This window comes from Grampus griseus (genome assembly GCF_964374135.1).
Source record: "Grampus griseus genome assembly, chromosome: 14".
Taxonomy (NCBI): Eukaryota; Metazoa; Chordata; class Mammalia; order Artiodactyla; family Delphinidae; genus Grampus; species Grampus griseus.
In genome coordinates, this window is record NC_139008.1 from 27,285,023 (window position 1) to 27,861,738 (window position 576,716).

The 576,716-nt window shown below is 41.2% G+C and overlaps 3 protein-coding genes across 7 annotated transcripts; 1 reads left to right on the forward strand and 2 right to left on the reverse strand.

Annotated features, from left to right (window-relative positions):
- Positions 1-15,746: 15,746 nt before the first annotated feature.
- On the reverse strand, positions 15,747-279,617 carry MRTFB (myocardin related transcription factor B). Of its 5 annotated transcripts, none has more exons than XM_082671121.1 (18): positions 279,551-279,617; positions 279,122-279,165; positions 209,919-209,983; positions 147,541-147,757; positions 69,845-69,910; positions 67,717-67,772; positions 66,506-66,581; positions 62,759-62,920; positions 61,239-61,417; positions 44,417-44,551; positions 41,020-41,270; positions 36,264-36,396; positions 34,505-35,491; positions 32,942-33,079; positions 30,277-30,435; positions 29,886-30,023; positions 23,555-23,615; positions 15,747-21,433 (listed from the first exon to the last, which is right to left on the reverse strand). In XM_082671121.1, exons 4-18 carry the CDS (start codon positions 147,692-147,694, stop codon positions 20,898-20,900), a joined length of 3,231 nt encoding a protein of 1,076 aa, XP_082527247.1. In that variant the 5' UTR covers positions 147,695-147,757; positions 209,919-209,983; positions 279,122-279,165; positions 279,551-279,617; the 3' UTR covers positions 15,747-20,897. The 5 variants fall into 5 exon arrangements, with proteins under 5 accessions (XP_082527247.1, XP_082527245.1, XP_082527248.1 ...); XM_082671119.1 differs by lacking the exon at positions 279,122-279,165 and adding an exon at positions 279,219-279,340 and having other exon boundaries at positions 279,551-279,615; XM_082671122.1 differs by lacking the exons at positions 147,541-147,757; positions 279,122-279,165 and adding exons at positions 195,439-195,473; positions 279,219-279,340 and having other exon boundaries at positions 279,551-279,615.
- On the forward strand, positions 145,541-147,078 carry LOC309832909 (vesicle-associated membrane protein-associated protein A). Its single transcript, XM_082670956.1, has one exon. It carries the CDS (start codon positions 145,728-145,730, stop codon positions 146,475-146,477), a length of 750 nt encoding a protein of 249 aa, XP_082527082.1. The 5' UTR covers positions 145,541-145,727; the 3' UTR covers positions 146,478-147,078.
- Positions 279,618-304,940: 25,323 nt separating the features above from the next.
- Positions 304,941-339,649, reverse strand: ERCC4 (ERCC excision repair 4, endonuclease catalytic subunit; the record flags this gene model as incomplete). The annotated part of the gene is made up of 11 exons (XM_082671186.1): positions 304,941-309,063; positions 311,365-311,477; positions 318,311-318,403; positions 320,178-320,787; positions 323,364-323,474; positions 324,761-324,889; positions 325,887-326,067; positions 328,054-328,261; positions 329,144-329,339; positions 337,955-338,135; positions 339,443-339,649. The coding sequence occupies 11 exons, from the start codon at positions 339,647-339,649 to the stop codon at positions 308,330-308,332; spliced, it is 2,763 nt and encodes a 920-aa protein (XP_082527312.1). The 3' UTR covers positions 304,941-308,329.
- Positions 339,650-576,716: the final 237,067 nt, after the last annotated feature.

A 576,716-nucleotide genomic window follows, 5' to 3' on the forward strand; every position in this document is an offset into this window, starting at 1 on the left:
TTCAGAAGCTTTTTCTGCATCTATTGAGATGATCATATGATTTTTATTCTTCAATTTGTTATTGCAGTGTATCATATTGATTTTGTGGATATTGAAAAATCCTTGCATCCCAGGGGTAAATCCCACTTGATCGTAGTATTTGATCCTTTTAACGTATTGCTGGATTTGGTTTGCTAACATTTTGTTGAGGATTTTGCATGTATGTTCATCAGTGATATTGGCCTCTAATTTTCTTTCTTTCTTTTTTTTATATCTTTGTCTGGTTTGGGTGTCAGGTTGATGCTGGCCTCATAGAATGAGTTTGGAAGTGTTCCTTCCTCTGCAGTATTTGGAGTAGTTTGAGAAGGATAGGTGTTAACTCTTCTTTAAATGTTTGGTAACATTCACCTGTGAAGCCATCTGGTCCTGGAGTTTTATTTGTTGGGAGTTTTAAAATTACTGATTCAATTTCATTACTGGTAATTGGTTTGTTCATATTTTCTATTTCTTCCTCGTTCGGTGTTGAGAGATTGTACATTTCCAGGTATTTGTCCATTTCTTCTAGGCTGTCCATTTTATTGGCATATAGTTGTTCATAGTAGTCTCTTATAATCTTTTGTATTTCTGTGATGTTGGTTGTAACTTCTCGTTTTTCATTTCTGATTTTATTGATTTGGGCCCTCTCTTTTTCTTGATGAGTCTGGCTAAAGGTTTATCAATTTTGTTTATCTTTTCAAAGAATCAATTCTTAGTTTCATTGATCTTTTCTATTGTTTCTTTAGTCTCTATGTATTTCTGCTCTGATCTTTATGATTTCTTTCCTTCTACTAACTTTGGGTTTTGTTCTTCTTTTTCTAGTTCCTTTAGGTGTAAGGTTAGGATGTGTATTTGATATTTTTCTTGTTTCCTGAGGTAAGCTTGTATCCCTTTGAACTTCCCTCTTAGAACTGCTTTTGCTGCATACCATAGATTTCGGATTGTTATGTTTTCATTTTCATTTGTCTCCAGGTATTTTTTAATTTCCTCTTTGATTTCTTCAGTGATCCATTGGTTGTTTAGTAGCGTATTGTTTAGCCTCCACGTGTTAGGATTCTTTGCAGTTTTTTCTCGTAGTTGATTTCTAGTCTCATAGCGTTGTGGTCGGAAAAGATGCTTAATATGATTTAAATTTTCTTAAATTTACCAAGGCTTGTTTTGTGTCCTAGCATGTGATCTATCCTGGAGAATGTTTCAAGTGCACTTGAAAAGAATGTGTTGGAATTATACAGTATGTACATTTTTGTGACTGACTAATTTCACTTAGCATAAGGTCCTCAATGTCCATCCATGTACAATGTGCTGGAATTTCCTTTTTAGTAGGGGCGAATAATATTCCATTGTATGTATATACCACATTTTGTTCATTCATCAGTGGACACTTGGGTTGCTGCCACCTTTTGGCTATTGTGAATAATTTTGCTATGCACAGGAGTATATAAATATCTCTTCAAGACACTGCTTTCAATCCTTTTGGGTCTATACCTAGAGTGGAATTGATGGATCACATGGTAATTCTATGTTTAATTTTTTTGAGGAACTGCCATATTGTTTTCCATAGCAGCTGCACCATTTTATACTCCCACCAATGATTGCACAAGGATCCCAGTTTCTCCAAATCTTCACCAATACCTGTTATTTTGTTTTTTTTGAAAGAGTATCCATCCTAATGGGTGTAAGATGATATCACATTTGATTTTGATTTGCATTTCCCTAATGATTAATGATGTTGAGCATCTTTTCATGTGCTTATTGACCATTAGTATACCTTCTTTGGAGAAATGTCTGTTTAAGTTGTTTGTCCGTCTTTAAATTGGGTTGTTTTTGTCTTTTGTTGTTGTTGAGTTGCAGGAATTCTTGACATATTCTGTCAATGTTTGCTTTATATATTTAGGGTCTGATGTTTGCATATGTTTGTAATTATATTCTTGGTGAATTGACCCTTTCATCATTATATAATGCCCTTCTTTATCTCTTGTAATAGTTTTTTAAATTTAAAGTCTATTTTGTCTGATATTAGCATAACTATTCCTGTTCTCCTGTGGTTACTATTTGCACAGAATAACTTTCTCCATCCTTTTGCTTTAAATCTATGCAGGTTCTTAGCTCTAAAGTAAGTCTCTCATAGACAGCATCTAGTTGGATTCTCTTTTTTAATTTGTTCTGCCAATCTGTGTCTTTTAATTGGGGGAATTTAATCCTTTTACATTTAGTTACTGATAGGGAATTGCCATTTTATTTGCTTTCTGTATGTCTTATACCTTTTTTGTCCCTTCCTTCCATACTGCCTTCCTTTGTGTTTAGATGATTTTTTTTAGTAGTGACATGTTTTGATTCCCTTCTCATTTCCTTTTTCTTTTTTTTAAATAAATAAATTTATATAAAAAAAAAGAAATTTGGGACAAGAAGGAAAGTAGATTACCAACTTAATCTAATCTTTCAGATTGCTTCTATTTTTCTTTTTTTTGAATTTATTTTTTTATACAGCAGGTTATTAGTTATTTATTTTATACATATTAGTGTATATATGTCAACCCCAATCTCCCAATTCATCACACCACCACCACCACCCATGCCACTTCCCCCCTTGGTGTCCATACGTTTGTTCTCTGCATCTGTGTCTCAATTTCTGCCCTGCAAACAGGTTCATCTGTACCATTTTTCTAGGTTCCACATATATGCGTTAATATATGATATTTGTTTTTCTCTTTCTGACTTACTTCACTCTGTATGACAGCCTCTAGATCCATCCACGTCTCTACAAATGACACAATTTCATTCCTTTTTATGGCTGAGTAATACTCCTTTGTATATATGTACTACATCTTCTTCATCCATTTATCTGTTGATGGGCATTTAGGTTGCTTCCATGTCCTGGCTATTGTAAATAGTGCTGCATGAACATTGGGGTGCATGTGTCTTTTTGAATTATGGTTTTCTCAGGGTATATGCCCAGTAGTGGGATTGCTGGGTCATATGGTAATTCTATTTTTAGTTTTTTAAGGAACCTCCATACTGTTCTCCATAGTGGCTCTATCAATTTACATTCCCATCAACAGTGCAAGAGGGTTCCCTTTTCTCCACACCCTCTCCAGCATTTGTTGCTTGTAGATTTTCTGATGATGCCCCTTCTAACTGGGGCACTATTATTCAACTATGTTGAATAGTAGTGTTGAGAGTGGACATCCTTGTCTTGTTCCTGATCTTAGAGGAAATGCTTTTAATTTTTCACCATTGAGAATGACATTTGCTGTGGGTTTGTCATATATGCTCTCTATTATGTTGAGGTAGTTTCCCTCTATGCCCACTTTCTGGAGAGTTCTTTATCATAAATGGGTGTTGAACTTTGTCAAAAGCTTTTTCTGCCTCTATTGAGATAATCATATGGTTTTTATTTTTCAATTTGTTAATATGGTGAGGTGATACCTCATTGTAGTTTTGATTTGCATTCTCTAATAATTAGTGATGTTGAGCAGCTTTTCATATGCTTCTTGGCCATCTATATGTCTTCTTTGGAGAAACGTCTATTTATGTCTTCTGCCCATTTTTGGATTGCGTTGTTTGTTTTTTAATATTGAGCTGCATGAGCTGTTTATATATTTTGGACAATAATCCTTTGTTGATTCGTTTGCAAATATTTTCTCCCATTCTGAAGGCTGTCTTTTCGTTTTGTTTGTAGTTTCCTTTTCTATACAAAAACTTTTAAGTTTCATTAGGTCCCATTTGTTTAATTTTGTTTTTATTTCCATTACTCTAGGAGGTGGATTAAAAAAGGTCTTGCTGTGATTTATGTCAAAGAATGTTCTCCCTGTGTTTTCCTCTAAGAGATTTATAGTGTCAGGTCTTACATTTAGGTTTCTAATCCATTTTGAGTTTATTTTTGTATATGGTGTCAGGGAGTGTTCTAATTTCATTCTTTTACATGTAGCTGTCCAGTTTTCCCAGCACCACTTATGGAAGAGATGTATTTTCTCCATTGTATATCCTTGCCTCCTTTGTCATAGATTAGTTGACCATAGTTGTGTGGCTTAATCTCTGGGCTTTCTATCCTGTTCCATTGATCTATATTTCTGTTTTTGTGCCAGTACCATATTGTCTTGATTACTGTAGCTTTGTAGGATAGTCTGAAGTGCAGGAGCCTGATTCCTTGAGCTCCGTTTTTTTCCCTTAAGATTGCTTTGGCTATTCGTGGTCTTTTGTGTCCATACAAATTTTAATATTTTTTGGTTCTAGTTCTGTATTGCACTGAATCTGTAGATTGCTTTGGGCAGTATATTTATTTTCACAGTATTGATTCTTCCAATTCAAGAACATGGTATATCTCTCCATCTGTTTGTATCATTTTTTAAAAAAATTTATTTATTTATTTTTGGCTGCATTGGGTCTTTGTTGCTGTGCGCAGGCTTTCTCTAGATGTGGTGAGTGGGGGCTACTCTTCGTTGCGGTGTACGGGCTTCTCATTGCGGTGGCTTCTCATTGCAGAGCATGGGCTCTAGGCATGCGGGCTTCAGTAGTTGTGGCACACGGGCTCAGTAGTTGTGGCTCGCAGGCTTTAGAGCGCAGGCTCAGTAGTTGTGGCACACGGGCTTAGTTGCTCCATGGCATGTGGGATCTTCCTGGACCAGGGCTTGAACCCATGTCCCCTGCACTGCCAGGCGGATTCTTAACCACTGTGCTATCAGGGAAGCCCCTTGTATCATCTTTAATTTCCTTCATCAGTGTCTTATAGTTTTCTGCATACAGTTCTTTTTTCTCTCCAGATAGGTTTATTCCTAGGTATTTTATTCTTTTTGTTGCAATGGTAAATGGGAGTGTTTCCTTAATTTCTCTTTCAGATTTTTCATCATTAGTGTATAGGAATGCAAGAGATTTCTGTGCATTAATTTTGTATCCTGCAGCTTTACCAAATTCATTGATTAGTTCTAGTAGTTTTCTGGTGGCATCTTTAGGATTCTCTACGTATAGTATCATGTCATCTGCAAACAGTGTCAGCTTTACTTCTTCTTTTCCGATTTGTATTCCTTTTATTTCTTTTTCTTCTCTGGTTGCTGTGGCTCGGACTTCCAAAACTATGTTGAATAATAGTGTTGAGACTGGACATCCTTGTCTTGTTCCTGATCTTAGAGGAAATGCTTTTAATTTTTCACCATTGAGAATGTTGTTTGCTGTGGGTTTGTCGTATATGGTCTCTATTATGTTGAGGTAGGTTCCCTCTATGCCCACTTTCCGGAGAGTTTTTTTTTTTTTTTTAATCATAAATGGGTGTTGAATTTTGTCAGAAGCTTTTTCTGCCTCTATTGAGATAATCATATGGTTTTTATTCTTCGGTTTGTTAATATGGTGTATCACATTGATTGATTTGCGTATATTGAAGAATTCTTGCATCCCTGGGATAAAACCCACTTGATCATGGTGTATGATCCTTTTAATGTGCTGTTGGATTCTGTTTGCTAGTATTATTATTATTTTTTTTTCGGTACGTGGGCCTCTCACTGTTGTGGCCTCTCCTGTTGTGGAGCACAGGCTCTGGACGTGCAGACTCAGCGGCCATGGCTCGCGGGCCCAGCCGTTCCGCGGCATGTGGGATCTTCCCGTACCAGGGCATGAACCCGTGTCTCTTGCATCGGCAGGCGGACTTTCAACCACTGCGCCACCAGGGAAGCCCCGCTAGTATTTTGTTGAGGGTTTTGCGTCTATATTCATCAGTGATATTGGTCTGCAATTTTCTTTATTTGTAGTATCTTTGTCTGGTTTTGGTATCAGGGTGATGGTGGCCTCATAGAATGAGTTTGGGAGTGTTCTTCCTCTGAAATTTTTTGGAAGAGTTTGAGAAAGATGGGTGTTAGCTCTCCTCTAAATGTTTGATAGAATTCACCTGTGGAGCCATCTCGTCCTGGACTTTTGTTTGTTGGAATATTTAAAATCACAGTTTCAATTTCATTACTTGTGATTGGTCTGTTCATATTTTCTATTTCTTCCTGATTCAGTCTTGGAAGGTTACACCTTTCTAAGATTTTGTCCATTTCTTCCAGGTTGTCCATTTTATTGCCATAGAGTTACTTCTAGTAGTCTCTTAGGATGCTTTGTATTTCTGTGGTGTCTGTTTTAACTTCTCCTTTTTCATTTCTAATTTTAATGATTTGAATCCTCTCCCTCTTTTTCTTGATGAGTCTGGCTAATGGTTTATCAATTTTGTTTATCTTCTTAAAGAATCAGCTTTTAGTTTTATTGATCTTTGCTATTGTTTTCTTTGTTTCTATTTCATTTATTTCTGCTCTGATCTTTATGATTTCTTTCCTTCTACTAACTTTGGGTTTTGTCTGTTCTTCTTTCTCTAGCTCTTTTGGGTGTAAGGTTAGATTGTTTATTTGAGATGTTTGTTGTTTCTTGAGGTAGGATTGTATTGCTGTAAGTTTCCCTCTTAGAACTGCTTTTGCTGTATCCCATAGGTTTTGGATCATCATGTTTTCATTGTCATTTGTTTCTAGGTATTCTTTGATTTCCTCTTTGATTTCTTCAGTGATCTCTTGGTTATTTAGTAACGTATTGTTTAGCCTCCATGTGTTTGTGTTTTTTACATTTTTTTCCATGTAACTTATTTCTACTCTCATAGTGTTGTGGTCAGAAAAGATGCTTGATATGATTTCAGTTTTCTTAAATTTACTGAGGCTTGATTTGTGACCCAAGCCGTGATCTCTCCTGGAGAATGTTCTGTGCACACTTGAGAAGAAAGTGTAATCTGCTGTTTTTGGATGGAATGTCCTATAAATATCAATTAAATCTATCTGGTCTATTGTGTCATTTAAAGCTTGTGTGTTTCCTTATTAACTTTCTGTTTGGATGATCTGTCCATTGGTGTAAGTGAGGTGTTAAAGTCCCCCACTATTATTGTGTTACTGTCAATTTCCTCTTTTATAGCTGTTAGCAGTTGCCTTATGTATTGAGGTGCTCCTATGTTGGGTGCATATATATTTATAATTGTTATATCTTCTTCTTGGATTGATCGCTTGATCATTATGTAGTGTCCTTGTCTCTTGTAACATTCTTTTTTTAAAAGTCTATTTTATCTGATAAGAGTATTGCTACTCCAGCTTTCTTTTGATTTCCATTTGCATGGAATTCTTTTTCCATCCCCTCACTTTCAGTCTGTATGTGTCCCTAGGTCTGAAGTGAGTCTCTTGTAGGCAGCATATATATGGATTTTGTTTTTGTATCCATTCAGCGAGCCTGTGTCTTTTGGCTGGAGCATTTAATCCATTCACGTTTAAGGTAATTATCGATATGTATGTTCCTATTTCCAGTTTGTTAAGTGTTTTGGGTTTGTTTTTGTAGGTCCTTTTCTTGCCTTGTGTTTCTTACTTAGAGAAGTTCCTTTAGCATTTATTGTAGAGCTGGTTTGGTGGTGCTGAATTCTCTTAGCTTTTGCTTGTCTGTAAAGCTTTTGATTTCTCCATCGAATCTGAATGAGATCCTTGCCAGGTAAAGTAATCTTGGTTGTAGGTTGTTCCCTTTCATCACTTTAAAATGTCATGCCACTCCCTTCTGGCTTGTAGAGTTTCTGCTGAGAAATCAGCTGTTAACCTTATGGGAGTTCCCTTGTATGTTATTTGTCGTTTTTCCCTTGCTGCTTTCAATAATTTTTCTGTCTTTATTTTTTGCCAGTTTGATTGCTATGTGTCTTGGTGTGTTTCTCCTTGGGTTTATCCTGTATGGGACTTGCTGTGCTTCCTGGAGTTGGGTGGCTATTTTCTTTCCCATGTTAGGGAAGTTTTTGAGTCTAATCTCTTCATATATTTTCTCAGGTCCTTTCTCTCTCTCTTCTCCTTCTGGGACCCCTATAATGCGAATGTTATTGTGTTTAATGTTGTCCCACAGGTCTCTTACGCTGTCTTCATTTCTTTTCATTCTTTTTTCTTTATTCTGTTCCATGGCAGTAAATTCTACCATTCTGTCTTCCAGGTCACTTATCTGTTCTTCTGCCTCAGTTATTCTGCTATTGATTCCTTCTAGTGTATTTTTCATTTCACTTATTGTATTGTTCATCTCTGTTTGTTTGTTTTTTAATTCTTCTAGATCTTTGTTAAACATTTCTTGCATCTTCTCAATCTTTGTCTCCAATCTTTTTCCGAGGTCCTGGATCATCTTCACTATCATTATTCTGAATTCTTTTTCTGGAAGGTTGCCTATCTCCACTTCATTTAGTTGTTTTTCTGGGGTTTTATCTTGTTCCTTCATCTGGTACATAGCACTCTGCCTTTTCATCTTGTCTATCTTCCTGTGAACGTGGTTTTTGTCCCACAGGCTGCAGGATTGTAGTTCTTGCTTCTGCTGTCTGCCCTCTGGTGGATGAGGCTATCTAAGAGGTTTTTACAAGTTTCCTGATGGGAGGGGCTGGTGGTGGGTAGAGCTGGGTGTTGCTCTGGTGGGCAGAGCTCAGTAAAACTTTAATCCGCTTGTCTGCTGATGGGTGGGGCTGGGCTCCCTCCCCTGTTGGTTGTTTGACCTGAGGCGACCCAACACTGGAGCCTACCCGGGCTCTTTGGTGGGACTAATGGCGGACTCTGGGAGGGCTGATGCCAAGGAGTACTTCCCAGAACTTCTGCTGCCAGTGTCCTTGTCCTCACAGGGAGACACAGCCACCCCCCGCCTCTTTAGGAGACCCTCCAACACTAGCAGGTAGGTCTGATTCAGTCTCCTGTGGGGTCACTGCTCCTTCCCCTGGGTCCCAATGCACACACTACTTTGTGTGTGCCCTCCAAGAGTGGAGTCTCTGGTTCCCCCAGTCTTGTCCAAGTCCTGCAATCAAATCCCGCTAGGCTTCAAAGTCTGATTCTCTTGGAATTCCTCCTCTTATTGCCGGACCCCCAGGTTGGGAAGCGCAGAACCTTCACTCCAGTGGGTGGACTTCCGAGGTATAAGTGTTCTCCAGTTTGTGAGTCACCCACTCAGCAGTTATGGGATTTGATTTTATTGTGATTGCGTCCCTCCTACCATCTCATTGTGGCTTCTCCTTTGTCTTTGGATGTGGGGTATCTTTTTTGGTGAGTTCCAGTGTCTTCCTGTCGATGATTGTTCAGCAGTTAGTTGTGATTCTGGTGCTCTCGCAAGAGGGAGTGAGAGCATGTCCCTCTTTTCCTCCATCTTGAACCTATCTCCTCCCTTCTCATTTTCTTTTGTGTATATTCTCCATGTATTTTGTTTGTAGTGGTTACATTTAACATCCTAAACTTATAACAATCTATTTAAACTGATAACCATTTAACTTTGCTCACATACAAAAATTCTACTTCTTTACAGCTCCTCTACACCCACCTTTGTTACTGATGTCACAAATTACATCATTACATGTTATGTAATGATCCTTTGTAGATTTAGAACTATTTTTATGCTTTTCTCTTTTAAATCCTATGAAAGAATAAAAAGTGGAGTTAAGATCCAAAGTGACAATAATAGAGGTTTTTACTTGTCCATATATTTATCTTTACCAGAGAACCTTATTTTTCATAGGACTTTGAGTTACTGTCTAGCATTCTTTCATTTCAACTTGAAGGAGTCCCTTTAGCATTTCTTGCAGGGCAGGTCTAGTGGTGATAACTCCTTTAGCTTTTATCTGGGAACGTATTAATTTCTTCCTCACTTTTGAAGGACACTTTGTTGTATATAGAATTTTTGGTTGACAGTTTTCTTCGTTCAGCACTTTTTCATTTTTCCCCCCCAGTTTTACTGAGGTATAATCAACTGTATATATGTAAGGTATATTTTGATATACCTACACACTGTGAAAGGATAACCATAGACAAGCTAATTATCACATCTATTACCCACATAGTTACCAATTTTTTTTTTGGTGTGTGATGAAAATACTTAAGATCTACTCTCTTAGCAAATTTCAGTACAATACAATACAGTATTGTTAGCTGTTTTCACCATACTGTATGTTAGGTCCCCGGAGGTTATTCATGTTATAAGTGGAAGTTTGTTCCCTTTGACCAATAGCACGCCATTCCTTCCCCTGCCCCTGATAGTCACCACTCTACTCTGTTTCTGCGAGTTTGGCCTTTTTAGAGTCCACATATAAGTGAGATCATGTACAGTATATGTGTTTTTCTGTTTGACTTATTTCACTTAGTATAATGCTCTTGGGTTTTATCCATGTTGTCACAGATGGCAGGATTTCCTTCTTTTATAAGAGTGAATAATATTCTTGCATGTGTGTGTATCACATTTTCTTTATCCATTCATCTGTTGATGGACACTTAGGTTGTTTCTGTATCTTGGCTATTGCAAATAATGCTGCAATGAACATGGAAGTGAAGATATATCTTTGAGATACTGATTTCATTTCCTCTGGATATATACCCAGAAGTGGGATGGCCAGACCATATGGTAGCCCTATTTTTAATTTTTTGAGGAACCTCCATACTATTTTCCATAAAGGCTGTACTAATTTACATTTCCACCAACAGTACACAGTGGTTCCCTTTTCTCCTTATCAGATACATGGTTTGTAAATATTTTCTATTCTGTAGGTTGCCTTTTCATTTTTTTGATTGTTTGCTGTGCAGAAGGTTTTTAGTTTGATGGAGTTCCACTTGTTTATTTTTGCTTTTGTTTCCTGTGCTTTTGGTATATCTAAAAAGTCATTGCCAAGGCCCATGTCAAGGAGCTTTTCCTCTGTTTTCTTCTTGGAGTTTTATGGTTTCAGGACTTACATTTAAGGCTTTAATCCATTTTGAGTTAATTTTGTGTGTGGTGCCAGATGAGGTGAGGGTCCAATTTCATTCTTGTGCATGTGGATATTGAGTTTTTCCAGTAACATTTATTGAAGACACTGTCTTTCCCCCCACTGTATATTCTTGGCTCTTTTGTCATAGATTAGTTGACCATATATGTGTGGGTTTATTTCTGGGCTTTCTATTCTGTTCCATTGATCTGTGTCTGTGTTTTTTTGTTGTTGTTGTTGTTTGGCTATGTTGCACAGCTTGTGGGATCTCAGTTCCCTGACCAGGGATTGAACCATGGCTGTGGCAGTGAAAGCCCATAATTCTAACCACTAGGCCACCAGAAACTCCCCTATTTATCTGTTTCTATGCCAATACCATACTGTTTGGATTACTATAGCTTTGGAGTATAGTTTGAAAACAGGAAATGTGATGTGCTTCCAGATTTGTTGTTCTCTCTCAAAGTTGCTTTGGCTGTTTGGAGATCTTTTGTGGTTCCATACAAATTTGAGGATTGTTTGTCCTATTTCCATGAAAAATGCCATTGGAATTTTGATTGGAATTGTACCTGTAGATTGCTTTGGGTAGTATGGACATCTTAACAATATTAATTCTTCAAGTCCATGAGCATGGAATATCTTTCCATTTATTTGTGTCTTCAGTTTCTTTCATCGGTGTCTTATAGTTTTCAGTATACAGGTTTCTCACCTCCTTGGTTAAATTTGTTTATTTTTAAAATTTTATTTATTTTTGGCTGCGTTGGGTCTGTTGCTGCTCATGGGCTTTCTCTAGTTGTGGCGAGCGGGGGCTACTTTTGTTGCTGTGTGCGGGCTTCTCATTGTGGTGGCTTCTCTTGTTGCGGAGCATGGGCTTTAGGCACACGGGCTTCAGTAGTTGCAGCACGCAGGCTCAGTAGTTGTGGCGCACGGGCTTAGTTAAATTTATTAAATTTATTCTGAAGTATTAGGCTGGCCAAAAAGTTCGTTCGCGTTTTTCCATAACACCTTACAGAACGAACTTTTTGGCCAACCCATTATTTTATTCTTTTTCATGAAATTCTAAAAAGGATTATTTTCTTAATTTTCTTTCTCATAGTTCATTATTGGTGTAGAGAAATGCAACATATTTTTGTATATTAATTTTATATCCTTTACTGAATTTATTAGTTCTAACACTTTTTGGTGGACTCTTTAGGGTATTCTCTATAATGACATGACATGTCATCTGCAAATAGTGACAGTTGTACTTCTTCCTTTCCAATTTAGATGACTTTTTTTTTTTTTTTTTTTTTGCGCAGTATGCAGGCCTCTCACTGTTGTGGCCTCTCCCGTTGCAGAGCATGGGCTCTGGATGCACAGGCTCAGTGGCCATGGCTCATGGGTCCAGCCACTCCGTGGCACGTGGGATCCTCCCGGACAGGGGCATGAACCTGTGTCCCCTGCACCGGCAGGTGGACTCTCAACCACTGTGCCACCAGGGAAGCCCCTAGATGATTTTTATTTCTTTTTCTTGCCTAATTTCTCTGGCTAGGACTTCCAGTGCTATGTTGAATAACTGGTAAGGGTGGGCATCCTTGTCTTGTTCCTCATCTTAAAGGAAAAGCTTTCAGCTTTTCTTTCTTCTTGAGTTAATTTTTGGTAGTTTGTGTCTGTGTAGGAATTTGTGTATTTTATCTAAGTTAACTAATTTGTTGGCATGCAGTTGTTCAATGTATTCCTGTGTAATTCTTTTTCTTTTTAAGGTTTTTTTTTTTTGGCCGCGCCATATGGCATGCAGGATCCTTGTTCCCTGACCAGGGTTTGAACCTGCACCCCTTAGAGTGGAAGTGCAGAGTTTTAACCACTGGACTGCCAGGGAAGTCCTTTTTTTTTTTTTTTTAAATAGGAACTATTTCCAACTCACAGAAAAGAATAGGGAGAGGGCTTCACTGGTGGCACACTGGTTGAGAGTCCGCCTGCCGGTGCAGGGGACACAGGTTCATGCCCCTGTCCGGGAGGATCCCACGTGCCGCGTAGCGGCTGGGCCCGTGAGCCATGGCTGCTGAGCCTGCGCGTCCGGAGCCTGTGCTCCGCAACGGGAGAGGCCACAACAGTGAGAGGCCCGCCTACCGCAAGAATAGGGAGAATAAAGAAATCAACTGCCAGTAAACAAGTGTTAATATTTTGCTAGATGGCTATAGAATTACTAAAGAAATAAATAGAAAAAATAAATAAAACATTCAATATTAATTGAAGCCTACTTTAATTCCTGCAATCTAATTCCTTTTCTTTCCACAAGTATCTTGAATCTTGGTATTGACATGAGTCCTTACCACCCATATTTTTATATTTTATATAAAAACGTGAACAGCATTGTTGATTTAAAATGTTACTTGAATTATGTAGGCTTCATTCTGCACTTTTCTTTCCCTCAGCATTTTATTTTGAGATTGATTTACATTGGCACATTAGATTTAGTTCATTTGTGTAAATTGCTGTGTTTAAATGTTCGCAAAATGAAAGGCATACAGGTCGTTTTCAGTGTTTGCTTTGTAAACTAAGCTTTCGTGTTAATTCTTGCACGTGATTGCCTGTGGGCATGTGTTTCTCGAGGATGAGTATCAAAAAAGTTGAGTTGCAGAGTTTGTATCTTCAACTTTACTAGATATTGTAAAATTGCTCTATGAATGCTGGGTTTTGGGGTGTGCTCAAGTGGCTCCAGGTACCCAGCCCAAGTAGGCAGTTTTGTGAGTCATTGTGTGTGGCCCCACCTGTGGGCTTCACTTAAGATGCCCCAGTCTTGTAACCCAGGTTCTGGTTGGATGCTGTTAACCATCCATGTGAGTAGCTACTTTGTAAAATGTGTGAGATTGAGGAGACTTGAGAGATGCCCAGTTGGGGTGAACCTCATGATTGACATGAACTAAATCTGCTATAATCAATTGGTTTTGTCATGTATCTGAACAAAGACGTTGGAGTGAATGTACCGAGTCTACAGAAATGATCTGGGCTCTGGGATGTCAGAAGCTTGGTCTCAAATCCACACTGCTTTCTTTGTAATTTCGGGCAAGACATTTTCTTTCTCTGTCCTTAGTTGCCACATCTATTAAATGGGGATAGGAAGAGTTCCTTGCTCGTAGACTTATTAAACGAGGGTTTTATACATAAAGTGTTTGGCACAGGGCCTGGCATTTAGCAGCATCTGCTACATTTGCTGCTGTTTCTATTAACCTGTCTCCACTTGAATTCCTGTGCCTTGGCGCTATGTACCAGGGACGTGGGGAGAAGGGTGAGTACGCACTGTGGTTACCGCCCATAGGGCCATGTCAGCAGCTTCCTCCTGGAATGATCTGTCACACGGTCATATCCACCAGGGGCAGTCAGTTGATTAGTGGCCTCGTTTTTTGTCTCAGTATACATTATGGGTTTAGTTTTAATAACTTGTCATAAAAATTAGCAGAAGAGATAGCCAGGATGTCCAAATGGGGTTTCTTTCTGAAAGTTAATATCCATCAGAAAGGGAAGCTAAGCTACTTGTGGAAGGAGGGGCAAAGGAATGGTCGTGAGGTGACTTGGGAAACCTTCAAGAGGATTATGCGGCATATAAAATTGTTGGTGACATGTGGTCTACATCTGTCCTGAAGGGGTCTTTCCTAGGCGGCATTCATTTCCAGCCATCACGAAGTGTGTGGGTGTGTCTGTGTTTACAAGTGCTTTTGTAGTCCTGTTGACTCTAGAGCAAGTGTGCTGCAGAGGATTACAAAGGTGCTAAATGATGACTGTGTCCACTATCTAAAAGGCTTTCGAAGGCCTGTATTACCCAAAGAAAACAGAACTATCTCCAGAAGAGTCTTAAGCCCCTTGAGGTCTGGGATTCTTAAATGCTCTGCTGTCGACCCTTCCAGACTGTTTCCCAGCACTTCTTGGCCAGATTCTGTCCTTCAGCCCAACTCCGGCATCTAGCCCTCAGCCTGGCACAGAGCAGGGCCTCAGCCAAAATCTCTTTCTTTACTCTGACCTCACCCAAGTGGTTTTTCTCTGTTTGGAATGTCCTTTACACGTCCTAACACATCTCTTCCAGCACCTTCCCTAAAGCTCCCAGCTCTGTCCCTTGCTCATTCCTGGGACTGCCTGGGGCACTGTCTTTGCTCCCTCGGACATGATTTTCTCTCCCCGAGGGGAGGATCTTGGCTGGTAACATGTGATGTTACAAATGTCTTAGTCCGTTGGAAGCATCATCTACTTACTGGTCTGTTGAGGCTGCTCCCTTGGTCCCTAAAGGTAGCGGATAATGAACATTTTGTTGTATTTAGGCAGCCAGTGATCTTTCTTTTCTCCCTCTCTGAGGGTGATATGACACCACTTTCATAGTCAGATATTGATATGAAAGTTTGGGCTGTTAGTCAGGTTTACCCATTACTGTTTTATGTCATCAAAACTCTATTTTAACCATGGGCTTCTGGGTTGAAAATCAAATGCCATCTTACTAAAATAAACTGAATTCTAAAGACCATTTCTTTAGGTCTATAAAAGCACCTCATATAAATAGCTGCTTCTGAAATGTGGCTGCACTGAAGGATTACCCGGGTCTTTTGGGAATCTTGTTGGTGGCTCATTTATTACTGTCAAAGCAAGAGCCCGTTTTCCCCAGGCATGTGTGTACACACCGACCCCCGGGGGACCACAGCCTTCGGCACGTCTCTCATTCGGGGTTTCCTTATGATTGTGGGAGAATGCACACGGTTTTGGTGTCAAATCTTGTCATGGTCAAGTTCAGCTAGGTACCTGTTTCTATTTTGTATCCCACGATCCTGGACCTGGGGGAGGGGATGTGTGCCCTGGATGTGTGATTCACAAAACCTGCCTCAGCACGCCCGCTTGTTGTGTCTGGTGACTGACTGCTGTAAGGCTTGCTCTGAAGGCAGTGTCTCCTCCCCACCTGCCCCCCTCAGCTCTCCTGACCCATAGCATGTGGTCTTTCCTCTGCGTAGTAAGAATCATAGTACATCAAAATGTTTTTATTTGAGACACAAAAATGCAAAATTGCTGAGATATCAAACATTTCCCGATCAGCTACAATACGGCCACTATGTACAAAAGATCTGATGATAAATGTGCACACATATAAAAATACCGTATGCATTACCTATGTACAGTACATGTGCAAAATGTATGGCATTCAAACATGACATGGAATTGATTTCAGGGGTGCAAACAGCAAATACAAAGGCATCATGGTTTTTCTTTTAAAAAAACAACATAAAGGCAATAGATGAATGGACCCCCGATTGCCATAGTTTTTTATTAAACTAGTGCTTTGATAAGCAGGGCTCTGCAGATTGGTATCTTTCTCCTTTTTTTCATAAAGTGAGATGCTAAGACATAATGTGACAATGAAAATAAGAAGAGAAACACCTATCACATCGTATTTCTATTGCAAGCAAGAGAAGAAAACTAATTTGTAGGTAGAAAGGAAAAAACTCTGTATTACTGCTAAATACGTATTATTCTTAACCCAACAAAACAAATCTATACTATTTTACATGAAAACAATAGAGAAATATCTACATCTTTGTGAAAATTATAACCTTAAATGGATAATACCTTTTTGGGACTGATTTTTGAGATCTCATTAGTCTCAAATTTTAAATAAAAAGTGCCTCCTTTTGGCAAATACTTGGCAATGCCTTTGGTTCCATTGAAGCGAGTTTGCATTACTATTAGTTATTCGAGGTTAAGTGCTTTTGGTAGCAACTAAACCCTTTCCTAAATGCTTCCTCCTCCTCCTAAATCAGCAAGTTTCCTTACAGCATAATGTGGAGAGGTAATCGTTATGAGTCTCGGTGATTCTATGAACTTGGTTAAAGCTTTGTCTTAGTAGTTGGCACAAAGCTCTGTTGAACACGACAGCTATGTTGAGATCGCCAATGACATGTTTTATTTGATTCCAGACAGCACCTTGCAGATCCGAGATTGCCATCCTCTTGTCACAGAATCGTGACATTTTCCAATGATTCACAGAGCAACGTGTTTGCATGGAGGGGAAGAGCTCTTTTGTAAACATGTGCAGCTTTTTGAATTACAGGCCTCAAATCAGAGATTTCAGGCAGAAACCCTTTGCAATGATGCATTTCCTCAAATACTGCAAGAAAGGGTGAATGGGGACAAACATAGACCTGCTTATTGCCATGCAGTCACTTCACAAGTAAAACCGTAGCTCAGAAACATGGCTGAATGAGCAAGTTATCAAAGGTTTGAACCAGGAAGAAGAATGACTACATATTAATTGTTATTTTCCAGTTTTGACTGAAACCACTTAAAAGATGCGCTGAAATGCAGTTAGGATGCTCTCCAGATACACATTTCTGCACTTGGGAGCTGTGTTCCTTTGATAACCCTGACCTTCCAGTTAGTGTTCTTTGAGAGAGTGGGCTAATTTTGTGGCCTCCAGGCAGGGGACACTTTGCCTGGTGTCCTGCTCTGGTGCCAGTGGTCGGGACTGATGTGGTGGTGACGGATGGCGACACGCAGAGGGCTATTTGCGAACCTGCTGTGGAGCCCCAGGTGGCTCTGCTGGTGGACACTGACAGCTAGTCTCTTGGAAGTTCTTGAAACAGCCCCTGGCTGCCACCCTCCACCTGGCTCATGGCAGGAGCCACCAGATGGGCCCCAGAAACAGCACGAGGGTGTGGCGCAAACCCGGCCAAAGGCTGTTTGTGGACAGTAAAGGGACGGTCCCGGCACTGTTGTGGCTGGTTTCAGCTTGGGAACTGCGAAAGGGCTCTGGAGAAAGCTGTGTGGCCTGGAATGATCTGGGGTTGATCTGGGGTAGAGGAAGCCTGAGTCAGCTTTGGTGACAAAATGGGTAACACTCCTGATCCATCATCACTCGGGGTCCACCGGCTGCACAGCTTGTGGCGGTGCCCTCTACAGGTGGCAGCTTGGGGGGCGACACCACACAGCCTTTGCCACGATTCTGAAACGGCACTTCCGTGGCTCACACAACCGTGCAGTTTGTAAAAAGGAAGTTTTAAGTAAGCTCTTTTTGTGCCATAAAGATATTCATATAAAACAACCAAATAGCATCTGAGCAAGAAGTTCCATGAATTCAGACTGCGTCTATGCACAGATGTGTGGCAGATACTATACAGCAGATTGCACATTTCAGGAAAAACACTAGAACGTGAACCACTCACACTGTCCTAAGAGCTTTCCTAGTACATGCTTTGCTGAAACGTACAAGATGACCACATATGCCTGAAGCTTCGGCGTAACTTTCTATTCCTCGCGTCCTTCATGACAAGACCTGATACCTATATACACTAGCAGGGTAAGCTTGATACTACTGTGTTTCAGGAATATTTAGGAAATAAGACTGGATAGGAGATCGTGTTTCTAGGAGTTGGTTTTCTGCTCGGCAGTATGCTATTCTGCAGAATGGTACACGACAGCACCCCTTCTAAACCACACACATGAACACCTGAAAATCCAACCAGCGCTTCTGCCCTCTGTTTAAAGGGCTGTGAAGCTCACCTCAAACCCAAGACCGTCCTCTTTGGTAAACACACGCCTTTCCCATTGCGCTTACCGTCACGTTCACTGAGTTAGGGCAGAGGGGCTGTGATCACAGAATGTCACCTTTGGTCACGTCACATGCTGCGCACGGTCTGTGTCCTTGCTCTAACCTGGAACATTAGCTGAGACCCTGGTGAGCAGCACTGGTGTCACAGAGGCCCAGCTGGCTGCTCAAGCCAGGACGGAGGGCCGGGTGGAATGCCACGAGTAGGTGGCCGGTAGAGTCGGTACTAGAGGCCCCTTGCCTGCCTTTAAAGGAAATGCTGGTACGTGAAGGTCTGAACACACATGTGAAGTGGGCACTTCAGCAAGTTGTAGTCAAGAGACCAGGCTCATGAGATGGCATTCTTTGTAATGCAGTGTGTATTTTTGGAGAGCAACCTTCCTGTGGCATGTTTCAAATCTATTTTAAAAAAGCAATAAGGGGAGCTGAGGGCTAGAGAACAATCTATGTACACAACTCGGGATGATGGAAACAGAAAGTTACTCAACAAGAGCCAGCACCACTAGCTGTTCAGCTGCCTCCTGCTGACTCACTGATATTTGGTGCTAATTTAATAAGCCATTTAAATCTGAATGAAGATGATGCTTAGAGTCTAAGTGTGGACCACATAAGCCCCAGACAAAAACCCAGGGCCCAGACTTCCCCTAAGAAAAGTACCTTTCCGGGTCAGTAGCCCTGCCCCTGGCCACAGGGCCTCCGAAAGGAACTGACTCGAGATGCACGTCATGCCCAGGACGTTAACTGTCCCATTGGGCTTGGTCAGATGGCGGCGCTGTGGTTAACGGTTACTGGCTCCCACATGTTGGATTACCAATTGCTAAACACTCGAAGTACCTACTGCAGACCACACTGTGCATGACTGCCTCTGCTTGAATCATCCAGAAGCACTTTCCAGTTGGGAGGGCTTTCAACTGAGGGCTCGAGGGCTGTGGGCAACTGAATACTGGGAAAATGGACTTTTCTTACATGTAGTAAAATTTACAAACTGAAATAAAAATATACAGTAAGATCAGTTCTTAGGCAAAACACAAACCCAGAAATGATTCACAGACTGTTTCCAAGTAGTGGGTCAGGTTCCCACAGTGACTTGCAAGAGGCAACTTTCACCATTTAACAACCCAGAGAAAAAACCTGACCATACGTAGGGTTTATACAAGGTGAGGTGGAGAGCACAATGATGTTATGTAATAAAAACCTCCACACTTTGGGGTAGATTTCAGGTGGGTTTTTTTTCAGTTATTTATATTTTATCATATACTTACTTAAATGACTAGCTTGATTGAAATAATCTTGGAAATCCTGTGATAGTTGGCATTTTAGAAAATTATGAAACTACTCAACAAATCTTTTTTCTATATAAAAAACTACTAATAAAACCTCCAGTTTTTCAATCTTCAGCTTGATGATATAGTGAGAGCTCAGGTATGACATCCAGTTACAAGCCTGTAAAACAGTAACCAGGGATAAGCGACAGAGAAGAGGACGGCCAGGGCTGGGTCCACTGGCCAACCTGGCGACACTGTCTCACCTGTAACCGTTGTAGGAATGTCCTAGGTTGATGACAGACTTCTCCCTTGCCTTCTTTGCAACTCACCAGCTCAGAAATATGTTTTATGCTAAAGCCTTTTCTTGGTTCTTTGAGATGGGTCTGGTTACCTGAAAGTTAGTCAGCAATTCTTTAAATACAGAAATACATGTGGCTCAAGTACTCCAGAAATATTTGAGTTATTACAAGAAGTAGGACCACTGGGTACCTAATGCCTTACTCCAGTGTAGGCTGTACACATCACAATGTCAGAGCACACGTACAGATGTCTAAGATACACATTAAAATCAACCTAATCAACCCAGAGGGCTGCAAATAGAATTTTCAGTGTTATCAGTACACCTGACTTCTTACAGTGGCTTGTTTATGACAGTCTTTTGTAGACACTGTCTGGTTATGGTGGAAGATCTTCCATTTCAATTTAAATTTGGAGATCTAAAGTAAGATTCCCAAAAATCACAAAATAAACTATAACACACACACAAATTACATTGGTTTCTGAATGGAACCAAAAAGTCTTCAGTGGGAAGCTGTCACTGAACTGGCTGGTGCTGACCACTGCCCTTGACCCCTGCTGCATCTGGGGCTGGGCTCAGGCCATTTCTAGGAAATACCCTGTGCAGTGGTCTCTCACCTCCCTTCTTTTTGAGTGGAGCCGTTTGCCTTTTATTTAGGGTCTCAAAGTGACCACAGAGGTTTAAATGTAGCTGATGACCAGAGGCCCTGGTGTCACCGCCCTGCACACATTACTCTGCTTCATGTTTTTATCTAAAGGTACCTTTTATTCTTTACTGAAGTCTGGAGAAACAGATAAGTCTTCTTGGAGTAGTGTTTTTTCAGAAGGCTCTGTGCTATATTAAATCGTAGACATTCACTGCTGGATGCAATGAAATGTTTTCAAACTTGGTTTCCAGCCTCTGACCATCCCTCCGTTCTTTCTGTGACAACATATTATAATTGCAATGATGCAACTATGGATCTGTCTCTAAAAACTGACCTTCTCCAATCATCTTCATCTTCTTGACTCTCATGGAATCTGGGATGAGAAATCTGTGCTGTTAGTCCCATGGCAGTGGTAGGTCCTGTGGGTCTAGGAAGTCGGCAGAGAACATGCTCGGAGCGGTGGCGCTGAGAGGAGTGAGTCCCGATGACGTGCCGGGCATGGTAATGTCTAACCACTCCATGTTGTCCAGGTTCGAGTCAGAAAGGTCAAGGGACAGGCAGGGAGTACTCGCAGCAAACTGGGCCTCGGAAGTTTCCATGGGTGAGTGTGAGTGGTCCAGCACGCCTGTGTGACTCAGCAGGTCGTTCTGGAGATCCTCTATCAGGGAGAAGGGTTCCCTGTCCTCGCTGCTGCTTTGCAGTGGAGCAATTTCACTGGCTGAGGGCAAAGTGCCATCCAAGAAAGCTTCTAGTTGGTTCTCTAAGCTGGCAGATAAACTGCTCATAGGTTCTAAGGATATGGGCGGTGCCATCTGGACTTGGGGTGGTGGCCGGGACACCACTGTGCTGACTGGCATTGTGGTGATGCTGGCTGTCACTGGTCTCATTTTGGAAATAGGAGAAGGTTCTTCTTTTATAGGAAGGGAAATCTCTGCAAAATAATTGAAATAATTAATAATGATTTAGTACCATTTAAACGTTTTTTATTAATTACCAGGGCAATTATTTTGTATTTTTGCGATGACTTATACACAGTCCATCTCAGAGTTAGGAAGAGGATGCTGTTGGTCAGGTACAGTCCTAGATAATAACCTTTAGGATGATGGATATTTTAGTTAAATAGATAAAACATTTAAGCTGATAACATTCTGATATGCTTTCCATTCTTTTTAGTAAGAGTAAGCGTTAAAAGCAGTCTCTACCACCAGGTGGGAACCAATGGTTTTAGATTATTTGATCCTTTTCTTATTCTCAGTCATTCCAGGCTGAAGACAGGCTCCTGTCTTACCCTCTACCTTGAATCTGCTATTACAGCGACACACCACCCTTACAGTGAATGTCAAAGTGGATACCCTGAGTTTGTACAGGCATGAAGTACACCCTTAATATTATGAAAGCTCTAATTATATTCTTTTTTTATCATTATAGTTGAACTGTGTGCTGAATTTAGCCATTTACATTCTATATAAAGTCCTTAAAAGATACAATGTTCTCATGTCATTTCTGAGTTAAAGCTAACACATCTTTTCCAAGATGAGGTGGATTACCTTATTTTTCTTTTGTCTCATTTTCTGAGTTCATATAAAATCTTGAGGATTTGGTAAATGTCTTAATAAGCATTAATTACGTGTTATTCCTTGCCAGATCAAGTAGCAAATTAACGGACCATCTGCTATAGATACCAGTGTTCACTTAGCTACATATATTTGAATAAAATATCCTTTCCACTTTCTTGTGAGTATTTGGTTTCATTTATATGCAGATACACTAGGAAACGTATTTAATAATCGCTCTTACAATTCAGTGATTGGGATGCATAAATAAGTGAGAGAAAGAACTTACAACCTGATTGCTATATGTGAACTGTACACTGTGGGCACTGCCTGTGTTTTAGGACAGTTATGCTGCTCTTCATTACCTGTTGTCACCTCTAGAATTGTTCTGAAAGCTGAAAGTGCAATCTAAATAATTAGTTTTACAATCAACTATTTAAATTTCTGTTCTCATTATTACTGGTATTAGTTAGTATACAGTAAGATAAAATAATATACTCATTGGATACTTTGCCATAAAAAATCATCCCTTTTAGAAAATAACTCAATTGTTATTTTGTTACTGTGACTTTGTCATATTTTAATTTCCAAGTTTAGGCTGTAAACATTATTCTTTTTAATCATTTCCAAAAGTATTTTCGCCAGATTTGGCAAAAAGCATTTTATTATTGTTTTTAACCTTAAATTCAGGCCATGGTATATCTATTTCTTTAATTTCCATAGTTTAGATATACATCATGAGTTTAAAAAGAAAATGCTATTTGCACATGTACATCTATAGTCAAATATGAAGAATTTTCTGTGTTTGTCAAACATTACGACAAAATCATTAACCTCAAAATCAAATAGAACCTGCTATGAATGGAGAAATTTTGATCACTTTAAAAACCTGAATAAAACTCTTTCACCAAGGTAATTTGAGAATACTTTAAAAATATTCCAAAATAGCATCTGAAGCTTTGAAATACTGATTTTATACTTATTTTTAAAGATAATAAGCTGAGGCAGAGAGATCCTTGATTTTTTTTTTGTGGTTAATGTCCCTTATCCCTTTTTAAGATGACAAATTGTAAAAATCTAAGATTTTCAATCATATGTAGAAAGTGCTTGCCTTTGAATTTTAAGAAAGTTACTAGAGCCCAAGCTAGGTAACTAGGTTTTATGAAACTAATGCACAATGAATTTTTATCCCATCACAACAACATTTACGTGGAGTGATTCTGAAGTTTTTCAATGTGGTCTGGTTCTCCTGAGCTATTTTGAGGTAGTCTATCAACAGGCATACATCTATTGCTAAGTCTATTAAATTACTGTGTTATAGTGAAACAATGGCTTTTCCTTCATTTTAATCACCTAAATTTAACAGATTTAAAAGAGTAAACTGAGGTAGAATTAGAAGAATATGTTTCTCACTACTCAGATACGCTGTGAGCTCTAGAGGAAAACTTTCATAAACCTGTGATAAGACCCCTATGGGGTCTGATGTGACTTTGACCCACCTCCGCTTTTAATGAGAATGTCAAAGAGGTCGTCCATCTGCTGACTGTGTGCATTGGAAATCTACAACAAAGGAGAATATACGTTAGCTTTCTTTCGTACAAACCTGGAAGCATTAGACAACTGGGAGCACTTACGGACCTTACAGAACATCTAGCCTAATCTATCATTTGATAATTTTGAAAACGCTGAGGTCACCTGAGACATTACACCATTTTCCCAATGTGTCGCAGCTGGTAAGTTGACAGAGTGAGAATGGGGTGAAAAAATTGTAAAAAATCTAAGATTTTTTTTTACCCAGCTCAGCCGACTTATACACTTATTTTCTGTCACTGGCTGCATTTTGAGAGGCCTCTGACACTTTCTTTTAAAAATGTCTTATTCATTTGCATTTATGTAAAAATATAAGGTATGTATAAAGGTGCTCATACTATATTTTTTCAGCTTTATTGAGTTACCTGACCTACAAAAAACTACAAAAGTATACAATTTGATAAGTTTTGACACATGTATACATCGACAAAACTATCAACACAATCAAGATAATGAACACATCCGTTTCCCCAAAAGTTTCCTCATGCTCTTTTGCAATGCTCCTTTCATCCCCAGGCAACCCAGTGATCTGCTTTCCTTGATTACAGATGAATTTACGTCTTCTAGAGTTTTATATAAATGGAGTCATACAGTATGTACTTTCTTTAGCAGGGGGAGGGTAGAGGAGGCTTCTTGCATTCAACATAATAAATTTGAGATTTAACCATGCTGTAGAGTACAGCTGAGGAACAGTTCACTCCTTTTTCTTGCTGAGAAGTATTCCATTGTATGGAAATACCACAGTTTGTTTGGATTGTTGGTATTTTTTGGCTATTACAAATAAAGTTGCTGTGAACATTTGTGTACAAGTCTTTGTATAGACACAACGCTTTCTCTTCTCTTGGGTAAATATTCAGGAATGGGATGCCAGAATCAGAGGGCAGGTGTATGTTCAACTTTCTTAAGAGATGGCTGTTTTCCAAAGTGATCATATTGTTTTATATTTCCACAGCAATGGATATTTCCAGTTGTTCTCCATTCTCGTCAACACTTGGTATGGTCAGTCATTTTAATTTTAGACATCTAACAGGTGAGTAGTGGTATTGCATTGTGGTTTTAATATGCATTTCCCTAATGAGTAATGATGTTGAGCATCTTTTCATGTGCTTACTTGTCATCTGTGTATCTTCTTTGATGAAATGTCTGTTCCAATCTTCTGCTTACTCCAGAAATTCTCATGCATACTGTTTGCATGGTATATCTTTTTCCAATCACTTACTTTCAACCTGTGTCTTTGTATTTAAAGTATGCCTCTTGCAGATGCATATATTAGTTATCTATTGCTGTACTACAAATTAGTCCAAAAAAACTTAGTGGCTTAAAACACTAAACAGTGATTTTCTCTCACAGTTTCTGAGGGTCAGGAATTTAGGAATGGTTTAGATGGACACTTCTGGCGTGGGGTCTTACAGGATGTGGTAGTCAAGATGCTGGCTGGGCTACAGCCATCTCAAGCCTGGAGAATGTCCTTGTAAAGGTGACTCACTTCATGACTGACAAGGTGGTGGTGGTTGATGGGAGGCCTCAGTTCCTCTTCACATGGGCCTCTGCAGAGCGCTGCTGGACGGTCCACACGGCATGCTCCCCACAGCCAGCAGTCCAAGAGAGCACAAGCGGGGATGTCAAAGAATTTGCAGATGTATCTTTTTTTTTTTTTTTTTGCGGTACGCGGGCCTCTCACTGTTGTGGCCTCTCCCGTTGCGGAGCACAGGCTCCGGACGCGCAGGCCCAGTGGCCATGGCTTACGGGCCCAGCTGCTCCACGGCTTGTGGGATCCTCCCGGACTGGGGCACGAACCTGTGTCCCCTGCATCGGCAGGCGGACTCTCAACCACTGCGCCACCAGGGAAGCCCCTTTATTAGTTACTTTAAGTATTATAGCTATATATTTTATAAGCCCCTCAAGACAGTGTCATTTCTTATAATGCAGGTTTTCTAGTAATGAATTCTTAATTTCTCCTTACCTGAAATTCTCTCTAGTTCACTTTCATTCTTAAAGGATATTTTTACTTGATATAGAATTGTGGGTTGACAGTGGCCCCACCCCCAGCCCCCCACAAGAACTTTAAAGATGTTGTTCCATTCTTTTCATGCTTCCATAGTTTCTGATGGAAAGTCAGCCATAAATCAAATACAGTTGACCCTTGAACAACATGAGGGTTAGGGGCACTGCCCACCACCCTCAAGCAGTTGAAAATCTATGTATAACTTAATTTTTAAAAATTTATTTCTTTTATTGTTTAAAATTTATTTTTGGCTGTGTTGGGTCTTCGTTGCTGCACGTGGGCTTTCTCTAGTCGTGGCGAGTGGGGGCTACTCTTCATTGTGGTGCGCGGGCTTCTCACTGCGGTGGCTTCTCTTGTTGCAGAGCATGGGTTCTAGGTGCGTGGGCTTCAGGAGTTGTGGTACGCAGGCTTCAGTAGTTGCAGTGCGTGGGCCCTAGAGCGCAGGCTCAGTAGTTGTGGCGCACAGGCTTAGTTGCTCCGTGGCATATGGGATCTTCCTGGACCAGGGCTCGAACCTGTGTCCCCTGCATTGGCAGGAGGATTCTTAACCACTGTGCCACCAGGGAAGAGCCATGTGTAACTTTATAGTTGGCCCTCCATATCCATGGTTCCAGCCAACCACAGATTGTATAGTACTGTACTATGTATTTATTGAAACAAATCTGTGTATAATGGACCTGTGCAGTTTAAACCGTGTTGTTCAAGGGTCAAAGGTGGTTGTTAAAGGGTCAACGGTAGTTGTTACCCTGTGTGTATTGTACTGCTTTGCTCTTGATGCTTTCAAGATTTGGTCTTTAAATTTGGCTTCCAGCAATTTGACTGGGATATGATGAGGCCTTCTGTTTATCCCATTTGGTGTTCATTGAGCATCTCAAAGCTGTAAACTTGTCTTTCATCATGTTTGTAAAAAATTTGACCAGTATTTCTTAAAATATTTTACCTGCCTCATTCCTTTCTCTTGTCTCCTGGGACTCCTATCATTACCCATGTTAGACTGTTTGATGTTAAATAACAGGTCTCTGAGGCTCTGTTCACCTTTTTTAACACATTATTGACCGGAGATGTATTAATACGTCTTTTGTTACCCGAACATTATTGACTGGAGACGTATTAATACATTTTTAGAGAGTGATACAATTAATATCACTGTGCGAAGTTGTTAGAGCTTAAAATTGATCAAGGGTTCATTATACAACTTACGATTGTCCTTATCATTCACATTTCTTCCTCTGTTAGGTTTTGTTCCAACCTTGTGTCTATTATAAACGTAAAATTTTCAAAAGTGACGCATCGCGAAATTTTGAGTGAAGAGTTTTTCAGTGAATTTTATGCATATACTCTCTGATTGTCTGAGCGACATATATACTAGTGTCTCAGAAGTTCTGATAGTACTTCAGAATATAGTTCTGATTCAGATGATGTGACTGTTAGACCAACAAAAAGACAAAAACCCTTAGTGATGGATACTGATATGGAAAGTGAAAATGAAACTCATGGTGCTGGAGAATGCTCCTTTGCTTCTACAGAAGAGTGGATTGAAGACAACATTTCATGAAAATTAGAAGCCTTTACAGTGTGTCAGGTGTAAATACTGAATGTAATACCCCACGAAGTGGTAGTGAAATAACAGAATTAATTTTTGGCCGGCCAAAATAAAAACTGCCAGCCACAGGCATTAATTTCTGCAAAAATCCCACGGTCAGTAATGAGTTAAAATCTTTTTTTTTTTCCTCTGTTATTCAGATTGGATAAATTCTATTGATCTTTCTTCAAGTTCACTTTTTTACCTCTGCCATCTCCATTCTGCTAAGATCTATAATTTTTTTCATTTCAGACACTGTAATTTTCAGTTTTAGAATTTCCATTCATTAAAAAAAAGCATTTCTATATCTGCTTACGTTCTTTATCTTTTCCTTCATTACAGGTATATTTTCTTTTACATTATTGATAGTTATAATAGTTGTTTTAAAATTTTGTGTGCAAATTCTAACATTCAAATCAGCTGGGGGTTGGTCTTAGCTGATTGCCTTTTTCCCTTGAGAAAGGGTCCCATTTTCCTGATTCTTTGTACATTGCTGACTTATGAACGGCTGTCGTGGATATCAAATCGTGGAGACTGTATTCTGTCATTTTTCTCAGATGAATGGTTTCTTTTGTTTTAGTAGGCAGTTAACTTGGGTTGGACTTGAACCTCAAAATGTTTCTTGGGCAGAAGTTCCAATCTCAGGTCAGATCTTTTGTCTTTAGCTGATCTGCTACGACTCTACTCCCTACCTATGTGGCTTAGGGGTCAGCCAGAGATGTGGGCAGACAGAATCTGGGCATCTCCTCTCTCAGTTGAGAGCAACCCAGAAGGCAAGGAACCGGTCCTCTGGTTTCCCAAGGCATAAAGGCTGTGGTTTTTCTACCAGTAACCTCACCACTTAGCTTGACCCCAGAGTAAAAGCAGCAGGAAGAGGGAACTCATGCCCTCTAACTAACTCCCTCCCCTCAGTGCAGACTCCTCATCAGAATATGACTCTTTCTAGTCACTCTTCAATGACTTCACAGGACTGCTTTTTGTGTTATAACCAGACTTTAGAGCTGTTATCTGTGGGAAGACTGAACTGGTAGCCAGTTCTTATCTTACTTACTTACTTAATTAGCCAGTAGTGGAATTGGAAGTCCGAGTAAATGTATTTTAAAAACCTCAGAATCCCTGGACTTTGATGCTTAGTGGTATATAAAGAGGAACCACAGCTAGCTCCCCATCCGAACAGAACTTGACTCCCTCAGTCTAGATGCATGGACCAGAGACAAAGGGCAGGGATTCCAATCAGCTCTCTCAGGTTAAGGTGAGAGGATGATTCTCTGTTGTCGTCACACTGGTGAAGGAAATGGTACAGAGTAACCTATACGTCAGAGTCAGATTTGGAAGGATTTTCTTGAAGATATGTTCCTTCTGGATGGACCAAGGGGAGCACAGCCTAGGCCAGCACCATTTGTTTCACTTCTTTTTGCAAATATCTAAACCTAGTTTCTGAAATGTGGCTTTTCCTCACATATAGGGGCCCTGGCTGAGTCTGGAACTAAAGGAACGTTTTACAGTTAGTCACCTTCCTTCGGCGCTAAGTGGATGCGAAGAAGCACATGGAAACTGTCTGCTTCCTCGAGGAGGCAGTCTGCCCGGGCACCCTGCATGCCCTGTGTGAGTGTGCCACACCAGGCACTCTGGCCGCCATGGAGCAGTGTCTGCAGCTGCTCGCTGGCGCGACCACATAGGTCAAGGTGGCCACGGCTGCCGCTTGCGCAGGAAGTGCTGAGTCCTTGGCCCTGCACACCCTCCCTGCACGAGGAGGCCCCAGGGAGTTGCATGGAGACTGTGGGAGCGAGGGAAGCAGCACAACTCTACCGGTGCATCTGCTGCGGCTGTGAGAGCAGAAGGTCTACCTCTGATCAGCACACCTCTCCCTCCACTGTCAGCACCCGTGCAGTGGCATCAGGTTCACTCCCTGCATCCTCAGGTTCTTTCTTGAAAGTGAGGTGAGTTTTAAGCTTTAAGTAGGCAGCGAGCCCAGGAGGCGCGTTCAGGGTAAGGTCTGATGAGACTGTCCTTCTTGGCGCCCGCCGGAGGCCAGGTGCTTTTACAAGCAGGAGCTCTAGCTATCTTTTTCCATCTCTGGAATAGGTGCAGCTCCTCCTATTTTATCAAAGCAACAAGGCAGGCTCAGAGGAGAGGGACGCACGGTTACGAGGCGGGATCAGTACGTGGCGGGGCCGGGAGGGCCTCAGTCTGTCCCTTCCGAAGTGCATCTGCTCAAGATATGAGCAGAGTTGCTTGCGTGAGCCTGCCTGCTGGAGCAGAGGGTGATGGGCAGTCTGGAAGGCCATCTGGGCAGGAGAGGGTCAGTTTGATGCTGGCCTGACAAATGGTGGCTTTAGAAAAGGGTCCTGTATGAAATACGTGCCCTGGTCACACATACACACATCTATCCCTAACACAACCCGCCTCTGGCCCCCAGGAGAAGTTAGCTAAAGACAAACACGGAAATTCTGAGTAAACAGGAACTGCAGGTTATGTGGCTGCTGAAAACCGCTGGGAGTCTCCGAAGTGAATGATGTTTTGATTTTAAATAGCATTTAAAAGGCAAGCAAGGCTACGAGTCATGAAACTTGTCTCTCTTGAGGCAAGTCCATCTTAGACCGGGGCTTCAAGCTGAAGAGGACCCACCCCATCAGAGCTGCGGCCTCCTTACCTCTGGAAGGGAAGACTGGGCACTGCGCGTCTGCTTGATGGCTTCCTCGTAGCGGGGAGGGTCTTTCGTCTTGGGGACCGGGCTCCCAAACAGAGAGTGCTGGACCGCAAACTGCTGGGGCGGAGGGGGCGAGCCGGGCTGCGGCAGACAAAGGAGGAGAGTCAGCCCGACGGCAGGCTGGCCCCCCGGGGATCCTGGGGGAGTGAGGCTGAGGCGCTGGCGGGCCGGGCCACCCCCACTGTGCTGACGGCTAAGCTGCCCCGGAACAAGTCCTATCCCGGGACTTTCGGCTGTTTCCCCCTGTTAATGCCGTCCAGGCCTGAAGCCTGGGACTCTGGGCTGAACCTGCGCCCTGTCTGTGCCAGCACCGCTGCCCCGTGGGCTGGGTTACCTTGTTGGGAGGGTTGGGGCCGTTCTGCAGGGAGGGAAGTGGCGTGCTTCTGGGTTGAAGGATGCTACTGTTTGTCTTGTTGATAAAGGGCTGCTGCACCGCTGGAGCGGGTGGTCTCTGATACGGAAGCACTGTATTGGATGCTGAGTTTGTGAAAACCTGTAATGAATAAATATTTGCCCATCAATTTGTTCTTCTGCTCTTCCTAATAAAGAAAACCACATTTTAGAACAGGGGTTCGGGACTTCCCTGGTGGTGCAGTGGTTAAGAATCTGCCTGCCAATACAGGGGACATGGGTTCAAGCCCTGGTCTGGGAAGATCCCACATGCCGCGGAGCCACTAAGCCCGTGCGCCACAACTACTGAAGCCTGCGCTCTAGAGCCCAAGTGCAGCCAAAAAAAAAAAAAAAAAAAATAGAACAGGGGTTGGCAAATGTTTTCTGTGAAAGCCACGGAGCATATAGTTTAGGGCCGGGCGCTGTGCAGCAGCTGCTGTAACTGCTTGCCCTGCCCTGCGGCCCCGACGCAGCCCGGATGAGAGTGAGCGTGGGTGGCTCAGGACAGCTCCACCTACAGACACGGGCGGGGCTGCGTGTGGCCCACAGGCCGCGATTCCCTAGCGTCAGTGGTCTCTGTCGTGGACAGCAGCGGGGACAGTGCGCTGTGGGCAAGCTCAGTATGATTCTCCTCATTTGCTCTCAGGGCTCTTTAGCTTATAGCTGCCAAGCCCCCCTCTCTCTTCCAGCCTTGCTCCCAGGCGCCAAAGCCACACTTGTAACATTTACAAACACACATTTGGGACGTCTCAAAGTTAATATGTTCCAAATTAAACTTTCCCCTTTCTTCCCACTGCCCCCAGCCTCTGCGCAAAAATAATTCTTGGTTTTGCCTTTATTTATTTTTGAAACTTAGGTAAAGGGAGCCCTCAGCGCTCACACGTCTCAGACACACCTCCTGGGTCGGGACCTGTGGTCTGCCGTCCTGATCCGGGTCCTCACTAGCCATCACTGGAAAAGTGCCACTGCTGTCTACCTGCGCCCACCTGCCTGTCAGCCCTCTGCCGTGACGACAGTCTCCACACACACACAGCGGCAATCGAGTCCCTCTCTTCTTTTTTGGGGTAAAATCCTCATCTTTGGCTGGCATGTCAACCTTCTCACTACCTGGCCCCTTTTCCATTCCTAACTGAAAGGCCACACGTGCTGCGGCCACACTCAATTTTCCACTTTTCTGAAAATTTCTCCAAATCCTTGCAAGGCCTCATTTAAAATCTGCCCCCTTCTGAGAAGCTGTTTTCTGCTTTGTCAGGCAGAGGTGAGAACTTCTTCCTGTGGAATTACAAAGTGTGTTATTTAGCTCCTATCAAGAGCCAAGGGTTTTAGGGCCTGTTGCAAATGTATGGCCATAACGTTGATTTTGTAACTGTATTTCACAGAACTGGTTTGCTCATAAAAATTTTAATATACTTTATACTACTAGTATTCTGAAAGAGAAAAACTTAACCTATATATTTTTACTGTAAATGTGTGTAAGTATTCCTTAAGCATGAAAGTGTGTGTGTGTGTGTGTATCCCTCCAAACAATACAACTTCTCTGGGTGATAAGTTCTATAACTATCTTCTTCTTATTTATCCATCTATATGTTGTTTTTCTCTCTCCTCCCTCAAAGAAAACTGTCTTACCATTTGAATATTCACTAAGTTTCTTACTAAACTGTTATTTTTGGGCCCACCTCTAACTCCTTGCTCACTGCACTCCTCAGAGGAGATTCCAAGAGAGCATGTGTGTTAACATGACTGTCGCTGTCCCAAGAGGTCATTTCTGTCTGTTCCTCAAGTTGTTTTTGCCTTAGCCCAGAGCGTTCACGCCAGCCTGGGGCATAGCTACAGGTGTACCTCATTATCGGGGTTCTTTTACACTGAAGATTAAAACTCTGTGATTAATCATTCTCAAGGATTAAAACAGTAAGATCTACTTTTGAGGCCTTAAGATTTTTCTGGCGAGGAGATGGGCACATAGCTCCACCTACTGGATAAGAGGGAGTCTGGGTGACTTTTGGGGCTCTTCAGCAGAACTCTTAGTGGAAGTCCTGTAGAGGACACTGAGCCCTAGATCAGCACCATCATTTTAAAGATGGGGACAATGACACTCAGACGGTACATGAATCCTGCATAAGGCACAACACAGAGGAAGTGGCGAGCCAGAATGCCAGCCAGACCTAGGCCGCCTGGCTCTTAATCCCTGCGAGGGCAAACTCTTAAAAATATGTAAAGATCTCACTCAAGATAAACATTTCAACAAGTGTCTTTTTCACCTTCAAATACCTTTTCCCAGGGCACTTTTCTTCCCCCCCACAAAATGATTCCTTTGAAAAGAAAATTTAAAACCTAGAAAATTCTATATATGAGGATTGAAAAAATAGTTTGGAAACTTTTCTTGGAAAAGGGGCTTAACTGTTAAGATGAGCTATCTTTTAGTAATAAAGAACTCTTTTCTGCAGCCAAATGGCATCTGACCCAAAGCTAACCCGGTGGGAGACGGATCACAGAAAAGAACAAACAGGAGCTTCCCACGGAGGAGGCTCCGATAAAGATGCTTGTTGAACGTTCGGCGGATGATAGTACAAAAATCAGCAACAGTCTGTCACTTATTAGCATTCACCAACCTTTCTGACTTGCTGAGGTTGACTGAGCACATGTGGCGTGAAAGTGTCTTGTTTCTGAGGTGCAGCCTGGGCCAGGCCTGAGGACAAGGTGGCAGTTGCTATCTGAGTCTGAGCCTGGATGCCTGTTTGTGGTGGAGTCTAGGAGGGAAAAAAAAAAAAATCAAATGAATTGTCAAAATCAAGGTTAGAATGAAGAGTTTAGATGTGGAGTAACTGGTCACTTGGGGATCACATCTAAAAAAAAAATAAGATAAAATGTTTATAGATACACACTCCAATTCATTGGCACATAAATTTGAACCTTCGTTTGAAACCAGAGAGTTAAACACCAGACCAGTTATTTCCATGCTCTTACTGTTTTCCTAAGTGGCTAAGATTTTCATTTGAAAATTTGGGGAAAATAGATGACTGAAGTCAAAAGGACCTGTAGCAGCTCTACACATAATAAATAGGTCAGGTGTTATAATAATAATTTTAATAGCAGCAAGGAAATTTGTGAGGCCTGACTGTGCAAATTCCTGCTTTTAAGCTGCAATATGTGCTCCCTATGGGAGAGCCAGCCACGGGCTGGGCGCTCACAGGCCCAGAATAAAACGTAATTCCTGGTCCTCGAACATCAACTCATGGAAGAGCTGGACAGGAAAACAAATGTTTAGGAAAGCTGTATCACAGAGCAGACTTTCAGTTTCAGACACTCTAAAGATGAAACAGGGGAGTTAGGACTTCAGAACATGCCGAGGGCCCTTGGGTCAGGCCTCCTAACCCCGGGGGTACAAGACTGCTCCTCTCTGGGTGGTCAGGGTAGAGAAGCAGGACTCCAAATGGTTTCTGTGTACCGTGGCCCACATTTTGTTTAAAAAAACCTTCCATAATCGAGTTGCACAGAAACGGCTGCAGGCAATGCTGGCATAAAAGCCAACTGCATGCTCACCAGTGCTTCATCGTTTCTCAACACCAGCCTCACTCCTGAATCTGTGGTCGCCTTCTCCTTAGTTTAGGCATCTTCACCTCAGCGGTGGCTTTTAAGAACTCCATTTAGGAGGCAGAGCACGGGAGTGGGCGTGAGAGCGAGAGCTCTGCAGTCCGAGGCCTCGGCTGGAGTGCCAGCTCTGACCTTGGACAACTTATTAAACCTCTGAAGCCCTCGGTTTCCTTTCTAGAAGGGGGCTTTCTCACTTGGGTCTTCTGGGAGAAGGGAGGATTAAAGGAAGCATGCCATCTAAAGTATCTGGTGCTGTGCCTAGAACACAGAAAGCACTCAGGACAGTAGCGGTCGTCGTTATGAGAATGCCACTGGTATTTTAAAACGTCTACACACAATAATAGTGTGCTAGGGGTGAAAGGCAGCAGAAAGGGAAAAGCACCCCTTGTGTGTTTTTACTATATAAAAACAGTGCCAGCTGTTTGCGTTTGTGAATAACCCCCAACACGTGCACACGTTTCCTGCAACCGTGAAGCCTGACTTGGCTGCACTTAGGAAGCAGCTCAGCTCTGGAATCTCCATAAGCAATTCCTGGTCCATGCAAACTGTAAGGCAAAGGAGTTAGAAGACACACTTCACACCTGGAGTTTGAGGCTGCCTACTGGGAGCTGCACTGAGGTGACACCGGAGCCCTGGATGGACACGGGGAGCAGCAGCTGCGTGGTGTGCGTGGTCAGTAAAGCCTGTGGCTGAGCCACCCCGGCGGGCGGCTGGCCCTGGGAACTCACGTAAAACTGCGGGACGAGGCTTGGTGGCTCGGCCGGGGCCACGGGGACCTCTTGCTTGATCACTATGGCCTTTTTGGCAACGAGGGTCTGGCCGGCCACTAGGCTGGGGCCGTCGGGGACCAGGGCCTCGTCCTTGGCGGCGGGAGCGGTGCCGCCCCGAGCCTGGTCTGACTTGGGGACTGGAGGGGCCGGGGTGCTGGGCGGGGGCTCCAGTGGCCGCTGCTGCTGCCCTCGTTTCTCCACCTCCAGCTGCATCTTCAGAACTTCCACGAGCTTCTGCTCTTGTTCCAGTTTCCGCTTCAGCTCTTCGATCTGCTTCTCCTTCTCCTGGAGCTTGCGGTCCTTCTCGGCCGCGTCGAGCTCCAGGGTGGACAGCGTGCTGCTGGTGGGGCTGAGGCTGTCCTCTGTACTCGTGGCTCGCAGAGGCGACGAGCACAGGAACTGCGACGGGGACATCATGGTCATGATCTCGGTGAACGTGTCCGCCACGCTCGCGTCCTCGGCGCTGAGACTGGACTGTTCAGAGGGTGCGGGTGAGATGGGCAGCGGGGAGCTAACACTGTCCACATGGGCTGTGCTGCTGGATCCAGCGGATGGCAGCTCTCCCTTGAAAGTGGAGCCTGAGCTGGTCACCGAGTTCTGCAGTGTTGTCACTGGCAGGGCCATGGTAACTTCTGGGTTACTGGGGACGATGGCAGATGTTGACAGGGCCACGATGCCACCGGTAGCAGCACCACCGCTGTTCATTTCCTGGTAGGGTTTCAGGCGTTCAATGAGGTCCAGTTTGGTGCCTGACACCGGAAGACCCCTTAACTTCAGTTCTGTCTTCAGCTCCGACACCTGAAGTACAAACAAATAAGATCTCTTTTTTCGTATTATGACCTCACAAACCTTCAGTGCACTTTTGAGATGGAAAAGGTGCCTACATCTGTCAGACATCTCCGTATTACTACATATATGAAAGTGGGACAGTTCCTTTTACTTTTTTTTTTTAACACACAAAAACACACAGAGCTGTAGACCTAAAGGACTCGAAAGGCCAGTGATAAAGCAAGGGTTATTAGAGGGTAATTCCTTTACTATATCAAAAGATTACCAGAAATGATGATGCTAACAGTTACATTTATTGAGTAATTACACTGCCAGAAGTGCTTTACTCTTTCAGTTAATCTTCACATGAGGTCCAGGTATTATGATTCCCATTTTACAGATGGGGAGAGGGTGCATCGCTAGTGCAAGCTACCGCAGGTAACAGAAGGCTGAGCGCGGGTAGAGCCCAGGAAGGATGGCCCTGGAGATCATGTTCTTAACTGTTACATTTTCCTGCTTCTCCCAAACTTGGCAATGAACAGGGAAGAAAAAAATCTGCTTCTGGAGTTAGGAGTGGTGTGGTGCTTGCACATGGCATTTGCTCAATAAGTGGAGATTTATTCCTGGTCATTTTAAAGGAAACTTAATGGACGTAGAAAGAAAGTACCTCTATAAAGTTTATCCTATTGGTGGTAAAGGTGAATATCTATTAGGAACTACCTACACCTGCTAGGCAAATCTGGCAAATCATTTACATTTCTGTGGTACTTATGGGTGAAGAAACCCCACTTGCAATGATCACCTTTAAGTCATCCAAGCTAGAAGGCAGAGGCCCTGGCTTTCTCATAGGAGCAGATGTATTCTGTCTTGGTGTGTTAGATGTGGTGTTGTTCAAAGCTGGATTCCCACTGTTGTTATTCTTGTCATTGAGTGGCCTTCAAAAGAAAAAGAAAGTTAGAGTTTCTAATAACATAATTTCTGGGATTGACATTGCTCCTGCTAACAATCTGTTAACTTACGAAGAGAAAAATACCTGGTCATGGATTGGCAGACTCAATATGGTAGAGACGTCAGTCAAATTAGACCCCAGTCAAAATCCCTGCAGGTTTTGTGTGTTGTTTGCTTGCTTGGTAGAAATTTAGAAGGTGATTCAAAGCTTTATATGGAAATGCAAAGGACCAAGAACGGCCATGACAGCTTTGAAGTAAAAAAGCAAAGCTGGAAGCATCATACCACCAGATATCAAAATTTATGGTGATGCTGATGCAAGGACAGAACAATAGACAAATGGGAGAGATTAGAGAATCCAGAAACAGACCCCCAAGTACAAGGACCCTCAAGTCATCACAAAGGCGACACTGCAGTGTGGTGGTTCTTCTCATAAATGCTAATTAGGCTAAATTGGATATTCACACAGAGCAGAACAGGGCTTCTGATCAACCCCTACCCTCACACCATCCCAAAACCTAAATGTGATTGGAAAACAAACCTTGAGAAGAAAACTTAGGATAATATCTTCGTAGCCTTTGATAAGCAAAGATTTCTTAGGACACAAAAAGTACTCACTAAAAAGGATATCTTTCAGAGGGTGAAAAGTCAAGCCCCGGGAGAAGATCTTGTAATACGTATTTCTGACAAAAGCCTCATCTAGAATACACACAGAAGTCTTGCAAATTAGTAAGAAAAAGAAAAGCCCAATGGGAAATTGGGAAAATCGTGAACAAGCATATCACAAGAAAGTATATCCAAATGGTCGATAAATATGTGAACAAGTGCTTAACCTCATTACGTATGAATTACAGAATAGACAACAATAAAAATTAACTGCTGCTGTCTGCATCAGGAAAGATGCATCTCACAAACATAATGTTGAGTGGAACTGACCTATGGGATAGGAGTCAGGACAGTCGCTGCTGGGGGATGCGAGGTAGTGGTCATGGAACGGACAGGGCTCCGTTTCTTGATTTAGGTGGTTACAGGAGTGTGCTTGCTCTGGCATCCATTTTCACTTATGATTTATGGACTTCTCTACCATACACTACATTTTTAAAAGCTTATTTAAAAAATACTGGTGAATCTGTTGCACTCATTTCCCGAAACTCCTTTCCATGTCAAAGCGAGGTCCTCCCGACCCCTTCCGACTGTAATACTCCTGGCAACAATGGCATTTCCTTTTCTGGCTGGTTGATATTCATTAAAGAAAGGTGCATGTGGTGGTTGATACTGTACAGCCAATTCCAGTGCTGCCTCGGGCTTTACTGTCAGTGTGAGCTTTGGTACTGCAGCCAAAGAGACCCTGAATTCCGTGTTTTGAAATAGGGATCCAGGTCATGGTGCCTATGGGGCGAGTCCCACGGCTGGGTGAGCTTTCTCAGATGGGTTTTAGGAAGCCTGTGTTTGAAGCCAGTTCTGGCCTCGTCAACAGCTAATTCTTGACATACATTTGAGTCTTTTTAAACCTGACTGCATTTTGCTGAAATTAAATACTTGAAGTATTCGAAATGAAGTTTCTTGAAGTTTGGAGGAAATGACAAATATCTGAAAATGTATCATTATTCTTTCTAAAAATTCAACGTTTAAATCTTATTTTAGAATTACAAAAACATTTTATTTTAATCATTGTTTCTCAGCCTTATATTCATTACTGTCCCCCCGAGAAGCCTTTTTAGACGTTTTTTCCCTAATCGCTCTCCCTATGAAATTTTAATACCGTAGATGTCCTGCGCTTTTGTCCACATCCTATGTACGTAGGTCTATTCTTTATTAAATAAAAAGTGTAAAATTCCCTCCAAGGAACTTTTGCTCCTTTGCGAATGATAGGCTCTCCTTGAGAATGCGTGATTTAAATCAATTATTCTATTCATGCTGTCTTTTCGGTTGAGATTCTATAATACTCTACTTGTTACTATGGTTAACAGTACAGTGTTGAATTCAACTTTTAAAATAACTGAAATAAGTTGGTCTATTTTTTTTCCCAAATCAACCAGAGGGAAGAAAGGGGGATGGATGCCTGATGAATGTGATCACTGTGCAGCTGAGGATCCCGAGGTCCAGAGACCCTCCAGGACCCTTCCTTTCCGTCAGCGTGTGGCCACGCTGGGACTAAGGCCCCATGTCTTCAGGCTCTTGCTTCTTCCAAGATACCAAAGGGCTGTGTTATCAGTAAAATTCCACCGCTGCGGGCACTAGAGAACTGCCACATTCAGTTTCTTGTATGGCATTTCGGTAAAAAGAAACAATGTGTTAGAAAATAACATCTCCATTTTTAGGGCCTGGAAATTAAACAAAACTGGCATTCCCTCTTTGGCTGGTGCAATAAGACACAAAGATGAGGCCTCCTTCTTCCTCCTAGTTCTTGGATCTTTTTGGATGATGCCTTCCTGGGGCAGGAGGCTTGGTTACTTCAGTGGCAGGAATGTCTGAGGAGGAGAGGGGGACTGAAGCCTTCACGGAAACACAAAGAACTTCAGAGTTCAGGTACCTCACACCTCAGATGTTTTCTTCCCATCTACAAAGTTGGCCCCATACAGACAATTTCTTGCATTACAGAAAAGACTATTTCATGGACAGACACCACCTTTTATGGGATTTGCAGTTAATTTTCCTCATCTGGGAACGGGGTCAGGAATAACATCAACTCCTCTGAGGGTCACTGTGAGGAGGATGCTGAGCACACGCTCAGGCACCCAGAGTGGCACCTACACGGGAGCCACCGTTGCCGTTATCCTCACTGGTGCCCAGTGGTGGTGACGGTGGGGGCCGCCTCCCCGGGTCCTGGATGAAGCTGAGAGCAGCGGTGGTTTGTCTCTGATACTCGTCCAGTTCTCTGGCCTTCCCTGGGTCCCTTCCAATGTCAACAGCTCTCTCAGGCCTGCTTGCTCTTAAAATAATAACATCCTACAAAAATTCTTTCTTCCTTCATCTCTGTGCCCTGGTGTTTTCGATTTAAGTACTTCACAGGAAGGCCTGAATGACTAATAGGTCTAATCTTCCTCAAGATATTTGTATCTTACAAGGAAAAAGTGAATTGATAATTATTAGCGTATGAGGAGATATTTCTTAAAGAGAAGCTTTTTAGTAAGTCTTAATCCTTTTCTGCTCCTAGAAAATAGGGGCTCTCCATGGAGGAGTGCTCAGCCTCCGTGTGGAAAACAGAAGTAAAGCTTCTATAGATCATGTAATCATAAACTGAGTGCACGGATCACAGAGTATCATTTTTCCCTGTCATGAGATTTTGGATCTTTTTCTAAAGTTCCTTTTCTCGAGTTGACTGTAAATATTCCTTTTTCCTGAAAAGTGAATGAAATGAAGGACAGAGTCCTTGCATTTTTATCTGTTTCCCAGAAAAGTGTACTGAGGATTTGTTATCTAGCCTCTAGTGCATAATTAAAATTAGCTGTGCATGTCCTGCTATGAATTCAGTCTCAGAAATCGTCAGAACTTACTCCCTTCTGTCCCTCCTGATTGGGCTCAAACTTTGGAAACATGTTCCTTCTTCACAGTTATCGCTCACCAAGACCTTTTACTGTCTTTTGAAACATCTGTCACCTGTTCCTGCCTTCCCATTATCAGTGCCCTTTCAACTCCTTGCATCTACTTTATCGCAGAGTTTCTAACTGGTTTTCCTATGTCCAGACTCCCCTCCAGTACTGGTGTCAAACTGTTCTTTCATGCATTTTGATTTTACCATGCCACTGTGGCCCTCTGAAACATCCACTGTATCAAGATTAAAGTCGTCCCAACTTCATGTTCCTCTAGACATTGGCTCTACTCAAATCTGTCTTCCACTTTTCTTAAAAACTAACCACATTCTTTCTTCAGGCCTTTTTTCCTCACCATGTAATAAACAGGCATTGTTTGCTCTATACTTGCACTCAGATCATTCCTCTTTGCTTGGAAGGCTCCTTCCCAAGGTTCAGGCCCTTTCCCATGTAAATATCCCGCCTTTTTCATAAAGCTTTCCCTGACCACTGCAGCCTCCAGCTTTTATGCTCCTCCGTCCTTTTTTTTTTTTTTAAACTGTTTATACCAGGTTTACACTTTTTTTTTTTTTTTGCGGTACGCGGGCCTCTCACCGTTGTGGCCTCTCCCGTTGCGGAGCACAGGCTCCAGACGCGCAGGCTCAGCAGCCATGGCTCACGGGCCCGGCCACTCCGCGGCATGTGGGATCCTCCTGGACTGGGACACGAACCCGTGTCCACTGCATCGGCAGGCGGACTCTCAACCACTGTGCCACCAGGGAAGCCCACCAGGTTTACACTTTTTATGCTTTTCTCATAGCATCTAATACTATTCAGGTAAAGAACAGGCAGATCTTTCCTGGATGAATAATTGTGAAAAGTCATTTCTAACTTGAAAGGTTCAGAACCTGTTCTGGAGGACAAAAAATGGACTGGAAGGGAGGCTACTGACACTGTGTGAGCTTTGATGGTAATAAAATGAAAAGAATCACTGAGCACAAGTAAATCACAACATCCAACCTTTAGCAACTAATGGTCCCTCATCAACACCCACAGTCCACCCCGCTTTAAGGAGCCGGCCTCGACCCCAGCCCGTACTTGAGTGGCGCAGGCAGGATGGTCTGGTAGTTGTAGTGCTGCTGCTGCTGCTGGCTGAGGATCTGCAGCTGCAGGAAGAGCTGCTGCTGCTGGAGCAGCCGGGCGTAGTTGGAGTCCATGGGCGGCTCGCTCTTCTCCCCCTTCTGATCGGGCGGGATGTACTGGTGGTACTTCAGCTTCTTCACCCGGGGCTTCGGGTCCTTGCACTTTTTGCTACGGTGCTTGTCATTTGGATTCTTGGGATGGCTTTGCTATTTTCGAGAAAAAGACAGTAAGAAAATTCTAAGAGAATGCAATCCATTGTACTGTGTGCCTAACTGATTTGAAAGGAAAACGCAACGCACCTTGGAAATCGGTGTCGCTGCTCTGGAGAGCAATATACTAAATACATTTTAAGAGCTGTGAGAACATCCGAGTACTCCCTGTGACCAAAAATCTTGCTCCTAAGGACTTACTTCTCCTGATGCACTGGTCCCTTAGACTAAGGGCAAGATGCTCAGCTCAGCATTATCTATTCAAGTTCAACAAACATTTACTTTGGGTCTCTTGTGTAGATATTGCCGAGTACTTACATATACTATCTCCTAGTGAAAAACAGGTCTCACACTAAATATACAATAGGGAAAAGATTAAGTATACTTCACCATAACTATGTCATATTTTATGGTCATTAAAAAAAATCTATGGTGACATGTAAAAGCAGAAAAATGCTTCTAATGGGAATAAAGCAGAATATAAAGCCATGAATTTCTAAGGCAAATATGCGGAAAAAAGAATACTGAGTAATGTGAATTTTTTAAAAATTTTCAAAAATATTACATTTTTATTTTGAAAATGGGGTGTGAGACCCTGTCTTATGATTAAGAATCAGATGACTTTTCTGAGTTCTTTTCACCTCCTCCATTTATAAGTTATCAGATCACTTTCTACTTTTTAGTATTCAAATTGTAAGATAACTTCATCTGAAAAAAAAGTCCACCAACAAAACAAAACAGCACAAAACCACAAGGTATAGAAAATTATTTCTAAGATGCTTTAGGTAAAATACCCAACTTAGTAAGAAAACTTTGAGAAGTACTAAATTAAATATAGCTATCACTGTGATCATGTTATATAAGTTCACATTCAAAGAATTAGGACATTGCAAAAAAACCCAGAAAATAGAAATAAAGAAGAAAAGAAAAATCACCATATTCTGTATATCAGAAATCATCACTATTAATATTTACTTTTTACTGCTTGGCCATCTCTCTTCAGCTGAACTGGCTTCCTTGTTCAGTGACGTTCAATTTTCTGCCCACAGATGTCCTCACAGCTACTCCCTCACCCCCTTTAGATCTCTGCCCAAATGTCATCTGCTTATTTGACCAGAGCACTCTACTTAAAACAGAAACGTCTCCCCTTGCCTCCATCCCCGATCTTCACCACCCGGCACACTCTGTGTTTTATGTCTGTTCACCTCCAGCTCCTGTCCAAGGCGGAGGTACTGTGATGTTTTCTTCACTGCTTTATCTACTCCTCGTACCCAGAACAGCACCTGGCTGGCACCTTCTGGTGCACACAGAAGGTGCTCTATAAATATCTGCTGAATTAATGAGTGATAAATGTGTATGCTAATTAGAAATCACTTGAATTATCAGGCACTTAAAATACATCACAATGTTAGACAATATTCTTGTCGCTAAAACAGCCTCCTCCTGCAATCGCACAATATTAATCAATTCACTGTCATCTGCTTATTTTATCAATAATAAATTTTATTTCTAATCTTTTCAGACTGATCATAAAATGAATGGGGTCTGGGTTAAGAAGGGTTGACTATAATTGTTATGTAATAAAACAAGACCCAGACACAGTCAAGAAGGGGACAGAAATATAATAACCAGCATTCCTCAGACTAAACTGGCTGTTAGCTGTTAGCCTGCACATGTCTATTCTCTTAGGACTGAGGATGGGAAATAGCTTTCCTCATAGAAAGACCCCAAAGAATTGTGGTCTGTTTCCTAATGTGTACCTATGCTTTCCTCTACTGGCAGAGTTCCCAGGATAGTCTTCTCGACCCCTCGGTCTCACATTCTTAAACAATGCCTTTTGCTCTAGAACTAAAGCCCTCCTTAAAGACAGACACTAGTGAGGAGCAGAAATTCAGAGAGCAGGAGAGGCAGCGAACAAATTCTCAGTATCTGCAGGGAAAGACGGGTTGGCATTCGAACCCCCTTTGTGCTATTGGTGGGACATGCTGGGGGTTGTGGGAAGAGGAGGTAAGAGCTGATTTTACTGGCATGGTTACACTTGCCACCCTTTGGGATTTCTGGTGAAGACGGTGAAATACACTGGTACGTGCCCTGAAGGCATGGACACCTGGGCACACGGATGAACAAAAGCGCCTTCTCTCCAGGGAGGTCAGGACAAGCACAGGTCCTGGGGACGAGGGGAGTGAGGAACACGCCCCAGGCTAGCTGCCTTCCAGGAGTGCTGCAACGGCTAACTGGGAAGGAAGGATGAAGGCCAGACTGGGATTCGGAGATGGGGTCCTTCTGGCCTTGTCACTTCCTCACTTCTCTGGGCCTCAGTCTCCTCATCTGAAAGGTGCTGAGAGGCTTAGCTAGCTCTCTGAGGTCCTTTTTCAGTTCTAAAAGTTTGAGATCTGTGTTCTGCTAGTTTTGGCAAAAGTCACATCTGAAATGATTAAACTATTCCTCAGTTTGTAACCCCCCCCTTTATTTACCAGTTCTAAATACACGTTAAAAAACTTAAAAAATGTATTATATATTGAAAATTTGAATCTTCCTCGGAACTTCTAACTGAATTATTTTGACCAAGTGAAATGCATGGAACAGTGCCACGAATCTGCAGCTTATCTGAAGAACAAATCAAGCTGTATCAGGCCAAACCTGCTAAATCAAAAAAATGTGTTTGCTTCTCAAAAACCTTTAACCTGTCACATATCTGCAGCACCACTGAGTCGGACCTTGTGTATAAAGCCCCAAATCACGTTACCATTACAGGCATCTGCTTGTGAGATTCATGAATCCCAAGTACTACAGACTGTCTCTCCCTTGTTTGTTTTATCTTAGTGGCCTGGGTGGAAGCAGAATTGGGAACTGCTGATAAAGTGATTCCTAAAGTCTTTCTGCACTGCTGCAGTCATTTTATACAGACTGAATTTTGTGCTGTTCTTCTGTGACCATCGAATGAGAGGTCATTTGTTGAAGGTGGTGGTGGTTTCAGTTATGAAGGCCTCGGTGAGCAAGTCCTTCTGTGGTTTTGTTTTCAAGGCTTCAGACTAAAAGGCAGGCCGGGCAACGTGGACACAGCCTTTGTCCTCTGTGCTCAGGGCTACACACCACAGTTGAAGGTAAAGACGCTCAAAGCAGCGTGCATGCAGGGTACCCACCTTCACCAGTGCTGGCCCAGGCTTTGCTGAGGACACGGTGTTGGTGGGGAGGACAGGCGCTGTGGACCGTGTGGGGGGCTGGTCTGCAGTAGGCGTTTTCAAGAATTCAGGAACTGCTGGGGACACTGAAGTAAACTGGTGGAAAAGGCAGAAAGGGGACAAGTCTGTGAAATCAATGACAGTGAAAAGAGAAAAACCAAAATTATAAGGGGATGACCTCATTTTTTAAAAAGTCCACTAGAAAAGAAACAAAAGAAAAATATAGTGTCATGTCTGAGACCCAGATGGTGGAATAACATGCTTTATGTCCGTCGAGCCAATGATTTAGTCTTTGCCCCGATAGCAATGAAAAGCTAAAGCTAAATAAGGCTAGATTGACAAAACTCTAGTGTTTTCTCAGAAATATGGCCAGAACTGTCCTTTTTTGGCAGAAAAAAAGTCCAAGACTCCTGTAAAAATGATCAAAACAGTACATGGTACTTGAAAGGTTTTCTTGCCCTATAGGTCACACTAATCCGGGCTAATTCAGATATGATATTTAGTCTATGAATCCCTTCGACCACACCCCAGATCCACTGTCAGGAAGCCTCTGGTAAGAAAGCTTCCACTTCCTGGAGGCCCACTCCACGCATGTGTCCTTCAATGTGCTTTACAGCTTCTGCTCCCATCTCCAAACCTGACCAGCACTCTTGTCAACCATCCCATCGCCCTCCGCCCCTCCCATTTCTTGCAGCAGGAGAAAACCTGAAGAATATATTGATAGGATTGACCTATGCATTGACAGTCCCCTCACACTTAAAGCAAGAAGTGAATTCGTTGCCTAGGCCAAAATAAGCAGTTACTGAATCTCAACGTGGGGTCATATATTAGTAAAGGAAGCAGCAACAACCCAACGGACTATTCCCACTAGCAATCTTCTTTAAGTAGATTTTAAGAATTCACTCACTGGAAAGAGATAGTACTATTGTAATAAATCAGTTAAACGTTGCACTGATTGCTACTTGGACCCAACAGCCTTATCTTAAAGGAAAATGGCTTTATCATTTCCACTTCCCCGAACAACTGTCCAATTCATTATAATAATCAAAATCGCTTCTCTTGTTGAAGCATTTGGGTTTAAAAAATAGCAAACTGTATTTTCCCTCCTTAAAATAAATGACCTGAAAACTCAGAGGGCTATTAGCAGCAAGAAATATGATGCTTGGCACGTACTAGTTACTTAATAAATATTTGTTTAATGGGTGAATGGAAATTCCTGGTGGCGTTACTCACGCTGGGTCACGCCCTCCGGCCCCGCTGAGCCTGGGAGATGTGTGTGGGTGCAGTTGACTGTCCATGCCCATGTCGCCTCTCTCCCTGAGCTTTGTTTTCATTTTGCCACTGATTTCAATTTTAAGTAACTGTTAGTAAGTGCTGATGGTACAAAAGACTTGACTTTTTAGAGATGGCAATTTCATTTTCAAACAGAAATGAAGGAACTCCTCCACGAGTCTTGACACCTATGTTCCAAGGTGACTTCTGTCCCCAAACAGCCCCGAGACAGCCAGCTCCTCAGTGAACCTCCGAGATGTGCAGTGAACGATGACGGCCAGCTGATCCCTGCTTTAAGGGATATGGTTTTATGTTATTTGTTTTCCTTTCACTTTGTACTTTTTTTGGAAACGAGGATACTTATCTCTGGGTCAGTTTTCACGCAGGGGAAGAACATTCTTTGGCTATTAAATAGTTGGCATGTGAAGTAGAACCAGATATTTGAATTCTGAAATATAGATATGTATATATTTCCTTGCAAATAAATTCTACTAACCTGGCAAGCTATTTTTACCAGCCCAGCCCCTGCTGACTGATAATGATAGTAATGATTTATTGGAGAGCAGTCTTAATAATCTGAAAAATAACCCAGGTACGTGAATGTGGTATCAGTTGTAATATCTATGAAAGCGTTTGGCCTGTATTTCTAGACTTTGCCTAACTGACTTCAACCTTGATTACTAATACTCCCATCTTATTAGCTTCTTTGGTATTTTAGTGTGACTCTGCTACCCAGAAAACCACAGACTTCAGCATAATACAAGAATAGCTCAACTGAGATACACTGATTGTTAACTTTACCTAATCTGAAGATAAATTCTGGTTAAAAAGGGAGAAATATCTAAACGCTTCTTTACATTTTGCTGGTCTTTTTTATGTGCCTTAGAAAGGACCGCCCCCTGCCCCCGCCCCAATCTCAGATCATATCTAAATGTTAGAATTCTAGTGGCTAGAATTACCCCCAAAGTCTAAATAGTAATGTTGTTGAAATGATAGTATTCCAAAAAGGACCACAAGAATATCCAAGGCATAGAGGGTACTACACTTATTTTGTTCCACAGTAAGTTGAGCAATATGTTAAAATCTTAAAAGAGTCCTTTAAATATGTTTAAATTGACACCAAGATCTAAATTCACCTTATGGACTATCAAAATTTAATCTCAAAATGATCTTTTCTCCAAAGAAACAAAAAAGCTTAAAACTGTGCTTTGTTTTACTGGCTCTGATACACTGTTCTCATCATAACTTCGTCTCATGACGACGGTTCTTTGTCATCATAACACCATGAAAGGAAATGTCAGAAAAACTTTGTTGTTTACCAGTGGATATTTATGCTTTAAATAAAACTCAAAAGAAAGCACTTCAAATTTTAAAGACTGATCTTTCTCTTATTAGAAATTACTATGGAAAAGTTCTGCTACAAAAGAAAAAAGAGCAAATGTTTAAGCTGATTAGAGTTTTATAATATTTCAGGTATCTGCACTGGCTCCTTCTGAAAAGATGATACATTTGCCAAAGACCAATCATTCTTCTCTGGTAAGTTCCTTTTTTATTAGAATTCCCTTATGCAGTCTAGAGGGATAGAAACTAGCTATTTAAAAACAAAGCTTTTTTGTACTATAGATTTCAGATCTACAATAAATGTGTTTTTAATTTAGGATGTAGCAGAGATCTTAATTAAGATGGCAGAATGCAAATTAGAAATTCAAGATGCAGTTATTCTTTAAATATTTCCATATTCCAAACCTCAAATAAAATGAATGAGTTGAATACAAATCAGAAACATATGCTTTGTATATTTAGTGGATGGATATTTTACGTAAAATTCTAGCTTTGTTAAAACATATCACCTAGCATTACCCCTTGTTTCTGTAATATATAGTTATAAGTTTAAGTGTTTCATTTATAGAACAAGTAGCTGAACATTAAAATCTACTGGCACGGACTTCCCTGTGGTTCAGTGGTTAAGACTCTGCACTTCCCATCAACAGAGGAATGGATAAAAAAGATGTAGTATACATATACAATGCAATATTACTCAGTCATAAAAAAGGAATGAAATAATGCCATTTGCAGCAACATGGATGGACCTAGAGATTGTCATACTGGGTGAAGTAAGACAGAGAAAGACAAATACCATATGATATCACTTAAATGGGGAATCTAAAAAGAAATGATACAAATGAACGTATTTACAAAAGAGAAATGGACTCACAAACTTAGAGAATGAACTTAAGGTTACTGGGGGGGAAGGGTGAAGGGAAGGGATAGTTAGGGAGTTTGGGATTGACATGTACACACTGCTATATTTAAAAAGGATAACCAACAAGGACCTACTGTATAGCACAGGGAACTCTGCTCAATGTTACGTGGCAGCCTGGATAGGAGGGGAGTCTGGGGGAGAATGTATACATGTATACATATGGCTGAGTCGCTTTGCTATGCACCTGAAACTATCACAACATTGTTTATCGGCTATACTCCAATATAAATTTAAAAGTTAAAAAAAAAAAAAAAAGACTGTGCTTCCAACGCAGGGGGTACAGGTTTGATCCCTGGTCAGGGAAGTTCCACATGCCGTGCAGCACCACTGGCACAATAGCTAGTGGACTTTTAGTTGGTACTTGAATACCTGATTAGTACTGAGCCTTCATGTATCCCTCATTTTAAAAAATCGATTATTTTTAAAAATTGTGGTAAAATGTACATAACATAAAATTTACCAAACCATTTTAAAGTGTATAACTGTATGTCATTATGTACATCCACGTTGTTCTGCAACCATTACCACTATCCATTTCCAGAACTTCTTCATCACCCCAAACTGAAACTCTGTGCTCACTAAACAACAATATTCCATTCTCCCCTCCCCGCAGCCCCTGACAACCACCATCTACTCCCTGTATCTATTAATTTAACTACTCTCGGTATCTAATATAAGTGGAATCATACATTTTTCTTTCTGTGCTGGCTTATTTCACTTAGCATAATGTCCTCAAGGTTCATCCATGTTGTAGCTTGTGTCAGAGCTCCCTTCTTTTTAAGGCTGAATAATACTCTGCTGCATGTGAACCACATTTTGTTTATCCATTCATTTGTCAATGGACACAAGGGTTACTTCTACCTTTTAGCTACTAAATAATAGCCAAATAGTAAATAATGCTGCTATGAGCATGGGTGTACAAATTGCTGTTCAAGTCCCTGCTTTCAGTTCTTTTGGCCATAAACCCAGAAGTGGAATTGTTGGATCTTATGGTAATTCTATTTTTAACTTTTTGAGGAACTGCCATACCATTTTCCATAGCTGTTTGCACCATTTATTTCACAATTCCACCAACAGTGCACAGGGTTTCCAATTTTTCCAGATCCTGCTGAGAACTTAATTTCTATTCTTTTTGATATTCTAACGGTATGAGGTGATATCTCATTGTGGTTTTGATTTGCATTTCTCTAGTGATTAGTGATGTTGAGCATCATTTCATATGCTTGTTGGTCTTTATATATCGTCTTTGAAAAAATGTCTGTTAAAGTCCTTAGCCCATTTTAAAATCAGGTTATTTATAGTTTTTGTTGTTGATTTGTGGGAGTTCTTTATATATTCTGGATATTAGCCCCTTATCAGATACATGATTTGCCAATATTTTCTCCCATTCTGTGGGTTGCTTTTCACTCAGTTGATAGTGTGCTTTGATGCAGTTTTTAATTAATTAATTATTTTTGGCTGCATTGGGTCTTCGTTGCTGGGCGCAGGCTTCCTCTAGCTGCGACAAGTGGGGGCTGCTCTTTGTTGTGGTGCACAGGCTTCTTATTGCAGTGGCTTCTCTTGTTGCGGAGCACGGGCTCTAGGCACGCGGGCTTCAGTAGCTGCAGCACACGGGCTCAGTTGTTGTGGCTCATGGGCTCTAGAGCACAGGCTCAATAGTTGTGGCACATGGGTTTAGATGCTCCGCAGCATGTGGGATCTTCCCGGACCAGGGCTCGAACCCGTGTCCCCTGCGTTGGCAGATGGATTCTTAACCACTGTGCCACCAGGGAAGTCCTGCACAGTTTTTGATTTTGATGAAGCCTAATTATCTATTTTTCTTTTGTTTCCTGGTGTCATATCTAAGAGAGCATTGCCAAATCCAATGTCATGAGGATTTCCCCTATGTTTTTTCCCTAAGAGTTTTATAATTCTAACTCTTATGTTTAGGTCTTTGTCCATTTTGAGTTAATCTTCATATATGGTGTTAGGTAAGGATTCAACTTCATTCTTTTGCCTGTGGATATCCAATTTTCTTAACCCCATTTGTTGAAAAGACTGTCCTGTTTCTATTGAGTAACCTTGACACTGTGTCTAAAATCATTTGACCATATATGTGAAGATTTATTTCTGGGTTCTTTATTCTATTCCATTGGTCTATACGTCTGTCTTCATGCCAGAACCACACTGTTTTGATTGCTGTAGCTTTGTAGTAAGTTTGAAATCAGGAAGTATGAGACCTCCAACTTTATTCTTTTTCAAGACTGTTTTGACTTATTTGGGGTCTCTTGAGATTCCATATGAATTTTAGAATAAATTTTTCCACTTCTGCAAAAAATTGTCCTTGGGATTTTGATAGGAATTTGTACCAAATCTGTATATTGCTTTTGGGTAGTACTGACATCACCACAATATTAAGTCTTCTAATCCGTGAGTGTGAGATGTCTTTCCATTTATGTGTTTGGTTGATTTTTTGTAGTGATTCCTTTCTCATTTCCTTTGTGTACATTCTATAGATATTTTCTTTGTTGTTACCATGGGGATTACACATAACATCCTAAAGCTATGACAACTTATATTGACACCAGCTTCAGTTATTTACAAGAACTACTTTACAGTTATGTCTCCCCACTTTATATTATGTCACTAATTACATCATTATATATCATGTAGCCATTAACATAGATTTATAATTTTTGTGCATTTGTTACTTAAATCCTGTAGAAAATAAAAAGTGGAGTTATACACCAAAATTACAATAATACCATTCCTTATATTTGTCGATGTATTTACCTTTACCAGAGGACTTTATATTTCTGAATGGCTTTGAGTTATTGTCTAGCATCCTTTCATTTCAACTTAAGGGCTCTCTAGCATTTCTTACAGGGCAGGTCTAATGATAATGAACTCCTACGATTTTTGTCTGGCTTTGTTGTTTTAATTTCTCCCTCATTTTTGAAGGACAGTTCTGCTGGATATAGAATTCTTGGTTGACAGTTTTTTCTTTCAGCACTTAGATATATCATCACAATATGTCTTCTGGCCTGCAGTGTTTCTGCTGAGAAATCCACTGATATTCTTACTGGGAGATTTCCTCTTATATGCGATAAGTGACTTTCCTTGCTGCTTTCAAGATTCTCTCTGTCTTTGACTTTTGACAATTTGATTTTTATGTGTCTCAGTGTGGATCTCTTTGAGTTTATTCTCTTTAGCATTCATTGAGCTTCTTGGATTTGTATATCCATGTCTTGCCCCAAATTTGCAAAACTTTGGGTCATTATTTCTTCAATTCATTTCTCTGCCCCTTTCTCTCTCTTCTCCTCTCGGACTCCCATAACGCCCATACTGATCTGCTTGATGGCATCCCATAAGTCTCTTAGGCTCTGTTCACTTTTCTTCATTCTTTTTTGTCCTCAGACTCAGTAATTTCAAATGACCTGTCTTCAAGTTTGCTGATATTTTTTGCTGTCTGAGTCTGCTGTTGAAACCCTCTAATGGATTTTTCAATTCAGTTAGTGTATTTTTCAGCTCCATAATAAAAAAAAAACAATAATTTCTGTTGATATTCTCGTTTTGTTCATATATTGTTTCCCTGATTTCCTTTAGTTCATTGCTTGTGTTTTCCTTTAGCTTTTTGAGCATATTTAAGACAGTTAAAGTCTTTGTTTAGGAAGTCTGATGTGTGTGTTTCTTCAGGGATAGTTTCTGGAGATTATTTTGTTGCTTCGAATGGGCCGTATTTTCCTGTTTTTTGTATGCCTTTTTGTTTTTTGGTGGTGGTGGGGTGTTGTATCTTTGGTTTAAAATTGGGCATGTGAAGAAACATCCGCCTCACACGATCTTTGCAGACTGTTGTTGAAGACCTTCACTAATTTTATGGGCCTCTGGGCCTTGGGATTAACTCCAGGTGGAGGCTTAAGGTTTTGTCAAGTCTTTTCTGAGCATGTGTCCTGTCTGGGCCTAAGTGCATGGTTTTTTTGCTTGGTTCTGTTTATTAAATTTAAAAATTTCCCCTCATGCATGCCTGCTTTTAAATGTCTTAATTTCCCAGAGTCTCACCCTAGCTTCTTCTCAGGGCCTTAAAGAGTTCTGCTGCATTCTTTGGCCTGCAATCTACTGCCCTCAGGTGTCTGGGTCTGCAGTTCCTCTACAATTTTCACATGATGTGGCTCCTGCCACTACCTTCTACAGCTTCTGCTAGCCTGAGATCCAAACTATGCAATTTCCCCCATCTGAGTTCTGAGTCAAACAAGTCAGACACTAGTCCCTTGGCCAGCCCACAACAGGCCAGAATATTGCAAACAAATTCTGCTCTACTCCTTCCATCCTGAGGGAGGGAACTGGGTATTGGGCCACTTCCTCTGACTATGCCATGCTGGGAAGGGTGTGGGCAAGGGTGAGTGAAAACACCATGACATTTTCTACATTTTTGAATGTGGCTTTTTCTTGATTGGGTGTTTGGTTGGTGTAGATATCTGACTGGTTTTCAGAGCTCTTATAAAGTTATTTTAGTCAGTCTGTAGTTTATTTAATGCTTCTGTGAGAGAATGAGGGCCTGGACCTTCCTATTCTGCTGTATTGTTGATGTGCAGTATCTTATATAGTGAGACACTGTTAAATACGCAAATACACGCACAGAAATCTCAATGTGAGCCTATTTATTTAGTACTTCTAATTTTTAATAGTTCAATTATAATCAATACTACAACTATTAAAATAATTCCACATGGCAGAAGGGCGATTAGTCAGAGTATCACCAACTACTCTAATCATTAATGAATTTGTTACTTTTGGTGGTAACTTCATAACATAAAAATTTCATTAATACTTTAGGATCAACTTTGGAAAACCTAGAGCCAAAGTCCACCTTATTTAATTAAATACAGTCCTCTTTATAAAGTTGTCACATATTATTTATTACCTTCTCCAGAATCATGTAGAATGTCTATTACAACCTTTGTGTGACCACGCTGGTGATTCACAGTTAGTTAAAGTGACCATTAGGGGCCAGAATGTGGAAGCATAATAAATATTAAAATTACTGTTATTCATTTTTGGTAAGTGAATGATGTTACTTGAGTAGACTATATAGTAGAGAAAAAAATGTTATGTATGTTATTTCTTGGGTAATACAAATACCAGTTGTCACTATGAGTCATAACAGGATGAAACAGGATGATGTTCTGGAAAATAGTCTTAAGAAGAATCTCACACTGTTGGCCTAATAAGAACAAAGTCATTAGTTCAAATCCCCTCCAGGCCAGACAGATGCTTTTTCATGATATCTGCCCCCAGATAATATATATAAAGTAAGTCGTTCAGTGCCTGAACAACACTGAAGTAAGTGTAATGGCCAGCAGATGTTGGCCATTATTTATCATCATCTCAGTTATATTCAATAAAGATTTATTTATTAATAAATAAATAGGAAAGGGCTATTCTGCATAATGCACCATTTTAGGCACTTTTCTGTTGGTCACAGGAGAACTGAGTTAAGAATTGAGATGGAACACAGTTTCACAGTTAATGTTGAAAACCAGCTCAAAAATCTATTAATAGTGGCAGACTCCTCTTGATATATAAGTTATAAAAAGCATAACTGAAGGGGTAATCATAGGAATTACAGTCAATATCTTTGATATCCTATTCAGGCCTTTACTGATAAGTGTTTGTAATAAAAGTCTAATTTTGATTATTTAGTATATATGTACACGGCTTACATATTAGACCTTGCTTATTCTCTTTGTTAGCTTAAACCTAAAATTTCTCTATTATTTGGCAAAAGGTCATCTACCTGAAAGTTATTTGAAACAATGGTAAAAAATAGTTTGCCAAATTCTCCTAAGCTTGTCTTCCTGAAAATACACAGAGTAAGTGTCCAAGAAGTTGCTTTCAGTACTACTTTGAATTTGAACACAGATTCTGTCAGATCATACTTACAGTTAAACATTTGGGTGTGTATAATAAATTATTAATTAAATGACTTAAGAAATCATTGAGAGAAAAAAAGTCCTCAGATTAAAAGGACCAGTGTCACAGCTTGTGGTACCCATGTGTGGCTTGCTGGTTTTAATTTTCTACAGCTTTCCATTGTTCAAGAGTTGCTTCAGCATAAAAATAAATTGAGCTCCAATATGTGATGTGTGTTTCATTAATATTTTGGCAAATTCCTTTCCAGCTGTACTTTGATCAGAATTAAAAAGACGAGAGGAAAGTCCAAGGAAAAGCAGTTTTAGTCTCTTACAGCCCACAAAGAAATAATAGATATTTCAAAGAATTTACATTTTGAAGGAAGGTCGTGGTTGTGTATTACACTGTTCACATTGTGAGGTCATTAGCTTTTTAGCACTGGGATTGTAAAACAAGTGCCTGAAAAATCTGTTTCTTGCCTAGATATTATGTGCTAAAATTTTTTTTTTGGTAGGGAATGTTTCTTTTATTTGAACACTTTCCTGTAGGACTTAAACTTCTGGTATCTATCCGTGTGTTCTGAAAAAGAATTAAGGAGACTATATGTCATAAGACATTTTGGGATACAGCAAGGCATATGGAAATCTTGAGCCTAATTTTCTCCCAATTAATTATCTTTAAGTATAACTTTTAAAGAACCTAGAAGAAATTCCCTGAATTGGTCTTGAACATTACAGTAAGCCAAGTAGGAAAATAATTGAACAGGAAAATTAGAAAAATGTGTTTAAGCCATAGGATTAAATGCACAGCATAAAATGATGATGAATAACCATATGAAAAAACTTGGTTCAGGTGAACAAGAAGCAAAGTGAAATTTATGTCAGAGCCACTCAAAAGTGTGGTCTGTGGACCTCTGTTACCTGCCAGTGACAAGGACAGAAAGTCTTAAGGAAATCTGATGTCATCCCACTACTTTTATTTTATTTTAAAGAGGATTAGTCCACAATGCATTGGAAATTAAACTATATAAAAAAACAAACATATTGGGACTTCCCTGGTAGCACAGTGGTTATGAATCTGCCTGCCAGTGCAGGGGACATGAGTTCGATCCCTGGTCCGGGAATATCCCACAGGCTGCAGAGCAACTCAGCCCGTGCGCCACAACTACTGAGCCTGTGCTCTACAGCCCGCGAGCCACCAACTACTGAGCCTGTGCCCCACAACTACTGAAGCCCTTGTGCCTAGAGCCCATGCTCCACAACAAGAGAAGCCACCGCAATGAGAAGCCCGTGCACCGCAATGAAGAGTAAGTAGACCCTGCTCAACGCAACTAGAGAAAGCCTGCATGCAGCCACAAAGACCCAACGCAGCCAAATATAAATAAAATAAATTAAAAAAAAAGAAAATGATTTAAGAATATGATTAACATACAGCCAAGTTCACGATATGTTGAGAATACAGTTTAGTAGTGTTTACAGCAGAATTTCAAATTGTAAAAATAAAAAATAAAAGGAATATACGTATACTTAGGAAAGTTTGTAAGAGGAGTTACGGGTGATTTAAACAAAACAAAACAAAACAAACATATTATTCCTTCACTACAGGCAGTTTGAGGAACACTGGTCTACAGTAACTAAATTCACCATCAAACTCGTATACTGAGTTTCCATTTTAAAGATTAAAAACTAAGAATATCAAAGAACACCCAAAACACAAGATGTTTATGTTGCTCTTTTAAAATGAGGGGTTGTCCCTTCCCTCTGTAAACTTGATGTCCAATGAGAAGGAATCTTTTCAGGTACTTTCCCTTAAACTAGAAAATGTGAAAGTAATTATATTTAGGGAGATAAATATATTTTACATATATATCAAAGGAGGTGCCTGGACAAACACTAGATAACAGTGAATATAATTAAAGTATAAAATTTGCCAAAACAGGGCTTCCCTGGTGGCGCAGTGGTTGAGAGTCCGCCTGCCGATGCAGGGGACATGGGTTTGTGCCCCTGTCCAGGAAGATCCCACATGCCGCAGAGCGGCTGGGCCCATGAGCCGTGGCCGCTGAGCCTGCGCGTCCGGAGCCTGTGCTCCACAACGGGAGACCACAACAGTGAGAGGCCTGCGTACCACACACACACACACACACACACACACACACACACACACACACAATTTGCCAAAACAAAACCTAATTATCACTTCTAGACACAAAAATCCCAAAGACTTTATAGGCATCATAAAGTTGGCCTCTGCAGTTGATTAAGAAAACAGAAACAGGGCTTCCCTGGTGGCGCAGTGGTTGAGAGTCCGCCTGCCGATGCAGGGGACACAGGTTCGTGCCCTGGTCCGGGAGGATCCCACATGCCGCGGAGCGGCTAGTCCCGTGACCCATGACCACTGAGCCTGCTCATCCGGAGCCTGTGCTCCGCAAAGGGAGAGGCCACAGCAGTGAGAGGCCCGCATACCGCAAAAAAAAAAAAAAGAAGAAAACAGAAACAAAACAAATAACATACTTGCGATCTGACATCAATATAGCACAGTTAACATGGAGATGCTTTTTTAATTGCACAAATATAAGTATAATATTAAGAATCTTTGTCAGAGTCCTTACTTATAAATACTAAAACACAATCAAAAGGAATTTTATAAAGGACACAATTTAAGAAGGTTTCAAGATATACGGTGCAGGAAATGTGTAATGGGTAAAGGTGCAGTAAGCCAGCCCTGATTCTAGGTTCTTTTACTTGAACGTGTAAGGAGGGAGTGCACCATTCTCTAAAGTGGGTCTTTCCCCAGAGGCACTATTGACAGATAAAAAGCAGACTATTAATGGTCTGTGTGTAACAGGCAGAACTGGCATTGCAGCAACACTAAAGAGTGTTATAAAAACTAACGTTTAAGTTCATGAATGACCTGAGGCTTAGTGTGTGCTGCACTGGCAATAAATAGGCTGTATTTATTCTTCAAGAAACACTGCTATTGCTTTTTTCCTTCAAGGAATTCTGGAATGTCACCCACTGGGTGGGACAGCCTCCGGTTAAAGTTTCTCACTTATAAACTTAGCTGGAGACCAAGTTTCAAGACCAAAGCTAAGAACATAATAGTGCAAGCAATGCAGGGAAAAGGAGAATGATAGTCTCTTACACAGGTGGAACTGTCATGAAGCCATTACCAGGTAGATGGCTGAGGTGACAAAAATTCTCTATTACTAAAAAGCTAAGGCCATGCTAAGATGTCCTGACCTACTCAGACAGAAACAGAACAAACAACCCAAATGGATAAGTAGAACTGTTTTCTAATGGTATGTACTTACATATTTGACATTCTTTTTAGCCCCCCCCCCTTTTTTTTTTTGCGGTATGCGGGCCTCTCACTGCTGTGGCCTCTCCCGTTGCGGACGCGCAGGCTCAGCGGCCATGGCTCACGGGCCCAGCCGCTCCGCGGCATGTGGGATCTCCCCAGACCAGGGCACGAACCTGTGTCCCCTGCATCGGCAGGCGGACTCTCAACCACTGCGCCACCAGGGAAGCCCTAGCCCTATTTTTAAAGCTCAAAACCAGGGTGCAGCAAATATGGTGAGAACAGTAGGGGCTGGTCTCCCTTCTCTCTGTTCCTGCCTGCTTAGACCTCAGACCATGGGCTGGTCGCTGACCCTCATCCTTCCTCCAGGCCAGGTTCCAGCGAAGCTGAGGGGCCAGTCACACTTGCCCTGTAAACTCTGACAGCAGAATATGAAGTGTAGCTACCCACACTACCTCTTGTGACTCCAAGAGGGAGAGGCTCTACTCGCAAATGAGAGAACAAAAACACTGCTTCTACAAGCTGGCGTCAGCACTCATGGTGCTGAATGCAATTCAACATTTATTGAGCACTCTTTCTGAACCAGGCCCTGTGCTAGGTTAAAGATAACTCCCCCTCCCCCGCCCCCCTATTTCAGATCATGGTGATAAGTGCAATGAAGAAGATAATGCTGAAAGACACAGTCCCCAACAAATAGATATTCATGAATGAGAAGAAATGCCATAAGAAAATGTGCAAACATTTTTAATCCCCAAACTTCCATATTTCTCTGAACCCAGGCCTCCCCCCGTGAAAGGGTTAATAAGGCAGATAATTGCTAAATTCCTTTCCAATTCAAAAATTCTATGATGCTGGGCTTTAACAAGAACATTTTCTACTGAACTTGACCAATCCCGTTAAGTAGTTCAATAGTTTTGGCTTTAATATAACTAAATACTATTAAAATTTCAGTAAGGTAGAAACACCATAAAGAGAGAGAAAAAACAACAGATTATGTGCAGCACAGAGTTCTTATAAAACCAAAAGAAACACTAACACTCACTGAAAAATAAGAAATGTAAATTTCCAATGCAATTATCAAAAAATATTAGATCTTTTGCATGCACTAGATTCTAAGTTTCTGACACATAATAGGTGCTTGATAAATATTTGTTGAACAAATGAATTCAATCTAACCAAAATCAAGGGGCCAATTAAAACATTCAAATCTCCAGTGTGCAAGGTTTAAAGTAATGATATTACCTACTTGTGATAAAGACATAGTGATAGTGGAATAAAGACTGTATTACTTTCCTGGAAGGCAGTTGAGTGCCTACCTTTTGCTTAACAAAAGATTGAAATCCATTTCATTATCTAGTAATTATTCAAAGAAATATTAGACAAATGCCCAACAATATATGTATTAAAAAACCAGGATGTAGCAAGAATGTGAGAATACAACAGGGGCACTTGTGTGTTTAAGAATGAAGAACAGGAAACAACTCTAGGTAACCAATAACAGGTAACTCGTTAAAAGAGATACAGTGTATCGGTTCAATTAAATACTGAGGTATAAAAGCAAGGAACACATACAGTTACCATATGACACAGCAATTCCACTCCAAGATATATACCCAAGAGAAGTGAAAACATATGTCCACATAAAAACATGTACACAAGTGTTCATAGCACCATTATTCATAATAGCAAATGTTCATTAGCTGATGAATAAACAAAATGTGGTATATCAACACAATGGAATATTACTCAGCCATAACAAGGGATGAGGTACTGACACATGCTACAACATGGATGAACCTTAAAAGCATTACACTAAGTGAAAGAAGCCAGTCACAAAAGGCCAGATATTGTATGATTCCATTTATATAAAATATCCAGAATAGGTAAATCCAGAGACAGAAAGTGGACTCCTGGTTGCTTAGGGCTGAGTGGAGGAGCTAACAGGGAGTGACTGCTGAGGGGTATGGGCTTCTTTTGGGGAAGATGAAAGTGTTCTGGAATCAGATAATGGTGAGAGTTGCACAAGTCTGTGAATATACTAGTAAGCAATGAATTATACACTTTAAAAGGGTGAATTTTCCCAGTGCCATTTTTTTTTTTTTACAGAAATAGAAAAATCCATCTTAACATTAACACGGAATCTCAAGGGACCCCAAGTAGCCAAAACAGTCTTGAAAAAGAAGAACAAAAGTTGGAGATCTCACACTTCCTGATTTCAAAATTTACTGTGAAGCTACAGTAATCAAAACAGTGTGGTACTGACATAAAGACAGAGATATAGGCCAATGCAATAGAATAGAAAGCCCATAAATAAATTCCTTTGTACATGATCAGATGATCTTTGACAAGAGTGCCAAGATCATTCAGTGGGAGAAAGGACAGTCTTTTCAACAAATGGTGTTGGGAAAACTGGATATACACATGCAAAAGAATGAAGTTGGATCTTAACTTATACCGTATTACAAAAATTAAAACCAATTAAAGACCTAAATATAAAACCCCAATCCATGAAAATCCTAGAAGAAAACAGGATCCAATCAATCCAAAACAATCCAATTCATGACATCAGATTTGGCAATGATTTCTTAGTGTCACACCAAAAGCACAGGCAACAAAACCAAAAGTACACAAGTGGGAGTAGATCAAACTTAAAAACTTCTGTTCATTAAAGGTTACTATCAACAGAGTGAAAAGGTGACACATGGAATGGGAGAAAGTATTTGAAAATTATGTATCTGATAAGGGGTTAGTTAATATCTAGAACATATAAAGAACTCCTACAACTCAACAGAAAAACAAATGACCTGATTTTAAAGAGGGCAAAAGATCTGAATAGACATTTCTCCAAAGATGATATACAAATGGCCAACAAGCACATGAAAAGATGCTCAACATCACTAATGATTACAGAAATGCAAATCAAAACCACAGGTGAACATACTCAATGTCTTGTAATACTACAATGGAAAAGAATCTGAAAAAAAATATTTAAGTATATATACACACATATATATTTATATGTATAACTGAATCATTTTGCTGTGCACTTGAAACTAACATAACATTGTAAATTAACTATACTTCAATTAAAAAAAAACATAGTGAGATCACTTTGCACCACTAGAATAGCTACTATCAAAAGAATAGAAATTAACAAGTTTTGGTGAAGATGTGGAGAAATAGGAACACGTGTGCGCTGTTGGTGGGAATGTGAAATGTTGCAGTCAGTATGGAGGTTCCTTAAAAATTAAAAATAGAACTACCATATGATCCAACAATCCTATTTCTGGATATATGCCCCAAAGCACTAAAAGCAAGGTCTTGAAGAGATATTTCCACATTCACGTACTCATCATTATTCACAATAGCCAAGAGATGGAAGCAACCCAATGTCCACTGATGAATGGATAAATAAAGTGTGGAATATCCATAAAATGGAATATTATTCAGTCTTAAAACTGAAAGAAACCCTGTCACATGCTACAACATGAATGAACCTTGAGGACATTGTTAAATGATATAAGCCAGTCACAAAGACAAGTACTGTATGATTCCATTTATATGAGATATTCAAAGTAGTCAAATTCATTGAGACAGAAATAGAATGGTGGTTAGCAGGCCTGGGGGAATGGGGAGTTGTTGTTCAATGGGTTTAAGTTTCAGTTTTGTAAGACAAAAAAGTTCTGGAGATCTGTTGCACAACAATGTGAATATGTGTACCACTACAGAACTGTACACTTAAAGTAGTTAAGATGGTTAGAAAAAGGATGGATTTTATGATATGTGAGTTACATCTCAAAAAAAAGTTATATGAAAAAATTTTAAAGTGAGTTATAAATATGAAAAAATTTTAAAGTGAGTTATAAAACTGTAAAATAAAAATATGTATATAGAACAGAAATAATGTAAGAATCTACTGAAAATGTTAGTGGTTGGATTACACATGACAAACCTATATTCTTCTTCACTTTCAGACTTCTCCTCTGGTGAAAACATATTACGTTGATATGTAAAAATCAAGGCACTTTCTCTGTTGAGGGGTAAAAACAAGAAAGGTGGTACCTGGGCTGGAGTGTTTGTAGTCACAGGAGATGGCGATTCACTAACTTTTGGCTCACTTGGGGACGCGGCTGACCCCTGCGACTCCTGGCTGGCTGGCTGGTCTGGAGACAAAGCATCACTGCTGTCTTCGTCAAATGAGAAATCGCCCTGAGTTTGGGGATAGTCCTCCTTCCCAACACCTAAAGAAAGAAATGATTTTTAATTTATCTTGGCCTTGGAATACCAAGGTTAAAATGAAAAAGGAGAAATATTATTCATTATAAGGACTTAAGAAGCTGGTTAAAAACAAAATTGAACATAATGTACTTCCCCATGGAAGAACACACCACTATCTAAGATGAATACTTGGGGAAAAATACCCAACCTGAATCAGATCAAGTCTTTGGATCCAAATACTAGTTATAGGAAGTACAGGAGACAAGAAAGTTTTTAATGACACCTAGGGATGCAAGTGCATTCAGAAAAATCTAGTAATGTGGAAATGCTAGAGGATAAAAGCCTGTTCATCAACAAATAAAAAGTAAGGAAAGAAAGGAGGAGGAAGACCCACCCAGGAGATTGACTTAAGAGATACATCAGCTAAAGGCAATGTGTGGACCTTGTTTGGATCCAACATTTGGAATCCAACTGTTAAAAAACAGTATAAGGCAAAATGGGGCTCTGACTGGGTATCTGTTGATAAGTCCCACTTCACAGAGCAGCCCTGCTGTACTGACATCTTACCTTTTGGGGCCCATTTCTTCGGAATTGAATGGAATCATAGTGAATTGTACTACTTAGAATTACTGACTACAGACTACCTAAGATTTAAATTCATACTAATGCAAAATATGAAGTCCCCATGATTAATGGAAACTATAATAGTTTTTTAAGTAGGATATTAACTTCAAAATTGCTTGCTGAAAAAGTGGCATTATTCTGGAAAACAATTTTTTTCTGCTGAAGTTTATGCCAGAAAAAAATGGTAAACATTAGTAACTAAGTATGGTAAGACTGGGATAAAATGGGCAGATTCTACCATTCTTAATGAATACATCTATACGCATCTGCTATTCACCTTGCTGAACTAAGACTGAACAAACTATTTTTACCTTTCCTAGAAGTAAACTGAACTAAAATAATGAAAAATCTGTAAAAATCTTAAAACAACAGAAACTAAACATAATACAATAAGTTTAACTTAGAAAACATGGTAACAAAATCAGAACTTAAAGACTTAAACATTGTAAAGCAACTATACCCTAATTTAAAAAAAAAAAGACAGACTTAAACCTCAGATGTAACAAGAGGAATCTCTGTGGTAAGAGATGCCTGTCTTGTAATACATAATATAATAACACTAACAGTAATAATGGGAATCAGTGCAAATGTTAATCAATTTCTAATTTACCCAGAAAACAATAGTCATGATTAGTGCTGGCTTTTTAAATTAAATTTTTCTTATTTAAAACTGATTTTTCTTATTTACAACTTCCAAGTTTCTTTTTCTCCCAGAAAACAGTAAAATTTTAGAGTCTTGCCTATAATTGCTTCCTTAACACTGGAGTCTACAGGAAGGATGTTTTTCTCTACCAGCTCCATAGGACCAGGTCTTTGAGCAATCTTTTCATTCAGATCATCAGCTAGTCGAGCTCTTTTCAACTTCATCTGAGTAGCCTGCAGGGATGGCTCTGCAAATGTTTCTAAAACAGGAAACACAGTTTTAACCATTACTTGAATTACTATTTCTATTCCATAATGTTATTTCAGGCCAACTAATTTAAACTGGTATAAACAGACTTACGTATTCCTAACATATTTATGGAGAGACAATGACTGTTTAAGAATGCTCCTGTATACAATTTACATTTTTAGTCCTAGATAGCTTTATACCATCTATACAGTATGGATGTCCTCAGACTCAAATTAATATGAACTCAAGCCAAAAATGGGGTCCTGCTATTGCTCATTTATGGTAGGAGAGTCAAATTCATATTTATTAGGCATTGGGGATACAGAGGATGAACAAGAGAGATGTGGTTCATGGCTCAAGAAGTTCGCAGTTTTAGATTTGGCTTCATTGGAAAGTCAATTCATAGAAGGGGAGAAACTGTTATCTCAGGATATAAGCTTCTCTGCAGGAGTCAGTGGGAAGAGCTACAAATCACATCCTTCGATCAATCCATGTGCATCTCAGAGTCCTTCATCATAATTAAGAATTTGGGTTTATTCTGAATACATAACCTTGGGACATTCAATTACATAGTAATTAATAGTCATATAGAAGCATCAACTCATCTACCCACATATGCATAAAGTTGTATAACAGGTGTGACACTATATCATAACTCATTCATTTGCATAATTCTGTCAATTACTTGTGTTTCTGGTAACTCTCATTATTTTATTACATTGTTCTAAATAATGTTTATGATTGATTAAAGATAATGATGAGGGGTTAACCCAATACTGAGTTGAAAGTCGCTTGCCCCTTAAATTATTCAGTATAAGGTCTTTTAATGAAATTCCCTGTAAGTAACGTCAGGATTATCTGATGTTCTTCATTCTGTAGGTTAGATGGCCTGGCTGAGGCCCAAAGAGCACTGAGACCCCAAGGGCCAATAAACTACCCTCCAGCACAGCTGATCACTTGTCTTTCTACTGGTTAAGTTATGTGCTTACCAAGTATCACTCTTGATTGTCTACAAAATAGCTCATCACTATTGTGACTGCTATTGTCAATACATAATTTAACCAGATGTTATGGGGAAATCATAAACTTCAAAAATAAAATGATTATTTCTTGGAAACCTGAGTTAAATGCTTTGGAATGACTTGATAAAGGTAAGCCATTGAAAAAAAAATCACTGTCGCATTACTTAGGGCAACTAACAACGGTAAAAGATTTGGGGAAAAATGATAAAATCTAGGATTTTTAAACTCAGATTGCTTTTCAAGTGTCTTTGAGTTTTGTTCCACCATGAATGGAAATTGTAGATGATGTACAATGGCTATGCTTTATACAAGAAAGATGTGAGCTCCATTCGTTAAAGCCTTCCCTGCACGTGAAGGTCCTACCCCTAAGTTGGAATACTGGCAAATAAATTCATGTTTCTATAAGTTAAAATAACACGTATGCCCATCTCATTTTTATAATTTTCCTGTATAAACAACTCTGGCCCCAATCTTATTAGACAGAACCCTTCTAGCCACACAGGAAGATGATAGGTGGGGGGAAGTAGATCGTGCAAACCACTTTTAGGTTGATGTTTAAAAGCCTTTGTTAAGATCTAGGCAGGAGAGTCTTCTGCCTTTTCCTCTCTTCCACTGACATTATCCAAGTGATATCAGGAATGTTTGGGAAGAAAATATCCCAAAAGTAAATAATTAGAGGCTGGCATTTTGGTATGCTTCTGTTCCTGGTCTGATTGCTTCATCATCTCCATGAGGCCGAGGCTGGCTTTCGGCTGCTGAACTTCAGGAAATAATTTAGACTTTTGCCTGCCAAACATCCAATTCGATCAAAATTGGGATAATGCTATAATAAGTCGGGGGTGGTTTTAAGGTATTTTTGAAATTACAGATGTGACGTTCTTTCTTACTTCAAAAGTCTCTACTTTAGAAGAGATGGCCTAAAAACATCACTTATGGTTCATTCATATACATAGTTAGGTTTTTAAATGCTGAGTAGTCTCTTTTTGGAAAAAGCAGATATGATTCCTTTTGATAGTTAAATGTATTTGCCTTAGTTTTCATTATATTAATAAAGCCTGTTACAGTTAGAAGGCAAGTTGAAACAGACAGCATCATTCCTACAAAAATGTTCCTTATAGGTCAAGATATTTTGAGGCACAGAAGGAGCCATTTACCAAGTTACTTACCAGCAAATTTGCTTCTCTGAAGATTCACTTATCCCTGACAGCTGGTACCTGCTCCTACCCTACCACTGGAGTTCTGGAAAAGCTTTTTTAGTCCAGCAGACTTCTGAGACGTTCACAACCCAAAGTAGAGACAGGAACAGACCTCTCACCTCCCATCCCAGACATGAAGATGGTTACATAATCATAGATTATTTGGATTAGAAGAGACACTACTTGGGGTTATAGAGGCCAACTTGATAGCTGGAACTGCTTTACAACATCCTTAATGTGGTTTCAGCCTGTGTTTATTCCCTATCACAGCAGCCTGTTTATTCCCTATAGAGCACTTTTCACAATCTGTAATTTATTTGTTTTGCCTATGTATTATCTGTCTGTGCCACTAGAATGTAAGCTCCATGAAGGTGGGCATCCATCTGGCTCACTTGGGTCTCTGGTGTCTAGCTTGCAGGCCAGTGTACTAACAGCTCTAATAATGGCAACCGTATCACTTCTTGAAGATTTTATCTTGGACATATCTGACTGACCTTTATGCTGAGCTATAATCTAATACTCTGTCATATCAACCTAATTCTAATACTAACTCTATCATTAGGCCAGAGAACACAAATCTAATCTTCCTCCTACCTAATAACGGTCTCTAAATGTTTGAGAAGTTTCTGTTTCTGCTCAGGGTTTAACACTCTCAAGACTATCACAGGGTCAAAGCTCCTTAGTCCACAAATTAGTCAGTAAAGCAAAACAATGAAAGAAAATGTAACTCAGGAATTTAATGGTGGAGATACCAGATTTCGAGAATGTTCTGTTTTTAGAGAGAAAAACATCACGGCCTGAGCCACATGTCTCACCAAAGATGGAGTGGAACTGTCCTTACTAGCTTCCTAAGAGATGACACTCAGTCATCGAGAAAATCTGGTGGGTCAGGTGGAGCTAGTTTGTGATAATGGTCAGATCGAGCTGGACTGTTGTAGGTTAAGTAGCAACGAAGAGAAAATGTCAGGTATGGGCCTTGACCCAGGTAGACCTAACAGGGTCCAAGTCGTTGAAAATCGAGCGTTAGACTTGTGGCTGTCATACCCTTTATGACTTAATGAGCAGGCGCACATCCCTCACTGATGAAGAAATCCTCTGGACCGAAAATGTTTTTCCAGAACAGTATGGTAGAGATACCTATAGCACCCCCAGCTGGCGGGCAAGAGTCAGTCCATCAATTGGCTATTTGGAGAATCAAACCTTCCCCATGTATCTAACATAACATTTTTAGCTTTGGGTCTTCATGTTGCTATCCAGTTTGGAGGATGTCAGCCTGTGGGGTAAAAAGTTATTAAAATGGGAATAAACAGAAATGGTGGAATTCTCACTTCTTTTCTTGAGAAAATGTAGCAAAAGCAGCAGAAATAGAATTTTTACCTTCTAAAATGTGCATCCTGACAAGTTCAGAACGATCTGGTCGGCTCCGAATCTTGTGCTTCAAAAAGTTTTCGGTCTTTGAAAAAGAGAGAGAGAGAAAAATTCTTATCATAAATTGTTTATGATTTATTGTAGTTTTACATTTTTTTCTCAAGGTACTCTATTTAAATAAATTGTATACTCTTTTGATCATGATTTTGAGAGGAAGAGTAGAAATTAGTACTTTGAAAAACTATTATCCAATACATGATTTAAATTGCAGCCTTCAAAGTTGTACAGGGATTTGAAGTGTATGCTGGTATAAAGTAAGTACTTTATAAACTTTTATTTTAAAACTTGGAAAAGGCAAAGGCTCATAATTTTGAAGATGACTTTTGAACAGAGGATTTGAACATTTAAATATCTAAAATCAATAAAATCTACACTTCAGGTCAAGTAAAAATCCATCTAAGAGAACACATTTCCTAAAAATCCTAATGTATTTTCTGTGATGAATTCCTATCTTTAATCATGCTTTCTTATTCAGAACTGTACTCAATTCTAAACAATAAGGCTTTAAAATGGGTTTTGTATTTTCTAAGACTCTAAGAGATCATTATTGCATCCTGGGAAAATTCTTAAGGAATTTTTGGAACATGCTTATTTTCATATTGCATGATAGAAGTTTCCTCTAAAACAAAAAGAATAATGGCACTTTTAAAGAAAAATAATAAACACCAATTTAGTGTGCAACTATGATGGAGTCATTTCAAAGAATAAAACAGAGCTGAATATGGCAATATTCCTCATTCAGCCAAATTCTCCCACCCTTGGTCAAATGTACTGCTAACATAGACCCAGGAGGGAAACGAAGGAAGGATCCGGTGTCAGTACATCACTTGGGCTATCTGTCTGCAGAGGTAACAAATGGCAGAATTACTCCATCATTATTCTAAAAACTGTTGTTATGCTCCAAAAGTAAGAAAAAGTGTGATTTGTCCTATGTACAACACTAGTTTACTAGTTTTAAAAGAACAAAATTTGAATGTCCTGTATTTTCTATAAACCTCCAAGATAAAACTACCCCAGGATATATTACTCTATATGCCATGTTATCCTGAAAATACACTATATTTTCTCCATTGATATACGTAGGAGTAAGACTGTTACTTGTCCACAGGTACTTTAATACAAAAGAGAGAAGCAGAATATTTTAAACTGAAATTCCTTACTCTGGCTCGTTCCAAGCTTTTTATCTGCTCGTGGAATGCCGCTGGGCTCTTCAGGGCTGTGAGAAAAAGAAATCATTTCCATGGTATAAATAGAGGAGTTAATACTTCAGTCAAATGTTACAGCGTATCATGGTGATGTTTTCTCTTAATCTGATTAGTGTGCCTCTACAGTTCCATTTATTTCCTAGCTCCTTTAGGAGATCTGCAAAATTGAAACCTTAAATGTTTCAGAATTAAAATTATGTGTTTTACAAATAAAACAAGTTAACATTCACAACAGAGTTGTATACATAATGGCAATGCATATATCAGGTCAGACTAGTTCCAGCCCATAGTTGGGGCAAATTACCATTACCAAGGGAACTGTTTGATGGTTCCTTAACAGGTCTTTGCTCTTATGGCCCTACAAGTTACTGGGAAAAGCCCACAAGTCCTTAGGGCATTTAACGTTGGAGTGATCTAGCCTTGAACTTGAGGACACTCTGCAGTTCATGTCTAAGAGAGCAGAGTTACCACCTACTGAGAACCCACAACACACTTAGCGCCTTGCTCTGTGGCCCATCACAATTATATTGCTGCTCATCATCACAACAGCCTTGTGACATAGGTATTAGCCCCAGCACAGATGAAAGGCTCAAAGAGGTTAAATGAATTCTTGAAGTTATACAGCTAGATGGTGGTCAAAGCGGGATTTACATCTAGAATTCTGAATTTGGCAGGTTCATTCTCTTTCTACCATACCACAATGCAACTCACTCTAAAGACACAGTGATTCCTTAATATGTTAACTTCTAGTACATTATTCCAAAGTCCCAGAGAGAGAGAGAGGCAGTGTTTATTAAAACATCACATACTACAGAATTTCTATCAATTATCTTTGCAAAATCTTCTGTGTGTATGTCCACTGCTGTCTGATTACTCCCTGCACTTATCACTATGGGCAGTCAGAGAATGTGGATGGAATGCAGGACTAGGCTTAACCTGGGCTATCACCTCCCAGTATTGGCCCATCAGCTCTTGGTAACATTTTTTTCAATTCTGGTACTTAAAGCATTGCAAAGACTCACAGAAGCCCAGCCAAACAGGTTTGGCCAGGGACCAGCTCCTAAAAGCAGACTACAGCTGGCTTCACAGTGGTATTTAAAGCACTGCACTTTGATCCTGTTTGATTGACTCATATCAGGAATGCAGTGGTGGAGAAATCTGGCAGATTATCAAACCAGCTTCTGATAACTGGTTTTATCACAATGCTAGATTTAAAATATGTAGATACTCAATTAATAGTAGTTCAGAAAAAAAAGTGTTCACAGGGAAAAACATCTCCTTATCACAAACCAAAAAAAGGCAATAGCAGTGACTGTGAAGACTGGGAAGCATAAGTACATTTTGTAATTTCTTTCTAGTTTTTTAAGCCAAATAAGTTACTTCTTAGAGAAATCAATTTTTAGACAAAAATCCCAAAATAATGCTAACAGCCTATACAAAACCACCACTCTTCTCCTCAAAAATATAAAATCACCTCCAAATTTGGTGATTAAAGGTAAAGAAGACAACTTGGACAAATATTCTAAAATTAATAGACTCTCAAAAATGAAGGAATGAAGCCTAGAGCTACTTGGGAAAATATCTGTACTTGGGCAAGAAAGATTTTATTAATTATAAATAGAATGCTTATTAGTCCTGTAATTGAGATACATAATTATATAGACTATATTATAGCATCAAAGAGAATTAATTTGAATTAAAGTAGAACCAGGTTTTGAATTAACTTATCATGTTACTTTTGCAAGTATCATTGGATTCATTATCTAGAGTGATTATTTCAGTTATTTTAAAGCTAAAAGTAATGCTGAAGTTTGAAGTAAGAACTGATGTTAGCCTAATTACAGAGCTTTAAAGGTATTCTTTGATAATATAAAATTTGTGTCTATCTTTTAAGTTGCATCTGGTTTCCAAAATGTATTTTAAATGATTCTGTTAGGTTAGCAATGCTGATGCCTGGTTTTTCCTTATAAATTGTATGTGGATTAAATGGATACCACTGAAAGTAGAGTGTGGAACAGCTTCTTCTTAGACATGCCCATTTTGTTACATCACATTAGAAATGACAGTGACACTTCAATCTTACGTGGCATGATGCCCTGGTCCACTAGTTGTTCTCTCGTCCTCCTTTGTTGCAGCCTCAGCTGGAGCACTGTGAAAAGGAAATAATCACCATTGGAGTTAACAGGCAAACTGTCGGGTCCAACTTACAAAGTTCCAGAAGAGATACAATTAGCTTACTTAAAAAGCTTATATTTCATAATTGAATAAGGATACTACCTGGTACCATTCAACCTGTCCAAAAAAAAAAAAAAATCAGTTTGTGATTTCTGCCTTTTGGGTGAACTCTGAAGTTCTCTCAGCTTATCTTTTGTTTAGTCAGTTAATAATCTTAAGTTGATGATTAAAGCTATGTCTTTGTTGTTTAAATACAATCACATCGTACTCAGCAAATAAACAAAAATAGTCAGCTTATATATTCTTATTAATAAAAAATAGAAATGTGAGATACCTTGACATTCCTTAGTTTTTTTAAAAAAACAAGTTAATAGCAAAAATGTATTTTAAGGAAGATTAATGTATTTGGAGGAACTCACTCCATCTGGAAAATTTTTTTTTGTTTGGTTTTTGCGGCACGCGGGCCTCCCACTGCTGTGGCCTCTCGCGTTGCGGAGCACAGGCTCCGGACACGCAGGCTCAGCGGCCATGGCTCACGGGCCCAGCCGCTCCGCGGCATGTGGGATCTTCCCGGACCGGGGCACGAACCCGCGTCCCCTGCATCGGCAGGCGGACTCTCAACCACTGCGCCACCAGGGAAGCCCCTGGAACAAATTTTAAATAGCTTTAATGAAGGCCAACTTCATAATAAAAATCAGACCTATGAGATATTACTAATTACGCAAAGGAAAATTTCTGAATTAAGACTTTGAAGTTTAATAATCTTTGCAAAACATAACACTGCATCTCACTCCAGAAGTTCTAAGAAAGCCACAAATCAATTGGTACCTAATTATTTTAATTAAAAGAGTAAATAAATCATTAAACTTGTAGAAAACAAGGTATACATCACAAAATGTGGAAATCCCGCTTGCCAAATTTAATAAAATATATTTTTTCCCCTAGATTTCTCAAGCAGATTCCTTTCATAGCATCTCTATGTTTTTGTCTGGAAAGTGAGCTGATTTCAAAAAAGAGTAATATATGAAGTAACTTTGAAAAATATTTTCCTTGGTTTGCCTTACGTTCAATTTTAAGTTTCCATTTTTAATTTTTCTTTCAAACCATGGATGAAAACCAAGGTTAGGATTATTAAGGGTCCGCCTAAGGGTTGTCAATATGAAAAAAAAAAATTAGCTATGTGTATTTCTTAAATGGTAGGGAAGGAAGACAATTTTTTAGCAAGGGCGTGATGAGGCTGGCTTGGACCAGGCTCAGATGCAAGGCACATGACGGCTCCTACTTGCAATTAACCCCAAGATCTGAAGATGCAGGGCCTGTGGCCCTCATATCCTTTGCTTTTTGCTTGCCCTTGTGCTGACTGCAGAGCAGACCCCAATCTTAGATATATTTTAAATATATTTTCATATTCATTGCTAGATATGAATGTTATCCTTTACTTAATACTGAAAAAAAATTTTATATGCTTCTTTTGGGGGCCACAAAGCTTCATTGACATCCCATTTAGAACTGAAGCAATTGACATAAGATTCTATTACACACACAGCAAAAGAAAAACTTAGAGTCAAAAAAATATATGCACGTTTCTCACATTAAAATGTTTTGTGGTTCTCTGAATCAATTATGCTCTAACACAAAGATCTTTTCCCTGATAACTTATAGTTTATTGAGAATAGTATGTTCCCACTGTACTTTACTAGGAACAAAAATAACCAAGGAGATGACCTGTGGATCTGATAGCACCCAAATGCCTGCATACTCCGACATTCTTCTATGAATGCCAAAGTTAATTCTTGTCTGAAATCAAGGTGGTCATATTCGAGAGGCAGAATACCAAGAAAAGGAATACTGAGAGGAGAAAAGGGTCAGAACAATCTCTAGTTCAAAGGCTGACACTTCTGGAACACGGTGGTCCACGTCTGTTGCAGAATCTCTAGCAGTAGTATTTTTCCTTTCTCCCACAGGAGTCTTCAAAGAAAGGAGTAAAATAGAAAGGGTAATGAAAATATCATCAGCCTCTTCTTTGGTTTAAGACAAACAAAGCACCATACTAGTGAGACAAATGTGTCAAACACAATACATATTTCTAGGCGAATGGCATCTTGGAATGAGAGATACATTCGCAACAACATGGTGACAACAGCTTGTTAGTCTTGAAGCATCTCCCGACTGTACGCTGGTCAGCTGCCCTCATGCGCCTTCACAGCAGTCCTGTCAGCTGTATTATCTTTCACCAGAAATTGTATTTTCATGCTGTTGTGCGAAGGTATCTGTTGCCATGAGGGTAATACGCCAAATGAATGCATGTCACCAACCACCAGTTGTTAAAATAAAACAAAACCATTGTGTTTTCCATCCATTTTTCTTCACGACAAAACAATCAATCCTATTTATTTCATACTGCTCGAAGGTAGGAGAATAATCTTCCCGATCAATGCTCTCATTACCTATTAATTTTCCCAAGTAGCAATACCCTCACACTACAAATATTACTCAAAGCAGGTGTGGCAGGCAGCCTTCCCCAGGCATGTTCATTCATTAAGAGCCTATTCATTAGGCGTCTGTTAGTGACTGCAGGGTGCATGCATGGGAAAGAACAGCAGCAGCTGTGAATAGAAGGTCTGTTTTTAGGCAAAGACATTAGGAAGAACATGAATGGAAGAGGAGGCAAATAACCAGCCATGTTGTTAAGACTGCAGATTACCCAGCTTGATTTAGTTTTCATCTATACCAAAAGGTGGGACACATTATGTTGAATATAAGGCACTATGCCCTATCGAGAGACTTGGGTACGTTGCCACTTTTGGTCACTGTTAAAACACAATTACAGTATTCGTTCATATCAAATACAACCAATCACTCGCAACCTGATGGAGGCTCTTCTGAGTACTAATGATTATAAGAAGTACCTATCAGATAGGTACAGGCCCATAATTTTGGACAATAGCAAACTTCCTTTTACTCTTTTCCACTCATCAAATGAGTGGAAAAAAAGAAAGTTAACACAATAAATGACAAGCAATACCTGTCCCTTAAAGGCAGACCACCCAGGCCAGGAAGAACAAGGCTTGAATGATGTAGACAGCTGAACTGTCCTGCAACACTAGAAAGCTAGAGCTGCCCAGACGTGGGCAGAGCTTATCCAGACCGTGAAGGGGGAAGAGACCCTGAATAGAGAGGGCCTGACTCTTAACGATCATAGGGGCGTTCACCATTGTGGGCATGTGAGCATCTAAAGATGCTTTATCAAGTTAACCTTGGAGACCATCTTCCTCCCTTTGCAGCCTCCAAACTCACGTCTGTGTGGAGGGCAGGACGGCCCAGATCATTGAATGCTACTGGGCCTGTTGCACAGCTGCAGTTCTTAAGACCAATGGATAACCCGGTAGGCTGGCTGATCCCTGGAAACCTGACATACTCTGCACACGTTCACGAGACTGCACTCCTGTAGCCACAAACAGAAGACCAGACGCTGGTCCAGCACTGCTTTCCTGTGGCAGCAGCGGGGGGTGGTGGTGTATGGCTGCCTAAGAAGCCAACCTCGGGGCAATGGCCTTGTGTCTGAAAACAGACCTGAGAGCATTCGCCCCCGGTGCCTTGCTGAATTGATAAATTGTGCTACTGGGCTGACATCATAGCTTCCAACACATTAGGAAACTGACTAAAATTCAGCAACTCCATGGCCATCTTACAAATAATTACATGCCAGAAAAGAAAACATGTAAATCTACAGAATTCTGGAAGGAAAAAAAAAAGAGTTCAAAACACTCAGTGAGTGAGCCGCTACATCCTTTCAGAAAACAAAGGACACAGTAATAATGGCGCTGAAATAGAATTCATGTTATGACTGCTCATATTTGAACATTTTCAAGGAATATCTTTATCTCTGAAACATGTAGAAATGAAAATAATCTGATACATGGACCTAAGAAGTTCTTACGTTTAAAATGGGTGGGGTTAAACCTGTTTCATTTTCTCAGAAAGGTGTGTGTGTGGCGGGGGGGTGGTGGCACACAGGTGTTAACAGCGTATCTCATTATACAGCTAGCACTGTATTCTCTGTGCAAAAACCGTTACCACAGGCTGAGAAGTCTATAACAGCTCTGTGTTTCCCGATGACAAAATTCACAAGAGGTACACAAAGGACCTCCATTAACAGAAGGAGATGAGGTTACAGAGCCGTTTGCTTACCCTTTGTGTCACATCTTTCTTAACTAGCCTGAGTCCAAGGTTTTTATTTTTTATTAAAAAGAAAATAAATCTCTTTACCTATTAAAAGAGTGATACATGTTCATTACAGAAAATAAGGAAATTTTAAAAAGGAGGAGGAAGAAACCAAAAAAGAAAATCACCAATAATATTATCAACCAGAGAGATATACAACTACTGTTACCATACTGGTGTATTCCTCTGTCTCTTAGCTAAGCATAATTTTTTTTTTTTAAAGAAGATATTGGGGGTAGGAGTTTATTAATTAATTAATTAATTTTTGCTGTGTTGGGTCTTTGTTCATCGCGGTGCGCGGGCCTCTCACTATCGCGGTCTCTCTTGTTGCAGAGCACAGGCTCCAGACGCGCAGGCTCAGTAGTTGTGGCTCACGGGCCTAGTTGCTCTGTGGCATGTGGGATCCTCCCAGACCAGGGCTCGAACCCGTGTCCCCTGCATTAGCAGGCAGATTCTCAACAACTGCACCACCAGGGAAGCCCAGCTAAGCATAATTTTTGATTCTCTGCTTCTACATACTATGATCACACTGTACAATGATAAATGTTCTTGTTATTTCAATGGCTACATAAAATACTCTGTTGGGTGGACATGCATAGTTTACTAAATATACCCCTATTATTTATCACTTAGGTTGTTTCCAATTTTTACAACTACTATAACTAATGCTACGGTGGGTTTTTTTGTGTATAAAGTTTATTCCTTATTTTTAGTTATGTCCTTAATTCCTAAAAGGAGGATTCCCTATGTGGTCCATATAAGGCATGGCCATAAAGTAAAGAGACAAATTTGTATGCAAACCATCATCTTTGAAATTATAGTAGACGTGTGAAAACATGGATACAGACTACTTTACATCTGTTGCATTTAGAGAAAAAATTTTAATTAATTTTTGAATTTTTCCAAGATGATGTATGTTATTATTTCTTAGGGCTAACATTCATGGTTTCTGATTACATTTCGACAAAAAGAAAAATGCATATAATTTGGAAAATTCTACTTAAGTGTTATGTCTTGTTATAAAAGACAAAAACAATATTCTGTCAACATAAATGTTTTCAACTTGCTCTTTTTTTAATACAAGAAAAGTAAAAACGTAATTTTAACCACCATTCTGAAAAATGAAAGGTAGCTCATCTAATGGCAAAGAGGAAATGTCATTCTTATTCATCATCAGAAATAGTTTAGAATTAAAAAGTATCATCTCTGGGCTTCCCTGGTGGTGCAGTGGTTGAGAGTCTGCCTGCCGATGCAGGGGACACGGATTCGTGCCCCAGTCCGGGAAGATCCCGCATGCTGTGGAGTGGCTGGGCCCGTGAGCCATGGCCGCTGGGCCTGCGTGTCTGGAGCCTGTGCTCCACAATGGGAGAGGCCACAACAGTGAGAGGCCCGCGTACCACACACACACGCACACATGCAAAAAGTGTCATCTCTTAGTTCCTTTCCCCTGATTCTTAAGTGGATTAAAGTGCTTTTAGAGCAAAATTTTAGGATTAGTTTCCAATATTTAAAAAAAAACCTCAAAATAGAATAATGTCTTTCACATAATATTTACACCCCTTCAAAATTTTTAGCTGCTTTTTGAACCAAGATATGTCTTTTCTCTTTTGTTTCTATAAGTGGAATGTTTGAAATGTTTCCATAATATGACATAAAGTGCCTTTTTACTCTAAAGGAAAAAACCCACATTATGCAGCATTTTAATAACATATAGCAATTTGGCATGAGTTGAACAAGCCAAAACAAAGCACAGTTTTGGGCCAGGGGATTTGCAAGGGGACATCTGAGGAACGTATATAACAAAAACAAGGCAGAAATGACACTTTCTGGGAAGCAGTATGGCAGGCAGCCATGGTCTTAAGAAATTCTTTATAAATAGCTAGTTTCAGTTATGGGGTATGAAGGAGGGTGGGATGAGTGGGGACGGAGCGTGGAGGTGGGGATTAGCAGCTGCCTGCAAGTCAAAGAGAAGATCCAATGTATATTATTTAATTACAGGACACTGGACAGAATAAACTGTAGAATCATGAAGGGAGGAAAAAACACCCCGAAACCCTGAGCCAGTCAAGTAAAGGCTGGGTAAATCAGTGGCAAAAGCAAAGATGGGAAACTGAAAAATACTCTAGAATTGACTATGTATTGACTCTGAAGATAATATTAGGCAAAAAACAGACCCTGGTTTCAGTTTTTAAAAATTTGTTTAAAGATGTTTGAGTAGTTAAGAGAATGAAGTAGTTGTACTTTGGGGGCCCCATTCAACCCTGATTTCAGTGTTCTATCAAGCAGCTGGTTCAGCAGTAAAGTTTACAACTGCATTTGTTCAATCAGCTAGGGGCAAATGACATCTTGAAAAAATCTGTATCAAAAGAGCAAAAGACTGATGGACTGCTTTTTCTGTTCCTCAGAAGTAAATGTTTAAAAAGCTGGGCTTCCCTGGTGGCGCAGTGGTTGAGAGTCCTCCTGCCGATGCAGGGGACACGGGTTTGTGCCCCGGTCCAGGACGATCCCACATGCCGCGGAGCGGCTGGGCCCGTGAGCCATGGCCGCTGAGCCTGCGAGTCCGAAGCCTGTGCTGCGCAACGGGAGAGGCCACAACAGTGAGAGGCCCGCGTAACGAAAAAAAAAAAAGCTGGTGGTGGTTATTATTATTGTTACTACTACTACTTTAGATAATCGGTGAAGATAACCACTTTTTTTTCCAAACATAATACCATAAGGATTAAAAATAAAACTTTTTTAGAGCAGTTTTAGGTTTACAACCAAATCAAGCGGGAGGTACAGAGATTTCCCATACACCCCCTACCATCAAACATACTGAGCCTCCCCATCATCAACAGGATTAAAAAAATTTAACTCCATAAAGTTTCCCGGGGCTTCCCTGGTGGCGCAGTGGTTGAGAGTCCGCCTGCCGATGCAGGGGACGCGGGTTCGTGCCCCGGTCCGGGAGGATCCCACATGCCGCGGAGCGGCTGGGCCCGTGAGCCATGGCCGCTGAGCCTGCGCGTCCGGAGCCTGTGCTCCGCAACGGGAGAGGCCGCGACAGGGAGAGGCCCGCGTACCGCAAAAAAATAAAAAAATAATAAAACGATTCCCATATTTTTAGTTCTTTGCTGTGAATGGGTATTTTGTAGTCACAGGGTAAGCAGTCACATCCTGAAGGCTTTCCTTCTAAGCCTGGGATTCAGAAATACACAGTGTATGTACCACTAACACCTATATTTAAAAATCCATGTTTTGGGCTTCCTTGGTGGCATAGCAGTTAAGAATCCGCCTGCCAAGGCAGGGGACACGGATTCGAGCCCTGGTGCGGGAAGATCCCACATGCCATGGAGCAACTAAGCCCGTGTACCACAACTACTGAGCCCACGTGCCACAACTACTGAAGCCCGCACGTCTAGAGCCCGTGCTCCGTAACAAGAGAAGCCACCACAGTGAGAAGCCCGCGCATCGCAACGAAGAGTAGTCCCGGCTTGGTGCAACTAAAGAAAGCCTGCTTGCAGCAACAAAGATCCAACACAGACAAAAAAAAACAAAATAGTTTTTTTAAAAAAATCCACATTTTATAAATTTTTTTCTATTTATTTGTTAAAATAAAAGTGACACATGCACATAAAAAAGGACATTAAAAAAAAGGTGAGGGCTTCCCTGGTGGCACAGTGGTTGAGAGTCCGCCTGCCAATGCAGGGGACACGGGTTCGTGCCCCGGTCCGGGAAGATCCCACATGCCGCGGAGCGGCTGGGCCCGTGAGCCATGGTCACTGAGCCTGCGCGTCCGGAGCCTGTGCTCCGCAACGGGAGGGACCACAGCAGTGAGGGGCCCGCGCAACGCCAAAAACAACAACAACAATAACAAAAATGTGAAAGGTATTTTCTTAGATCAGTCTCCCTAGGCAAAAGAAACAAAAGCAAAAATAAACACATGGGACCTAATCAAACTTAAAAGCTTGTGCATAGCAAAGGAACGATCAACACAATGAAAACACAACCTACGGACTGGGAGAAAATATTTGCAAATGATGTGACCAACTATATCCATAATATACAAACAGCTCATAAAACTCAATATCAAAAAAAATCAAACAACCCAATCAGAAAATGGGCAGAAGACCTAAATAGACATTTCTCCAAAGAAGACATACAGATAGACAACAGGCACATGAAAAGATGTTCAACATCGCTAATTATTAGAGAAATGCAAATTAAAACCACAATGACCTCACACTGGTCAGAATGGCTATCATCAAAAAGTCTACAGGGAATTCCCTGGTGGTCCAGTAGTTAGGACTCTGTGCTTTCACTGCCCAGGGTTCAATCTTAGGGAACTAAGATTCCACAAGCTGCACGTCATGGCCAATAACAACAACAACAAGTCTACAAATAATAAATGTTGGAGAGGGTATGGAGAGAAGAGAACCCTTGTACAATGTTGGTAGGAATGTAAATTGGTACAGTTGCTATGGAAAACATTATGGAGGTTCCTTAAAAAAACTAAAAACAGAGTAACCATGTGATTCAGCAATTCCACTCCTGCATATGTATCTGGAAAAAATGAAAACACTATTCCAAAAAGATACACGCATCCCATAGCCAAGATACGGAAACAACCCAAGTGACAATCAAGACGACTGATTTAAGAAGATGTGGTATATACAGGATTAACAGATACAAACTACTATAAAAAATAGATAAGCAACAGGATTTACTGTATAGCACAGGGAACTATATTTAGTAGCTTATAATAACCTATAATGGAAAATAATCTGAAAAAATATATGACTGAATCACTTTGCTATGCATCTGAAACTAACACAACATTGCAAATCAACTATACTTCAATTAAAAAAAAAGTGAAAGTCAGTCCATCCCACCAGAGACCTCCAGTCCTCCTCCATAAAGGTAACCACTATTAAATTTCTATGGCTCTAGAGAATGTTTCATGAATATTCTGGCAATGTTAAGTATAAAATATGCAAAGGAAATACACGCGGAGGCATCATACCAGTCACACAGTTCGATAATCTGCTTAAAAAAAAAAACACCCATGAAATCCAGCTCATTCTTCTTTCTGGTTATCTTAGTGGCTGTATCTAACATATGGATGTGTCAATCATATACATTTAAGTTTCTAGATTTCCTGCTATTATTGTTATTATTAACAATGCTGCAGTGATTATCTTCATTTTGTGTCATCGTGTGTGTGTGTGTGTATGTATAAACACATATATATATATATATACACATATATATATACACACACACACTTAAAATACACACACACACACACACACACACACACTGAAAATTTTGATAGGGACACTTTGCAATCCAAATGGTTGTACCAATCTATATCCCCACTTACAAGGCAAGAGAGAGGACCTTTTTGCTCATCCCTTCCCCATAATATACATCATCATACTTTAAGGTAATTTTAAATTCAGAAACAAAGATCACTTACTCTTACCTAAGGCTATCAGCAATATTATGCCAAAGTAATAGTAAAATTTGAAGTAACTATTAAGCAGTAAGGGACCAATAGATATCAAAAGAATTAGTGAGAGTGATGGGGCTGGGTTTTTGACTGAATGCAGAGATATTTACAGTGGTTGTCATAAGCTCAGTTTAAGCTTTCTCTTGTAAACCACATATTTATTTATAAATTTGGTAGAATTCTTCTCATGTTCCAGGACAGAAACCTAATAAGCTTAAGACTTCTCATTCTTTTTTCTTCAATTCCAACACAGCTGAGAGATGTAATAGACAGATTTGAAAAATACTGAGAACAAAATCAACGCTATGTGCTGAGGGACTGGATGTTGTGTTTGAAGGAAAAAAGATAAAGATGATGCCTGGGCTTCTGGCTTAAGCACGTGGGTGGGCCACTGACTGAATAAAGAATACATCATGGCCATTTAGGGAGTTCAGTCTTGGACGTGTCTGAATTAGAAGCTGAGATGTCAGAGCGACAACTGGCTCTATGGGTCCAGATTTCAGAAGGTAGCTCTTGGCAGGAGGCTAAAATTTGGAAGTTGTCACTTATGTAGTACTTGAAGCTATGGGAGTTTGCCAAGGTAGAGAATATAGAAAGAGGAGGCAACAACAAGAAGCACAGGACCAAGTTCCTAGGAAATCCAACAATTAAAAGCCCATTTTTATAGGTCAGATAGGGGATGAAGGTCCAAAAAAGGAAGTGAGAGGAAGCTGCCTAAGGAGGAGGAGGAGCCTGGAGAGTGTGTATAAAAGTGTTTCTAGAAAGGGGTCACGACCAACTGGGTCCGATGCTGCTGTTGTAATACATGAAGGAGCTGCTTTTCGGAGTGATGGATGGAAACCAGGCTGGAAGAGGTTAGGGAGGGGTAAGAGTAAGAATGATAGTAATGGAAACAATGCTTTCAAGATGTTGCCCAGGGGGCTTCCCTGGTGCCGCAGTGGTTGACAGTCCACCTGCCGATGCAGGGGACACGGGTTCGTGCCCTGGTCCGGGAAGATCCCACATGCTGTGGAGCGGCTGGGCCCCTGAGCCATGGCCGCTGAGCCTGCGCGTCCAGAGCCTGTGCTCCGCAACGGGAGAGGCCACAACAGTGAGAGGCTCGCGTAGCGCAAAAAAAAAAAAAAAAAAAGATGTTGCCCAGGAAGGTAGGAGAGAGGCGAAAGCTTGAGGGGTGTGGAACTTCAGGTTGGAACATACTTGAACAGGTTTACAAGCGATGAAGAGCGAGAGAGAAAAGGGGAGGGGAGAGGAGGGAGAGAATGGGAATGAATGAATATGAATGAGAATAAAGGAGAGAATAAGAGGTAGCAGATCCCTTGAAGGGGAGGGGATTCAGAGCAAACAAGAACAACCTTGTTAAGAGACACTTCCTCTATCATGACAGGAAGGCAATGAGGATTGGATACAGCTGCAGATAGGTTTATAGATGTGGTCTGGAACGTCCAGAGAGTTCCCAGATGATGGCTTTTATTTTCTCAGAGAAGGAGGAAGAAAGGTCATCTGTTCAAAGTGAGATGAATGAAGGAAACGTCAGTTTTGAGGCTAGTGAAGGAGATTTGAAATAATCATTGCAGACTGCGAAGAACAAGTTGAAAAGAGAAACATGGTTATTTTGTCTTGACATGCTCCAACTAATAATGGCAACAGCTTGGGGGAGAGAAGTCAGTTAGGAAATGGCGAGTCACTCACTGGCTGTGAACGATATCATTTCATCAGAGAAAAAGACCACAAGATACAAAATTAGAACATTTCGCAGTTCTTTCTCAAGCTCATTATATAAAACTTTAGTTAAGAACAGTTGCAGGCCAGCAATTCCACTTCTAGGTGAACTGAAAAGAAGTTAAAACAGGTACTCAAACACACACATGTACACCCATGTTCACAGCAGCACTATTCACAACAGCCAAAAGGTGGGAACAGTCCAAATGTCATCAAGAGATGAATAAACAAATCCTGGTCCATCCATACAGTGGAATATTATTCAGCCATAAAAAGAAATCAAGTACTACGTAAGCCACAACATGGATGAACTTGAAAAACATTACGCTAAGTAAAAGACGCCAGATGGCAAAACATCATATATATGATTCCATAGATGTGAAATATCCAGAATTGGTAAATACACAGAGACAGAGCTCAGATTGGTGGCTACCTGGAACTGGGGGGAAGTCATTGCTTAATGGCTACAGGGTTTTTTCTTGGGCTGATGAAAATGTCTTGGAACTAGACAGAGGTGTACTTGCACAACACTGTGAATACATTAAATGCCCCTGAATCGTTCACTTAAAATGGTTAATTTTATGTTGTGTGAATTTTACCTCAATAGAAAAAATGGAACAGTTGGCAGAGCAACTGACTTTAAGACACTAATTACTCAAGAATCAAATTTCTTATTTCCCACCCATCGCTAGCTAGCCCCCCTCACCATCATAATTCCGTTAACCACCAACGGTTACTTCATCTTTTAAGGATTTGATAACTACAATAACAGCTATATATCATATTTCCTGTCACACCAAATTCTAGGTTTTGTTGGTTTTTGGGGGGCCTCTAATTCCCCTTCTAAATCTCATCCTTATATTCTAGCACCTTGTACAATGCTCACCATATAGAAGTTTTAATAAACATGTTTTACTTAATTTTGTACGGTACACTTACAAGTATATAACTGAGTTACTATTTTCTAAGGAAAAAGAATTCTAGCCAAGTTTAAGAATAAATCACCAAGAAGATTTTGTATGGGCAAGTGATTATCATGGGACAGAACCAACACTTGTCTTGCTTAGTTGTATGAATTTGAGGCTTCAGATATTTCTGAATTGATGTTGGTGGTAGAACAGAAGACAAAATCTAATTATATTGTTTTGAAGGGTAAAAAGACTGAAAAAGGGAACACTAAGGGCAAAGGAGTAAAGAAGAGCATGAAAAACTGGTAGACAGTAATTTATTTTCATCTCCATTTACAGTTAATGTGAAATTTAGGCTGCATTAGAGAAGCGTACAAACACTTAAGCACTCTCATAGATGATAAAAAGTAGCAACCGAAGATCACAGATTTTTGGTTGTATTTTCAGGGGTCTGATTTGCCAATTATAAAATAAGGTTCTTCTTCAAGTAATTTAAAATAATGAAATGCAAAGAGGCCAAAAATAAAATGGTGGTTTGTCCTATAAGAGCCATGCTATCTGCGCTCATTAAGCAAACTCCCGTCAACACTCCTGTCTGAAGCAAAAGCAGAGTTAACACGGTTTGCACATAAATCTAAACCTCTGATACTACCGAGCGCAAAGGGCACCCTGATCAGGAATTTTTATATTATGATTATTTTCCATTTAGGAAAAGGAGAGACGACATTAAGTTAATTAAAAAAAAACTGTGCAAATCAGTGTTTGGAAGTTAGGTCTTAGACTACCTAGGAAATACTGCCTTTCATCCAATATCAGAAAGTCTACTGCATCCTTTGACGTCCACTGGGGTGAGGGGTGTGGGGGAAGAGGCAGGTGATACAAACTGTGGAATTCTAAACCACTGTCCCTTGCTGGTAGGGAGGTCACAGTCAAGAATGCAGCATTCACCCTCTATTAGGAATTAAAGAGCAAAAATGAAGTAAAAACTAAAAATGCTAGCAGTCCAGGCTAATGCACTGTAGGTTTCCTGCATTAATCTGCACCATGAGGTCAGGAAGACAATGTTTTCAACACTCAGCCCTTGGAAATTTACAGGTACTTTGATAACTCTCTGGTTGGCTGCTGCTTCTGTTTCCATGGAAACAGGCTGCTAAAAATGGGCCATGTTTCTTTAAACTGATCATACCTTCACACAAATTCCCCTCTCCTTTTTGTCAAAAGTTGGAATGAATTAAGTATGCTTCTCATGGTATGACAACGTGATATCAAGCCAGGGGACGTGGTACAGAATGGCAGGGACAACGTTAGCCTGTGGCAGACATACAGAAAGATATTATACATACCTATGTGCATCTAAAAAAATCTCACTTGGTTAAAACACAGTGGAAATAAATTACACAGTGGAATAAATTGAAGTATAACACAAATAATAGGCACTGCAAAAGTAAAATCATCCACTTAATTGCCTGATCACCAGCAATGTAAAGAGGTTTAAAAAAAAACTTGATTTGTTTTTTCAGACAATTAATTTTTAATCTGTAGGACCATGCTGGTTGTATACCTGAATGTCCAGATTTCTTAACCCTCCATGTTTCCAAAAGAAGATAATGTTTATTTTTCTTATTTGGGGGGTAATCAAAAAGTCTATGTTTCACTGCTACATTAGAATTTCAGTGTGCAGCCATAGGCAGAGGTGCTGACACTTTTTTTTTTTTTAATCTTTATTGGAGTATATAACTGCTTTACAGTGTTGTGTTAGTTTCTGCTGTATAACAAAGTGAATCAGCTATATGTATACATATATCCCCATATCTCCTCCCTCTTGTGTCTCCCTCCCACCCTCCCTATCCCATCCCTCTAGGTGGTCACAAAGCACTGAGCTGATCTCCCTGTGCTATGCAGCTGCTTCCCACTAGCTATCAGTTTTACATTTGGTAATGTATATATGTCCATGCCACTCTCTGACTTCATCCCAGCTTCCCCTTCCCCACTGTGTCCTCAAGTCTGTTCTCTACATCTGTGTCTTTATTCCTGCCCTGCCACTAGGTTCATCAGTACCGTTTTTTTTAGATGTTGTGCTGACAGCTTAAAGCTCTTTCCTAATCCCTCTAAATTGGGAAAATGTACGTTGTATAAAAGATTCTGAAATGCCTTAGGGTAAATTCCTAAGGCAGCTTCTCTGAATAAAAAGACAATTAACAATGAAACAGGAAAATAGTGGAATATTATTTACCTCCAGTTTTTCCCAGAATAGTAAGCACATGCTACTCTCTTGAGGTCATTTGATCCTGGCTCAATATCCTGGTTTTTCTTCCCATTTTGTGGATTCAGGAATGGGAGACACACACACACACACACACACACACACACACACACACTTGACTCTTGAACAACATGGCTTTGAACTGCACAGGTCCACTTACACGTGGACTTTTTTTTCAATAAATACAGTACCTGTATTTTCATTTTACACATCTTTAACTAAGTGGGGGAAAAGTTTGTGTTTGATTAGAGATCACGATATGTGGAATCAAAAGAATTAGGGTCTGAGTCCTGATTTTACCCAAACCGTTTTGGTTTCCTGCCCTAGGTTGAGGCATCTGTCAATTCCTTTGTTTCTGAGGCAGAGAGAACAGTACTCAGATTTTTGACTGCGCATGGCAGGGGGGTGGGAGGCTGGCGCCCTTAACTCCCACGTTGTTCAACGTTATATATGTATACCTACACACACATGTGCCAATTTGCCCACAAAAACACAAGGAGAACAGTGAACTTGGGACACAACTTGTGTGCAATCCTAATGTCAGAGCAACTGTGCATGATGATGCAGATCAAAGGATGAGCTGCAGTTGTTCAGGCCAATCGGGTGGGGATGGGGTGGGGATGGGTGGGCAGGAGAGGCGTTCTGGGAGAGAACAGCTGTGGAGAGAGAGAGAAGTAGCACAGAGGCAGGGCCTCACTTGCTGAAGGCGGCCAGAGCGTAGGCAGAGATCAGCTGGGCAGCTCTGTCTCTACTTGGGTAAAGATTCCTGCTGAGATTCTATTTGAGGAAGGGGACCTGGATAAGGGTGGGGCTGTGGTGAAACAGTGCTGTTGAGAAATGAAATATTTTTGAGGTAGAACTGACAGATTCGATAACCAGATTTGGTGACAGGCTATGAGGAGAAGGTCAAGGAAGGTATCAGGGATCACTCCCATTTTGGGTTCCTGCCGTGAGCTAATGGGGGGACGGAGGTGTCACTGACGGAGAGACAGGAAGCCCTGGAGGAATGTGTTTCATGGGAAGAAGTAAGGGGCCTACTGGAGCCGTCAGGGATGTAGATGACCGTGCAGGTCTGAAGCACAAGAGAGACGCCTGGCGCTCAGTCTGTGATCCTCACTCATTTGGACTAAAGCAGATAGAGGTTTCTTCTGCTATGTCTTTTATGTGTGTGTGTATTTTAACTTCTAAATGATCATTCAGTTTCCCACTGCAGGCTGTGAGCTCCCTGAATGCCATTGCTTGTAGAGGTTTACAACCTCTGGAGTGATGCTGTGGAGAAGCACTCAAACTTCTGCCAAATAAAATGATTTCCAATAAAAAGTTAAATTACATAATTTCATCTCAAAGGCAGCATATAGCCATTTTTAAAAGACACTGAATTACATCTGGGAAAAAGAATCTTCTACTTTTTCCTTCATACCTGTATGTTATTTGAATTTATTTTAAGGACCGTATCGTACACTTCAAATTTATTTTTAAAAGACCCATTAATTTAGCAATGCCTCACTTGTACAACACTTTCAGTTATGTAGAACACTGGCAGAAAACAAAGAAAGAAGAAATTCCCAAAGAAATAAAAATAGATGCTGCAAAGTTCACGTGCTTTACTTACAGAAGAAGGCTCGGTAGCACTCTCTGTTTTAACTGCTTATTTGTCCGCTTCTCCCAGGATGACTCAATACATTTTAATTGAATCAACAACACAATCAGGATTCCACTATTACATTTTGTTTATTTGTTGCTTACTTGGAAGATTAGAAGCAGCAGGTCAGAAAAGCGAAAAGCAGCCGAACGTGGAAGATGACAAAAATCAAATAATAAACAATGATTCTAGTAATCCAGTAATGATCTAGGGATCATTCTGTGCATGGGCAAACAGTTTTATACACCTCAACAATGACTTAAGGCACCAATGCATTACATTTTGGGTTAGCCATTAATTTATAATTGAATTTTAAATTATATCTGAAGGTAACAGTTCAAACTATATTGTTTAAGAAGGCAGAGAGGGGTATAATATTCTTCAAAAACTTATTGCATAATAGTAATGTATCTTTGAGATGCAGGGCACTGGGAGTGAGGTATAAAAATCATCCAAACAATGACAGTATCTCCAAGAAATATTATGGTCTAATAGTGAAGATAGTACAGACACATACTACAGTAGCAAAAGGTGACATGCCATAAAAAGATGCAGGGCAAGTTACTGGGAGTATATGATAGAGAAGTAATTATTTTTAGCTGATAGGATCAGGTGACTTTCTTTAGGAAGTGGCACAGGGACTGGGTTTTAAGAGACTCTGGACCTGCAAAGCTGGGGTGAGCAGCTTTCCAAGAGAACGTCCAGCAGTGATGGAAATGGTTTATAATCTGCATGGTTCTATACAGAAGCCACTAACCAGGTGTGGCGTCTGAGTAACTGAAATGTGGAGAATGTGGCTGAGGAGGTAAATTTTAAAAAATTTTACTTCATTTTTAATGATTTTAAATGTAAATCTGAACAGCCATGTGAGGCTAATGGACAGTGCAGGTAGAGTATGTATGAGATAATTTGTCACTTAGAAAAGTTTTGGTGCTTTAATAAAGGTATTTATTTAGTCTATTTTCCCTAGGTTGAACTGCTCAGAATATCTCAGACAAATGTGCATTTTTTCCATACATGGATCGCCTATAGCCATGTCCCAGCGCACCCCATTAACCCACTCCGCTGTCTATGATGCAGTCTGCCACAAACTTTCACATGCTTTATCACAACTGTTACTAGCCAGTCTACGACAGAATTGGGAATGTGGTTACCCAAAGCAGTAGCTCTTCTCCCCACCAGCCACAGCTGAGCCACACAATAAAAGGAGCCCAGATCCCCGAGTCATTTCTTAGAGGACGGCTGACTAGGATAGCTGCCCAACCCACCTGGGACTATGTTTTGAGCAAGAAATGCGCTTTGATTGGTTAAAACACTGAGTTTGGGGGTTGTTTGTTAGAGCAGGTAGTTCAGTCAAAGTAATTAATACACAAGCCAGTTTTCTTTCTTTGGTGTTTCATTTTCACCATTAGAGAGCTCCATATATCGAACATCAATTTTTCCTCTTTAAATTGATTTGCTACCATTTTGTCTTGGATAAATACGGGATATAACTAGCTGGTAGCACTGGCATTATGATTCATTATCTCAGTAACGCTTCATATTAAACCACTTATCTGAATTAAACATCTCAATTTATTTGATTTTTCCCCTCAAGTTTCATGATTATTAATTTGTAAGTTGTCAAGTCAGTGATGTGTAATATCCTTTAGTTGTTAGAACGAGAAATTAAATTTAAATCTCATCTGTGATGAGCCCTATTAAAAAATGTTCTAAACCTTTTGTGGATAAGTCAAAAGGTGAGATTCCCTACTGCTGCTTTGACAAAAGAAACCAGTCTAAGGAAAATGTTCTATTTTGAAGTTGATCAGAATTCATGACATTTGTTGCCATTTCTCACCTGAAGCAGAAAATAATTAAATTCTCCAACTATATATGTGGGTTGGTATTTATCAAAAAGTTTATATAAGCATTAACAAAACTGTGAGGAGATATGCTTTACTATCCAAAGAATTCTCTGGTATGTGGTGACAACTATTCACAGGCGGTTGACACTTGGAACATTTTTCCCTTAAACTTTCAACAGGTATTGCTAAATTTTCTTGCTAAGGTGTCACATAAACTTTGAAACCTATGATTATCTGCTTACAAAATCTGTTTTTCCCCCTAATAATAATTTCAGCTAATTAGCACTGTCAACAATAACAGGAATTCTAAAATGTCCCCAAAGAAGCAAGAACGAGAGCAACTACTTGAGAAGCAGAGGTCGACCTCCCACCCCTCGCAGCAGACACCATCACGAACGCCAGAGACCTGGCTGTGTCGCTACGGTTAGAATGGAATGGACCAAAATCTATTCTTCCCTCATTACCTGAAAACTTTTGATTCAGACACTGCCACAAATGAGTGGAACATCAAATATTATTTATGTGAAAGGTAGTATTTTAAATTAGTATCCCTTAACACGAGGCATAAACCACAGACATGACTAAATAGTCAGAAATTTGTCTTTTGACAAGACAGCATAGGATCTAATTAGACTCTGGGGCATTTTAGTGTTCGAACATTGCTGCCGTATCAATAAGCTTTCACAGATTAATAAAACTGACATATGACCCAGGACCTAGCAGCAGAAGAAGCTCAGCAGTGGCCTGTCCCAAGAGTCTGATAAGGTCACCGCTGGTGCTCATCTGCAGGCAGTGACTGTGACACACTGAATTCCAGGAGTTCAACCCTGCAAAGGAACGTAGTCATTTTCGGAGGACACCAAGGAAAAAAAGTAGCTTTCTGCAAAATTTCTCCTATTTTTTCTGTTCTAATTAAACTCAGGTCTAATCCTCTTTCGGTGTCACTACCTTTGAGGTACAGATCACCTTTGATATCTCTCTCTTTTTCTTTTCCCCCTCAGCCCTATCGCTAGCAAAAAATAAGTAGACATACGGTCTGTTGAGATAGAAAGCGAAGCCTAGCTCAGTGCAACTGTGGTGAGGTAGATGAATTTTATCACCCAGTCATTCCTGTGGAGTGTTAAAAACAGGAAAGTTCTCTCCCTGCACACCTCTTTGTACTGACGAATTTACATGACAGTAAGATATGTAAGTACTTCTCTACTTTGCCAATATACACAAGATTTTAAAAATTAAATGTTAAATAGAAAGGAAAAGTAACAAAGGGTTAAAAAAATTAGAAGACGGGTGGCAAACTGGCATGAAACTGGGTATCTCACAAAGACACTATGAAGTAGGTATTGTTTATCTTCATTGTACAAAGGAGGAAATTAAGGCTCAGAGCAGTGAACTTGTCTAGGGTCACAGAGCTAGAAAATGGGATTTGATCCCAAGTATATCTCACTTCAGAGTCCATGCTCTTGCTTTGTGACATTATACTACAGCACATGTATAAATTCAAAGCATGGTCACAACTGTTAGGGAAAGAATCGATACATTACGTAATCATCTCAAGGCAGTTTTGCTGTTCCTGTTGATAATTCTCCTACCCTGTTTTTATATTTTTAATTCTTGCTCTCTACACTCCTTATCATACTGTTGTTGTAACATCTTTTTATTTCTCCAATTGCATTTTCCTCCACTTTTCCCGGTTTTTCAAGTAGCGTAAAAATTGTTAAAAATTTATGATGTTAATAGGAGCTTAACACTAGAACTTGACTTAAATGATATATAGATAATCCCCTTTTTAAGTTACTGATTTAAAAAAATTAAGTTCTCCTCAGTGAGTCTCTAGAACGTGCCCTAGAAGCTCTACCGGTGTTGATTTTACGAGAGTCTACAAGAAGACCTGCAGCGCACAAGCGGGGGCAACCCCGCTGTCTGGTTCCTGGCAGCAGCTATTGATACTTCATTGTGTGTCCTTTGTTTCCATCTACATGTTTGTTTCAACCAGTACCCAAAAGAAGTTCAACTCCAATAAGAAAACAACTATCGTTCCTTCTTCTTATTGTTTAAATATGCAACGATCCGTCACCACATTCTCCTTTTCTAAATGTATGAAAAAGAAAAGAAGGAATATCATTTTGGAAGAAGCTCAGACTGCTGCTTGGGCAGACAACTATATTTACTGCCTGGGTCTCCAGAAGACGAGGAAGAGCCGGTGGAGAGGTGAGGGGGCAGCTGATGGTTATTGTGGGGAGTTTTCCTCCCAAAGAACACTAGAAAATCAAATTTCAAATTAAACAAGCATCGAGAGGGGTGACTTTCATATCTCAAATTCAGAAAAAACTTATTCTCTGAAGATTCTGAATTTCTTACTCCATGGTCCCTGGTCTCCAGCTGCTGTAGTAAAGCACACTGGGCACTGGTCTTGCCACACTTCAGTGTACCAGGACACAGGACAGCAGTGCCCAGAACTTTGGACATTTTTCTTAAATCAGTCAGGGAGGTACCTGCATGGTGGCCACTAACAATCACTGACAGCATTCTTAAGCTTACTCTTTGCTTTGTTAAAAAACGACAAAACTACGCAATGTGCCTAAAAAACAAAACAAAAGGATGGTGCAATGTGCATTATAACCAATTAAACCAATCATTTAAGGATACAATTAAGAAAGAGCTAGCTACCTTCCTGCTTTTAAACAATAAAAACCATAAACATGTTAATTGGAAAAAGAAATCATTTCCCTGGAACTACGTGTTCCTCAATGTAAAAGAAGCAGGGTTCTGCATAACACTGAAAAGGAAATGGCCTCTCCTAAAGTGAGGTGGGGGGAAGTAAAAAAATTAGAGGACATGAGAAAATCGACAGAACGAACCTGGCAGGATTTCACCGAAATGAGGACTGGCTTCGTAAGTCCCCTTACTCTATCAGTTACTGCCACCTCCCTGGAGTCCTATCAGTGAATGAATCTTCAGAAAGGGCTACCAAGAACAGCATTAAGCTTTCATTTCAAAGAACTTAGAGCGTGTAAGGTACGTGAGTGGAGAGAGAGCAGACACACGGCATGGGAAGCAGACACACACGCTCAGCCTGGTTGATGAGAGTATGAATTTGGCAGTTCTGCCCCTGTCCACAGACAGACTGACCTTCCTTGAGACTTTTCTGGTTGCTCCCTTCAAGGCATTCCTTTTCTTTTAGTGGCTCGAAATCGCCAGCAGCTAAAATCTCCGGGAAGCCCTGTTGCTGCTTCTTGGAGCTATCGATCATGGTGAGAGGCTTCTGGAGACAGGCAGCATCAAGCAAGAGAAAAACTCAGTCTGCCAAACAGCAGAGGCCAGCGCTCGGAATCCTCTGGTCCCGGGGTCTTGGGTGGCTCCTCACAATACCCCGATCACTGGGCAATTATGTCTTCAAGCAGCTGAAGGAGCCGTTACCCTTTAGTTGCCAGCTGGACCTGCGAATCGACTCCTGCTGCTGGAAGCCCGAAACTCTCTCCCACGTTGGGAGGCAGAGGCACGGAAGCACGATGATGCTGAAATCCCACCCCTTTTCCCAGCCAGCCCAGCTTCCCCCGCACTGGGGACTTCAATCTGCAGTTTGATGGTCCGCGTCATCTGACAAACACTGACTCAAGCAGTTAAAAATAAATCCTCTAGTTGTTAAAAGACAAGACTTTGCTGATACCTAAGAAGACAAATTGCTGCCTGTGGTCTCTCTCCGGCTCTCTATAAACACAGCCACAGGCTGTGGAAATACTTTCTATCAGCCAGCCAAGCACATCCATTACTCATTAAGTTCTCCAGCTAAACAAACGGCGGTCTAAAGCACCCGAAGGAAGAGGGTCTTATCTTAGCAGAGGCACCACACTGAATAAACATGTTACTAGCATATCTGGATAAAAACAGAAGCATGTCACCACCACACTGCTTTCGTGGTGTGCTTTTTGCCGTTGCCGGCTCTCCCAGCCACAGCCGGTTCTCTCTGTCACAGGGAATGACCGTAACTGCAGCTCTCTGCCTTCGCCAATGCAGACCCGGGCGGCAGTTTTCCTTTGTGCCACTAGTCGGCCGAGAGAGTTAACATCGCCATGATTGTGCTAAGGAAGAAAATCTCCTCCCCTGTATTAAAGGCAGACACTGAGAGCTTCTAGTTCATAACAGGTTCCACCAGCAAGCAGCCAAGTTTAATTTCACGTGAGCTATCAACGGGCACCGTTTCCCCAGGTCACCTGGCTGCCCACTAGGCACAGGGACGCTGCCTGAAGGAAATGTGCAGGTAAGGCAACTCCAGGCAAAGTGGAAATGCCTGCTTTCCTACACACCAAACATCTATCTGTCTACCGCTGTAGCCAAAAGAATCTGATTTTCATGGTTTGAAGTATGCTCCTTTGCAAAGAGGTCCCATAAAACCCATTAGAGGTTGTAAGCACAGGAGACTGAATCCTCCCTCCATGACAGATCTGCTTTTGCTTTGTTCACTTTTTAAATAATCAACATCTAACAGAGTGCCTGGAATATTAGGGAGTTCTCAACAAATACTTGTTGCATGACTAAGTGAATGAATGAAAGCAGAAGATAATACTCAGAGCTCTTCTTTTGATAATTACTCAGAGTTCTAAAGAAGTCCTAGGTCAGTGACCAAGAGTCACTAATTTTTAGATGAACAGCTATGTGTTCTTTAAAGGAAGCACATTTTCTCTTTAAAAGAAAATACACGCATACACTTTGAATGTGCATGTGACATGATCCTTTTGTGGGATAAAGAAAGGCTTACATTTTTACAGCCAGAAAAACCAATATTCTCTTCAACATATAACAGAGATGGGGACTGGATGAAGATTCTTTCCTTTGTCCCTGCTTCCAAGGCTGGTGTGCACTAAATCTGTGCTGTTCTAGAAAGATAGTTATCTATCCTTCTCCAGCATCTCTCAAGAATGGGATTACACAACACACGACATGCTTCTTGTCAACTGAAATTCCTTCTGAGGCGATTTAAGTCCATCGTTGGTAGTCTAAACCCCTGCAGGAACAAACTGCGACGACCTTAACACACTTCTCAAAAAACGCCCTCAAATGCTCTGCTACTACTTCTGATCCTAAGGCCTCCATTCTTCTAAATTAACTGTTCCTACACCTTTAAAGGAGTAAGAAAAAACCCCATCATTTTCCGTGGACATTCTTTGGGTCGGTGTGCCGAAAGTTTTACCAAGTTTATCTCATTTAACCCCTAATAGCCCTTTGTGATCACTATGATTATTTGTACATTCTAGACATTTTACAGACCAAGACCAAAGTTACAGAGCTTGTAAGCAGCAGATCTGGAATTCAAACAACATCTTAGTTCTCCAAAGCCCACATCTTTTTTCTATGGCATTGCAATGCCTGCTGTCTTCTAAAACATGCTCCATTTCTACGCTTTACTTTGATCTTGGGACAGGTTTAAGAGCAGAGACCATGACTTTCATTGCCTTCACATAATTCTACTCCTGGTGAGGGAAAAGGAAGGCAACATAATCACACTAGAGTGCTTTTATGAAAGCAATTTAACTTTTCCTGAAATAATAAACAATAGCAGCCAACTTTGTTTAGTGCTCTAAACAAAGTTGTAGTGCACAACACCGTCTAAGTGCTCTTCATATATTATCTCATTTATTCTGTTGACAGACCTGTGAGTTCAGTGTTGTTATCCTAATTTACAGATGAGAAAACTGAGGCACAGGAAAATCAAATATTTTGTCAGAGATCACATATCTCGTAAGTGGTGGCCAGGATTCCAACCAGGCAGCTTGGTTCCAGAGCCTACATTTTTAATTGTTTTGCAAAAAGAACAACAAAAACAATAAACCCCAACATTCTCCTTTTCAGGATGTTGTTTATAAAATTGTACCCAATTTTTTGGCCACAAGTTTAGAAACCTAAGTAAATCCAGAGCTACACCATCCATTTAAAAATTCTTTATTGGCCATGTGTATGTGTGTTTAGTATGTTAAAAAGTAATACAATTCTCTTTTAAGGATCCTCTGTAGTCTTATTATTTTTGTTTCTAATAAATATAAAAGATCTCAATAAGGAAACATTTTCTGGCTGTAGATTTGTATGAAAAGTCTTGCCTTTGTAGTTTTGAAAGGGAATAATAATTTCTCTAGTGGTGAATATGCCTAAAAGAACAATTTATTTTGCTATTTTAAAAATTCTGAAATAATTTCAAATTCAAAAAGCCTTTTTCCCCCGAACCATCTGCGAGAAGGCTCTGACACGATACCTCTTTACCCTAAGTGCTCTGGTTTATAATTCCTACAAACAAGGCTATTCTCCCACATAACCGCAATATGACCATCAATACCATGAAATTAACACTGATATATCATTGCCACCTAAACCACAGACTCCATTCAAGTTCTACCAGTTGTCCCGACAACATCCTTTATAGCAGAAGGACCCAAACCAGAATCACATATGGCACTGAGTTTTCAAGTCTCTTTAGTTTTCTTCCATCTTGAACAGTTAGTTCCTCAGTCTTTCTTGATATTTCTTTCCTTGACTTTTGAAGATTACAGACTGGTTACTCGGTAGAATTACTCTCAGTTTGAGTTCGTTTGATGTGTCTTCGTGATTACATACCAGTCGTGGCAGGAATATCTTTGGCAGGAATACCACAGAAGCAATGTAATGTGTTCTTTGCATCCCATCAGGTAGTGCACAAATTCAATTTGTCTCATAGCTGATGATGTTTATTTCAATTTATTAAAATGGTATTGGCCAGGTTTCTTCACTACGAAGTTAATTTTTCTCTTTGTAATTAATTATTTCATGGGGCTGAGCTATTTATTACTAGAATGACTCCAAATGATGATTTTGAAAATTCTATCATTCCTTCTACATTTATTAGTGGCACATCCTACTGTGAGAAAAAATTCTCTTTATTCAGTTTATGTTATCTGTTTATATCAGCATGGACTCACGACTCCTACTTCTTTCAATGGGTTATAACATGTTCCTATCATTATTTATTTTGATGCTCAAAAATAATTCAAATAATTCCAGGTTTGGCCAGTGGGAATCCCTTTGAGCCGGCTTCAGCGTCTTACTGTTCTGAGCACTTTGAGCACTTGCTTACTTTTCGGCATAAGATGTTCCAGGCTCACCTTTTACTTTTCCTGCTCTGTTGAGAAACCAAGCTAGGTGTGCTCAATGCTACTTGGGTGTCACTGTTCCCAGGCCTCTTCTGTAGTCAGAGGTAGGAAATATGTGTGAGTTTATGTCTCTGTGTGTGTAAACACAAACATATTTACGTCTCTATTAACAGATGTAAATACAGACCTGTATTTAAGTATGTACATCTGTATTTATGTATATTGAAAACCATGAGTTCACCCCAATGCCTCCAGTTCCAGTCCAACCCCACAGGGTCATTCTCAGTTTCTTTCTTTTCTATATTTGTAAACTCCTCCTCCTATAGTGAGAATCTTGTCCCATGGTCTCTGCCACCCCACTCATGGATACCCCGTCCACCCCATTACTGTCACTGCTGTGGCCAAACCCAAGGCAGATGTCTGCTCACCCACTGGCTCTGAAGCGTGGCACTGGACTGCTGCCCCCACTCCCACGGGGCAGCTGCCTTGCTCAGCCCCACATGTCTCTTGGATTGAATTAGGGCTGGAGGGAGGAAGGAGACCTGCCTTCTCTCCTGGTAGGAGAAGCCCACAGTTATCATGTGAACTGCTTTCCGGTAGGTCTGCCCTTGTTCCTTATGTGCTACATCATCTTCAGTGGCACTTGGCTCTGTTGTCACGAGTGGCGTTTAACGTCAAACGATAGGTGATTAAATTCACTTCCACAGTGTTTGTGTCTACACTCAAAAGAGCTGTTTTAGTATGAAAGAGAGTACCATAAATCAAGTCAATTTTCCCACTACCCCAAGCATAGATATTTAATAAGCGTGAGAAAAACTGTATGGCTTGGAGACTAGGACAATCCAAGAAAGGCCTCAGGGAATCAGAACAGAAACAAACATGGCTCAAGGGAACTACACAAAAACCTGGCAGAGTCAATAGACGTCTATAAAACTGCTGACAAGAAAGACTATCATTGTGATGGTGCTGTGCTTCAGTAAGGAAAAACCTGAGGATGTTACCAACTGGGCAATGTTCCGCCAACGTAAAAATATTCCAAAATAATGAATAAAATAAAAGTAATAAATAAAATAATTAGTCACAGAATGCAAAGAGACTGCTCAATACTAAGTACTGTCTGTACTTCTCCTGCAGCATTCTGGACCTTGGGATCGAGGAAGATGCCCTTTTCTTTTTGCCTTCCACCTCTGGGTGCTTTGGAACAGGTCCTCAGGTGAACATTCACTGAAGAAGATGCCGGCACTTTGGGGCTTCCTTCACACAGTCTGAGCACAGTATTACAACATTTATGGAGTCATAGTCAGTCAGATTGGACGTATTTAGGGAGAAAAATTTCAGTCCAGGTTACACCTAAATTTTTTTCCTAAGGGTGTCATATTTTCAGTAAAATACATATTTGATCCTTAATTTTCTCCTTTTTAACATTACAAATGCCACTATAAAACATATCTTTAGACAATTACTAAATGGTATGGTAAATTCCAATAATTTCATAATTATTAAGCCCAGTTTGATAATATTGATAATTTAAAATATTTTTTGTAAACAAGGACAAGTACAGAGTGCTATCTGTGAAATCAGACAGCATATCTTAAAAGTCCTTCATTTTTACCACGTTTAAATACATGGATATTGAATAGTACTGCAGATATAAAGAGATTATGGAAACGACTGTTTCATGAGGAGGGATACATTTTTCTAACACTTCTAAGATAAGATTTTGAAAGAATATCAGTGATTTGAGCAACTAAGTATTGTAGCATAACTGAACACTACAACAGGGCCAAACAGCCTGATAGTTGCGTTTGTGATCTGTGCTTATCATAATCTTTCATCCTAGAATGCAGAGGCACTGCCCTCCTGTGTTTGCCTTGTCCTCTCTGAAGATGTGAACGGCAACCCTGGCAAGGTTTTTCAGGACTGAATTTGGACCATTAACACTTGGCTGATTAACCTCTGCTTACACTGAGGGGAGAGAGCTTCCTCTGGGGCGGGGCAAGCAGTGGGTGAGGCGGAGGACATGTTTCCTAGCTCCTCCTCAGGCGGGTCCTCACGTGACAACAGCACCACTCAATCGCAGCATTCTGACGGCATCTCAGTTACTGGTGTCCTTTGTCTTCTCCCCCCAACCCCAGATCTTTAGTACGGATAATCAAGAGACGAGAGGATACACTTTATCAGCTTTGAGAAAGTCATCCAAATCCTTTCTCTACTTCTAAGCCTGAGAGTTACTTATAAATGTATAAACACAGACAACTGGCTGGAAGATTTACAACCAAGAGCCTTCCTTAGATTATATTTCTTCAAAGCAGACTTCCTTGAATTCTGAGTTATGGACTATAAGGGAGAATGAAATGACTACAGCTTTGAGGGTTTAGCATAGATGGGAGGAGTGACACGTTAAGAGGATGGAGTCCTAGCGAAGACTGGAAGGCACATCACCCAGTTACGACCAGCCTGATGCTGAGGTCAGCGCCTGTAACAAGGAGACTGACTACCATAGTGTTTCTCGACCTTTTTCACATCACAGCTCCTGACCCTTTTTAATATAATTTTTTAAATCACTTTCCATGAAATTTTAGCATCACAGATTTACTGTATGTATATATGTACTCTATGTGTATCTGTACATTATACATTAAAAAGATTTCTTTGCCTATACCCCAAGAGCCAATTTTCATTCCTGTTGAGAATGCTTAATTTACAAGAGGGAAAGCCAGTATTTCCTATTTTGTTGAGGAAAAAAATAATAAGATAATAAGAAAGAACTGTATGTAGGAAACCCTCAATGAGAAAATAACAAATGTTCACCGTCTGTGATCATGGTTTTTAGATCACAAGTAAATTTAGCAGGATCTTGAGGATCTTCCTGACCCTCAGCAGCTCTGAGGGAAACACGTATCGATATTTGTTTTGTTAAAAGAGAAAGTGCAGCTCAGCTACGAAATGATGCGTTTTCAAGTCGCTCTGCTGGTGAACTCATATCCTTAATCCTGGTTTTCTCACTCCAACATTCTTTTCACCAAAAGCAAAAGCCTGTGGGTTTTTTTTTTTTCCTGTTTACTAAACTGACATGTGATTTTCAGAGGCATGTATTTAAGAAAAATTGGTAATTTAATTTCAGCGGGATTTAAGATCACAGATGGATTTTATGAAGGTTAGAGCCAGGATGGTTTTGCAGAAGGAATACAACTTCAGGGTTAAACATAATTCGGTTGTGAGAGCTATGAGGTCTTGGAAAAGTGGCAACATCTTTGTGTCATGGCTGCCTCATCTACAGCAGTGCATTAACGATAACAACAGCAGTAGCTGTTTTCTGTGATTACAAAAATCAGGAAAAAATGCATATAAAATTCCTAGGACAGGCAAAACTGGCACTCCCCAGATGGTGGAGTCTGTCGGGGCTCATTTCTGGAATGATCTCCTTTGTCTGTCTCCCCCATGGCTGCTTGTCTGCTAGGCTTGCGGTTTCTCCGGCAAGACATATACACACAGACATAAGTGCAGACCACCACACTAACCACCACGCCACACGCATTCTGCTTTCCAACCCCACCGTCTGAGGCTGCAGCAGGGTGCAGATAAAGTCCATCATTTTCTGGTTTGGCACTTAACACCTTCTGGTGCCTTTCTACTACTTGAGATTTCATGTATTAGATTAAATCTGAAATTTTTATACTTGCAGAGAACCCTGCTGATACTTTTTCACTTAACTGGAATAATGAAATAGAAAAACCGCCCCAGGTGACTAATCACAGCCAAGTAGTCAGCCATAGGCTCTGAGAACTGGGTAGAACAAACCCAAGGACATACTTTCAGGAATCCAAGGATGGCTTCTTGGATGAGTTCTTTGTGGAAAATTTTTAAATTTCGTGTTTTCATTTTGTTAACCTTGAAAGAAGAATCAAGTGTTGCCATATAAGAATGCAAAGTAAAGAGAGCTGGACCTTGTGGTGATGACATATTCAGGCCTAGAGAAGGCAAAGTGATAGCAGCCTGCAGCGGTCTTAACAGAGAAGCGGGTGGGAGAAGCGAGGCACCGTGGGAGAAGCGAGGCACCGTGGCAGGGGGCAGCACAGGCTTGAGCCTAGGTGACAGCAGTGAGCACCACGGTCAGGCATCCAGCAGTCACATTTATGCAGAAATGCAGGTGTCACAGGAAATTAACACCGATTTGAATTTCATTAGCTTTGTAGATTTCTGTAAATAACGTACAAAAGTGTTCTTGTTTTGTAGTTGTGTAAGTGCTACTAAGCACAAGGAGTTTATACTTCTTTTACAGTTGTACCTAATTCCGCAACATTACACTAATAAACATTAAGTCATCTCCTAACTGTTCTTAAAGGGTCAGTACATTTCTTAAGTTTGTGAACCACTGCTTTACCGTATAACTCAAACGGGGAGAGGGGACCCATTTACTCTGCTGCTCACCTTCCACAACATTTTCCTGAGGTGAGAATTAAGCATTTGCCTTCGTTTATCTAATCCGACTGGGGATCCTATTTTGCCATCTTGGGAGTCACGACAAAAGGTGGAGATAACACCAAGCATGGCTTGAGAAATTAAGGAGGCAAGAGGACTATGCAATTTCAATATAAAATCATGTCATGCCCTCACCCCTGCTCCAAAATGTTTCCTTTATCTCTTATTGACTCTACTTTGAATTACCGGAGCCACTGTTCCAAAGCATCTCCATTTTCCTCAAGGCAACGCTACATAACCACCCTTTTACCTTTCTCAGCAAGTAACTTGGGATCCTAAGATTTATGAATATTGAGGTCTTCAGACATAAACTCCACTCCACCTTCCAACTCCCATCCCACCTACTGTCTTTGAGGAAAAAGCAATCTTTCTTCTTGCAGAGGGGAATCCAGACAGGACTGTAGTTCCCTCCCACCTACTTACAAAATTGTGATCAGTGAATGAACCTTCTCCGCGAGGATCCTTTGTGCCCACTGAGATTGCGCTGGCATCAACTGTCAACCCTAAACACCCACCAGTGCACACAGAAACACACGTGCCCTACTTTGCATTCAGGAGCTTCTTGCTTTCTAAACGGCAATTCCTAAATGAGTTTTCCTTCTGCAGTTAAAATACCCTTGATGTTAAGATTATATGCTCTACTCAGGATGAAATCATCTCTAATTTTGTAAGTTAGGCTTTGCTGGAAAAACAAAGATGTTTGTTTGTTTGTTTGTTTTAAAGGGAAGCAATGGGCTTAGCCTAGACCTCAGGTAGGTCCATAAAACCAAAGCTGTCTCACTCGTCCTCACAGTCTCAGTGCCTGGGACACAGCCTGCAGAAGTAATGGTGCCTGGGTAAATAACAGAATGTCACTCAACCGACCCACATTCATCCAGGCCTCTCCCTACCAGTGTAATTCCGCCCACATTTCGTATCTTGGCATTCAAAGCCACGGATGCTTTGTCTCCCACCTTCCTGAGGAGCATTATTAACCCCCGACATGTTGCCTATGCTTCAGCTAAATCAAGCTTCTTTTACCTCCTGATACACTCTGCGTTTTCCTTATCTTTGCTCAAGTTTTTTCTTCTGCCTGAAATTCTCTATTTCTGCCCATGGAAACTGTACCCAAGCAAGAACTAGCTCCAGTATCAATCTCTTTCAGAAGCTTTTCAGGATGTCTCTCAACACCCCCGAAGAGTCAGATCTGAACACTCATGATACCTGTCATGGGAGGACTCAGCCTTCTGTGAATAATAATGAAGATGATGACGACGCTGGTACTAACGTTTATATGTCACTTACTGTGTACTGAAGTGCTTTATTTATACATGATGCTAAGCACTTCACATACACCCACTCAGTTCACTATTCTCAATAACTCTATCTACTACTCTCTCCTTTTTATACTGGGGTACTGAGCGGTTAAGTAACTTTCTAGCTACACAGCTTTTAAGGAGTAGAAGATGGATTTGTAACCTAGGCAGTACGGATGCAGACTACTAGCTTTTCTCAGTGAGTTCTGTGAGAGAATTAGGCCCTAATATCCAAAGGTATCCACTGTATAAAATGAATTAACTTCTCTCCTATGTGTCTAGAATGGTACTAGCTATGTCATCCTCGGGATAATTAAGAAAACAGTCACTCTAATCACATGTATAGGGATTAATTTTCTCACAGAACCCTGGTTGAAAAAGAAGTTGTTTGAGCAATTTTTTTTTCAATTAGAAAAGTAAAAAATATTACATAGGTCTTAATCCTTGACAATCAAGTGTATTTACGAACAGCAAGTATCTTCATGTAAACAGTTCTGGTTGGAAGACCCAGAGGGCACTCCTCTGGGGGCGGGGATGCTTTTCACTGCTTCACTATGCTTTCTTTCAATGTGTCTGGATGCTCTTCATATTCCTGATATCCCTTCCCCATCTTAGTAAACCTTACAGTCTTCAAAAGCTGCAACTGCATCTCATTCATCTTTTTGTCTCCCATGAGAGCCATCTCAGTGTTTAAATCAGGTTCACATGGTCATGTTTTTCTTTAATTAAGTAAATTCTTACATTCAGTAGTCCAGGCTAGTTGATAAGCACCTTCCTTACAGGAAACTAAAAACTAAAGCTACCTGTTATATTTTTTTCGTTGTATCTGACAGGCATTTAAAAATCAAGATTACTGAGGCATAAAGACAATGAGATACACCCATTTAAGGTGTATAATTTGGTGAGTTTTGATGGAGGTACACACCTGTGAAACCATGGTCCCATGTGAGGTACAGAACATTTTCATCATTCCCAAAAGTTTCTTCTTGCCCCTTTGCAGTACATACTTCTGCTACACCCAGCTTCAGGTAATCACTGATCTACTCTCTATCATTATGGAGTAGTTTGCCTTTTCCAGAATTGCAAGTAGATGAAATCATACAGTATGTGGTCTTTTGTGTTTGAGTTCTTTCACTAAGCATAACGATTCTGAGAGTCATCCATGTTGTTGCATACATCAGTAGTTAGTTCCTTTCTATTACTGAGCAATAATTCATTGTATGGAGAGACCATATTTTGATTATCCATTCACCTGTTGATGGACATTTGGGTACTTTTCAGTTCTGAGCTACTGTGAATAATTCTGTCATGAACATTTTCGTATAAATCTTTGTGTATATAATTATACTCCTTTCTTTTGAATAAAGGCTTGGTCATATAGTAGGTATATGCTTAGCTTTTGAAACTATGGTTTCTTCAATAGAACTTTATTGGCAGCTTTATCTGTAATAGCCAGAAACTGCAAATGACCACCCATACATAGGTAAATGAATAAATAAATTTTGGTGTATCCATACAATAGAATACTAATCATCAAAAAAGAATAATAAACAAAGATATGGATAAATCTCAAAATAATTAGGCGGAAGGAATGAAGCCAGACAAGAAAAAGAGCACATGATTCTCTTTATAAAAAATTCTAGAAAATGCGAACTATATAGTGACAGAAAGCAAATCAGTGGTTGCTTGGAGACTGTGGTGGAAAGAAGAACGGTTACAACGGGGCATGAGGAAATTTTTAAGGGTGATGAAAATGTTCTTGATTATGGTGATATCAAAACTCCTCAAGCTGAATACTTTAAATATGTGCAATATATTGTATGTCAATTATACTTCAATAAATTTGTTTTTTTAAAGACAATGGCACTTGTGGAAACAGACAAATTCCTTGATGTGATAGGATAACTTTGAAACAGTCTCTACTGTTTACAAACTTTAATGCAGTAGAAGATTATTTTCCTGGGTGTCTGAACTCTTAAAACAACTGAGCAGCAGAATTGCTCTAAAGAATCTTAAGACAAAAAAACAACAACCTATTAAAGTAAAATAAAATAATTCCCATATATAATAACTGCGTTATTTCTCATGTGCATGCTAGTGGTGTGACCTGGAGCATTGTGACTGACAGGCCTGCATGATTTGGGTGGACTGATGTGTGTTACAGATGAGGATGGTGAAGGGGTAGTGATCCTGAACATAGAAAACATAAAATTCAAGTGACAAACATTTTACATGACAAAGGACATCTTTTAATGCTAAAAGCCGGATTCAACAATGAGGCTATAACAGCTGTGACTATGTAGAAAACAACATAATTACTGTTATAAAACAAAAAAGACAGGAGATGCAATGTGACATAGACAAAAACACACAAATAACAGGAGACTTTAATCTCCCAAGCTCAGTACAAGACAGATGAAGTAGACAAAAAATAAGCAAGGATATACAAGGCCAAAACAGCATAATCAGTAAGGAGATCTTATTGCTATACAGTGAACTTCACACCCTGATGACAGAGAAGACACCTTCTCAAAAAACACGGACTATTCAAAAAATCATGTATTAGGTCACAAAGAAAACTCCAGTGAATTCCATAAAACAAAAAATATTATAAACGACACTCTGATATCAATGTAATAATGCTAAAAATTATTAATAAAATAAAAAACTAAAAAGTTTTGTCTACCTGGAAATTAATAACATCTTCTATTAACTCACAGAAAAGAGGAAAAATACAAACTGAACTGAAAGAATTTTTTTAAAAAAGATAGTTTTGGGGGGTATAATCAGAATCTGTGGCAAATATTTAAAGCAGTGAGCAGAGAAAATTTCAAATCCATAAACCATTATATCAGTACAAATGAAAGAATGAAAATAAACTATGTGCCTCAGAGAAAAAAGATTAAAAAAACAAAGAATAGAGTCCTAGAGACGCTTGGGATATCATAAGGTTATGCGCAGCTGGCGTTCCAGGAGGGCAGAGAGAATGAGGCAGAAAACATAACTGCAAATATAATGGCTGAAAACTCCCCAAATTTGATGAAATACATAAAGTACAGATTCAAGAAACCTGGCAAACTTTCAAGAAAGATAAATTCAAGCACATACAGAAATCAACAGGCTTCAGATACACAAGCAAGCCGTTACAGAGCATAATAGTAGAGAAAACTCCATTAATAACAGCAAAAAGACAAAAACTCAGGAGTAAACTTAACAAGAAATGCACAAAACTCCTGAAAAACACAAAAGTAGGCTTGAACACATAGATAATCCTTGTTCATGAATAGGATAAAATACCACATTATTAAAATGTTGGTTGTCTCTAAGTTAATTTACACATTTAATGCAATTTCAATAAAAATAGCAACAGGTTTTTAATTGAACTAGACAAGGTGATTCTTAAGTTCATATGGAAAAAATAAAAACACCCAAGGCAAACCAGGAAAACACAGGAAAAAAAAAAGTGTCACATAGGGGAGGAAGAAAGAGTCTGATTCGATAAAAATAAACTTGAAGTAGATCAGGGATGAAAATGTTAAAATAAAAAAAAATCAAACCATGTGTACTGTAAGTAAATACTGATGGGATCCTTGGACATAGGGGAAAGTTTTCTATGACCCCGTATCCAAATGCAATAAAAAGAAAAGACTGATAAATTCTGGCCACGTTAAAAACAGAACAAAAACACTGAAGAGGAAGGGCTAATCTCCTTAATACATAAATAACTCTGTAAAAATGAAAGAGTTTAAAAACCCAACAGAGAAATGAACAGATAATTCACACTCTTCTCCAAAAAAAGATTCTGAAATGGCCCTTATGCATATGAAAAGATGTTCGACCTTACTCATAATTAGAGAAGTGCAATTAAAATTATATCTGAACATCAGATGGCAAAAAAGTATGACAACACATTCTGTAGGTGTGGCTGTGGGGGAAATGTTTATTTCTCACACATTGCTGATTGGGGTGCAAACTGGTACAACCCCTCGAAAGAGGAACTTAGCAATATCTAACAAAACTACAAATGCGTTTACCTTTTGACTCAGCAATTCCACATGTAGGAAGTTACCTGAAGGATACACCTCCAACATTATAAAATGGTATATGCCAAAAGTTATTTACTATAGCAATTTGTTTGTTACTGCAAAATACTGGAAACAACTTAAATGCCCACACACAGGAGAATGGTTGAATAAACTATGGTACATCCACGCCACAGAATACTACACAGCTGTAAAAAGGACTAAGGAAGATCTCCATGAACTGATACCAGGAGACCTGCAGAATATGTGAAGTGGAAAAAAAAAAGCAAACTACAAAACAGTATCAATGTTACTTCTTGCATAAGGGAGAAGGGAGAACAATAAAATGTATAGTTATAGCTGCTTCAGGAGGAAAAAAATGAAAGGAAGGGTAAACTAGAAACTAATAAGATTAAGCCCCTTCCTTGGGTGGGGAAACAGGGAGGAAGAATTAGGGGATGGAAATGGGATGGGAGGGAGATGTAGGCAGCAACACTTTTCTGAGAACATCATTTTTGGTACAGTTTTTTTTTTTTTGCAGTACGCGGGCCTCTCTCACTGTTGTGGCCTCTCCCGTTGTGGAGCACAGGCTCTGGACACACAGGCTCAGCGGCCATGGCTCACAGGCCTAGCCGCTCCGCAGCATGTGGGATCTTCCTGGACCGGGGCATGAACCTGTGTCCCCTGCAGCGGCAGGCGGACTCTCAACCACTGCGCCACCAGGGAAGCCCCATTTTTGGTACAGTTTTGACTTTCAGAACCTTGTGAATATATCACACACTCAAAATATAAACTAATGAATCTACAAGGATGAAGGAATATCCAAATTGGGCCAGCACTAGCCCTGGGCCCAGGACTGCCCACAAGCAGATGACATCACCTCCAGGATGCCTAGGCCCTGCAGCCAGCCACCCTGTGACCCAAACCTGCCCACTAGCACCAGAACTCCTCAGGCTGTGCATCCAGCCATGCCAGGACCCAGCCCCACTCATCAGTGCCTGGCAGCCTCCATACAAGGCAGGGCCAAGCAAGCAACTGGGTCAGGGGCCAATCATCCCTACCATCATGCCCATAGTTGTTCGACCCGGCACAACAGAAGGGCCCATGCAGCCCACTTAGAGGGCATCCCTAGAGCATATAGCCACAAAGGACGTCTCTTACATAAGGACACTTTTCCAAGATCAGAAAATGTAACCAATCTACCAAATACATAGTAATAAATACAGAATTAGGCAAAAAGAGGCAACAGAGGAATGTGCTACAAATGAAGGAACAAGACAAAACTCCAGAAGAACTAAGCAAGATGGAGACAAACAACCTATCTGATAAAGAGTTCAGGGTAACGTTCATAAAGATGTTCAAAGAACTCAAGAGAAGAATGGATGAACACAATGAGAAGTTTAACGAAGAGTCAGAAAATATAAAGAACCAAACGGAGCTGAAGAACACAATAACTGAAATAAAAAATACACTAGAAGGAATCAACAGATTAGATGACACAGAGGAACAGATCAACAAGCTAGACGGCAGAGTAGTAGAAATCATGCAAACTGAACAGAGAAGAGGAAAAAAAAATGAAAACAGTTTAAGAGAACTCTGGGACATAGCAAATGTGCTAACGTTCACATTATAGGAGTCCCAGAAAGAAAAAATAGGGAGAAAGGGAAAGAGAATGTACTTGAAGACATAACAGCTGAAAACTTCCCTAACCTGGGAAAAGAAACAAGACATCCAGGTCCAGGAAACACAGACAATCCCAAATAAGATCAACCTAAAGAAGTCAATTCAAAGACACATTGCAATTAAAGTGGCAAAAATTAAATATGAAGAGAGAATATTAAAAGCAGAAAGGGAAAAGCCACTAGTTACATACAAGAGAGCTCCCAGAAGGCTAACAGCTGACTTCTCAGCAGAAACTCTATAGTCAAGGAGGGAGCAGCATGATATATTTAAACTGATGAAAGGGAAAAACCTACAACCAGGAATACTCCACCTGGCATGGCTATCATTCAGATTTGAAGGAGAGATCAAGAGTTTTACAGACAAGCAAAGCAAAGCCATGAAACTGGCTTTGCAGGAAAGGGACTTCTCTAAGCAGAAAAGGCCACAACTAGAAATATGAAAACTACAAAAGGAAAAATCTCATTGGTAAAGACAAATATAAAGGTAGAAGATTAGCCACTTAATAAAGATAGCTGGAAGGTTAAAAGACAAAAGTAGAAAATTACCTATATCCTCAGTAAGTAGTTAAGAGACATACAAAACAAAAAGGTGTAAAATATGAGGTCAAAAACATTAAATGTGGGTGGTGATGGGGGGAATAAAAATGCAGGGTTGTTAAAATGAGTTTGAACTTTAAAGAACAGCAGCTTAAAATAATTGTGTGTGTGTGTGTATATACATACATATAAAACTCACTGGTAACCACAAACAAAAATCTAAAACAGGTACACATACCAAAGAGAAAAGAATCTGAACATAACACTAAATAGTTATCAAATCACAAGGGAAGAGAACAAAATAAGAAAGGAACACAAAAGAACTACAAAAAAGAATACAAACCCCAAACAATTTTAAAAAATGGTGGGCTTCCCTGGTGGCGCAGTGGTTGGGAGTCCACTTGCCAATGCAGGGGACACGGGTTCGTGCCCTGGTCCGGGAAGACCCCACATGCCACGGAGCTGTGAGCCACGGCTGCTGAGCCTGTGTGTCCGGAGCCTGTGTTCCACAACGGGAGAGGCCACAACAGTGAGAGGCCCACGTACCACAAAAAAAAAAAAAAAAAAAGGCAAAAAGTACATACATCAATAATTACTTTAAATGTAAACGGGTTAAATGTTCCCATCAAAAGACACAGAAGGGCTGAATGGATACAAAAACAAGACGCATATATATATATATATATATATATATATATATATATATATATATATATATATGCTGCTTACAAGAGACTTCAGATCTAAAGACACACACAGGTTAATAGTGAGGGGATGGGAAATGGTATTCCATGTAAATGAAAATGAAGAGATAGTTGGGGTAGCCATACTTATATCAGAAAAAACAGACTTTAAAACAAAGACTGTAACAGGAGACAAAAAAGGACATTACATAATGATCAAGGGATCAATCCAAGAAGAATATATAACAATTGTAAAAATATATGCACCCAAAATAGGAGCACCTAAATATGTAAGACAAATATTAACAGACATAAAGGGAGAAAGTGACAGTAACGCAATTAATAGTAGGGGACTTTAACATCCCACTTACATCAATGAACAGATCATAAAGAGAATATCAATAAGGAAACACTAGCCTAAGAAACACATTAGACCAAATACACTTAATAGATATAGATACAGAACATTCCATCCAAAAGTGGCAGAATACACATTCTTTTCATGTGCACATGGAACATTTTCCAGGTTAGCTCATATGTTAAGCCACAAAACAAGCCTTGGTAAATTTAAGAAAACTGAAATCATATTAAGCATCTTTTCCGACCACAAACACATGAGACTAGAAATCAACTACAAGAAAAAACTGCAAAAAACCACTAACATATGCAGACTAAAAAATATGCTACTAAACAATCAATGGATCACTGAAGAAATCAAAGAGGAAATTTTAAAATAGCTGAAGACAAATGAAAATGAAAACATAACAATCCAAAATCTATGGGATGAGCAAAAGCAGTTCTAAGACGGAAGCTTATAGCAATATAAACCTACCTCAGGAAACAAGAAACATCTCAAATACACATCCTAACCTTATACCTAAAGGAACTAGAAAAAGAACAAACAAAACCCAAAGTTAGCAGAAGAAAAGAAATCATAAAGATCAGAGCAGAAATAAATGAAAAAGACAAAAAAAAAAAAAAAAGGGAAAAGATCAATGAAACTAAGAGCTGGTTCTTTGAAAAGATAAACAAAATTGATAAACCTTTATTCAGTCTCATAAAGAAAAAAAGAGAGATGGCCCAAATCAATAAAATCAGAAATGAAAAAGGAAAAATTATAACCAACACCACAGATATACAAAGGATCATAAGAGACTACTGTGAGCAATTACATGCCAATAAAATGTACATCTTAGAAGGAATGTATGTACAAATTCCTAGAAATATACCATCTCCCAAGACTGAAGAAAAAGAAAATATGAATAGGCCGATTACCAGAAATGAAAATAAGTCAGTAATAATAAAAACTCCCAACAAATAAAAGTCCAGGACAGATGGCTTCACAGGTGAATTCCACCGAACATTTAAAGAAGAGTTAACACCTACTGTCCTCAAACTATTCAAAAAAAAATGCAGAGGAAGGATTGCTTCTGAACTCTGTACCAGTTTGTACCAGACTGCTTCTATACCAGGCCAGAATCACCTCAATACCAAAACCAGATGAAGCTAACACACACACACACACACACACACACACACACACACACACACACACACACACAAAATTACAGGCCAATATCACTGATGAACACAAGTGCAAAAATCCTCAACAAAATATAAGCAAACTGAACTTAACAATACATTAAAAGGATCACACAACATGATCAAGTGGGATTTATTCCAGGGATGCAAGGATAGTTCAATGTTCACAAATCAATGTGATACACCACATTAAAAAATTGAAGAATAAAAATCATATGATCATCTCACCAGATGCAGAAAAAGCTTCTGACAAAATTCAACCTCCATTCATGATAAAAGCTCTCAACAAAGTGGGTATAGAGGGAACATACATCAACATCATAAAGGCCATATTTGACAAGCCCACAGCTAATCTCATATTCAAGGGTAAAATGCTGAAAGCATTTCCTCTAAGATCAGGAATCAGACAAGGATGCCCACTCTCACTGCTTTTATGGAACACAGTATTCAAAGTCCTAGCCACAGCAATCAGATAAGAAAAAGAAATAAAAGAAAACCAAATTGGAAAGGAAGAAGTAAAACCATCACTGTTTGCAGATGACATGATACTATATAAAGAAAATCCTAGAAATGCCATCAGAAAACTACTAGGGCTCATCAATGAATTTGATAAAGTTGCAGGATACCAAATTCATACAAGGAAATTGGCCACGTTTCTATATACTAACAACAAGCTATCAGAAAGAGAAATTAAGAAAACCATCCCATTTACAATTGTATCAAAAAGAATAAAACACCTAGGAATAAATCTAACTAAGGAGGTAAAAGATCTGTACTCAGAAAATTATAAAGAAATTGAAATAGAAAGAAATCAAAGATGACACAAATGGATGGAAAGATATACCATGCTCATGAATTAGAAAAAATAATACAGTTAAAATGACCATACTACCCAAGGCAATCTACAGATTCCATGCAATCCCTATCAAAATACCAATGGCATTTTTCACAGAACTAGGACAAATAATTCTAAAATTTGTATGGAAATGCAAAAGACCCTGAATAGCCAAAGCAATCTTAAGAAAGAACAAAACTGGAGGTATCACGCTCCCTATTTCAAACTGCACTACAAAGCTACAGTCACCAAAACATTATGGTACTGGCACAAAAACAAACACACAGATCAACGAAACAGAATGGAGAGCCCAGAAATGAACTCACATTTATATGGTCAATTAAGCTACCACAAAGGAGGCAAGAACATAGAATGGGGAAAAGACAGCCTCTTCAATAAATGATGGGGAAACTGGACAGGTACATGCAAAAGAATCAAACTGGACCACTTTCTTACACCATATACAAAAATTAACTCAAAATGGACAAAAGACTTAAATGTTAAGACCCAAAACCATAAAACTAGAAGAAAACATAGGCAGTCTGCTCTTTGACATGGGTCTTAGCAATATTTTTGGACATGTCTCCTCAGGCAAGGGCAACAAGAGCAAAGTAAACAAGTAGGATTACATCAAACTAAAAAGCTTTTACACAACAAAGGGAACTTTCAACAAAATGAAAAGGCTGCCTATGGAATGGGAGAAGATACTTGCAAATGATATCTCTAATAAGGGGTTAATATCCAAAATATACAAATAATTCATACAATCCAACATCAAAACAAACAACCCAAGTAAAACATGAGCAGAGGATCTGAGTAGACATTTTGCCAAAGAACATATATAGTGGCCAATAGACACATGGAAAGATACTCAACACGACTGATCATGAGGGAAATGCAAATCAAAACCGCAATGATGGGCTTCCCTGGTGGCGCAGTGGTTGAGAGTCCGCCTGCCGATGCAGGGGACACAGGTTTGTGACCCGGTCCAGGAAGATCCCACATGCCGCGGAGCAGCTGGGCCCGTGAGCCATGGCCGCTGAGCCTGCGCGTCCGGAGCCTGTGCTCCACAATGGGAGAGGCCACAGCAGGGAGAGGCCCGCGTACCGCAAAAAAAAAAAAAAAAAAAAAAAAAAAAAACGCAATGAGATATCACCTCTCATCTGTCCAGAATGGCTATTATCAAAAAGACAACAAATAACAAGTGTTGGTTAGGATGTGGAGAAAAGGGAACTCTAGTACTGTACACTGTTGGTGGGGATGTAAACTGGTGCAACCACTGCAGAAAAACAGTATGGCAGTTCCTCAAAAAATTAAAAATAGAACTACCATATGATCCAGCAATCCCACTCCTATGTATTTACCCAAAGAAAATGAAAGCACTAATTCAAAAAGATATATATATCCCTAAGTTCATTACAGCATTATCTACAATAATAAAGATATGGAAGCAACTTAAGTGCCCATCAATAGATGACTGTATAAACAAGATATGGCACACACACACAACACACACACACACACACACGAATATTATTCAGCCGTAAGAAAGTATGAAATATTGCCATTTGTGACAACATTGATAGACCTACAGGATATTATGCTAAGTGAAATAAGTCAGAGAAAGACAAATACTATATGATTTCATTATATGTGGAATCTAAAAATCAAAACAAATGAACAAACCACAACAAAACAGAAACACAGTCACAGATACAGAGAACAAACAGGTGGTTGCCAGAGGCGTAAGTGGGGGATGAGGGAAATAGGTAAGGGAGATTAAGAGGTACAAACTTCCCATTACAAAATAAATGAGTCACGGGTATGAAATGTAGAGTGTAGGGAATGGAATCAATAATTATGTAATATCTTCATAAGGTGACAGATGGTTGTTAGACTTATTGTGGTGATCATGTTGAAATGTATAGAAATACTGAATCACTACATTGTGCACCAGGAACTAACATAGTGTTGTAGGTCAATTGTACTTTGAAAACAAACTCACAGAAAAAGAGATCAGATTTGTGGTTACCAGAGGTGGGAGTGGGGGGATGGGGAATTGGGTGAAAGCCGTGAAAAGGTACAAACTTCGACTTAAAAGATACATAAGTACTAGGGTTGTAATGCACAACATGATACATATAATTAACACTGCTCTATGTTATATAGGACAGTTGTGGACTTCCCTGGTGGCACAGTGGTTAAGAATCCGCCTGCCAATGCAGGGGACACGGCTTCGTGCCCTGGTCCAGGAAGATCCCACATGCCGCAGAGCAACTAAGCCTGTGCACCACACCTACTGAGCCTGCACTCTAGAGCCCTCAAGCCACAACTACTGAGCCCGCACACCACAACTACTGAAGCCCACACGCCTATAGTCCATGCTCTTCAACAAGAGAAGCCACCGCAATGAGTAGCCCATGCACCGCAGCGAAGAGTAGCCCCCGCTTGCCACAACTAGAGAAAGCCCATGCGCAGCAAACGTGCAGCAATGAATACCCAATGCAACCATAAATATACAAATTAATTTTTTTAAAAAAGTTGTTAAGAGAGTAAATCCTTAGAGTTCTCAAGAGGAAATAATTTTTTTTCTATTTCTTTTATTTTGTATCTATATGAGATGACAGATATTCACTAAACTTACTGTGGTCATCATTTCATGATGTATATAAGTCAAATCATTATGCTGAACACCTTAAACTTACACTGTGAATTTATTTTTCACAGTGGTATGGGTTAGTAATTCTGAAACTACTTTATGTGGATTCAAGAATTAAACACATAATATATTGTGGATGGTGGGACGAGGGGTTCTTCACTGTCAGAGAAGAGCATTAAAAACATGGAAAGGGGGAAGGGTAGAATGAACCCTGTGATGCTGGGTTGAAACTGGAGATATCAGTAAGGATGCCTAATTTTTAATATACACAGTGACACAGACAGACAGGAATAGATATAGATGTATGTGTGTAAATGTGAATACACACATGTATTTCCTATTTCTGCCTACTGAGAGGATCTAGAAGCAATGAACAAACAGAACAAACAGTAGCAATGAATACAGTTCGCTCCCAGATCTTGGTTTATAAATACTGCACGAAAATGAACTGAACTTCCCAGGAGAAAGGGCTGATTCCAGGGCTAGGGCAAAGTACAAGCTGAGCCTGGAACATCTTTCTGTGCCAGGAACATCTTTCTGTGCCAGAAAGCAAATAAGTTCTCAAAGAATGAAGGGAACCTGTCAAAAGGTCACAGATACAGCAGAAACTAACACACCACTGTAAAGCAATTATACTCCAATAAAGATGTTAAAAAAAAAAAGGACGTAGAAGCCAGCTTGAAGGAATTCCCACTGGCTAAATCTAAGACAATCTGAGCAATAAAATAAATAGTAGTAAGAGAACTGCTCTTAATACATACTATTATTTACTAATAATTAGAATAAAATAAGATTCCATGATTCCACAATGATATAAATTAACAGTTAAAAGTGGCAAAAAAGAAAGCTTGTCTTTAAAGTAGAACGTTGTCTAATAAAATGTAAGGAATGATGAAATTAGAAAATCACCACTTAGCAATTACCAGCATAATAATTGTTTTAGGCAACAATTACCAATGGATACTAAAACTATTTAGTATAGGTGAGAGTTGGATGAGGTGAGAGTTTACATAATGTAAAAATATTTCCTTATAACATACTTATTAATTACAAAGGGAAAGCTGAGAAGACACAGCATCACTTCTGTGGTCTTCCTGCCAAAGGGGAACGACCTGATCTAATCACAAGAAGCCAAGAGATGAACCCAAATTTAATGTCATTCCACATAATAATTGACCTATACTCTTCAAAAACATTATAAAAGACAAAAAACAAAAAAGTATAAGATTACAGAAAAGATTCTATTTTAAAGGAGACTGAGAGACCAATTAAATGCAACATGTGATCCTGGACTGGATTGTGAAATGGGGAAAACATATTTTATTTCTTTTGCTACAAAGGATACTATTGGCATGATTTGAATAAGGTCTGGGATTGGTTAATAATGCTGTATCAACGTTAATTTCTGATTTAAATAACTGTACTGTGGTTAAATAAGAGACTATCTCTATTTTTAGGAAACACGCACTTAAGTGTTTACAGGTAAAAAAGCAACATGTCTGGGCTTCCCTGGTGGCGCAGTGGTTGAGAGTCCGCCTGCCGACGCAGGGACACGGGTTCGCGCCCCGGTCCGGGAAGATCCCACATGCTGCGGAGCGGCTAGGCCCGTGAGCCATGGCCGCTGAGCCTGCGCGTCCGGAGCCTGTGCTCCGCAGTCGGAGGGGCTACAACAGTGAGAGGCCTGCGTACCGCAAAAAAAAAAAAACAAGCAACATGTCTGCAACTTACTCTTAAATGTTCAGGGAAAAAACATTATGTATAGATATGGAAAGAGCATGATGAAGCAAATTAACATTTGAGGAATCTGGATGGAGGATATACAGGAATTCTTTGTATTAGTTTTTGTAACTTTCCTTAAGTCAGAAGTTACTTCAAAATAAAGTTTTAAAAAACTCATCCCACTGTACATATTAGAGCTGTGCATTTCAGTGTATGCAAAACATAACTTCAACTTTAAAAAATTTTAATGACAAACATTTTTCAAATAGATAAGAATGCTGTGAATACTGTCAAACACTGCCAATAAAAGTATAAATTGGTATCATGTTTCTAGGAAGCTCCAGGAAATATGTTAAAGAACCCAGAAAGAGGTCTAAACTCGTTGACCCTGCAAGTCAATATCTATGACTTTATTATACAAAAATATTCTGGAATATATATAGAAATAAAATGACTTATGTGCAATGCTATTCATCTTAGCATTAACCACAGCAGCAAAGTCCAGGACATGATCTTAAATGTTAAATAAAGGGTGATTAAATTATAGCAAATATATAATGATATATTGTATAGCCACTGAAATAATGGCTTCAAAATAAAAAATAATTATTGGATGTTTACAGTGAGCCGAAGAAGTAAAAAATGATTTCATTTTCAGAGGAATATTTTAACAACATGGAAAAATGTGCACTATGAGGGTGAGGGGAGAACAGGAGGCCATAAAAATGGACGCTCATTATGGTCCCCATTTTGTTATTCTAAAAATTATATGAATGAAAAAAAGATTAGGACAAAATACTCTGAGTGGTAGGACTTACAGTTTACTTACATGCTCTGCTTTTTATCCTTCAAATTTTAAAAATGGTCTAAAATGATTATGCACTATATTTATGATGAAAAAACTAAACCTTAACAAGATATTTCTTATATTAAAATATCTTGAATTGGTACTCCAAACTGTTTCCTCATAGTAACAGCCTGTATGTAATTCACTTCAACAAATCTTAAGGTATTGTAATTCTAGATAAGCAAATATAGACTTCTATAAAAAGAAGGAAGACAACTATTGAGAAAATACTTATTACAATTTTAAAGCATTTCTATAGATTTAAAATTGAAAAGAAATGAGTATTTTATTTCATCAGACCTCTCAGCAAATCATTATATTCTGACTCTTTGCAAAATAGGTATTTCCTTACCTCATATGATTCTGATATTGTTCTAGGAAATGACTCATACATTACACACTATCGTCATTCTCTATGATTTTTGGCAAATAAGTTATGCCTGACATTTCTTATAAAACATTAAGAATGAGGCCACTTGAAAAGAATTAACAAGATTAAATTAAAAAAAAGTTTCTACATTATCGAAGATTGCACCCAGTTTGGGCATCTGAGGAAAAGTCAGATGACACACTACCAACCCCAAAGCCACAATTCAGTAAAGCAGTCTAGTAATGCTCACTACAGAAAAACATTTTAATGAAGAGTCTATAAAAACAACAAGCACTCCAGAATTCTGAGCTACAAAATTAATTTACAACAAGAGGACTTTTACCATCTCACAAATTGAAATTTCGTTTACCATGTAAACATATTTTGATGAACCACTCAAATAGAGTAGATGACATTCTAGGCATAATATAAATGAGACTAAATTTCATTGTAACTCCTTTATTCCTATAAAATAGAAACGATTAAATAATAGTAATTATTAGAGACATTTATTGGGAACTCACTGTATATTAGACACTATGCTAGGGGGCTTCCCTGGTGGTACAGTGGATAAGAATCCACCTGCCAATGAAGGGGACACGGGTTCGAGCCCTGGTCCAGGAAGATCCCACATGCCACGGAGCAACTAAGCCCGTGCGCCACAACTACTGAGCCTGCACTCTAGAGCCCGCGAGCCACAACTACTGAAGCCCACGCGCCTAGAGCCCATGCTCCGTAACAAGAGAAGCCACCGCAATGAGAAACCCGTGCACCGCCAACAAAGAGTAGCCCCCGCTCACCGCAACTAGAGAAAGTCGGGCACGCAGCAACGAAGACCCAATGCAGCCAAAAATAAATAAGTAAATAATAAAAATTTTTTAAAAATTAAAAAAAAAGACTATGCTAAGAACTTTGTTTTATTTCATTTTATTTCCTCAACAACCCTAACAGATAAGGACGTTTATTTTACTTTCATCCCAATTTACAGATGACAAAACCATAACAGTGGTAAGGTAACTGGCTGGGATTCTTAACCTCAGAGCTGTCTGCGCCCAAATTCCCTGGTCTTAGCCAGGATACATCTGAAGACTTTACATGAGCTAATAAGGCATACCTTAACAAACGGAATTAAAATGTATTTTAACAATTTCAGAAGTGGTAGTGTATTATCGTATACAAAGATTTTAACCTATGGCAAAAAAAAAGGAAAAGCAAAAACAATTTAAGTGTCCAAGAGTGAGGATCTGGTTAACTGAACTACTATGTGATGCACTTACTTGAGTGGATATGAAATGACTAAACAAAATATTAAAAATTACCAAGAACAGTATGTGAAATTGAAAACGAACAAACCCGGGAAACAAATTTATATAAATGACATTTTAAAACCAAAATAGCCTACACAGTAAAGATTAAGGAGATACTAAAAAATTTAAGTGTTACCTGAGTAGTGGGAATATGTATTAACTTTTTTGTTTCTCCTCTTCTTTCTCACAAATTTACCATAAGTATATACCACTGCCATTTTGAGAACAAATAATCGAACTATTTTCAAAAGAGCTAAGTAACTCAGCAGCGCACATGCACGCACACACACACACACACACGAACCAAAGAAAATGCAAAACCAAGAATGAGAAGTGCAAACAATGACTGACAATGAAAACACTTAAAAACTGATATCAGCTTTTTAGTTATGTATGACCACAATGGTTTCTTTTCCAGTATTATGTTTGTTGTGGTTTAAATTTTCCCCCTATATACTATTTTTGGAAACATGAATTTTTTTTTTAACCTTAGAGAACACTACTTACATGCTAACCTAAGAAGAGTTAGGAAGTTTCAAAGAGAAGGGTAAGAACTTCTAACAAGGAAAAGATAAACAGGAAAGAAAACAGGAAATAGCAGGGCAAAGCATTGTCAAGGAGAATCATTTTCTTGGTCACAGTGTTAGATACTATTTATACACAGAATACAAATATAACTAAAAAATTTAAGAGAAAAATGAGAAGTGGGATACTAGATGTATTATGAACATTTTATATATACGTATACGTAAATTTATTTAATAAGGAAAGACAAGAAACCTTGGGAAATACCATGACAAAGTACATCTCTACTGTTTTTATTAAAGTACATACAATTTTCAAATGAACCAAGAAAACAAAGAATGGGAAACCAGAATATTCTAGAAATAATCTTAAAATAACAGGGCAAATTCTTGAACATGGAGAGCTGTAAAGCACTAAATTGTGTATAATTAAATACATACAGCTCAGAGTGATATTAATGTTCCCAGCAATCAACAATTCTTTTCAAAATGAGTCTCATTACCACTTCAGAACACTCATAATACCATATAACTTCATGAGCATCACACAACCTGAATATATTCTAGGGCCCAAGCAGGGACTTTTCATTTCCAGAGTGTGGTGCTAGTTCTGTGAGCCAGACGGGGAAAAAAAGCAGATTTCCTAAAGCATGTGCTAGCTCACTGACAGGAATTTTCAGTCACAAATGGCAATATATATACTTAAGCAATGAAACAAACAGTATACTGTTCAGCAATAACACAGAAGCCCTCTTTTTAACAGATAAGGAATATTTTCAAAAATATATGACGAAAATTAAACCAACTTTCTTGGGTTTCTTTGTATCTGGTTGATCTGTTTCCATAGCAAACAAACCCCAATAACACTTACCAACGGCTGTGGAATGAACTAAACTGTTGGACTGTTTCTTGAGAGGAGAGACTGTAGTTTTCCCCCTTTGCAGCCCTGGCATTTAGTACAAAGTCCAACACTTAATAAATATCTGCTATGTCAATAAACGATAATCATAAAACCAGTTAGGTCAAAATGCATCCACTGACAGCTATCTAGTATTGTTTTTTTTTAAATATCCATTATCTATACACACTTAAGTGACCATAACATACAGGCACCAATAAACTCACTCTTTTTAGAGGTTTCTAGCAGTTTCGGCAAAATAAATCCTAATCTGAACTGATGCAGAATGAAATGTCTTTCAAAGGGGTTTTCAACTTATGCTTCACAGAAACGTAAATTAACATGTAACTTCCCACCTCAATAACAATTAGTTAAGGGTTATTAGAAGTCTACAAAATCATCAGCAAAGCAAAACAGAAAGCAGTGTTTAGGTCATAAAGTCAGAGTATCTAAAATGAAATTTGAGAAATCATTTCACTGGCAACATTGTTAAAAATAAATTTATGGATAAGACCTCTACACTAAAAACTAGGAAACTTTGCTGAGAGAAAGGAAGGAAGGCCTATATAAATGGAGAGCTATCATATTGATGGACTGGAATTAACCTCAAATTAATCTATAGGCTCAACACAATCTCAATCATATTCCTGCTAGGTATTTTTTTTCTTTTAAAACAAGCTGATTCTAAAATAGAAATGGAAATGCAAAGGAACTAGAATATCCAGAGCAATACTGTAAAAGAAGAACAAAGCTGGAAGACTTACCCTACCTGATTTCACGACTGACTGTAAAGCTATAGTAATCAGGACAGTGTTTCTGGCATAAGGATTAAGAAACAGATCAATGGCACAGAATGGAGAGCCCACAAACAGATCTACCCTTAAATGATCACTGGATTTTAAACAAAGGTGCCAAAGCATCCCAATGGGAAAAGGGAGACTTCTTAACAAATGTTGTTTAAACAATCAGAAATCCATTGAAAACAGATGAGCCTTGACCCCTACTTCACACCAGACACAAAAGTCAATTTGAAGTGCATCACGGACATAAATGTAAAATCAAAAATGATAAAGCCTTTAAAAGAGCATAAAGGAGAATACTTCCATGGCCTGGGGGTAGGCAAAGGTTTCTCAGGATGCAGAAAGCAATCATCATAAAAAATGGATAAATTAGACTTCTTCAAAAATTAAAACTTTTGCTCATCAAAACACACTTTAAGAAAATGAAAGAGTAAGCCACGGAGTGGGAGAACATATGTGCAAAACACATTATTTGACAAGTATAAAGCATATATGAAGAACTCCAACAACCTCATAATAAAAATACAACCCAGTTTAAAAATGAACAGACGTGCTTCAGGCACTACTATTGTGTTTTAAGTAATATTCAGAATCGGGCCTGAGGTGGACTGATTATCATCCCATAGCACATCTGGGCAGGGAGGGTAGGCAATAGATTGAGGTGAAGGAAAATGGAATGGAGAAATATGGATAATTTGTTCTCAAAATAAGGGCATTTTAAATAAATACTGAGCTCTACACTAATGACATATATGCTGATGTCTTTAGGGAGACAGGTACAGATGCCTGCAATTTATTTTGAAACATGTGAAAAAAAAAAGGTAAGACTGACTGATGGCTGGAGGGAGACACGAGTACACACGAGATAAAACAAGCATGGTGAACTATTAATGGTAGAACCCGGGTGGTGTATACTTGAGTGCTCACTGTACAATTCTTGGAAAAAAGCACAAGAGCTTTGGAAAAAGTCTTTCACACATACAGCCAATAAGCACATTAAAAAGTGCTCAGTATCATTAGATATTATAAAAATGCAAATTAAAACGACGACAAGACACCACTGCATACCCACCAGAATGGTTAAAATAAAAAAGACTAACTTTGCCAAACGTTGGTGAGGATGTGGCCCAGCCAGAACTCTCATACATTTTGGGGGTGCAAAATGTACAGCCCCTTTTGGAAAAGGTCTGCAGCTTTTTAGAAAATGAAACAAACATCCAGCAATTTTCTTCCCACATACAGAGCTACAGAAATAAATATCTGTACAAGAATATTCACAGCAGCTTTATTCATAATAGCCCCAAACTGGAAAACAGCTCAGGTGTCCTTTAAAAGGAAAATGGATAAACAAATTTTGTGGCACACAATGGAATACCACTAAGCAATAAAAAAGAATGAAGTATTGATACATACCATGAACCCCAAGTGCAAGAAACCTTACCCAAAAGAGTATATATTGTATGATTCCATTTATATACAACTCTCCAAAAGACAAACCTCACCTGTGGTGAACAAAACCAGAACAGTGGTTGTCTCCAAGGGGCTGGGGTGAAGACTGACTGGGAAGGGGCATGAAGAAACTTCTTGGAGTGATGGCAGTGTTCTGTGCCCTGACTGACATGGGTTTGGGGTACGTATGCAAAAACTCATGAATGGTGTACTTTAGATTTGTGCATTTCATTACACCTACATGATATGTATTTTGCCTTAGAAAATGTAAATCACTTTTGAACTTTTGATGCTCATTCTGAAGTGTTTAAAGTGTACTAATAACGACCACAACTTTTTTTGAAGTACACGAAAAATTTGATGGATTGGTAAATGAATAGAGGTCGTACAGAAAAAATGTTAATTACAGAATCTAGGTATTTATTAGATCGGGTATTTTGTGTATAATTCTTTCAACTTTTCAGTATGGTTGAATTTTTTCAAAATAAAATGTTGGCCGAAAAATAAATTAAAAACCCAGGATTTTAAAAAAATTTCTGTAATCAGAGAATAATATGTCATCCTATTCTTGTTAATTTTTAGATGATAAGATTGACATGCACACTTGGAAAGAGCCACTCTATTTTGCACAGAAAGCAAATATCACAATTTCTTCCTTCAAAGTTATTAGGCTCTACTTCTTACTTTCAAGGAAGGGGGAAGGAGAAATAGAAACAAAGTTGCAGAAAAACTGTGCCTCCTGTCTTTTAAAGTAAAACACTCAGAGAAGGTTAAACTACAAAATAGTACCTAAAAAACAGGGAACACTAAATATTTTATATAGCAAAGTATACCAGAACTGAGAAGATGCCCAAATTCAGGTTTAACACTCCAGGCAAAGATTGTTGACCGTTTCACTGCACAGAATGACTAACAGCAGTTGACTCTGAATCATCTAGTTGGATGAAAGCCATTCTATGGTGCAGGGCAAGAAGTAGGAGTGTTGGAAGATGGTGCAACACGAATAAGGTGCGGGTGAGAGGGGCAGAACATGTATAAGAGGAAGACAGAACAACCTGTACAAAAATATAGAGTCCCAGGAGTGAATAATGCACGGGAAAGAGCTAGAGGTTCAGCAGGGCTGGAATGCAGCATGCAGAACAGCACAAGAAAAGATCGGATAGCTAGGCAAGGTTTGGGCCATAAAAGGACTTAAAAGTCCATAAGGTGTCTGGACTGTATCCTAAAGGCAATGTGGAGTCACTCCACAGTGGGCAAGGGTGTCACACCTAAAGATATGAAGCATGAAGTGTGGTTGGGAGGAGGAACAGAGCAGCTTATTGCAATTTTCCAAGGCAGCAAAGATGGAGGAGGAGGAACAGAAGTCACTTTCCTACGGTTTCTCAGATAATCCTTCTATTAACCATGGGACCTATCCTCAGCTGGTAGTGCTGACTAGATTTTAGAGCAATATATCAAGCAATTAAATTATCTAAACTTTCAACCTACTAATACTATATACATCCTTATCTTAACGGAAACTCAGTATTAGGACAGAAAGATCAGTAATTATCAAGAAAACTATATTTCAAGTCAAGAGAGCAAGCAACAGTTTGATCTTTTTTAGCTTGGAAAGTAGTGCTAAAATCTCAATCCTGAAATTTGAAAAGAAAGGAAGACACAATTCGAAATATTGTTTTTCTTTGTCTTCAGTTTTTTTCTTTTTCATACAGAGCCAATCCTAAATCTCAATTTAAAAATGATTTGACTCTAAGAACACGAAAGATGCTCATAACTGAGCATCTGCATTGGAGTCATAAAGATCTGGATTCAGGGGCTCCCCTGGTGGTGCAGTGGTTGGGAGTCCGGCTGCTGATGCAGGGGACGTGGGTTCATGCCCCGGTCCAGGAAGATCCCACATGCCGCGGAGCGGCTGGGCCCGTGAGCCATGGCCGCTGAGCCTGCACGTCCGGAGCCTGTGCTCTGCAAGGGGAGAGGCCACAACAGTGAGAGGCCCGCATACCGCAAAAAAAAAAAAAAGATCTGGATTCAGACAAATCCCAACCTGCCATTTCCAGCCATGTAACTTTGGGTACGTTTCCAAATAATAAGGTAATGGTAAGGTAAGTTCCCTATTTGTAAAACAGGAAAGATAACTCTTACCTATCTTGCACAATTGCAGGGAGGATTAAATGAGGTAATGCAAGTAAAAGCACCAGAGCAGTGTCTACACTATAAGAAGCCGTCAACAAACATGGGTGCCCGTTCCATTCTTCTTCATACCTAGAGTTTCCAGTGAAAATAACTAAGAGAAAGAGAATAAAGGTTTGCTTTTTCAAGTACAACATAAATATGTGTGAACTATTTGGAAAATGGTTTTCACATGGGCTTTCTCTCTCAATACCCTCATTAAATTAAAATGTACCTTGGGCTTAGATCTCAAATAAATTGATAGATAATGCTTAAATATTGGGAAATGTATAAACAGAAGTCAAGGCTGTAATGACTACTGATTTCCCTGCAAATTAAAATATTTCTCTTCCTTGGGAAGTTGAACCCCCTCTTTAAAAAGTCTCTTCAAAATGGTCATGCCTGACTTGCTCCCAACTGAGTCCCAAGAAAATCTACCCAAATGATATAAAAATATAAAAAATGGTACACTATGAAATCTATTACCTATTTCAATAACAATAAATAATGTGCAAGGAATAATAATGAAAAAAAAGCAAAAGGATAAATGTGAGTGGGGGAGAAGAACAGAAGAGAACGAGTCTGTTCTGAGTATCCTTTTTACTTAACTCTTTGGATCATGGTAATTTTTTACATATTTTTAAAAATGAAATTAAATCAATAAAGATTGGGAACAAATTAAAAATGAATACAAGCAGAAACAAATGAACCTAATTATATATCAAACTGATAATATCACAAGAGAAAGAAAAGAATCCAAGAAACTTTTAAACACAGTCATGATTGTCCACCCTCCATGGGATACAGTCTAAGGACAAAAATAAACTACAAAGAAATTTTGAATTTCATGGGTTTATTGCCAGTAGTAGTATTGGAGTGTAATCCTGAAATCAGTTTGTATATTGTAGGATTGAGCTAATGAGTAAACAGATTGTTTTGGGAATCAAGGTTTTCATTTTGGAGAAAAGATATACAAATAAGAAATGGAGGAAAGAGAGGAAAAAGCCAATGGTGTTAGACTGAAATTAGGTTTAGGATTTTTATTTTTATTTTTTTAATTTTTTTTTTTTTTTTTTTTACAGTATGCGGGCCTCTCACTGTTGTGGCCTCTCCCGTTGCGGAGCACAGGCTCCGGACGCGCAGGCTCAGCGGCCATGGCTCACGGGCCCAGCCGCTCCGCGGCATGTGGGATCTTCCCGGACCAGGGCACGAACCCGTGTCCCCTGCATCGGCAGGCAGACTCTCAACCACTGCGCCACCAGGGAAGCCCTAGGATTTTTGGTTTTTAACTTTTAATTTTACTGTAATATCCATACAAAAAAGTGCACATTTCGTAAGTGTACAATTTGCTGAGTGTTTACAAATTGAACACACCCATGCAACCAGCATTAGGAAACCAAACATTTCTCGTACCCTAAGAGCTCCTGATTTCTGCTTCCCTTCTATTTTCTTCTCCTGCGATAAGGATAACTACTACTCTGATTTCTAACATCACAGACTACTTTTGCCTGTTTTCGTACTTTATATAATGGAATCATATAGCATGTCCTCTTTTGTGACTAGCTGCCTTTGCTCAATGTTATTTCTGTGAGATCCATGCATGTTCTTACATGTAACTGTAGTCTGCTCATTCTCGTGGCTATGTTCCACTGTGTGACATATCACTATTATAACATTCTACTGTACATGGGTATTTGGGGAGTTTCCAGTCTTTCCCTATAACAAGTAGTGCTGCTATGAGTATTCCAGTAGATTCAACCATGTGAAATTATAGATAGCACCTACAAAAAATGGCATTTCATATAATTCAAATTAATACATCATCTTCTGATGAACATATGTATATATTTCTGTTCAGTAAAACCTAGAAGTGAAATTGCTGATATTTAGAATTACGCAAAACCGTTTTCTAAAATGGTTTTATACCAGTTTACATATCCACCAATTGCTCTAAATCCTTGATGAACTGGTGTTTTCTTTCTTGTTGCAGCCATTCTAGTTGCTATGCATAATACGTCACTGTGGTTTTCATTTGCACGGCTCTGATGACTAATGAATATATATCCATATCCATGCACATCATCTGGATTTCTCTTTGGTGAAGTTTGTGTCAAGGCTTTTGTCCATGTATTTATACTGGTTTGTAGGAGACCTTTATATACTCTGGACAAGAATCTTTTGTTAAACGTATGTATTACGAATTATCTCTTCCCACTTTGTGGGTTGCCTTTTCTCTCTCAGTGATGTCTTTAGGTGCCCAAGAGTAATTCATTTAAATATAGTACAATCAGGACTTCCCTGGTGGCGCAGTGGTTAAGGATCCGCCTGCCAATGCTGGGGACATGGGTCTGATCTGTGGTCCAGGAAGATCCCACATGCTGCAGAGTAACTAAACCTGTGCACCACAACTACTGAGCCCACGCACCGTAACTACTGAAACCTGGGCGCTCTAGGGCCTGTTTGCCGCAACTACTGAGCCCATGTGCCTAGAGCCCATGCTCTGCAATAAGAGAAGCCACTGCAATGAGAAGCCGGCACACCGCCACGAAGAATAGCCCCTGCTCACCACAACTAGAGAGAAAGCCCATGCACAGTAATGAAGACCTAACGCAGCCAACAAATAAATTTTAAAAAAAAAGTTTAAAATAAAGAAATGTAGCACAATCTATCACGCTTTTCTTTTATGAACAGTGCTATTTGTGTTCTATTTAAGAATTTTTTGTTCACCCCAAGGTTATGGAGATGTTTTCCCCCAAAAGCTTTCTTTACCTTTCAGAGTTGAATTTTTTCTGTTTATGGTATAAATTGCAGGTAAATTTCTTTCCACTAGATATTTAACTAACCCAGAACCATTTATTTAAAAAGACCATCTTTTCCTCACTGCCTGCACAGGTCACCTTTGTAATGAATCAGGTGACAGAATGTTGTCTGATTTCTCTATTCTGTTCTATTGGTCAGGCTGTTTATCTGTCTAAACTGTTATACTATAGTGCTATAGTAGGTCTTGATATTTGGTGATATAAATCCTCTGGTTTTTTATCAATTTATTCATTTATTTAATTTTTGGCTGCATTGGGTCTTTCTCTAGTTGCAGTGAGTGGGGGCTACTCTTTGTTGCGGGGTGCAGGCTTCTCATTGTGGTGGCTTCTCTTGTTGCAGAGCACAGGCTCTAGGCACGCGGGCTTCAGTAGTTGTGGCACAGGGGCTTCAGTAGTTGTGGCTCGCGGGCTCTAGAGAGCAGGCTCAGTAGTTGTGGCGCACGGGCTTAGTTGCTCCGCAGCATGTGGGATCTTCCCGGATCAGGGCTCGAACCCGTGGCCCCTGCATTGGCAGGCGGATTCTTAACAACTGTGCCACCAGGGAAGCCCATTCCTCTGGTTTTATTCATCTTTTTCAAGACTATATGGCTATTCCTGGCTGTATTCATAATTTTAAAAAAATTTCCTAGCTCTGTCTATTGAAAAGGGCTAGAAGCAATGACAGCCAAGTTAACAAGAAGTATGCCTAGCTCTCAGATCTTGATTTCCTCACTAAAAGGAACCAGGGATCTTAGAAAAAGGGCTCATTTCAGGCAATGAAAAGTATAAAGAGATCCTGAAATATCCTGTGCCAGAAGGTAGGTAAGTGCTCAAAAATTAAGGGGGATAAGTCAAAGTGATACAAAAGCCACCTTTAACAGACTCTTTTTTAGCCAAATTTGGGCAATTTGTGTATCAAAAATCATGATAGTAGTGGATAGTACCTTTCCAATTTTAAAAAATAAACAATCTATAAGTCCATAGAGATATTTCCCTTAAAAAAGGTTCTTATTTCCAGAAAAATGCCAGCTAATAGAAAGAAGGAATGTTAGAGAGACATCCATTTCAAGTATCTTTATAATAACTTAGGCAAGAATGATCATCAAAACCATGGATGAAAGATGGCTGGGAAAGAGAATAGTCATATAGTCTCAAAATACTATCTCACACATTACTTTATAATTAATTATTAATTACAAAGAGGACAGGGTATATTTACATAGGAGAAATAGGAGTTGAGGGGGAACACTACCTTAACCAAGTGGTCAAACTGAGTATCACAAATAATGGAACAAACTGTCATGTACGTCCTGATGGGATCCACCAAGTACACAATTCCCACCAAAATGTCTAACCTGGACTGAGCACAAGGACCCAAACAGACAAATTTCCAAATTGAGGGTCACTTTGCCAAATAACTGACCTGGACTCCCCAAAAATGTCAAACGAAATATTTGAAGAAAAAAAAAAAAAGAAAGTGGTTGTGAATACAAAATGGTGCAGCCACTTTGGAAGACAGTTTCTTACAAAACTAAACATACTCTTACCATACAATCCAGTGATCACACTCCTTGGTATTTACCCAGAGGAGCTGAAAACTTATGTCTATACAAAAACCTACACACAAATGTTTATAGCAGCTTTCTCCATAACTGCCAAAACTTGGAAGCAACCGAGATGTCCTTCACTAGGTGATTGGATAAAGAAACTGTGGTACATTCAGACAATGGAATATCATTATTCAGTGCTAAAATGAATAATGCATAAATGTCCATTTATATTTTCATGGCCATCAAGCCACGAAAAGACATGGAGAAAACTTAAATGCATATTACCAAGTGAAAGAAGCCAGACTGAAATATTTTATGATTCCAATCACATGGCATTCTGGAAAAGACAAAACTATGGAGACTATGTTCGGGGAGGGGGGACAGAGAAAGAAGAGATGAACAGGCAGAGTACAGAGGATTTTTAGGGCAGTGAAACTATATGATTTTATAATGACGGATACATGTCATCATATATTTGTCTAAACATACAGAATATACAACACCAACAGTGAACCCCAAGGTTAACTATGGACTTCGGGTGACTTTGATGTCAGCATACGTTAAACCTTGGTAAAAATGTACCACTCTGGGTACACTTAGGGGAGGCTATGCATGTGGGGGGGTTATGGGTATATGGGAAATCTCTGCACCTTCCTCTCAATTCTGTTACAAATGTGAAACTGCTTTGAAAAAAATAAAGTCTTTTTTAAAAAAAAGTAGGGGAACTATTTTAGATTAGAGATTAAAGGGAGATGACAACTAAATGCAATAAATGATACTTGATTAGATCCTGTTTTTTTTAAAAAAAAGTGAAGAACATTATTGGGGAAAGTGGGGAAGTATGAACATGGGCTATATAGTAAATATACTTTTGTACCAATGTTACTTTTTGTGAGGGTGATAAATGCATTTTGGCAAAGTGAGAATGTATTTATTCTTAGAAGATGCATGCTGCCATATTTAAATACGCCTACAACTTACTAGTAAATGGTTCTTAAAAAGTTAATAAACTGCTCTAAGTTCAGGAGTTAAAAAGAACACATAAAAAGATTGCTACCCTATTTAGGAAACTAGAAGAGAAAAAATGTCCATTTATATTTTTCCATAGAAAAGATACAAATGATTTATAGCAAGTAGATCTTTCTTTTAGTCTTTTAATGTCAAATACTTTAATATGAAATAAATTGCCATTAACAGGATGATCTATTATTAGGTTCTCAATTTTACTAGCAAATCCGAAAATATATTTAAAAGATAAAAAGGACAAAATGACTATGTGGATATCTTCCACTAGAGGAATTTTTAAATTTTCCTTATTCATTTAGCTGAGTACCTTCAAAGGTACTAGGCTAGAATGTAGAGAGACACAAAACTGACTAGAGTTCTCTGTTCTAAACTATCAAGGTGCGTGTTGCTAAAGTAATTCTTCCTCACGTGGCAATGTCTGAGACAAGTATAAAGTGAAATATGAAGTGAGAGGGAAATACTGAACATGCCTGAGTTTTTCTTTATTTGTATGAACGTCCACGTGAAGAAACTTTCTACAGCACCCATTATACATGCTGGTTGAGTTGAAACGGGAGGTGATCCTGACAGATTCAATGAGGTTGATGGTGACTGCAGAATGTCTTAATCTTCAACAAGTTTTTTAGGTAAAACTATTCTGTTCAAGTAAAATCTTAAACATTTAAAATTTTAGCTTTATAAGTGGTTACATGCATACCTTTTGTTAACTATTTTCTTTATATAAAAGTTAAAAGCAATAGTTTACCTTAAAAATACTTTTAACTGTCTTTCTTCCAAATAAAACTTATCTTTCCTATTGTAATAGTGGTCTTTATAACCCTAGGCCTTACAGCCAACTCCATCTTTACAATTTTACTCCTTTTCAGCTGCTTATCTTTGCATTATTTAATCCCTCTGACCCTCAGTTTACAGGTTCTATAAGATGGGAACAATTAAAACCTACTTCATAAAGTAAAATGTCTTTACCTGTTCAGGGAAGAAAACCTCTCTTCACTGGCAGAATTTAGTACTTTAACTTGGCTATTTACCAATTTGGGTTCCAGGCCCACTGTGTGAGCAAGGGGGAAGAATGAAGAGATGTGCAGAAACACATGGAAGAACACACACAGTGCCCTTGGAGTAGGTGGATTAAAAAACTATGCACTGATTGGTTATATCATAAAAGGGAGTGAGAAAAAAGTGTTTTGTTTTCCTGAGAAGACACAGGGTACTAAAAAGGTCAGATTATAAGTGTTAGGTATTTAATTTACATGATTATATTTCTTAAAAAAGCAAAGGTAGGGAACAGCACTTTATATAAAGTGTACAGCTTAAAAATAAAAATTCTATTGGAAAAAGTTCTATGTTAGTATATTTAAACCACTTGACACATTAATTCAAATAATTATGTTTTCAAACATTTGGGACAAGAAAATGGAGTTGCATATATGAAACATTTGATAAAAAACCAAATATAGTATATTCTAAAGTATACCACATGAGTATATATTGATGATTCTAATTTTCAAAAAATAATGTCTTTTTTTTTTTTCAGTTATTCAGTAGTATCTTATTTATTTGGTTTCTATCTGTTATAATCAACAGGTCACCTGGACCAAATAAGAGTGAGAACCAACCCTGACAGCTCTTTAATGGGGCTGCACACCTGCTCCAGGCCTTGTCCTCTGGGTCTCTGGGGCCAGCTTTGACACGTCAGCCTCATTCACTCCACCCACTACCAGCGACTCCCATCTGTTCTCTGTCTCCTAACCCACTCAGGCTTCCCAGTGACTGAGACAGCCACACAAGGGCACAGACAGGCAGCGAGGGTGGCCCTGTGAACCGAGGTGGGAGCCTTCAGCCACTGAGCCCAAGGGTAAAGTAGGAAGTATGGACTCCGGGAAGCGGGACTACAGAGATTTTCATCAAATTGTGTTTCTATGATTCCCAGATGACCTCAGTGATAGTCTACTTTATTTCTATTACACCATTTACCACCATGATAAAACTCTTTATCAACATAAAGTCTCATTTGAAGCTCTGTTCCTCAACAAAGGATGAGGATCTGTGACGTGTTGGGAAGATTCAACTTGACATTTGCTTGGCTCTAAGTAGAACCCCTCCAATATCTATATAATTGTGAGCCATCAAATCACTATGATATTCCCCATTATATAGCATTTTGCCAAGTTGGATAAAATTCAAATACCGAGGAAAAGAGAGTTTTTCTTAATTTCAATATTATAAAGAGAAAATAATGTGAAGAATGAATTCTGCCAACCAATGAAAACTTCTCTCCTTGAGGCTCCAAAAGTTTTTTTAATAACTTTTTAAAAATTGAGGTATAATTGATTTACAACATTATATTAGTTTTCAGGTGTATAACACAGTGATTCAAAATGTTTATAGATTATACTCCATTTTTAGTTTTCATAAAATATTGGCTATATTCCCTGTACTGTCCAGTACATCCTTGTAGCATATCTGTTTTACACGTAGTAGTCTGTACCTTACTCTCCTACCCCATCTTGCCTCTCCCCACTTCCTTCTGCCTACTGATAACCACTGGTTTGTTCTCTCTATCTGTGAGTCTGTTTCTTTTTGTTATATTCACTAGTTTATCTTTTAGATTCCACATATAAGTGATAACATACAGTCTCTGTCTTTCTCTGTCTGACTTACCTCACTCAGCATAATACCCTCCAGGTCCATCCATGTTTGTACAAATGGCAAAATTTCATTCTTTTTTGTGGCTGAGTAGTATTTCATTGTGTGTGTGTGTGTGTGTGTGTGTGTGTGTGTGTGTGTGTATATCTTCTTTACCCATTCATCTATTGATGGACACTTAGGTTGCTTCCATATCTTTGCTATTGTAAATAATGCTGCTATGAACCCTGGGGTGCATGTAAAAAGATGAGTTCTTGAACGAAATGAATAACTATGTCATTGGCTCCAAGTGATCTAAGGTCTAACATGTTATCTTTTATGACAATCTTGCTGACCATTCTGTGCCAAGAGCAGAAGCTGGAAAGCTACTTGCCACGAGAACTAACCATAACTATCAGCCTTAGTCTTTAACCGAAAATTTGGTTTCATTCATTCACTGATCAAATAGGCAGGAGCACCTTGGGTGCCCAACAAGGTCTGAATATTTAGGTGGATCCCAAAGTTAAAATGACACTGCTGCTGTAGTCTAGTCAGAAAGCTAAGTTATCTGTATACAGAGAGGAAACATGCTTCAGGGGGAAGGCACAGGCCTTGTGTTAAAATCCCAACTCCGACTCCCATTTTCGGCTGTTATGGCATAACAGGACTGCTCTTAACCTGTCACTATAAGAAACTGGAAAAATGGACAAAATACACGAAACAATTGCTTTCCTACATTGGGAAGCAGGTAACACAGGACTGTGACCCTTAAGAGTAGGGAAACAGGGAGGGGGAAGGGTAAGCTGGGACGAAGTCAGAGAGTGGCATGGACATATATACACTACCAAATGTAAAACAGATAGCTAGTGGGAAGCAGCCGCATAGCACAGGGAGATCAGCTCGTGCTTTGTGTGACCACCTAGAGGGGTGGGATAGGGAGGGTGGGAGGGAGACGCAAAAGGGAGGAGATATGGGGATATATGCGTATGTATAGCTGATTCACTTTGTTATAAAGCAGAAACTAACACACCATTGTAAAGCAATTATACTCTAATAAAGATGTTTTTAAAAAAAAAAGAGTAGGGAAACAAATGAGATGAGCCTTACCACCGCCTTTCTGTCTGGAGGCAATTTCTAGACTGTAACTCAAACAGACTCGCTGAATGAAGACAGAGATGAGAGCTTAGGGGGGGCTACGGCAGCTAGAAGTTCCAGTGTAGAAAAGGAGCTCCAGCAGTCTGCATAAGGGTGCCTCTGAGTCTTTGCTGAGTGCTAAGCTATAAGTCTACAAAGTAAAATTTCATAAGGCTGGGCAAGAAACGACCAGGAAACTGTACGGAACAATTCCCAAAGTGCACACAAGGTTTGGGAATGTTTGAGCTCCAATCAGCCATAGTGAAAAGTCCTCCCTGAGCAGCTAGTGGGGCATTCAGTAAGATTCCAAAGGGGTTCAAGCCCTAGTAGTTAAGGTACCATCTGTGCAATGAATGCTACCCTAGATTTTTCCTAACAAAGCTTTAAAAAGGCCTTGTGGGTGATCCAAAAGTCTAGCCCTCTTACCAAACCAAAGCCTAACACTTAGGAAGACAACAAAGACAAAATCCAGCCACTCAGCAATATAACATTCACAATGTTATCTCCAACCAAAAAAATAGGAGACTACTTGCCAGGAGGCAGGAAAATGTCTTTAATAGTAGAAACATTTTGTCAATAAAAACAGACCCAGGAATGACAGAAAAAAAGGAACTATTAACACCTATTATAACTATGTGCAAGTATTTAAAGGAAAACATAAATGTAACGAAAAGAGAAATGGACAATGCAAAAAGAGCTAAAAATATCTAAGATAAACATTTTATTGGATAGCATTAGCAGCATATTACACTTGCATTAGAAAAGATCAGTAAACACCAGAAAAAAAAGAAGCATAGCTAATGAGATGTAAAAACAATAATGAAATACTAAAAAAAAGAAAAACAAAACAGGCAAGAAGAGAGAAATAAAGGAACAGAGGACAAAATGGACAAACATGACATACAACAAAATGACAGATTGAAACTCAATTGTGGTAGGTAGCCTCTAAGACATTCCCCAGTGACCCCAGCCTTCTGACGTTTATGGCCTTGAATAATCCTCTCCCCTTGAGTAATTTGCTTCTAATCAATAGAATAGGACAACGTTAAGGAAATGTTGCAAAAATTTTGTCTTGCTAGCATTCTTCTCTCTTACTGCCTTTGATAAAGTAAGCTGCCATGTTGGAGAGGCCCACGTGGCAAGGAACTGAGGGCAGCCTCCAGCCAGCAGCCAGCAAATAACTGAGGCCCTCAGTTCAACAGCCCTCAAAGTACTGAATCTTGCCAAGAACAATTTAACTAAGGTTAGAAGTGGATCATTCCTCAGTAGAACCTTCAAGTGAAACCTGAGCCTTGCAGGCTTGTGAGACAGAGGTACCAAGTTAAGTTGCTCCTGAATTCCTGATGCACAGAAACTGTCAGATGATAAATGCATCCTGTGTTAAGCTGCTAAGGTATGAAGTAGTTTGTTACACAGCAATAGGTAACTAATATACCAGACATATCAATAATTACCTTAAATATAAATGATCTAAACATCGCAACTGGAAGACAGAGATTGTCAAACTAGAGTAAAACAAGAAAAATCCAGCTCTATGCTGTCCATGAGAAATGTACTTTTAATATAAAGGTACAGATGGGTTAAAGGTAAAAGCTGGGAAAGACTATATCATGCAATGCTAAACATAAGAAACTTAGAGGGGCTATATTAATATCAACAAAGTAGACTTTAGGAGTGGGTCATTACCAAGAATGGAAGGACATTTCATAATGTAAAGGGATCAATTCATCAAGAACACATAAGAGAGCCTCAAAATACATGAAGCAAAAACAATACTGAAAGGAGAAACAAATCCACAACAGGAGATATCTCTCTGAGTAGTTGATAAAACAAGTAAAAAAAAAACCAGTAAGGGTTATACAAGACTTGAACAACCTTATAAACCAACTGGACCTAACTGAATTTACATAACATTCCACTATCAATGGTATAAAATTTCATGGTCATTTAAGAAATGTAATACATTTTTATGAGAGAGTATACTTTAAATAGTTTCAGTGTAACAGGTGATAAAAACAAAAACCAAAGTATTGTCTAAAACCCCTGGACTCTGAAATTCAGAGTTTAGGACTAAGTTCTTGGATTTCTTTAAATTTCAATTTTTTCAATCCTAATTTGATCTGATGGGAGTAAATTTAAATTCCTTTATTTGGAAAATCCTCCAAATTAAAATACTTGGGTGTCCAAATAAAATCTTCAAATTGTTGAAGGTGTTTGTATTTGTTTCTGTTGAGGGTGGAGAAGGCAGTCAAGCAAGCAGCTTCTCCACTTCTATGCAGAAATAAACAAAACAAGCACACAATTACACAACTAGAGATTTCACTACTGTATTAGCAAGTTATTTAACCAAATTCCCTTTCTTTGAAAAAGAGACTATTTTGCAGAAATAGTGAGCGATCGAAAAATCTACGTTTGAAAAATGTATAAGAAAAGTACTACTTTCTCCTAAGAGCATATCTAGTTAAAATATCGTTTTTTAATTCTTGGCTTGAGAAAAATGATAATATAACCATATATATCTTTTTCATTGTATATATTTTATACCTCAATCAAGAGCCACAAAATTCTTTAGTACATTCAATAACTATTCATGATCAATTACTAAGCAACTTTCTATTTCATTTTCATTTCCATTTTACTAAGAAGACCTCTCTTTTTTTTTTTTGGCCACACCATGTGGCTTGTGGGATCTTAGTTCCCCAACCAGGAATCGAACCTGGGTCCCCTGCAGTGGAAGCACAGATTCCTAACCACTGGACCATCAGGGAATTCCCACTAAGGAGACCTCTTAAACATCCTGGGTTTGTGACAGGTTACTAAAATGTGATAAAATAAGTTTTCTTTTTACTAGTAATTTTAAGAGGCTTGGTTGAGATCATATATTAATTTACTTCCTGTGTTTCATTTTAAAATTTGTTCAAAACATATTACAATCCTATGACAGAATCAGATATCAAAATCATAAGAAATTTTTGACTGTGTACAATTCTTTTATTTAATAGTTAAAACTTTGTACATTCATACAAAGGATTAACTCACTGAAGAGAAACATGCACAGAAGGAAAATAACCATACAAAATCCCCCAATAAACCTGATCCTTCAAATGTGGAATGCTGCTCATCCCTGGAATTTCATACATGCCACTCAGGCTTCAGACTGGGATAACCATGAGGCTATACAGCATTTAAGGCCAACTATAAACCAAATAACCCTAATTACCCATTTCCTTAAGTTGTCCAGCCTTCAAATCTCTTGGGTTCTGCCCTTCTCATTTATTTTTAACATTATATTCTTTTTTTAAAGAAATGTATAATAATATACAAAATATTTTGAGAATTCAGATTAATTGAAAATCAATTTATAGATCTGCTCCCCCCACCCCATGACCTTAAAGCATCATATGAACAACTGTCATCACAGCAAGATATCACAGAATATTCTACAACACTAGATCCGTTTCTGTTTTCACACATTCCAAAGGTCACTTTGAAACAAGTCATCATAGGCATGTACATATTTTAATATGTATATTTGTTTTTTAAAAGGTCGTTTCTGATTTTAATGAATTTGTTAAATAATGGGGTTCATAAATGAAAGAATTTTAGTTTAGAGATGTGATTAGGGCATAGATTTCCTGGAATCAAAATGAAAAAGAAAAAAATTTAAAAGACGACTCAGAGCAAGAAGTCTCTTTAAACATAACAAATAACAGTTTTATTACTTCAAAATACCAAAAGTCTTCTGTATAGTACTTATCATATACATCAGATGCCTTAGAAGAGTCTCAGCAACCATATCTACTATCTTAATCTCTTCAGAACAAGTACATAAAGAGAAAAATCTATAAATCAGTCCTTGATGACAGAGGGTTTGTTTAGGGGTTTACCAAATGGAATGACCCTGCTGGAATTCCTTCAAGCGGCCTGTGAAAATGTCAGAACAGAGTCTGTTTTGGAGGTCATAGTCCCTAGAGAGCTCTGAGTTTTGGCCTGTTTGTCTTTTCACATGCTTTAATATTTGAAAATCATTCCTTGTAGACACTGACTGATGCCCAGGGAATGCTAGGATTGTGGGAACTGGCAGTACCAACAAGAGAGACAAACTTCATGGGAAATCGGTGCCTACTACATTTGCCCTCTCAGCTCCCATAGGGTAAGTGCTCTTCAAATGTTATGTAGGTCCATGGCGAGACATTAAAAAACTGCATGTCATTTTGACGTTTTTAAAAAGAAATACTTGTGGAAATGGGGGCAAAAATTACTGGGACTATTGAAAGAAACATTAAGGTATAAAACACCACGATGGAACCCTGAAAAACTATATTCGCTAAGTATTAATTTAAATATTGAATTCTCAAAATATATATAACAAATAATTATAAAGTGCTAATCATATGCCCACATTGTTCTAAATACTTATATGAACTCATTTAATCCTCACAACAACCCCCATGAAGCAGGTACTATATGATCCGCATTTTGCAGAGGAGGAAACTGAGGCGAAGAGAGGACGACTAATTTGTCTAAGTTCACATAACTAGTAATAGTACAGCCAGATGGGACGGCTCCAGAGTTGGTGCCCTTAACCACTGTGCATACTTAACTGCTGCCTATTTCATGGTATTTTACATCAAGCATGCAGTGCTGGGTGCCCATGGCATGTACTGAGGACTTTACGCTGTGTCGTGTACATGTAGTTACCATCAGTGCTTTATTTCACTTAAGCCTCCCAATAACCTAGGAGGTACATCTAGCATGGCCCCTATTTACAGATGACAGACACAGGCTTGTGTGGCCTCACACCACACGTCTAGTGCCACGGAGCAGGTTCTAGGCTTGTCTCTGCACTCACTTTCTTTACAATTAGGTTCTTCTTCCTCCCAGTTATCTGGGAGAACCATCTCTAAATTAATTTTCTTTACTTGAGAGAATTACTTTCAAAGATCTATGCATGCAACAATTTTATGAGAATATCTTACATTTTGAACTGCCAACACTGTATTAGAGGTATAAGGTCTAAGAATTAGTTAGGGTAAGAGACACAATGATCATTCAATAAATGTTTTCTAATAATAAAAAGTAAACCCATTTCCACTCTTGAAATACTGATTTCTTTTAAAACTTTGGGAAAGCTGAGCATTCTGATATGGTAAACTTTTCTTTTATATAGTACATGATGGCTGTCTGATCAAGAACTCTAATCGATACACTTCTTAACTTCTATGTCGGGAACAGCGATTGTCAAAGAGCATCTCCTATTTTGTAGCTATGAATCCAAAATCTGCAGAGAGTGCTGACAAATTCTAACATCTGTCAGTTTTTAAACTTAACCTACAAGAACCAAAGGCAAGTTGTGAATCAGACTTTTTGCTTTTCTTGTTCTATCTTTACTAAACATAGAGGTCACACATCAAAAATTTAAGTTGGTGAAACAGATACCCAACTATTAGCATTTTCTTAATGAAAACAACATAAACAACCAGAAAAGGACATGAATAATTTGGGATTAAAAAAAAAAGTTACAATAGTGTCTTTTAACTGAGTCTGATCCTGTTATAAAAACGTTAACACATACCTGCCAACCCTTGAAAACCAGGAACAGAAGATACTGCGTATTCTAAGTTAGATATGTTTTTTTGAGGATAACACAAATTGAGTCAATTTCTTTTCACTTTTAAATATGGGGGGAAGTCTGACTAATTGAGAGAGCTGGCATGTATGTTTACTAATACATCTGTGAGGAACGTATTAAACAGCGACATTAATTCATATCTATGGAAAATTCCATCCGTTAACTGAGATGGAAGTTATCTTCCATTCTTTCTGTTTCTGCTGCCCAATGAACAGTACAAGGCAAAAGTGATAATGCGCTAGCTATAAGAACACATGATGTAATGAGAAAGGGCAGCCAGAGAAAGACACATGGGCTGAAAGCTACCATACGGATATTACAATGGGCATAACTGTGACACAGAGAGCTCGAGACTTACCCATGCTCACAGACTGAGTCAGCAGAGGAGACTGGAGTCCTGACTCCCAAAAGACTATACTTCCTGTTAATAATAGTGAGGGCAGCAGGTGAGGGTAGCCAGCAGTATGGATTAATTTAAAGGGGTTAGAAAAACACTGGGTATGATATTTGCTAATTAGTTTGGGCGATTATTAACTATAAACCAAAGAGAAAGTTCCAGTTCATTTGTAACTCCAACATATCTGTCCTTCTGCTTTCTGTCACAATAGTACTTTATCACTGATGTCTTAAAATAACAAAGAAAAAATCATGGGTCACTTTTTTTTCAATACACTCTGTGTATTTATCAGGTTTTTTTAGAGTTATGGCAGAGAGCAGGTGTCCCTTATCAACCCTTTCTCTTCCTTTGTAGCTAGAAGAGGTCACTGTGGTTGGGTTAGAGGCAGACATAAGAAGAGCCCTGACTTAATTTTACAAAGTCTCCCGAACCACCACAAGGTCTGATTATAAACTAACTATTCAATTCCAAATAGCCTTGAAGGGCCTAAGTAGCTAAGGGGTTACAGTTGAGTAATATTTACTAACTAAGCATTTATACCACATATGGTATTTTAAAAATTGCTGAGGAACAGGAAAGACTGTTTCTTAATAAATTAGTTTCAGTTTATTCACTGGTCCAGTGCCAAATATACAACACATGGTGGTCTCTAGTTTTATGAAAATCACATCAATCTATACAAAAAAAAAGTATTTCTATGACTCTAGTAACTCTCAAAAAGTCTTGTAAAAATTTTAGGTAAACATTTTTGTAAGTTTAAGATGATGAGGTCTCATGCTGGATTAAACTAATTACTATTATGTTCTAAACCTTACTTTAAGTAAATGTTAATTGCTGACGCTCCACGGGCATTTTTGCAAGAGTACACAATTTAAAGACTGGATGAATAACTCAAAATGAGGCTTCAAGGGTGCTATAACTGGGGCCTATGGCCTTGCTGATGCACTTCGGAAACTGTTATAAGCTTCACACACCCCCTCAGCAAAAGCTAAAGCACTCCTAAGTTAGTGTTCTGACACTGCCGGCTACAAACGCGAGAGGCTGTGAGTTCATGTCCAGCCCCCGCCTTCCCTCTGTCCACATACACACTGCCTGGGTGTGTCCAGCAATGCACTGAGTAAATGAAATTCTCAGTAACAGCAAAACTATCGAAATAAGAAACCGATAGTAGAAAAAAGAAGGTGGACAGGGTTACAGGTGCTTATTTACACTGTGGAACAAAACATGCTATTTAATAGGAGACTTTATAGAGACCACTGTGAAAGAGAGTACCTCACCCTTAAGCTACTTACATGGCTTCCTTTTCATTTTGAAGGGTTCAAGAAGCTGTCACAACAAAAAGTATGAGAGTTGGCACAACTAATCAAGAAATCCATTTGCAGCTGCCAGGAAATTCATAGCTAACTTTAAACTTTTAATTGTGTTTAGTATAAGTCCTAAAGCCTAATTTAAAAAATGTATTAGAAACTAAGGAAAATTAGTCAAGGAGTATATATTTCTCTTCTCAGTCTAAGCACTCCTCAGTAACTCCTGAGAGCAGGAAAAGAAACTGTCTAAATGTATCAGAATGTTTATTAGTATCCTTGAGAATTATTTTAAATATTCAAGAACCTAAATACATTAATAATAAAGCCAATGACAAGGCAATTTTACAGAGAAGTATTCATTTCTACTACGTTCAGTTACAGAAAGGGAAAGCAAGAATCCCACAGTTCCACGTCTTGGCTATTTAGCATCTATTTATTTCCTTCCCATTTATGACACTATGAGAATTTCGTGTCTGGCTGTTTGCTCCAGAGAAAAATAGAACTATCCTCTCTTTCCCTCACCAACCTCTATTAGTCCATATTAGCTCGTGCACACTCTAAGGAACAGGGTTTTACTCAAGACAAATGCTCAACACCTTTGTACCATTCCCAACACCTGGACTGACAGTTAGTCTAACAGGTTAATGAGGAGCGGGTAAATGTTTTCAAAGTAAAACCCCAAAAAAAGACCAGCTGCAAACACATACAATTTATTTTCTATGGTACAAGGCGAGCAGTTTCCTTTGGCTGGGCTCCATGGCTAGGCAAAGTTCGTCTGACCTGTACTGAATCCAATGCAAAGAGCCACCTTGATTCCCTTGTGTGCAACAAACTTTGGAATACATTATTTTCTCTCTAGTAAGTGGTCACCTGGAACAGAACAAGAGAAGTCTAAAACTGTTCAGTGACCCATTCAACAGATGGAAAATCTTTAAAAAAGTTTTCAAGATGGGACTATAAGCTCAAAAACCTAACAAGTGCAGTAACCAATGATATCGAAGTTTAAAATATGAATAACAAGTCTCTCCTCTTTATGGAGGCCTAAAACACACTGACTATTTCACAATACATATAGCTTCAAAAAGCCTGCTAATACAGGAAGAGAAAGGTGGCAGATACTCATTTTCCATCTACATGATACTACTAACAGCTAGCCTGTGGTATGTCCGTGGCCATGTTAACATGACTGAGCCTCATCTTCAGAGATGTGCAAAAAAGTATTAAAATACCGAACTGTTTCATAAAGAGAGAATCTATGTCAACTTATTGGCTTACTCTGTGATAATGCTGGCAATGACCTAAAAGCTTAAGTTCGCCAACCAGCGTACTTAATTATCAGTCTTGCAAATGACCTCATGAATGAAAAGTTTCTTCCTCATGGTCTCATCTAAGTATGGGCAGAAAGAGCTGTAACTCTTTCAGGTATGTTGTTTCCATCTACTTTGCCTTTCCCTGCTTTTATAAAGTTATATTCACCTTATAGCACCTGAGCTTTTCCTTTTTAAACAATAAAAGGACTAACTCTCCCTCTGACGGATTTCCCTTTTATTCCCGGTGTTAATAATGAAAACGTTAACGTTGAAGCATGAAAATGGATCTGTTACGTGCATAAAATGTCAAAACAAAGCTCAATTTTCCTGTGTATGCATTGTTTTAGTAAAGGTACATTATTTAGTAAAAGTACACCCACTTTCCTTTATGAAGGACTATCTTGTTGGGAAGAGTCCATTGCCTAAATGGTTGCCTTACTATTGAGGTGCCACTAACTATAGAAATATTTTGGCCATGTTCAGGGGTAAAAGGAAAGCCCTAGCTTATCTTTACTAAACATCTTTCATACTTACTCCAGTAGTGGGAATATTCTGTCACTCCACTACCACTGCCAATAGAAGTATTAACAAAAAATAAGGGAAGATCCTAGAATTGTTACTGTACTTAAATATCAACTTCATTTTCCTTGTAAAGTTTAATTATAAACTATTTGGTGACATAATCCTTTTATACACCAATCCCAAATTGAAATATCTTCATTTCCTTCCCCAAAGAAAGTAATTCTGATAAGTGAAATTCAAAGGCTTAGCAACAACAATAAAACACAATCACCAAGAAACTATGTTCAATTATTTCATAATATCTAAACAGTACTTTGTGTTAATTTTGAGGCTAAAATCTACTTTTTCTACATGATATGATTTAAACATGGTATTAAGAAGACCTGAAGATGAAGAATAAACATTAAAAAATCACTAAGGTAAGAAAGTTATGGTTCTTCCATCTATAGATGGCTTGATGTGGTTCTTTCTACTCCACTCACATTCCTGTATCAAAAACCTAGATTTCTGAGAGCTGTACAATTCCATTTACTCCTTGGAATGTAAACACAAATTAGGCTAATATATCATAAGCCTGAAATTAAAGTGTAATATGCCTGAATATAAGGTAAGGCTTTTAACTTCCTGAAGTCACTAATTAGAAAAGAGGAGACGGTCTCATATTTGAGTCCTCACACAGTATCTCGTATCATGAGATGCTCTTGCATTTACTTAATATTGAACAAAAAGGTACTTGAGGAAAACGCATTAGCTTAAAAATCAACCTCACTCGAAGCTAGTTTTAGGATGTTTATAGAAACGTCTTAAGAGAAACAAGGGGGGGAAAAAAAAGAAGAAAAGAACCAACACATTAATTATTCCCAGATAGTAACCTTAAAATTTAAAGTGTTGGATATTGTTACAAAGAAGATTTTGAAACACTGCTTTTAAAAAAGTAGTCAAGAGGGCAGATAGCAGAAGCAAGAAGAACTACAATTCTGCAGGCTGTGGAAGGAAAACCACTTCACAGAAAGACAGACAAAATGAAAAGGCAGAGGACTTTGCACCAGATGAAGGAACAAGATAAAACCCCAGAAAAACAACTAAATGAAGTGGAGATAGGCGACCTTCCAGAAAAAGAATTCAGAATAATGATAGTGAAGATGATCCAGGACCTTGGAAATAGAACGGAGGCAAAGATCAAGAAGATGCAAGAAATGTTTAACAAAGACCTAGAAGAATTAAAGAACAAACACCTAGAAGAATTAAAGAACAAACAGAGATGAACAATACAATAAGTGAAATGAAAAATACACTAGAAGGAATCAATAACAGAATAACTGAGGCAGAAGAACGGATAAGTGACCTGGAAGACAGAATGGTGGAATTCACGGCTGCAGAACAGAATAAAGAAAAAAGAATGAAAAGAAATGAAGACAGCCTAAGAGACCTCTGGGACAACATTAAATGCAACAACATTTGCATTATAGGGGTCCCAGAAGGAGAAGAGAGAGAGAAAGGACCCAAGAAAATATTTGAAGAGATCAGAGTCGAAAACTTCCCTAACATGGGAAAGGAAATAGCCACCCAAGTCCAGGAAGCACAGAGAGTCCCAGGCAGGATAAACCCAAGGAGAAACACACTGAGATACATAGTAATCAAACTGACAAAAATTAAAGACAAAGAAAAATTATTGAAAGCAACAAGGGAAAAACGACAAATAACATAAAAGGGAACTCCCATAAGGTTAACAGTATAGGATTTCCTTAAAAAACTAAAAATAGGGCTTCCCTGGTGCCGCAGTGGTTGAGAGTCCACCTGCCGATGCAGGGGACACGGGTTCGTGCCCTGGTCTGGGAAGATCCCACATGCTGTGGAGCGGCTAGGCCCGTGAGCCATGGCCGCTGAGCCTGCGCGTCCAGAGCCTGTGCACTGCAATGGGAGAGGCCACAACAGTGAGAGGCCCACGTACCGCAAAAAACCCAAAAAAACCCAAAAACTAAAAATAGAATTACCATATGACTCAGCAATCCTACTACTGGGCATATACCCAGAAAAAACCATAATTCAAAAAGACACATGCACCCCAATGTTCATTGCAGCACTATTTACAATAACCAGGTCATGGAAGCAACCTAAATGCCCATCGACAGATGAATGAAGATGTGGTACATATATACAATGGAATATTACTCAGCCATAAAAAGGAACGAAATTGGGTCATTTGTAGAGACGTGGAAGGATCTAGAGACCATCATACAGAGTGAAGCAAGTCAGAAAGAGAAAAATAAATATATATTAACGCATATATATGGAACCTAGAAAAATGGTACAGATGAACCAGTTTGCAGGTCAGAAATAGAGACACAGATGTAGAGAACAAACGTATGGACACCAAGGGGGGAAGTGGAGGGGGGATGGTGGTGGTGGGATGAATTGGGAGAGTGGGATTGACATATATACACTAATATGTATAAAATAGATAACTAATAAGAACCTGCTGTATAAAAAAATAAATTAAATTAAATTCAAAAATTCAAAAAAAAAATTAAACTAAAAAAGTAGTCATATACTGTTCTCTCAGAAAGCACACAAGTAAGAGTAGTTAATTCTGGAGAAGTAACTGGGTAGCTGAGGGACAAGACTGGGAGGGTGACCTACTTTTCACTGTGTACCCATTTGTACCCCCTACATTTCAAGCCAGATAAGTGTATTACCTATTCAAAAAACAAAAAAAAGAAGTGATTAAATTCTATAACAGAAATTATAGCCTCATAAAATGTTACGACCAATCACAAATCAAACATGAGTGATGATGACTACCACACTGTAAGACACACAAAAAACCAAAAACAGCCCCACTGTTTTGTGAATGGTACTTGTGGTTTAGACATAAAATCTTCAGTGTCAGATCGTGCATGCATCTAAAAACTGCTGTAACTTAAACAAGAGAGACAGAAATGAAGATACGCCCTGGATTTTAGTGCTAGCTGGATGATGCAGAGGTTTTCTACTGATGATAAAAACACCACACAGATACACAGGCAGAGTTTGGGCAAGATAATTTTATGAAATATGAGTGTGGATAAAGCAATCCTTTTATTTTATTGCACTGCTTCATAATATGTGGTTTTAATTACATACGTGTAACTAAATTAATAAATTCTAACTTTTACCATTCATCTACCTCCCTCTAAAAGTTTATAAGGGGAGGACTACCTCATATTTGGGCTTACCTTATGTTCAGGCATACATATTCAAAAGAACATTCTTGCAAGAGAATGTGGCAAGCTATATCAAGTAAAACTACCACAAAGCGTAAGCTTTCCCCTTACACGTCCCTCCTCTGCTACGTAGGACCATTTTCTTGAGCAACTGTATATTACTGCAATTTTATACCAGTTCAACTCTTATTTTGGTCTTTTTTTTTTTTTGAGGGAAATAATTTGAATATCATACTGGTCCAAGTATACTGTGTAAATCTGATCAATTTAGTCATGTTTCAGTTAATGTGGTTATACCCTCTCAGCCACTGCCTAAGATAAAGCTAGGCTCCTAACTGATGGAAGGTTCTAAAGCCATCACCAGCCAAACACAGCCTCCTGAAGGCTTTGACAGCTCTGAGCAAGATGTTGCTTTATACCAATCGCACTGGACAAGGGCTGTGCCCAACAAGCATCAGACACAAGTATCAGATATCTTGTTGGAAAGGAGAACAAGTACACCCCAAAGACATGCACTGAAGAACTGAGAATAGCAGCGTAAGTCTTCAATCCATTTCCCTGAATAAGATAAGGCCATTATTTGAAAAGGATCAGGAAACACTTAGAACCCAGAAGATAAGTAACAAGATACGTAAGGAAGTGCTCTACAGGGAAAGTTTTATTTCTTCTGGCTTTTAAAACTGAAATTAAAAAAACACATTTGGGATTGTAAGACTCATCAGAACTGTGGAAAGCATGGCAAATCCAGTTGAAATTCTTAATTCTTTCCCTGTAATATGTATGCTTGGTGTGTTTGTAAATTTTAATACTTTGTTAGTTTTTATGTTTTAAGTATTAAAAATAGACGTATATCATCTATCTCTACTCATTTTTGTTAAAAACTGACAGTACTGTTTTCTGGAGACTCTGGGATGCTTCTGATTAATCAGGAGAATTTCCTGAATAGATAACAAATGAACAGAAGATATTCATTCTGTATACAAGTATGAGCCAGCCGAAGACTGAGAATATGGCCACATCCTATACTCATTAATACAAAAAATACTCAGACAAGAAATTCTTGCTTGGTGAGACCCGGAGCTGCGGACGGGCGGGCGGCCCAGCGAGCCGGCGACAGAGCGGCGGGCGTGGGGTTCGGGAGCCGAGCGCTGGCCCCGCGTCAAGTCGGGCCGAGCCGCGCCGCAGCCGCCGCCGCCGCCGCCGCCCCCCGCCCGCAGCCAGCGACCCGCCGCGGGCGCGCCCCCGCTCTGCGCTGTCTCCGATGGCGTCCGCCTCCGGGGCCATGGCGAAGCATGAGCAGATCCTGGTCCTCGACCCGCCCACAGACCTCAAGTTTAAAGGCCCCTTCACAGATGTAGTCACTACAAATCTTAAGTTGCGAAATCCATCGGATAGAAAGGTGTGTTTCAAAGTGAAGACTACAGCACCTCGTCGATACTGTGTGAGGCCCAACAGTGGAATTATTGACCCAGGGTTGACTGTGACTGTTTCAGTAATGCTGCAGCCTTTTGACTATGACCCCAATGAGAAGAGTAAACACAAGTTTATGGTACAGACCATCTTTGCTCCACCAAACATTTCAGATATGGAAGCCGTGTGGAAAGAGGCAAAACCCGATGAATTGATGGATTCTAAATTGAGATGTGTATTTGAAATGCCCAATGAAAATGATAAATTGAACGACATTGAACCCAGCAAAGCCGTTCCCCTGAACGCTGCGAAGCAGGACGGGCCCGTGCCAAAGCCACACAGTGTTTCCCTCAATGATACTGAGACGAGGAAGCTCATGGAAGAGTGCAAGAGGCTCCAGGGAGAGATGATGAAGCTATCGGAAGAAAACCGACACCTGAGAGATGAAGGCTTAAGGCTCAGAAAGGTAGCACATTCGGATAAACCTGGATCCACCTCAGCTGCATCGTTCAGAGATAATGTCACCAGTCCTCTTCCTTCACTTCTTGTTGTAATTGCAGCCATTTTCATTGGATTCTTTCTAGGGAAATTCATCTTGTAGAGTGAAGCATGCAGAGTGCTATTTCTTTTTTTTTCTCTTGACCAGAAAAAGATTTGTTTACCTACCATCTCACTGGTAGTGTGGCCCACAGTGACCATTCTTTGTGTGTACAGCGTCATATAGGCCTCGCCTGTAACAGTCTCACGGTTAGAAACACAGTAAGAGCAGAGTGTTGGGCTCCCGGACAGCGTGAACGTCACCAGACCATCCCTAGCAGGTGTCATTGCACATTCAGTCCTTTATGAAATTCATAAATAAAGAATTGTTCTTTCTTTGTGGTTTTAATAAGAGTTCAAGAATTGTTCAGAGTCTTGTAAATGTTATTTTAATAATCCCTTTAAATTTTATCTGTTGCTGTTACCTCTTGAAATATGATTTATTTAGATTGCTAATCCCACTCATTCAGGAAATGCCAAGAGGTATTCTGTGGGGAAATGGTGCCTCTTACAGTGTAAATTTTCTCCTTTACCTTTGCTAATATCATGGCAGAATTTTTCTTATCCCTTGTGAGGCAGTTGTTGACTGAGTTTTTCATCCTTCCAACCCTGTCCCATGGTATTTAACACAAAAATAATAAAACTGTTAACAGATTCTTGCTCGAAAAAAAAAAAAAAAAAAAAAAAAAAAAAAAAAAAAAAAGAAATTCTTGCTTTCTTAGTGATCATTAAGATAGCTCAAATTTTGCCAATTCTGAAATTAAGGTGCAACACATTGGAGACGGGGAATATGGCAGAAGAATCTAGTCAAATCCACCATCTATTTTCCCTGGAGTCAACATAGGAAGCTGCTTTCCAGTACCATGCTAGCATGAAATCTTCTGCTTGTGCTAAAATGGTTGAACCTAAAGCTTATTTCCAAAGATAACTTTGCTACTCATTGGGGAAATAATGGAAGAACTGGATAGAAAGTGAAACTCTGCCTGTTCCTCAAAACCAGCCAGCACCCCCTGAGGTTCTCTCCTTCGTAACAGGCTGCCCAATGGAACGGACCAAAAAGTTACTACCAAAGAGGGATACGTTTAGCTCACAAAGAGGTAAGCTCCCACCACACACGCTGAACTCACCATTTTTCCTTTCGTTCAGAGGGGGCAGGTGCTGACTGGACTGCAAGGAGAGTTCCTGGAATTCGTGGGCAACGGCTTCACTTTGAGGACTTGGAGCAAGATGGGCTAAAGGTCCCAACTCATCCTCGGTGTCCACTGCCCCTGTGTGATCCATTGTGTCCCAGCCACCGGCAGCAGAGGGTACGAGACGCCTCTTAACTGTGGCCTGTTGAAGAGACTGTCAAAATAAAGAATGTGTAAATAGATGGTACTTTTATTTTTCTCTTATCTGCACGAAAGTATTAAAATGGGAACCCTGGGTTCTAGTTCAGTTGCACTGCTATGTGGCAACTGCCATTCGTTTACCCTCTCTGCATTCAGGTTCCTTGTCTAACACACAGGAATATACCTCCCATCTAAAAAAGTGCTTACTAGATAAATAAAAGTTGAAAGGTATTTTGTATAACTTTTTATACTATGGATCAAAGAAAGTTATAGTTATCGGCGTCATTACTTCAAGATTTTAATGCATCCTAAAATGAGATAAAAGTCAACTAAGGCTGATGAAAATAAAAAAGCAGTCTGGTTTGAAAAATCTATCTCAACTCCTACAAATCAAACAACTTTACACGAAGTCAACATTCCCAGCAACCAGCAATGTTTCAGATAATGAATCCTCTGTCAGCCTCGGTCTCAGAGTGAGAACAGAGAACAAAACTTTCAGCCAACCCACAATGGACATACAGTTCACAACAAAGAGACAAAACTTTATTTTAAGCCACTGAGATTTGGGCTTGTTTACTATCACAGCATAACCTGGCCCATTCTGACTGATACAGAAATTAGTAACAGAAGTACCAAAGACACAATAAAAACCCTAAATATGTGACATTGGCTTATGTGGGGATGAGCAGTGGGCAATAAGAAAACTGTTATGGAAAGCTGAAAGCTAAAAGGATGGTGGTCCATATTATGCAACGGCAAAGCATCTGATAGGCTACCTGCTTAGCAGCATCCCACATCACAGTGTGTTCATCCATTCACCTATTGATGGATATTTGAGTTGTTTTCAGCTTTTGACTATTACATATAAAGATGCTATGAACATTCTTGTATGAGTATTTATATGTATGTATGCTTCCACCTCTCTTGGGTAAATACCTAGGAGGGAAGTGGTTGGATTGTTTGGCAGCTGCATGCATAAATTTTAAAGAAACTAACAAACTATCCTCTAAAATGGCTGTGCCCTTGTGCTTTCCTACCAGCAGTGAATGAGAATTCTACTTGTTCTACATCCTTGCCAACATTTGATTATGGTCAATTTTTAAAATTTTAGTTATTTTAATGGGTGATAATTTTAGTTATTTTAATGGGTGATTTTAGTTATTTTAATGAGTGATATCTCATGGTTTTATGTATGTATGTATGTATGTATGTATTTATTTTGGGCGGCATTGGGTCCTCGTTGCTGCGCACAGGCTTTCTCTAGTTGCGGCGAGCGGGGGCTACTCCTCGTTGCGGTGCGCCGGCCTCTCATCGCAGTGGCTTCTCTTTATTGCAGAGCATGGGGTCTAGGCGCACGGGCTTCAGTAGTTATGGCATGCAGGCTCAGTAGTTGTGGCACACGGGTTTAGCTGGTCTGCAGCATGGGGGATCTTCCTGGACCAGGGCTCGAACCCGTGTCCCCTGCATTGGCAGGCAGATTCCTAACCACTGCGCCACCAGGGAAGTCCCGATATCTCGTGGTTTTAATTTGCATTTCCCTAACGATGTTGAGCATGTTTTAATGTGCTTATTTGCCATTTGTATATGTTCTTCGGTTAATATCTGATCAAATATTTTGTTGATTTTTTTAAATAGGTGGTTTATTTTCTTATTACTGTTTCGAGAGTTCCTTACATATTCTGGACAAAAGCTCTTTGTCAGATGTGTGATTTGTAAGCACAGGCAGACCTTGTTTTATTGTGCTTCACTTTATTGCACTTCGCAGATACTGCATTTTTTAAAAATTGAAGGTTGAGGCAACCCTGCATTGTTCAAGGCTATCAGCACCATTTTTCCAATAGCATATGCTCATTTCTTGGCTCTGCATAATTCTTGAAACATTTCAAACTTTTTCATCATTATTAAATTGGTTATGGTGACCTATGATCAGTGATCTTCGATGTTACTGTTATAACTGTTTGGGGGTGCCATAAACCACGCCCATATGAGATAACCAACTTCATTGATAAATGTTGCGTGTTCTGACTGCTCCACCAACCGGCCATTGCCTGTCTCCTCCTTCTCCTTGGGCCTCCCTATTCCCTAGGACAGAACAATATTGAAATTAGGCGAATTAATAACCCTACGATGGCTCCTAACCCTACAAGTGAAAGGAAGAGTCACACGTCTCTCACTTCAAATCAAAAGCTAGATATGATCAAGCTTAGTGAGGAAGGCCGAAAGCCGAGACAGGCTGAAAGTGAGGCCTCTTAGTCAAAGTTAGTTTAGTTGAGAAAGCAAAGGAAGAGCTCTTGAAGGAAATTAAAAATGCTACTCCAGTGAGCACATGAATGATAAGAAGGCAAAACAGCCTTATTGCTGATATGGAAAAAGTTTTAGTGGTCTGGATAGAAGATCAAACCAGTCACAACATTTCTTTAAGCCAGAGACTAAGCCAGAGCAAGGCCCTAACTCTCTTCAATTCTATGAAGGCTATGAGAGGTAAGGAGGCTGCAGAAGAAAAGTTTGATGCTAGCAGAGGTTGGTTCATGAGATTTACGGAAAGAAGCCATCTCCACAACATAAAAGTGCAAGGTGAAGCAGCAAGTGCTGAGGTAGAAGCTGTAGCAAGTTATCCAGAAGATCTAGCTGAGATAATTAATGAAGGTGGCTACAGTGAATAACAGATTTTCAGTGTAGACAAAACAGCCTTATATTGGGAGGATACTTTCATAGCTAGAGACTTTCATAGCCAGAGAGAGTAAGTCAAACTCCTGGCTTCAAAGCTTCAAAGGACAGGCTGACTCTCTTGTTAGGGACTAACGCAGCTGGTGACTTTAAGTTGAAGCCAGTGCTCATTCACTACTCTGAAAATCCTAGGGCCCTTAAGAATGATGCTAAATCTACTCTGCCTGTGCCCTGTAGATGGAGCAAAACGGCCTAGATGATAGTCATCTGTTTACAACACGGTTTATTGAATATTTTAAGCCCACTGTTGAGACCTACTGCTGAGAAAAAGATTCCTTTCAAAATATTACTGCTCATTGACAGGGGACCTGGGTCACCTCAGAGCTCTCATGGAGATTTACAATAAGATTCATGTTGTTTTTATGCCTGCTAACACAACATCCATTCTGCAGCCCATGGATCAAGAAGTAATTTCAACTTTCAAGTCTTACTATTTAAGAAATAACATGTTGTAAGTCTATAGCTGCCATACATAGTGATTCTTTCAATGGATCTGGACAAAAAGTAAATCGAAAACCTCCTGGAAAGGATTCACCATTATAGATGCCATTAAGAACATTTGCGATTCATGAGAAGAAGTCAAAGTATCAACATTAAGAGGAATGTGGAAGAAGTTGATTCCAACACTCTTAGATGACTTTGAGGGGTTCAAGACTTCAGCAGAAGAAGTAACTGCAGATGTGGTGCAAAGAGCAAGAGAACTAGAATTGGAAGTGGAGCCTGAAGATGTGACTGAATTGCTGCAATCTCATGATAAAGGAGTTGCTTCTTTTGAATGGTTTCTTGAGATGGAATTTAATCCTGGTGACGATGCTGTGAAAATTGTTGAAATGACAACAAAATATTTACTTTATTTACATAAACTTAATTGGTAAACCAGTGGCAGGATTTGAGAGGACTGAATCCAATTTTGAAAGTTTTCCTGAGTAAAATGTTATCAAACAGCAATGTGTGCTACAGAGAAATTGTTCATGAAAGGAAGAGTAATTTGATGCAGCAAACCTCATTGTTGTCTTATTTTAAGAAATTGCCACAGCCACCCCTATCCTGATCAGTCAGCAGCCATGAACACTGAGGCAAGACCCTCCACCAGCAAAAAGATTACAACTCACTGAAGACTCAGATGATGGTTAGCAATTTTTAGCAGTATTTTTAATTAAGATACATAAATTGTTTTTTAGGCATAATGCTATTGCACACGTAATGGACTACAGTATGGTGTACTTTTATTGCCCTGGGAAACCCCAAAATTTGTGTGACTCACTTAATTGTGAAATTTGCTTTACTGCAGTGGTCTGGAACCAAACCTGCAATTATCTTTGAGGTACGCCTGGACTTTCGCCCGGTCTATGGCTTACCTTTTTGTGCTCTTAATAGTGTTTTGTAAAGAGCAGATGTTTTTAATTTGAGGAAGTCCAATTTATCAATTTTTTTCTTTTATGGATCATGCTTTTAGTGTTGTAGCTAAGAAATCTTTGATTAACCCAAGGTTACAGAGATGATCTCCTATGGGTTTTTTTTAGATATTTTATAGTTTAATATTTTACATTTAAGTCTATGATCCACTTTGAGTTAATTTTTGTATCTGCTGCGAGATATGAATCAAAGTTTTCTGTTTTTTGCATTAAAAAACTGATTGTTCCAGCACCATTTGTGGAAAACGTTATCTTTTCTCCACTAATTTGTCTTTGCACCTCTGTTGCAAGCCAGCTGACCATGTATATGTGGATCTATTTATTGACTCTTTATATAGTTCCCAGAAAGAACCACAAAGGAGGAGACTCTAAATTCTGTGTATAAACTCTGCCCAAGTCTCTGGCTGACCCCTAAACTATGCACATGCAGGACAGGTTCCCAACTCCTTTTACTAAAGCAAAAATAACAGAACTGAGATCTCAGCTGCTGCTCACCATTGGAAAGACAGAGTTTGCAAAGGTGAGTTCAGCAAAGTTAACTGCCTGCTAAAATAAAATAATACTCTAAGAGGGAAACTTCCAGAATCTCCACAACTGCCCATCCAGAATTCCATATCCAACAAAAATACCCTTTAATAATGAAGGCAAAATTGTCACCAGCAGACACACACTAGAAGAAATGCTAAAAGAATTTCTTCAGGCTGAAGGAAAGTAATACCACATATTACTTGGGTCTCAGTAATAAAAAGCATCAGAAATGGTAAACATATAGATAAATACCAAAGACTAGTTCTTCCTCTTGATTTCTTTAACATTACCATTCCAAGTAAAAATTATAGCACTGTGTTATGGGGTTTATAATGTATGTAGATGTAATATATATGACAATTATAGCATAAAGGATGGGGGAGGGGTAACCGTATTACTACATTCTTATAAATACTTCTATACATTATAAGGAAGTTGTACCATTTTAACTTGAAGTAGACTGAGAAATTAAGGTTGTACGTTGTAATTCCTAGAACAATCATTTAAAAAAAGACATAGTTTTAGCTAAAAAGCCAATAGGGGTATTAAAAAGGAATTCTAAAAATACTCATTCAACTTAAAAAGAAGGAATAGAGAAACAAAAAAGAGATGGGACAAATAAAAGCAAATAGTAAAATAGTAGACCTAAATCCAACCTTATCAATAATGATATTAAATGTAAATGGACTAAACATTATGATTAAAAGAAAGATTGACAGAATGGATTTTTCAAAGTCTAAAAATGTATGTCTATAAGTGACATGCTTTAAATATGAAGACGTAAAGAGATAGAAAAAGACAGGTCACACAACAAGATGCCCAGCAAGGCTGGAATGACTACATTAACATCAATCAAAGTAGACCTCAAAGGATGTGTTAGGTAGGTGAATTTGCATGTAAAATGACTTATTTTGCTATGAAATATTAAAATATGACTCCTAGATTTTTTCAAAATTATGAATTTTCATTTCAAATTATTTATTCATATAAAATAAAATCTGTTAATAACAAATTAATTCTAAGATACAATACCATAATGCCATTTTAATGGCAAGATGTACAAACTGTGAACATTAGTGCTAATGATTTGGAAGATCCTTTAGGCATACAATTTAAAAATATTTTCATGCACTATTATCTGCACTTCATATCGAAGAATTTTTTTCAACCTATTATTCCTTGACATTATGCTCACCTCAAACTCCCACACATCCCTCCAAATTAAGAACATTATAAGCTAAGAAAATCTTTACAAAATGTAGCAAAAGAAAAAGTGTTCAAAATTTTTAACTTAATATTCATGAACATTTTTTTTTTTTTTTTTTTTTGCGGTATGCAGGCTTCTCACTGTTGTGGCCTCTCCCGTTGCGGAGCACAGGCTCCGGACGCGCAGGCTCAGCGGCCATGGCTCACGGGCCTACCCGCTCCGCGGCATGTGGGATCTTCCCGGACCGGGGCACGAACCCGTGTCCCCTGCATCGGCAGGCGGACTCTCAACCACTGCGCCACCAGGGAAGCCCTCATGAACATTTTTAACGGAGTACATACACTCTTTCTATTCTGAAATTCTACTACCAAATTTGCAAGCTGTCATCTAATATCTACTTAAATGCTTGATAATTTTGTTTTGAAATTGAAATTCAACATCAAACATAAAGAAACACTTTCTGTCCAACAGTCTCTAATTGAGATGTTAAAGAAATGGCATTAGAATGAATTCTTTCATTGGGTCATAATCTAGTTATGAAAGTAAAGCAGTCATTCAGCTTTAATAATACAAACTGTGATAAAATATTAATTTGTCTAGAACTGACAGAATGAATGACTATGGAGTTAATATGTGACACGTCCCAATAATATAACTTCATTCCAAAATGAAACTAATCCAACATTTATCCAATGCTAGGTCAAGGCACAGTACAACACTAGTATAAGATCAACCTGGGATATGGCTTCTGCTCTCAAAAAACAAATCACTTCATTGTCAGATACTACACCAGACAGAGAAAATAACACAGGAAAAAACAAGAGGCATCACACTTTCATTTGTCCATCTATTGATTCACTCGTATCTTTTTTTCTCAGTGGAGTCAAAATAACTGACTTATATGTAACTGACTTATATATATATAATGATCTTATATATTATTTTTTTTTGCGGTACGCGGGCCTCTCACTGCTGTGGGCTCTCCCGTTGCGGAGCACAGTCTCCGGACGCGCAGGCTCAGTGGCCATGGCTCACGTGCCCAGCCGCTCCGCAGCATATGGGATCTTCCCGGACTGGGGCACGAACCCGTGTCCCCTGCATCGGCAGGCGGACTCTCAACCACTGCATCACCAGGGAAGCCCCTGATCTTATGTTTAAAAAGATGCTGGGCTAAGGTAGTTCCCAAATCAGTGCTAACGTTTGTTTTGAACCAAGTGAAGTCCAAAGCCAAATCTCTTTCCACTGTACCTTACGGCTCGTAATGACTAATTCGTGTGAAACATTAATAAGTAAAGTAGTATATAATCATTGCTATATAAAAGAAATGCTAAAAAATAAAGGAGTTCAAAGAATATCAATATCAAACTTAAGAAGTTTAATATATAATCAGTCAAATGCAGACAGGCAGAATATCCAAATACACTCAACAAAAAATGTTTTAGCAACAGCAAAACTGTTGTCCCTGCCCTTAAAGCGCCCCTGAATTACAAATATTAGGGAAACACCTGGCTAACAGCCCGCAAAAATTTATTTGCATTCAAACAAGATAAAACTTGGATCAAGAAGTTCAAAGACAAAGCTGACCACACACAAAAAGTAATTTCTGCATTAGAAGAGTATTTACTATTAAGTCCCATGATTAAACAAACTGAAAATTTTATATCAAACGCACTTTTGAGAAACAGAATTTTTTGTCATTGGGTTGGGTAAATTAGTGATATCAACCTTAATTGATTATTTTATGCTATCAATTCTCCCTTCAAAGCTCCTGGTGGCAATTTGTTAAACATATAATGTTAGAGCTCAAAATTTATTTATGAATATAAGAACAAAACTCCTGTCAACTGTATATGCAAAGATATTTTCTAAATATTATACAGCTGTTTCTGTACTGTGTTCTAAATAAAATTTCTTAATGGTATCAAGAATTCAGGATCAAGTCTGTTTACATTTTTGTATAAGTAACATTCTCCTCCCAGTTTTATAACTGGGGGAAAAAAACAATCACAAAAAGGAACACTTCATCCAATTTGTCCATATTCACTCGTAACAATTAGGATGGAACCAGAAAATCAGAGTTCTAAAAGCACATGTTTATACACAAATATTATTTTACTACATACTGTTTTCATTAACTATTATTATTATGAAAAGTATTTTTGTTCCCCTATTTTTTCTAATTTAATTCCTGTTTTGATTACTTGAATGCACTTATATGTTCAAAGACTATGGAAGTTCATAGAATAACAGAACATTTTAGCTGAAAGGTATCTTAGAATCTATGCCTAGTAGGTGCTTCTCAACCCTCCTCACAATATGATAATCGTTTGAAGAACTTAAAAAAAAAATTCCTAATGGGTAGGGGTAAAGGAGAGTCTCTCCATAGATTTTGATACAGTTACTTGAAAAGAATGATTCTAATGTGTAGCCAGTGCTGAGAATCACTGACCTAGTGGAACCCCCTTATTTTATAGAGAGGACAAATCATTTGCCCAATGAGTGAGAAGAGAGGTCAGAACCAAATTATTATAGCAAGTGTGAAAACAACACAATATAAGTAGGTACAAAGTGCTGTGGAAACCAAAAGAATTAAATGTCTAATTGTATTTGGGTAAGTTAGGAAAGTCTCCCAGGATGAAAAGGACTTTGCAGACACAGAAGTTTTTCTTATTAGTAAAAGTACAGTGGCATGAACAGCTATCATCCAATAGCAAAACGTCTGATGGGGCCAGTGTAGAAAGAGCATAACATGGAGAAGCAGAAGACAAGGCTGGTGCAGTGAGTTAAAGCACAGTTGTGAAGAAGTGTTAAGAAACAGTGATATGATCAGATTTGTATTTTAGAAAGATCATTCTGGCAGAGGTATGTTACCGATAAAAATCTCATGTTGAATAACCAATGTTGGCAAGGATGTGGAGAAAAGGGAACCCTCCTACACTGTTGGTGGGAGTGTAAATTGGTGCAGCCACTATGGAAAACAGTATGGAGGTTCCTCAAAAAACTAAAAACAGAGCTACCATATGATCCAGCAATCCCACTCCTGGGTATATATCTGAAGAAAACAAAAACACTTATTTGAAAAGATACATGCACCCCAATGTTCATAGCGGCACTATTTACAATAGCCACGGTACGGAAGCAACCTAAGGGTCCATCAACAGACAAATGGATAAAGATGCGGTATATATACACAATGGAATACTACTCAGCCACAAAAAAGAATGAAATAATGCCATTTCCAATAACATGGATGGACCTGGAGGGTATTATGTTTAGTGAAATAAGTCAGACAGAGAAAGACAAATGCTGTATGTTATCACTTATATGTGGAATCTAAAAAATAAAACAAGTGAATACAACAAAACTGAAATAGACTCACAGATACAGGTTACAAGCGGGGAGAAGGAAGAGGGGGAGGGACAAGATAGGGGTAGGGGATTAAAAGGTACAAACTACTCTGTATAAAATAAATTAGAAGGATATATTGTACAGCATAGGGAATATAGCCAATATTTTATAATAACTATAAATGGAGTACAATCTATAAATATTTTGAATCACTATGTTGTACACCTGAAACTAATATTGTAAACCAACTATACCTCAATAAAAAAGTTAATAAATAAAATATGGTTACTGATTAGTCCAAGCTGTTATTGGGTTGGCTAAAAAGTTCCTTTGGTTTTTAAGTAAAAATAAAAGACACATTTTTCACTTTCACCAAGAACTTTATTGAACAACGTATTCACTGTTCTGTTCCACTACCTTCGGCCATTTTTCAGGCAACTTCGTAAATCCATCTTCCCAAAACTTTTTATCTTTTTGAGCAAAGAACTGTTCCAGGTGCCTTTTACAGTCTTCCAGGGAATTGCAATTTTTTCCATTAAGAGAATTTTGTAAAGACCGAAATAAATGGAAGTCCGAAGGTACAGTGTCTGGTGAATATGGCGGATGAATCAGAACTTCCCAGCCAAGCTGTAACAGTTTTTGCCTGGTCATCAAAGAAACATGCGGTCTCACATTATCCTGATGGAAGATTATGCGTTTTCTGTTGACTAATTCCAGGCGCTTTTTGTCGAGTGCTGCTTTCAGTTGGTCTAAGTGGGAGCAGTACTTGTTGGAATTAATCGTTTGGTTTTCCGGAAGGAGCTCATAATAGAGGGCTCCCTTCCAACCCCACTGTACATACACAACATCACCTTCTTTGGACGAAGACCAGCCTTTGGTGTGGTTGGTGGTGGTTCATTTCGCTTGCCCCACGATCTCTTCCGTTCCAAATTGTTGTACAGTATCCACTTTTCATCACCCGTCACAATTTGTTTTAAAAATGGAACGTTTTCGTTACGTTTCAGCAGAGAATTGCATGCCGAAATACAGTAAAGGTTTTTTTTGCTTAACTTATGTAGAACCCAAACATCAAAGCGATTCACGTAACCAAGCTGGTGCAAATGATTTTCAACGCTTGAGTTGGGTATTTTGAGTATGTCGGCTATCTCCCACGTGGTATAACATTGATCGTTCTCAATGACTCAATTTGATCGCTATCAACTTCGACCGTGGAGCATTGTCCAGCAAGAAATCTCCAGTACAAAACTTCACAAACCACTTTTGACACGTTCAATCAGTCACAGTACCTTCTCCATACACTGCACAAATCTTTTTTTTTGCGTTTCAGCTACGTTTTTACCCTTCCTGAAATAATAAAGCATAACATGCCGAAACCGTTGTTTTTCTTCCATCTTCAATATTAAAATGGCTACACAAAAACCAATTTTGATAAGTTTTTTTTTTTTTTTTTTTTTTGCGTTATGCGGGCCTCTCACTGTTGTGGCCCCTCCCGTTGGGGAGCACAGGCTCCGGACGCGCAGGCTCAGCGGCCATGGCTCACGGGCCCAGCCGCTCCGCGGCATGTGGGATCTTCCCGGACCGGGGCACGAACCCGTGTCCCCTGCATCGGCAGGCGGACTCTCAACCACTGCGCCACCAGGGAAGCCCGATAAGTTTTTTTTAAATGCACGCTGATATGACAGCCGTCACATACAATCTAACAAAATTGTTTCAAATGAAGTTAAAGACAACTAAGCGCTACTAGAGCCAGCTCAACAGAAAAAGAAACCGAACGAACTTTTTGGCCAACATTTTTAAGAATCTCACTCATGCTGAAAAGCTGACCGACTAAGTTAAGATAGTGGAAATGCAGAAAGGGGAATAAATTCAAAAAATAATTCAGAGACAACATTTCAAGGCTTAATGACTGGCTCAGTTGAAAGGTAAAGGAGAATAAAGAATTGAAGGTGGCTGACCTGGGCAGCTGGAAAAGCTGGCAGGCAGGGATGAGTAGTGGGGAAGATGAGTGTTCACTGTGAGAGACTACAGGCCCTTCAGAGGGAGCTCTGAGAAAGGTTGTGACTGACGCGACAGCTATTTGGTTTGAAGCAAATCACTTAACCTCTCAGGAATCTGGTTTCCTAATTCAAAAAAATGGAAATGACAAATGAAAAGAAGAAAAGGGAAGAACATTTCTATGTACTCAGTTTGGCACTAAGTTTTTTACTCTATGCTTTCCTTACCTTTGCCCTAATGACCTCCCTGTGGGCAGGTATTACTCTCATTCTACAGGTGAGAAAACCAAGGCTTGGAAAGATTAAACAAAAGTGAGAGATTAGCGCAAAAGCCAGGATTCCAACTTCAGAGCCCGTAGTCCTTCTAAAATAATACATTTATGTGCCAAAGCTCAAATGAGTTGGAGCAAATGACTGGGAGGGACAGATGTTACTGGGGTAGGAGGAAGTGGTGCAGAGGGGAGAGGCAGCTGTGGAAGGCTCCGTGGGCGCGACTCTTCACACACGCACTGGGGGCCCACGGCCAGCTCAGTCACACCTCCGTGTAAAGACCCTGTCCATCAGGCAGTTACGACAGTAAGATGAAGAAAACACTCTCCTCGAGCAAACACTCAAGGTGCAGCTGGAATTAAACTCCAGATTGGAAGAAGATGAAATCTAAAATTGTAGATGTACTGCACATAAACAGGACACGTTTTTGACATCAGGTTATCAAATCAGGTTTCAAATAAACAACTTAGAAGCAGGGTTTTTATTTGTAGCGGTTGGATTTTTACGTGTAGCCATTAAATACATAGCCGAAATGTACTATAAATATACAGAACACGGACAATACACTACATAGAAGAAGTTATATAACTGCTCTTCTGTGCTTGAAGTGGCTGTTATAGCTCTAAACATGCCAATGTGATGGTTTATTTTTTTTTAACTTGCTTGCTGCAGACATGTTTCAAACGAACGTAACATGGAGCAAAATGCATACCTAACACTCTCCACAGTGAGACATTCTGAAGTATTGTAACTAACATTTACGTAAAGAATGTTTCTGAAATATTCATTGTAATCCATCTATAAATAAAAATTTGAATTAGCAAAAGTTTAAAACACATGTGGCTTTTAAATTACTATCTAAAAAGACACAAAGAACTAGAAAATTTTATTTGTTCCCCAAGTAAAACACCCAAAACCCAAGTCTTTTTAGCTTGAACAACTGCATTTTTCCAAGTTTATTCAAAATGAGTGATTCTCAGAGAATAAGCACTGATTGGAGGATTAATTTTAAGCTGAGATGATTTCCATATTTATCAAATACTGGGTTAAAAAACTAGTTTTGTTGAACCATAAATTAGCCTTTGATCTAAATGCTAAGAAGTAAATATTTATAAACAGATTAAACAAATGTTTACTTAACAGATAAAAACTATACTGTACTCCTATTTCTAAGTTCTCTAAGGCAGGGAGAGGAGGTAGAAGGGAAGAGGAGGAAGGGAAGAAGGAAAGAGAAAAACAGAGAAAGAAAGGGGAAGAGAAAGGGCCATTAAAAGAAGGGCAGTCTCTTCTTGCTGTTTTCTAGCTCTCTACACTTCTTGGTATTAGAAATCAGTAAATTTGAATTTAAATTTAAACAAAGTATTGTAAAATACATGAAGAAAGATGAAGTTTAATTTACTTGTCCAAGCTATCTTGACTAGTTAAGTAGCAGAGCTGGGACTATGAGTCCTCCTCTGTACGAGTCCCCCTAACTTATAATCTAGTTCTTTGGTTCCTAATTAATCCCAAGAGAAACCCTCTTGTCTGAGGCAACCATGCCAGATAGTTAAGTTGGTAAACTGAAAAACTCAGTTAATAGAGGAGTCATTACAACTGATACACATAAATCTTAAGACATTTTCTTTTAAGTTAGAATGCAGAAATGTCCATGTGTTTGCCAGTATTCCAACACAGGGTCAAGGCCATCTCTTTGCAGATGTGTCAGCTCTCTGGCACAAATCACCACTATCTATGACTCCTAGTTTCCATTCCTTTAAAGTAGAACAAAAATTTAAAGGATTTTGAGCACAGCATGTGTCTATATTTTTACAATTCTGAACCCAATTTATTTAGTTTCTCGCCCACACCCAATTCAATAGTATTAAGTAACATGGCTTTGTGGTCCCAGACACTTAACATTTTTGCATTCATAGTTCATCAGTTTACATAATATTTAAACTGCATAATTATGATTACTACCATTACTGGCATAAACATATTTAGGAATAAACACAGCTGACTTTTGGTTAGTTAGTGAGAGCAGAAATGCATCACCACACTTCAGTGTCACCTCCTCATCACGCCCATTCAGTGTGTCCTGGGACAAAGGGGTTGGAGAAGGCTGGTCATCCCTCAAGCCAACCAAGTTTAGGATGGATAAGACAGGTTCCACCCCGAAACATTTTAAAATTGATGTTGATGCCAAGGGCACTTCAAATTGGAAACCTGATCTTTTTAAGTTTTCTGGAGTCTGTTAATACAAATTACTTCATAGATATTATTTCATTACTGTCTTAACTTCATGCAAAATGCGTTAATATTGTACTCTGAGACAACAGTTCAGAGTACATACCAAATAAATGTTAATATTCAGAGTTTTATAACAGTACTCTAGCAGATAGTACAATTATACTTAAGTTTCTAATGCCGTTAGTTAAATACGAAATAATCTATTCTCAGTGTATCACAGTCCTTTCAAAATACTTGTGAATTCTTCTCTCCATTAAACGCACTTTGGCATACATGACAAAACAGCAATTTCAATCAGCTGTGAAACAACAGTTGTGGATAAGTGTTTTGTTGTTGTTGTTAATTGAGATATAATTCACATAACATAAAATTCACCATTTTAATGTGTAGAATTCAGTGATTTTTAGTACAGTCACAAGGTATGCAACCATCACTATCTAATTCCAGAACATTTCATCATATCTAAAAGAAATCCCACCCCCATTAGTAGTCACTTGCCAGCCAGGAAGTGACTACCCACCCCCAGCCCTTGCTACCACTCACCTACTTTATTGTCTCTATGTATTTGCCTATTCTAGACATTTCATTCAAATAGTTTTACTTCCTTTCTAATCTGGATGACTTTTATTTCTTTTCTTGCATTATTTCCCTGGCTAGACACTCTGTACAATGTTGAATAGAAGTGGCAAGAGTGGATATCCTTTCTTGTTTCTAATCCAAGTGGGAAAGCTTTCAGTCTTTCACCATTAGTACGATGCTAGCTGTAGGTGTTTCACAGATGCCCTTTATCAGGCTGGGAAAGTTCTCTTTTATTCCTAATATTTTGGGTGTTTTTATCACAAAAGGGTGTTGGATTTTGTCAAATGCTTTTTCTGTATTCATTGAGATAATTGTGGGTTTCCCGCCTCTTTATTCTGCTATATAGTGTATTACATTAATTGATTTTTAGGTGTTAAATCAATTTTGCATTCTTGTGATAAATCCCACTTGGCCATGGTATATAATCCTTTTTATAAGCTGCTGGATTTGGGTTGTTAGTGTTTTGTTGAAGATTTTTACATTATATTTAGAAGGCATATAGTCTAATTTTCTTTTCATGTGCTGTCTTTAACTGGTTTTGGTATCAATATAATACTGGTCTCAAAGAATGAGTTGAATGTTTTCTTGTCTTCTATTTTTTGGAGGAGTTTACAAAGAATTGGAGTTAATTCTTCTTTAAATTGGTGGAGCCATCTGGTTCTGGGCTTTTCTTTTTGGGAAGTTGTATGATTACTCATTCAATTTCTTTGCTATAGGTCTATTTCAGATTTTCTGATTCTTCTTGAGTCAGTTTTGGTAGTTTGCATCTTTCTAGAAATTGGTCCATTTCATCTGGGTTGTCTAATTTGTTGACATGCAACTGTTCATAGTATCCCCTTATAATTCTTTTTATTTCTATAACATTAGTAGTAATGTCCCCACTTTCATTCCTGATTTTGGTAATTTGAATCTTTTCTCTTTTTTTCTTAGTCTAACTAAAGCTTTGTCCCCTTTTTTTAATCTATTCAAAAAACCTACTTTTGGGGCTTCCCTGATGGCGCAGTGGTTGGGGGTCCGCCTGCCGATGCAGGGGACACGGGTTTGTGCCCCAGTCCAGGAGAATCCCACATGCTGTGGAGCAGCTGGGCCCGTGGGCCATGGCCGCTGGGCCTGTGCGTCCGGAGCCTGTGCTCCGCAACGGGAGAGGCCACAGCAGTGAGAGGCCCGCGTACCGCAAAAAAACAAAAACAAAAACCTACTTTTGGCTTCACTGATTTTCTCTGTTTTTTTTAATTATTTAGTTCTGCTCTAATCTTTATTATTTCCTTCCTTCTGCTTGCCTTGGGTCTAGTTTGTTCTTCTCTTCTAGTTTTGTTAAGGTGGCAAGTTAGGTTATTGATTTCAGTTTTTTGGAAAAGATATTCTTAAATTTCCAAACTTTTCACAAAGTGATACAATACACATCTTAATGCACAGTATCCACATTATCCTTACAATGTGTGGTATTCATAAATTTCAAAAAGCACTTATTATGTTCAAACTAGTTAAGCTTAAACGTTCCCAGAAGCATTTCTACAACACCAGAGTATAAGAGGACGAAAATCGCTTCAGATATCAGAACCACCATACCCTGTGCACACGTCGCCGCCTTCTGAACATACCCAATGATGAAAATGTCTCATTCCTCCACAGGCAGTCCTTTTCATCTCAGAGAACTCTACCACAATGCCCTTCCTCACACTGAAAGGAAACCATCAACTGCAGTAGGTTGTAGTTTCAAAAAGAAGACATGACACTATCTTCAACCCTACATATTCTTCTTACAAGGTGACTTCGGCATTCTTCTCATCAAAAGGTGGGGACTAAGCTGCCTCTGCTTGAATTTGTGCTAGTCTGTGCTACAGGGTAAGGGATGTTACATGACTTACAAGATTAGGTCATAATAGGTCTGCCTAGGTCTCTTGGAATATTCATCTTTGGAGCTGCTGAGATGCCACATAAGCCATCTGACTGCCCTGAGGCTGCTATACAGTGAGAAAACCAAAACTAGCCCACGACTAAGCTGAAGTGAAGAGACAGACAGAGAAGCCCAGCCAATCACCAGCCACGTCAGCACCTTCCCTTGCTGTTGCAGTTTCAGCCACTGTCTGACTGCAACCACAACAGAAACCAAGCCAGAACTGCCCAGCTGAACCCTCCTCAAATCCCTGATCCACAGAGGTCATAGAAGATAATAAGTAATTGTTGTGGGTTTCAGCCACTAAGTTTTGGGGTGATGTGCTACACAACAATAGTAACTGGAATATTGACTCTAGGCAACATGTACTCCTTAATCCCAGAGTCTACACCTGGGATCATGAAGACTAAGTCCAATTAATTTTTCAACACTGGAAATACTAAAGAAAATCATAGTTGATTCTCAGTCTTCTGTGAGCTTATTAAATCACTTGACAATTTTATTTTAAATCATGGTTTCACTTTTCACAGTTCTGGTCATACTAGCCTGGATTAGTTAAGAGACAGTTTATCTACATTTTCTTAATTATGAGACCCAGAACTATATCCAGTCCTCCAATGACGGTATACATGAGCTGTTGAGAAATGTAGGAAGACTGTGCCACTCACTAGCAAGGCTTTTATTAATTTGGTGTGAGTTCCTATGTATAAACTTTGAATAAAATCCTTTTCCACAGGAAATGGTATAGTACAGGATATCAGTTAAGAGTTAAGGTTTTGGAATTAGACAAAGACGGAGACAAAATTCAGCACTATCACTAAGAAGCTATATGACCTTCAGTAAAGTGTATAACCTCAATAAAGCTTAATTCTTCATTTATAAATTGGAGTCATAGTACCCAACTCATGGGATTATGACAAAGGTTAAACGTAAGCACACGAGTAGCTGCTGTTGTAATGTTTTCTCCAATCACAATGCTCCTCATCCTCTTCCTGTTGAACTGATTTTTTGTCTGTTTTGATCCAAGGTCAGGGCCTCACACTGATCTCTATTAAAGTAGCTCTTACTATATACAGCCCATTGCTTCACTCACTTATGATCTTTTACACAAATAACCGTTTATAGAAGATGTAGTGGAAGAAAAAACCCCATTGATGATAGCAACAAAAAGATAAAATATCTAGAAATAAATGTAACTGGGAATGTAGAAAATCTTTATAAGGAAAATGTTAAAACATGACTGAAGAACTCCAGAGAAGACTTGAAGAACTAGAGTGTATTATATTATTGGATAGGAAGACTCAGCATCACAAAGATGTCTGTTCTGCCTAATTCAACTTATAAAATTTAAATGATTGAAATAAAAATACAAAAAAGATTATTTTTCCTTTGGAAGTGGGGTGGGGAACCTAGACAAGTTAATTCTAAAGCCCTTATGGAAAAGAAAAAAACAAAACAAAACAAGCAGAAGTTGTCTGGAAAACCAATGAAAAAGAGGAGTGCTACTAGATCTAGCATATATTAAAATATATTATAATACCTCAATGATTAAAACAGTATGATATTAGTATACAAAGTGAGAGACAGGAAGACAAATGATACAGAAGAGAATGTCTAAAAGTTAGATACATATATGCATAGAAATTTATTATATAATGAAGTTGGAATTGCAAATTAGAGTTAAAAACACGGACTTTTTGAAGAAAGGTACTGGGATAACTGAAAAAGTTATCTTTTGGGGGAAAAAAAGTTAGAACCAAACCTAACACAGTTCAGCAGGATAAATGGCTCATGAATCAGAGATTTAAAGGTTAAAATATGAGACGAAAAAGGTTATAGAAGAAAATATGGGAAGTCCTCCATAGCCTTGGAGTTGGGAAAACCTTTCCATCACTCCAACTCCTAAAGCCATAAAAAAAGACGGATAAATTATATATGCATATGTATTTATATGTATATTCATATAAACTTTACATGCCAAGAAAACCATAAACAAGATGAAAAGTGACTTACCAGGAAGTCTGTATTTGCAACTTACAATACACAGAAATAAGCTCCTACAAACAGAAAAGGAAAAGATCGATAATCGAGATTTTTAAATGAGCAAAGAATATGAATAAAGCTCAGAGAAAAGGAATGTTCTTTTAAAATATGACAAGATGCCCAACCCTCCTCACAAAGAAAGAAATGTTAAAATTACCACGAGAAACCGATTTCATTTAGATTGGTAAAATTCTGAAAGTTTAAGAACACAGATTGGCAAGACTGGGCCTCACCTCATAAATTAGAGGAATATAAAATGGTACAAGCTTTACGGATAAAAATTTGTCAACATCTATTAAAATTACAAATGCACTAACTCTTTCACCTAGCAATTTATCGTCTGGGAATTTACATGTTCAAAATGAAACTGTAGGTGGGACTTCTAGAATGGCAGAGAAAAGCGCTCAGCAAATCCTGTCTCTAACGGCAATGATAAAACAAGACAAAATTGCCAAAAACAACCTTTTCAAAACTCCAGAAATTGATGAAAGGCATATACCAAACGGAGAAACATTTATTCAATAAAAAAACTACTGAATCATTTAAAAAAATATATTCTGTGGCATTTTGCAAATCACATCTATTTGGTAAGGAGCTGACTGCATCCAGAATATAAAGGATTTAACATTCAAAATAAAAGACAAAAAAATTCCAATTTAAAAATGGGCAAAATATTTGAATAAGCATTTCACGAAAGATATACAAATGCCTGATAAACACATGAAAAGATGATCAGTATCATCAGTCACTAGGGAAAATGCAATTAAAACCACAATGAGATACCACTTGACACTAGAATGGCTACAGTAAAAAAGACAGACAATAAAAAATGTTGGCAAGGACGTGGATGGAGAAACAGGAACCTTCACACAGTGCTGGTGAGAATGTAAAATGATACAGCTACTTTGGAAAACCATTTCATTTGGTATTTCCTTAAAGTGTTAAATATAATTTTACCATGGGGGCTTCCCTGGTGGCGCAGTGGTTGGGAGTCCGCCTGCCGATGCAGGGGACACGGGTTCGTGCCCCGGTCCGGGAAGATCCCACATGCCGCGGAGCGGCTGCGCCCGTGAGCCATGGCCGCTGAGCCTGCGCGTCCAGAGCCTGTGCTCCGCAACGGGAGAGGCCACAACAGTGAGAGGCCCGCGTACCGCAAAAAAAAAAAAGGTAATTTTACCATGATCCAGCAATTCCACTCCTCATTATCTAACCAAGAGAAATGAAAACATAAAATCCACACAAAGATTTGTAAACAAACGTTTATAGCAGCATTATGCATAATAGCTCAAAACTATAAACAACTTAAATGTCCATTAATTAGTGAATGGATTAACAAAATGTGGTATATCCCAATGGAATATTATTCGGCCACCAAAAAAAAGGAAAGAAATACTGATATAACAAAACCAAAAAACATTATGCTAAGTGGAAGAAGCCAAATGTCAAAGAACACATGTTGTATGATTCCATTTATATGAAATTTCCAGAAAAAACAAATCTGTAGAGGCAGAAAACAGATTAGTGGTTTTCTAGGGTTGGAGATGGGAATAGGGATTAACTGTAAATGGTCAAAGATTTCTTTTTGGTGTGATGAAATGTAAAATCAGATTGTAGTGATGGTTGCCCAACTCTGTAAATTTACCAAAAACCATTAAAGTTTACACTTTTACACGAGTGAATCCTATGGTATGTAAATGATGCCTCAATAAGGCTGCTTTCAAAAAGTATTGTAATGTGTGTGTGAATGCTTATAGGAGCTTTATTGATAATTGCCAAAAACTGGAAACAACCCAAACATCCTTCAGTTTGAATGGAATAAAACACTGTGGTGCATGTGTATCACAGAACACCACCGAGCAATAACAGGGATGAGCCACTGACAACTGCAACAATTCAGGCAGAATTCAGGCAGAATCTCAGATGTGTTATGCTAAGTCAAAGAGGCCACCCTCAGAGGGCTTCAGTACAGGGACGCTGCAAGAAAGCCAAAGCTACCGGTACAGAGAATGGATCCCTGGCTGCCAGGAGTGGGGCTGATACCAAAGAGGAAAACAAGGGAGTTTCAGGGGGATGGAACTGTTCTGTATCTTGACTGTGGGTGTGGTTACACGACCCTATATATTTGTCAAAAATCAGAACTGTACGTCAGAAACATTGACATATGTGTATATTAAAAATAAATTTAGTGATGCTGTATAAGATTATTCATTGCAGCATGATTTTTAATAGCAACCAATCAGAAACAACTCCAGTCAAGAGCAACAGGAAACGGGTTAAATAAATTACTGTACATCCATACAATATAATACGACACAGTTGTAAGAAAGAATGAGAAGCTCTCCGGGTAATAGAGATGTGGAAAGATATTTGATTTATTGGTAAGTGAAACAGTGAATTAGAAAGAGAGAAAAAGAATATAAACACATTCATTTTTGCTAAAAAGAAACTCTGAATGAAGACACAAGAAAGCAGTAGAGCCGTTTTCAACTATGTGAGTGAGTGTGAATGGGGTGCGCAATGCGGTGGCTGCTGCCAGAGGTGAGAGTGGTTTTTAGTATTGTTTTATTATTATCTTTGAACATGTGAATGTAAAAAGGAAACAAATCAAAACAAAGAATTTTGTGAATATTGTTCCATCCTCCAATATATACATCCTCTCATCGCTGTGTCAACCGAAATTTGTTTGCCTTTTGTATATTCTTCTTAGTCAGTGATTAAAATATTGAATTGAAGAGAACTAGGGAAGTCCTTGCAATAAACTAATAAAAATCTTTCTTAAATTAATGTTAATCCATTACCACGCACGATCCCGACTTCATGAGTTGCAATGAAGCTTAACTGTGGGCGAGTTATTTAACTTCCCTAAACTTCTTTGTAAAATGGGTGTAAACGATATCTCCCTTGCGGGGTGCAAATTAAACGAGGCAATATATGTCAAGTGCTTGGAATCGTGCTTGGCACTGAGCAGGCATTCAATAATTGCTCATTGCCTTCGTTTTTAGTTATGGTTGCTTCCTGGCTGATGCATTCATCTAACCGTCACAGCATTCAGCTCGTATTTCATGAGAGACCTTGTCACACAAGACCTGTGGTGGTGAAAGCTTTCTTCTGTTTGCTGGGCTGCCTGGGTTCAAATTCCAGCTCCGAAATTTTCTAGCTGGTGGGCAAACCACTTAAACTTCCAAAGCCACAGGATCTTTAGTTTAAAATGGGGGTGGCAACGGTACTTCTTTCACCGGATTCAAGGGAGAACTGAATGGAGTTGAGGTGCAGAGCAGAGCTTTGAGCACATAGTAAGTAGTCAATAAATATTAGAAATTGGTACTATTATTTTGTCTACCACATTCCTGGTTCCCTACTATGTGAAATAACGTAAGAAATATTGCAATTATTATCTGAATTTCGTAAGAACTTCATGCTAAATCTCATTTCTAGCTTCTCTTGACTTCCTAATTATACTTCAAACTTCCAAATAAAAAGTTTATTCCTACCAACTCTTCTGACGCACATACACACACAAACATTCTGATGAATAAATGATAATAGGGTTTTTAAATTTCCCTAACACAGGCATAATACAGGCTAGCTCTAAAAGTAACAGAGGTTGAAATCAATATTCATATTTTGTATTGTTTTCTCTAATATTTGAGATTTACCAGGTTCTGGATTTCTAGATACTTGGCAATATAACATGGCTGTATATATATACACCAATTTTTTTCTGAAAGAAAAAATGAAACAAAACTAGGTACCCAAACTAATCTTGGTGATTACAAGAATTTGCCAGAGTCGTCGTTTTCTTTTAAGTACCATCAGTAAAATAAAAGCTGTCTATGTACTTTTATTCCTTATAACACTGTTATCTCTTTAGCTGTTTCCTAAAGTAGCCAGAAAAGTTCAGGATTTAGAATTTAGTCCTTGAAAGTAATTGTTTAGGGCTACAATTTCTGTACTGGAAATGACTAAACCAATGCAGGGGAAGGAGCTTGGGTTTCTGTGTTCCGCAAGCCCTTTGTTTTTCAAGCAGCATTATTTTAATTATTTCCTATAAATATATCACTGTCCTTAAGAAAAATATTTTTCAGATAAAGATTAAAAATCTTTAATCATCACTTGGAAATGACCTCAGCATATTACAAACCTTCTAAAACAGATTTAGTGCATGAAAACCCATTTGCCAAATAAGAAAAGCAACTATTATATGGAATTTCATTAATCAAATTATTTTAAGAAGAAAAAGACTTTAAGAGTTTTTATCAGATGAGCGGCAACAGAGTATTTTCAGAAAATTGTGGGAGATATGGTAAAAAATCAAAACAACAACAACAACAAAAAACCTGCCATCTGGAGAGAACTGAGGTGTTAGCCAGAGAGGGAGTCTGCTTACCCTCACCCACCCCTACTGCTGCCCTCAACTCCTCTGAGGTTCCCCCTCCAAGCTGCCCCTGTTGGCTGACATAACCATTCTTTCTTTGCCAGGCCAGGATTTCCATTAAACCTTGGGTAGGAATTAAGATTTCCTTTCGAATCCAAGAGAGACCCGGAACCCCAAGTATTTATCCCCAGTGGAATTCTGACCATGAAGCAAAGATGGCCTTTCTGGAAGGGCTGGGCAGAGGGTAACAGGTACGGCTGTTACATACACCTGCCCCCAGGTAGAGGCAGCTGCCCTCGCCTACTTATCTGAGGTAGACAGCAGTGAACAGACACCCCTGTTAGCACGACATATAGTCTCTTTCTCCTTAGCACACTGCATGGTTAAAGACTGTCAACCTTAAATGGTCCTGGAGGCTGCAGGTAAGTGATTCTAGAGAGGTCTTTATCTGAACTGCTAAGGGGATTCCAGTAAGTACCAAAATACAAAACAAAAGGCAGATTTCTCAGTTTTGAACAACTCAAGCCCATGCACACCAGCAAAGTACTCAAAGAACACACGGTGGGGGGGGGGGAGAAAAAACACGGAAAAGTGTAGTTATTTTTTAAATATTTATAGAGAAAAACTGAAAATAATCTATTGACCATCAGTAGGTTAAATAAATATTGGTACATTCATTTCACTGAAATTATGCTATAACAAAATAAAAACCACATAGAGCTATACAAACTGAAAAGGGAAAATGTCTATGATATATATATATATATATATAAAATTAAGTAGAAAAACGTGGCTACTGAACAGAATGGATTATGTGTGCAGATAACACACACACAGAGCAGTCAAGAGAAAGAATGGGGCAGGTAAGGAGAGTGGCATGTAGGCTGCAGCCAAGGGCAGGCAGGGAGAGTGTGTGTAAGGCGGGCTGAATGCCAAAGAAACAGAGAAGGTGAGAGGAGAAGAGATGGGGCAGGAGACAAAGAAGGAGAAGAAATGGGCAGGAGGCAAAGAGAGACCAAGTGATGCACAGGGACAGACATGGAAGTATACACTCTAAATGGCTATTGCTCTGAGTGTCCCATACAGTGGCCACTAGCCACATGTGTCTATTTAAATTTAAAATCGTTAAAATTCAATAAAACTAAAAATTCAGTTCTGCAGTCACACCAGTCACATTTCAGGTGCTCAGCAGCCACATGTGATTCAGGGCTACTGTCCTGGCAGCACAGGACAGAACGTCCCCATCACTGCACAAAGTTCTACTGGGTAGTGCTGTTCTATACGCTTTGGTATTGTGTAAATTTTTTAATAGTGAGTGTGTTGTACTTTTCTAGTCTGCGAAGAAAATAAAGATATTTCCACTTTGGGAAAAAAACATGTTTTGGGTTTTTTTTCTCATTCTGTACCTCTTTTAATAGTTATTTTTCAAACACCACAGAAGCACCAGAGGTTTCATAAGGGCTTAATGACCTTTATTCTGCCCATTTTCTCCAAGTTATTTGATTCTTACTAATTCAGTTCTACTTAACAAGAGTTCAGATGCCACCAAAAGAAGGAAGACAACGACATATATTTGGAACATCGTGACATTGCTCTCGTTCTCTAAAATCTAAAAAAGGTTATGTTACTCATTCTTAGTAGAAGCAAGCACAGTTGACAGAAAACCCTCTGCAGTTTAGACAAACATTTTAAATTGAAGGTTTTCTTCAAAAGAATAATAGCACTTAAAAATAGTATTCTTTTTTTTTTCTGATTCAATTCAGTACAAAGTAGAGAAGAAAAAAGAAAACCAGCCTGAAGCTTAAAAAAAAAAAAAAGTGCCACTTTAACTGAAAAAGAGAATGACAATGCTAAGAATCAGTTTTCAACTGAAGGCTGTAACATCAAAGTGGTGAATGTTCATAATAACCAGTTCCTCAGGGCTTTCTCATGTGATAGAAGTTTGAAGCATCTGGTGAGGTTTTAAGCAGGTAACATTTTTAAAGAAAAGTTAATAGAAAGGTCTCCAGAAAAAAACATAAGGCACATAGACAAGTTTGTGGGGAATGCACAGGTAATACCATTTTGAGACTCTGAGTGCCCTCTGAAAAACCAGACTGCTGCTAGAAGATTGCAGCCCCAGTCCCTGCTGGGATCCCCGTCAGTGTCCAGTAACCCACTGGGTCCCACGGCAGATCTAATCTGTGCCCTGAAAGTTCTCCTCAAAACCCTCCACAGATCACCATCCACCTACTTTCCTAACGCAACCACCCACTAGCCTATCACCAGACCTTAAATTCCAATCATAACCATCTATTCAAGGTTCTTACCACAGGGTCATGCATAATACATAAAGATATAAAGCCACAGTAATTAAGACAGTGTAGAAGTGACACATGGCTATACTAAGGACCAGTGGAGCAGAGCCCATGCATAGTGAGCGATCTGGATACAAACAAACAATCTGGATACAGAAGACAAAGTGGTGTAACAAACCAGTGGGGGAGAAGACGGACTCTGCAATCAGAGACGCTGGCCCGTGCAACTAGTTTATATTCACATGGAAAATTGTTCCCTATCTCATACCCACACACAAATAAATTCCATGTGGATTAGACTTATGCCGAAGAGCAGAACTCTTCTTTTGGAAGAAAATACGGTAGGATCTCTTTACGACCCCAAAGTACTCAGAGTACAGAGGAATTTATTAAACATGGTATAAAAAGTACCAACCATACATGAACAGACGAATAAGTATGACTTGATTAAAATGTAAAACTTGTACCCAACAAAGCACACCATAAAGAAAGTGGAAAGATAAGCCACTGGGAGAACATATTTGAAATGCAAAGTATCAACTAAGATAAATAGCCAGAATATATAAAGTACTAAAGATATACAAGGCGGAAAAAATCAAACCAATAAAAAAAACACAAGTCACAAAAGAGAAAAAAAGAAACATACAAGTCACAAAAGAGGCAACTGAAACAGCCAAATAAACGTAAGAAATGATGCTCAAACACACCAGAAATCAAGGAAATGCACTATTTCAAATTAGCAAAAATGTCAAAGTCTGGCAATGCCAAGGCTTGGCAAGGATACAGAGCAACAGGAACTCTCAGACAGTGCTGTTAGGGGCTGAAATTTGTACAACTACACTGGGGAATTATCTGGCAACATCTAGTGAAGTCAAGGATGCACATGCCCTATGCACCAGCAATGCTACCTCTAGGTACAAACCCTAGAGAAGGTCTTAAACATGCTCAAGAAGACATGTTCACAGTAACACTGTTTAATAGCAAAGCATGAAAATAACCAAAACTTCCACTGACAGAGAAGGAATAAACTATAGTACAATCCTGGAATACCACAGAGCAAAAAGGAAGAATTACTGCTACACACTTCTACACAGATACAGCTCATACATAATGTTAAATGAAAACTCAAGTTGCGGAAATATATACACAAGATCCACAAACTACATACACTGTTTATTAACACATATGCATGTAATGTTAAGTAGAAAGCCAAGCATGGGAATGACACACACCCATTTCAGGATGATGGTTCTCTGCATAAGGAAGATGGGGAAATGTCAGCTGGGAGGGTACACAGGAAGCATCAAATGCGATACACGTGCAATATTTTATTTTATATCGTCTTAAGCTTTTAATGTAAAGCAAAGGTAGCAAAATGTTGAAATTTGACTAAGTTGTTTAAAGATTATATTATTCTCTACACTGTTCTGTATTCATGAAATATTTCAAAAGCATGAAGTAACTTGTATTTTAAAGAAAGAGAAAAAGCAGCAGAGGCTGAAATTTATCAAAATGGTTGTCTTCTGATATTGAGCCCCTGGCTATGGATAACTTTTCTTCTTTCCTTCTTAGTTTTCCATATTTTCTAATTTTCTTCCCATAAGGTCAACCCAGATACTTCTAGTCCAATTTATTCTCTCCCTTCTTACTCCCCAAACCAACACCGTACTTTGTTGCTCCTTTGGTACAGACTTGGTATTGTAGTATGCACTGTCTCCTGCACTGGAATATGGGTTCTTGGAGGGTCCATCACATGCATTCTCATTTTTACAAAAATTATGTACTGAATGCCTACAATGCACCAGATACCATGCCAGGAGCTACGGAAGGATAAATGAACAAAACCTACGCTGTTCCTTCCTCCATAGAGTTTATAGTCTCAAAGAATAGAAACATTAAACATAGAAAAAAACTATTGATGTATAATTAAAAACTGCGAGTAATACTATGAAGGAAAAGAATAGGCGCCACGGGACCACATAATAGAAAGGCCTAATGTAATTTACACTGGATATAGGAGAAATAGCAGTATGCCAGGAAGGGAGGGGTGGAAGGGCCTCCAGACCCACTAGTGTCTTTCCTACTAGCCTGAAGCAATGATGGCGGGGGTTGCTTCTGACCCATAGCTGTGCCCCCTACTTTCATGGTGCTTTAACAAATGCTTCTTGGTTGGTTCTAAGAAGCCTCTGAGCAATCAGGAGATTCTGTGCCTATAGCTCTAACGCAAGAAAGAAGTCCTTGGGGGATGGCCCAAAAGGCAAAAGAAGCAGTCGTCCAAAGAGGCAGAACAGAGTCTGAGCCCACTGTGTGGTAGCTCAGTTCCTCAGAAAGCACCTGCCATATATTCTCTCATCCTCCTGTCCTGAAAGAGCTAACCTTTCTCTTCAACCTTCCAGCCACCCATCCCCTTCCCTGCCCAGTACCTTCATCCCCTAGTTACTCAATTCAATACATTTAAGTGGACCTACGTGTGCCAAGCTAGGTTTATGAAGGTCCACACAAGCATAGCCTCTGCCTCAAAGAGCTTTCCTTCTAGACCAGTGGATCGACTGGGGGTGACTGTGTCCCCCGGAGGACATTTAACAATGCCTGAAGACATTTCTGGTGGTCACGTGGGGCGGAAGGGAGAGGGTGCTACTGGAATCCAGGGGGTAGAGTCCAGGGATGCTGCTAAACAGCCTATATGAGGCTCGAGGACAGCCCCTCCACAACAAAGAATTATCTGGCCCAAATGTCAGTAATCCCCAGGTAGAGAGACCTGGTGCAGGTTACTTAGAACCACGTCTATAAGTTGACTGCTAAAGCAGGGCAAATGTCAGAGAACGATGGCCAGAGGCCAAGCAGGTCGAGTGTCAGAGGCCTAGGAGAATATTAAACACCAGGTGTTAAAAAAAAAAAAAAAAAGTCAATAGTGCCGAGGTTAGACAGGTGTATTTTTACAAAATGTCAATAGTGTTGAGGTTGAGAAACCTGCTCCAGAGAATTAGCAGCATTATTACATCACAATGCAACAGGAGTACAAGGTGTACAAGTGTACACCTTGTGTACAAGGTGTACAAGGAGTACAAGTACAAGGAGTACAAGTACAAGTGTACACCTTGTGTACAAGGTGTACAAGGAGTACAAGTACGAAGGTGAGGAGGTATCTAGTATAGAACCAGGGGTAAGAAAGATTTCCTTGAAAGTGACATCTAATTCAAAACCTGAAAAACAGAGTTAAGTATGGGATGAAAGGACAGAAGCAGGATAAAGCAGCTTCCAGACAGAAGGTACAGCCAGTAGGCAAGGGACCATGGAATAGAAGAAAAATGTTCATTTGATGGGAACATGGGGAGTGGCTATGGAAGGGCTGAGGAGATAAACGGGCCCAGATCATACTGAGCTTGCGTGACGGGTTAAGAAATGCAGACGTTATCTTTAGGGCAATAAGAAGCCACCGAAAGGATTTACAGAGGAGGGATATGGACAAAACTTGCTTTAGGACAACCGCCCCAGAGAATGAACTGCTAGGGAACCGAGTAGGAGGGGCTCCTGTGGTTCAGGTGACAGAGGCGTGGCTTTGACCGCATGGTGGTTCTGAGGGCGGAGGGAGGCACTAGGGATGCTCACACACAGGCTGTGATGTGCACCTATCACAGTCCTCGAACTAGCCATTCCAGAGCCCTCAAATTCCAAAGTTAAGTTTTCTGCAATTCATCTGTGGCCCAACCTACCCAGAATTATGTGGCAGCAACACCAGAACCTGAACTGACTTGAAGCTATTTATAGTACATTTATCCTATTTAATGTGAATGTTTCAAGGCAGAGGATTAATGTTTGACTGCAGGATGCTGCCCCAGACCTCACTGGGTAGCATATTCACTTTTTAAAATTCAAAGAAGTCTGTATTCCAAATGCAGCTGGACCCAAGGGTTTAAGATAAGGGATTGTGGACCTCTATACAAGGTGCTGAATAAACTTTTGTCAAACTACATGAAATTAGGCAAAGTAGGTTACTGAATTATTATTTGTTCAAAGTATTTTTCTAAAAACAGTATGAAACTTCCAGATACCACATATATACATACACATAATTTGGCATGTGATCCTAGCAGAGTCACAGTAGTGGGATTTGGGGAAAGAACTTAAAAAAATTATTTCACAAAAACTTATTTACTTCACAATTCCTCCTCCTGGGATTGCTGCACAGAAGGAAGAGTAGGTATTATCAGTAGCAAGAACCAGATCTCCCTTTTAGTAGAATAATTCCAAGTAAAGCCAGTTGGAAGTTAAAAGAGACTTGAGGTCGCCTTCCTAATCGCCGTTAGCACAGCCGCAAACACATCAGTAACTTGCCTGACGCTTGCTTGATAAAGGAGACCTGGCTGTTTTGTACTTGGGCTGAGTACTGCAAATACGAACAGCTGTGTCAAGTGGTCAGAGGCCACGGCTGCAGGGGCAAGGAGGCACTCACTCTCGTTCATTCATTCCTTCATTCAACACACGTCTGTGAAGAGGTTTCTGTGTGCCCGGCACTGTTTGTTCTAGATGCTGGGGATACAGCGTTCATGAGACCCCTCAGAGGTTATGGATTCTACAGGGGCACACGGACATGAAGCATACAATTACAATCAGGTGTAAAAAGTTATGATGGGAAAGCATAATGACAATATACAGCAGAGGGACCAAATGTAGTAGGAAAAAAAGAATCTAGAAAGACCTCTCTGAGCAAGTGATATTGAAGCTAAGACCTAAAGGATAATTAAAAATTATCTAAAGGGATCTAAAGAGAGTAAGAAATTGAACTGAAGCAAACCAGAAAATTGGAGAAAACCAGAGAATAGAAGACAATAATGCCTGAACTCAGAGACTGCAGCCTCGAGTGTAGGCTCGAAAGAAGCTATTACCCTGAAGAAATCCTACTGGAAATTGGACTACATTTTCTGATGTTCCGGAAGGTACTTTGCACTTAAAGATAGAATAAATGTGGGAAGTGGGGTTTAAAATACTTAAACATTTATTTTATGCTTATTTAGACTAAAGGAAAACAACCCTTCTATGTAATAAAATACACCTAAAATGCACTTCCAACAGATAAATTGAATAGTTGTATATTGGAACATTTAGAACACTTACAGTGAGTTTGAATAATAAATTAGGTCATCAGCAATATGCTGCCAACTCTGTAAAGCACTATGGTCTGGCACGGTATTTTAAAATAATAAATTTACCAGAAACATAATTGAGATATTCAGATGTCAACTGAGAAGGCTTTGGCAACGTTAAAGGTTCCAACCACAAATACATCAGTGTAAGTCATGTTATATTCTGAACCTATGACAGTTTGAAAAGCAACTGCTTGTATTCTACCCCAAAGACCCGAAGGAACCAGCCATCAATAGTAGCTATTTTTATTGAGAGACTCATTACTCCAGGCCAGAGTACCAGAGTTTTAAAAACTAGTGTTAGTACATTTTCGTTCTATCTGTGTAATACTTTTTATCCTAAAAAAAATTCAAGAGATTTACTAAACCAAAGGCACTCACATTTGACTAGATACACCTGGGAGAATTTGGGGAAAAAAATCAAGCTTGATGTAAGAGGAGGCAATAATAACTCACAACTGTTACTCAGTATCTTTGTGGGTATTTTTTTTTTAAACCATCTCCTCCCCAGTTTTTGTTAGGGTCATCTACTGACCACCCAGACACTCCTAAATTCCTTGCTGACTGGGCCTGATTTGTATTTTTTCTTTCTATGTAATCTCTGCCATCATGCTAGAGGAGCTGGAATTCCCTCTAATTATCCACTGTCCCAGTAATTCAATTTCCTCAACAACAGGAACCTTCCCATTCTCTCCAACCTCCCACAAGAACAATCACATCCTAGACCCATCTTAGAACCTGAATTCTGGAACAACCTCCTGTGATGACACTGTTTCCTCGTGCCTCCTGTACCTGTCCCATCACCCCTCCTTTCATCCATCCATCCATCCATCCAACCATTCATTCATTCTACATTCAACTACTGTTCACTAAATATCTGCCTTTTGCCAAGTTCTGTTCTAGGTACAGGTGGAAAAGCAGTATTAAAAATTAAAATATAACAACCCATATAGAAATCTTTGCCATCATGGAATATACAAATAAGTAAATAAGTAAAATATGTGCTGTCAAGTAGTGATAAATGCTGTAGAGGAAAACAGAAAGGCAGGGAAAGGGGTGTGAGTGCTTGGCAAGAGGACACCGTTTCCAACAGGGTGGTCAGAGATGCCCCAAGAAAGAGACAGCTGAATGACCTAGCCCTGAAGGAGGTGAGGGTCAGGCTACAAAGCGTGCCCTGAGTAAGATGGGGATGAGAACACCGGCTTCTACTGTAAAACCACAGCTCTGGCTGCTGGGCTGAGAGCAGACCCGGGAGGAGTGAGAGGAGAAGCAGACCTGGATGCCACCTGGCCTTGTTGCAGCTCTTTCACGTGGTGCTGGTTGTCCCTCCCACAGCCCTGGCGCTACTGGGCTGGAGGCAAGGTGGCATCACCCTGGTCATCACTGTGGTTTCCAAACCATTCTCTCCCTCCTCCCTAAGTCTCTCGGCTTTGAATGTCATATCATGAGACTCTGTCGCGACTACCATGGCTGCTGTCCAACAATTCATCTTTCCTCAGCCACCTGTCCCCACGATCATTCGCCAAACCAGGACTTAGCCTCTGGCATCACAATTTCTGGCACCTACCCTCTGACTACCACCTCTCAGATTCCCAGCTCACTTTCTTTCAAATGCTGGATCCAACAATCCGTTCACCTCCTGGGGCCTCCACGCCACTGACCCCACCACCATTTTACTGCCCCTCATACCTTGATGGTCTCTCCCCTCCTCTACGTCACGGTCGGGCACTCAGCTCCACTACTTCTTTGCGCCTGCTCGGCAGACCCTCAGTGCTGCTTAAACCCATGCCACACCCACTCCACACTTGCCCCTGAACAGGGAAAAACCGATGGGCGGGAGGGAAGCCGAAAGCCAGTGGAGCAGCGCCCTTGGGCAGGTGAGAGGATGGCATCCTGTACAGAAGGAATGCCTTCGACGTGAGTGGAGAACTGCACGCACGGTGAGGGGGGAAGGCTGGGTGCGGGGCACACATCTGACGGGTGCAGGTTCGGCAGGAAAAGGTTGAGGATGTTCTCTTATGGCTGCTTCTCAGTGAATGGGAGTGAGGCCATTAAGTGACTGTGAGGCAAGGAAAGAGGTGTTAGAGGATTGAGAAAAGGAGCAACTAGCAGAGTGAGAGAACGAACACATGTGGCACATCCCTGAGGCTGCAGCTCCTCCCTCTGCTAAGTTAACCAGCCCCTCTGCCCTCATTTGCCTCTGCATCCAGCCCAGAACTGGGTGCAGGGCAGCAGAGGGATAGAGCCACTTCAACAATTATAATATCCAAGTCAGAGTTTCCCCATGTAGATCCCTAAAACCAAGCACTGCTGAACAAATTCAGAAAACGAAATGAGTCCATCACAAACTCATGATAATTCATTTCAACTGGATTCATGTTTTTCAGTAAATACTGTATTCACCTCTGGTAAGGCCCATCCCAAAGCCCAAGACAGGTGGTGGTTTTCTACTTTCTTCAAGTCCCTAGCTTCACGCCCCCCACCCCCGCCCCCATCACTCAGCAGATGAACCTGGCTTCTATTCTACTGAAGGCAAAGGCCACTTGATGGACGTGAGCTTCTTTAAAATTTCCTTTCCCTATGACTGAAAATCTGTGCATGTTTAACCTCTACCTGTCCTTCCCCCTGGCTCCTGAATGTTCTTTCCTTCATGCTATGGCTAAACCACCTCTCTCTCTACCACTCCCATCTCCAAGCTACTGAGCTTTATTCAGTTACCCTACCTTTCTTGCATCTTGAATTTGTTAAATGTATAGGTTATGAAAAGAAAAAAGTATTCCAGATGAAAGAAACAAAATAAACAAGTTATACAGGCAGGAGAGAGTACGGAATGCTTATGAAAACAGTGCTAAAACCAGTCTTATTACATAGTGGGGTGTGTTGGAAAGTGGTAGAAAACAAAGTTAGATGGATAGGGTGAGACAAGATTACAGAGTATCTTACCACAGAGTGTCAGGCTGATGATTTCTAAACGAGAAAATGCTCATGATGAAAGTAGGATTTAAGGGAGATAAGACCCACAGCATGGGACGGGATGGTTTGGGATGGGAAAGGAGGGATTTACACTTGGACCAGAAATAGGATGGGGGTTGGAGGAAAGGAGGGCGAAAGGCAAGAGCGTGAGGCAAACATCCTGACGAGCATGGTGAGAGCCTAGTCAAATTCGGAGGCAGTGAGAAAGATGAAAGGAAAAGAAAAAAGACATTTCTCAGAGAGAAATGAACAGAACCTGGTGACTGACTGCATACTGTGGAACAATTTCAACCCGAATTCCAGGAGAGGGGCTGTGTAACTGTCACAAGATGGAAGACGCGGTGCTACACTGGTGAAGTTCTTAGAATGACAGCATTTGGAAGCTGGTTTGGAGGCTGGGAGGGGCCAGGACTTCTGAGATCATGGGATTCAGCTCCCTCACTTTACACGTGAGGAAGCAGAGGCCCAAGGAAGTGAAGTGATTTGTCTGAAGTCACAAAACTAGTCAGTCGCTGACAGAGTGGGGACTGGACCCCTGTCTCCTGTCTGCCTCCGGAGCTCCTTCCACGACAGCCCTTCCTATTTGCCCACTGAGACCCTTGGTGCCACACTTCACTGACAAACACTACACGATGGAACTAGCCACCTGGCTCTGGCCTCTGCAAATATCCAACCAGAGCTTCAAAGCTGCTGGACTGACTCCATCCAGGACCTTCCTGAAGATAAGCCTGCCTTGTCCTTTCGTGGGGAGCCCAGCTCAGGCACTGTTTTTAACTTTGTAGTAAGTCTCAGGGCAACAGAGTAACTAAGACACAAGCCCTACTCTAAGGGTCATTAAAATGATTTTGAGAGTAAAGGGCAAACCATACTGACCCTTATTGTTTCCTTCTTCCCCTCCTATTCTGATTCAGTAACAGAATTTCAGACCCTGTTTGCCTCATCCGTGATGGAAATCTTGTATGATTCCTTGGCAAAGACCAGAATTTATGTTTGTTATTCCTCATACTGTCAGTGCATAGAACTCTGCTGATAACAAAATGTAGCCATAATATTTCTAGCAAGCCTTCTACATATTTTCCCAGACAATTGGTAAAACTGGAGTTTCTAGGTAATTTGCTAGTGAACTTTGAGCCTTGACAGAAGTTAACATGAATAGAGCTTCCAGTGTTTTATGTAAACCAAGCACAATTACTACAAAAATACAGACAAGTTGGCTATCTCATTTCTTCTGTGTCAAGAAGAACTTTCACAAGCTACCACGGACTTCAGCAAGCAGATACTTATCCATACTAAAGCAGATATTTAGAGAGGACTGCCTGAACTAACTGAAGTCAACAGACAAAGCGGAATAATTTTACAGCAGAATTATTTAGTATTGTTTATTTTTCTCCTCTTGCTATTGCACAGAGTGCAACGAAAAAATTTTTAAAAAGAAATTTAAAAAACAATAAAATACGCCAAATCCTTCTTTGGGAAAACTGACAATTCTGTGTTTTCAAGGACAGATTTTCAAAGTACTAGTCCCTGCAGTGATGACAGTATTGGGATTAAAATGTACACAATTCAGGTATCAAACATGACCCCTTGGTTTGTTTATGCTTTCTTCTGACTATTTCCTCATACTATTCGTTTTGGAATTTATTTTTTTACCACATGCTTTGAGCATCTCAAAAGCTTAAACTGAGTACATCTGTTTGCTTCGCAGCTTCAAGACATGCCCTTTGTGACTAAGTGGCAGGTGCTGTTCAGTTTATTTTCATGCACGTAAACGAAGCCCTTGAACTTGGAGTGAGGAAAAGCACTCAGCTTAAAGTTTAGAAAGGAAGGAACTACAGAACAGCTTCCTTTAGAACAGCCTGCTTTTTCAGCTTCCTGTATGAAAATAGTATTGTATTTTTATAGAAATTGCAAAGAAACAATGAAGAAATTATATTTAAGCCTTTAGACAGTTAAGCTGCAAATCCTTTAAACAATTTCTTCCAATAATTTTGATATTTAAATCAAGCCAGGAACAGAAAAAGAAACTAATAAAATAGAAATGTGGTACACAGTTCTACAGTCCATTAAAATGTATTATACATATTTCAGATTACTGTAAGGACTTCACATTTTCTTATAGTAAAGAACAGACATTAAGACTCTTGGCTTTAAAAGTCCCAAATATCAAGCTACTGTAGTACTTGGTAGAGATGACGGGACAAAGCTGTGCTTTGTTGGTGTAGTTGCTGCTATTGTTGTTATGAAACTTTTGACTGAAACACACAAGCACACATACACACACCAAGTTTATTATTAAACACAGCTTTTCAGACTCTAACTGAAGGAGAGATAATTGAGTATTCTCTTTAAAAATAAAAATAAACGCGTTCAAAATCTTGAATCTTAGGGGAGACAGAAGTAGCCCCCCCGCCTCAGGGTACAGGCCTTAAATGTTGTCTCCCAAACTTCTAAGAAGTGGCCAAGTCACCCACGGTGCCTTGCTTCCGTGGCCGTCTCTCTCACACGGATTTCAACAGTCAACGTACACAGCCAGAAAGCCGTTCACGCAGTCCATCAGCTCTAAGTTCCCTCCGTGCGTAACTCAGTGTTACTACTGTGCATTTAGGAATTTTTATCAAGGGCTGTTAAATGAACTCAAGCTTATAATGAAATTCAACCTCCCATCCTCACAGTATTCTTTTCTGAATATTAACCTTTCATCATATTCAAATATTCAAGATTCAAGTGTGTTAAGAGAATTCCAAACACTTGGACTATGTACAAAAGAGCAATACAGACATGCGACACTATAGATACTATGGTTCCCTGGATATCCTTTAACCTGCCCCAGTCCTACCCCTTCATAGCACCCAACGTCAGGGTCAGCAGTTATTTCAAATCCAGGGCTCAGAGAAGCATATGGCCCTCGTCAAGGAGACTGAAGCCAGTGGACAGCAGCTGGACTCACTGTAAGCTTCCACTCGGGAAGCACTGCAGCTCACTGCTGTGCCCTGGACCCCCTGAAGTAAAGGGCTGCCTGGAGGAGAGGCAGTGGTGGCAGATGTTTGGAATGAGAGCTCAGGGCATCCTGTCTCTGCCTGGAATCAGACACTTGGAGAGGACAACAAAGGAAAGTGTGTCTTGTAGAGTTCCCCAAGTCCCCTGCTATGCCCTCTCCTTGGTGTACTTTGCCACTAACCTTCCTGCACCTTCCTCTCCAGTAACTGCACCCCATGTGCAATACACTTACCTGTTTACCTTTGTCTTTTCACCTGCCCGTAAGATTCTAAGGTCACTGAGGTGAGGAGCTCTCATCTTTACATCTCTGTGTTTATCCCTTGTTTCTAGCAGAGCAGATGGTGCAAGGCAGTTTGCTCTTGAACTTTTTGTCGGGGAGTTGTTAGAGACCAAAACAAAGTCCGACTTCTGGCAATGTTCACCCCCTCCTCAACTGCACCCACCTCCTATTCTATACTTAGCACTCATTCCTATATCTGATCAAAAACTACTATCAGCAAAGGATACAATAAGTCCCTTCATTCTAAAAGAAAGATGACAGATATGTGGTTGACCTCTCAAGCGGCCCTGCAAAATGATGGAATTTCAATTACCCAGATGTGAATGGGAGACAGAATCTAGGCGGCAGCTCTGGAATCACATCATGGGGCCAACTGCTCCCCTCTTACATCCAGCAGGTCCACCACAGAGAAAAGTTTTTCCGTTTTTTTCTTTTTTTCTGAGTCATCGGTAACTTTGGTTCTGCCTAACTACTATCTCTACCCTCTGTGCTCTCTCTGGTAACTATGCCTATACCCCCTTGAAGAGTAAGTGGGCCACATAAGTAACTATACAAGCAGACCTCGGAGGTACTGCAGGTTCAGTTCCAGACTACCATGATAAAGCGAATATCGCCATAAAGCGAGCCTCACGAATCTTCTGGTTCCCCAGTATATACAAAATTTATGTTTTATTAAGTACATACTAACATTATGTCTAAAAAAATGTATATACCTTAATTTAAAAAATATTTTATTGCTAAAAAATGCTAACCATCATTTCAGCCTTCAGTGAGTCATAATAACATCAAAGATGATTGATCACAGATCACCGTAACAAATATAATAATAATGAAAAACTGTGAAATATTATGAGAATTACCAAAATGCGACACAGACACTACGTAAGCAAAGGCTGTTGAAAAAATTGCACCAATAGACTTGCTCGACGCAGGGTGGCCACAAACCTTCGGTTTGTAAAAAAATGCATTATCTGCGAAGTGCAATGAAGTGAAGTGCAGTAAAACAAGAGATGCCTGTACTTTAATTAATATACTGAACATGTGCACAGACAGCCATATAGCACAGTTCAGTGTGCACTCGCTTTCTGTCAGATTTTCCCATTTTCATTCTCAGCTTAGTTGGACACTGCCTGAGGATAGGAGCTATGCACACTTCCCCACATGGAGTCCCAGCCCAGTGCGGAGCACTCGGTCACTACTCAACGGGACACTACGGACAAGCAAGCGTAGACACAGAACCTTCAGTAACAAAAAGCATTCAAAATTGCCAGACAGCTAGCATGAACATTGATAATGTTGACGCTGTTAAACAGCAATTCACGTTTACCTAGAGCTTACTAAACGCCAAACTCTGAACTATGCCCTATTCACAAATAGTCTCTCGTTTCATCCTCACAAGGTCTAGAGAGGTTAAATACCTTGGAGTTGCACAGTCAAGTGGGGCAGCTGGCTGGCTGACTCCAGAGTCTACATTCAACTGGCTCATGAATTCAAAAATTTAAGACTCCCCAAATATTTACTAACAGTATGTATAGTGATTAAAAACAAACAAACAACTCTTCACCTCTTAGCCTCTATCCAGGCAGTTCTTTGTGGGAACACAATCCTCATCCCACCTCCCTGTCTACCAGGAAATTCCACACATCCTTAAAGTTACCTCAGGTACTCCCTTCAGCAGCCCTCCCGTTGCACCTTGCACACACCAACGTTCTGTCAATGGTCCTGCTCTGGTCCATGTGGCTGTTTACTATTTCCCTACAAGAATCTGAGCTTCTCAAGGCTGAGAACCTTGTCCTTCCAGCTGTGTACCCGGGTCTCCCACACAGTACCTTCCACACAGCAAGTGTGTGGTCAATATTTGTTCTTGAAATAGTTGTAGGAGTAGCATTAAGATTCTTAGTTTTCAACATCTATCTTTCACAGCAGATCTGTATAGAGATCTACATCATAAATTTCAACTCAATAATTTAAATGTGATTCCATAGCAACTAGGCAAAGTACATCTTACAATACTGGGAAAAGCAAGTTCTAACTTGAGGTTCAACTCACTGAAATACTTAAGTCATCTGCTTTTGTTCTTAGTATGAAGAGAGAGAATGACAGCTTTTAACTTTCCGTAACTTCCTCTCTAGGAACACTCTAGCTTTACCACTAATAATAAATCAAAACAATTTTTCAAACATAACTAGACTATAATTTCCATAAACAAAGGGACAGAATCTTATTACTTCATAAATCTAAAATATCTATTCAAGAACAGTACACCTAATCAGGCCAGAGCTGTATTTCAGACTCCCACAGACCAAAAGATACAAATTGTGACATTTTATTTTTAAAGTAACAAATGCCACTCCTTTCTGACAACTGACTTTTTATAAGATATGTCATGGACAATTCTATATATAAGAAAGAGATTATGGAGAGACCTCTATGGCCTAATTTAAAACATGGCCGGGGCTTCCCTGGTGGCGCAGTGGTTGAGAGTCCGCCTGCCGATGCAGGGGACACGGGTTCGTGCCCCGGTCTGGGAAGATCCCACATGCCGCGGAGCGGCTGGCCCCGTGAGCCATGGCCGCTGAGCCTGCGCGTCCAGAGCCTGTGCTCCGCAAAGGGAGAGGCCACAGCAGTGAGCGGCCCGCGTACTGCAAAACAAACAAACAAAAACCGAGTACTGCAAAACAAACAAGAAACAAAAGAAAACAAAAAAGCATGGCCTAAATGAGGCAATGGGGTGTGGTGGCGGTGGAATAAGACATCCTCTGAAGGCCTCTACCAGCTCAGTCATTTTAACTCAAAGGAAAGGAGAAATGGGTTCAATTTTTCATTCTTAATTAGGCTGCTTACTTTCTGAAAGTTTGCTGATTTCCATAATATCAAATTTCAATGTCTGGGCATTCATTCACATCTTATTTTTTCTTTTTTAAAAAAAATACAAGGTCTCCTTCCTCCTAGCCACTACCTTCACTCCTAATTATCTGACCAACAAAAAGCATTGCTGCTACCTTGACAGTCCTAAGTCCTTAAAAGGATAAGATGTTAAAAGGATAACAACGTAGAAATGTAAATACACCTCAGCTCAAAGGCGGGCTAACTATACTCAGCTATAATTTCTTCAGCATGGAAGCCATAAAACATAGTGATTACCTACCCTAACTAGGAAAGCTGTCCAGTGAATGGGACAGCTACCCAGGGAAAATGGACTGTGGTACCTAAGTCCATGAGTTAATTAAATCTTAAAGGAAAAGCTCTCATCTGAAATTTACTAAGTCTCTCATAGCTTACATTTAAAAACCTGTCTTTTTCAAACTTCACCACTGGAAATAACTGTGTGTTAACAAAAACAATTTTCATTTTTTTGGTTTTGATTCTTTTTGACAAATGGGATGCTCTTTGGTTTGTAAGGTGAAAGCCCAACAATTTCGTTAATGAAGACTTCAAGTAACACTGACACATTTAAGAGCTAAGATTCAGCTAGATGAATAGACTAACAGAACTGCACTATATTGTCCTGCTGAGTGAAAAATATAGAGACATCCATCTACTCCATGAGCTTCATTCATCACATTCACTCGTCAGGTTGCTGCTGCATCTGATGAACATGAACTTCAGGAATAAGTTAGGAGACTGTGTCATGTAGCTCTGTGAAGTCTCTATCAGAATCTCTAAGAAATGGTGAAAAGGGAAGAATGAGAAAATATGCTCAGCCCAGATAATTCAAACAAATTAGGCCTTTACAGGTTCCTCCTGATCTGAATAAACAATGTTCAGTACCCATCAATAGATGAATGGATAAAGAAGATGGGGGTGTACACACACACACACACACACACACACACACACACACACACACACACAAAATGGACTACTACTCAGCCATAAAAAAGAATGAAATTTTGCCATTTGCAGCAATATGGATGGACTTGGAGTGCATTATGCTAAGTGAAATAAGTCAGAGAGAGAGACAAGTATCATATGATATCACTTATATGTGGAATCTAAAAAATACAACAAACTGGTAAATAAAACAAAAAAGAAGCAGACTCACCTATACAGAGAACAAACTAGTGGTTACCAGTGCGGAGAGGGAGGGGGGGAGGGGCAGCATAGTGGTAGGGGGTTAAAAAAAGGGTTATTATGGGATTATATGAAATCATGTGTGAAACTTTTGAAAACTGTAAAGCACTACAGAATTTAAAGAATCCTTCATTCAATAAAATAAAAAATAGACTAAAAAAACCAACCAAATAAACAAAAACAGACAATCTTTAGTCTTTCTGGCTAAACTTTGGTTCAGGACCTCGCTGTTCTATACCACGTCAAAATTCATTTGTAATCTGTTCTGTTTTTCTCCCCCATTCTGGTTCGAGAACACTCTTTGAAAAGAAATTGTCATCCATTAACTAGGTAGATTATAAGTTAAATAATACATATGTCACGTCATCATGCGATTTCATTGTTTTTTCTTCCAATAATAATCATGGTTTCTATGCCTCAGCATCCAGAAACTAGACAGAACAGAAGTTCTGAAGGGAAGTTAAGTATCACCTGATTGACAGCAGCAGTACTTTAATCCTCTTTCCTATTCCATAGTACGGAAAAGGGGAGCAGGGACCAGTGCCCTTTCAAACTGCTACTCTTTCCATCTCAATTTCAATTTCAGCACCTAAGTCACTGCAGCTTTGCTGGACTGGCTTTGTGAAGGTATTGCAGACTGCAGCTGCAGCCAGCGGGCCTATGTATGTGCCTAATGCAGAAGTATAGTTTCTTGCTATTGCTGTAAGATTCCGTTCTCCTACCTGAAGCAGCGGAAATGGGAATTCATGGATGTATCCCAGGGTTCCGCTAAAGCCCCTGGATCGAAAAAGCACAGAGCAATAGGGTGTCAGTAATACTAAGGGTGTTGATGACACTAAGAAAACCCCTGAGCTCATTCTTGTAGCTCAAATGTTTCCTTAGTAAAAACAAAGAACAAAAACAAAAAAATGAGATGAGGCTTGAACATGGAAGAAGAAATACTTTTGTCAGATAAATAGTGTATTCTTATCGTTCTCTGAATGTAATGCACCAAACTCAAGGCTTCCTTCCAAACACAATTTCCCTGAGCACCTTTAATCAGGCTTTTTGCTGGGTGCTGGGATATGGACATGATCAATTCCCTGACTTTAAAGTTTGTTAGGAAGACAGACAAGAAAGCAGAACAATCACAACATGCTGTGGTAAAGAACATTAGATGAGACAAGATGTGATGGGAGCATGGGAGGGAGGCATTTTAACACAACTGGGCAAGAGGATCAGCAAAGGGATTCCAGAGGAAAAAGGAATGGAGCTAAATCCTAAAAAGTAAGAGAGGGGAAGGACAGCAATGTGAGGAAGGAGGGACATTCCAGCAAAGGGAGATTATTTGCAAATGATCTCTCTACACCAAGACTTCTTACCACTCAATGGGAAGTCCGCAATTAGAGGAAAATGCACATTCCAAAGTACCTATCATGAGAGAAAAGCGAGCACCCTCCCCTCGCCCCCCCCCCACAATGTTATATAAACTTCAAGACTTGAGAGAGAGAGAGAGAGAGAGAGAGAGAGAGAGAGAGGGAGAGAGGGAGAGAGGGAGAGAGGGAGAGAGGGAGGGAGGGAGGGAGGGAGGGAGGGAGGGAGCCTGCGCCAACACTTGTTTTAGAACATACTGTTTGCTGGTCACATCGTTACAAAGTTTGAGGTCAAACAAAACTAAGAGCTAATCTTTGATGGTTTTAAAGTGATTATCAATGCATGGACATTCAGTTACGTTTGTTCAATTAGAAAAAAATTATAATTCTAAAAGTAGATTAAAAAAACGAAATGATGCCATTTGCAGCAACACGGATGCAACTAGAATTATCATACTAAGTGAAGAAAGTCAGAAAGAGAAAGACAAATACCATATGACATCACTTATATGTGGAATCTAAAATATGGCCCAGGACTTCCCTGGTGGCGCTGTGGTTAAGAATCCGCCTGCCAATGCAGAGGACATGGGTTTGAGCCCTGGTCCGGGAAGATTCCACATGCCATGGAACAACTAAGCCCGTGTGCCACAACTACTAAGCCTGCGCTCTAGAGCCTGCGAGCCACAACTACTGAGCCCACGAGCCACAACTACTGAAGCCCATGCTCCTAGAGCCCATGCTCTGCAACAAGAGAAGCCACCACAATGAGAAGCCTGCGCACCACAACAGAGAGTAGCCCCCGCTCTCTGCAACTAGAGAAAGAAAGCCCGCGTGCAGCAACGAAGACCCAACTCAGCCAAAAATAAATAAATTTATAAAAAAATAAAATAAAATATGGCCCAAATGAACCTATCTACGTAACAAAAACAGACTCACTGACACAGAGAACAGACTTGTAGTTGCCAAGGGGGAGGGTGGATGGGGGAGGAAAGGACTGGGAGTCTGAGGTTAGTAGATGCAAACTATTACATATAGAATAGATAAACAACAAGGTCCTACTGGGAACTATACTCAATATCGTGGGATAAACCATGATGGAAAAGAAGATAAAAAAGAATGTACCTATGTGTATGACAGAGTCACTTTGCTGTACAGCAGAAATTAACATATTTTAAATCAACTATACTTCGATAAAAAAATTAATAAAAAATAAATAAAAGTAGAGTGCATGAGGTGGAATCACTTTAGGAAACAACAACTCTAAGTAGCTTATCTTCATATTACTCTTAATTATTTCCTCTAGTCCTTGAGAAGAGGAAAATGGGTCCCCTACCCAAAGTAGTATTAAACATCTGAGTGATAACCCACACATTTTCTCATTTAAAGCACACCAGAAGAAAAGTACCATTAAGCTAAACTCGTGGTTACACAGGAGCAAAGGAAGGAGGGTGCGTTAGAACTCAGGTTTTCTGACCCAGGAGTCTGGGTTCTGGTCTTGACACCATCACAGCTTGCTGCTTCATCCCATCGCTGTTTTCTCCTCTACAGACTTAAAGGATGGAAAATTTGATAATTTTGAGAAGCAAACAGTTAAAGGAGTAGCTTGCTCTCTCAACCATATTTTTTTTTTAAAGGCTCAGGTTCACATTGCTCCTTTTTTTTTTTAAGAAAAAATAAAATAATACACGTAATTCTCGGCCCTCATGGCCATTTGAAAATAACTCCTCTACTTTTTTCCCTTTTGTTTCTTCTCTACAATTGATCACCAACCCTACTAGTGCCTCCCAGCAAACATCTGTTATGTATTTTTCACAATCCCTAAATATAGTACCTTGATTCAGACTGGAGGGGAACTCAACCTTGTAATATGGACCCTGAGATGTTACTACATCATGTTGGTTTCACTCCATTTATAAAATAATTATAGAATTAAGGCTTTTTAATGATAAAAGTACTTTTTTTTTTTTTTGCGGTATGAGGGCCTCTCACTGTTGTGGCCTCTCACGTTGCAGAGCACAGGTTCCAGACGCGCAGGCTTAGCGGCCATGGCTCACCGGCCCAGTCGCTCCGCGGCATGTGGGATCTTCCCGGACCGGGGCACGAACCCGTGTCCCCTGCATCGGCAGGCGGACTCGCAACCACTGCGCCACCAGGGAAGCCCGATAAAAGTACTTTTTAAAAAAGTTATAATGTGTTAAACAAGGAATAGTTTGTTAGAGAAATATTCATTACTAAGTGAGACTAAGTTTGCAGTGAGATACTGATGTAAATCTTTATAACAATCCCCCCACATTCCACCCCCAGATTTTCCTCCTATTCAACATACTCTTGTCAGCAAAACCTGCCACCACTGTTACAGCTAGAGTTACCACGACCACCACAAACAGTCTTAATAGAAATAAAAAGCAGATCTGTCAATTAAACCCAAGGGAACATTAGGTGTATGCAGAGTTAACTCCTGGAATATTCTAACTCATTTTTCAGAATACAGCAACCAAGAGGGAGATCTGCAACCATTGTAAAATAAACTAATACTCTGGATTTGGTCTCATAGATTTATCCTAGACCTCAACAAAATAAGATCCCTTAGACATCCAATTCTCCAAAGAGGTCCTGTTACGCACTCTTTACAGTCTCACCCCCTCCTTATGTGGTCTCACTGCACTTGTACTTGCCTCTATCACAGCATTTATGACACTAAGAAAATGGGTATAAGGCTATGAATTTTAACTGTTGTCTCAACTTCTCTGAGCCTCTATATCCTCATTTACCTTGGGGAGGAAACAATTTAAATCAAGATCTTTAAAGAACCATATTGTACAAAATTAGAAAAATTTAGCAAAAAGAAAAATAATTAAAATTACACACACACACAGAGTAAGGAGAAGAAAGGAAATAATGAGGATCAGAGAAGAAAACCAAATTTTTAAAAAGAGAAACAAAGGAAACACAAGCTGGTTCTTTGAGAAGGTGAATAAATTTGATAAACCTCCAAATGGACTGATCAGGAAAAAAGACAGACACAAATTACATACCAATATAAGGAATGACAGAGGTGATATCACTATACATCCTACAGATATGAAAAAGATAATAAGGGACTGTAATGAAAAACTTTATGGCAATAAATTCAACAACTTAGATGAAATGGACAAAATCTTTTAAAAATACAAAATACTGGGACTTCCCTGGTGGCACAGAGGTTAAGAATCCACCTGCCAATGCAGGGTACACGGATTCAAGCCCTGCTCCAGGAAGATCCCACATGCTGCGGAGCAACTAAGCTCGTGCGCCATAACTACTGAGCCTGTGCTCTAGAACCTGCGAGCCGCAACTACTGAGCCCACGAGCCACAACTACTGAAGCCTACGCGACCTAGAGCCCGTACTCTGCAACAAGAGAAGCCACCGCAACAAGAAGCCAGCGCACCGCCACGAAGAGTAGCCCCCGCTTGCCGCAACAGAGAAAGCCCACGTGCGGCAATGAAGACCCAATGCAGCCAAAAATAAATTAATAAAGAAAAAGAAAAAATACTGAAACCCAGTCAAAAAGAAATAGATAACCTGAATAGCCCTAGACCTATTTTTTTTTTGCCCTACATCTATTTTAAAAATTGAATTTTTAAAAATCCTCCCGCAAAGAAAACTCTGGAACCAGATGGTCTTATTAGTGAATTCTAAAAAACATTTAAAGAAAAAAAGATTACCAATTCTTTCAGAAAATTGAACAGGAAGAAATAATTCCCAATTTATTCTATGAAGCCAGAATTAACCAGATACTGAAGTTAGGCAGACATTACAAGAAGCTATTATGTCCCTCATGAACACAATGCAAAAATTTCAAACAAAATTTTAGCAAATCAAACCCAACAATATATAAAAAGAATAATATATCATGACCAAGTGGGGTTTATCCCAGGAATGCAAGGCTGGTTTACCATTTGAAATATATTTAATGTAATTTACCATATTAACAAACAAAAACTATACAATTATCCCAATAAGTGCAAAAACATATCTAACAAAATCCATTCCTGAAAAAGCTCTTAGTAAACTAAATACAGGGGAGAATTTCCTCAATCTGATAAAGGGAATCCACAAAAAAATCTACAGCTAACATCACACTTAATGGTGAATGACTGAACGATTTCCCTCTAAGATGACGAATGACATAATTATTTACATAGAAAATGCAACAGACTCTACAAAAAAGCTACTGGAATAAGTGAGTTTAGCAAAGTTGGAGGATATAAGGTCTATATACAAAACTGAATTGTATTTCTATAAATTGTATTGTACTTCTGAATTGTAATGAACAATTTTATATTGAAATTTTTAAAAACACCACTGATAATAAGGCCAAAAGATATGAAACAGGCTAAATCTGGCAAAAGATGTGCAGGATCTGTACTTTAAAACATTGCTGAGAGAAATTAAAAACATAAATAAAGGGTTGGAAGACTCAACACTGTTATAAGAAGTCAATTCTCTCCCAAATTGACATACAGATTCAATATAATCCCAAACAAAATCTCAGCAGGCTGTTTTGTATAAATTGATAAGCTGATTCTAAACTTCACATGGATATGTGAAGGACCTGGAATAGCCAAAACAACTCTGAAAAAAAAAGAACAAAGTTGGAGGACTAACACTACCAAATTTTAAGACTTAGTATAATATAAGGCTACAGTAGTGATTAAGACAGTGTGACAGGGCTTCCCTGGGGGCGCAGTGGTTGAGAGTCCGCCTGCCGATGCAGGGGACACGGGTTCGTGCCCCGGTCCGGGAAGATCCCACATGCCGCGGAGCGGCTGGGCCCGTGAGCCATGGCCGCTGAGCCTGCGCGTCCGGAGCCTGTGCTCCGCAATGGGAGAGGCCACAACAGTGAGAGGCCCATGTACCGCAAAAAAAAAAAAAAAAAAAAAAAAGACAGTGTGATAGTAGCATAAAGACAGACAATGAATGGAACAAAACAGACTCCAAAATAGACCCACAAGTGATTTTTGACTAAGGTGCAAAGGCAATTCAGTGAAGAGAGAATGGTCATTTCAACAAATGGTGCTGGAACAACTAGATATCCATATGCAAAAAATATGTACTCTGATCACACCTTGTACCATGTGCAAAAATCAAGTCAGAATGGACCGTACGCCTACATGTAAAGCCTCAAACTGTGAAACTTCTACAAGAAAACAGGAGATAATCTCTACGATCTAGGATTAAGTAAAGATTTCTTAAATATGATACCAAAAGCATAACCCTTAAAAGGACAAATTGATAAACTGAACATCAAACTTAAGAATTCCTGCTCTTTGAAAGACACTGTTAAGAGAATTAAAAGTCAAGTCAGGGGCTTCCCTGGTGGCGCAGTGGTTGAGAGTCTGCCTGCTGATGCAGGGGACACGGGTTCGTGCCCTGGTCCGGGAAGATCCCACATGCCACGGAGCGGCTAGGCCCGTGAGCCATGGCCGCTGAGCCTGCGCGTCCAGAGCCTGTGCTCCGCAACGGGAGAGGCCACAACAGTGAGAGGCCCGCGTACCACAAAAAAAAAAAAAAAAAAAAAAAAGTCAAGTCGGTTTGGGAGAAAATATTTTCAGATCATTTATCTGATAAAGAAATCTATATCCAGAATATATAGAGAACTCTCAAGACTCAATAATAAGAAAACAAAAGATACAATAAACACATGGATAACAGATCTGATATTTCACAGAGAAATGGCAAATAAGCACATGAAAATATGCTCAACACATTAGTCGTTAGGAAAATGCAAATTAAAAGCACAATGAGATGATACCGAGGCACACTTATTAGAATGGCCAGAATTAAAAAGACTGACCATACCAACTGCTGACAGAAATGTGGAGCAACTGGAACTCTCATGCACTGCTGGTGAGAAATGTAAAAGGACACAACTACTTGAAAAATAATTTGGCAGTTTTTAAAAAGTTAAAACATACACCTACCATATGATCCAGCCATCCCACTCCTAGGTATCTGCCTAAGAGAGAAGAAAGCATATGTCCATACAAAGACTTGTATATAAACTTTCAGATCAGTTTTATTTAAAATAGTCAGTACTGGAAACACCCAAATGGCCATCAACAGTGAATAGATACATACACAAATTGTGGAATACCCATTATTTCTCAGGAATAAAAAGGGAAAAACTACTGATACACTCAACAACATGGATGAATCTCAAAACAGTTATGCCAGGCAAAAAAGAGTACAGAGTACATGAATGCATTTATATAAAACCCTAGAACAGGCAAACTAATCTAAGCAACAGAAAGTAGATCAGTGGCTGCATGGAGGTGGGGGCAGAGAGGCGTGAGGGTAGGATTACCAAGGGGTACAAAGAAACTTTTGCAGGTGATGTGTATTTTCATTACCCTTACTGTGGTGATGGTTTCAAGGGTGTATACTTGTGTCAGAATAGATTAAATTGTACACTTTAAACACAGGCCATTTATTGCAGGTCAATTATACCTCAATAAAGCTGGGGGAAAAGTAACTGCTTATATTTTACAATATCCATTTTAAACTGTCCTTTTTTATATTAGCACACTGAAAATCTTTCACTGTAGTGAAGCAATTGAGATAACTGCCTCAAACACCTTTTCTTTTGACCTTTACTCTATATAAACACAACTGTAAAAGTAAATTACTATTGGATGGAAAAGTGAACAGACTGGTCTCCCTGGACTACACAGCAGTCTGTTTACTGGCTTCAAACAAAGCCCGAATGTTTAGCTAAATTACCAGTACTGAATGCTTGGTCACTTAATTCTGAAAATACTATAACCACAACCCACCCTAGAGCAATTCATTAATTCAAATAAACATTTATTGCACATGTACTCTGTCTGGCATTGTTGTACATGGTAGATTTCAGGCAGCCCAGTCAGTACCAAATTACAAAGCCATTCTGCATCTAGCCTGGGAATGTTCTGTAAGGTTTTAGTCATTGCATTTAAATAATACAACTAAAGAATATCAATGGAAATAGGATAATTCTTCTAATATGGTCAAAGTTAAAATAATAAATGCCAGTGATAAGATGATTAAAGAATTGTACGCTGGCAGCTTAAAATTACAGAACAAAGGTATATCTTGAAACCTAAGTGAATTCAGGACAAATACTAAAAAAAAAGTACTTCCATGCACAGTCAGAGTGGAGCTTGTCATCTTCAAGAGGTCCTGCCAGCTTGGAAGTATAAAAAGATGTGAAAAACAGGTAGACAGACCCATAATTAATTAATTAATTAATTAACTATATATAACAACTAGGCAACTTTAAGTAAATTTCCTATTAGTATCAGAGATGACATTCTACCACAGCACATTCTCTATTGTTTAGAGAATTCCATGCCTATTGGACCAAGGATGGTAATTACGTCTGATGGAAAATATAAGCTTATTTATTCATCATAAATAAAATGCAGTAAGTCCACGTCTCTTGCCACTAATATATAGGAAAATTTGACACTTTATCAAGGGTATCCATTTGAAAACCTATACCGTCTTTTTTCCCCTCCAGTAGTACTTCTCTTCTAGGATTTTTTAAGAAAAGAATCCAATGAACTCATGCAATGGACAAAAAAAATCAGTAATTATCCCTTGTTAGAGAAAACTGTTGATGCATTGTGCTTCAGATTCCCTTAGACATTGTTATTCCTTTCCTAAAACTTGCAGGCTGCCTTTGAACTATCATGTTTTCTGTTCTCAAAGGAACAATTTTACCAAACGATAAGCTTTTAGTGAATTTTGACTGACACAATGATTCCCTGTCACATGTTCTAAACACATCATACCCAAATTCATATCCACATTAAACACTGCTAATCTCCTAAATATTCGGTAACCACGGCATTCCAGACCACAGGTTCTGCGGGCATAGCTTGTGAATATTCTCATTCCCATAGAGAAGCAATAACCATTAAAACAAAAGATGAAAAACAAACCAGAGTATTCAGTCATTTTAACTTCTGGTTTTTGTTTTTCAGATTTGTAAAAATGAAAATGATTTTGTTTTAGGTAAAATGGTAGGAAATATGTCCAAAAAGTAGAGACATTCAACAGCTGTTAACATAAACTTCCCATTATGGAACTTTTCCATCTCTCCTCCAATATTTACTTTAATTAAAATGGTGAAATGACACCTGTTGCGGTTGGAGTTCCACTCAAGCTGAGAACCAAATCTGTGTTTCTTCACAACACCTCCACTGTCCATTAATGCCCTGTTACATTCCCTTTTGGAGGAAAGTATTGTTCCGTCACCTAACATCTACCAACAATTTATAACGTGCCAGGCACTGTGCTAGCCACTTCAGAGGCAGAATTTCCACGAGCCCACACAACAATTCTGTGATGGAGCATTTCACAGCTTGGTAGAGTGTTGATGACCTGAAGAACCTGCCCAAGGTCACAGAGCTATTTCCCTTGACAAACAGCACAGATGAAATCTTACACTCCTCAGCAGTGAGTCTCCCAAGCCAGGCCCCAAGCGGGAGCACACCTGTCTGAGGACGTGGACTGTTGGAACTGTGAGCACTTCGTGTTTGTTTTTTCTCAGTGTGGTTACTATTCTCTAATTCACTTTAATCAGACTGTAAGTTTTAACACGGAAGAGAAACGTCGTGACAGGACTAGGTGTATATGACAATTTCTCTCCCACGCTTTGGTATCGTAATCTTGTCGTCAGGCAAGGTCTCTTTTCTAAGACGACAAGACTGCCGTAGAGCTACGGGGTAGAGTAGCTAGCAGTGTGATTATTACTTCTGACCACGTGTAAAGTGGTGCTGAACATTTAAAACAATTCTGATTTAAAAACGTATCCGTGTTTTTCATATAAGTAAATAATACAGCAGAAAGTTATAAATAGGATACACGAATGAGTACTTTATCCTTCATTCCTCCCCAGGCTTGACCTTTGATTCACGACAGCCTGAACAGCGGTTGCAAATGGTGTTCCTGGAGCCCCTTTGGGGCACCAGTCCAGCCTTCCGCTGCCCTCTGGAGATGAGCTGTTCTACGTACGAGAGTTTCATGGACAACACACTTGTAAAAGAAGTTTACAAACCACGCACTTCCACCCTTATAGCATTTCTGCACACTATTTTACTATCTCTGAGATGAAGAATAAAACTGACTTAAATTCAAGCGTTACGAACACAGGAGCAAGAACTGGTTGAAGACCTTCTGCATTCTCTGTCTAGTAAGAAAGACTATTCAGTGAGAGCATAAGCAAGATCTATCACTACTTAAACTACAGAAACCACTGCTGAAGTACATTAGAAATGTCTGTTTACATACAGAATACGTATTCATTACTTAGAATCACTTACCAGATTCTTTACAACCGCTAGGCAACACGTTAGCCTAAATTCCACACACTTGATCAGAGGTGCATTTCAATTGTACATACTTTCCATAACCCAGGCAAATTTTTCCCTAATTAGACTAAATCTGACTAGCAATAAAATATTTGGATTCCCCCCCCCACTATTTAATGCTCCTTTTTGAACTGTATTTATCAGTCATCAAAAAATCCAAAAATTAATGGATGGAAATAGTGCATATGTGAAAGCGATCTTGTTTTAGGTGGCGCAGTAGAAGAGTGACCCTGACAAACCCCGAGCCCAGCTGCATAAAGGATTCAGGCCTCTTTCTTCAGGGCCGCTGTTCACCAACATCTGTAAGGGCTGCTGACTCCTTCTCTGACAGCTAGGCTGTGAACTTTTCTAGTTTGAATCATGCTACCTCTGAAGAATTAATTAGTAAACAATGAAGCTAAGTACCTCTTAATAAAAATCATTTCAGAATACAGAATAAGCTAGACTCTATCTGAGGCATATTAACTGTTTTTTTCCCAGGAGCTGATAAGGGGTACCTCCAAAAATCAACATTCTTTAATTTCAGCTCTGTAACTGATTTCAACAGGGATACAGTTTGCTGGGCTCTGGGGTCTCAACACAGAGATTTTTCCGTATATTATTTCACTAATTTATGCAGGAGTCAAATCCATAATTTTGATCATTAAAATCTGAAATGTATTCTCTCTCCCAGTCTTTGAGCAGCTTTGGTAAAATTCAGAATGCACAAAGTCTTAGTCTATTAGATATGTGTTGAAACTCCATTTGAAAGAATAAGCATTAATCTATAAACCAAAAGAAAATTATCTGTGTTATATTTTAAATATATACCTTACAGTAATTTAAAAAGCTGGGATGCTATAATCTACTCAATTTGAGTTTTTAGAAATGCTCCTTTAGATTAACTTGCTAAAAGACACTTGCCTGCATTGGGGGCTCAGGCAAATTTAGTGAAAGTTCTTCGGTGAAAATTTAAATAAATAAATAAATATGGCTCACCCCTACTGCAGGGGGGAAAGAAAGGAATCTAGGCAATAAACAAAGACACTTAAAATATACGCAATTTACTAGAATATCTTGTCATATGGCAAGGTAGTAGGACGAGAGTGTTTAGCCCACAAAAGTAATACAATTGTATTTACACCTTAAAATGAAAAAAAAAAAGTACAAAAACCAAAAAACCATCGTTCCCAAGTGTCAACATAATATTACTACTTTAGATAAACAAGGCCCTATTTTTCTAATATTTAAATAATAAAAATTACGCCATATCCAAGCTACCAGTGATTTGGTTTTCTTGAATATAGAGGGAAGACAAAGCTGGAAGCACACTCACCTCAAAATTAAAGGGTAAAAAACCAAAGTCAAATTCCATTTCTACACTAGTGTTCCAATGGCTATTAAGAGACAGGAATCAGGAGTCAGATTTCAAGATGCCAAGATCTGAAATCTGCAATTCATTTTATTTTTATATAAAAGATGAAACTAAATTAACATCTGCTATTCAGAATACAAAATTTAAGTCTTGACGTGAACTGAGTTCTTACTTTTAAGGTGAACTTCCAGTCTTTTCCATTCACAAATAGGACTTGATTTATTAAGTTCCCTGCTTTGTATCTCCAGAGTTGATCAAAGCACATTTTCTTAGTACAATCTGTATTGTTCCAAGTGTTTTATAAACATCTCTTGTGAGAGTTTACAGGAGTGATCTGAAATCATATCCAAGGTTTCATCCTATGAGTCAGTTATTCTTAAAAGGAAATAGAATCTGTCTTTATCACCTTTATTTCCCTATGTATCACAAATCTAATTCTAATCACAAAATTTTAAAATAATAATTAGCAGAACTGTCAGTAGATAATTACTGACATTAAATACTCGGCAGGACAAAGAAAAAAAAAAAGGAAAAGGCATAAGTTCATTACCTGGACATGAAAATTACAGGTCTATACAATATCTGAGCTTTTATAACAGTCCCTTAGCCACCAGGTAAGCTTGTCCACTATGTAGCCCTATACTGATAACTCCCAAACCCATATTTCCTGTCCTCACCTGAGATCCAGACTGTCCATCCAGCTGCCTGTTGAACCTGTTCTCCTGAATTCATTCACAAAGATATTTGAGCGAAGAAAACAAGACAGTCCCTGTCTTCAAAGGGCTTCTAACTGTGAAGAAAGCCAAACCAGTCTAATAATCATAAAAATATGTAACATACAAATTGTGATTAGTTCTATGTTCCAGTCTAAGTTGGTCTAAAACTGAACTCAGTTTACCCACTGCACTCCGGTCTGCCTGCTCCCTGAACTCATTCTCGGATGGAAATGTGCCATCACAGGTTACCAAAGTCACAAATGTGGGAGGCATTCCTGGCCCTCCCTTCCTTCTCAGATCTTCTTAATCTCAGTATTTCCAGAGTAGATGTACATGGTTAGCTCTGCCCAGAACAACCTTCTTCCACTTCTTCTGGGAACTGCCAATGAGATGGTGGTAGACAGCTTCCAAAGATCCCAGTGCCTGGTGAAGGCACAAAACCCAAGGCCAAGAGAGCCCCTGGGATTTTAAAAACTAAAGTTGGGAAAGAGGAGCTCTTTCCTCCTCTTGGTTGGAGAGTATGACAATGGCCCCTGCCATATGCAGACGCCCGAGGGAGCAGAGATGGGAGAAAGAATCTCTGTGTTGATGAGACCAGTTCCAATCCACAAGGCCTCTGGCTTTTCCTGGTTTCTGCAGCATTTCATACCTTTTACAACCTTCTCCAGGAAACTTCCAATTAATCTCTCTTTGAACTTAAGATAGTTTGGGGAGGGTTTCTGTTACTTGTAGCCAGAATTCTGGACTAATAGCTCCTAAACACTTCCAGCCTGTGTCTTATCCAACTCTGCCACGAACACCTTAGTTCAGGTCCTCATCACCTCTCACTGGACTAGATCAACAACCTAATGGGTCTCCTGTCCCCAGTCCTGCCCTTGCATCTAGCATCCATAATACAGCAGCCAGAGGGACCACATCACTCTCTCCCTGCTGGAGAGTGGCTCCAGCATCAATACGGGCAAAATCTCACTTCCTTAACAGGGGACACTCAGCTCTCTACAATCAATCTTCCTCTCCAGGCAAGCAACATTTCATGCTCTGACTATACGGAAATACTTGGGCTATGGCTTAGACAGACAGACAGACAGACGCAGACACACACACACACACACACACACCAATGCTGAACTGATTGGTAAGCAGGGTATTTTCCTTTCTGAAAATGTGGAAAACCTGAAGAAATTAAAGAAAAGTGGTTTTCTTTAGGCTCACTTCTAGGCATCAAAGTCATCACACCTATGCCTACTTACCTACATTTTATTACACTAAGGATGCTAAATACAGCTACTGTAAGATATCTGGCCCAGATATATTGTATACACAGTAACAAGAAACTGAAGGAGAGAATCAATGACCCTAACTAAAAGTTCTGATTGTTACCCACCTTTGTGAATTGAGCACAACACTTTGAATATACTAAAATCCACTGAGTGGTATACTTTAAATGGGTGAACTTCATGATATGTGAATTATACCTCAATAGAGCTGCTGTAAGTGTCCACTCTTCAGTGAGGCATTCTCACCCAGATACAGGAGACTATTCCTTCCTGCCTTCTGTGGACCTCCACTGTCCTCTGTGGATGCTTCTAGCTTGGCGTGTGAGCTCTTGTTCACATGAGGATAGGGCCATGTCTCACTCATCTCTGGATCCCCAAGCCCAATCAAGTGCTCAGTACACACAAAACACTTAAAAACGTTCACAGAATGACGCATGAATTTTGAGCTAGGCAGAACACTGAAAGACATTTTTCTAATTTAGAAAAAAGCACATTCGGTATTAGGTTAGGAAACTTGGTCTTCTCACTTTGAATTAGATGAGAATATTTGAAAAACACGAAAGATATTTAAAACCTCTAACCCACGGTATAGTTAACAGCTGACCATTTAATTTTGCACCAATTTTTAAAATGAGAGATGTGTAGAAATAAGGTGTGATTTTTTTAACTTACAGAAAATCTCAAACAGAGATAAGACTACATAAACAACCAAAGAGAAATAGATAAGCTGGTCTTCATGAAAATTATAAACTTCTTCAAAGAACATTTAAAAAAAAGTGAAAAGACAATTCACAGAATGGGAGGACATTTTTACAATTCATATATCTGATAAGGACATATGCGGGGGGGGTTCATCTAGAATATACAAGGAAATCCTATAACTCAACAATAAAAAGACAACCCAACTTTAAAAATGGGAAAAGAATTTGAATAGGTATTTCTCTAAAAAAGATATACAAGTGGACAAGAAGCACATGAAAAGATGTTCAACATCATTAGCCATTAGGGAAATGCAAATCAAAACTACGAGATACCACTTTACACCCACTGGAATGGCTACTATGAAAAACAAAACAAAACAAAAAATAACAAGTGTTGGCAAGGATGTGAAGAAACTGGAATCCTCTAACACTGCTGATCAGAACGTAAAATAGTACAGCCGCTTTGGAAAACAGTTTGGCAGTCCCTCAAAAAGTTAAATATAGAATTACCATGAGACCCAGCAATCCTACTCCTAGGTATAAATCCATGAGAAACGACAGCAGATGTCCACCCAAAAAACTTGTACATGAATGTTCACAGCAGCATTATTCATAAGAGCCGAAACATGGAAACCACCTAAGTGGCCATCAAGGGATGAATAAACAAAATGTATATCTCCGTGCCACAGAGTTATTCAGCAACAAAAAAGAATGAGTTCTGATACATGCTACAACACAGATGAACCTCAAAAACATGCTAAGTGAAAGACGCCAGACACAGAAGGTCACACATATTTTATGATTCCATGTATATGACATACTCTAAATAAGCAAATCCACAGATACAGAAAGTAGAATGGTGGCTGCCACGGGCTAACGAGAGGGAAGAACGGAAAGTGACTGCTACTGCGCCTGGGGTTTCTTTTTGGGGTGATGAAAGTGTTCTGGAATTAGACAGTGGGGATCCGTGCAGAACTCTGTGAATATACTAAAATCCACCGAATTCTATGCTTTAAACGGGTGAACTTTACGGTATGTGAATTACATCTCAATAGAACTGTTACCAAAAAAAATTACTGCACAAAATCATATAGTGACACCTCTGTGTAGGGGTCTGATTGAATTACTTTGCCTGCTATAGGATAACCTGTCATAAAAGAAAACAAAAAAACACACAATCTGTTCAAACGAGGAAATGATTTATTTTCCTACCACCAAATCCCTACAATGACCAACCATAATATCAAATCCAAAGTAAAAAGAGGAAAGAACGAAAGAGCACACTGCAATTCTCTGGCAGGTATGAAATGGAATTAACCAAAGACTGCACAAAGAAAAATGTTTATCAGAACCACTCACTTCCCTTTGATTATACAGATTTAAACAAGTCCAAGTCCTTTTTAACTCATGAGAAAATGTGCCAGCTTCTTTATTAGCACAGAGCAAGGAAAAACAAGCATTCTCTCCTATAACAAAATTAACATCCCACAGAAGGTCTGTTTGTACTTGGCCGTCGTGAACCTTTCATCTCAGAGCACTGCTAAATTAAACAAGCCTATGTTGTATTGAACACAATGAGCCAGATATCCTGGCAGGCTCCTAAACTTTACCAGTTAATGTTGAAGAACATTAGAAATAAAAGGGAGGGTAAGAATGATGGTGATGGTGGTAATAAAGCAGCTGTGTCTTCATTCCACCCAACATTTCACTAATCTACAATAATGGAAACATTCTAACAACTGTGAGACCCTTTTCTCTGTTGGTGAACACCAGAAGAGCCAGAGAGATCTGGATTCAAGTCATTGCTTTGTTTTTCTTTTAAGCACACTAGCTGAGTGCCGAAGGACAAATCTCATAACCAAGGCCTTCTATTCTCTAAAACTGGAGTGACTGTATCTAGCCTCAGAGAGTCATTAGAGAACAAAATGAGAGAATACACACAAGAGGTAAAGTCCAATGCTCTATATGTACATCCCCACCATAAATATCCTCACTGCTCTCAACTTTTCAACGCAAATACTGATTCTGGAGCTTATATCACAGTGTAAGTAATTGACATCAACCTTTCTTTTCTACCCCAAGGACATCTAAGCAACCGAAATATTCTATGAAAATTCCATATTGAATAAATTATTCCCCCTCCCATATAACTGAAAGTAAGAAAGCCATCAATAAAGTCTGTTTTAAATGTATTAAATCAGGGCACGACACAAAGCATTCATTCACCTAAGAGGTATTTAAAAGCAATGAACTGAGAGAGACACACCAAGAGAAACACTTACTATGAGAGACAAATGCCTATTTTCCAGTGCAATAATTGGTAACCTTTCTATAAAGATTGATGCAATCTGATTATAATTCCCAAGTGTCAGTAATCAGTTCTTAAGGTAAAAGAAAAAGGAAGTGGGATGGTTTCAAGCGCTCCAGAAAAGATGTAGGAGGATATCCCTTCCCACTGACAGCAATTAACGTTTGAGTGATGGCTGCTAGAACATTCAGACTGAAAAACTTTGTTACATTAGAATAGACTGAAATCTACTTAAAACAAAACTTACTGGGTTTAGCAGACACAAACATAACCCTCACCATGAACTAGGTGTCCTCTCTGAACAAACTGGAACGAAGGTAAAGCTTGCATGGACTTCCCATATTTGTCATCACAGTGCTAGAATATGCCATACTCCCATGCTGGAAGTCTACTTAAAGAGAGCATCTAGACCCTGCACCGGGAGACGGTCAGACTCCCTCCGCCCAGCTCCAGACAATGTTCCATCACACCACAACACCAGGAAAAGTTTCTAGGGTTAGCAAGGAGGGAAATGTCTCAAGGGCAATGGGACATTCGGAGGCTGGAGACAGCTATTCCTGGAGTTTCCCTAAGCACCACATTCATTATGGAACTTGTGGCCCAAAGCTATTGTTCTCTACCCCTCTTTCCAAAACTCTCCCCTTAAGACTCAGAGTTTAATAAAACCTCTCTGGAGGCTTCCCTGGTGGCGCAGTGGTTAAGAATCCACCTGCCAATGCAGGGGACACGGGTTCAAGCCCTGGTCCGGGAAGATCCCACATGCCGCAGAGCAACTAAGCCCATGCGCCACAACTACTGAGCCCACGTGCCATAACTACTGAAGCCCATGCGCCTAGAGCCTGTGCTCCACAACAAGAGAAGCCACCTCAATGAGAAGCCCGTGCACCACCACGAAGAGCAGCCCCCACTCGCCACAACTAAAGAAAGCCCGTGCGCAGCAATGAAGACCCAACACAGCCAAAAATAAAATATAAATAAAAAATAAAACATTGATCTCACAAGTGAGAAATAATACAGTCCTCTAAAAAAACAAAACAAAACAAACAACCAAAAAAAAAACCAAAACAAACAACAACAAAAACCTCTGTGAGAGACCAACTCATTACAGATACTATAGGAGTAAGGCCAGAGTGCTGGCTTTGCTAGGGAGCTGTTACCTATATCGCGTATAAGCACTTAACAAGTTTTTTGCCCTCCTACTGCAGTTCAGTACTCTCACCCTGACAATGAAACAGTTTCACCTAAATATTCTACCACCACACACCCTGTATATGAAGACAGAACTTCTCCTCTTTCTAACTTTCCAATTCAATAACCACTTACACTGCCAGTCTAAACTTTAACCTTTATGCTTGCAAACTTGCAAGCACACAATCCAACCCATTAAGTACTAAGAATGTCTTGAAATCTGTTTAAATACAGTATAAAATTTTTTACAAATGCAGCTAAAAGAAGTAAATGATAAAGTCTTAAGTTGAATTAAGACTCCAGTTTTACTACTACTAGTAATGCCTCACTTTCCAGGAGTATTTTTAGAATTGGGGTTTTAAAGCATGCAATTAAAGAAATTAACTCATCAGTGAAATGAAAGTTACAATATAAGCAAATCCCTATACTACTGCAGAAAAGAGATATAAGAACCCAGAACTTTGGGTACTTTAGAAAACGAATACAGAATCATACCGTTCGCCACAATATGATATCAGAGGGTAAAGTCCAGGAAATCTAATTAGTTTAGACCCTACTAATGAAGACTCAATAATTTCCTTTCAAGTCTGCCTAGATTTAACTTTAGACTATTTATTAAGGAAGGAGCTGCTAAGAAAATTAAAGTACAAATAAAAATTGCTAGGGGATTATTTAATAAGTTAAATTTTTCTACATGCAATAACTGCTGCTAAAATACTGATTAAAACTAGCACATGCATTCTTTAGAATCCCATACTCTAGTGGAAACAAAATGTATGAAACAAGAGTCCTCAACATTGCTTTAATCTGTTAGATAATTGTTTCATTCTCTGTTTATTTTGGCTGTGAAAAACTGTTTATGCGTCAGAAAAGCTTAATAGGCGGGATACTTAACAAAGATTTACACATTCTTCTGAATGGCTAGCAATCTATTTACCTACTTTTATTTTTAATAAATGCTGAATCCCAATTAAAATATAACTCAATTTCTCTCCATTATAATTTAAAATATATTTGGGGACATTTACTTCATCCTTGTCTTCAAATAACATAACTGAAAGATATTCCCATGTCTGTAATATGAAACACAAATAGGGTTCTTTAATAAGATCTAGTACCTGACCTACTTCACTTACTTTGCCCTTAACAGCAACAAGAAGAAACAGACAAAAAAGCAGATTTAAAACACAGCAGTATATGTGATTCTGCAAAGAAACGGGACAGAATCCAAATCAACAGTCCAAACAAAACATCACAAAATGTTATGGTAGCAAGTGTCACTACAATTATGCATGTCTAGATTTAGATGCATTTAAAAATCACAGATGCTAGTTTTATTCTCCAAGAAATTAAATTTCTTAATTAAAATTTAAGGCACTTCTCATTTACATCTTAATTCTAACTTAACAATGATGATATTCACCAATCATTAATTCCTTCAAAAACGATCTGAGTGTCTGCCATGTACATGCCAAATATCACATTAGTTGCTGGATGTAAGATGGTGAATAAAACACACTTGGTCCCAGCCTCAACAATGTTAACTTGGAGTGAAAAGTAAAGCACCCACATGAAAGGCATTCTATAAGATGCATTTTACGTCAAGGAAAAAGAGATGAATTTTAACTGGCTTTTTGTTAAGTCAAAGAACAAACAGTAGGTCAATAACAAAGTTGGTATCTGTTCCATGTGAGACCTTCCTTAGGTAACCCTTATTTGATTGAAATAAAATCTAAAACAAACATAAAATTAGATCTCACATTCATATCAGAAACTGGCAAAATCCTTTGGACAGATGAGACTCAACATCAATATTCATAGGTTTACACGTGAATACATATTCACATAACTCAGTAATACTCTGTTATCACCTAAATTTGTAAATCACATTCCGTACGCTATTCTACAATTGGTATTCATGTTTGAAAGATATTAAGAAGTTAGTTTTTAAAGCTTCTTTAAGGTCCAATGTAAGTGAATAAAAAACAAAGGTATTACTCTCTATAAAGGAAAACTTTCAGTATCCAAGACAATTAGTTAGTTGCCAATAATTTCAAATTATTTATAATGAGTTAATCAGGGCAATAGACCTAAAAACAAAGAACTCAACATATTTTAACATTTTCATCATATTTAAAGTCCAAGAGAGTGTCTCACTTACACATGAGAATCACAGGTATGTGCTCGATGAGGAAATTCTTTATGTAAGACTATCAAATCAAAGAGGTCTTTAAAACATATAAGGTTTACTCCAGTCAAAAACCCTGCTATCTCAAAAAAGATACTGGGGTTTCCCTGGTGGTGCAGTGGTTAAGAATCCATCTGCCAATGCAGGGTACATGGGTTCGATCCCTGGTCCGGGAAGATCTCCCATGCCGCGGAACAACTAAGCCCGTGCGCCACAACTACTGAGCCCGCATGCCACAACTACTGAAGCCCACGCGCACAGAGCCCATGCTCCGCAACGAGAAAAGCCACCACAATGAGAAGCCCGGGCATCGCAACAAAGAGTAGCCCCTGATCGCCGCAACTAGAGAAAGCCCGTGCGCAGCAACGAAGACCCAATGCAGCCAAAAATAAATAAAGGAATAAAATTAAAAAGAAAAAAAAAGATACCATTTTTTTCTCCTATTGGACTGGCAAGGATTAAAAAGATGAACAAAACTCAGTGTGGGTAGTTATACTTCTAAGAAAATAAATGAACATGTATACAATGATTTAAGTACAGGGTTAATCAACACACTATTATCCACTAGAAACAATCTAAATGGTCATCAAAGGAATGATTCAATAAAGTATGGTGCCTGTAAAACAATGGAATTACATGGTCAGTAAAAATGATCATATATGATTATGCATGTCTCTTAACAATTCATGTGTAGAGATATATAAAAATATTGTTGCATTTAAAAATGACCACCATATACAGTGTAAACCAATTTATTTAAAGATTTGTATATAAATACTTCTATATTCATAGATAAATTTCTAAAAGGATTTTCATCAAAATATTAATATTAATGGCAGCCATTTCTGGGTGGCAGGAATTAGGTGTCATTGAGGGAGGTTTTTTCTTACTATTATAATAAGAAAATAAACAACACATTTTCATTTAAGAAAATAAAGTGTTGCAATCTCACCAAGTGGCTTCAAATCCCTTCAACTCCCTACTTTAAAATCAAAGTTTTCACTGAATGTTGCAAGTATATGTAATCACCAAACAGCTTATGGATTTCCACCTGTGGGACCTCCTTCTCAGCACCATGCTTTAAAACAATGAGATGATGGAAATTTAAAGATTCAAGTCAAAGAAGTAAGGAAGCCAAATGACCTTATTCAAACAGTCCACATTCCTGGCATCTACCTTAAGAACCTCAGGTTCTATGAACTTAAACACTCCTAAAACAATCTCCCTCTTACATCTTAAGAAAGCAGGCTATGGAGAGGAATTTTTTAAAAATAAGAGACATTTCCTTTAAAAAAATTAAATCATAAAAAACTTACCTCAGTAAAAATATTTAATTATTTTCCTGTCTTACATTCTCTTTCTTAGCACCTTCACTGTGAACCTAGAGGGGAAAAAAGTTAAAATTACTTTTAATTGAACATCTACTCATGCCAGGCAGGGTGGTCAGAGAAAGCCTCCTGGAGCACATGAAGTCTGAGAGAGATTGGAAAGAATAAAATACAAGTTACTAAAATGGCACGACTGGGAAGGAAAATGAGCAGGTGTAAGTGGAATTAAATAACTCTTCTTAAATGGTTGGAGGACCTACACACGACTGTATCCAATCTTGCAGCAGGTGAAAAGCTGGGTTGCTAGACTTAGAACACCTGCATCTGAGTCTCAGCTCTACCACTTCCTAGCTTGTCTGATGTTGAGCAAGTCCATAAACCCATGTGCCTCGGTTTCCCCACGTGCATAATAACAGGATCCAACCCACAGGACTGCTGAGGGTTATATGAGATAATCCACATCGGGGACTTCAAAACAGTTCCTGTAACATAATAAATGTTCAATGAACATCAATTTTCGCTTTTATTATTATATGTTCTTATATGAAATAAATCCATTTGCCTCTCACCACCTCCACCACCACCATTATTATTACTGTTACTATTACTATTGAGAAGTGGCATAAGCCTTATCTTCAAGGGGTTTACAATGTACTGGGTGACAGATGAATTACCCAGACACATAATACGAGGCAAAAGAAAGATCAAAGTCAATTATTCATTTACTTATTTTAAAATATCTGAGTGTCTGTTCTTTGCCAGGTATTCTGTATTCTTTGGTGGACATGAGGGACATGGTTTCTCTCCTCACAGTTTCCAGTCCATCAAGGCCAAGCTATAGGACCGACAAGCTACACATGGAGACAGATCGTGTTTTTTACTGGGTGCAGGTCAGCACATATCTAAACTGGTAGAATTAGGTAGCAGAACATTCTGGGTGGAAGGGATGGCGTTATAGGAAACACGGGGCCTTTGGGGAAAGCTAAGCAGCCTCTGGTCAGGGTGCATCGGAGAGGGCAAGCAGCAGCAAGGCTAGAAAGGTAGGCAGGAGGGGCCTCAAATACGGGGCTGAGTTTGTTCTCTTCTCAGTATATTGATCATCCTGCTCCGAGTGAATCACAACTTGCTTTTAACTTCAAGTCTAGCATCATTTTATCATTTTTCTTCTTTTCTTTTTTTGTCTTTTAAAGGTGAGAGGGGAAAGAGGAAGAAAAAGAGCACAGCAACCTCAATCTATGTTGCCGCTGGCAGTGATGGTGGTGGAAGCGGCACTAAGTGATGAGTCCCAAGCTCTTTTTAATTCTCCCAACATTCTTACCAAGCCAGAAATGTTCCTTTTACTGATTAGGAAACTGAGGCTCAGAGTAGTCAAATAGATCCCCAGATGTCCACAGAGCTCATAAATGCAGCCACAGAATTTAACTGTAAGCCTGACTCCCAAGGCTTTCTTTTGTTTTAGGCAAAAATGTATAAAGGATTCTGCAGAATTTAACGTCTGTTAAAAACTACTTAGAACTTCAGGGTATATAAACTTCTGTACTTACACAGAAATAAACAGCCTTCATACAAACAATCAAAACCACTTACAGGGACTTCCCTGGTGGCGCAGTGGTTAAGAATCCGCCTGCCAGTGCAGGGGACACGGGTTCGAGCCCTGGTCCAAGAAGACCCCACATGCCACGGAGCAACTAATCCCGGGTGCCACAACTACTGAGCTTGAGCTCTAGAGCCCACGAGCCACAACTACTGAGCCCACATGCCACAACTACTGAAGCCCGCATGCCTAGAGCCTGTGCTCCACAATAAGAGAAGCCACTGCAATGAGAAGCCAGCACACTGCAACAAAGAGTAGCTCCCACTCAATGCAACTAGAGAAAGCCCGGGCACAGCAACGAAGACCCAATGCAGCTCCAAAAAAAATTAATTAATTTAAAAAACAAACCTTAAAAAAAAACCACTTAGAAAAGATAAAGGAAAAGAAGATCTCACAAAAATATATATATATACATACATGTATATGTGTATATATACACACACACACACACACACAATAAATTTCATAAGAAATGGGCAAAACCTATATGAGAAAAACTTGAAAATGCTCCAGAAGGATTCGGGAGTAAAACCAAACAAATGAAAAAATACACAATGTTCCCGGATAGGAAAATTCAATATCCGAAAGATATCAATTCTCCCTATGTTAGTTTATAAATTTAACACGATCTCAATTTGCCTAAGTTCTTTTTCTTCTGGAACTGACAAATGATTCTAAAGTTCACATGGAAAAATAAACAAGCAAGAATTGCCAGGAAAACGAAGGGCAACAGGTGAAACTAGTTTTACAAGGCATTAAGACATTTTATAAAACCAATAATGTGTACTTGTGCAGGAATAGAAAGACTTAATGGAATAGAACAGAAAGTCCAGAGATGCACCCCAATACATCTGGAAATTCAGAATATAATGAAGGTGTATTGTATTCTGAAACAAATGGGTAAAGATAACTGGTAGCCATATGGAAAAAGTTGAATCTATATATCACTCCTGAACACCAGAATAAATTTTAAATGGATCAAAGGTTTAAGTGTAAAAATGAAACCATAAAAGAAAAAAACACTGAAAGAAAAAAAATGGGCCAAATCCAAATTCTTGGAGGCCTTTCCGTGACTCAAAATCCAGACACCATAAAATATTAACTACTTAAAATTTAAAGAAAAAACTTAAAAGCCTTCTCTATACAAAAATACATGACAGCAATTTTTTTAAAAATGACAATCTTGAGGAAATTGCAACTCACATCACAAAGGGCTAATCTCTCTAATTTATAAATTCCTAGAAATTGGGCTTCCCTGGTGGCGCAGTGGTCGAGAGTCCACCTGCCGATGCAAGGGACAGGGGTTCGTGCCCCGGTCCGGGAAGATCCCACATGCCGCGGGGCAGCTAGGCCCGTGAGCCATGGCCGCTGAGCCTGCGCGTCCGGAGCCTGTGCTCCGCAACAGGAGAGGCCACAACAGTGAGAGGCCTGCGTACCGCAAAAAAATAAAAAAATAAAAATAAATAAATTCCTAGAAATTGATAAGAAAAAAGTGATCCAAAAGAAAAACGCAGAAAGGGCATGAACAGATGGTTCATAGAAAAAGAAACAGAAACCGCCTTTAAGCACGTGAAAAGATGCTCAGCCTCATTCATAATCAAAGTAATGCTCATTAACACCACGAGTAACTTTTCACCTTTCAGACTGATACAAATCCAAAGGCTGGTAAACACTCTATTGGGAGAGGCTATGGAGACAGGTACTCTAGTGCATTACTTGCAGGAGTTCAAAATTGCACAACCCTGAAAGAGGGCAGCATTTATCAAAATTATAAATGCATTGCTCACTGACCCAGGAATCCCACTTCTGGAAAGATATCCCACAGATACACTTCACATATATGAAATGACATGTACACAAGTTTATTCACCACAGGCTGTGACTGGAAGAGACTGGAAGACACTCAAGTATCCATCATTTATTGGGATACTTCATCATTTACTGGGGCTACTTAATAAACTGGCACAGGCCACACAATGGTATATTCTGCATCTGTTAAATAAATGTTTTCTATATACTAATGTAGAAAGATACTAAAGGTATACTAACTGAAAAAAAAAACAGGGTCAGAATAATTTACATTTTATATAAAAAGGAGGGGATATATAGAGTATACTGGTATCTGCTTGTATCTACACAAAGAAACAGTAGACATCTATAGGAAACAAATAGAAAAAATTATCTGTGGCCGAAGGGAGCATATTAGACCAAGACAGAGTTGGAAATTAGCCTCCTCAAAATACTCCATTTTAGTTTTTGAACCACATGAACATTTTATATATACAAAAAGAATTTTAAAGTGTTAAAAGTATAACTCACAGGACGAAGAGAAAGAGAACTACTTATCACCTAGAGTCAAAATCCAACACGCATTAAAATAGAATTTTTTCCTAAATTAGGAGTTTGGGATTAACAGATACACACTACTATATACAAAAAAGATAAACAACAAGGACCTACTGTATAGCACAGGGAACCATATTCAATACCTTGTATAACCTATAATGGAAAAGAATCCGAAAAAGAATATATATATATATGTGTACATATGTATATATGTATGTATGTATAACTGAATCACTTTGCTGTACACCTGAAACTAACACAACATTGTAAATCAACTATACTTCAATTTAGAAATAGTAAATAAAAATGAAAGAATTTTTCTCTGAAATTAGATATTAACAAGCAAGATTAGTGTGGCCATCACTAAAAATCATACACGACAATCTGATTTTTTTTCTTTAATCAAGCTAAAGCACATGATTATAGTAATCTATAAAAGCGCTATTTGGGGGGCAAGGAATCAGAAGAGAGAATAGGAAAGCGCAATGAGGATGCTTTAGCCTAATGCTTCTCAAAGTATGGTCCCTGGACCAGCAGCATCAGCATTACCTGAGAACCTGGTAAAAATGCAAATTCTCAAGCCCCAGCCCAGACCTACTGAACCAGAAACTCTGGGAGTGGTAGGGAGTAATTCTGGTAATACACACTCAAGTTTGAGAGCCAGTGATCTGGTCAAATGCTTCTTACACATCCTCATGCATCACTTGGAGGAGGATATTGTTAAAAAGCAGATTCTGGTTCAGTAAGTCTGGGGTGAGTCCCTGAGTCAGCATTTCAAACCAGCTCCAGGAAGCTGCTGATGTGCTGCTGGTTTGGGGAGTGCACTTGCGAAGAAAAGCTCCAATCCACCTGGGGAAGAAGGCATGTAGTCTTCACGTGGCTGAGTTTCCTATGAAATTTGCCCTCAGTAGCAGAGTCCATACACAGGTTTCCAGGGTGGGAGACATCATGTAGCCTCCCATATAAGTTCTGTCTTAAACTCGGAATAAATACATTTTCAAGCATATGTCTTATTAAAATAACAGTGAATTGTTGAAATTCAATTTAAGGATGTCTCGTTTGAGACGACTTTCATTTATAAGTGGACCCATGAACCTTCCAGAATGGGGGAAAAAAAACCAAGAAGGCATATTCATAGATCTGCCTGGTTATACTGTCTGATTAACTTTATTTCAAACACATTAACCATACCATCTGCTCTCCATGAAAAATCACCGGTTTGTTTCCTTCTAAACATTTTGAAAATGGTTCTTATATTTACAAACACTGATTCTCCATTTGTTTTACATGGGGGGAAAATCTTTAAAGGCATCTTCCAAGTAAAGAATTCTAGTTGAGATGGAAGGACCTGGAACTGTTATGTATCTTCATTTTGCAAGTCATCCTTTGTATAAAGTTTTTGGTGTTAAACATTAATCAATGCGCTGAAATTTCTACATATCCCTATCTTACGGCATCTATCGATAAGATGCCATCATTTCCACACACTATTATTTTATGTACCACTAAGAAAGAACAAAAGTTGCCAATTAAACCATCACTTGTCAATTTTAAGATATAGTCCATCTCAGATATGCATCTTAAAAAATATATCAATGAAACAGCTTAATTATAAATCTCAGAGATATGCATATAATAAATTATGCATTTTCATGCACAGAGGCATGGATTTTTGTCCATACAACAATTTGTTCCACGCCTAAACACTGGAACTGTTTCAACTTCCATGCAATATTATTTGGTTCATTTTTGTACATATGAGTATTTTTTTAAAAGGTAGTGATTAAAAAAGAGTGACCTCTTTTTACCCTGGAACACGATACTGCTTGCACAAAGTAATACAAATTAATCACTCAATTTGGATAATTTTCCAATCCAAAAGTATTCAATGTAGCTATCTCTAGGCTATTTATTTATTTTCCCCCCACAACAGGTGTTTAATGAGTGAGTAAATAATGTCCCCCTGGAAAGACCCCCACCCCAATTAAAGGCCAACTGCAGTAACACTTCAGGGTTGAAACCCCGCTTCCTTCCTGCTAGGAGGTGCCATGTCATTTATTGAAACAAAACAAAAACAAAACAAAACAGGGCAAACACATTTCTTAATTGCAGTTTGTTAAAGTCCTGTTAAAACATATGGGTCAAGGGGAAGTAAAAATAATCAGAGGATCACTGTAAGAAAAACCTTTAGGTCTGGCACCTGGCAGACCTCTGGAGAGGAGGCAGTGGGAGAAACTTCATGTTCTGAAAGGAAGGAGCCCCCCAACTCCCTTCTTCCCTCTCACCCGATTAATCCCACCAGAAACTACCAAGATGCCCGGATAAAAGGTTTCAAGTTCAAGAGTCACACTCTCTCCAAATACAAAAAGCAGGTACAAAATATACCCTTCTTTTCTGACAAAAGCCTTTACTTACATGCTTGTTTCCATAGCACCTTTCAAAAGTAACAAGCAATGAACAATAAACGAACATCTTATAGCAAAGAAGCAATTTATCTATCCAAGGAAAAGGAAAAATAAACTTCCTTTGTAGATTTAACAAAAGTTGAAGAAATTCATCATGTTACACTGTAGCTATATAATAGTCGGAGATGAACTTTCTCAACTCAATTTGCATTTTCCCCATAGCAGCAAGACTAACAGAGTTTCAAATGAAAAGAATTTCTAATGAATCATATTAGGAGGACTGAGGACAATATGATTATAGGTCATTTTAGTTTTCACCCTTGTACAATATGCATTGACCAAATTCTCTAACATGGATATTAGTTAAGTAGAAAAAAAGAACAGGGAAAAAATGTTCCCAATAAAAATCGTTTGAATGTCAGTTAAATTCTGCCCCCCTCCCTGTTATAACTGACTAGACAACGACGACTGTTCTTTAGAGTGGATCTCAAAGGAGCTAGTACGGTCCTCTAAGAGACGTGTTTAGTTATCAAGTGACTAGGGCACACCACTGGCATTTAGTGTCTGGAAGCCAGGATGCCTGAACTTCTCACAATGCATGGGACAGATCTACATAATGAACATTTATCCTGGTCCTGAGAATCGTTTCAATGACCAGCCAGATTTATCACGGTAACTGGCGATACTTTAGAACACAATACTAAACAGTTTTCACAAGAAACTATGGAAAAACCCCAGTAATTCAGGGGAAGGTAGCTAACGTGAGGGAAGTTGAGATTGAATAATAACTCGTGTCTGAAAATTAGCGACCATTTCCTCACACCATGCATTAACTCAACATATAATTGCAGTGTCACAATACTGAGCAAACCTACACTACTAAGTAACATAATGGCACCGAATCAAACACAAAGCAAAACAAACAAACAAAACCTTTCAATCTAGCTAATATTTTATTCATTATTATCAGTGATAAGCGGTAGGAATGCAGCATGGTGCCTCGAAGCAGCAGTACCTCCAAGTTTGTGGCACAAAAGCTGCCCTACAATGTCGTTTGAAAACGTGGCGTTCATGGAGGGGTTATATTAATATTATTTACATGTTGATTGAGATAGTCTGTACTTTACCTTGGCATGTTATTCCTAATTCAACCCGGACTTGTTTCTCTCTTCATTATCATAAAAAGTTTATCCCAACACTTAGGCGTCCCCTACCTCTGTGTCTATCTATCTCTCTGATCTTTCCTTTTCTTGTATGAAATAGCTTCTAATATTTTTACCTCTCTTCAGGCCAAGCTTATTCACTAGAAGCAGGTACAGCACAGCAGTATGTGCTAGATGTGATATGGCAATGCATGTCATATATTGTTCTCCTTTTACTTCTCCCTTACATTTAAATCGGAGCATCACACTGATTTTCAATTATGTATGTAGGTAGGTTACATTACTGACGAAGTTCATTTCAGAGCTGTAATGGGGGCTTTACAAACTTCTGCTGCAAGTGGGAGGAGCCTTGGTCTGACAAAGTTGAGCACCACTGCTCCGAAGAGTGGAATCACGTGCTTAACCAAAAACAAACTTGAAAAGTTTCCTTTGCTTAAAGCAAGCCCTGGGCTGCAATATTCCACTTCCATTCGATCTGACGCCCCACCCCCGGCACACACCGCTGCTTTTAAGCCCACTTCTGCCCTCACACAGGGCCAAACAAAAGTTATTGACCATTTCGGGAGCAGGGAACCTTTTGGGAAATCGACAAAAGCCAAGGACTCTCACCCAATAAACTCATATGCCATGCTGCATTCAAGCAGGGGGAGGGGGTCCCCAGACACACCCTCTGCAGCCCAATAGGGACCGGAGGAGTAGAACTCGAGCCCTAAAACCCAGCGAGTGGGGGTGGGGAGAAGGATGGGAGGCAAGTACGGGGCGGGGCGCTGGACTCGCTGTGCCTGGGCTTAAACCCCGATTCTACCGTGTCCCAGCACGGAGACCCTGGGCAGGGCGCTTCACCTCTCCGTGCAGCCCAGCAGTGGAACCGCGTAAGCGCGGGCAGACGGTTAAGGCTCAATAAATGGTGTTGCCGCGGGCAACAGCGCCGCGTCCACGGCGCCAACCCGCCGCCGGGGGAAACTGAGGCGCGCCTCGCGGTTGCACCCGCGTGCGGGGACTGGCTGCGAGCAGACCGGCCCTGCGGTCCCGCGGCCCTGGCCCGGCAGCCCCGCCCCGCCCGCGCGGGTCCCGGGACGGCGCGGACCCGGCGGCTCCGCTGCAGCCGCAGGGCCGACTGGAGAGGCCGCCCAGGACACGGGCCGCCCGCCCGGCTGGCTCCCCCGTCCGGCCCTCGGTCTCCGCCGCGCTCACCCGCTTCTCAGCCCCAACGGCAGACGCCGTCGCTGCCGCCGACCGCAGCTCACCTCTTGGGCCGCCGCCGCCGCCGCTGCCGCTACAGCCGCCGCACGATCTCGCGAGACTTCGCTCCCCTCCGCGCTTCCCCGCCCTCTCCGCGGCGCGCGCGGACCCCGGCCTGTAGCAGGCTAGGCGCGCTCCCGAAGAGCCGCCCCTTCGCCTCGGGGTTAGGTCTAGCCGGGCTCGCAACCCCGCGTCCCGGTCTCTGCATCCATTCCGCCCACCTCCGCTCCGTGAAGGTGAAAGGTTAAAAGCCAGGTGCGGGACGGCAGCCTCCCTCTCACCTGGCTGACCGGGTGCGCGTGCGCATGCGCGCGCCCGGGGCCCCGGACCCTGGAGCCTTTGCAAAGGCTGTGACAACAATAATCCCAGCAGCCAGTCTTGGAATGCTTCCTGGGTGCCGAGTACTTTTACAGCTCCTCCTGGGTCCTCACAAGAGCCCCCAAGAAGTGGGTATTACCATCCTATCCGTTTCAGAGAGGATAAAATGGAGGCTTGGCCAGGTTAACAACTGCTACCTCTAGGTCACACAGCTAGGAGTGGGCATCCGGGGTTGTCTGACGCTCAAGCCAAAGCCCAGTTTTCCCGCCTCCATGACAATCCCCAGACCCTGTCCCTGTTCCTTCCGCTGAGGGCACCAAATCTCAGCCCTTCTTTACTTCCCTCCCAAGGTTCACCAAGGTGAGAGGAGGCACTCCTAGGAGGGCAGTTGCTACAGTCCCTCTGGTTTTATGGAGCTGCTGTCAGGAAAATGCTTCTCCCCCATTACACGAACTTCCTAAACCTCCCTGTGCCAGACCCTGTACAGGGCCCTGAAAACTACTTATATTCGATGGTCTCCTCTTTATACTGGTGGCGTTTTGATGGTAGAGAGCACAGAAGAATGGGACACAGGACCCAGAACCAGAATGTACATGGATGTCAGGGGGTGCAGAGAAAGGTGTGACTTATTCCTAGGGGCAAAATCTTAACCTTATACATATAATTGTTTCTAAAAAAGAGGGGCTAACATTTATTGAGGGCGTTTCAAGGTCACTACCAATATTCTTCCGAGTCAAGTCATAGGAAAATGGAGACTCAGAGGGATGAAGAAATTGGCCTAAGGCTCCACGGTAAGACAGGGTTTGAACCTGGGTCTGAATCCAGAACCCAGTACTGCCTTGCACTAAAGTCCCATGAGCTAGCATGTGTGGGCCAACAAGCTGCTGTAAAATCAAAAGCCTTGGAGTTTCTAGCTATTCCTTAACCTTGCATCAGGGTCTGCAGGGGCTTGCCCAGGCCACCTGACAGTCACATCCATCTCAGCAAACTCTGGCCTGCCCACCCTGCAAGGCTGCTCACTCCCTCCAGAAATAATGCCACTTCCTGCAGACCAGAGGTAATAAGTGCCCTCCAGGTGTGAACAGCACCCAACCCACCTGATGGAGGAAGTGAGCGAGGAAGGGAAATCACATCTGATGGGCAGCTACAGGGTACCAAGCACTGCTCCAGGTGCTGTCCATTCATTAGCTAATTTAGTCCTCCCAATAATCCCATCGGGAGGGAGGTATCGTTGTCCCCATTTTGCGGGTGAGGAAACCAAGAGCCTAAGAGGGGAGAGAAGTTGCCCGGCCCAAAGATACACACAGGTGGTAAATGGGAAGGCTGGAGTTCCACCAGGTCAGGATGTGCCCAGACCTGCAAACTTTGGCCTCAGGGACCAACAAGTTTCTCCCTGCCCCAAAAGCCTTCATAAAGCTGTAAAGCTAGAAATCCCCTGAGGTCAGGACTCCAATCTAAGATACCATACACATCTGGGTGGACTGTGCCTTGATATTCTCATCTAAAACAGGGGTCCCCAACACCCAGGCTGCATTCGCGGCCTGTTAGGAACCGGGCCACACAGCAGGAGGTGAGCGAGTGAAGCTTCATCTGCGGTTCCCCATCACTCCCCATCGCTCGCGTTACCGACGAACCATCGCCCCCCTCCCCCTGCACCCCGTCCGTGGAAAAACTGTCTTCCATGAAACCGGTCTCTGGTGCCAAAAAGGTTGAGGACTGCTGATCTAAAATAAAGATATAAATAGGTTGCTGGGAAGAGGACCCAGTTAATGTATGTGAAACATGTAGAAAAGTACCTTGCACAGATTAAGCACTCAGTAAATTATAGCTATTATTACATGTCTGAGTTATTTTATTCTCTCCCCATCTCCCGATATAAACTCCAAATCAATTTGGAGGATGTGACCTTATATGCTCAGATATGGAAATAAAATTAGTTTCTAGCACACTGGAAACAATCCACTGCTCTTTAGTGGACAAAATGACCCCCGCCTCTCCTCCTGATGGTGGAAAGAGACCAGGCTCTCCTGAAGCTCTGATGCGCTCTCTCTTCCCAGTTTCCTGGGAGACTGGCAGCCTGTTAACAAAAGGTTCCCCTTACGTAGTAAAAGCCACCCAAATATTTTTAAGTTGTTGGCAAAAACAAAAAGAAACTTGTTAAGAGAATTTTCGTGAGGTTGGGGGCTCATATAATCACTGTGACATCATGAGGAAAGTTTTTGTAGAAACTGAAGCTGCCACTACCCTCAGGCCATGGTACCCCAGGTTAGGTTCCTACCCTGATACAAGGCGTATCACATGTTCCCATCAATGGCAATGGCTCACTGTGGAAGTGATTCTCACAGGGCAGGGGTGGATGTAATAAGATCCACGGAGGGCATTATAGATGGAGAAAAAAAAAAATCAGGGTGATTCTAATGTGTATACCTCTAAGGGTTGAACCTGTGGTTTCCAAAAAGCACTATTAAAACGTTTTTGATCCAAGAGGAACTTTATAAATGCCCATAATGGGATTTGTTTAACCCTCGTTCATTCAATAAAAACTTAAGCACTTAAGTGCCAATTACTGCGTTAGTAGCTGTGAGCAAGACACAGTCTATGCTCTCATCGTATTGATGGCCTAGAGGGAAGAGAGGTGTTAATTAAATAACGGAACCAATAAATGTTGAAATGTCATGTGATATACTGAATGAAAAAGAAGAGCAAATGACCAGGAAAAATAAAAGAGGCTGGATGGAAGGGTAGGAAAGAATTTGCCAGAACTCGAGTTCTGGAGGATGCATTAGCGTGAACTAGGCAAGGAGGAGAGGGGAGAGCATTGCGGAGATAAGGATGGGTCCATAAAGAATAGGTGAGAGTAGGTAACTGGGACAGCCAGGTGGACTGGGGCCTTAAGAGGCATCTCAGGCAGGTACACACCCTGATCACACGGGGACAGTAGAGAGGAGAGAACCCATCTGGAGACAGATGAGACTCCCAGGCAACGCCATTGGTCTCCGCATACCATCCTTCCCCATTGGTCAATCCAAGCTCATTATGGACTCCTACTGCCTCTGCCCCACCAGTGCTGTGTCAAGGATGGGCAGGCTGTCGTGACACAGCTGTTGTATCTCCAGCTGATCCGTATTTGAGGAGATCTCACATTTTACATCCCACCACCCTAGAGCAGAAATCAGGCTGCACATCTCCTGCCTCCCTTGCAACTAGGACAAGGGATAGGACATAAGCTCTGCCAGCCAGACGTACCACGTGAGGCTCAAGCTGGTCGTGAGCCTCAGTTCTGCTGATGTGACCGGTGGCCAAAGCAACCAGCTTTGGGGATGGCGGTTGCAGGGCCAAGCTCCCAGTAGAGAAGCCACACGGGTGCTGACGGCAGTGATGGTTGTAGTGACGGCAAACTCAGGCAGGGTGATGGTTAGCTGATCAGGCCGGGCCTGCAGTGTGGTTTGGGGCATTTTTCCTAGAAGCTTAGCCTCAATTTCTTTCCTCCAACCCTCCCAATGATTCTGTGGGTTACCTAACATCCTTTATTACATTCCCCTTTCTGCTTGAATCGGCCAGCGTTTCCACCAAGAACACTGACCTCTCATAGGCTGAAGCTGGTTGGAGCCAGTGGGACTTGGAGAGAGACTCGCTGGGGCAGTGGCAAAGGGAACTTTCTCTACTGGAAGAGAGAGCCCCGGGAAGCCAGCTTGCTCTCCCTGCCTGGCATGGAATCTCCATTGCCATCAGTGGCTCCTTCCATAACTGCCGGATAAGGTCAAGTCTGCAAGGCAGAGCGGAGGAACCAAAAGATCCTAGGTCCTTGACTACATTACCAAGCTGCTGGACTGATCCCAGACCTACAAGGCCCTGGACATCCCCTTCTCTGAGCTAATGCATGTGGTTAAATCAACCTGAGTTGGCTTCTCTGTCCCTTGCAGCCCAAACATTCCCACTGGGGCAGGGAGGAAAGAAGCAACTTATGGGGAACAGGCACTCATCTCTCCTGGGTGTGTCAGGGGCCACCCAAATCCTGGGAACCTTTGACACCAACCTCCTTCATCCTCACCCAATATCAATCCCACTCAGGTAAGCCCTACCTGGCCCCAAACACTTCATTCCAGAAAACATCTCCTTCCATTGCCCTTCCCAGCCTTTGACTGTCTCTTTGATGGCCACAAAGTGGTTCTGTCACTTGCCCAGCTCACACGTCTGGTAAGTGGCAGAGCTGAAGGTCTGGAGGCAATCCAGATCCCAGGCTTTTAACCACTATGTTTAATGCCATGCACCCTCCAGCCTCATTCCATTAAAAAAAAAAAAAAAACAAAGGATGGCCTTGAGCCAGGAGAAAAACAGAAAAAGAGCTCAAGTCCAGCTCCATATTTGCTATCTGGCCTTGAGCAAGCTTCTTAAGTCTCACTTTGAAATGAAAATGAAGTTAATGATGCCAGCTTCATAGAATCTGGCAGTCATCTGTGTGGCCCACCTCTGGCTCCTCACCTTCTGTGCACACACTGGAACCCACTTCCTGGGCCACCTGTGTGGGGTCCCATGATGAGTCCCAGCCAGGGTATGTGAATGGAGGGAGTATGTGTCACTTCCGGGCTGCTGCTCTCTTGAGCAGCAGAGCCCCCAGCCAATCCATCATGGACATAGAATCTGAGCAAAAACCAAACCTTTATTGTTTGGGGTTGCTGGTTGTCATAGCATTTACTGGCCTATACTGATCGATACGTACAGTACGGTCATTTACTCACTTACTTGAGAAACACTTTTCTGCTATGGTTCTAACCACAGATGGATAAAAGAGAAAGCTCAAGCAGCAGTCCTGAAGGTTCTGGTGCAGTTATGCTGAGATGGGGCCCAGACCGCTGCAGTTTTCTGGGGCTCCCCCGTGATTCTGATGCACTGGCAAACCTGAGACCCTTGCATTACTATTGACCCACCATGTCATGGGAGAGCCAGACGGGATGCTTACCCCAGAGCGCCACGTAGACTAGGCATGACAATTACAGAGAGAAAAATTACAATGCAACTATAGGTTAGTGATCTGAAATCTGTAAAATTAAGTGAGAATATATGGGAGCTTTATGAACTGTAAAGTTGTATGTGTGATAGAAAGTAGATGTGCGTCCTGGCAAATCCATTCATCAATGGTGTGATCCAAGACTGGGTACCTGGGCTCTCCATTTCCTCCTCCTAACGTAGATGGTATTATTTGCCTCTCTGTTTTCCAAAGATGAAAACTGAAACTCAGAGAAGTTCTGAAACATCACCCATGGTCACACAGCTAGTACAAGGCTGAACTGGAATCCACACCCAGGTTCTTCTGTATCTAGAGCTGACCTTCTGAAACACTGGGTGTAGCTGGTTCACACAAGGCCCCTGCTTGTCTCTCCAGCTAGAGCTTTTGTCTACCCCTTCACCTAGCCTAGCTTCTAGCCACACCAAACTGCTTGCCTTTCTCGCCCACACTACCAGTTCACACCTCTGTGCTTTGGCTCCTGTTGGCCCCACTGCCTGGCATGCCTTCCCTCTCTTCCCACTACCCTGCCTCCAAACAGCTGCCAGATCTTTAGATAAGTGGTTTGATGAACCCATCCTCCGTGGCTGACCATGCCCCACAGTAGGTCTTACACGTGGCCCTGCAAATGCCTCCTCCATTAGATTGCAGCCTGTGGAGGGAGGGCCCCTCGCTTCCTTTCTCTAGGCTGTGTGACTAGCATCGTGGGCACTTCTGCTGATGCATCCGCCACAACCACGCGAATACCTAGCTCCGCAAAACCAAGGCCCTACAGCTTACAGGACAGACCCTCCCAAGAAGACAACACAGCAGAGTATTTCAGAAAGCAGTTTCAGGATTCGAATCCAGCCACTTTGTAGCTTGGGGACTGCAAGCCCCGTACGTAGTATCTTGCAAGCCTCAGTTTCTTAGATGAAAAATGGGGCTAATGACAGTACCTGCCTCACACAGTTGTTGTGAGAATTCAATGAGATATGATGTGTACAATAAATTTATGTACACCACCCAGCTCATAAGGAAGAACTGAATTAATTTCCAGCCGATTTCATCGTGGTTAGCACTGGCATCATCATCTCCTTCTTCTTATTTCTATGACTGTGGCTCAGCATGCCCCCAGAGCTATCATTGTTAATATTATTACTCACCACATCCTCCTCCCTTCCCGCCAGCCCTAAGTGACTTTGCTAAGCATTCCTTCCAAGAATAGACAGTATTCTTGGGATTCTCGAAAGCAGTTCTTCATTGTCTCATTGATGGTTCAGTGCCCGCTATGATTTAGCATCCCTGCTACCCCCTAGGAAGATGCCCAGTTGGCTCTTCAGGAAGTTTGTGGCTGCCAAGACCTTTCCATCCAGGCTTCCTGGATACAGCTAAGAAAATATGGGCTCTCCCGAGGCACTCTCTCTCACTGACTTGACATCATCCCCATCTGGGTTCATTCTGGGTTCATTTTTGGTCAGTTCAGGCCACTGCGAGGGTGCCCCCTCCCCTGGCTATGGGAATGACAGGATACCAGTCAAATAGGTCTGTGGGCTTCTGGAATTGTTGATAACACCAAAAGGAATAATACCTCCAATGGGCTTTTTTTTTTTTTTCGTGGGGAGCTAAAAGAGTCAGGCTTTTGAGTTTCAAATAAAAAGTGCTTCATATGCCATCAGAGTGAGCCACTCTTGCTACTCCTTGCTTATCTTTCACATATTCAGAGTGTGGAGGGCAAAACATGGGTGTTCAGCAAAGAATTTCTTGAGGTTTTGTGCTGAACAGCTCCAAGCTGTTATGAAAGGACGGAAAAATAGAACATTCCCCCACACCCGAAGTATTACAAGAACAGGGAATGGAAGAGGAAAACCAAACCTCAGACAACAAAATTTTTAAAAATATGAAGTTGGCTTTTCTGATTGAGAAGGTTCTGAAGACCCAGCCATGAATGGTTTCTGCTGGGATCTGCATGTAAGTGAAAATTCACAAAGTCTGTGGAAATGGAAATGGGAAGTCAGAGGGAAAGAGGACAGCATGCATGTTGGGAGGGACAGAGGGGCAGAAATCAACGAGGAGGTAAGAGGCAAGGTGCTTCCAGGAGCAAGGACAGTGCTCAGGGTAAGAGGACCACTGGGTGAGAGTTTTCTCCAGAGAGAAAAAAAATAGGCAAATTGTTTTTTCCATAACAATGTTGACACACAACTGCTCGAATAAAATTTGCATTCCCATCTGACTCATTTGGCTGGAACAATGAGCTCACATTCCAGAGCCTGGGCTGACCCTCCTGCACCCCACTGCTGATAAAGTATAAAGTGTGTAATTAGTGCTTTTTGCACTAAGAAGGACCATGAAATCTACTGGGTTCTCTTTTGTCTAGCTTCTGACAGCAACCTCTAGCACTCAACGTCCTATTCTCATGTTAGTCATTTCCAGGGGAGAAAAGAAGAGGGTAGGCATGAGAAGGGAACATTTTTCACAATTTATCAAGCTCTTCAATTAAAAAAACAAATGAAGTTACAAATCAGGAAAGTTACAAATAAGCAGGGAGGCATGAATGACCCTATGGTGATGAACTGAGATCAGTAGTATCAGTATGAACTAAAGTTTTAAAAAATAGATAGATAGATAGATAGACAGATAGATACAGATATAAATATAGAAGTGTGTATGCATGGATTAGTTTACACAATATATTTCCAAGCTCTGAACACTGAGAGGACCTAGAAGCAAGGATTCCCCAGTAGCAACGAGCACACTTGCCACCAAGATCTTGGTTTCTAAACACCATTCTTCAATGAAAGGAACCAGGGCTCCTTGGAGAAGTGGTTGATTCCAAAGCTGGGGCAAGGAAAATACAAGATGAGCCTTGAACACCACGTAGCACCAGAAAATAGGGAATTGCTCAAAAAAGTTTGGGGGCTTATTGCAAGGGTATATGAACCAGCCTGAAATAGCTCCCAGTGGTCAAAGCCGGAACAATTGGAGCAAGAAAATTATGATAGGATTGGATTAGAAGCCATAGAATAAAATAAATACCCATGAGTCCATATTGATGGAAGGAAGGAAAGAAGAAAGGAAGTGACTCTTGCCTTAAAGAAGAATTACAATTAATAAATGTAGAAGGAATAAGGGAAGTAGAAAAATCATGTCCAGAACACCACAGTAATAATTGCCTCAGGTAAAATCCACAGATGGATACTAAAATTTAAGCGGTCAAAATTGTGAGGAGAAACAGGATAGTCTCAAAGTATCTCTCCCCCAGTATTTACTAATTACAAAGGGAAAAAGTAGTACATTTACAGTGAAGAAACCCAACAGACACCACATTAACCAAGCAATTAAGTTTAACATCACTAGTAGTAAGTCATGTTTTTAGTTATCCCTGACACGATTCGATGAGAAGCACACTTCATCTTGGTGGTACACTTCCTCAGAACCCCAAACCCCTATCTCATCAGGAGAAAACATTAAAAAAAAAAAAAAAACAACAAATGGAGGTATTCTACAAAATACCTGACCAGTATTTTTTTTTTTAATATCAAATTCACACAAGACTAGGAAAGACTGAGGAATTGTCACAGATAGGAGGTCACCAAGGAGACACAAGGACTAAATGCAACGTGAGACCCTGGATAGAAAACTGACGTCAGAAGGAAAAACTGGTGAAATCTGAACAAAGTCTATAGGTTAATTAATAATATTGTGCCTATGTTTATTTCTTAGTTTCAACAATTGTACTGCAGTTGTAAAAGATGCTAACGTTAGGAGAGGCAGGGTGAAAAGTATATGCAAACACTCTGCTGTTTTTGCAACTTTTCTGTAGGTCTGAAAGAAAAAGTTTTTAAAAACGAGGTGATGAATTTACCTAGTTATTGCTGATAGGGAGCAACCTGGAAATAGTCCATTCTAAAACTGGTATAAGAAGTAAAGGCCTGTGTGAAATAGATAGCTAGTGGGAAGCTGCTGCATAGCACAGGGAGATCAGCTTGGTGCTTTGTGACCACCTAGAGGGGTGGGATAGGGAGGGTGGGAGGGAGACGCAAGAGGGAGGGGATATGGGGATATATGTGTATGTATAGCTGATTCATTTCATTATACAGCAGAAACTAACACACCATTGTATAGCAATTATACTCCAATAAAGATGTTAAAAAAAAAAAAGTAAGGCCCGTAAGAGCTATCCATTTCTTGGAGGAGGGATTTGAGCAGGTGTTTCATTCAACCTTAAATGCATATTAAGTCCTGTGCTGGGCTCTGGGGATATGATGGTGAACATGAGACATGGTTCCTGTCCTCAGAGAGCTTACCATCTAGGGGATGAGACCAGAAATAAAGTACAAAAGAAAATGAAAATAACTGCTATTTGCATGACAAATAGCATGAAGGAAATCAACAAAGAGGTTTGGGAAAACATTTCTAAGGTGACGACACCAAGGCTGAGACCAATAAGAAGGAGATAAACACGTCAAAAATGGAGAAGAAGAACCCCAAGCAGAGGGGACAACATGTACAAAACCCTGAGCCAGGAGAGGGCTTGGTGTGTTTGAGAAGATGAGGCACCGACCACGAGGAACACTAGGCCATAAGTCGACGTAGAAAAGAATCCTAACCCCACAGTGTCCACCACCACCACAACTACCACTGCATTTCACGTGGATCTCCCAGCAACCCTACCGGGCAGCAATGAATGAAACCATCACCACCACCACCAGGCCAAACCCTCCCTAAATGTAATACCAGACAGCGTAATCATGTGCTGTGCTCTAAATATTTGTGTCTCCCCCACCCCAAATTCGTATGTTGCAACCTAACACTCACTGGGATGGTGTTAGGAGGTGGGACCTTTGGGAGGTGATTAGGTCATGAGGGTGGAGCACCATCGATGGGATTAGTGTCCTTATAACAGAGACCCCACAGTGCTCCCTCACCCCTTCCACCATGTGAGGACACAGTGAGAAGTCAGTGTCTGTGGACCTGGAAGTGGGCCGTCACCAGACACCAAATCTGCCGGCACCTTGATCTTGGACTTCCAGCCTCCAGAACTGTGAGCAACAAATATTTTGGAGCCACAGTTTATGGCGTTTTTGTTATAGCAGCCAGAACAGACTAAGACACCATGCCAGTATTTTAACGTTGTGTGAGAGCGTGTGGCATAATTCACATCAGTGAGGAAATCAATCTTTCTGCTGCTCTTTTCCATCATGAAACCTGCTATGAGTGGAAGAGGCCAGACTGGAAGGCCTGTTCCTTAGCAGAGCACGTTCGTGAGAGAAAAGACATGCGAGGGGATGTCCAGAGCAGAGCTTGAAATTAGGAAGTTGAGAAGAAAGGAGTTGTTCCTTTAAAAAACAAAAGTGGAGAAGAATATTGGGGGTGGGGTGGGGGTAAAAGAAGGGAGGAAGAGAAGGATATTCCGGGGACTTGTATGGAAGATACCAAGTACACATTTATCAATTGTTTGCATTGAAAACTCCTTCCAGACCCCCAGTCCCTTGTAAAGTCTACCACACACTGAGGTCTGGTGTGTCTGTATGTGTCCGTCTTTGTGTATACCTGTATGTGTGTCTGGACGTGCATCTGTGTGTGTCTGTGAATGCTTTTGTCTCAGTCCGTGCGTATCGCTGTGCCTGTCTATGCTTGGGCGTGTCTGTTTTCATGTGCCTTTGTTTCTGAGTTTGTGTATGTCCCTGTGTGTCTGTGTGTTTTTGTGTCTGGGTGTGTTTGTGTGTGTCTTTGTTTTCGTGTATATGCCAGAAATCACAGCAAGGGACCGAACGCCTGCAGAATGGAGATGATTGCCATGAGACCCAGAGGGAGAACGAAAAGTGGGCTGAGACAGGAGGCAGTCGAGGCCAACCCCAGTGACAGCGAGAGTGTCAGGCCCCAGGAATCCGATGACATCTTTGCAAGGACGCTGGAATTTCCTCGGGACTTGGAATGTGGGTGGGTGTGGCAAGTCAAGTCAGTACTGCTGAGAGACCACAGATCGCAGGACCACCCTTCTCCAGATTGGCACCTGGCTTGTGGTGTGTTATCTCCATTTTGCAGCTGAGAAAACTGAGTCTCACAGTTCCTACTTTCATGGGACTGAAGAGAAATACCAATGGCTGAGCCTCCAGAGGCCTCAGAGTGGCTGACCCTGGGCTGAAAATCCTGACTCACAGAGCAAGAAAATCACCCCTCTTTCAACTGGCTGTCTGTCCTTCTGCTGACAAAGTCTCTTGCTGGTGCTCCTTTATCTTTAACACCTGGCTGATGCCTGCTAATCTTTTTTTAAAGAAAAATTTTTCCTTTATTTATCAATTGACACTTACCAAGAGCATCGCAACCTCAGGCACACTGACTGGAACACACTCTCAAAGCTCTATGTAATTAACCTCTCCAGACAAGTGATGTCATGACATTAGAACAAACATTCCCCCACCCCCGCCCCCGCCAAACAATTCTAGCACCATTCTTGAGTTAACTTGCCTATCTTATCAACATAAATATGATGGCGGAAACATGGTATTTTTCCATTTGGTAGACATCTTAATTTTTGTTAACTATTTTAGGATTAAATTACAAAGTGTTCAACTCATTAGAAACTAACATTAAAGCCCTCCTGAGCTTTTAAAAAATTCGAGAACTTTGTCATATTAGAGGTACATTCAAGAGAGATGTTTCATTTGTTTTCTTGCTTTTAATTTTTATTCTGCAAAAAGCCAAACCTACAGAAAAGTTGCAAGAACAGTACAATAGACTGTCTCATACTTTTCACCTAGATTCACCATTTGTGGCATTTTTGCTTTCTCTGTGCGGGTGTTTATGTATACGTATGTGTACATACACACAAAATAGACACACACATATATACATACATATATATATGTGTATACATATATATACACAAACATGCACATATACACACTTTTTAAAAATAGCATTTGAGAATAAGTTGCCAATACTGTGATCTTTTATTCCTAAATATTACATGTATCTCCTAAGAACAAGAACATTCCCTTGCATAGCCACCATAGAGCTACTAAATTCAGGAGATTTAATATTGATACCATGCCAGTATCTCATATGTAGTCCATAGTCAAAGTTTGTGAATTGTCCCAATAAAGTCATTTCAGTAATTTTCGATTTTCGGATCTGGGATCCAGTCCAGAATAATATGCATTTATCTGTTGCTTCTCTAAACTCCCATTTAATCTGAAACAGTTCCTCAGTCTTTCAAGACATTGACCAAACTCCCCCCACCCCCATTTTTTTTGGCCACACCTCAACATGCGCGATCTTAGTTCCCTGACCAGGGATCGAACCTGTGCCCCCTGCAGTGGAAGCTCGGAATCCTAACCACTGGACGGCCAAGGAAGTCCCCAAACTCCCTTTATTTATTTGTTTGGTTGTGCCAGGTCTTAGTTGCGGCATGCAGGCTTCTTAGTTGTGGCACGCAAACTCTTAGCTGTGGCATGCATGTGGGATCTAGTTCCCTGGCCAGGGAAGTCCCCAGACTCCCTTTTTAACAAAAGAAAACTCAGAGCCTTGACTAGTAACAATGTCCAGCTAGGATGTAATCAATATTTGAAAGACACTGGTTTCTTTCTTGTGCAATGATAAATGGTTTCTCTAAATGTTTTTTAAAATTAAAAAGTGAACTAATGTAAAGAGAAAGATTAAGGAAATGATAGAATAGGTATATAGATCTAGTCCAAGTTTCCTCAGCCTCAGCACTGTTGGCATTTGGGGCCAGATGATTCTGCAGTGCGGGGGCTGACTCGCGCAGTGTAGGATGGTTAGCGGCATGCCTGGTCTCTACCCACTAGATGCCAGAAGCAAATCCCGCACTCCTTCTGGTTGTGACAACCAAAAATATCTCCAGACATTGCCGAATGCCCCCTGGAAGGCAAACTCCTTGGTTAAGAGCCACTGATCTAGCCAAAACCCATAAACGTGGAGTGTGAGTGGCAGAAGTTTGGGAACCCTGGAGTAAAGTGCTTGCCTCCATCCTGTTCAGCTCAAGGGATGTTTACCAAGTGCTACCACGTTCCTGGCCTTGACCTAGGTACTGGAAGCACAGAGATGACACAGTGCAGCTCCCCAGCAGCTGCTGTGAAATAAAAAGGGGGGATGGAAGAGATCTAAAAGGCAGAAAAAGTAAACCCGAGAAGAAGGAGCTGGGAAAAACAATACCATCCCCTAGAATTAAGTCTCCTTAAGCCTCGTGACTCTCAAACAGTTCTTCTGCTCCAATAATTCATTTTAAGATGTGAATCAGGTCATTTCACCTCCCCCCCCCCCGATTAAAAGCTTCCAGTAACTTCCCATCACACAGAGAGAAAGATCCAAGCTCCTTAAAGGACCTAAGAGACTCGCATGATCTAACTCTTGTCTTCCTATACACCCTCCATTTGTCTTGCTCCCCGTGACTTTCATGCTCCAGCCACTCTGGACTTCTCTCTCTCCCAAGACCTCACCATGCTCATTTCTGAATAAGGTTCTTTGCTTTGCTATGTCTCCAGATCTTTGCAGGGCTGGCCCCTAGTCATCAGCTTTCTGTTCAAATGTCCCCTCCCCAAACCAGGAGCCCTCCCTCCCACGATCCTGTTTGGTTTCTTCCATAGCACATTCTGTGTCAGACACTGTTGGTTGGCTGACCTGACTTCCACTGTCAGCATCCTTCTCCTTAGTGACCATCCAGGTGGAGGTGGCCATCTGACCCAGATCTGGCCAATGAGAGAGGCAGGCACTGCCCCTCCCCCATCTTCTACCTTTCTGCTGAATCACAGGGGCTATGACTGGAGCTGTTCAGCCATGCCACGACCATGAGGGAAAGACCTGGCAAATATTGGATTCTTGAGCCATAGAACCAGCACCAGCATCCTTTTACCATCTTTTCCATGGAGAAAAATAAATCCCTGGGGTTTATACCACTGTATTATGTTATCTGGTACTTGCAGCCTAAAGCATCCCAGCTGAAACAGTGTTTGAAATGAGTGTGTTGACTTTGCTCTTTTCTTTTTGTCCATGTCCTTCTCCTAGAGTCTAAGCACCATGAGACAGAAATTCACGTCTGTTCCTATTCACTACAACATCTTCGGCTCCTAGGCATGGTGCCTGACTCATGATACATTTCAGTAACTATTAAGCTATCTGTTGCCTCACATATAAAATAGGACAGTCACAATACCTTGAAAGACTGTAAGGATGAACTGCGTCCACACATGTATAATGCTCAGAGCAGCGCCTGGCACGTAATCGTTGCTCAAAGATTGCTATTATTTGTTGTCTTAACTAATTAATGTACGGAAGAAAGGGTTCCTTCTCTGTGTGCTTTTGCAGCAGTGTCCTTTGGCTTCCTCCTCTTCAAATCAAAGCTATGTTTACTTGGTGCTGACAAGTCAGGCTATTGATTAAGAAACATGACCGTGGCAGTTGGAAGAAATTCACACCATTTACAGTGAGTGGCTGGATTAGCACCTTTAGCGGGGTAGGAGGGAGACAGACACTGGCACACAAAAGGGTAGGGTGCATAAAGCCTGTCATATTCCAAAGTTCAGGCCAGGAAATGCTGGAAGTGAAATCTAATATGAGATTTTGCTGTTGTGCACTGTGGGAAGTACAGAGCTGGGCTTTGCCATTGGTGCTCAACCAAAGCCACTCAGAGGTCAGTAGGAGATTGTGGGGACAGAGATTCAACATGCGTTGGGAAGGGTAAACCAAAGGGGTTCATTCATTCATTCACTCAACAAAATACTTATTAAGCACCTAGTCTCTGCCACGGAAAGACGGATCTGGCAAGGAGATGATGAGTACCAAGTTGTCTGCAATGATGACAACTGGGTGAAACCAGAGGACCCCACAGCCTTTCTTCCCTTAATTGCCTTGTAACCACGTAGTTGCCAGTCCAAATTTCAGGTCCCATGGATGTAGTTCATGACCAATATCACTGCTACTAACTAGCGTTTTTCAGTACTAGGCACTATGCTGAGATGACTTTACCAACCATGGCAAAGATCATTTGCTAGAAACCTACCCAACACCCACTTTCTTCTTCCCTATTAACAAAAAACCTCATTTTTATTCAGGGAAACACCAAAGAGCACATATCCTCAAATAAAATTGGCACCCAATTTTTACTATTAGCACCCAAACACACATCCTAATGAACACGGGGCATTCTTTTATTTACTTCTCATAAGTCAGTGAGGTAGGGGTTACTATTATCCCCATTTTACAGTTGAGCAAACTGAGGTTCAGAGAGCTTAAGTGTTTTGCCAAAGGTTATCCAGCTTCTAGCTGGTGGAGGTAGAATGTCAACCCAAGAAGTTTGATTCTAGAATCTATCCTCTCTGTATTTTTAAAAAATCTATTGCCATGTGTACAGATAGCATGCATATACATCTCCCATTTAACCCTCCCAAGAGCCTTGGCAGGTAGTGTAACAGGCAAGGTTTTCAAGTATCTGCTGACATACATTTCCTAATCAGTCAGCTAGCTTCCTTTCTTGAACCACCTTCCTCCCTACTCCTTAGGGTAACCCCTTTCCAGCCCAGTGGAGTGGAGAGGGTAGAAGGGGGAGAGAGGCCGGCAAGCAGTCAGCTGTGTTGGGATGTCCATCTAGGCAGGACTCCTAGGAGAGGATTGTTACATAGGGTGTGGGAAAAGCCAAAAGCAGAGAAGATTTTACATCCTTTCTCATACAGGACTCTGAGAAGAGACCACATTAAAATAAAATCAGTACACACTATGGTTAGACAAAGGGAGGGCTTGAATTTTCTATCCAGAAGGTTCTGTGTGCCCTGTAGAGGGATACAGAAAACAGCTGACAGTTCTCGTGGGTGAGATTAATAGGAGTTGCCATGGGAGGGGTAAAGTGGCTCTGAGATATAGAGTTACAAAGTGACTAGAGATGACCAGGGGCCAATGGGTGTGGCAGCCAGACCCCAGAGGGAAATTCAGCACCAGAAAGGTCTGAGGTAGGGCTAGCCGGGCGCCTTGAGTGGACTGAGCTGACCACCAATTGTCCCAACCATGACCTGCTGGGACAGTGACCAGCAAAATGGGAATAAAAGATGCCACCTCCCAGGATTATGAGCGTAAAATGAGGGTCAGAGCCAGGAAGAAGCATGACAAACGTTACACCCTAGACATGGGAGTTCAAGACTCAGCCGCCCTTCCATCCTGCTATCTTGCCATGGGTGCTGCCATTAGTGATGCCTGGAGCCACTGGGACCCGGATGGCAGCTCAGTGACAGGAAAGGAACAGACTTCACTTCTTTTCCTTTTTTTTCATATGCAAATTTTTATTTATTTATTTTATTTTGTTTTTTAAATTAATTTTTATTGGAGTATGGTTGCTTTACAATGTTGTGTTAGCCTCCACTGAACAACAAAATGAATCAACCATACACATACAGGTATCCCCTCCCTTTTGGACTTCCCTCCCATTTAGGTTACCACAGTGCACTAGGTGAGTTCCCTGTGCTATACAGCATGTTCCCATCTGTTGTTCATGTTATACATAGCATCAATAATGTATGTGTATCAATCCCAGCCTCCCAATTCCTCCCACCCCACCCCTTTCCCCCTTGGTGTCCATACATTTGTTCTCTACGCCTGTGTCTCTATTTCTGCCTTGCAAACTGGTTCATCTGTACCATTTTTCTAGATTCCACGTATATGCTATACTATATTTGCTTTTCTTTTTCTGACTTACTTCACTCTGTATGACACTCTCCAGGTCCATCCACGTCTTTACAAATGACCCAATTTCATTCCTTTTTATGGTTGAGTAATATTCCATTGTATATATGTACCATGTCTTCTTTAAACATTCCTCAGACAGACTTCACTTTAATGAACCTGGACCTGATTTCCTCATCTTGTCACCAATCGGTGTTGATTGAGACTTAGTAGATTGATTGAGTGAATGAATGAGTGAATGAATGGTTAAGGTCTTCGCTGGAGAATATGGGAGTCCTGGAAACATTTAAGATGGTGTCTTTAGATACATTCATATGCATTGAAAACATATTATAGGAGAGAAGAAATAGTTAAGTGTAAATTTCTTTTTCCAGCACAGAACTGAGGGGGTTCAAGAAAGGAGGTCAGCCAGGGCTGGAGAAGATAGGAAAGGCCTCCCACTGGACATTGCCACTGATGTCATATGAGGCTCTGGCATGCTTTTGGCAGGATCACCTAAATAGCAGAGGGAGTCACTTTTCAGTCTCAGTTCAGATGTTGCCTCCTCCAGGAAGACTTCCCTGATACCCCCACCCTGGTTTAGGTGCCTCCTCTGTGCTCCTGCCTCTCATTGCACTATATATACTGGTCTGTCCACTGTGGTTCTCTCACTTGAAGGTGAGTTCTTAGAGACAAGTTTCTGGCTCATTTCATCTTCCTGTGTCCCTAAAACAGAGACTGGCCCCAAGGAGAGCACTGGGGAAATAACAGGAACCATTGATTGAGTGCTTTCCAAGTACAAAGCACTTACGTGCTTTAGTTGCCAATGTCCTTGACTCTCAATAACCTCGGGAGCCCGGATGGCCTTATCATGCCACTGTACGGTTAAGAAAGCTGAGGCTCAGAGAAGCTATGAAGCTTTCTCTCTCTTCTTTATTTCTGCATCCTTCTCTGCCAGAGTGCCTGGCCTAGATTCTTGAGGTCTGGGAACAGAATGGAAGCTCAGGGTGATGGGGCGGTCTGTCCGGGTGGGTGGCTGGTTGGGTGAGTAGGAAGATGGAACAATGAAGAGGGAACACATGTTAGCAATTGGCATCTGCACCACCTGCCAGACACCAGGCATCCTCCCAGACCATCCGAGGAGAGCTGCCTAGTGGCCTCGGCGACGAGTGTGAGCCATGTGCCCTACAGGCGCCATCTGCTCACTGATTTGGAACAAATGGGTGCAAGGGAACATGTGCTGTTAGATGCATGATGCTTCTGGCAGAAATAATTAGGGAAAAAAACAACAACCTCAAAATCCCAACATATATGGAAGTGTGCAGAGGTGAGCTGACGTGGAAGGTAGGCAGTGACACAAAAATGTCAGAACCAAGAGCCAAGAGGGAAGAACAGTCCACCACCCTGTTACACAGCCAATTGTTTTTTAAATTGGAGAATAATTGCTTTACAATGTCGTGTTAGTTTCTGCTGTACAATGAAGTGAATCAGCTATATGTACACCTATATCCCCTCCCTCTTGGACCTCCCTCCCACCCCCTGCATCCCACCCATCTAGGTCATCACAGAGCACCAAGCTGAGGTCTCTGTGCTATACGGCAGGTTCCCACCAGCTATCTATTTTACACATGGTAGTGTATCTATGTCAAACCTAATCTCCCAATTCGTCCCACCCTCGCCTTCGCCCCCTGTGCCCACATGTCCATTCTCTACATCTGTGTCTCTATTCCTGCCCTGGAAATAGGTTTATCTGTACCATTTTTCTAGATTCCACACATATGCGTTAATATACAGTACTTGTTTTTCTCTTTCTGGCTTACTTCACTCTGTATGACAGACTCTGGGTCTATCCATGTCTCTACAAATGACCCAATTTCGTTCCTTTTTATGGCTGGGTAATATTCCATTGTATATATGTACCAGATTTTCTCTATCTATTCATCTGTCGTTGGACATTTAGGTTGTTTCCATGCCCTGGTTATTGTAAATAGTGCTGCAATGAACATTGGGGTACATTACACAGCCAATTTTTAAAATAAAATAAAGTAAAATAAAAATAAAGGTAAAGTAAAATAAAATAAAATGAAGGTAAAATAAAATAAACAAAATAAAGTAAGGTAAAGTAAAATAAAGTAAGTAAAATAACATAAAAATAAGGTGAGGTAAAGTAAAATAAAATAAAGCTAAAGTAAAATGAAATTAAAATAAAAGTAAAGTAAAATAAAATAAAATAAAACAGAGCCACAATTTTGCTTTTTGAGGGAGCCCCAGACAGACTCCAGAAGTCCCCCAGGGGATCTGTGCCTTTGTGGGCCTTTCCTGGCTGCACTCTGGGCTACCCGTAAATCTGGCCTTCTTCATGGCCAGCAGGCCTCAAGCACTTGGAGACTCACCGGAGCAAACAACTTCACAAAAACAATCTGTCCCATAAACAAAGTTGGTGGAAAGCGTCCAGCCCCACACAATGGAGCTAATCTTCTGGGCACACATTTCCCGTCCAGGGTATTAGCTTAGACACCACTTCCTCCTAGGTGGAGGTAACGCCACTTGGCCTGAGGATCCAAGAACAATACTGCTCCGTAGACTCCCCACTCGTCAGAGGTATATCAGGCAGGAATTCAGAAACAAGGAGCTGCTCTCCCCATCTCCTTTCTTTTCTTAAGGAAGCACTGAAAGTTTAAAGGCAGGGTCAGGTACTGGAAAGAACATGGGGGTACGGACCTCATAACCCTGGGTTCTGGTTTGGCTTCACCACTGACTAGCTCTGTGCTTTAGGGCAAGTGACTTTATCTCCCAGAACCATAATGTCTCCATTGCTCAAGTGGGATTATGTAAAATATCCAACCTCTCTCAACTCAGAAAGGTGTAAAATGAAAATGTTGACTGGTCATTATCAAAAACACCAGAAAATAACATGTGTTGGTGAAGACGTAGAGAAATTGGAACCCTTGTGCACTGTTGATGGGAATGTGACATAGTGTAGCCCACTATGGAGAACAGAATGGAGGTTCCTCAAAAAATTAAAAATAAAATTACCATGAGATCCAGCAGTCCCACTTACGGGTATATATCCAAAGGAATTAAAAGAAGAGATATGTGTACACCCATGTTCATAGCAGCATTATTCACAATAGCCGTGAGGTGGAAGCAATCCAAATATCCACCTACAGATGAATGGACAAAGAAAATACAGTTTATCCATACAATGTAATATTATTCAGCCTCAAGAAAGAAGGAAAACCTGTCACATGCTACAACAGGGATGAAACTTGAGGACCTCTGCTAAGTGAATAAGCCAGTCATAAAAAGATAAATACCGTATGTTGCTACCTAATGAGTAATCTAAAGTAGTCAAACTCATAGAAAAACAGAGTAGAATGGCGGCTACCAGGGGCTGGAGGGAGAGAGTAAAGGGAGTTATTGTTCAATGGAGTATAGAGTTTCAATTTTGCAAGGTGAAAGAGTTCTAGACAGCTGTTGCACAACTATGTGAATAGACTTAACATGACAAAACTGTACGCATAAATTGGTAAATTTTATGTTATGTGTTTCTCACCACAATTAAAAAAAAAACAAAAAACATTGAGATACCATTTCTCTACCCATCAGATTGGCCAAAACTAAAATGGCCGGCAACATCAAGAGTAAGTAATATTGTGGAGAAATGGAAACACTGTTTTGCAGGGGAGTGTAAATCAGTAAAATCAGTATAACTGTTTTAAAGGGCAATTGGTCCCATTCAGCAAAATATAAAATACACATATTCTATACCTCATTATCTATCCTAGGACATGTATGAGGATGTTTCAGCCATCATTGTTATAAAAGCAAAAAATTGGAAACCATCTAAATGGCCGTTAATAGAGGAATGGATAAATGATCATTTAAGGGAACGAACCAAATCTATTTAGAGCAACACAGACTGATCTCAGAAACATATTCTTGAGTGGAAAAAAAGGCAGATTATATATTTATATATAGCATATCACTCATGGAAATTAAATGAGCACAACATATTAATATATATTTTCTCTGTGTACAAATATAGATAAGGTAACCAGAAAGATAATTAACCAGAAAATAAAACTCTTATTCATTTCTATTGTGTCAGTCTCTGAGCTAGCCCTCAATGATCCTTGCCTCCTGGTATTCATGCCCTCGTGTGGTTCCTTCCCACAATGAATAGGGCTGGCTTGTGCTTTGTTCATTTCACAATCTCCCAATCGGATTGCTGTGGAAATGATGGTGTATGATTTCTGAGGCTAGGACACCAAAGACACTGTGGCTTCTCCTTGCTCTCTTGTTTTCTCCATTGCTCAATCTGGAGGAAGCCAGCTGCCATGTTGTGAGGAGGCTCAAGCAGCCACATGACAAGCAACTGAGGGCTCCCTCCAACAACCAGCACCAAGTTGGTTCACTTTCAAGATGTATATCTACCAGTCCCAGTCAAGCCTTTAGGTGATGACACCTCATGAGAAACCTTGAACCAGAACTACCCAGCTAGGTTGTTTCTTAATTCCTGACCCATAAATGTGAATTGTTTTAACCCACTAAGTTTGAGGGTAGCTTGTTACACAGCAATAAGTGACTAATACAGATATGGTTGCCTGCCTATGGCTCTGTGCCTCAGGCCTGCTTTCCATTTGCTCTGGCAAGCGTCAGAAAGGCATTAAAGGCACATTAGTACTGAACCAAATACTTTCTTCCTCAAGTAATCAGAAGAATGGATTGTTCTTTAAGGCTTATTTCTGCATTTGATGTAAAGTCAATTCTAACAGTAGCAGGAGACCATACTTTGGGAAACACTGATCTGGTCTGTTATTGGCTGAATTGGGCCCCCTCCCCAAATTCATATGTTTAAATTCTAATCCCCAATACCTCAGCATGTGACTGTATGTGGAGATAGGGTCTTTAAAGAGGTGATTAAGTTAAAATGAGGTCATTAGGATGGGCCCTAATCCAATATGACTGGTGTCCTGACAAGAAGGTTAGGGCACGGTCACACACAGAGGGACAATCATGAGAAGACACAGGGAGAAGATGCCCATCTACAAGCCAAGGAGCGAGCTCTCATCAGAACCCGACCATGCTGGCACCTTGATCTTGGACTTCCAGCCTTCAGAATGGTGAGAAAATAAATTTCGGTTGCTTAAGCCATCCATCGATGGTACTTTGTTTTGGTGGCCCTAGCAAACTAAAACACAGTCTAACACATTTGCTTTGCAAATAATGACCCTAGGTGTAAAGGGTGGAAGTGACTTGGCCAAGGTCACAGAGAGAATACATAGCAGAACAGCAATGAGAGCCCGTATCTCCCTAACTGGAGTCCAGGGGTTCTTCCAAAAAGTGAGAATGCTCAGAACATGCTTGTTGGCATCATTTGAGCGCCTGTGCATGATAGAACCTCTGCCAACAGCCTCCATCACCTTTGCCTCACATGCTGCAATTTCTCTCTGAGAACCAGCCCTGGTTTGACTTTCTCTCCCCAGGTTCACCTCCCATCAGAAGATCAGCCATCGGAGAATTGTGCTGTTTTCCAGGAAGCCATGACAGAAAGCCTTTCAGACCATCCAACATGAAGGTGTGGCCAGAGGACCATGAACTTTCAGAATTCAGAAAAGTATATAAACAGTAAAAAGAGGTCTTACCTCTGTGTAAAGAGAAACTGTCTTCAGTAGAAGACACCCCTCCCCCACATGAAAATCTCCTCCCCCCACGCACATTTCCAATTACCTCTGGACAACTCCATCTGGGTGTCTCCCCAACAACTAAAACTTGACAGGCTCAACATGGAATTAGCTTCGCTGGAACATCTCCGCCTACCACAGCCCTGACTTCATTTAATGTCATTGCCATAACAATCACTGTGATCTACCACCTACTGAGTGCCAGCAATGTCAGGTAATTTACACAAATCATCCATCCCTCAAATCAATCACGCGAAGTGGGGATTATCATTGCCCTTCTGCAGATGAGGACACCCAGGCTTCTAACGATGACGTGGTCACGGATCTCCTAGGTGGCAGAGCTGGGACACAAAGCCATGCCTGCCCGACGCCAAGGTAAACTGGTGGGCCACCAGCCACATCTGTTCTGCAGATGGGTTTTGTTTGGCCTTGACAGTGGGTTTTTGTTGCTTTTTTATTTTTAATCCTCATTAGTTGCTAACATTAAAAAAGTCAGGACATTTCACATAAAAAGCCAGATTTCTGGAGTCTCCAAAAAGAGAGAGAGAGAGAGGGAGAGAAAGATGATCTGGCAGTGTAAGCTTGACAAGATCATTAACTTTTCTGGACTCAGTAGGGATAGTAAAAAGGAGGCAGTTGCTACTCAGCACTAGAGAGTGTTTGGAGGTGGGGTGGGGCTGGCCCAGAGTGTCAGGATGCTCCTAATGGTGAATGTTTACTGTACACTCATGGTGGGCCAGGAGCACGCACAGTGGAGCTGGAGTGCTGTCCCAGGCCAGATTCTGAAACAGTAAGCCTGTGAAGCCCCAGACCACAACAGATTTAGGTAATCCAGGGACCAGAGATTGGTCTGTGTCCCCTGCTAGACTGTGAGGCTAGCATTCAAGACATCCTTTCTCTGCCTCCGCAGGGGCGGTCCAATACATGTTTGTTACATCACATTGAATAAGAATTGGTGACCAAGACAAAGTTAGTTTATAGCCTGGCTGCTGTTCTGTTCACTAACAGGAGAGGCAAGCAATCAGGGTAAAGATAAAATAATACACGCATAGGCCCTTCGATCCACGAAGTCTACTCTGATGTATTTATCTAAAAGATGTATTCACGTGCATGCAGAAATCACACATGTCTGAGGAAATTCATAGCAGTATGATAGTAGCAAAAGATTGGATGCTGATCAAATGCATTTAGGCCCGTCTATCAACCAGACACTTACATGGGAGGCTGTGACACAGTGAGTAGAGTGCAGACCATGAGTGCAGATTCTAGCTCTGTGGGGCCTCGGGCAGGTGACCACAGGGCCTCAGTTTTCTCATCCGGAAAGTGGGGACATGATAGTACGTACATCATGGAGTCACTGACCATTAATATATGATGAACATTTAGATAAGTGTCTGGCACACATTTTAGTAACATGATCTAAGCATATCAGTAGAAGCGATAGAAGTTATAACAGTATTACTACTGCCCCGTAGCCATCAAAAGGCAAGACGCAGCTGTGCATTTTGCACCAAGTCTGTTTAAACTGCCTATTCAACAATTAACCAAATTTTCAAGAAAGAAAGGCAGGAAGGATGCGGTGGAGCAGATTGGTTAGAATAAAAGCAGATTTGGGGGTCAGAAGATGCACACCTGGGGATCCGCCACCCGTCGGCTATGCCCCGCCGCGGTCACACAACTCCTCTATTCCTCAACCTGCTGGTTTCTAGGAAGGGGACTGTCACACAGCGGGGGAGGAGCACGCTTGAACGCATGCTCTGCCAGGTCATGTTCAGCGCAGGGACTGCCACAGTTGTTTAGGGTGTAACTGAGCATATCCTCTGGCAGCTTTGACTACTCTTGGGTTTGGGGGATCACATCCTGGAGTATGGCCACCCCGGAAGTGAAATCTCCAAAGGGTCAAGCCCAGCTACCTCCTGACCATATTTTTGTCTCCACTGATGGAGGGAAACATACCCTTCCTGGAAGCCAAGACAGGGTAGACCCAGCAGAGAGTGTGGAGGAGACTGGGGCCAGGAGAGGGAGGCCGGTGGGTGTGGGGTCCTCCCTTCCCCTCACTGAAACAGGCTGATTAGGAGTTGAAATTGTGTCCCCCCAAAAGAGGTTGAGGTCTAACCCCCCGGTATCTGTAAATGTGACCTTTTTTGGAAATAGTCTTTGCAGATCATCAAGGTAAGATGTGGTCGTACTCGATGACAGTGGGCCCTAATCCACTGAGACTGGTGTTCTTGTGAAAAGGGGGGATTTGGACACAGAGAAAGAAACTTACAGAAGGAAGACCATGTGAAGACACAGGAAGTGCACCATCTATAAGCCAAGGGACGCCCGAGGCTACCAGAAGCGAAGAGAAGCATGGAACAGATTTCCTTCCCAGCCTTGGAAGAAACCAACCCTACCAACATCTTGACCTTGGACATGTAGCCTCCAGATGGTTGGACAACAAATTTCTGTTGTTTAAGTCACCCAGCTGGTGGTACTTTGCCACAGCAGCCCTCAGCAACTAATGTAAGGCCTGAATGACAAAGAGCAGTGGTGAGGCCCTGGCCTGGGACCTCCTCTGCCTTGGTGGGTCCTGGCGAGGAGAGGGGAAGGGTAGGACCACCTGTTAGTGCCAAAACAGACCTTGGCTCACAGCCACACAACAGGGAAGAGGAATACAGGGCATCTTCCCCTTCATCCTCTTGTCTGTCCCCTGAGTAGCAGTGGATTTCCCTTTTAAACTACTTCATGCCCCATCGTGGTTTTTAATGCCTATTTTAAGAACACAAGGGCTTGGGGGATCCCGGGTCCAGAGCTTCCCAACTGTCAGTCATTCCCCAACAATAACTTTACTGATTTCTGCAAACCCACTTACCACTGGCCCTATTACTGAACATTTCTATCCACTTCAAAAACAATCTTAGGGCTTCCCTGGTGGCACAGTGGTTGAGAGTCCGCCTGCCGATGCAGGGGACACGGGTTCGTGCCCCGGTCCGGGAGGATCCCACATGGCCACAGAGCGGCTGGGCCCACGAGCCATGGTCGCTAAGCCTGCGCGTCCGGAGCCTGTGCTCCGCAACGGGAGAGGCCACAACAGTGAGAGACCCGCATACCGCAAAAAAAAAAATCTTAAATACTTCCTTTACACTCATCTGAAATATCATATTCGTTTGATCGTGGATCTGATGTGCTAGTCATTTTTCTAGTACATATTGAAATATGTAACTACAGAAATGATGCGTTGTTCCACCTACCAAAGATTGGGAAGCAAAGACCTCATCTAATCCTGGCCTTTCTCCCTTTTATTTTTTTCCCTAGGTGACCCAAAGAGAGGCCCAGGGCTCCAGGACCTTGCCCCATCCTGCAGGCGCCCTGGATGCTCTGCCCCAAATGTCTCATCAGAGACTTGCCCCTGGGTCTCTCCTCACAAGACAGTCCCCTCTTCTTGGATGTTTCTTAACGTTCAGGTCTCTCAGTTGGGGGCTACTGGCATTTGGAGCAGGACAATTCTTTGTGTCTTTCCTGAGGGACATTTCCCATCTCTGGGCCCCTCCCATTACATGCTCGCTGTGGGCTCTGTCATCATGACAACCAGACCCCCCTCTCCATTCACATATCCAAGGCCCTCAGTTGAGAACCACTCCTAGGAGTCTCCTGGTCAAAACAATCCAGTTCCTGGACTCACCCCCACGATGCCCAGCCTCTAAGTCTCACCATTTTGCTGGGAAGCCAATGTATGTGCACAGCATGACATAACCTTAGATCATCAGCTCTAATCCCCAGTGGCAGAGGAGCTACTCAGTGAGTCGGCGCCTCCATTTCCCCTTCTGTAGATTGACATTGAACTAGCACCTGCCTGTCGGGAGGATGAAGTGAGTTAATACACGCAGAGCCTCTAAATGGTGTCTGGCACACAGGAAGCAAAGGAGGTCAGCTTAATACCCACACAGTTTCATTGTCTACCGTGTTCCAGCTGTGAACCTTGCACACTTTACTTCATCCTCGAAGCAGTCCTGTGAGGTTCATATTATGATCCCATTTCACAGGTGAGAAAATGAAGGCATAGAGTGAGGTCCTCCGCAGCTTTACCTTCGCAGCAAACAAGCGGTGGAATCAGGGGCTGAACCCTGTTATGTCTGACTCTGTGGTAACGTGGTGAGAGGGGAAGGGGAGAGCACTAACTGGGAACTGGGAAACCAGGTTTGGGAAGCTGTTTTGCTCCTACCTGTGCAGGGACGTTCCCGACCTTCTATGGATCTCAGTTTCCCCATCAGAAAATAAGAGCTTTGGACTGAACGCTTTCTGAGGCTCCTGCTCTCTCCTAAGACCTGTATCTTCAGGGAGACCAGGCAGCAGGGCCAGAGGGGAAGTCAGCGGCCCTGTGAAGGCAGCAGAAGCTTGTCTTCCAGAACACTGAGTTCTCCTCCGCACTGTGCCCGCTGAGAGGCTGCTGGCTGATCGCAGGCAGGCTTTCACGCCTCGTCCTCCCCTCTCCAGGCCCAGGCATCTACCCTACGAAGCTTAGGGCATCTGAGGACGAGGAGAGTGTTATCTGGCCCAGAACGCTGGGGCCCAGTTTCCAGGGAATGAGTCGGGTGAGGCTGCAGGTAACCCACATAGCCACTGTCTGTGTGGTCCCCAGAGGAGGCTGTCCAGGGGACAGCACACAGGGCAGAGGCCTCGGCTCTGCTGTGGTGGCTGGCCATCGGTTCCTCACGACAGCCACGGGGGTGGAAGAGGAGGCAGTGCCTACAGCTCCAAGCACCTGCGAATTCTGTAATGCCATTCCCTACACGTGCATGCATGCAGTACCCATGAAGACAATGGTGTTGATTGGGAATTAGCATCCCTGCCATTTACTGAGAACCCCCAGGTGCAGGGCATGGTGCTAAGTGTTTTGCATGCAGTATTTTTTTCTTTCCAAATACTTAATGCTCACATAGCCCTCTGAGTTGGGGGCCTTTGTCCCCACTTTAAAGTGTGGAAACTGAGATTCTAAGGCCTTAAATAAGGTGCTGAGGGTTGACACACAGCAAAGCTGGGATGGAATCCAGGCAGCCTGACCCACCACCAGTACGCAGCATCCCGGCACCCTCACCAAAGCCCTGACCACACCCCTGCCCTTAAAGCCTCTTGAGATTGCCTGGGATGCTTGTTTTAACTTACATGCAGCCAGATACAGAGAGAAGTCAGTGCAGTGGATCAGTGGGAAGAATACACCCACCCAGAAGGCCGGGCCCACCTTCTCCATTGGCGCCTGCTGCACGTTACAAACAGGAAAGTGAAAGGTATCCTCTTCCCTGAACAAGAACCTGCCCAGCTCTCAGTCCTTGACCTGAATAATCTCAATGTCCACACAAGAGTCTGGCAAGTTAAGGGGATATTAGTCCCAATTTACAGAATGAAACACTGAGGCTCAATGAGATGGTGACATGTCTCAAGATCACCCAACTAGGAAGCTGCAATGGGGATTGAAACCCAGGCCTAAGAGTCTCCGAGCGGGGCAGTACAGTTCAAAGAGCTGCAGGCAGGCAGTTCAAAGAGCCCAAAGCCCAGGCTCGTGCCAGGAGAAGAGGCTCCTTCTCCCCGGGGCCATCTACCCAACCCAATGGCCAGAGAGGAACCCTGGGAAGACCGTCCCCTGTCAGTCCTGGGCCAGCGCTGGTGCCCTCTGCCCACCTGTTTGTTGCTCTTCCAGGTATCTCCAGCTCTGTTGCTCAGCCTCACAGACATCCATCTCTGGCTCCAGGAAACCCGAGCCTCCCTACGTCTGCTCAGCCAGGATCCCAGGACACAGGGCCTGGGGGAGGGGAAGCAAGGAGCATGAAGCTCTGGGCTCCTTTTTTCTACCTGCAGAGTCAGACGAGGACAGACATTGCGCTAAGCTTCTTCATTTACTCCCCAGTCACTTGTTAAGTTCTTGTGATTTGCTATGCACTGTGGTAGTGGGGAAATAACAGTACATAAGGCAGGACTGCTCCATAAAGATACCTCATCCTTTTTTATGGCTGTATACTGCTCTATCACTGGCCCCAAACTTTCATGAGTAAGCCCCTTTAAACTTTTTGTTTTTAATTTAGAAATAATTTTTAGACTCCTAAGAAGTTGCAAAAAGAACGGAGTTCTCACATATGTTCACCCAGCTTTCTCCAGTGATAACACCTTACATAACCATGGTATACTTTCAAAACCTGGAAACTGGCCATGGTACAATAGGAAACTAAACTACAGAAACTCATTAAACTACAATAGTAAATTAAACTGCAGAACTTATTCAGACTTCAGCAGTTTTCACATGCATTCATTCTATTTTTTTTTAGCATAAATATCAACACATACACAGATTTGTGTAACCACCATCTCCATCAGGATAGAGAACGGTTCCATCACCACAAAGAAACTCTCTTATGCTACCCCTTTACGGTTAGGCTCTCTCCAGCCCTAACCTCTGGTAACTACTGGTCTGTTTTCCTGTTCTCCATCTCTATAATGTTGTCATTTCAAGATACTATCTATCTATCTATCCATCTATCTATCCATCTATCTATCTCTCGATCTATCTATCTATCCACGCACACACACTGGCTGAGTAGTTGTTTGATCCATTTGCCTGTTGAGGGACATTGGGTTGTTTCTGTTTGGGGCGATTACAAATAAAGCTGCTATGAACAGTCATGTATAGGTTTTTGTGTGGCTCTTATGTTTTAAATGTGCAGGCGCGCAACTGCTGAGTCCTATGGTAAGTGCATGTTTAACTATAAGAAACTGACAAACTTTTTTCCAGAGTCACCATACCATTTTACATTCCTACCAGCAATGTAGCAGAGATCCAGAGCTCTACTTCCTCACCAGCGCTTGGTATGTCAATATATTTTTATTTGAGCCTTCCTGATAGGTGTGTAGTTATATTTCATTGTAGCTTTATTTTGCATTTCCCTAATGGCCACATCTTTTCATGTGATTATTTGCCATCTGTATTTCCTCTTTAGTGAAATGTCTCTCCACATCTTTTGCCCATTTTCTAATTGGATGGGTTTTTTCCACTTTTGAGTCTTTAAAGTTTTTAAAAATCTATTCTGGATCCAAGTCCTTTATATATTCTGGATCCAAGTCTTTCATATATTTTGGATCCAAGATTTTACAAATATTTTTTCACAGTCTGTGGCTGTCTTTTCATTCTCATAACTGGTTCTTTCATAAAACTAAAGTTTCAAATTTTGATAAAGTCCAACTTAACGATATTTTCTCTTTTATGATTGTTCTTTTGGCGTTATGGATAGAACTCTTCACCTAACTCTAGATCACGAAGATTTTCTCCTATATTTTCTTGCCAGTTTTACATTTCCCCGCTTTACATTTAGATCTAGCGTCCATTTTGAGTTAATTTTTGTACGAGGTGTGAGACTTGGATCGAGGACCATATTTTTGCCTATGGATGGCCAGTTGTTTTCATATCCTTGTCAAAAATCAGTTGGGCATACTTGTGTGGGTCTACTTCTGAGTCCTCTAGTCTGATCCATTCATCTCTCTACACTGCTATTACTGCACAATTTCAATTACTTTATATAAGCCTTAGCATCAGAGTAAGCATATAACCTCCCACTTTCTCCTTCTTTTTCAATTTGTTTTAGCTATTCTAATTCCTTGGCCTTTCCATGTAAATTTTAGAATCATATTGTCTATATCTACAAAAAACACTGCTGGGATTCTGATAGGAAATAAGTTCAACCTACAAATCAATTCAGGGAGAATTGACCTCTATACTATGTTGAGTCTTTCAATCCACGAACATGCTGTATCTCTCCATTTATTTAGGTCTTTTTACATTTTTTTTCATCAATATTTTAAAACTTTCAGCATATAGTTTCTGTACATGTTTTGTTGGGTTTATACCAAAGCATTTTATTATTACTTTTTTGGAGCAATTTTAAAGGCACTGTATGTTAAATCTTGGACCCAGTGGTTCATTGCTATTGTCAGTAACAGAAAAATGATTTGTGTGTGTTGCACTTGCATTCTGTAACCTTGTTATGCTCACTTAGTTGTTCTAGAAGTTTTTTTTAAAGGTAGCTTATTGCTATTCCAGGAATCCCCAGCTCTGAAGACCTTCATCTCCATGCTCAAGAAACCTGAGCCTCCCTGCACCTGCCCAGCTAGGACCCTAGGACACAGGCCTGGGGGAGGGGAAGCAAGGAGTACAAAGACTGGGCTCCCTTTTCCTATCTTCAGAGTCAGACTAGGACAGACATGCACTAACCTTATTCATTTATTCCCCAGTTCCTGGCCAGTTATTACTATGTGGAAGGTACCTTAATAAACACCAGAGAAACACAAGTAAACAAGACAAAATTGGCCCATAAAACCTACTTCAAAGTCAGACAGGGAAAGAGAAATATCGTATGATATCACTTATATGCGGAATCTAAAAAGAAATGATACAAATGAACTTATTTACAATACAGAAACAGACTCATAGACATAGAGAATGAACTTATGGTTACCAGGGGGGGAAGGGTAGGGGGAAGGGATATAGTTAAGGAGTCTGGGATTGACATGCACACACTGCTCTATTTAAAATGGAAAACCAACAAGGACCTACTGTATAGCACAGGGAACTCTGCTCAATGTTGTGTGGCAACCTGGATGGGAGGGGATTTTGGGGGAGAATGGATACATGTATATATATGGCTGAGTCCCTTTGCTGTGCACCTGAAACTATCACAATATTGTTAATCAGCTATACTCCAATATAAAATAAAAAGTTAAAAAAAAAGAGACCTACTTCATCCTTTTTTATGGCTATACACTACTCCATAACTATCTCAAAACTTTTGTGATCGAGAATCCTGAAAGTTTTAAACTTTAAACAACCCTCAGCTGTTGCATATTCCTTTTTTACACATTAAGACATGAGCCACTACATGAATATATTACGTACATTACAAAAAAGAAAAGCTGCTTAGCATAGTGATTAATCCCACTTATTTGGGAGTCAGGTTGCCTAGATTCAAATTTCAGGTCCACTGGGTAACCCTGGGGGAATTACTTAATTTCCGTGTGTCTCACTTTCCTCATAGAAATAGTAATAGTACCAACCTCATAAAGTTGTTGTGAAAATTAAATGAGTACATAGGGTCTGACTCATAGCAAGTTTGTTCTTATTAACACATGTAAAGTATAAAAAATATGAAATTTAATAATAGAGATAGAAGTTCTACATTTACTTCTTGCACCACCTCTCAGAAGATGCTATGTTTTATTTAACCATTCCTCTTTTGATGAAGGTTTAGGTTGTCCCTGTTTTGCTATTATGAAGGATGCAGCCATGAGCATCCTTCTCTGTGGCTTCTTTGGCGTGTGTGCCAATGTGGCTCTAAGGTGTCTTCCAAGAAGTGAAACTGCTGAGGCATGAGAAGTGCCCATTTTTAATTTTAATACCCACTGCCAGGCTGCCCTCCTCGGTGGCCATATCAATTTACAATGTCTGGGCATTTCCATTTTTCACACCTACAGCAATACTTGATACTGTCAGACTTCAGGCTACGTCTCTCTGGGGAGGAGAGGAAGGGCCAGGAGGAAACACAGTCTCCAAAGGAGACATTAGCTTTATCCTCAATGTTTCCACTTGTTTACAAAATGCATTCTTGATGACCTAATGTAATTAAAAATTAATCATAAGCAACTCCCCTCAACATAATAGCACTGGCGCTTAAATCCAGTGCAAGTAACATACACTGAGCAAACACACAGACAAAAATTGTGGTTGCAAATGGTAAAAAAGGGCTGTGAAGGATGCCAGCAGGATGTGGTGATGTGGGTGCTGACGATAAGGTGGATGATGGAGATGATGGCGGCTGCCACTCTGTGTCAGGCCCAGTTCCAAGCACTTCGCATGTGTAAACTCATTTATTCCTTGTAACTACCACGTGGGGCAAATGTTACTCTCTCTCCATTTTACAGATGGTGGAACTGAAGCATGCAGCTTAAAAACCTGCCCAGGGTCACACAGTAAACAGAGGGACAAGGACTTAAGCGCAAGCAATATGGCTCCAGAGCCCAGATTGTTAACCAACTCTGCCAAAGCTGCCCCTTCCTGCTGGAGAATTACTGGAGGTGGCAGAGGGGCCACCAGACAACATAAGAGCAATTACAGCAATTATACCATGTGACATAAGAACAATAAAAATAACAATGACTCGTATGTATGCTGAATTGATGAAGTGATTTTGTGCATGTTTTATTTAAACTGAAACTGTAAAATGGGATGATGATAGGATTGTTAAGCCTTGGCTCTCATCCCTCCTCTACAGAGGTAGAAGTTGGAATTTAGGGGATTAACAGGTTCGCTCATAGTTACAGTCAATGGCAGAGCAAGAGTGCAAATTCCATTACTCTGTCTCCTTGCCCATTGTGGTGGGCAGAATGGCCTCTCAAAGATGTCCACACCATAATCCCTGGAACCTGTGAAGAGTTACATTACATGGCAAAAGGGACTTTGCAGCTGTGATTAAGGTTATAGATCTTAAAATAGAGAGAGTATCCTGGATTTTCCTGATGGGCTCAATCTAATTACGTGATTTTAAAAAGTCCCTAGAAGCAGAGATCTTTGTCTGGCTGGAGGCAGAGAGATGTGGCAGAAGAAGTCAGAGAGAGTCAAAGCATGAGAGAGAGCCATCCCACTGTTGCTGGCACGGGGACACCTGGAGAGCATGAGAAGAAATATGGGCAGCGTCTAGTTGCAAAGACCAGCCCCCAGCTGGAAGCAGATACCTCAGTCCTACAACCATAGGGAACTGAATTCAGCCAGCAACCTGAATGAATTGGAATTGATTCATACACAGAGCTTCCAGACAGGAATGCAGTCCTGCCAAAACTTTGGTGAGACTCTAAGAAAAAGACTCATCGAACCACTCTGTACTTGGACTTGTGATCTACAGAACTGTCGTATAATACATAGATATTGTTTTAAGTAACTAAAGGTATGGTAATGTGTTAGAGCAGCAATAGAAAAAGAATATACCCAGTGTTGGTGTCACCACACCTTAGGCAATTTGCAGGGCCTGAGCACTAACTCGGTCTAAAAATATCTCTTCTACGGACCTGCCACACTGACTGATATTCCTGCTGTCAGAGGCATGTCTTGAAATTAAGGCATTTGTTTTCCTTCAAAAGTCTTGTTGAGAATCACAGACACTATCTGAGACGAAGTAATACATTAGTAATCTATCACTAATTAACATGCAACCAGAGGCTTTTCCTGCTCAGGAACATGAAACAGGCATGTTTTGATGCAGAGACCAGAAATTCCAAACAGAAAAAGATACTGCTCTAAAGTGAAAGATCTAGGTAGGAGACATAAGTGAGTCCCGAACAGCATGCAGAGACTAAGGGTACATTAGAAACAGGAAGGGGAGTTGCGCACAATATAATTTATCTGGAGTCACCATGGTCTTGCAGTTTCCTGCCTTATTACCTTGGCACCTGCTCTTCCCTGTGCTGAGAATGCCTTTCCCTCAGCTCTTCTTGGGCCCGGCTTCCTTTCATCACCCAGGGCCAGATCATCAAAAAGGCCTTCCAGGGCTTCTCTGGTGGCACAGTGGTTGAGAGTCCGCCTGCCGATGCAGGGGACACGGGTTTGTGCCCCGGTCCGGGAGGATCCCACATGCCACGGAGCGGCTGGGCCCGTGAGCCATGGCCGCTGAGCCTGCGCGTCTGGAGCCTGTGCTCCGCAACGGGAGAGACCACAACAGTGAGAGGCCCGCGTACCACAAAAAACAAACAAACAAAAAAAAACGGCCTTCCGTACCATCCAGTTAAAGCAGCATCCCCTTCCTCTAGTCACTCTGATTTTCTCCATGGCATCTCTGAAATGATCTTCTTTGAATTTTAAGGTGGTTATAATTCCCACCCCAACCAGCTATAAGCTCCAAGAATGCTAAGACTTGGTCTCTTTTGAGGTATCCCCAGTCCCCAAACAATGGCTGAAACATTATGGGCATTCAGCAAGTATTTGCTGAATGAATGGAAAACTAAAATTCAAGGTAATGTCTGCCATACACAATAAAAGACATAAAGGATGAGATTCTATAAGGGTATAGAGGAGGATGGAAGAGAACTAACTGGAAAGGACAGGGATGCTTTCATGGTGTTTGACTTAGACAGGATTTGGTCCACAGAAAGGTGAACTAACACAAGCAAAGTCTCAGCAATGGGTGTCAATCTAGTCTGACCAGAGTGAAGAGTGAAGCTTGTTAAGGTTAAGCTTCAGGGTTTATCACTTGCATGGGAACTTCCAAGGCCCTAGCAAGGAGCTCACATGATTGTACATTTCTGTAAAATTTGCAGGAATATGATAGTGTCACCTTAGTCAATTAAGACCAATATTTCTTTCCACTTGACTTCCCTCTGCCTCACCCATCTCACTTCCTCTTGTGTTGGGGGGCACTGGAGTTTCCGTGGGTATTTTTTGGACCTAGCTAAGGGAAGTTGAGTGGGGGATACATTTAGTTTGGGTTGAGTGGGCTATATTTGTGCAGTTCACAGTCACTTCCTCATATAGTTGAGTAATTGCTAAAACAAGAGAGCTGGATAGTGAGGGAAAAGGTCAGAGGACAGAACCTTCAGCATCATCCTCATTTACCCGGAGGAAAGGAACTAGCATTATTTGCCAGGCATTGTGCAAAGGGCTGGATGTTTACTCTCTGGTTTAATTTTCAAACAACCCTATAAGGCAAGGCAACCCTGTACCCTTTTCATAGACACAAAACTGAAGCTCAGAAGCACTTAGGATTGAACCTGGGTTTATTCTGCTCTAAAACCCATGTCATTCCCACCCAAGAGGAATGAGATGAGAAAGAAGTGCTTTGGGAGCAGTGACAAGGAAGCTGGTGGGGGAGAGAATGTGAGAAAGAAGCAAGCAGTGGCCAATGGGTAGACATCTCACAGAGCCAGAGATGGAAAACTCAAATGCCTGCAGGGCTGAGCAGTTCAGTAAATGAGTGAGGGTGTTTATAGCATAAAACTCATAATCGTAGTCTTTACTTACACAGATTAATTTACATTTTCTTTTAAAAAATATACAGCTTCCTTGGTCTAGCTTTCATTTTCCTGGGTACAAGGATGATTTTTTTGACTGAAAGGAATATGACTAAGTATGTGAAATTATCCTGGGCTAGGGATTCCTGGTTTCAGGGCAGAGGATGGATGGGGATTGTGGAAAACTGGAGAACTACTCTAGCTACTCAGCCCCAGCCCACGATGTCAGATGGAAATGTGGACCGAGGATGGTCAGATCCGATTTTCCAAGAGAAGCCAAAAAGTCAGATTTTTGTGTGAACTCTTAATTTCTAAATTTTGTCAATGAATTCATTTGTTTTTTAGAATAATGTTTAGCCCACAAGACATATCTATGGGTCAGACATGGAACCGTGTTGGATCTAGAATTAATGAGGTCAGTGAGAATAATACATAATGAACCTAACATGATGATGATGAACAGGAGAATATTTAATATATGCCATGTACTGTTTTAAATGTTTGACTTGAATGAACTCATTTAATCTTTCTCACAACCCCGTAAAGTTAGATAGTATTATCCCCTTTTTAATCACTGGGGAAACAGAGGCTCAGAGAGGCTCATGTTCATGTAGCCAGGAAGGGTGGAGCCGGGATTTATAACAAGCAGTCTGACTCTGGAACCTGGGTTCTTCATCCCCAAAGCTGGTTAAGAAAAGACCTCTGGATTCCACAGTCGAGAACAGGTTATTATCCTGGGGATTAAGGGTGGGGTTAAGAAGGCACATGGACTCCTGAAATTATTTACAAATTTGTATGTGGATACAAGAGTGTGTTTTCACTGGAAAGGAAGTCCACAGCTTTCATTAAGTTCCCAAAGAGATTCAAAAGGTGAGGAGTGGCTGATTTAGGACCGTGTATAACTTTGGGCCAGAGAAGCCAGTTCCATAGACTAAGGTGCAGAAGCTGGATGGTCATGGGTCAAAGAGAGAGTCAGCTGTAGATGGTGGGTATGGGCCCTTTCTAGAATATTGGCAGTGGAGGGAGAGAGAGTGGGGAGAGTAACTTGAAGAGAAAGCAGGGGTAAGGAAAGATTCTTAAGATAAAGGAGACCTGGGCATTTTGTCTGCTGAGGAAGGGGGCCAGAGTGGAGGGAGAGACTGAGGGATTTATGGTTCTCACAAAGCAAGGAAAATAGCCATCCTTGGCTCTCAAGCTTGAGCACCCCAAGAAGGCTGGTTGAGCTGAACCAAAACAGGGTTTCACAAAGGGGGTGGAGCTTCCCTCCTATTCTCTGCCCACCCCCTCCTCAGGAGTAAAGCTGGACAGCTTTTCCCACCTGCCCACCCTGTCCTGCTCTCCCATGGGGCTCCTGCCAGCAGCCCCCTCATGCTGAAAGAACTGGGGTCAGTGCGCTCAGAGGATCTGCTAGCATATGTCGCTTACACAACCATCCAGCCTCTGCTTCTTTCCAAGACTGGGAAATGGTAGCTGCCTCTTTGCATTCTCCAAGAAAAACAGCCTCCCTGTCACCCTCACGCATGTTCTGTTCTTCTGGCATAATTATCAGATTCATTTGATCTCAATGGTATCCTAGCACCACTTCTAACAGGAAAGGACTGTGTGATCATCTCTTGTTGGGACAGAAACCTTCTGGAGTACATCCTGACTTCAGTCTAGGATGAATACATCCACTCAATTCATTCCTCTATCCAAGCTATTTACAGAGTACCTGCACTGGGCTAGGGACCGAGGGTAGTCAAAACACATGGGTTTCTCTGTCATCATGGAATTGAGAGCCTGGTAGGGAAGACAATTTTTACAACACATAAACTATGAAGAGTAGTGGGTGAATTTAAAGAGACAAGATACTATGAATGCATGCTTTGGACTGAATGTTTGTGTTCCCCTCAAAATTCATATGTTGGAAACTCACCCCAATGTAGTGGTATTTGGAGGTGGAGCTTTGGGGAGGTGATTAGGTCATGAGGGTGAAGCCCCCATGAATGGGATTAGTGCCCTTATAAAAGTGGGTGGGGAGCTCCCTCACCCACTTCCACTATGTGAGGACACAGTGAGAAGGCAGCTGTCCATGAATCACGAAGTGGGCCCTCACCAGACACCAAATCTGATGGCACCTTGATCTTGGACTTCCTAGCCTCCAGAATGGTGAGAAGGAAATTTCTGTTGTTTAAGCTGCACAGTCTATGGCATTTTTTGTTATAGTTGCTTGAACGGACTAAGGTGGTGTATAACTCAGGATAGAAATCAGTGTTTGCTTTTCTAGGATACTGTCTTTGAGGTGAGACATGAAGAATTCAAAGTTATTAGATGAAAAGGTAGAAGGATGGCGGTTAGGATTTGAAGAGCAATTCAGGCAGAGTGAACTGCATGGCCTTGTGAATGCAGAAAGAACACCCTCAACTTGGGGGACAAGTACACAAATGAGAGCTAAGTGTCATCATAGCTGTAGACACAGGTCCCATGAGAACACAAAGGTAGCACCTAACTCTGAGTAGGTGTCACGGGTGAGTTAGTGGTAGTAGTGACATCTTAGCAGAATTAGGAAGTTTAATGTACAGTTTCTTGTGCTTTTGGCGGCACCTCTTACATACAATGCCTAGGGAAATTTTCCAACTTAAGGGTCTCTTCCCCTAAAGGTGGAAGCCAGAAACTCACTTACCTAGACCCCTTCAAATAAGACGTGGGTACACTCCAAGCTCGATTATCTGGTCCTGCCGGAGATTACGTGAGTTCCCTTTCTTTTCAAAGTAGCTAAAATGAATTCTGTTGTTTGCAACCAAGAGCTCTGACAAATACAGGAAGGATGATTAAGTAAGTAGAGGGAAAAGGTAGGAAAGGAAGCAGAAAAGGAGCCTATGCACAGGGGTGAAAAATAGTCTGACATGGCAAAGAGAACATAACAGCTGAGGATGCCAATTTTGCCAAAGTCTGAGATGGAAGTATCTTCAGCTTGGGGGCAAACAAGCCTTAGGTTTGCTTTGGTATTCCTGACGCTACCGGGAGCTTATTGGGCACCTGCTACTGCAAACAGAAAATTAGGGCTGTGGGGACATGTAAGGAGGATCATGAATAGAGTACTTACCTTGTTCATGAAGTTAGCATGTTACCCACATCTCCTCAGACCCTTAAATCATCTGCCACTGGTATGTACAAAAGAACATACTGTTGAGAACAAGAAGCCCTGGGCTGGAGACCACACACAGCCTGCTAACTGTATGGCCTAGGGCACAAAAGTCACTTCAGTTCTCTGATCCTCAGTTTCCTCATCTATAAAGTGGATAATACATAGTTATATGACACAGCACCAGCAAAAACCCTTTGGAAACTGGAAAGTGCTGAATAAATGTGATAGATGGTTCTCACCATATGTGTGGTGCTAAACTGATGCAAGAAACAAATGTAAATCAAGATGAATAATTTCAGTGGGTCACTCCTGGGCATATATCTCGACAAAACTATAATTCAAAAAGGTACATGTACCCCTATGTTCATAACAGCACTATTTATAATAGCCAAGACATGGAAGCAACCTAAATGTCCATTGACAGGTGAATGGATAAAGAAGATATGATGTATATATAAAATGGAATACTTCTTAACCATAAAAAGAATGAAATAATGCCATTTGCAGCAACATGGATGCAACCAGAGATTATCATACTAAGTGAAGTGAATCAGAAAGAGAAAGACAAATATCATATGATATCACTTATATGTGGAATCTAAAATATGACACAAATGAACTTATCTGTGAAACAGAAACAGACTCACAGACTTAGAGAACAGACTTGTGGTTGCCAAGGGGGAGAGGGGAGGCGGAGGGATGGAGTGGGAGTTTGGGATTAGCAGATGCAAACTATTACATAGAGAATGGATTGACAACGAGGTCCTACTGTATAGCACAGGAAACTATTCTCAATATCCTGTAATAAACCATAATAGAAATGAATATGAAAAAGAATATATATATATATCAATTTGCTATACACCAGAAACTAATGCAATATTGTAAATCAACTATACTTCAATAAAATAAATTTAAAAAAATAATTTCAGTGGGTCAGTTGGTTTAGATGGGACTTGAGGCCACAGGTTGGAAACAGTCAACATTAAGAGAGGAACAGCTCTTGACAAGGACGTTATGAATAGTGTAGTCAGTCAGGACTCTGTTATGGTTGCAAGTGACACAAAACTCATGCCAAAGTGCCTTCAGAATAAAACGATACAACTTATATCTCACATCATTAAAAAGCTCAATGATTCAGAAACGGTTGGATTTAAGGACTCAAGTAATAAAATGACAACTCCGTCTCTCTATCTCTTTTTCCATTTCTAGCTGGTCATCCTCAGACAAATTCCCTCTTCCTGCTGACATGAGGTCTGCAGCAGCTTCAGCCCCATATAAAGCTAGGTTTTGATCTATGTGAAAGGAACATGGTGGCATCTCAGAAATTCTTGTAAAAAGCTTGCATCTCATTGGCCCAAACTAAATGACATAGTTTGAGGGGGGAATGTGATGATCTAATTGGCCAATTCTGAGTCACATGACCATATCTGGAACCAATCAATACCATATCATTCACTTGGACTGGAAATGGAGCCAGGTGGTTTACACATATAAAAGGAGTTGTTAAAACAACCACACACACCCACCATGGACAGTTACTGACAGAGGGTATTTATTATGCTTTGAAAAATGTAAGCGGGACCCATCTTTAAAACAAAACAAAATCATGCTTAAAAATGCTGCAAACACTGCAAGTTTCACGTCTTTTTTTTTTTTAATAAATTTATTTATTTTTGGCTGCGTTGGGTCTTTGTTGCTGTGCGCGGGCTTTCTCTAGTTGTGGCGAGCGGGGGCCACTCTTTGTTGCGGTGCGTGGGGTTTTCATTGCGGTGGCTTCTCTTGTTGCGGAGCACGGGCTCTAGGCACATGGGCTTCAGTAGTTGTGGCACGAGGGCTCAGTAATGGCTCGCAGGCTCTAGAGCGCAGGCTCAGTAGTTGTGGTGCACGGGCTTAGTTGCTCCGTGGCATGTGGGATCTTCCCGGACCAGGGAATGAACCTGTGTCGCCTGCATTGGCAGGTGGATTCCTTTTTTTTTTTTTTTTTTTTTTGCGGTACGCGGGCCTCTCACTGTTGTGGCCTCTCCCGTTGCGGAGCACAGGCTCCGGACGCGCAGGCTCAGCGGCCATGGCTCACGGGCCCAGCCGCTCTGCGGCATGTGGGATCTTCCCGGACCGGCGCACGAACCCGTGTCCCCTGCATCGGCAGGCGGACTCTCAACCACTGCACCACCAGGGAAGCCCGGCAGGTGGATTCTTAACAACTGCGCCATCAGGGAAGTCCCAGTTTCACATCTTATTTCTGGATGGGAAGAGCCTTAATCCAGGGGCTTCTAGTAGTTATTCCTCATGAGGGTGACTGGACTCCTGCTCTCTGAATAGATCTTTTACACCTTATAACTCTTCTAATTTTCCACAGAGCTCTTACATCTGTTCCTTTATTTGATCTACATTTAACAACACTCCTATGAGCCAGAGAAGTTAAGTAACTTGCTTAAGTCACACAGTCACCCCAGATTTCTTGCCTCCTGGCTTATAACCAGACCAGTGGGTCTACCCACTCTGATCCTGGTTGCTAACAAGAGATATGGGGAAAATAGGATAGGGGAGAGGCAGGATGACAGGCTAATTTAAACATGAATGTTTCTGAAGGCAGAAGGTGAACCAGACAGACTTGGTCCCTGTATGCATAAGCTCAAAGTCTGGTGTGGGCACAAAGAAGCACACCCTACTGTTCCCTGTACTTATGACACAGGTAAGCACAGAGCCCTCTGGGAGAATCCAGCCGATTTTGATGGCAACAGCAATCTTCAAAGGAAGACAGGAACGAACAAGTGTGCATCTTTAAGGATCACATAGCCCCCATTTTAATTATTAACTTGCTGCATTATTAACTGACCAGCTGTGTGTGGCAGAAAACCAAGGGTCAGAACTCCACAGCAACGATTCATTCCTGGTGGAACCTCTAGGACCTTCTGAGACCTTCTTAGGGCACATTCAGAACCTGATGAATGATGGCGACCTTCCTTCCAGAATAGGGCACGATTTGTCTGCAATTCAGGATTCAGCTAAGATTATAGCTCTAGGCATTTCCTCCCAGTGTCCTGCGGGGCGAGTGTTGTCCCCCATCAAGGCCTAATGTTGTCCCAAGTCCCCTACCTTTCCTGGTCTCTTTCTCAATAATAAACACAGCCTTGGGGAAAAAAGAAGGGGAGGAGATTAGGAGGTGGGATTTAACAGCACAGAGCTAAATTATTGTGGAAGAGAGGAAAATAAAGTGCTCTTCACTGAACTGCCTTTCACAAGGCACTGGCCAAACAGAACTCGACGTGGCTATTCCCAGGGATGAACGTGCACACAGGCTGCATTCAGACATGCGCGTGCTTATTCATTCCCAAACGTCAATCACGCAGGTACCACCTTCAAAACTTTGGCTTCATTCCACCTGCACTTTTACAATTTTTCTCTAAAACAATACACCTGAACTTAAATTTCTTTTAAAAGGAAACTTTCTATCCCTACCATAAATGGAGAGCCATGACTGTTATTTGAAAAAAAAATGAAACATTCAGAAAACCAAACAGTGTTATCAAATCCTAGCTGGTCTTGGTAACTGTACTTAGCTCTGAGCCCAGAGATGTTCTTTCTGTTCAAAAAAAAGAGGGGGGAGAGTAAAGTGGGGGGTGGGGGTGGGTGGTAAGGCAGGTGGGGAGGGGATAACAAGTGTAAAATAGATGTTAGAGATGCATTAACACGAAACTTGGATTCTTGATGTTATCAGAGGGACTGCAATGATTGCGAAGGCAATGGCTTTCTCACCAAATGGTTCACTCCTACTTCATTCGCCACCCGGATTAGGAACACCATGATTTATTGAACAAATATTTATCGAGCTGCCTGCTAAGTGTTCTTGGCCACAGAGGAATGGGTATGTGTGAGGAAGAGACATAGGGCTGGGGAAATCCTCATGGGGGAGACAAACGAGAACACGGAACACAGAAAATAAAATAATTTCAAATTGGATTGAGTATCCCTAAACAAACAAAAAATTAAAAAACGACAAGTGATGCAAGCAAATTGGAGAGGCATGGGATGTACCAGGGTGGACTTCACACACTGAAGCCAAGGTCGGAAGGCACTTTGGTCCTTGACTGAGTGAAAGCTGAGTTTCCGGTAGAAAACTCACGTTCAGGATCGGATTCTTAAGGAGTGGGAAAGTGGTTAGCGGCTGTAACTTGATATCCCAGGCATAATCTCAAGGACACTAGAGAGGCCTGCTCTTTGCCCCTGATTCAATCGGAAAGCAAAGCAGATGTTGTCTTAATAGTTTTCCAGTCCAATGGCCAAGAGAAAACAAAATATGTTATACATGTGGTTGTATTTAAAGGCAAGATTACAACACATGTCCAGCCAACGTTGGTTGTTACCAGAGCAAAGGGATTCCATCTGTAACCTCAGCTGAGTTAACCTAATTAACTGCAAATGAAGAGGCCTGTTTTCAAGTTCAGCCAAAACGGTCACAAGGACACAGTATTTACAATGGTTTTCCCTCTTTTCTCTTTGTAAGGCCCCCCCCAACCTGCCATTCTATTTTTGAATGTAAAAGTGCTGGTGACATGACATGAGGGTTTCTGTTTTGGCTTGATCACCACGCAGGCAAAGGTTCAGTGCCCTTAGGACATGAGACCTGTGAAAAAACAAATTGGTACAACTGCTTTTGATCACAGTTGATCTGTATCCAGTCCCCAAGATTTGGAGACTGCACAATCCACCAATAGGTATCCCCCATTCATGCAATTACTGCTCCACGCCCTGCTTCCTCATCCTTGCTGAGAGCCCAGCCTCCCACCTACCAGCCCGTGCCTCTGGGCTTCACTTAGAGGGCCCTGGATATGGGTGTTGGGCCCTCAAAAACAGTTCCTGAAATCTCAGGATTCACACTGGCCTCTTAAGTGCTGGCGATTCCGGGGGGAGTTAGTGGGAGGTGGAAAGGATGAAAGGCTGATTTTAGCTCTGCTTTTGGGGCCTCTTGAATCATCTTTGAAGGCTGGAGAGGCTGGGGGAGGATAATGGATGAAGCTCATTCCATTTAAAAGAGCTCACTCAGATAAAGGACAAAGCCAGATGATGACAGTACTGGGTTTAGAAACCTCAGGCAGATTGCGTGCCCCCCACCCATCCCCTACAGGATTGATGTTCCAGGGTTGCTACATTTTAGACTCCAAGGCAGAAGGGTTAGGGTATGGGGCTTTGGCTCAGGCAGCCCTGGGTGTAAATTCCAGCTCTATCACCTACTTACTACATGTTGAAATGTGTCTCTGAGCTTCCGTTTCCTCATCTAGGAAATGGACATGACACCACCGGCCTCTCAGAGTTGCTCTGAGGATGGGAGATGATGCATATGAAAATGTCAAGGTCAGTGCCTGGCTTGTCGTTTGCATCTGCATTCAGTCACCATAGCTTCTCCGTGCTGCTCTGCACCTTCCCAAGATCTGCCCTCTTCTCTAGCTTCTCTGGTTTTCTCTTGTGGTTACCCCCACTCTAAGCAATCTCTGTGATGTCATCCAACCCTGATCTTTCACATTCTTCCTTAGGTCATACGCTGTTCAGGGACCGCTATGGGTGATGGCCATCAATATAAGCTGCGGCCCCAGAAAGCGCTCCATCCCTGCGAAGGGCGATTCCCAAGTGTGTTCTGTGTAATCATAACTAATGCCTGTGAGCATTTCTTGAGAGAATTAAAAAAACAAAATGGAATTCTGCAGTCATATCAATCTGGGAAACACTTAGAGATTCACAGTGCACATAAGCACTGAAGGAATCATGCAGCAGATAAATGCATTGAGCTTTGTTCACAGTAATTTTCCTACTTCATCTGACCTAGGGGCATCCAATTATCCCTGGTCTTTTCTCTAAGTGCTTTCCTTTTCATCCTCTCAGGTCATCCTCCCAATAATCCCCTCATCACAGTTGCAGAAATGGGGTTCAGAGAGGTTAAATGACTTGCCCACGATGGTCCAGCTGGGTAGCGCCAGAACCAGCTGCTTTCTCTCTGAGTCCAAGGCCCTTTTCTTCACATCTGGAAGAAACAGCTTAATATATCCCTTTCTGACTAAACAACCACAGAATCTGTAAATCACTGGATGGGCTCTTAGGATTACATTGCCCAACAATTTCATTTTCTTGGCAATGAGAAAACCAGAGAGGGGAAGTGATTTTTCCCAAGAATTAGGAGTGGCAGAGCCAGAACGGGCACCGAGCCTACTAACCTCCAAGCCTGGCTGCCTTTACCTAACACCTAGGGCTCACATGTCTGGCGGAAGCTCCTCAGCCATCTTCTTTAATTCCATCTTCCCTCCCTCCAGAACTAGAGCAATGTGTCCAACAGACCCTTTTGAAACGTTGATGGAAATGTCCCATATCTGTGCTGTCCATTCTGCTAACCACGAACTCCATGTGGCTATTGATCACTTGAAATGGATCTAGTACAAATGAGGAACTGAATTTTTAATGTTATTTAATTTTAATTAACTTACATTTAAATAGTCACACGTGGCTAGTGGGTACCATATTGGATAGGGCAACTCTAGAGACTGGAAATCATAGTGAGTCTATAGACCTAATCCATGCAATTATCATATGAGTAGAAGATCCTTGTGATAAAAATCGAGTCTAAACTACCTGGCCCTTCTTAGGGGCAACATTTAGTTTCATTTAATGGCAGGGCACAACCTGGGACAACTTTGCTCAAACCTATTCCTCCCTTCCCTGGCAACATCCTACCCATCCTTCTAATCTAGGTTCAAAAGCATCCTCCTTCAGGAAGCGTCTGATGATTTATTTTTCTATCATCAAGCAGAGTGAAGGGGTTCTTCTATGGAACACCCACATTTCCTATACTTGTCCCCAGATGGATGAGAAAGAGGAGAATTCTTGTATTGCTGAAAGCCCTTTGGTGAGCAAGTAGATGAGAGAGGAGAGAGTTGCCTGTGGGGAGAGTGTGGCAGGGGTGCTTGGGGAGTGGTGTGAGACAGATAAGGAAGACTTAATTAAAGGAGATAAGTGATGGGTTTCCCTGGTGGCACAGTGGTTAAGAATCCGCCTGCCAATGCAGGGGACACGGGTTCGAGCCCTGGTCCGGGAAGGTCCCACATCCCACGGGGCAACTAAGTCCACGCATCACAACTACTGAGCCTGTGCTCTAGAGTCTGCAAGCCACAACTACTGAGCCTGCACACCACAGCTACTGAAGCCCGCGCGCCTAGAGCCCATGCTCTGTAACAAGAGAAGCCACTGTGATGAGAAGCCCATGCACCACAACAAAGAGTAGCTCCCACTCGCCACAAGTAGAGAAAGCCCACACGCAGCAACGAAGACCCAATGCAGCCAAAAATAAATAAATTTTTTAAAAAAGGAGATAAGTGATATGTGACTTAACCTTTTACTCTATCTCCCCTATAAAATCTTTGGTAAAAGTAGACGTTTCAAACTATAGTGACACATGAATAAATCTCACATACAATGTTGAGAGGAAAAAGCAAATCTCATGCTTCACAATAAAAACACTCAACAAACTAGAAATTGAAGGGAACTTCCTTAGCCAGATAAAGGGCATCTGTGGAAAAACTCAGAGCTAACATCATACTTAATGGTGAAAGGCTGAATCCTTCCCCCTAAGATCAAGAACAAGACAAGGATTCTTGCTCTTGCTACTTCTGTTCAACATTGTACTGGAAATTCTAGCCAGGATGATTATTCAGGGGAAAAAAAAAAAAGGGCTTCCCTGGTGGCACAGTGGTTTAGAGTCCGCCTGCCGATGCAGGGGACATGGGTTCGTGCCCCGGTCTGGAAGGATCCCACATGCCGCAGAGCAGCTGTGCCCGTGAGCCATGGCCGCTGGGCCTGCGCGTCCAGAGCCTGCGCTCCGCAGCGGGAGAGGCCACAACAGTGAGAGGCCCACGTACCGCCAAAAAAAAAAAAAAAAAAGGCATACAGATTGGAAAGGGAGAAGTAAAACTATCTTTATTTGCAGATGACATAATCTTGTGCATAGAAGATCCTAAGGAATCCGTCCAAAAAAAACTATTAAAATTACTAAATGATTTCAGCAGGGTTGCAGGATAAAAGATCAATATACTAAAAGTAGTTATATTTCTTCTATATATTGACAATGAGAAAATTGAGAATGAAATTAAGAAAATAGTTTTATTTCCAATAGCATAAAAAAGCATAAATACTTAGGAATAAATTTAACCAAAGAAGCATAAGACTTTTGAACTGAAAAACTACAAAATACTGTTGAAAGAAATTAAAGACCTAAATAAATGGAAAGACATCCCATGTTCTAGATTGCAAGATTTAATACTGTCAAGATGGCAATACTCCTCAAATTGACCTATAGATTCAATGCAATCCCTATCAACATACCAGCTAACTTCCTTGCAGAAACGGACAAGCTGATCCTTAAATGCATATGGGAATTCAAGGGACCGAGAATGGTAAAAACAATCTCAAAAAAAAGAACAAAGTTGGAAGACTCACACTTCCTGATTTAAAAACTTATTACAAAGCTACAGAAATAAAGACAGTGTAGAACTGGTATAAGAATAGACATAGAGACCAACAGAATAGAATTTTGAGTCCAGAAATAAACCCTCACCTTCGTAGTCAATTGATTTTTTACAAGGGAGCCAAGACAATTCAAATGGTGGTGAGACAGCTGGATAGTCACATGCAATAGAATGAAGTTGGACCCTTAACTCACATCATAAACAAGGACTAATTCAAAATGGATCAAAGACCTAAATATAAGAGTTAAAACTACAAAACTCTTAGAGAAAACATAGGGCAAATCTTCATGACCTTGGAGTGGGCAATGGATTCTCAGATATAACAACCAAAGCACATGCAACCAAAGAAAAAGTTGATAAATTGGACTTCGTCAAAATGAAAAATTTTGTGTTTCAAAGACAACAACAAGAAAGTGCAGACAAGCCACAGAATGGGAGAAAATTTTTGCAACTCATATATCTAATAAGGGACCTTGTATCTAGAGTATATAAAGAAGTATTACAACCTAATAATTAAAAGACAGCCCAATTACAAAATGAGCAAAAGATCTGAATAGACATTTCTCCAAAGAAGGTAAACAAATGGCCAATAAACACATGAGAAGACGCACAACATCATTAGCTACCAGGGAAATGCAAATCAAAAGTACAATGAGATACCACTTCACACCCACTAGGATGACTATAATAAAAAAAGGCAGACAAAAACCAGTTTTGGTGAGGACATAGAGAAATTGGAACCCTCATACATTGCTGGTGGGAATGCAAGGTGGTTCAGCCACTTTCTGAAAAGTCTGGCAGTTTCTCCAAAAGTTAGTCATAGAGTTACCACATGACTCAGCAATTCCACTCCTAGATATATAGAAGAGAAATCAAAACATGAAAACATGTCCACACAAAAATTTATACAGGAATGTTCACAGCAACATTATTCATAATAGTCACCCAAATGGTGGAAACCACCCAAATGTCCATCCTCTGATAGATGAATAAATAAAATATAGTATATCCATATAATGGAATATTTGTCAACAATGGAGCACTGATGCATGCTACAATGTGGATGAACTTTGACATCATTAGGCTAAGGGAAAGAAGTCAGACACAAAAGGCCAGGGATTCCATTTACAGAATTCCATATGTGGAATGCCCAGAAAGGGCAAATCTATAGAGACAGAGAGGAGCTTAGTGGTTGCCAAGGTCTGAGGGGGGCGGGGAAGGGGCGTAATGGTTAAGGGGGTGGCAGTGTTTTGTTGTGAGGTAATGAAAATGTTCTAAAATTGACTGTGGTGATGGACACACAGCTTGTGAATACACTAAACATTTGTACACAGATACATTGAATTGTACATCATAAATGAGTGAGTTGTATGGCATCGATAAAGCTGTTTACAAAAAGCAAGTTGCAGATGGATACATATAACATGGTATCATTTATTTCTAAAATTAGAAACGTGCTAACAACACTCTTTTTTAGGAACAACAACACTCTTTTCTAGGAACAAGTACAAATGCGGTGAAAACATAAAGATATGCATGTGGATGAGAAACACACAAATTCAGGATGGTAGTTACAAGCCAGGGAGGGGATGGTTAGTGGATGAGGGAGAATGCAGGGTGCTTCTACTATATTTGTAACATTGATTTCTTAAGCTTGGTGATTGGGTGTTCCTGATATTATTTCATATACATTTTTTGTTTACTTAAATGCTTTGTAAACACTTTTCATAGACATTCGCTAACATTTTGGAAGTTGGCCATGTGTGTCTGATGCAGGTAGGTGGGAGGCTGGCCTCAGGAGCCCCGGACTGGGTGAGTACAGGGCCAGACCGAAGAGAGCTGGGCCTCTGTGGGTTCCCCACACCCCGGAGACGTATTTTGAATGGAATCAAACAGGGTACCACCTCTGGAGCATCCTGGCTGGCATTTCTGCGGCAAAGAACTGGAGCTTTGTGGCCAGTCAGCCCCTGGCTTGAATGTCCACTCTGCCGTCCGTCATTAGGGTCCTGACCTTGTGCAAATTACTTGACCTCTCTGAGCTTTACTTCCCCACCTGCCAAATGGGAAAAATACCACCTACTCCTCAAAACTGGTGCAGATTGAACACATAAGCCCGCACAAGGTGCCCAGATGCCCCGCCTGCTCTGCATGAGGCTCTCGTCTGGACCCCACTCCCCTCCCGTCTGTTCCATCCTTCACTCCTTTTCAGGGTGTGTGATCGGCCATCGGTCAAAACTCGCTGAGTGGAATTAACTTTGAGAGCCAGGCTTCCTTTCTCTCTTCCTCACTACTTTGAAAAGGCCTGTGAAGAGAGCTCCCCTCACTGCTCTTAAAAATGAAGAAATGTATAAATAAGCTGGCTGTGTCATTCTCCATGGGTCATTTTTGTATTCCCAGCTGTTGTTCATCAATTCCCAGAGGCTCGCAGGGCAGGGCCAGCCCCCTGCGGCCAAGGGAAAGGATGATGGGGTGTGTGTGTGTGTGTGTGTGTGTGTGTGTGTGTGTGTGTGTGTGTGTGTGTGTGTGTGTGTGTGTGTGTGTGTGTGTGTGTGTGTGTGTGTGTGTATCTGTCTGGAACCTTCCCCCATACAGCCAGGTGGGCTCTCTCAGCCCTTGTTGGAGGCTAGAAGTTTGGATGCCTTGGTCCAGGCCCTTGGCAGGTAAAATCCAAGTGCATCTCAGCCCTCCCTGCCAGGGCAGCCCAGAACCTGCGGGGAGAGCCAGGCCTCAGAAAGGGGGCCTGAGGGACTTCCCTGGTGGCGCAGTGGTTGAGAGTCCGCCTGCCGATGCAGGGGACACGGGTTCGTGTCCCGGTCCGGGAAGATCCCACATGCCGTGGAGCGGCTGGGCCCGTGAGCCATGGCCGCTGAGCCTGCGCGTCCGGAGCCTGTGCTCCGCAACGGGAGAGGCCGCAACAGTGAGAGGCCCGCGTACCGCAAAAAAAAAAAAAAAAGGGGGCCTGAGGCCAGACGGGCAGAAGGGATCTGGGCCTGTGCTGGGAGCTGACCAGGTTGGCTGGTTGTGCTGGAGCAACCGTAGGAGCTGCTGGGGAGTTGGTCCCATGGAGGTAATTCCAGCCACTGAACAGAACCTGGGAAGTGCATTCTCAGAGCTCTGGGCTCAAAGCTTTTGCCTCCAAATGTCTGTTCCAGTGCAGAGACCTGGCAGGGGGCCATTCCTTTGATTGTTCTGAGACTTAGCTGGTTGGTTTGGGGAGGGCTGTGGTCTCTGTGCTTGGGTTGGGCCTCAGGGCTACCCAAGGTCTGTGGCTGATAGGAAAGGGGAGCAGGGTGGCAGGGCCCCGTGGGACCCAGTGGGTGGTGCACTGCCCAGTGTGGCCCCCAACGGTGCCCACGCATGTCAGAGCACAGGCCCTGCTTGCTCCACTTCCGGCTGAGCTGCAATTATCCCACTGTGACTCCCTGGGGTCACAACTTAGCCTGGAAAATGCTGCATTGCTGTAGCTCTCCCATGGCCCTTTGGGACCACATCTGTCCAGTGACTGACCCTTATTAACTGTGGTCTTCCTGGCCAACAGCGGGCCAGGATGGAATGGGATGGATGGTTTTAGGAACCAAGGAAAAAGTGATGGTTCATTCTCCCCACTCCCAGTCATTGCTCTGGGATCCAGCTGGGCCATTCTACCCCCAGATGAGGGCCTTCCAGAAGTCAGGGTCCAGGGCTGCCACCAAGCCCTTTTCTTCTCCGACGGGCTCCTGGGAGTTGCAGCTTATGACCCACAGCCACCAGCCCTCCTCCTGTCCCTCCACTCTGCTGCCAAAGCCATCCATCTATTGATACAACTCAAATAGGGCTGTGTCACAGGCCTGCCTTCAAAACGCTGCTTTGCTCCCTCTATGGACTGAGGCCCCCAGATGTGTTTCTGCTTGGTCGGCATTGAGTTGTTTAAAAATTAAGCTTTGCAAGAAAAGCTGGCGTTTCCAGCTTTTTTTTTGAGACACCGAGCCCTATTCCTGAATAACCACAGTTGGCTGGACTGAGCACGATGCCTCTCTAGGCAGGTGTTCCTTGGGGAACAGTCTCCACCACTCCCTATTGTCTTACAGCCAGTATCCTTCCTCATTACATGACCTGCCTGGTACCTCCATGCTCTTGAGTTTTCTCCTCTAGTCTCCAGGCAAAGGCTTGGTGGGGCACTAGATGACATGACCTCTGTCTGCTTTCCTGCTCAGCCCTCCATTTCCTCCCTCCCCTCAGCCCTACCCCCCAGCATAGTGGCCACACCAATCTCTCTGCTCACCAAACCAGCCAGGTACCTACACACCTCTACATCCCATGCAGGTTCCACTATCTGTACTCCTATATATCTTCATTTAGCAGATATATATTGAGCATCTATTATGTATGGTGGATCCGAGCCAGGCACTGGGGATAGAAAGATAATAAGGCCCAGTGTATTAGTCTGGGTTCTCCACTACAAATTGGCAGTGGAGAGAACTAATAGGATAGATAGATAGGTAGATACTTATTATAAGGGACTGGCTCATGCAATTATGGAGGCTGAGAAGTCCAAGATCGGCAGTCAGCGAGCTGGAGACACAGGAGAGCCAATGGCATAAGTTCAAGTCCAAGTTCAAAGGCAGAAGACCAACGTCCCAGCTCAGGCAGAGCGAAAGAATTCTTTCTTACTAAACCCTTTTCTATTCAGGTCTTCACTGGATTGGATGAGTCGTCGTCCTCCCTGCCACACACACACACTCTGAGGAGGGCAATCTGCTTTATTCAGTCTCCTGATTCCAATGTTAATCTCATCCAGAAACATGGGCACAGACACACCCAGGATGGTGTTTGACTGAATGACTGGGCACCCCATGGCCCAGTCAAGTTGACACATAAAATTAGCCATCACATCCAACCCCTGCTCTCCTGGAGCCTACAACTCAGCAGGGTATTCAGAGAGGCTGGAAAAGAATTCCAAAATAAGCAATAAGTGCAGGAGGAATTCTCACTTTTATTTCAAGCCTCCCCTCCAATAGTACCTCCTCCAAATCTTTTCTGATCTCCCCGTATAATCAGTGACTCTCTCTTAGATGCTCCTAGACACATATCTCTCAGGAGAGATGATGGTTTCTCTCTCTCTTTTTACAATACATAAAATGTTCTAAGTCTACAAAAAGGTACAGAGATAATATAACAAAGTCCCATGGACTGACCAGCCATCCTTAAAAGACAAAGCATTGCAGATACAGCACTGCCTAGAGTGGCCAAGTTGTCCCCATCTGCCCAGATTTTTCTGGTTTTAGCACTGAAAGTTCTGCATCCTGGGACCCCTCAGTCCTGGGCAAACCAGGATGGGTCACCCTAGAGCAGCCCTCCTCTACCCTCACCTCTGCGTATACCCTTTCCTTGAAATCATAACCCCCCAAGCTTCCCATCAGAGGAAACCATTGATTTATTAAAATTGAGGGTTATTTCACTTTGTTATAAAGAAGAAACTAACACACCATTGTAAAGCAATTATACTCCAATAAAGATGTTAAAAAAAAATTGAGGGTTACCATTTGTGTGTCTTTCTTTATACTTTAATCAATCCCTAAATGATATTGGAGTGCTGTTTTGCACACGCGTGCACGCGCACACACACACACACACACACACACACCAGACTGAGTCCAGAAAATTGGATGGCCCTTTCCTGATGGGTGGTGGCGTTATGAGTATGGGAAGCAGTGGGTGAAACTTCCTGCAACTTTGAAGGCAAAAACTAGAAGAGCAATAAACTGCACAGCACAGAAAGCAGAAAGGGGAGAGGGAAGGTGGGGAGGGATGATGTGGGAGAGAGGGGACGAGAGCAGAAGTCGGAGGAGGGAGACAGGCTGTCAGAAAAGGATCAGAGAGTGAGGACCCAGGTGGAGAAGGTCTTCAAGAAAAGAGAAATGTGCAAGGGCTGTCTGGAGCAGTGGCTGCCAGCCTCCTCTTTGGATGCTCCTGCGACATCCTCAGGAAAACCTACAGTCCTTACCAACGTGTAGGGGTAAACAGGTGCTTTCAGGGAGCCCTGGGAAGAGGTACCAGAGCACCACTGCTGATGGGAGGATGAGGCTGCACATGGGGCAGCTGACAGACTCCTAGTGCTTCCCATGGTTTCCAGCTGCTTGTGCCTGCGCCCCACTCAGCTCCGTGAGGGATCCTGACGCATGGTAAGTGTTTGATATTATTTGTGGAAGGAGGAAGGGAGGGAGGAAAGGGGGGAGGGAAAGAAGAGAAAGAAAGAAAGAGAAAGAAGAAAGAAAGGAAGGAAGGAAGGAAGGAAGGAAGAAAGAAAGAAAGAAAGGAAAGAAAGAAAGATAAAGAAAGAAAGAAAGAAAGAAAGAAAGAAAGAAAGAAAGAAAGAAAGAAAGAGAAAGAAAGAAAGAAAAAGAGAGAGGGAGGGAGGGAGGGAGGGAGGCAGGGAGGAAGGAAGATGGGAAGAGTCCAGCAGTGGTCTTTCCAGCCAGGCCATAAGAGCACGATCTGCAGAACAGGGAGGGAGGTCGCGTGCCATGGCACTGCTGTGGCCCTTGGAGCTGGGAGACACTCAGGGACTGTTCGTTCTCTGATTTCTAAGCCCGGCATGGAGGCAGGGAAGAGCTGGGGTGGGGGTGGAGGGTGGAGAGAGACAAAGGCACAGAGCAGAGGGAAGTGGAAAGGGGTGGAGGCGGGCTGCTTAGCAACCGCAGAAGATTTAGGGAAGTGGCAGGACCATTTCTCCCTGTCCTCTAAGGCAGGATTTTTTTTAAAGAACTGCTCACACGCCCACACTGGCTGGTCTGTTGTGGCTGCTCTGAATTGGGCTTCTCTGGAAGTCAGGGCCATCGGAGGAAGGCTGGCGGCCACGTGTGCGGTGGGAAGAGCCACAGGAACTAGGGGAACATTCTCCAGCCCCTCAAGGGAAGGGAAGGAAGGCTCGCAGGAAGATGTGGGGACACAGCCTCACTCTCCTCGCAGCTTTTGTCCGGCTCCTCCAGCTGCCCCTCCTCCTAGGCTGCCAACATCAGGACACGAAGGTGTCTGGGGACCTTTCTTTCCGTTTTCTTTTCCCCAGGACCCTGTGAGCAGCCCAGACCCTGCTCCTTCCTCCCCACTGAGAATTCTCTGTTGCTTTTCTTTCTTAATTTGATTTTCTCTGGCTCAGAATTGAGATCAAAAGAAGAAATTCTTTCCAGCCTTTTAGGAATAATTCCCAGACTCTCCCACTGGAAATGCATACATAATAACCATAATTATTTTAAAAAAATTGTTCGTACTCTCGTATTCATTTATTTTCCATCTCTGCTGCAGGCTTGGGGAGGAGGGGGGAGAGGGGAAGTTTCGAGAGTGCCTTTGGGGTTACAGATCAACCAGTATCAAATAGTGGGCAAGCTGTGAGGCATGGCCCGCTCCCTGGCAGTGAGAATTTTCGATGTGCCAGCACTTCAAATCGTTAAACACCACGAAATCACCTGGTGGGAAGTTATTCCCTTTCTAATTTGTTTCAATTGTCTTAATTTCATCAAGTCTGGAGCTGGTGCTGGGTGGGTCCTTACCGCCTCCCTGACACTGGCTAACCTTCCTTTTAACAGCAGACCTCAAGCTTGGAGCACAGGAGAGCAACTGGCTGCAATTTAATAACAGTGTTGCTTTGCATTGTGTTTATTTTGGGGCACCGTCAAGGGACATTTGCATTATGGCTGGTTCCTTTTTAGAGGAAAGACAGATAAGCAGTAAATCACAATGGAGGTGGAACAAGGATTAACGATGGAGGCTTTTGGAAAGGCCCCCAGTTTGTCAGCCTCCCATCCAGGGTGCTGGCTTTGCACCTGGCAGGCTGCAGGTCAGGCTCCGGGAAGGATCCTGTTTGAGTTCACCTGGTCCAGTTGGTCAGCAACTGGCACTGAGGGAGTCTCGGATGAGAGCTTTTAATTTTGGTTGGTGCCAGTTCGCCTGGCTTTGCAGCCCAGCTATAGTCCGTTCTGTTCCCTGGGATTACAGAAGTCCACACATCAATGCCCACTTTGGGATATCAGGCTGTAAAGTGTGGGCGGTTGCCAGACACCGGACCCCAGATTCCCCTCTGGACACCTCTGCTCTCTCCTCTCGGACCTGGGGTTTGAGTGGAGCAGACCCACTCCCGACTCTGGGGCTGGCACGCCATCCGGACCTGTCTCTCTCTGGGCAACTCATTCCTCTGACCACAGTGATGGATGGGTTCAGGGATGGGCAGTGAGATGCATGGAGATTTTTGCTGGGAATGCTGGGGCTGGTTCTTTCCTGCTGGCCTGGATCCTAAGAAGATGAGCCGGGAGCTCCTACAGCCATTTCTGCCACAACGAGGAGGGAGCCAGCAGGGAGGGAAGAGGGCTGAGAAACTGGGAGAGAGAGAAAATTGCTCTTGATGGTTCTGCTTCCATCCCTGGATCCAGCTGTGCCTGCAGTTAGCCTCTACCCTTGGCAGCCTTTAGAGCTCCCTTCTGAGCCAACACATTTCCCTTTCATGTAATCCAGTTAGGATCGGCGTTTCGGTCACTTGCAACCACAAGAGTCTTAACTGATGAAATGGCTCGTGCAAATCCTTGGCCACTGAAAGAAAAAGAGCTCAAAGGGCACGTTCAGTAGATGTGGGTGAGTGGCACCGTCACTATACACAAACACCGGCACGGGAGAAGCCGCCACTGTCCTAGGAAGCCACACATTTCAGATCATTGTGTAGATGATGCGGGTTGAGTACACTGCATGCAATGGCTTATTTAATCCTTGTAACAGTCGTAGCGTGTGTGAATACTTTTATCACCATTTTATAGATGAGAAGATTGGGGCTCAGGGAGCCTCCTTGCACTTTAGTGGCAGATCAAGGCTTGTTCCTCAAATTGGGAGATTGGGACTGACACATACACACTACTATGTATAAAATAGATAACTAATAAGAACCTACTGTATAGCACAGGGAACTCTACTCAATACTCTGTAGTGACCTATATGGGAAAAGAATCTTAAAAAGAGTGGATATATGTACATGCATAACAGACTCACTTTGCTGCACAGCAGAAACACAACATTGTAAATCAACTATACTGCAAAAAAAAACCTCTGTAGTCCCAGCCACCCCTCCACAGTAAACAGTAGTTTGCTCACTGGACTGTACAAAACTCTGAGACTCTGTGATTGGCAGGGAACCAAGGGGGCGGTGCTGTCAGGCAGCACGTGATGATGCTCATGTCACAGGTGATGTGAACGCTCCCCCTCCTGTGGTACCCAGCCAACATGGCTGTAGTGGGAGGGCTGGGGCTGCAGAAAGGGAATCAAACTCTTTTTATCCCTGGCCACTGAGGGACAGGCAGAAAAGGCCCTGGGTTTAGATCAGAACACGTTTGTACTCATTAGCTGGGTGACTTTGGACACTTAATCTTTCCAAGCCCCAGTGGTTTTCTCATCTGGAAAATGGAGACCTCCAGCCCCCAGCCTCGCTCATCCCACCCAGCTACTGGAGCATCAAATGAGGGCAAAGATGTGAAAGATTATTTGCAAAATAAAAAGTGGGGCTGCAGGAAGAAAGGAATAACTTGATTTCCCAGAGGTGGATGGGCAAGTGTGGACAAAGGTAAACCAACCACCTACATCTCCTCCTCCCCATACAGGGCCTGAGGGAGGCCAGCCTTGCAGTGACCTGAAAGGAACCTTTCTGTCCCCAAGGCAGGGAGAGATAAGAACTGTGAAGCAAGAGAAGCAAGCGCTGCTCCCTGTGCTTGGGGGTTTATTTTTACCCTGTTATCTCCGTCCTGAAATGTCAAGCATGGAGCCACCTCACCCCCCAGCCATGAAACGAGGCAACACAGCCTGGAAACAGGCCCGTCTCCCTCTCTGTTCCTCTGCCTCTCCAAGAGAGTCACAGTGCTATGGTGACGGGAGGCATGGAAACCCTGAAATAGAGAAGTGGGAGGAGAGACCTTTTATTTGGGTTCTGGAACAGGCTCACTTCCTCCTAGAGGCCCGGGGTGCAGAGGAGGCCCTTGGCACTGTCAGGTACCTATTCTAAGATTTCCATCATATGGGCTCTTTACATTGCAAGATGCAGAAATCCTTATTTAAATTGGGTTATGTAATAAAGAACATTTAATTGGCTGAGGCCACTAAAAAGCCCAGCAATAGGTCAGGCTTCAGGCGAGGCTTGATCCAGGGGCTTGATGCCATCACAAGGACTCATTTCTCTCCTCTTGGCTCTGCCTTTTGTGGTGTTGGCTTCATGCTAAGGCAGCATGTTGTGTTCCCCCACAATCTCTAGCAGTTCCAGAATCTTCCTCCGTGGTCACAAATGGTTGCAGTGGTCCTAGACCTCACATCCATAGACTGGTGCTCCCAAGGAAGAGAGAGGAAAGTTCTTTTTGCCAGAAGGTCCCAAGGAATGTCTTCTTGTGTTTTGTTGGCTCTGACTAGGTTCTGTGCTCATCCCTGAGCCAATCACTTGGATGTAGGGGCAGGATGTGAAGAATGCACTGATTAGACTGAGACAAACTAGATTGCCAAGAACAGGGAAGCAATGATTTCCCAAAGGAGATTTCAGGCACTGCCCCCGAAAGGTGATGGAATGGAATGCTGAACAACAAGCAGGAGAACGTTTTGTGGCTTATTTACTTTGTACTTTCATCCTCTCCTACCCAGGAAAGCCTCCAAGATTAGGGGTGACTCTTCTTATCCAGAAACAGGCCAACATTAATTTCTTCTCTTTCCATCTATAGGTTTACATGGGGTTCTGAGTTCTAAGACTTCCAGGTCTGTCACTTTCAAAATTTCTCCGAGGCAACAGAATCTCCCCCAGGCTGATGGGTAGGTGCAGGCTGAAATGTCATCAGTTTATGTGCCAAATGCTTCCTTTAAATTCAAAATAAAATTCACACTCTAAACCCCAGCTTACCCATCACTCACCTCCCTGAAACACGTTTAGCCACATAAACTACTTATTATTCCTTAAACAAACCAATCACCCTTGTGCCACAGAGCTCTCCCATTTGTTCTTTCTCTCCATCTAGAATGCTCTTCCCTTAAATCTTTTCACAGTTGGCTCCATCTCATCATTCAGGTTCTGCTCAAATGTCACGATTCCTGAGAGGTCTTCTCTGCTCAGCCTAGCCTGTAAAACCATCTGAAATTCTCCTGTTCCTTGACGGTTTGAGTGGCTCTCTCCCTCCACTAGACTGTAAGCTCCACAAAGCCAGGGCTATGCTGGTCCTACTGATATGTGTACCTTTCTGGTTCTGTGCAGACACATTGTAGGCACTTGAGAAATATTTTGGGATCAATGAATGAAAAATCTTTTCTGAATGGCCTTGGAAACTCTTACAGGGCAGGGCAAGTTCTTATATTTTTTCCTTGGCTTTAACTTGGTGCTTACAAAAACAATGGGCATAAAAGAGATGATACACAATACTATTTTTCAAATAAAGATTTGAAAGGATTGGCTGAAAGGATTTTCTCAAAGTTGCACCCAAATAAGTCCAGAAAGATACCTGGGAGCACTGACTGCTTCTTTGAGGAGGAATTCCCTTTCCAAAGCAGTGCATGTGAACATTTGAAGGCATGAAAGTACAAAGGGGGAAATGGGGCCATCTTCCAATTCAGATCTCTGAGTATGGTGGCATTACTACCATGCACAAGTAAAAGCATGAAAACAACATGTGGGGACTTCCCTGGTGGAGCAGTGGTAAAGAATCCACCTGCCAATGCAGGGGCATGGGTTCGAGCCCTGGTCCGGGAAGATCCCACATGCCACAGAGCAACTAAGCCCGTGCGCCACAACTACTGAGCCTGCTATCTAGAGCTCGCGCGCCACAACTACTGAAGCCCGCACGCTCTAGGGCCTGCGTGCTGCAACCACTGAAGCCTGTGCGCCTAGAGCCTGTGCTCCACAACAAGAAAAGCCACCACAATGAGAGGCCCACGCACTGCAAAGAAAAGTAGCCCCCGCTCAATGCAACTAGAGAAAGCCCGCGCAGAGCAACGAAGACCCAATGAAGCCAAAAATAAATGAAATTAAAACAAAACCGAACCACACGTGATGATGACACTCTTTATTCCTTGACCCAATGAGACAGAGTAAGACGAATGTCCCATAAGAAAAGGAAGATTTCATCCTGTCCATTGCAGACCCATAAATCAATGTCAAAACCTCAGCAAGCTGATGACTCGGAAGGAACCCCCATGCTCTCCCTGGACGCAAACTCTCCCCAAGGAGGCCTGTAACAGTCCTCAGGACAGCCAGGTGACAGTGTGGATGGCCCAGTGCAGGTAATGGAAACTCGAAAACACACCTCCTACACATAGACATCATTGTCTCATTACTTGGTAGACAACACACCATCTGGGGCAACACAAGGATTCTTAGTCATTGCTAATTCTCTGCTCACCCAACCAGGTCGATCCCTCTCTTAGGCTCTGAACTTTGCTCACAGCACCCTGAACTTTGCTCTATAGAACTGGCCAACATTTGTAATAATAATAAATAATAAATCTATATTTAGGTGATTATTTGATTAGTCTCCATCTTCCCCACTGGACTCCAAACTTCTTAAGTGCAGGGATAGATCTCTTTAGCTCATTACTATACCTAGGCATTCTACCTGTTCTTAACATGTAGCCCGTGTATTTTCCCTATGTACTTTCTGAATGGAAGAATGGATAAATGAATGGAGCTCAGGGCCTGCTGGGAAGACACCTCACAGCCAGCCTGACTTAGCTGGAAGAGAGTACAGAGGCTGAAGTTTTTTCAATGTCAATCAGACCTCGTCATCACATGATTACCTTGTCTTCTTCATCAAGGCATCTCCCGTGCCTAGAAGAGTACCTGACACAGAGTAGTGGATCAACACATATTGGGAGAATTAATACATGAATGGACACTTCCCCAAGAAGCTTGGTTACCTTCTTAAGATAAAGGCCTGGAAAGGGAGAATGGGGGAAGCTACAATATGCAAATATCCTGAATTAGACCCCAAAGCACCATTTAGGTCATTCCCTTCAGACTCAGTGGGTCTGGTTCTAGGAGTCACTAAACCAGCAGGTCAGCATGGGGACAGATGGACTGTAAACCAAACTAGTTTTCTTGAGACAATGCTCCCTTGGACTGTGGGCACCACGTCCTGGGGTAACGTACTTACGTACTTAAAGCTTAAGTGAGTTATGGCTTCTGATTCTCATCACACACACTGAAAAACAAAAACAAAAACAAAAAAAAACAAAGCCAGGAATGGTACTGTACCTTAGGAGACAGCCTGCCCCAGTCTCTGCTACCAGGCCGGGAGGGTACGGAAAGGGATCTTTCTTCTCCATTGCCACATCTTCCTTCCTGAGGGATCTGAGTCCAAATGGGTCTCTTTGTGTCTGAAGTTTAAGCAACCAGGGGTGCAGATATTTGGTTGGTGTCCCTCCTTTGAGGGTGAGAGAGGTCCAAGATCTGCTGTTCGATCACCAATCCAAAATCAAACATCAAAAACCTCCCCCAAACCATTATGAAAAACCACCACAAAACCAAATTCCTAAACATGCCTGGGTCTCCAGCCCACCCCAGCCCAGCAAACAAAAGTGGCTCACCTCTGAACTACAGAATCCCTTCCAGAACCACAAGGAAAGGGAAAGGGATTTACGGTTTGTCTCAGAGTTGTAGGCTCTGGCTTGCCCCCAGGATGAGTTCATTATTTATTCTTAGAGACGGGACTCGAATTAAACAAACAGTGCCTATAAATAGAGCAGGATACACTCAGCTCGGTGTCACTGGAAGGTCCTTTTCACAGGGACAGATGCACTAAATGGATGTTCTCAGGTTACCCTGCTGGTACTACGTGGGGAAGGGTTGCCCTCTTTGTAAGCGTGGTTTAGGAGGGGAAAAAAAAGCAGGTGAGTCAGACATTGGGATTCGGCCCATTTCTGTCTTCTTCATCTCTTTTTCTAAACGCTCATTCACATAATAACCGAGAGGGAGCCACAGAGGAAGGATGTCGCTCTATAAACACCCTGGCCGGGCACTTTGGCAGGTCCCCTCTGGGAATGGATCCTGGTTCAAGCTGTATTTGACAGAGCGTCCTGCTCTTTTAGATTAGATTGCAAACTCCCTAAGGGAAGCGACCGAATGCTCAGATTTCTTCTTGGTTTTCCCCATTCTGCCAAGTACAGGGATGACTAGGGTTTCAGACCTTGAGCCATGAATTAAAGGACCCTTTTTAAGCATGGCCAGCTTTGCGGTGCGGAGTATGCGTTCCAGGACTGGTGAGGCTTTGCTCTGAATTGCATTGAGCTGTATGCTTGAAAGGTAATCACCTCTCCATGATAGACCAGTGGGGGTGGAAACATCTAGAATAACTGTGAATAAGCATCAAGCAATGTCAAATCACTAGAGCAACAACAAGAGCAACCATGGATTCTGCATTTGGCAAGGTCATTTGAGACACTATTCTAATCATTTTGTAGGGGCTTCCCTGGTGGCGCAGTGGTTAAGAATCCGCCTGCCAATTCAGGGGACACGGGTTCGAGACCTGGTCTGGGAAGATCCCACATGCCTCAGAACAACTAAGTCCGTGCGCCACAACTATTGAGCTTATGCTCTAGAGCCTGTGAGCCACAACTACTGAGCCCGCGCTCCTAGAGCCCGTGCTGTGCAACAAGAGAAGCCACCGCAATGAGAAGCCCGCGCACCGCAACGAGGAGTAGCCCCCGCTCGCCGCAACTAGAGAAAGCCCGCGCGCAGCAACGGAGACCCAACAAAACCAGAAATGAAAAACAAAAAACAATAACAAGCGCTTTGTAAAAGCTCATGTAAGCTTTCCAAAAACCCTACGAGGTAGGGACCATTATTATCTCTATTCTACAGATGAAGAAACGGAGGCACTAAGAGATTATGGCCCCTGCTCCAGGTCACACAGCTGGTAAACTGGGATTGGAAATCAGGCAGTTTAGCTCCAGAGCCTGGTCTCCTGTGGTAGAAATTGAGTACTTGGAGTAAAATCTGTTGGTTATACCGCCTGGTGCTGGACTAAGCCCATAACTCCCCATCAACATGGGACCCAGGACAGGCCAATGACAATGAATCTCAGGACATCTGCTGGGAATGCTAGGATGAAGAGGTGCTGAATTTGCCTCTGGAGAGGAGGGCAGCCTCTGGCACTCCCATGGCCATCCCGGTGCAGTGGGGGAGCCTGGATGAGAATGAAAACAGCACTGAGCAATAGCAGAGCTGAAGAACAGAGCCTGCAGACATCATTTGAACCCTGAATCCAGCTGGACCTGATGCCGGAAGCTACTCCTCAACTTTGCACTTTCATGAGCCAATATTTTCCCTTTGCCGGGTAGGCCTGTCAGAGTTGATTTTCTATCACTTGTTGTTGAAAGATCTCTCACTGAGAGACGCTGGCCCATAAGAAAACATCATTTGGGTAAACTGACCACCCAGTCGCATCCAGAAGTAAGAGCTAATCCTGCACTCCCTTTTCTCACCCTGTTGGTCTCTTCCAGAAACACATACCGTCCTGCGATCATGCACGTGCTCAACGGCTCCATTCTCCGTTTACTGAAATCCCGAATACTGCTTCCCTGCCGAGGCTTCCTCTGTCGCATCTCTCAGAATTACCTACGGCCTCACTTGGTTGTCATGCTACGGAGCTTATTCTGCCTTGCAATACAGTTAGCTATTTACAAGTCATTCGTTAACATTTATTGAAAGCTTCCTCCGTGTCATATCCTCAGCTCAGTGCTGGGGATTCAGGAGGAATAAAATCAGCATATATCTGAAATCTTTCTCAGTGCCGGGCACTGTGCTTAGCGCTTCACATGCATCAATTATGCCATCACATCTCCTAAAAAACCCCCGCAAGGTAAGTACAAATAACATCTCCGCTTTACATGTAACAGGATGATTAATTAGGAAGTTACGGAGAGATACAGAGATCAAATAGATAGGAAATTGCAAAGGGAGTTACCAGATGAAGATACAGATTTTCACAGCAAATACTTTAGAATTAGGTTCACAACTCTAACCTCTCCAATTTCACGGGTCCCTAATCCACCAAGAGGATAAAAAAGAATCGACAGATATTCAGAGAGGATTTTACGATGACTTTTTTGGGGGGCGAATACCATGTTGTCCTTCACTTCCCAACGAACACACACGCAGAAGGTGGGCATGTTTAACCCGTTCTTGCACCTCAAGTCTCGTGAGAGCAGCTTCTTCAAGATACTATGGAGAGTTTGGCAAGAGGTTCCTGTATCTGGGGAGATGGAGGCTATCCCCTGAGCAATCCAGAGGGTGAGAGATGTGGCTAGAAAGCCAAGAAGAGGATGAGTATTTCCTAAAGACTATCAACGGACCTCACAGGAGCGAGCTGACTGATGGATCATCTTAGATTTTGTCTCACAGGGTGGCTGAGAAGAGCAATGAGTCGTCATCAGAAGAGGCTGGAGATGAATCACCAGATTCTTGGGCGTGTGAAGGGGCTGGTGGTATGAGTTGCATTAACCCATGCTGGGGACTCTCTAATACCCGTGAACATGACCCTCGGCCATGATCCTGTGTGGTACCTAAGCATACCCAGAGGATGCAACATCTTCTTTTGATTCTAATAGTCAAGTAAGTACAGGCATACCTCATTTTATTATACCTTGCAGATAATTGCATTTTTTACAAATTGAAGGTTTATGGCAACCCTATGTCAAGCAAGTCTATCAGCACCATTTTTCCAACATTTGCTCACTTCGTGTCTCGGTGTCACACCTTGGTACTTCTCGCAATAGCAAAAAGATTATGACTTGCTGAAGGCTCAGATGATGGTTAGCAATTTTTAGCAATAAAGTATTTTAAAATTATGTGTGTATGTAAATTATGTATGTACTTTTTTAAGACATAGTGCTATTGCACACTTAATAGGCTACAGTATAGTGTACACATAACTTTTATATGCACTGGGAAACCAAAAAAATTCATGTGACTCTCTTTAATGCAATATAGGCTTTATTGCCGTGGTCTGGAACCGAACCCACAATGTCTCTGAGGTCTGTCTGTACCTTCCTCCCCAACCCTTATTTGTCCTGAATTTTCTCTCTTCTACCCCCTTGTGTGTGTTTGTTGGGGGAAGATGGTGAGTGTCTATTTCCCTCTTCCCTGAAGGTCAGTAGCCCATTATGATGGGTGGATGGAGGAAGAGGAAAAACAGGTTTATCTTTAAATATAGTATGAGGTATTATTAATAATTGGATGGGACATTCTAATTTTGGAAATGAGACTAACTTGTGACTTAGAAATCATAGGACTTAAAAAAAAAAACTACGAGTGAAAGGAAAGTCATGGTTCCCCCCTGAAGTTTCCATCCAGTGCCAAGATAAGGACTTAACCCACTGAAACTGCAGAGAGATAAGAGGAGGCAAAACTAAAGTTGGCTTCGTGATCTCATCCCCTAAATTCTCCTAGACAGAAGGCCAGGCAGGTTAAGTGACCTACTCAGGGTCCCAGAGCCAGTGAAAAAGGCAGAAGCATGTTCTTAACCACATTATTAAATTATTTCCACCCTCAAGGAAATTACTCTCTCTTCTGTTCCTAACTGACCTAGTCTTTTTTTTTTTTTTTTTTTGCGTTCGCGGGCTTCTCACTGTTGCGGCCTCTCCCGTTGCGGAGCACAGGTTCCGGACGCGCAGGCCCAGCAGCCATGGCTCACGGGCCCAGCTGCTCCGCGGCATGTGGGATCCTCCTGGACTGGGGCAAGAACCTGTGTCCCCTGCATCGGCAGGCGGACTCTCAACCACTGTGCCACCAGGGAAGCCCCTGTACAGCCCACTTTGCTGTACAACTGAAACTAACACAGTATTGTAAATCAACTATAGTTCAATTAAAATTTTTTTCTAAAAAGAATATGATTCAAAGACCAGCAAATCTAGAGAGTTTCCTATTTCCATCTACCAAATGCTTTGATGATGATTACGATGATATTGGTATTATTAGCATGATCACTGAGACTCACTCAGTTCCAGGCACCAGGATGAGTGCTTTTTACATGCTTTCTGATTAAATCCTAGCAACCCCAGGCAATGGATCCACCTGTGCGTTAGCCCCACTTACACGGGAGGGCACTGAGGCTTGGAGGAGCACCTCACACAAGGATGCATAGGCAGCTAACAGAGCCAGATTTCAAACCAGGCCTGATACTGGAGCCACACTTCTAGCCAGGGTCCCTGGAACCTCACAGCCACCCTCCCCTCATGGCTGGGAGTTACCTGCAGGGAGTTTCCTGCTGCTATGCCTTATTCACTAAAATGGACCCTCTCACACTGTTTCTGTTGGTTTCCAATTAAAAAGTTTATTTGATCAGACCCAGTCACACAAAGCTGTCAGATCTTGAATTTTTTGAGAGCAAAAACATGGGACGTGCTTGGGGAATGGGCAGAGGGATATGATTTGTAGTTATGAAGGTGGTGACAGGACTGAGGGTCTTCTCTACTATTCAGGACATGAGTACATGGGACGTAGTCTAAGGCAGAAGCCAACATCCAGTAGAACTTGGTGACCACAATCTGGATCTCTCTAGACCTGTGATCTATCCCACTGTGGGATCAAGCAAAACCAGTGCTGAAGTTTTTCACCTACACCCACAGTGGGGATGTCTCCAAAAACTATTTATCGACACTATCTAGATGACAACTTTAGTGCAGTAGTTGAGAACACAGCCTTGGGAGTCAGATTGCCTTGGTTCAATACCTTAGCTATGCACCCTCCATCGAAGCACTTAGGTTCTGAACTTTGGTTTCCTAACCTGTAAAATGGTGATGTAATATCTTCTTCTTGGTATTTATGAAAGTCGTTAGTCTATTCACAAATATTCCAACTCCCCTTCCCCTCTAGGTACATGATAAAGTTATTATTATATTTTTCATCCCCTTTGAAGTTAATCATGACCGTGTAATTTGCTGGCCAGCAAAATAAGAATGAAAGTGATTTCTCACTACCAGAGGAAGCTTTAAGAATTGATGACCAGTTTGATTTTTAACTTCAGGTGTTTCCAGTAGCCCCCACCCTGAGGGTCTCTGATGAGCCCTGCCCCTCCTCCCAGTTCTAATCACCACTGGATATGTAGCAGGAGGGAGAAATATATCTTTGTTGTCTTAAGCCAATGAAGTTTAAAGATTGTTTCTTACCACAGAATAACCTAGCCTATACTGACTATTACAGGGTTGGTGGGAGGATTAGATATAAAAAAAATGAAGTTTCACTAAGATACCTCTGTACACCCACAAGAACAGCTATAAACTAAAAGAGAGACAATAGCAAGTGTTAGCAATGATGTGGAGAAACTAGAATCCTCATATGTTGTTGGTAGGAACGTAAAATGGTGCAGCCACTTTGGAAAACAGTTTGCCACTTTCTTAAAAATTTAATCATAAGCTTACTGTACAACTCAGCAACTGAACTCTTAAGTATCTTCCCCAAAGAAATGAAAATATATCTCCACACAAAGACTTGTATTTGAATGTTCACAGCAGCATTATTTTATACCACAATAACTAAGAAGTTGGAACAATCCAAATGTCCGTTATACACCAATGTGGTATATCCATACGATGGAATACTACTCAGCAATAAAAAGGGAACAAAATACAGATGGTCCCCGACATGATGTCTGACTTGTGATTTTTCGATTTTACAGCGGTGCAAAACTGAAATGTATTCTGTAGAAACCATACTTTGAATCTTGACCTTTTCCTGGGCTAGTGATATGTAACATGATTCTCTTTCATGATGCTGGGCAGTGGCAGTGACCACAACTCCTGGTCAACCATGAGATTGTGGGGGTGAACAACAAATACACTTACAACTGTTCTGGACCCAGACAACCATTCTGTTTTTCACTTTCAGTACAGTGTTCACTAAATTACCTGAGATATTCAACACTTTACTATAAAATAGGCTTGGTGTTAGATGATTTTGCCCAGTTGTTGGCGAATACGTGTTCTGAGTATATTTAAGCTAGGCCAGGCATGATGGGTGGCAGGTTAGGTGTATTAAATGAACTTTCCGCTTATGAGATTTTCAATTTATAATGGGTTTATTGGGATGTAACCCCACTGTAAAGTCAAGGAAGATCTGTACTGATATATGCTACCACACAGACAAACGTCAAAAACATTGCACTAAGTGAAAGAAGCCAAAAGCCAAAGACTACATATTGCATGATTCAATTTCTATAAAATGTACAGAAAAGAGAAGTTTGTAGAGAGGCAGAAAGTTCAGTGGTTGCCTGGGGCTGAGAGTGGGAGTGAGAATTAACTGTACACAGGTTTGAGGGAGTGTTGGGAAGGGATGGGATAGTCTAAAACTGGATTGTGATAATGACTGCACAGCTCTATGTATTTTCTGAAAATCATTGAATTGTATGCTTACAATGGGTCAATCTTACGGTATGTAAATTCTATCCCACTAAAGCCATTAAGAAAAAACTGAGCACAACATCTGGCACACGGGGAAAGCTCAGGAAATGTTTGTTATTATTCATCATTTTAGGGATGAAATGCTAGGACTGAGCCTCTACAATGAATTAATTAGGAGTAAAGATTTGCACTTAGTGAAGAAGGGAGGTCTGGCGATTGGGGCTTGTCAGGGAACCCCATTCTTATACCCCCCAATTTTGTATGTCCTCTATGCTGATCACCACCTGTAACAGGCCAGTGGATACTTACACTGTCCTGCACCAAGTTCCACTTGGAGACCAGGGGTCAGGGTCAGGTATCCTAGCCCCAGACTATTGCTGTCCTCTGCTGACATTCCAGGATGCCTTGAAACTGAACCTTTTCAAGATGCTACAAGCAGACTTAACCTGGTCTGGCTGAAAAGTGTTTCACTCTCCATTGCACCCTATCCTCAAACCTGTATTGTCAACAACAATTCCCTGGTGGTGCAGTGGTTAAGACTCTGCGTTCCCAATGCAGGGGGCCCAGGTTCAATCCCTGGTCAGGGAACTAGATTCCACATGCATGCTGCAACTAAGAGTTCTCATGCCACAACTAAAGAGCCAGAAAGCCACGATCAAAGGAGCTGGTGAGCCACAACTAAGGAGCCTGCCTGCTGCAACTAAGACCTGGTACAACGAAAAAAAAAAAGTTGGAGTGGGGGAAGGGCAGGAAACCGGCCTGGTACACGCAGTTGTCTGTCAAGTGCAGCTGTAGCATTTGCAGACCAGCTGATGAAACTCCGAACAATTATGACTTAGGCCTTAGGGCTCCCCAGGTAAGACAAAACTGATTCAGAGAGGCCTTGAATCCTAGTGGGTTAAAGTTTGAAGGGTCACAGTTACAGTATCACTGATAGAAAGATGGAGTCCAGCCCTTCACTAGTCTGTTCAGGCTGCTATAACAGAATATCACAGACTGGGTGGCTGATAAGTAACAAAAATGCATTGCTCACAATTCTGGAGGCTGGGAAGTCCAAGATCAAAGTGCTGGCAGATTTTGTGTCTGTGAGGACCCACTTCCTAGTTCATAGATTGTCATCTCCCTGTAACCTCACATGGTGGAAAGGGTGGGGAGCTCTCTGGGGCCTCTTTTATAAGGGCACTAATCCCATTCATGAGGGCTCCACCCTCATGACTAATCACCTCCCCAAGGCCCTGCCTTCTAATACCCTCACAGTTGGGGTTAGGTTTCAAACTATGACTTTTTTTTAAACTTATTTATTTAATTTATTTATTTTTGGTTGCATTGGGTCTTCGTTGCTGTGCGCTAGCTTTCTGTAGTTGTGGCGAGCAGGGGCTACACTTCATTGCAGTGCATGGGTTTCTCATTGCAGTGGCCTCTCTCGTTGCAAAGCACGGGCTCTAGGCACGTGGGCTTCAGTAGTTGTGGCCCGTGGGCTCAGAAGTTGTGGCTCACAGGCTCTAGAGTGCAGGCTCAGTAGCTGTGGCGCACAGGCTTAGTTGCTCCGTGGCATGTGGGATCTTCCCGGGCCAGGGATCGAACCCATGTCCCCTGCATTGGCAGGTAGATTCTTAACCACTGTGCCTCCAGGGAAGCCCCCAAATATGACTTAACAGGATATAAACATTTAGTCTCTAGCAACTAGAGACCACCATGGCCCTTTGGTTAGCATTCCGCAGGAAGCAACAGTAGAAAAGAGATAATGTGTATAGTAGCATCATCTGAACAACTGGCATTTTGGACCCATAGCCAGGTCCCCAACAGAGAAATGTGTTTTTGATCTTTTCTATTTCCAGGGCCTCAGTCCTAGCTATGACGTTCTCACAGTGCATCCATCTCTCTGGCTACTCACTGGAGAAAAGATAAGGTTTAAGTGGTTTTGTTATTCAATAAAAATGAAAATAAAAAGAGCAATTAACTAAAAAACTGAGATAAAAACTAATAAATCTAAGGACGGTAGAAGGAAATAAGGAAAGATAAAAGCAGACATAAGCAAATTAGAAAACAGAAAAACGATAGGATTGGTAAGATAAATAAAAAAACGAACTCTTAAAAAACCAATAAAACAGACAATCCTCTGGCAAGGTTACATGAGAAGAAAAGAAAAAATACAAGTAAATAGCCCTAGAAATATGAAAGGGATGAGAAACAAAGACATGAAAGAAGATTACAGTTAAAAGCACGCTCTGTTCAAATTTATACTAATAAAATATTAACCAAAATAAGACAATATAATCCACTCAAGAAGAGGTAGAAAAATTCAAGACAAAAAAAGTCACAGAAGAAGCTGATAAAGAGCTTTCTGCAACTTTGCTGAAATGAGAACTCAGATGATTTGGGTGGGGGTGGGGGAGTGGGCAAATTCTGTCAAACTTTAAGGGAAGAGAGAATTTCTATATGACTGAGCGGGTTCCAGAGGATAAAAAATGTTTAAAAGTGTCTCAGATGATTTTACAAACTAACTCAGCTTTGGTAACCAAATCCTGAGAAGAGAAAAAAAGAGACAGAGACAGAAAACAAGAGCCTTAGACCAAACTTATTTGGGGATAGTGTACTGGGTTGACTATAGTGTCACCCCAAAATCCATATCCACCTGGAACCTCAGAATGTGACCTTAACTGGAAATGGGGTCTTTGTAGATGTAATTATTAAGATGATATCATACTGGATTAGGGTGCACCCTAAATCCGGTGACTGCTGTCCTTCTAAGAAGAGGAGAGGACACACAGAGATGCGCTCGGAAGGAGAAGGCCACGTGAAGATGCAGGCGGAGACTGGAAGGATGCAGCCACATACGAGTCAACGAATGCAAACGTCGCCAGCAGCCACCAGGAGCTGGAAAGATTCTCCCCTGGAGCCTCTGGAGGGAGCATGGCCCCAATGACACCTGGATTTCCAACTTCCGGAACTGGGAAAGAATAAAGTTCTGTTGTTTGAAGCTCCCCAATTTGTGGTGCTTTGTTATGGCAGCTCTCAGAGACTAAGACAGATAGGGATGCAGGTATTTTTCTATTTCTTTGGTCATTTGAGTCATTTTGAAAGGAAAGAGAATACATGGGCTGAATTTACTATCTGGGAAACAAATGAATACGGAAGTCCCTACATTGCTCCCTCCTGTGGGTCCACCCCGGTGGCCTCACGATCACCTGGAGGACTTAGACTCAGCAATGCTTTTTCCCCAAGCAATTATGGGACCTGACCAAGAGTTTGATGGGAGGCCTGTATACCATATGGCTAGAGTGATTAAGAGATGAAAGTAAGCTAACTGTGCTTAAAAAGTGTTGCACTTCTACCTTGATGGATATACTGTTATAACCACTTGGGAAGCCAAGTTTCAACTGAGAATTCTCCCAGTCTCCTTGGCATTCTAAGATATTATTGAGTGGCATAAGGACAGTTGAACACCCTTTCCTCATGGTCCCCAGCTCCGTCCTACATCATAATGGGCCTATGGGAATACTGTGGACATTTCAGCCCACTTGTCCAAGCTTTGTCCACCCTCTACACAAGCAGCTGTCCCTGGGACTTCCCTGGTGGCACAGTGGTTGAGAATCCTCCTGCCAATGCAGGGACACGGGTTCAAGCCCTGCTCCGGGAAGATCCCACATGCCATGAAGCAGCTAAGCCTGTGTGCCACAACTACAGAGCCTGCGCTCTAAAGCCTGCGAGCCACAACTACTGAGCCTGCATGCCACAACTACTGAAGCCCACGTGCCTAGAGCCTGTGCTCCACAACAACAGAAGCCACTGCAATGAGAAGCCTGCGCACTGCAACAAAGAGTAGCCCGTGTTCGCCACAACTAGAGAAAGCCCGCGCACAGCAACGCAGCCAAAAATAAATAAATAAATATTTTAAAATTAAAAAAAAAAATGCAAAAAAAAAAAAAATCAGTCATCCTTGGTCATTCTTCCAGGCCTGGGAGTGCAAACATGTGCCGTGCTGTCCTCCACTGGAAGAATGGACATAGGAAAGAGGCCTGCACAGGCCCTGGGTGCAGGCTTGGGCCATTTAGGTAGAAGGCAGGGAGCACAGGGCCCAGGCATTCAGTAATCCAGAATTCCCAACCCAAACAGGCCTGCACCCACTTGTAGGACCTTCACCCTGTGGTCTCCTTACCTTCTGCGGAGGAGTGTGGCCAAAAGAGGGACAGAGCAGGGCCCTGTAAATCAAAGGCAGGAGCTGCCCTTGCCTGGGTCCAAGGGTGGTTTTGCTTAATAGTTTGTCACATTGCAAAAAAAGACCCAATTCTACAGTACACTGAAGACAATGGATACTTTATTAATAGCTTTATGAGACATCAGAGAAAGGAACCAAATTACAAACCACAGCAGACACTGTGCGAAATCTCGGTCCCTTCCCCCCAGAGTTCTTTCCCCCTCCTCCTCAAAGAGCCTCTAAAAAAGCAAGATTTCTGTACTGAGAAGAATCGAGCTTGAACATTTCTCCCTCAGCAAAACAAAAGCCGAATAATCATCCATCAATCCTCTAGAATGTCCGCGTGGCCATGGTGAAGCTTTACCACCTCTCCCTTCCCTCTAAGTGTCACACTATTTACCCAAGAAAACAAGGAGGAGATAGCGGTGGTCGTGCGATGGAGGCAATAGGTGAGTTTTGCTGCAAAAACAAAACAAAATAGACCTTTTCCCTCCTAGTTTTGTAACTCTTCAATAAGACAGAAAGTGGAATACAACTGTATAAGAAAAGAATAACATAATGTGACTAATTATAGCTTAGTTCCACACATCACAAAGGCAAGGATGGTTCAATATGAGAAAATGTATGGATTCATCACATTCATCCACCAGAGAAGAAAACCATATCAGCTAATAGAATTCAAAGTTCTCTCTTCATATACTATTCCTGTTAGATTGGAGAGAGACGGAGGCTTCACGTGAAAAAGAATAACTCAGGAGTCTACAAAACAGCTAACTGGTCAAACAGTGGAGGCATTTTTACTAAACCAGGATGAGGCAAGAATGCCTGGTATTCCAACTCAATACATTCTTATATTCTGGAAGTTCTAGCCAAAGGGGGTCATACTCTGAGCCTGGGTTGAACCTGACCGTCAGATATTCTATATTTGACTTGCCTGTTGTTTAAAACGTTTGAATTCATTTTCAACACTTAAAAGACTTACAGATTTCACATTTTAAAAAACACCTGATTTTTGGTATATCTTTTAAAAAAATCTGACCACCTGTCAACACGTGGCCTGTTTCTCAAACGGCACAAAATGGCTGGAGCTGAGTAAGAACTTCTCCCTTTAGGTAAGACTTGTGCTCTCCCGTTTGCCAAAGGCCTCACCGGGCCCAGTTCTCTCATTTATGTTACTTGCCTGGGCCCCATAGGCATCTGAATTCCTGAACCCGTACTGAAGCCGAGAACTAGAAAAAGAGGTATAAATGTGGAAAGGGAGACAAAATTATCATTTGGGGGGGAATGAGCTACCTGCAACATCCAAAAGAATCAATGAAAAACCCTTAAAATGAATAAGAGTTCTGTAAGATGGCCAGTTACAAAATCCATAAAAATTAATACAGCAGAATGACTCGGGGTTGGGGGAGGTAAGAGAGTTTAGTCACCATGTGCAATAACAACAAAAAACTTTGAATTAACTTTGCAAGAAATGTGCAGGATTTGTGTGACTCAAACTTCAAGATACTGCTGAAGAACAGGAAATACAAGTAAAGTAAAACACACCATTTTCCTAATATTGTTGTAAGGATGTCCATTATTACCAAAATAACATAAATTTAATACAATTCCAATAAAAATCTAAACAAAACTTTTTTGGGGAAACTTGACCAAGAGGGTCTTAAATATTTGTCTGGAAGAATAAATGCTTGAGGATAGCCAGCTAGCCAATAAAAATGTCAAAGAGCATAATAATAGGGAAGCATCTGTCCAACAAATAATTAAAATTTATTATAAAATGCTAATTAAACTTATAAGATGTGACTATAGGAACAATCAGCATAACAGGATGAGACTCGAAAGCACAAAAACAGATCCGAATGTGCACATAAATATAGTACAAGTCCTACTTCAAATCAGCAGGTAAAGAAAACATTTTTCATAGAGTTACCATATGATCCAGCAATCCCACTCCTAAGCATATATTGGAAAAAACTCTAATTTGAAAAGATATATGCACCCTAATGTTCACAGCAACACTATTTACAATCACCAAGACATGGAAGCAACCTAAATGTCCATCAGTAGATGAATGGATAAAGAAGATGTGATATATACACACACATACACACACAATGGAATATTACTCAGCCATAAAAAAGAATGAAATAATGCCATCTGCAGCAACATGGATGGACCTAGAAATGATCACACTAAGCGAAGTAAGTCAGAAAGAGAAAGACAAATACCATATGATATCACTTACATGTGGAATCTAAAATATGACAAAAATGAACATATCTACGAAACAGCAGTGGACTCACAGACATAGAGAACAGACCCGTGGTTACCAAGGGGAGGAGGAGTGGGGAAGGGGAGGATTGGGAGTTTGGGATTAGCAGATGCAAACTAGTACATATAGAAAGGATAAACAACAAGGTCTTATTGTATAGCACAGGGAACTATATTCAATATCCTGTGATAAACCATAATGGAGAAGAATATGAAAAAGAATATATATATATGTATAACTGAATCACTTTGCTGTACAGCAGAAATTATCACAACACTGTAAATCAACTATACTTCAATGAAATTTAAAGAAAAAGAAAACATTTTTCAAGAAATGATGTCAGGCAACTAGCTAGCCATTTTGAAAAAGTTAGCTCCAGACTTCCCATCATAAACTGACATCAGTTTCTGATGGAACAGAGATTTAAATGTAGAAAATGAAATAAGAATACTCCCCTACAATTCAGGTGAATTTTACATATCCTCAAATGAAAAGGGAATTTTTAAAATACCAAAACATATCAGATTAAAAAAATCTGAAATGCAAAAGCGTAGAAAAAAAGATAAAAGACAAATTTAGAAAAATGTTTGCAATGTTTATGAAACTGGTTAAAACCCTCAACAGATGTAGTTCTTACAAAGACATAAGAGAAAGAATATTGGGTCAGTAAAAGGGGAAATGACACCAGTAGACAATTCACACACACACACACACACACACACACACACACAAAGGGCTGGGGAGGGGGGGTGGGGGTTGGAGAGAGAGAAACAAATGGCCAAGAAACAGATGAAAAAATTAATCTCAATAATAATTGAAGAAATACAAGTTAAAATAGTGAAATGACATTGAACTTAAGAGTACTTTGATAGAAGTCACAATGCTGCCATTCTTAGTGAGTTTGTAGGAGAATGGGTTCTCACATCCTGCTGACGTGAATATCAATTGATAAAACCTTTTTGGAGAGCAAGTCCACTGGATATATCAAAAAGTGAAAACACGTCCTTACTCTTTGATTAGGAATTCCCACGTACCAGAATTTATTCTGAGAACGTTATCATGGATGTGCACGAAGGCTTAGTGTAAATGAGACGCATGTCACCATTTCTTCTAATAGGAAACCATTGGAAACGTAAGGGTCGACAGCACAGAACTGGTCTGATAAAGTCTGGGGCTGATACGAGTGTGGGAGAGCAACTTGGATTGGTTGGTGGCGCTGATGCACATTTGATAAATATTTTAAATTCCATCCACACAAGGATATACTCTGTACCGCTCAAATAATGACGTGGAAGAACATTTATCACGTTGAAAAACTATATACAATAGCATCTATGGGAAGATTCCAAAACAGAAAACAGCCTAGGATACACGTCAAAATGCCAGAAATGATATCTCCAGCTAGTAAACTTAGATGTAGTGTTTTGCCTACTCTTATTTTCTAATAATTGCACAAGATTCTTAGTTTCTTTAGTAGAAGTTCTTTTTTTTTTTTTTTTTTTTAAAGTAATTGTCAACCCTGGTGGAAGCTACTCCTGGGTCAAGGATGGTCACATCTAGAAAGTGTCCATGGCTAGGGTCAGGGTACTGGTAGTGAGATAAAGGGTTACAGGCTTTCAGGAGAAAGAGATATGTATATATCAGGAGATTAACATATGAATATGTATAGAAAAATCCCCAAATGAGGGGATTATGGTTGTTATTTTCTACATTCTTTTCTATAGAGCGAATATGATGAGATTATGTGTTGTTTATAATTGCGGGGGGAGGGGATGAACACAGTACAACTGGTAAATATTATAAAAGCCTACCAGGGCTGGGCTTCCCTGGTGGCGTGCTGGTTAAGAATCGGCCTGCCAATGCAGGGGACACGGGTTTGACCCCTGGTCTGGGAGGATCCCACATGCTGCAGAGCAACTAAGCCCATGCGCCACAACTAGTGAGCCCGTGTGTCACAACTACTGAAGACTGCACACCTAGAGCCTGTGATCCACAACAAGAGAAGCCACCGCACTGAGAAGCCCGCGCACCGCAACGAAGAGTGGCCTCCACTCGCCGCAACTAGAGAAAACCCACATGCAGCAACAAAGACCCAACACAGCCAAAAATAAATAAATAAAATAAAAATAAACTGTAAAATGTCATTAAAAAAAAACAAACCCTACCAGGGCTATAAATCCTACCAGGGCCTGGCCTTGCCACCCCCCATATCCCACCCCCATCCCTCCTTAGGTTGCTGTGCACCAGTGCCTGGGGTTCTGTTGCTTCCTTTTTCCCACCTCTGCTTTCCTAGTTTCTTCTGCCAGGAGAGACTTCTCATTTTTTGTATAAAATACAGATAAATATCTTTTAGATATTGCAATAGGAAAAGATTGATTAGACAATTTTAAAAAAATTTCTTAAATTAAAAGCTTTAGTTACATCTTATGGTTACCATTGGGGAAGGGGGAGAGGGATAAGTTGGGAGATTGGGATTGACATATACACACTACTATATATAAAATAGATAATATGGGCCTACTGTATAGCACAGGAACTCTACTGAATACTCTGTAATGACCTATATGGCAAAAGAATCTAAAAAAAGAGTGGATATATGTATATGTATAACTGATTCACTTTGCTGTACAGCAGAAACTAACACAACATTGTAAATCAACTATAGGCCAATAAAAATTGAAAAAAAAAGAAAATTAAAAAAATGCATTAGCTCAAAAAGAGTCATGTACCACAATGTTCATTGCAGCACTATTTACAGTAGCCAGGACATGGAAGCAACCTAAGTGTCTATTGACAAATGAATGGATAAAGAAGATGTGGCACATATATACAATGGAATATTACTTGCCATAAAAAGAAATGAAATTCAGTTATTTGTAGTGAGGTGGATGGACCTAGAGTCTGTCATACAGAGTGAAGTAAGTCAGAAAGAGAAAAACAAATAACGTATGCTAACACATATATATGGGACCTAAAAAAAGAAGAAAAGGTTCTGAAGAACCTAGGGGCAAGACAGGAATAAAGACGCAGATGTAGAGAATGGACTTGAGGACACGGAGAGGGGGGGAAGGGTAAGCTGGAACAAAGTGAGAGAGTGTCATGGACATATATACACTACCAAATGTAAAATAGATAGCTAGTGGGAAGCAGCCGCATAGCACAGGGAGATCGGCTCCGTGCTTTGTGCCCACCTAGAGGGGTGGGATAAGGAGGGTGGGAGAGAGACGCAAGAGGGAGGGGATATGGGGATATATGTATACGTACAGCTGATTCACTTTGTTATACAGCAGCAACTAACACAACTATGTAAAGAAATTATACTCCAATAAAGATTAAAGAAATGTATTAGCTATAAAAGAAAAGATTGATCTATTTTATTATCTTAAGAACTTTTATCCATCAAAAGGTACCTTAAACAAAGTGAAAAGAAGTACAGCAAACAAAGGATTAGTATTGAGAACATATCAGGGACCGCTTTTATAAGAAAAGCACCAGCAATTGTAGAAAGATGGGCAAAAAACACACAGACACTCTTCAGAAGAAAGGAGGTGTATTTGGCCAATCAAATTCAAAGGGATGCTCACCATCAAAGGTAAAAATGCGAATCAGAGCCACAGTGAGGTACTGTTTCACACACAATCAGTCGGCAAAAATGAAAAAGCCTGAAAACATCAAGTGTCGGACAGGGTGTGGACCCATCACTTCTCACACACATTGCTGATGGGGGTGTAAACTGGGGCAACCATTTTGGGGAACAGTTTGGCTTTGTACTCTGAAATCGAGCACATGTGCACAACCCAACTTAACAATTTCACTCCCAGGTACGTGCCCAAGAGAAAGGTTTGCATATGTGTAAGACCCTTACAAGAACGTTCATAAAAGTACCGTTTACACTATCAAGGATCTGTGAATGACCCAAATGACCAGTAACGAGAGGGTTGCTGGATAAACTGTGGGACGCTTATATCATAAAATATTATAGAGGAGCCAAAACAAGCCAAAGGCAGCAACATGCAACAGTAGATGAATCTTAACAGTGTAAGTCCTAAAAAATTGCATACAACACGATGCCTTTTCTATAAAAGTAAGAACAACATATATACACACATATAGACACATACACTTTTCTGAATTCATATAATATATATATAAAACTGTGAGGCTAGATAAAAAAGAAAGCAAGGGCATACTGAACACATAAATCAGGATGAGGGTTCGCTTTGGCTTGGGAGAAGCAGGGAAATAGGCTGGGGGTAGATCTGTGTGGTTAGATGTAAGTTATAATCTTATTGTCAATGTTCTAGCTTTTGGGGGGGGCGGGGCGGTAGCTTCATGAGTACTTTCTCATTATTAAAAATAACAAACTAAATAAAGCAGGTCATACATGGATCAATGGCGACGTGTTTCAGGAACCAAGGATTATTAATTAGTTATGCACTGCTGTGCACCGGAGTCCAACAAGAAATAAAAAACCTATGTTAAACGAAAGTTAGAATATGATAAAGGAAACACAATTATTAACCAGAGGAAACATAGGAAGCTTGAATCTGGATGACAGATTGAAGATTCAGTTTGAAGGCATAGATGGAAGGTTTGAAGCACCTATTACAAACCACATGCAAAGGTATCTCCTAAACTGCTCTAAGGAGTAAGTTATAGAGACCTACCTGGGGCTTGTCTTTCATTTTATAAAAATTCTCTTCCATTTCAAAACCACCCTCTGACACCATTCAGCGAAACCAGGGAATAGTCCAGAGACCTTCAGCAGCTGAGGACATTGTTTCCTTGACTTTTCAAGACAACTCAGCTCTCTCATCGGCTGGAAAGACTCGTCTCATGCTATCTTATTCCTACAAGGCATTAAATGTGAAAGAAGGCCTAGCTGGGCAGTTTGCCACGAAGTCTACTTTTACAGCCTCTGTAACCTATGCTCACGGCATCCCAGAACTCTGTAATGCATATCACAGTGCTTGGAAGGTTTGGTCATTTCCAGGCAATGAGTGCGTGTGTGTTTAATCCAAGTAATATTTACTGTAATTCCATTATTACAAATTCAAAAGTTGGCTCTGCTTTTCAGATTCTTTTAAGATCTGGAAAAAACAACAACCTATAACTCCAGCCCCTGGGCTGTGTTCTGCTTACCGTCTGGCACACAGTAGGTGCTTCATGAGTGTTTGTTGAGTTAACTGGCATTGTTTTCCAAATAATGATTTTGAAGACCCTGGATTTCAAGAGTAAACACTTGCTGAGTCATCCTTTCTACAGATCGTGTTTACATAGGCACACCTCGTTTTACTGTGCTTTGCAGTTACTGCGTTTTTTACAAACCAGTATCAATCACGTCTATTGGCATTTTTCCAACAGCATTTGCTCACATCATGCCTCTGTGTCCCATTTTGGTAATTCTGGCAATATTTCGAGATCTTTCATTATTATATTTGTTGTCGTGATCTGTGATCTTTGATGTTACTGCCATGACTCACGAAAGGCTCAGATGATGGTAAGCATATTTTAGCAAAGTATTCTTTAACTGAAGTATGTACATTGTGTTTTAGACATAATGCTATTGCACACTTAATAGATGACATTACAGTGTAAGCATTACTTTTATGTGCGCTGCACATAAAATTTGTGCAGAAAATTTGTGTGACTTGCTTTATTGTGATATTTGCTTTCTTGAGGTGGTCTGGAACCAAACCTGCGGTTTCTCCAAGGTGTGCCTGTATAGCAAAAAACAGTCTAAAAAGAATGAATGCATTCATGGGGGGTATGTCAGGTAAATAGATGAAATTTGGGACTGTCTCTGGAAATTAAGGACACAGCTAGTATATGTGAGATCAGCCTCTGTGGCAAGGACATACCTTCAAAGTACATGTAGAATCCAGGGAGTCAGAAAATACACACACACATACACACAAGCACCTCCCCCCGCCACAGATTTAGTAACAGAGAGATGAGATTAAAACAAAGCCCTCCTATATTAATGACCTTCTTGTAAAGATGACAAATTTTCCAAATCACTTTGTTGTGTCCCTTGAATTTGTTCACCAAAAGACAGCAGCCGACATACGGAACTATGAAAGAAATAATTAAAACCTTACCCACAAGGTTATCAGCCAGAAGCAGGTATTATGGAGAGAATCTCTCTAGGAGGAGGAAGGAACAGTCACTTTTCCTGTCCACCACGGGCATGTCATCTGAAAGCAGAAAAGTATCACATACTTTTCAGAAGAAGATCGTGAGCCAGTCCCTGCATAAACTCATATTCATATTTTCCCAATTGAGGTCGATCACATCTAAAAACATCTGGGCCGCCCCTCCCTTCATTGTGGCTCTTTCTTGATTAGCCCCACCTGCCAAACCACTTGGTTTTTCTTTTTTGTCATCTAAGCACACATGTGTTCCTTTCCCCCTAAATTAACTTGCTCTTGGGTTTGCTGGCGTCCAAGTGTTAAGTCATTTCACCTGTGTGGGATCTGTCGGCACCGCCCATCGGCGAAGCTCCTGGGCGCAGTTATGCTGTTGGCTTGCTCTGACTTGTATTTGCTGAAATGGGAAGGCACCCAGCGCATAAACAGACGTCTCCAGTCTTGAGGCTGCCGGGGAGCAGGTGCAAGCAGGTGCATGGCAGGTCCTTCTTTCTGCCTTTGCTACCCAGCATCTACCCCCTCTCCAAATTTGTTGCCAGTCTATGCTTTACCTGTCCTTGCTGTCTTGGGTCAGTAAAAATAAATAACTCACCTACCAGCACTACTCTGGGCGTGTGGGATCAGCACACCAGTGTTAGGTGGTATGACATCATCATCCTTTCATGCGTGTACACTTCCTCTGTGTTTGCATCCAAATACAAAGCAACAGATGGGTATGGATGGGGTAGTGAGGGCGTATACCGAGAGCTTAAGGATAAATCACCATAAAAATGGGTTGGCCAGGTCTTTTCTTTTTCCACCAAACTGTTAACTGCGTTTATTACTTAAAAAAATCTTTGCGGTGTAATTTACATACAATAAACCGCACATAATTAAAGTGTATACTTTGAATGATAACTGGCATATGTATATGTTGTGACACTGTCACTGCAATATTCCAGACATTTCCATCAACTCCAAATGAGTTTCCTTGTGGATATGGCCAGTTTTTATCTTCAGTTTGGAAGCCTTTTTGGTTTTGAGGGAATCAGATCTCACCTAGGAGCCCAAGGCTTAGCATGGGGTCACTGATAGTATTGAAGAAATTAATAACAAAACACAGCACCCCCACCCACCACCCCCCACCCCTCCACCTCCCCAAATCCACCACTTCCGCAGGGAAAACAATCCCTCTGACCAACAAAAGACTCGGGACTTCCAGTATGACTCACCCTCAGTCCTGGAGCGCATACTCAGGCTCTGATAAGAGGCAGTCAGTCTGTCCTCCGTTTGTTTATGAGTCATGCTGGAAATCAGGCAGCTCCTTTTTTCTCTCTCCCATGTCACGGTTCTCTCCCATGTCACGGACAAGAATCAGAGGCAGATACACCCCATTCAAAGTGCAGTCCTCCTTAAAGTGTCCGGTGACTCAATGGGGACCCCTACCGGTGGAGACAGAGAGGGCCACGTCATGGAGTGGAGGTCTGCCTTTCTCCCCACTCTTCAAGGCCAGATCTTAGCGCCTTGCAGATTTGCAAGAGACTTGGGAAAAAGCAGCTGAGTTTTCTGTGCATCCTGTTCACCGATTATTAGTGACAGAGTGGGGCGTGAGTCACAGCCTGCAGCCGGTGCCCACACTGGAACGATTAACCACATAATTGCTTCAGTGATGAACCTTCCCCCAGCTGCAACCCGCCTCCCCTGGTAGAGCTTTAGGCTGTGAGCCAACAAGTCTCAGTGGTAGGAATAGTGAAGGCCGGGGTTTAAAAAGCCCAAGTTGTGATTCCTTTAGCCAGTGCCTTCCTGGCCCCGATTTAAAGTTCCTGCACACAAGTCCTGACGGGAGCAGTGGGGATGTTTCAACTAGAATTAATGTCATGATCAAGTCAACGTAAAGTAGATTGATCTGCTGTTTCAAGGTATTGCGGCAAAGTGCTCTGTTTGGAGAACAAATCACCATAGCAACTCAGCTGCCCCAGTTACAGTAGGCGCAGGACGACCAAAATAAAAATCCTTACCAAGTCACAGGATTGGCTAGTGAGAGCTGCTGAACAGAATATCAGTTTCCAGACGGCATGAGCCAGCACGTATTTTGGCTTCCTAAATCACTGAAAGGGACGCCTTAAATAATAATAAAACTATCCAGCCAGGTTACAAACAGAGGGGTTCTGGGCCATCCCCCCTCCAGCTTAAACACAAGCAGACTTCACCGCCAAACAGCAGCATTTGTCCTTAAAACAGACTTCGGGAAAGGGCTCATTGTTACTTATTGGGGCTTGCCAGTTCCGTTCCAAGTTGGGAGTAGATGGTACTCTAAATGCTGGTTTTTAAGAAGAGCCAAAATCCGTATGAAAACAGGTTTTATGTAGGTGTGAAAAGAAGAAAAGCAAAACCACTCTTTCTTCCCTCCACCCCCTGGACCCCCAGCACCGAGTTCTGGTTCCATTGATTATCTGTTCTCTCTCTAGCATCTTCCTTCTCTCACTCGGCTCTGTTCCTTCCTTCTGATCACCTACAAAATCACCTTGGCCGTGGGGCTTGCCCATTGTTCTCTGCATCCGCACCATCCAGGGCTTCCTTTGGCCCCTCAGTCTGGTGTGTGTCCCGGGATGCCCAGAGCTCTCTGCCTTGCTGCAAACTGAGGCCACCCGTGTTCTTACTGTTCCACTCCTGATGCTGTGGGTCACTCCCTTGAAATTCTCTCCTGCTTTTGATTCTGGTTGCTGCATGATTCAGAATCTTCTTTTTATAGTCTGTCTCCTCTATTGTCTCACTTCCTAAATTTAGGCATTTTCTAAAGTCCTGTCTGTTTCATACTTGCTTTAACCATTTATCTGATGTCTTCAATTCTCATTTCTAAGCAGTTGTCTACCACATCTTCAGCTGAGACTGTCCACCTGACTATCGGTTATCTCAAAACCAACTTGGTCAAAACTGAGCTTAATCTCCCCAACACAATAGGATCCTTCTCCAGACTCTTTGTTTCTGTTAATGGCTTCATCATTTCCTGAGGCTTAAAGGCTAAGTGTTATTTAGACTCTTCCTAGGCAGATATTTTCTTTGCTATGTTCCATAGACTGTCCTTTGATGCTTCTTCCATTTATGTCCTTCTTTCCATTTCCAAAGCTATCATCTGAGTTCTGGCCATCGGCACCTGTTGCTGAGGTTGTTACAACAGCTTCTGAAATGGTGTTTTCACCTCCAGCCCTTCCTTTGAGGTAGGAAGGTATGGTAGAAGGAAAGCAGGCTTTGAGTTGGAGTCCCACCTCTGCCGTTTACTTCCACTGTGACTTTAATTTCTTAATCCCTGAGTCTTAGTCTTCTCACCTGTAAAGCAGGTATAATCCATATATTTCAGGGTGTGAGGATTTAATGGGGTAACATACATAAAATACCTGGTGCACTTTAAGTGCTCAACTGATGTTAGTTCCTTTCCATTTCAAACTCACTACTGCCAGACCGAAATCTTAAGACAGACTTCGTGGTCACGTCCTTCCCTTACTCAAGCATTCCTTTTTCTACTGAAATGAGGACAAACTCCTTGAGCCTAGCACTTGAGAGGCTCCTACGGTATGGCCCCCGTGTCTTGTTCCAACTCTGCTGTTCACGACTCTTTCTTTAAACACCATTCTATTTCCCATCTGCTTCTTTGCTAGTGCTCTGGACTGGGACTTAAGTGCACTGTCTGCATCTCCGTCTGATGAAATTCTAGCTGTTCTTTAAGAGTCATCTTGAATTCTATCTTCTCTCTGAGGCCATCCCTGCTCCCTACCATTGGATATGACATCTTCCTCTGGCCCCTGGAGCACCCTCTCTTGTGGCATTTTTATTATTCTACTTGCTCATGTTCTTTGTTTGACGTCTCTTTACTGCACGACTGAATGTCCTTGATGGCACGGACAGTTACAGCACTGAACCCAGGGAGAGCCCTCTGCCTTCTCTCTCTGCCTTATGCAATAAACGCTTTATGCCAAAACCAAACCTGCCTGGTCACGCTTCTCTTCGTCTACCGAGCTTTCTTCTTCCCTAAGCTTCTGCCGGGTGTCACTTTTCCCAGAAACAAAGTTGCACAGGGAAGCAAATCTCTTACTCAGTGAAAGGCATTCTCTCATTGACACCAAAATTCTGGAGGTTATCATTACAGGAAAAGTGTCCCCAAATATCATCTCAAATATACCGCGTCACCATTTCATCAGACCCAGTTTATTTACTATTTTCATGAACCCCAGGAAATTCCCTTGTTTGAAATCACAAGTTGATTTTGTTTACCTGTCTCCCAGGCCCCCAGGGAGCACTGTTCTTTCCGTGTAGAAATACCTGCTTCATGCAAATGGATCCTTGGGAATATCTGAAACTTCTTTTTTCTCATTCATGAATCAAGTCTCTTTAACACTGATAATACGACACAGAAAAGGAATTCAGATTAAAGATTCCATTGAGCTTTTGTAAACGGAATGAGAAAGACAGGGCCACTGAACCAGCATGTTAAAATGTGTCTATAGTTCTTAAATATTTAATCAATTTATAGTTTTTAATATTAATGTCTTAGTTCCAAAGTACAGTTCTTAAATATATATATGTATATATATATGTAATAAAATCCACCTTCTAATTTACAAGGTTTCATTTTAGGATGAATGAGGCTGGAAATATGGATTCATCATTACATGGGAGCTCATGTGGCAACACCATTTGCAAAGCACAATTTTCAAAAGGTTAAAAACATGACTCTCATACAAATAGAAAAATAACAGAAGTCAAAGATTTTTTTCAATTCAATTAATGAGGAAACCAGTCAGATGTCAAGACTGATTCAAGAGAAAATTCAAGGACCTGGAGATTTGTAGTTGGTCAAAGGAATTCAGAATAAATTTGCTAACAAATGCAAAACTGGTTAATGTCCCACTAGGCAATATTCTTTGTGGTGTTACTGTACAAGAATCATTTGTAATGCTACCAGTTTTCTGCAAATTAACCCCTATTCTTATAAGCTTGCAAAATAGCCTTCCTAATCAGTCAGCAAAAGGTTCCCAGCCGTAGAAAATCAGATAATCCCCGGGCAGCAGAGGTCACTAGGCAACATCCCGGTCTACAGAGTAAGGGTACTCAGTACTCTTTTGGACAGCTTTCCAAGTTTTGCATACCTGCTCTTGACACTTTTCTCTGACAGGCATGGAAACAAACCGATCTGCTTTTTCTGTATTTGTCATTAGATTTATGAAAGGGGACACAAAGCACAGTCTCCCACTCTCCACTGGCCCTCCTTTGCCCCCAGTTTTTCATCATGGGCTGTGGAGTCAAACTGCTTGAGTTCCAATCATGGTTCCATTTACTACTGGGTGACCTTGGAAAAATTACTTAACCTCTCTGTGCCTCAGTTTCATCATTGTAAAAGAGGACTTTAAGTAATAGTACCTTTATGGCTTTACCATGAGGATTAAATGAGATAAAGCACAAATGCTAATACATGTGAGTTATATTACTACTGAGTAAGGGTTCATCATTCTACCAGAGTATTCGGACATTAAAACATTTTGAGAAATACACTGACACCTTATGTTAAAGAGGGTTTCGGTTCTACATTTCAAGGCAGAAGCAAAATACTTAAATCATTGAAATGAGTCAATTAGTAAACTAATGATTAACTTGTTTAAGAGGCTACAACAAATTCGCAATGTGTTAAAAGAGTAATTTACTTCTTTTAACTTTAAAAGGAATGTTGAAGGAACAAAAATGTATGAGTCAGGGGTGGCAGGAAATTAATCTTTGTTGAGTTAAGGTGTCCCAGGCATTATACTTACCCCATATTCATTACATTGTCAACAAATGAGTATTTTCAGAAGGAGAATGGTTTTCCCCCTTCCTTAAGGACACATGCTACAAAATGAAAAACAGTAAAGGAAAATAACCAAAAGAAAAATACTCTGATGCCTTAGAAAGTGGGTTTACCAAGCAAGTCAAATGCCAAAGCAGTGGTTCAAAGTGCATTTCAGCTTTAATCGTTTACTCTGCGTAAAAAAAACCAATTAAATATTTTCTGAATTTTAAATTATATTTACCAACACACTGGTAACTATAATGTACTGGGAATATATTCCCTTTCACTATACATGGTTATTTTTATTTTGCCCACAGAATGCTGAAGAGAATACTGAATAAATACACGTTATTAAAACACACACAAACAACTCTGTTACAAATTGATGTAAATGGTTAGGTCTCCCTCCCATACAAATTTTGGCTTATATACCCTTACATCAAAAAAACAACAGTGGTGTAGGCCACCAAATACCCATGGATAAAGATGGTAACTTAAGCACTGAAGTCCAGAATCAGACAGGAAATAGCTATAAACCAAAATAGAAAGCAAAATAATGAAGAGAAGTGACAACTCATGTCAAAGTCTGGGTAAATTTTAATATGCCCAAGCCTGAGAAAAGAATTTTCCTAAAATGTTGGTTCTTAAGGAGACATTTGTAGGTTAAACTGAACACAAAAGAAAAGGGAATTTCCCTAAAGAAGTTTTCTGAGCCAAAAGAAAATCAAATTATGCTTGAAAAACTAAAGCAAAGACTAATAATTCCTGTCTTTCTCCCCTCACCCACCTCTCCAGATTCGCTTCAGTGTAGGTTTTCCTGCTGGAGGCCATTTATTAACTCTATATTCTGTTATCTCAACACAACTGAATCTAGACTTAACCCTCTGTGTCTCAGTGGGTTGATAAATGAGACAATTATTTTCAGTCCCTCATGAGCTGGGAAACTGCATTCTGGACGTGCCCAAACATACGTAGACATAAAGACATACTAAGCCTCAGATTAAAGAAACAGTAACTACTGCCAAAAGGATATTATTTACGGCCACTATTATAAATGATTTCTTCTTATATAACTTTAAGAAAGTATCAAGAGAGACACTGTGAGTTAAAACTGAAAACGACTTCTCACAATATTTCATATGCTCAAAGTTTTATGCAAAAAACTTTTAACCTAGAATAATGTTGGTCTCAAGTTTTTAAAAAAGGTTTTTAAAAAGCTAAGCATGAGTTCATAAGTAAACTGGATGTTCGTGATTTTGAAAGAAAAAGGCAAAGTTAATAAAATGATGCTAGAAAATAAAGTGATATAGTTTCTTGCAACTGCATGCATTTCTAGTTCTTTGCCAAAGATTCTTAGATTGTAAAAATTTTAAAAGAATTTGGCAAAAGTAAATACATGATGGTTGCTTTGAAGGCTTTCCACAACTGGAGACACTAAAATATATTTTAGTTGGGAGAGGAAGTGGCAGTGAGAGCCTTTCAACTATAATGACCATTTTAGAGTTCATTAGACAGTATCGTTCATAATTCAAACACACATGAGCTGGTGCACTGTCTTAAGATGTCTAGTAGGTACAACAGCAAATAACAGAATTTGGGAGACAGAAGACACTGGCTCTCTAATACAACTAAGACTGTTTTCTATGTTGTAGCAGATAACAAGGACTGTTTAAAATGGTAGCTTTGAGAGCTTATTTTTGAAAACTTAACTTGGAGTGAAACCCTTACCAAAGAATGTGCTGTTAGGATTTTCCTTTTACGTAATGAAAGAATAAAAGGCAGGTGGAATTATACCAGGAGAAAAAAACAGAAATTACATCTCTCAAGCAGAAGTGCTAGGATAGAGTGAAACAAAATTATAATAACCATTACTATTTGAGGTGGTATCTATTTTAATGTACTTTTAACTATGACTGAATGCTTAAATAAATAAATGCATACAAAAGTGAAGGTTAACATATGTGCCTGACATTTTTGTTTTCCTATTCTCAAGGGTATATTTTTAACCCTGGGACAAAATTAGTAGCCCAAATCTTTATTCTGCCTTAAACTAACTTTTTGTTTCTTCTCTCCTCTCCAAGTCACTCTACAGAGTCAGACGATAACAAATATGGTTCCTTGATACCCCTTAATTCATTCTTGTGGTATCCTTGTATAGAGTTCAAAATCCATATACTTCAACATATGTCGACATACCAAGAAATCAAGATGAAAGGTTCCGTTTGGAGATGACAGTTGAAAGACTTCTGTTAAAGTTGAAGACCATTTTGCGTTACATGGTCCACTGTCGACTCCGAGTTCCAACAGTGTAACAAATAAAAACACGGCCGACAAAATGTGACCCTATGTGATGTGGCCAGCAGAACTGATGTCTACAGCAGCTCTTGAGGTAAAAACTTACTACACATCACTAAATATGTGAATAATACCTAAGTTAATAATGTTTCAATATAAAAGTTTAAAAACTGCACAAAGATGCTGTGAATGTCCTGTACATATACTTCAGTAAGGACCAGAAGGAGGTTTGGAATGAGACTGTTTTCTTTATGGATTTTCAAATATATATATATTTCTTTAGGATTTTTATATATTCTATGCATTGATCTTCCATCTCCTTACAACCCTTCTGACTCAACTCATGGAAGGAAAATCAAATCTTAAAGGCTGTGGGTCCCTCCTTTGCTTGTGTGCCAGTCCCCACACACAGGCGCAGGAGGCTGCTCTGGCACAGGGACGTGGGGGGCGGAGACCCGGGAAAGGACCCGAGCTGGGGGTCCCAGGACAGGTGAGGAGGGGCTGGGAAGGAGGAAGTCTAAGAGACTCTGCTGGGACTTAGGAGGATAAACAGCTATAAAAACGGAGCATTTTCAGGGCTCCTTCACCCACGCCATCCAATTCCGTAAACTGGTAATTCATTTCATGTTTTAAAAATACTGGTTTTGAATAATCCAGTTATAGTTATAGTACGTGCCTCGTATCTTCAGGTGATCAGAAGACCGACTGGCCAGTTTTAGAGGTGGCTGCCTTTCTTAAATTAGCAGTAGGAAGTCCCCATGAATTTATCCCAGAGGCAGACAGGTGGGAGAAGCACGCAGCTGAGGAAAACCTGGAGGGGAGAACAGGTCGGCAATGGCAGAGATGTTCCCTTCTCAGTGTCCTGGGAGCCCCTCTGTAGACAGAGGGTAAGAACACGATGGTGCGTTTTCAGTCTGTGGAGGAAACCTAAGTTTCTGCATGTTTCAGAAATGGCCTTCTATAAACATCTGCAGACACTTTCCCTGATCCTGACACCTCATGTAAAAATGGAACGTACTAGACCTGGCAAGGATGGTGCAGGGAAGGAGGAGAGCAGGCGCGGGAAGCAAAAATGATTCCTGAACGCAAAGTTCAGAGCCCAGCCTTGTCCTCTGGTCCCCTGACCCAGGAGACAGCCTAATCATTCAAAGACTGGCAGAGAATGAGCTACTGGGCTAGTAATTAATAAAGACCTGTGAGGGCAGGCAAGGAGCAGCCGAGAAGCATAGTCACAGGATAAGAAAACAGGCACCACTGTTCATTTTTCCATTTTCCCTTTGGAGATGACCTCTGCGTAGGAGGTGTGAATGAAGTCATAGAGCTGCCTGGCATTTGCCGCGTTCCCCAGCAAGAGCACCAGCTTGTCGAGGGACAGGCTTGCTAATTCGGCGATGTTCTTAATGTTGGTCATCAGGGAGCGACAGTTTTTGGCATTTACCCCTGGCATTTTTAACAAGAAGTCCTGGGGACCGGGATTATACTTCTCTGCCTCGGGGAGGGTCTCGGAATCGGCTGTCACGGCCATGGCCGTCGCCGCGTCCGGCTGTGGCTTGTTCTGCTTCAGCCCCTCAAACAGCTCTGCGGTGGCGTGCGGGGAGGGGCACCAGAGGATCCGGAGCCTGGGGAAGTGCAGCGTGAGGAGCGTGAGCTTGGAGCTGATGTCGTTGCCGGAGATCTCCTGATGGAAGGCACCTCGGGACATGAGAGAGAAAGGCTTAGTGGGGTCGAACTCGATCAGAAGCACCGGCCGCTTGTAGTAGCGGGACATGGAGATACACTGGCTGTAGAGGCGGCCATTGTTCAAAGAGCCGATCAAATCACTGACGCTCTTGCGCTCCACGCACATTTCTGGAGTCAGAACGTAGTCTCCGACCTCTAAGGTCACTGGCTCAATGTCAATGCCCCGACGGTGGATCAGAGATGGGAGTTCGCTTCGAAACTCGCGCATGTCCACAACGATACTTTGCTGGGTACCATTCTGTTCCTGGCCGCCTATGAAGAAAAAGAAGCACTTTAAGTAACGTCACTGAGGAATAACTCTCAAAGGTGGCAGAGCACAAAGTTAAAAATCTCTGTTTCCGCTGTTAATCTCCGATGCCTGGTTACACAGTATGACATGTTATTCCACACTTTTCCGTATTATAAAAAGGTTTATTTACAGTTTAAGGCTATTTCCCTTAAACTAAATAGAGCTGGTAGGAAGTTGGGGTCTCGTGGTACTTCCTTACTTAGAATTCACAAATACCAGCATTTGCCATCATCTTCCCTCTGTGGTTCCTCTACGGCAGCGGTCCCCAAGCTTTCTGGCACCAGGGACTGGTTTCGTGGAAGACAGTTTTTCCACGGACGGGGGTGGGATGTGTGGGTGCGGGGGGGCTGGCTCAGGCGGTGATGTGAGCCATGGGGAGCCATGGGGAACTGCAGAGAAAGCTCCACTCACCCGCTGCTCGCCTCCTGCTGTGCAGCCTGGTTCCTAACAGGCTGCAGACCAGTATCGGTCCGTGGCCCAGGGGTTGGGGACCCCTGCTTTATGGTCCCTCACTGTTGCACTGACCACACTTTACTGATCATCGTTGTCCCAATTCCTAGGACACAGTAGATGCTTAGAAATGTTCTCTGCATAAACTGCCTTGTGGACTGCTGTGAAAAAATTTGGAGCTTTTAGTGCTTGTATCAATGAGTCCAGAGACGGGAAAATGCGAGAAGCCGGGAAAAACAAGAGCACAGAGCTTCTCCCACTAACGTGCATATGAATCACCTGGGATGGAGTTAAAGTACCTACTGTTTCTGTAGGTCTGGAATAGGGTCAAAGACCCTGCGTTTCTAACAGGCTCCCATGTGATGCCAACGCTGCTGGTTGAAGGACTCAAAAGTGCTGTTGTAGGCAGAATGGTGGCCCCCTGATGATGTCCATGTCCTAATCCCTGAAACCTGCAAATATGTTACTTTACACGGCAAAGGTGACTTTGGAAATGTGATTAAATTAAGGCTCTCAAGATTGGGAGATTATTCTGTATCACCCAGGTAGGCCCAAGGGTCTTTATAATGAAAGAGGGAAGCAGGAAGCTCAGAGTTGGAGCTGCTGACCTTGAAGTGGGAGGAAGAAGCCATGGGCCAAGGGATGCAGGCGGCCTGGATAACCTGGAAGAGGAAGGGATTCTCCCCTGCAGCCTCCAGGGGGATCGCAGCCCGGCACACACCTTCATTTGAGCTCAGTGAAACCCATTTGGACTTCGGATTGTAAGATAATAATGGTTAGATAATAAATGTGTGTTGTTTCCAGACACTAAGTTTGTGGCAATCTGTTACAGCAGCAAAGGAAAGCTAACACAAGCGCTTAGAGGACTGAACTCGAAAGGGCAGATTTCTGTGAACAGCTTTCTGTGTGGTACCTACTTGCTCCAAACTACCTCATTCATATTGCCTGACATCCTGCTGTTCTGCATGACATGTCCACAGCCTATTTGAGTTAATAGGAATCTTCTTCAAAAGATACTCTGAGGCAGTGTTTCCCAGTACGGTCCAAGGACCACGTCCATCAGACGCTGACCCCATTTCAGATCTACTGATTTGGAATTGCTATGGACTGGGGTCCGTGAATCTACAGTTTTAACAAGCATCAGAGGTTATTCTTAAGTATGCTGAATTCTGAGACCCACTGCTTTAACTGCGCTGGACCCCACCGAAGGAGAAAAGGGCTCAACTGTATTGTTTTTCCCACGCCTCTTGGCTGAAAGCAGCTGCTGACATGGGAAAACAGGGCCTGGGGCGTGGAACATGGCTAACCCTGCACCATGGTGCACGTGGCATCCAGCAGGTCTTGGTGGAAGCCACTGCTGGGACGCTGCATGGCAGTGAGAGTACCACACACCTGGGATCTGGAAAAGCGCCAAGAAGCAACCAACAAACACAGATATGGAAGTGGGAACGCACCCCAAACAATCCTGAATCTTTATCTAGGGGCAAACTGGCCTCTTCAGGTAAAGGTAAGAACCTAATCACCATTTACAAAAGTTTCTTGGCAAAAGTACATTCTGAATCTCAACCAGTGCTGGAGTGTAACTGATTTCCAATGACGGTGCGTAGATCACAACCCCACTTATCTTACAGGTGAGCAGCCTGAGATCCAGGGAGGACACGTGGCTAGTAAACAGCCAGCTGAGACCAGGGTATGGGAGCAGATAGCCACGTTTAAGAGCTTATTGAGAAAAACCAAGCTTCTGCAGAGAAACTCCGGAACCTAACAGCCTCCTGCACAGGCAGCAGGAATGCTCGGCAAAGGGCAGGACTCACCGGCTTTGCGTGTGTCGGCGGGAGCACCCGCAGATACACAGCCTCTTACGAGGTCGAGGTTCGTTTCGTCTCTGCCTTCTCTTTCTTCAGGGACAACCATGCTAGCCTTTTCCCTGGGGGTGGGAGAAAAACATCTTCAACATTTCTGAGCTAATTTCAAAATTCCAGATTTTAATCTCTTGTAAATTATAATATACAAAATGATCTACATAACTGTAGTGGTAAAAGAGAATACAGGAAACACTAGAAGTAAATATGCACAGTCAAGTGATGTGTAAAGGAAGCAGAAAGAGCTTCTTGGTTGGGTACTCCTGCTCATCTTCCAGAGTTAAAAAATACTGTTATTTATTTTCTATTTTGTATGTCCTCTAAACACTTTGTGGCATGAAATAAGCATGTGAAAAATGCCAGAGAGATTATTGAGACTTTTTATTAAAATGTGCTAAATGTGTTACTGAACATTGAAAAGGATTCAAATAATTTATATCCCAATATTTTCAGAGTAATCATAAATAGGATGGTTAAAAATCAATGATTAGGGACTTCCCTGGTGGCGCAGTGGTTAAGAACCTGCCTGCCAATGCAGGGAACATGGGTTTGAGCCCTGGTGCAGGAAGATCCCACATGCCACAGAGTAACTAAGCCCGTGCACCACAACTACTGAGCCTGCACTCTAGAGCCCGTGAGCCACAACTACTGAGCCCATGTGCCACAACTACTGAAGCCTGTGTGCCTAGAGCCCATGCTCCGCAACAAGAGAAGCCCCCGCTTGCCGCAACTAGAGAAAGCCCATGCACAGCAACGAAGACCCACCTCAGCCAAAAAAATAAAAATAAAAAAATCAATGATTAAAGAAATGAAAACAATACATGGTTAAGCTTTGATTTAAAAAACTCCAGGTGGGAGGCCCCATTAAACACCCTCGGTTTTAAAGGAAAATCAAGATTAATATTAGAAAGCAAATTTCCAACAAAAGATTTAAACAAAAAAATCAACATCTCAGGTTATGTAGTAGAGCAGCATCAATTCACTCACTTGTGCGTTTACTTAAAACATTTACAGAGGGCTCCCACATGCTGTGCGAGGTATTTTGGATACAAATACGGTTATTTGTATCCGATAATTCCTGTCTTCAAGGAAGCTCAGTATCTTAAACCCGGTAGATTGACAAGCCTGTACAATCCTAACTCAGATTTGTAATCGAGAACCAGAATCATGGCAAGATCCTCAATAACCACAGGGAGAGGAGGCCAGGTGTGCCACAGTCTTATTTTTCAAAACCAGTAAAAGATGCTATCATCAGTTCAGGAAAGAGCAAGTACTGTGTGTTCCTCTGTGCCAGGCTGACAGAAAAGATGTATAAGGATGGGTCTCTGCCCTCGCTGGGCTTGCAAGTGAGTTTCACGGCAACGTGAAAACCGTGGAACTGACTGACTGCAATAAAAGAGGCCAGGGAAGGTGAAACAAGAGGAATCTTCATCAGCAACTAATGATTTCAACAAGGGTTCAAACAAAAAGGATTTTCCAATGAAAGGAAATAAAATCAGATGGAGCAATTCCCCAACCACTCTGGATATGTGATGTTTTAGGGCAGGGCACCACGAAGAGATTCCACCAGAGAACAGAAACTCCAAGTTTAAATTCTTTACTATTTGAAACAATATACAAATGCAAGGTTATTAACAGTATAACATTTTATGACCAGATCGCAAGGAGGCAGGCAATAGTTCCAGTTCTGTGCTCCCTCATCATTCTCAGTACCGCTGTCAAGTGTTGCTGATAAAAGATTCTTTGCAGTGACAATGGCTCTGGCAGCCACTCATTACTGCCCCGTTACACCAACTAGACTCCAGCTGGGGGTAAGGGGCAAACTGTTCAAAAAACTTACTGCTCTTAAATTTCTTTTTCTTTTATATTTGGGATCAACATGGGGGATTTTTTTTCTTCTTTATCTCCACTTACCTTACTGGCTAAGCTATCACACGTGAGGGCATCCTCATTTCCTGATTAATTTGTAACTGTGGCTGTAAAGCACAGCGAGTTAGAATGCAGACTCTGGGCCCATGTTTCGTGAATTGGAAACCACTTACTGGCTGTGTGACTTTAGGCAAGTTGTTTAATGGTTCTGTCCCTCAATTTCATCTGTAAAATGGGGATGATACTAAAATCTAACCTCAAAGAGACTGTTAAAAGGATCACATAATATATGTAAGGCACTCAGAAGAGTGCCTGGCACATAGGAAGCACTATATAAATGTCAGCTGTTATTATAACCGTACTTTTCTTACACGTAGTAACTTCATCCCCTAATTATCCACGATTATGCTAAAAAACAGAAGATTTTCTTTCAAATGATTCCACAACTGTTTCAGTTAATACTGTTAAAAAACAGCTAGTTTACTATGAAATGTTATAACTGCAAACTGAATCTGAGAAAAAAATATATTCCTGAAATGAAACCAGGGTTGTGAAGAAAATAGTTAAGTCTTCCTAATCAGTAACTCAAATTAGTTTAACAGAAATTTGCCATACTTATATTCAGTCTCTTGCTTTCAACATTTGCATAATTTTTCAAGTTACTCTTTGTGATAGACACAAAATAATAATTAAACAATTCAGGTCCCTATTTTCACTTAAAGTACTGTGGTTTCTTAATTTTGCTTTAACATCTTCAGTGATATTTGAATAGCCTGTACAACGTGATAACACAGGGAGGAGACACTGGACTAGAAGTCTCTTCAAATGGGCGTTTATTCAAGCCCTCATGCTAACCCATTTTGTGATATTTTCTAACTGTAAAATTTCAAATAAGCTAATAACCCTTTTCTTTGAAGAGTGGTGACCTCTCCAAAACTATGTATACTCAGAATGTTATTACTAATTTTTTGACGCAGGGAGCATTTTATTAGCAATACTTACAAGTGTAACTTTTTTTCTCTTTACTTGTCATCTGTAATCTACTGATCTCCGGTCCAGTCAAACAGTCCTTTCACTGCCAGTTCGCCTGATTCATTCCTCTCTGGTTATTTTAAATAGTAGCATTGCTTTTCTTCTTACAACATCACTCATGGAGGTCCTGGCAAAAGCACATTCCCTCGGTCTCACATCAAATTTTTCTCTAAGTCCAGGCTTAGTGCAAATGCTCTTTCAGCCATGCACCTCACATATATTTTGCTTTTCAAAACAAACACTTCTCAAATTCCCCAAGTTTTCTGGGAAAGTAAATATCTTAAGATTCTGAACGGCGTAACTATCTGTGTAACATGGGAAGATCTAACATAATAAGTAGACAACCACCACTGAGAGTTTATAAAATTATGCCAGACCATAGATAAAATGACATCAAAACCTGGTATGAAAATTACTGTAGAGATTGAAACATAGGAGAAAGTCCATATCCTTGGTTCTGCTGAGTGAAGTTTCCAGTATGTGCCAGGCTTACCCGACCTTTGTCACTGAGCCCTTCGAGTGTAAAGTCACTTGTATAAGCCGGGAATGGCATGTGGTCCCCGATACCTGGCTACAATCCACTGACGGCACTCTTTTTCTGGGCCAGGTTCTGATGCACTGGAGAAGAGGCAGTCACGGGAAGGAGGCCTGGAGCATAAAACTCACCTACTCAGAGCCTACCAGGCCCCCCTTGGCTACAACACTGTGCAGGAAACGGTTAAGGGAGCAGGCCTGGGCTGCTCAAACCCTGCACATTCCCAAGAAAGGCCTGTCTCCTCAGCTTGTCTTCCCAGAAGCCCTTGGCCAGCTTCTGGGAGTTGAGGTCTGAGCTCTTGGAATACAACGCCTGATAAGAGGGTTTTTATAATGCCTGGGGCCACACGGCACCAGTGTGATCAGATGGTTTATGCCAACAGTGTGATTTCTAGCGAATACCTGTTTTTGCTCCAGGGAGCTGGAGTCTGTCACTTGAGTACTATGTCTATATGACTGACTCCCAATAAAAACGCTGGACTCCAAGTCTCGGGTAAGCTTTCCTGTGGACGACACTGAGCGTGTGCTGTCACACACTGCCACTGGGAGAATTAAGCACGTTCCTGCGACTTCACTGGGAGAGGACACTCAGCAGCTTATGCCGGATTTTCCTGGACTTGGCCCCGTGTGTTCTTTCCTTTTGCTGATTTTACTCTGTGTCCTTTTCCCTGTAATAAACCGTAACTACGAGAATACCAGTTTTTCTGACTCCTGGGGGTCCTTCTGGTGAATCACTGAGCCTGAGGGTGGTCTTGGGGACCCTCAACATGAACACCAACAACCTAATCCGAATATTTTAGCTCCACGTGCTCATTTGTGATTTAGAGACAGTTACTTTAATCAGAGAAGCCTTAGGCAAAGGATATTTTAAAAAGAGTGAAGAAGCAATTAGGAGGTACTGGGCCACATCCAGTAGCACCAATTCTTTGATGCCATTTCCTCAATATCTCTTAAATCTGTCCCCTTCTCTCCATCAACCTAATCTTGGCTGCCACCTGTTCTTATCAGACAATTGCAGCAGCTTTCCTGACTACTTCCCTGCTCTATCCATTCCTCAGTTTGATGCCAGAGAGAGCCTTTAAAAAATACTCTATGTCACTTTCCTAATTAGAACTCTTCAGTGCTATCTTACTGGCTACAGAGTCAAGTTCTAAATCCTTAACAGGCCTTGTGCACCTCGGAGCTTTCACACACACCCTTGTTCAACAGAACCCCTGGCCCACTTTGTCCACTTAGCAACCCACCTTGTCCACTTAGCAACCAGCACACATGCTCCACGGGTCAGCTTAAAGGTCATTCCTTCAGTGACACCGTCCCAGACATCCCACACTGGGTCAGATCTCTTTGACAGACTCTCGTAGGATACCCTTTTCTCTTACCTTTGTAGCCCGCCGCCTTCTACCCATGTCTATTTATGATATTATTCATAATCATTCAATGTTTGTCTTTTCCACTAGGGGATAAGCTCTAGGAGGCAGGACAGAGCCTTTTTCTGCACCACTGTAACTCCAGCACTTTAACATTAGCACAGGGGTTGGCTCATAATAGATGCTCAAGAAATATCTGTTGACTGTTTGAGTCTTGGGAGATGAAGGTCTAGGAGACACAGAGAGGCGCTAAAAAGCTCTAGATAAGAAGAGGTAGTCTGCATAATACCTGTTTTTTTATAACACTTTCTGGAATACTTTTTCAAAAAGCGTATGTACACACATATAAACTATCCCATAGAGCACATTAATAGAAAATACATATCTAAGAAATGCAAACAGATTCGCAGACATAGAGAACAGACTTCACAAAGGGGAGGGGGCTAGGGGAGGGAAGGATGGGGAATTTGGGATTAGCAGATGCAAACTAGTATATATATAGGATGGATAAACAACAAAGTCCTACTGTATAGCACAGGGAACTATATTCAATATCCTGTGATAAACTATAATGGAAAAGAATATGAAAAAGAATGTACATATATGTATAACTGAATCATTTTGTGTATAGCAGAAATTAACACAACTATGCTTCAATCAAAATTGAAAAACAAATACATATTTTCATAAGCTGAAAGGACTGACCAATAATTGTAGGGCCAATAGCTGCAAGAATCCATGGCTAAGGCATGCCACAATCACAGAGGATAGGAAGGGAAGAGAACTGCCCACGAACCGTGCTGAGTTTCTTCAAAGGGACTCAATGACACTGATTCAATAAGCACTCCTGTTTCTGGGAACGCATGCCCTGGATGAACTGGGGTATCTGCATATTTTAAGCATATACTGAGAGCCCACAGCCAGTGTTGAAGGATGGCCGTCCATTTTGAAATTCTGTCTAGGTCCTGGCTAACTGCCACTAAAAATGATTTCTGCCCTCTCGCTGTCACTGATATGTTGCCAATGTCTGAGGCTTGAAAGACTGGTCTGGCCCAGCCACTGACAGGCCAGGCCATGGTCTCCTCCGGTCTAGCCTTTTCTCTGGCTCGGATCAAGGATGCCCTGTCCAGCCCCCGCCCTGGCTTCTGGGGCTCCTTAGAGAGCATCTGATCCATCTTCTCTCACCAAGCTGCCACTTCCTTGATAACATCCCTTGGGGGAGGCTATTAGATTTCTCAAATGCTTGCAGGAGTAAGAGGTAGCCATGTAGTTTGTGAATATCTCAATTAGAAACATTTTCCTTACATTAAACCAAAAGTTTTTTCTATTTGGATTTGGAACATTAAAGGCTACTTATTCTCAAAAAAACACACATCTGTTCAGACCAATGTCACACCTTTAAAAAAATATTTTTCCCAGAGTGATTCTATTGATCTGAACTGACCAGGTCATAAAAATATTTCCCAGTTGGGCTTCCCTGGTGGCGCAGTGGTTGAGAGTCTGCCTGCTAATGCAGGGGACACGGGTTCGTGCCTCGGTGCGGGAAGATCCCACATGACGTGGAGTGGCTGGGCCCGTGAGCCATGGCCGCTGAGCCTGTGCTCCACAACAGGAGAGGCCACAACAGTGAGAGGCCCGCATACCGCAAAAAAGAAAAAAAAAAAAATTCCCAGTAAACAGTAAAACAGTCACCCACCCATGGACAATGGAAACTTTACAAGGGAAAAACAAATGATTCCAAGGGAAGGGAGAAATCTTGTACATGGGGGAGGGGGAGAGAGTGTTTCAGTTCTATTGCTGGTGTTTTATGTTATATTTCTTTATTAACATAAAAGCAGTTTTCTTCACATTTCTATTCTATTAAACCCCTGAAAAGCACCTGGAGATGGTGGAGAAGCAGGGGAAGAGAAAAGGAAATGTGTATTGATGTATATAAACCCTGGAGTGAATCAGACTACAGGTGTATCTTGATGTGACCCTCCCCAGCAGCTTCCTCTCCATCTTTCCTGACGGCTAGTAGATATTCCCCCACTCAGAGAAGCCTCTGGATCTTCAAAGGCCTTTGATTCCTTCATACTGATCTTCTATGTATTTACCTTATGAGTTTTTCAAAAGCTTCCTTTTCTTTCCGCAAAGCAGTGAGATAGCGCTGTTCCTCGGTTGAACCTCCGTATATAAGAAAGTAAACCCTGCAAGTTAAGACAGAACTCTTTTAGGCTGCAAACACATAATTTTTAATCCCTGGAAGGAAGAGCATGGCATTTGAAATCAGCAACCTAGAGTGTTCAAATAATAAATATTTGACTGAGAAGAAAAGGTTCCATTAATCACACACTTACTAAAATTAAGCAGCCTAAACCCCACCTGTTAAAGGTCTCATCACCACATGTTTTTTTTTTTTTCTTCTTTCATCAAAAGGAGGAGCAGAGTTTAGGTAAACACTGAAATATAACAAAGAGGGATAGAATAATGCTTTCCTCATAAATATAAACAAATCAGAAAACACAATCTTAGCGGCTTCTCTTTTTTCAAATTTTTTCTTTGCATCTCTGCCAAACAATCGTTTAAAAAGTTGGATGGTGGTTATAAAGGCCAGCGTATGAAAGTTCATGTTAGGGAAAAATAAACAAATGAAATCTATATGACCTTTACCTTCACAAGTAATTTCTCAGTTCCTTTTTATTCATGTCTTAACAGAACCGAGTCATCACACATTTTATATAAACACACAGACAGAGAAGACATGGATTATATCAAGCTCCTCAAAAAATAATTTGACATATTCTTTTCTCTTAGAAAAGGCCAGCTTTCCTATCTTGTTGGTTGCTAAGAAGCTGAATGAGGCACCTCCTCTGCCCCTTTTCTTCACCTTCTATCAGAGACATTTTCCCTTTTTAGCCCTCGATTTTTCTTTTGGTCTTCATTTTCCTAGTTTATATTTCTTTGAAGTGCGGGCAGGGAAAAAACCATTGGCCAAAGAGTCCAGAGACCTGAGCTCTTCCACGAACGTATCATGTGGCCAAGGGCAAGCCATTCACCATGTCTGGGCCTCAGTTTCCCACTGATGGATCAAGTGGTTGAACTCTGAGGTCCCTTCTGGTTCTGACCTTTTGTTTCTAAATATCACGCTATTCCATATTCAGGCAACAGAGAACTTTTGTGCACACAAGCTATCTCCAATGTTGATCAACAGCAAAGTATGAAAAATTTATCAGCCTATAATTATTTCACCAGCTTTGTCTCATCTCTTCATCCTGCGTTATTTCTGGTCCACCTCCTCCATTCACCTCTACTCTGAAAGGCTGCATTCGTTAAACTGGCTGGAGAGGTTTCTCTTGGCTCTGCTTTTGGTTCAGGCTGAGTTCAGGATATTAACCTTGAGGTTTATTTCCCTCAGATAACTGGAGAGCCGGAACACCATATTCTTTGGGAGGCATCGTTTTCTCATCTGATATTTCTTGAAACTCAAGAATACATGGTACAATAATTCCCCAAATACTTTAGTTTTATGTGGCTGTAACTTAGAGTCACTTTTTCAGATTTACAAGAAAGACGTTTTAGAATTATGAAATTTAGCTGAGTCATAATTACATTAACATTTGGTAGAAGGTAGGATATTGTAAATTTCCTAGGCTTGTTCAGAGACGGTGCCCCATAGGCTACAACTGATGCATAAAGAATATGGCACAGAACAGCAGAAGAGCAAGTAACAAGAAGGGGGGCATTCCCTCAGATTCCTGGATCCACTACAACATTCGACCTCCTTCCCATGCGTACTTCCCACACTGGTACTTCCCAGACTGATCAGAATGCCAAATAAGGTTTCATAAACTCAACCAACATCATAACAATGTAACGTTAAAGATAAGAAAGCCCATGGGCAACTGGTCTATCTGTGCTAAATCCTAAAGAACTGCAAAACTGAAGCCCATGCAATCGCAGTTCATATTCCTTACAACTTGCCTCAGGGGCTTCCCGGGCCGACTTGCCCTGTAAATTTCAAGCTGACGCACGAAGGTCAGCTCTGCGTCGTACAGGACCACGTATCTTGGCTCCACCTCGTGCAGCACCCGTGTCAGAGCGTAGGGGTCGCTGCAGCCCAGGAGTGGGTGGATAATGGTGAGGGGGTCTTTTATGATTCCATACGCGGCATCAGAGGACACGTTTAAATCAAACTCCTCGTGCTTAATTTCTTCTAAGCAGCTTTCGGGGCTACTGCTTAGGTCTCTCGGACAGCCCTCCTCGACACCCCCCTCGACACCCCCCTCCTCCTCCAGTTCTTCAGATTGTTCCATCATCTGAGTTAAAGTCAGCCTTGGTTTCTTCTTTTTGACAGCCCTCTCTTTGGCAGAGGCCCTGTCTTTGTTTCGGAGGCCTTTGGGCCTTCTGTTGGATTTCATAATTCTCTTTGAGCCATCCTCCTTCCTAAACCGCATCCACACATCTTCGGCTTTGCTGTCCTTCTCAAAGGTTTTCCTGTACAGCCTCAACAAGAAGGCCTCTGCTCCGACAGCGATGCACTCTCGCAGCTGGGAACAGGTCCTGTCATCACTTGCGCAAATGAGAACGTGTCCTAAAATTAGAAACAACGTTATGTCCTGATTACCGCACTTGTCGTCCTACCCCACGCACCCCCTCGTCCCTTCCCCCCCAGAGACACAGCTCACCCCTTGGCGCTAAAGATACTTTACAATTTGTTTAAAAAGGGTCTCGGATGCTCATCAAAGGCTTTCGCCTCCCTGGCAGGATTACTTAAATCTTCTGGGTAAAGGTGAAGCCAGAAATATTTAGAGTCTTACGAAAGTATAGCTGTGGTATAATGGAGGCTTTAAAGAAGCTCTTTTTAATTAATAATTTTCCAGAGGATCTGGAAATAGATCTGGAAATACCAAAATAAATTCCAAATGGATTACAGTCAAATGTTAAATGATACATCATGAAAAAAAGATGACTATTCTCCACCTCTCCATATGAAGATGATTTTCCAGGTTTACAAGCAATGGAAGAAATCTCAGAGAAGACTGATATCTGTGAGAAGATATCAACTGATCAATCAATTGACTGACTCTATGAGAATAAAAAACTGCATTAAAAAAAGCTAAAGACAGGCTGCTCCCAAGCCTTTTGAGATGGATCACATTTTGCCTATGGAATGTGCATCTCTAAATAAATCCACTTCTTGCCTAAAAAAAAAAAAAGCTAAAGACAAAAAAACCACTTTATGTAACTATGATAAATGTTAATATCTTTAATACATAAAAAGTTGATACAAACTGAGGACACACTCTAAACCAGCAAAGGAAACTAAGACAATTCACAAAAGAAGAAATGCATCTGAGAAAAAACTGAGCTCCCCAAGCATCAAAATTTGAAACAAGATCACATTTTTCTCCAATCAAATGAATAAAATTGTTATACATATGTAATGTATGTAGATACACACACAAATATATACAGAATCTCCAGTCATTGCTAGCTGGGTAAAAAAAGATAAGCTCTTATACTTCCAAAAGAAATGAAAATTGATAAAAACTTTCTATAAATCAATGGGGTAATATGTCTTTAGAACTTTAAAAATGTCAGCATCATTTGGCTCATTAATTCTATATCCAGAAATTATATCTACACTATACCTTTAACAATGTGAAACAGAAAATACACGAAAGAAAACCAGGAAGGAAATATGCCAATGTTAACAGTGGCTGCTAGATGTAATTTTTTCCCCTTCTTTATTCTTTATGCTTTTTTTCTGAGTACACATGTATGACTTTGGGTCTTAAATCACAGCACCATAAGTTCTGGGATAATATCACAGCATAATTACTCATATAAGGATTATGTGCTTGCCTTTATTGCTTTAAAGGAGTTCAAAGTCTCAATAGATTTTTTTTTTTAACATCTTCACTGGAGCACAATTGCCCCACAATGGTGTGTCAGTTTCTGCTCCACAATAAAGTATATCAGCCACACACACACACACATCCCCACATCCCCTCCCTCCTGCACCTCCCCCCCACCCTCCCCATCCCACCCCTCCCTCCAGCTACCCATCCTACACTTGGTAGTGTGTATACATGTCCATGGCACTCTCTCACCTCGAACCAGCCCACACCTCCCCGTCCCCGTGTCCCCAAGTCCACTCTCCACGTCTGCGTCTCCACTCCTGTCCTGTCCCTAGGTTCCTCAGAACCGCCCCTTTTTCTTTCTTTTTTCTACATTCCACACACATGCGCCAGCACACGGCACCTGCTCCTCTCCCTCCGACCCACTTCACCCCGCATGACAGACTCCAGGGCCGTCCACCCACCACAAACAGCTCAACTTCGTCTCCTCCCGTGGCTGAGCGACACTCCATTGTGTATATGTGCCACATACTTCCCTCAATAGATACTTTTTTAAATTTAGTTTTATTTTCTACCTGGTTTTATTTTTAAAACTTAATTCAGGTTCAGTCTACAGTTCAGGTTCAGTCTACTAGTATACTTGTGTTTGAAGAGAGTAGCCCCAAAACTTGAAATTTTTTTAGCACTAGGTCAATGTCATTCTATAATACAGTTGAGGCTTCTTTGAAAAGACACTTGCTGAGAACCTAAAACTTAAGCCCATTAGCTTTCTCCTTGAGGATTCCAAATTTAAAGCCTGGTGAATATATATGTAGAGATTTTGCTGCACCTTTTTTTTTTTTAATTGAAGTATAGCTGATTTACAATGTCCTGTGAATTTCTGCTGTACAGCAAAGTGATTCAGTTATACACACACACACACACACACACACACATTTTTTTATATTCTTTTCCATTACGGTTTAACACAGGATATTGAATATAGTTCCCTGTGCTATACAGTAGGACCTTGTTGTTTTTATCCATTCTATATATGATAGTTGATTAGTTGCATCTTTAAATAGAAGTCCTGAGAACCCAACCAGTAAAACAACCTGCTTTCATGAATATACAGTGATTCAACCTGGAGAAAATCACATCAGATGAACAGACAGGCGCTTGTCACTAAGATTTCAGTGTTCATGGGGCACTTACTCTTCTACATTTGATAAAGAAGATAATAGTATAAATTATTTGTAAAGAGCTAATCAAAAAGACTCATTTGCTAGATTTTGAATGCAAATATCATTATCTCCTTTTTTCCTACCTGGACCACCAAGGGCTTCACTCTCCTTATTCTCTGCCTCAATTTCTTTCAATACTTCCGAGAGTGCCTCCCATTTTGGGTTGTTTTCTAGGACCAGTTCCTTTCTTGTTTCTGTATAGAAATAAAAGACAACCTCATTCTATGTGATAATATTTATCTATAAAGTATTCCAAAGGCTTTTAAGACAACAGATAACACAGGCATCACTCCATAAACCCACTCCTTTGTGCTTCTTTCATAATACTCTATAGATAGAATCTGCTTCTTTGAGAACGGTCTCCTTATGGTCTAAATGAAGACACCTCAAACCAACATTAACACAGGTTCCATAATGCCTTGAGAGAAAGTGATATGAGTGGTCACTAATAAGAGATGATTATGTGTTAGTTGTCAACTGTGACATTATATATAAACTGCTACACAAAATAAAGGACTTGGTATTTCTTATTTCTAAAATAACTATTTATTATTTCTAAAATCCCCAAGATTTTCACAATCTTGAACATGGGATATAAGCAGACAACAATAAAACTTTTATTTCTGTAAGTACTCAAACATATTACTAATGTATTTAATTAAGTTTTGAAACAGACCTTTGAACTAGGCAGAAAGTAAACATTAACCCTATCCCATGCTTTAAAAAACCAACAGAAAAAAAAAAAAAAAACCAACGATATTTATTATACTTACTAGATGAGTGTGAAATAAAACCCATTATTTGCCTCATTCTAGTATTTATGTCCCCTAAAAGCTAAAAGGGATGTTAAAATGTCCCACTAAGACTTCAAGTGCCCAAATAGTAATTATTCCAAAGTTAAAAAAAAAAACCTATAATTCTTATGTAGTAGTAAGAATACTCTTTTTTGCGTTACGTCTTAGTTGCACCATGCAGGATCTTTCGTTGCAGCACGCGGGCTCCTCACTGTGGTGCATGGGCTTCTGTCTAGTTGTGGCGCGGGGGTTTTCTCTCTCTAGTTGTGGCACACGGGCTCCAGAGCGCATGGACTCTGTAGTTGGCGGCACACCGGCTCATTAATTGAGGCGTGTGAGCTCAGTTGTGGGACGCAGGCTCAGTTGCCCCGCGGCATGTGGGAATCTTAGTTCCCTGACCAGGGACTGAACCCGCGTCCCCTGCATTGGAAGGCGGATTCTTTACCACTGGACCACCAGGGAAGTCCTAGCAAGAACACTCTTGATTGATATTTGGCATTTGTTATTTGGAATCCCCTGGCAATGAATCCATACCAAATACTTTTACCATACATTATATATGTCACACGCAGTTACACATTCTTCACACAGCCGAAGGAGATTTAAAGTTATACTGTAACTTGATAAGCATTTCCACACCAAATACTTAAATAAAAGACATTTGAAGACTTAAGCATACAAGATACCTTGCTCTTCTTTAATCTCCAGTTTTTCAGGCAGTTTGCCTTTTTTACTCATTTTGGCATCTGGAACATGATAAACCCTTGCTCGAGCATTTATAAACATTGAGGTGCTGGAGTCAAGAAACAGCCAACCTAATATGTTTAAAAAAAAAAAGCCTTCAATTTATAGTTTACTTCAGAGAATCTCTGAAGGTCACATGACCTGTTTATCAACCGGTCACCAGCTTATTCATCCCCCAACCACATCTTCTCCCTTGTTATGGCCTCTGTCACTGTTTGGCTAGACCGTGGTTTTCAAAGTGCAGCCTATAGACCCCTGGGGGCCCCCAAGCTGTTTTTTTGGGGGGAAGGGGGGTCTGTGACCTCAAAACTACTCTCATAATAATACTAACTCATTATTTGACTTTTTTGCACTGTGTTGACATTTCCAGTAATGGTGCAGAAGCATTGGCAGGTATGGCTGCTGGCGTCCAAGCACAGATGAAGGCAGTGGAACCCAAAGCGTACTAGCAGTCAATATGTTCCTCAATGCCACACATTCGTAGTTTATGACTCGAGAATATTCCTGGTGAAGCAGTTAAGAAACATTATTCGTATTAAATCTTGGCCCCAGGGCCCCTGGACCACACTTTAGAAAACACTGGTTTAGCCAGACAGTGAGAAAGATCATGGTAGTGGGGGAAGGATGTGACTTGTAAAAAAACAAGATGGCGGACAGCCGCATATGTATGTTTCCCTACAAACCTCTTCTCATTCTTCACCACTTCAGCTGATGAAACTCCATATTCCCATCCTGTTTCTTCAGGGAATATTAATTTTAAGTTCATAACAACTAAACTTCCAGAACACAACCTATTTCTAAGTTGGGGACTGCCTGTGATATACACAGTCTTTTCTAGAAATAAAATCTCTTGTAATGGATATGAATATTTATTATTATACAGAAGTAGGTGGAAACATTAGCTATCAATAAAACCTACATCCTTGTGCTGTGAACATAAAACGTAATTTGAAATCTTACTATACCATGTAGCTGAATATAGCACTCCCCACACCTGATTCCCCCCAAAAATCCAGTACTTTATTCAAATGAGCTCTTAGGATAAATATTAGTATTTTTATCTCCCACCTGAATTCTGACCAAATGCCTTCTCTGTTGCTTTGAGAGATTCCAGAAGATTAAGAAATGTGATGCAATCATACTGAGAGAGATATTGCAGCAAAGTTCGTAATATCTTCAAATCCTGAACCAAGGATTTAGTCTTGGCTCCAAGCTGGTGCCACAAAGGATCCAGATAATGGCGGATTGTCTAAAACAAGAAAAAAATTAGAACTGCTAAAAGATGTTCTATATAGCTATAATTAATACAAATTATACTTTCAACAAACATTATCCCTTGTATACATAAAAATGGTTAAACTGGTAAACTCTGTTATGTATATTTTGCCACAATAATAAAACATTATCTCCCAAGGAAGTGAATAGAAAATTTAAGTTCATAAGATTCTAAAAATAATGTTTAATTTTTCAAATATGAAGCAGAGTGTCATCACTAGAATCTTTATGATCAGAGAGAGTCAATTCATAGTTACCCATATTTACATTATTAGGAGAAAAAAGGCCTGATAAACATCAGATGATCATTTATTTGCTTTTATGAAGAATGAAAGCATGTAGCTCAGATACATTCAATTTCTGCCAAGTTTGGTCGAGACCCCATCCTGGGTGGATAGAGATGTGAGATCCAGCTGCACGAGGAAGCAGAGGACATAAACTAGAGAAACTACATGGAATCAAATTAAATAACAGTGGACCTTAGTCTGTTGGTATAATAAAATATTTAGTTTTTTTCTTTAAGTGTGATTCATGTATGGGAAAATATTTGTTAAATTAACAACTAACCAAATTTGAATACTTTTTAAGATCCTGAAAAGTTGCCTAAAACACAGAACAGCTTTATGTATATACTATGTAGGTATCTACATATCCACAGCTATATATATGCACGTTTCCTTCACAAGCTGATTCTGTAACTAAAAGGGATAATGTAGCATGATCTGGAAGCAGTTTCACTACATGGCATCTTATCTAACATATTTAATACTGAGCAGGAGTAATATATATTTGGATGACCAAATAATCTATTGTCCAAACTGGAACTCTTGTGAAAATGAAATGATACTACTAATAATTACTCCAGGATAACTGGCAGATACTGGGACTGTCCTAGATAAACTGGGACATATAACTCTTTTGTATATCATCTTTTGTAAAAAATCATCTACATACCTCTTTTGTAAAATCATCTACAAATTTTCTAACAAGTGCAAATTATGTCTTGGTTACTAAAAGAACGCCTAAAACAATACTTTGACTTTCACTGGCCAGGTGATGATAAACAGAAATTTAGTGCAAAACATATCTGGTTATATTTTGGTTTTCTAGGGACATATACATTCTACTAAAAGGATGTGAGAGGGTTTTTTTCTGGTATACCATGCACTAAATTATAATAAACTGTACTTTAAAAACAGAGGCACACAACACATGGAATTACTTTTATATATCATTATTTCACAGTAAAATGACTTCGGAAGAATCAGAAAAATGAGGACTTAAATTTTCCTTTTCAAAAATCAATATGCATTACTTCCAGTGACAAAGAGGTTGATTCAGAGTTTGAAAGAAAAGAACTTGTTCTACCAAAATATGAAAAAAAAGCTGCCTGGAATTTTTTAAAAGTCAGCATTTTCTGTATGTACAATTCAATCTTAGACATTTACATATCGGAATTAATATTGATCTATGATGAAAAAATTAGTTAGATAAAAAGTCCTTGCATTAAGTCTTACCATTTTCTCAATTCAGAATGCAATTTTAAGACAGAGCAAGTTTCACATTCCTCAGTAATCAAAACTCATCCAAATTATTTTTATTCCAAATAAGAGATCATAAATTTGGAAGGATTCTTATGTAAACTCTTCTATCTGTAGCTATCCAAACGTTGCCATTTCAGAGCAAAAGGTTATTCATCGTCCTCTTACATATACTTAAAATAAGAGATAATCACCATATAACTGCAAAAGTCAGAGTTGTGCTTATATGCCAATCAATGTATTCTACTACAAATTACTTTCCAGTAAACCAAAGAAACTATACTTTAAATCACCTGCAATTTAATTTTAAAATAACAGCAAATTCCTATTAAGAACATTGTAAATATTAAAATAACTTGCATTCTTAAAAATTACAACATAACAAATGGTGCTTAAAAAGGAAAAGAAATAAAGAGTACCTTGTCAAAAGGTTTTCCAATAGCATTTTCTAAAGATAAATCTTCAACTTCAAGCGACGGGTTATGGCATTTCAGTTCCTTTAGACATGCATTTAGAATGTCCAGAATAGCAGTCTGTATAGCAAGCATGGCAGGTGTCATAGAAACGTGAATTTCTACGACTTCGGGCTTATGCTGTTCTAAAAATGAGTTTACTGCTACATGGAACCTAAAGAGACAAACATTTTTCAAATATTTCTAGAGTTGCAAGAGCTATGTGTTTCCGGTCTCAGTTTAATACTCTAATAGCTCTTTGTAACTGCAATTAAGAAACAAAACGGAAAGCCAAATGACAGTGTTTTCAGGAATACTTTCAACCTCTATGAATAGAAGTATTACTCAAATAAGGCAGGGATCAGCAAATTATGGTCTGCGCTAAACCCAGTGCCCGTTTTTACAAATAGTCTTATTGGCACGTAGCCATGCCCATTGTTTATGTATTGTCTGTGGCTGCTTTCACACTGTCACGGCAGAGTTGAATAACTGTGACAGGTGCGTGGCCTGCAAAGCCTAAAATATTTACTCTCTGGCCCTTTACAGGAAAAGTATGTCAATCCCTGAAGTAAGGTATAATCAAAAAAGGAAAAAGACTGCAATAACTACTCTCAAATACCATACGGTATAACCAAGATACATATTAGCATAGGTTGCAAAATGTTTTGAAAATTGATACCTTATGTTTTTCCTAGAAATTTACATAGATTTTTCAAAATCTTGGTGCTTTATTTCCCTCAAAGTGGAAGTTGGAATCTTAACCAGTAAATCTGCAGTTCACCTAAAGCTGTTGTGTATGTGAGCCTCTAGATCCCTGCGTGGTTTCACTAAATGTACAAGAAAGTGATAGCCCTGGGCTACCAGAAAAATAACTATCAATCCTCTCTCTCCTGTTAAAAGAATCACAAATGTGGTGACCATTTATTTATATTTGGATGTACTCGTTATGAACCTGACTAGCATGTATCAAGTGCAATGACAGTAAATTTTACATTATAGTGCAAAATTAAATTACGGCAGGTTCTCTCGCAGAAACTGGTCACATAATGCTATTTACCTTGGCCACAGATACAGCTTCCTTACGAAAAGATTTCTCATCACTCTCTCCACATGACAAAAGCCGGTGTCAAAGGCAATAGCGTTGTCTGTGAAAGCTTTAATAAAACCATGTTTGTTTTTCTGTCGGAAGAGGCGCAAGATGAATGCTTCTTGACAAGACTCGATTATTCTGTGAGCTCTGTACACCAAGATGCCTGGGCGGGGGGTGGGTGGGGAGGAGGGCGGGAATCAAAATTTAAAGTACAGAAAAGACATGTCATTTTCATGCTCGCTTTCATTGATTCATCACAGTTTTCTTGAATGCCTACTTGAGCATGGGCAAGCTCTGTTCGAGGTTGGGGATACAGCCATGAACAAAACACGTAAAGCTGTCCTGTGGCATTTACAATAAACAATACAAATAAGTAAAATATTTAGTAGGTTAGAAGGGATAAGTGCTGAGGAGAAAAAACGATCAGAGGAATAAGAGAGGGAGTATGTGTAAGGGGTGGTAGTTTGCAATTTTCTTATTTAATCTTTTAAAAAATTGAAGTAGAGTTGACGTACAATATGTTACAGATGTATGATAGAGTGATTCACAATTTTTAAAGGTTATACTTCATTTATAGTTATTATAAAATATCGGCTATACTCCCCGTGTTGTACAATATAGCCTTGTGGCTTATAATAGTTTGTACCTCTTACTTCCCTACCCCTATCTGGCCCCTCCCCTTCCCTCTCCCCACTGGTAACCACTCATTTGTTCTCTGTATCTGTGGGTCTGCTTCTTTTTTGTTATATTCACTAGTTTGTTGTATTTTTTAGGGTTTGCAATTTTAGATAGGGTTACCTCACTGAGGTCTTAAGTGAGTAAAGCCTGGATGGAGACGAGGAGGTGAGCCTTGTGACCGTGTGGGCCAAGGGAGTTCCGGGCAAGGGAATGACAGCAAAGGCCTGGGGTGGGGCATGTCTGGCCTGGTGGAGGAAGAATTTCTGAAAGCAAAGCAGGTCACTATTCTTTTAATATATGAATCAGATGTGAACTATGCAAAACAGCTGCCTTTCAGAAGTTTGGGCAACATCTCCATCACTTATTAGAAGAATTCAACTTTCAGAATCAGAGTATACTCAATTGAAAGGTAAATTAGTCCATCTGAAATAAAAATCTTTAATGAATATGCTTAAACATCTGTATTGTGGGGTGGATGTGATAATGACACCCCTGAACCACAAAAACAAGGACGATCATACATGTTTCCTTAATTATAAAATCAGAGTACTGGACCAGACGATCTCTCATATGTGTGTATGATATACACATGCCATTGTGGTGCAGTGGGATTCATGGAAAATTAGGGAGAGACATGAGATGACATGAGAGTGCACAGATGTCATTTCTGGATCAAAAACTCAATTATTCTATGACAACTCTCAGTCTTTTAGACCTAAACCAAGCCAGTTACCATATATATTTGCTATAAATGCACTCACATGTTTTTGCTCCCATGCTCATCGCTCCTAGGATCTGGAAAATGACACCAATAGTAACCCAAGACTCCTAGTAGTTCAATAGATTCAATTCAGCTTCTACTATTTTGGTGTTTAAATTTTAGATTGAGGTGGATGGAGCTAAAATCTATTCTAGCTAAGTAAAATTGTTTTTCAAATATGGTAAAAATTAACAGTGCTATTTAGGACTTTGTATACAAAAGATTTTCAATAACACCAGAACGTGTACATAACTAATCTACTGCTCATAAAATATTCCGTACCTAGCAGGTAGGTTTTTCCAAGTACTCTATTGGGCCAGAGTTCCTGGACTGAAATATGACAAAGTTAGAAATAATAAAAATGGACTTCTAAAGAAAAGGTGAATCTCAAGTTAAGAAAATGGTGTGCTCCAAAAGGTTGTCATTTCTTTTGGAATCTAGAAGAAGAAGGAGAAGAGAACTAATATTCTATCCCAGGCACTGGGGTTAGGTACTTTTATAGACTTTTATTTCATTGAATCCTCACAATAACTCCATGGGGTAGGTATTACTATGAGACCAGGAAAGGGAAGCAACTTGATCAAGGTCACTTCGCAAGTAAATAGGAGACCAAAGGTTCCAAATCATGAGTGTCTGAGAACAAAGCCATGTCCTTCCTGTTAAGTGACATCATCCAAGGACCACACCGCCCCCTTTAAAAAAATACAAGCAGGTTAGGTTTCTGGGGCAATTCTAGTCCCACATTTTTATGCTCCCACAACACTCTGTATCTCATGCTGCACTGTAATTACTTCTCTACACCTGTCTCCTCCACTAAATTGCTTGAGGATCAGAACATCATAAGTAGTAATCAGAGCATGTTTACTATGTGCCATGCGTGATGCTAAGAATTTTACATATATTATCTCAGTTCATCCTCACAATAATCCTAGGAGGAAGGTACTATTACTGTCTCCAATTTACAGATGCGAAAACCGAGTCATACAGAAATGAAGAAACTTGCCCAAGGTCACACAGCTGGTAGCTGGTGAAGGTGAGCTCAAACCCAGAAGCCGCCTAACTCAGGAGAGCACCCTACCGTCCTGTCATTTTTCTGTCTTCAGCACCTACCTCATTCCTGCCAAATAAGGGACGGTTAGTAAACGAAATGTTTACCAACATTTAATGTTAATAATGTTGAATGAATATAAAGCTGAATTATGCACTGGGTACACAAATCTAACATGTAACTTTTTTTTAAAGTTTCCCACGGAAAGCGTGTTCTGAGTTCTGTTTAGAGATGTCAGGATCTGTTTTAACAATGAAAGCATCCTCATGCCCCATTCTTTTGAAAGTACAATCTGGGGAGATATTTTCACAGTTCTCTCACTATTGAGGAGTTGTGTTGGCAGGGATGCCTAGGGTGGGGTATGGTGGTGACATTGGGTAGTGACAGGGGAACAAGTTAGGGCTGGTACATTCAAGATTTTCTAGGGGGTTACATGCTTCTGGGACACTCTGGTCCGTAAGAGCTATGGTGAAAGTTCCTACAGGGGCTGGGGGGTTGAGGAGGTAGAGGATGATCCCGGGGGTGTAGCATTTGAAGAAATTCATTTCTGCCACTCATTTACATTCCATTCAGCGAAGCAGCAGTAACAGCTCCAGCTTCATTACTGGCTGGGACTTGATCAGAAACAGGAATGGCATTTTGCCCTTTTTAGTTAGGAACTACCTATAAACTATACTTTGGATATTTCTTTGATTCAGATTGCTCTCTGCCTAATTAGGTTGAAGTATTACTGGGAGACACAGAGTAATACTGACATCTAGTGGTCATTTCAATACATTTTTTTTCATTTTATCAACTGAAAAAATAAGGAAACATAAAGCTAAATTTATAAGAAAGCAGCAAACAGTAAAAGACTTTACAATGTATCAAGATTTCTGGCTATAAAGAGCCAATTTTTTGCTATTATTTATGATTTACTATGTACCAGGCAGTATGCTAAGCAATTATTTATTTTACTTCATTTAATCCTTGATAACTTCACAAGGCACTATTTTCTCAATTTAAGCAATGAGAAAACTGAAGCTTGTGAAAATTAAGTACAGTAGCTTGCTTGTAAGCAGTGGCATTACCCTTCAAAGTCAAGTGAGTCTGACCTCAGCTGTACTGCCCTGCCAGTGCTTATAACAATGAGAAATACAAAAGTATAACAAAACTTTCCAATAATCAGTTCACCACGAAACATATAAAACATTCATTCATACATTTATGCATTAAATATTTCTTGAGAGTCTTCTAGGTTCAGGGCAATGTGATAGATATGGTAGGAAGGACAATTATGAATTCCACAACCTCTCTGCCCTTTGAAAGTTCATTAAAAATTGTCGTACATACATGCATCACTCACCCAATATATATGTGTTTGGTACCTACTATGTACCAGTTACTTGTCCTGGGATGAACAAGTTGTTCCTTACTCTTAGGAAGCTTGTCATCTCATGAGCGAGACAGACAAATAAATAGGCAAATACAGTGTGGTGTTCTGAAGTGCTCTGACTGGGGAGAAGCATGAGGAAATCAGAAAAGGTTTCCAAAAGGACAAATAATCATGAAATATGACTCCTTTTCTATATTAATTCTGGCTAAAATTAAATCATTCTTCTCAAAATAATTAAGCAACTAATTGGTTTAATTTCAATCATGGGAGAGAGGGGGGATCAAGATGGTGGAGCAGGAAGACCCTGAGCTCACCACCCCCCACGAGCACATCAAAACTACAACCACATACGAAGCAACTCTCTCCAAGAACGACCTGAAGACTAGTAGAACGGCTCTTTTACAACAAAGGCTGTGAAGAAAGAACCCCATGGAGCCTGGTAGGAGGGGAGGAAAAGAGATCTAGTTGGGACCCACGCCCCTGGTGGGCGACCCAGCAAAGGAGGGGGATGTCAGAAGCTCAGGGATCCTCCCTAAAGAGTCAGGGGTTTGAGCCCCACATCGATACTCCAGCCTGGGGTCCAGCACTGGGAAGACAGGCCCCCTTGGCTGGTTTGGAAACCAGTGGGGCTAACCAGTGGGCTGTAGGAAACCAAGACTCCATTCTTGAAGAGAGTGAGTAAGCACAGACTTGTTTGCCTCCCAGTCTCAGCAGAGGCAGCAGACTGAAAACTGCCTGGTGCTCTGGTGGCCCTGCCTGACCACCTCAGCCTGCACTGAGCTCTTGCTCCAGCCGTATCCCCCACCAAGGAAGCTCTGCCAGTGGACCCTGGGAGAAGACGCGGCCTGTGCCCTCTTCAGATTCAGCTCTCCCACCAAAACCACTGGGCACACGCAGACTGCACAGGGACACTCCCACACAGGGACATGGATTCAAGACTGGGACAGGTAACTGTTTTGCCTAACTTCATAGGGACAAACAGAGAAAGTTAAATAAAATGAGAAGACAGAAGAATATGTTCCAAACAAAAGAGCAAGATAAAATCCTGAGAAAAAACCCTAATGAACAGACGTAAGTAATTTACATGATAAAGAGTTTAAAGCAAGAGTCATAAAAATGCTCACTGAACTTGGGAAAATAGAGGAATATAGTGAGAGCTTCAACAAAGAACTAGAAAAATATTTTAAAAAACCAATCAGAACTGAAGAATACAATAACTAAAATGAAAAATACACTAGAAAGACTTAAGTCCTTACTTAAGTAAATTTAAGAAGACTGCAATTATATCAAGGATATTTTCCAACCACAACAGTATGAAATTACAAATCAATTTTGGGAAGAAAAATGGAAAAATACAAACACATGAAGACTTCATAAGATGCTACTAAAAAGCCAATGGGTCAACAAATAAATCAAATAGGAAATTAAAAAATACATTGAGAGGAATGAAAACAGAAACATAACTTTCCAGAATCTATCTGATGCAGTAAAAGCAGTTCTAAGAGGGAAGTTTATAGTGATACAGGCCTACCTCAAGAAACAAGAAAAAACTCAAATAAACAACCTAATTTTCTATTTAAAGGAATTGATCCTTTAGCCAGACTCATCAAGAAAAAAAGAGGAAGGGCCCAAATAAATAAATCAGAATTGAAAGAGACAAACTTACAACTGATATCACAGAAATACAAATAATCATAAGAGAATATACTAAGAGTTATATGCCAACAAATTGGACAACTTATAAGAAATGGATAAACCCCTATAAATACACAATCTTCTAATACTGAATCAGGAAGGAATAAAATATCTAAAGAGACCAATTACTAGTAATAAACTGAATCACTAACAAAAAATCCCAACAAAGAAAAGTCTAGGACCAGATGACTTCACAGGAGAGTTCCACCAAACACTTTAGGAGAGTTAATACCTATCTTTCTCAAACTATCCAAAAAACTGAAGAGGATAGAACACTTCCCAACTCATTTTATGAGCCCAGCATTATCCTGATACCAAAACCAGACAAAGATACTACAAAAAAAAGAAAATTAAGGGCCAATATCCCTGATGAACATAGATGTAAAATCCTCAACAAAATATTAGCAAACTGAATTCAACAATATATAAAAGGATCATACATCATGACCAAGTGGGATTTATTCCAGGGGTGCAAGGGTAGTTCAGTACTGAACCTTGATTTGTGGATATTGAACCATTAACAAAATGAAGGATATAAATCACATAGTCATTTCAACAGATACAGAAAAAGCATTGGACAAAATTCAACATCCATTCATGATAAAAACTCTCAACAAAGTTGGTATAGAGGGAACATATCTCAACATAATAAAAGCCATTTATGACAAACCCACAGCTAATGTTATACTCAATGGTGAAAGCTAAAATCTTTTCGTCTAAGATCAGGGACACGACAAGGATGTCCACTCTCACCACTTCTATTTAACATAATATTGAAAGGTCTAGCCTCAGCAATCAGACAAGAAAAAGAAAGAAAAGGCATCCAAATTGGAAGTGAAGAAGTAAAACTCACTATTTGCAAATGACATACTATATATAGAAAACCCTTAAGACTCCACCAAAAAACGATTAGAATATATAAATTCAGTAAATTCAGTAAAGTTGTAGAATATAAGATTAATATAGAAATCTGTTGTATTTCTATACACTAAGAATAAGGTATCAGAAACAGAAATCAAGAAACAATCCCATTTACAACTGAATGAAAAAGAATAAAATATCTAAGAATTTAGGTATTAAATTAAATAAATTAAACCAATTATAAATTTAATAAGGAGGTGAAAGATCTGTACTCTGAAAACTATAAGACACTGATCAAAGAAACTGAAGACAATACAAATAAATGGAAATATATCCTTTGTTCATCAATTGGAAGAATATTGTTAAAATGTCCACATTACCCAAAGCAATCTACAGATTTAATGCAATCTTCATCAAAATACCTATGACATTTTTCCTAGAACTAGAACAAATAATCCTAAATTTTGATTGGAATCACAAAAGACTCTAAATAGCCAAAGCAATCTTGAGAAAAAAGAACACTGAAGGTATCATGTTCCCTGACTTGAGACTATACTACAAAGTTACAGTAACCAAAACAGCATGTACTGCCCCAAAACCAGACCCAGAGATCAATGGAACAGAATAGAAAGCTCCCAAATAAACTCATGCACATGATCAATTAATCTACGACAGAGTAGTCAAGAATATACAATGGGGAAAAGACAGTCTCTTCAATAACTGGTGTTGGGAAATCTGGACAACTACATGTAAAAGAAAGAAATTAAAACATTTTTCTCACACCATATACAAAAATAAAGTCAAAATGGATTAGAGACCTAACTGTAAGACCTGAAACCATAAAACTCCTAGGAGAAAACATAGGCAGTATGCTCTCTGACATCTGTCTTAGCACTAATTTTTGGATCTGTCTCCTTAGGCAGGGGAAACAAAAACAAAAATAATCAAACTAAAAAGCTTTTGCACAGCAAAGGAAACCAACCAACAAAACGAAATAGCAACCTACTGAATGGGAGAAGATATTTGCAAACAATATGTTCAATAAGAGATTAATATCTAAAATACACCAAAAACTCATACAACTCAACAGCAAAAAACCAAAGAACCTGATTAAAACATGGGCAGAGGATCTGAATAGGCATTTTTCCAAAGAATACACACAGATGGCCAACAGACACGGACAATGAGATATCACCTCGCACCTCTCAGAATGTCCATCGTGAAAAAGACAAGAGATAACAAGTGTTTTTTGAGGGTATGGAGAAAAAGGAACCCTCGTGTACTCTTGGTGGGAATGTAAATTGGTGCAGCCACTATGGAAAACAGTATGGAGGTTCCTCAGAAAACTAAAAGGAGAAGTACCATATGATTCAGCCATTCCACTCCTGGGTATTTATTTGAAGAAAACAAAAACATTAACCTAAAAAGATATATGCACCCCAATGTTCACAGAAGCATTATTTACAATAGCCAAGATATGGAAGCAACTAAAGTGTCCATGGATAGATGAATGGATAAAGAAGATGTGGAATATATATACAATGGAACATCACTCAGCCATAAAAAAAGAATGAAATTTTGCCATGTGCCACAACATGGATGGACCTGGAGGGTATTTTGCTAAATGAAGTAGTCAGACAGAGAAAGACAAATACTGTGTTTTCACTTTTATGTGGAATCTAAAAAATAAAACAATGGAAGAAGTACAACAAAACAGAAACAGACAACAAACTAGTGGTTACCAGTGAGGAGAGGGATGGGGCGAGAGGCAAAAGAGGTGAAGGGGAGTAAGAGGTACAAACTATTAGGTATAAAATAAACAAGTTAAGGATGTAATGTACAGCACAGAGAATATAGTCAATATTTATAATAAATTTGTATGGAGCATAATCTATAAAAATACTGAATTACTATATACCTGAAACCAATATAATATTGTATGCTAACTATACTGAAAAAAATTGTTTTGAAAATTTCAAATCATGGGAAAAAATATTCTTTAAAGAGGAAAACCAAACTCTTTTAGGAAATATATAAAGAATATTTATAAACATTTCAAATCTGAGTAGTTTCTAAAAGCAAATGCCTGTCAATTACTAAGTATTGACTGAATATGAGCTTAGAAAACAAGGAAACGTCAATCTTACATTTAGTTTCTTATTCAGGCCATAAATATTTACTAAGCATCCAAAATGTGTCAGGTATTGTGTTAACACCTGGAAGCACAATGTTGAACAAAAACATCCAATGCTGTTCACAAGAAGGTTCTAGTTTAGAGTTTAGCAGAGGGAACAGATACATACAGAAAAAAAAGAAAGTGCAAACGTATATACAAATAACAATAAGGCTTCAAATTCTTACCGGTAATTAAATCTGAAGGTATTCTATCAGTCAAGAAATCAACCACAAGTATTCGACTTGTTGCAAATATCACACCGCCTTGTGTGTACACCTCATAGCGATTGCTACTTGTGATTTCATTTGTTACTCGGCGAGGGAGATGTTCAACTCCTTCTAACTTCAGCTGATTGATAAAGTATTCCTAAATTAAATCAAACTTGATTAGTAGACCGTTTAATAGAGGGCAGTTTTTATTAGGTTACCAGTATTTGTATTTAAAGTGATATGCTGCCTTTTTCAGAGATCATGAACTTAATAATAATGAACATACAAACTAAATTACTTTACGATGATCAACCAAACAATCGACATTTATCTAGGGTTTTGTTTTTGTTTTGGGGTTTGCACTAAGGACTCACTGCACTTGAGATGTTATTAGCAGTTTAACGACAACAAAAGACTTTTAAAATCCTGAGTTGAAAGACTTCTGCTACCTAGAAAATACTGCCCACCAGAGGCAACTCTGCAAGCAAGTGTAAATACCATGTGAGAAGATAACAAGGGAATCCTTTCCCCAGGTGGTGTTTTAGACTATTAGTTCTGTCCTGGTCCACCCTAGAGGGGATTTCATCATGTCAATGGGACCCTTGGTCCTTTAAGTTTGATACCACCTTTCCTGGGGGGGCCCCCGTGTTGTGCTAAGCGCTAGTCAAGCACTAGGGATACCTAGATGGATCAGTCAGGGAGTGTGTGGTCACTCTTCTCAGCTGGCATTTTCCTTCTGGCCATCCGCTCTAGATATCTAAGGGCTCATCAGAGTCGTCAGATCAAGCTGTGTCGCCTGTCACTACCCCTCAGCAAAGGTGTATCCCCCTTCTATCTTCCTCAGTGTTCTCCACTCTCCCTAACCCAGGTACCCTTCCCCAATACCCTCAGCTTCCAGCTCCCTTCCCTTCTGACCCTATGCCCCTCTTCCCACAGCCTGGGTGAACCCCCAGTCCCTCCTCTTCCCTACAGGGTTCTCCCCAACCTCAGCGTCTCCTTTCACGTCTCCCCATTCCCTTCAGAGATTCCTCCATCCCCATCACTGTTCCCTTTTAGAGACCTCACTCCTCTACCTCCAGCCAGTCCCTTAATACCCAACTTCAGGACTGCCTCGTTATTCCCTTCCACATCCTCCACCAGACAACTCCCCACCCTCTTCAGAGACCTCCAATCCTTCCCACCTCCACGCTTCTCAAATGACTCCCCTACTCCTCTCAGAGACCCTCCAACCCTTTCAGGTCCTCGAACCCGTATCAGGGTCCTGCGACCCCGCCCACCGTCTCAGCGTCCCCGCACCCGCGTCAGGGGCCTGCATCTGTCTCAGGGAACCCTATTCAACGCCTTCCCGCCCGCGTCAGGGACCCGCATCGCCCTCAGAAACCTGGCCTCCGCGCCGAGGCCTGCGTCTGCTACGAAGGCTCCCAGCGTTCCCGGGGTCCCCTCCCCCAGCGCGGGCGGCCGCACCTCCTCGGCTGGCTGCGTGTTGAGCACCAGCACCAGGCACGCCGGGTGGCAGTGCAGCCGGAGGAAGTGGTAGAGGAGCCGGTCTGCGCCGAGGCCACGGGCGCACACCACCAGCCCGTCCGCGTCCAGTAGTTCCAGCACCAGCTGCCGTTCATACTCCAGCAGCGGCGCCATAGCTGTCTCTCGAGCCGGCAAGCCCGGTTCCATGGGCGCCCTTCGGCCGCCGCGGCCGAACGTAGCCGAAGAGAGCCGAGTCCGAGACGAGAGCGAGCAGAGCGCGGCCGAAGAGAGCCGAGCCCGAGAGGACACGAGCCGGCCGAACGCAGCCGAAGAGAGCCGAGCCCTAGAAGACGAGCGAGGCCGAACTCAGCCGAAGAGGAGCCGAGAGGAGCCGAGAGGAACCGAAGATTCGTTGAGTCGCGGGGAGGTGCTAGTGCTCCCAACAGGTGTCTTTTCAGGCTTCAGGCTGCACCCCAGAGTCTTCAGTTACTTCACCTTCTCTGTACCTTCGATTTGAGAGTCAGGCGGCCTAGACCTAGACCTAGACCTGGACCTAGAACATAAGCTACCACCAAGCGAGAAAGGAGAATTAAACCCAAGGAGCTTAGTTCCCCGACCTTGACAATTGAAAAAGTTAATTGTCAATCTAAGGATTGCGCCTAGAATTGGTAGCACCTGCTTCCCAGGGTGAGGTTTGCGCCTTTCTTTTGCAATGGGCCCCTCTTTTTAAAAAATTTTGAATAAGCAGCATAGCTTACTAACTTTAGGCTCTTGTTTCTCTCGGAAAGTCTTGAATACAATTAGCTATGTGAAAAGTCGCAATCAGGTGTTCCAGCGGCCGCCGCGTCCCGTCTTCCACTAGGGGGACACCTTCGGTAGTATTGGTTCTATACCTAGAAACGCCTGTTAATTTCACTAGAGGAATTGTTCTGTGTCGACGTCCCTTTTCCCCAATCTTCATTGTTAGAAAATTAAAAATACTTTATAAGTAAGCAAAAATAAAAACCACTTCTTGTTCCATTACCCAGAAATAACCACTGTAACATCATGATATCTACACTTTTAGTCTTTTTTTTTTTTTTGGTATATAAAAGCTCTCTCACCACATAGAATTCTTTTGCTGATGTAATAAGCAACCCTGACTTAAATCCCGGGTTTGTCACTATCATTTGACAAACCTCTGAACATGGTATTTAATATTCTTTTACAAAATCCGTTTATATGGCTGATGAGATTTCTGCAATGAGGATGTACCATACTTATTTACCCAGCTCCTTATTAGTGGACATTTAGTCTGGTTCTGTTCCCCCTGTTATATTATAAGTAATATTTCACTGAGTATCTTTGGACATAAATTCAACCACGCTGCTAAGATGCACTTTAGAAGTGGATACTTACTAGGATAAAGAGAACAAACATATATAAGGCTTTTCATTATATTCATAGTGCTACATTGCCCTCTAGAAAGCCTGTACCAATTTACATTCACATCAGAAGTTTACAAGAAGATCTGTTTCTCTACCTCTTACTGCTTAATCCAGTGTTTTACATTTACATTTTTTCAAGATTAAAACAGTATATAGTAGTTCCTAAATGCTGGTCAAATGGAAAAGACTGTCTGGAGACATTCTCCATACAGTAGTTCCTATGAGACAGATATGAATCCCTCAACTTTTGCAACTGAGAAATGGAGGCTCAGGGAGTTTATGTGACTTGGGCAAGACCACTGAGCTAGTTAGTGTATTTCTTAGATTTAGTTCAGGACATGATAAGTAGGGACTCAACATATGTAGGGTGTGCATGTTGAAGTGACAACGCTGAAATTCAAACATGATTCCGCAGCTGTGATATGCAAAGTAATGGCTCTCCAACGATGTCCATGTCCTAATCCCTGGAACCTGTGAATATATTACCTTATGTGGCAAATGGGACTTTGCAGATGTGATTAAGTTAGAGATTTCAAGATGGGGAGATTATCTTGGATTATCAAGGTGGGCCCAATGTAATTACAACAGTCCATATAAGGGAAGAAGAGAGACAAGAGGGTCAGAGTCAGAGAAGGAGATGTGACAAGAAGCAGAGGTTGGAATGGTGTGGAAGAGGCCACAAGCCAAAGAATGCAGCCTTTAGTAACTGAAAAAGGCAAGGAAATGAAGTCTCCTGTAAAGCCTCCAGAAGGAACACATCCCTGCCAACCCATTTTGGACTTCTGACCCCCAGAACTGGAAGATAATGAACTGTTTTAAGCCACGACATTTGTGGTAATTTGTTATGGCAGCAACAGGAAACTAATAAACAAACATTCACTATTACTACTACACTGAGCTCTAAAGATGAAGTCCCCAGCTGGTGAAAACAAAACAAAACAAAGCAAAATAAAACAAAGCACATGGGAGTATATAATGAAGCAATAATATTGGAGGGTGCTTGGTCAATATATATAGAAATTAAAAAAATATCTGTTTAGATCCATATACACATGATATTTACCCCACAAATGTTTATTTGGCACCCACTATGTGTCAGTAAACAAAACAGGTAAAATCTGTGCCACCATAGAACTTATATTCTAATGGGGAACTTGTGTATGAAGGTGTTTATTCATCATATAATTTTGTGAACTATCATTATTTCTCAGGCATTTCTCCTGAATTTCCAATACTAGGAGACTAGTCAGAACTTCTTCCTGCATCCCATAAGTGGGATATCATACAACAATTATAAGCTGTAGGTGACAAGATACCCAATCCATGCTATTACATACTAAAAAAGTAATTTCAAAACAATGATGTATAGGATGGTCCCATTTGTTTAAAAAACCAGCCAACAGATATGATTTCCTTATGACTGCATAGGAAAGCGCTTAACAAAAGGAATTACTTCTGGGGAGTTGAAATGGGTGGTTTGTGTAGGGTGAGACCTTTACATTTCAGTTTACTCCCTTCTGTTCTGTTTGACTTTCTTACCATGAACTTATATTGCTTTTATAATGAAAAAAAAAGAAAAAACTTCCCAGGTACTAAACAAATACGTCATCAGCACTGCATAGTATTACCTCGTGAATTCTAGATTTAATGTGTGTGCTGGCCCACAACGTCAAAAGTTGGTATCTGGGGAAACAGAATTTTGTAAATTCTAACAGGTATCTAGACATTGTAGTTTTGTCCATGGGCAAAAGTTTTCCACTTAAGGTAAAGGATTCTTTTTTTCCCCCTATGTCACTGTCACAACAATTCTTCAAACATTTCCTTATTTTTAGATTGTTCTGATCATCAGAGCCATCTCCCCTCCAGATCACTTCGCAAGTTTCAGTTTTGCCCACAAGGACACAGCTCAGGCAGCGGTCCTTTGGTCTTTGGCATTGGGCTGGGAGTGAGATTAAGCATCATTTTCCTCCTGACCGGAGGTAGAAACCAACACACCTCAGTTAACCCTAGCTTGACTGCTGTACGTAGGCCACTGTAATTTCTCTTAGCAACCTCAGTCTTTCACATACATATGGGGAATGCCTACTAAATCTAGAGGATGGGGAAAAGATAAAGAGAACTTTTCCTAGATTTAGCTCCTCTGCTAGGGCCAGATCACCACTGGGCCTCTTAGAGCTTACTTGTGTGGTCTAAGCGTCCATTCAGGCTGTAAGTCAGAAATGAGACAGGCCTGGGACCTGGTCCCAGGTCCCTTTGCTGCAGTGTTGCAATGCTTGCACCTGGACATACCTCTCCTCCAGCAACAAAATACAAAGAAACTATATGGGACTAAAAATAACTGCAGGTATGCACAGTTAGGGCAAATTCTGAACAAAGGATACAAAGAGACCAAAAAACCCAACTGCCACTTCTGAAGAGCCTGGAGCAAAAACAGGGTGTTGGGAGCAAAAGTAGGGTACTGAGCATGCCCCCTGCACTCAGCATCACCGGAGGGGTGGGCAAAACACCTAAGCCTGCCCTCCTGCCCAATCCCTGGACACACCCCCACCCTCACCCCATGTAAGGATCCAGCTCCCCCCCACCCCCTTGGGGAGCAGCAAGCAAGGGAACCCGTTGCTTGTTCTCACTCCCCCCTGCTGCAGCAGGGGCCCCAGTAAAGCCTTGCCTGAATTTCTTGTCGGGCCTCTGGTCAATTTCTATTGATTGGGGAAGGCCAAGAACCCTGGTCTGTATCAGAAAGACCTGGGCTCGAAAACCAGCACAGCTACCTACCAGCTGTGTGAACTATGTAAGTTATTTAACCTCTCTGTGCCTGAGTTGCCTCATCTTTAAAATGGGGCTGATGTAAAAAAGAATGAAATAATGCTATTTGCAGCAACATGATGGACCTAGAGATTATTATACTAAGTGAAGTAAGTCAGACAGAGAAAGATAAATACCATATGATATTACTTATATGTGGAATCTAAAATATGACACAAATGAACTTATTTACAAGACAGAAACAGACTCACAGACATAGAAAACAAACATGGTTACCAAAGGGGAAAGGGGGTAAGGGATAAATTAGGAGTTTGGGATTAGCAGGTACAAACCACTATATATAAAATAGATAAGCAACAAGGCCCTACTGTATAGCATGGGAAACTATTGGGTTGGCCAAAAAGTTCGTTTGGGATTTTCCGTAAGATGATACGAAAACGAACTTTTTGGTCAACCCAATATATTCAATAGCCTGTAATAAACCATAATGGAAAATAATCTGAAAAAGAATATCTATATCTATATCTGAATCACTTCACTGTATACCAGCAATTAACATAACATTGTAATCATTGTAAATCAACTATACAAAAAATAAATAAATAAAGTAAAATGGGGCTGATAATACAACCTACCTCATGGGGTTGTTGTAGAGACTAATTGAGCCAAAGAATATAACAGGATATGAATATTCAACTAATTTAAAATCAGAAACTTAATGACAACTGCTTTAAGTAATCCAACCCCTTCTAGGACCTGAGGCACACGTACTCTAAGTATGGAAACCAAACATCCTGAGGCTCCTCCCTGCCCTTCAATAAGGGGAAAGTAGCTTGTGGTTGCTAATCTTTCGGGTTCTGGCTTTAAAACACCTTAAGGATGATTGTGAGAGGAAAAGAAGATATTTACATGGAGGAATGATGAGGGTGTTGGCTCAGAACTTGAGGGAAGACTGACTGGGGGTGTGGGGAATGAGGGGCAATCAAGGAGGTTTCTAGGGAAATCCTGGGACTGGCTCTCAGAAAAGATGTCCAGCCCACTGCCTGGAAGGACAGGACTAAAGGAAAAGGCCCACGAGGCCATGAGTCACAGGAACCTCCCACCCAGAGCCTACAGCCTTCCCCTCACCACTCAGTCTATATGGCAGGGGTGGGGTTTGCAATCCCAGCATCCTGTCCATGGCTCAGCCAAGCTGGCTTATGAAATGAATCCTCATAAATAGAATTACAATATATCTGTGGTGTTAAAATATCATGGGGAAGTCCATTAGGAAAAGTAATGTCTTAAAAGGTAATGAACAAAAAGATTGAGAAGCACTGCTCTAGAAGGTGCTTTTAATCATCACACAGGTTAGGACGGCCAATCAGCTAGAGAAGGCAGGCAAGTGACTTAACCATTGTAAAAATAACTAAGTGATACTTATTGTAGGCGTGCTACATGCAGACACTATGGTCAGACTATTACATGCCTGTGCAGGGCATGTCACTAAGCACCGTCCCAGCCCCAACTCGCTCTGTTCTGCTCCTTCCTCCCCTTAGATGGGAGTGGGGGTTCCCTCCACCACCACGATCCCCTTCCTTTGAGATCAAGGTGTCCTGGGGTGGTGTCCACTGAGATAACAAGGTAGGTACTGCTATGTTCACCTTATTTTACAGGTGAGGAGAAGAAGACATAGAAGTTAACTAGCTTGTCCAAGGCTACCCAGCTAATCGTGGAGCATGGAACACAGTCCACCTAACTTCTAAACCTGTGTTCTTCACACCTACTGCCTCCTTAGATGCTTGACACTGGAAGGCCTTGAATGCCATCCTGAGTTGTTTAGATTTGAACACGTGGCTCAGATGGTCCCCATCCTTTCCACGCTTAAGCATCCCTTTAACATAAACTCAGAATACTCTTGGATGGATCCTTCAGGAAGGCAGTCGGATTTTTTATGTCTGTTGGTTGGGACAATGCATTTAAAAAGTTACTATGAATTCAGCAATGCTTTCATATGACATTATTTCATATAGATTTTTGACTTATTAATTCCAACAGCATCTACAAACATTTGAGAAACTTTAGTATATGACCTCTATTACTGATTCTGTCTGTGGGAAATGGTTGGTACACACAGGACTGCGGAAGCAGTTGCAATACCTGTAGAGTTCTGCTCACGACCTAAGATCCGTGGGAGATCCATTGGTGTGTATCACACATATCAATTGTCTGAAAATGAAATCACCTGTGTACTAATGCTGTATTGTTAAGTCCACTAAAAGAAGACAGTATTTGGTTGACTAAGTTTTACTCATAGAAGCAGAGGGAGTTTAATCATTAAACTAATCTTTTCTCTTGGAAATAAGGACTTTTGATGGATGGTAATTAAAATAAAAATATTATTGCTGCTTTGACAAGCCATTCATCATTAACAGAAAAGGAAAAAAAAAAGTAAGAATGATGTGGAACACAAAAAGCAATTACCTGCCCCTCTGTGCAAAAAGTAGCCTTCTGTGAAAATGATAGTGGTTCCTATGGGTTAGCAGTTAACCTTTTGTAGGGATTTAGGAGGAACCCCATGGAGGCTTTCCCACGGGGAAAATAATACTTAAATCCCGCAAGTTTTGTGGAGTGTGTTTTTCCTTATTTTTGGAGACATTCTTTTTCCCTTACTGCACCCTCTGTCTTAGAATGCATTCTGAGAAGAGGCAGAGGGCAGTGCAAAATAAAAATTCAGGGCATCTTGTTAAAAAATTGAGAATTTCAAGGTGGTGACCGCAGAGCATTCTACCAAGCATGGGGCCTTCCTGAGCCTGTGTGACTGTACATGCCTTGGAACTGGCTCTGGCAAAGAGGTTTGACCTTGCAAATGACAATGTTCTAAGAGTTATCTGGCTTTGTTAGTAGGCACTGATGACTCTGCTGTTGTAATCCATTTGCCTGATTTGCAGTTAGTCTTGTGGGGGAAAGTTGGGCTAGTGATGGGAGGGGCCATTTCCCTGGGGACCTATTCACAAGGGTCTTAAATGTAGACTTCTGATGTTTTCTCCAAATGTGGTTCTACCTGCCATCTTGTAGAAAAGGGCAGGGATGATAGAAGAAGACATTAAATTTGGGTCTGATTATTGGACCACATTGCCTGTAGCGACTTTTGACTTAATATTAAAAAGAAATAAACCATGTAATTTTATTGTAGGACCTTGTCATTGGGGTGGGGCCTGTATACAGACTTAATTTTGTAATTTATAAGTAATACATAGCTATCATTTTAAGCATACTTGCAATAATACTATGATTATCCAAAAATCCCAAATAATAATATTTTACTGTAAAAAATCCCCCCAAACCCTGTGGGTTTTTATTAATCAAAAATAATTGATTTTGTTGAGTGAAAAAAGCAAGGTGCAGAACAATGTATAAAATATGCTACCTTTTGTGTAAGATAATTTTTGTGAATATAGATTTATGCTTGAATATACATAAAAAAAATCTGGCAGGATATAAGAAACTAAGATAGTTGGTTTTCTGTTGAAGGAAATTGGACAGATTGGATTCAGGATGAGAAGGAGATTTTTGTTTTTCATTGTTTATCTTTTAATTCTTTTTGCTATTTTGAATCATATAGTTTAAAAAAGTATTAAAAAAATAAAATTAACAAATAAAAATGTAATTCAATAAAAGCTAAATCAGTTATTATACATTGAACCAAATTTTGGGGTTAAAAGCATTAATTTAGTAAATAAATGAATCTAGATTATAGCCATTTGAAAAAAACTCCCATTTTGTCATTTCTTCATGGCCTGGTCCTTTCTTGACCTCTGAGATGCTTGATTTGGAGTTTGCTTCTTATATTTTTCTAAGAAATGCCATCGGGTGAAGGTACTTTCCCAATAAAAAATAGGTTTAGGGAATTCAAAGCTGGCTCATTTCAAAAGTAGAATTGATTGTTATTTAACATAAATCTAATCAGGCCTAGTTTTGCCTCCACAGGGAGATATGATATACAGCATTGACATTTGGAGTGAGAATGATGTTTAGAAGTCAAGACAAGTGCTTGGAATAACAGAAAGGAGGAAAGAGTATGATAGTTTGTGTATCATTTTGGTGGGAGAAATGAGATTGTGAATAGCTTATTCATGGAGATTATTCTTTAGGACTAATAAATCAAAAGGTTGGTTCTTTACCCAATCTTGAAAAAAGAATAAATGGCATTCTTTCTCTCTTCTCTCCTATGTCACTTCCAGATAAATCCTTGAATTTTTTAACCATATCAAATTTTATCATACACTATAGTCAGTGCAGTGGATGCTGTGGTGTGCTTCCTCATACTCCATTCAAAGCAGAAATATTATTTCCTCATCTGCTGGAAATGTTGGAGGCCAACAGTTCTCATCTGAGTCTCTAAGTCTTGCTCTCAGCTGAAGAGAGCTGCCTCATCCCTTCTCCTTCCTGGGGCTAGCCAGGTATGATTGGAATGGATATATTAGGTGTTTGCGAGAGCCCCGCATTGCTTCCCTGGCCTGTGGAGTAAAAACTACCATAGTGGGAGCAGGCCAACTGCAAGTGTCTAAAATGACCCTTCTCTCTCACTTCAGCCAGAATAGTATATAAAAAACAATATTGCAGGGGGTGGCAATCCCCATCATACCTTCATTTAATTCACTGGTCTGTCCCCTACAAAAGTCAGATGAATCCTGGTAGGCGAGAGCGGATACTGCAAACTCAACAAAGTAGTAGCCCCAGTTGCAGCATGGGATGCTTTTGAAACCTACCTGCAAATTCTTTGACACTCTTCCATCAAGAGGTGCTGTTCAGATCCCCTGTCCTTGAATCTAGAGGGGGCTTTGTGACTATCTTGATGATTAAAATGTGGCAGAAGTGATTCTGCTGCATGACTTCCAAGGGTAGTTTAGTAAAGGCCATGTTGGTTTCTTTTGGGACACTCACTCTGGGAGCCTTCAGTTGCCATGTAACCAGTCTGGCTACCCTGAGTCCACCGTGTCAAAACACTCCTTCGAGATATGGGTGAGAGAGAGGGAGGAGAGGGGAAGAGATAGAGAGAGAGAGAAGAGAGAAGAGAGAAGAGAGAAGAGAGAGAGAGAGAGAGAGATTGAGACTTGCCTGAGCAACCTTGGATGTTTCAACCTGTAGCTATTTGAGTCATCCCAGCCCAGGGACCAGACATATGAGTGAAAAAGGCTTTGTGATGACTCTGACCCCAGGCGCTGACTAACTGTAACCACATGAGAGACCCTGATTGAGAACTGCCCACCTGAGCTGAGCTGATCTCCAGAATTAGAGCAAAATAAATGCTTGTTATTGTTTTAAGGCATTGAATGGTTTGTTACAAGTAGGTAACTGGAACATAGCTGCTGTGCCAGATATGGTATCTTTTGCTGGAGGAGATCAATATGACCTCAGGTACATGGCATGTGACTACTGATGGAAGAAATGTGCTGATTTTCACCCCTATCAGAAAGGAGGACCAGAAACAGTTTGCATTTACTTAGGATGGACAACAGTATACATTTATTTTCTTGCCCCAGTCTTATTAACTTTCCTTCCCTTTGTCAAAATATAGTCCCAAAGGTCCTTGGTCATCTGGACATCCCATAGAACATCCTATTGGCTCACTCTACTGATGACATCATTGACATACCAAATGGGCAAGAAGTGGCAAGTACTTTGGAGGCGGTGGTATGATATCTATGTGTTGTAGCCTGTTTGGGCTGCTATAACAAGATACCACAGATTGGGTAGCTTATAAACAACAGAAATGTATTTCTCACTGAAGAAATCCTTGGGTGTCTTTTGATACTCATTGGCCCAATTTTGGTTGGCCTGAGAAACACATGTGACCAGGTGCTCAGACTCCTCAGATAAGAGGGTCTAAAGCAGCTGCATAGCACAGGGACATCAGCTCGGTGCTTTGTGACCGCCTGGAGGGGTGGGATAGGGAGAGTGGGAGGGAGGGAGACGCAAGAGGGAAGAGATATGGGAACATATGTATATGTATGACTGATTCACTTTGTTGTAAAGCAGAAATTAACACACCATTGTAAAGCAATTATACTCCAATAAAGATTTAAAAAAAAAAAAGAGGGTCTAGATTGCTCCACCAGATAAGCCACCTTGACCTGCAGAAGTGCTAGCCATGGGTGAGGGGAATCTAGAATGGCTGGTTGGAGGAGGGGGCAAAAAGAGAAGCAGTTTTGGCACTGGGACCTGCTTTAGTGATGGGGGCCATAGTTCATCACATTAATTATCCTGTGGAAATTTGCCCCAGGAAAAGAGACCCAACAGAATCCTGGAGAAGCTGCTCACAGACTTAATTATGTGAAACACATGGATCTGACAAGGGGTAGACTGTAGTGGATACTTTAATGTGCTGACCAGATCACTCCCTTCCAGGACTGAAACATTCATTCTCTCAGCTGCTGGGAATATTGGCAGTTGTAAGTTCTTGGCTGAGTTCCTTTCTAAGAATTGCCTTCAGCTAAAAAGAGGTGCTTTGCTCAAGATTACTCCCTGGCTCTTTACAGGGGTGGCCACAACTAAGGACTGGTTGATGCAGGGGTCGGAAGTTCTCTTGCCCCAATTCAGGCCAACCCAGCTCCAGAACACCTTATAGGATCAGCTGAGGCCTTTGTTGTGACCGCATCACAATTCAACCTCTCCTTTTGATCAGTCTTGCTTTCTTTACTTCCTTATAGGTGTTGAGAACACCCCAATGAATTTCCTGTATGGAAATCTTTTTCTCAAAGTCTGCTCCCTGGAGAATCTGACTTGTGACAGACAGGAAATGCATTTACCAATTATTAAGCACATTTTAACATTATTATACGTATGTTTAGTGCACAAAAATGGGAAAACACAGAACAGTAAAAGGAAGAAGAGAAAAAGTAACCGTAACTATTTTTTGTAGATAGCTTTTGCTTTTGTTTGAATGATATTATACTTATCATATTGCTTTTCACCTAACAATATAATTTGGAGATCAGTGTAAGATAGGTGCTTGAGGGTGAGCAATTGAAATTGATTCTGGTTTATTAAAAAGCAGAAAGCTCTTTGTTGAAAGCTATTCCATGGTTCACAGAATTGCCAGGAAGGCTAGAGAATCAGGTTACTAAGAACAGAAACCAGGGAAATTAGGGACCAAGACCATAGGTAGAGCTACTCCCCAGGAGGAGTATGAGCCACTGTGGCCACCACTGGATGGTGGACACATTCTCCTCTGTCTCTGTTTCTTTGTATCACTTGTTTCACATCCAAAGCCCAAAATGGAGATGTCTGTCCATATCCCCAGCTGCTAGGATGTGGCAAAAGTGTGTAAATGGCCTTTTCATGGTCTGCAAAGAGATGTGACAGCCAGTCTCTGTCTCCTAGAAGTTCCTTTTCCTGCTTCCATCCTGTCTGTTAGAGGCTGTCCTCATGTGCTTCGTGTCTTTCTAGGTCTTTCCTCTTGGGAAGTGTTGTTTTTTGGGAGAAGGATCCACCAGGTTTCTACCTGGGGACACATGAGTCTGGTTTCCAGAGCTCTGGGACTTGGCTGGGAGGTTTCTGCAGAACAAAGTTTAATAATGGTCATGCCTTGCCTTTGGCTTTAGTGAAACTGTTTGTTTCCATTTTAAGATGTTTCTTCTGGTCCGGGGTAGTTTTCGTATATGTTATTTCTCCTTTTTAGTAGTTTATTTAAACTCTGGAATGGATGTTGGATTTTATCAAATATTCTTAAGCGTCTATTGATATGATCATATAATTTTTTTCCTTGATTTATTGAAAAACGTTGAAATTTAGATTTCCTAGTAACAATCCGTTCTTGATTTCCATAGGCATTTTAGCTAATTGGATAACAGCACTTTTGGAAAGTCTATAACAATGTATCTGTGTAACCATAGTAGCCAAAAAGAAGCCTCATTCCAGGAGGTTCAGCCCAATGTACTCACAAAAGCACAGGCCCTGGAACCAGAGAGCTGTATCTTTGAGTCCTGCTTCTGCATCTTACTAATTATATGGCTGTGGCAAATTTCTTGATCCTCAGACTTTTCACCTGTGAAATGGGTATACAGAAAGGAAAGTTAACTCATGGAAATGTTTTGAGGATTAACTGAGTTAATCTGCTGCATAGACAGAGCTCAGTAAATATTAGGCAAAAGATATTTTTGAATGAAGTGTATACCTGCAAGAACAGAGCAACTTGGTAACCATAGATGTCAAAAGACAGTATGGAGGTAGTTTTGTTAGTGTGAGCTGAAGCTTCAAAGAGCTATATTTCATATCAAATTGTTAGCACTCTGAGAAAATACACGTTTCTCCCCCAATCATTTTATTCACCACACATTTTATTCCTAACACCAGTTGCATATTAAAAAATATTATTAAAATTAAATAAAGAAATTATATTTAGATGAAACTTTTCCTTGTTTCTTCCTCCAGAAAAATTACTATTGTTCCAAGAAAGAAGATTGCAAATAAATGGAAATTGAATATTAACTTTTTGGGTGAATTTATTTTGAGTAAGCATTAAATCCAAGGGAAGGAACTGAAAAATAGACTTATGGATTCAATTCAGTTTAAATATAGTTGCATTTTAGAGTATATGTGAATGTAGGTATATATATTGTATTGATCTATATGTAATATAGATTATGTATAATATATATTACAGATCTATATAAATCGATATATAATATCTATATAGTATATACTGTAGATCAATGAGTTTGAGCTTTGTCAGTATGTAGCACACACAGCATGTGTGGGTATAGCTGCAAAAACTTATTCTTTTTTTTTTTTTTTGCGGTACGCGGGCCTCTCACTGTTGTGGCCTCTCCCGCTGTGGAGCACAGGCCCCGGACGCGCAGGCTCAGCGGCCATGGCTCACGGGCCCAGCCGCTCCGCGGCATGTGGGATCTTCCCGGACCGGGGCACGAACCCGTGTCCCCTGCATCGGCAGGCGGACTCCCAACCACTGCGCCACCAGGGAAGCCCCCAAAAACTTATTCTTGATCTGTGTGCATATAACAATTAGTATGCTTTATTATTTTTGTTCTAATTGACTTGCGTAAATACAGATTTCCACCTTGATGAAATCAACAATAAGTTATGTAGGCTGTCTCATCTTTTCATATCCTATTCCCAAATATAACTCCACAAATATAGATAGTGTTTACCATCTTTTGGGATGTGAGCAATTGCTTGTTTATTTTGATGAAGGAAATAAATTACCTTCCCATAATATTAGTGTGAGTCCCTAATCTCATTAGGTAAAGAATTTAAAAGACTCCAAAATGATTCAAGACTAGTTAATAGCATCTTAATTATCTCACATCATTTTAGGAAATACAAAATGTCCCTCTGGGGTGTACTTTGCCTTGGTAGGAATAATGACTGATGAGGGTTTAGAGAATGGCTGTGCAGTTATGTAGCAAATTCTTCACAAAGAAATACATGTGACGACTCAAGTCAGATCTGTTGACTGGACCCTGGAGAAGTGGCTTGTTGGAGGCGAGAGGGGAAAACCCTGGTTACCAGGAGGAAAAGGGATAGATGTTAGGGACAGGGTGGAGAGGGCCAGATGAACTGGCTTTCTCTTTAATAAAGCCACATTGGCCAGTTCCATTCTCTGGGAGGAATTTCCCTTACAGGATGAGGAGAAGGAAAGAGTGGGGGAAAGGCTGCCTAAAGTTGAATGTGGAGGAGGTGAACCATGTTTTACTCAAATTCTGAGCCGGAGAGACACACCACCGACACCAGACACAATGGCTTTGACATCACTGCTCATCACCACAGATATGCAAGCACATAAGACAAACCAACTGCTATATGAAAGAATATCAGATTTCAAAAGAGAGGGATCAAACTCAACAATCAGAACAAAAATTGCCTGGCGAGCTAGAGGTGCTGCAAGAAATGGGAGAATACTCAATGTTTAGAATTTTTCTAAATTATGTTTTAACACAGTTCTTTGGAACATTGCATCGAAAACATTACGTTTGCGGGTGATATTAAAGAGGAAAGAGGGGGAGATCGGGAAGGATTGTGTGGAGAAAACATACACAATGGATAAATTAAAATCTGTGATGACTCAATCATGTATTTATAGGTTGTCTATTGCAGAAAATGGAATCAGTGAAGGGGAGACATGCTCTAAAATTTCTCCCATAACTCAGAAGAAGAAGATAAAGACATGGACATTGACTTAAGAAACGATAAAGGAAATGTAGGACAGAGGGAGAAGAATGAGAAGAATTTCAGAAGGAACAAATTGTAGAGAAGGAGTATTTTAAATAAATAATAGAAGATACTTTGATTTTTAGCTGAATAAAGATTTAGGTATTAAATTTATGGTTTACTAAGCATGGGCAAAAATAGACTAATGAAAATAGACTAACAAAGAGTATAACACATACAGTATTGAGTCTAAGAGGGTTTCATGCTTGATATTTTTCAGAGGTGTCGATAGAAGGGTTTGCAGAATGATGACACTACTGCCATATGGTAGACAGAAACTGTAAGGTGTATCTTGATTCCAGAGGGTATAAAAATGCAAAAAATTTCATCTTTAATCAATGAAATAGGCTAATCTAGTGAAATGTTTGCATTTTAAGGAGAAGAAAAAGAATATGAAGAGCACTACTTATTACGGAAAAAAGATAAGGTTAAGATTTTTCTTATCTGCAAACCAATGATCAAAGACAATGGAGCAACTTGCACAGAACTTGGAGAGGATGAGGTATTGCATTAAGATCGTGATACCTGCCTCCTCTGCTGTTCATATGAGAATGCAACAGAAAGACATTCTCAGACACGCTCAAGATGTACACCCTTAACACACACTTCCTGAAAATAATTACCTGCCATCATATTTCAGACAACCAAAGAATGAATCAAATTAAAGAAACCAAATATGTGGAATTCACGGTATAAAACAATTGGTGGCAAATAATTAAATTACTAATGCTTACATTAAATCTAAATAATTATTGCCCATATTACAACACAAATATTTTTTTTAAATCTTTAAAGTGAAGCATGTAATGTATAAGTGTATTAATCAGAGCTCTTCAGAGAAACAGAACCAATAGGATGTGTGTGTGTGTATATATATATTTATTTATTATAATGAATTGGCTCACCTGATTATGGAGTCTGGCCAGGTTCAAATCTGCAGTGTGGGCCAGCAGGCTGAAGATCCAGGAAAACAAATGGTGCAGTTCCAGTTTGAAAGCAAGCGATCTGGAGATCTGGAAGAATCGATTGTCCAAATGAAGTCCAGAGGCAGTCTGCTGGAGAATTCCCTCTTACTAGGGGGAAGGTTGTTCTTTGTTTTCTAGTCAAGCCTTCAGTGGATTGGATAGGGTTCACCTACATTATGGAGGGCAATCTTTTTACCCTATTGATTAAAATGCTAATTTTGTCCGAAAACAGCCTCACAGAAACACCCAGAATAATGTTTGTCCAAATGTCTGGGTACCCATGGTTAAGTGAAGTTGACACATAAATATTAACCATCACAATAAATGAAAGTTCTTTAATGATCATAACCAAGATCTAAAAGGAGAAGTTGTATCCTTAAAACTGGGAAATGTTAAGGAGTAGACGGAAGGAAAGAAGTGTATACAGTGGTATGCTGGCAAACCAGATCTCCAAAAGTAGAGGTAGGAAGAGGTGTGTCCACTCAGCTCTGTGAGCCGGTACAGGATGCCTCCAGCACAACCTGTCCATGCAACCGGTCCATTCAGCACGTGTGCTTACGTGCTGAATTCTCACCTACGCTATCTCTCATCCATGCTTCATTTTTGTTTGCATTTTCCTGATAGGTCTTCCTCAGTTACTTTACTCTTCCTTTCCAAGACATATATATATTTTAAGCAAAATAGAGAGGTTTTTTTTAAGCAAAATAGAGTCTTAGACCTTATTTGAAATTCCTAACCATTTGACAGAGAAATTTAACCTATTTACTGTTACAATAAACATGTTTGGTCTTATATCTGATATTTTGTTTTATGGTTATTGCTTTTGTATTTCTATCTTTCAAAAATATGGATTTTCATTGCTTTTTTTCCTTCTTCTATATTCTTGAGCATTTTCCAAATTTGTTCTCTATAGCACAGTTTTCTAGTGTCCCTTATGCTTTAAGTTATCTTCAGTGTGGATTTTAATTCTTCTACTAGAGTTTAGATTTCCTTGAGTTCTTTTTTTTAAATTTCATATGGCTCTTTTTCTTTTGAGGCTCCCTACTTTTGTTTTATAGAGGATTGTTGATTCCTTATCTATCATCTATCTATCTATCTATCTATCTACCTATCAGCTAAGGATAAATGTAAACTTACTTGCTATTTACCAACAAGTATTTTAAAAAATTCTTTCCGTTTCTTTTAGAAAATCACTTTGAAGTTATGCTTTTTCTCTGAGCCTTTAGGGTAATATTATCTTTCCTTACGTGGAAAAAAGTGCCTTTTTATAGGTCTCAAATGTGAATCGTAATTTTAAAGAAGCAAATCTTTGCATCATTTAACTAACTATTCCACCAAAATATTGCTTATGAATAATAAGATCTGTGATATTTTATGGCAATGGATTATGGGTCCCAAGTTACAGAGAACTCAAAAGAAAGGATATTCCGTGTGTTTTTTGAAGTCCCAGAATAAAAGTAGTTTTAAAATAACTTATGATCTCTAGAACTTATTCTCATCTACTGAGAAGAAAGTATAGACATAAGAGGGATTATTAGAAATTTATATAGATGGAAAATATTTGGTATAAAAATTACCTCATTTTAGTAGTAATGTTTTATTAAGTTAGAAAAATAAAGTTTTATTTGAGGCTTCTCTATACCCTACTGAAAGTTTGATATTTTAATCTTAATTCATAACACTTTGGGTTTTAATGACATAAAGAAATTTGAATATTTACAAATTTGTTTCTTGGAGAACTCTCAAAAAAAGCCATGCTTTTTCATAGTTGTCCTGCCTCTTCCTGCCTTTCTCAGGAACAGTGAATTTTAAGTGCATCAGTACCAGAAATTTATGAATATACAAATATTTATGCTCACACATCAGACTTAGCAAATCCCTTGTAAAAGTGGAACAACTGCATATGATGTATGCAGCTTTCCAAATGTTGTTTGTTTCTAACACTTAGAAACAGTCTTAGAAGGCACATACATTTCAGGCACCAGGAGTGAGAAACACCTGCTGGTGTAGGAAGAGCCAGAGATACTTTATTTTGACTTCAGACCAGCTATCAATATTCAACAAGAGCACCTGTGCTGAGAATTAGTCAGATTCTGTTCTCAGCCACTGTGGTGCATGAGTCTGCGATGGTAACTCCTTCTGGTGAGAGTGTGCAGGCAGGGCGTGCTTGATTAATGGGCTTAAATATTAAATATCATTCTTATATATCTGGAGGAATTTCTGCCAATATGATCTAGGTGAGTGTGACCTAGAAGTTCCTCTTAATTTGCTGCTTTGGGGTAGTTCAGTGTCTAAAGTGTCAGTGTGCTCTGGGGACAGAACATGGACTTCAGTCATGTAGATCTGGACTGAGGTCCAGCATTGCCTTAATTAACCACGTGACCTTGGAAGGTCATATAGCCATCATTTATTAAGCATTTTGCCTTCAGTCAGATTCCCCAGAAGCAGACCCTGGGATGAAGATCGCTGTGTGCATCAGCAAGGACTCAATCAGAAAGGCAGAACTACAAAGAGTAATATGGGAAAAAGAATTTATTATAGGGTTGAAAAGTGGGACAACTGAGAAATTATAACCAGCAGCAGTTTCTTCTCAGTCGCTGTGGCCTTATCTGTAAATTTGGGATAATAAAACCTTCCTCTTTGTTGTTGTGGGGGATGAATGAGGAAACATGCTAAACAGCGCAGAGTGGGTGCTCAAAAACAGCTAAAGCAAGTTCTAGGCAAAACCATTAACTAGATCAGGGGCTCCCAGAATCTCATTTTACAGACTGACACAGTAACTTTAAAAAAATGGGGAAAGTTATGGGCAGGTGCCAATTTTTAATTTTGCCAGCTTACGACATTATATAAGCACTTACTAGCTATGATCACCATCATTTCATAAAAGAAAAGACATTTTAAAACCAAAAAATGTAAAGCCATTCATTATTGTCAACCTAGCAATAATGCCGGACCATACTGTCAATTTAGCTTTACTGTGACATGTTCCTTATGTCAGTGTCATGGACAGGCTGGTGCACAGGTGCATTTTGAGGAACAACTTAACTGAGTAGCAACCGCATATAGTCTCCTCTCCACTTGCCTGCATCCTTTATTCCTCTCTGCTTCCTCCTCATTGGTTTTCAAGAAATCTATTGCCTTCCCTCCACGCACCAAAGGTATTCCACTGTGGTAGTCACTATTTCCCATCCTCCTTCTCTTCCTGGGCAATTAAAAGACTACATTTCCCCGCCTCCTCTGGTTGATAAACATGTGACTAATTCTGACCAAGGGGCTGGAAGCATAAATATCATCTGTCACTCCTAGGTGAAAGCTTAAGAGCCACTGTGTGATTCTCCATCTTCTTTCTCCCGCTGTAGTGAAATGCCTGTTGAAGTGGAAGTGCCACAGATGGAAGCAGCTACCCCATGGAGGGTGGCTTCCCTGGAAAGCTGCCTAGACACAGAGAGCTTTGCAGGAGCAAGAAATAAACTTGTGTAAAACCCTTGAGTTGTTGGTACTTCCTCTTACTGCAGCATAACTTGGTCTGCTCTACCCAGCACCAGCACAGCACCAAGACCTATTTGACCCAAGCAAGCTCACATCTGATTTTGTTAATAATTACTGCATAGAAATAAATATCAGTCTGGAAAGAAAATAATTCCTGACTTTCAATTTTTTATTTTTTAAAACTCTGATACTTTCTTCCATCTGACCCACACTGGGAAACTATGTTGAATTCTCCTGTTAATGATCTAAATTAAAATATCATAACTTAGTTAGAGGAAAAAATTCAGCCTGCCCTGAATTTCCTTTATTATTGACCAGATGTTTTGTAAAGCTGCTTTGTTCGTGAGCACTTTCAGAGAACCTGAATAAATGACTTCTCTTTTGCATTTCCCTCAGGGTCTTGTTATTCTTTTAAAGCTCCTGTTACATAAGGTTTAAGATAAATACACCATGATACGTTACTTCAGGCTGTTTTCAAACAGTGCAATTGACAGTTTGCTAGTTAACTAGATCCAGGCAAGCAGCCAAGACCATAAATTTGGATATTAAAAAATTAATTTGTTGATTACTACTCATTTGTTTTTTAGGCATTTGTATGTACATACTGAATTCTGGCCTCTGGTAAAAACAGTTGAAAATGGCAAGTATGTGCCTGAAGTTTAGGATGCCTTGGATCCATACGAAGGGTTTTATTCTGAAAACAACTGTTGCACCCTCACATTCTCATAATTATAGTCCAGTGGAAAGAGAATGTCTTTTTCCCATGAGCTTGGAGCAAATTTCAAGAGTCACCTTAATTGGTCACTGAAGCATTCTGGCTAGAGGAATGGAACCATGCTGATTGGCCAGGTCTCAGTCACATGCTTACTCCTGAACCAATCATCTAGAGCAGGAGGCAATAAATCACAGTCCAAGTTAATAAAGTTTTATTGGAACACAACCACATCTATTCATTTAGAGTGTTGCCTATGACTGCTTTGATGCTTCAACGGCAGAACTGAGTAGTTGCAACAGAGACCATATGGTCCACAAAGTCCGAAATATCTATTGTCCAGCCCTTTACAGAAAAAGTTTGCCAACCCCAGGTCGAGGAGCGTATTCGTTTGCTTGGTCTGCCATACAAAGACACAGACTGGGTAGATTAAACTACAGAAATTTCTTCTCTCAAATTCTGGGGACTAGAAATCTAAGAACAAGATGTCAGCAGGGTTGGTTTCTTCTGAGGCTTCTCTCCTTGGCATGTGGAGGGTTGTCTTCTCCCTGTGTCCTCAGATGATCTTCCCTCTGTATGTGTCTGTGTCCATTTTTTGCAGTACGCGGGCCTCTCACTGTTGTGGCCTCTCCCGTTGCAGAGCACAGGCTCCGGACGCACAGGCTCAGTGGCCATGGCTCACAGGCCCAGCCGTTCCACGGCATGTGGGATCTTCCCGGACCAGGGCACGAACCTGTGTCCCGTGCATCGGCAGGCGGACTCTCAACCACTGCGCCACCAGGGAAGCCCCCAACTTTCTTCTTTTTATAAGGATACCAGTCACATTGGATTAGGGCCAATGCTTATGAACTCATTTTAAACTAATTGTCTCTTTAAAGACCCCCATCTGCAAATCTAGTCACATTCTGAGGTCCTAGGGATTAGGACTCCAACATATGAATTTTTTTGCAGGGGGGGCGGGGGTGGGGAACACAATTCAGTCCATGACAAGAAAAATATGGGCTCTGATAGGTCATGACTTGGGTCACATGTTATACAGTGAGGGGAAGGCTAAGAGTGAGGGGAGGTAGTTTTTAAGTGGAAACCAGGATGTTATCACCAAAATACAGGAGGATGGATGCTGGGTGGTAAACAAATTGTTCAGTGATATATTATCATTGCTTTGAATCCTCTAGAAGAGGAAAATGTATGGGTCGATTGGAAAGAACCCTGAAGAAAAAAATTCATGTTGGGCGATGGGGTGACCTGACCTGTAGAGATAATGAATCAAAACAATATGTTAGAGTAAAAAATATGTCTCTCTTCAAGTGCAAAATAAAACAGCAAAACCAAAAGCTGTAAACACAACCCCCCACCCCCCTTTTTTTTTGCAACACAATTTTGAGCTATTGTCTGTGAAAACTCTGGCATTAAAGATCAAGGGAAAATAGAAAATGCACAAGATAAAGTGCTCACAAATGGTGGATTTACATTAATTGCATGGATCTCTGCCAGCACCCAAAGTCCATGTTAGCAAGTTGGCAAGGATTCTGATAATGGTAGACATGGAGGGGCAGGCTGACAAAAAAGAAAAAAAATCAGGCAAAAGGTACAGTTTGCTATGTCTGGGGAAAGAATTCTTGGCCCAAAAAGCCAGAAAGGGAAAAACAAGAATGACTCAGTCCCCAGTGGCTTGTTTTCTTCACAGTCTCAAGGAAGAAAATTGTCCACATAAATTAGGAATGAACCATTGTAGCGGTTCTCAAAGTCTGGTAGCCAAAGCATCAGCATCAGCTCTACCTGGGACTTGTTAGGAATGCAGATCCTCAGGCTTTACCCCAGAATAACCAAATCAGGAGCTCTGGGGAAGGGCCCCAGCACTCTGTGCTTTAACAAACCCCCTGGTGATTCTGATGCATGCCAAAGTTTGAGAACCACTGAGATAGTGAATTCATTTATATTCATAATAAAATCTTTACGCTAAGGATTGCTTTTTCAGTTAGGATAAGGTTCAGCAGCTGCATGTAAAAGAAAACCAAAATAACAGTGGCTTAAATAAGGTAGGTGTTTATTTTTCTTGTACATAGAAGTGCAGAGGTAGGAGTTTAGAACTGGTCGTGTGGCTTCATGGTCATCAAGGACCTATGGTCCTTACATTTTTTTTCTCTACTAAAATGTCAGCTTTCATAGTCAAAGTGACTCATGGTTCAAAATAGCTGCTGGAACTCCTGCAATTACATCAGCTTTTCCAGGCAGGAGGTAGGAAGCAAGGGAGGAGAGAAAAAGGTACAACTCCTAGATGAATCAGCCTTCTTTAAGAAGCCTTCCTGGAAACTCCACCCAACAAGTTATTCTTGTATAATTTTCACTAACTCTGGTGGTAAGAGAGGCCTAGAAATCTTCCTCCTGCTGGTTGCATTGGCCCCTGAAATAAAACTGAAGTTCTTTCCGTAGAGAAGAGAGGAAGCGAAAATTGGAAGAAGATAGTGGCTGTCCTTCTCCTTCCTTTTCTAGAAAGGTGATAAAGATTTGAATAGAGATTTGGAGAAGTTTTGGGGGAGAATTGCAGACCTGAGTTTGGGCAAGCCAGATCAGAAGCAGGAAGTATAACACCTGAAGGATTTTGCTACTTGTGAAGGGTTCATGTCTTTAGATGGCTTCCTTTTGCAGCTCAAAGGAAAGCTCTAGCAGTGAGAACTTTAAACATTTGCTTCCTATATTAAAGTTTCCTTCTGCAATTGACACAGGTCTTCAATAAAGAATGACGACAATGCTGTACCTGCACACTTTGTGTTGGTGGCCTTGGGGAGAATGAAGGACACTGCAATAAGGGAAAGAGAAGTATTTCAAAGCAGACAGACTTGAGAGTGACCATGATGCACCCAACTACTTGTGGGCAAAGTATGCAACACATTCCTCCCAAGGTACATGAGATGATTTTAGATAGTACACAAAAATAACATCAATAGCACCTAAAAATATTTAACTCAGTTGAATGAGTTGAAAAGCACACCCATTGCCCTTCCACCTTTCCTCCTTTTTTTTCTGCCTGGTACATGGATGTGATATCTGGAGCTCTAGCAGCCATTTTTTGACCATTTTTCCACAACACTGAGGATGGAAGCCACACGCTAAGGACAACAGTGTAAAAAGAAAGCAGGAGCTTACTTTCATAATGTACGTCTACTTCTAGCCTTAGTCTGTCTACCTCTGAATTTCTTCTATGTGTGAGAAAAATAAACCCCAAATTTGTTTAAGCCACTGTTATCTTTTAGGGATTTGTCGCTAGCTGCTGAATGCAATTCCTAACTGATGCAGAACCATCTTTTGCTATTTGGGAGTGTTACGTGCTTGTAGGCACATTAATCATTGTTGTAATTAATGTGAAAAACTGCAGTGCATTTATTAAGGGGAATTAGACTCTAACATTAAGCTGGTAATATCAATAATAGGCATTTGTAGTATGCTCCGAAGATAGATGCAATCTGTCATTACCCTAAGAGGAGATGACATTTCCAGTTGCAGCCAGGATCTTGGTGGCAGCTGTAGGATCTGTGTGTTGTTAGAGAGGCCATACTAACTTGGATGAATTGATAATAACACTCACACTGCATCTGAGAGGTTATCGTATGTAAAATAGGGTGATTCGTTTAAATAAAAATGGTGCATGCCAAAGAGAGAAGCAGGCCACGGGGGCACTTTGAGTAGAGATATACAGCCAGCTGACTGGGAGTAAAAATGTAATGGGAGAAATCATTGTATGTATCCAACCTGTGGCCAGGTTTCTTCTCATAAAGCAGAGGAGGTGTACTCAAACTGCAACAGCAGGTGGAGAGGGATGAGTGGACCTTGCTTCTACTTCTCATAAAGTGCGTCTCATGGTTGCTCTTGCCTCCAGGGGGGCAAAATCTGGTTCTTGAGTGGGGTGTGTAAACAAATCTTACTTTCCACATATGAGGCACAGATATAGTACACAAACTGATATATGTTATATGGGTGCTCATAACACCCATATATATATATATATACATATATATATATGTTATGTGCTCATAACATTTCATGGCAGAAGGGGAGATCAGAAAAAGAAATTCTAAATGGCTGCCTGGGGGTGACAATGAATACAAGATTGAAAAGCACTGGTGTATCTAGTGTGCTAGGTTACATCATTTGTCCCAGTTCTTCACTCCATGATCCCATTTCTTGACTTTGGGTTCAGCAGTGTCATTTGCTTTGACCAATGGGATTTCAGAGTTTGGGAAGTGAGCAGAGACTTGCAGTGTGCTTGCATAGTTAGACTTGTCCTCTTTCATCCTGGTGACCATGAAACCACAGTCTCTTTAGTTTGGACCCTTGTAACAAACCTGAACGGAACCTATAACCTGGAGGCATCCAGCCAGTTGCAGCCTAGATCAGCCAAACCACACCCAATCTAAAGACCCATGAGCATGAAAATAAATGCTTATTTTTGTAAGTCACCGAAATATTTTTTGGGGTGGGATCTGTTCTGCAGCATTATTATGGTAATAATTACCAGATACATATGGGGGTCACCCCAGTGGAGTCCTGATCCTTGAAATAATCAGTTCCACTTTTAAAATTTGGGGCTCATCACAACAGAATTTACCAAGCGCTACTTTAAACTCGACAGAATCACCACCTCTGATGTAAAATCTGCCTTGCAGTAGTTTTGCCTCTTTCTAGCTCTGGTCTGGATTCCACGGGTGGCTGCCGCAAATTAGATTGAAGTGAACTATAATTTCATCAGGATGTTTGGATGCTTTGTGGCTTTTGCTGGCTTCCTATTTATCTTTGGATGTTTTAATTCCTGCTTTGTCCTAGCATTCTTTTAAAGACAGGATTTAGTGATGTTTTCATTCCATTCTCTCTGAAATTGGAAGGTTTTCTGGCTGGTGTGGGAAACTACGGGCTATGGGTTAATAGGACTGTCCAGTAATGCTTGTAAGTCAGATATGAGATTTTACTTTAATTGATTAAGCATGATTTGGTCTGAGCTCCCTTTTTCCTTGTTGTGAGCAGGACGTGAGGTGAAAATCAGTTACTTGCCAGGATTCTTTTTCCTCTATGTCTTCAAATGCGTGTAAATATCCCAAGACTTGGCTCAGTATAGACAAAACAGTTTTGCTTCAGATGTTTGTGGATGTCACATAGACACAACCCCATTATAGCCTCTTTGAAGAGTCAATTTCAAGAAAATTTTCAAAGAAATTGCTGATGCGTTGGCTTCTAAGAGGAGTTACTATGTATCACAAAATTTTATGGCCTTAAAATATTTTGTGTGCAATAGAGAAAAATATCACTGAGATAGATTATATTTAAAAATGTAATCAGTGAGTAGTCAAATGAACAAATGTATTTAAACCCTAGCCAATAAAACACAAGAGCATGATATATTGATTTTGCATTTCCTTCTAAGCACGATTATAACATAAAAGAAAATTCTCAATTAAATTCAAAATCACAATAACTATAATTTATGACTGGATTCCTGTCATGGAAATGAAAGCATGGAGTCATAGAAGGAAGGGATGGTATTTGTCCACTACCAACAATTTTTAAAGATAGAAGTATAAGAGCACAGATAAGCTTTGCTTTATCTTCTTGCAGTTTTTATATTAAGAAGCCAAACTTTTCTCATTTCCTAAATGCTGCTCTTGCAATGAGTTGTTAGAAAACCTCATTTGTTTTTAAAGTTGTTAGATTGGAGCTTTCTACCCTGCAGGCCAGTATTTCCTCAGCCTCCCTGCCTGCAGTCTCACTACTGTCCAATATTTTACTATTAAAAGTGTGGCCCACGGACATGCAGCACTGGACTCACTTGGAAGCTTGACAGAAATGCAGAATCTCAGGCCCTGCCCTTGACATACTGTATCAGAATTTGCATTTTAACACAGTCCCCAGGGGATTTGTATGCAGATTAAGTGAGAAGGACCAGAATCTATCTTTAGCTGGGTTGCCAGAACTAAGGCTGGGGCATCAACCACATCACCCGTTTGGTTCCTTCTATGCTCCTGGGCCCACCCATCCTTACATAAGGATACCTTTAAATGTCAAGTGCACTGAAACAAAAGCTCAGCCACATCCTTTGATTTGCATGGCCCTTAAACAGAGAGGAAGAGAACTTGGACTTGACTCCAGTTCCCCGAAGGAGGTCTGCTAGGTGGGAGAGAGAATGGCCCCCTGACTACAAATTACTTTGTGTAGAGGAAAACTTGGCCTGAGTGGGCCTAACTTGGGGTGCAGAGATCTGTATGGCAGCATGGTACTGTCCTGATCATCTTGGGGCCCAACTTCCCCTGCAGGGTTGGCTGTCCTGAGGAGGAGTTGGAAGGGGAGACATCCAGGGTCTCTAGGGGCTGAAGAGCTCTTAAAGGGCTGAACCTAAGACACAGGCTGAACTTGAACATTTTGGCTCAAGTCACCATGAAACAAGACTCATGTCTCATTTATTGAGCACCTACAATGTACCAGGCACCAATCAAGCTGCCTATGTACATCGTCCCCTTTGGTTTGAATCCTTCTGAGAGGTAGCTCTTACTATTACCATTTTATAGACAAGGAAACTGAAGCTCAGAGAGCTCGAGTGGTTGTTCAAGAGCCATTGGCCCATAAATGGAAGAGCGGGATTTGAATTCAGGATTGCCTGACACCAAACCCAGGCTCTTCTTATACCATAAAGAACTAAGTACCTGCTGTTTTCAGAGCAGTGAATTAGGGGTTAGGGCTTCAGGGTTTGTGGATACGGTTGTCCCGCCATACAAGGATGATAGTCAAGAGAGATGTGAAATGCAGTTTGCACTAATGGTAAACACTGTGCCTGATGCCTTCTTTCCTCTGTCCTCAGGACTGGACTTCCCTTGTATGTGTGTCTGGGTGAGAAAGTTCTTTCTGGGTGAGAAAGCTTCCTGGACCATCCCTAGAATTCATAGTGTCTGCTGTGTGAGCCACTCTGGGTCCACAGACCCCAACAGCCACTGGAGAAGGAGCCAGGTGCTGTTTTGACTTCTTGTCTCACGACATGGAAAGAGACGTAGGAAGTGGGAAGCGGCCCATCGTGCATGGGCACAGAGGAGAGAGAGGAGGGGTCTGGCTGGTTCCTACCTTTATCACAGGATCTTGCTGACGTGTAAAATGTGCCTGCAGACTGTCTCAAGCTGTCACCATCCAATCAGCAAGTCCTCCTCCCATAGGGTTGGCATGAACAGAAGGGACAGAATTGTTGCGGAGAGAGTCAAGTGTCCTACTCTCTTAAGGCTTGAGGCATAAACATTCCCTCCTCCCCAAACAGGGCCCTTGGGGGCAATGACAAAGATGCTGAAGACATATGCTCTACCCTGAGAAATGTTGGTTCCAGGTGGAAAGCAGGCCATGGGGTGCTGCAACCTGCTGGCGCCAGCTTGCGAGAACCAATGTATTTGCCTTTTCCCAACTCTGCATCTGTTGATGTCGTGACGGTAGTGTTTACACCACAGAAACTGGCAAATGCTACACACCGGGGCATCCTCTCCCCAGAGAGCCTGTTGTTAAACATTTACCAGCACCCCTCTGAGAGTAGGTATGTACAAACACAAAAGATCCAGAGTGGAGCTAGAGGAATTCATCAATAAGTTATATCTAGTGTTCAAGTGAAATCCTCTCACAACCCATATGTAGCAATAGAAATTTCTCAAACAGATTTCTAAACTCTGGCAACTGGTCTTGCGTGTTTTTCAAAAATAATTCCAGTGAATTCAGGGTTTGTGGTGATGGAAATTGACATGGGTGATCCATCAGACATTGAAAGGGGTTAGAATAGTGCTTATCACCCTGGAACCCGCCTCAGAATCCCCCGGGGGGCTTGTTAAAACTCAGATGGCTTGTCTTCACCTTCAGAGTTTGAGATGCAGTAGCTCTGAGCTGGGGCCTGCGAGTTTGAATTTCTAACATGTTCTCAAGTGATGCTGCTGCGGCTGGTCTGGGGACAGCACTTCCGGCTTTGATAACGGCTAGGTTAGAGGCAGGGATCAATTCCAAAGCATCTCAGCGAGAGTGTGAGTGAGGCCAGGGTTAGAAGGAGGGGAGGGATCTGAAGGCAAAATGAAGGAGTGAAGGAGGCACTCCATTCATTAAGCACCTATAATGCACTGGACATTAAGTGCAAAGTATTTTACATATATTGTTTCCCTTAGCAGCCTCTCTCATGAGTAAATGCATTCAGAGAGGATGTCATGGAAACAAACACAAAGATCTGGGGAAGGGACTTCCCTGGCGGTCCACTGGTTAAAATTCTGCGTTTCCACTGCAGGGGACGCGGGTTCGATCCCTGGTTGGGGAAATAAGATCCCACAAGCCACAAGGCGAGGCCAAAAAGAAAAAAAAAAAAAAGATCTGGGCGAATGACCATTTTACTCCACTGCGGACAGCTGAAGATGGCAGAGCTAAGGAAGGAGAAATTAGAGTTTCATTTTCCTTTTGATGCCTGAGCTTGGATAATTATGTTATAATCTGTTTGAGATGGGCAAAACACAAAGCAGAAGCTGATGAAATGTGCCCTGTCTTGAATGTCCGCCAAAGGAAGGGAGGTAGTTTCAATTTCCCAGTGCCTGGTCCCAAGGCGCCCGCATCCGGGCAGAGCAGGTGCCGCTTGAAGGAAAGGGAGGGTGGGGTGGGAAGAGCTGCAAATCTGGCACCTTGATGAGCATCCTTTTCAATCGCCACTGCACTCAAGCTTTATGCTATTCCTTTTAATTTTCTCAGTACTGTAATTGTAAATGAAAAGCAATATTGCACCACATCCAATTATAACCAGATTCCTGTCCCCTAGGACTCATCAAAGAGAAAAAAAATGTATTTATGGCTATGAGGAGCCATTAATCTCTGCACTTATGGCTCTACACATGGTTATACAGCAGCTGCAGGACTGGGACTCTTTCCCTCTCTTTTCTTTCTCCAGCGATGCACTTTATCAAGTCCCAGCTGGGTGTTTTATTATAAATTAGGCCCTGAAATATTGGCTTCATAAGCACCTTGGTTAGAAGCCACTAAATAAGATTTCTTCTTCTGTGTGTTTCTGGGGACGTACTTAATCTCTCTGGGCTTCAGTTTCCTCCTCCGTAAAATGAGAATAACAGTAGTCTCTGTCTCTTAGGGATAGTAGGAGGGTTTGATGAGTTACTCCGTGAAGAGCATTTGGAGCCATGGCTAGGATCTGGCTCTCAGTATACGCGTGGGCTGTTTTTACAGATGCCAGTCAATGCCTAACTCTGTGCCGGTTGTTGGGAAAACAGGCGCGATGTGGTCCCAACAGCAGGGAGCTGAGCTTCTGGCAGGAAGGTGGCAGGAAGTTCTGAGAGCAGAACATTTTGCCCTGTAAATCCTGTGCTTTTGCATCAGAGATGGAAATGCCAACATCACCAACCTATGAGTCTAAACCCTTAGTTCGGAGATGTTGCTCTTCACTGAACTTTGCTGGAAACTTCACGCTGGATAGGTAGACACATCAACACACAAGCGCTGGGCCATTCCACAGTGACATCGTTGGCTGTGCTTTGGCGTTTTTTCAGTCCCTTTAAAGAGACCCCAGTGGGCGGGGGCAGGAGCCGCGAGGGAAATATGTCTGGAAAGAGATATACAGGAGATCATATTTAATGTGGCTCAGTGATAAATCAGTGTTTACTTTGGGCATAAATTTTTGCTTTATGCTGGCATAGTCAGAACAGATGTATTCAAAACAAAACAAAACAAACCTGCAGGAGGAAAAATAAATCAGGAGGTTATTGTCTACTTTGTCACTGCAACAAGCCCAGCCATGGATTCTTCAAGGTGCCTCATTGTTCTGATTCTGATGGGGAAGGAAATGCCCTCGGGTTTTCTTTCAGTCCCTTTCTCCTGCTGCTGTTTTTTCACTGTGATGGTGCTTTTGCTGTCATCTTTCAGTGACAAATGTGCACCATGTGGGTGCTGAATTTATTCAGCTAGTCCACCTGGGAAAGATTACAATTGAGGAACAGTGTTAGGATCTTCAAAACACGCTTCCAAAAGGAAAGAAACTGTCTTTAGAATGATGCGGGGGTAGCATCTCCTCCAGCTGGGCTCCAAAAAGGACGTGAAATGACACAAATTCAATTCTGATTACTACATATTTACAAAACGAGGCCAAAGGGCAGTAGGAAAGGGAAATACAAGGCGTCTCCCAGAATAGCAATTATGGGCAAACAAATTGTGCACTAAATTAATTGACTTGAACTATGTAATATTTGGAAATCCTCTGTCATTCCTTTCGTATTTGTCTCTGACCTAAGAAGACTGGAAATGGAGGATGGGTGGCTGAGGAGAGAATTCTGCGCAAAAAAATAATTCTTAAAACAAACGTAGCCAAATGAAGGATGCTCTCTCAGCTAAGAGACTTGACATTCAAGAGGCAATGGAGGGAAAGGAATGCAAACAGCTGTTACTTACTGGGCTGTTGACAATAAATCTTGGTCCAAGCTACTAAAAAGTTGCCATAGCAGTGTGGGAAGGCGTCTGCTACTGTCTTCTTGGGAGGGGGCTTGGCGGGAGGGGGAAGAGGGAGGAGGAATCTCAGGGTGAAATGAAAAGCTCTTGTGCCTGCTCTTTCCAACACTGATGTTTGTTGAAAGGCACTGCTGGGGACAGAAGAGATATCTACAGCCCAAGGTGAAGTCACTGCAATCACAGCTATTCTTTATCGGGAATTTGTTATGTGCCCAGCAGTTTCCTTATGGTATTATCTTTAACCATCACAGTGTCTGTGAAAGTTAGGTAACATTATCTCTAATTTTAAAATAAACTTTATTTTTAAATTTATTACTATTTTCTTGGCTGTGCCACACAGCATGTGGGATCTTAGTTCCCCAACCAGGGATCGAACCTGTGCCCTCTGCAGTGGAAGCGCAGGGTCTTAACCACTGGACTGCCAGGGAAGTCCCATAAATAAACTTTTCATTTTAGACTAGATTTACAGAAGAGTTGCAAAAATAGTGCAGAGATTTCAAGTATCCTCCTCACCCAGTTTTCCCCATTGTCAATCTCACCAGGATCATGTCAGAACTAAGCAACGGACATTGTTAGGTTACTATTAACCATGTTCCAGGCTTGATTTGAATTTCATCAGTTTTTCCACTAATGTCATTGTCTTAGTCCACTCTGGCTGCTATAACAAAAAATCCCATAGACTGGGTGGTTTAAACAGCAGAAATTTATTTCTCACAGTTCTGGAAGTTGGGAAGTCTGAGTTCAAGGTGCCAGCAGATTCAGTGTCTGGTGAGAACCCATGTCCTTTTTCATACATGGCCATCGTCTTGCTGTGTCCTCACATGTTAGAAGGGACAAAGGAGCTCTCTGGAGTCTCATATAAGGGCACTAATCCCATTCATGTGGGCTCCACGCTCATGTCCTGACCATCTCCCTGAAGGTATCATCTCCTACTACCATCATATGAGACGTTAGGATTTCAATATATGAATTTTGGGGAGACACAAATATTCAGCCTCTAGCAGTCTTCTTTCTACTCCAGGATTCTAACTACATTACATGTGGTCATCATGTTCCCCAGTCTCCTCTGGTCTGTGACAGTCTCTCAGTCTTTCCTTGTTTTTCACATACTTAACCGTCTTGAGGGGTACTCATTATCATTATTTTAACAGATCAAGGAATTAAACCTCAGAGAGGTTAAATGGCTTGTCCAAGTTCAGACAGCTTGTAGAGGCAGCACCAGATTTCTACCAAGCCAGTTCCAGGTCTGTTTCTCAGACTTGAACTTGCATTAGAATCACCAGAAGGGCTTGTTAAGACTCAGACTGCAGGGACCCACCCCCAGAGTTTCAGATTCAGTAGCTCTGGAGTGAAGTGAGAATTTGCATATCTTGAAGTTTCTCAGGTGATGATAATGATGATGATACTGGTCTGGGGACCACAGTTTGAGAACTTCTGTATTAAGCCAAGTCCCATCTGAGCTGTTTACCCAGATCAAATTAATTAGATACTTGTCAAATCTCCATTTCACTCTCTGAAGTGTAGAAATGAGATCAGATTCTGATATGTCTTCCCTTCTCTTCCTTCCCTGCTTTCCTCTCTCCGCCTTTTTGAGCATCTCCGAACTAGGCACAAGAAGTATAGTCAAGGGTATTTCTTACCCTGGGTAGTAGAATGGGAGTGGTGTTTGCAGCCTGGCAGAGACTGGTTTGTGCCCTATTCTATCACATCTCAAGTGACCCTGTGACTTCACATGAGTACGTTCGTCTTAGTGTCCTCAACTGAAAAATGCTAATAACGAGTTCCTACCCTAGACATTGAACGGAAGCAGTTATTGAAAAAGAGGAGACTGGGCTTCCCTGATGGCGCAGTGGTTAAGAATCCGCCTGCCAATGCAGGGGACACAGGTTCCAGCCCTGGTCCGGGAAGATCCCACGTGCCAGGGAGCAACTAAGCCCCTGCGCCACAATTACTGAGCCTGCACTCTAGAGCCCGCGAGCCACAACTACTGAGCCCTAGAGCCGGTGCTCCGCAACATGAGAAGCCACCGCAATGAGAAGCCTGCGCACCGCTCGCTGCAACTAGAGAAAGCCGCGTGCAGCAATGAAGACCCAACGCAGCCAAATATAAATAAATAAATAAATAAAAACAATAGAAAGATATATCTTTAAAAAAAAGAAAAGAAAAAGAGGAGACTGACAGATAATGTGAAATTCATACATTCTCTTGGAAATATTAACACTTTTTTCTTTCTTCTCGAGAAACTTTCCATATTATTGATTCAAAATTTATTCTTCCTTTCTTGCTTTAAAAAAAAATGCTACTACAGGGCTTCCCCGGTGGCGCAGTGATTGAGAGTCCGCCTGCCGAGGCAGGGGACGCGGGTTCGTGCCCCGGTCTGGGAGGATCCCACGTGCCGCGGAGCATCTGGGCCCATGAGCCATGGCCATTGGGCCTGCGCGTCCGGAGCCTGTGCTCCGCAACGGAAGAGGCCGCAGCGGTGAGAGGCCCACATACCGCCAAAAAATGCTACTACAAAGCTGAACTGTGCTGAAAGCAAAATGTGGAGATTGTTAACCACCGATTTAAGAATTAAGCCACTAAAGGCAATGGACAATACAGCCTCACTAAAGAGGTATACTCATTTACTGAATTTAAGTAGTGAGACGGACGGTAAAGTAAACTTTTATGCCAGTGTAATAATTTCCAGTGCCCTGGCATTTAGTGAAGCCACAGGTAAGGCATTATCACGCCATTGTTAGTCACTTAAAAACCAATTACCTATATTACATGTTGTTTTCTGGCACAGTTTATAAAGGAATAACTCAGGACCGTTGTCCTTCCTTTAGATGATCTTGACCCTAGGCCTATTTTAAATATTTCTTAAAAAGGATCTTGAGGGAGAGAAAAATAAAACTACTCAACCTCCTAGTGTTATCTGAAAAAGTGCTGCAAGTTTTTTGAAACCCTTGAAGAATTTATTACCTTAAGTACTCCCATATTAATGATTCATATTATTTTCAAGCTCTCGCCCTATTTCATATTTTGATTAGAAACTCAGCTTGACTTTCAAGTTGGGCCGAATTCACAATAAAATATGAAACGTTAGTTACTTCATTTGTTATCCTTCACATCTCTGCCCCTTAAGCATTTAAAACACTTCCAAACAATCACAGGTTTTCTAAAACAAAGTACAAATCATCACGCAGACAGCCCTCGGGGGCAGAGAAAAGAATCCTGCGTGTGTTAGCATATTTAATCATCCCATTTTGGGAAGATAATCCATTTTAATTTTCTTAAACCGTGCTCACTGCTTTCATTATTTTCTTTACTTCAAAGATCAACTTGACAACTATTTTTCTTCACAACCAGGCTTATGGTATTACTCCAAATCTATCTGATTTCATGGCCTTGGGGGTTGCTTTTGTATATTATGAATTTCTCAGTTGGCAGTGCTTATTAGATGGAAACTTACAACTCTTTGTAGAAGTACTATCTTGCAGAAGTTGTTGCTGGGTTTTGTTTTTTTTTTTTGAAAGTGGGAAATAATGTTTTCAGAGGGATGGTGAGGAATAGCTTGCAAAACCTACTCAATAATAGTGCATTGGATCCTACTTCTGCGATATGCACTGTTTTCTTTTTGTTTCCTGTTATTTCTCTCCCACCACTCCCAATTAAGCAGTGAGCCCCTCTGTGTTCTTGCCTCTGGCAGGGTTTGTGACAGACCCATCTCCTTTTCCTCCCTCACACTTCAAAATCCTAAACCCATTAATGAGAATAGGGTTTGAGCACAGAGGCTTTTCCCCAGACTTGGAAAAGGAGACCTTGTAAAGATTCCTGGGTTTCTGAACTGGCAGAGCAGCAGAGAGAGCTAGTAGCTTTTGAAACAGAAATTATATATGGCTGCAAGTGACAGAGACCACCATCTCCTAATAGAGTGACTTAAGCAGAAGTGGTCTAAAAAACACAAAGGAGTCCAGAGGCAAGTAGTCCAGAGCTTGTGTGCCAGTGACACAGAGTTACTGGGGGCTTCTATCTCTTTGTTCCTCCATCCTCACTTCATGGTCTCCATTCTCAAGGTCACCTCACATTCCAAGATGGCTACCAGAGCACCAGCCATCACATCAGCTTTCTTGGCAGAAGGAAGGTTGAAATAGTGCTTCTCCCAGGCAAAGCAACTCCTTTTGAAAGCTCTGTCCCAGAAGTCACATATAATATATCTACTTATATCTCACTAGACAGACCTTAGTCACATGGCTGTATCTAGCTGAAAGGGAGACTGGGAAGTTAGCTTTTATAATAGAGTTCTGTTACTAAGGAAGAAGTGGAGGTGGATATTTGGAGAGCAACTAGCAGTGCATGTCACAGACCTGAAGGGGACAGGGGACCAAAGCAAAGTGAACTTCCTGTGTGCTTGATATAGATCAATGATCAATGGGGATCACTTCGTGTGTGTCCTACATCCTCCTTGATGAATGGGCACAATGTAAAACCAGTAGACCCTTACCACAACCTTGTGGGAGACAGTGGGGAAGCACCTAAGATTTTCAGGCCAAAGAAATGAGGCTTGAAGTAGAAATTAAGCAGAGTTATATAAAATAAAGCTCTGATTTCTTAAACACCTAAGTTTGGACTGAGATTTATAATTATTATTGAGGTAGGGTATCTAAGAATTCAAGCTTTGATTCAAATACTTTATTTTTTAATACTTTATTTTTTAAAGTTAAGCACCAGGATTTGATTAATTGCCTTTGTTGTAAAAATGCAACATGTTGGAAGGCTTGAGCAGTATTTTTCTAAAATGATCCACTAATTGCTGAGGACAGGGGCTGTATCTTTTATCTCTGCAGAGTGTCTGACAAACTAAGTCACCTCATGTGTGTTTGTTAAATGAATGAACAAATAATGGTAATCTAAGAGGTTTTAGTCACCTGTGTTTTCATATCTATTTGTGTGTGTCTGCATCATTGAGAACTCCATTAGATGCAAGTAACAGAAATGGAAGTCAAATTGCTTAAGACAAAAGGTAATTTATCAGTGCTTATTTAAACAGTGGGCTTCAGGCATGGCTGGATCTAGAGATTAGATGAACTCTGTATAGGCTCCCTTCTCAGGTAGACTCTCCTCTCTTGGTGGTAGAATGACTATGATAAGCTCCATGAAAACTTATCTTTTAGTTTTGAGTCCAGTGGATAAGAATATCTTTTCTCAGGTAGCAGTAGGAACGATCCCTGAGCTAAGTCTCATTAGCTCTGATTGTTCTGACTTGGAATGGAGGGAGAGAAAATCAACCCTTCTCAGAACGCTTCACTAGAATGTGACAAATTTTAAGGCTCATTCTCACTGTGTCAATCAGGGTCCAATCAGGAAAAAGAAAACACACTAATTATTTTAAGAGGAATAATTTAATACAGCTGGGCCAAATCCAGGCCACTGCATCTTTGGCACAGCCTGGAATGCATTTTCCTCTCTGTCTGACAGTGAATCAGTTCTAAACAACACTGTACCTTGCTAACTCTGTTCCTGGGCCCTTGTCTCTGCTATCAGACTTATTTTCATGCTTCTATTATTTATGCTACCCAAGCATTAGCTGTGGCCCCCTGGCCTCCTTAGGGTTCAGAGCACGTCAGCTCAAACCACCATTCTGTCTCCCCTTGGAGTCCAAAGTCCTCATCAAAATGTCCACACGTTCTCAGGTAGCTTATATTCGCTATGTCTGGTTTTCAAATCTGGATTTTGCACACATTTTCTCTGATTTTTGCCATGTTAAACTGGCTATGAAATTAAGCTCTGTCCTCAATGTGGAGCTTGCTATTTCAGATGGGATTTTTAAAAAGTCTACTAAGATTGTTCTTTGTATATAGCAGTGGCCTTTAAACAACGATAAAGGATCAGAAGGTAACTATTTTCAGCTTTGGGGCCCATAATGACTCTTTTGCAACTACTTTTGCTATTGTAGTGCAAAAAGAGCCATAGACCATAGGTAAACAAATGGGTATGGCTGTGTTCCAATAAAACTTTATTGACAAAAATTGGTGGCAGGCAGGATTTGACCAGACCATGGACTGTGGTTTGTCAATCCCTGGTTTGTAAGAAGGCTATGGGTTTTGGTCTATTAAAGTTGTATTTTTAGTCAGTCATCTTATATTCTCCTGTTTGTAATTTTTTTCAGTTGATTTTGAAAACTTGGGTTTTTAAGGGTGTATAAATCATATCGCCTGATGTCTTAGTCCATTTGGGCTGCTATAACAAAAGACCACAGACTTAACAAATACCGTAGGTTAAACAACAAATATTATATTTGAAATAAGTAACTATATTTCTTATAGTTATAGAGGCTGCGAAGTCCAAAATCAATATGCAGCAGATCCAGTATTGGGTGAGGGCCCACTTCCTGGTTCAAAGACACCTCACTGTGTCCTCACATGGGGCAAGGGAGCCCTCTAGGTCTCTTTCATAAGGGTGCTAATCCCGTTTATGAGAGCTCTACCTTCATGACCTAATCACATCACAAAGACCCCACCTCCTACTCCTAATAACATCACATTGGAGGTTGGGATTTCAACATTTGAATTTGGGGGGACACAGACATTCAGTTCAAAACAGCTAACAAGGACTTCCTCCTTGACCAAACGCTAGTCAAGCTCCCTTGTTCCCTCTTGTTGACTAGACCTTGTCCTTGGATGACCATCCTTGGCCAGTGGTCCTTGGTCTGCTGTCTTTGGCCTGCTGAGCCCAGGTCAGCAAGAATCCTGCTAAGCCAGTTTAGCAAGAATCACTCCCTACCCTTGATACCTTATTAAGTTCCTCCCAATAATTTTCTTTCCAATGATTCTCTCACCCCACCCCACTTGCTATAAATCCCCAGCTGTCCCTGTAGATTTTGGAGTTGAGTTTAATCTCTCTCCCCTATTGCAATAGTCTTGAATAGTCTTGCTTGCCTGTTTAGCATGGCTGGTACAATTTTTCTTTGATACACCTTAACAATTTTTATTTTAACTTCTTTCCCTTTGTCCAGGTTATCAGCTACTGCCTCCTGACCTACATCAAATATAGTGGTGAGAGTGATGTATGGGTCAGTGTCAGTGCAGAAAATAGGGAAGACCCAACAGGACTGATTGACGAGCGTTTAATGAAAAGACTGTTTCCAAAATGTGGGCAAAGCTAAAGCAACAAAACAAGAGATGGTGAAGTACCCCAGGGCTAGGCTGGCAACAGTGGGCTGGCTCTCACATGTCCCCTACACATGAAGGAGCAAGTGAAGAAAGCAGTTACCAAAACTTCATCAAAGCAGGGGAGGTGGGTACCTCACAAGAGCTGTGTCCTAGGTAGAAGAGCACAACATTGCTTACTACAGCTAGATGGGAAGGCAGCCTGGTGACTCATGACCCTGACCCCTCTGTTCTCCTGCCCCCTGATCTCCTGCTGGTGGAAGAACTCAACCAGAAACCAAGGGAGGCTGGTGATGGAGTCCAAAGAGGTTGGCCTCCTGGAAAGCAGAGCAGGGAGGAGCTGGGTGGAGGATGGATCTGGGGAGAAGGTGTGGTGAGAATCTGCATCACAATAGATATTGTTGACTTGTGCAGACTTTAGTGCGAGAGTTTCCATGTTTGCCAATTAAGGATCATGCCAGTTTGGGGAGTGAAATGGATATTTTGTACCATATTAAGGAAGTTTTTTTCTTTTAAAAACAAGAATGGATTTTGAATCTTATCGATGCCTTTTTGTTTTCTGTGCAGATGATATTCTGTTTTTTTCTCTTCTATGCTATTCATATACTGAATTATATTAGTAAGGAGCGTACTTTGAGGAATACTTGCCTGCTTGGGAGAAACCCCACTTGGTCATGGAACACGAGTACTGTTGGATTCTGTTGGTTGGTATTTTATTTAGATTTTTGTGTGGATATTCACAAGTGAAAGAGAATCATCTGTATTTTCTTTTGTGTTGTGTTATCTTTTTCAGCTTCATAAAAATACAGACAATACAGCTTTCCCCTTTCTGTTTTTGAAGAATCTATTCTCACCTTGCGTATTTTTTTCCCTTGCCAGCTGAACTTGGAGATGCATTTGCCCTATAACCTAATTTGAGAAGATATCCTACTTCAACAATGTTGGATCTTCCTATTTTAGATGGGTCAGGATCGTCTGGGTTTAATTTTCAATTCATAGAGTTTGAGGAAAGAGTGGCTTGAAATAATCCTGCAGAGGTAGCAGGGACCTTCAGGCAAATCTTTGCAAAATTTTGTTCTATTTTCAGACAAAAACTAGTGAAGGGTTTTCAATAGGTCAGTTGCACAATCAGATTTGACATTCTAAAGATTTCATGTTGACTTGCTTATCTTGGGAAAATTGCTCTTTTAAGCTTCAGTTTCTACATCTATATATTATAGGAAAAAAATCTATGTTACAGAGTTTGAGAAAATCATTTGAGGTAAGTGATATCTATAAATACTTATCCCTGAGTCTGTCTGACATGTCATAAACATTTATAAATAAAACTAATATTATTTTTTGTGCGTATTCATTCAAGTTATTCACTTTTTGTGGGTTTAAGCAGTAGTTTTGTAGGTTCTTCATATAAAAAATATACCCTCCTCATAAAGATCATTCCTAGACGCATATGTATACTTTTGGGAGTGGAACCTTCTTACATTGTTGGCTTGTGGGAAACGTATTGACTTCTGTATATTTATCTTGTATCCAGCCATCTTACTGAACTCTTTTATGGATTCCTATATTTCTTCAGCTAATTCTTTTTATTTTCTTGGCTATTCAATCACGTTGTTTGCACACACTGTTTATTTCCTTTTAAAACCATTATTTGTGAATTACCTTCAACTTGAATTTGTTTGGAGGATAATATTTATCCTTGGAATCCAAGCCAGAATTTCATATTACAAATAGATTTCTTGGTGGAGAAGTGACCCACAGTTTAAATTACCTCTGAAGTTGAATAGGATGGTAATTGCAATGATTACATAAGACACCATTTGGAAATTAAAAGTTGGATATTTAACTTGCCAGGTGGAATAGAAAACAGGTTATTATGTGTATGATTGAATTTAATGGGCTGTTTATATGTCTTCCACGTTCCCTATGTGTAATCATGTATTTATTCTGTCTTGAACTAAGGAAAGCTCAGAGAGGTTTAATTACATACCTCTTCCCCACACCTTACTGTTGATTTGGAATATAAAATAGGTCTTGATTTCTAGAATTGCTGATTATGCTTGTCACTCAATAAACATTATGTATATTTAAATGCAACGAGCAGCATATAGAGGGCGTACAGTTCTAGTGCAGTTCCTGACATATGATAGGTGCTATAGACTGAATATTTGTGTTCCCCTCAGAACTTATATGTTGAAATACTAACCTCCAATGTGTTTAGGAGTTGGCATTTGGGGAGGTGATTAGATCATGAGTATGGAGTCCTCATGAATAGGATTTGTGCTCTTTAAAGGAGGCTCCAGAGAGCTCTCACACCCTTTTCCATCACATGAGGACACAGTGAGAAAACAACTGTCTATGAACCAGGAAGCAGGCTCTTACCAGACACTGAATATGCCAGTGGCTTGATCTTGAGCTTCCCAGTCTCCAGAACTGTGAGGAATAAATGTTTGTTGTTTAAGCCACCAAGTATATGAGATTTTTGTTGTAGTAGCCTGAACTGACTATGACGATAGGATACAATACACATAGCTTTCCCTCTCCTCTCTTTTAAACGCGTATGTCCAAGGACTATAGCGCCATAATTTCAATCCCCCAATTTAAGTTCTTCCCATGCTCTACTAAGCCTACACAGTCTGCCTCCTGTCTCCTTTCCATCCTCCTTTTCTACTACTTTCTCCTTGCTTCCCTCACTCCAGCCTCAAAGATCTTGATCTTTGTGAAGCCTTTGAAATTTGAATGAATGAATGTTACAACCTCTAGCACATAATTTGTGATGATAAACAATATAATGATCATGGCTTGAATTAGCAGTATCTGATACCAGACGCTGATATTTCCTGGTCTGGGGGACCCCTGAGAAGCTGAAATTTTAAAGCTTAGGTATTGCTAAGGACCAAATTGCATCCCTTCCAAATTCATATGTTGAGGTCTTAACCTCTAATATGACTGTATTTGGAGATATGGCCAAGAGGAGTTAAGGTTAAATTAAGGTCATAAGAGTTGATAGTGCTGGTGCCTTATAAGAAGAGGGCGGTCTACTAGAGCTCTCTCTCTCCCCACCATGTGAGGACACAGAGGAATGGTGGCTGTCTGCAAGCCAGGAGGAAAGCCCTTACCAGGAATTGAATGGACTGGCATCTTGATCTTAGACTTCCCAGCTTCCAGAACTGTAAGAAGATAAATTGCTGTTGTTTAAGCCATCCAGTCTATGGTATTTTGTTATGGCAGTCCTAGCTGACTAATACGAGCATACAGAGATGTTTATAAATGGTTCATGTACCCTTCCAGCCCACTGAGAAGAAGTCCGGAACATACGAGTAACTGTGATTTTAATAGTTAAGAAAACAGACTTGGGATTCAGTCTGTTCCACGTGCAACATGTCCTCTCTGAACCAGTGGCTACCTGGATTGTGGTCTTTTTTGGGTGAGTTGCAAATGTGGGATAGAGTGAGCAAAATAACTGATTTCTCTTGAGGCCTCTTTCAGAAACTGACACTCTGTCACTTATGTTCAATTCCAGTGGACAAAGAAGGTCATACCGCTAAGTCACTAACAGTAGGATGGGGAAATATACTCCACCCACTATCATGGAGGTAGTCATGTTATATCAAAGGGTATAGAATTCTAATACAGGGAGGGCATGAAGAATAATAAACAATGATTCAATCTCCCAGAGTTGTTTTATTACTATTATTATCATTTGAGAATGAAGCCAACATAGAGGAAAATAGCCAAGAGAAGAAGAGGATAAGCATTGATGACTTTATTTGGCTCCTGAAGCTTGACCTTCTGGCTCCTGAAGTGACCTTCTCACTTATTCAGATTTTCAATAAGTGAGCCAAAAGACCAGATTTTGTTTTCACTTAAGTTGGTTAGAGTTGGAGTTCTATCCTTTGCTATTGGAAGAATCCTAAGGATTAAAAAAAATGTGGGGTAGAAAAAAATTCATTACTCTAGCAGAGTAATAGATAAGTAGTAAGTCAGTTGATCAGATTCTAGTTTATAACATATTTATATACTCTTGATAGAAGGGACGTACTCCTCACCCACTGATGTTGAGTGTGGCATGAAGTTTGTTTTGGCCCATAAATTGTGAGTGGAAGAGATAGTGTGAATTTCCAAGCTTAGGCATTCAGAGGTGCTGTGTATATTTTCTCATCTCCTGGGTGTTTCCCATCCTTGCCATGAGAAGAACATATGCTGGAAAGTCACTGCTCCTAGGACAAGAGACACATGAGGTGATGACCTGAATCTGGACCAGCTGAGCTCTGTCTAGATTAGCCAAACACAGTCAGTCTAAGATGTATGAGTGAGAGATGAATGTTTCTTGTTGAACTGAGGTCGTGGGGTTGTTTGTTATGCAGCAAAGGATGACTGAAATGTGCAACATTTCCCAAACTTTGATGGTGGAATCCTTTTCTATTCATGGAGAAGTTTCTCAGACAAGTTTGAGCCTTTTCAGTTTGGAGAAATGATGGTCTGCTTATCTTTCAAACAATCCTACATAAATATCCCTTCACTCCCCAAGGCGTTTGGTGAGAGTTGGACAGGAAAAAAGTCCTACTTAGGGTTTAAATTAAATTGCTTTTTAAAAACTATAGAAAAATCAATCAGTCAAATACAAAGATTTGTACTTCTTTCTAAAATTACTATGAACTTGAATAGGAGGGGGAAGGAAAGATGAGACTCAGCCGTATACTTTTAGTCTGCCAATTAGCAAGATTATACTCTCTCTGGGAAGTGGTTACTGGCAAGGGTTTAGTGGCTCAATAATGTCAGAGTTGATATCTTTGCAATTCTCTTGCCTTTTTCTTCATGATCGCAAGGTGACTCCAGCTCCAGCCATATAATATTCAAAGCCTATTTCTTGTATACTTTTTAAAAAAATAAATAAATTTATTTGTTTATTTTTGGCTGCATTGGATCTTTGTTGCTGCACGCAGCCTTCTCATTGCGGTGGCTTCTCTTTATTGCAGAGCACGGGCTCTAGATGTGCAAGCTTCAGTAGTTGTGGCTCCTGGGCTCTAGAGCGCAGGCTCAGTAGTTGTGGTGCACAGGCTTGGTTGCCCTGCGGCATGTGGGATCTTCCCAGACCAGGGCTCAAACCTGTGTCCCCTGCGTTGGCAGGCAGAGTCTTAACCACCACACCACGAGGAAAGTCCTCTACGTTTTGATTATAAAAACAAAATCTTTCCCAGAAGATCTACTTGGTACTTTTCCACTTATGTCTGAATCATGTCACATGACTACCTCTCCCTGCAAGGGAGTCTGGGAAGTCAAACAACTAACATTTCCAGGCTCCGCAGTGGGACATGGCAAGAGATGGAAAAAGTGAGTTGTGAAAGTCTGTTGGTGCAGTCAATCAACTGACTGTTGATATAAAAATTGGAATTTTTACCAGTACTTCAAGCCCCTTGGAGAACATTCTGGGGAGGAAGCTTGCATCCTTATTGCCATTGCTCAGATGTTCTTCCCTGTGGGTGGAGAAGTAGCTTATTTTGTTACTGAGAATGATGAAGATGTGTTTCCTTGTGTATGGTCTCTGCCTGCAGGCAAAGCATGTTTTCCTTCTTTCTTTCCTCTTGTTATCCCTCCTGCTATTTTCCACCTGCTCTGCTTAAGCAAAGGCTAAAAGAGGCAGAAACCTTGCATGCAAACAAAGCAATCAGATTCAGTTACCATTAAGAAGGCTGGTGCTCTGATACTAACAATTTTTAATTGGATCAAATTTTTTAGGTAGAGAAGAGCACCCCCAGACCCAAACACCTCACTTTTTATGCTTTACCAGTTTACATGACAATTTCACATCCTGTTAGCAATAACTTTATGAGTTTGGCATTGCAGGAGCTATTTAATCTCACTTTACAAGTGAGGAAACTGAGCCTGGAAAGGGCAAGTGAGATACACCCAGCTGGTGTCGGCATAGCCAGGACTCAAGCCTGCTCTTTATGCTTCAGTGTGTGACACTGCTATTCCTGTAGCATTTATTCTGCATTCCCTTTGTGCAGTCTCATCAATTCTGCTCATCTTGTAGTATCTGTTTTTGCATCCTGTTGTCAACCATCCTGAATTCCCCTTCAACCCAGGAGAGTAAAGTCTCAGCAATCAGTCAATGCTAATATGCCAGCAATTTCCCAGAGCTTTGATGTTGAGGAGCCTGTCTTGATTTATTATTCTAAGTGTGTTGCTTAGGCAACATTGATTAATGATCAGTTTCTACATTACAAAGTAATCATAGGGCCTGATGAAACTGTTCAGGAAGCAGAAGCAGCCTTTGAGGAGGTATGAGATGTTCAGCCTTATGCTAGATTGCCTGTGGCTGCCACTCTGCAGACTTTTAGTTTATGCTACACTGACTCTATTTTTGAGTTTCCAGACTTCTTAAAGGGATATTGGCGATCAGGTTACAGTTTTCTGCCTGGTTGTCTATGAGCGCATTTTTTTTGTTTTTTAAATTTTTATTTTATGTTGGAGTAGTTGATTTACAATGTTGTGTTAGTTTCAGGTGTACAGCAAATTGATTCAGTTATATGTATATACATACGTACATATAATATTCTTTTTCCGATTCTTTTCCCATTTAGGTTATTACAAAATATTGAGTAGAGTTTCCTGTACTATACAGTAGGTCCTTGTTGATTATCTATTGATCATCTATAGTAGTGTGTATATGTTAAACCTAATTTATCCCCTCCCTTTTCCTATTTGGTAACCACAAGTTTGTTTTCAAAGTCTGTGAGTCTGTTTCTGTTTTGTATATAGGTCATTTGTGTCATTATTTTAGATTCCACGTATAAGTGATACATGATATTTGTCTTCCTCTGTCTGACTTACTTATGAGTGCATTTTGGAGCAGGGTGTTGCCAAGTGTGGTAGCATAGCTTTTGGCTCTCTGTTCTTTTTTTTCTAGAGGCAAGCAATGCCTAGCACACAGCAGATGCTTAAATGTTTGTTGAACAAATGAATTAATTAGTGGACCTTTGGGTAGTATGTACATCTTTCTCAGCCTTGGCTGGTCACCACTTTTTGTAGGTTTCCTGGACATTCACACGTACTGTAAGGATTCCCAGAGGCTCCCTGATTCTACAATGCTTAGGTAGCATCCATTCAGTTTGAAAAATTCCTAGAAGGAGGCAATAGAGCACTCTTGTTCGTCACCTCTGAGTTCCAATGGCCTGGGTTTGAATCCTGCCTCTCCCTTCCTAGCTCAGGAACTTTAGGCAAGTTTTTACCCAGCTGAGCCTCAGTTTCTTCATCTGTAAAATAGGAATTCTATGGTCAACACTTACTTCACAAATAGAGCAAGATTAGATGAATATAATGCAGGGTGAATATTTAACACATTGCCTGTCATCTAGTAAGTCCTTAGTGATTATTAACTCTTATTTCTGTTTGACTCAAGATTTAGTGAAAAGAACCTTAAGGCTAGCTGAGAATGACTGAATTCACCCATAGAATGAGAACTTAATAGAGTTTGCTATAGAATTGGTTCAGGTCAAATATTTACAATAATCATGAACGGAAGTACAGAGGGATTACCAAGACAATTAGTCGGATGTGGCTAAGAGAGTAGAGTTTACTCTTGTTGGCTTGGAGCTTGCCCCTCTTGTGTCCAACATGCTCTGCTGACCCTATCTGCATTTCTCTCTCTGTTCCAGGTCTGTACTGTGATAGTGCTTTGGGCTTGTTTGTTTCTGGGCATTCGTTTTCAGTCTCTGCTTTGGCGATTGGTCAGACTTTGATTTCTAATAAGAAGGACTTTAGCAGCCGTATTCCCAGAGACCTGGCTTCCCTCCAATTCACTCTGCAAAGTGCCTGTGATATTTGCCCAAGAAAGTTTTCAGTTTTTCCTCTGGCTCATTTCTACAGCTCTTAGTCTCATCCCAATCTTGGGACTTACACTTTTTTTTTTCTTGAGTTTGGCATATGTTTACAGCTATATCATCCAAACTCCTATCAAAATATTGAGCAGTTTCTTCATCCTAGAAAGACTTCATACCCATTTTCAGTCAATCTCCCTTCTCTTCAAAGGCAACTGTTCTGCTTTCTGTCTTTATAGATTAGTTTCATATGTTCTTGAACTTCTTTTGCTCAGTATTCTCTCTGTGAGATTTATCCTTGTTGCATGGGTTAGAAGTTCATTCCTTTTTATTGCTCAGTAATGTTCCATTATATGAATATTTTGTGATTTATTTATCCATTCTTGTGTTGATGAACATTTGGATTATTTCTAGTTTTTGACTATTAGGAATGAAACTGCAATTAACATTCTTTTACAAGAATTTTTGTGGACATATGTTTTTATTTACTTTTATGGAAATAGAAGTCGAATTGCTGAATCATCATGGAAATGAATGTTTATAGGAATTGCCAACCTGCTTTCCCAGCTGCCTGTTCCATTTTGTATTTCCTTGAACTTCAGTTGCTTGGCATCCTCACCAGCACTTAGTGTGCTCAGTCCTTTTTATTTTAGCCATTTGAGTGGATTATGACTAATAATGTTGACCATCTTTTTATGTGCCTCGCACTTACAGCTAGTTAACATTTCTCCTATTGACAGGAAGAGTAATTTTCCAACTGAGGTCTAAACTGAACTCTGTTTTCCCCATGACTCCAGGTAATGGATATCACCCAGTTCCCTGGGTAACTTCACTAAACACCCTGTGATAGTTAATTTTGTGTCGGCTTGAGTGGGCCATGGGGTTGCCCAGACATTTGGTCAAACATTATTCTGGGTATGTCTGTGTGTGTGTTTTTGGATGAGATTAACATTTAAATTGGTAAACTGAGTAAAGCAGATTGCACTACCTAATGTGGGTTGACCTCATCAAATCAGTGGAAGGCCTGAATAGTACAAAAGGCTGACCCTTCTGTGAGTAAGAGGGAAGTCCTCCTGCTTGACTGCCTTTGAGATGGGACATCAATTTTTTCCTCCTTTCACACTTGAACTGATACATTGGCTTGTCCTGTGTCTCTGCTGGAACTTGTAACTTCAGCTCTTCTTGGGTCTCCAGCTTGCCAACTGGAGATCTTGGGATTTGTCAGTCTCTAAAATCACATGAGCCAATTCCTTATAATAAATCTCTTTATATCTATGTATCCTATCAATTCTCTTTCCCTTGAGAACTCTGGCTAATACATACTCCTTCCCCTTTCACCATCTTCTCCCAAAGTGCCCCATTTTGGTTCTATTTCTGCACAAGCATTTATACATAACCCTGTGCTGGCTTCGTTATGAAGGCCATAAACATGTGTTCAGTGCTTTCATTTAACATCTTTGGGATTGCACTTAAAATCCTTGCATAGAAGTTATCCAGAGTTATCGTAAGGCATTCAACGCAGCCATATTTGGAAGTAGTGACCTCCCATTAGCATCGCATGAGACGTAACCACAGGGTGGTGGATCCCTGGCTTTACACTGTTGTTTTTAACAATGTTTTCCAGCTGAAAGATATGATCCGGCAACATAAAAATGAAAGGGCTCTTGCCCTCTTAATAGCAGAGTGACTAATAGAATAACTAGAAGGATGATAAACCTCCACAGAAGGGGAAGATTAAGGATGCTGAGGGATGCAGCAGCACTGCATAGAGATCCGTCTCCACACTCCCACACTCTGGGATGGATGCAAACCTTGTTTTTTTCATGATGCGGACTCAAGCATAACATTCTGAAAGCAGAAGTCCCATTCATCAAAATCCTGCATGTAATGCTTCAGAGACTCAAAGGGCATGTTTCTTTCTTCCTCTCTCTTTCCAAACAACCTATTTATTTACTTGTTTGTCTACTAACCTATTCATTGATCTATTATATTTATCTATTATTTATTTGTTTACCTACTAGATATTTTCATTCATTTATTAATTTATTAATAAAAATGTGTGGACTGAGTTACATCCCCACACTGGAGTAAAATATAGCTTCCCCCCTCTTACTTTTTAAATGACACCTCGTACTCCATACAAATTCAGTATCTTCTTTCTTGGGACATCTAACCCCGCCCCAGGTTATACATGATCCCCAGGGGGAGGCTGCTGGATTTACAGGGGGCACTTGGGTTTCCAAATATAGGCAAAGAAAGAATTAGCCATTTGGAAACTAGCCCACCAGCTTGGTGCGTCTTTTGTTCACAACCGAGGGTCCTGCTTTGCCTGCAGCAGGGTCTCCCACCACCCGTCTATTTTGCCCTCAGCTCAGCAATTGTTTCCACTGCTGGACTAAAACCAGTCTTTTGTCGTCTTCCCCGGGGCTTGATGTTGAGGCCAAGTCACTGTTTCACTAGCCCTCATGGTGAGTATCGTCTGTACAGCCTTGGTGTCTGTTTCTGGAAATTCACAATCTCAGTGCATTCGGGAGATTCTGAAAGATTCATTATCATCATCATCAGAGGAGGGGTCACTCTTCATCTTTCTTTTCCCAAACACTCATGATGCTCTTGACGAATTTGCCCACATCCTCCCCAGCTGCCAGATGAAGGGTATTGGAAGAGACAGTACTTGCCAGGCCATGAGGGTCCCGTTCCTCCTCCATCTGGGGTATCAGGTGCCTGTGAACCTGAAACCTGCTCACTTAGGAGTTCAGAGAAGACGCCGAGAGGATCTTCTCCAAGAAGTTCCCTGGGCCTACCTGGCCAAAGTAACTGCCTCTGATTCTCTTACTACAACATCAAAGAAACAACTAACCATAACTTTGTTATGAAACTAACCATAACTTTGCTATGAAAGTAGTCCTTGTTCATGTTAGACACCCCAAGTTAGTGTGCTGGGTGTACAGTGAGGCCAAACAAATTGAAACATCAAAGTTTAGAGCAAGATTTATTGCAGGACCATGCAAGGAGATGGGTGGCTCATGCCCAAAATACCCTGAACTCCCTGAAGGGTTTCAGCAAAGAAGTTTTAAAGGCCAGGTGAGGGAAGGGGGTCACAGGGTATGTGACCAGCTCCTGCACGATTCTCTGATTGGTTGATGGTGAGGTAACAGGGCAGTGGCACAGGGGGTTAACATTATCAGTCCTCAGGCTCCAGGAGGCCTGGGGGCTGTGAGCTCATTGTCATCAAGTAGTAAACGTCTTCCATTCTGGGCGGGGTGTTTCACATCTGTAAAACAACTCAGGAAATGTGCATTAGCTACTGTTATCTAGATACTTCAGAGAGGACCTAAAGCAGAGGATGCGGGGTAAGGCTGCCCTGGGAAGGCCCTATAGGGTCCTGCTCAGTTTACATTCATTGTATTGTAGGAGACTTAAGAACTACAGGTGAATAATGAGAGAAAGTACAATCACTCAATCACCCATTACTCCACCATCTAGCATTAGCCAGTGTCGACCTTCCATGTGTATCATTTCAGTCTCTTCCATGTACCTACACATACACGAGACTGAATTATCTGGCATTGTATCATAATCTGGTTTTTATTTTTTCACTTAAGAATATATTATTCATGAACTTATTCAAAGATACTCATTGAGTGGCTACTATGTGCCAGGCACTGTTCTAGGCACTGGGCATACAGCAGTGGAAAAATTCCTGTCCTCAAGCATCTTGCTTTCTAAGTGCCCTGATGGATAATAAATACAACAAATAATTAAAATATGTTATTTTTCACACAATAAACATTAAAGGGAAAATGGGAGGAAGGGGGATATGAAGAGTGCATATCTGTGTTGGGGTCCAAGGCAGGCTGCCCCCAAATATGCCTCAATGGCATGTTGATTACTTTGAATGAATGTTACTTAAGAAACATCTGATGCAAGAGGGACACTCTGACCCTCCTCTCTGTCTCCCTGAAAGCAGGAAATAAATCTCCCCTGTGAAAGGTGCCCTCCCTGCATCTGGAAGTAGAAGGACACTTTATCACCAGAAATGGGGAATTCGGGCTGAGAAGCTTGTATAAACAAATCTTATTACTTTAAAAATTTGCTACCTCAAGCCCAGACTCTGTTTAGACTTTTTTTTTTACTAATTAATCACTCAAAGCCTAAGTTTCTTTGTCTTGTCAATTCTTCACAAATCTATTGTTTCTTTGTCTACAAAGTATAAAAGCTGCCTGCCTTGGCCACTTCTTTAGGTCCCATTTCTATGAGCCCTCTGGGCTCATGAATTTAATTTGTTTCATTTCTCCTGTTAATCTCTCTTGTGTGAATTTTGTTATTAGTCCAGCCACAAGAAGTCAAGAGTAATAGAGGTTTCTAACACATATATATGGAATCTAAAAAAAATAAAAAATGAAGAAGCTAGGGGCAGGACAGGAATAAAGACACAGACATAGAGAATGGACTTGAGGACATGGGTGGGTGGGAAGGGTAAGCTGGGACGAAGTGAGAGAGTGGCATGGACATATATACAGTACCAAATGTAAAATAGATAGCTAGTGGGAAGCAGCCGCATAGCACAGGGAGGTCAGCTCGGTGCGTTGTGAGCACCTAGAGGGGTGGGATAGGGAGGGTGGGAGGGAGATGCAAGAGGGAGGGGATATGGGGATATATTTATATGTATAGCTGATTCACTTTGTTATAAAGCAGAAACTAACACAACATTGTAAAGCAATTATACTCCAATAAAGATGTTAAAAAAACAAAAAAAAAAGAGTAATAGAGGGGAGATTTCCTCCGCCTCCCCGCTATGCATGTTGAGGGTGTGTGTCAGGGGAAGTTGACATTTTAGACGGGAGACCTCATGAACAAGGTGGTTTCTGGGGAAGGTTCTGGAGAAGGGGAGGGAGAGGAGCATCTCCAGGCAGAGGAGCAGCCTGAGTCCACAGAGCACCTGGCTTGTTCCAGGAACTGTGAGGAGACCCACATGGGCGAGTGGAAGGAGCACAGGGGAGTGATGGGGGAGCTGGTAACAGATGCCCAGGGTGAAAGTGGCTGACCATGAGCCCCCTCCACTGTCAGGCTCCTTCCTTGTTGTTCTCTGTTTTTCTATGGTAGGATTATGGATTTATGTAGCCCACCACCAAATACTGGACTTTTACTTTGATTCTGGTTTTCCAACAGAATCAACTGTGAACCCTTGCCGTGATTTTCAATTCCTGATTGTCATGCTCCAAGAAAAGAGAGAGGATGGCAGAAAATGGGCACGTGGTGTCAGCCCATTTCTGCAGAGGGGGGTGAAATTTAGAGTTATTGCCCTTAAGGCCCATTCGTGCTGGGTTTGTGAAGGCATGATGCTGTTGACCTAAAGGGCCAGGAATGGCAGCCTTTACCGCCCTGAGCAAAATTAATGGGATGATGTAATGCCTGATAAATTTACCAGACAGAGGAAGGAGGCAATAAGGAGGGTTGGAAAGGGCAGGAACAAAAGGAGACATACAAGAGGAGACCAGAAGGAAGGGGAGAGCTGGAAATCTTTATAACATTAATAATATTTTTGTTGTTCTGATTTAAAAAGTAGAGCAGGCACATTAAAGAAAATTTGGAAAGTTTACAAAAAAGTAAATATTTAAGTGAAAGCCACATAACTCCATATCTAGAGATAACAATGAGAAGTTTTATTGCTTTCCATCCAGAGATTCATATAATCATATGTGTATGCAGTTTTGGGTTTTGCTTCTTGTTGTTTAAAATTTTGTCAAGAACATTGACTTACCACCACAGGAATATTAAAAACCATGATTTTCAACCATCATGTAATATTCCACCAATATTGAACCAGTATTGTAACAAATGCTATCAGTTCTTTATGGTTGGAGGCTTTGGTTGTTTTTAATATTGTATTGTTATAAACAGCACAGCCATGCAATCCTTCATCGGGCATCTTTGACTGTATCTCTGAATATTATATTAAGATGAATTCCTAGGAGTGAGATGACTTGCACAGGCAGGTGAAGTTTTCTTTTTTAAATGCCTGCAGCCTTGAAGGCAAACGGTTGATGATTTTGTGCGATGACATTTGATTTGTTTAACTAATCGTGAACAGGTGATTGGCTATTCAGTTCATGATTCTGTAATTTGGGCATTAATATCCACTTGGTGGCTGCCTCTCAGATTGTAACAAAAATATTTAGAGGAAGCACAGGGCATCTAATATTACATGTTGGACTTAATTTTTTCAGGAAAATCCTACCTCGATCTAAAAGACATACAAATAGAATCAATGTAAAAAATATATATATAAAGGAGAATTAGGAGCAATGTGTGGACCTCAATTAATTGTATCTGTTGAAAAACACAACTGCTAAGATGTGTTACATTTATTAGACAATCAGAAATTTGAATGGAGACTGAATTTTGATAATATTAAGATATTGTTGACTATTTACATGTGATGTTAAAAGATGAGTCATCTCTTAGAAGAATATTTGCAAACACTGAAGATGAAATGATATGATGTCTGGGATTTTCTTCCACATAATTTGGGGGGTAGTTGATGGGGCAGCACTGACCATGAATTGATGGTAGTGGGGCTGGGGGCTGGGTCCCTAGGGGTCATTTATATCAAGGATTAGTAAACTCTGGCCTGAGGGCCTAATCCAGCCTATTTCCTGTTTTTGTAAATAAAGTTTTACTGGAACACAACCATGCCCACTTGTTCATGTATTTTCTCTGGTTGATTTTGCATGGTGATGGTAGAGTTGAGTTGTTGCTACAGAGATTATCTGACCCTCAAAGCCTGAAATAGATACTATTTGGCCCTTTACAGAATTTTCCAACCCTTAATTTATACTATTCTGCCTACTTCTGTTTATGTTTAAAATCATTCACAATAAAATATTTAAAATACAATTAATGTAAAATATCTATACGGTTCCTACGACTACTGCCATAGAATAGTGTTTCTCTACTACACTGTTTCAAATACATTGAATCCCAGCTGAAACACATGGCACACATAACAAATTGCTGAAATATCTGTGGGATTATTCTTCTATTAAAATGTATTCCTCTGTGTGGGTAATACATGCATGGTATAAGATTTATAGGGAATGCTCTGGAAAGTAAGTCTCCTTTCCTCCACGTCTCTCATCCATCTGGGTCTCCTCCCTGGTGTTTCTTGTTTATTCTTCCAGGGATAATTCCTTCACGTACAAACTTAATATAAATTTATAGTGTATTTTCTCTCCCATACAAGGGATAGTATGCAATAAATATGTGCATTTTGTCGGTCAATAATATATCTTGGAGATTTTTCCATGCTAGTTGTATAATGATTCCAAAATTATATATAAGTATATAATTATATATATGCATATATGTATATTCCTGACGTATATATATGTAGGGATATGTATGTATATATCCCTACATATATATGTATGTATGTATACATAGTATAGTATATATGTATACTATAGTATACATGTATGTATGTATGTGTGTGTGTATATATATATATATATATATATATATACACACACACACACACATATTCTCAGTTTTTGGAAAGCTTATGGGACACAGAAGCACCAGCCGTGAAATTGAAGCCTGGAGAGAGCATGTGTTTGGTCAGTTGGTCATTAGGGGAGGGTGGGGTGGGCACCTGCTAATACACTCCCCCATCCCCATTCTGAAGAGTTAGTGCAGAAAGAATTCAACAAGTGGAAGTTTGTTGAATGTTTGAAGGTCCATTCTCCTCTTTATCCTTCCTTAAAACACTGAAGAAAGACAGAAATATCAATTAGCGAATCCTATTTGCTCTCCCTTCAAAGTATCTTCAGAACCTGAGCACTTCTCACCTCTCCTCATCCTGGTCTGAGACCCACTCACCTCTCACCTCTGCCCATCACCGTCTCCTCCACTGGGCTCCCCTCCTCTACTCTTGTTTCTCACAGTCTGTTCTCACCACATAGTCAGGGTCATCCTTTTAAGTGAAAGCCAAATCGTATCCCCCCGTCTGCTCAGAATCCTTCAACAGCTCCTCTTATTCAGAATAAAAACCACAGCCTCACAAGGCTCACACGGTCCTACCACAACCCCGTCTCTAGGACCCTCTTCCTTCCTCCCTTCTGCAGCTGCCTTGGCCTCCCCATCTCCTCTCCTTGGAAAGATCTTGACCCACCATCCACATTGCTCCTCCCTCACCTTTTTCAAGTTTTTGCTCAAATGTCACCTTTTCAAACACTTCCCGACTCCCTCTTTTTAACGTCACCACTCCCCAGAATTTCTGGTCCCCTTTTTATTTTTTAAATTTATTTTTAAAGTTTTTTTTTGATGTGGCCCTTTTTTAAAGTCTTTATTGAATTTGTTACAATATTTATTCTGTTTTGTGGTTTTTTTTGGCCACGAGCCATGTGGGATCTTAGTTCTTCCACCAGGTATCGAACTCGTACCCCATGCACTGCAAGGCGAAGTCTTAACCACTGGACAGCCAGGGAAGTCCCTCCTGTCCCCTTTTTAATGTTTATTGTTTTTATCCATAGTTTTTGTCACTTCTGTGTTAGTGTCCTGTGGCTGCTATAACAAATGACCACAAGCTTGGTGGCTTAAAACAACAGAATTGCATTGTCTACTGGTTCTGGAGTTCAGAAGTCTGAAATCAAGGTGTTGGCAGAGTTGGCTCCTTGTGGAAGCTCTGTGGGAAAATAGATTCCATGCCCCTCTCCTAGATTCTGGTAGTTGCCTGTAATCCTTGGCTTTCCTTGGCTGGTAGACGCATCACTCTAATCTTTGCCTCCATCTTCACAATGTCATCTCTTCTCTGGGTACTCCCCTTTGCTTTTCTTACAAGGACACTTATCATTGGATTTCAGGCCACCACTTTAATCCGGGATACAGTAAGTCCCCTACATATGAATGAGTTCTGTTCCAAGAGCGCATTCGTAAGTCCAATTTGTTCATAAGTCCAACAAAGTTAGCCTAGGTACCCAACTAACACAATCAGCTGTATAGCACTGTACAGTACTGTAATAGGTTTATAATACTTTTCACACAAATAATACATAAAAAACAAACACAAAAAATAAACAGTTTTAATCTTACAGTACGGAACCTTGAAATGTACAGTAGTACAGTACAAGAGTTGGCATATAGGGGCTGGCATCAAGCAAACAGGCAAGAAGAGTTATTGACTGGAGGAGAGAGAGGAGGAGGGAGATGGTAGAGCTGGAGGATTGTCAGCAATGGAGATGGAGGGCAAGCTGCAGTTTCACTCATGCCTGACGTTGATGGAACGCACGTTCGCATCTTTGAAAATTCACAACTTGAGGGTTCGTATGTAGGACACTTACTGTAATCTTATCTCCAGCTCCTTTCCTCAATTACGCCTGCAAAGACTGTTTCCAAATAACGTCACATTCCCAGGTCCCAGGTGTGGAACCATGCAGGACCCTGTGGGGCTCCTGGGCACAAAAACCTTTCTGTGTCCGCCACTTCTGGATTATAGGAAATAAGCTTCATTTAGCCTCCACGACCTTCCCTGAGTTCCAAAGGGCAGGTTCAAATAGATGCTAATTAGAAAGGGAGGGGAGGCAGAGACAAGGGAGGAACATTTAAGAAACAATAGTGCAGCCTTGGGGCAGGGTCCTGGTTCGCCTTCAAGGGATACACATAACAATATCTTTGAGCTCTTTTGCAGATACTAAAACCCCCAGCAGGTGGGAGAAGTTAACTGTATGCTGCCCACAAGCACATAGACCCCAGACCAGCTGGAACCAGAAGGTTGATGACGCTGACGCCCACTTACTTCACCATCAACCAATCAGAAGAACCTCCACGAGCTGATCACGCCTTCTTTACTGTAAAACTCCTCACTACCCGCTCCAGGTCAGGACACACAGTTTTGAGAGTGTTAACCCACTGTGGTCCCCTTTGCCTGGCAAAGCAATAAAGCTATTCTTTTCTACTTCACCCAAAACTCTGTCTCTGAGATTTAATTCAGTGTCGGGGTACAGAGGCCAGATTCAGCATTAGGTGGACATATCTTTTGGGGGACCATCATTCAACCCATTACACCTTCTATCCCTCATATATTTACTGATTCATTTGATATTTATCTTTCTCCCCGCTGTAGGATATAAAAACCAAGAGAGCCAAGTTTTTGGTCTGTGTTTTTACCCCACTGCTCTAGTTAGACTAGACAATGCTCTGCATATGGTAGGTATCCAAAAAGTGTTGGCTGAAAATGAATGAATGAATGATGGTTTTTGCCACCAGTCTTAGCACCAAGAACTGTAGGATATCATGTTTTCTTTCTGCCAGTCCAAGATGCCTTGGTTAATACTTCACTTCCCAATAAAGTAATGTGGAATATGAAAACATAATGTGGAATGTAAATGAGTGACATAAATCACAGAGTCCATTTATAAGTAGAATCTTTTGACAGGGAAAACCAACACCTAAAAAGAAATGGCAAATATCACAATCACTGAGCATTTTAAGTGATGCAGACAAAAAGTCTGCATTAAAAAATTCCTTAAAAAATTCCTGATTTCCTTTAGGGTCTTGTTATCAGTAACTATGTGAACTCTAAGCATAGTTTTGAACTTAAAAAAATGACTTGCATATACTTTGGCCTTGTAAAATGGTGTATGATCAGAAACAGGGTAGTGGCTCAAAATGGGCAAGTTTGGGTGGAGGACTCTGCTCCCAGGACAGAGATGGACTGGGGTCCTGGGATCTTGGGGACAGGGCCTCTCCCACACAGGATCATCTGTCTCTTTTCCTGGACCAGGATGAAAGATGCTCCCAGAAATGCTGCTCTGTGTCTGGAAGGAACAGAGAGAGATAACAGGATTTATATTTGGACTCATAGCCTTCGACTCAGGGTTTATGGTCAAAACAGACTCAAGGAACCCTCGTAACTGTCAGCCCATTCGACTCTCAGACCCTTTCCCAGGGTGTCTCCTGTGGGAAAATTGTTCCACTTGCCTAAAGCGTATTAGCACATTGCCTGAGTCCAAGCTGCAGACGGGTCCCGTGGCTCTGCTCCAGAAAAATGTTCCAGTTTCCTTTGCCTCTAACTGCCTGAGAGGGTCATAGCCCAGGAGGAAGCCTCAGTGGGATCTTCTATTCTTTACAATGTATTATTTTCAGAGATGTTCCCAGCTTTTAAATCCCAAACAGGAGAATAAGGGGCATTGAACATTCTTCTCTGATAATCTTTTTCCCTCAAATATCTTTTTCCCCCTGATTATCAAAGTAATACAGGCTTGTTGTTCAAAAATTGGGAAATAAAAAAGAAGAGAGTGTTAAAAAGACAGTCCAAGTCACCAATAATTCTGCTGCCAGAAATAACTACTACTGTTATTTGGGTTTATTTTATTTTGGTATTATCTAAATGAGTATCTACATATATTACAAAATTATTATAGTTTGCATATAGTTTTTCAACTTTTTATTGTAAAAATATTGTAAACATACAGAAAAATGGAAAGATTGTATAGTGGACATGTATGGATCAACCATGCAGATCTGCAGTTAACATTTTACTTAACTTGCTTTATCATTTCTTTCCTCTTCCCCTCCTTCCCTTTTTCTGCCTACTCCTCCCTCCTTTTATACCTCCATCCATCCATCCATCCGTCCGTCCATCCATCCCTCCCTCCCTCCCTCCCTCTGTTCATTCATCCATACTTCTATTGACCCACCCACCTCATTTTTGTGGTGCTTTTCAAAGTAAGTTACTGACATCCATATCATTTACCCCTAAGTACCTTTGTCCAAACAACTTTGATCATGATTCTTCACTTAACATAATATGAAGTTTCCAATGTTTTCAAATATTCTTCAAAGACCCTTTATAAATTAGCTCATAATATTCCATTGCATAGAGGTACCATAATTTACTATTTAAAATCCCTATTATGAGACATTTTAACTGGTTCGAATTTCCCACTTCAACAAATAATGCTGCAGTGAAAATCTTTGAACGTGACCCTTTGGACAGAATCTCTGATATTTTCTTTAGAGTAGAATCACAAAAAGAATATTGCTGAGTCAAAGAATATGGACATTTTAAGAAAGCACTTAAAACGTAATTTCTAGTTTTTGTTTTTTGTGACACAGGAGCACACTGTATTATCAAATTCTTTCTGGAGTCCAGGTGGATGGGCTATGTCTAGGTCATAGTGGTGATGGGAGAAAGTGGTGGTGGTGGGGGGCATGACCTTAGATTCCAAAAAGTCTGGCATGGCAGTGGCTGTGGTGAAGGAACACGTCACTATTGAAGGTTCCTTCATGCACTTCTGCCTTGAATAAACAGGGTCAGTGTTGGACTTATGAGAGTCGGCTTATGTGGGTGGACAGGAAGAAAGAAGAAGCAGGGCCTGCCATTCCTTAGGACCTGGGTGTCCATTCCTTTTGCAGTTGAGAGCCGCTCTCCCACCAGAATGTAAGTATATCTGGGAGCGCCACCCCAACTTCCAGAGACTTTCACTGAACACTAAAATTCACTAGGCAAGTGCTAAGGGATTACAAGAGTGAAAATGACAATAGTTCTTAAGAACGCTAAGACTCTCCCTCTGTATGTAAGACTCTGAATAATCGAGGCAGAAACTCAAGGGGGCATAAGAACATTTATGAAACTTGTTTGTGCTGGGTCAGAATATAAAATATAATGCCTAGTGTGGATTGTGATTGATTAACAGAGTTTGGAAAACATGGAGAAAGGCATAAGGCGTATGAGATCCCAGAAGAAAGGAGGGTTGGCAGGGCTCAGGGAAAATGTCACAGAGGAGGTAACATTTTAACTAAATTTTGAAAAATGAGTTGGAAGGTGAGCTGGGAGTAGGGCTTCTCAACCTTGACACTATTGATATTTTGGTCTGGATAATTCTTTATCTTGGGGGAGGGTGGCGTCCTGTGTGTTGTGAGATGTTTAGCAGCATCCCTGATCTCTACCTACTAGATGTCAGTAGCACTCCTCTCACCCCAATTTTGACAACCAAAAATGGCTCTAGACATTGCCAGTGACCCCACTTGAGGATAATTCGATCAGAACAATGCCTGGCATTAATAAATGTCAATTCTTATTAGCAGTTGTTGAGAATTTCAAATATCGAGGTTGGTGGTGCAGATTATTACACAGCAGGCCCTCTGTATCTGCAGGTTCCGCACCCACACACTCAACCAATTGTGGGTCGAAACTATTTGGGAAAAAAAAATTCCAGAAAGTTCTAAAAAACAAAACTTGAATTTGCCATGCTGGCAACTATTTACATAGCATTTACATTGTTTTTACAACTATTTGCATAGCATTTATATTATAGTAGGTATTGTAGGCAGACCTCAGAGATATTGTGGGTTTGGATCCAGAACACTGCAATAAAGCAAATATCAAAATAAAGCAAGTCACATGATTTTTTTTTGGTTTCCCAGTACATACAAAAGCTATGTTTACATTATATTTTAGTCTGTTAGGTGTACAATAGCATTATGTCTTAAAAAAATGTATGTGTCTTAATTTAAAATAGTTTGTTGCTAAAAATTCTATCATCTGAGACTTCAGTGAGTGGTAATCTTTTCTCAATAGTAGCATCAAAGATCACTGATCATAGATCACCATAACAAATATAATAATAACAAAAAAGTTTGAAATATTGTGAGAATTACCAAAATGTGACACAGAAACACAAAGTAAGCAAATGCTGTTGGAAAAATGGCATGATAGACTTGCTGGTTGCAGGGTTGCCATAAACCTTCAATTTGTATAAAATACAAGATCTGTGAAGAACAGTAAAGTGAAGCACAATAAAGCAAAGTATGCCTACATAAGAAAACTAGAGATGATTTAAAGCATATGGGATACAATAATCAAGACAGTATGGTACTGGCACAAAAACAGAAATATAGATCAACGGAAGAGGATAGAAAGGCCAGAGATAAACCCATGCACATATGGTCACCTTATTTTTTTTTTTTGCGGTACACGGGCCTCTCACTGTTGTGGCCTCTCCCGTTGTGGAGCACAGGCTCCAGACGCGCAGGCTCAGCAGCCATGGCTCACGGTCCCAGCCGCTCCGCGGCACGTGGGATCTTCCCGGACTGGGGCACGAACCCGTGTCCCCTGTATCGGCAGGCGGACTCCCAACCACTGCACCACCAGGGAAGCCCTGGTCACCTTATTTTTGATAAAGGAGGTAAGAATATACAATGGAGAAAAGACAGCCTCTTCAATAAGTGGTGCTGGGAAAACTGGACAGCTACATGTAAAAGAATGAAATTAGAACACTCCCTAACACCATACACAAAAATAAACTCAAAATGCATTAAAGACCTAAATGTAAGGCCAGACACTATAAAACTCTTAGAGGAAAACATAGGCGGAACACTCTATGACATAAATCACAGCAAGATCCTTTTTGACCTACCTCTTACAGAAATGGAAATAAAGACAAAAATAAACAAATAGGACCTAATGAAACTTAAAAGCTTTTGTACAGCAAGGCAAAACATAAACAAGACAAAAAGACAACCCTCAGAATGGGAGAAAATATTTGCAAATGAATCAACAGACAAAGGATTAATCTCCAAAATTTACAAGCAGCTCATGCAGCTCAATATTAAAACAAACAACCCAATCCAAAAATGGGCAGAAGACCTAAAAAGACATTTCTCCAAAGAAGACATACAGATTGCCAACAAACACATGAAAGGATGTTCAACATCCCTAATCATTAGAGAAATGCAAATCAAAACTACAATGAGGTATCACCTCACACAAGTCAGAATGGCCATCATCAAAAAATCTACAAACAGTAAATGCTGGAGAGGGTGTGGAGAAAAGGGAACCCTCTTGCACTGTTGGTGGGAATGTAAATTGATACAGCCACTGTGGAGAACAGTATGGAGGTTCCTTAAAAAACTACAATTAGAACTACCATATGACCCAGCAATCCCACTGCTGGGCATATACCCTGAGAAAACCATAATTCAAAAAGCGTCATGTACCACAATGTTCATTGCAGCTCTATTTACAATAGCCAGGACATGGAAGCAACATAAGTGTCCATCGACAGATGAATGGATAAAGAAGATGTGGTACATATATACAATGGAATATTACTTGCCATAAAAAGAAACGAAATTCAGTTATTTGTAAAGAGGTGGATGGACCTAGAGTCTGTCATACAGAGTGAAGTAAGTCAGAAAGAGAAAAGCAAATACCATATGCTAACACATATATATGGAATTTTAAAAAAATGGTTCTGAAGAACCTAGGGGCAGGACAGGAATAAAGACACAGACGTAGAGAATGGACTTGAGGACACAGGGAGGGGGAAGGGTAAGCTGGGACGAAGTGAGAGAGAGGCATGGACATATATACACTACCAAATGTAACATAGATAGCTAGCGGGAAGCAGCTGCATAGCACAGGGAGATCAGCTTGGTGCTTTGTGACCACATAGAGGGATGAGATAGGGAGGGTGGGAGGGAGACACAAGAGGCAGGGGATATGGGGGTATATGTGTTTGTATAGCTGATTCACTTTGTTATACAGCAGACACTAACACACCATTGTAAAGCAATTATACTCCAATAAAGATGTTAAAAAAATTATAAAGTATATGGGAGGATGTGTGTAGGCTATACGCAAATACTACATCATTTTCTATAAGGGACTTGAGCATCTGTAGATTTTGGTGTCCAAGGGAAGTCCTGGAATCAATCCCCTGCAGATACTGAAAGGGACGATTGTATATCCAGGTACCACAAGGGTTGGGCCCTCTGAAGACAAGTACCAAAATTTGTGTAATAATGTTATAAAAGTGATACTAGCCAACACATACCGTGCTTACTATGTGCCGGACAAAGTTCTACGCACTCTATTAACTTACTTAATCCTTAAACAATCCAATGAGGCAGGCTCTTTCTTGATGACAGCCTCTACTGTTTATATTGGTTAATATAGTGATGGGTGAGACTTGAACCTGGGGCAAATTTTGGGCCATGTTGCAAAGGTGTAAGAGTTTTGGGCTCTGCAAGGTTTTGCAGACACATGCTCCTCCAACCTGGAAGTACATAATGCCATAATGTGGCAGGCCCAGTAAACCCAGGAACATTCCCTGAGATTCTGCACACCAGACTTGCCTCCGTTTTCACTGTGTTTGCTCCATTACAGGGGAAGCCACGATTACAGGGGTGGGAGTGGGGAGGGGTTCAGCCATTGATAAAACTTGACCAATAAAGCTCAATTTGGAAAAGAAAATGCCTTTGCTTCTTGACAAAATTCCTCAAACTGCTGTCTCCTCTTCCCAAACACAGCTTTGCTGAGTGCACAAAAAGGAGGATTTTCTGAGATATCCAACATTTCCTGCAGCTGAAAACAAGAAAGATGAGCCGCTGGGGCTCCAGGTCAGGAGGCTGTGGTGGGATTTTTTGGGTCATGGCTCAACTTTGGAGAGAAAATACAGACCGAAGTGCTTTCTTCTCTTCCTCATTCTCGATGGCAGAAAGATGTGCCCAGGAGGTGGCATCCTCCAGGATGAGCCTAGCTTGGAAAGCAGTGTCTTTTTTCTTCCTTACCATAAGGTGGCATCTGATGTCTGTGTTGTAAGCTGGACCTTCTGGAGAGAGGGCTCCTTGGGAGACCACACAGGCAGAAAGCCACTGCTCTCATCCATATTTGCTTTACATTTCTATGCTAACACGGTGCAGTAATTTTACTCCAAATGTGTAAATATTATTGAGTTTGTCAGGACTGTTGCCTGAATCCGGGACAGATGACTGATGTTCAGGACCAAGAGAAGACTGGAGAGAGAAGCAGCGCAGGGGAGGAACAGAGAAGCTTGCCCACCCTGGCTTGCTTCAGCTAACAAGTCCGTTTCCTTATGCATTTTGTATTAACACGCTGCAGTGTGGATCTCTTTGGGACTGAGGCTCATGCAGACCCCTTTCTTCTGGCCTCAGAGGTGGGAGGCAATTCTGCCGTTTATGCGAAGGCAAGGATGACGGATTCCAGAAGCAGAGAGCTGGTTGCCCAGTCTGTGGTTTGCCTTCTCTTGGATTTCCAATCCCTTGATTGACTCTCTTTCCTTCTGATTGATTATTATATGATACTTTGTTTAATTGATGGCCTCATTGCGCTTGAAGGTACCTCAAGATTTCACCATTTTAATGAAGGCAGGTCACATCCTGTCTCTGCCCAAGTCAACACCTCCCCCAAGTCCAAGGGATTCTTGAGTCTTATTTGAGTTGTTGAGAAGAGGAGATGCCAGAGGGACTAGTTTTCTCCTTGACCCATCCTCCTCTTTATCTGTCTCTGCTTCAGAGAGATGAGCTTCTCAGGTGCCAGGGAAGCCCAGAGGTTTTCCAGTTTGCTTGAGTTTCTCTCACTCCCCGCTCAGTGTTTTCTTAGGAGCCTGGAGGCCTGGTTTGTAGTAAGAGCTCTATGAATATTTGATTGAATGGATGGAGGGTGGGTAGATGGGTGGATGGATGAATAATCAAATCTCTCTACTGTTAGCTGAAATGGTATTACATGATTTCAGTACCAGATGAGTAGACAGAATGTTGATCTATTGTTATGAAAATTAAAGATCATGTTTAACAGTTTCTGTCCTGAAGAAGCTTGGAGTCTTTTTAAAAATTAATTAAAACTGAAGTATAGTTAATTTACAATGTTGTGTTAGTTTCAAGTGTACAGCAAAGTGATTCAGTTATACATATATATATTATTTTTTCAGATTCTTTTCCATTGTAGGCTATAACAAGATATAAGAAGTTTATAATCTTATAAGGAATTTAAGATAGGCTCATAATTATTAAATGATTGTAAAAACTACCATCGACTGATCACCTGCTTATACCAGATTTATATTTATGTAACATATATAGTTATAATATATATCAGACTTCTTTTAAGAGCATATAAATATATATAACTTGTATAAGTTTATATATGTTATATGTAACATATATAATTTATATGCTCTTAAAAGAAGTCTGATAGGAGGTGGGAGAGAGATGGATTGGGAGTCGGGATTAGCAGATGCAAACTATTATATACAAGATGGATAAACAACAAGGACTTACTATATAGCACAGGGAACTATATTCAATATCCTGTGATAAACCATAATGGAAAAGAATATGAAAAAGAATGTGTGTGTGTGTGTGTATATATATATATATATATATATATAAAACTGAATCACTTCAATAAAAAATAAACAGCTCTAGGAAAAAAAAAGAACTCTGATATTAATGAAATGGTCACCACTGTGGTCTTCCCAGCACTCACTGTTTCCTTTCTCATTCCCAGTAAAATTCTGCTTTTGGTCAGTTATTCCCCACTCCTACCCAGCTGATCCCTTCCTTCCCAGCTCCATCAGTGGGTTCTATTTAGTCTAAGCCATTTATGATAAATCCAACCCTCTTGCCAGTGTTTGGTTCCAGAACCAGGCTTCAGACAATGAGTGCTCAGCACTCCTCTGGATCCAGGGGTGAGGATGTGACCCAAGTTGGTGTAATCAGTCTAAGAGAAGAACATCCCTGCCAACCCTATTACCAAACTGGGGGGAAACCTTGCGACCTTCTGTGGGATATGAACAGAGAAGCCTGTAGCCGATAGCTTTATGACATCTAGAAGGAAACTGGCCTTAGGATGATATTAATGCTTTGGTTGGCAGAGTAGCTAGATGGAAAGATTCTAGGTTCTTAATGACATCATTGAGTGACTGAATTGACCAGCCCTGAAGCCCATTCAATCTCTGGGCTTCCTGTTACATGAAATACACTAGAATATTTTAATTGTTCAAGCCAGATAAAGTTGGCATTTTGGTTATTTTTAGTTATATTATTGCCTTTTTTTTAACAGATAAAAAGGAAACTGAAGTTCAGAGAGGTGAACAACAACAGTAACAACAGCAGCAAATAATATTAAGTGACAAAGCCAGGACAGTCTGACTCTACAGCCCATACTTCAAGCTCTGAATCCAAATCCATGGTGTCACCTCCAGTGAATACAATGTAGAAAGTGTTTAGGAGTTTACTGGGGGTTTGGGGAAGGGGAACAGAAAATATTGGAGAGTGTTGAATGAGATTCCTTATTCCCATAAAACATGGGATGATAGACATGCCAACAGAGGGAAAAATTGATTAGGTCCAAACTCTAGTAGAGATGAATAAGCTTAATAAGGACTTGAAATTCGATATAAACTAAAACTGATGCATTTGTGTCTTTTTGGTGGGAACACACTCTCCCTTCTTTTTTCTTCTAGCTCTTTATTTCTTGTTCTGTGACTTGGGCATAGGAAGAGATCATTTATTTTCCTATTTAAAACAAAAAGCCCAACTCCCCAAGGTCTCTTTAGTCCAGAATGAAGGACAGGCTGACAACTGATGACAACTTGATTTTACCCTCGTTCGTGCCTCCTGGAGTGTGACTTCTTTGACCTTTGCCCAAAGTTGGATTTGCTTTTCACTTCAGATGTTGCAAAGAAGCTTTGCAAAAGTGCTCTCAGGGAACTTGCTGAGTGAGGGAATGAATGATGGAGTTGGGGATGAAATTTGCCGAGAGACGAAGTAGAGTGAAACTTTGTCAGAAATATGAAGAAAAATGTAACTGTTTATTCAAGTAACAGGCTCCACTACCTGCTGCCAAACTTTAAATTTTTATCTTGAAAAGTTTTAAAAATACAGAAAGCTTGAATACACACTTCTCTAAAGAAGGTATACAAAGGGCATATGAAAAGATTCTCAACGTCGTCATTAGGGAAATGCCAATGAAAACAACAACGAAATACAACTTTATAGCTATTAGGATGGCTATAATTAAAAAAAGGAAAATAGCAAGTGTTGGCAAGGAATGTAGAGAAATTGGAACCCTTATGCGTTGCTAGCGGGGATGTGAAATGGTGCAGCTGCTATGGAAAACAGTATGGTGGTTTCTCAAACAATTAAATATAGAGTTACCATAACCCAGCAATTCCATTTTTGGTATAAACTCCAAAAAATTGAAAACAAGGACTCAAATAGATAATTGTGTGTCAATGTTTAATGTAGCATTATTTGCAATAGCCAAAACGTGGAAACCACCCAAGTGTCTATCAACAGAGGAATGGATAAACAAAATGTGGTATATGCATACAAAGGAATATTATTTGGACATAAAAAGGAATGAAGTTCTTTTTTTTTTTAAGTGTTGGGTTTTTTTTTTTCAAATTAATTAATTTTATTTTTGGCTGCGTTGGGTCTTCGTTGCTGTGCCTGAGCTTTCTCTAGTTGTGGCGAGCAGGGGCCACTCTTCGTTGTGGTGCGCGGGCTTCTCATTGTGGTGGCTTCTCTTGTTGTGGAGCACAGGCTCTAGGCACATGGGCTTCAGTAGTTGCAGCATGCAGGCTCAGTAATTGTGGCATGCGGGACCTAGAGTGCATGGGCTTCAGTAATTGTGGCTTGCGGGCTTAGTTGCTCCACGGCATGTGGGATCTTCCCAGACCAGGGCTCAAACCTGTGTCCCCTGCATTGGAAGGCAGATTTTTAACCACTGTGCCACCAGGAAAGTCCCAGGAATGAAGTTCTGAAACATGCTACAACATGGATGAAAACATTATGCGAAGTGAAATAAGCTAACACAAAAGGACAAATATTGTATGATTCCACTTGTACGAAATATCTGGAATAGGCAAATTCATAGAGACAGAAAGTAGATTAAAGGTTACCAAGGGCTGGAGATGGAAATGAAGGGTTATTGCTTAATGGGTACAATTTCTCTTTAGGGTGATGAAAAAGTTTTGGAAAGAGATAGTGGTGATGGTTGCACGGCACTGTGAATGTAATTAACAATATTTAAAGAAAAAAAATACAGAAAGAGATAGAAGTAGAAAAAATACAGAAAAGAAATAAACAACACCAACTGAATATCTAATAATCACTCGTGCCCATCAGGTAAAATGAACAAATATTAATATTTTATCACATTTACCTTAGGTATTAAAAAGAAAAACATTGCTGATAAAGTTATTCCCTTGTAGCATATGTGATTAATGCCCCCTGCCGCATCTGTGGCCAGTCTCTGAGTCCCCTTGCAGCTAGGGTGGGCAGTCCCCATGCATCCCGACTGCTTGCCATCCAAGGGCCTTCATCCTTCAGCTTCTGTGGAGGAGGGCTCCCCCCAGTGGTAGGGACCTTGCTCAGTCTGCCCACAGGGCAATCCAAAAGGGCTCAGAGATGCAATTCCTGGAGGCCAACCCTCATCAATGAGAGACAAGATGGAGAACAAGTATCCCAGATTTCTTGACTCTTGGCGAATCGCTTCTGAGGCATGTTCTCTGTGGCTCCTCAGAGGGTCCGCAATGAGACTGAGCCCCATTTGCCTACAGTTGTAACCCCCCATTGATACACACCGTATTGGCTTTTGGTCCCTCCCTGTGTCTCTTTCCCCACATCCTCACTGAGCTTCCTGCAATTGACACCCCCCAAAACTACTTGTGCCCGATTCCTTGTTTCAGGCTCTGTTTTCAGGAGAATACAAACTAAGACACCCAGTTCTTTTTTATTCCCCTCTTCGCTCATAGGAGGAAATCTCTTTTGTGAAGTTGGTATAAACTTTTGGTTATCTACATTTTAAAAACTGGTGGCTAATACATAACATATACTTGAATGGATTTAAATAATTTTATGAATGGAATCACTGTGTGTGTAGAGCTCTGCAACTTTTCTCACTCAACATGTTTTTGAGATTGCTCCATGTTGTAATAGAGATCTGGTTCATCACGTTCAACTACCGTGTGCAATTTTAACTATTGTAGAGCTGAACCACATTTTATTGGGCCAACTCCCTCATGATGAGCATTTATGCTTTTCCCATATATTTTGCTATTATGAACAATGTTTCAGTGAGCACCCTTATACTTCTGTTTTCTTTTAAAGGAATGTACCAGGAAGTGGAATTGTTGGACTGTAGGCCATGCCTAAAAAGTAATACGTAAAAAATTGATTGAGGTGAAATTCATATAACATAAAATTAACCATTTTAAAGCAAGCAATTTAGTGGAATTTAGTACCTTTCACAATATTGTGCAACTACCACTTCTTTCTAGTTCCAAAACACTTCCATCGCCCCAAAATAAAACCCTGTACATATTAAGCAGTGTCTTTCCCTCCCCTCCTTCTCCTCAGCCCCTTAGCAACCACCATTCTGCTTTCTGTCTCTAGGGATTTGCCTATTCTGGGCCAGTCGGCCTGCTGCAAACCTCAGCTCCTCACTTGCTAGCTGTGCAAATTTTCTTGAGTCACTTAACCTCTCTGAGCCTCCATTGCCTCAAGTGTAAGATGGAGACGGTTAGTACCTCCCTCATAGGAGTATTTTGAGGATGAAGTGAGATAGTAGATGTGAAGTGTAGAGCATAACGCCTCATCCCCAGTAAGTGCTCAGCAAGTGTTAGCTATTATTGTTATTCCAAAATCAAATACAGGTGACTTGACACAGCAAGAGTTCACTTCTCACTCATGCTACGTCAGCAGTATGGCTCCTCCTTTTACCCAGGAAACCCAGGAATCAATATACTACAATGAGAGCTTTGGGACGGCAGGAATCTTGTCTGTCTTATCTTTGTTGTATTTCCAATGCCCCGTACATACATAGGAGGTGCTCTGTATGTATTTGTCAAATAAAAGAATGAGTAAGTGAAAGTGAAGTGTAGTGGTCATTGGTGCAGTTCACCACATATTTCCATGACAGCCTCTCACTTCCTTGCTCTCCTGATGTTCAGTGTGACTTGCTTTGGCCAATAAAATGCAAGCAGAAGGGTCATGTGTCTGGGTAGTGGCCTTCTAAGCCAGTGCTGTCCTCACCACACCCCTCCCACAGCCGTGGTGCTCATGGGGATCATGTCGAGATAAAGCTTCCTTTGGCTTGAGTCCCTTGGTCACTCTGATTCTCAGACTCCTTCCCCCACCCTCCACAATCACTGGATTGCATTGTACATGTAGCATGGATGAAGAATAAATTTTTGTTAAGTCGATGAGATTTTGGGGGTTTCTTGTTACTGCTCCTAGCCCATCCAGACTGATATATAGGCCTACCACTTAATGGAAATTCTGGGATGTTATTAAAAAGATACAAACCAAGCATCCCATAAGCGTTGGCTTCTTTAAGGCCTCATTTTGGGATTCTGTGTATTATACCATTACTGTCATCCCTTGAAAGACACTTTCAGAATTGCCACAAGTATCTCCAGCTCATTTATTTCCAAGTCCCTGGTGCTAGCAAATCTTTATTATTTGGAGAAGTTTGTTTGCAACGAGACCATATCAAAAGACACTGCAGTCAGGTCTAGAGAGGAAGGTAAAATCCAGCAGGCAGGGGTCACTTTTGGTCCAAAACCAGATGGGATTAGAAAGAAGTGGGATTTATTTTCTAGATCCATAATCTGGCCTGGAATTACCAGTATTGGCTGTCTGTTGACATGTTTTTTATGTGCTAGGCATGCAGCAAGGCACACCCCTTACAACAGTCCCAAGAGGTGGGTTTGAGGGTCCTCATGTTACATATTGGCTCAGGGAAGTGAAGTTCATGGCTCACCCCACCATGGTCCAGCTGTGAAGTGGACAGCTGGGGTTTGCCCACAGGATTATCTGACCCCAGCACACTCACACTCAAGGGAAGAGAGAACCTGAGCTCCTGATGGACCAGAAGAAAGTGGTAATGAGTGTGTCCCAAGAGACTTTTTTTATCCTAGGGAGGCAGTACGCACAGTGGTTAGTGCTTTGTCTTTGATCCCCTCCATTTCCTCACCTGTGAAACAGAGTAATGATCATCCTATGACCAGGTTATTGTGGGACCAGATGAGCTGTCTGCAAAGCACTTAACATGCGGGCTTTACATATGGTTCAGACTCAATGCCACAACCAACTCCTGTTAATTTGAACACTTACTTCCTACTGGACAGCTGAGAGCATGGAATTGGTAGCCAGGCTGCATGAATTTGACTCTCATCTGTACTCCTCCTGTGGTCTTGGACAAGCCCCTTGACGCCTTGGTTAAATTTTCGCCTCTGAAAAATGGGGTCTTGATTGTACCAGCTTCATAGTATGGATTAAATGAACTAATGCATGTGCAGCTTCTAGAAGCATCCCAACATCCTAACCCTCACCACAACAACGCAAGGTAGATGGCACCCACCCCGTTTGACAGAAAAGGAAACTGAGGGAAGAGGGGACCCAGGATTTGAACTCAGATCCACCTCACTCTAATGCCTGGGCCCTCTCCCTTATAGTACACTGCTAAATAGTTCTTCTTCCCATCTATAGCTTGCTTCAGAACTGCAGAATATCCCAGCTTCCCTGCTGCCTGATTTTGTGTATCATTTGGACTCCAAATGGCAGCTCAGAGCCGCTGTTTCCCTTTTTTATTGGAGTAGTCGATGATGAGATGTATCCCCTTGCTCTGGCAACTGGGGTTGAAAATATTTTTCTTGAGAACTGGGACTTAAATTTCTGCCTGTGTACCTGCTGTAAATTGATCTCCCCTCTCCTTTCATTTATCACTGTTTGGAATTGCTTCTTTTGGAAAGGGTCTCTGAGTTTAAAAAAAATAATAATAAAATTGGAAATTCAATTGGCACTAGCCCAGGCTAAAGCTCCACCCACTGGCTGCTTAAATTGCCGATTTGCAGGCCAGGAAGCCACGGACTCCTTACAGGAAGCGATCTGGGAGAACCCTGGTGTGTTGTTAGAGAGGGCTTTGCTGTAATGCATTACAGGAAGCTCTGGGGGATGGAGTGGAAGGCTGAAGCAGCCCCGTGTCACTAAGCAGTTTAAAGCAGACCATTTCCAGCACAGTGGAAAGTAAAGGAAAAGGCTTATGCTGCAAAAGTGGGAGTTTAGGAATGCCAATACACAAAACTGCAGACTTTCAGGAGAGCTCTGGGGCCGGGTCTCTTTGTAGAGTGTTTCCAGAAAATGTTTGTTTAAACAGCAGCTAGGCTGGATCCTTGTGGATTTATTTACTGGTTGTTAGCTGCTTGAAGGAGAAGATGGAGAATAATAAGCTGAGAAGCTTCAAATGAAAAGTTAGAAATTTTGCCATCGAATGTGAAGAAATGGATATGAGGAAATTTCTAAAACTCCACAGTAAATTAATCACAAACATTTAAAAAATGGATCCTTTGAACCCAAGTTCTAGTTATAAGCAACGATCTCCAAAGCTCGGCAGGCACTCTTTCCTGTGCTTGGACCACTGTTGGTAGTCACGTCTCTGCCCACCTGATCCTAGTCAGTCTTCTGTTTTGCTGCCAGGGCGTCTGGAACATGCGACCTCCAAGCTCTCTGAGGCACACAGTCTCTTAATGGCCTCAACCCTGAAGTGACACGTGTTCCTCCCACCCTATTGGTCAGAACTAGTCACATGGCCCCATACTAACTGCAGAGGAAGCTGGGAAATGTAGGGGAGGACATGGACCATTTGTTGAGGATTAAGTTTCTGCTGCATCCCAAGGCTAGCTCAAATTTTCTTCCTAGGTGTTTTCAAATCACCCAATCTTAGTATTTTCTCTCTCTCTTTTTCTGGTAATTGCCTGTTTGTTAGCCCACGCAAATCCCAAACCTGTAAACTCTGAGAGAAAGAACTGGAACTCATGCTCTATTGCATCCCTTTTACCCAACCCAATACAGCCCATGGTGTGAGGATTCACTACCTAGTTATTGAATATATGAAAAAAGAGAAGGAATAAATGACCCAGGAATATAGCCTTTAAAAAACGGAGGCACAATTGTTTTTAGGTAAATCTTTTACCAGGAGGTTGAATGTTTTATCTGTGGATCAGATCACTTTTAATCTCTTGGATGTCCATCAGGTTCTTTGACATGAGAATCTTCAGACAAGGGCATTGGAAATCTCCCCTCCCCTAAACTTGTACATGTGGTATATTTAATACTAGGCTCTATTCAAAGCTTCATGACTTTATTCTAGCTTCCCTATGAATCATGACTAGTTTTATGGTTTCCTATCATGCATACACAAGTTAAGGAGAAAAACATGACCCATATTTTTAAAATATTATTTATGTAAAAAGTAATCTCAATACTGTGATTTGTAAGAAATACGTATCTGGTAATTCAGATGACCAAAATATTTTTCTCACATATATTTGGTCTTCCAGAGTTCCTGGCCATAGCTCCCAAAACCCTTGGAATTTCTCAAGGTTGCAGAGGGATTAGGGTGTCTTTTGTTATGCTAACCTAAGGCTGCCATGTAAGCTAGAAATTTTTTAATAAGTCACCGATATTTATGGTTTTCTTTTATTATAGCAGCAAGCATCACCCTAAGTAATACATGCCCTAAAGTGTGTTAGTCTCTTGGGTTCCGTGTGTGTGTGTGTGTGGGGGGGGGGCTGGGAGAATGGTGCGCCTGGAGAGGGCATGGAAGCCTGTGTCCTTTCCCCATGCCTTGCCCTACACATCTCTTCCATGTGGCTGTTCCTGAGTTGTATCCTTTTATAACAAACTGGTAATCTTGTTGTGGGGGTGGGGGGAGGGGAAGGGGACCCCTTTTCCAGGGCCGGAGAGTGGGCTCTTGTCTAACACTCAGAAGTGAATTGTCCCAGGAGACACTTGTACTAACAAAGCAGAAGACTTTATTGAAAAGAGCTGTGGAACAGAGAGCACCTGGCCCAGAGGACCCAGGAGAACTGCTCTGCCCGGTGATTCTCGGTCTCAAGGTTTATGGTCACAAGGTTAGTTTCTGGCTTGTCTCTGGCCAATCATCTTGTTCGTACCCATATTTGGTCCGACTCAGGGCCCTTCCTGGTGGAGCGCGCATCCCTCAGTCAAGATGGATTCCAGCGCGAGGGTTTCTGGGAGGAATATTATGGGCTGGCGTCTCCTCCCTCCTTGGGCCCCGCCCGAATTCTTCCGGTTTGGCGCCAGCTGGTCAGCACAGCCTTCCTTACCGGAGCCTCCCGTTGAGAAACAACTCGTGCAAGCGGTTATCATCGCTCCTGGCCGTGGCGGGCGGTTTCGGTCCAAGGTTCCCTAACAATCTAGTAAGTCAAATGTTTCTCTGAATTCTGTGAGCCGCTGTAGCAAATTAATCGAACTCGAGGAGGGAGACATGTAAACCTCTGATTGATAGTCGGTCAGAAGCGTAAGTAGCCTGGGCTTAGGATTGGCGTCTGAGGTTGTGGAATCTGATTCTGTCTCTGAGATAGTGTCAGAATTGAGTTGAATTCTTGGACACTCTGCTGGTGTCTGAGAATTGCTTGTTGGTGTGGGGAGGCCTGCACACATACACACACACGGAACCCAAGAGAGTAACACACTTTAGGGCATGTATTACTTAGGGTGATGCCTGCTGCTATAATAAAAGAAAACCATCAATATCAGTGACTTATTAAAAAATTTCTAGCTTACATGGCAGTCTAATGTGGGTGTTCTCAGGGGGCAGGTAGTCTTTCATGTGGTGAACTGGGGAGCAGCCTCCTCCTGTCTTGTGTTCCTTCCTCCTCTTGGGCCTCTGGTCCTCCACTTCTACTTTAGTTTTTGTAAGGTCGGATCTTAACAAGCGGCACCACAAAACAGGAAAGCTTCAAGTGAGCTTTATTAGGGAGCGCTCCCGGGCGAGGGTCACTGGTCCAAGAGAAAGGGGGCCAGAGAAGTCGCACCCGGGCGAGCGTTGGGCGAGATTTTATAAAGAAGGGAAAGGGGTGTGGTGAATCTGGGAGGGCGCAGGGTATTGCTTATTTGGTGGTCTTTTCGGTTATCCTGGGGGAACGTTAGTCCCGCCCCTCGAAAGGCGGGAAGGCTGGGCTGGGTTCAAAGTCCCCAGGTCAGTTCCTGGAACTGGGTGGTCCGGAATGTCGCCCAGGGCAGTTTCTGGAACTGGGTGGTCCGGAGAGTTTCGGTCTGATGCAGCCTGTGAATCTGATTGTGTTCCCCTGCCTCGGGCCAGTTGGCCTTACAGTTTTCATTCCATTTCATTAGTGAGAACTAGTTATAGGGTCCAACGTAGACACAAGGTAGGCTGGGAAAAACAGTCCATGGCCGGACAACTCCTCCCTAGCAATAGATGTTCCAGGGACATTTGCGTGGCTGCCTCTTCAGCATCCATTTGTTACCACAACAGAAAATACTTTGACTCTCCTTGGTGGAATTCACCCTCTGCAATTCTCAAACCACGTAATTTAGATGAGGTCGTCTCCATTTCTTGCTCTGCTCAGTGTAAGCTAAGTAGCAAGTCATATACCACTGGTCCCAGTAACTGGGTTAGAGGTGAGCACGTCATATAATTCAGGCCAGTGGGAAAAGTGGATCCTCAGACTTGGGCTGGCATAGTCTGTAGACCCTCCCTTTTATTTTGTGTGTGTTTGTGAAGTCTGGAACAGCTCCTGTCATTTTGCTATCATGAGAAAGCCAGCTCGGTGCTGTGTGTATGTCTGTGTGTGTGTATGTGTAGAGCAGGGTGGGAAGGAGGGTCAAGACCACTGCCTGGAGCCAGAGGATGAAGCCAATGTGTAGAAAGCAGAGCCCCTGAAATAGACAGAAATCAGATTTTTGGCGATCTTATTGCTGGGACTGGATTATGCCTTGCCTGCAACTCACTCTATGTCTTGAACTTTCAGTTACATTAGTCAATTAATTCCCATTATTGTTAAGGCAGTTTGAGTTGGGTGCTTTATTGTGACTGAAAATGTACTGGCCAGTATGGACCATTCTGGTTATATAAAAATATCAAGTAAATTTGGCAAAGCATAAAGGTGACCATAGATAATCTTTCAAAGTTTCCAGAGAAGACATTATATAGTTTTGACATAGTTGAAATCATGTTGCATATGTAATTTAATCCTGCTTTTTTTCTCTTACCATGATTTGTAAGCATCTCTCCTTGTCATTAAATACTTACTGTAAACATTATTTTAAATGGGTTCAATTTACATAATGCCAAAACATCTGGTCTTGTCCATCATTCCAGGCAAGAAGTTAGTCCAGCTGATTGCTTGATGTCATATACAGAAAGCAGGTGACTGGTTAACTGGAGTTTTGATTATGGCTGAATTGGCTGTGTGATGGTGTCATGTAGACTGATGTTATGACTGGGTACAGAAGCGGAAGAGAGCTAGTTACAGGGAAAAGCAATAAAAAATATGTGAAATAAAAAAAAAAGGGTTCATATTCTGGTTGGTTACCACTGCCTAACTGTTGGGCATTTAGGTTGCTTTGAATCTTTGCTTCCCTGATTATTTTCCTTAGGATACATTATAGAGGTGGAGTTACTTGGCCAAGGGTAGAGCTGGAAAGAGCTTGATTACAATTGCCAAATTATTTTCTGGAAAAGTCAGGCCAGTCACACTCCCACCAGCAGTGGGCTAGCATCACGGCTCACACTGGTCAGCGGACAAGCATCTCAAACATCTTTGTTAATGCAACAGGGCAAAAGTGGGCCTTGTTTCAATTTGCTTGATTGCCAATAACTTTGAAGTTTTCTTTTTTTTTTCTTTTAACACATATCTCATGGCCTAGTGTTTACCATATGGCTGAGCCTCAGACGCTTGACTTGCTTGCCCTCTGACTCTTGGCCTCTGACATTTGCCCTGCTTTAGCAGTCAGCTTCCAGATGTGGTTCTGAATAACACAGACCAGGGTTTCTCAATCTCAGCACTAGTGACATTCTACTTGTGACACACATATATGTGTTTATATAGATAGCTAGATAGAGATCTCTATCTACATTGTATATATTTTAAAATTTTCTGTATATTATGTCTTGACATCTTAAAAAACCTTTCTTTCTGACTAGGGAGAGACTGCCTTTCCTGTGCTAGCCAATTCTTAGAGATGGCAAAGGGCCAGGTGGAAGGCATGCCTATAGTATGCAAACTAACCAGGCCAGAGCCACAGCCCTTCTCTCTGGCTCTCACACATGGAGAGACAATATTTCTCTGCCTTTATCATGCCAGGACCAGCTACCAGGCCACTGGAGACCACCACAGAGCTAGTAGGAATGATTCAAAGCAGCTAATCCTAAGCTGTTTACCCTACCTTGCCTTGCTTTTCCCCAGAAACCCCAATAATGGCTGTGGCCTAAATGTTCTCCTCTCCTCTCTCCTACCTTCTGCCTCCTGACCAATTCGATGTCTTCCCCTGTGACCCTGTGTCACGTACAATGAGCCCCTTTCTAGAACCTGAGTATACAGGCATCCCTTGGTATCCACAGAAGGTTGGTTCCAGGATCCCCCAAGGCTACCAGAATCCAAGGATGTTCTATATATAAATGGTCCTCCCTATATGTGGAGAATCTGCGTCCACGGATTCAACGAAACACAGTCTAGTTCCATTGAGGTTGGTTGAATCTGCAGATTCAGAACTAGCGTTTCAGAAGTCGGACTGGATAATAAGCTTTGTTTCTCTACAAGCATCTCCTGTTTCTCCCACGCCACCTCTAACCTCTTCCTGGCCATCCTATGAACACACAGTTTAAACAGTTTTAACAACCCACTATCTATCTGTCCCACCGGTTCTGCTTCTCTGTTGAACCTTGCCTAATACAACAGGTTTGGATCTATTTCAAAGATCCAAAGAGGCCAACAGGTGTTGCTGATGGTCTGAATGAAGGGGGTGCCAGTACCTTTGGCCTGCACAATTATCCCCCATCCACACTCTTTCAACTTGAAAGAGACAAGGTTTTGCCAATTTCAGGCTCTGCCAGCTGCACCTTGTTCCCTTCTAAGTGGTTTCATCCTGTGTCTTTGACATTTTCCTCCAGAACAGAGTTCACCTCTTCAGACCTTACAGAGCTTCCCTGTTCCCTTGCCCATGCTTCATTAGCAGCATTTTCAGGGCAAACCTGCTGGAACCCTCAGCAGAACTCTATGAAGTACAAGTGAGCGTTTTCAGTGCCAATGACTGCAGCCCCCAAATATCTCTAAAGGACATTTTCCATTCCTTTCCCTTGTGTCCATCACCTTCCTCTAGTGCTTAAAGGGTTAGGGACCGTGGTGGGTGGGCTCTGAGCTGTATCTGGAAGGACCAGATTGGGGGAGACACTGATGGTTCTAAACCAAAATTTCCATATGGGTGGCAGAATTAGAGATGTTACCTGAAGCCTTTCAAAGGAGTGTGGCAGCCATGGCATTGATCCCAGGTGGGAGGACCATTCCTTCTTGTGGAGGATTCATGGGGAGATTGCTCAGCTAACCACAGATCTTTCTGGAAATTTCTAGATGTGATAGAAAATCTCTGCTCTGTGTAGGCAAAGAGGCATCTGGGGAGTGGAAAATTGGGGCAAATGCCCTCACTGGGGCCCGGGAGGGGTCTGTAGTTTCAGATTCTTTTGAGCAGAGAGAGTGACTCTAGGCTGCAGACACAAAAAGTTTAAAAAAGGAAAAGCCAAGTTCATTTATGGTCAGCTCATGACCCTGTTCTCTTTTCCCACCATGAAGGCAAAGGGGGGGCTCCTTTCGCTGTGGCTCCTGCCCCTGTTCAAGGCTTTCCTTGAAAGTCAAAAACACCAGGAAAGAGCCCTCTTCCATTGTAAAAACCATATGCTCATTATAAAAACGAAATCCACACAGTACCGATATATATATATATATATATATATATATATATATATATATATATATATATATCTCCAAACTCCTACTACCCAGATAATAAGCAATGCTAACATTTTGATAAATATTCTTCCGGATATTTCTAAATACACATTCTCTCTCTGTCTCACACACACACACACACACACACACTCATACACCCACACACACTTTTATGCAAATGAGATCACATCATGCTTTTTCTCTTATTCTGTAACCTGCTTTTTTACTCAACATTATGCCATGGTCCTCTTTCTAGGTCAACAAATTTAGAAATATTCTCATCAATTTTAATAGCTGCTTAAAATTCCACTGGGTGGTAAAAATGGGCAATATTTAACTAGTTCCCTATTGGTGGACATTTAGGCTGATTTCGATGTTTATTGTACAGAATTTTGCTATGAAAATCCCTGTGGTTATATCTTGATCCATACATATAATTTATTGCTTATTTAAACATCTCTCTTTTTTAAAAGTACTGTACATAATAGTCTTTTCGGGGGTTGAGATGAGAAAATAATGTGGCATTTCCCGAGACTTCTGAATCCTCTAGGAGAGTTCTCAGCATGGAAATAAAACCCAGACGGGACATTTGGTTCATTGCTCTCACTGGGTAAGAGAAAGTCTTTTGAAAGCTCCAGAAAGTTTCGTCTTTCCTAAGAAAAAGGTCTGGGAAGAGAGAACCTGATTTCTTCCTCTGGATGCTTCCTCTGTGTACCTAGAATTGCTGCTGTGGCCATCTGTGGCCACCGGATGATGAAGCCAGTGCTGAAGAGGACAGAGGGAAGAGCTTGAAAGAACCTGGGTTCTTCAGACGTCACTGAGCGGCTGGATCAACCTGCCCTTTGCCTGATCTCTCTGCCAACTTACTGTTTGAGTTGGAGTTTCCATTACTTGCGGCTGGAGTCCCCTAACCAATACATATTCACTGAATCAGAACCTCTGATGATGAACCTGTTCCAGGTGATTCTGACGTACGCCCAAGTGTGGGAACCACTGGAAAGGTGGAGGGGACACCGAGCTGGACGTCACAGGTCCAGGTTCTGGCCTTGGCTCTGCCACTAAATTGCTGAGCCACCTGGGGCAAGTCATATTCCCTTTCTGAACCCCAGCTTCCTCATGTGACAAAGAAGGGATACGCCCTAGAGATTCTATCTTTGTGTTCTCCTATCTTGCTGTAATGTGGTTCTAGGCAAGTAGTGTGGGGACCTTTGTCAGGAGACAACACCAAGGAAGATAGTTCACTAATATTGACATCAGTACAGTAGAGCCAAAAGGAGTATTATTGCTATTTATTGCTTTTCAGCTTTCTAGAAGTATAGCATAATTAACTCAGGAATTCAAAGGTTCTATTGCTTACACAAATGACTTGGTGGCCATTTTGGTTCCAATATGGGGCATGCCCCACCCCCTCCCCCCGCCCCAAACCCAGCAAAGCCTGGATGAATGATAGTGAAACAAGAGAGCCTGGACTTCTCAGTACTGTGTGTTAGAAGTGTGATTGCAACAGAATCTTGCATTTCCAGCAGTCCCTAGAAAAAGAGCAAAAGGGAGATGTGGGGAGGGTCTAAGGAAGGAGACGCCTGACAAGATGGACAGTGGTGAGTCAGGGCCTCCAGAGGACGTGGCCAGAGAGAAATTTCCTGGGATGAGGAATGGTCCATTAATGCTAGGACAGGGATGTCTGATGTCCAAACCTGACTTGTCACGTGGCCATTTTGTGCTGTAATTCCTCTCCCTCACCCCAAACCTTCACTGAAAGTCTGCAACACACTTCCTGTTCTTGTGTTTGGGTGCTTTGGGGGAATAGTGAAAGCATTGAGGACAAGTTCAGTGTGATCTGAGGATGTGTAGAAACAGCATGGACATCCCAGGAGGAGATTTTCAGAATCTGTCACCTCTACAGAAGCAGAGAAACTCACAAGATGTGACCAAGTGAACTTAAATCCCTGCTCCAGAGAATCCTCAGAACCACCGGGAGGTGGTCATCAAGTTCAACGCAAGAAGTGGGATGGGGATTTGAGCCATTCTCTAAGAATATTGTAGAGAAGGGTGAGCCAGGTTGCTGGAGGGCTGGAGGAACACCCAGGGGGCTGGTGTAACAATGTGAAACTCTTTCAGAGTGTCATATAGGCCCATTAGCCCACGTCATCCTTTACCCTGTGAGATAGATTATTAGACCCAATTTCAGATGTGAAATCTAAGGCTCAGAGAGGTTTCCCCACCTTCCTGATGGTCTTCGTCATTTCCCAACTGGGACTCTCACTTCTGCGCCAACATTTTGCAGCTTGGTTCCCCAGTGCTCCATCAGAGAGAGCGGTGATGAGATTTGATTAAGGATATGAAAAAGAGTAATTGCAGCAAACGAGGAGGCTGCTAATTCAATTGATCGCCTTTTGAAGACATCTGATCAGGCCCTTGGCACCCCCCAATTTTTCCCACTCCTGATGGCTGATGTTTTTAGGTGAAGGAGGAACTCAGATGAAGGTCGAATTTTATGATGTCAGCAACTGCTTCTGAAGGGTGGAAATCTGCTTTCCTGGGCAGTGTGCATTACCTTTAGCAGGTTGGTCTTTGGGAAGCAGACCCAAAGAAACCCTCCTGTGAGACTGGAAGCAGCTTTCTCAGCCCTCCCCTGGGATCTATAAATGACCTGGTGCAGCAGTAATGAAGGCACAGTTGCTAAGACTCAACCAGCTGGAGCTTGCAGTCTGCACTGACATGATGGGGGCAGCCATACACAGCTGGCTGCAGATCAGATGGCCAAACAATTGTGTGAATGAAGCCACCGTCTCCTGCAGTCTTACTCAACTGCTCCCTCTCCCACCACTCCTGCTGTCATGTCCTGTTGATTCTGCCTTAGCAATAACTTTCACATTAGCATCCCCTCTGACAGCTTTTCTCCCTGCCACTGGCTTATTAGTTGACACATTATCATTTCTCATAGAGATTATTGCCATATTCTTTAACTGGTCTCCCAGCCTCCTCTTTCTAAATGCTCTGCATTCTGTAACTGGCTATCAGGATATGTTTTTTGAATTGAAGTATAGTTGATTTACAATGTTGTGTTAGTTTTAGGTGTATAGCAAAGTGATTCAGTTTGTTATACATCTGAAATACTGTTATACATCTGAAATTGTTATATATCTGAAATTTCAGGAAAGAAATCTGAAAAAGAATATATATATATTATAGGTTAATACAAGATACTGAATATAGTTCCCTGTGCTGTACAGTAGGTCCTTGTTTTTTTATCTATTTTATACATAGTGGTGTGTGTCTGTTAATCCCAAACTCCTCATTTATCCCTCCCCCACCCCAAGAATTCCTTAGCTGTCTCTTTTAGGGCCTCCCTCAGCTCTAGGGTCATAATGAATACCCTTTGGCTTTTACTAAATCTCTGTCTCTCCTTCTGTCTCCTTGTTCCCATCACTCACTTTTCTATTACACCTTCATGATATAAGAGCTTTTTAAGACCAGACACCACTTGTAGATTCTAGGGGCAATGAGATAAGTAATAATGGATAGTAACACCCTGGCAAATTTATTTTTTTTACAGCTCAGTATTAACTCACATTAATAGGGACGCAGGCACTAATTTCCATTTGAGTTTTTTTTTTAACATTTTTAATTTATTTTTTAAAAAATATAATTTTATTTTACTTTATGGCCGTGCCATGCGGCATGTGGGATCTTAGTCCCCCGACTAGGGATTGAAGCTGTGCCCCCTGCAGTGGAAGCTCGGAGTCTTAACCACTGGACCGCAAGGGAAGTCCATGAGGTTTATTTTTGAGCATGTTCTCTGTGTTGGGCACCAGGACAATTTCTGTAGAATGATGAGTTAGGCAGCCCTTGCTCAAAGGGGCTTGTAGTGTTTGATGATAACTTTTTGTGGGACTTAATACTGTTTTCTAAATTGATAACTACACATCCTGGATTTTCTAGTCCTTGAAAATGTCCAACTAGGGTACCTGAAACCACCTTATTTTGGTTATTTTTTGCTTGTAATACTCAGGTTCCTTCTCTACAGCTGCTATAATTAAGCAAGAAAGACATTTGAGAAACACTTTCTGATGAAGGGCAAAGGAAATTGATTTTTCAGTGTGGTCAGCTAGTCTTAGATTTCATTTGTAACAGTTCTCTTAGAGCTGTTAGAGCAACAAGATAGACTTGTTTTAGAACAACAAGATAAACTTGATTTTTAGTTCTAATAAGGCAAACTTTAAATCATGTTTTATTAAGGTTTAGGGTGGCATGGTATTAAGAGTAATAGAAAATGAGGGTCAGGATTCTGGTTCTGATTTTGCTATGTTTTATGACCTTGGGCCATGTGTCCAATCTGAAAGGATTCAAGGTTCTGACCTGTAAAATAGAAGAATGGTCCTAGAATGAGGGTCATCCAGTAGATTTCACCTCAAATCCACTATTGATGGCTGCTTGAAGTTCTGGGTTGAGAAAAACAGAAGCTGAACACTGTGATCAGTTAGTCGTGTCTGTCATGGCTGCAGGATGGGGAGAAGTGGCACAAGTGCTATGCATTTTCCATCCTTTCTATATGACCTTTAAGTTGCTCTTTTAGCATGTAAAAGTCCTGCTTCTATTCCTACAAAATAATGAACACTCAGGTGCCCTGTTAAACTATCTCCAACGTGTTGTTTACTAATTTAAACCTAAAACAAACTCCGGTCCTGATTCAGCCGTCATGACTTGGAGCAGTGAACTGTAGGTGAGCTTTGACATTTGGGGTTCATTGTCTACCTTTTTTGGGCTATCAAGACATCTTTTGACATTTAAGAAACTGGCCTCATCTCTTTTTCCTTACTTTTAGTTACAGTTGTCCCTCAGTATCTGTGAGGGGATTGGTTTCAGGACCCGCATCAGATATCAAAATCCATGGGTGCTCAAGTTCCTTATGTAAGACGTTGAAGTACAGTGTACGCTTTATATCTGCAGGTTCTGCATCGGTGGATAAGGAAGGCCGACTGTATTTAGAAGTAATCGTTCTTTTTAAAAAAATTTATTTTTAAATTTTTTATTTTTTTATATCAATTATAGTTTATCACAGGATATTGAATGTAGTTCCCTGTGCTATACAGTAGGACTTTGTTGTTTATCCATTCTATATATAATAGTTTGCATCTGCTAATCCCAAACTCCCAATCCAACCCTCCTCTGCCCCCCCTCCCCTCTGGCAATTACAAATCTGTTCTCTATGTCTGTGAGTCTATTTCTGTTTCGTAGGTAAGGTCATTTGTGTCATATTTTATAAATTTATTTATTTATGGCTGCATTGGGTCTTCATTGCTGTGTGCAGGCTTTCTCTAGTTGCAGTGAGTAGGGGCTACTCTTCATTGCAGTGCACAGGCTTCTCATTGCGGTGGCTTCTCTTGCTGCAGTACGTGGGCTCTAGGCGCATGGGCTTCAGTAGTTGTGGCTTGCGGGCTCTAGAGTACAGGCTCAGTATTTGTGGCGCATGGGCTCAGTTGCTCCGTGGCATGTGGGATCTTCCTGGGCGAGGGCTGGAACCTGTGTCCCCTGCATTGGCAGGCGGATTCTTAACCACTGCACCACCAGGGAAGTCCTGTGTCATATTTTAGATTCCACATATAGGTGATATCATATGGTATTTGTCTTTCTCTTTCTGACTTCACTTAGTATGATAATCTCTAGGTCCGTACATGTAGCTGCAAATGGCATTATTTCATTCTTTTTTATGGCTGAGTAGAATTCCATTGTATATATGTACCACATCTTCCTTATGCATTCATCTGTTGATGGACATTTAGGTTGTTTCCATGTGTTGGCTATCATAAATAGTGCTGCCATGAACTTAGGGGTGCATGTGTCTTTTTGAATTATAGTTTTGCATGGATGTATGCCCAGGAATAGGGTTGCTGGATCATGTGGCAACTCTATTTTTAGTTTTTGAGCAGGCTCCATACTGTCTTCCATAGTGGCTGCAACAGTTTACTTTTCCACTAACGGGGTAGGAGGGTTCCCTTTTCTCCACACCTTCTGCAGCATTTATCTGTAGACTTTTTAATGATGGCCATTCTGACTGGTATGAGATGGTACCACAATGTTGTTTTAATTTTCATTTCTCTAATAATTAGCAATGTTGAGCATCTTTTCATGTGTCTGTTGGCCATCTGTGTGTTAGAAGTAATCATTCTTTTTTTGTTTATAAATTTATTTATTTATTTTTGGCTGCGTAGGGTCTTCGTTGCCGCACGCGGGCTTTCTCTAGTCGCGGAGAGCGGGGGCTACTCTATTGTGGTGTGCAGGCTTCTCATCGCGGTGGCTTCTCTTGTTGTGGAGCACAGGCTCTAGGCACGCGGGCTTCAGTAGTTGTGGCTCGTGGGCTCTAGAGCACAGGCTCAGTAGTTGTGGCTCACGGGCTTAGTTGCTCTGTGACATGTGAGATCTTCCCGGACCAGGGCTCGAACCTGTGTCCCCTGCATTGGCAAGTGGATTCTTAACCATTGTGCCACCAGGGAAGTCCGGTAATCATTCTTAACATGAAAATCATAGGCATATTTCTTCTGTGTCTTTGCAAACTTATAGGTACCTGGAAATGTGTGAAGAAAAAAAGGGACCTGAAGGTGACAAAGGTGAAATGAAATAAGAAAGAGCAAACCACGAAGCTCCAGATGACGTATAGAGTTAGATCAAAACTACACTTATGAGCAGAGGGCGTGGATGCAGGGGTCACTGAGACCCTGGGAGATGAAATAATGTTCCCAAGACCTCATGGCTAATAAGTGGCAGAGCTGGGGTTCCTGACTGCCAGGAGAGAGGCTTTTTCTCCTACAGCATGCAGTGCCTAACAATTCACTCCAAAACTTCTAGTAACTGGGATGATCTTTGTCACCAGTGTAGGGTGCAAATATGGGTATATTGTTTCATTTTTTAAACTTAAAATCAAAACCAGTGAGAGCCCCAAAATGAGAGATTAGCCGGAAATTCAATATCTATTTTGGGGGCTCCACTCCAACCCCTCCATGAATTGGCCAAGAAAATTGTGGAATTACAAGGTCTAAGGGAGAGTCATTCAGGCAGGGAGAACCTGAAGCCACAGCAGCCCGCTACTACCGTTACTTCCCACCGCCACACGGTGTCGCTGTGGAGCACCAGGCCACAGTCTGATGCACAAGGCTGGCCCACCTGGATCATGTTCCTTAGGTGATCCGTTAGTCCCAAATCTGGCTGAGGACATCACGGCTTGGTATTCAGTACATTTGGTCTCAAAGGGAGCTGCACTGGTAATGGGTGGCACAAGTGATCTGGGCACCTGCCCTTCACAAACCTGTGACCACCCTACCTCTCCTTTCCCCTGGGGACCTGTACCCGGAGTGGAGGGGTGGGGGTGGGAGGTAGGGGCAGGAGGCAGTGTTCCCTTTTATTTATTTATTTATTTTTGATGTGGACTATTTTTAAAGCCTTTATTGAGTTCGTTACAATATTGCTTCTGTTTTTTATGATTTTTTGGCCATGCTCCCCAACCAGGAATTCAACCTGCACACCCTGTATTGGAACATGAAGTCTTAACCACTGGATATCCCAGGAAGTCCCCAGTGTTTCCTTTTAAGAGTTCAAAATATCAAAGGATATCAATACCCTTCTTTCTCCAACAATAGACCTTAATTACCTTCGGGCCTGTGGTTCACACCAGGGGGTGATTTGCCCCCCAGGGGACATTTGGCCAGATGCCCAGGCCAGAAACAGGAAGTGCCTTGCTCACATCCATCCACATGTGTCTGAACTTTGGGCGCCTCCTTCTTGTAGAATCACACCCAGGATCTAGGGTGGGGGTGATAACCTCAAATAGCTACCAGAGCCCGGCAGGTGAGGCAAATGAGGGAGACAGGCAGAGAGGGGCTGCAGAGAACTGCAGAGGGCCTGCCCCATCCTCTGCAATGTGCTGTGTTGGGACGTGAGCCCAGAGAGGCAGACCTTCTATTTTTTTTTTCAAGAGAAGCCATGCAATTATATTTTCACTTGAAACTGCTCCCTTTTAAAACATTGACAGTTAGTTAATAATGTTTTAGACATGGTGTGGGGGAAAAAAAGAAAGGAAAAGAAAAATCTGAGGGTTTCCTGAGACCCTGTTCATTTGCTGTGACAGGGCAAGAGCTCCCACATCTTTTGGAAAGTCCGTGGGTTTTGCCTTTCTAGTGTTCGTCTGCCCTCACTAATAATCCACATACCATTCTGAGACAGTCAGCTGTTAATCCAGATGGAAGGGAGGAGTTAGGGCAGAGATTTTGGACTAAACCATTCATTTTATTTCACAAACACTTATGTACTGCTCACCATGTTCCAGCCCTGTTCTAAGCACAAATATCAGCTTGTTTCACCCTCATAACAACCCCACAGGGAGCGACTGCGCTTAGTCCCATATTACAGGTGAGAAAACTGAAGCCAGAGACGTTGTGGCACTTTCAGTCAGGCATTTAATAAAGGATGCAGCTAGCATTCAAACCCAGGATGTTTAGACTCCAGAGTCTGTGCCCTAAACCTCTGTCCTATCAGCCTTTCAAAATAAAGCAGAAAAAAAAGCAACCTTTGCTTTCTATTTAATGTAGAATCATCTTTAAAATGGAGGAGTTGAGAAAAGAGAATGCCAATGAGCCAGACTGATCTGGCTCCGATAGCAATTAAATTTCGAAAAAGCTTGGTAAGGACCCAGCTATTTCCTTCTCTGTCTCCATCACGGAAAGCACCCCAGGGTCCTGTGAATCCCCTACCCTCCTGTGTGCTGTAATATGGCTAGATTATCACAGGGAGGGGAGATGGCTGCTAAACCCGAAAGACACAGAGAAATGAAGTGAAATATTAGTCTCTCTATAAAAGATAATTAGACCCAGAGAGATGATTTTAAAGGCAGCCTTTAAGAAAAGGCAGACACAGCTGAATGCATTTCCAGTCATCAAAAGTGTTCTTCATAAAATGGGCATCAGAGCAGAGGAGTGGAGGGGATGAAAGGGGCATGCATATTTTTGTTTCATCAGGAAAGCTCCAAGTTCGGGGAGATCTGGATGGTGAAGAGGAGCAGCATTTCTGTTTGCTCTATTGGGCACGGATAACAAGGTCAAAATTGCTGAAACTCTGCCAGCAGATAGAGTCAGACCCATAGGCAGGACCCTGTCAGACCCCCAGGCATTACTGTAATAGATGGATAGGGAAACAACCCTGGGTTTTCCAAATGAAAATGAAGTTTCTGCAGGGGCACTGGGAAATCAAAGAGGGTCTCAGAAATTGGGAGGCCTTCAGGTGGTTGAAGGCTGGTTACGTAGTCTGAGATCATCAAGTTCTTGCTTTTGTCTGTTTGATTTTTGCTGGTGGAAAAGAAGATGAAGCCAACTAGCTAACGGTTTTTGTGCATGGTGGGGAGAGATGGGTTTGGTTTCCTAAAAGTTAGGGCTTTGGGGGTCCTGGTAAAGCTGAGTACGGCCTCTGTACCCTGACACTGAATTAATTCTCAGAGACAGAGTTTTGGGTGAAGTAGAAAAGAAAAGCTTTATTGCCTTGCCAGGCTAAGGGGACCACAGTGGGTTAATGCCCTCAGAACTGTGTGTCCTGACCTGGAGGGGGTAGTGAGGAGTTTTATAGTAAAGAGGGCATGATCAGCTCGTGGAGCTTCTTCTGATTGGTTGGTGGTGAGGCAAGTGGGAGTCAGCATCATCAACCTTCCGTTCCAACCCATCTGGGGTCTGGGAGCTTGCAGTAGCATACAGGTACCTTCTCCCACCTGGCGGGGGTTTCAGTCTCTGCAAAAGAGCTCAAAGGTATTGTGATGTGTGTCCCCTGAGGGGGAACCAGGACCCTGCCCCAAGGCTGCACTATTGTTTCTTGACTGCTCCTCCCTTATCTCTGCATCCCCTCTCTTCCCTGATTAGCAAATATTTGAACCTGCCCATTGGAACTCAGGGTAGGTGGAGGCTGAATGAAGCCTATTTCCTGTAATCAAGAAATGTGGGACACAGAAAGGCCCAGGAGCCCCACAGGGTGCTGCTCAGTATCACTGGGAAGAAAAGCCTGGTGGGAAGAAGTTCAGGGGGAGAGTTGGCTAACTTGATTTCAGCTGCATCTCTGAATCTATCTGCAGTTGAGTTGGGATCTCTGAAATAGAGCCCTGGAGCACCTGGAGAAGGCCCATGAATGTCTTATGAAGAAGGAACTGTGGTCCACACTCCCCCGATTTGGTTTGGAGGGTGGAATCCAGAGTATCAATTCAGCTGGTCCAGGGGTGAAAAATATGTAGCACATGTGCTGCCCCTTCCCCGTCCGTACTCATGGCAGACATTGCTAATCAATCACAAGGGGCTGTCCTGGGAGCCTGGAAGGAGCTTCACAGCCCTTTCAACGCTGTGTTCTGAACAGCCACTAACAATGGAATGGACTTGGCTTGAGAGAGGAACCATATTGGGCTTCCTCAGTGCCTTTCCCAAGACCTTGACCATCTCCTCTTCCAGAGGGAAGCGGTATTACCTGTTAGTTGGGTTCTGGTGTCAGACCCCTGGGCTTGGAATCCCAGCTCCGCCTCCTAGTCTGTGTGGTCTTTGTTTTGGTGTTTATTCACACCCAGCCCCAACTTCCTCTCCTGTGAAATGGGGGCAAAACCAGCATCTACCTCATAGGAGTGGTGGTGGTGGTGGTGGTGTGTATGTGTCTGTGTTTGTAGACAGCACGTATCTAGCCCTATGTCTGGCTATGTGCTCCACAAAGGAGGGTCTATTCCTTTCACTCTAAAGAGTCCCACAGATGGGTTTGGGAGTTGGGTTTAGTCCTCAGTTAGAAGGTAGAATTGGAAGGAAATGGGGCAGTCAGTGTAGGGACTTTTGTCTTTTTTTTAAATCAAATGGAGCAGGAGATGAACAGGTTTGGATTCTCAAAGTTCACCGTGCTCCCTCCCACCTTTTGTTCAAGCTTGTCCCCGTTGATAGAAAACTCTTTTCTTATCTCCTGTCTCAAACCCATTCTGCAGCTAGTTAACTTTGGAAGTTTTCCAGATGGCTCTCAGTGGTCACCTCCCCAGAGAGACCTTCCCTGTTCTCCCATCCCCTTGCGTTATATGCTCCCAGGAGTCCACATCCTTAACCTCATAGCACCTCCACCCTTGTAGTCTCACATTTATGTAATTATGTGACAAAGCGGATCTCGTCCACTAGTCTGTGAGCTCTGTTATTTCCTCAGAGCCTCACACGTTGCCTGATACACAGTAGATGCCCAGTAAGTACATCATTTACTAAACAAGTGAAGGGACACAGATCAGTGTTGTACTCTAGAAACGTTTCTCTGACCACATGGAGGAGAGGACACTGAGCCACAGTGGAGGCAGGGAGACCAGGGAGGAGGCTGATCCTCTAAACCAAATGAAATGTCAAGGTGGCCTTGAACTCAGATGGTGACAATGTGCGTGGAGGGAAGTGGGTGACCTCAAGAGCAAGGAAAGGAAGTTTTGTCTCAATAAATTACCGGCAGGCATTTTTCTTCATTCCTCTTTTCTTTCCTGGAGATTGCAACTGCCTTCTTGCTTAATAGGAATTCCCAAAGGAGAAGAAGCAGCAAAGTAAAATATAAACTATTTTGCAAACTGAGATGGGGGGAAGGCTCCTAATCCCCATGCTAATCAGAAGTGGGCAGAGCCCATCTGGCTAACCCCTTTCCTCCGGGCCCCCCAAGTCTTTGAAATCTGCACCTTGCTCTGCCAACTTGCAGCTCGAAATGCCCAGTGTGTCTTATGAGCTCAGTGAATTAACTGCCAAGTGGAGAGGAACACGCTTGTTGAAGTCGGCAAAGCTGAAAGCCTGTTTGAACTGTGCTGTGTCCTGCCGAGCATTTTATGAATATGCAGAATCAAACAGAACTAGTAGGAGCCAGAGGGAGCAGGCAGAAAAAGGCTCTCTTTAAAATCCCAGCCAATGGAGACACACGTTTCAACTCATTAAAACACAACAGGCTGTTACAGACACTTTCAAAAAGAGCTTTCTATTGAGTAATATCCTGGGGGACTTTTATGTATTGTTTTCTTTGTAGAAAGTTTTCCAGGGGCAACACCAAATGTTCTAAGGCAGGCAGCTATCTCAAAGGGCCAGACAGAAGTGGAGGGCAGCTTTCCTGCCGGTGACAGAATCAGATCTCCGATCTGGGCTTCCAAAAGGCCCTTTCTTCCTTTTCCAACTGATCTAACCTCCCAGATTCATTTACACTTTTCAGTTTGATGGTCTCCAGTTGACAGTGTGGCCCATATGCTTGGGGCTTTTGATGGAAATGGTCCTGCTTGAATTCCCTTATTTAGTTTTAATTTCCTAATTTTAGGTTCAGCTCTGGGTGTTTTAACCACTCGTGAAAGTAAGTGGCTCCCTCTCCTTTTGAATACCTCACTGGAATACTCCCTCCTCCTCCCCAAATCCTGAAGTTCTTGCCTGGGGTCACCTTGAAGATTTCTTGGCAAAAAGCTGATGTTTTGGTAGACCCTCATTGTGGGTTACTTAGGCACCTCCTGGGGCCTCTTCTCTCCTCTGCAGGAGCTGTGATTTTCCTTTTTTAGTATTAAAGTCTTCCCTTCTTCCTTCATTTCCTTGGATATCTGGATCTTTCTTACTTGACATTCAAGCCCACAAGAGGCTTCTGTGTCCATCCTCCCTCTAAATAAAAGCCATTTAAGGAAAAGTTAAAAAAAAAAAAACAGTAACGACATTGGACAAATAAATTCTTCTTTCTATTGCCTAAATGCCAGCTAATTAGACCCAAGACTGCCTTTGTTTTCGTTTTCATGGCTGTCTCCTTTGGTAGTTTGTAAAAATGGTACCCCGCCCAAGAGCCACGTCATGTGCCTTTATAGAGCCCTCTCACTCTGACTCTGGACAGCCATGTGACTTGATTCGGCCAATGCAGTGTTAGCAAATGTGACACAAGTAGAGGCATGCAAATGCTTCATGATTGGTCCTGTCTGCTCTTGCCCTCTGCCACCGCCATGAGAAAGACAGTTCTAGCCTCGCCCACTGGTCCCACGGGGAGGATGAGAGATGAATGGAGCAGAACTGAATCTCCCAGTCCGCAGCTGACATCTAGCCAAGACCAGAAGAACCGCCCAGCCAAGTAGACTCGAGCTAACATAACTATTTTGTCAAGACACTGAGTCTGGGGGGAGTTTGTTATGCAGCATTATTTTAGCAATAGATAACTGCTATACCCTGAGAATGCAGCTATGAATTAATGATGGTTATGCATACTCCTTCCTGTTGCAGGGAATATAGATAAAATAGTTGGGCATATTGGGAGAAAGCCGTGGCTCAATTGACAAGGGTCCATCAGCTGGGCTGATTTCTTTAGGAGAGATGCTAGAGAGCTTTCAACCAAAAAAAACTCAAAAATTTAACTCCTGGAAGCTGAGGGAAGTCTTCCTTAGTTTCGGCTTTTTTAAAAAAAATTTTTAACCCTTTGTTCTTTTGGTGGGAGAAGGTCTGACTGAGTGGAGATGAATGTCTCTGAGAGTCAGCACACTGCCTGCCTGTTGCTTGTCTGGCAACTAAGTCTAACAAGCTGATTCCAGTGTGCAAAACAATGATGGCTCTTTTTATGTGTCTTTCAGGCTGTGTTCGGGAATGAAACTCACTGGTATTTGCAGTTTACTGCCCAGTCAAGCCTTGTAATACCTAAATCTTTTAAAACAGATTGTCTTTTTTTTTTTTTTAATTTTTATTTATTTATTTATTTTTGGCTGTGTTGGGTCTTCGTTGCTGCGTGCAGGCTTTCTCTAGTTGTGGCAAGCGGGGACTGCTCTTCGTTGCGGTGTGCAGGCTTCTCATTGCGGTGGCTTCTCTTGTTGTGGAGCACGGGCTCTAGGCACACAGGCTTCAGTAGTTGTGGTGCGTGGGCTCAGTAGCTATGGCTCGCGGGCCCTAGAGCACAGGCTCAGTAGTTGTGGTGCATGGGCTTAGTTGCTCTGCGGCATGTGGGATCTTCCTGGACCAGGGCTCGAACCTGTGTCCACTGCATTGGCAGGCAGATTCTTAACCACTGCGCCACCAGGGAAGCCCTAAAATAAATTATCTTTTTTAGCTACATTTGTTTTTTTGCAGAAGGAATATTGTGTATGTCTCCATGAAAAATCCATTTCCTGATACTTGATTCATAACTGTGATTTTGGATGGTCCTGAAAAGAACTTTTATTTTGTTTTTAAAATATAAAATGAATTTATTTGAGTGATTGGATTTGTTATGGTTGACCCTCCTCACCCCTAACATAAAACAGAATATGAAAGAATGGTTGATCCTAACTGCAAGTTGTGGAGTGTTGGTCATTTCCTGCCCAGAATCTACCATACACACTTTCTCTGATAGGTGTATCCTAAATTTCCTCTCAGTTATCATCTCTCCCCCACTTTTAGTCCATATGCTTTTTTTTAAAAAATTTATTTATTTATCTATTTATTTTTGGCTGCGTTGGGTCTTTGTTGCTGCATGTGGGCTTTTCTCTAGTTGTTGTGAGCGGGGGCTACTGTTCTTTGCAGTGTGTGGGCTTCTCATTGCGGTGGCTTCTCTTGTTGTGTAGCAGGGGCTCTAGGTGCGTGGGCTTCAGTAGTTGTGGTGCACAGCCTTCAGTAGTTGCAGCATATGGGCTCAGTAGTTGTGGCTCGTGGTCTCTAGAGTGCAGGCTCAGTAGTTGTGGTGCATGGGTTTAGTTGCTCTGCGGCATGTGTGATCTTCCTGGACCAGGGCTCTAACCCGTGTCCCCTGTGTTGGCAGGTGGATTCTTAAATCCTGTGCCACCAGGAAAGTCCCTAGTCCACGTGCTTCTGGTGGAGTTGACTCCATCATGATGTTCTCCCTGCCTCTCCTCATCCCCCCTCCCTTCCTTCAGAGGTGAGCATGTGACCCAGGCCTGGCCAATCAGACTCTCATATCCTTCAAACCACTGGGGTGTTGTCACATGACCCAAGCCAAGCCAATCAGGTCATTATGATCCTGTTTTGAGACTTTTTGGCTTGCATGGTCAGAAAAGAGGCATGCTTTCTCTTTCCTATTAAAATTGGAGCTCTGAGAATGTAAACCTAGTTTTTCTAGAAGCCATCTTGGAGGAAACTATCTGTCTACAAACAGGCCAATGCAGGGGAGATGCAGACATGAAAGATGGAGGGACACATGGTCCTGATGACATTGTTTGAGCTTCTGGATCCAGCCATACCTGAAGCCTGACTACCCCTATGATTTACTTTTCATGAGCTAATTTCCTCCTTTTGCTTGCACTTTTGAGTTGAGATTTCTTTCACCAACAGCCAAAAGTTCCTCATTAAGAAATGGTGTTTGGAGAGCACAACTCCTTTTTAAAAATAAGAATCTTCTTGGAGCTTGAGCAAAGATGGAACAGGGACTTGAAAGCTATTTTGAAGAGAGGGAAACAGATATTCTGTAGAGATAAAAGGGAAAAGCAGAGGCTTGGAGATATTGTAAGAGTGGGAGAAATGCCATGTCTGAGTGTTTAAATTGAAAGTGGTTTCCTTGACAAAATAGACTATTACTTTTTTGATAATGAGAACTATGCCACTACCTGTGCCTCCCTTTTTAGTTTTGGCTGCCAAGTAGCTCTCTTGTATTCAGAAATCCACATATGCTCTTGGCGGCCAGCACAGTTGTATTCTCTTCATTCAACTCATTTTGATGAACATATACTGAGCACCCATTCATGCCAACATATACTGAGCACCATTCATGCCAGACCATCAGAGGCTATGGGAATACATAGACGTGTCTGTGGAGGAAAACAGATACATACACAAAGAATTAAAATACAGTCTATTAGTTGCCACCTGCTGTGGACTGAATTTTGTGCCCCCTTAAATATGTTGAAGCCTTAACCCCCAATGTGACTGTATCTGGAGATGGGGTCTGAAGGAGGTAAATAAGCTTAAATAATGTGATAGGGTAGGACCTCAACCTAATAGGACTGGTGTCCTCATAAGAGGAGGAAGAGATGCCACAGATATCTCCCTCTCTGTGTAGGCACAGAGGAAAGGCCATGTGAGGACACAGTGAGATGGCAGCCATTTGCAAGCCAGGAAGAGAGCTCTCACCAGAAATAGCACCCAGAGAGACCCTGATCTGGGACTTCCAGCCTCCAGGACTATGAGAAATAAATTTCTATTGCTTAAGCCATCCAGTCTGTGCTATTTTTTTTTTAAGATTTACTTTATTATTTATTCATTTTATTTATGTTTGACTGTGTCGGGTCTTGGTTGTGGCACGTGGGATCATTGTTGAGGCACGTGGGATCTTTCTTTGTGGCACTCGGGCTCTTTGTTGCGGCGTGCATGCTTCTCTCTAGTTGTGGTGTGCGGGTTTTCTCTTCTCTAGTTGTGGCGCACAGGCTCCAGAGTGCGTGGGCTCTGTAGTTGTGGCGTGCGGGTTCCAGAGTGTGGGCTCTGTAGTTTGCAGCACTCAGGCTCTCTAGTTGAGGTGCGCGAGCTCAGTAGTTGTGGTGCACAGGCTTAGTTGCCCTGAGGCATGTGGAATCTTAGTTCTCTGACCAGGGATTGAACTCGCGCCCCTCTATTGTAAGGTGGATTCTTTACCACTGGACCACCAGGGAAGTCCCAGTCTGTGCTATTTTGTTATGGCAGTTGAATCTGAATAATACACTACCTATTCCTTAATTTCATGGTCCCAGTTCCTTATTATTTATGAATTCATTATTTTATTAAGTGTATTCAGTTCTAGGTCACCACAAATTCTCTGTAAGGTGAGGTGAAGTACAAATAAATATATGTAAAAGCATCTGTTTGAAGTTTTCAGTTGTCTTCAAGGCATCAACCTTAGCTTGGGTTTCCTTGAAAGCAAACCCCAAGACAGGAACCCAATCAGACAGTTTATCTGGGGAAATGGACCCCATGAATCACATTGAAGGAGGAGGGGGGAAACGAGAGGGAAGGGATCCAGTAAAGTTTCATTCATGAGCACGTTCTTGGGCAACTGGGGCTCCATCCCATTGGGAATCCTCTGAGAAACCATGTGAAACATGCCTCCTGAATTGTCCAGACTAAGAGGCCAGGATGTAGATTCACTGACTGTTTTTCCCAGGGTATTGGATCCCTGGCACTTCTCCCTTCCCTGTGTTGCTGGGCAAACTCCCTGGCTGGGAAGAAGATTTTGGGCAGAGAAGTAGAAGGCTGTGGGTTCCTGAAGTGGGAAGCCATCCACAGGCAGAAAGACCATCGACTTTGTCTACAGGTGAACTCAGAGGTGGGCCAAGGATACATGGGATCGGATGGGCAGCGCCTGCTACAACATCCTAGGTAGTGAAACATGGTGTACAGGCGGCTCTCAACAAGGATTTGAAAGGCCATTAAGCCGAGTCAGATGCCACTCTGTTTTATCAAAAGCCTGCAGATAAACATTTTAAACCAGAGTCCTCAGTTGAGGAAGGTGTGAATGGCAGTGCTTTCTGAAATCTGGCACATAATAATGTTCAACAAATGATTGGATGAGTGCATTTGTTACCACATTTCTTCCCCCAGCTTTATTGAGATATAACATTGCTGCATCATGTGTTACCATTATTTCTTCATTCCAGAATGCTGCTAATTGAGAGATGAACTATTAAGAGCAGCCTTTTGGGGGGATGGGAAATGACATTAAATATACATATCAGTTACATGATACATCCTGATTTTGGAAGAGTTAGAATGTGAAGTAAAAAAAAATGCATCTTAGAGACAAGAAAACAGTATATTTAGTTTCATAATACTGACTGCCTACTAAGTACAAAGTTCTAGTCTAAACTCTGATGTGACTTCTCCATTAAAATTAATCAAGTATGTACTTATTATTATTTTTAACATTTATTTATTTATTTTATTTTTGGCTGAGTTGGGTCTTCATTGCTGCACGCGGGCTTTCTCTAGTTGCGGTGAGTGGGGGGCTACTCTTCGTTGTGGTGCGCGGGCTTCTCACTGCAGTGGCTTCTCTTGTTGTGGAGCATGGGCTCTAGGTGCGCAGGCTTCAGTAGTTGTGGTGCGTGGGCTTAGTTCTCCACGGCATGTGGGATCTTCCTGGATCAGGGATCGAACCCGTGCCCCTGCGTTGGCAGGTGGATTCTTAACCACTGCGCCACCAGGGAAGTCCCCATACTTATATTTTATTTAACATCTTTATTGATATATAATTCATATACCATACAATTCACTCCTTTAAAGTTCACAATTAAATGGTTTTTAGTCTATTCACAGAGTTGTGCTGCCATCACCACTTATCAGTTTTAGGACATTTTCATACCCCTTACCAAGTCCCTCCCCAGTCTCTACTCACCCCACCTCCTGGCTACCACTCATCTAGATTCTCTCTCTTAAGATGTGCCTATTCTGGACATTTCATATAAATGAAATCATATAATAAAAGTAAACATTTTTTTCACCACTTACTTTATATACCAGGCGCAGTCCTAAGCATTTGAATAGTATTATATAAATTAATCCTTCACAACTGATCTACCAAGTGGAGACTTACCATACCCATGTATCAGATGAGAAGACTGAGGCACAGAGAGGTTAAGTGGCTTCTCCAAGGTCACGCAGCTAGTAAGTGGCAGAACTTGAATTTGTTGCCAGATAGTCTGCCCTGAAAACATTCTTAACCTTTATTGACTAGTACTGAGGAAATATGAGAACTTGGATTATTGTGAGCCACATTCTGGGACTTTCCTTGCCATATGCTCAGCTGCACCCACTCCTCCATGGTGGGACAACCTCCGTGTGTGAAATCTGATAGTTTCGGATTGTCCTCTGTAATAGGGAAGCCCCTAAGGATTGGAGCCCACCGTGATGGAGAGGTTGCTCTGTGTTCTTCCAATAGCTTGAGCCATTGACCCTTGAGTGAGCTATTCCCTGGCTGGATCATCTATTTTCTTAACTATACAGTGAAAGTTTGAACTGACCCATTTCTAACCTATCATCTGGGGCCACCTTTGACTATTTTCATCTCTATCCTGCTCTCTGAGAGAAGATTATGCTTTAATAAATTAGCATCAATTCCAGTATGAAGATGCCCCTCTAATGAGACAGTAAAGAAGCTGGTTTTGTTCTAGGTTAGTTTCCCAAAGTGAATTTTGAAAAACATGAAATCCATGGTTTAATATTATGAGATGTTAAGCTAAGTTTTAAGAAAAGGAAAATTAAAAAAAAAAGGAAAATAGGGTTATGATACCATGAGTTTGGGAAACATTGAGTTAAGCAAAAATGGTATAAATGTCTTTATTGCAGGACTTTTCAGAGTTTTTAATGTCCTATAATCTTCACCACAGTGATTTCCTCACTGTAAGGGACTCACACTGGGACACACTGCAGGCTGGGACACCCAGCATCCCTTGCTAGGAACTACCCCTCCTCCTTAGCCATATCATGGTAGCAGGAGCAGCTGTGTAACTAAGTCATCTGCTTCCATGTCCTCAGAGAGTGATCACCCCAATCAAATGGGACAATCACAATATGCTATCCCCTTGAACCAATGGGTTCCTTCTCCCGGAATCTGTACTTGGACCCCAGAGCAAGGAGAGGTAGTCTCTCCCCACAGCATGCAAGATTCAGGAGTTTTCAGTACATTGTACTAAGTACTTAGTACACGGTGTGTTCCAAGATGGGAAGTGAGGATGCAGCTTAGCTCAAACTTACTTGTATTAGCCTTTTAAGGAGCAGCATAGTTTAGGCCTGTGCTCCACTGTTTCCACCTGGACTGTACTCTCATGAGTTTCAGGATATCCATTCAGACTGTATTTTTCTCCTGTAATGAGGATTCCAAATGTAGGTAATTGCTGGCATTGTTTCAATGGTTTCAACACTGTGTGGCTGATATCTCTGTATTCCTCTTGGTCTTTTCCTTACAGTCACAAAGCAGCTGGGCTTCTCCAGTCATCCTTTCTTCATTCAAAGCTAGATAATGGAAGAAAAGGTCATGTGAGCTACATTTTAAACTTTTTGCCAGTAAAGTTAAAGCTTACCCAGATTCTAGAAATCCTTACAGCAGAGTTCCCTTATGTCTCAGTAGCCAAAATTGGTCTCATGTAATTCCCTCATGTGCTAAGGAGGCTGGGAAATTTGGAAATAGAATTGCTGTGATTGGCTTAAACCAATCCCGATCGATTGATTGAGGCTGGACGCACAGCTTAATCTAAATTGAGGTTCTATTTTCATGGAAAAAGGAAGGAGTGAGTACTGGGGAGTCAAATAACAGTCTGCCATGTCTACAGGACCTCTGTACTTAGGTGGACATTTATGAGCCTTTGGAAAGCTTCCTGGCGCCCAGAGAAATACTCAAGCATCAATAAGCCAACAACCTTTCTTTCTGTTGTTTACCCTTGAATACTCCAGTTTCTCTCCTAAAGCAAGTGTGTGATATATAAGAATTACAGCCCCAGGCAGAATATAAGCATTTAAGGCAGCTGATCACTTTTACTCTTGATTAATACTCTAACTTGTTCTCACCCTGGCCTGGTTGTAAATGATTTCACCATTCTTCCCTGCTGCCAGTTAGTATCTGTCTATCTATCTATCCATGTATCTATCTATCTATGTATCTATCTATCTATCATCTATCTCTATATATATCAGTTAGTGTGTTCTTATACATATTTCCTTGGTGTGCAATTGTTGTCCCTCAAAAAGGATGCTCCTTACTCTATGGCAGGCATTGTTCTAAGCATTTTACAAATACTAACTCATTTTATCTTCATAAGGGTAACAAGAGTACCCCATGATGTAGGTACTGTTATTAACACCACTTCAGATGGGAAAACTGAGGTGCAGAGATGTTAAATAACTTGTGGTTGAGTAAATGATAGAGCCAGATTTGAACCAAAGTTGTCCGGCTCCAGGGTTCACAATCTCAACTTTACTGTAAGCACCTCCACAGTGCAGTGGAGTGTCCATTGCAGGGAGGACACACGGCACATTTTGCCATGAATCATCCCTTCTGTCTTGTACATATGGATTGTAGCAGGAGCATCCATGTTTCAATGTGAGCCCATGTGGTCTCCTGACTCCAGTTCAGCAAATCATGGTATCCCACCTTCCAGAACCAATGACTGCCTTCCCCTGGGACTCTTTACTTCAGCCAGAAGGAGGGGAGTCTGTTAGCCTCCCTTCCCAAAGTACAAAATTCAAAAACTGCTGATGGCTGTGTGACTGGAGACTGGAGGGAAGAGGAGGGATTGTTTTAACCCTTGACTTCCATGGGTCATTCTAGGAAACTTACAAGAATGCTGTGTCTTTCTTCTTTTACTTCACTTGGGATTCAGTTAATGGCAACCCAAAGGCTTTATTAATACTGCATGTGTCAGTTATTTATTGGTACTACAGTGCTGCGTAACAAACAGTCACAAATGACAAACTCAATGACATACAATAATACACATTGATTTAGCTCTTAAGGTTCAGGGTTGGCTGATGCCAGCTGGCTTGCTCATGCTCTGTGGTTGGCTGCAAGTTGGGTAAGCAGCTCTGCTGGACTTGGCTGAGATCTTTCACAAGCAAGTCTGGGGGTTAAATAGGGATTGGCTAGTTTAGGCTGGCTTCTGCTGGGGAGATTGGCAACCAAGTTCTGTTCCATGTGACTCATCCTCCAGCAGACCAACGTGGGCATGTTCTTGTGACGGCAGGAAAGATGCAAGAGTGAGAGATGTGCAAATGCTTTTCAAGCCTCTGTGTGCGTGTGCCATATTTGCCTACATCCCATTGGCCAAAGCAAGTCGCATGGTCAAGCCCAAGGTCAGAGTGGGCTGGCTCTGCAGAGTCATTGGCATAGGGTGCAGATGGATGTGGGTGAGTGTGGAGAATTGGGGCCAGTTTTTCAAACATCAAACATCATGGGATAATGGCTTAGAAAAGGCTGTTTTTGAACAATCCTTGAGCTAAGAATGAGCTTTACATTGTAAAATAATTATAAAATAATAATAATTTGTGACAGAGACCATATATGTCCTGCAGAACCTAAAATACTCACTATCTGGCCCTTTACATAGAATGTTGGCCAACCCCGGGTTTACAGCATGGACTCTAAAACCCAGCTCTGTCACTCACGGGCTGTGTGACCTTGGGAAAATTACTTGAACACTTGGATTCCTCATCTGTAAAATGGGGTTTCCAATAGCACCTACCTCATAGGATTTCCGTGAGGATAAAACAAACTATTGTATGTAAAGTCTTAGTCTAGTGCCTGGCACGTGGTAAGGACCAGGTAAGTCCTACCTAGTAGTATCACCCCCTAGGGGCATTGGGCCAACTGGATGGAGTGAGGAAGAGCTTCTGTTATATTATACTATTGAATAAACTTGGGACTTGGCATGCATACTTCGAGCTTTTAAGTTTGTCTAAGCCAAGCTCTGTTCAGCCCCAGGTGTGTGATGTACTGTGTTCTTAATCACATTTACAGGTGTATCTGTATACATACACAAACACTATAGAGAAATACAGGTGGTCTCATGCCAACAGAACGGCAGGTAAATGGAGACTTGCTCCAGCTGTCCTGTCTCCAAGGTGTCCCTCAGCCGACCCTTGGATCTCCTCAGGCTCTCCTGTCCTGCTCTGACACTGCATGGTTTCTTAGCAAAGGAAGGAAGAGCAGCTGTTTCCAAGAAGTGTTCCAGCAAGCCATGTTTGGCTGGCATCTGGGAGCAGCTGCTGCCACTACTTCATGCTGAGTCACCACACTGCTCTGTCAAAGCCTAGGTAGGCAGAGAGGAAGGTGCCGACTCAGGAACCACCAGAGAAGTTATCACTTTATTCTCTAAAGTGATGGGGTGTTGAGAACTTTTGAATAGGCATTCCAGAGGACCATTCTAGGACCTTGTGTACCACGCTTATTCGTTGGAATTTGTGTGTTATCTTAAAACCACTTTACCTTCCTAAACTTCTGTTTTCCTCATCTGGAAAATGGCAACAATTATGGTGTAATAGGGAAGAACAAATCTGACTCCATATTGGACCCATTTCTTTTACTTTAACCTTTGTATTCTATTGCTTTTGCTATAAGTTAATCACTAAAGAGATGTTGCCTATAAGCTTAAATGCCCACCTCTGGGAACCCTGCCCCCCATGCCTGAGTTTTAAGTTTAAATACCTTTGTTTAAGCTCAAAGGAAACATCCTGACTCAGCCCACCTGTGAATGGCTACAGGAAAGAAGAAATTAACACATCCCCTTTGGAGTCTAGGTGGAACCAGGAAATATTTGCAACACTTACTGCCTTTTTACTTTACCACCCCACCTCCCCCTCTTTGTTCTATAAAAGAACCTAGCATCCAAACCTGGGCAAGATGATTCTTGGGGACACTAGTCCACCATCTTCTGGGTCTGCTGGCTTTCCTAATAACATTGCTATTCCTCGACCCAACAATTTGTCTCTCGATTTATTGGCCTGTCGTGTGGCGAGCAGTAGGAGCTTGGACTCAGTAACAATGATTCTTGTCTCATATGGTTAATGATAGGGTTACAAGAGGATATTGTAAAGCAGGGAGGGGTTGGCAAACTCTTGCCTACAAGCTAAGAATGGATTTAACATTTTTAAATGGTTGAAAAACATCAAAAGAAAAATCATATTTCACAACATGTGAAAGTTATATGAAATTCAAATTTCGATGTGCACAAATAAAGTTTTATAGAAACACAACCACACTTATTCCTTTGCATATTGTCTCTACAACTTTGTGCTATAGTGGCAGAGTTGAGTAGCTGTGATAGAACAGCTTGGCTAGCAATATTTACTGTTTGACCCCTTACAGGAAAATTTTGCTGACCCTGATGTGGAACGTTATATTGGTTTGGGTTCCCCCAGGGGCAGGCCTCGAGACAAGGATTTGAATACAACTACTTTATTTGGGAGGTGATCCCATGTAACAACACTGGAGAGTGTAAAGTAAGGAGAGGTAAGGTAGCCAGTAAAGGGTGTGTTATCCAGATGGGTCTTTAGAGCTTAATCCCATTGGGCATCTCTGGGAATCAGTGTAGAATACAGCCTTTGAGATAGTCTATCCAAGGAGAAGAATCAGTCATTGGTTGAGGGCTGCTCTGGGCAAGGAGGGAAGCATTGATTTCCTGGCATTTATGAGAACAAGCATGCCATCTTAAACGTAGTAAAGGTTCCATAGGTAGAAATTATTAATAAAAAGTAATGAGACAGTCAGCTTCAGAAACTGGCAAAGTGTGTTGGTTGAGTCAGACTCTGTGTGACCTTGGGCAAATACTTAACTTCTCTGAACCTCATTAAGACTTTGGTCAGGATTAAATGAGATAATGCTTGGCACTAAGTAAGTGTGCCATAAATTTTAATTACTATTAATACATATTGGATTGAAATATATTCACATATTGAGTCAGATTCATAAAACTTTAATGAAAATTGTTTCTTTTAAAATCCCTGAGCATGTAATAAGATTCTGTAATTAAAATATTTGAGACATCTGAGAGCCAGAGAAGTCAAATATTAATGAGTTAAGAAAGGAGAACTTAGGCTGATGGTTCTATTTTGTGGGAGTGTTTCCGAAGTGCATGGATGCCTGTGTCTGAGCATAGAAATGTCCTAATGCTTAATTAGTTCCCAAGGACTCTCCTGCAGATCTCATTTTTATGGAAGTTAGAAGGCTCAGGACGTCCAGGACACATTGCTCAAAATCCTTTTTGTGTCCTTGAGAATTTTCAAACCAGTTTATTTCAACAGACCAATGTCTTGGCACACGTGTGCTAGTCATTGTGTTGGGGATGGAGACACAGAGCTAACAAAGGCAAAGTCTCCATCTTCAAGGCATTCCTAGTCTGCCTGAGCTGTTCTTATCATGAAACACATCAGCGTAACTAATGCTAATGAAAATAGAAGGGGGAGGTTGACTCTGAGCATGAGAGTCAGCAAAGGTGTCCCCAAGCTGGTGATAGGTGTGGGCCTGGAAGGATGAGACAGATTTTATCGTCAGGAAAGGGAAGAATGAACAGGTATTTCAGGAAGAGGGAGGGTAAGCAATGAAACAAAACCTTGAAAGAATGCTTACTGACAGAGCATGTTCCATCAGGAATGAGGCTGGAGCCAGAAGGATGGGGTTGGCGTCATCTTGCAATGGCCCCTCCTGTTTGAATTTGAACTGTATTATATTAGCAGTGGGGAGCCATCTGATGTTTCAGTTCAGGACATTAACATGATAAATTGTTATATTAAAAATTCTTCTGACCCAAGCATGAAGGATTTAAGTGCAGAAGAGAGGGAAGCAGGAAAGAGATTCTTCTAATCCAAGGTCCAGAGAAGAGGCTGGAGTTAGATAAGTATTGGAAGAAACAAAAAAGTGGGGCATGGGGTGGTTTGAGTCTATTAATAATGAACTTTCCTCAAGGGTCAGAAAGGAGAAACAGAGGGAGTAGTGGACAAAATGATATATTACTTGTGCTTTTAGATAGGGCTGCTGAGATGCTCAAGACAACCATTCTGCTTTCCCTTCTGGAACCTTCTTTGAACACTGGTTCTTCTTTGTGGAAGGTCTTGGCTTTGTCTTTTGGGTGACTTGATACTTATGAGAGTTATTTACACTTGAACATGATCCAAGAAGGGTGATGGAAGGAGAAAACAAAGAAAAATGGCACTAAGGATAGGAACAGATAGACTCCTTTGAGGGGTGCGGGGAGGGTGAGAGAAAAATAGAGAGATGGCTTCTTCTTTAAAAAAAAATTGAGGTAAAATTCATATAACATAAAATTATCATTAACCATTTTAAGTCTGGCAGTTCAGTGGCATTTAGTTCATCCGCAGTGCTGTGCAACCATCACTTTTATCTAGTTCTAAGACATTTTCGTCACCCCCAAATTCATGGTTAATGTAGTCTGTTACCTCTTGCGGCGACTTGGTACCTTGACTGTTTTTCCTGCCTATTGGTTCCTCCGAGGACGGTCAAGCCCACCCAAAGGAGTTTGGAGGGAGAACAGAAATCACTTAGGCAGCCCCTACCCACGGATACTTGGTACAGAGATGCTCTCTGTGTGAGGGCTTTTCAGGGCTCCTGGAACCCTGGGAGCTGTTTGTTTAATGTTTCTTCATTTAGGAAAGATTGCTGTTTCTCGAATTGCTTTGTGTCGGTGGCTGCCTCTCCTTCATCTGATTAGTCCTGCTTCTTGGAGACATTCAGAACCATTTTTTGTCCTCTGTGGTACCATACTTTTTCCCTTTGAGTCTGTAGTATTTTATGCTCAAATTCTGGAAATGTGATGTGGCATTTCTCTCCTGATGATTACTAGCAGGTGACCTATCTCAGCAGCTGGTGATGGTGTATTATGGAGAAAGCAGGAAATGCTGATCTCTGTGTGTCTGTAGATCTCTTTTTGACTTCCCCTCCAGAACTATTTCCTTCTCGTGTTTACTGTCCTTTCAGCTCATCTCTTACATGTGCCAGAATTATCTGTTGCTTTGACATCTGTTCAAGGAATTCTGTATTGGTCTGCCTATGACAGAGACACTGGGGCCCTTGGGGGAGTTGAGGTCATATTTAAAAGATGACAATGGAAACATTTATTGAGTCCTGTGTGTGAATCATTGTGCTAAGCATGTTACATTCATTAACTAATTTATTCTGTCCCTAAACCATTTCAGGTACGTAAATTATTATTCCCATTTTGCAGATGAGGAAACTAAGACCAAAAGACTTGCTAAAGACCACAAAGGTAGTGAGGCCAGAATTTGCACGCATACATGTCTGATTCCAGGATTACATTTACCACTTTGACTAGATGATGGTATGTGTGTAGTCCTCAGATACTTTTGTGTTGGTGATTCATTCATATCTGTATTCACCTAATAAAGTCCTGGGAACTCCAGAATTCCTGAGTCAACAATGAAGAAGTCCAAAATTTTGGGCTCTGGACAAAATTGTGAGGAAAGGAAATATGTCTGCAGGGTCTTCATCTTCCTCTAATTTATTCAGTTTTTTCTTTAGTTGTTCAGTGGCCTCCTGGTCTCTCCTTTTCCTGTGACTAGGGTACAGATGAATGAAGCTTTAAAATATTGCTTCACAGGAGTATCCACATATTAACTAAATTCGAAACCTCAGTTAAAGAGGCAAAGCTCTGAATGTGGGCTTTCGAGCATTTTCCATTAATTCATTTCACACATATTCACTGAGGGCTTACCTTGTCCCAGGCACTGCACAGGGCTCTGAGTACACAGAGGTGCAGAGGATGTGGCCCTATTCCTTGAGGAGCTCCCAAGGCAGGGGTGAGACAGGTGTGTACACTATTGTGCACTCTGTGAAGAATGCTCTAATGGCAGAACAATCAGGGAGTTATGGATGCAAAGCTGGGAGCTGATGACTAATACTGATGGGAGTGAAAAGGATAGTCTGGAAAAGGGACAACTGTGGTGAGTCTTTAAGGATGAAATGATGAGTGGGCAAAATAAAATCAGGCATTCCAGCCAGAGGGAAGAGCATGGTGTGATGGGGACAAGGACTTTTTTATTTTTAATTTTTATTATTATTATTTTTTGTGGTACGCGGGCCTCTCACTGTTGTGGCCTCGCCCGTTGCGGAGCGCAGGCTCCGGACGCGCAGGCTCAGTGGCCATGGCTCACAGGCCCAGCCGCTCCGCGGCATGTGGGATCTTCCTGGACCAGGGCACGAACCCGCGTCCCCTGCATCGGCAGGTGGACTCTCAACCACTGCGCCACCAGGGAAGCCCGACAAGAGCTTTTAAAAATGTGTGAGTGTTCCCACTTTTTTCACCTCCTTTCTCCATCCTCATGTTAAACAGAGTTGAGTGTTTCTCAGTTTGGTTACCTCCAGGCTCTTCAGGGTAAAAAAAAGGGGAGGATGGATAAAGAGAGAAACAGAATTGTAGGTGGCAGGAAAGGATTCTTGCCTGAAGCAGAAAGTTGGCAGGGGGAAAGGAAAACAGAGAGGCAACATAAAGAGTAGAAAGATAATGGGGAGAGGTGGGAAGAAGAGATACTTTTTGTAGTATGGAGGTTGGGGAGAGGGTCTGGGAGGTTGGTGAGAGAGAGGGTCTGGAGATGTTTTGAGGTGACAGCAATGTGAGAAGAGGAAATGGTGTTTAGAGAAATCTGGCTGAGGTTTATGACTTGGCTCCCCTTTAATGTTCTCTGAGAGACCCAAGTACAGAATGCAGTTCCTTTTCATTTGCTTTGGCTGCCAGACTGTGCCTCACTATGTTTTTTTTTTTTTTTTTTTGCGGTACGCGGGCCTCTCACTGTTGTGGCCTCTCCCGTTGTGGAGCACAGGCTCCGGACGCGCAGGCTCAGCGGCCATGGTTCACGGGCCCAGCTGCTCCGAGGCATGTGAGATCTTCCCGGACCGGGGCACGAACCCACGTCCCCTGCATCGGCAGGTGGACTCTCAACCACTGCGCCACCAGGGAAGCCCCTCACTATGTTTGACTCCATGTATGGCCTGAGCCCCATGGGTCCTCAGAATTTATTTGGGTTACAGGTGCAAGGGTTCAAAGATATTTCCAAACATGGTCCACAGATTGGAAAGTTTGGGTTGTTACTGGCACGTTTCATCATCCAATGCATAGTAATTGTCCCCTTAATGATTGGGATTAATCACTCACTCATTCATTCAACAAATATTTATTGAATACCTGCCAAGTATCTGGTACATTTTAGTCCAGGTGGTTTATCACTCTGCATGCTAAAAGGGTACCAATGAAAGGGAAGGAGGGATGGTCAGTTTCTGTTACAAGGAGTTACTATCAGATGGCCTTGGTTCCCTCAGGGAAGAGTCAACCCAAGGTTTGCCTAAACTCCACTGGAAATTCTTTATGCTTCCATCCAGTGTTGCTGCTGTTTAGATTATAAAATTATGTTTATCAACAACTACTATGTATTAATATTTTCTATATAAAATATGAAAAATGTTTAGTTCTTATCCTTAAGGAATTTACAGATTAGTGGAGAGACACAGACAGAACATGCAATTTCAATCTAATGTGGTAGACACAAGGACAAAAGTAGGAAAGGCATTTAGGCTTGCCTGGGTGTTCATGGAAGTTTTCCTGAAGGAAGAGATGCCTGAGCTGTGTCTTGAGAGATGTACAGAAATTGGTCAGGTAAAAAAGGTGGGGAGGTATCCCTGGCAACAGAAACAGAAAGGGCAAAGTCATGGAAATATGAAATGGCACATCTGTAGGAGCTCCCAGGAGTTCATTGTTGACATTAATTCATTCAGCATATGAGTTTCTATAATATGACATTAGAAGGTAGCATATGTATTATGACACTAGAATATAGTATCTACAATATGACAGTATAATGTAGATTGGGTATACTTGGTCTTTCAGGTATATAAATGAAAATTATTTGTAATGATATTATGAGTAATTACAAGTAATGTAATGATAATACCAGTTTTTACAAAGCAAAAATGTACAATTTCTAATTTGTGAAGGAGTAACACTGTAATTCACTTACCAAATCTGACAAAATGTGTCAACAGTTCTCAGTCTTGCCAAACCCTCCTGCCATCCTGTGGGAAATAGTAGAGAGAGAAAGTTATAGGTCTGAATTTCACACTTACAAATGGGGATGTCAGGAGAGGTACTCCTTCTCTCTGAACCCCCATTTTCTCTATAAAATGGAGACAAAATACTGCTCACCTAGGGTAGATTAAATGAAAAGTGGGTAAAACAACCTGTCGACAAAATACTGACAAAATACTGCTCACCTAGGGTAGATTAAATGAAAAGTGGGTAAAACAACCTGTCGAGAGACTGGTCTATCATAGGAGCTCAGAAATGGGTATCCATATATCCACATGGAAAAACGTGGACTTCAGAATCAGACCTGGGTTCCAGTCTCAGACCTACCCACCTGGTTGCCAAGGAGCAAATTCCCTACTCCTCTGGGTCTCTGCTTCCTCATTGCTACAGTAGGCATAACACATAAAGCACTTGGCACATAATTGACACTTAATAACAGCAGCTACTAAAGTGGCTCTGTATGTGCATTTAGTTTTTTTATTTACATTTTTCTTGGACGCTTGTAGGTTGTATCAGGATAGACAAAGCTGACGCAACCAATAGTGCTCAAAATGGGTGGCTTCAACACAAGATTATTTCTTCTCATAGACCAGTCCAAGTCGGATGTTTCTTCCAGCTGGATGGCTTCTTTCAGTGTGGTGGTTCAGGGACCCAAGATCCCTTTGTCTTGTGCCTTTGCATTATCCCTTTCATCATCAGTATCCAGCTGCATCCGTTCATGAGAACCAATCACACAGCCACATCTAACCACAAGACAGGATAGGAAGAAGAAATGAATTTTGGTGAACAGCTAGGAATCTCTGCCACATTGAGTGTCTTTAAAATAAGATTCCTGCCCCCTTGTGTCCCTGTTCACTTGAGAGCGATATTTTCCTAGTCATCACAGCAAATGCTGCTCCTGTAGGGAGGAGACCCATTAGATTCATGGCCCCCTCTGCTTTATTCCCTGCAAGGAGGCTGCAGAGATAATGGCAAAGGTGAAGTTGAGGATTCTGGGTCATCCCATTTGATTCAAGAGAGCTTGCTTGTAAAGGTCTCCTCCGTTCCAGGCAATGCGATATCACTGACCAGCCGAAAAAGTTCGAGTCTGTTAACTTCACTACTGAGTGTGTATGTGTGTGTGCGTGTGTATAACAGGGGTTTCAAACTCAATACCTGTGAGGCCCCCCAGACAGGTAATATCAATGAGTGAAGTGGCCCAAGTGTGTACTGTGATGAAATGGAAAGTTCCAGAATGCCACAGTGGGCAGTCATTTTTCAGTCGCAGCAGTTTTGCATTGTGGAAATGTGAGCCTGATGTCAGTTTGATATTCTAGAAATGTTGGAAATATAGATTAAAAAAAATTAAAATCTCCTTACTTTTAAATGTTGGCACCTAATCCAAATAAAAATAATACTGCAGGTGAAACAAGACACATCTGTGAGTTCTGTGCAGGCCTGGGAGCTGGCAGTTAGGGACCTCTGACATACATAATGTGAATGGGGAACTCCAAGTTCTTATTTGTCCAGCTGGCTTGAAGCTGCTAGGATGAGCACTGCAGCTGGATGAAGATGAGGAAAATTCATTACTTTCTCTGTCGGGGTTGGGATGTAGCAAAGGAACACTGTGGGCACCTGAGCCATGAGGGGTTCATCACTGCATGTGTCTTAGCCCCTTAGGACAGATGTGATTTGGATTTCTTCTCTTTGGTCTATTTCTTCTTGTTATTTAGGAAAGTAACAAATAGGACTGAAAGACGGAAGAGATTTATGGAGTAAAGGAGAGAATCAACACCCATTCGCCACCTCCATTATAAGTCATTATAAGGTGGGGGCTTGGTTTGATCTTTTCCTTCATGATCCGGTCCTGGGAGGCAAGAAGCAGTCCGCGCTCTCTGGTGTTAATGGGACCTCACAGCATGGGTTTGCCTGTGATGCAATTTTCAAGTCTAATTCCACTTCGTTCTTGAGCTGCACATCAGGTGATTATAGGACATAATTCTATATGTATTTTTCATGAGCCACTTACCTTAGACGGAGGGTTAAAGAGAGATGGTGGAGAGGGAGAGGTACGTGCCTGAACTAAAGGGCCTCTTTGCCTTCCTTCCCTCATTTACTGGTTATTCAGTGAGCTCCTGTGATGTGCGGGGCTTGGTGACAGGTCCTGGGGGTCTGAGGATGGAATGACAGGCAGGGGCTGTGCTCTCAGAGAGCTCTGTGCTGCTTGGAGGAGGACGCGTCATTTCAGACACCCATGAATGTTTCTGAGACAACAAAGCAGCCAGAATGCAAAGGGTGACTGAGCAGGGGTGACTTTTGAATGGCTTGGGAGGTCCCTCTGCAGAGCTGATATCAGAGCTGAGACCTCAGTGGCAAGAAGGAGCTGGCCATTTGAACAGGTTTGGGAAGGGTGTTCCCGGCAGAGGGAAAGTTAAGGGCACAGTGCCCGAGGCAGGAACAAAGTTGGTGTGTGCTGGAGACAGAAGAAATGCCAGCATGGCCGGAGTGTAGGGATGGGGAGAGCGATTGGCATTGAGGTCAAAGAGCTAGTCAGGGGCTAGATCATATGGAAAGTCATAGGTCTTGGTTTGGGTTCTGAATGCTATTCTAAGTGTTATGAGTCCCTGGTAAAGTATTATAATCAGGGGAGTGATGCTCTCTTAGGTTTGAAATGATCATGCTGGCAACTGCTTGGATAAAAAATTTTCTGTGGCCTGAATCGTGGACTGAATCGTCCGCCCGCACCCCATTCGTATGTTGAAGCCCTAACCCCCCATGTGATGGTATTGCAGACGGAAGATAATTTGGTTTAGACACATCAGGGAACTTGACCAAGTTCACCAGCTAGTAAGTGACAGAGCCAGGATTGAGCCCAGGTGAATCTGAGGCCAAATTCAATTTCCTCTCCCCAATACATAGTACACTCACCATGGCCTACTGATCAGAGCCCAGACTGTGGCATCAAATTCCTTAGTCTGAGTTCTGGTTTGCTACTTGCTAACTTATACTTAATGTCTCTGTGCCTCAGTTTTCTAATCTGTACCTTGTAGGGTTGTAGTAAGGATCAAATGGGTTGCTTCTCTGAAGCACTTAGAACAGCGCCTGGCACACGGTGGAGTATATAAACATTTGTTAAATAAATAGCAGAAAGGAAAGTGATGTCCAATTCTAGAATCCTGCTGTGCTGATGGACCCTTAGGTATTAGAGGGAAATCACAGGATGTAATTGTGTTGGACACCTGGTAAATCTACCTTTGTGACTCTCTTGGGTCGCCCAGTGGCAACTCTTGATTGCTTGTGAATTAATTTTGAGCACTGACTGCAGCTTCCTCTTCTCCACCGCTTAGATGGGTCTGAGGAATAGGCCAGAGAGGTCCTAGAACAAAGAGGCAAAATTCACTGATTCTCACCCGTGACAATGAATGGAAACATTTCCAACTGTCACAACTGGTGTGGTGGGAAGCTGGCATCAAATGGGTAGAGACCAGGGATTCTGCTAAACATCAACCGTGCAAGGACCAGCTCCCAAACAAAGAATTATCCAACCCCAAATGGCAAGAGTGCAGAGGTTGAGCACCTTCACCAAATTTGACCTTGGTTGGACCTTGATAAGACGGCAGTTTTGGAGATACATTTGGTCTCTTCTGAGTTATGGAGTCATTAGAAATCAGCAAGCTTGAAAGGCCTTGCAAACCCTCTCTGCTCCAGGTGAGGCTGTTTGAGCTGAGCACCTCTCAATGTTTCTTCTTTGAGTAGAAAATTCTACAGAGGGAGTTGGTGGGAGTTAAAAATCCATCAGTTCTCATTTTACCAGGCATTTAGGAAAATAACTTTTCTCCTGCAGAAGAAATTACATGAATTATATTAAAACGGTGCTAAGGTAATAAAATTACACGCTCAGGACTCTTCTGAAAAACTCCCTTTGTCTGTCAGGGTAATTTGAGTGTGGGAAAGACCGTCTTCCCAGCCACCACACTTTCACATAAAGAGGGAACAGAGGAAATTGAGTCCATCGTGCTCTTGCTGCAAGTACCACTCTGTGAAATTCCAATTTTTTTTTATCTGCAGATTTAATCACAAGGCAAACTTTCTGATGCAGATCCATGAGAACAATGATTTGGGTTTCATTTTAAAATGCATATTTATAAGAGGAGACTTCAAATCACCACACGAATGGTGGTGCCCAAGACAGGGGAATTGGGAAATTGGGCAGAAATGGACTCTGATGTCCTGCAAATCATCCTCACTTTGGGTGCCGGTGCTCTACTGGTTTGGAAGGAAATGTATAGAAATGCACATGCGATGAGAGAAATCTCTTTTGCTTTCAGTGTGCTAACAATTTTTAGCTCACAAGGAAAAAAAAAAGTCCTCACTTTAATGTACGAGAAAACTGAAATGACGGGGGAAAGAGACAACTGTTCTTAAAATTCCCAGTGAAAACTTCAGTCGTTTAGAGGCAAATTGATGCATGTGATATATTGGCTGAGGCCATGAGGGATGAGGCTATTTGTGATGGGGTTGAAAGAAGATAGACCATGGAGACAGAAGCCCTGGTTAGCATCCTTGCTTGTGTGGATGGTGGGCTTTGAACTTTTAGAATAGTGGTTCTCAGCCAGTGGTGACTGTGCCTTCCCCGGGGACATTTGGCAACATCTGGAGACATTTTTGGTTGTCACATTTGGCAGGAGGGTTCTGCTGGCATCTCATGGTAAGACTAGGGATGCTGTGAAGCATCCTATGAGACACAGGATCTCCTTCCACAACAAAGTCTTATCTGGTCCAAAATATTAATAAAGTCAAGGTCGGGAAAACCTGTATCAGAGCTTCAGTTCCTTCATCTGTAAAATGGGAGTAGCTGCCACATCTCATCCAGCTGGTCGTTCTAAGTATTAAAGATGGAAGTTGTGGGAGAATGCTTTCCTTAAGTGGTGGCTATCTTCATTGATTATAGAGATGTCTAGGGCATCCCCCAATTTTATTTCTCTACCTAATCTACCGTAACCACAGAGCTCTTCCTAAAATGCAAATCTGCCCCTGCTGTTTCTCTCCTTAAAACCTATTTGTGGTTTTCCATTGACTCCTGTAGTATACTGAAACTGATCTTTGCAGCCTCATTTTTCAACCTTGCCCTTCTCCCTTGCACCCCTGATCAGGAATGCAATATAATATGCTGTCACCTCCACATCTTTGCACCTGCTCTTTCCTTTCCTGAACCCTTCCATCACACTCCCTCCCATTTCACCTAGTCAGCTCCTACTTGTTCTTGATGCCCTTAGCTTCCATATCACCTCCTCTGGGAAGTCTTCCCTTATTGCCTCATGGTAGAGAGCCCATCACCTGAGCTCCCATGGTGCCTCATGCTTATCCCATGCCAGAGCTTGTCATACTGTGCCGTAATTGCCTTTTAAAAAATTCCATCTTCTCCCCTAGGCTGTGAGTATCTTGCGCAGTGTTATATTCTCAATGCCTAGTAAAGTACTTGACCAGCTAGTACAGTTCAGTAAACATTTGCTGAATGAATGAATGAATAAATGAATTAATGAGATCTTTGAACATAGCTGTTTCCAGCAGAAAATAATTCACTTTGATTTGTCTTCCTTTTCCCTTGGGTCACTGTTATGGTCATGCTAATGGGTGACAGGCCAAAGAGGAAAGGTTGCTGAGAAGAGCGCAGCAGAGGGTCAGGATACTCTTTAACCTTGACCAATGGCTTTGACATAATCCAGAGGGAAGTGTCCTTGCATGAAAATAACCACCTTTGCCTTTAGAGTGAATTAACTGCTATTTTCTGGAAAATAGATTAGTCAGGGAGAGATGAGAACTTAGTGAGTTGCCAGTAGCTCTGGGGCTTGTGGGAGTGTGGGAGTGTCTGTGTGTGTGTATTGCAGACCATTTTTTTATTGTGTGTCCCTGTGAATTTCACATTCTCTGGTGTATAATTAAGCTTCAGGAGGACAGAAACAACACTGGGCGTCGTAATGTATATCTTGTCAAAGTGCTTGATAAAACGTACAGCTACTCCTCCCTTAGCTTTAGTGAGTGGATTCCTCAGTAGCTTTCAAAGTGATCAGTTAGGGTATCTGGGTAGCATCATGAGCTCACACGTTTATACACATTCACATGTGCGAACTTGTTCTGGTTGTCGTCCTTATTGATGCTCAGGTTGTACTCTAGCCGGTGGGAGCCTATTCAGGTTGCCTTCTGAGAGTCCTTTTGATATAACCTTACTAGTACTTGACGGTTTGTTATCTGATACGACAAGATGTATCCAGGCCTATCTTGTACGTTTCTGATCCATACTTGGAATTAGCCATTTTCTCCAAGAGTTCTTTTCTTTTATTAAAAATGGTATCTAGAAACCACAGACACACACACGCATCTTCCCATAACGACGTGCAGTGTCCCCATTTTACAAAGGAGTAAATTGAATATTCTCAAAGAGGGTAACTGTGTCCATACAGCAAGTTAGCAACTAAACCAGGACTCAAAAAAAAAAAAAAAAAAAAAAAAAAAGGCATAGCTTCACTGGAGACAAATTATAGAAGCTGCAATGTCTTTAAATTTAGAAAATAAAAGTTAGCTCCTGCCAGAGTTGGGAGGCAGTTTTGACGTCTTCTGAAAGCCACTTCTCCCATCCAATTTTATTCTTAAAAGTAGGAAACAAAAGCTCGCAGGGACACTCCGGTGCGTCTCCCCTACCATTTATCAGTATTTTTGCCTCTCATTATAACCATGGCCTAGTTTTCTTGGGCTCTTTAGACGTCAATGAGAGTATTATACTAGGTATTGTCCTTGAAACTTTTTGAAGTTCTTTAGGCATTATGAACAAGGTCTCCAACTCCAGCTGAGTGCCACCGACTACTTTGGCTCTGCTCTGTTTCCTTAAGAAATCTAAAGGATGGTGTTGTCATCTTCCAAAACAGAGACTGATAAAGGCTGCCCTCATACTGAGAATTTCCCCCTTTTCTAGGAGGCAGCAGAGAAATTGCTAAAATGGAATTTTATTGTGCAAGATGCTACTGTCTTATAACCAACAGAAAGTTAAGCTGTTAGCTCTGGAAGAATAGGCCATGATTTGGGTGAGGCAAGACCACTGGTGCCGAACCTTGGTAGGGGCAGGGGAAGGAGTCAGCGTTCCGCATTATAATTCCAGGCTGTGCTGGATGGGGAAGCAGGAAACAGCCTGCCTGTGCTTTCTGTGTCCTGGGCACATGGCACCAGGACACTGGATTCTGTCTTTGGATCCAGGTCTCTGGTGACTCTGGGTCTTTCAAAAGGGGATCTGGATCTATGTTTTTCTTCTGCTTGAGGCTTTATCCAGCCCAATATTAAAACGACTGGCAGTTCTCAGCAGACTCCTGTGAAGCTGTTTTGGCATCTTGCAGGGTTGGAGGAGAAGATGGAGGGAGTTTAGCTCCAAGGTTTGGAAGGGAGGAAGGGAGTGTGGAGCTGAGGGCTTGCTCCTGAGTGGGTGGAGTGGGCTCCTGAAATCTAATTTAAGGGGCTCCGAGAAGACTCACTGAAACCCCTTCAGATTTCGGAAATGTCAGCTAGAGCATCCATGACTGCTGAGACGTCCATCATGTCTCACCACAGCTTCCTGTGAGGGGGCAGCTCATTCAGTCTAGAAGACTTCCACGTGGGAAGCTTTCTCTAGCTAGCTTTCCCTCCTGACTGTAGATGGAGGGTGGTGGGGTGAGGAATGAAGCCAAAAGATACAGAAGAGTGGCTGCCACCGCTCGTGGTCACTGGAAGCTCTTTCAGCCGGCTCTCTTTCTTTTTAACGTACTGATAGATAGCACCGAGGTTTGTGTTTCAGTAGGTTGAGGAACAACGTGAGGTGGTATTTCTTTTAACACTCAGCTTTTTAAAAGTGGGTGATCTGGAGCTGGCCAGCGTGGATTCCCATGCTCGCTCTACCGTTTACGAGCTCTGTGGTCTTGGATAATTGACTCATCCCCTCCGCGTCTCAGTTTCCTTACCTGTAAATGAGAGCACTTACATCGTAGGCTTATTTGAATGATTCAGTTAGAATAACATACACTTTCTCTCCTAGTGCTTGCACACATGTGCAAAAAAGTCCTTGTTACACCCCAATAGTGAGGAGTATGTCAAAGGGGCAGAGGGGCCAAGGGACAGAGCTCCCAAGGGCAAAGCTGGAACACTGAGCACTGAAAAAAAATTAGTATTGGATTATATAACCTGAAGTATCAAATAAATATCCGTGAGTCCGTACTGACATAAAGAAATGTTTGAACAGGTACACAAATGGGGGAAAGAGACAAATCTCCTCAACAGAAGAATTCCAAATAATTTATGTAGACATTTCATCGTCAAGGAGGAGGCACATAGCTGCCCACCACTCCCTTTAGTGGGCTGCTCACGGTGACTTCCTTCCAAAGGGGACCGCGCAAAAGGGGGGAGAATAAAAGAGCAGTTCACACTGGAGACATGTGACAAATGTCAAATGATCTCAGCCAGGTGATCAAGGTTGAAATCAACAGTGATGAATCATGTTAATACTAGGTGCCCTTGATAGGATGTGATAAAAATGGCAGCTTATCTCTGTGGTCTGCCTCCCCAAACCCCGTAACCCTGGATTAATCATGAGAAGAACATCAGACAAATGGCAGTAGAGGGAATTCTACAAAATATGTGACCAGTATTTCTCAAGACTGTCAAGGAATCGGAAACAAGTAAAGTCTGATAAACTGTCATAGCCAAGAGGAGCCTACGGGGACGTCAGCTAAATGTGATGTGGTCCTGGATGGAATCTGGAACAGAAAAAGGACAATAGGTAAAAATAAAGAAGATATGAATAAACCATGGACTTTAGTTAATAACCATGCATCCCTATTGGTTCACTAATTGTAATAAATTACCAAACTAATCTAAGGTATTAATAATAGAGGACACTGGGCTCAAGGTATAGGGAAATTCTTTATGTTGTCTCCTCAAATTTTTTACAAATCTAAAAATGTTCTGAAAAATAAAGTCTATTTTTAAAAGTTATTATTATTATCCTTATCATTGTTATTACTTGTTTTCTGGAATTCTCTCTCCTGTGAAATTTCAAGGCTCCCTGTTAAGTCTAAGACATCAGTCCCAGTTGCTACTGCTCTTGTTAGCCAAGAAGTCCTGTTCTTTTTGGTTAGGGTTGGGGGTGGTTCCCACACGGTACAGCTTGGATGGTCTGGCTGTCTACATGCTCTTCCAGTGGGGCATTGATGGTATAGTGGTGAGCACAGCTGCCTTCTAGGCTCTTCTAGGGGAGCACATATTAACTCTGAAAATGGTAACCTAGCAGCATGACAGGACCCATGTCCACTAAAGAAAAATGTTTGATGAACTAACGTTCATTCCAGGTAAAATCAGTCGTTTCTTTCTCTGCCAACACCGCCTTGTTATATACCTTGGCTGAATCACTCATCACATTGGATTTCATTATTCATCTCTACCCATCTGTGAACTCCCCAGTGGAAGACAGTTTTCTATTTTCTCTTTGTACTCCCAGGACTTAATCTTATGCCCAGCATAGATGACTCAAAAATTGATGACTGAGTGGAGGACTGGGCAGCTGTGTTTAAACTTGTAGTCCTGAAACTCAATTTTGTTGCCTGTGCCTAAAGAGAAGAGATGATGGGAGAGATTGTATTTTCCAGAGATGGCCACAGCAATATCTCCCATTCCACTTTCTCTTTATTTTCAATGTGACCTTCACCCTTCTCTCACAGCATGGTGAGGTCTGTGTCCTTTCCCCCTGAAAGGAGTCAACCTTTGTGATTGCCTTGACCAATAGCATATAGCAGAAGGGGTACCATGTGAGTTTGGAGGTTGCGTCATAAAAATTCCATGGACTTCTCTGTCTTTCTCTCTTGGGATGATCACTCTTGGAACCCAGCCACCATGCTGTGAGCACGCCCAAGCACGGATATAGAGAGATACCCTTTGAGAGCAGCTGAGGTCCTGGTCCCCATCCTCTGCTGAGCTTCCAGCTGAGAGCCAACATCAACTTGCCAGCCATCCTGGAAGTGGATTCTCCAGCCCCCAGCCAAGCTACTCCAGCTGATGGCAAGTGGAACAGAGATCAGCCATCCCATCACACCCTGTCCAGTTTGCAGATTCATGAGCCAAGTCGATAACTACTGTTGCTTTAAGCCACCATGTTTTGCAGTGTGTTATGCAGGGATAACCAGAACATGTGGGAAAATAAAAATCTCAGCTGATTGAAAATAAAACTGGTGAGTTATTTTACTTTCCTTCTTATTTCATGCAAAAAGCCTTCTGATGCTGCAAGTTTTTTTTTTTCCCCATGAGTGGGAATTGACTGAGGGGATAGAACCACATTTGGAAGTAACCACAAGGATCTCAAAAATGATAACTTAATTAATGCCTTTATAAATAAATTAACTGATTCAGCAATTATTTGAGTACCCATTGTGGTCCAAGCCCCCGGCTAAGTGGTGGGATGTGTCGGTGAATGACCTAGATGTGGTGATCTGTCTTAATGAAGCTTAGCATTCTAATGAGAAAACTAAATAAGCAATTACAGAATTATTTAAAATTAGTAATTAATTCAGTCTCAGTGGTGGAAAGAACTGAAGGATATTTATCCTAGAGAGTAGCTTCTTCAAGTATCTAAGGATTGTGCCAAGGTTCACTCACATGGCTTGGGCTTCCTCATAGTATGGTGGCTGGGAGGCTGCTCAGTTCACAACATGCCCTTCTGTGGGATGCTTTTGTACTCCCCAATACACCAGTGGGCTCCCAGCATCAAGATCTGCGGTAGGTGACTCTGCCCCTCTGACCAGAGTTGATTAATCCGGGATCGGGGGAGACCTGACTCAGGCTGAGCCAATCACATTCTTGGAGCTGTGGGTAAGGCTTGTTAATGATAGTGCTAGAGACAAAGGTTTGGTGATTCCTGATGAGGTCAGTCCTGAACCTGCCCTGGATCCTCCATTCCCTGAAGCTGATTCTCCTTCTCTTTCCCCTTCTCTTCTCCCCAACTCTTCCTCCTCCTTCCCCTTCTCCTTCTTCTTGATCTAATCAAATGCCACAAGATCTTTTCAGTTAATTTCCTTTAAGACTAAAGCTTCCTAGAGTTGGTTTTCATTACTTACAATAAACTAAGCCTTCACTAGTACAAACTACAAGAGGGGTTATCCCTGTCCTTTAAGACTCCCATAGGATAGAATTAAAAATAAGGAGCAGAAGCCACAGCAGGAGAAATTCCAGTTGCATATGTGAAAGAACGTTCTAAGGGTCAGAGGTATACATAGACTCAGGTAGTAAGCTTCCTATCCTTGGAGGTTTTCAGACAAAGTCTGGTCAGCCACTTAGATGTGATGTTATCAGAGAGTTGAAGCATTAACTCCAAAATTGGGCTGGCTAATGATGATGATGATGATGATGATGATGATGGTGATGGTGGTGGTGGTGGCAGCTGACAGTTTTGTGCACTTATGTTTTCCAGGAACCATGATAAGTGTTTAACATGTGTTGCCTCATTTAATCCTCACAATAACTCCATGAAGAAATATCGTTACTATAACCATATAGCAAATGAGGAAGCTGAGCCTCCAGAAGTTAGGTAATCATTCATCCAATAAGCCAGATTTTAAACTCAGACTGTGGGAACACAGGAACAATGCTCTAGTTTTAGGTGAACCTTATTCCACTCCAGCCCCCAAAGCTCATAGGATTTCACCTCCTCTTCTTTATTCCACATCCCAGAATGGCCTCAAAATAAAAAGGTAAAACAAAAATCTTGGGTAGTTAGACCCTGAGTAATAGAGAATACTTTATGTGAAAAAAATTCAGGCACACTAGACACACTAGAATCAGATAATAGTAGAAAAAAATGGTCCTCAGAGCACGGTGAGTCCTGTACAGGTGGAGATACTCACTAAATATATCTTGCCGTGTCGCTGCATGTTTTTTTTCTTTATTTCTTTTGTTACTCCTTCCAGTTTGCACATTTACCTGAATCATGCCTACTCTCTCTTTCTGGACTAAATTAGCTTTATAATAAAAATAATAATTATTGTTTTCTTTAGTTTAGAAGCGCAGAGCATCCCTCCCAGTTCTGAATGGTTTGTTTTGTGATGGATATTGCCGCCAACAGAGGGTGTGTGGTGTGGGGGGAAAATTTGAATTGCCAATAGCCTGTTTGACGAGTTTCGCAGAAGCAGACATGATTCAGTTCAGCAGAAGTTTCTTTTAGAAACGTGCCTAAAAAAATCCCCGACCTCTACCTGATCATTTATCATTCTTTTAAATCATAGGGAAAATGGAAGGTTCCTATCATTTCCTTAATTGAATAAAGGAGACAGACTTGCAAGGATCCTACTGAATGCTGAACAGACTCCAAGCACCTAATTAGAGCATTTACCCAGAGTTGCCTTTGCAGAGGAGGCTCTGAGCCCTGCTTCTCTCTCCACCTGTTTCTGATGTGTTTCTGCCTGCCTGGCAGGTTAACGTGGAGACCAACCCAATGCGCACCTCTTTAATAGAATACTTAAGCGCATTCCTGTTGCAGGGTGAGCAGCAGATCTTCTACAGATCTTTTTGTAGAAGATCTATTATGATGTTTCCAAGGTGATGGGGTCCAGGAGAAGGCCAAGGATGGTGGTTGTGTGTCGTCAGAGCTTGTTTACCCAACTGGGTTTGGAAACTTATTACTTTATTACATATCTCCAGTTCCCCAAGCAAGTGATGTTTGCCTTTAGAAGGCAGTTGTGTACCTTACGTGCACCATGTATCTAAAACTCCCTCGAATAAACTATGTCAGATATAAAAAGAGAAACATGTTAAATTCTCCAGACCTAAGGGTCCTGCTGGCTTGACATAAGAGACACTGGTTTGTTAAAGCTGGGATGAAGTTTGAGTCCCAGGCACAGGATGAGGAATACATTTGGGGGGCACCTGGAAGATGTTCATAATAATGGCTAAAGTCTATCGAGTCCTTAACTGTATGCCAGGCACTCTGTTGAGGGGCAGGGGGAGCCCAGGTTAACATCGAGCTTCCATTATTAACAGGGAGAACAACACTTGGGGTCTTTCCATCCCAGAATCATCAAGAATCTGCTCTAACCACAGAGAATAAAGCTGTGAGTACCACAACCCGGTTTACACTTCCTGCCACCACAGGGCAGCTGTTTTTAGGAATATGAGAACCCCTGCAGTCGTAGGCAAAAAAATGACAAATTCCATGACCTGGTGTATGAATCTTTTTTGTTTCTGCTCACTGTTGACTTCTATTACCTAACTTATAGCCTTTCTTATAGCACAGGAGTCAGCACACTTTTTCTGGAAGGAAGCAGATAACAAATGTTCTAGACTTTGTGGGCCATGTGGCCTCTGTTGTGTGAAAGGAAAATAAAAATGGAGTTGGTATCGCTAAAATGGAGCTGGGAGGCCACTGAGGAAGTGTGACTTATGGATGGAATCTGACCTTTTGACCACTTATCTTTTTTTTGTTTGTTTGTTTTTTGCGGTACACGGGGCCTCTCACTGTTGTGGCCTCTCCCGTTGCGGAGCACAGGCTCCGGATGCACAGGCTCAGCGGCCATGGCTCACGGGCCCAGCCGCTCCACGGCATGTGGGATCTTCCCAGACTGGGGCACGAACTGAGAGGTAGAGGTGTTTTCCATTTTTGATTCTATATTTTAATGCCTTGTTTGTGTCCCAGGGGTTAGCATTGTAGGGACCCAGGGGGACCTGGGATAGAGACCCTATAAGACCTGTTTACATTCTAAACTAATGTAATTATTTAATGTCTGGGCTCCATCCTTCTTCCGGGTCACTTAAATCCCCCTTATTTTGCTGGGTGCTGTGTCTGTCCCAGGCCAATGCCCCGACAAGTGCTAAATCAACTTGAAAGTTGCGTACTGAGGGTTCTAAAGTTTCCACAGGAAATTTCTCTTTTTCCTCCCGTCCACCTTTTCTCCTCTGACTTCTATCTGATCTGAAGTCCATGTGCATTAAAATACAAGCACACTTAGGTTGTATGAAAATGATTTCTTGAGATTAATTGTTCCTAGTCCCTGCATTGAATAGGTAGATGTTCAACAGCTTCAAACAAACACTTGTTGGGTACTTGCTTTGAGTTTAGCATTGTTCTAGATGCTGGGGAAACAGCAGTGAGGGGAAAAAGTTTCCTGCAGTCACAGAGCCAATGCGGAGGCAGACAGCAAAGACGTGGATCAGTAGTGGGAGTGGTTGGCAGAATAATGCACCCCCCACCCCCCAGCAAAGATGTCCCCGTCCTAATCACCAGAACCTGTGATTATGTCACGTTAAATGGCAAGTGGGAATTAAGGTAGCAGATGGAATGAGGGTGACTAACTGATTTAAAACAGGGAAATTACCTTGGATTATGCCAGTGGGCCCAATGTAATCATAAGGTCCTTGACATGTAGAAGAGGGAGGCAGAAATTCAGATTCAGAGAGAGAGCAAGCATAATGAGAAATTGTCGACCAGCCATTACTGGCTTCGAAGATGGAAGGGGATCAAGGGCCAAGTAATGTAGGAAGCCTCTAAAAGCTGGAAAAGGCAAGGAAACGTCTCCTCCTCTAGAGCTCCTGGAAAGGAACCTGCTGACACCTTGGGTTTAGCCCAGTGAGACACATTTTGGACTTCTGGCCTGCAGGACTGTAAGATGCTAAACTCGTGTTCAGCCACTGAGTATGCGGCGATCTGTTACAGCAGCCATAGGAAACTGACACAGATCATGGTTCTTCCTTCTCCATTTCGGTTTTCTCTTTTCTTTTCCGCTTGTAAGAGCTAGTGTCCTGGGCTCTTTAGAAGTCCTCTCCATTCCTGGGGAGAGGCTGGTAGATGCATCACTAAGAGAAACAGGGAGCAAAGCTTGCTGTGGCTTCTCAAACACAAAATTCCCCCCAAGTCCTCGAAAACAACAACAAAAAATGGATGAGCTCTTCAGTGGTACTTTGAATCTCATTTTCTCTCTCTGTGCCTCAGGGTCCCCCACTTAAGAGCCTTGCCATATGACAGTGTTTTCCTGGGCTCCTGTGATGCAGACAGCAGTTTGACAAAAGCCACCCCACTGAGGATGCTGGAGGCTGGGGTGTGCTCAGAGACCTGATTTAAAAGGACTTGAACTACAGCACCGTAGTTTTGCCTGGTGCTTGCAGTCTGTGGAGGGGCATGTAACCTGCTGAGTGGACTGGTGATGGCATGGTACCAGCTAGAAAACAAGAGGCTGAAATTCTTTTTCAAGTGTCTCAACTGTCCCTCCTGATTTTTGTTTATTCATAAAGTAAGACTTTGATACATTTATATTGTGATGTATAACACATTCAGAAAAGGGAAAATAGCCATGCACACACAGCTTAATGAAATATCACAAAGCAAATGGGTTAAACCGTTACCTGGCTAGTAAAATAGAACATTTCTGATATTCAGAAGTCCTGTTGTGCCCCTTCCCGATGACTATTCCCTCCCTTCTTCCCAAACGTAACCACTATCCTGCCCTCTCAGGTCTCCTTTTTCTTTTATACATTTCAAAAATAACATTGTAAAAATTCAAACAATATCAGCGCTAAAGCTGATTGATCATTTGTAAGCATTTCTTGTTAGTGACAACACTCTCTATTAAAATTATTATGGAATAAAACATAACAGTGGGCATAATAATATGAGGAACAGCTGGTGCCCAACACAGCTTAAGAAATAAAACATAATCAATACAATTAAAGCCTCACGTGTTCCTTTCCCTGATCCCTCCCTCCCTCCCCCAAGCTGGGTTTTTATTAACTCCATGCATTTTGTTATATTTTTGCTAACTATGTTTGGGTACCTAAATAATATATCATTTTGTTTTGCACATTTTCACACAGTATCATACTGTGCACAGTCTTTTTTGCTCATTGCTATTTGTGAGATTCACCCAGGTTGATACTGGAGCTCTTGTCATCCCTTTTAAAAGCTTTTGCACAGCAAAGGAAACCATGAACAAGACGAAAAGACAACCCTCAGAATGAGCTGAAAAAATTTGCAAATGAAGCAACTGACAAAGGATTAATCTCCAAAATATACAAGCAGCTCATGCAGCTCAATATCAAAACACAAACAACCTAATCCAAAAATGGGCAGAAGACCTAAATAGACATTTCTCCCAAGAAGATATACAGACTGCCAACAAACACATGAAAGAATGCTCACCATCACTAATCATTAGAGAAATGCAAATCAAAACTACAGTGAGGTATCACCTCACACGGGTCAGAATGGCCGTCATCAAAAAATCTACAAACTATAAATGCTGGAGAGGGTGTGGAGAAAAGGGAACCCTCTTGCACTATTGGTGGGAATGTAAATTGATACAGCCACTGTGGAGAACAGTATGGAGGTTCCTTAAAAAACTAAAAATAGAATTACCATATGATCCAGCAATCCCACTGCTGGGCGTATACCTGAGAAAACCATCATTCAAAAAGCGTCATGTACCACAATGTTCATTGCAGCTCTATTTACAATAGCCAGGACATGGAAGCAACCTAAGTGTCCATCGACAGAGGAATGGATAAAGAAGATGTGGCACATATATACAATGGAATATTACTCAGCCATAAAAGAAACGAAATTCAGTTATTTGTAAAGAGGTGGATGGACCTAGAGTCTGTCATACAGAGTGAAGTAAGTCAGAAAGAAAAACAAATACCGTATGCTAACACATATATATGGAATCTAAAAAAAAAAAAAAAGGTTTCTGAAGAACCTAGAGGCAGGACAGGAATAAAGATGCAGACCTAGAGAATGGACTTGAGGACACGGAGAGGGGGAAGAGTAAGCTGGGACAAAGCGAGAGAGTGACATTGATATACATACACTACCAAATGTAAAATAGCTAGTGGGAAGCAGCCGCATAGCACAGGGAGATCAGCTCCGTGCTTTGTGTCCACCTAGAGGGGTGGGATAGGGAGGGTGGGAGGGAGATGCAAGAGGGAGGCGATATGGGGATATATGTATCCGTATAGCTGATTCACTTTGTTATACAGCAGCAACTAACACAACAAAGTAAAGCAATTATACCTCAGTAAAGATGTTAAAAAAAAAAATGTCTTCAGCCTCTTTGGATTTTTAAAAAGAATGGGAAGATCTCTCCCATCTTTGCCTTTTCCCCAATCCCTGTCATCAGAGGTAATAGCAGATAGGGGTTTGGTACCTATAATTCCCCAGCATTCTCTTTGCACGTATGTATCCATATGCACATATATACCTGCAGAGTTGTAAGCAGTTAATTTTAAACATTGGACCCTCAGAGCAGATATGAGCCCAAGCTCTGGATCTGAGTGCCAGCTCCATCACTTAGCAGCTCTGTGACCTTGGGCAAGATATTTCATCTCTCCACATTTTATTTTACTCATCTATAAAATGTGATAATAAAAATAACTTTGTCCAAGTGTTGGTGAACGGATTCAATAAGATGATATATGTAAAGTGCTTACCTTAGTTTCTGCCCTGTAGCAAGTGCTTCAATAAATGTTATCTATTATTACTGTTACATGTTGTTCTATAATGTGATTTTTCCTTTTAATAATTTATTATGCCATCTTTCCATGTCTGTAAATATAGGACTATGTTATAATAGGAAAACACACACATGTATGTACACACACATACACACACACACACACACACACACTACCTAATTAAAAATCAGAGGACTGGTTTGGAAACTCACCGTCATGATCAATTTTAACCTATCTTATTGGTCATTTTGTGCACCCCTGCTTTTCTATCCTATAACCAGAGGGCGTGGCAGGTTGGAATATTTGTCATATACTTCAGGAGTTCTTAGCCAGAGATGGCAACCCCATTCCCTACAGGTCTGTGGATAGCATATAAGGGATTAGTTAACTTGGAAAGGAAATTTTTTTCACTGACCTCTCACTGATTTTTAGCATTTCTTCAATTATCATTGTAGGCAACAAACCACAGTGGAATTAACACTTCTTGTGACTTGTTCACCATTGGAAAGCATAGCTATTTTCATGTATCGTAATTGTTAGAGAATCTTCAAATATCCTTTAGGCCCATTGCTTCTTTGAAATTACAGTAGTTGTTAAACCTACTGCTAGATTTTTCCTTAATGTGCTAATAAAGAACAATGTGTATTGCATATATATTGCTATATCACAAGTTTGTTTTAATATTTCTATAACTATATTTCAATGTAATTGGTTTCCTTTGAAATCCAATGTATTCCATTTTATTCATTTATAATTATTACACTGAGAAAGAACCCATAGGCGTCACCAGATTGCCAAAATGATTCATACCACTAAATAGATTAAGAAGTCCCCTTGGGTTTTCTGACCAAGGTTTGTAGGTGTAGTTGATATTTGTCATACATTTTGGCTGCTCGGTATCTGAGGTCCTAATATTTGGGGGAATCTTCCAAATGATGAGGCATAGCCTGCCTCCTTATATAGAGACTGAAAATGATAGGTACCCGCTCTCCTGGTTTCCATGAAGCTGGGGCACAGGCCCATCAAATGACTCATCAAATAACTCTGCCAGTCAAATACACCTGTCCTGGACTTTGAATCAGAAGTTGGTGAAGAGGGAGGACAATACAGAATTCATTCTGGCAACGAGAAGCAGCCACATCTCCATTCTAGAGGCACCCGTAGTGGCAGTTCTAGAGGGAACATGGGTGTCCAGCATTGGTAGTGTTGTGCCTATAGCCGTGATGTCTTCACTGCCTGTTGGGGATTCTGTAAGCTACCCAACATCCTTTTTTTAAAAACTTAATTTATTTTTTATTGAAGTCTAGTTGATTTACAATGTTGTGCCAATCTCTGCTGTGCAGCAAAGTGATTCAGTTATACATACATATATATATATATACATATATACATTCTTTTTTTTATATTCTTTTCCATTATGGTTTATCACAGGATATTGAATACAGTTCCCTGTGCTATATATTAGGACCTAGTTGTCCCAACATCCTTTTTTTCTTTCTTCACCAACCTCCTTTAAATAAACCTTCTTTCTTAAGATAACTGGAGGGTTTCTGTTGGTTGTCACATGAGTCTTGGGCATAGGGGGTTATTGGAAGGCAAAAACCCCCTAGTTTTGGAAATCCCTCTTGGAGATTGAGGACGCAGAGTGTCTCTTCCCTTTCCAAAAGTGCCATTTTAGTACATGGGTATTTCCACAGCAAGTGACTAATGGAGAATAGTAATGGCAAGACCCACAGTGTGGTAGCCATTCTCCAAAATGGCATCCGATGTTCCTTGCTCCCTGATATTCACACCTGTGGGTAATTCCCTCCCACGTTATTCCAGAGTCGGTCTGTACAGTGGAAGTGATGGATGTCGTTTCTGGTATTAGGTTATGAAAGGTTTTGGCTTTCGTCCTGATGCTCTTTCACTTGCTCTTGGATCATTCACTGGCAGGAAAGCCAGCTTCCATGCTGTGAGCAGCCCTCTGGAGCAGCCCACATGGTGAGAATATGATGCCTCTGGCCAAAAGCCAGTGAAACACTGAGGCCTGCCAACAAACATGTGAGTGAGCTTGGAAGTGGGTTTTCCACCCAAATCGAGTCTTAGGATGACTGCAGCTCTGACTGACAGCTTGACTGCAACCCCGCGAGAGATCCTGAGCCAGAACCGCCCAGCTAAGCTGCTCCTAAATCCCAGACCCTTAGAATATGTGTGAGATAATACATGTTTGTGATCTTAAGCTATTAAACTTTTTTTGGAGGGAGAGATGAGTAATTTGTTACACAGTAATAGATTACTAAGATACAAGATTAAATAAAATGTTCTAGTTAGTATTTGCAGCTCAGTGGATAGAAAGCATCATACAAGGATAGTTGGAGGCAGTATGGTGAATCTTTCCTCTATTATGCAGACAGTAGAATATATAACACACAAATGGATAATAGCCATTGTATATAAAGAGTTCCTATGAATCAATATGTTAAATATCAACTACCTAATAGAAAAATGAGTGTGTGACCATGGGTAAGTCAATCAGTTTCCCTATTTATAAAATTGGGATAATCAAGTCCCCCTTTCACAGATTTGTTAGAGTCATGCCTGGCATGGAGTAAGTACTATGTAACTATACCTAAAACAGATAATTTCCATAGAGAAGTATGACATGGTCTCACTTATATGTAGACTTTCAAAATAGGCAAACTCAGAAGTAAAGTAGAATGGGGGTAATCGGGGTGGGGGTGGAGGATGTGAGGTAAATGGGGAGATGTTGGTCAAAGGGTACAAAGTTTCAGTTATTAGAATGAATAAGTTCTAGAGATGTAATCTCAGGGAATTCCTTGGTGGTCCAGTGGTTAGGACTCCGAGCTTCCACTGCAGGGGGCATGGGTTCGATCCCTGGTCGGGGAACTAAGATCCTACAAGCCGTGTGGGGAGGCCAATAAAAAAAAAAAAGAAAAAAAAAGGTGTAATATCACAGCATGGTGACAATAGTTAACAATACTATATTATATACTTGAAATTTGCAGAGGATAGATCTACACACACACACACACACGCATACACACATAATGGTAACTACTAGAGGTAATGGATGTGTTAATTAGCTTGATTGTGTTGTATATATACACAATGTGTATGTATATATTCACAAAGTATGTACCCTTGAACAACATGGGGGTTGGGGGCATCAACCCCCTGCACAGCAGAAAATCTACATTTAACTTTTGACTCTCCCCAAACTTACCTACTAACAGCCTACTGTTGATCGGAAGCCTTACTAATAACAAAGATAGTTGATTAACACATATTTTGTATGTTATATGTATTATATACTGTATTCTTACAATAAAGTAAGCTAGAGAAAAGAAAATGTTAAGAAAATCAAAAGAAAGAGAAAATACATATATAGTACTGTACTGTATTTGTTGATACTGCAAGTTTATGTCGTCTGTTTACAAAATAGTCGTCTGTTTACAAAATAAATTGTCTGTCAGTACGTACATCAACATTGTCTTATATGATACAAAACATGGTAGATGTTATATGTACTACTAATAATAGACATCAAAAATGAAAAGCTAATGTGAAAAAGAAATTCATATTTATTTATAGGTATAACAATTCATGCACTGATAACAAAGTAGCAGCAACGTAAGCCTAGTGTAATTGATGGTGCCACGTATGACCTGTAAGTGTTTGTGTGCAGAAGTTTCGATAAATTAGTTTTTTTAAATTTATTTTATTTTTGGCTGCGTTGGGTCTTCGTTGCTGAGCTTGGGCTTTCTCTAGTTGTAGTGAGTGGGCACTACTCTTCGTTGTGCTGTGTGGGCTTCTCATTGTGGTAGCTTCTCTTTGTTGCAGAGCACGGGCTCTAGGCGCACGGGCTTCAGTAGTTGTGGCACGTGGGCTCGGTAGTTGTGGCTCGCGGGCTCTAGAGCACAGTCTCAATAGTTATGGTACATGGGCTTAGTTGCTCCGCGACATGTGGGATCTTCCTGGACCAGGGCTTGAACCCGTGTCCCCTGCATTGGCAGGCAGATTCTTTTTTTTTTTTTTTTTAATCTTTATTGGGGTATAATTGCTTTACAATGGTGTGTTAGTTTCTGCTTTATAACAAAGTGAATCAGTTATACATATGTTCCCATATCTCTTCCCTCTTGTGTCTCCCTCCCTCCCACCCTCCCTATCCCACCCCTCCAGGCGGTCACAAAGCACCGAGCTGATTCTGACAGCATTGAAATTACGCATTTATCATACAGTTTTTTTTAATTGCAAATGTATTTTATTTTATTTTATTTATTTATTTTTTATCATCTTTATTGGGGTATAATTGCTTTACAATGGTGTGTTAGTTTCTGCTTTATAACAAAGTGAATCAGTTATACATATGTTCCCATATCTCTTCCCTCTTGCGTCTCCCTCCCTCCCACCCTCCCTATCCCACCCCTCCAGGTGGTCACAAAGCACCGAGGGCAGGCAGATTCTTAACCACTGGGCCACCAGGGCGGTCCCAAGTTTTGATAAATTTTAACATTTTATAATAGCTTTGTGTATATTTTGTGGTAGTAAGTGCTAAAACAGACTAGCATCTACATATATTTTATGCATTCATAACATACCTAACTTAAAAAAATTTTCTTTCAATATTTCTAGGCTACATGGTTTACCGCCAAGTTTTAAAAAAATTGTCACAAATCTCCAAAAACTTTTCCAATATATTTACTGAAAAAAGAAACTCTGTAAGTGGACCTGCACAGTGCAAACCCCTGTTGTTCAAAGGTCAATTGTATATGTCAAAACATCTAGTTGTACATTTTACATACATACAATTTAAAAAGATATCTCACTGAAGCTGTTTAAAAAAAGATCAAATCGGTCTGTTGAAAAGAAAAAAAAAACCCTAAATACTCAGAAAAATAGTTATAAAATAGCCAATAAGTTTATGAAAAGATGCTCTACTTCAGTAAAGAGCAGAGAAATCCAATCACCGTGCCTAGGACAGTGTCTAGCACATCATCAATGCTCAATAAATATGTGTTGAATGAGTGAGACCTGGAAGATGGGAGGGAGACTGTACCTACATATAGCGTGCAAATGTGGTCAGAGAGATGCCAGGCAGAGGGAAGGGCAAGGTCACCATCACAAGGAAGGAACAGGCCGGGCTTGTCTGAGGACAGTCAGGAATGCTGTGTGGCTGGAGCAAAATGAGCAAGAGGATCCTGGGCAGGTCGCGGGGGCCGTGAACAGACTTGTCAGCCATTGTAAGGACTTCGGCTTTTACTCTGGGCCAAATGAAGAGCCAGTGGTGGGTTTTGAGCAGAGGAGGGACATGCTCCAACTTACTCTGGCTGCTGTGCTCTGAATCGCCTGATGGGCCAAAGGGAGGACTCAGGCCAGGTGGTCAGCAGTGGAGGCAGTGACAAGTGGTCAGATTTTTTTTTTTAGAAACAGCATACATTTATTATCTCAGTTTGAGATGAGCACGTGGATTTTCTTCTTTGGTCTGTTAATATGATGGATTATATTGAATGATTTTTTAAATAGTGAACCAGTCTGGCATTCCTGGAATGAACTCCACTTTGTCTTGGGGTATTCTTTTTTGTATATATTGTTGTATTCAATTTTCTAGTATACAAGTGGTCGGATTTGAGATACGTTTTTGCAGGTAGAACCAGGGCCAGCATCACGGCCATGTGACCTCTGGTGTCACACACTATCCCTTGCTCAGCAGGACCCTGTACTTGGTTTCATGCTCTGCTGTCACCATCTTGGAATTCTTAATAACCTTTGGTAACAGGGAAGAGCCAAATCTGGCTTCATGTTGGATCTGTTTCTTTTACTTTAACCTTTGCTCCTCACCGCTTTTGTTCACTAAAAGGATATCGTTTATACATGATGGCCTGACTCAGGGAACCCTGCCTGAATGTTAAACCAAGTGTGTTTGTTCAGGGAAACATCCAGACCCTGTGCACCTGTGGATGGCTGCAAGAAAGAAGAAATTAACATGTCCCGCACCCCGAGGCTGGCCATTCCAGGGGATATTTGCAACACTTATAGCCTTTTCACTTTACTTCCTCATCTCCTCCCCCTCTCTGTGCTACAAAAGAAACTGGCATCCAGACCGGGATACGATGGTTATTTTGAGACTTTAGTCTGCCGTCTTCTCAGTCTGCTGGCTTTCCTAATGACGTTGTATTCCTTGCCTCAACACCTCGTCTCCGATTCTTTAGCCTGTTGTGCGGGGAGCAGAGCGAGATTGGACTCAGTAACACTTGGAGTGGGGCCCCCCATTTTCATTTGACACTGAGCCCCACAAATCATGAACCCGGTCCTGGATAGAACTGATAGGATTTATCAACTGATTGGATGTGGGCTTGGAGGGAAAGAGAGGTGTCAGAGATAATGCCAAGGTTTTCGGTCTCAGCAACTGAAGCTGGAGTTGCCGTCGAGTGAGATGGGAAAGTGCAGGATGTCAGGACTAGGGAAGAGTGAGGCTTGCAGAGAAAGAGAGTTTTCTAGGATGTGGGGTCCCTGGGGAACTAGTCCGGGTCCTCTTTGGGGAGAGTTTTCTCCCCTCAGCTTTCCAGCAGGGCCATGTCCCCATCTCAGGCTGACTTTAGCCTGACTGGCACAACCACCACGCCAACAGCAGCTGTGTCCTCCTTGGGGACAATGGTCTGACTTCAGAGGCACTGTGCATGACATTGACTTATGTTTAGAATTTCTCATTTCTCCCCAATGGCAACTGGAATGAAAAATCCTGAGGTTGGATGAGAATGGCTGAATATAAACCTTTAATTAAGAGTTAAAGACTTTAATCTGCCTATAACTCGGTTTTATTCCTAAATCCCACAATTTTGAAAAGAAAAGGCGATTGAGAGAACAAAAATGGCATCCAGTACAAAGCCAGGAACAGGTTAAGCCAAAACAATTGTGCTCTCTGGGGCAATTAAATTCTCCACTCTTCAGATCTGGCAAGGAAAAGTGTTTCTTCTCCCCCTCTGAGCTGCAAATTTATCCCCAAGCTCTCTAGTTGTGCTGACTCAGCACGAAATATATTCCTTCTCTCTCCCCACAAACACCCCCGTGGGCTGCAGGCTCGTTCACCTGTATCTTCCTCTGCCCCCTTCCTCCCAGGTAACCCAGATGAGCCTTCGAACTAAAATGAGGCTTCATTTTACTTCTTTTTTTGGCCACTGGAAAAATGGGGGGGAAAAGCGCACATACTTCTTTTTTAAAGATGCACATTTCCCACAATTTTTCAGAAGAAGGCAGGCGTTTCAGTCAGGAGGGAGGAGATGCCAGCGGCTGACATGATTGAAAGGGAGAAAAAGCCCTTGTGTTTCTCAGATGTAAATAATTTAAGGTTTGGAAGTGCTCACCTTTGTAGCCGCTGAAGCTGTTGGGAACTTGTGCAGTGGGGGAAAACAAAATTGCTGAGACAGGAGGGAGGGAAGTGAGCTTTACTGTCCTGGATTTGATTCAGCCAGGGGAGCAGCCGATGAGCCCTGGTAGAGGAAACTGGCCAATGCCGGGGAAGATTCCAGGAGGACTGGGACCCGCCAGGCACTCAGGGTGGGCTGTGGATGGGGACCCCCCCTCCATCACGTGGGTTGAGAATTCTCATTGCTACAAAAAGGATGACAGAGGCAGATGACTCCTACCAAGTGAAAGAAAAGGGAAAAATATAGCAATAAGCAGTGTTAATATAGTTCTTACTACATCCTAGGTAACCTTCTAGATTGGTAGTTGGCAAATGTTTTCTGTAAAGGGCCAGGCAGTAGATATTTTAGGCTTTGTGCTCATATGGTCTCTGTAGAAACTGCAACTACCTAACTTGGTTCCTGTAGTGTAAAAATAACCAAGGACAGTATGTAAATGAATGGGCGTGGCTGAGTGCCAATAAAACTTTATTCCTGGACACTGAAATTCACATTTCATTTTTCATGTGTCATGAAATATTCTTCTTCTTTTCATTTTCCCCAACTCTTTAAAAATATAGAAAACATTCTTAGCTTGCTGGCAATGCAAAAACAGGTGGCAAACTGTATTTGGCCCTTGGGTGATAGTTTCCTGACCCCTATTTTAGATACTTTGTATATGTTAACTCTTTCCATCCCCCTAACCCTGTAATAGTCATTTTGACAGATGAGTGAGCACAGAGAGAAAAAGTAATTGACAAATAGTTGCTTTTGCCGGTTGAATTGTGTCCCCACCCAATTCATATGTTGAAGTCCTAACACTGAGTACTACAGAATGTGACTTTATTTGGAAATAGGGTTGTTGCAGATATAATTAGTTAAGATGAGGTCATTAGAGTGGGTCCTAAGTCAATATGACTGGTATCCTTACAAGAAGAGGAAATTTGGACCCAGAGATGTGTGCAGGGAGAACTCTTGTGAAGTTGAAGGCAGAGATCAAGATGATGTTTCAATTAGGCAAGGAATGCCAAAGATTGCCAAGATATCACTAGAAACTGCAGAACACATGGAACAGATTTCTCCCCTGCAGCTCCCAGAAGGAACCAATACATCCATCACATGTTGATTTTAAAACTTTAGAACTGTGAAATGATAATTTCTGTTTAATCAGCCCTTTTTGTGTACTTTGTTGTGGCAGTCCCAGCAAACTAATGCAGTTACACAGCCAATAAGTGGCATAGCTGAGGTTTGAAGACAATTTGATTTCAGAGGCTGGGTACTTAACTGCTGGCCTATTCAATCTTACCATAACTTTATAATAAAAATTAAATAAAGTGTGGCTTTAGAGCCTGACAGAACCAGGTCCAACTCCTGACTACAAACTTCTATATGCTGTGTGACCTTGGGCAAGTTACTCAACCTCGCTGAGCCTCGCTTCCCTCATCTGTAAAGTGGGAATTACAAGATAGCCATTTTATAAGCATATGGGAGGATGAAGATGATATACAAATAAAAGATGATCTATAATACAAGTAATATAGAAGCTCATGGCACATAGGAGATGCTCATGGCTGCTAGTCATTTTTGTTATTTGCTTACATATCCTTAGACTTTTATTACAATGTTTCCAATCTCACAAGATGCCATTTTGTTCTCACAAAGGCTATTTTGTAGCCACTCTCCAGAGAGGCTCTTAGAGGCTCTCCCCTACCCTGCACTCCTGTCCCCAGCATATGGCAGGCTTGACACTCTCTGTTTGGCCTTATATATACAAGGTCACCAGCCACATTGGATTAGGACCCACCCCAATGACCTCATATTAACTAACTTTATTAGTTTTTTGGTTCCGGATGATACTGTTGGAGGAGGTCATCGAGAGGACATGACTCTCAATCCGGACCAGGGTGATCGGAGGCTCCTCACCCCTCCCCTGTCCTTGAAATTTACATTCTGCCCACTCTTCTCCTCCCACTGGGAGTCGGTTCAAGGATGCGGCTTTGAGGGAGTAAGGTGTTGGTGAGATCATGTGGACAGGATTCACGACTGAGCCCCTAAAGGCCTCTGTAAACTGTTGAGATTCTTCTGGCGGGCGGATGCCAAGATCTACTTGGCTTGTGGCACCCAAGACAAGCCTCGTAGATTCCCTTGCTTGTTGTTAACCCTGCCTCCTACCAATCTGGAGTGGCTGCCTCCTTCTTCCATCTCTCCGTGCCCTCCGTGTACTCGGCAAGTTTCGGATTTTATACAGGAAGCTCCCGAAGTTTCTAACCCCTGGGCCACGTCTAGCAGAAGATTCTCTGCTGCTTGCAGGTGAGGCAGGGTGAAAGCTGCTTGCTAATTTGATCCACTCTGCTCACTGCTTAGGGTTTGTCATCCAGAGAGGAGGTGAGGGGACTCAGATGGAGAATTTAGAGACCTTCCTTGGCTGTGTCTAGGGGGGCCTGAGAGAGTGAGAGGTAAACTCTGAGGAGTTGGGTATGGGGATGCCACAGTTACACGAGAGAGCTCTTGAACGTTCTGTAAAAGATCTTTTCAGAAAGCACTTTCCTTCACTCCCTTGTCTGTTGTTTATTGTCAAGTCAGCGTCCTCGTGTGTTCTGATTTCCACTGACATTCCAGTTTGGATTCTTGAGACTAGAGAGAAATCTGTTCATTCAGGTTAAGACAGAGTTCTACCCTCCCATCCCCAGTCATGGATTCCTGGCTGGAATTCTCTCACTGCAGTCTTTTCCAACTGGACAAACCAACAGGGAGCAGGCCATTGGCAGAACAAGTTCTGCAGCCCAGGACAGTAAGTTTTGATAGGGGTCCAGAGTGTGGACAGTGACAAGATTCAAAGTAGGGGAAATCGCCTGTGGAATTATGGCCATAGGCATCGGCGGCAGAAGGACCTCAGTACCTAATTGGGGGAATGTGCCAGAGAAGAGGAAGACAGACACATAAAGGGAGAAAAGCAGCAACAAACTTGGCAGAGGCCAACAACCCTGGTTTGAATCCCACCCCTGCCACTTAGTAGCTGTGTGATCTTGAGGAAGATACTTAACTTCTCTGAGCCTTAGCGTTCTAATTTTTAAAATGGAATTAGCAATAGTTACCTTACAGAGTTGTTGTCAGGGTTAAACAAGAATATGGGAGTAATAATACAGCTCTTTCAGGGATGTAAAGAGCATAGCAGGACACCTGGTTCAAAGTGAGTTCTCAGTAAATGGGAGTGAGGAATGAGGTTGGTGCTCTGCCCAGATCCACTTGGATCCCATTTTTGCATGACCCCTGGCTTTAGTTTGCTTTCATTTCCTGCAGCTCACACGTGCAGCTCTCTTTTGGAGAGACCCATGCTCTTGGGTTATGGAGCCTGAAAAGGGAAGTACCGGGCTATGTATGTGTCCAGAAGGCAACGTTAAACCAAACACTGGAGGCCCATGTTCCCTTGCCCTGGCTTGGGACCACTCTGCTGTATGACTTACATTTCAGTTCCCTGTGGCATCAGGCTTAAGCCCTCTCTGTGCGATTCTGCCTGGGTTTGCACACTTGCTTCAGTCCTTCTCCTGCCCTGCCCTGCTTTTCCGCTCTCTTCCTGGTTTTTCCTGGGAAGAATCCTTTAAGGAATCCCTTGCACATGAACCCTGTGTCTGGGGAATTCAATCTAAGAACCACAACCCTTGTCATGTTATATTCTAGTCTGAGTTTGGGGCCTCTGGAAGTCACCAAATCCACAAACGAGAAAACCACACTGAAGTCCTTGCATAAGAGATAAAGACAGATGTACTATAGTTAAGATCTCTAAGTGGAAGACAAAGGAAATGTCAAAAAAAATCATTTTGGGGAGAAAAGAGATCAAGGTTCTGTTTGGCTTTCAAAACTTAAGCCAGAAGACTTAGTTTGAAATTTTGATTCAAAGGTTTATGGCATTCCAAAGGGCATTTGGACTTGATTTACTACTTGGAATGATGGGAGGTATGAGAGGGAGGCAGTGCTGGCTTCCTGCACAGCACATTTTATCCTTTCGTGTAGCAGTTCGAGTTACCAGTTAAGGCTTTGGTCTCAGTTGCAGAAATTTTCCATGTGAAAGGAAAAATGGAATCACCATATATTTAGGTGCTACCTACATAATTGGTTTATTTTTTCTCTTCCACACACGGAGACATTTATTGAACAGACACTTACAAGCAAATAGCACAGAACAACAATATCATCTCTTTTGTATCTTGATTAAACCTCAGTCCTTTTCAGGTTAGTAGTTGTCAACCTTGGCTGTACCTGGGAAGCTTTTAAAAAATATTGATGCCTGAGTTCCATCTCAGAGATTCTGATGATATGGATCTGGGGTGTGGCCTGGGCACTTGAGCATAGGGTTTTTTTTTTTTTTTTAATGTTGTCAGGTTTATTAAGGCTTAATTTTTGGTGAACAGTTCCATGTGTATGGACAAATATATCTGTCATGTAAGCATCACTCAAACAAGATAGACTTTCCTCACCCCCCCGAACTTCTTTCATGCCCCTTTATAATCAGATCCTCCCCCCACCCCAAGCCCTTGGCAATCACTGATCTGTTTTCCATACCTGTAGTTTTGCCTTTTCCAATTTATCATAAAAATGGATGTGGCCTTTTGAGTCTGGCTTCTCCAAGTTGGGTTGTTTTCAGTTTTTGGCAATCATGAATAAAGCCACTGTAAAAATTTATGTGTAGTCTTTGTGTGAACATAAGCTTTTATTTCTCTTGGATAAATATCTAGGAGAGAGACTGTTGGGTTTTGTAGGTATATACTTAACTTTACAAGAAATCGCAAAGTTGTCTTCCAAAGTGGCTGTACCATTCAGCATTTCTACCAGAAACAAATGAGAACACTTAACATTAGTTTTTTTTAATTTTTAAAGCCATTCTAATAGACTTATCATGGTATTTCATTGTGTATTTAATTTTAATTTCTATAATGAAAAATGATGTCGAGTATCTTTTCATAAGCTTATTTGCCACCTACATAACTTCTTTGGGGTATGGGATTGTCCAAATCTTTGACATTTAAAAAACTGTTTAAATTTTTAAAATTGTTTTTTTGTTTTCTTTTTTATTCAGCACTACTGAAGTATAATTGACAAATAAAATTTTAAGAGGTTTAGAGCGTACATCATGATTATTTTATATATATATATATATATATATACACACACACATTGTAAAAGGATTCTTCCCGTCTAGCTAATCAACACATCCATCGCCACATATATATATAAACTATATATATCAACTATAGTTGATAACATTGTATTGTATAATTGAAATTTGCTGAGGGTAGAACATATATATTTATATAAATATTTGTAATTTATTTATTTATATATAAATATTTATATGAATATATATATTTAAGTTCTACTCTTAGCAAATTTCAATTATGCAATACAATGTTATTAACTATAGTCAGTATGTTATATATTAGATCCTCAGACTTTATTCATCTTGTAGCTGAAAGTTTGTACCTTTTGCCAACCTCTCCCTACTTCCTCCACTCCCACTACCAGTCTCTGACAACCAACCACTTTCCTACTCTCTGTTTCTATGAGTTTGACTTCTTTTTATTTTTTAAAGATTCCACTTATAAGTGATACCCACACAGTATTTGCCTTTTACTGTTTGGCTTATGTCACGTAGCATAAAGCCCTCAACGTCCATCCATGTTGTTGCCAATGGCAGGATTCCCTTCTTTCTCATGGTGGAATAATATTCAGTTTGTTTTCTTATTATTGAGCTTTGAGAGTTCTTTATATATCCTGGATATAAGTCCTCGGTCAGATACTTGTTTTGTAAGTATTTTCTCCTAGTCTGTGGCTTGTCTTCATTTTCTTAACAATACCTTTCAAGGAGCAGATATTAAAAATTTTTTTTTCTTTTATGGATGGTGATTTTTTTTTGGAGGGGGTGTTTCTGTTCAAGAAATTTTTGCCTGTCTTTAGGTTACAAAGATCTTTTTCCTGTTAAAAACTTTCTATTAAAAGTTTTATAATTCTAGGTTTTACATTTTACTCTGTGATTAATTTTGAGTTGACTTTTTTATATGGCATTGGCGGGGGTCATGGTTCAGTTGTTTATTATTACTTTGAATGTGGTTGTCCAATTGTTTCAGTACCTTTTATTGTGAAGGATATTCTTTTTCCATTGAACTGCCTTTGCACCTTCATCAAAAATCAATTGACCATATATGTGTGGGTCTCTTATTGAACTCTCTTCCTGCTTCATTGATCAATGTGTCTGCACTTTTGCCGGTACTACACTGTTCATGGTAACTGAACAGGTAGTGTGTGTCCTCAGTTTTGTTCTTTTTTTCAGAATTAGTTGGGCTACTCGAATGCATTTGCTTTTCCATACAAATTTTAGAATAAACTTGGCAATTTCTATAAAAATTCTGCTGTGATTTTGATTGGGATTGCTTATCAGTTTATAGATAAATTTGGGGATGCTGAATTCTTAAGAATCCTGAGCCTTCACTATCTTAGACATGATATGTCTCTCCATTTATTTGGATCTTCTGTGATTTCTCTCATAGGCATTTTATAATGTTTGGCATAAGAGCTTGCACATACGTTGTTAAATTTATACCTAAGTATTTCATGTTTGTTAGTGGTATAATAAATGGTACTTGTTTTAGAATTTTAATTCCAATTACTCATTGCTACTATATAGAAAAAACAATTGATATTTGTATATTGACCTTAATTCTGTGATCTTTCTTAGCTCATTTATTAGTTCTAGTAGTTTTTTTATAGGTATTTTGGTATTTTCATCATAGATAATTGTGTTACTGTCAACACAGATGATCTTCTTTCTTTATGATCTGTGTGTCTTTATTCTTCTTGTTGTATTGTTTTGGCCAGGACCTCTAGTACAATGTTAACTAGGATTAATGAGAGTGGATACCTTTGCCTTTTCCCAATCTCAGGGGGGAAGTGTTCAGTCTTCCACCACTGAATATGCTATTACTTGTAGTTTTTTTGGCAAATGTTCTTTACCAGGTCAAAGAAGTTACCTATAATTCCTTTCTTGCTGACAGATCATATCATGCATGGACACTGAAGTTTTTGACTGCTTTTTATGAGTCTATTGATAGGATCGTATGGTTTTCACTCTTTAGTCTGTTGGTATTAATTGATTTTTGAAGGCTGAACTAACTTTGCACTCCTAAGGTAATATTCCTAGGATACCTCATCCAGTCATGATATTTTATCATTCTTTTATCATGGCTAGATCTCATTTGCTAATATTTTTGAGGATATTTGCATCTGTGTTCATTAGGGACATTGGTCCATAGCTGCACTATACAAGACAGTAATTCCTTGACACTGGGCTATATACATTTAAATATAAATAGATTAAATTCTTATATAAAATTAAAAGTTTATTTCCTAAGTTACACTAGTTATATTTCAGGTGCTCAGTAGCCCCATGTGGCTAGGGGCTGCCATATTGTATAGTGCAGATATTTCCACCAAAGCAGAAAGTTCTATTTGACAGTGCGGTTCTATAGTTTGCTTCTCTTTGTTCTAATTTCTTTGTCTGGTTTGGTAGTAGTATAATGCTTGCCTAGAGAATGAGTTGAAAAGTCTTTCCTTCTTTCCTGTTTTCTGGAAGAGCCTGTGTAGACCTCTGTATAGAAGAACTATGGTCTATCTTGGGGAATGTTCCATGTGCACTTGAAAAAAAATGTATATTCTGTTGTTGGGTAGAGTGTTTTATAAATGTCAATTAGGTCAGGTTGTTGATAGTCTTGTCCAAGTCTTCTGTATCCCTACTTGTTTTCTTCCTACTTGTTCTGTCAAGTAGCACTGAGAGAGGGGTGCTTTTGTCTCTACCTGCGTTTACGCATTTATCTATTTCTCCTTTCAGTCTTATCATCTTTTCCTTCAAATATTTAGAAACTCTTTCGTTATGTATATATACATTTAGGATTGTTGTGACACTGGTAAACAGATCCCTCTGTTGTTATGTAACTGTTTCATGCCCCTGCCCCAGGGGTAGAAGATATTTTTCTCTTGCCTTTTCTCCTGCTACAGTGGGTCTCCACCTGTGCCTTGGATTTGCTGCCCTGCTCCCATCATCTTGAGGTATGTGTTCTGTTGGGCAGAAGGATTTGGATGAGGGCTTTTACATTTAACCCAGCAGCACGATAGGACTATACCACCAAGAAAAGATCTTTCTAGTATCTCACCCTTCTTCTGATCTTTCTCCCAAGCACCTACTGATGGTCTATGGACAAGAGCTTGGAAATGTGTACAAGCTTCCCTTGTGCCTGTGACTCTCGGGGATTCTGTAATCACATGCTAGCCCACACTTGGCCTCTAGAAAATTTAAAAAAATTTATCTGAGTTCTTCTTACTCACTTGTATGCCTGGTGTCTCTTCATCCCATACTTTGCCACAGATGATCCTTGGAGGCGCCTTTCTGCGGAGTTCAAGCTACTCAGTTTCCCTGTGACCTCAGCTTTCAGATGCATTGAAGAAAAATTATGTTTTTGAAGTTTATCTGCCTTTTTCTTGTTGTTAGGGTGGGAGTGAAGCTCCTTCCAGCTTTCTACATCCTAGGTGGAAGTAAAACTTTACATGACTGATAATTTAATATCTTTTTTTTCCTTAAAAGTGTTCTCGCAAACTCCCAATATAGAAGAGGTCACCTCAGCATTATATGAAAAGTAAAGTCACTTTAATTAAAAAAAGAAAGGATTTTAGTTTGGTGAATGCTAGGAAGGCGCTCCTAAATGCTGCATAATTTAAAACCAGTATTTTGCAAGCCAGGTTTTATCCCAGAGCAAAGTTTTAGAGGTAACTTTATAGGCCATTGGAAAGCAGGCTTATTCAGAAACTGCTGACATCTTTCCCTGGCATGGTCTGCTTTGTTTAACTGCAATTTTGCCATAATCCCATAGCTCTAGCAAAAGGAATTGTTCTACTAGGTGGTATCCATCTGTCCTTTGCATGGCAAATCCTCAGGTATAACTTTTTACATAGCCCACCCCCTTTCAATAATTAAACTTCATGTTCAGAGTGCTGTACTTTCTAAGAGTATAAAGATCACAGGGAAAGAGGATTAACACTCAGGCCAGGCTCAGAAAGAGTGAACACATAGGAGTTACAGAGAGGAGTCTATTGCTTAATAAGGATTTTTAAAAAAACCTTTTACTTTATTCAGAATTGTTAACTGGAGTCAGGAGACATGGAGCAAAGACAGTGTTTCTAGGAAAGGTTTCTATTTCTGAGACTTCATGCCCACCCAGGTCTCAGTGATGGCACCAATGCCATTGATTAGTTAATTTAATTTTTCTTAAAGAATGCTGGCTCCGGGAAAGTCCAGTGGGGTATACTGGAACCAGCTTTCAGGACATCTGCAGGGGCACAGCCCCATCATAGACTATGTGAATGGTGCTTGGTTTAGATAAACCTATATATATATATATATATATATATATATATATATATATATATATATATATATATATATATATATATTTTTTTTTTTTTTGCGGTACGCGGGCCTCTCACTGTTGTGACCTCTCCCACTGCGGAGCACAGGCTCCGGACGTGCAGGCTCAGTGACCATGGCTCACAGGTCCAGCCACTCCGTGGCACGTGGGATCTTCCTGGACCAGGGCACGAACCAGTGTCCCCTGCATCGGCAGGCGGACTCTTAACCACTGTGCCACCAGGGAAACCCTAAACCTATATTTTAATGCTGGTTTTTCTTCTGAGTGACCTTGGGCAAGTCACTTCACCTCTCTGACTCTCAGTTTACTCACCGGTGAAAAGGGGCTAATAATCCTTATGTCTTAATGTTATTTGGTGGATGAAGTGATAAGATCTGTAAAACACTTTCCACAAGGCCTGACACTTAGTAAATGCTCAGTCATTGTGAGTTCACTTCTCCTTTTCCCCTTCTTGGGATCTGTGCAAAGAAGGGGACATGAAGTTGTCCTTTGACAAACCCTGTTCCCTAGGATCTTAATTTTATGAAAATGCACAGGTTTACATTTGCGATGTTTGGAACCTGGAGGCAGTTAGGCTGAATGGGTTGAATTTTGCACTTGTGCCCTAAGGTGATTTAGCTGTATGGGTTGCAATTTTATAAAATTTTAATAATTGTTTCCATTTTGCAATTTGGAAATCAGAGCAATTCTCCCCTTGGCTCATTGCTGGGGCTGATCTGTCCCTCAGAGAGGGTTGTGTTACTGGGGTCAGAGATTACAAAGGGCTTGGGTCTTCTGCATAACAGTTGATTAAATTTGCTAAGATTGTCTGGGTCAGAGTGATGTAGGTTTGAATCATGGATTTGCCAATTCCCAGCAGCAGGATCCAAAGCAAATTCCTTTCCCTCTCTAAATCTTAGTGTTCTTGGTGACAAAATGGGAGAGGGATGCAATACCTACTTCATAGCATTGTGATGATCAATGAGATCATGCATATCATGGGTCAAAAATGTTATATAAACCATTTATTGAATATTTGCCATTTACTGGCCCTGGGCTAAGCACTTTATATGGATTATATAGTTTAATGCCCACGACAACTCTGTAAGATAGGTGATGTTAGCATTCGCATTTTATAGGGGAGGAGGCTGAGGTGTGGATCAGTAAGTAACTCAACATAGCCAGGATGGGGTGGGGATGGGATGTGAACCCAGGTCCATGCTCTTAACCCCATTACTGCACTCCCTTCCATTTTCTTTGGTTTCTGCTTCTCCCTAAACCACTGTGGAATTTAGAAATAAGTTTTGATATTTGGTGACATGTTAGTAGATTGCATGCCTAATATTGCCTTCTAAAAACATGTTTTGGAGCTTTTCAGCTACTCTCAGAGTAGTGAAAGCAGCAGAAGATATTTCGGGGGACAACTTCCCAATATGGCCACTCTTAATTCCCTGGTCTATCAGACATTTGAAGCCTTAGGTTGGTAAGCTCTTCTTATGGGTGGGGCATGGACTCTGGGGGCTAAGCAGGCTGTGGACAGACAATGGTGTCATGCTTCCCATAGGCCAGAGGAAAGATTGATTTTTCAGGGGAGCAAAATGACCAGCAGGAGCTCTGTCTGAGCCCTTACCTCTTTAAAAACATGTCTGAAGTTTATTCTTTAGATCAAGCTTGATAAATGGAGGGGTGTTCCCTAGGTGGGAAAATAACACTGTGTGTCGAATCAGAAGCTTCTGCACTTGGCATATAGTCTACAAAGAAGAGATGACATTTTGTCCTGATTTTTCTTACCAATTTCCATCAGGTCCTACTTATCATGCAGCTGGTACTGTGAAGTGCAATGGCCAATTGTTCCTTCAACCTCCAAAGGACTGTCTCCTGGAGAAGGTACGTTGGGAAGGGTTTCCCTGTATGGGAGTGATTCCAGGAGTGGTAATTTATGAACGCATTTTTGATGGTCTCCAGATTTTCTCCAAAACTATGTTAATGAACAGGAGAACTTAATTTCAACATGCTGGGCATTGAATACAATGATAGCACCTGATTCACAGTTAGAAGGGTAATATTTTCTGAGATAGAATCATTTATAGTCTTTCTTGAGTCTCATTTGGACCTATGTTACGCATGTTACACAGCCAGGCTAATGATGGAGAGGTAACATCAGAAGTTCTCTACACGAAATTCCCTTCTTTGTAAAAAAAAAAAAATGAGTTGACGACCAAGGCTTTAACTGTCTTAAATAAATGAATCACCATACAAAGGAATGTCATAGAAGCCTCCCAGAGAAATAAGCCTCCCAGAGAAATGGGCCTTCCAGGAGAAAGCATCAAATCCTTGCTGCTTTTCCTCAGTGTACACTCTTGACTCTCACAGACTGTTGCTGATAGCTGAGGAGAAATAATGAAATCTTTGTGCAGTCCTCTCAAATTTGTAGCCATAAACGCAATGATCACTAATTATTTCACATACAGTTTAGTCCAACTATCTATGTACATCCTCTAGAATACTTGCAACTCCGAAAAAATAATATTATTTACTCCACTTCATAAATTAGGAAAAGGAGGCTAAGAAGGGTTAAGTAAATTGCTTAATATCATGCAGCTAGTATGTTGTGGGACCAGGATTTGGACTCAGTCTGAATTACTTCAAAGCACCTGCCCATCCTATTACTCTAGCCACTAGAAGGTATCATGAAGGAAAAGATTCAGTTCTTTTCTTTTAATACCTTACATATAGTTAAGAGTCTAAGACGTAACCATCACAATAAAAGGCTCACTGAGAACTTACTATGTGTCAGGGATTCTGCTCAACTCTTTATAGAGATTTTCTCATTTAATTATTTGAATAACCCCATGAAGTACATAGTACTACTATCCCAAATTGACAAGTGATGTTAAGTAGCTTCCTTTTTATCGTGGATTGGATCTGAGCTTCAAATCCAGGCAGTCTGATTCCAGAGTCTATTCTTTAAACTACCATTGCTTCCCAGGACTGTTGATCTGGGACACGGGTTGTTCAGAAGAGAATTTAGTTGAAGTCAGGCCAAATGAGGGGTCAGGCCATGTGAACAGAATCAACAGTAGCTGCAGTTAGGGAGTTAAGGGTCAAGTTAATGATAAGAGGTAAGTTGTCCGTGGCAGCAGAACTTTCAGAACCATGGACAGCCACCCAAAGAGGCGTTTATGGTTGGTCTAAGTCAGGTAAAGCCCTCATCCTCAAACAAGGTTGACGTCACCTATCCACTGTCTTTATTGTTAATTGACCTTCACTCCCTTCTTGCTTGGCTTAGCTCCTCAGAATTCATGGAGTAATTTTCAGTACCCTCAAGAACTCTTGATGTCTGTAGTTGATGTGAGTAATTGTTTTGAGCTTCCATTGATATATAGAACGTCCAAGAGGGTGGTTGAGGATGAGCAGTGAGGAGCATGAGAGGACAGGAGAATTCTCAGCCCTTTTAATCAATTGGTTTGTCCTCTAACCACCCATTTTCCTCTAATTCAGGGTAAGATTAAAACTAAGGCCAGGGCCCTGACAATAAATGTGAACAGTTTAAAACAGTTCAGTTGCAGAATACAGGCAGTGCCACAAGGAAGCTCATGATTAATTGCCGAGTGGAAGGTACAGTCAAATGCCACTGGAGGATGAAATCATTGTAAGCTGCAGTGGTCTCAGGAGACAGTTGAAAGATGTATTTGTCTAAGTGGAGATAAGGAGAGGGGTATTTCAGAAAAAAGCAAAGAGCGCATTAAAAAAGTACAGAGGTAGGGAGCTATAAAATGTCTAGTGGGGAATAAACAGGCTGACTTTTTTTCCTGGAGACTCATATTTGCGTGTGATCAGATTTGATTCTTATTTGTATGTGTGTGCACAAAATGTCATCAGAGTGAAGAAACATCAGATATGCTTTCAAGCCACTGGGGGCTGATGTGGATGCAGAAAGGCTCACGCACCTCTTTAGCCAGACAGCTCTATCAGCACTGGATTTCTGCTCTAATTATAAAACATCACTGGAGACAAGCTATGCTGTAGCATTTCTCCCCAAGCAGCTAGGGGGCCCAGAGAAGCTGGATTGTCATTTGCAGGAGACAAATGACGATGATCCCTTGAGGTGTAATGTGCAGAAAAAATGCAATCCTATTATGAGACTGTCATTGTAAAGGTTTCTTCTTGTTCCCAGCTCAGACAGAGGAGGGAGACAAGGTACCATGTTAACAACAGGACTGAGATTTTACCCAGAGTATGGAAAGATAAGCAGATCCCTGCCATTTCGGAAAAAAAATCCTTCGGGGTTGAATCAAATTAAATGCTATAACAAAAAAATGTTTTGATGTCCAAGAGAAGGAATATGGCTTAAAAGCTAAAGTTCCACTACTGATAGACCTGGGAAACCTTGGTGAGGAAATTTAATTTCTACATTCTTTGAAGACATCACAGACTCCACTGTGCAGTAAAGAGGTTTCCCAAGTGGAATTTTGGAGTTCTGACCATCTTTAAGAGACCCATTGGCTGATAAAGGACATTGTCCTTAATTTTAATGAGGAAAAAGAAGACTGTGTAATGGGAGATAGAGGGTTAAATCCATTCAACTCAAAGCACTGGAAATTGTGCTTAAGTGTATCTGTGCACGTGGAGGCTCAAACTTTGGTACCTAGCATGGTGAATATTAAGATAGTAATCCTCTACCAAGAAGTCATCCAGATTATTTCATGCCTGTTGCCTTGTACCCAATAAAGTACCAGCATGGTATATAGGAAAGGATAGGAGCTTTGGCATTGGAGAGATTTGGGTTCAAGTCCTAGCTCAACTACTTTCTAACAGTGTGACCTTGGGCAAGTTACTTAAATTTTCTGAGCCTCATTTTTCTAACCTGTGTCATGGGTATACTTATCCTCTGTGCACAACATTTGGGATAGTGCCTGACGTATATTAGGTGCTCAAGAAATATGCATCACATGTTCCCACATTATGATCACAAGCAGTTGTTTTATCGCTTCCTTTGTGAAGTGGTGGACACTTCTTTTTGTCTTCCAGTATGTTTCCCCTCCTCTTCACTACTTAACACTACTTTGATTTCCCTTTGGAAAATAACCACCTATTCCCCCATCTCAGTCCGTGTGGTTTGGGTAGAGAGCTTTCTTTACTGAAGAGGTAGACATACCTTCATTAGTCATGGTTTTCCATGTTCCTGCCCACAATAATTGGTTCAGGGATGGACATGTGACCAAAGATGGGCAATGAGACTTGATCCCAGTACTTCTATGGATCTTTCTGGAAGGAGAAACTCTATTCCTCTGGTGGTTGTTAAGAAGTATCAGATGGTTACCCAAAAAGTTAAACATAGAATGCAACATGACTCATCAATTCCACTCCCAGGAAAATACCCAAAACAATTAAAAACAGGTGTTCAAACAAAAGCTTATACATGAATGTTCATAGCAGCATTATTCATAACAGCCCAAAGGGGACAACTCAAATGTCCATCAACAGATGAATGGATAAACAAAATGGATAAAAATATTCATATAATGGAATATTATTCAACCACATAAAGGAAGAAGTATCAATACATGCTACACCATGGTTGAACCTTGAAAACATTATTTAGCGATAACTTTGTAGGCACCCACCTCCTGCTGAAAGAAAAAGGCTGGTAACAAACTTAATACAAATGGAAGGAAGGTATTTCTAAGGACCACACAGCTCCACTTTTCCCACAGAAAGGAAGGTGAGATGCTCTTTGAATCCTGCACTCCATTTTTCTCTTTTCATGAGCTTACTGAACAAGACCAGCTCAAATGTTGCTTTTTCCAGGAAGGATTCAAAGTTGAACTAAGTCACTCCCTGCCTTAGGGAGAAGTATTTTTGTAAATGTCTCTTTTCCCCATAGGTTAGGGAGCTTCTGGAGGTAGCAATCATGTCTTACTCTTAATTGCATCCCTCACCTGTAATGCCTACTACGGTGCCCAGCACATAGTGTTTGCTCAGTGAACACTTAATTTGAAGAGAGAGTTGGTCGTAATTTTGTGTGAGAGTAACACGTAACTGATTTTAGATCTAGTTTTGTTTAGCACTTAGCGTGATTCCTTAAAGTATGCACTTTATATAAAGTATAGCCGTATGTGTATCTACCTGTACCTACTTGACGCTACACCTACATCTTCACCTACATCTACATCTACATCTATGTATGAGCAATACTACCTGAGAGAAACTGAAATCCTTCCCTATCTATGAAACACACTATACATTGAACTTGGGCCCCAAGTTCAGAAATCACTGAACATCCTATTCTGCATATCCCAGAGGTCATTGAACTACTACCTCCTGCAGTGCAACGTCCATCCCTGTCTCCAGCTCAGTGATAATCATAAGGATGAAGATAGTATCAGTTGCCAGTTATTGAGTATTTGGTTTGAGCTGGGATCTCTAAGTTCTTCACCCACATAATTTTGTTCAATCCACACAACAGCCATTTGACCCAGGTTCTGTGATTATCCTCATTCTACTGATACATGGAGGCTGAGGGAGGCTCAGCTGCTTGCCCAAGGCCACACATCCCATTTGAGGGCAGAACGAGGATTCAAACCCGTTTGACCTCCAATCCCACGCTCCCGACCAGCACAACTGCCAGACGGGAAATTCTGCCCTAGTTGGACAATTCCCTTTCCCTGCCGCCTCCTGCCCATCACCACCTCCTTCTGAGAGCTGAGGGTCTAAGAACCAGCATCTGATGAGTCTGAATCCTGCTGGTGTACCCTTTCGTTATGTGTGTGTCTCTCCAGTTTCCTGTAGTTCTGAAAGGGACTTAGTTTGGGGCAGTTCTGATTTGGTAACTTCATGAATCCCAGAGGGCGGGAGTGGTCATGTTCTTGTCCTTGTCACTTCCCATTATGTCTGGAGATGTGCATGCAGGAGGACCCTTCCTCCCCTACACCCCCCATTATAGAGAGAATGGTATGGGAGATGACATAGATGCGACAAAACCTTCAGCATCTGTTGCCGGGTACCACCGTCTGTCATCATCATTTTGGTGGCAGTCTCAAATACATAAGCCCATTTTCTTCTAGAAATCAGGCTCAGGGAGACCGTGTCCTCACACTTCTGAGCCCTTAGGTGGAAGAGGAACTGAGTTAAGTTCCTGGGCCATTCTGAACCTATCTGGCCTCAGATCCATCCTTTGCCCTCCCGCTGCAGACCATGGTTCCCAGGCTCCCACATAAGCAGAGTTTCAGCTGAACTTGGCCAGTGGGAGGTGCTGATGGGAGACTGGCAGGCAGGAGGGAGGGATAAGCCATGATATTTCTTTCTCCCTTTGTCTGCCGTGGCATCTCTGCAGCAGCGGTATCTCCTCTGTGGCTGCAGGTCCTGTGGGACAGACCCCGCTTTTGTCCTGGGCTCAGTAACGCCCAGCCTCCCTTGGTCCCTTGTCCTAGGGGTTGTGGTCGATTCCTGCTGTTTATTCATCTTTGGCAGGACCAGGACGAGGAAGAAACAAGTGAGGCTGAGTAATGTAAGTGTGGGGTCAGATCCTGTCTTTATTTAAAGTTTTGATATTTTCTTTATCATCGATTTTTTTCTGCATCAGTCTAGACTTTTAAAAGTAAAGATCTTCCTTGACTTATGATGGGGTTATGTCGCGATAAACCCATTGTTAAGTGGAAAATGCATTTAATATACCTAACCTACTGCGCAGCATAGCTGAGCCTAGCCTCCCTTAAATGTGCTCAGAACATTTACATTAGCCTACACTGGGGCAAAATCACTTAACAGAAAGCCTATTTTATAACAAAGTATTGAATATCTCGTGTCATTTATTGAATACTGTACTGAAAGTGAAAAACAGAATGGTTGTCCGGGTACAGAACGGTTGTAACGGTTGTTTACCCTGGTGGTCACGTGGCTGACTAGGAGGTGCGGCTCTCGGCAGCTGTCCAGCATCATTGGAGGGCCGTACTGCCTAGGGCTAGCCTGGGAAAAGATGAGAATTCAAAACTTGAAGTATGATTTTTACTGAATGCGTACCACTTTCACACCAAGTCAAAAAATTGAAATTGAACCGTCGTAAGTCGGGGACTCTCTGTATTGCTTTAAAGTAGGATTCCCACATTGTTCCATTTGGTACCTTGGTCTTTTGTCACCCGAACATCCCCAGCATTAAAATCCTGCTATTTAAAATACTCAAGTGGTTTCTCCTCCCCAGTTACACACTGTTAGTGTGCCTCACACAGATTTCGACTTACACGTCTCCGTGACGTAGGGATTAGTATTATATCCATTGTACATATGAGGACAGATGCTCAGAAACCTTTAGTGACCTGCCAGTGCCACTGAAGCTGTGATGGGGCAGAAATGGATCTCGAACCCAGGTCTTCGGGACTCCAGAATCCTCACTCTTAACCACTAAGCTCTGTGGTTTTATTATATATATTTTCAAAGGAATCAACTAAGAACAAAAATCCCTTTTGATCAGGAAGAAACCTTTTATTTTATTTTATTTTTTTTGCGGTACGCGGGCCTCTCACTGTTGTGGCCTCTCCCGTTGAGGAGCACAGGCTCCGGACGCGCAGGCTCAGCGACCATGGCTCACGGGCCCAGCCGCTCCGCAGCATGTGGGATCTTCCCGGACCGGGGCACGAACCCGTGTCCCCTGCATCGGCAGGCGGACTCTCAGCCACTGCGCCACCAGGGAAGCCCAGGAAGAAACCTTTTGATTGTGGAGAACACTCTTAAAAGGGTCTCTATCAGGGCTCTTTCAAACTTGAAATCTATATGCAGAGAATACAACCCTGTGAGGACAGGTGATATTGGGATGAAACTGGGCAGGTTTATATTCTTCTCTGAGCTGATTTGTCACAGTAAATCCCCAGCAAATATCACTTGTCTCATTTTCCTTCAATCCTTTTGTCTGAGTTTGAGTTGAAAACATTTTTTTCCCTTTTTCTTTGTAAATTATCTTGATTTTGGTTATGTAACCAGGCCAGGCAATTGCCTTTGCTGAACAAAAGTCTCAAATGAATAGATATCAGTGGTAATACCAGTAATTAACAGTTTCTCTCTGCAGCACATGTCTGAAACTGCTTTTATTGGTTTATTTTGACTCGGTTCCATATAGGGCAATTTTTCAGTTCACACAAACATATGCTTATCTCCTTTTGGTTCCGACCACTCTGAGCTCTGTTTTTAAAGATTGTAATTCCTCAGGACAGCTCTGACAGGGGAGCAGATGAAACAGGACTAAGGTACCTCAAGTTAACTATAACCTTGAAGGGTTATTAATGAGTGGGAAGCATGGAGAACCTCAGTTTGGGGTTTGATTTCTGTGTTTTCTTTCTGATTTGATTTAAGCAGAACTTAGAGCTACATGGAGTTGCATGTAGGAAGAGGAAAGGGAGATAGGAGGGGAGTCATCTAGGCAAAGATAGGAGTCAAAGAGAAGAAAAATGGAAGAGGAAGCACCAGTTGCCAATGTTCCCCTGACTCAGGTAGCTCTGCTTCTCTGGGATTCATCCCAGTGGTCTTATTTTTTTCCCCCTCAATCAAGGGAAAAATGCAGAGTATTAAAAGGGCAATTTGTTTGGATGGCTAGGAATGTCAAAGTTACTACTTTTCCACCACAGTTGAGCTCTTTCATTAAGTTGAATCTAGAAAACTTAGATGAAGCAAAGGAGAAGGGGGTGGGGAGGAAGCTAGTTTTAAATATTTCCAAATATTTTGTGGTTCTACATGCAGACACATTGTACCCCCCCCCACATGCATATACACACACACGATACAGTTGAGATTCCACTGAACATGCCTACAGAACATACTACTACTGAACATATTTTTCTTATGACCTGTTTTTGAAATTAGTGTTGTATCATGAACCCGTTTATGTGTCAATAATTATACCTCTGTGTGATCATTTTTCATGGCTGAATAGCATTCCATTGGATGGATGTATATAATGTATTTAACCAATCACCTAGTGTTGGATATTTAATTTGTTTCTTTTCTTTTCCTTCCTGGCCTCTTTTACTTTCTCTATCTCCTTCCTTCCTTCCCTCCCTCCATCCCTCCCTCCCTTCCTTTCTCCTGTCTTACTATTTAACCATTCTGAAATAAACAACTTTGACTTTCTTCATGAATTGGAAACATTTGTTTAGGACAGATTCTTAGGTGCAGATTTTGGGTCAAAGAGTGTGCCAGTTTTTAAGCTTCTGATGCATTCATTACTCTTTCCTCTGAGAAAATTGTACTGATGCATACAGGAAATATGACAATTTTAACCCCAGAATTACACCATCCCGTGAGTCTTCTCTGAAGTTGTAGTGTTTGCACTGAGAACTCTGGGATGGGTGTAAGTTAACAAGGCAAGGGTGAGGGATGGTGATAATACTGGTGGTGGTGATGGCAGACATTATGGCAGAGGAAGCCACATGTGTAATGAACACTTGGTAGGAGGGAGTAAAAGACCTTCAAAGAGGCAGAGTCAGCACAAAAAATAAAGGAGGAGGGTGTATTATTCAGGATTCTTGAGATTTATCACAAGGAAGTAGCTCATGTGATTATGGAGGCTGGCAAGTCCCAAGATGGTAGTCGGCAAGCTGGAGACACAGGAGAGCCAATGTTTCAGTATGAGTCCAAAGGCAGGGAAGAAAAAGCAAAAAACAAAAAACGTATGTCCTAGCTCAAGGCAGTCAGCCAGGAAGAGTTTGCTCTTATCTGTGGGAGGGTCAGCCCTTTTTTTCTATTTAGGCCTTCAACTGTTTAGACGAGGCCCACCCACATTGGGGCGGACAATCTGCTTTATTTAGTCTACTGATTGAAAAATTAATCTCACCCAAAAACACCTGCACAGACACACCCAGAATAATATTTGACCAAATGTCTGGACGTACTGTGGCCCAGTCAAGTTGACCCCCAAAATTAAGCATCACAGGGGGAACATGAGAGGAGGTTCCAGAGTGGGCAGTAGCGGAGGGAATGTGGATGGAAGGAGAATAGGACCACACAAGGCCTTGTGGACCACATAAGGGATTTTGATTTTCATCATAGGAGATATTGGAAGTCACTAAGTGGTTTTAGCAAGGCTGGAGATGCAGTCACATAACCACATTCACAATAACCCTATGAAGTATGAGGGGAAGGCATTGCTTACCCATATGACAGATGAAAAGACTGGGCTAGAACTTTTAAGTACCTCGCAGAGGTCCTCTCTCATTCCACAGTACAAATTAGGATTCTTTCGCCCATGCTAAACTGCTACTTGTGGGTCCACGTATGCATAGAGAGCTTTTGCAAGGCATCCCCCAGTTACACGGATTCACCCACATCCCGTTACTTCAACTTGGAAGTGCCAAGGAGTTAATGTCCCCAGAAGCCACCCAATGGCAGATGGGGAGCTAGTGGGTAAATACTGCAGCCTGGCAGTCCCACACTGTGGAATCGTCCCAAGGTGCGTGCCCCCCAGTTCTCTCCCAGAGCTGGGACTGTGCTCCCGTTGCTCAGAGCAATAATCTTTTTGATGACACAGTCTGTATTGGCCGCTTCCTCACCTCTTCACTAACCTGTTGAGGTTTCCCGAGACCACTTCCCCAATAAAAAATTTACACTTAAGTCTTGTCTCAGGCTCTACTTCTGTGGGAACCCAGCCAAAGGCAGGGACACTCTTTCCAGGACATTCTTGCTTCTGTGCAGTTTTGCTGTGAGCACTTGGAGCTTGGCAGGCACTTGGACTCCGCAGCTGGAGGTTTTAGTGATGAGCGTGGGGCCAAGACTCTCAACATTTTTTCCTCTTTCCCACTCATGACCTCAGAGCCGGTGTTGGGGAAGGACCTCTGGGGGCGATGTGCGTAAACCTTGCCTGGGACGTGTTTCTGCTTAAGGCAGGATTTGACAGTGGGTGCCTGCCAGCATGTCAGCAGCAGTGTTGACACCATGCATGGGGCTGAAGGATTAATCACCAGCCTCTACCAAGTCCAGGATAACACGCCTGCCATCTTCTCACCTCTGACACTCCTGCTACCCAGTGGATCCCCAAGGCTCTGTCAGTAATTCATAGGAGAACCAAGAGCATCAGGACTCTGACACACTTTCCAACAGTCAACCAGATTCTGGCTTTTTTCCTACCTTCTGGGTCAGGCCTTGTGCTCTGGTTTCCTGAACTGCAGGTGGCATCAGGAGAAGAATTAACTTCAGGGCTGTCATTTCCCAAGGATGCCAGTACTAGGGATGCAAATTAAATACTCATAATTAGAAGATGCCTTTCTGCCAGGTTTCTTTAGGGAAAACTTCCTCCTCATTCTGTCTGATATTCCCATGGAGACGAGCGGGGAAAATTCATATCTGGCAGCAGGCTGTGGTATCAGAAATAATGGCTCGAGGCACGAGGAAAACGTAATCAATGTATACCAGCTGAGAGGTCCCATGATGGGAAGGAAATTGACTCTGTTCCCCAGTGCATATAGCCCATGTTGGTGTCCTGCTTTCTTTGTGTGTTTGGCAGAGGGGAAATGCATAATCGTGGTTCTTCAGGGGAAAAAATACCCCATGAAACCATTACGTCGTCATCAGTCTATATAAGATAATCCATTGCTGGGGGCGGGAGCTTAAAATATGCAAGCAGTTCTCCTGGTTTTCTGCCTCCTTTCTCTTTGTTTGTGCCCAAACTCTTGCAGTCTGGCAATATACTTTTCCTTTCTGCCTTCTACCCCTTGCCCCAAACAAATAATAATTGATGACACTTGTTTCACAATGTATGTCACCTCCCTGGAGAAGTTTCTTGGGGAAAAAAAAAACTTATGTGGGTTGATCATGTATCTCTGGACTGTTTTATCATAGATCTGAAGGTCTGAATATAGAGATAGCCCTAAAACTCTAATGCATATCATCTAGATGATTTTTTTTTTCCTCAGCAGAAGTATATAGGTCTGAGTTTCTGGTTGCAAATAAAATGACAGCATGGATGATAGTGACATGAAGCAGAAAAGGGATCTATGGTTTGGAAAACAAATAGGAAGCAAGGGAGGCAAGACCTGGCCAGGACCTGGTCTTAAGACCAGCCAGCGTGGGGTATCCCCGTTTGCGTGGTTGCCCTGGATATTGTTATTTTGCAACTGTACTCCAAAGCCAGCCTTAGCTACTTGAGTGTCTCTAAAGATCACTGTCTTTGCATCCTCTGTTCAGTGTCGAGTCCTGGAGATGGGCACCTACCAGCTGAGCTTCAGCCATGGCCATCGACCGAGCTTCCAGGTACCAGGGACAGGCACCCCATCCCTTCCACCCCCATAAGGGGAGTCTTTGAAAGGGCAGTGTTTTCCATCACCCACCCATCCTCCTCCCTCTTCGTCTTCCCCCCTTTGCTTTCTCCTATCATTTTCCCACCCAACATATAATTTACTCAGCTGTCAATGTTTATGCTCTGCCATCCCCCACTAGGATCTGAGTTCCATGAGAGCAGGATTTTGGTCTCCCTCATTCACTGCTAAATCCTAGAACAGTGCCTGGCACATAGTAAGCTCTTAATAAATGTAGGTTGAATGAAAGAATCAATGAAATGGGAGGGATGGTTTGGATGCTGGGCTCCTCCAAAGGATGAATATTCCTGGCAAGAAATATTTCTCATTCTCGATAAAAGGAACAATCACTTTTAGGAGCTGGCTCTTTGTTTTTAGCAAGACGAGGCCATGAGTAACTCACACACAGCAGAGAGAAATGCTGCGCTGTGACATTTTCCCTCAGATTTTCTTCTGTGCAAAGTTGATATTTATAGCCAGTGTCCACCGGCCTCTGTTTATCTGCAAAGTGTGTCGTAGAGGCCTCACCAAGGATCCTGGATCATAGCAGAGTTATGGGCAGACCCATCTCTTTATACCTCGGGCAGAGAATAAAGGGAGAGTCTAGTTCCTCTGCTAAGAAGGACCCTTTGGGGAAATGGTACCACTGGGCACAGGGCATTTGGGGTGGCGGGCTTGTGGGAAAAAAATGTAGACTTAGTTGTTTAAGCTCCCTCATCCCGATCACGTGCTTAAGGAGCAGCATTTATTGACCATCTACTGTATGCCAGGAGCTCTTCCAAGCCTTCCACGTGCTCTGATCCTTTAATCCACCATACTGTTATCGCCATATTGCAGCTGGAAAACTGGGACACACTTGAGATCTATGTGAGCTGGGCCAAGTTACACGAGGACTTTCGCCCTTTCAGAGTCATAGAGAGGGACCTGGTTGCGACACCAAGCCAAGCTGTCCTCTTTTGAGGACAAGAGAGGAAGGTGCTTGCCTGAGAGCTGCCCATTATACCCAGCACCCAGGTGCCCTGAGGAGGTTGTGTTGACAGAGATTTGGCCCAGTGGGCTCTTGGTGTTTGATTGTGCAGGGCCATGCAAGAATAAGATGTGTGGAAGAGAGAAAGTTGCGGGGTGCAGGTGCTAGAAGATTCCAGGACTGCTTATGACTGCCCTGTAGAGAGAATCTTTCACTGCCTTCACACCTGGATTTTGGAGTAAGGCTATTGAGATTCACCACCTGTTTCTGCCGCTAATTCACCATCACAAAGGAAACACCTCGAATGTTGGCTGTTATTGCCCTTAACACAAGGGATTTGGGGAAATGCAAACTTTTTCTTGCTGTGGCATGGTGCTAATGGAGCCACAGTTGGTGTAGTCACTGCAATCAAATGAACATAAACTCAAAAATGTGCCTTTATTCTGGGGCCAAGAAATTAATTAGGTGTGCGTTGGAGAGGGATTAAGATACAAGATGCCAGCTAACATGCAAGATCTCCAGTTAAATTTGAATTTTAGATAGACAATGAATAATATTTTAATATAAGTATGTCTCATGAAATATTTGTAACATACTTATACGAAAAAATTATTCATTGTTTATTTGAAATTCAAATTGAACTGGGCATCCTGTACTTTTATGTGCTAAATCTTGCAATCCTAAGAGTTTTGCTTTGTCTCTGGCTATTCCTGGCCTTATATTAGCCTCTTTCTCCCCACTGCCTGCTTAAATGTGAAATCAGAAGTCATAAAAGACTTGACACAGTGACAAGAATTTTAATGGCCTAAGGCATTAATTCATCCCTGACAGGAGACATATCCAATCTATTTAGGTTCAGTGATTTGAAATGGCACATTTTCATATTTCCCACCCTCACTCCATCCCCACCAAGAATCAGGATGGATTGGGAAGCAATTTATTCCATTCTTAGGGAGTTTGAGGGAAAACGTCTCCTTGTGAAGAGGGTGAGGATTTAAGGCCTAACGGCAGATGTTGGAGGCCCTTTGGGTGGGAGTTAATTCCACTCTCCTTGCACTCTGCCGCTAATTTCTTTAATAGTCATGAGCATACAGGTGTAGCTAGCAATGCAGAGGAGAGACATGTCCCAAATCTGGATGATTAAGACACGTTTTTCTCATTTCCACCCTGTAATTTGAGATGCTCTTGATTTTCATTTTTTGCTCATCATCAACTAGCAGTGGCACCAAACACTTTAATGTTTAAAACCTCTGCCCCCTACCTCCTGGATTCTCTCTCAAGCCATTTATGATGTCTAGTTATGCACTTGATCCTCAAAAAAGAGCCCTGCAGTGAATCTTTACACACAAGTGAAAATTTCCCTTTGTAGTGCAAATTACCCATCTTCCCCATTTTATGAATTTTGTAAATGTTGAGGCTTTTGTATATTGATTTTTTAAAAAGTGGACGTTGGGCTTCCCTGGTGGCGCAGTGGTTAAGAATCCGCACCCCAGTGCAGGGGACACAGGTTCGATCCCTGGTCCGGGAAGATCCCACATGCTGTGGAGCAACTAAACCCGTGCACCACAGCTACTGAGCCCGTGCTCTAGAGCCCACAAGCTACAACTACTGAGCCCGTGCGCCTAGAGCCCGTGCTCCACAACAAGAGAAGCCACGACAATGAGAAGCCCGTGCACCACAATGAAGACCCAACACAGCCCAAAATAAAATAAATAGATAAATTTATATTTAAAAAAAATCGGATGTTTGTGTATGCCACTGGCTGTCTAGACCGCTGTTCCTCTCTTCCCATTATCGTCATCCTCATCCTATTCATCGTTTTTGTGTTAAACTCACAATGAAGCATTACCGCTTAGAGCAGTGATCTTCAAACCTGGCTACATTTTCGTATTGCAGGGGTAATTAAAAAACCCATGGATGCTCAGAGCACAGCCCCAGAGACTCTGACTTACATGGTCTGAGATGCGATACTGCTGAGTGATTTTAGCTGCAGCCAGGTTGGAGGACCACCAGCCTAGAGGTAAAAAACAGCCTGAACTGAGGGGTCTGGGTTCCCATCCTACCTATGATGTGTCCTCTGGCAAGTTACCACCTTCCTGATGCTCAGTTTCCTCATCCATAAGACGGGGGTGATTGCAGCAGAGTTGAGTAGTTGTGATAAGACCATGTGGCCCACAAAGTCTAAAATATTTGCTCTGAACCTTTACAGAGAAAGTTTGCCTTAACTTAACAACGTAACATAAGCCTGTACCATAAACCTCATTTATGTCCTCCTGGAGTTCCCAGGCTAGTTGGGGGAGACACTTTAAATACCTCCCATATATTCCAGTAAAAGCACAGTGTGGTATCATGGAGACAGTCTGGGATTGGCTTCTTTCCTCAAATCCTCCCCAAACCATACATTTGACCTTAAGTAACCTGCTTTTTTTTTTTTTTTCCCTTCCCTCTGAACCTCAGTTTCTTCATTTCTAATGTAGAAGGGTGGGGCTAGATGATCTCTAAGGGCTTTTTCAGCTCTAGAATTTTCTGATTCCATCCCTGGCATCCTGTATTGCTCTTTTTTTTTTTTTTTTTTTTTTTCGGTAACGCTGGCCCCTCACTGCTGTGGCCTCTCCTGTTGCGGAGCACAGGCTCCAGATGTGCAGGCTCAGCGGACATGGCTTACGGGCCCAGCCGCTCTGCGGCATGTGGGATCTTCCCGGACCGGGGCACGAACCCGTGTCCCCTGCATCGGCAGGCGGACTCTCAACCACTGCGCCACCAGGGAAGCCCCTGTATTGCTCTTAAAGCACAGATCTACCAATTCTATGGGAACTGGTCCAGGAGATCTTTTAAACTGGGCATGCAGAAGTACCAGGCTTTCTCGCCTCCACGCTACAGATGTTTTAGAGCAAATCAATACCATTCTGGGGAATTCCCTGGCGGTCCACTGGTTGGGGCTCCATGCTTTCACCGACGAGGGCCCAGGTTCAGTCCCTGGTCGGGGAATTAAGATCCCACATGCCATGAGGCTGGGCCAAAAAATAAAATAAAACAAAATAAACAGAAGAGATTTGTTTATGGTGGCTCTTAAGGGTGAAAGGAGAAACTTCTTTAAAAGAAAAAAAAAATACCATTTTGCATCATAGCCACTTTTTTTCTCCAGAGGTTCAGAGAAAGGTTTAGAAATTCCTCTATGGCAGGATGAATCATGGCCCCCAAAGATATCCAGGTCCTAATCCTTGGAACCTATGAACGTTTACCTTATACAGCAAAAGAAACTGAAAATGCGATGAAATTAAGAATCTTGAAATAGGGATCATCCTGAATTACTAGGCGTGCCCTTAGTGCAACCATTATGTCCTTATAGGAGGGAAGCAGAGGGCAGAGGGAGATTTGACTGCACAGAAGGCAATAGGACAACCTCAGCTGAGAGGGTTTTAAAGATGCTAGACTGCTGGCTTTGAAGATGGGGGAAGGGGCCAGGAGCTAAGGAATGCAAAGAATGCAGCTCTACACGTTGGAAAAGGCAACTGAAAGGAGCCTCCACTCTGTAGTATCCCTGGAGGGAGCACAGCCCTGTTGATATTTTAATTTCCAGTCAAACTGCTTTTGGACTTCCCACCTAGAGAACTCTAAGAGGATAAATGTGTGTTGTTTTAAACCACCACATTTGTGTTAATTGTTGTGACAGCAACCGTAGGAAAGTAATACATCCTCCTTATATCAATAAGTAACCCATGGATCCCAAGGAGAGTCCACAGTGTGCCTGTAAAATAAGTCGCATACCAGAGAAAAAATCAGTAAAGGGTTTTATTTTGGTCAGCCTTGTGGAAACACTGCAATGGAATAGAGACAGAGGAAAAAAATGAAGGGAGAGTTGAATGGGCTGAGAGAGAGCTTGGGGCCCTCCCCAGCCTTTTATCTCCATCCATCACTGTGCTAGGCCAAATTCTAAGCTAGCCTCCACAATCTCTACCTCCTGGCATCACATCGTGGTGGGACCTGGGATTTGCTTCTAACCAATAGAATATGGCAGAGGTGACATTGTCTCTATCTTAGACTAGAGAGAGAGAGACTCTCCTTTTGGCCTTGCAAAAGCGAACAGCCCCGTTTTGAACTGTCTGGGAACTGGCACTGGTCTCTAGGATTTGAGGGCAGCCCCTATAGCCAGTAAGAAACCAAGACCCTTAGTCATTCAGCAACATGAAAATGCATTTGCCAACAACCAAAATGAGCTTAGAAGCAGGTCCTTCCCCAGTCAACATTCAGGATGAGAACACATCCTCCTCCTCCCCGGCCCCCCACACCCTGATTGCAGCCTTGTGAGACCCATAGGAAAAGACCCAGTTAAGCTGTGCCTGAATGTTTGACCCACAGAAACAGTGAGATGATCAGTGTATATCTTTTTAGTTGCTAAGTTCGTGGTATTTTGTTACCCAGCAATAGAAAATAAATGTAATCACTGCCAATCAATTCATTCTAGACTAGATAGAGTAAATGACTATTGGAGAGGTGTGGTTTGAAAGACCTCAAGTCTTTCATTTTCACAAAGATTTCCTCTCTCTGTGAGTACCCACCATGCCTATCCTCGTGACTCTCAAAAATTGAAGATATCAAAGATGTATTTAAAATAAAAAATATGACCAAGGAGGTACAGAACATGGAATGATCATTAGTTTTACACTTAGGTTAGTTCAAGTATTTGATAAATTCAATAGTTGGTAGTGTAGAGAATAGTACACAGGATAAATAAGTTTTGATTAAGGCAGGAGAGGGGACTAGGAGCCATCCAGCATAAGAATAACGTTTAACATTTATGGAAAATTCACTATGTGTCAGATGTTATATTGAATACATGTATATCTTATTTAATCATCACATCAATTCTATGGGGTAGGTACTTTGACTATCTCCAGTATACAAATAAACAGTGGCACAGAGAATTTGTTTAACTTGCTCAAGGTCACACAGCTAATTAGTGGTGATATCCAGGAGGGAGCAGGCATTGGGATCCTTGAATAGGCAGGGGGTTGAAGAGTGACTGTGGGTAGGCAGAAAATGGGAAGGGGTCTTGAGGAAGGAGGAAGCTTCTCCAAAGAGAAATAGAATCCAAGGCAGCTCCATCTGAAGGTAAACTGAGAGACTATTTATGATACAGATGACAACTAGGTTTATTGGCAAGGGATGCCTGAAGGACTTGCTTGAGAATGACTCTGAGACCATATCCAGTTTCAGTGGGAAGGAGTGATCTGATTATTATTATTGTTATTATTCATTGATGTGGTTAAGTTAAGCAATGTGGTTTTTAAAAAATCCCATGAGTTAATAAGAATTTAATAATAGGCTTATAATTGTTGCCAATGTGCCTGTGATGGGGAGAGATCTTCTGACACTGGCAGAATATTGGAATCCAGTGACCTGAAAAGACAAAAGTGGCAGCTTGCCAGTTTGCCTGAGGCCTTGCCAAAGCAAGGGCCACCTCTGGCTGGAGGGGGGATGAAGGCACGTAGCAGAGTGACTAAGAGTGATGGCTCTTGACTCAGCTTTCTTGCATCCTGACGCAGTCACATAGCAGCTGTGTTACCATGGGCAAGTTATTACACTTGTGCCTCAGTTTCCTCATCTATAAAATGGAGCTATAGAGAGTATGTTCCTAGTAGGATTGCTGTGAAAATACAATGAGTTGATCCGCGTCACGTGCTTAAAACTCTGACAATATACACTCAATAGATATTATCGATACTAATATTATATTGATTATGGACAGCTTTTTATTTTTATTTTTTTGCCACATTCCTGGTGGAACAAACTGATTTTTCATGTTATTATGCCTAGATGTTCCAGGTACTTTGCTTGATAACAATGATCTCATTTCCTCCCATAATTTATCATCATTCCTGTTTCTCATGTGAGAATCTTGGAGGTCATCAAGATGAAGCAGCAGTTACTGGTAGAACCAGCATTCCAACCAGAATGCTGAGTCCCTTTCTATTCTTTTAAGCTGCTTTCATGAGAAGAGGTCATCAGCCCTAGGGTAAGAGATTGGTATCACCTCGGGGTGGAGAACATTCCTTTCTGCCCCAGCCCGTTTGGCCTCCAGGTGCAGAGCTCTGCTCTTAGGTGTGGGAGGGAAATGCTCCTTCTGCTGACCTCCTACTTCCTTAGGGCCCCAAGTCTGTAATCTTCATCCCTAATGAGCCACAGGCCTCCCCAGTGTGTTCTGAAGGGACCTCACCTGGTAGAAGGATTGGAGACATTCCTAGGGCTTTTGGCAAAAGAGATCTTGGGTACTTTAACTTTCTGTCTTAGAAGCACAGTTCGCACTGAGTTTAGGGGCACGTGACCCCACTGTGGGTGAAGATGTTTCCTGGGAGGCTGCTCCCCCTTTCTTGCCCCAGCTGTGTGGTTTTAGGAGCTGAACTGGAGACACAGTCTTCTCTCTGAGACAGCTGCTTCTGTAATTTCAAGGGCATGGTTTGCCTTTCTCATCAGATAACTTTGTGATTCAGGGAAAACCACAGAGACACAGGGAGTAGAAAAGATATTTAAAAAATCCATCTCCAGGAACACTGGGAATAGGTCTTTGGGAAAATAGGGGACAAAGGAAAATGAAGCAAATTGTTGAGGGGGAACAAACATCCCAAATAAAGGGAGAAGAAAAATTGTGCCTTGCTAAAAAGACCCAAAGTAAACGACATGCATTAGGAACAAGACAACCATGAAGGGTAAACTGGAGGAGAGAGACCAGGAGTGGGGAAGGCAGCAAAGGATGCTGTGTCCTGGAATAAGATGGATGATGGGAGTGAAGTGAAGGTGGCTGAACGGGAAATATGACAAACTCTGAAGTGCCAGCGAGAGAGATTCGAGTAACGAGAACCTCAGATAAGACAAACACAAGAAGTAAAACCCATTTTAGAGTAAGGCTGACGGGTCGAATGGAACCGACAGCCAATGAGGGCATGGCTGGAGGATGTGAAGCATGAAGGGGACAAATCCAAAGAGAAAGAGAATTTCTCGGCCGCTATGGCTGTCAAGTGGCTTTGACAAGGTAAGCGAAGAGGGACAATGAGGGGCTGATCTGAAGGACAAATCCCGCAGCCCCGAGTCATAGAGCCTTAGAGGGATTTGCTTTGTGGGCCATGACCATCTCCGCTCTGGGATACACATGAGGGCATGCTCAGAACGGATGACATGGGTTCCTTTTCTGCTTGGGATTAGCTCTACGGTGGAAAAGGCTAGAAAGCAGCTGTAAACTCTCAGAAGTCAATGCTGTATTTCCAAACTTACAGTCCTGAAGTGGCAGGGGGCTGGTGGGGATCTCTGTTCTGACATCGAAGCCTACGGCACTTTTCCTCCAAGGACTGTCCCTTCGGTTTTAAGTCATTGCTTATTTGTTTGTTTTGAGTTTTTCCTAAGCCCTCGCTGAATATATTAAGTCCCCTACATATGAACACGTTCCATTCCAAGAGTGCATTTGTAAGTCCAATTTGTTCGTAAGTCCAACAAAGTTAGCTTAGGTACCCAACTAACACAATCGGCTATATGGTACTGCACTGTAATAGGTTTATAATACTTTTCACACAAATAATATGTAACAAACAAACAAACACAAAAAATAAACACTTTTAATCTTACAGTACAGTACCTTGAAAAGTACAGTAGTATCAGCTACATCACTGCTGCTTTTACGCTTGCTTCCGGACATCCTGGCCTTGAAATAAAGACACTGTACTACTGTACTCTATACAGTACTGTACAGTAAAGTACACAAAAGCATAACCACTTGTAGAGGATGCACGCACGTGACAATGTACGCCAGACACATGAACTAACTTACGTGATTGGACATACAAACACACGTTTGCATCTTTGAAAGTGCCCAACTTCAAGGTTCATATGTAGGGGACTTCCTGTGTAGGTTGATGGATAGGTATGAAATCTTGGCTATCAGTACACTGGGTTAGAATCTTAGCTCCACCACTTACTGGCTTCAGATTTTTCAAATAGGATGGAGATGATCATAGGCTGGCTGTGGGGACCAAATGAAATCAGCTGAGTAATGTTTTCAGCATTGTAGCAAGGCCGAGCTGGAGTCTGGGATGTGGAACAAGGCACAGTTTAGCTCCATGTGGTCTCTAGGCTGTGAAGTGAGGCAGACATTAGCATATTCCTTCATAAAGTATGAGAAATACAGCTGTGGAGTTGTACTCAAGGCCTAGAGATGGCCTGGAGGAGGGTAGTGCTTCAGTCTTTCGAAGTGTGATTGAGGTCATGGAGGAAATTTCCAGTTGTAACTCAGGTTTTCCTGGTTTTTAACTTGTAACCTGGGGTTTCCTCATAGGGGAAGGACATTTCAGGCCCAGGGAACATTATGAGAAAAGGCATGGAGTGGAGACCCAGCATGTCAGGTTCGGGAGCCCAGACATTGTTTTGTTTCTAAAAGTGCATTTCACAGGAGGTTCATGGGTAAAAAGGAATGAGAAGGCCCCGTGTTTAAAAGAATTTTAGAAATTTTTAGCTAAACAAAAAAGCTGGTTTCTTTACTGGAAGACTTACGAGTCTTAAATCTGCTTATCTAGATAATGAATCTCTAGGAGGGACGTATTGGATGCAGTATCTTCCAAACTTATTTAAGGACAAACTTTTTAGAAGAGGATCTTGCAAATCTAGTATTCTCCTCCTCTCCCCCCCGCCGCAAGTAACAAGTACATTGTAAAAAAGAACATTTTGTGAAATGCTGATCTCAAGAATGAGGAATAGAACTGAGATGACTGTGGATGGATTATTTACTTAACTTGAAAATCTTGTTACAATAGCAATAGAAATCTAAGACAAAAAGCATTGCCATGTTTGTTTTTTTTTAAATTTATTTTATTGAAGTATAGTTGATTTACAATGTTGTGTTAATTTCTACTCTGTGGAGGTTCCTCAAAAAACTAAAAGTAGAGTTCACATAGGATCCTACAATCCCGCTCCTGGGCATATATCCAGAGAAAGATCTAATTTGAAAAGATAAATGCACCCCAATGTTCATAGCAGCTCTATTTACAATAGCCAAGACATGGAAGCAACCTGAAGGTCTATGGACAAATGAATGGATAAGGAAGATGTGGTACATATACACACTGGAATATTACTCAGCCATAAAAAGGATGTAATAATGCCATTTGCAGCAACAAGGATGGACCTAGAGATGATCATACTAAGTGAAGTAAGTCAGAAAGAGAAAGACATATCATATGATGTCACTTCTATGTGGAGTCTAAAGTATGGCACAAATGAACTTATCTGCGTCACCACCTTTGGTAATATTAAGCATATCAAGTTGCCCCTATCCAATTAGGGTAGGTAAACAGCCCTGGACTCCGCTGCCTTCTGGGGTGGATGTGTCAGGGCACAGAAGAGAAGTCAGCTGCAGTCTTCAAAAGTCTTGTTTTCAAAAGTCTAACCCTTGCAGAATTTAGAGGTGTTGTGGAGGAGGTTGAAGGCAGGGAGAAGGAGAGTCATAGGTGTAAGGAAAATGTCTTAGCGGTGCAAGAGGAGAGTGGGGCTCCCCCTACCTCCTGACTAGAGAATTCCTTGGATGTCGGTGGGAAGAAACCTGGTCTATTTCCTTGCAATGTAACTGGGAGCCATCAAGACCCCAGACAAGTATGCCTGGCTGGCATCTCAGTAGAGAGGATGTATGAGTTACCTGCATAACAAAGTTCCTCAAACACAGTTTGCTTCAGACAGCAAACACTGAGCATAATTTGTGAGTATAAGAGGAGTGCTCAGATCAGAGAAAAAGGAACATCAGAGCAAATGTATATAGATTGAGTGAGATATGATGGTTACTACGTTCTGTACTTTATGGGTCCTGTAAACATCTGTTTGAATGAATGAAAGAACAAATGAATGATTGGAGGTTTGATGCAAAAGCAGAAGACAAACAGCTTGGAAAGCGTATTAAAAAACCAACAAAACATTTATTATATCCCAGTTTCTATAGGTCAGGAATTTGAGTATGGCTTAGCAGGTTTCTCTGGCTCAGGTTCTCTGACAAGACTGCAATCAAGGTGTTGGCTGCGGCTGGGGTCACCTCAGGGCTCCAGTGGGAGAAGATCCAGTTCCAAGATCACTCCTGTGGCTGTTGGCAGGATTGAGTTTCTTGCATGCTGCTGGACTGAGGGCTTCAGTTGTTCAGTGGCTGTTGGCCAGAAGCCACCTCATCTCCTTGCTGGATGGACCCTTGCCTAGGGCATCTCACAACATGGCAGCTACAGCTCTATCAGAGTTCATCAGAAGAGCCAGGGAGAGGGCTAACAAGACAGAAGTCACAGTATTTTGTAATGGGATCTGGGAAGTGACATCCTATCGCTTTGGCCACATTCTGTTCGTTAGAGCAAGTCACTAGGTCCAATATACACTCAAGGGGAGGGGATTGTACAAGGGCATGAATACCAGGAGATGGGGGCCTAGGAGGTGGGGACTTTTGGGGGCCACGGCAGAAGCTGCCTACCACAAAGGACCACAACCATTCTTACAAGAGCTCTATACAAGCCTGCCTTGGAGGCAGCAGAGAACAGAAGCAAACTGAGAGTAAAACAATAGGGGTATCACCTGTAGTCTGTGTGGATAGTTGGCCAGCCACAGAGGAGGTGTACCTTCTATCCTGACACTATATCAGATCCTAGAATCATGATACAGGTACAAGGGCATTATGGGAAAAGTCCCAAGAATGGCTGTGCTGAAGGGGAGACACATTTACAATTTTAATAGGTACTGGCAAATTGCTGTCCAAAAAAGGATGTACCAATTTTCATGTACAGAATTCACAGTCCCTCCTTATTTTCTTTCTTTTTCCTAGAAACGTATTCTGTGGCTAACTGCTGGGTACAGTGAAGTAGAAGTGATAAGAGCAAATGATCATGTTCCGTCCAAGTCAATGAAAGATGAATCATAGACATTACTGTACAGCAAAAGAATAGTTTTGGAATTAGATTTAGTGCAGCTCAAGGAGGGAAAGTGACTTGTTAAACAGTAAATGAAAGTCAGGTTGGAAAACGTTGAAGAAGAGAAGGGAATGAAATTGACTAGAGAAAGGACTTTGAGTCCAATATGGAGAATAATTCCAACTCCGAAGCCCAAGCTCATCCAAACATTAGCCTAAGCATTCATTTATTCATCCATCCAGTGACTATTTGGTCCACTTTCTACATGGTAGGTGTCGTACAAGACACTGAGGGTATAACAAAGGGCTAGGCTAGGGGTCAGAAAACTATGGCCGGTGGCCAAATCTTGTACATCTCATAAATAAGCTTTATCAGAACACAGCCACACTCATTAATCTACAAATTATCTATGTCTGTTTTCACACTATGACCGTAGAGTTGAGTAGTTGTAACAGAGACTCTGGTCCACAAAGCCTAAAGTATTTACTGTTTGTCTTTTACAGAAAAAGTTTGCCAACCCCTAGGTAAGACAGTCATGGTTCCTATTCTCTTGGAGCTTACCATCTAGCAGGAAAGATGGACAGTCATCCAATAATTTCCTAGATGTATAAACTGTGAGTAGTGTTCTGGAAAATACGTGATGCAGTGACAGAATGTAGCACGGGCCACTTTTGATAGGGTGATCAGGGGATATTCCTGAGGACATGGATTTTTTTAGGGATTCGATGGATGAGAAGGAGGTAGCCTGCAAAGAACTAGGGGAGAGATTTCTGAACAGAGGGAAGAGGATGGGTCAAGAATCCCTGTAGGGGGACTTCCATGGTGGCACAGTGGTTAAGACTCCGTGCTCCCAATGCAAGGGGCCCAGGTTTGATCCCTGCTGAGGGAACTAGATCCCATATGCATGCTGCAACCAAGAGTTCACATGCCACAAGTGAGGAACCCACCTGCTGCAACTAAGGAGTCCAAGTGTCACAACTAAGGAGGTGGTGAGCTGCAACTAAGGAGATGGCGAGCCACAACTAAGGAGCCCGCCTGCCGCAACTAAGATCCGGCGCAACCAAATAAATAAATATTAAAAAAAAAATCTCTGTAGGGAAAGAGCTTGTCTCTCCCAGCAGTGAAGAGGCAGCAGCATAGCTGGACCGTGGAGAGTAAGACAAGAGTCAGTTGGGATCAGATCTTCAAGGACCCCCAGGCCGTGGTCAGAGATCTGGATTTTGTTTAAAGTACAATGTGAAGACTTTGAAAATTTTTATGATCAGTTTTATGAATCTTAAAGACCACTCTGTCCTGTTTAATTAGCTGATTTGAAGAGAGCGGAGACTGGAGAAATATTTAATACCCAGGCCCTGTCTCTTCTCTGCCTTGACCTAACAGTTCAGGATGTGCAGACAGAAACAGAAGGGTTTATTCACCGATGGGTGAGGCACGTCAGGTTGGCCATAGAGGGGAGAAGCCCACAGAAGCTGCCAGAGAAGTGAAGCAGTGCAGTCAGGCTCTGGTGGCGATTTTGACAGTGTGACCCAAGTCACATTGCTTGGGTCTGAACCACAACGCTGTCCCAGGAAATACTCATCACAGGCTTTTTGCAGTGAAGAAAGCAGCTGATGCTTTTTAAAACTACTCAATACTAAGGCTGTAATTTTTATCACATATAAATGAACTAAGAGTCACAGACAACTCATAATCTCCATGTTAAACCATCTTCCTCCAACTCTTAACTGTCACTTCCACTGTGGCCACTTCTCACAGGTGATGAAGACGTCCATTGTTTGGCTTTGCACTAGTTGCTAACAGTGTTCAGACTTGAAAAAAAAGACAGCTAAACAAAACAACTCCATAAATGCCTGCTTGACATTGAGCAAGGAATTAATTCACCTTTTCCAGATTCTGCCTTATCTTAATGTCTTTCTAATCTCCTAGAAGAAACATAACAATTTAGTCATGAGTTTGGAAGTGTTAACCAACATCTTCCCTGAGTAGATAGCTGTGTAATCGAATAAGCTTTCAAGGTGTCTCCTAGTTTTATTAAAAAGCTAGTATTAAAACCACTTAAAATGATGTTGCTTTTTATTATCCCACTAAACAATGAGAAAACCAAGGGGCAAGCTGCTTAGGACAAGGTGTTATTGGTGAATAATGCAGTCATAGCTGATGTCCTCAAGGTGTATAATTATAAAAATTAAGCCTTATATGCCCAAGTGCAAACTTTTTTTCTCCCATGGGTTATCATGTTTGATAAAAAATATATAATAACATATAAAAATGTGGAAATTTTCCTTTCAGTTATTTTGTAATCAAGAATGATATAAATTAACAGTTATAGTTAATAACTTATAAGACAATATCATTATCATTAGAGAAAGAAAAGACAAGTAAAATGGCCAAATCATTAGTGAACATTTTTTCATTCATCTGTGGGTTAGAGATCTGGTTGTATCCTTGGGGGGATGAAAAGGAAGATGTGGGATTACTGGAACCTAGGAGCTCAGGGGAAGGGCTGCAGAGCTGGTATTGGGAGCGTTTAAAGAAGCTGGAGATTGGAACCAACCACTGCTGCTGGAATGATACTGATAGAAGTAAAACAAAGAGACACTCTCTTATCCCTTCCTCCTCTAGAATCTTCCATCAGCAGATCCTAACAGGAAGCCAGTCCCTCAAAGGAATATGTGAAATTTGGTGTGCAGAGTTCCAATTAGGATCACATACAAGCGTAGAAGGGAGGGCAAATAGCTGAGAGGCAATGGGTAAATAACTGGCACAGTAGTGTCCTTTTGTGTGAATGAAACATCTTGGATCAGTAGGAGCCCCTTCAGGCCGGGCTAGTCTCTGTCCTCTTGCCTTAACCCCACTGAATTCTGGTAGCTTTCTTTCCTTCTGGCATAAAGTATTCCAGGCTCATCTTGTATGTTGTATGCCCCAGATCTCAAGTCAGCTATTTCTGCAGAAAAACCTAGATTCCTTTTAGCAGGGAATGGTATTTAGAGACCAAAATCTGGGCATTGTGGGTGTTCATCTAAACCCCTCATTTTAAGTAGGCATTTGGCTACCATCCATATTGCCTAAGTTTATAATTGTAACCTACCACCAGTGCAGGAGTTTTGATGCGGTAGGTTACCTTTGTCTTTGCTGTCAGTCCCTTGTGGAAAGAGATGATTCTGGGCTATTTTAAATTTCCCTCATCATTGTGCTTGTGTTCACTGATTTCATGCTTAGTCTTCAAGCTTCTGGTTTTTAAACCGTAAGGCATATTCCAAGCTGACAGTATAATTTCTAAGTTACTATTCTGTAAAAAGGTACAGGAAGAGTGACACTAAAGTCAATCAGACAACAAATAAGTTTTGGTATATTTGCGTTACCAGTTGCTCACTATTGTGGGAAAGAGAAGTCAGTTGAGGAGATCAAACATTAAGCAAATTTGTGGCAAGAACCTGAATTGTGAAAGACCTGTGGATTTTCTATATAATTAAATGGTGGAAAACCTGGTGCATGTAGTGAAAACCTCATTAAAAATCTAGGTGTGCGGGGATCCTCAGACTCACTCAGGGAATCTTGCTCGAGCTCATCAACTCCTTTGCATCACCACCAGCCATGTTGAAACCCAGTGATATTATCATAATCTTTACTTCCCCTGTTGACTTTAATGTATCTTTAGATTATACCCTAATAACTGGAAGCACATAATTATCCAGTTGCTTCCCTGCACGTGAAAGTGATATGCTTCATAAGTTTAAATGTGAAAAATTCCATGAGATTGGTCAACCTGGAAAAATGATATTTTGATAACTGTGCTTGTGTATGCCTATGATAAAAACTTGTAAGAGCTCAAAAATTACACACTTCCCATATCTTTGAGTAAAGTGAATGCTTCAGGAAGCATGCACCATATTTATTTGTGGTTTTGGGAAGCCTCCAAGCCTTACTATTTTGAGAGATATTAGAGGATAGGGATTCTGATTATTGCCTTCTGCTACAGCCTGGATCTAAAGAGAAAGGAACACTCACAAGGATCTTGGTGAAGAAATGAAGTACCTTATTTATGACTAAGGCCCACCAAGTTCCAAAGCATGGAGTTCCCTGGAAAAAGCAGACTGGAGAACACAGAGTGGATCTGATGTCTTTTGCTACCTTCCCCAATATCTAGGTCTTGAACCATCTGCTGATAGCATTGGGAAGCAAGTAGATTTTGAATATTCTCACCCAGTCAACTCAATGGAGGGTCACTATCTGATTTAACATCTCAAGGTTTTCACAGGAGGGGGCCAGAGAGGACTGGTGTTGACTGCTAGGAAGCAGAGAGGAATCCTGGCTTTCTTTACCTCCAAGATCTATTGAGCAGGAGAGTGGGTGGAACCCCTTTTCTTGCTTTTGAGGCAAACTGAGTCTGCCCACTGGAAGGCGAGTCCTCAGGAATCTCACCAGTCAGATTAGTTACTCTCACCCTTTAGGGAGAAGCAAGGGAAGGACAGAGTTAGGGGTCAAAGCCATCTCTTTGGGGGCCAAGAGGATGGACATCTTGGTAGACACTCTTTCTTTCGAAATCTGAAGACAGAGGAATAAGGAATCTTCCCCCTTGAGGAGCAGGGATCATGAATTCAAATGCCTTCAGGGGTGGGAGGGAAGGTGTTATGAATAAGTGAAGGGGACCAGGTAGGAATGAGGAACCTGGAGACACATACCCTGTCCAAAGCTCACAGTGCCTGTTCAGGTCCAGCAGATGCTGGCATAGGGAATATGGGTTTGGAGTTGCCGGACCATCTAAATTTTCAAGAGCAGCCAAGTATGGGGCTTTTCAATAAAATTTTCCAGTTTAGAAATTTTGACAAGTCATTCAACTTTTTAAAAGATGCTTTGCAAGACAAACAGAACATATTGATGTGCTGGACTCAGCCCAGGAGTCACTGGTCTGTGGCATCTGGTTTACACCACCATCAGCTGAGACAGTGAAGCATCATTATTTTTTTTAACCTCTGATTAGGCTGGTGAAATGAGCCATACCACCAAGGATTAGAATAAGAAAAAGGAAAATCCTGAACATATTGTATTATCGATATTTGTATTTCCTGGACTCTCTTCCATCTCCATGCCCCACCTCTGTCTCAAGACAGACAGTCTTGGCCTCTTTCTCTTGCCCTGCTGCTTCCCTCAGCAGCTTCTTCAATTGTAGGTCACGTGGTTCTGGCCCCACAGCATCAATACTCTGACTCTGGCTGAAGTTTGCTGTCATTCTGATTAGCAAATGGAGGGAGCTGGAGCTGCTGTCCTCGACAGATGAGACATGGAGCCCCATATTCAGACCGGAAGGCCAAGCCTTCATCCTGTGTCAGTAAAAATGTCACTCTGCATTCTGCAAGGCTGGAGCCAAGTGCACAGGACAGCTTAGGACAGAGCCTGTCTTTAGTGTGTCAGTGCCTCTGTGTAGCTGGTGATGGCCTTGAAATGCAATTAACAGGCTCCTCCTTAAGTCCAGCTGACTCATAGCGCTTTCCAGGCAGAGAAACTTCAAACATTCATTTCATCATTCAACAAACATTTATTGTGTTCCTGATATTAGCTGGGGACTGTTAAGGCTCTGGGCATTCAGCATTAAGCAAAATAAACTTGGTCCCTGCCTTTATGGAGCTGACATCCTAGTCAGGGAAGACAGGTAAGCAAACATAAATAAAAGGTGATTCAGCTGGTGATGATGCCGTGAAGAAACTAAAACCAGGTGACGTAGTGATTGAGAGCAGGGTCTCCTTTGATGGATGTGGCTGAGGGGTCCTCTTTATGGAGATGACATTTGAATTGATACCTGAATTATATTTATACTTTTTAAGTGTCCATGTATTATTATTTTTATTTTACTGAATCCTTAGTCCTAGAGTTAATGGGGAAACAAGATTATTCAAGTTAAATACGATTAAGGTCTGGAAATGGCATACACCAAAGCATTAACAATGGTTACCTCCTAATGGTGGGTTTCACAAATTCATTTAACTTAAGAAGCATTTACTGAGTGCCAATATGGCCCTGGTACTGTCCGAAGTGCTGGAAATGAAGTCATGAACAAAATAGACAATATCATATGGTTAAAATGTACAGAGTACTGAGGAAAACGGTGTGCTGTGGTAAAGGATAAAAAAGGGAAGCACTTAATTTATAATGGTGGGTCAGGTCAACTTAAATTGAGATTGAGAAACGAGAAGGATTCAGTCATGTGAAGAATATTGAGGGTGGGGATTTGGAGGAGTATCCCAGTTAATGAGGCTGGCATGTGCAGAGGCCCTGGGGCAGGACAGAATTTGTTATTTGAGGAACTGAAAGAAAAGTGTTAGGATGGAACAAAGGGGTCAAGAAATAAAATTGGAGAGATTTTTGAGGATCTAGATTAGGCAAGTCCTGGATTCACAGAGAGGAGTTTGGACTTTATATGAATAGCAGTGGGAAACACTTGAGGGGTTTTAAGTTGGAGAGTGATGTGACTTGATGTACATTTTTTAAGCGATCACCCTTGGTTGTTCGGTGGAGAATAGATTGTTAGGGACAGAGTGGAAGCAGGAAGACCTATTAGGAAGTTGTTGCATTTATCCTGGTGAGAGATGATGGTAGCTTGGAAGAGGGAATCAGAACAGATGTTTATGGTCCTATAAGTTGATCCTTGAACAACTCTGGGGTGGGGGTACCTTTTACCTACACAATAATGTAAGCAGTGCTTTCTGGAGTTAAGCACTGGGGTCATCCCAAGTCTGGGCAGTAGTAGCAGCAGAGAGAGATAGAGAGAGGGGTTGGATTTAGGATGTACTGATAATTAGATTGGTGGAGGGAAAGGAGGGAGAGGACAGTTAAGGATGATTCTTAGGGTTGTGAGCTGGATAACTTTGGGGATGTTGATGGCATTTTCTTAAACCGGGCAAGACCGGATATGAAAAAATTTGAGAGAGAAATAGCAAGATACTTTTCTTAGATTTAAGTGTGAGATGTTGGGAGACATTAAAGGGAAGATGTCAAGTACATAGTTGGATATGCAGGTCTGGAATTCAGAGTGGAGGTCTAGGCCAGGTACCAGACTTTGGAGTCGTCAGGAAAAAGGTGGCATTTAAAGCAGTGGGTGTAGGGACTTCCCTGGTGGTGCAGTGGTTAAGAATCTGCCTGCCAATGCAGGAGACACGGGTTTGATCCCTGGTCTGGAAAGATCCCACATGCCGTGGAGCAACTAAGCCCGTGCGCCACAACTACCAAGCCTGTGCTCTAGAGCACACGAGCCACAACTACTGAAGCCGTGAGCCTAGAGCCCGTGCTCCACAACAAGAGAAGCCACTGCAATGAGAAGCCCATGCACCACAACAAAGAGTAGCTCCCGCTCGCTGCAACTAGAGAAAGCCCGTGCGCAGCAACGAAGACCCAACTCAGCCATAAATAAATTAAAAAAATAACTAACTAACTAACTAAAGTAATGGATGTAGAGAGAGAAAAGATGAGGTCCCAAGGGGAAGAAGAGGAAGAAGAAGAAGGAGAAGAAGAGGAAGAGTTGGCTAAGAAGATGAAGGGGGAACCGCCATGAACTAGGAAGAAATCAGAAAAGTGCAGCATCTTAAAAGGAGCATGACTTTTGCCCTAAGGCGTTGTTTTTAATTAAAAAGATAAATGCAGATTCATTTTTTCTCTAACAATGCAATTGCATGTACATTATTTTTCTATGAGTGACAAGGGTTGAGCTGATTTTGCTCCACAAGGAGAGCAGTGGTGAACAGTGGTGGGTGTTAGTGAGATGTGATACAGGAGTACCTGGTACCTGACGCTTGTGGATGCAGGAAAATTAGGATGGCTAAGACAGAGCATTGCTTAGCACCCAGTTCTACAAGGGTTAATTTGTAACCCACTGCAGTTGCCCACCTATGGTGCAACCTGAGAGGAATTCAAGATGAAAAACAGGATAGGACACTCTGTGCTTTGGATAAACAGGTGCTAAGATAGTTAGATACATCCCTCAGGAAGAATTTCAGTGACTCCCAATTCTTGCATCTTCCCATACATAAGAAAGCACCAAAATCATTAACTTGAGCTGTCTGTTCTTTGGGATTAGCAGTAATCTTTTACCAAGATGTATGCTTGACTGCATGTATTCCCTAAACAAAAATCGTATAGAAGCTGGCTTCTCCTCTACCTCTTTGGAGCAGTTTCCTCAGAGCTACCTGAGTGGCATCTCCTGGGCTATAGTCCTCAGTAAGACCCCGAATAAAACTTACACCCACAGTTCTTACGTTGTGTGCTTTTCTTTAGGTTGACACACTCTAATTTCACTCCCAAGTAAGATCAGTAGAGCTGAAGTCTGCCTGTTGTCGGGCAGTGGTTCTCACAGGGGTAATTTTGTCCCTTGAGGATATCTGGCAATGTCTGGAGACATTTTTATTTGTTACACCCGGGTGCTGGTTGTGGTGAGGGTGCTACTGGCACCTCGTGGGTGGAGGCCAGAGACCCTGCTAAACATCCCACAATGCACAGGACAACCCCACAACAAACACTTGTCCAGCCCCAGATGTCGATAGTGCTGAGGTGGAGAAATCCTGTGGTAGTGAGGGAGGTGCTTGTAGAGATTCCATCATTTCTTCCTGAAAGACCACCTTGAGGGAAGAGAGAAATCTGCCAAGCCCAAGTTTTATCTGTATCCATTTTTTAGGAGTATCTGTGCCCAGACACAGGGACTTGATTAAGATTATTTCTTGACTGATGTTTCACACTTAGGCATATCTCCAGGCTGTCAGAGATATAATTCATAGAATAATTGCTGTGACTTGGATCTGCACTTTTTTTTTCTGGAGAGGGAGATGGAGAGGGAGAGGGGAAAGAGAGAGAGAGAGAGAGAGACTTTGTTTTTATAAAGACAAGAGCACCAGAGCTGCATTTTGTTTGTTATTCAGGAGTCCTCAAAATGTTATCCTAGCTCAAAAATGGCATTTATCTTCTATTCTCTTGGGAATTGATTGAATTCTTCCTTTACTTATGTAAAAAAGGGCTTAGCACCTGAAAGTGACCAAACTAATCTTGGTCTCACATATGGATTCAAAGTCAATGTGGCATTTCTATATTGCCTAAGATTTTGCCTCAATGGGAAGTGTGTCTGTGGGTGGAAGGTGAAGGGCAGTTGGAGAAGAGACAGAGTTATGTAGAACTCAGAATTTTAGATCCTTAAGGAACTTTAGAAATCATCTAATCTAACCTCTGTACAACCAGAGATTTTAAACTTTAAGAGAATCACAATCAGCCTCATCTTCTCTCTCTTTGACTTTGGAAGAGTGCAAGAGATTGCGTGAAAAACTTGAACAGTGTCATAGAGAAAACTGGCCTGTACTTAGGTCTGGATACTTGTTTACTGTGGAGGGAGGAGGACGAGGAAGAATGTGTGATGTAAAAGCCAGAGTGGATGATTAAAAACTATGTTAGCGTCTAGGTTCATGTAAGCATTGAGGTAAGGATCCTGAAGCTGAATCCAGCCTCTGTACCCTGACACTGAATTAAAATATCAGAGGCAGAGTTTTGGGTGAAGTAGAAAAGAATAGCTTTATTGGTTTGCCAGGCAAAGGGGGACACAGTGGGCTCGTGCCTCTCAAAATTGTGTGTCCCAACCTGGAGGGGGTAGTGAGGAGTTTTATAGTAATGGTTCAAAGAGGGCATGATCATCTCGTAGACATTCTTCTGATTGGTTGGTGGTGAGGTGATTGACCAGCATCATCAGCCTTCTGGCTACAATCAGTCTGGGGTCTACATGCATACTGTATACTTCTCCCACCTGGTGGGGGTTTCAGTACCTGCCAAACAGCTCAAAGATATTGTTATGTATATCCCTTGAGGGGGAACCAGGACCCTGCCCCAAGGCTGCACTATTCTCTCTTCCTTCCTTTTCTTTCTTTCTTTATTCCTTCCGTCCTTCCCTCCTTTCTTTCTTTCTGGCTGTGTTGGGTCTTCGTTGCTGTGTGAGGGCTTTCTCTAGTTATGGCGAGCAGGGGCTACTCTTTTGTTGCGGTGTGTGGGCTTCTCGTTGCAATGGTTGGTCTTGTTGCAGAGCATGGGCTCTAGGCACACGGGCTTCAGTAGTTGCGGCACATGGGCTCAGTAGTTGTGGTGCACGGGCTTAGTTGCTCCACGGCGTGTGGGATCTTCCTGGACCAAGGATCGAACCCGTGGCAGGCGGATTCTTAACCGCTGCACCACCAGAGAAGTCCCTGCACTATTGTTTGTTTTGACTGTTCCTCCCTTGTCTCCATATTGCCTCCCTTCCCTGATTAGCAGCTGTTTGAACCTGCCCTTTGGAACTCAGGGGAGGTCATGGAGCCTTAATGAAGACTATTTCCTACAAACAAGAAGTGGGAGACACAGAAAAGCTTTTCTACCCAGGAGCCCCACAGGGTCCTGCTTGGTTTCTGTCCACTGGGGAATTTTGTTCATCACAGAATTGTTCCTTTAACAGTGCCTGTCCATAATAGGAGCTTGGTAAGTATCTGTTGAATGAGGGGCTCAGGGAAGTCAGTGCAAAGGCAAACTTGATCTATTTGTGAGGGTGGCAGTCTCATTGAGGAAGGTAACATTAACTTTCCTATTTGCCTGATAAGATGATTCAGAGAAATAGATAGTTAAGAGGGATAGTAATAGTAAATATCAGATAATATTTATATTCATCTTCAAGGAACAGAATACCGAAAAACTAGTAGCTTAAATAAGGAAAAAGTGTATTTTCCTCATGTAATGAAAAGTTTGGAGATGGTTAGGAAGCCCAGCGCTGGTGTGGTGACCCAGAGATGCTATTAGGGACCTGGGCTCCTTCTGTTTTTTGTTCTTCACCAGCCATACTTTGCATTTATGTTTGTCAAAATGGACACAAGATGGCTCTTCTATGTCCCTGCATGTTCTGTGTCTTCCTTCCAGCCAGGAAGAAAAGGGAAGGGCAAGAGTGGTTGAGTCTATTCCATTTTTATCAGGGAAACAGTGGCTTTTCCAGAAGCCCCACCCACTAGACTTCTACTTCCATCTCATTGGCCAGAACTAGTTCACATGCTAATTCCTAACTGCAAGGGAGTCTGGGAAAGATGTTTGTCAGCCACCCTGGACAAAATGTGAATTCTGTTTATAAAGAAGAGGTTTTGTTAGTAAAGAGGAGCTTGACACAGAATTCCAAGCCCTAATTCCACAATTAAAGGGAATGGACTTGCCAGGTCCTTTCTAGTGAGTTTGAGTCAGTGTGGCAACCCCGTTCTCGTCTGAATGACTTGACTTGCAATCCGATGAAGAGCAGCATGGAGCTTCAGTGAAACAGTGTCTGTTCATCACCACCCGGGAACTGGGTTTTGGTGTCTGCTGAAGGTGTGTGGTGATGGCCAGTAAGTCCCCAGGAGTCTGAGAGACGGCATTGCCAAGTGAGACAAAATCAAATACAGCAGTGGCTGTGGCTGCTTTTATTCGCTGTGAACCTAGTACTTACTGCGGACGTCACATTTGGCCAAAGGAAGATAAACCTGAGTGTCATGCTGAGCCCAGGGGAGCCATTCCAGACCTGGCTGAATTTCGCCAAGTTCTAGAATGCAGGCGACCAAGCGAGAGAAATGGTGTGCACACACAAAGCTCTCCGTAAATGGTAACTGTGGTTATTATCATTTAATGGGTAATATTGACCCAGTGGGAATCTGATGCATTGTAGGATGGAGTTACATCAGAGTAACTAAGAAAGATATAAAATATGCATGGTGAGGAGGTTTGCTGACATATAATTTTGTGTGCAAGTGGAGAGAGTGGAAGGAGAGAGCTGAGATCGGAGAGGATTTTTAGGATTCTTCTAAATGTGAAGAGAAACCATTGGGGTGAGGAGAACAGGGGGAGTGACCAGATTTCTATTTTGGAGAGATCTCTCTGTAGAACTGAGACTAGATGGAGAGAGGAATTGTGGAAGCAGAGAGACAGAGGTTATGTCAGTACTGCCGGTGAGAAACCATGGTGGCTTGGACCGCAGTGCTTGTGGCCGAAGTGGTGAAGAATGGTCAGATTTCGGATGAGTATTGTTTGTTTGTTTGTTTTTGGCTGTGCTACGCAGCTTGTGGGATCTTAGTTCCCTGACCAGGGGTCGAACCTGGGGCCCCTGCAGTGGAAGTGTGGAATCCTAACCACTGGACCACCAGGGAATTCCCTTGGTTGTATATTCTGAAGGTAGAACAGACAGAACTAACAGATGTGAGACTCGAGAGAAAGAGAGTAGGCAAACATGTCTCTTGAACAGCTGGAACGATGGAGTTGCCATTTCCTGAGTGGGAGTCAACTGCAGGAGGAACAGGTTTGGGTGCAAGTGATGGGATGAGTAGTTTTTGGCCAAGTTTGAGAGGCTTATTAGACACCCAAGTAGGAACTTAACTAGGTAATTGGAAATTTGAGTCCGAAGGTCAGGATTGAAGTTAGGGCTGGAGAATTGCATTTTAAAGTCCTTATTGTATAGATGGGATTTAAAGCCATGGTCTAGATGGGCTCATGGAGGGAATATGTGTAAACAGAGAAGAGAAGAGATTCAAGAACAGGATCCTGGGATAATGAGAAGGAGCAGCCCGCGAGGAAAGGGGAAACCAGATGTGGTGTCTAGGAATCAAAGTGGAGAAAAAGCCCAGTAAAGGTCGAAAGGGGGAGTGTGGTGAGCATGATCTCTGCGTTGGCATTGTGGGGTCCCCAGGGACGTTGACAAGACCAGTTCCAGTTGCGTGCAGGAGATGATAGCCTGGTTGAAGAATAGAGCTGTGTGACTTCTCCAGGGTTCTGTGAGAAGACTCATGATACGATTTGCTTGCTGTGTAAAGGAGTTTGAATTTCATCATGAGGGCAATAACGTTTTAGCAAGAAGAGTGACATGGTCAGATTTGCATTATAGAAAGATCACCCTGACTCTTCTATGGGGGAGGGGAGGTGAACTTGACAACAGCTGGTGGACGATGGTGGCCAGGCCAGTGGCAGTGGAGTTGGAGACTAAACCTGATTTGAAAGAAATTTAGGAGATGGAATCCATACCACTTGAGGATGGATTGGAGGTGGGAGGTGGGAGAAAGGGAGTGGGTTCAAATCCTGGCTCTGCCACTTGGTTGCTCACTCGAGCAAGTCTCTTAATAGCTCTGTGCCTCAGTTTCCTCATCTGTAAAATGAGGCTAACAATAGTATCTACTTCATAAGGCTGTTCTAGGATTAAATGAATTGATGTGTATCAAATGTTTAGCATAGAGCCTGATATATGGTAGCTATTGAGAACCATCAGTAGAACCTTTGGACATTTTAAATGTGCTTAACCCCTTACTAGGCATCCTTTTCTTGGGGACTGATTCCTTCTTCTTCAGCACTAAGATATGACATCCCACCTGAGGAAGGCAGAATTAACCATTTGTAAGAGTCCATGGCTCAGATTACTCTCATTTTTGCCAAGAAAATGACATGATTCATATTTACTGCTAGGTGTCATAGAAGCTATACATTATTATTTTATATCATTAGTGAGACTCACATATCAAGAAACACTCTGGCTGAAAGGATTCACTCAGAAATAGGTGGATATGATTGGCTGTCCTTGTGACTGACATGCAGTGACAGGTTTAATGGGACAACAATTTTACACGCAGGTTGATTTGCGTATATCATGCCTTCAATTTCCCCACAAATTTGCACACATATCAGGCACTTAGGTACACAATTACCCAATTAGGGGGTGTCATTTCCTAGTTGCAGGGGAAAACGTGATAATTGAGCCCTGAAATGGCTAAGCATGCACAACTTGCTTCCTTTTAGGAAAGGTGGCACTTCTGAGTTTCCTGGTAGAGTTAAAAGCATCTGACAGTGAAGGATTCCTTTCCTAACTGTATGATGGTGTCATTGCAGACTAAGTATGGCAGTTAAGAAATTTAAGGAGCTATTAGATCTGGAGTTTCCACGTGGAGATTGTGGATATCTTACTAGACATCATATTAGAATTCCTGGTCCTGAGATGCACCACTGGACCATCAAGGAATTTTGTCTGCAGATGCTGATGTCTTTGCCTACTTTGGGAATCATCTTTTCCTGGGTGGGGGTAATAACACCTTCTCTCTGGCTTGTGTGTCTCCATTAATTGGGATACTCTGGCCTCAGAGGCTTTTTATCCAGCATGCCCTTGTGTATCACTCCACTGCTTCTGGCATTCAGATAGACCTAGGGAGCTCTCTAGTTTTGTCCAGCATAAAAGGAGCTCCTTGGTGGGCCTGAACTTGGAATTTTGAATCTGACCCAGATCCCAGTTTGATGGGAAGTCATTGGAGATTCCTGTGGAGTTGCTTGCTAAAAGAACCAACCTTTCTTTCTTCTGTTACTGAACCAGACTTGGGTCTGCTCAACCATGCACAGTAAAGCCAATCTACTGACAGAAGGTTGTGGTGAAGGAAAGTGCAGCATTTATTGCAAGGCACCAAACAAGGAGTCTGGGATAGCTAGTGCTCAAAAAGCCCAAACTTCCCGATGGGTTTCAGGGAGGCATTTTTAAAGGCCAGGTGAGGAAGGGGCGCCCAGGGTATGTGATCAGCTCATGCACAGTTCTCTGATTCGTAGATGGTGAGGGAACAGGGTGGTGTCACAGGGGTTAATGTTATCAATCCTTAGGCCCCAGGAGGCCTGGGGGCTATGTGCTCGTGGTCATCAAGTAGTTAACATCTTCCATTTGGTGGGGGTTTTAGCATCTGTAAAACAACTCAGGAAATGTGCATCAGATACTGTTATCTAGGGACTTCAGAGAAGAGCTACAGCAGAGGATGTGGGGGAGGGTACCTCCCATAGGGACCTGCTCAGTTACTTGGTTATCCTCCCTCCCTCCCTCCCTCCCTCTCTCCTTCTTTTTTTTTCTTTCACATCTTTTTTATTTTTTTAACATCTTTATTGGAGTATAATTGCTTTACAGTGTTGTGTTAGTTTCTGCTATATAACAGAGTGAATCAGCTGTACGTATACATATATCCCCATATCTCCTCCCTCTTGCATCTCCCTCCCACCCTCCCTATCCCACCCCTCTAGGTGGTCACAAAGCACCGAGCTGATCTCCCTGTGCTATGCAGCTACTTCCCACTAGCCATCTATTTTACATTTGGCAGTGTATATATGTCATGGCTACTCTCTCACTTCCTCCCAGGTTCCCCTCCCCCAACCCGTGTCCTCAAGTCCATTTTCTACGTCTGTGTCTTTTCCTGTCTTCCTTCCTTCCTGTTTATTAAAAGAAGCCCAATAAAATTGAGCAGAAGACTTAACAGATACTACACAAAGGAAGATACACAAATGGCCAATAAGCATAGGAAAAAATTCTAAGCATTATTAATCATCAGGTAAATGCAAGCCAAAATCACAGTGAGATACCACTATACCCTCCAGAATGATGAACAGCCCCAAATGCTGGTGAAAATGTGAGGCGTCTGGAATTCTCTTACATAGCTGGTGTGAGTGTAATAAGCTACATCCACTTTAAAAATGATTCGGCAGTTTCTTAAAAAGTTATACATGTAACTAGCCTGTGACTTGGCAATTCCATTTCTAAATTTTAGCTGAGATCAATGAAAACATATGTTGACAAAAAGGCATGTACAAAAATGTTCATAGAATCTTTATTAATCATGGGCCCAAACTGGGAACAACCCAGATGTCTATCAACAGGTGAATAGATAAACAAAATAAGGTATATCCAGGGAGTTCCCTGGCGGTGCAGTGGTTAAGATGCCGCACTTTCACTGCCAAGGTCTCGGGTTCAATCCCTGGTCAGGGAACTAGGATCCCACAAGCCATGTGGTGCAGCCAAAAAAAAAAAAATATATGTATATCCATCAAATGGGATACTACTCAACAACAGAAATATATGTATATCCATCAAATGGGATACTACTCACAACACATTTTTGTGTTGTGCAACAACACAAAAATGTGGAATGATTCTATTTCTATGAAGTTCTAAAACAGGGACAACTAGCCGAATGTGAAAAACCAGAACAGCAGTTGCTTCTAGGAGAGTGGATGGGATTGAAAGTGAGGGATACAAGGGAGTTTTATGGAGCGATAATAACATAATATTTATAATATTCTATGTCTTGCTACAGGTGTGGGTTACATGGGTGTATGCATTTGTTAAAACTGATTAAAACAAAGATCCTTGCATTTCATTGTATGAAAATTATACCTCCATAAAAACAAAAACACACAAAAGGGAGTTTTATTGAGCCTATGAAAATGATACATATGAGTTATTTAAAACTTGAACACTATGGAGAGGTGAGATTTAAAAATATATCTACACATGCTCATACACAGGGAGGAGTCTTAACTAAGACAGATTGGGTTTAAATTTCCATTCTACTCCTTGTAAGCTATATGTCCTTGGGTATTGTATTTAACTTCTCAGAACTCAGTTTCCTGGTATCTAAAATGAGGATAGTAATTGTAATAGATAAGTAATAGTAGTAAGGTATTACAGGGTTTGGGGGAGGGATTAAATGAGAAAACATGGAGTGCTTGGAATAGAGTAAGCATTCAATAATTTTTAGTATGGCTTATCCATTTATTAGTATTTACTGAGTGCTAAATATATGTCAGGCATTGGTGATAAAATGGTGAGCAAAACCTAGACACAGTTCTGTCTTTATTTAGAGTCTAGTTGGGGAGATGGAAATTAGTCAAATAATCACACAAATAAAAATAAAATCATTTTTGTGATAAGTGCAAAGAAAAATTAGTGCTATGAAAGCATATAATGATGGACTCTGACTTGATCTGGGTGGTCAGGGAAGGGTTCCCTGAAGAAGTGATGTCAAACTGAGATCTAGAGGATAATTAGGATAATAATATGGGTGAAGGGTCATGCAGTTCAGCTGGGATTTTGGAGGCACTCATGAAGATGGCCGAAGATGAGGTGAAGGCGGCATAGTTAGCTCTGTGCAGGGTTTGTTAGAAATGATGAAGCAGCATCCTGAGAACAGAAAGGAAAAGAAGATGGTGATTTGAGAAGTGTGAAAGGATAAGCTTTGCCCTGAATTACCACGGCTAAACCAGGATCATGATCGTGCCTTCCAGGTTTCACCTCCTTTCTACCAAAGTGGTTTGATTTGTGTACTAATCAGGTAATATTAGCAGCTGTACATACAGTCCCTGAAATCTCAGTGGTTTCACTCACTTATTTCTTGCTCATTTTTCATAAACTTTGTATTAATAAATGGACAGCATTCCATGAAGTCACTCAGGGCCCCAGGCTCCTTCTATCTCATAGCTCTGCCCTCTTCTTGGGCCTCAGAAGCCTCTCTTCTATTGGCTGATGGGGAAAAAAGAGGGTGGAGAAGGCACAGCTGCTTCTTACCCACTTTGTACTAGAGGAAATGTACATCACTTCTACTCACATTCAATAGATGAGAACAAGTAACATGACCCCACCTAACTGCAAGGGATGCTGGGACAAGTAGTCTTTAGATGGGCAGATAGTTCCCAGCAATAATTCTGCACTTGGCAAGGGAATATCTAACCTTTGGTCAGCTAGCCATTTATGTCACGATTCACATCTTTCAGTGAATGTCCCCCTCTCTGCCCCATCTCCCATCCAATTGGAGCTCCCTTCATTGTGCTTTATCTAGAGCCTTGCATGACCAGAATTTTTGCCAGCTGAAACAGAAGTGCTGAATTCTCCAGCCAGACAAGCTCGCTGTGGGATCTCTGAGGTTCATAAATCACAATGCAGAGGCAGTTCATCATCTGAAAAATGAGGAGGAAGGGCTGGCAGAGCCCAGCCCATAAAACAGATGTTCTTTTGGTGGAGAAGAGCAAAGGAAGCAAGACTACAGAAATTGAAAACCCAGGGAACTAGCCATCCTACCTTAAAAAATCACATCATCCCTAAAGTAATTCACTTTCTCCCTCTTACTAGACCCTGCCCTCTAGGGAAAAAAAGTCATGTTCCCCTGTTTAATTATGTCCCATTTTAAGCTGGGACAATAGCTATTTTTCCTGTGTTTCCAAACTCAGAAAGTACATACATTAATTTTTTCCAGTGCGTGACAAGTACAACGATACCTAGCTAACGACTGTAGGTCTGATATGTCTCAGGATACACGCTGCTCTGCCATCCTTATCATTAAATCCCACTCAGGATAAATAAGCCTCATTTTAGCTGTAGCCATTTGTTCTTGTTAGGGAGCTGCCAGGATGGCATGAAATATTAAATGACAAAGGTTAGTTCTGTTCTCAGCGAAGAGCTCAGGTCTAAATTTCCCATAAGATTGTACAGTGGGTCATTGTGTCAGGCTTGAAATCATAGCCTGCGCTAGCCTTCCCCAGGAAGGTTCTGTACCCAGGCTGTACTGACGCTTCTGGCTTTTGTGATGGAAAAACAAAGCTGATTCCTTCTGCCCCTGGGAGGAATGGGGGGCTTGGTCATTCCCAGGGTGTGCAGCAGTGGCTTTGACAATCTGCCTCTAGTGACTGCTGCTTGGTTATTTTCTGCTGGTTCTCTTGTGACGAATGGGGATTTCTGGGGTCTCTATCCTTTGGATATTGGTCTCTCATGCTTACTTCTCCTGATTTCTCATCCAGAGATTGTTTGTGTAAAGTGGGAAAGTTGTTGCTTTAAATTACATTGATGCTTTATGAATATGTTAAGCGATCATACCTGAGCTATTGTGCATTATGCAAGCATTAATAATGAATGGGAGCACTTTACTTAAAGATCTGTCTATAAATCAGTTGAACATGGGGGAAGAAGAGTCACTGTTTATTTATGAGGTCTGGGAAGGAAATTACAGAGAGGAAACCTTATACATCCTCCTATTCTAAAATCATTATGAAACATTGATTATACATTTGCCATTAAGTTTATGCTCCTGTGGCCTTTATGTTCCTGATCTATTATTAATCTTAAGAATTAAACCTCTGAAATCTGCTTTAGATATAAGGGTAGAAAGCTTCAGGGCTAGGCAGTAAAGTTTGCTTGGACAGAATTGGGTATGCTTCTCTTGCTGTGTAGATGGTACGCAGGATGAGTCTTCAAGATGTGCAGTCCACGTGGGAGTGTTTACCGCTGCCCAGGGTCCACTAACAATTTGCTTCCCAGTAAATGCAAATTAATAGACATTCATTAGGTGTCTAGTCTTAGAACCAATGATGGGACCAAGGTACTGTAAGAGCACATAAAATGAAAGGCATTCTGGGAAACTCTTCCCTACACTGGAAAAGTCCTTCTTCACAAGATTTCTGGAGTGAAATATTCACATAAAATTAAAGCGAACAGGAAACAAGCCACCATATCATTGTTTGGCTAAGATTCTGCTGAGAGCCATCATTGTAAAATTCGTTGGTAAAGTGGGCTGAAGTTATGTGGCCTTACGTAAGAATCTATTGGGACCTCTATTAACTTCTAATCCCCAAAATCCTACTATAACAATTATACAAGGATAGAAGAAAAGGGCTCAAGGTGACCTGTCGGGCTGCTCTGTAGGATTTGGTTGCTTGGACGGACCAGGCAGAGGAAGAGGGACACTGTCTACTGGTAACCATGGCTCAGTCACTGTCTTGGACCCTGGATTATTATGAGGTTAGGAGTTCCTTCTCTTGAGGATGAGGAAGAAGGGATTGAATCAAGAGCTGTCTGAACCTTCTCTTCTTGCTATACCTCCTCTGCCCTGGGTTTTGGACTAAGATGATGGACATACAGATAAACAATACTAATCAGTCGCTATTTTTAAAATGCTCAGTCTTGCAGTAGAGGTGGACCTGTAAATAAATAAGTTACAACACTCTACATAATAATAATAATAAGTGCCAACAACTTACTGCTTATGCCTTGGGCACTATACCAAGTACTTTATAAGCTTATACGAGTCATGGAGGTAGCACAGAAAAGGGAATGATTAGCAGTGGCAGGATAGGATTTCTGGAGGAGGTGACATTTACCCTGCAGCATAAGAAGGAATAGTAATTCTGCAAACGGAAAGAAGGTGAAGGATGTTCCAGGCAAGTGAAACAGTGTGTGTGTGGAATGACACAGACCTGAAACGCCAGTTGTATGGAGAGAACTGTAAGCATCTAGGGGTCTCTAAAGCATATATTGAGAGGACAGAGCTGGTGTGAAATGAATTTGAAAACAGAGGCAGAGTAAAGTTGTAGTTTTTATGCTAGGGTAAGAAACTTGGATTTTTGTCCCCTAGATAGTGGTCAGTTAAGGGATATATAAGTAGAGAAAGGATTGATCTGGGTCTTTGTAAATGTCGTCCTGGCTGCAGTTGGGAAGATGGCTTGGAGGAAATGAGATGGGAGCCACACAAGAGTCAACAAGGCTCTGAATTAAGTAGATGTGATAACTTAGAGTGGAAAATGATTTGAAAAGTCAGTAAGAAGTAGAATGGATGCCATGGTGGCTAATCAGATGTGAGGGCTGAGGCGGAGGAAAGAGTCATGGACAACTTCATGGTTTATTAGGTGGCAGCCTTAGTGCAAAGGGCTTGAGTCAAAAGTAGATTGTCCACCTGGTGCCAGTTTCTACTAGCTAGAGTTCTTTGGTTGAAATCTAAACCAATTCTTTTTCTGAATTTCTTTAATTGTGGAAAAATACACATAACACAATTTATTATAACATTTCTACGTGTACAGTGGTATTAAGCACATTCATGTTGTTCTGCAGCCATCACCACCACCCATCTCCAGAGCTCTTCTCATCTTATAAAACTGAAACTCTATACCCGTTGAATAACTCCCCACCCTCCCCTTCCCCCAGGTCCTGGCAATCACAGTTCAAAAGGTATTTTGTCTCTATGACTTCGATTACTCTAAGGACCTCATATAAGTGGAATCCTACATTATTTGTCTTTTTGGAACTGGCTTTTTTTCACTTAGCATGATGTCCTCAAGGTTGTAGCATGTGTCAGAATTTCCTTCCTCTTTAAGGCTGACTAATATTCTGTTGCTTGCATAGACCGCATTTTGCTTAATCATTTGTTGGTAGATGTGCACTTGGCTTACTTCCATGTTTTAGCTAGTGTGCGGAAAGCTGCTATGAACATGGTGTACAAATATCTCTTTGAGATTCCGCTTTCAGTTCTTTTGAGTATATACTCAGAAGTAGAATTGCTGAATTATACGGTATTTCTTTTTTCAATTTTTGAGGAACCACCATACTGTTTTCCAAAGTACCATCAGCAGTGCACAACGGTTCTAATTTCTTTACATCCTCACCTACACTTGGTATTTTCTATTTTTTTTTTTTTTGGATAATAGTCATCCTAATGGATGTGAGGTAAGGCCAGTTTTTTAGATGCTTACATTTTACCCTATGCTACTATGAGGCCGTTCATTCAGGGTTCCTGGGAAGTTGTGTATGGGAGTTGTCTTTATTTCCATCATCAAGTCTCCTGGGCCACCATGTAGGATCTGATTTTTTTTCTTAAAAAAGATTGGAGTTTTACTCATTTATATTAGGGTGAACATTACTGATAACACTTTAATAGTACACATCCCAGTGAACACTGCATATTTACAGGGACCATGCAGGAATTTAGATTATTTGTTCAAATCCTGGTTCAGCTGTTTACTAGCTGTGTAACTCTGAGCAAATCAGATCATCTTAACTTCCTCATATGCAAAATAGGAATTGAAAGTACCCTTTGATGAGTTGTTTTGAGAATGGAAGGAACATCTGGCGTGTAGTAAGAGTTCAATTAGTATTCATTTTTACTCTTCTGAAGTTAAATAACATTCTTAGCGGTGGGCTTTCCAAAAGGGAGGTAGGCAGAGATTGTTGTGGTTTTTGAGACCTGACCACTGACTCTGAAATTCTGTATTCTTCACTGCTCACTGCTCTGCTTATATGATGGAACCTTAGTCAGCTCAGGCTGCTATAATCAAGATACCATAGATTGGGTGGCTAAAACAATAAACATTTACTTCTCACACTTCTGGAGGCTGGAAGTCCAAGCCTCCTCAAGGCTGGACTGTGAGAGGGCCCGCTTCCTGGTTCACAGACAACCTTCTCACTGTGTCCTTATAAACTGGAGAGATCTCTAGGCGCTTCATCCTCTTATCAGACCACACATCCCAACATGGGGACTCCACGCCCATGACCTCATTGAAACCTAATTACCTCTCAAAGGTCTCACCTCCAAATTCCATCACATTGGGGATTAGGCCTCAACATATGAATTTTGAGACATAAACATTTAGTCCACAGTAGATGGCTTTTTTTGCTTTGTCTTTGTCTTTGTCTTCTGATCTTGTATGCAGTGAACACATTTGACATGTGTTTTTACTTCACCTTTTAGGAGGGAGCTTTCATACAGGATTGTTCTTAGTCAGTTGCAAGATGGAGAGATGAGGTCGCAGCCAAAGAGGCCATGACAAGAGCAGAATCTCCCTAGCTCAGGTGGCCAGAAGCCCTTGGAAAAAGAGACAAATTAGCATTGTGTTAACCCGAGGTGCCCTGAGTGATTATGCCTGTGGAACGCTTGCAAGGTGTATAATGAAATGAGTGTGCAGATATTGTCAAATTCCCCAGGAAGAGGAGAAGGAAAAGCTTGGTAGCACAGAGGTTTTCATTTATTTCTATGTAAGGGAAGATGATATAGGTTCACTTTGTGATTTTTTTTTTTCTGACCTCACATAGGCTAGTGCTCAGAATACAAATCGGGAAATCTGAACAATTCCTATTTTTATGTAATTTCAGGGGAAGATGTTACAGTGATCTGACATAAATGCTCTGAAAATTGAATGATGAGCTCTAAAGATGTTATAAGCATTGTCTTCCTTTGGATGTCCAGTGGATTCTGAGAAGCTTAACTTTTGAAACTGGTGTGATAAGTACGTGAGATGGCTCCCTTTAGCTGTGTTCTCTGACAGTAACACTCACCCCGGGAATTATCATCATCTTTTATTTTCAGTGGTTAAGGAAAGGTCATGGTTTGGTCCCAAATAGGTTTTCCATGGATTTCTATATACTAGAAATCCCTGTTGGTTCCTGCAGTAATCTGAGAGATTTCAATCTTTCCAGACTTATTTGGACTTTGGAGTCAGGCAGACTGGGTTCATATCTCAGCTCTATGACTTATTGGCCAGGTAACCTTTGTCAATAAACTTATCTGAGCCCAAGTTTTCCTGCCTGTGAAATGGGGATGATATCTATCTCATAAAGTTTACAATAGGATACTGTAAATTGCTTGGTACAGTGACAGTACATGGCACATAGTCCATACTCAGTAAATGATAGCTATTATTAACTTGACTCTGACACCAGGTTCATTAAAAAGGAAAATAGACATATATGTTGGATGTAAAGGTTAAAGAAGACATAGCCAAAGAAGGATGCTGTGGTACCTACTTTCCACCCCTGCCTCTTTCTTCACCCTTGGTCTCAGGTCAGGGTACTGCAATAGTCCAAGTATTCTTCCTTGAGATGAACGAGAACCCTACTGGACCATGGCTTTGTCTACTGCAAGGCTCCTCTCTTCAGATGTCTTCCCCAAAAGGGAGAACCAAGGCATCAAGAACAATTTGGATTTTAATGGATTATTGGTAAAAGTAAGAGGAGCACTCCTATGGTCCCTTCCAAGGCTATGGCTCAATCAGAAGCATCCCTCCAAGACTCCTCCCATCAGAATCCATACTTCTTACCTGCCTGTGTCCCCCAAGGTCATTACTGAAGAACTAGGGTTTATTTTATACAAGCTTAATCACTCCTGAGACCACTTGTTATAAGTTCAATATCCAATACTTTATTAGCTTGGTTGTTTTTTCTTGTTTAGGGACAAAGTTCATTAGCATCTGGAACTAAAGCTATACAGACAGTGGCCAGTATAGCATTGTTACTTTTCCCTTTCCTTTATTGCCATAGGGCTTGTAATTAATAATAAAACTTGACTTTTGTTCTTCTGTCTCCATCTTCTGTGGTACAATAATTACAGACCGAACTTTAGGAGCTGTTCACATGAAGCTAGAGGATTGTTTAGATGAAGCTTGACTTGTCCTCCTTTTAAAGACCCTATCCCTTTCCCTCCAACTGTCATGGGTGAATTGCAGTTGTCTGGGGTGGGAGGTGGACTTTGAAAATGAATGAGAATAAAACTGCATTTGTTAATTTTAATTTGATATTAGGGACTTCCCTGGTGGTCCAGCAGTTAAGATTCTGTGCTTCCACCACAGGGGGTGCGGGTTCGATCCCTTGTCTGGGAACTAAGATCCCACTTGCTGCGTGGTGTGGCACACACACATGCACAAATGAATTTTAACTGTTTATTAAACTATCATGACATAACTATTTAAATGGCACTCAAACCCACAAAAATTCAATCCAGCAACTATTTATTGAGAACTACTGTGTGTAAGGCTCAATGGAAGACACACTGAGGATAGAAAGTCAAGACAGAATCTCTGACCTCAAGTGTATTAAAATGTCTTGGGAGGAGAGGTGTAATTAAGATAGAGGCCCAAGACTATGATTTAAAGCAAATAAAACCATCCAAACATAGTTGGGCATCCTTTGAATCCAGTATGAGTAGAATTCTAAGAAAGCTTGTCAGCTTATGTAAGAGTTCTGATTGGAGGCATGTTGCCTTGTATAGAGAGCTACAGACTTTCCCCCGGTACTTTATTGAGGTATAACTTACATAGAATAAAATGCACAGATCTTAAATGTATAACTTGGTTAATTTATATGTATGTACATACCTGTACCAGCACCTTATAGATATAATCTATATCTTCAGATCAAGATAGAGTTTATTTCCTTCACTCCAGAAACTTCCTCTGTGCTCTTTTCCTGTCAGTTCCCCTCCCCAGCGGTAACTCCTATTCTGAATTCAATCACCACAGATTAGTTTGGACTATTCTTTTCTTTTTTTTTTGCTTTTAAAAAAAATTTATTTTATTGAAGTATAGTTGATTTACAATGTGTTAATTTCTGCTGTACAGCAAAGTGATTCAGTTATACACATATATACATTCTTTTTTATATTCTTTTCCATTATGGTTTATCACAGGATATTGAATATAGCTCCCTGTGCTATACTGGACCTTGTTGTTTATCCATTCTACATGTAGTAGTTTGCATCTGCTAATCCCAAACTCCCAGTCCTTGCCTCCCACACCCCCCCTCTCCCTTGGCAATCACAAGTCTGTTCTCTGTGTTAATTCAGACTATTCTTGCACTTTATATAAACCAAATGCTACAGCACATTTTCTTTTGTGTAAGAATTTTTTTTTCATTCAGTATCACGTTTTTTGAAATTCATCCATTGTGTTGCCTGTGTCAGTAGTTGATGCCTTGTTGTTACTGAGTAGGATTCCATTTGTCTATCCATTTACCTTTGGATGGACATTTAAATTGATTGCAGTTTTTGTCTACTATGAATTTTGGCTATTGGGAACATTTGTGTACAAGTCTTTGTGTGGATATGTGCACTCATGTCTCTTTAGTAGGGTATTCAGTTGCTGGGTCCTATGGTGTACATTTGTGTAGCCTTAGCAAAGAGTCAGACTGTTTTCCAAAGCGGGTGTTCTATGTCACCACCAACAGTAGGTGTGAATCTCGGCTCGTCTTCCTCAGACTTTTCTAATGTTCTCTGAAGCCAGAGAGACCTTGGTTTAGGTTCAGGATCAGCTTTGTAACCTTGAGACAATTACTAAATTTATACCAGTTTTCCCATCTATAAAATGTGGATAATAACCACCTTTTGCAGTGTTTGTGAAGATGGTAGTGTTTGTGGAGATCAGAGACTGTATATTCAACTGCTGTAGTAAACACTCCAATATGGTAACTGCTATTATGATTATTATTATCTCCATATTCTCATCTTATCCAATTACCTTAAGCCAACGTTTTCCAAGATGTGCAGTATGGTGGCACTTGACAGTTATTTTACTCTAAGTATTACATAGACACAGCATATTACAAAATACTGAATCACACAGTGAAAATTTACTTCTATTCCAATTTTCTTTAATCCCAATTATATCAAATGAAGAGTCTCATCATGGTGTTAGTCTGATTTAACACCTTTCCAGCACTTGCTAATCTTCCTTTTTAATAAAGTGAGAACAAGACACAGGCTCTTAGTGTTTAGAAGGCAACAGTAGCTAGAAGTGATTCGAGGTTGTTTTGTCTTCACTGTTTTTTAATTTTTAGTGTTAGTAGAATGGATGGCAAGTAATACTAGTAGTATTTATGGTAGTGATTTAATCTGTTCACAAATTATTTACATCTAAAAAGCAAGCTGTCTGAAAGAAAAAAAATGTTAAGACAATAATATTATGGGAGGAATCTGGTCATGGCCGCAAATGCTGTCATAAGTTGATCCCCTCCTGTGGGTCCCACACTCAGTTTCATACTAATCTCCCCAACACACACAGACACAGTCATGTGAGTGTGCAAAGGCATGTATTCCTTATGCTTGGAGTCCAGATCATACAAAGAACACAGCATGTCTGGGTCATTGGAGGTGGCGTTTTTGGTGGGGCCACAGCCAAGCAAGACCAGAGTGGGCACAGCTTCAATCTGTGGGAAAAAGGTCAAAGGGATGCTTGGATAAATTTCCATGTCATATATCATTCAGTCAGAGATATCAGAGGCAGTGCTGATAAGATTTTAGAGACAAGTAGCGTTGGGCTCAAATTGTGATTTTTGCAAATTACTGGCTGTGTGACATTGGAAAAATAACCTCTCATGGCCTCAGTTTCCTTATTTGTGAAATCGGGGTTCTAATGCCTCCCTGTCTGAGTTGCTGTGGGGATTAAAGGAGTCAACATGTGTGAATAGGTTTAATGAATGCTTTCTATTGTTTTGATGATCCTGGATAGCAGTTCAAGATAGTATAGCATCTTCATTTGCACTGTCTCCACTGGGAATCAAGCATGACAAGCTTTTCTTGGCCTATGAGGCTTTGCTGCCTTGAAAGCTTCTTGTACGCCCCATGCTTCCAATATTCTCCCCCCAGGTTTACCATCAAAACTTGTGAGTCCTGTGTCCCATCCCCTCAGGCCTCTGCTCTCCTGCTAGAGAGAGTTAGGTCTTAATCCTTGTGAAGGGAATAACATATCTGACTACAGAATCTGATCTCGTTGTTTCTGTTTGAGCTCTGCTACATACTTCGTACTCACATCTGTCACAGCTCCCATGGCATTGTGCAGAGAAGTCAGCTAGATGGTAAGCTTCTTGAAGACAGGGACCGTATGTGCTGATCTCTGAATCTGGAGCACCTGGCACAATATAGGTGCTCAATAGAGGTGGGATGAATTGAGAGATTGGGATTGACATATACACACTATTGACACTATTGACACTATGTATTAAAATAGATAACTAATGAGAACCTACTGTATAGCACAGGGAACTCTGCTCAGTGCTCTGTGGTCACTAAATGGGAAGGAAGTCCAAAAGGAAGGGATATTTGTATATGTATAGCTGATTCACTTTGCTGTACAGTAGAAATTAACACAACATTGTAAAGCAACTATACTCCGATAAAAATTTAAAAAGTATAAAGCCCATGAGAAAGAACAAACAAAACCAAAACGCTGGTCCACTGATGCCCTGTGGCTTCACTTATTTTCTTAGTAGAATGTAAGGTCCTGGAAGGCAGGACCGTGTCTGCCTATTCAGTGTTGAATCTCCAGTGCTTGGTAGACTCTAAGGAGCCACAGGTTGAATGAAGGAGTGAGACAAAAAGGGAGGATGATTTCTCTTTTCTGTGTTTGAGACCAGGATGTGAGCAGATAACTGGACCCACACAAAGCGGGCACCAGCTCCCGGCCAGACCTGTGAGCAGCTGGTCCTATCTGCTCCCTTTGTTGGCAAACACTCTGTAAGAGACCGCCCTCCAGTGCACCTGCCTGGATTGATCATCTTCTTTGTGATAACAGGAAGGAAAACCATTATAGCACAAGTGCCTTGTCATTCCACATGCCTCTGCCTGTGATAAATGTTCTCCATTTACAGAGTCGTCGGTGGAAACCTAGAGGGAATGATTGCCATCCAGGCTTAACCTGGAGCAGGTTCATCATTAAACAACTCCTGTAATTTCCACTGCTCAGCATTCATCTTTTCCTCACAGGGCTGAGGAAGAACAGAGTTTCTGAAAGCTGCCACCTAATTGCTCTTTCTTTCATCTGTACATTGTTGGGAAGAGGTGGACAGGAGGGATCGCCATCAAATGGACAGGCCTATTTTTTGACTGAGTTGTTTTGATTTACGTTTCTAACAGTGGGTTTGCTGTGTTGAGAAAAGAGGACTGGGGAGCAGGGTAGAATCAGGGAGATCAGTTAGGAAGGTTACAGCAACGATTCCCACTGGGAAATGATGGTGGCTTGGCAAGGATGGAACAATGGGCGTGACTCAGGGCTGGTGTGTGTGGTTGAGCTAGTCGTGTGTACCCATCTTGGGGACCCATTGCCGTGGCTCTGATGGGAACGGCATCCCTAGAGTTTTGCTGTGCGTACCTGTATGGATGCAGTAGTGCTGTAAGAAGTGGGTGGATTCCACGAAGGCAGGGATTTTACTTTGCTCCATGCTCTATCTCTAGTGCTTGCACATGTCTGGCACAGAGTAGGTGCTCATAAAAATGTTTCACATGAATGATATGTTGGCTTCCATCTCCTGCGTTCTTGGAAACATCGCAGCTGCAGGTGACTCAGTGCAGGCTCAAGTGTGTTTTGGCTGATCTTGTAAATGTATGCTTTTTTTTTTTTTTTTTTTTTTGACAGCCACTTTGAGTGCCCTGGTGTGAAAGCCCCTTTGCACTTCAAAGCACTATCATTTTACGTCATCAGGTGCAAACCATCTTTTAACGGCATTATTTGCAGAGAATAGGGAAAAAATAAACTTTATTATATTTTGTCATTCCCCCTTCCCCCAGCGTCATATCTGAGTCACCTCTCACTTGCTGATCTGTACTGGCTGCAATTAAAATTAAATCGCCTTTGGGACCAGAAAAGTCTCATCTTTATTTACAGCACCTGCAAATCATGCTGCTTCTCCTAATTTTAACAACTTCTTCAGTGGCAAAAATCTCTTTTCTGAAGGAGCGGGTGGAGAAGTGATAAAGAATAGTTATTGAACTCTATCCTCTGGGGATAGGATGGAGGAGACCAGGCCAGGAGAGGGAATATTTTGGGGTTCAAGTGTGGGTGCTGCCTTTTCTGAGCTGAATGACCCTGAACAGATTGTGGAAACTTGCTGAACCCCAGTTACCTCATCAGTAAGCTGAGGGGAAGATCAGTGCCTATTCAACCAATCCAGTGGACTGTAGGAACCCAAGGAGATGACATCTGAGAAAGTTCTTATATTTTTAGTAGCAGAGAGAGGGAGTGAAGTGTGGGAGAATCTATAATAAGCCTATTATTTAAACTATCAGGCTCACTGCATGTTTTGTTTGAAACGCTTCTCATCATGTATCATCGTGCTGAAATGCCTTTTATCCTATATCTGTCTCTCTATGCCTTTATCTCCTTCCCCATTTCCATCAAATTCATTCAGCAGTAATTTATTAAACACTTAGGATATGTTAGGCACTGAGTCTCTAGCAGGGAACAAGACAGATGTGGCTTCTGCCCATAAGTAGCTTACAAGTTAATAATGCAAGAGAGGCCTGGAAAAAAAAAATCACATACCTGACGATGTGATTACCACTATGCTACGTTCTAGGAAGGGGAAAATGTCTGGAGTTATGAGAACATATAACAGGGAGACTAAACCAGCCTGAAGAGCCAGGGAGCCCTCTGTGCAGATGTGGTATATACGCAGAGACATGAAGGATGCCTGGGAGTTAACCAGATGGAAGGAGGGAATAGTGTTCCAGGCAGGTGGAACAGCACGTGCTAAGATCTGGATGCTGGAATACAGCAAGTGAAAGGAGAGGTAAGTCATGAGGGTGGAAAGGCAGGCAAGGGAGAGATCAGGTAAGCAAATCACTTTGCTAGAGCAGTGGGTGTATAAACACAGGAGGTGGATGCTGTGATGATACAGTCCTGACAGTGATGACACAGAACCAAACCAAAAGAAAACACACGAGTAAAGAAAGCAACAGTGATAACTCTGGTTCTATTTCCCCTGGATCACTTGCAACATTTTCTCTAAAAGGTGTTTTGTAAATCAAATCACCAACTTAGGACTTTGTATATGTCCAAGCAACTCCTTCGTAGAGAGAGTCAAGGTATTCCTTGCCCTTCTGACTCCAGAGGGAAGGTTAGGAGACTAGGAGAAGGTAAAGACAGTTTCCAATCAGTGCTGGGCTAAGCTCTCCATGTGGGTAAACAGAACTCCCAGACACAGACACTGGTGCTGTAGTTCACTCATTTAATAAGATTGTTTGCATGACAGTTCTCTTTGAAGTTCCTATCAATCACCCTGTGACATTGTTCTAATGAACACCCTCCCCACCCCAGCTGGATGCAAGCAGACATACAAATTTGCCCCAGGGGAATGGTGGCCTCCCCATGTTCCCATGAAAAGCTCATTACCAAGCCCAGGCAATCACATTTACATTGCTAATTGAAGAAGAAAGCTACAGTAAGCACAAGAGTGAAAATTATTGGACAATATCAAGGAAAACATCCCCAGTTCCCCTGGGGGTGTCAGTGTCAGCAACCACAACAGGCCACTGTGCCTGATGCTAATAAAAGAGAAGCTAAAATGAGCACTGAGGAAAATCAGCAGACTCCAGAGATTCTCGATGATTGCCTCTGTCATGGAGTTTTGAGATATTTCAATGCGATGGAACTTAATTGAAGTGGAGCAGGGTGGCAAATGGATTTCATTTCTTAAGTGGATTCTCCTAGGGCCAAGAGATATCTAAGCTGAACCGGTTCCACTGTTATTCACAGCTGATTTGGCCCAGGAAAACCCCTCTGTTCCCTGTTAGTAGATCCTACACTTTCACCACCACTTGACCTGTAGCCCTATGGGAGGAGTCAAATTGTTCACCTATAGGTGATGACAACAACAGGTCCTCCCCTGACCCATGACAGGCACAACAAAAGGGAAAAGCACCCCCACCTCCCAAAATGATATGACAATGAACTCTTGACTGTCACGTGTTTTGACGAATGCTCCTTGCTCTCAATGAAGGACCTGATGCGAAATCCTCAACATTGGGGTGTTTGAAAAATATTTGTTGGTTGTCATCGAGGGAGGATGGCTGAACAGGACCAATCTTTCTGAATCGGGTTTTCATGTTTTGAGCAAGATAGGCTGCGATGACCTTTTCCATAACTATTTAAATTACGTTGTACTTAAAAGGGCTGGGGGTTAGTTGGCATTAGCCTAGATAACACTACTGAGAGAGAGAAACACACACGTATTTCAATTTGAAATTTGGAAAATTTCAAACATAAACGAAAGTATAATGAAAGCAAGTGACATCTGCAAGATGGCGGGATAGGAGCTTCCTACATCATTTTCCCCACAGAACATCGAATTTGACAATCACCCATGGACAAGGGTACCTTTGTAGGGATCTGGGAGTCCAGTGGAAAAGTTGCAGCACATTGTTGGAGCAAAAAAGCCCAAGAATAGACACATTGAAAGGATAAGAACAGTTTCACTTTACCCATGTCATCCTCTGCTCCCTGGTGACACAGCTCAGTGCCAAGGAGAACCTTTTAGTCTGCGATTTCTCCAGTGGGGGAAAGTGAGAGTGCGTGAGTGAAGGTCTACCTTCCCCAGCCATGTGGGATGTTTCCCAAGAGGCTGGCCTCTATCCCACTGCATCCAGAATACTGAGGTGAGCTGTAGGGCTGAGGGCTGGGGAGAGGCAGGGAGCATAGAAACCAGGGCTCAGAAAGTATCAAAGGGATGCAGATCCTACTAACTTCTTCCCTGGACTCCATCAGGAAGCCTGCCCACAAGCTGCTGGGGATGTCATCTGTGGACCCCCAAACTGACCCATGGACCCACTCAACACTCCCTGTAACTCCTCTCCTTGTGGCTGGATCCCTGTGTGTTCTCATGGACCACGAGCATGAACCTCTGCAGACAGCAAGCATGTGCATGCAGAAAGCCTGCCCGACTCTGCAGGACTGGGGAAAACCATGCGAACTGAGCATCTCAGGGCACTGCCCTTGGGAAACACAGAGGAGGCTCTCAGCACTTACCTGGCTTTGCAGGATCAAGACAGGCAAATGATTTTACAAATTCTCTCTGTGAATTCCCTAACACTTTCTGCTTCCATAGCCTCCTTCTCCTCTTTCTGTTCTGGAAATCTGAAACTTTACTTTCCCCTCTTCTATGCACGTCCCATAACTGACTCTGGGGCCAAGAGGTAGTGGAGAGAGATAGTAAAAAGCAATGGAAGGGACTGGGTTCAAGATGGCGGAGTAGAAGGACATGCACTCACTCCCTCTTGAGAGAGCACCAGAATCACAACTAAATGCTGAACGATCATTGACAGGAAGACACTGGAAGTCACGAAAAAAAATACCCCACATCCAAAGACAAATGAGAAGCCACAGTGAGCCTTCCCGTAGGAGGGGTGCAATCACAAGAAAATCAAATCCCATAACTGCTGGGTGGGTGACTCACAAACTGGAGAACAATTATATCACAGAAGTCCACCCACTGGAGTGAAGGTTCTGAGCCCCACATCAGGCTTCCCAACCTGGGGATCTGGCAACGGGAGGAGGAATTCCCAAAGAATCAGACTTTGAAGGCAAGTGGGATTTGATTGCAGAACTTCAACAGGACTGGGAGAAACAGAGACTCCACTCCTGGAGGGCACACACAAAATAGTGTGCTCATCAGGACCCAGGGGAAGGAGCAGTGACCCCACAGGCGACTGAATCAGACATACCTGCTAGTGTTGGAGCATCTCCTGCAGAGGCGGGGGGCGAGGTGGCTGTGGCTCACCGAAGGGACAAGGACACTGGCAGAAGAAGTTCGGGGAAGTACTCCTTGGCGTGAGCCTTCCTGGAGTCTGCCATTAGCCCCATCAAAGAGCCTGTAGGCTCCAGTGCTGCATTGCCTCAGGCCAAACAACCAACAGGGAGGGAACCCAGCCCCACCCATCAGCAGACAAGCAGATTAAAGTTTTACTGAGCTCTGCCCACCAGAGCAACACCCAGCTCTACTCACCACCAGTCCCTCCCATCAGGAAGCTTGCACAAGCCTCATTCACCAGAGGGCAGACAGCAGAAGCAAGAAGAACTACAATCCTGCAGCCTGTGGAACGAAAACCATATTCACAGAAAGACAGACAAGATGAAAAGGCAGAGGACTATGTACCAGATGAAGGAACAAGATAAAACCCTAGAAAAACAACTGAATGAAGTGGAGATAGGCAATCTGCCAGAAAAAGAATTCAGAATAATGATAGTGAAGATGATCCAAGACCTCGGAAAAAGAATGGAGGCAAAGATCGAGAAGATGCAGGAAATGTTTAACAAAGACCTAGAAGAATTAAAGAACAAACACCTAGAAAAATTAAAGAACAAACAGAGATGAACAATACAATAAGTGAAATGAAAAATACGCTAGAAGGAATCAATAGCAGAATAACTGAGGCAGAAAAACGGATAGGTGACCTGGAAGACAGAATGTTGGAATTCACTGCTGTGGAACAGAATAAAGAAAAAAGAATGAAAAGAAGTGAAGACAGCTGAAGAGACTTCTGGGACAACAATAAATGTACCAACATTGGTATTATAGGGGTCTCAGAAGGAGAAGAGACAGAGAAAGGACCTGAGAAAATATTTAAAGAGATTATAGTCAAAAACTTCCCTAACATGGGAAAGTAAATAGCCACCCAAGTCCAGGAAGCTCAGAGAGTCCCAGGCAGGATAAACCGAGGAGAAACACACTGAGAGACATAGTAATCAAACTGACAAAAATTAAAGACAAAGAAAAATTATTAAAAGCAACAGGGGAAAAGTAACGTACAAGGGAACTCCCATAAGGTTAACAGCTGATTTCTCAGCAGAAACTCTACAAGCCAGAAGGGAGTGGCATGATATATTTAAAGTGATGAAAGGGAAGAAACTACAACGAAGATTACTCTACCCAGCAAGGATCTCATTCAGATTTGAAGGAGAAATCAAAAGCTGTACAGACAAAAGCGAAGAGAATTCAGCACCACAAAACCAGCTCTAAAACAAATGCCAAAGGAACTTCTCTAAGTGGGAAACACAAGAGAAGAAAAGGACCTGCAAAAACAAACCCAAAACAATTAAGAAAATGGTAATAGGAACATACATATCTATAATCACCTTAAACGTGAATGGATTAAATGCTCCAACCAAAAGACACAGGCTCACTGAATGTATATAAAAACAAGACCCATCTATATGCTGTCTACAAGAAACCCACTTCAGACCTAGGGACACATACAGACTGAAAGTGAGGGGATGGAAAAAATTTTCCATGCAAATGGAAATCGAAAGAAAGCTGGAGTAGCAATCCTCATATCAGATAAAATAGACTTTAAAATAAAGAATGTTACAAGAGACAAGGAAGGACACTACATAGCGATCAAGGGATCAACCCAAGAAGAAGATATAACAATTATAAATATATATGCACCCAACATAGGAACACCTCAATACATAAGGCAAATGCTAACAGCTATAAAAGAGGAAATCGACAGTAACACAGTAATAGTGGGGGGCTTTAACACCTCACTTACACCAATGGACAGATCTCCAGACAGAAAATTAATAAGGAAACAGAAGCTTTAAATGACACAATAGACCAGATAGATTTAATTGATATTTATAGGACATTCCATCCAAAAACAGCAGATTATACTTTCTTCTCAAGCGCACATGGAACATTCTCCAGGATGGATCACATCTTGGGACACATATCAAGCCTCAGTAAATTTAAGAAAATTGAAATCATAGCAAACATCTTTTCTGACCACAATGCTATGAGATTAGAGATAAATTACACGGAAAAAAACTAAAAAACACAAACACATGGAGGCTAAACAATACATTACTAAATAGCCACGAAATCACTGAAGAAATCAAAGAGTAAATCAAAAAATACCTAGAGACAAATGACAATGAAAACACGACGATCCAAAACCTATGGGATGCAGCAAAAGCAGTTCTAAGAGGGAAGTTTATAGCTATACAATCCTGCCTCAAGAAACAAGAAAAATCTCAAATAAACAATCTAACCTTACACCTAAAGGAACTAGAGAAAGATGAACAAACAAAACCCAAAGTTAGTAGAAGGAAAGAAATCCTAAAGATCAGAGCAGAAATAAATGAAATAGAAACAAAGAAAACAATAGCAAAGATCAATAAAACTAAAATCTTGTTCTTTGAGAAGATAAACAAAATTGAAAAACCATTAGCCAGACCCATCAAGAAAAAAAGGGAGAAGACTCAAACCAATAGAATTAGAAATGAAAAAGGAGAAGTAACAATTGACACTGCAGAAATACAAAGGATCATGAGAGATTACTACAAGCAACTCTATGCCAATAAAATGGACAACCTGGAAGAAATGGACAAATTCTTAGAAAGGTATAACCTTCTAAGACTGAATCAGGAAGAAATAGAAAATATGAACAGACCAATCACAAGTAATGAAATTGAAACTGTGATTAAAAATCTTCCAGCTAACAAAAGTTCAGGACCAGCTGGCTTCACAGGTGAATTCTATCAAACATTTAGAGAAGAGTTAACACCCATCCTTCTCAAACTCTTCCAAAAAAATGCAGAGGAAGGAACACTCCGAAACACATTCTATGAGGCCACCATCAATCACCCTGTTACCAAAACCAGACAGAGACACTACAAAAAAAGAAAATTACAGACCAATGTCACTGATGAATATAGATACAAAAATCCTCAACAAAATACTAGCAAACAGAATCCAACAACACATTAAAAGGATTATACACCATGATCAAGTAGGATTTACCCCAGGAATGCAAGGATTCAATACATGCAAATCAATCAGTGTGACACACCATATTAGCAAACTGAAGAAGAAAAACCATATGATCATCTCAATAGATGCAGAAAAAGCTTTTGACAAAATTCAACACCCATTTATGATAAAAACTCTAGAGAAAGTGGGCAGAGAGGGAACCTACCTCAACATAATAAAGGCCATATATGACAAACCCACAGCAAATATCATTCTCAATGGTGAAAAACTGAAAGCATTTCCTCTAAGTGCAGGAACAAGACAACGATGTCCACTCTCACCACTATTATTCAACATAATTTTGGCAGTCCTAGCCACGGCAATCAGAGAAGAAAAATAAATAAAAGGAATGCAAATTGGAAAAGAAGAAGTAAAACTGTCACTGTTTTCAGATGACATGATACTATACATAGAGAATCCTAAAGATGCCACCAGGAAACTACTAGAACTAATCAGTGAATTTGGTAAAGTTGCAGGATACAAAATTAATGCACAGAAGTCTCTTGCATTCGTATACACTAACAACAAAAGATCAGAAAGAGAAATTAAGGAAACAATCCCATTCACCACTGCAACAAAAAGCATAAAATACCTAGGAATAAACCTACCTAAGGAGTTAAAAGACCTGTACTCAGAAAACTGTAAGACACTGATGAAAGAAATCAAAGATGACACAAACAGATGGAGAGATATACCATGTTCTTGGACTGGAAGAATCAGTGTTGTGAAAATGACTATACTACCCAAAGCAATCTACAGATTCAATGCAATCCCTGTTAAATTACCAATGGCATTTTTACAGAACTAGAACAAAAAAATCTTAAAATTTGTATGGAGACGCAAAAGACCCCAAATAGCCAAAGCAATCTTGAGGGAAAAAAAGGAGATGGAGGAATCAGGCTCCCTGACTTCAGACTATACTACAAAGCTACAGGAATCAAGACAATATAGTACTGGCACAAAAACAGAAATATAGTTAAACCTATGCACCTACAGTCAACTAATCTATGACAAAGGAGGCAAGGATATACAATGGAGAAAAGACAGTCTCTTCAATAAGTGGTGCTGGGAAAGCTGGACAGCTACATGTAAAAGAATGAAATTAGAACACTCCCTAACACCACACACAGAAATGAACTCAAAATGGATTAAAGACCTAAATGTAAGACCGGACACTATAAAACTGTTAGAGGAAAACATAGGCAGAACACTCTATGACATAAATCACAGCAAGATTCTTCTTGACCCACCTCCTAGAGAAATGGAAATTAAAACAAAAATAAACAAATGGGACCTAATGAAAAAGCTTAAAAGCTTTTTCCTAGCAAAGGAAACTATAAACAAGATGAAAAGACAACCCTCAGAATGGGAAAAAATATTTTCAAATGAATCAACAGACAAAGGATTAATCTCCAAAGTATATAAACAGCTCATGCAGCTCAATATTAAAAAAAAACCCAATCAAAAAATGGGCAGAAGACATAAATAGACATCTCTGCAAAGAAGACATACAGATGGCCAAGAGGCACATGAAAAGATGCTCAACATCTCTAATTATTAGAGAAATGCAAATCAAAACTACAGTGAGATATCACTTCACACTGGTTAGAATGAGCATCATCAGAAAATCTACAAACAACAAATGCTGGAGAGAGTGTGGAGAAAAGGGAACCCTCTTGCACTGTTGGTGGGAATGTAAATTGATACAGCCACTATGGAGAACAGTATGGAGGATCCTTAAAAAACTAAAAATAGAATTACCATATGACTCAGCAATCCCACTACTGGGCATACACCCTGAGAAAACTGTAATTCAAAAAGACACATGTACCCCAATGTTCACTGCAGCACTATTTACAATAGCCAGGTCATGGAAGCAACCTAAATGCCCATTGACAGATGAATGAATAAAGAAGATGTGGTACATATATACAGTTGAATATTACTCAGCCATAAAAAGGAATGAAATTGGGTCATTTGTAGAGATGTGGATGGACCTAGAGACTGTCATGCAGAGTGAAGTAAGTCAGAAAGAGAAAAACAAATATTGTTTATTAACACATATATGTGGAGTCTAGAAAAATGGTACAGATGAACCGGTTTGCAAGGCAGAAATAGAGACACAGATGTAGAGGACAAACGTATGGACACCAAGGGGGGAAAGTGGTGGGTGGTGTGGTGGTGGTGGGATGAACTGGGACATTGGGATTGACATATATACACTAATATGTATAAAATAGATAACTAATAAGAACCTGCTGTATAAAAAATTAATTAAATTAAAATAAAAGTCCACAGGGCCTGGGGAGGAAAAAAAACCAATGGAGATGCTCTTTCCTCCCTCAGAGTTTTAGGTACTGGCCCAATGGCAGGTGCTGTCACCATTGCCACTACTGTATGAGGATGGCTTGCGGGCTGGGGCAGAAGAGAATGGAAAAAAACATAAAAATGGGAAATTATGTCTCTTCTTGGACCCCGTAGGTGCACCCTTTCTCACTTATTAGATTAAAATGAGAGATCTCTTGGAGCTCTTACTGTTTGTACCGGTGCCTAATTCTGGATTTTTGCTTGCCTCTGGGACCAGGCTGGAGTTACTGGTGGAAAAAAAATCCCAATAATTCACTGCTGGATTGGTCTTGCTTTGAGTTTTATTTTTTCTTTCTCTCTTTCTTTCTCTTTTTCTTCCTTTCTTCCTTCCTTTCTTCCTTCCTTCCTTCCTTTCTTTCTTTTTTCTTTCTTTTCTTTCTTTCATTTTCTTTCTTTCTTTCTTTCTTTCTTTCTCTTTCTCTTTCTCTTTCTCCCTTCCTTCCTCCCTCCCTCCCTCCCTCCCTCTTTCTTTCTCTCTCTCTTCCTTCCTTCCTTCTCTCCTTCCTTCCTTCTCTCCTTCCTTCCTTCTCTCCTTCCTTCCTTCCTTCCTTCCTTCCTTCCCTCCCTCCCTCCCCCCTCCCTCCCCCCTCCCTCCCTCCCTCCCTCCCTCCCTTTCTTTCTTTCTTTCTTTCTTTCTTTCTTCCTTCCTTCCTTCCTTCCTTCCTTCCTTCCTTCCTTCCTTCCCCTCCTCCTTCTTCCTCTTCTTCTTTTTCCAATCAGCCTGCTACGATTTCCTTTTCAGAGTCCTCAAATGCTGTCCCATGCATTCTTTGCAAGATTTTTAGTTGTATAGTGTGGGAGAGACAAGGTACGCTATGCTTTCTCCACCTTACCCAGAACTGGAACCCGAATGATTCATTTTTAAAAAACCTATTTTTTTATCGGGCTTAAGTTCTACATTTTTAAAAGTCAGTTTTGGGCTTCCCTGGTGACGCAGTGGTTAAGGATCCACCTGCCAATGCAGGGGACATGGGTTCGAGCCATGGTCCAGGAAGATCCCACATGCCATGGAGCAACTAAGCCCGTGCGCCACAACTGCTGAGCCTGTGCTCTAAAGCCTGGAAGCCACAACTACTGAGCCCATGTGCCACAACTACTGAAGCCCGCGCACCTAGAGCCCATGCTCCGCAACAAGAGAAGCCACTGCAATGAGAAGCCCATGCACCGCAACGAAGAGTAGCCCCCGCTCGCCGCAACTAGAGAAAGCCTGTGAGCAGCAACGAAGACCCAACACAGCCAAAAATAAATAAATAAAATTTAAGAAGTCAGTTTTATTGAAGTGTAAGTTGTATACAATGAAATATATACATAGTAAGTGTACATTAAGTGGACTTTGACAAACCTACATACCTGTATATCTACCACCCCAATCAAAATATGGAACATTTCCTTCACCTTAGAAAATTCTTCATATCCCTGCTGATTTAAAAAAACGTCTGAAAACTTCTGGAACTGAAGGTATTTGCTGTTGATTTTTTAAGAGTATTCCAGTGCTTTATTCCTCTCTCCCCTCTCTCTGAATTGTTATAATTTTGCTGAACATTTGAAATTAAATTGCTGACTTCAAGCCCCTCTGCCCCATAATATATTGTGTGTATTTCTTAATAACAAAGACATTCTCTTGCATGGCTACAATGCAGTGATTGAAATCAGGAAATTTAATGTTGATACAGAATAAGTCTGTAATATTCAGTCCATATTAAAATTCTGTGTATTGTCTCACTTGGTGTCCTTTATAGCATTTTTGTCCAATCCAAGATCATTTTGCTGTTTATTTTTGAAGGAGAGTAAAATCTCCTCCCTTTTCCCAATTCATCAACTCCACATGAGGGACCAAGCGCCTGGAGGACTCCCAAATGAGGCAGCGCCAAGGTTGATTCTGGCTGGAGGGCAGAGGAGGTGGGAAGCCAAGGGAACAGCCCATCGTGGAAGGAAATGTGCTTCTCTTAGCTTGGATAGGCAGGCCTCCTGGCAGAACCCTGCTGACCAGTCATCCAGACTGCAACACCCCAGGAGCTTTGGTATTCTGTGAGCCTGCCAACAAAACAAACGCAGTCTGAGACAGCAAGCATATTTCCTAAAAGTCAACTCGATCTACCTCCTGGAGGGGAGGCTGCATGTCTGTGTGCCAGTCACATTAGAGTAGTCAATTTCCTGCCAGCAGTCGGTGGAGAATGCAACCCACGTGGGCTGCGAGGGCGCCCTACCTGCCGACACGACAAGGGAAAATCATGGTCCCCTCCTGAGTGTGCACCAACCTGAATCCTCCTAGAAAACAACCCCTCTCTCACTTGCCCGGGACAAATGTGAATTTAGAACATGCTCTTGGCATCGTTCATTTTTATATGAGTGCAACTTCTTGGGTGTGGGCAGGTTGGGAACACATGTTTGTGGGCTGGTGGATCTTTGAGATGAGTAGCTGATCTCATGTCTCTTGGCCAGTTTAGAAGCAAATTGTTGCCCCTGGTAACAGTTATCAAATTGAAAATAGTAAGTTATGAATATTCTCAATCCTTCTTCACTTTCGAGTTTATAGAAAATGTTACTTATTTGTAATAATGGTAGATAATTCATGGCTCTTAGTACTACAGGGTGTTAATAAAACCCCATAACTAAACCCTTTAAGAGTGGAAGGGAGTGATGATACAGTCCATTATTAAACAGTCTCCAAATTTACCAGTTACACATATATAGTCTAGAAGAATGTAAAAAAAAACCCACAAAAACCTTTTTCAGGTCAAGTTCTATTTCAAACTATACAGAGGCCACTAACAACTGGTGTGCGTGGGAAGTGGCTCCTCCTTTCTACCTAGTTTGTCACCAGCATCTCAACAGGGATGAATCTTCTCATGTTGGTTCAAGTGCTTTATCTTCATGGTTACTATAGAATTTAACTCCTCGCTTTTAGCTCTTTCTTCTTCTTCAGGATCCTACACCCCTCCCTCTCCTCCCCTCACCGTCCTGCCTCTTCTATTCCGTATTTAAAAATAGGATGTCAGTCACTCAGCCACATTTGATTCCACCAAATAAGTGCGGGGATGCGATTCTGGGTTGAAGGTTGATGGTGACTTTGGACCAGGTGGGTAGAGCAGTGACAGTGCTGGACAATTAAACTGCCACATTGACCTTCCTCCTGGCTCAAGTGCTTGACATTATTATGTTAAAAGAATTTCTATCTTTTTTTTTTTTAACTCACCTTGAGTTACATTAGCAAATGTGCCCTGTCCCCCATTTGTTAAATTATCTTTGGAATGTTCGAGCCCCAGGAAAGAAAAACCCTAGCCATTCAAACTATGTTAACATTAGCCAAAAATAGGAATTAATTTTTTGTCAAGTACAACTCTTTTAGAATAACAAAAGCACAAGGACATGTAAATGCAATGGTTTCTTCAATAACTTAGGGTCTTTAAAAAAATATAGATTTGGGCACCCTCCCTGATTCTGCAAAATTAGGATCTCTAGAAGCAAGGCTCAGGTACTACATTTTTAGTGAATTTCCCAGGATTCATGAACTTTAGCTTTAGAGAGCTCATCTGCTTCCCACAGGGGAAAGAGGAAAACAACTCCATCCAGGGAATGGGGAAGTAAGAAGGCATGTGCCTCTTGAGCAATGGATGAGAGTAATAATATCACCCAAAGACTTGATGGGAAGAGAGAGGTGATTGCAATGGGTGTAGTGAGGAATGCAGCATTACTGACAAGATGTGGATAATTAATTAATTATTTAGGGAAATTTACTTGTTTAATGTCGGATTAAGAATTTTTAGGGGCAAGAAAAGTCACATTGATTTACAAAATGAAAAGCCAAGGCAATGATATTCACAGCATTGAAGTTTTCCCAGAGGGGCAAAAATAACAGGAAGGAATTTTGTGGTGAGCTGAAGCAGGACATAACATAGGCTGTTTCTAGTAACTGGACACATTTCTGTTCATTTGGAACCTTAACTCTTTCATACTTTAGGCTCTGTGCAGACTGAAATCTTTGTGATTATTTCTAGATAGATAAAGACTTCTAGTATTCTGTGGTGCATTAGAGAAGGGAAAACATTTCTATTCAACAGTGAGAGATGATGAATCAATCAGTCTTTCATTTATTCCACAAATATTTATTGAATGTCTACTACATGTTAGGTACAAATCTATGCCTTAGTGACAGACTGATGGACAATCCTAATTATATGGTGTCTGCATTTGAAGAATGGCCTCCTGTATCACCTATCTATTTCTATGTAGCAAACTAACCCCAAACTTAGCTTAAAACACTGAACATTTATAATCTCACAATTTCTGTGGGTCAGGAATTCAGGAGCATCTTAGCTGTGTGGTTCTGACTCAGAGTCTTTTATGAGATTGAAGTCAAGATGTTGGCTGAAGATGTGGTGATCTGAAGGCTTGACTGGGTTGGGGGAATGGTTCATGCATGGCTGTTGGCAGGGGACCTCAGTCACTTGCCACATGGGCCTCTTTATAGTGTAGCTTGAAAGTCCTTACAGCATGGCAGCTGGCTTCTCCCAGAGTGAGTGATCCACATGAGAGCAAGGAGGAAACTGCAATGTCTTTTGTGACCTAATCTTGGAGTTACATACTGTGACTTCCTTAGAAATCAATCACTAAGTGTAGCCCACACACAAGAGGAGGGGAATTAGGCCCCATCCTTTTAATGGAGGCATGTTGAAGAACTTGTGGACATCTTTACATAAAGGACTTTGTTACCTTTGTTATAGCTAGATTCAAACGCAAACTTAGCAAGCTGACTGAACCGTCTAACCACTCTCAAGTACTAACTATGCAGTGATTCTTGATAATGGTCACCTATTAGAATAACTGGGGGTAGAGCTTCTCAAAAATATTGATACCTGGGTTCTACCTCCAGAAATTCTGACTCAAATGGTCTGGAATGGGGTCTGGATATTGGTAATTAAAAAAAACTCAGGTAATAAACCACTGCCCAATAAACTGAAAAATTACTGATTAATAAATCTTTAAGAGTCTAGCTTTTGGATGTCATTTTAATCTTTATTTACTTGCATCATTTGATGAGCTCTCCAGGTCTTTTGTTTGTCTTTGCCACCATTTTTACCCATTTGTATTCATTTTATACATGTTCCAGTTTAGTTTTCTTATTTATTTTGAACCCATATTCTCAACTATATTAGAGTTTGACGTAATGTTATTTCCTAACAGCTTCATCATGCATTCACACATCTAAAGGAAAAATCTTAACTCCAGCAAAATTGGCTCGAAGCATGTGTGCGCTATGTAAAAATGTCAGGAATGCTATAATTATATTTTATCAGGTGAAGCTTAACATTTTAATAGGCAGTGTCTAAGGCTGATCTGACAGGGTGTTTTTGGATGGCGAAATGGATGCTCAAAATAAGAAAACACCACTTAGAAACCAAATGAGTCACTTCTGCCAGACAAGTAGGATTGGAGTTTATGCCGAAGGGCATAATTTTTCTGAAGTGCTGTCCTCTTTTAATGTATGTTCATTAAATCTGATTTGGAAGGTTGGGAAAATAACCCCTCTGTGACTTGTTAATCATTAAGGAAGGAAAGTGAACATTGGCAAAGTTCCAGGAGAAGCCCTTAGCTGGGTATTTATTTCATCTCACCGTGGGTATAATTCACCAAAAATACTGAGAGTTTAAGGAACTTCATCAGCTGCACAGCTCTATCCATTCCTTTGTGTGTTCATCCACCAAGTTAGATGAACGGGCTCATTATACCTGCACTATTTATCATCATTATTCTCTCATGGGAGTGAATTTAATTTACTTGGGTTATTCTGCTGATGAGTGTGTTGTCTTTGTTTTATTTATAAACAGGACAGTCATGAGTCCCTTGCCTTGAGTTATATCCCTGATGAGAAGCATAATTTTGCACATTAGCTGGGAAATAGATAAGCTGTGCATTTTACATATGCGTGAAACACTTCTAGCTCTTTCATGAAATGTTGATTTTTATCTCTTAAGAAAGATTGTTCTTTTCCCTGGAGTGCTAAAAAGATCCCCCTTCGGATAGACAGGTGATTAGGCTGCAGCATCGGCCACCCCAGGACTGCCAGGTTTGACTTCAATGACCTGACTGCCAGCTTCTTTCCTTCTTTATAAGGCATTCTGCAGGGAATATAGGTTAAAGGGATGGGATTGGAAATTAGATCTGGATTTGAGTTCCATTTTTGACAACTTGGGCATACTATTTCTCTGTCTCCCACAGAAAGCTGTCATGAGGATTAAATCAGTACACAGATAATTCTTGTTTCTGTTTGCCTTGCATATCTCTTCCCTATCCCTTCTACTGGTTACAGCCCTGATTCCTTTGGGAAATTTTATTCCATAATGCCCAACCTTCCACAGCTATGGGCATTTGGTCAAAAAAAGTCCAAACAGAATTTTAACAATGAAAATTTATTTGTTTTTAGTACCTTAAAGATATTATTCCATTGTCTTCTGGCTTCCATTATTACTACTGAGAAGTCATCCATAATTCTTATTGCTCTTTTGAAGCTAAAAGCTTCTTTTTCCTCTTTCTGCTTTCAAATGTTCTCATTAACATTGGATTTCAGAAGTTTTATTTTGATATGTCCAGGTTTAAAAAAATATATATATATAACTTATAATAATTATATATATATATAATTTTTATCCCTGCTTGGGGTTCATAGAGTTTCCTGAAACTGTTTTGATGTCGTAAGTCCTTTTCGGAAAATTCTTTTCAAAATTGCTTCTCCCACCTCCAGCCAGTTTCTCTTACCTCCCCTCTGGGCAACCAATTACATGAATGTTAGAGCTTTTTAAGAATTCTTGTATATCTTTTATACTTTTTTAAAAAATGCATTTCCCATCATTTTATTTGTCCCTGTGTTCCATTCTTAGTATGTTCTACTGATTTATCTTCAGATAGACTAATTCTCTGTTGTGTTGTGTCTAATCTGATGTTAAAATATCTATTGAGATATCAAAAACTATTTTAGTTTTTGTATTTTTTTCAGCTCTAGAACTTCCATTTGAGTTGTTGATGTAGATTACAGTTCTCTGATTAAATCCTCCATTTTGCTATCTATTTTCTGGAATATATTAAAATTATTTTAAAGTCTCTGTCTGATGATCTAACATCCTGTTTTCCTCTCTCTTTGTCTCATCTCTTGATGTGCCTGGTAACGTTTTATTAAATGCCAGATGAATGAATTAAATAGTATAGAAACTCTGAATGATGTTGTTCATCCTCTAGAAAGGGCATACTTTTTATTTTGGAAGGCAGTTAATGTAGAGGCAGATTACCTTTATCTAGTATGAGATTGATCTGATATGAAACTGAATTAGTCTTTGTAAGGGATGATATATATTCATTTTGCCCTTAATTTTAGAGTGGAACACTTAAAGGCCCCCAATCAAAACGTTATGATGTTTACCAGAGCCTCTTATTTTTGGCTAGTGCTGAACTCCAATTTTTTTATCCCACCATCATTGTGAAACTACTATAAACTCTGCTTACCTTCCTGGGATTTTAGTTTATGCTTTCTCCTTGGCTTCTCAGCCTCTCAGCCCCTGGTTACAAATTTATAAGTTCCTAAAAGGGAAATGCAGAAGCTGAATGTAAAGCTTACTTCCATCTTCTCCATGACCTTGCCCCTCAAGTTATGCCTACTTTGGTAGCCGTGAATTTTACTTTTCCCCAGCCCCCTGAGACTGCTGAAAGAGCTGTTCATCTTTTTAACCCTTTAGTCATCACTTTCTCCCTAGCTTTTCACCTTTACTTCCCAAATGGCAAATGTTTCAAGGGGAAACTTAGTACAGAATATTGGGCTTCCCTCACATCCTGGCCACCTTGGTAGCTTTTCAGTGGCTTGAAACATATTTTCTTAAATTTCCAGCTTTTAAAGTTATTCTTTTTGGAACTTTTGGTCTGATACAAACTAGACCACTGCAGTTGGAAGCATCACCCTCTGCTAGAAATTTTAATTTTGGTCTGAGATGCAGAAATGGAAAAACCCAGTGGTTATTTCTAGGGAACCAATTCTGGGGCCTCTACTGCTGAGATCCCTTGTGATGCCCTAGTTATGGCATTTCCCTGAGATTGAGTTCTCCTCCCTTTGTTTGAATATATTAGCCACCTACTACTACAGTAAAAACCCTCCTTTTCTTAACCTAGTCTGTGTATCTGTATTTTCAAATAAACCATAAACATGAAACACATTTATCAGTTGGCTACTCAGCATAAGAGGACTAATTTGTATTCATGTAAGAGCAGTTTTTGATTATTTTGAGGGGGATGGGAGGCCAAGTGGCCTGGTTTTGCTAGGTTTTAAAGCAACTCTGTCACTGGACTGTTTGATGGCTTTGGAGAATTCACCCCCTTGGGTCTCAGTTTTCTCATCTGTAAAATTTTATGTTTGAACAAGATTACCTCTGAAATTCCTTCAAGCTGAAAATCCTATCTTCTGATTTGGAGCTAATTGACCCACAATTGAATACACAAACTTTAATACATAAACTTGCCCTTTTAAACCCTTGATCTTACCACTTGATCAGGCTAATGTTTTACATACCATGTTCCTTGTTTTAAAAAAAGCTAGCTCTAAAACTTCCTGCCATTGTAAAGTGAGGCACACCTGAATGGGAATAATACTTGTGTGGATAATGTCGTACAAGGTATAGACTTAGTTGGAAAGGTCACTTTGACAGTGAATGCCAATGGTTCTACCCGACTTACGTGTCACTCTGTAACAACACCTCAAGGTGTTCTTTTAACCTGAGCAACTTACAAAGATACTAAAAAATTAATTGGAGAGATCTATCTCTATACTTTGAAATACCTAGATATAGTTACTTCTGCATATACATCCATAACTTTATATTTATATAAATACATGCAGTATATACAGCAAGATCTCTGAGTTTTATAGGAGGATGTTCATCATTTACTTCCAGCACAATGAGAACCTACGCATACCACCATTGGCTCTGTGGATGTCAACATCTCAGTTCTTGGTGGATAGTTTAAATTTGAATACTAGACCTCTTCAATTATGAGACACTTAGGGACATATGTATATGTATAACTGATTCGCTTTGTTATAAAGCAGAAACTAACACACCATTGTAAAGCAATTATACTCCAATAAATATGTTTTAAAAAATAGTATTACTAATCCAGTTTTCAGATTCTCCAAAATTTAGACTTTATTGAATCCAGTTTATCAGAGAATTGTGTACCTGGCACACACTCTTTTGCCTTTGGGGAGAATTGCTTGGTTTCTATGATATCCAACTTCATCAGATATGTTCCCATCCTTCCATATTCCTGTCCATACCATAGGGAAAAATGGCATTATTTATCATCTGGATTATTACAAAACCTAACCTCAACTTCCTGCCCATTGATCTTCCCATATTGTCCATGGGTCCCATATAACCTGTTCTCCCTTAGATGCCAAGTGATCTTTTCAAAATGAAAGTCTGATTGTGTCACCCACTTGCTGAGAATCCTTCAGTGGCTCCTCATTGGTCTTAGGACAAATTGGTCCATTGTCTAACTCTTGTCTATATCCTCAGCCTCTTCTTCCACCACACTCCACCTTTTTAGCCATAGTGGCTCAAACTCACCATAACAACTTTCTTCCATGGGGCAGTTTCATGTGTTGTACCTTTTGCTTGGAACACCCTCCTCGCTTTGCCCAGGGAAAGCCTATTCAACCTTCCGATCTGAAGTCAGTCAACCCCCAGTCTAGGTTAAATCATCTATCATCGTCGTTTATGACTGCATGGGTTTCTGCTTCATGGCACTTGCATTTATTCCTGTGTTTTGTGAACTTTTGTTTGAATCTGTCATGAGAAGCTAAGCTCCATGAGAGCAGGAATTTTCTCTCTTTCTAGTTATCATTGTTTCTGCTTCTCAGAGTTCAGCACAGTGCCTGGAATATAATAGGTGCTTAATAAATATATTCTCAGTGAATGAAGGAAACAACTAGCTTAAATTCATTATTTCATCTATTGTGGGGATGGTTTTGAAGATGTTTCCATTAAAATTATCGTTCAATGAGCACATAGTGTAGAACATTTTCTCTGGTTTCAGTTCCAGAGATGAGCTGTCTCATGAATAATTGATTTGTGGTTTTTTTGTCTATAGATACTGAAAATTAAAGAACTGTTCATTTTCCCCCTTTTGTTTGGCTTTTAAGCAGGCCAGAGTGAAATTTAGCATTGAATTCCAGCTGGTTATGTTCATTAGCCAATATCTAATTATTCAGCAAACATTTATTGAGCACTTGCAGTGTGAAGGTGTCCTGGGCACTAGAGATTGAGGAGTGAACCAAACCAGGCAAGATCTTCTCCTAAAGGGGCTTATAATATTCAGATAGTGGTTAATGAAAGAATTACACAAATAAGTCTCAGTTGCAATTTTGAGATGTGCTGTAGAAAATGTTTGTGCGATTATGAGAACTTGGAACAGGAGAGTTTGTTCTGGTCAAAGTAATGTTGGAGGGGATGTCAGAAGGAGTAGAAGTTAATTGGGCAGAGAATGGAGGGAAGAACATTCCAGGGAAGAGCATGAGCAGATGTCCTTCTGCAGAAGGGAACATGGTGAGGAGAAGAAACTCAAAATTAAGCCAATGTGGCTGGTGTGGAAAGAGTAAGGAGAACTGTATGAAGATGAGGTTGGAGGGGCATGCAGAGGCCAGGCTGTACAGGGTCTCTTGTAAAACTTGTTAAAGAATTTGGTCTTTATCTGGAGAACAAAGGAAACTCATGACAGGTTTTTAAGGGTGGGGGCATTTCTACTTTCAAAGAAAAAAATCATTGTTGCCTCTAATGTGGAGACAGCCTATACATGATTCTATAGTCTCGATATTTTGTACGACCTAACTTTTCCTTCTATAATACTGTCTTAGGCTAAATTCCCTGGAAATAAAGCCAAATCAGAGATTCTTGTGCAAGTGATTTATTGAAAGATTACTCTCAGGAGAAGAGTAAAAGGGTAGGGGAAAGAGCTTATCAACGATGGGTCCCAAGTGGAATCTAGCTTCAGCCTGATCCCAAGGGGAGCTCTGGAGCATGCGTTGTGTCACAGAATTGATCCCACCTTGAGGCAAGGGAACCAGCAGGGATCAACTGTGAGTCCTTAGCAGCCAACGCTCCTAGCAGCTATGGTACATTGGCCTGTGAAAAGAGGTCTGAGTGGGGCACCAAGAGTGTCCACCACGGGTGCTTTATTTACTTTTTCTTGATTTGGAAGACATGTAATTTTTAAAATTTTATTTATTTATTTCATTAGTAATAAATGCATGTGATTAAAAAAAACTAAAATTATGTACAAAATGTCTCTAGTTTTCTTCCCCAGAGGCAGCCACTATTAAGAATTTCTTGTATATCCTTTCAAAGGTAGTCTCTTATGTATTTTTTTTTTATTATTAAGGTATAGTTGATTTACAATGCTGTGTTAGTTTCTGGTGTCCAGCAAAGTCATCAGATATAGATATATATAGATATATACGCTTTTTCTTATTCTTTTCAATTATGGTTTACCATGTACTATACAGTAGGTCCTTGTTGCTTATCTATTTTATATATAGTAGTGTGTATCTGTTAATCCCAAATGCCTAATTTATCCCTCCCCCACCCTTTCCCCTCCAGTAACCATACGTTTGTTTTCTAAGTCTCATGTATTTTCTCTCACTTTCTGTAAACCAAATTATAGTATGGTATGCTTGTTCTTCTGCACCTTGTTCTCTTCTCTTAGCAATGAAACTAACAAGAGCATTGTCTATCAAAACACAGAGAGCTGCATCATCATTTTTAATGGTTGTAGAATATTATATTGTATTGTACCATAGTACATTCACCTTGATTTTTTCACTTAATATTCCTATATGACTGTATTGTGCATATGTCTATAAGCCAACTTAAATACTTGGAACAGAGTAGAAGGTAAGTAACTGAAACTAACATTTGGAATCTCATGTCTTATGAGAGTTAATCTGAAAGGCCAATCATAGGACCTGGAAATATCCACATTCAGAGAGGGAACCATATTTTTTCCTGTATGACCCTGTGGAGTCTAATCAGTGATGGCTATTCAATCAGTTCATTATGGCTGGAGGACCGTGGCTGAAACTCTTGTCATTTCATCTGAACATGGCAGAAGTCCCAAGACAGTTTCAGAGCTTATTTCATAGGTTTCCAAGGAATCCATTATGACTACATCCAAAGTTCTCCAAACTGTGGTCCAGACTGTATTGATTTAATGTAAAGCCTAATAAAATTCTATGGCTGAAAAATAAACCAGCCTGATCAAGATTTAGCTCAAAGGCAATAGTGATGGTGCTTTTCCCCTATAGCTTTGTCGTTGGAGATTTAATTAACTTATCTAAGTCATGGTTTAATGGAGTCAAAGGTCTGGAACTGTTCCTGCCTAGTTGTGTTTGCAAAGTGAACAGGTGACATTCTGATAAGATGAAGAGCTGCTTTGAAATCTAAAGACAGAATCTTGGCTTCTCCCCTGAGACAGCCTGTGTAGCCATGATTCACACACTGCAGGCACCACCATAGAGCTGGGTTGGGGTAGGGATGCTGGTGTTTCCCCAAGCGAAGCCTCCCTGGGATCTGTTTCTCATCCTTTCCAAAGGACAGATGCTCCATGGCCAAATGCCATGAGTAAACCACTTGGCCCCAAATTGAATGCAGCTCTGTGATTCCTGTTTGATTCTTTTTTTTTTTTTAATTTTAATTTTTGGCTGCATCGGGTCTTTGTTGTGGCACGTGGGATATTTTGGTTGCAGCATGCAGGCTCTTTGTTGTGGTGCGTGGGTTTCTCTCTAGTTGTGGCGCATGGGCTACAGAGCGCATGCGTTCTGTAGTTTGCGGCACGCGGGCTCTCTAGTTGAGGTGCATGGGCTCAATAATTGTGGCGCACGTGCTTAGTTGCTCTGTGGCATGCGGGATCTTAGGTCCCTGACCAGGGATCAAACCCATGTACCCTGCATTGGAAGGCGGATTCTTTACCGCTGGTCCACCAGGGAAGTCCCCCTGTTTGATTCTTTATGAAGTCATGCAGATAGAGCTTAGATGTCTGTTTTTTCCTCAGATAAGCATATTTCAGCAACTCACCTAGAGTTATATTTAAAAGGTGGCAATCAAACACAGTATTTTATACTGTCCAGTGTCCAGCTTAAAATGAAAGTAATAAATCTTGAATAAGCCCATTGTTGTCTGAAGATCATTAGGTTAAGTTCAGGTGTTTGGTACCTTGTACGAAATTGACAATGACTCAGGTTCGTTTCCTTTCAGTCTCTCTTTGGAAGAGACAGAACTGATGAGCAATGCCAACTACTTTATCCAGCATTGCTCAGTGAAGGTGTTGAATAAGATATTATTAGCAAAACTGAATTTTTATGTTGGCACAATGACATATTGATGGATTATATATGTATATAGTCATTTCTTGTTTCCAGTTTAAACTCCTGATGGAAGATCTTGCAAGCCAGAGTAAAGATTTAGGATTTTATTCTAATTGTTATTGAAAACCATTGCAATGTTTTAAGGTAAGAATAAGGGCATGTAAGGTGTATGACTTATGTTTGAAATAGATTGTCCTGGCTGCTCTGTAAAGAATACGATAGGGTCCTAAGAGTAGGACAAAGACCAGTTAAGTACATACTCCTAATGATCCAAGCTAGAAATGATGCCAACTTGAGCTTGGTTGTAAGGAAAGGAAATAGAAGTGGGTCGATTCCTAATATGTTTTGAAGGAAGCATCCACAGACCTTACTGATGAGAGGAGTGAGGAAAAAAGAGGGATCAAGTGTGACTTCTAGACTTCTGACCTTGAAGATGTTGTTGATGGTATAATTTACCCAGAAGAAGAAGCCTAAGGGAGCCACAGGTTTTCAGGGGAAAGAAAATATTTGATTTTGAGTATGTTAGAGTAGAGATGCTTCTTGAACGTCTAAATAGAGTTATGTAGGGAGCTATTGATCATGTCTGGAGCTCCAGGGAGAAGTCCTGGTTAGAAGTATAGATATGGAGGTCAACAACACAAATCCATGTGTTGGATAAATTACCAGGGAGAAGAATATAGATATGTATCAACCATTATTATTATTGTTGTTGTTTTGGGTGCTGCTGTTGTTGCTGTTATTACTATTATTATAACGAGGTTTCAGACTTCCTCAAAATTAAAACTTTGACCAAAGCTTGAGACTTGCTAAGTTAATAGAAGGTAATGGTGGAAATGAGTATAGTGAGCAGGCAAATGACCAATATGCCTAGGTGCTTGTTAGAACATTCTTATCCTTCCTCTGTAGACCAGGTGGCTAGCTGGATAAGTAGTGTGATGGATGGTCTGGGGCTCTGAACATCAACTCCAAGTGCAAGTTTTCTGGAGAGAGGCCCAGGTCAGTTCATTATAGAGTAGTGAATAAATCTGCTTTATATTCATATTTGGTATGAATAATTGAATAATCCATACTAAGTTCCCTCCTATACGAATATTTTTTCCAGAATAAGATAAGTTGTCATGAATACATTTGAGTGTGCAAAGGCTTAGCCTATTTGTTTTTAAAAAATAAGTTGGAAACAATTGTTTTTAAGGCCCAACCCACTCTTTCCAGAAAATTCTCCAGAATAAAACTAAGAAAATACTCAAATACTTAAAAGCAAAAGAGCTAAACAAGGCACAGCGAGCTCATATATGACCTCTTTATTCTTAGGTCATTGCCTAGCGAGTCTCTAGGAACTTAATTTACCTGCTGCTGTGGTTATGCAGTGCCTCTCAGACATGTAGAGGCAAACTTTGATAAGAGAAAATGTTTTGAATATTCATAGAAGATGGAATTAGGAGTGTCCTTGGTGTTACCATATGGAAGTCAAATATACCCAAGAATAGCACCAACAGCAGGATCTACAAGATTTTGTTTGTTCACTGTTCACCCAAGCCTTATTTGAATGCAACTTAGACGTGAGTGTACATGATTGAAAAAATAACTTCTTTGGCTGTCCATTTCTTAAATTAATAGACCATCCTTTGCTCTGTCAATTAGAAGCAGGGGCATGTAGTGCTGCCTGATGAATAGCAACAAGAAGATGATCCACGGTGGTATTTTATCTTCTCTGGTGACAAATTCAGAGCACGCCAGCCATGAGGACGGTTTGGCAGTCTCCATAATACTGGTGATAAAGTAATTTTTCCACATGCCTAAATCAGTCTAATCAAACCTATCAGAATTCTGAACATCGAGATGTTAATGCTACCCAGAATTCCCTCCTGCCTTGGACAATGTCAGATAGAAGCCCTAATAGTAACTTAATTCTGTTATTTTACCCAGGAGTGCTGTTTATCTTCAGCTCTCTCATTTTCTCTCCTATTTATATCCCAGTGAATCTGGTACATGATAAATCCATGAATCCATATTAGTTGCACATTCATGTGGTGGGGGTACGATAGGAGTAAAGACTACAAATAAATAAACACAAGGCAAACCAACTCTAACAATGGGGCACAAATACCTACCAGTTTTGTTTTGGGGGTATTTTGTTTGCTTGTTTATTTTCTGGATATTGGAGTTCCAAATGGAATTCTGTGTCCAGTTCTCAGCATGGCACTCCTGTTCAAGATTTAATGCTGCTCTCGTAACTCAAGACGTTGTAAATCTACAGTAACAAAATTGGTGTGATATTGGCATAGCTATAGACAAAGAGGCCAATGGAACAAACAGAAGAGCCCACAGGATAGAAGTGGTTTTGCCTATCAGTGGAGAAAACGTGGATGTTTTAATTAATGTTGCTGAGACATTTGTTATCTATATGGAAAGACACGTAACTGGACCCCTACCTCACACTTTACACAAACATGAATCCTGAGTATACTAAACACCTAAATGTACAAGGGAAAACTAGAAAGCTTTTTAGAAGAGAATATATATGTGGATGTTTTCATGAACTTAAGATATTGAAGGATTTCTTAAACAAGACCTAAAAGCACAATCCATAAAGAACATGATTGACAAATTTAACCAAGTGAAAACCAAGCATATGCATTTATCCGAAGACATGGCATAAAAACTGAAAATGGAAACTTTGGTGCCGAATTCCTTCAGTTCTATGTGGGAATGTTGGTATATCAAGACCATCCCAAGCTATAAGAATGTAGACAGGGTGTCAGGGCTGCTCGGATGTGACAACTCTTGCTGACCTCATCTCCATTATTGGTGACCCTGTCCTTCCTATCAAAATCATGGAGAGAATAAATTTAGCATAATTGCTATTCTCTGCTTTTTCTGCAGAGTGTGAAAGTACTTTTGCACTCCTCTAGTTAGAAATATGCTCTGCGGCTTCTCTCACTGTTGCCAAAATATACAATTTCTTCAAAGAGCTGTAGTTTATAACTCAAAAACATTTGTGTGTGTGTGTGTGTGTGTGTGTGTGTGTGTGTGGACGTGCATGCTTGAGAAGTTCAAGAAGCAATAAAAGTGAGTCTCTCCTTCAAGTTTAAATATAATGCAGTCTCATTATAGAGAAAATTTGCAATACAGAAAAATAAAAAAGAAAACTTAAATCACTTATAATTCTCCTACCATCCTAGTCATTTATTAACATTTTGATGTTTGGTTTTTTTCTATGTGTATCCCATTGTAGGTACATTATTGAATTCTGATCAGTTCACTTAAGATAATAACACAAGCTTCCTCTGTGTTGTTATAAACTTGGTAGAAACATTTTTTTAAACTTCTTTTTTCCCAAGTTTTATTGAGATATAATTGACACACAGCACTGTGTAAGTTTAACGTATACAGCATAATAATTTGGTTTTGCATCCATCTAGAAACATTATTTTTTTAAAAATATTTATTTATTTATTTATTAGGCTCTGCCGGGTCTTAGTTGTGGCATGCAGGATCTTTAGTTGTGGTATTGTAGATCCTGCGTGCTGCAACTAGAAACATTACTTTTAATGGCAGCCCATGGGAAACAGCACACCATTCTCATTAGGATCCTGGGCAGGCCATACTATCTAGGTTTGAATTCTGAATCCATCACTTATTAGCTGCGTGGTCATGGGCAAGAGACTGACCATCTCTTGCCTCAGTTTCCCCATCTGTAAAATGGACTAATAGCAGTATCTACCTCATAGGAAGGGCTGTTGGAATTTGATACTTATAAACTGTGCTTCGCAGGGAGTAACTGGTAGTTGTTGTTATTATTATTCTGTGTGTATAGGGGTTGATGGGTTTCACCACCCTCCAGGCCCACTCAAGTATTAGTGCTAGAGCTTTCCTTGGTATCTTCTCATTACTCTCTATACATAGAGGTTGAGGGGCTCGTGAGTGTCCTGAAAGGCATCAGTCCACTTGGGGTAATTTAGACATATTCAAATGCTCAGGGCATAGGTCGTTATTCTTTTGACAGAATATCATTGGAGACCTGCAGGTAGCTACTGTGGGAAGGCCCTGATTGATAGCAGCGAGGACTGATCACTGGGTTCTAAGCATCAGCCCCATTACAAGCTTCCTCTAAAGGGGATGTTGAGGCTGTTTTGTGATGCTGACTTCTCTTCATGTGGTCCCCTGAGGTCCGTCCCTCTTTTCCTCAGTCTTAGGCAGCATCCACCCTCCAAGATCATGTCCCATCTCTTCACCCAACCAGAACATAGATGGGAAGTATGATTGCCCACCCTTTTCTTTCCAGCCAATTATTGTTGCATAAACTTCATCAGCCAGCTTTCTCCAAAGGCCATTCTTTGCGATTATTTATCAAGGCTTATTTTGGAAGTTAAAAAGACTGGATATGGCCTGTTTATTTCTTTCCATTCTTACCATAACAATCCCAGTTTCCTTTGAATGCCTCTGATTAACTAGGAGAAGGGTCATGTATAATGGAGCACAGAAAAGAAAGCACAAAGATTAATATTTTAAAATATTATCTCATCATAAATGAATGTATCATAATTTACTTTTAATCACTCTCCTATTGCTGGACATTCAGATTATTTCCAATTTTTAGCTATTAAAATGACACTGTGATTAACAATGCTAAAAATCCTTTCATGTTTTGGATGGCTTAGGATGAATTACCAGAAGTGGAAATTCTGGGTCAAATAATAACAAAAAATAATAAATGCTTTAAGAATTTTCTTTCCTGTGTTAAGGGTAGTTTGCATTGCTTTATCAGGTGGTAGAAGGTTAAGCGTAAGGACAGTATCAGATTTTTTAAATTATTGCCATTTAATTGTCTGGATGCCTGTAGTGTCCAATTATGTTGATTGAAAAGAGCCCCAGCAGCTTATTGATGTCTGAATTTCTTTGGCTAATGACTTTCTTTGCTTGTTAAACTATTAGTACTTTTGGGAATAGTAAAAGTTTATGCACTAAAAGACAGACTTCATTTTATTGGATCTTTAACTAAGCATTGATTAATGGTGGCAGCATGGCCAGTGGAACAAGGGGGCAGGCAGGGTGTCACATGTGGCATTGAATGGGTCCTGGAAGTACCAATAGCCAATTTTCAGTCTTCCAGTCTTTAAAGGAAAATGAAGAGAGTAAACTGTATGGGCCATCAAGATGACTATTATATCTCAATTCCATGATCATATTTTCAAACAGAGGAGAGTAGATCAAAATAAACACCAAGAACACAGATGTCCCTGATGTACTTTTGTGATGGTTGGAGAGTGTTGTCCCTTCTCACAGTTGGTCTAAGCTTTGTCCAATGGAGAATTCTGCTGGGAGTGCTATCAACCTGAGCCTACCATAGACACCGAATCTTGAATGAGATGGAGTTCTATCCCTCTATAACACAAAACTTTATAAAGGCAAAAAAGTGTTCATTGAGAGTAAATAAATGGTGTTATGGAATATTATGTATAATTTTATTATATACTCAAACATATTTATATATTACAAACTAAAAATGATGTACATAGGGCTTGCAATTAATATCCATTTGGTCCTCACTAGGAAATCCTGAAAGCTTTAGTCAGTGACTATTCTCATTTGGTCTGGATTTTTCTTTCTTCTATAAAACCTCTAAGATCTGTGAATTATTTTCTGCATACCTCATCTTCTTCTTGCTTTATGTAGACCTCTGCTGGAATGCTTGCTTCCCTGAGTTAGAGAACTTATTACCAAAAATTACAGGAAATCCTGTCTCTGAAAGTGTAAAGGCTCAACATTTAGTTTAAATATGGAGCCATCATCAACTGTGTTGCTATGGAGATCCTTCCTCTTATGTGCTCTGCAACATGTCTGCTGCCAATTATCCAGAAATAACTTCTCTATTTCTATGGAATATTCTGTGTCTCACCTACTGTTGCCTCTGTATTCTGTTTGAGCTTTGGTGGAAGGAGGAGGGATTTTCATTTCTATTCCTTGCAGGCAAGAAAGATAATTTTCAATGTGTCCAAGCTGAAAAGGATCCCCCACTGTGTCACTTCCTGTGTAACACTGTTAAACCTCCCCCTTAGCTGCAGTGGATGAAGGTGCATGTTTTATCTATTTTATACTCACAATAGACTAGACTACCATCTTGGTGGCAGTGGTGGAAAAGATGATTATGGGTCAATTTTACATTATAGACTCTCAGGTTATTGTTTTTTTCCCCTAGTAGTTTGATGAGTCATATTATTTTCCATATGAGTTGCCACTCAGAGTCACTCCAGTGAGCAATTAGGAGTTGAGGATGGGATTTGTCTACTTCCATATTTTGATTTGGATCATCCATGCTTGGGAACTAAAGAGTCTTCCTTGAACTGATTCAACATTATGTGGGCACATTTGAAAGCATTTGGTCTCTAACCGTTGAGCTGGATCCCTTTGGTGGCTTTATAATGCAGCAGGAATTTAAACTGTGCAAATCTCTATCTTGATTCTCTTGGTAGGTCAACTGCCTCTGTTGCTATGGGAGCCTGCTTTATCTGTTGCTTCATGCTGAAAGCTGATGAGGCTTTTGTGGTTGATCATTCCTTCTCATAGGCTCAACCAAGTGATGTTCCAAGAATATCTCAGCTTCACAGAAGCCCTCCATTGTATTTTACAGATTCACTTTCAGAGAGTGGTTTAATGAACACTGAAGTGTTCTCAAGTGCTAAGTTTCCTTCATTTGCAGCAGGGATAAGAAACTGGGAAAGTTCTTTGAACACTTTGCCCAACTTGGAGGCCTTTGCATGAAGGGAAATGAAAGATTTGGCTGCATGCATCTTCTTCCCATTACTGCCCACTCAGAGTCTGTGAGGAGAATGTATTCCAAAATGCTTGGAGAATACCACGGATCAGATGCAAAAAGTATCACTGGTTGGGTCTGAGATAAAGATGGTGGACAATGGAGGAGGACCCATAAGAGATTGCCCAGTTTCATACTATTCATAGGTCAATTTCTGACTTTCAGGCAAGCAGATTCCAAATCTTTCAAACTACTGAAGCATCATCCCTAGGTCAGAATCCCCAGAGAAGCTGCATATAATGGGCTGTTAAATATGATTATTGAGTTTTGACTCTCTATCTTTGGTAGATTCAATGACTGCCCACATTCCTTGGTCATTTGACGCAATAGAAATCACCATGACTCTTGACAGCATCACCTAAACACGTTTCTTCTTCCTCTCCAGAGCTTTTAAAGCTACTGTAGAAGAATAGGGGTTGTAGGGTGGAATCGCTACACAGTGCTGAGATGATAGTCTGTTAAAGATTAGCCCAAAAGTGGCATCATCAGGTCAAAAGGGAGGTGCACTTCAAATTTAGATATTGCCAAGTGACAACTTAAGGCATTTGTCCTCCAGGAATTGTCACATTGTTACACAAAGCTGTGTGTATAAAGGTGTTCATTATAGCCTTGTTTGTATTAATAAAAATGGAAACAACCTAAGTGTCAAACAAAAGAGGAGTGGCTGAGTTAATGACAGTGCATCCATGTAGTGGAATACCGTCTGCCTTATACAGACTAGGGTAGAAGTTTAAAGTGTGACTCTGCAGTGGAATATAACAATGAATGTAACGGTGTAGTAAAAAATCTGGCAGACCATGTGCAAACTTACTAACATTAGGTTAACTACGGACAGTCAGTTTGGAGGGAAGAGATTTTTACTCTCTATGTACTTTATTTTATAGATATATGAATTATATATTATATCTAAATATTTATTTATATTACTTATAAAATCTTTTAAAAATATTCTGAAAAATCAACTCTCCATATTTTTTTAATTTTATTTGTTTGATTATACAATTCAAATCATGGGTAAAGAGTCTATGACAGACTCCCATGGATGTCTTCAGGTCATGCATAGTTACTAGTCCCCAAGTGATAACTCCATCTCTTCCTCTCCCATTCAAGAGAGCACTCAAAATGACTTGAGTCAGGGTACTATGATTATAAGAATAACCTTAAATATGTTGTAATTTACTTTTAAAAGTAAAGGTATTGAAAAACTTTATATCTATATCTAAACTTTATAGATATATAGATATATGTCTGTCTATCTATCTATCTATCTATCTATCTATCTATCTATCTATCTATCTATCATCTATCCATCTAGCTCAAAAGCAAATTATATGAGGCACATGTGATTGAGAACCACTAATATTGATGGGTAGTCATTGCCTTTAGGAGAGATGTTGTGCAAAGGTGTGTGTGTGATACCGAGAAAATCAAGGTGCCATCTTTGTTTATTTATTCATTTATTTATGGCTGCGTTGGGTCTTCGTTGCTGCACGGGCTTTCTCTAGTTTCAGGGAGCGGGGGCTACTCTTCACTGCGATGTGCGGGCTTCTTGTTGAGGCGGCTTCTCTTGTTGCAGAGCACGGGCTCTAGGCGTGCAGGCTTCAGTCGTGGCACGTGGACTCAGTAGTTGTGGTGAGTGGGCTCTAGAGCACGGGCTCAGTAGTTGTGGCACATGGGCTTAGTTGCTCCACGGCATGTGGGATCTTCCCGGACCAGGACTCGAACCCATGTCCTGTGCATTGGCAGGCGGATTCTTAACAACTGCACCACCAGAGAGGTCCCCAAGGTGCCATCTTTACCATAAAGCTTCTTGAAGTAGAGAAGGGAAGTACATATCACAAGACACCCCATGATCAGCTCCTGCCTTGATTTGAGTGCACGGATATTCTGAGGGCAACTTCCTGCTGGGAGATTGAGGGAAGTCCTCATGAAGTAGGTGTCTCAACAAAGTGGTATGATTAAAAAATTCGGAGGTATGTATAAGCAGGTGGAAGCTGGGGAGGGGTATGGTAGGCAAAGGTTACCTTTAGAGAACACTGTCACCTTCGTGAAGACAAGAGATTTGTTTCATTGACTATGATTTACCCAATGTCTACAGCCAGATATTGAGAAGGTGCTCAATAATATTTGTTGTGTAGTTAACAAGTCAAATTTAGCAACAGCAATAGAAGTTAATCTAGTCTGGAAACCAGCCTATGGATCCCAGTGCGCTGTTGATAAAACAATAGCTGTTCTGCATTTTCCTAATGTGCTGGGCCCCTGGGAGTGTTGCTGGCATAAGTCCTTCAACAGTAGCCTTGGAGGATTGATGATTTCTTAGGTCCAGAGCTGTTTATTGACTGCTGAGCAGAATACAAAAAAAGAAGACAACATCTCTGCCAGAAAACCGTTTACTGATTCCTCTATGTGACTGGCTTTTGATAAGTTGCACATTTGCATAGCTCCCGACACTACCTCTGTATTTATGTGACCCTCACACTAATTCCTGAGCGATGATGGATAGCTTGAATTATTATTCCCCTTTTACCACTGCTGGAATCGAAAGTGAAGGGACGACTTGGTCTCGCAGCCCAGGATTACATAGCCAGGGAGAAAAATCAATGTCTCCCAACCTTGCTGCAGTTCTCTTTCTACTCACGCAGGCTGGGACCCTGTGAGATGTCGGTGAGCAGCTTGGTAAGTTTGGGAGGTACTGCTTGCTGTTGTAATTAAGGTGTGGATAATAGATTTCCACTCCTCTGGGAAAGAGGAAAAAACAAAGCGAAACAAACTAACAAAACCCCTCTGAGACTCTTCTGCTTTGTGTATTGACTTGAGGGTTTCAAAGTATACTGAGGCTTGCCTGAGTTAAGGTCTCCGCTTTGTTTGACTTTCTGGAAATGGCAGGAATGAAATTTGTCTTTTTTCTGCCCTCGATTAGAATTGTTGAATCTCTTCTGTTTAGTTCTTCTGAATACGATCCTCTTTAATTTACAGTGAGCAAAATCCATCTTTCCATGTCTACTTCCCCAACATTTCATTCTCCAAACAGTCCTGGACATTTGGGTGGATAAATCGTGGATTATATATGATGAGATGTCAGGGCAGGGCCCACCCTTGGAATCCTCATGAAGCATTTGACCATATTTGGTTTCTTCCTTTCCTTTTACATCTTCCCCTTCTATGCTCATTTCCCTCATATTTTCCTTCTTTGCCATGTCTAAATATACCCTCTAATTCCATGAAGCATTTAAAAACAAAATTGGATATTCATTCATTCAATAGTAATGACTACAGGCCTTCTATGTGCCAAGCACTTAGCTATTGGTATATCAGTTTTCTATAGCTGTTTAATAAGGTACCACAAACTTAGTGGCTTAAACAAACACGTTTATCTCATACTTTCTGTGGGTCAGCAATCCAGGCTTAGCTCCGTCCTCTGCTCAGGGTCTCCGTTGGCTGAAATCTAGGTGTCCCCTGGGGCTGCAATCCCATCTGATGCTTGGTGTGCTCTTCCAAGCTCACTGGTTGGTGGCAGAACTCATTTCTTTGTGGTTGTATGACTGAGGTCCACTTTGTTTGTTAGCTGTTAGCTGGGGACCACTTTCAGCTCTCAGAGGCCACACTCAAGTCCTTGACACATGGCCTTCTTCTCTTACAACATGGAAGCTGACTTCTTAGACACTGGACAAGCATCTACTGCTGCTTCTCATCTCTCTGACATCATTTAAGGACACTTGATTAAATGTCAGTCTCGCCAGGATAATCTCCCTTTTGATTAACTGACAGCCTCCAAATTGAGGACTTTGTTTCTACAAATTCCCATATGTATATAACCTCCTGGGAGTGTTGGCCCATCATACTCTTAAGTCCTGCCTACACTCATGGGAAGGGATTATACAGGGCATGTACCCCAGGGGACAAGAATCTTGGGGGCCATCTTAGAATTCCTCCTAGTAAGCTATGCAGTAGATACAACTGTGACTAAAACATGCCTGATCCCTGCCCTGACGACACATATATTTAGTGGGAGAGCCAGACAGCAATAAAAATATAGTTAAAATTTGTGATACATTCTGTGAAAGAAACAGATTGATATGAAACCTACTAGGCACAGGTGACATTTAGATGGGACAACATTTATACAGAGTAGTATGAAGGATGAAAAAGAGCAGTGGCCTAAGATCTGGAGGAAGAACGTTCCATGCAGACCCACTAACCAGTCCAAAAACATGGAAGTAATAAAAACCTGTGCTTCTGTTTTTGAAGAACAGAGAGGAGGCTGGTGTGATGGGAGCAGAAGGAAGGAGGAAATGAGGTCTGAGAGGTAGGCAGGGACCAGATTAAGCAGGGACTCAGAAGCCATGGTAAAAAGTTTTGGGGATGGGAAGCTAAAAGTAATTTTATTCAGGGGAGAAATATGATCCGATTTGTTTTAAGATCTGTGATATTTTAACATAGAATAAGAAATATATTCAGTCTTCATCCCATTTTTTGGCACAGAGCTCCTATAACCCTTGGAATTTCCTAAGGGGTGAGAGAGATCAAGCTATCTTTTGTTATGTTAATGAGATGACGGTTGGACTGAACCCAAGGATGATGAGTAGTTGTCAGTGGAGCCAAGCAAGTGATTAGAGGATTGGAACTTTCAGTTCCTCCCAGACCTCCGGGGAGTGGAGAGAGGCTGGAGATTGAGTTCAATTACCAATGGCCAAAGATTTAATCAACTGTGCCTATGATGTGAAGCCTCCATAAAACCCCAAAATGACAGGGTTTGGAGAGCTTATAGGTTGGTGAATTTGGGGGAGAATGGCACACTTGGAGAGGGCATGGAAGCTCTGTGCTCCTTCCCACATACACTGCCCTGTGCATCTCTTCCATCTGGCTGTTCCTGAGTTACATCCTTTTATAATAAATAAGTGATCCAGTAAGTAAAATGTTTCTCTGAGTTCTATGAGCTGCTCTAGCCAATTAATCAAACTGCCAGTCCAGAGGTAGTTGGTCAGAATCTCAGGTAACAACTGGACTTTTGAATGGTCTCTGGAGGTGGAGAGTCAGTCTTGTAAGATGAAGCCTTTACTTAACCTGTGGGATCTGACATTATGTCCGGGTAGATGGTGTCAGAATTGAGTTGAATTGTAGGACACCCATCTGGCGTTGGAGAACTGCTTGGTGGCATGGTGGTGAAAACCCCCCACAAGTTGGAATTGGGTACACAATTATAAGGTCACTCTACAGGGAAATTGGATCTTAGAAGTTCAGGAGAGGCAGCTGGGAGACCAGACGGGAAAATACTGAGAGAATCCAGTAAAGAGATGATGGAGAGCTGCACCAGAGTGGTGGCTGTGGAGATAGACAAAAGGAAATGGAGTCGAGACATATTTTGGAGACATTAAGAAGGACAGGAGTTGCTGATGGATGGGATGTGGCACCTCGCAGGGGCATTTCAATTTTCAAAGGTTAATCACTTTGCTTAAGGTCACACAGTGAATAAGCATCTACAGGCAGGTTGTAGATGCAAGTAGTCTAGCTCCAAATCTGCTGTTCTCTCTCCATCCCTTTAATTCTTTAGTGAAAGAACAATGCGAACCAGGCAGTTGATATCATTAATTGAGATTGCGGAAAATATGCTGCAGACCTGGTGTTTTTTTTTTTTTTTTCTTAAAAATGCAGGTAAACATAGTGGGGGGTTGCTCAGTGAAGTTGATTTCAGACACACAGCAGAGAGCAGTAGCTTGCAGTGGATGGCAACTTGAAGCAAGACCTTAGTTCCCTGATTAGGTATCAAAAGTGGTGAGAGCACCAAGTCCTAACCACTAGACCAGGAGGGCCTGTGGCTAGAGTCTGGGCCCCAGTCCTTGTCTGCCTTGAAAAAATAGAATTCTGACAAGGAGATAGAAGGTAGAGAGGAAAGTAAGGCGTACATGCGGACAGACAGTAGTGCCTTTGGGAAGTTTACGTCATTTATAAGCTGGCAGTCTTGCGGGTCTTTGTTTTCCTCTGGCCAGTTGTCTCGCTTTGACCCCATGGCTCATTTGCCTCAGAACCCTCCACTATGTGTGCATGCGTCCTTCAGCCAAGATGGATTTCAGTGCAAGGGCCTTTGGGGGAGTTAGCACACTTTATTATGGTCTGGCATCCCCTCCCTTTTTGACCCCCAAGGAGCCTTTCTGTGCACGTGCAGTCAAGGTCACCCTAGCCCCAAGGATGGGAAATATGTGACTTCTTGATCTTTTACCCAAACAGGGTTTAGCCCCCGCCCCTGCCATTACTGTTATCCTAAAGTGTCCACAGGAGACAAAGTCCAGCTATTTACCTTTTTCCCGTTGTTATTTCCATCTCAAAGTATAATAAATAGGAGGCTGGCTGTAAATGTCTAACCTGGAGCCTGTCTATCCCCTGCCTCAAGAAACATGAACAGGAGGCCATTTGTAAATACCTAGCCTGGAACGCATCTATCTCCTGCCTCAAAGTCAGCACATCCATGTCTTTATTGCAGACAAGTATAGGATGATCCTGGAAGTCACAGTCAGCCAGAGAGGAATCGTCACATGGTTTTTTGACCGCAAGGAGATTATCTTTTCCTGGAAGATTTCCAAAGGAACCCATTACGGGGTTCTGCATGCTAGGTGGTTAGTGTCATGCTGTAAAAACACCTTGGTATAATGAATAAAGGAAGAAGGCAAAGAGGGGTTGATTGCCCTGGATTTGGGTGATTTGTAATTTCGATTTTTAAGTTTGTGAGTCAGGTTTAAGGACGACGATGACCTACAGAGTCACTCGAATTATCATAAAAACAAGCTCTCTCTCACCACTTGCCCTCCTGACTGCCCTGTCCAGAGGAAGACAAAAACATTTGCATAAGCACCAGACTAAATGATTTGGTGTCTATTAATCTACCTGCTAGAGATAATCGTTTTGTTTTTAACATGGCTATAAATTGTATTAACACAGACAGAGCTGGTGAGAAATTAAGGGTCTTATAATGCCAGAGCTAAATCAACCAACTTAAATGACTACTTGTACCACAGTTTATATCTCAGGAGCTCCTCTTGGTTTCCAGCGGAAAACAATAAGATGCACCTCAGAAGATGAGGTACACAGAGAGAAGAACTGCTCTTTTCTGAGCAGTAGCTGGGAAGGAGCCATGCAGTATGAGCACCACTGCGAATGTGTTTCAGAGTCCTCCAGCTTCCTAGAGGGGCCAAGAGACAGCTAGGTCAAGCAAAGTCAACTATAGCATCAATGTTTTAGAGCTTATGTTATGAATCTGTCAAATTTATGCTTGTTAAGTGGAGTACAGAGTGCAGGATGGTGAGCTATGGTTCAACAACAGACCACAAGAGAAATTGGAATAAAGAACTTTATTACTCACAGGTCCTGGAGGAAGTAACTGGTATGCCTCAAGGGGTCACGTGAGGAGGTCAAGGCAGAGTACAGATATATAGAGAGAGATAGGACTTGGGGCATATGCCTTTATTAGGGTCGGTAGGTGGAGTGCTTTTGGGCTAAGGACAGATTGGTCAATTTAAACCAAAAGAGCAGGATTTTGGTAAGCACCATGGGGGTGTTATCTGAGGCGTGAACATAAGGGACATTGGGGAAGTCGTATCAGGAACCTACATTTGCTTGTGACTCTGCAGGTTGCTATCTAGGGCATGCTGAAGGTCCCTGCAGACCATTTAGCCAAACAGAATGGATACCAAGGCAGCAATACCATGAAGTAGTTTAGCTAAACTCTCAACAGCTTACAACTACCTCTATTACTACCTTTATTAGTACTATGATTCATCATCATTATCATGATATATAATAGCTAAAAGTTATTGAAAACTATCATGGGCTAAGCATTATGTTAATTGTTTTACACTAATTGACTCATTTAATTCTTACAATAATCTTGCCTTGCACATAATAGTATTATCTCATTTAAAGGAAATACAGGCTTAGAGAGATTAAGGAATTTTCCTAAGGATTCATAGACAATGAATGGCAGAGCTACTATTAGAATCCAAAGGTATTTCACTCTGGTTTTAGTGCTTTTAAATATGAAATATAAATATAAAATAAGTGCCTTAGATCCTGGACCTTAGAAACTGTCAAGTTAATCTAGTCCATCTCTTCTCTCCCTTCTTCCCATTCTTTTATGGATAAGAAACTGTATCTTAGAGATGTGGAGTGACTTGCCCAAGGTCATTTACTTGTGTGAATGTTTAATGAGCTAGAAGTCCAGGAGAGATTCAGTTGCTTAGGAAGAGTTTTTGAACATCACTGGCATTCTAGAGGTGTTCTCAATAGGAAAATGAGAGCCTCTGGCAGAAAAAGAGTTTTTGGACACCTGAGAAAGATGTAGAAGGACTGTAGCTATGTTTGTTTATGAGATGACTTTAGTCTTGACGTGCATAAGTCCTGCTTCAGTTAAAGAAAATGTCCTACTGAAATCTGAGGGAAAAAAAAAACATTAAAGGAAGCAGTGATTTAAGATCAATAGGAAATGATTTTTTAAAAATTGCCTAGTTACACCTAGAAGTTTCTCATTCTGTAGTATTTTAAAATACAATTATGATAGAGTCCCCTCCCAGGAAATATTACCCTAGATATTAATTTGTAAATGACCCAGATTTTCAAGTTCCACCATGTCATTTTTTCCCATCAAACTAATAAATTATTATTTCCTTAGTCTTCTTCACATTTTCTGCTTCTAGACCAGCATTAGCAAAGGGAGAGGGCAAAGTAACCTTTCTTTCTTTTCTTTTTACTTTAACTCGCAGGAATTACTGCATCTTTGATGATTAATGGGCAGCAGTGTTTGGTGGTCAACTAGGTCCACTCACTAGTTTCAACTTACAGAGACATAATGTTCTTACAGTTGTTCCTTCAAATCACGAATGGATCATTTCAAATGATAGATATTTAGGACCACTCGTAAATTGTTAGAATCAAGAAAGATAAATGTCAACAGTCGACTGTACTAGCAAAAGTAATTGGCACTTGTGCTTAATTAAGTACAGTTTTTAAAATTAAAACCATGATTGAAGAGAGAAATGTTCTTTTTACTTTAGGTAATTATGGGCATAGGAAGTATTTCTTTCTAGATTATGTAGTTGTAACCCATACCCCACCCTTGTTTATTTTGTCCAGAAGTCCTAGTTGCTGATCAAGTTCTATGAAAGAAGCAGTTTAGAGGTGTCTGGTCTTGCAAATCGATACATACTCTTTCTCAAACTTCCATGATGATGGGGTACTTGTTAAGTCTAGAGATTACCCAATTTCTTCCCCAGGAAATTCTGATTCAGTAAGACTGGGTTGGAACATAGGGATCTGTTTTAACAAACACTCCTAACCATTCTTATCATTGAGAAAGGTTGAGAAATACTGTGACATGAGAGGAAACACCACTCTTTGTCTAATGATTTCAATAGGAGAAGGGTCCCAGCATAGATCTAAAAGATCCTTAAGCCAGTGCCTCATTCAAGATGCTATATGCCCTTTTTTCCCTTTGGATACCTGGTTGGTTTCAATAATAGTTACATTGGTTTATCTCTGTTGTAGGTAACACAGTTAATACTTCCCTCTTCCCCCATGTTTATTAGAGATACGAAAGATATATTTTAAAAAAACCAAATTGAGCTTCTAGAAATGAATACTATAATGTCTGAGATAAAAAATAATACATTGGGCTTCTCTGGTGGTGCAGTGGTTGAGAGTCCGCCTGCCGATGCAGGGGACATGGGTTCGTGCCCCGGTCTGGGAAGATCCCACATGCCGCGGAGCTGCTGGGCCTGTGAGCCATGGCCACTGAGCCTGTGTGTCTGGAGCCTGTGCTCCGCGACGGGAGAGGCCACAACAGTGAGAGGCCCGCGTACCGCAAAAAAAAAAAAAAATTATAATACACTGGGTGATATTAACAGCAGATTAGATGTTGTAGAAGAAAAGATTAGTGAACTTGAAGATGTACTGATAGAAGCTACCTGAAATAAAATTTGTGACCACCTAGAGGGATGGGATAGGGAGGGTGGGAGGGAGGGAGATGCAAGAGGGAAGAGATATGGGAACATATGTATATGTATAACTGATTCACTTTGTTATAAAGCAGAAACTAACACACCATTGTAAAGCGATTATACTCCAATAAAGATGTTAAAAAATGCACATAGGAAAAACCCTGGGAAAAAATAAACAGCATAAATGAGTTGTGGGAAGACTTTAAGGGGCTCAGTATGTTTGTAACTGCAGTGTAGAAGAATGGGTGGGCAAAAAAATTTTGAGGAAATAATGGCTGAAAAAGTTTTAAATTTGATGTAAAGTGTAAAACTTGTCGATCCAAGGAGCTCAACAAATTGCAAGCACAAGAAAGATGAGGAAAAATTATCCAAGGTATGTCATATCAAATTGCTTAAAACCAGTGGTGAAAAGAAAATCTTGAAGCACTCAGAAAAAAACACATATCATAAACAGCGGGACAATGATAAGCATGACAGCCAATTTCTTAGACACAATGCAAGGAGACAGTGGAACAACTTCAAAAGATCGAAAGAAAAAAACCTGTCAACCTTGAATTCTATACCTAGTGAAAACATCTTTCAAAACAGGAAGGTGAAATAAAGACTTTCATGAAATGTGTAATGTCTGATTCTTTTTTAATGATGAGAACATACTAGATTTTTATGGAATCATTTTTTTAATGGAAAACCTAGTCTATCCTTTAGGTAATTTTTTCCTTTTCGGATGATGCATTTTGCATCTCATTTTTTATAAGTGAGAGGTAGAAAATACATTTTGGTAAAGTTAAAAGAAAGAGAAATGTTTGGCATCAGTACCAGGGTCAGCCAAACACAGAATATATTTTTCATGTCTTCTTCAGATCTCTGGTGAGAACATGGATTTCAGGATAAGTGAGCTAAAGCCACTCTGCTATTCCCTATAGTCACCCTGAAATGAGGAAGATAATTGCAACCTCAGTACCCATATTGAGCTTCAAGTCACCATTTGTTGCATGTTCTTAGGGAAGTGAAGGACTCTAAGTTATACAAGACAGATGCTGAAGAATTCTTAATGAGATCCATAAACTGTACTGGGCATTAATGACATCATGTTGTAACCCACTAGAAAGTTACAATCTAAAGTGGACCATGTTCAGAGAATTTTGTGTTTCACTGTTTGCGTGTAAAATGTTAACATCCTGGAGAGTGGTGATTACCTCTAAGACAATGAATACGTTGATCTGTATTATTTCAGCAAGCAATTATTGAGCATCCGTAATGTGGCAGCTACTATGTTAGGCGTTCAATTTATGAAAATATCAGTACGGGCTCTCATTGAGGAGGTTACAGCTAATGTAAGAGGTAGACCTGGAAAACAATTACAACACAGTGAGATTAAGTATTAATGGAGTTCATCAAAGAGTTATTATATTAGTTGGGAATAACAACATACCAGGAACTCTGATAGGCAGTGGAGAGCAAGACAGGACTCTATAAAGCTTATTACATAGCTTATGGGGTTCTGTGGTAATAACAAGAAAGGGGTTTATCTTCTTTGTCTTGGGCATTTTGAACTATCACAATTTATTTGATGGGTCTGATTCCTAATATTTCTTGGACAAAAAAACAATTTCAATTCTTAGTGCTTCTGGATTTATTCACTTGTCTTGAGAAGGACATCCGTTGATGGCCTCAAAGGGAGTCATCATGCATATATAAGGTATGCATGACTACTTTGGTACTTAATTCATTATTGTAATGACAACTCAATTATTTAAGTGGTAGAAACACACATACTTGTTCCTAGAAGAAATCTTAGAAGTTATTTAACCCATTTCGATCCCCAGCCCCTATTAAAGATGAGGAGAGGGAGAACTAAAAAACTCTTCAATGTCATTTAGTTAATGGCAGAGTTGAGATTAGATCCCTTGTTTCTTCTGCAACACCTTCCAGCCTCCAGTAGCATGGGTATAAAGTAGAGGGATGAAAAATAAGTGTGAAAGGCAACTGGACCACAGGTTTACTTTAAAAGTCTGAGTTGAAGAAGCATAGAGATTAAAAGAAGAGATCTTCAGGGATGAATTCTACAATCTAGGGTACCAGATCAGGAATGATGGTGAGAGCCATGGAGAACACCAGTATGAGCCCTCAGAGGGAGTTTTGGCTTCAGTAAAAGGATCCAAGAATTCTTAACCCCAAAGGTCACACTGTGCCTTCCTCAAACTGGGGAATTTGAGTTTTCTACTTTATGAAATTTCCTACTGGGTGATGTTGTGGAAATAGCACAGCATTGGGAGTTAGAAAGTCCAGAGTCAATGCCCACCTTTTACTGACTATGATATCCCGAGCAGTCATTTAGTATTTCTGGAACTTCATTTTACTTATGTAAAGTGATAATAAAATTAAAATGTGTCTTTCAGAAATTCTGTAAATATTAAATGAGATAATTGACTAGAAGTGCATATTTTAAGTAATAAATTATTTTGCAGAGTCTTTGTTTTTATGATTATATACATTCTTTACAGTATTGTTTTTTTCATGGTATCTTAGAACCTAGTATTGGGTCTTCTTAGTCTTCCTTTGATTATGGATCCTCAGTAGAGTATAGTGATGTCTATTATTTTGAAATAAATCTCAGGAAACTTGAGTTCAGCGTTGTGGATTAACACGTCCCTTTATGTCTGTCCTCCTGAAATCCTCTAAAACAACAGTAAAATGATAAAAAGTAAAAAATTTTTAAAAAGCTACAGAGAGAACCTGAGAAGACATTATAGTAGGCAAGAAGTGCCAACATACTTTTGAATGCTGAAAAAAAGATGAGCAAAGGGTAACTACCTTGGGCTTCCCTGGTGGCGCAGTGGTTGAGAGTCCGCCTGCCGATGCAGGGGACACGGGTTCGTGCCCCGGTCCGGGAAGATCCCACATGCCGCAGAGCAGCTAGGCCCGTGAGCTATGGCTGCTGAGCCTGCGTGCCTGGAGCCTGTGCTCCGCAACGGGAGAGGCCCGCGTAACGCAAAAAAAAAAAAAAAAAAAAAGGGTAACTACCTAGCAGATTGAGAAAGTTGAAAGCTAGGTACCTGCAAGAAGAGGAAGAAGGCTAATAAGAAGCAAGCATATTTGCTGCATAGAAGCCCAGAAGGACTCAAAAAAGGTGTGAGAGGACGGAGAGCATGAAGACTGGCTAGAAGTTTTTAAAAGAAGTGAGACCATGGGATCTCTTCCTT

Excerpts from the sequence above, each read along its gene's own strand:
- LOC309832909 (XM_082670956.1), top strand. The coding sequence starts at position 145,728 with ATGGCGTCCGCCTCCGGGGCCATGGCGAAGCATGAGCAGATCCTGGTC.
- MRTFB (XM_082671121.1), bottom strand. The coding sequence starts at position 147,694 with ATGGATCACACAGGGGCAGTGGACACCGAGGATGAGTTGGGACCTTTA. Across the intron at positions 67,773-69,844 it reads GGACCAGGGCATCATGCCAC|CCCTGAAGAGCCCAGCGGCA; the intron begins GTAAGATTGAAG and ends TTTTTCTCACAG. Across the intron at positions 44,552-61,238 it reads CTACAAACACTCCAGCCCAG|TTTACTTCAGTGTCCCCAGC; the intron begins GTACCACCTTTC and ends CTTTTCCACCAG.